This window comes from Callithrix jacchus, chromosome 4 (assembly GCF_049354715.1).
Source record: "Callithrix jacchus isolate 240 chromosome 4, calJac240_pri, whole genome shotgun sequence".
Lineage (NCBI taxonomy): Eukaryota > Metazoa > Chordata > Mammalia > Primates > Cebidae > Callithrix > Callithrix jacchus.
In genome coordinates this window covers 165,323,387-165,900,102 of record NC_133505.1, presented here as the reverse complement: position 1 = coordinate 165,900,102, position 576,716 = coordinate 165,323,387, and the positions used below count along the sequence as shown (strand labels likewise).

General features: G+C 44.9%; 6 protein-coding genes, 1 long non-coding RNA gene and 9 pseudogenes across 48 annotated transcripts; 12 read left to right on the top strand and 4 right to left on the bottom strand.

Annotated features, from left to right (window-relative positions):
- Window positions 1-39,646: 39,646 nt before the first annotated feature.
- TAGAP (T cell activation RhoGTPase activating protein) lies at window positions 39,647-49,717 on the top strand. The gene is made up of 10 exons (XM_035297090.3): window positions 39,647-39,759; window positions 40,423-40,507; window positions 40,596-40,649; window positions 40,973-41,039; window positions 42,360-42,526; window positions 43,217-43,378; window positions 43,902-44,011; window positions 45,416-45,611; window positions 46,506-46,620; window positions 47,597-49,717. The coding sequence occupies exons 2-10, from the start codon at window positions 40,439-40,441 to the stop codon at window positions 48,889-48,891; spliced, it is 2,235 nt and encodes a 744-aa protein (XP_035152981.2). The 5' UTR covers window positions 39,647-39,759; window positions 40,423-40,438; the 3' UTR covers window positions 48,892-49,717.
- A 35,158-nt stretch (window positions 49,718-84,875) lies between these two features.
- On the top strand, window positions 84,876-105,272 carry RSPH3 (radial spoke head 3). Its single transcript, XM_008995322.6, has 8 exons — window positions 84,876-85,628; window positions 87,209-87,296; window positions 95,905-96,046; window positions 98,655-98,800; window positions 99,925-100,128; window positions 102,011-102,173; window positions 104,317-104,403; window positions 104,787-105,272. Exons 1-8 carry the CDS (start codon window positions 85,513-85,515, stop codon window positions 105,095-105,097), a joined length of 1,257 nt encoding a protein of 418 aa, XP_008993570.4. The 5' UTR covers window positions 84,876-85,512; the 3' UTR covers window positions 105,098-105,272.
- A 38,145-nt stretch (window positions 105,273-143,417) lies between these two features.
- Window positions 143,418-209,853, bottom strand: LOC128931857 (uncharacterized). Of its 2 annotated transcripts, none has more exons than XR_013534655.1 (3): window positions 209,716-209,853; window positions 152,422-152,651; window positions 143,418-149,974 (listed from the first exon to the last, which is right to left on the bottom strand). It is a non-coding gene; the product is annotated as an uncharacterized LOC128931857 (long non-coding RNA). The 2 variants fall into 2 exon arrangements; XR_013534656.1 differs by lacking the exon at window positions 209,716-209,853 and adding an exon at window positions 205,840-209,428.
- LOC100386988 (synaptobrevin homolog YKT6 pseudogene) lies at window positions 152,638-156,588 on the top strand (annotated as a pseudogene).
- On the top strand, window positions 193,724-194,251 carry LOC100386631 (nucleoplasmin-3 pseudogene; annotated as a pseudogene).
- A 23,864-nt stretch (window positions 209,854-233,717) lies between the features above and the next one.
- Window positions 233,718-234,238, top strand: LOC108591337 (oligosaccharyltransferase complex subunit OSTC pseudogene; annotated as a pseudogene).
- Window positions 234,239-265,383: 31,145 nt separating this feature from the next.
- On the top strand, window positions 265,384-322,949 carry EZR (ezrin). Of its 2 annotated transcripts, XM_035297078.3 has the most exons (14): window positions 265,384-265,430; window positions 266,458-266,542; window positions 296,954-297,037; window positions 302,427-302,522; window positions 304,030-304,304; window positions 304,888-304,971; window positions 305,995-306,141; window positions 312,958-313,054; window positions 317,583-317,746; window positions 318,109-318,239; window positions 319,007-319,167; window positions 319,499-319,591; window positions 321,192-321,443; window positions 321,627-322,949. In XM_035297078.3, the coding sequence occupies exons 2-14, from the start codon at window positions 266,531-266,533 to the stop codon at window positions 321,789-321,791; spliced, it is 1,761 nt and encodes a 586-aa protein (XP_035152969.1). In that variant the 5' UTR covers window positions 265,384-265,430; window positions 266,458-266,530; the 3' UTR covers window positions 321,792-322,949. The 2 variants fall into 2 exon arrangements, with proteins under 2 accessions (XP_035152969.1, XP_008993567.1); XM_008995319.5 differs by lacking the exon at window positions 266,458-266,542.
- SYTL3 (synaptotagmin like 3) lies at window positions 311,169-433,540 on the bottom strand. Of its 15 annotated transcripts, XM_054254578.2 has the most exons (19): window positions 432,389-432,533; window positions 424,171-424,348; window positions 415,476-415,575; window positions 414,020-414,092; window positions 413,469-413,871; window positions 410,881-411,099; window positions 398,241-398,305; window positions 377,097-377,148; window positions 375,081-375,150; window positions 370,631-370,709; window positions 366,146-366,270; window positions 358,568-358,702; window positions 342,563-342,741; window positions 336,049-336,151; window positions 331,108-331,278; window positions 327,491-327,596; window positions 326,459-326,561; window positions 324,813-325,018; window positions 311,169-311,499 (listed from the first exon to the last, which is right to left on the bottom strand). In XM_054254578.2, the coding sequence occupies exons 5-19, from the start codon at window positions 413,576-413,578 to the stop codon at window positions 311,264-311,266; spliced, it is 1,959 nt and encodes a 652-aa protein (XP_054110553.1). In that variant the 5' UTR covers window positions 413,579-413,871; window positions 414,020-414,092; window positions 415,476-415,575; window positions 424,171-424,348; window positions 432,389-432,533; the 3' UTR covers window positions 311,169-311,263. The 15 variants fall into 15 exon arrangements, with proteins under 15 accessions (XP_054110553.1, XP_054110554.1, XP_054110552.1 ...); XM_054254579.2 differs by lacking the exon at window positions 415,476-415,575 and having other exon boundaries at window positions 432,389-432,704; XM_054254577.2 differs by lacking the exon at window positions 424,171-424,348 and having other exon boundaries at window positions 432,389-432,704.
- Window positions 356,411-356,969, top strand: LOC144576450 (archaemetzincin-2 pseudogene; annotated as a pseudogene).
- LOC128931687 (archaemetzincin-2 pseudogene) lies at window positions 357,619-358,490 on the top strand (annotated as a pseudogene).
- LOC144582231 (farnesyl pyrophosphate synthase pseudogene) lies at window positions 418,551-419,702 on the bottom strand (annotated as a pseudogene).
- On the top strand, window positions 432,773-440,531 carry DYNLT1 (dynein light chain Tctex-type 1). 2 transcript variants are annotated; one of them, XM_078370416.1, is made up of 5 exons: window positions 432,773-432,846; window positions 435,843-435,884; window positions 439,089-439,212; window positions 439,767-439,824; window positions 440,101-440,531. In XM_078370416.1, exons 1-4 carry the CDS (start codon window positions 432,820-432,822, stop codon window positions 439,820-439,822), a joined length of 249 nt encoding a protein of 82 aa, XP_078226542.1. In that variant the 5' UTR covers window positions 432,773-432,819; the 3' UTR covers window positions 439,823-439,824; window positions 440,101-440,531. The 2 variants fall into 2 exon arrangements, with proteins under 2 accessions (XP_078226542.1, XP_008993565.1); XM_008995317.5 differs by having other exon boundaries at window positions 439,747-439,824.
- A 702-nt stretch (window positions 440,532-441,233) lies between these two features.
- On the bottom strand, window positions 441,234-550,487 carry TMEM181 (transmembrane protein 181). Of its 25 annotated transcripts, none has more exons than XM_078370414.1 (18): window positions 550,128-550,344; window positions 505,575-505,678; window positions 505,099-505,220; window positions 499,354-499,409; window positions 496,623-496,713; window positions 495,253-495,374; window positions 490,554-490,664; window positions 475,198-475,278; window positions 473,107-473,206; window positions 472,115-472,245; window positions 471,834-471,925; window positions 453,926-453,983; window positions 452,035-452,137; window positions 451,474-451,525; window positions 448,287-448,369; window positions 446,968-447,057; window positions 445,357-445,423; window positions 441,234-443,634 (listed from the first exon to the last, which is right to left on the bottom strand). In XM_078370414.1, exons 6-18 carry the CDS (start codon window positions 495,346-495,348, stop codon window positions 443,442-443,444), a joined length of 1,257 nt encoding a protein of 418 aa, XP_078226540.1. In that variant the 5' UTR covers window positions 495,349-495,374; window positions 496,623-496,713; window positions 499,354-499,409; window positions 505,099-505,220; window positions 505,575-505,678; window positions 550,128-550,344; the 3' UTR covers window positions 441,234-443,441. The 25 variants fall into 25 exon arrangements, with proteins under 25 accessions (XP_078226540.1, XP_078226541.1, XP_078226531.1 ...); XM_078370415.1 differs by lacking the exon at window positions 550,128-550,344 and adding an exon at window positions 549,532-549,755; XM_078370405.1 differs by lacking the exon at window positions 550,128-550,344 and adding an exon at window positions 519,193-519,813 and having other exon boundaries at window positions 441,234-444,942.
- On the top strand, window positions 467,793-469,233 carry LOC144576491 (3'-5' RNA nuclease TATDN2 pseudogene; annotated as a pseudogene).
- Window positions 469,495-470,257, top strand: LOC103792702 (3'-5' RNA nuclease TATDN2 pseudogene; annotated as a pseudogene).
- LOC108591335 (interferon-induced transmembrane protein 3 pseudogene) lies at window positions 515,928-516,635 on the top strand (annotated as a pseudogene).
- Window positions 550,488-576,716: the final 26,229 nt, after the last annotated feature.

The window sequence follows — 576,716 nt, the reverse complement described above, 5'->3', positions numbered from 1 at the left end:
CATAACTGATTATCAAATTCTTAAATGTGCCAAAAAACGAAAGCAACTCTTTGAAGATAAACAAAGAAAGAAGACAGACTCTATCATTTACCAAAACAAAACATAAAGCTATAGACATTAAAACAGATGCCTTTGGTAGTGGCTTTATGAACGATTGCTCTTCTGTTATTTGCAGTCTTTCCGTATTTTAAAAAATTACCCACCTCCTCAAAAGAAAACATATATAACAAATATGTACCTAGCTATTGCAAGAATAAGGAGAAGAAGTTTTAAAAACCTCAAGTGTTTCTTAAACAGCACTTAGGAAAATCAGCAAGAAGGCAGAGCCCATAACTGGTCCACATTATATGGCTCAGTGAGCTGAATATATAATCCTCTAGCTAGTCACTGACTGACCTAGCAGTGGTTTGCATCATCACGGATTGTATTTCCAGATATAGAAACGTATGTACATTTTCCATCAGTCTATTGGTAGATTCCAACTTTATTACTGTCACAGAAATCAAATGTTATATTTATATTAGTTTTAATAAATCTAAATGAAATTTGCTTTACTAAAAATCTTACGTCTTTTTCAATTTTATTTTATTTATTTATTTATTTTGAGGGAGAGTTTTGCTCTTGTTGCCCAGGCTGGAGTGCAATGGTGCATTCTCGGCTCACTGCAACCTCTGTCTCCTGCGTTCAAGCAATTCTCCTGCCTCAGCCTCCCAGGTAGCTGGGATTACAGGTGTGTGCCACCACAGCTGGCTAATTCTTTGTATTTAGTAGAGATGGGATTTCACTATGTTGGTCAGGCTGGTCTCAAACTCCTGACCTCAGGTGATGTACCCACCTTGGCCACCCAAAGTGCTGGGATTACAGGCATGAGCCACCACACCTGGCCCAAATTTATTGTTTAATATTCATTATAATTTCAAAAATTCTTTTTTATAAACCATATGACTAGTTAAGTACAAGTACTATATGTTGTTCTCTATCATTTTCCAGTGTGATTCTGCGGTGGAATCTGCAGAAAGGCCCTGCATTTCCAGCCCTGCTCTAGGAGATTAGCTCATTATTAAAAGTCATTTGCTTAATGGCTTATTTTCCTGTGGGCAGATATCCAGTAGTGAGATTGCTGGACCAAATGGTAGTTCCACTTTTATCTCTTCATGGAATCTCCACAGTTTTCCATAGTGATTGTCCTGCTTTATCTCTCCCCGGCAGTGTAAAAGGGTTCTCTTTTCACTGCATCCCCACCGATAGCCACTGGTTTTGATTTTTGATGCTGGCCGTTCTTGCATGAGTAAGGTGGTATCACATTGTGGTTTTGATTTGCATTTCCCTAATCATTAGTGATGTTGGGCATTTTGTCATATGTTTGTTGGCCATTTGTACATGTTCTTTTGGAATTGTCTATTCACGTCCTTTTTTGATAGGATTGTTTGGGGGTTTTCTTGCTACTTTGTCTGAGTTTGTCATAGGTTCTGGATATTAGTCCTCTGTCGGATGTATAGATTGTGAGGAATTTTCTCCCACTCGGCCGCTTGTCTGCTTACTCTGCTGATTGTTTCTTTTGCTCTGCAGAAACTTTTCAGTTTAATTAAATCCCACCTATTTATCGTTGTTTCCATCCAACCTGGATGGAATTAGAGCCCATTATTCTAAATGAAGTAACTCGGGAATGGAAAACCAAACGTCATATGTTCTCACTCAAGTGGGAGCTAAGCTATGAGGATGCAAAGGCATAAGAATGATACAGTGGACTTTGGGGATTGGGGAAATGGGTTGGAGCGGGGTGAGGGATAAAAGACCACCCATTGGGTACAGTGTACACTGCTGTGGTGATGGGTGTGCCAAAATCTCACAAATCACCTCTAAAGAACTTACACATGGAACCCAGCATCTCCTGTTCCCCAAAAACCTATGGAAATTTTTTTTAAAAAGCAATTTGCTGTATCTGCTTTTTCTTGGGAGATGAAACTTCTGCCCAAGGGGTACTGGATTATCTCACTTAGTTGAGCCTGTTCGGTTTAGTGATGAGCAGGGCAGAGTTTGGGAATGAGTGTGAGCTTTGGATGCAGTTTCAAATCCCTGTCTTTTAATCTTGGAACTCTGTTCAGCTTGGCCACACATTCCCCCACCTATGAAATAAGGAAAACAGAGCTCACTTACAGAGCATTAGTAAAGATTTAATGTTAATGATCAAGTCGTTGATGCTCAAGAAATATTAGTTATTTTCCTTAAATGTTGATTTAAAATCTGAAATGGACTGAAGTTTTAGGATAGTGTGAGGATGTTAATTACTTCTAAATTTCTGTAAGTTTTTTGGTTTGTTTGTTTTTAGGATGTATAATCCCTTGTTCCAGGTCTATTTTTTATAGTAACTCCTCACTGTAAGGATGATGAAAGTTGTCCCTAAGGCAGATTAGCAGGACTGCCTCCCCACAGAGTGTGGGACTGAGGTGAGGAACGGGGAGACCAGGCAGGAATGAGGATTCTGCTAAAAACAAAACAAAAAGATCCTGTGGCTCTTTCTTCCCTTCAACGGGCATTGTTAGACCAACCCAGAGAGCAAGAAGAGAGGGAAACCAACCCAGAGAGCAAGAAGAGAGGGAAACCAACCCAGAGAGCAAGAAAAGAGGGAAAGAAAAGGGCTAGTCATTTCTCTAAACTCAGGGCGTGAGCTCCACAGTCCTTTCTGCAGAAGGGGAAGCCCCTGAGACCATTCCTCTGCCAGGCCACCTTGCCAGTTACATTAGCCCAGTGTCAACAAAGGACACCCTCTAGCCTGTGCACAAAGGTGGGACAGCCCCAGAGCTTAGTAGGGGTGGAGGATGTGAGGAAGGTTATAGGCTATTTCAACTCTTTTTTTTTTTTTTGAGACTGAGTCTCCTTCTGTCACCCAGGTTGGAGTGCAGTGGCATGATCTCCACTCACCAAAACCTCGGCCTCCGGGGTTCAAGTGATTCTCCTGCCTCAGCCTCCAGAGTAGCTGTAATTAAAGGCACGTACTACCATGCCTGGCTAGTTTTTTGTATTTTTAGTAGAGGCAGGTTTCACCATGTTAGCCAGGCTGGTCTCAAACTCCTGACCTCATGATCCACCCGTCTTGGCCTCCCAAAGTACTGGGATTACAGGCATGAGCCACTGCACCCAGCATATTTCAAGTTTCTTAAAGGCTTAGTATCTCTTGCGTTGCACTGTTAACACCTAAGCTAGCACAGACCCTACCAGGGGTCCAGTTCCAACTGGAAGGCCTGCACTGTCGTAGACTTGGCCAGCCTCTGTTTCATTAACACAATGAACACTGTCCCACACCTCATCACTAGAGAGAAGCCAAGTAAGGCAATTCTACTGGGCCATGAGACTTTCTGTGTGCCTGCTGGTATGCCCAAATGCCACGACACCTGACTTCAGCCTTTCTGGATTAAGTGATACAGTAAAGAGCTAACATTTTATTGTGTGATGTCTGTGGACTAGGCAGGAGACTGTCATTTTCATATGATTTCTATAATTGGGTCCTCATAGCAACCTATCCTTGGTGTTTTTATTCTCAGCTTGAGGACTAAAACGCCGCTGCTTGGGTTATCACCGTGCCTAAAATTACAGCACGAGTATGCAGTAAAGTTGGGATTTGAACCTGGATTTGCTTATGCTTTAAACAGCTATGTGGGAGCCTCATAGGTCTGAGCCCTGATGTTTCAGTAGTTTATTTGGTCTAGGCTTTCTCGATGTAGTGAAAAAATTGCAAAATAACATTTAAGGAAAAGTTATAAAACAATTGGTCCCAGGAGGTTATAACCCAATTTCACCAAGATATTCTAATTAAAGAAAGTATTAAAATTTGACTCCATTTTATAGCTCATATGTTCTATAAAATTATTTAACTCTTGGTGGTTCAAATATCCCAGAAGATACTTTCTCCATGAATTGTTCAGAGTTAAGATTTCCTCACTGCAGGTCTCTGTTTATTCTTACTACATGCCAAATGTTTTTATTTTCTGTCAAACAGTCCTTCCTCGGAATGCTGTACTCTGTAACCAGGGAGAGACCCAGCGCAAGGCTGGGAGCAGCTGGGAGGCAAAACAGACGGCAGCTTTGCCAGTGGAATCACCACCTCCCCCTGCTGCCTCCAACTTCCTCCACCACGATTTCCACTGGGGCTGGTTCTGCTTGCAGATTCACACTAGGGACACAAATAATAGAAGTGAACAGATGAAATAGAGGAACTCGATAACCCATCCCCCTTTACTTAGATAATGGCCACCCTGTTTTTCCCTTTTTTTTCTTTCTTGAGACAGAGTCTCACTCTTGTCACCCAGGCTGGAGTACGGTGGCGCGATCTTGGCTCACCGCAACCTCCACCTCCAGGGTTCAAATGATTCTGCAGCCTCAGCCTTCTGAATAGCTGGGATTGCAGGCACCCACACCACACCCAGTATTTTTAGTAGAGACGGGGTTTCGCCATGTTGGCCAGGCTGGTCTTGAACGCCTGACCTCAAGTGATCTTCCTGCCTTGGCCTCCCAAAGTGCTGGGATTACAGGCATGAGCCACCATGCCCAGCCTGAAACTCCATTACATTTTTAAGTATACAGTCACTAAGTCAAGACGGAGGGTCCCCTTTAGCATGGACTAAGACAGTGGGGTGAGGCAGAAGCCAAAATGTTCTTCTCTTCTTTCCCCCAGATCCATTCATGACCAAGACCATGTTATTCTAACCAATCCTCTCTGCCTCATCCCAGGCCTTCATCATGTCACATTTGACTACTGCGCTTGTCTCCCTACCTGCTCGGCCCGTTTCATCCTTCAGGCCCCCACAGAGGAGCACTGGCTCCAACACGGATCCCATCTAGCACCACCTCACCTCACTCCCATCTCTTCCAATCCTCAAGGGCAAACATCAGCTCAATGAGACGTCAGTAACATCACGTGCTTCTTATGAAGCCCATCAAGCATGGCATTAAGAAGGTTTACTCTCTCCTCCTTCCTCCCTCTCTGCCCATTGCGCAGGGGATACTCGCACTTTCCCAAACTCGTCACACCTCCCGTTCCTCGGTCACCTTGCCAAGTCCTCTCCAAGGCCCTTGCCCCTTTTTCTCCTCTTTGGGATACCTCATTCTAGCATAAATGTCACCATGTCATGGGAGTCCACTCCAGCTGCCGCGGGTAGAGTGAGTTGTTCCACTGCCTTTGGCATTGCCTCCCCGTAATTGTGCCCACTCAGGCGCCTCCCAGACAGGGCAAACCTTATCCACCTTGTGCTTTCACCAGCGGGGTCTCAGCAGAAGTTCACTGGATAAATGAAGAAATGCTGAACTAACAGTAGCAGTTGATTTCTATCAAGCAGCTATTTTAGCCAGAAATTTCCAAAATGTCCACACAGGGCAGCACCATGAGAAAAAAGCCCTATCAGGTGATTTAGCTGAACTTGAATTCAGTCCCAGCTGTCTATGGGGGTCTTAAACTCCTAGATGTCAGTTTCTTCCTCTGTAAATATGGGTAGTATCAGTACCACAGCATAGTGGTGACAGGAAGATTAGAAAAGATGGTTATTAGGCTGGGCGTGGTGGTTCAAACCTATAATCTCTGCACTTTGGGAGGTCGAGGCAGGAGGATTGCTTGAGCCCAGGAGTTCACAAAAGAAAAAAAGTATTATCTACAAAAGAAAAAAATATATTATCCAGGCATGGTGGCTCATGCCTCTAGTCCCAGCTACTCAGGAAGCTGAGGCAGGAGGATTGCTTGAGCCCAGGAGTTCGAGGCTGCAGTGAGCTGTGGTTGCACTACTACACTCCAGCCTGGGAGACAGAGTGAGACTTCGTCTCAAAAAAAAAACCAGTTATTGAAAAATGTTTATCACAGTACCAGGCACAATGAAAGTGCCCCAGAATGCCAACCTTTTTTAGAAAGCGCATGGATGCACTGATCTCTAGTTCTATTATTCTTTCGTTCCTGAATCTCTCGCAAATCAGAATCCAATTTCATAAGTGCTTTGTCTCTTCAACAAAAAGGAGCCAGATGTCCGTCTGCTTCCTCGCTGGAAGGGCACTGGGAGAGAGACTTCACTTGATCCAGTCTGGAGGGGCTGGCAGATGGCAACACAGTGCGCTGGGCCTGGGATCTGAAGACCTGGAAAACCCATGGTTTACCACGGAAACCGTGACAGGACCTCATGTTAACACCCAGTCTTCGCTTTCCTCCCCGGGCCTCCCGAACCTCCTCGCAGTGAAAGGACAGTGGTCAGTGCGCTGGCAGCTGAAGCCCACTCTGTGGTTTGACCTTTCCCGTCCTCCCACGTGCTGCAGAGTGGGCCGCACTGCTATTACTCACAAGCCGCCTTGCTCGCAGCGCTCTAAACCGGGGAAATCACAGGCGCTGCAGCTTCTGAGAAAGCCCCTGATTAGCACCAGCTGCAGACTGAAGCACTCCCATCCACGCTGCTCACTTCTGTTCTGAACAGGGATCTCTCCTGCAATTACTTTTGAAAAGAAAAGGACTTCATGACAGCCTCTCTTTTCCCCCCAGACAACCACACCTTTTAAGAAACTGTTGTCGCTCTCCTACTTTGAAGACGTTCAAAGGGTTTTCTAATAGCTGCAGACGTGGTAACGGTTTCTTTTTAGCAAAGGCTTCAATACTCCATGTCTACTGCACAGTGACAGCTGGCCAGTTTACGGCATCAGAATCTTACTGATTTACCTTCATCACCTCTTCTGGAAATAAGCTGCTCACATGGCTCTTTGCCTCCCAAGTGCTGCCCAGAAGAGGGCACTTGTAGAAGTCAGTAGCAGTGGCCCACCATGGTGGCTCAAGCCTGTAATCCCAGAACTTTGGGAGACCGAGGCAGGTGGATCACTTGAGGTCGAAAGTTCAAGACCAGCTGGCCAACATGGTGAAACCATGTCTCTACTAAAAATACAAAAAAAATTAGCGAGGTGTGCTGGCACACACCTGTAGTCCCAGCTACTTGGAAGGCTGAGGTGCGAGGACCACTTGAACCCAGGAGGTGGAGTTTGCAGTGAGCCAAGATCATACCACTGTGTTCCAGCCTGGGCAACAGAGTGAGACTCCATCTCAAAAAAATAAAAAGAAGTCAGTGGTAGTTCCATGGGCCAGACAGGGCCTCATGTGACATGAGCAGACCTTACTGACTGCTTAACTTGGTTCACAAAGCAAGAAACAGGTATTGCAAATAAATCTTTCAGCATGGGGTTGGCATGGAGGTGGCAGGAAGGGATGAATGCTTTTTATCGACAAGTTTGTTGAATTGAACACTGTGTCGGATACTATGCAACTCTACTGAGGGGCTTTCAGTCTCCCTGGCAGATGACTCATGCACAGAACACACAGCCGTTTGTCCCATTCCCTCCTTTGGAAAGGCAGTTCAAGTCCCAGTAGATAGTTTCATTAAGAAAGTCTCAGGTGTTAAGATGGGGAAGGCTGTATACCTCATTCCCATTTTAAAGATTCACACAGTACAGCAGCCTTTCAGAGGGTCTGGGAAATCCTGCCATACAGAAATTGCTGAATTTTGGGCAGCCGTCAGGATAGGATAGGTCATGCTGTAACAAACAACTCAAAAGCCTCAGTGGCTTCGGACCACAAAAGTGTATTTCTCTCACGCTAACACTTCATGGGTCAGCTGAGACTGCTCCACGTTACCTTCATCCCAGGCCTCCGGCTGATGGAACAGGCTCTGCTGCAAATACGGCTGTTCACTGTGTGAAGGGAGAAGAGGCCTGGTGAAACATTCCTGGGCTCTTAAAGCTTGAATTGCAGGAGATATGTGCCTTATGGCAGCCACATAGCTGAGGGAATACTGCACCTGAGCAGCCCCACAGGACGGAGCTGGGACTATAGAACAGGAGCCCATCACACAGGAAGAACCTGGCAACAAGCCCAGACCTAGAGCAGCCATTCCTTTAGGAAGTGGCAAGTAGGTGCTGTGGGTCAGAAACAAAACAGAACAAAAAGAAAATCTATACCCCTTCCCAGTAGACGGGAGAAGGCAGGTGAAACGGATCCAGTTCAAATCCAGAGGCACAGAAAGTTGACTAAGTCAGACAGGAAGCTGCTGTTTCATAGGAGGTTTCCAAAAGGTTCTCTACCTGGGTGTGGGGAGTCCTTAGGCATGGCAGATAAGAACATTTGGGTGTGTGTCTGCAGGGGCTAGAAGACTCCAGTTTCAACAAGGAGGGGTGTGATTTTATGCCCATAGCAAGCAATAAACTCTCCCAACAGCTATTGAGACAGGCCGATACAAACCGAGAGCATGCGACCAATGTGAACGCTCTGTGCCCCAGGCGGACATTTTATAGCTTACATGTTTATTGCAAAGGAAGATAGAAAATCATCATGATACACCTACCCCAAATAGTCTGACAGGGCAGGGTCTCTGTTTGCAGAAAGCCAAAGAAGTGATTCTATATGAAGCCAGCTTTGTCTTCCCCCAGGGCACACATCAGCATCCCTGATATTAATTCACTGACAGCATGACCAGATGGCCCTGGAGAGTGGAGGAGCCCTCACCTATGCGGGAATCCCATGCGTTTCCACTCACATAGTCTTAAGGTTATTCTTGTGAGCTGTGAAGAGGTGGGATAGCCAGGCCTGCCTTATCAGAAGATTTTATGGCTTATTCTCTTCTGATAAAAAAGTAGTTAACAAGCCAAAAATAGAAGAGAACTTCCTTAAATTGGTAAAGAATCTATGACAGAAATCTATAATCACACTTAAAAGTGAAACATCAGCATCATTTCTATTAAACAAGAACAGAGTGCTCATTAGTTAATATCATATTAGCAATAACAAAAATAAAATTTAGTTACTGAATTTTCTACTGAAATGCAGTTAATGAATGAATTAAGAAGCGTGTGTGTCAGGATCCTCTCAATATCCATTTTCCTTTCTTTCACAGTAACAGAGCTCTGAGCCAGGCAAATGACCACCTGGAATAAGAACCACATTTCCCAGAGTCTCCTGCAGTTAGGCCAGTAGCCATGTGACTGAGTCTGACCAACAGGATGAAAAGGACGTGTCATGTGACAGCTTCTGGGCCTTACCAGGAGGGTCAATTCATTCAATGGAAGAAAAGCTTCTTGGCTCTTCTTCCATCCTGCTGCCTGGAACTGGATACTGCCATCTCAGATCTAAGATGAGCCACACTCTGGATGGGAGAGTGGTGAGCTGCATGGCCTTTGAGCACTTCCCAGAACAGAGTTGCCACCCCAGCCTGAGACGGCCCATCTCTGGGCATTTTATGATAAACTTCTCCTGTTTAGGCCACTGTTATCTGGAGGATCTGTTATTCACAGTTGAAACAAATCCTAACTGATAGGAGGAATAAAGATAAGACAATATTTATACTTATCTAGATCATTTATCTTAAACAAAGGTCAGCAAACTACAGCCCATGGGATGAATCCCACCAGCTGTGTGTTTTTTTTAAATTTGTTTACACGCTGTCTGTGGCTACTTTTGTGCTACAATGGCAGAGTTGAGTGATTGTGCAAAATCCAAAATAGTTACTATGTGATCCTTTACAGAAAAAGTTTTGTCAACTCCTGATTTAGAAAATTCAGGGAATCAACTGAACGAAAAGCTGTGTGAGCAAATACAAATAATACTAGTTCTACGGGGTGGACTGGGGGTGGGGGATAAAACTGAGTTGTATAATCCATTCTGTCCGTGCCATCTAAAAGGGTAATTGATCTCGATGAGTTCCAATCTCCAAAAATCAAGTGAGCCTCTGAATCCTACTCAGCATAAGCTGTGTGTAAGATGCCCTGTAGTTATTTAAGTTAAATCTGCAGTCTCTAGGGCAATGATATCATTTGTGAAAAAGGCAAAGAAGTGATTTGGGAAGAACACTAGATTTGGAGTCTGAAGGCCTGGGTCTGTCTGAACTCTGTGTTTTTCAGTTTTTAGATTTTAACGAAGTCCTTCTTGCAGCCTTGGTTTCTTTATGAGAACACCTCCTTGACAGATTGGGGCTGTGATTAAATGAGACATGTGTAAAACCCACCTTGCAAACATGATGGACAAATGGGGATTCTTTCACAGGGCTCTATATGAAATTTTTCCAAGTTTACATTACGGTGTTTGAAAGTTGCTCTACAGAAAAGCCAGCAAGATTCAAAACATGTTCATAGACTCAAAAGATTTCAAAGTTTACATGGTAACACTATGACCAGAAAACAACCAAATGCCAAGCAGACTTAAAGTTCAAGGATGAGATGATGAGAAGACAGAAAAGGCATGAGGTGAGGACAACACAAGAAAGGATGCAAGGGGAAACAGCAATAAAAGGAGACAGGAGAAAGCCCCTGTTTCCAGGTCTAAGATGGGAATGCCAGAGGGAGTAAGGGGCATAGGGGCTGGGGTAGCCGATGGCTTGAATGCGAGAAGGGAATAGTGGTTCCTCAACCTCATAAGCTCTTTCCCAGCTCGGATTCTTTACATGTGCTACTTTTTTCCTTTCTCTGGAAACATTCTTCTTGCCTCTACCCTCACTGCCACCAACACCATGATTCCTCCCCCGAGTCTTTAGGTTTCAGCCTAATTGTCACCTTTGCTGAGAAGTCTTTGTGCCATCATCTAACATCTAACATCTCTTGAGAAAATTAAGGAGTGTGGCAGGAAGAAGTCGCACAGGCAAATGGAGAAGCTAGATATATCTAGAATGCTGAATGTTGGGTATTTTAGCACCTATCACTAGGCTCAATAATGCTTTTACTTTTCAACGAGGTGTCAAATAAGCCCATAAATAGTGAAGAATTGAAATGTCCATAGATTTCAATATGTTTAAAGTTTGATACAATGTTCTCATCTCCTCAGAGATTTGTTTCTCAATAAGCTCCAATGAAGGCAGAGGCTTTGCTGATTCCTTGTCACGTGTTACACAGCACAGTGCCTGACACATAGTGGATGCTCATCAAATATTGACAGAACAAAGGAAAGTGGACCAGTCTTAACAAAACTTCATAGAGCACTGGCGGCACCCCTGAGGCTGCTGTTACTGCTATAGGAGCTTTGCTTTTCAAATCACAGAAGAGATGTGGCCAAAATTGTGTGGCTGGTGACAGTTAAACCCACGTAGACCCAGAGTCAGACACTGTGTTCCCTATCATGTTACTTAACTACTATGTTGTGTAAGCAGAGCAAAGCATAGCTCTGCATCGATACTGAAAATGTAACTTTCTTCCAATTACTGTGAACCCACCAAAGGATCGCAGTGTACTCACAGATTAATTCAAACTGTTCTTAGTACTAGATTTTTGTTTTGCCAGATCTGAAATGTAGAGATCATTTTATTTACATTTTCTTCATTGATTTGGTTTTGTTTTTATTTTCCTGTAAATAGAAGGGAAAAATAGACAACAGAAAAACACAGTGGTATGTATAGTGCTACTCCACACCCAACAACAAAAACCAGAGTCGCCTTTCACAAACATGTGAGTGACTTCTGGAGAGCACATAAATGCTACTCTACCAAAATATGTCTCATCAACAACTGCCCTTGCTGTATCTGTTTCCATTTTACTTTCTGTCTCTCCCTTCCCCTTCCATACCCCTTGAAGATTTTGTCTACTGGATAGTGAACCAGTATTTCCTTGCAAATTGGAACATCTCTAGGAGTGCTGCAGTGTCAAATGTACATTTCTCCTTCACAGAACCTTGATCTGGTTCAGGTGACCACCCTTTCCCTCAGCCTTTGTTTCTGAGGGGAAGCTTGAAACACCCTCAGCTTGATTAGGGTGGACTTGATTGATCTAAGGATAATTTCCTCCCCCTTTCAATCAATTTGGCCTGGGAAAAACACGTGACTCCACTCTGGCCAATGAGATGCCAGGAAAGGTTTCCTGGCGGTTTCTGGGAAATATAAACAGCTCTGTGGAAACAGAGCTCTGTACAATAGTACAGGAGACTCCCATAGAAAATAGCCCTTTTAAAAAATGAATTCAGGCCTGGTGCAGTGGCTCACGCCTGTAATCCCAGCACTTTGGGATGCCGAAGCGGGCGGATCATGAAGTCAGGAGATGGAGACCATCCTGACTAACACAGTGAAACCCCGTCTCTACTAAAAATGCAAATAATTAGCCTGGTGTGGTGGCACGCATCTGTAGTCCCAGCTACTTGGGAAACTGAGGCAGGAGAATTGCTGGCAGAACCAGGGGGGTCGGGGCAGAGGTTGCAATGAGTGGAGATTGTGCCACTGCACTCCAGCCTGGCAACAGAGTGAGACTCCATCTCAAAAAAAAAAAAAAAAAAAGAATTCAGACTCTAAATCACATTAGGAAACAGACTACCAACAGGGTAAAATAGCAAACAATAAATGGGAGTGTTTGCACTTCAAGAACTAAAAATAAAATAATCTGGCCAGGCATGGTGGCTCACACCTGTAATCCCAGAAGGATTACAGTCCGGGAGGTGGAGGCTGCAGTAAGCCATGATTTTGCCACTACTCCAGCCCAGGAACCAGAGCAGACTCTGTCTCAAAACATAAAATAAGAATAAAACAATCTGAAACTATTCTAAATATATCTAAAGTATTTAATGATAAGGACATACATAGCCTAAAGAAAGAGCATGGGAGAGAAAAAATGAGATTAACGTTCCCCCCCCATATATATATATACACACATACAAAAAAAATAACGCCTCAATAGGTGGGTTTAATAGTTGAAGAGAACAATGAATTAGCATAGAAAACTAAGAAAGTCATCTAGAATGTAGTTCAGAAAGATAAAATGTCACAATGGTGACCATACTCGGTAGCTCATGCTTGTAATCCCAGCACTTTGGAAGGCCAAGGCAGGTGGATCACAAGGTCAGGAGTTCGAGACCAGCCTGGCCAATATGGTAAAACCGCATCTCTACTAAAAATAAAAAAAAATTAAAAAAAAATACCTGGGTGTGGTGGCACATGCCTGTAGTCCCAGCTACTTGGGAGGCTGAGGTGGAAGAATCGCTTGAATCCAGGAGGCAGAGGTTGCAGTGAGCCAAGATCACACCAGTGCACTCCAGCCTGGGCCACAGAGTAAGAATCCATCTCAAAAACAGAAAGAACGTTACAAGGATAGAGTGAGAAAAGTCAACATGTGTCTAATTAGAGTTCTAGAATAAGCGGATAAAATAGAAAGTTGGAGAGGCAATATTCAAATGTTAATGGCTGAAAATTTTTCCAGAAGAGAGGAAAAACATTTTCAAATTGTATAAATAGACCGAATTCAGGACAGTATAAACAGAAGCTCCAAGGTGCATGGTAGGAAACCTGCAGAATATCAAAAGTAAAGAGAAAAAACCTGGATGTTATCTAACAAGAAAACAAGACAGAGAGCGAAAATGAATAGTAACTGACCTGACAGCAGATTTCCAAGACACAATAACAGATGCCAGGAGCCATGAATAGTATCTTTTAAACACTCAGGGAAAAACAGTTGTCATCAGAGAAATCTAAATTCCAGCTAAATTATTATTCTAAGTTAAAAGCTAAATAAAGACAATTTCTGGCAACAAAAGTTGAGCGTTGAGTGCCCACAGACTCTTGGCAAAAAAAAAAAGGTTATTATTTTATACTTTGGCAAGAAGGAAATTGAATCTAAAAGAAAAAATGAGGATCCAAAAAGACAATGGCAACCAAAGAAATCAATCAAATGCACGATCAGTCTACACTGTTGACTGGCACAGATCATATTTACAGCTAGTCGGAGATTGCTTAAAAATCAGGATGGGTCGGGCGTGGTGACTCACGCCTGTAATCCAAGGACTTTGGAGACCAAGGTGGGCAGGCCACCTGAGGTCGGGGGTTCAAGACCAGCCTGACCAACATGATGAAACCCCGTCTTTAAAAAATAAACAAATAAATAATTTTTAAAAATCAGGAAGAAGGCCAGATGCAGAGGCTCACACCTGTAATCCCAGAATTTTGGGAGACTGAGGTGGATGGATTGCTTGGGCCCAGGAGTTCAAGATCAGCCCTGGCAGCATGGCAAAACCCTGTCTCTACAAAAAATAGAAAAATTGGCCAGGCATGGTAGCATACATCTGTAGTCCCAGCTACTCAAGAGGCTGAGGTGGGAGAATCACTTGAGCCCAGGAGGTCACAGTGGCACCAAGAAGTGATCATGCCACAGCATTCCAGCCTGGGTGAGACCCTGTCTCAAAAAAAAAAAAAAAATTCGGGATAGTGGAACTCATAACAGATGATGATATCATAAAAGATGGAAGAGAAGAGTTCAGAAGAAAGTAAACCAGTCCTGACTTGCTCAAGAACAGAGTGGAAATATTAATCACCTCGAGATTTTGTTAGAGAAAATGTAAGGTCAAGTAAGCATTAAAAAGTAGAAATTAGTGGATGGATTTCCAAAATAGTCACTGTAGAGGTATGTGTTTACCTTCCAAAAGGAGGCGAAAGAAAATTCTGAAAGCAGGTAAAAGATCTGACCAATTCCACACGAGTGATGAAGGGAGATAAAAAAGAAGCAAAGCTAAAAAATGCAGACAAGAGGCAGAAACCAAACTGGTCAGTCTGGCAAAGAGAATGTAATACACAGAATCACTAACTAGCTGGAGAAACGAAAAGGCAAAATGGAAACAGTGAGGGATCGTGGCAGGAAGCAGCCGACACCCCAGCTCGGAGAACAAAGGGAAGAAGTTGGAATTCGTAACAGTTTGGGGACAGCCTTGCAAAGCAAAACCTGTGAGAATCAGGTAATGCTCAGCCAGGTTGAAGTCCCAGAAATCAGAGTGAGGTCCCTGTGAGGCTGAGTCTCTGGCCTCTGAAGAGGGGAGGGACGCTGGGCAACAGGTGCTCCTGGCCATAAGAGAGTTTGATGAGGCCAGTTCTGAGAATCCTGAAAAAACTGAAAACTGATCTCAATTCCTGCTACTGGATGGGACTGCCACTGCCAACATGAAGACACTAACAGGTGTTTGACAGGAATCAGAATGAAAGAAAGCAGAACTAGGAAGGAACCAGGAAGGAACAAGTCCCTTCCTCCTCCTCCAGCCTGCAGCGGCCCAATCAGCAGAGCCTCGCAGGGAGCCAGACAGCAGGGCAGGCATTGATTTACAGGGTCCCAGCCCGGCATCTCAGGGTAGAGGACAGCAGGTTTGGGACTGAGAAACCAAAGCTCCAGCCCGTCCTGGACTTTGCTTCCACACACTCCCCTCCGTGAGCATTGGAACTCCCAAGACCTCCATGTTTTAACTTACCAAGGCGGGGGCCTCTTTCATAAGAAATGGAGGCATTCCCATTCTCTCCCTCGAATGAGGAGACACAACACCTTGGCCGTCGGTGCTGCCATCTCCTGAAAACAAGTCACCGTCCAACTCTGTGGTGGGCTTGTTGTTCCTCACATTCAGTCACAGCCCATTCAAATAACGTGTTACCTAAAGACAAAACTATAAATTAATCTCCAGCAATAGCTGCTCAAAGGAATAAAGAGAGGGAGAAGGGAGAAGACAAAATACGTTCATCTGTAAACACACTCACACACACACTTGTGAGGAATGCGAGAGAGTACAGGGAGTGGCTTTGGTCCCCCTTTCTGTAACAGGTTGTGAGGCTGTCATTGATGTGTACGGCTTCTTTCTGCACTGGCCATTCTGTTTCCTTTGTCCTTGGCCATGACTTCAGCTTGGGGGTTCTCTACACAGTGACTGGAACCTTCATTCCTAAGGGGTCAGTGGCCCTGCGTTTTTGTTGTTGCTATAGTTTTCCTTCGACGTTTATTACTAGACATGGAAGAGCTAAGGGGCAGCCCAGAGAGTCCCCGGGGCTCCAGAGATTCCTCCATTGCCCCACTTCATGGCAACAACCACATTTCCTTTTGGTGATTGCATGTCCACTCCAGCCAGTAGGGTAATGCCCTTCTTTTCTGTGTGGGTCAGAGAAAAGAAGTGAGGAGCCCTGGATGGTGTGTGGAGCCCCGAATCGTCAGATAGAAGTCTCAACTTGCAACCAGTGGAACCACCGTTAGTACCCAGCTGGAAGTATTCCTCCACTGCAAAACAGATGTCCTAGAAGAGCTTAAATTCAGGACACCAGAAGCCAAACATTCTAGAAGTATGTTACTAGGTGGAACAGTGAGATTTCTGACCCATGAACACTGAGTAAAGGAGACACAGCACCGTATGTTGAAACCCAATGAACTTACGAGATCACATCCATCAACTAGAGAAGTTGACTTCAACTCACTCTTGTTTTTGTCCTCAGCTACAGAGGCATTCCCCCACCCCACATCCTCACACACCATCATTTAGTCCGTCTCACCTAGTAAAAGCTTGCTAAAAAGCCAACTTTTAAAATAATAACTCCCCAGTTTGAGGGGCTCTCAGCTGAGGCCTCTCTGAATGCATTCACCTCTTCTGAGGCATCAGAGCCAGACAGTGGCCATCTGTTCTCAGCAACCAGTCCTACACATCTCTGCAGGCAGGATAGCCCAGTTGCACATCACTACTCCTTGGAGTAAAAGAGCATGTTCCCAGCAGAGCAAAGTGGTGCTTTCCATAAGCAGAGGAAGACCTGCCGCTGCTTCATGGAAGATCCCACACATCATATTGAGTCAGCTCCGCATCATTTCATCACCATCCCCAAGTGAAGCAAGATATCAGCGCTGAGGGCCCACGTGCTTCAGCATGAAACGTGTCACGCGGAGCCATCTCCCAGGAAAAGCCCTGCTTCGTGCCCTTCCCCTGACCTGGCCCATCAGGTTCCTCCCATTTGATGCCACATTTCAAGGACCACATCTGAAGTGTGGATCCAGAACAAGGAAATAGTTTCCTCCGTGGTTTCTGGCACTCATGTCACTACTCTATAATCGTATTTCGCACTTCATGTTCTTGTCTTCTGTCTTGGTGACACTTCATCCTATCTCCTGAAAGAGAAAACATTAACCATTTCTTGATTTTCATTTTTATTCATGTGGACAAAAAAAACTATGGCATCTTACTGGGTCAAAGTGTCCTTTTGTCCTGCTGTCTACTGGGTTCATAGAAAAGGCGAAAATTCTGTATTTGGCTTGTAGTCTACATAGCCACCCAAAATAAGTGACACAACCCGTTTAATTAACAGTAACACAAAGAAAATAACAAATGACTATGCAACAACCCAGCCGACTGCAGCCCTTGAGAAGGTAAAAGTCCTTCGTGAAGATCATAAAACACAGGGGGAGGGTATGGCGGCGAGTGAGGGGCTGGAGAAGGGCAAAGAGGGAACAAGTATTGAGCATCAAGAGAACACTTTTAAATTTTCAAATTTAGAAGGATGGAGCCATCTGTGGAGTTTGAGTTAAAGAATACCCAGCCTCACTATTGCTTTTTGACAAGCACATACGGTGAGGGAGAGATGTCTGACTTAAAAACATTGCACCAAAAACACATCTGTACATTGCACCAAAACACAGCACCCTTAGAAACAGAAATGTGCTCTGAAGACAGTCATCCTAGCAGATGAACTCCAGCTCTCACAAAAAGAAGTTTTGCAGGAAGTATTAGGTTTCTATTTACTTCCAAAGATCAGTCTGTGATTGCACAGTGCGGGTGACATCTTAGAAGAGAATGAATTGACACTGCGGTATGATCCATTTAAAAAATGCATGGAATCTTCCTCATTGGTGCCTAAGTAGGTGACACCACTGGCCATTTGCCCTTAATCTTGGCAGTCTAAAGAACCTGGGGTGCCCTGGTGGTGATATGAGAGAGAAAAACAAAATGCAACCTCATTTCTTATTATTTCAAGCAGAAAATTGTTGTTAGAAATATAGATATTTAGGATTGACGGGTCAGCCTGCCCTACAGAGTAACTAGGCTTTTTCAAGACAGCCATCAGAATCCCTTCTGCTGGTCTTTGGAGAAGGGAAGAATGGCTACAATGCCCTGCCCCAACTCTTCCTCTCCCCTCCACTACTCCCCTGGCATCCCCCCAACCACCAACAACCAGAAGGCCTCCTGAGGCCCTGGTCGCCCAAGTTCACTGTCATGCACTAGCATCACCATGTGCTTCCCGGAGGGCTGAGATGTTTTGAAAACACGCAGACGCTAAATGATATTTATGGGTCTCTTGTTTTGCCCTTTCTGTTTGCTCCATTCCTCTTATTCAGCTCAGATCTGCTCATCAAGATAAAGCTGCCTTCCCCTCCTAAATCAAGGGACAGTGAGGGCCACCCCCACTCAACTTCTTCATCCCTGCCAAAGCCACAGTTGTTTTCTGCCCACAATCCTCATGTTGGATTGAAGCTAGGAGGTTCCTAGGAAAAAGAGCTGGAGAACAGTCCAGAAGTCAAGAAAGACACTCCTGCTAGGGCTTCTCTTCTTCCTGCACGTTTGGAATTTGTCTTTTCCCTGACTGAAAATAATTCTGTTATGGTACCTTGCAGTGGCTGCTAAGACTGGAAGGGAAACTTACAAGTTTGTCCTTGTTAAAAAGGAATATCTCAACTCCCTGCATACCCATGAATTTTTATTCAGCCTTCCAACTCTGATACATTCTGAGCTTTTGGTAAATTTTTATTTTTATTATTAAGTGCCTATGATCTGCCTGGCCTTCTGCTTTTCTTTTTGATCTGTTAAATTACACTTTTTATTTATACCTACAACAAAGCTGAGAAGGTAGAGGGAGCAGCTGGCTTTTGATGCTTTCAAAACAAAATCATGGGGAAAATAATGGCCATCATTTATTATTACTGCTTTTATTATCAAAACACTTGGCCATGACTTGGCTCTTGCCAGTGACGGAGGCTGGGTCGGGGCAGTGCTGAGACATCAGCTCTGTTAAGGGGGTCGTGTCACTGAGCTGGGCCATATCTCAACACTGGTTCCTTCTCCCCTTGGAGACAGGACTGGTAGAAAGCTGAGGTCATGTGTGCCAGGGAACGCTTTGTCACACCAAGGCCACCTGATGGTTCCTTCACAAGCGCGCCACACCTGCAGATCCAGGTGTGTTTGTGGTGTTCTTTGTCTCCAGATACTGTCTGGAAACTGAAGGGAAGGCTAATCAAGAACAGGTCTGGATAGAACGGGAGACACAAGGACCAAGCATCTAGTTTGGGGCTGCCCCGGGTCTCGCTGGTGCCTGGGTTACCTTGGAGCACTTCCATTGTGGTTCACAATCAATCCAAAAGTCAGGGAAATTCTCATTTTCTTTTTTTCCAGGTCTTCCAAGAGCTACAGATTCGAACAGATGCTGCATCTGTCCGACGTGCAGGTTGTCACCTGTGACAGAGGCAAGGCAGGACGGGGACAAAGACCAGGCCCTCACAATCAGTCGAGGAAATTCTCTCGTCTTCATGCTGGCCTCTGACCCTTGTGTCGCCGCGTTTCCATGAGTGCCAGCAGTTTTAATTACAGGTTTACAAAGCTAAGATCTTCAGGAAGCGGCTGGTCCTTTCACAAACTCATGACTATTTCAACAAACAGAACATGACAATGTCTTCTAGAGACTAGGCCAAGAAGTGTCACTTCCAAAAAATACATTGTGCCAAAGCACAGCACCCTTGAAAATAGGAGTGTGCCAGGGAGAAGGCTTTGAAGACAGTCATCCTGGCAAGGTCTGGGTCCTTGACGGACTCCAGCTCTCACAAAAAGATGTTTTGGCAGAAGGGTTTAGATTTCCATTTTCTTCCATTATTGTTACAAGACAGCCTCATAGCCTATTTTTGCTTTTTTTTTTTCTGCATTTCATACAGATTAGTTGGCTTTTAAAGAAAGAATTGGGTTGTGTGCAAAGATATGAAGAGAAGAGAAACAGTTGGATTTTTGTAATTCACTACCAATTCCCGGACTTGAGCTGTTAGTTTTGTTTCCCTAACAGGATTTAATTACACAAACAATGGCATTTCTTTTCCTTAAAGCACATTTGTGATCACATAACCCAGTGAGTCCATTTATCATGTAGGAAATTGCACACAGGAAAGAGGGCTGCTCCTGTCCCCATTTGAAGAATGGGGTTCAGAGCAACCCTAGGCTCCCACCAAGAACAGAGTTGAAATGGGGTGTTTATTTATCCATTACATACCCTGCCTCGCCTTCACAGACCATAGTGTTTTTCTGTGGGAAAGGGCTGCTGGGATGATGAGATATACACAGCGTTATGAGGGTGACTTCTTTTTTGCTTTGGGAAAGGTTGCTCGTGTCCCCTGTGTCAAAGGGACAAAACTTCCAAAAGTTCAGCGTGTGTTCCTTCAATATGGGACATGAAGGTCATAGGAACATCGCCTTCAATGTTCTTTCCCGTTGATGCATGTGAACCACACGCTGCTCTAGACGTGCTCCACCTGCCTCCCTCGCAGACCAGGTCCCTCCAGCCCCCAACCTGTAGTCAGCCCAGAGCCCAGCACACAGTGGCACCCACAATACCTGTTGCACTGACCCTTCCTGCTCTTCCAGCCTCTTCCTGAAGCCTCTTCATCTCCCCTTGCCATCCATATTCACCTGTGCCCTCTGCTGGCTGGTGGTGCCCTCTGATCTAGAGACCCACGGGGACAGGGGGGCTGTGTGCCCCCCAGGTCAGTACTGAGAGCCTCTGCTGCTCCTTTGTAACACATCTCACCCAAAAACAGAGATTTTGACTGAGGAATTCCAGACACCTCTGGAGAGACCTCATATATGGAACCTTCTCAGTGTATTTCATGAACTGTGTACTTTCCAGCCTAAATATTCTTCCTGACTCAGGCACTCCCAAACTGAGACACTCCAGGGAATTTAGAAATAGCCTAGAACCTGAAGCCAAGAAGACCAACATTGCAATACTAAATCAGTCTTTTCCTGAGTATCTTCCCTGGGCAAATTCCACTCAGTTTCCTCATCCGTTAAGGAATAACTTTATCTGCATTATAGAATTTTGAGGAAAAATAAATGAGCTGCTGTCACACATAGTTTAGAGAACTAAGAATGAAGCAGTTTAAATAGGAATTACTGATACAGAATTTCTCGCAGTTAGCAGTGCTGGTTGCTAACTGGTTTTTTTTGAGGGGGGTTGCTGTTTTTTTTTTTTTTTTGGTTGGATGAGGGAAGATCCAAGCCAGTGAAGATGGCCTTCACAGCCAAGATGACTGATAAGGTTAGGATCGCTAAGCTTCTGATCAGTCCATCTCTGAGGGGTGACTTGGGAAATCTCCTGCAACCTCCCTATTTGCTTCAAATTGATCTGGCGAAAGATGGTAAAGTGTAGGGATATAAACACCTGCAAAGGGAGGGGCCATGAAGAAGGTTCACTCTGCAGCCTTAAAGAGGTTCAATTTATAGCAGAGAAGCTTGCAGCCCCGCATATGAACTGAGAGGTTCACCAAGCATCACAATAAAAAACCAGCTCCTCTAGCCAGGAGCGGTGGCTCACGCCTGTAATCCCAGCACTTTGGGAGGCTGAGGCGGGTGGATCACGAGGTCAACATATCGAGATCATCCTGGTCAACATGGTGAAACCCCGTCTCTACTGAAAATACAAAAAATTAGCTGGGCATGGTGGCGCGTGCCTGTAATCCCAGCTACTCAGGAGGCTGAGGCAGGAGAATTGCCTGAACCCAGGAGGCGGAGGTTGCAGTGAGCCGAGATCACGCCATTGCACTCCAGCCTGGGTAACAAGAGCGAAACTCGGTCTCAAAAAAAAAAAAAACTGCTCCTCAAAGTTTGTAGCCACAGATGTAGGGCTCTGGCAGGAAATGGTTAGGGTTGTGTCACCTTCTTTTACTTTCTGAAATATTCTAGAAAAATGGCTTATGTTTTATCCTTGCTGTAGATAACTGTGGTCCTATAAACTTCATGGGATCAGCTCATAGTGTACAAGGTAGGAGTCATAATTAATGTTTGTGACACTCTTTCTTGACAGAGAAACTTTAGAATACTACTAATAATAATGGTCCACAGTTACCCAGAACACACCACGTGCCCGCCACTGTAGTGAGCACTTGATATACAATACGTCACCCACTTCCTTTCTGACACAGATGCCCTAGTGACATGTGAGATAAGAGTCTTTCAACCTGGACATCACAAATGGATTTTCTCCTTGCAGACTGGCTTCCTCCAAGTTAGAAGACAATTCTTTTCTTACTAATGTGGGAAGTTCCCCCCTCTCCAATATCAGATGACCAAGAGAGCCCTGGCATCTCCATTCATGCTGGCCAGAGCATGCCCATGCCCTTTGAACCGTCCCTCTCCCTGTGATCTCTAGGGTGTCATGCAATCATGTGATTGCTGTTTTTGGCTCATCCGAATGGGTTCTGTTTACAATGTCAGCACAGGCCAACCAGCATAGGCAACACTTCTTTTCATAAAAAGGAACTTCAGATACTGTGCTTTTAAGAGAATTAAATGAGACAATGCATGTAAAGCTCTGAGCATGGTGCCTGCCCGGGGGAAGGGGTTGGATGGTTTGAGAACTACTAGAGTGCTCGCCTGTGAGGGCCGCCATAACAGTGAGCCACAGACCAGGAGGCTTAAATGGCAGAAATGTACATCTCCCAGTTCTGGAGGCTGGAAGTCCAAGATCAAGGTGTCGGCAGGCTTGGTTCCTTCTGCAGCTGTGAGAGAAGGCTCTGTTCCAGGACTCTCTCCTCGGCTGGTAGATAGCTGGCTTCTCCCTGCGTCTTCACATCCTCTTCCCTTTATGCATCATTGTGCTCAAATGTCTAGTTTTTGTTAAGAACACCAGCCACCCTGGATTAGGGCCCACTCTAACAACCTCCCTTTAACCCGATTCCTTCTGTAACGATCCTATCTCCAAGTAAGGCCACAATCTCAGGTACTGGAGACTCCAAAAGTACCTAAGGTTGGAGATCGGTGGGCATGTAAATCCACCCACTGCCAAGGGGATGGTGTCACTGCACTGTAGTCAGAGGGTTTGCTGCAGGGACGGCGGGCTCGGCAGCTGGCCGAGCAAACAGGCAAGACAAACAGCCTGTAAGCTGGCTGGGGACCAAGTCCTCAAGGGCTTTAAGTGCTGATGAGGACAACAGTGGCACACAGAGGATGAGCCCCTCGCCCAGTGTTGCCTGAAATCTACCAGGGAGGTGGGGTAAGGACATCCTATGACTTGAAGCAACAAAGAAGCCTCAGGGCTGGGCCAGAATTGGCCTGACCCAGCCATGGAGTAGAGGAGCCTCCGTGGAAGCCCAGGAGGTGCTCCAGCTCCCTCATGCAGACGTTGCCAGAGTACCAACCTTTCAGGAATCAAGAGAGGTGGCATTACTGCCGTCAAGCTGGATCCTGCCCTCTGGGGGTTACAATCCAGTGGGGCATATGTGTGTGTGAAAAAAAAATCGTGGAGTCAGACCCAATGTGTCTCAAGAGAAAATCAGATGGAATAATAGAAGGGCTCAGGAAAAGGCAGCATATTCATTTCGGGGGCGCAGTAACGTATTACCACAAACAGCTGTGGGTCTAGAAGTCCAAAGTCAAGGGATCCACTGGCTGGGTTCCCCTGGGAGGCTCTGAGGGAGAGCATGTCCAGGCCTTCTCCTGGCTTCCAGTGGCTCCTGGCATCCCCCATGCTCCTTGGCTTGTAGATGCATTGGTTCAGGCTCTGTCTCTGGCCTCACATGCCCTCTCCTCTGAGAGTCTTCTCCTTTGTTATTTTAAGGACACCCATCACTGAATTTGAGCCAGGATGACCTCATCTCAAAGTTCTTACCTTAATTATGTCTGCAAACACTATTTCCAGATGAGATCACCTGCAGAAGCACTGTGGGTTAGGACTTAGACATACCTTTCTAAGGGACATGGTTTGAGCCCTATAGGCAATTAACCTCATTGAGAGAAAGGGGAGAATTTGGGGATAAGGGGCAGGGAGCATTCTGAGTTGGCCCTTGTAGGGAGAGGCAGGATTGGGCCTTCGGATAAGAGTGGAAAAGACTTTTCAGTAGAGGGACAAGAGGGGTGAATGCCCAGAGGCACAAAGCACCCTTTACCCATGGAAGACAGCAGCCATAGCAGAGGAAGGGCTGAACTGGATTTCTCATTGGCCCGTCCCTTCCTCTCTGCTCTGTAAACTACTCCCATCATCCGCAGTGATTGACACTGAGTTAAATAACAACAGAAATGCTGAACGAGAATGCCCATCCCCTCCATTCCTGCAGAGCAAGTCCAGCTTGGCCTAGTCCTGAGTTATGTCACTCCAATCCCCATACAAACATGTGTGCTGAGTCAAAAGCATCCAAGACATTAGCACAACCCAGGAATAAGCATCTCCTTGCATCTCAACTTTGGTGCTTTGAGAGTAAAAAAGTACTCTATTAGGCCGGGCGCGGTGGCTCACGCCTATAACCCGAGCACTTTTGGAGGCCGAGACAGGTGGATCACAAGGTCAAGAGATCAAGACCATCCTGGTCAACATGGTGAAACCCCGTCTCTACTAAAAATACAAAAATTAGCTGGACATGGTGGTGTGTGCCTGTAGTCCCAGCTACTCAGGAGGCTGATACAGGAGAATTGCTTGAACCCAGAAGGCGGAGGTTGCGGTGAGCCAAGATCGTGCCATTGCACTCCAGCCTGGGTAACAACAGCGAAACTCTGTCTCAAAAAAAAAGTACTCTATTATGAAGACAAACCCTGGTATAGTAAGAAGGAGACTTCAGCAATGGCATGGGATTGTGTAAGAAAGGGATAATAATCCCAACTTCTAAGGTTTATGGTAAGGTATAAGGAAGATAAATTTGTAAAATGTGCAACAGAGAGTCTGACCTATGGGAAGGCCCCAGTAATGGTAGAGAGGGGAAAACAGAGGGCCTCGGAGACTCTTACACTCTCATTTGTCATTGTGTCCCTTCACTAGAAAGGTTTTAGGAAGACTAGTCCAAAAAAGTTACCACAGGGGTACAGGGTGGAAAGGCACAGTGTGGCCTCCTCATGAAAGAGCTTAAACAGCAGCCTATGAAATTTCTACTTTTTCTGAAGCTAATGGGAAGCTGATGCCCCAAAACTCAGTGAAGTCGATGTCTTGTGCCAGATTAATAAGATGCAAAGAGTTAACAATTACTTGGTGCATTTGGGCATGTCAATAACTCATATATCACATGCCAGTTTTCCTGCTCTTTGCAAAGTAGTCCAGAGCTTTGCAGAATGTCATGTTATTATCTAACTAATTGGAGACACACATTTCTTTTGCCACCAAAAGATAAGGCTGGCGTGGTCTTTAGAAAAGTCTGTTTGCAAAGTGAGCCATCCATCCTGGCTGGCAAGATCATCCCTTTCAACCAGTCATTTGGTTGCTAGTCATTTTGTCACCCACTTATGCTCTGACTGTTAAAATTTGTTAATTTCTTTTTTAAAACCCACATTGAGTCAGACTGTTAACTCTGTCGTGGGCATTTCCACTGCTCAACACAGAGCTTCTTAGCAACAGCGGAGGTGGGACTTTTGGCAAATGCTGTTTATCCATCTTTGAAATGAGACATTCATTGCAAATGAATTTGAAATGGAATTCCTGTAAAAAGCCTTTTTTTTAAAATCAGTGATCGTTTTTACCTTTTTATTTTTCACTTGCCCATAACTTTCTGGAAATTTCTACTTCAGGCTGAATTTTCTCATAATTGTTTTCAGTGTAAGTTTGCTTTGTTTTTAATTAATGGAAAGTTTAAGGGGAAAAAAATCCCTTTGGTAACTTTTAAGTTATGAGAATATTTTTTAAAATACACTTTTTCCAAGTAAAAGAAACCTTTGAACATTTTTTAAAAATCAAAACCTTTGCATTTGAGGTCTATACTGGACTCCAGGTAGTGGTTCTCAGTATTGTCTTCACTTTGGAACCCCTTAACAAACTTTTTAAAATACTGATTCTTTCTGTTCCTTAGGGAGACGTTCGCTCTTCACTATCTCTCGTAGCAACAAACTTCCTGCCCGGCTTTGGACAAAGCGTTTCTCTATATTCTTGTGGCCATCAGAGAAAAAGAGAGAAACTCTGGGGAAACAGCCATTGTTCTGGTTCTGTGGCCACGTTTTCCCATCATTCGGGATCTTTTCCTGAGCTTTTGTAAAAGTTTTTACAAGGAAATTCCTCTACCAAGGGCAGCTAGGATAGAATTCCAAAATGGACCACAGAGAAAACCATCCTCACTACCACAGAGGAAGTATATCCTCCCTTCCCAGCTGGGTAGAGCCTGGTACATAAAGTCCCAGAAACCAGAAGGTGACTCTGCCTCCTCCACACTTCTGATTCTTAGGGCTGATGGATCTCCTGCCATTTGATGACATTCCGTCACTGTCAGCTGCAGAGCTGTAGCCAAGCATGCTTCATGCTCCCGGATGGGCCCTACCAGAATTCATCCAGTCCATGAGCCTTTACTGAATGCCAACTACACGCAAGGCCCTGTGGAGAGGAGATCAACATTAACAGGACACAGCCCTGCCCTCATGGGAAGACAGTCAAGCAGACCACCGCAGGGGACACCCCTGGGCTTCGCCCCCTCCCTTGTTCAAGGACCTGAGTGTCTGAAAGTCACAGGAAAGTTTTTTGATCACTATGAAAGTTTAACACGGTATAATTTGGCAATTTTATACCAAAGCAAATAGTACCATGGAGCAGATTCCAACATAGACAAATGTTAGTTGGAAATTTATTGTAAATATGAGGAGAAAACGTAAAACTAAGCAAGTTTCGTCTCTCAAGTTAAATTGCTCTGTGAATTAGGAAGACACTGCCATTCTTGTGTTTCACACCAGAACACTGCTGATGAGCTGAGGAATACCAGGCAGGGCTCCCAGGAAGATGTCTGAGGATCCTCTGGTCTTAGACAGTCACACTTACGCCAAGCAGGTCCCTTGATTGCCGCAGAAGAAACTCAGGCTTCTGTGTGATTGTGTGTCTCAGACATGGCTCCTTTTTCAGGGGAAAAAGTGATTTCCCAGTTGAGAAAAAGCAGCACAGGAAATATTTATGTATTTTACTAATTTAATAAGCTCTGAGTAAAATGATTAAATCTTTGCATCTGGGGACCATTGCCAAAATGTGTGCAAGTTCTTGGAATCTGCCCTCTTTAAAGCTTTTAATCCTATCACGACCAAAACACAACAAACAAACAATAGTGTGCAGGAAGGCAGACTAACTACAGGGCTGAAAACCTGCAGGAAGATGTCCACTCGGGACTCTTGTGGGGACCTAGGCAGCATCCCACCAGTCTCCTCATGTTGACTTCTGCCCATGGGGTGCAGCGTCTCTGGGATTTGATGTTTGCATCTGGCCATCTTTGTTGACAACTCCACTTGGAGGGCTGCATTGTTAACGCTGTCTCACTGTTTGTTCCCAGGTTAGGCTTTACATACTTCCTTTTTAAAACCCTGTCTTCTCTCATCCATGGCCAGGAGGAGGGCTCCATCTCCTGCCGGGATGGCTCCAGCGCTTCTTGGAAAAGGCTGTGGGAAGTCTCCCTTCTGGCTGGCTTCAAAAGCTTCTCCCATAAAAGCTGAGCAAAGGTCTTTGTCAGACTCACTTGGAAAAAGGCTCCTCGGACATGAGTAGTAAGTAGATTCTAGAACACAATCTGTTGAGTTTGTAAATTAATCCATGTTTTTGGACTTAATGCAAACATCCTCAATCCCTGTTCTCAGATGTCCTAGTTATCTGCAGAATTCCCCTTCGGTTAGGAAGTAGGTTTTTTATGTCTATCTGATAACCCGGCTTTTTATTTGAAATGCCTCCAATGATAGAAAGCAGGAACTAAGTGACTTTCATTTAAGGAAGCAAAACTCCTATCTGCCTATCACATTCTAGAGAGTTTAAAAATGAGAAGAAGGAAAACAGCCGCCAAAAAAAAATGTAATTTCCTCTCTGACAATTATTTCTGAATAGGAACTTGAGCAATCACACTCGAGAAGGTGAGGGTTTTGTCCCACTTGAGTGGATCAGAAGTATGCAAACCGACGCCCTCCTGATGCTGTGTGGCTGGCCCGCAGCTTTGTGTGGTCCCTGGATGGAAAGATTTGAGTTTCTGTGTCAACTGCCAGCTCCAAACTTTCCGGAGCTTTCCTAGTCTCTGCCTTCAGTGATTCTGACTTGAGTGTCTACTGCTTTCAAACGACCTGGCTGCCTCTTCCCTCTGATTATGTGTGTGTGTGTGTGTGTGTGTGTGTGTGTGTACATGGATATGTATTCCTATATAAATATGTATATTTATAAGCTAAATTGTGTCTCCCCTAAATTCCTCTATGGAAGTCCTAGCCCTTAGCACCTCCAAATGTGACTGTCTGGAGGGAGGCTCTCAGAGAGGTCGTGAAGTTAAAGTGAGGCGGTTAGAGTGGGTTCTACTCCAGTACGACTGGTGCCCCTATGAGAGGGAATGTGGTCACGGAGAGACCCAGGAACGTGCACAGGGAGGGAAGATTAAGGCAGGACACAGTGAGAAGATGGCCGCCTGCAAGCCTAGGAGTATGTCCTCAGAGAAACCAACTCTGCCCACGCCTTGGTCACTCCTAGACTCCAGGACTGGAAGGAACACATTTTTGTTCTTTAAGCCATCTGGTCTGTGGTGTTTTTATTATGGCAGCCCCACCTGATGTGTGTGTGTGTGTGTGTAATATGAGGAACTGATAAAAGTTGGAGTGGTTAGTCACAAGGCAAAGCCTCCACCATGAATTAATTCTAAATTTCTGATAGAAGCCCCTTGTCTACACTGTCGAATGAAACGTCTCACCCCTCCCGACTCTGTTCAGAACAGTGTAACAGGGCTCTTCCTGGTCACAGCCCAACACACACTCCACAGCATCCTCCCGGGAACCTTGGCTCGCTCCTTCGCACTGAAGAACCATGAACATTTCCAGAAGAGTTAATGTGAATCCCAACTCTTAGGATTCAGATATGCCTGTTGATAGCAGCTAATAACTGGAAAGTGGAAAGGACGGGGACCATGTCCATTTTCCAACTCACCTCATACCCAGTAAAGCTCCATGCACCTTGTGGGCACTCAAAAATATTTATTGACTGAGTACAAATAATAATACAATTAAATTTTCAGAAGTATCTCAGTTCAGCTCCTTGAGTACCCACAGAATGTCAGTCGTTTTTGGAATTTGTGAAAGTTCTACGCAAAGTTCTGGATACTCCACCCTTTATTTTTACATCCTCAAAATTCCCTTATATGTCATTTGTATCCATAAGCACTGACTATTTTAGCATCCACCACTGACTGATTTTTGTTTTACATCTCTCTAGTCTATTTTAAACTTTATTATCTTAGACACACTAAAAAAACGCATCACGGGATCACTGTGAGAAATACTATTATCAGTAGCTCACTAAGATGCTTTAAAATAAAGCTGCGTGGCTTCCACTGAGAATGAGACTAACTCATTTGTGTGTGTGTGTAATATGAGGAACTGCAGTTTTTTTTTTTTTAGACAGAATCTCCCTCTGTTGCCCAGGCTGGAGTGCAGTGGCACAATCTCAGCTCACTGCAACTTCTGCCTCCTAGGTTCAAGCAATTCTCCTGCCTCAGCCTACTGGGTAGCTGGGACTACAGGCACGCACCACCATGCCTGGCTAGTTTTTTGTGTTTTTAGTAGAGAAGGAGTTTCACCATATTGGCCAAGCTGGTCTCGAACTCCTGACCTTGTAATCCACTCACGTCAGCCTCCCAAAGTGCTGGGATTACAGGCAGCCGCACCCAACCAAATTAGTGCTTTTTTTTTTTTTTTTTGAGACAATCTCATTCTGTCTCCAGGCGCCAGGCTGGAGTGCAGTGGCGCAACCTCAGCTCACTGCAACTTCCACCTCCCAGGTTCAAGCAATTCTCCTGCCTCAGCCTCCCGAGCAGCTGGGACTACAGGCACGCGCCACCACGCCCAGCTAATTTTTTTGTATTTTTAGTAGAGATGGGGTTTCACCATGTTGGCCAGGATGGTCTCGATCTCTTGACCTCGTGATCCGCTCACCTCGACCTCCCAAAATGCTGGGATTACAGGTATGAGCCACCGCGCCCGACCCAAATCAGTGCTTTTTAAAGTTGCATTTGCAATGCATAGCAATGTTATCCTGGGGGAACATGTGAAAAAGTCATGGTAACAGTTTATGGGGTCACTATGTGTTTCAGGCATCTATGGCTGAATAATCACCCCAAAACTCAGTCTCCTAAAACACCATCAGTTTCTGATGTAGCAGATTCTGTGGGTTGGCTGGGCAGTTCCACTGTCGGGTTTCACCTGGGCTCACTCAGATGACAACATTCAGGATCACCCAAGACAGCCTTACACACATGTCTGAGAGTTGGTGTTGGCGGTGGGCTGGGCACCTTGTCTCTCCTCCACGTGGCCTCTCATCCTCCAGGAAGCTAGTCTGGCTTCCTCACATGGCTGTCTCAGGGCTGCAGTCAAATGGGCAAAGGTGGAAGCTTCAAGGCCATTGGAGCACAACATCCCTTTTTCTACATTCTACAAGTCCTGAGGGCAGCCCCACACAAAGTGGGGAAGTAGACTCTGCTGCAGGCTATGGCCACATTTCATTAACCACAAGATTGCAGCAGATTCTTTTTTTTTCCTTTTTTGAGACAGAGTTTTGCTCTTGTTACCCAGGCTGGAGTGCAATGGTGCGATCTCGGCTCACCGCAACCTTCGCCTCCTGGGTTCAGGCAATTCTCCTGCCTCAGTCTCCTGAGTAACTGGGATTACAGGCACCACCATGCTCAGCTAATTTTTTTGTATTTTTAGCACAGACGGGGCTTCACCATGCTGACCAGGGTGGTCTCGATCTCTTGACCTCGTGATCCACCAACCTCGGCCTCCCAAAGTGCTGGGATTACAGGCTTGAGCCACTGCGCCCTGCCGATTGCAGCAGATTCTAAGTCACCTCAGCTCTCTCACTTTGTGAGTGAGAAGGGGTAAGTTGGGGAAGTAGTGCTCCTGAGATGGTGCTCCTCAATGGAAGGACACTGAGCCCCAGCTTCCCACCCAGGCAGAGAACGTACCTGCTGCTTGTAAGATTGCCCAGTGCCTATAGTTACAGTGGAAAAGGATCCCATTGTAACACTGATAGATCCATTGACCCCGAAAACTGTGGCTGAGATCACTGGTTCAGCTGCATGTTGGAATTCTCTGGAGAATGTTTTTAAATCCTGAAGTCCTATCTTCAGAAATTTCCATTTTATTGGTAAAAGATTAGGCGTGGGCATTGATTATTCTTAAAAAGCTCCCTAGCAGATTATCACGTGCAGCTAAGTTTGAGAAGGACTGATATTTAAACTTTAAACTGCCTTTTCTCAACTGGCAGAGAGATTCCACTAATGCCTTATTTACTCTGTTGACCTGGTCATGTATGTGTGGTAAACGTGCATCGCGAAAGGATAATATTACACACACCACACAAACACACACGCACACATACACACACAGTGTTCTTGTAGGTAGTGGTCAAGGAAGCTCACCGTCAAGTGTTTAGGGATTTTCCAAAGGGCATTTGTGAAGAGCTGAGCTCTCCCGCAAAAAGCAGATGCCCTGTGGACATACAGCTGGCTTTTAGGTTCAAGACAGGGTTGTGCACCTGGTGGTCTATTTGGCTTCCTTAACCCAGGCCACTGGAAGTGAGTCACCAATAGGGGAATACCACATTTATTTGAAAAGATTAAGTAAAATTAGCAAAGCCTCTGCTGAGTTAGGTCTCGGGGCTCTAAGTGAGTCAAGCAGTTGACACCTTATCTCTTCTGTTTAGCCACCTAATAAAAGGTCTTGGGCTTATTCTCAAGAAAAAAGTGTGAAGGATTCCCGTGGAGTAGCCCTCAGCTTTTGTCTGGGAAAACAGGCTTGAGCACAGCAATCAGAAGCAGAAATGTGTCCAAATGTCAAAAAAGCAGAAGGACAGCTTCAGGCGGAGTGCCTGTTTTACTCATTCTTAAAAGTGGACATTTGTGTACCTCATACTATGCCCCCTGTGCTTGTCTCAGGGTGTAAGAATGAATGTCCCCAATTTAAACACCTACAGTCTAATTTCAATGGACAGGATTGAAATGTAAAATATAAAATGTAAAAGCTAGCAAAGAATCATCAAATAACCTAGTGATTATTAAAATGCCATTAAATAAACTACCCCAAAGTCAGGAAGCAGGAATATATAAAATGCATTTTACTTTTTACTTTTTCATGATGCAGCAGGTCCTCAAATAACATAGTTTTGTTCAATGTCATTTCGTTACAACATTGATGAAGAACAATTTCTTCGCAGCTGGGGCCACTCTCAGTGTGGAACTTGCATGCTCCCCCAGTGTCCACATGGATCTCCTCTGGGTCCTCTGGTTTCCTCCCACGTCGCAAAGCTGTGCCATTAGGTGAATTGGCGTGTCTACATGTTCCCAAGGTGAGTGAGCATGGGTGTATGTGTGAGTGTGCCCTGTGACGGGGTGGCAAGTGAGCTGCCAGGACAGCCTCTTGTCACCCCAGACCCTGACCTGGAATGAGCAGGTAAATATATTTTTCTTGTTTTTATTCATTTTTCCTAAATGTATGTATAGCTCACACTTATTTCAATGTCTAATATTCAAAGTGTTCTGGGTCTTTATTTAGAAGTTCAGGGCCGGGTGCAGCGACTCACACCTGTAACCCCAGCACGTTGGGAGGCCGAGGCGGGCGAATCATGAGGTCAAGAGATTGAGACCATCCTGGCCAACATGGTGAAACCCCATCTCTACAAAATTTACAAAAAAAAATTAGCCGGATGTGATGGCAGGTGCCTGTAATCCCACCTATTTGGGAGGCTGAAGCAGGAGAATCGCTTGAACTTTTACCCTTGTTTACATTATCGATTAGCCTGTGGGAAAGCTGTTTTCGTTATGTGTTGATTCTCTTAGAGCCACATTGATTCTCGTAGAGTCACGGTTTCCAAGAACCTATAGATGACGTTAAATGAGGTCTTACTGTCCTTCCACAGTCATGATTCAAAGTGTGGCCCTCAGACCAGCTGCATCAGCACCACTGGGTACTCATTAGAAATGCACATTTTCAGGCCTCTCCCCAGACCTGCTGAATCAGAAGCTCCAGGGTGGAGGCCATGGTCTGGGTTTGAATGAACCTCCAGGTGATTCTGATACACGACCAGGTTGGAGCAGCACCACACTGCACATTTGAGAAATGGCTGTCATTGAGATTTCCAGAAGATTTCACAGAGGAGACAACTCACAGAAAGGGCCTCTGGGCCCAGTGTTCCAGTCGACATATGTGAACTTAGGAAAGATACGGGAATTTTCAAAAATATGTATCATGGGCTGGGCGCAGTGGCTCACGCCTGTAATCCCAGCACTTTGGGAGGCCAAGGAAGGAGAATCACGAGGTCAAGAGATCGAGACCATCCTGGCCAACATGGTGAAACCCCATCTCTACTAAAATACAAAAAAAATTAGCTAGGCCTGGTGGCACACACCTGTAGTCCCAGCTACTCGGGAGGCTGAGGCAGGCAAATGCTTGAATCCAGGAAGTGGAGGTTGTAATGAGCTGAGAGTGCGCCACTGCACCCCAGCCTGGCGCCTGGCGACAGAGCAAGACTGTCTTAAGAAAAAAAAAAAGTATCATGCTTTCTAGTGTCTCATATAATGTTCTATGGCCCAAAAGCAGAAGGAGAAATCTTGTGATTCTTTTTTCTGTAGGAAGAGCCCAGGAGGCTGCATCAGGCTTGCAAAAATCACGTGGTTTCCCTTGTCCCTCTGCCCAAAGTCTTTTCACGTAGAAGATGACACTAGCTTTAAACCCTTCCCTGGGACTGGTCTTAGAGTCTAAATCAGAACCAGTCTGGAGTAGTGCCTCAGGAAGGCAACGACTGCCAGGAAAAGAAAGCACTCGACAGATCCGACCAGACAGGGCTAAGAACTTGCTAAATGGTTGGTAGCTGAACCTGGGTGAAAAGGCGAGAATAAGATGAAAAGCCGCCAGTGAGCACCATGCCCTGAGCCCTGACAAGCTGGCTCCCTCCCGCCAGCTGAGAGTTTGTCTTCAGGCTAAAGACCCTCTCACTGCTTCCCCGGCAGGAGCTGCATGCCTAGTGGTTACACTCCCCAGCCTCCAGGAGCAGGGGCCACCTTGGGAGGCCATCACTAAAAGATTTTCTTAAGAGACACCAAATAAGGCACAGTATTTGAGAAAGGGACCACACACATTCAAAATAACAAATACTTTTCTTTTTTAAAATTTACAGAGGGAGGTAAAAGCCCCGGATAATTTTTTTCATATGACAAGTGAAAAGAGTGCTCAGTAAAAGAACTAAAGTCAACTACAGTAAATATATCTTTAAAAGGCACTTTAACACCATGGGGCCAACTAAGCATTTTTCCCCATTTCTACTTTTTTGGTTCAGATTTTTACAAATGCTGCACATGAATTTTGTAGACCGCTAACAAAGAACCTCAGCTTTCATAGTTTCCTCATTGTTTCTTCAAAGAAATAATCTACCAAATCATACTGTAGTTAACTGATGTTCAGGGTTGCTGACACGCCTTTTTTGACCTCATGTTTTCTTTGTGCAATTTTTCAGGCCAAAATATCAACAGAAAGAAAAGATTCTTTAGTTCTTAAAGCGATAAACGCAACTAAGCTGAAGCGCTGTCGGGTCCCGCGGTATTTGTCTCATCAGCCATACAGCTTCTAATCACCTCATCTCAGGATGTCTTATTTTTAATTCTTCATCTTGATCTCAATAAGTGGAGAAGGCAGTTTAAAAAGAACATTTTGTTCTAGTCTTTCTTATTTTTTGATCCAGCTTTTGAAAACACAGAGTTCTTCAAATATTATTTTATGCTGAGCCTATTTTGTATTCTAACACGAAGGTAAATTAATAATCACAAAGATCTGAGGGGCAGATTTGAAATGTCTGCTTCCACCGCTGCAGAAATGCAGGCATTTGTGGAGACAGCAAATTATTTTGCAAGGTGTGATGATGCTTGGCATTATTTCAGGGATGACAGGGTCTCAGCAAACCTCTGACAAGCTCCTTGGAAAGTCAGCGCTTTTCCTGCCAGGAAAAAAAAAAATGACCCTGGATTTACTGTAGCTGAGACTGAGTCCTTGCCTGCATCTGTGAGCCCAGGACTGAGTCCTTGCCTGCATCTGTGAGCCCAGGACTGAGTCCTTGCCTGCATCTGTGAGCCCAGGACTGAGTCCTTGCCTGCATCTATGAGCCCAGGGCCTGGGGAGAGGTGAGAATGTCTCTTCCAGGCACATCTTCCCCACCCACAGACTTTCCTAGAAGTTTCTTAGAGGACAGGCAGGCAAAGAGTTTTATTGCTAATTTGCTACAACCAAAGTCACCGAATAAAAGACTTAGCACGCTGGGTACTTTGCAGATTACTGAATCCACGACCGTCATTTAAAATGAGCACCGACTCCTCAGCCCCCTGAGTCCTTTAATGTAAGTCCTCCTCTGTCTCTAGACAGGAACGTGGCTTGGGGGACATCCAAACCTCCCAGGGCAGACAGAACTAGGAAATCTAAGGTGAGAACAATGGTAAGACTTTGGTCCCTGGAGGGTGGGAGGTGAGAGGCAGGACAGGTGTGGTCGAGCCCTCCTGACGGATTCACGGACAGAAGCTGCCACTCAAGTCCACCGAAGGCGGGGCCTCCTCACTCACTACAGAGCTAGCGAGTCCACATTGGTATTAGCGTAAGCCCGAGGTGTGGGCAGGGAGAGGATATCTCCATCTCAATCAAATTCTGCAACAAGTCACTGTTACAGTGTGACAAAGAGGTAGTCTTTCTTCATGAAACAAAACCAAGAGACTAAGTGACAAAAAGTCTGAGGAACAAATTGCAATATCAGCAAACGTATGGTGACATTTAAATGTTTTATTTTATCACACAATTTTAGTAGTAATTAAAGTATAGCAAATGCCTACTGTGTGCAAATTATGAGGCCAGGCACTCGTAAAAATAAAAGATGAAAATGTGTTCCTGCTTTCTGGAGACTCAGTCTAGTGGGTGAGGCTGCTAGGCAGGGCTTGGGAAGGGAGTTTAATTCAATCTAGAAAAGTCCCTTCTCAGCGGAGATGGGACTTGGGCTAGATTTCGAGGGAAGGGCAGAATTCCAAAAGGCAGATGGGGTAAACGGCGTTGCAGGAGGAGGGAACAATTTATCAAAGGCCTGGAGACTCAGAAGCACACTTTTGGGGGATGACAACAGCCTGTGTGGCTAAAACATATGACAAGTGGGAGACCGGGAGAAGAGTTAATCAGAGAAAAGGCTGGATTACCTTTTTTTTAAAGAAATTGTAACTTGAGCTTTGTAGATCAACCTGTTGATCAATCATTAGTAGCCAGACACTGAGGTGATGGAGAAGTCCTAAAGGAAATCGTGAATTCTTTGGGAAAATAATCTTCAATGCAGGAAACTGTTGACATTAATCTCATTAAAGAATGCAGGGCTCTGAATCACTGGGTGGTCCCAGGAAAAGAAAGGGAAAGTGAATTCAGGACAAAGAGCTGGACTCTGATTCTCCAGTTGGTGTTTCCCAGGCAAGCTGAGTAAACAATGTGGGGTAAATGACTTCCAAATTCTGGTTCACAACAGTCCAGACTGAAGTGGTCACTGAGCCTGGAAGTGGGGGAAGGAACTATGGTGCTTCCAGTAACCTTACAAAGCACACATGTTCACAGCACAGACGCCACAGTCCCCAGAACAGAACTCACTGTCCTTAGAGACTCACCACAAGAAAAGCAAAGTCAATTCTTTGGGGAAAATTGATTGTGACCAGGACCCAAGTGATAAAAGCCCCAGTGTGAGAAACAGCTTTTCAGGTGTGGATTTCACCAGGGTTCCCTTCAGCCCAACCCAGCAAAAGCCAGTGATGGTCCTTCCCATGTTTTGAAGACTCTCACCATGCGGAGAAAAGCGAGCTTGCTTTTCAAAGAGATGTGTGGGTGACAAGAATATGGAAAAGTGAAACTGATATTTCCATCTTTTTTTTCTAACTTTTGACGTGACTGCTTCCAAATTTCACACTGTATTTGCAAATGTTTCTCCTATTGTTCAGAAAACTACGATCAAAATTCCTGTGAGATTTTTCAGAGTTGGGGTGCAGCACCTGCCCTTCACAACTCTTTCCACAGTAGGGACCGTAGGGAGGTGGGGCCACCGTCCTGAAGGAGAAGGTCTCCTCAGCCTCCCACCAGCAGCCAACAATGGTGGCTTTCCTTCCATCACAAAATGTGCCTGTTCATTAGATGTTGACTGTCAAAATCTCCCAGGGATCCCAAAGGATGGCACCTCCCTCTGGGCTTTCCCACCATCAGTTGGGTCAATAAGAAGAGCCAAAACGTGTTTCCACTTTAAAAAATATAGGGGCCCTGACTTTTTTCTTTTGCCATATTTGCTACTAACTTTTCATCCTAGATAGCTCAGTACCTTCCCTGATTGCTTAACTAGGCATGGTAGGTCCCAGAAGAAAAAGCAAAGTCTGTCGATATAACCATTTCTGCCGGTCATCAAACCATTAATGTTATGTATTTTTAAAAGATGCTGAGGCTGGATGCGGTGGCTCACACCTGCGATCCCAGCACTTTGGTAGGCCAAGGCAAGTGGATTGTATAAGGTCAGCAGTTCGAGACCAGCCTGGCCAACATGGTAAAACCCTGTCTATACTGAAAATACAAAAATTAGCCGGGCAGGGTGGCACATGCTTGTAATCCCAGCTACTCAGGAGGCTGAGGCAGGAGAATTGCATGAACTTGAGAGGCAGAGATTGTAGTGAGCAATGGCTCACTTCTGTAATCCCAGCACTTTGGGAAGCCACGGCAGGTGGATCACGAGGTCAGGAGTTTGAGACCAGCCTGACCAAGATAGCAAAACCCCGTCTCTACTAAAAAATACAAAAATTAGCTGGGTGCAGTGTTGGGCCACCTGTAATCCCAGCTACTCTGGAGGCAGGAAAATCACTTGAACCCAGGAGGTGGAGGTTGCAGTGAGCTGAGATCGCACCATTGCACTCCAGTCTAGGTGACAGTGTGAGACCATCTCAAAAAAAAAAAAAAAGAAAGAAAGAAAGAACAGTAAGCACATTAAGTTTCTTACAAAAATTTCAAAAGTCAATTTGTCAGGAAAAAAAAAGTTTAGAAAATATATACTAACAATGACTATACATCACAGTATACATTCTACAATATATAGAATATTATAGTAACATTCTATGTTGACTATTTTATAAGGAAATATATATATTCAGAAATTATTTACTTAGTACCTACTATATGCCTGGCACTAGGCTGGGCACAGCATAAATGCCTTTTTTCAATTAACGAAATCAGTGAGTTCACTTTGGAGGTTTATACAGGCAGGAGAGAGATGCTGAAAGCATGGTGGCCTCTACAGCTGCCTTGGGAACTCTGGGTGAACTCTGGCACTGTGGTGGCTTTAAGAGAGGGAGCGCCCAGCTGGAAGCCTGAAAACCAGGATCTGTCCCTATGTCCCCACTGAGCAGCTGGGTTACAAAGCAAATTTCTACCTCTTTGTGCTTCCACTTCCCAAAGTCTGCCCCATAATCACCTCCTTTTAGTAAAATGACAACAGAATTAACAATATGGAAAAGTCTTAAAATTAAAGATGCTGATCATAAATGAAGCCAAGTTATTTTAAAACTTTTACTGAAAAACAACACACATAGGGAAATGTGCACATACCTAGCACCACCCAGATCAAGAATGGACCACTACCAAGCCAGCCCACCCCTGGCCGCTGGAAGTCCCTATCATCCCCTCTGGGAAACTGCTACTCTTGCTTCCAACAGCACAGGCTACTTTTGCTGGTTTTGTGCTTTGCATTAATGGGAACTGGCAGGATATACACTTTCATGTCTGGCTTCTTTTCCTCAACATCATATTGTGAGATTCAACCATATTGCTGATATAGTCACAGGCTGCTCATTCTCAGTGCTATATAGCATTCATCTCCTATGTGAGTGGACCAACATTTATGCATCCATTCTCGTGCTGAGGCATTTGAGTGGTTTCATATATAGCCTTTGATCTATAGAAAAGATCAGAAATTCTCTTATACAGAAGGAGAGATCCACACATGAAATTCACCATCTCCTTCCTATTTCAAATTGGTCTGATCAAAGGAATTTTTTGTTTGTTTTCCTTCCGTGTCAGAACTACAGCTGCTCTGACTGTAAAGTGTTAATTTTTTGACCAGGAGTTACAGAAAGGAGAAACTGACAGCTGACTTGAGGGAGCTTTCTTCCTACTTCCAAAGGAAACTAACCTGGCTTTGGATGGTGATCGTTCCTCAAGGGAGGGACTGTCTCGGGTTTCTTTCTTGGTTCTGTAACAGTGTCCCACATCCAGGAGTGCTAATCAATGTGTGGTGCTAGTGGACAGAGCAGATGACACATGGGAGGGGAAACAGCATCCAAACAGGATGTAAATAAAGGCACTTGAAATTACCACTTTAGAAAATAAAGTGATGTTTATGCCCAGAATAACACAATTTCTTGTTCACACATCCCACCTGTGATATTAATCACAGCCTTCACCTGTGGGCTGAATGTCATCTTTTCCACTCCTACTAGTTTACAGATTTTTTTACTTTGAAATGGAAGAGGGAAAAAAAAAAGACAGAGCTGCCCTAAAAGGAATGAGGAAGTGAGAGCTCTCCAGTGTCTGGCTGGCTCCGTCCGTGTGACAGCCCATGATGTTCTTTCCGGTCTCGGTAATATTCTGAATTTCCACCTGCCCGCCCCCTCGCTTATAATGCAGAGCATGTGTAGAGAGACCAGCTCAGTCTTTCTCCCTCCCAGTGGACTAGAAGGAGCAGAGTGTCATGCTGTTTCTCCCATTCTCCACAGCTCACCGGTTGTAAAAGAACTCTGGCTAGAGACCCTCCAAGGGTAAGTACTATAAATTAACACGCCTAGAAATTACAAGCTGCCCGACAAGTCACAGGTCACTCAGATCATAGGCAACAGAAAACAGCTATACCGTGGAATGTGCTCTCACTTTATAAAGTCTCAGGACACGGAAAGCTTTGCTTCAATGTGAAGGCTGCACCTCTTTGGTGTAGGGATTCTGTAAATGTTATCTTCGTTTCATGTTTACTATTGTAGCGTCCCAGGGATACGTTTTTTTCCTTTTTGGATTAGCTGAGAAAATCCATGCAAAGCACCTATTACTATTGCTGGCGTACAGTGAGCACTCCCAAAAAACTATTAACATTAATTTAAAATGTTAATGTAACTGATATCCAGATTATCTCTTGAAAGGAATGGAATAAATGAATAACAACGTTTAAAATGGTGAAGATAGTTGGCTTAAATAATTTTGAAATAATTGTATTCAGATGCTGTTCTTAACAGCCTAAGACATCTGGTAACATAGAGCTGACTTGAAATGAAAACTTGTCTACGTAATAGATTTATTCCAAAGTAAAGGCAATTGAAAAAATAGAAAATAAATGTGTAGTTTCAAACTCTGTGCTTTGGCAAAGTGGCACTGAAAGTGGCCAACCTACTACGAGTGTCGCTCCTGACCCCTTTCCACACGATTCATTGCAGACACAGTCAAAGTCGCATGGGAGTGAAATTCACCCCTGGACCATCCGCCCCAACGCTGATGAAGTTGAGAAGCAGCCACGATGCTGTGAGTGACCCTCTCACATTTATTCATTCACATTTCCTAGAGGCAAGAGCCAAAAGATGTTTACCAAATTTTATTTTCTCTCTTTTAGCCAAAAACACTAAATGCCAATAATATGGAGACACTAATCGAATGTCAATCAGAGGTAAGGACGTAATTTTTAAAACTTTTTATCTGTACTGTGAGAAAGTGAAAAACTTTCTGTTTTAATTGAATATTATTTGGGTTGAATATTAACCATCAGAGTAGTAAATCAACATCATATATGTAGTAAATTAAACACATTAATTAGAATCTTATATGATGACAATCAAGACTTTAATATTGCTTCTAGAAGCTAGAAAAAACATCAATGCAATCTACTGACTTAACTTTTAATATGAATAAAACGTTGTATGTGTGTTTTATGGGGAAAGACTGGAGAGGTTTCTTCAGTCACTATTTTTAACAGAAATCAATATATTTTAGGGTGATATCAAGGAACATCCCCTGTTGGCGTCATCTGAGAGTGAAGACAGTATTTGCCAGCTAATTGGTGAGTTTTGAAAACATACCAATGTTTTATGTAAGTGCTAACAACCAGTGTTCTTGGTTTGCAAAACCACAGCGCTTTTACTCTACTAGGAATTTTTTTGTACAAGTGTTCTGTTAAAGACCGCAGAACATTAACCCTTAAATTGCGTGTATGCTCCAACTCACTAGAGCAGCAAGTGCTGGGAGAGCAAAGAGCTTCTCCATAGAGAATCCCCCGGTTCTGCCAAGGATTTTTCCTGCGGTTCAATCTCCTGGTCATGTACGTTTTGACAATTAAAGCATGCAGACGTTTGAAAAACGCACAGTGTCTTTTCTGTTTTCTTCCTTCTCTTACGGAGAATGCATCTAAGAGCCTCTGAAGCAACTGCTGCTGATCTCAAACCCCAAAGGACCCGCCATTCCTCTCAATTTTTTTCAGAATGCCTTTTATTATCATGTAACCCTGACCCAGTTCTCCTGAACCGTAAAGACTGGCCACTTCTTTCTTATCGAGCTTCCACTTGCCAATCTAAAATGTACAGGAACATATGCCAACGCATTTAGAAAAACACAGCCTTTATAATTAGTAAAAACGGAGAAGGAAGGAAAAGAGGAAATTTTTGAGATGTGATATCCATTGCACATACATCTTGTGGATTTTGGAAGGACAGAATATCTTGAAAACGTTTTGCTGATAATTCCCAGTTGCCAGGTATAGGTTCAAGGCTTCCCACAGCGATTTGTATTTGCCTCTGTCCTAAAGCAGCAACCTGGAAAACCCAGGTGACCAGTCACCTGGATGAACGAATGGTGTTAGTTCCCTCTAGTGGCTGTTTCGTGCGTGGCTGCAGAGGGTTGGGGCTAGCCCTGCTAAGCGCCTTCGAAAAGATGTTGAGCAAGTCACTTCCTTGCCTTTTAAGTTTCGTTTTCCTCACCAATTAAAGGAGGAAATTAAAATAATCTATTTCATATCAGAAATGGCCTCTGTAGTTATTCCAGCCAGTAGTTTAAGATGGTTGTTTATGATCTGCACAGTTAGGTTTTGCTAATTTTCTGCTGCAAACAGCTGGAACGGGTGAAAACAGGAAAGGTGGAGGCTTTGAGGAACCCTGGTGTTGATGTTTAGGGTCTGGTTGCCCTGGTAACAGTGTGGTTGTTTATCGGTTGGTTTTCTAGTTTAAGATTCATGCCCTTTTCTTTCTCAAGTTTTCAAAATTATTTTTCTCACATGGCATACTCTAGACCACATTATGAGGCCAGCGATACCCATTTTCTTACCTGGATCTTTACATATTAATATTGTAATCTAATTTTTCTCATTGCCTTGTTTTCTTGGCTGTAGAAGTTAAGAAGAGAAAGAAGGTGCTCTCCTGGCCCTTTCTCATGAGAAGGCTCTCCCCTGCATCTGACTTTTCTGGGGCTTTGGAAACCGACTTGAAAGCATCGCTATTTGATCAGCCCTTGTCAATTATTTGTGGTGACAGTGACACACTCCCCAGGCCCATCCAGGTAGGTGTGCATTATCTCATAAACCTACTTCAGTCTTCAATTGGACATGCAAAATACTTAGGAAATCTGAATATCATTCTCCTACTGAGTTTGTAGGGACTGATCTGCCATATTTTCCCCTCTTGGACATGGCGCTCCCACATACGCACGCAGTCAGAAGAATATCTGACTGCTTCCGTTACAGAAATCAGCTGTATTTACCAATGAGCTCAGAGCGATGGTCCCTCCATTTCTCTGCCTTCACAAAGTGAAGGATGCTGAAGATTTGTAGCTTCTGAAAAGCCAAAAGGGGGAGATAGAGTATAGACTTTGTGACCCAAAATCCAGTGTTCACATAGAAGTATTTTAAAGGAGAGAAGTCCAAAGTGATTTTAGAAAGTGCAAAATTAGAGTTTTCACAATTTGCCACCTCTTAGAAAAATTGCAGGGTTGAGGAAGGTCATTGATAGCAACAGGACTGAAAGCAAAATCTGACATTAATATTCCTGTTAAGACTATCTTAGTATACTAGAGAAGATAACTAACTTTTAGGGAGAGGACATTTCATGACAAGTAAAGTTGGAGACTGTTCATGTATTATTTTAATTCTGTCTGCAACCTAGGCATAGATATTCATCCATTAGCAGCAGCGCAGGGTGTGTCTTCGGACCAAGAGTAAACCTTTCCTTTTCCTATCCCCGTTTCCTTTAGGACATTCTCACTATTCTGTGCCTTAAAGGCCCTTCAACCGAAGGGATATTCAGGAAAGCGGCCAATGAGAAAGCCCGCAAGGAGCTGAAGGAGGAGCTCAACTCCGGGGGCACAGTGGATCTGGAAAGGCTCCCTGTTCACCTCCTCGCTGTGGTCTTTAAGGTGAGTTCAACACACTCGGCACCAAATAACCTGCCACGGTTATTTGCCCTGACATGCTAGTTCTCAGGATGCAAGAAATAGGCTCTTCTCCCCACACAGCAAGGTACACTGATATGGGAGTTTAATTATTTTCATTAAGCCCTTTATTTATTTTTTTAGTACCTCTGTTTCTGTGACCTCAGATTCAAACAGAAAGTGAAGCATTCTGCTCTCCCAAAACTTCACCAAGTAAGGGCAGTTTGCTTGTCCCATGGCAGAATCCATATGCCAAAATCCAGTGGCCCCTCAGAACACACCCACCTGGGGATGGTGCCTCTGACTCTGCTTGATGTTAGAAAGTTGCAGAGAGGCCAGGGGAGTTGGAGAGAGGGTCCCCTGGATTAATCAAATGCAGGAAGGAAGGGGCACAATCTATGATAGGCTAAGCATACAGCACCCTGCGATGGAACAAAAACCAGGTGAAAATGAGGACATGGGACATCATACAGTACCGATAGGCCAACAGCCCGCTCTCATCCCCCAGGACTTCCTCAGAAGGATCCCCCGGAAGCTACTTTCAAGCGACCTCTTTGAGGAGTGGATGGGCGCTTTGGACACGCAGGACGAGGAGGACAGAATCGAGGCCCTGAAAGAGTAAGTCATCAAAGTCACCAGAGACTGCCAGGTCCTCATCGCCTCTGTCTTTTGATTCTTTATACAACTGTCTAAATGCTTCCTGATCCCTGTTTCACAAGAATTGTGATGTTTAGGGAATCCGAGTAGAATTGCTCATCCACTCCAAGAATAAAAACCAGGGGGTGCTCTGGACTTTTAAATTTTAATTTTAGCCAAATGAAAGGAAATCTTTCTTCAAAAAGTAGAAAGTGAACTTCAGTACTCACAAATCCCAGAGGTAGGGAAGTCTAAAAATGTAAGATGTTCAAAAAGGCATGAGATCAAATCAGACCTGAAACTTTAACAGAGGCTAATCAGCGAAGTGTAGGAATTTGGGATTATCTTTAAGCTACATTGACTGGTGTCATGCAAGCCATCAGTTCTTCCGTATAACATCCCTTAGGATGCGGCCAGGCAATCTGGGGCAGGGGTGGAGGGATTGTTTTGTTCATAAAATTTCAAAGCATATTTTATCTTCTTACAATAACACAAAATGAAAACCATATAAGAACAAATTCCAGTGAGAGTAAAAATAATAACATATGCAATGGAAAGTGTGATCTGTTAGTGACTAGAGAATTCTAAAACCCCGGCTTTGAAATGTCAACACTGTTGTCACATCCTATGAAAGTCTACCTATATGTTACAATTGTTTAGAACTGAAGACGTTAGAATGTCTGTCCCAAAAATGAAAATCCTTAGAGTATCACAATGAGTTTCTATCTAGACATAAGGCATTTTGATAACAATTCCTACTTCTGATAAATGAAAATGATCACCATTTCATTTTTTGAGAAAGTGAGACATTAAGAAGTCTAATTTCTTATCGTGAGAAACAATGTTGCGATTTAAGTGCCGCCTTATTATGAACAGGCCCTTAGAAATTGATTTCGCCTTCATAAAGATTTCTCAGAATGTTGTAAAAATGTGTCATCTTTGTTTGGTGATTGATTATAGGTTGGTTGGTTGGTTGGTTGGTTTGTTTGTTTTAAGGCAAGAAAACCAGTCTAGCAGTGTTAGAAACAGAAATAAATTCTACATGGCTAAATGATTACTCAACAAAACTATTTTCTAAATGTAAAGGCAAACAATTGTGTTTAATGTAGACTTCACCATTTAAGCTCTGTATCAATAATAAAGGGCTGTTTTGTTGGTGTCCCAGTTATAAAGGCCAGTTTCTCAGCTCTTTGAGACCTGTGGTTAACCAGTCTCACTCTGTGTCAGTTGCCAGTGGAAGTATCTGAATGAGCATTTCACAATATTACTTGTGAAAATGCACCTTCCTCATTTTAAAGGAAGTCTGGTTTTGGCAGAAACTTTCAGCTTGCCACACTGAAGACCATTCGCCTTTTTGAAAACTAACATCCCTTGACTTTATTCCAGGGTTGCAGATAAGCTCCCCAGGCCCAACCTCCTGCTGCTCAAGCACTTGGTCTATGTGCTGCACCTCATCAGCAAGAACTCCGAGGTCAGCAGGATGGACTCCAGCAACCTGGCCATCTGCATTGGACCCAACATGCTCACCCTGGAGAATGACCAGAGTCTGTCGTTTGAAGCCCAGAAGGACCTGAACAACAAGGTTTGTCCTGCTCACTGATCAGAAATCCCCAACTTACGATCTCACCGTCTGTTTGCAAAAGCCAAGCAGTGAACTGCTTCTGAATTTCTCCAGCTGACTCAGCACCACAGTGAAGATATAAAATGCAAAGTGCTTTTGTCATAGCTCCACTCTCTCAGATGCATTATCTAATGAAACTGAGTGAATCTCTGTCTTCTGTCATCTGTGAGACAGATGAGTACTGCAAGTGTTTACATCTGTATCTCCCCATAGAAAAGCCCTTTTTTTGTGTGTTTTGTACACTATAGTCTATCAGTTTATCAATTTGGGAAACCACCTACTTAAATGAAACTTTTATTAATACTTTAAAACAAATTTTTTTTAAGTTCTTAAATTTAAAATGCATGTCTCAAACACCAAGTAGTATCTAACTTTAACATATGTGATTGTTGGCACGGTGGCTCACGCCTGTAATCCCAGCACTTTGGGAGGCCAAGGCAGGCAAATTGCCTGAGCTCAGGAGCTCGAGACCAGCCTGGGCAACATGACAAAACCCTGTCTCCACTAAAAATACAAAAAATTAGCCGGGCATGGTGGCACGTGCCCGTCTCCCAGCTACTTGAAAGGCTGAGGCAGGAGAATCACTTCAGCCCGGGAGGCAGAGGTTTCAGTAGGCAAAGATTGTGCCACTGCACTCCAGCCTGGCAACAGAGGTAGAGCATGTCTCAAAAAAAAAAGTATATGACTGTGACCAAATTTCTGTTTGCCCTTTTCAGACACATAAAGATCTTGAATTCTCATTTTGGCACCTGACCCCACTGTGCCCCCATCCTTCCTCATCTCCCTAAAAAGAAAAAAAAATAGTAAAGAAGAAAAAAGCCTTCAAGCTGAAAAACTACTTACTTTTCCTTCCAGGTGAAGACATTGGTGGAATTCCTCATCGATAACTGTTTTGAAATATTCGGGGAGAACATTCCAGTGCATTCCAGTATCACTTCTGATGACTCCCTGGAACACACAGATAGTTCAGGTATGGAATGTGCTATCATTTGATTACAATTGTAGGGAAAAGTTTGTGCCAGTCTGTCAGTCACATAAAGCATCTCTGGTATTTGAGGCAGAAATTACCTTCACAAATCACCAAGTCAGACTAGACTCCATTCATTAGGAAGTCGTTTAACATGAAAACCGTGCCCCAGGCTTTTCCTGCGCACATCCTCGGACCACACTCTCCCGCTTCCTAGTGTAGTTCGCAAATCACTGCTGATTTCCTGACGCTACCTTTAGCTCTAGAGTTGGGGTGAGAAACTTTTGTTTCCACTTCGTGGGCTATGACCCCATTACAATGGAAATGTGGCCAGGAGCAGTTTTAAAAATTAAAATCAATAAATTTTCAGTGAAATGCTGTTCTCTCTTATTCTTCCTCTCTCTGTCTCTCTCTGTCTCCCCCCTCCACCGCTTTCCTCCCTCTTTTACTCATTTCCTTTCCCTATTTTTCTTCTGATCTCAAAATAAATTCAGAAAGAAAACCTTTCATGTGGTATATTTCTTGTCATAGAAGCCTCTAAGTAGTTCCACTAATAAATCACCTGATGCCCTGATTAGTATGAGCAGGGCAAACTGTAAGCAAAGTTCATTTCTGAAAGAACCTGAATGGACGGGCACAGTGGCTCACACGTGTAATCCCAGCACTTTGGGAGGCCAAGGCAGGTGGATCACCTGAGGTTGGCAGTTCAAAACCAGCCTGGCCAACATGGTTAAACCTCATGTCTACTTAAAATAGAAAAATATTTTAAGTTAAGCATGGTGGCAGGAGCCTGTAATCCCAGCTACTCAGGAGGCTGAGGCAAGAGAATCGCTTGAACCCAGGAGGCAGAGGTTGCAGTGAGGCAAGATCACATCACTGTACTCTAGCCTGGGTGACAAAGCGAGACTCTGTCTCAAAAATTATATATAAATATAAATAAACCTGAGCAAATATTCAACTGCTCTCTGACTTCCCCCAGACGTGTCGACCCTGCAGAACGACTCAGCCTACGACAGCAACGATCCTGATGTGGAATCCAACAGCAGCAGTGGCATCAGCTCTCCCAGCCGGCAGCCCCAGGTGCCCATGGCTACAGCTGCTGGCTCGGACAGCAGGACCCCACAGGAAGCCCGAGAGGTCAGCCCAGAGCCCATCGTGAGCACCATCACCAGGCTGAAAAGCTCCCTTGCACAGCCCGACAGGAGGTATTCAGAGCCCAGCACGCTGTCCTCCCAGGAGTGCCTCGAGAGCCGGGTGACAAATCAAACATTGACAAAGAGTGAAGGGGACTTCCCCGTGCCTCAGGCAGGCTCTCGTTTGGAAAGTGAGGAGGTTGAAGACCCATTTCCAGAGGAGGTCTTCCCTGCAGTGCAAGGCAAAACCAAGAGGCCAGTGGACCTGAAGATCAAGAACTTGACCCCGGGGTCGGTGCTTCCACGGGCACTGGTTCCCAAAGCCTTCTCCAGCAGCGAGCTGGACGCGTCCTCTGACAGCTCCCCCGTGGCTTCTCCTTCCAGTTCCAAAAGAAATTTCTTCAGCAGACATCAGTCTTTCACCACAAAGACAGAAAAAGGCAAGCCCAGCAGAGAAATCAAAAAGCACTCCATGTCTTTCTCCTTTGCCTCTCACAAAAAATTGCTGACCAAAACCAGTACCGGGTCTGGGAAATCACAAGACTTCACAAGGGACCACGTCCCAAGGGGTGTTAGAAAGGAAAGCCAGCTTGCTGGCCGAATCGTGCAGGAAAATGGGTCTGAAACCCACAACCAAACAGCCCTCGGCTTCTGCATGAGACCCCACACCCTCTCGGTGGATGACGTGTTCCAAGGAGCTGACTGGGAGAGGCCTGGACACCCACCCTCTTATGAAGAGGCCATGCAGAGCCCGGTGGCCCGACTCGCATCCTATGGGAGCCAGAACGTGGGAAGCATGACCGTGGGGGGCATGAGGGCAAGGATGCTGGTGGGGGACTGCCTCCTACCCCCTCTTCTACCTACTCACCACGCAGGGCACTCAAGACATAGGGACAGCAAAGAGCCACTGCCTGGCCACGGACTCTCTACCCTGCCTGAGCAATGGACACAGAGCGGAACTGTCCATGCTTCTGTGGACTCTCTGGGGCACGTGGCTGGCCCAGGGAGACCTGAGCTCCTCCGGCTGAGGACCGTCTCTGAGTCCATGCAGAGGAGTAAGCAGGACTGTCTCGTGCGACGATGTAGCCAGCCAGTCTTTGAGGCTGACCAATTCCAATACGCTAAAGAATCGTATATTTAGGAGGGGGGCCATGTGCCGTGCTATAGCTTGTGCTATCTGTAAATATGAGACTTGTAGAGAACTGCCTTTAGATTCTGTTCTTAAAAGGTCTTGAATAAGCTCCTTTAGAAAGTTGTGCAAAGCCCTCCTCCGTGAGGATAGCTACACCATGGCCATGGCGGATCAGATAGTCTGCGTGTACCTGGATTTGTGCAATATGTAACAAATGCATAAAATGATTATAGATAAGGCGTTAGGTGCAAAGAATGTCTACTTAATCCCTGCACCCATGTGTGGACTTGCAGTGAAGTACATTGCTGTTCCTTGCTTCCTGGGGCACTTTTCTCTTGGTTAGTGTTTAAAAATCATCTTTGCTTTGTTAATGGAGCCTCAAATGTCATGCCAATTTTCACATTTTCCACAAACTCCATTTCGGGAGAAATGTTTAAATCTCTGATGTAAGTTTACTCTATACCAGAGTCAACTGTACATTACTATATATAAGCAGCCTTGCAAGAACTAATCACCATCATAGAAGACAGAAACAGACTGCGAGGAACAGAGTTGAGTGTCTGGAGTCATCAAAGGCATTGAAAACTCCAGTAAAAGCAGAGGCCATAGCAAAAAATATGAAAAACACTTCAACATGTCCATCCAATCATCCGATTAAATTTGGGTAAATTAGCGAAAATGTATTACGTCAATATTAGCACTTTGCAATTCCTTGTAGTTCGTGATGTCTTATCCAATAGTGTGGAGGTAAATAATTTTATATGCATTGGGGGTCATATATAACTTCAATGTAATTTCACTACAATAAATTGCCTTCCTTATTTGAAAGTAAAAATGTTCAGTTTTTGTTGACATGCTACCTCCTTTCCCCCGCTTAATAGAAATCCACCAAGAAAATCTCACATATTGGTTCACTCAACAAGCATTCATTGAATATATTATATTCACTATTTGAGACTAATAGCAAGACTGGGATCTAGTTTAGGAAGAAAGACTCCCTGTTCTCCAGAATTTGCAAAACCATAAAAAAATACCGACTTTAAGCCATTTTCTTCCAGCAAGCAGTCATTCTGCCAAAAAAATTCAGTACACAAATACAGCATAATATAACAAATGTAATATTTCTCATTTCTAGTGAATTAAACTTTCCAGTTTCTCATCTCCTTCTTAGGATGCTCAGTTTGCTTAATTATTGGCAAACATAATGGTCAAATGTTTGTAACGTATTAGAATTTTACTGCTCAATTATTAAGATTTTATGCAGTATCTTAGATACTGGACTTCAATTTTCCTTATTTTATCAATTTTTTTAAAAAATATCATACACACTTTTGATTTGTTATAGAAATATTTTGTATTGGGTAGCTGCCAGATGGTGAAAACCTAGTCTTTTCAGAGATGATTTCTCATTAATGTTACACGAAGTTAATAATGTTATAAAATAGACTGCTCAAGACAGCACACCCAGAACTAATATTAAAAATACTTTATTGATGGGCCAGGTGTGGTGGCTCATTCCTGTAATCCCTGCACTTTGGGAGGCTGAGGCAGGCAGATCACTTGAGGTCAGGGGTTCGAGATCAGCCTGGCCAACATGGTAAAACCCCGTCTCTCCTAAAAATACAAAACTTAGCCAGGTGTGGTGGTGGGTGCCTGTAATCTCAGCTAGTTGGGAGGCTGAGGCAGGAGATTCACTTGATTCCAGGAGGCACAGTTTGCAGTGAGCCGAGATCATGCTACTGTACTCCAGCTTGGGTGACAGAGTGAGAGACTCTGTCTCAAAAAATTAAAATAAATAAAAAAATAAAATACTTTATTAAGCACCAATCATATATAAATTTCTTGGGACAGAGCCTACCTGACAGCTAACTTAGGAAAAGCAGCCCTTTTCCCAAGTGGGTCACTAAGAGCAATAGTTACAATTTCAGCATCTACCACGTGCCAGGCACCATGCTAAGTATTTCAGCAGTGAGAATATAATCCTCTGCCTCTAATAATAGCCACTTCTTACTAAGAGTCAGAGAATTCCCATCAATAGACCACTAAGACTACAAACCAGGAAGCTGCAAATGTATTCCCACTTTACCACTCACCTGACCTCCGTGTGACCCTACTCAGGTCACAAAAACCCAACCCAAATTTCCTTATTTTAAAAAAGTGGAATGAAGCTGGAAGTCCTCTACACACATTTTGCTGACGAATGTTTAGGAGCTCCCTGCCCGAGCAAATGTTTTTGTTGGTCTTTGAACAGTTGGTGCAGACACTAACAGATGACTATTTCAAATACTGCACAGTGTGGTAGCCCCACTCCTATCTACCGAGTCCATCAGCCTTTCAAACAGGTTTTCCTATCTGGCTCCCCAGTATATTCGTTTTTGAGAGCTGCTGTAAAAAGTACCATAGACTGGGTGGCTCAGACTACAGAAATGTATGTCTCACATTCTAAGATCCAGAAGCCCAAGATCAAAGTTTCAGCAGTGTGGGTTCCTTCCGGGGCTGTGAGGGAGCATGGTTCCAGGGCACTTCCTTAGCATACACGGCCTCCTCCTCCCTGTGTCTCTCCACATCATCTTCCCTCTACATGAGTCTGTCTCCAAATTTCCCCATCTTCTAAGGACACCAGTTATACTAGATGAGGGCCCATCCTAACACCCTCATTTTACCTCTTTAAAGGTCCTATCTCCCAATATAGACACATTCTGAGATATTGGGGACTCATATTTCAACATATGAATTTGGACGGAGCAAGATACAATTCAACCCATAACACCAAGTTTTTCAAGATGATACCTTGAATATGCCAATGATTTTAATATTTCACTGCAACCAGACAGCTAGGGCTTCTAGTGGGATTTGGATGACATTAAAACGGTGCTTTAGTCAAGGATCCAGGAACACCAGACTTCTGTCCTCCATAGACTTTCTAAGGGCCCACACTAATGACTGATGGGACAATCACAGATGCACCTGACCCATGCGAAGTGTATAGTAAAACCACGTTGGAAGTCAGGGTCTAACTAGGAGCTTAAACTTAAATTCAGGTCTTTTCTCTGGTAAAAAGGGGGATGCTCTTTTCTCTGGTAAAGAGGGGGAGAGGTGGATGACCCATGATACACAGATTATCTGCGATGACACACTGTGTCCCCCATCCACACACCAGCACTACTGAGGACTGAAAGAAATTAACACTTGATCTAGAAATGTTGACTTGTGGAAGTTAACCAAAGTTAGGTGCTTTTGTGGGAACTTAGCAAAACTAAAACCACACCAGAACTTAAACACAACAAATACAACACCTGTGTTACACTGGGGACCTTTGGAAGCTGAAGTAGCAGCTATGCTTTGTAGCACTAATAAAACAAACAATAGCTAATCCCCACAGTGCATCCCATGGCCACAGATAGAATGTGCAAAGAGCTACAAACACTGTTTGTCCTTAGGTTTTTCCTAAATTAAAAGAATACATTGATAGATAAATTCTTCTGATTGCGATGTCACTGGAAGAACCGCCAGTACATGCTTCCCTCCTGAAAGGTCTGACAGAAACTCACATCAGATGGGATTGCACATGTTTTGAGTTTCTTTTTTAATTAAATTACATAATCTTAACTCTTCCTCTGCAAAAAGAGAATTACTGAGGAATCAGAGGTTTAAACATTTTGCTAGAATTGGGAGTGAATCACTTTTTAGCAATATTTTAAATGTGGACTGAACTTCTGCGTTGTTCACTCCAGAGTAAAAATTAAATGCAAATGAGAAAAAAACAAATGGGATGAAGTGCTTCCTCCTACAACTGTAAGCTACAAAAACGGGGGCATTGTGAGACAAGCAAATTTGCAAAATACAAAATCTGGCCAGAAACAGGAAATGCAGACTGTTAACAACTCCGTGGAAAAAGAAAGATGCATTGACACAGAAAGAATATACGACCCAAATTCACAGAACCTGAGTCTGTGAATACCCCAAAATCTGCTCCCATGCACAGTTCACTAACCCTGTCTGAGCCCCAGTTTCTCCATCTATCAGATGAGGGTAATGATAACCTGCATCAGTCATGGAACACATGTAACGAAAACCCAGACAATAGACGCTTAAATGAGGAGGTTTGTGCGCTCTATGAAAAGAAGAACAGACTGGCAGTCCAGGGCTGGGATGAGGGCACATGACCTCCTCCGGCCCCAGGTTCCTTCATACTCAGAGCCAGTTTCATGGGCCTGTGGCCTGTGGATCCAGTGCTGGGGTAATTCTCTATTTGGCATTTTTAGGGTATTAATAATTGCTGAACAGGAGCCCTGCATTTCACTTCGCACTGGGCCCTGCAAATTATGTACCCAGTCTTGTTCACAACTTTCTGGTCTACCATCCTTTCTGGAAACATAATCCTCTTCCCCCAGCCTTTCCCTCCAGATCCCAAGCAGGAACTTTCTGCTCAATAACCTCCACCTCCACCCAGAGACCAGAACTTAGTACATGGCTACTCTGATCAGCAGAGGAACCTAAAAATACAGTTTTTATAGCAAATCGCCTCTTCCAGCAAAATCAGCAGGAAAGAAGAAGCAGATGGATACTGTGTAAGGCCTTGACACAAAAATCAAATAAAAGAGATCGTAGGTATACATCCAAATTTAGTTGTCATAATGATTAAAAAGGCAGGATAAAGTAGACTATTTACTCAGGATAATGAGACTAATGAAAATATTCCATATGATTGGGAATAATAAAACGATAAAGTAGATGATAATCTCAGGAGCATTTCAATTATGTGTATGCTCATTGTGAGAATTTTATAATTATACAGCAGTAGTTTTCAGTAAAATAAATTAGTAACAAATATTAATTGGCCTCCTATAATATAAAAGTATTGTATTTATATAAGAAATTTGCAACCTAGTAGAGAAATAAGATAGCTTTGACAGCAAAAATCACCCCAAGTGAGTGATAACACAAAACACATAGTAGAAATGAATGGTTACTTCGCAGTCCCATTACTTTAGGATGTAATTCACATTTAAAGGAACCTTAACGATTTCAACCAAGTGTAAATACAGCATTCGGAATGATTGTGGAAGCTTCCAGGTGGATATTCACTTACAAAATTTGGCCATATCTTTGAGAAGAAAATAGTTAAATGTCATTTTTCTATCTTTGCTGAAAAGGGCATTTCCTATCCAAAATTGTTTCGAAAAAGACAAAGCAGTAGATAAGGTAACTGCTAATCTACAGGCTGTTTGTGTTTCCAAACAACACGTATCTTGTTACCTTCCTAACCAAGGATTTTCAATGGCTTCTTAATACTATTTTTATTGAGTCTAACGTCCTCTGCCTTCCACCTACCATTTAAAACCCTTCTTAATTTAGGCCCATCCTAAATAAGCACATTTACTTATTTTCTTAACTCTCTAGTGGCTTTCTACCAAAAATCATAATGATGACAACAGCTAATTATATATATCAACACTAAGAACCGGAGATCTAGCTACAGTGATGAAAATTCACATCCTCATATGATTATATTAATAAACAAAAGTAAAACTGAATGGATTCAGCATACCACTCATGGAGTTAGAAAAGCAAATAATAAAAATGAAGTTGAAATTAGTAATTTAGAAAACAGAAAAAAGAACTGATAAATACAACCAAAGCTGGCTCTCTGAAAAAATAAATTTAAAAAAAACTTCTGCTTAATCTAATCAAGGAAAAGGGAGAAATCAAAAACATACGACATGAGAAATGCTAATGGGACAATAACTACAGAAAATTAGAAGGATCAAAAGACTGCTTTGCAAATATATTTGAATATTCTATGCAAATATATTTGAAAATATGAATGAGATTATCATTTTTCTAGGGAGACATCACTTACCAACCTGATTACAAAAAGAAAAGAAAAATCTTAAACAGATGTATTTCATAGAAGAAACAAAAAAACTAGCCAACCATGCTCCCTAATTCCCTAAGTCCAGTTGGTTTCACAAGGATTTCCCCCAAAGCTTTAAAAAATAGATCATTCCAATGCTATTTAAACAACCTAGACCATGAAAAAGAAAAAATTTTTTTAATTATTTTTAGAAAGCAACTATAACACTGCTACCAAAACCCAGCAACAATTTCACATACACAAAAAGGAAACTCACAGATAAGTCTCACAAATATTGACGTAAAAATTATAAAATATTATCCAATAGTATGATGACCATTTGCAAAAATGCAAATATAACTTGATGTAGGAATTATTAATATGACATCATATTAATAAGACAGAGGGAAAGTAATATGATTAGAGCCATAGAAAGTAAGATGACCCCTGTCAAAACTTAATCTCCATTATTGAAGTTTTTATTTATTTGTTTATTGTATTTTTAAAAATAAGACAGATAGGGTCCCAGTATGTTGACAAGGCTGGTCTCAAACTCCTGGCCTCACGCAATCCTCCCATCTCAGCCTTCCAAAGTGCTGAGATTGCAGGTGTGAACCACTGCACCTGGCCTATTGAGGGTTTAAAAAAAAAAAAAAATATATATATATATATGTAATAAAATAGAAATCAATGAACATAACTTTTTAAAATATATGCCTATCTCAGACCAAAAGGCAGTATCAGACTTCATAAGGAAACACTAGAAGTTCCCTTGAAGTCAGAAAAAAGTCTGGTTGGCACTATTTCCTTTTATTATCTAACACACGCTGGAGGTACTGTCTAAAGCAACCAGACAAGAGAAAGAAATCAGAAAAACAAAAATTTTAAGGGAGGAGGTAGGGCTATGACTGTTTAAAAATTATATAACTGGATATCTGGAAAATTCATGAGAATCAACTAAAAACCAAAATTACTAGAAATAAAACACATTCATTAAGCAAGGTGAAAAATAAATACATAGAAATCAAAAGCCTCTGTGCATACTAACAACAGCTAGAAAATATAACGAAAGAAAAGGCCCCATGTACATTCACAACAAATAGGAATAAAGTTAGCAAAACCAGCCTTTAATAACATAGAAATCAATGAACAGGATTTTTTAAAGTATGTTTATCTCAGATCAAAAGGCAACATCAGACTTAATAAGGAAACAAAATGTTCCTGCAGGACGAAGTAGTTGAAGAAACAGAAGCACTTACTGTATCTTTGGAGAGTAACATAAAAATCATAAAATACGTCAAGTGGTCCTAAGTTAATTTTTAAACTTAAGGTGACCTCAATTAAAAAAAAAAAACAGGAAGGGTTTTTTTTTTATTTTGTCGTTGTTTTTGTTGCTTGCTAGAACTAAAGAAATTGAATCCACAAATCATATTTTAAAAATCAATAAGCCCTAATAGGATAAAGGACTCTAGAATAGAGGGGCAATGATGGAAAACTAGAAACCACCCCTTCTAGATTTTAAGCCACACTCAACACTTTTGGGAACTGGGACAGAGGACCTACAGAACAGAATGGAGGCAAATGCATACACGACTTTGGTCTGTAAAGCTGGCAATTTCAATCAGTGAGATCTATAAAGACAATTCAATAAATGGTGTTGGTAAAAATGGGTGGCCATTTGGGGGGAAAAAAACATTGTGATTATATCAACTTATGCTAGGGAAAATTCTGGATAGGTTGAAGATTAAACATGGGAAGTGAAAGAATCAAAGTTCTAAGAGAAATGAGGAAAAAAATCATATATAATGTTAGAGTGGGAAGGCCTTGAAAACATAATTTAAAATCCAGAAGACATGAAAGAAAATAATGACAAGTTAAAAACATAAAAATCAGGCTGGGTGCGGTGGCTTACACCTGTAATCCCAGCACTTAGGGAGGCCAAGGCAGGTGAATCACGAGGTCAGGAGATTGAAATCATCCTGGCCAACATGGTGAAACCCCATCTCTACTAAAATACAAAAAACTAGCTGGACGTGGTGGTGCATGCCTGCAGTCCCAGCTACTCATGAGGCTGAGGCAGGGGAATCACTTGAACCCGGGAGGTGGAGGTTGCAGTGAGCCGAAATCGCACCACTGCACTCCAGCCTGGGCGACAGAACTAGACTCCATCTCTTAATAAATAAATAAATAAATAGCAAAAATATCTGCATGAGTGAAACACCATAAACAAAATCAAAAGACAAAGAACAAACTTGAGAAAATATTTGCATCTCATCTAACAGAAACAGAGCTAATTTGGTTTTAATGTATTTATGTTAATAGCTTTAGGGGTATAGGTGAGTTTTGGTTACATGGATGAATTGTACAGTGGTTAAATCTGGGATTTTAGTGGACTCATTGTCACCCAAATGGTGTACATTGTACCCAATAGGTACTTTTTCATCCCTTACCTTCCTCCTATCTTCCCCCATTCTGAGTCTCTAATGTCCACAGCACCACTCTGCATGCCTTGTGAACCCATAGTTTACCTCCCACTTATAAGTGAGAACATGCAGTATTTGGCTCTCTGTTCCTGCATTAATTCACTTAGGATAATGGCCTCTAGCTCCATCCATGTTGCGGCAAAGGACAGGATTTGATTCTTGGGACTAACTTTTATAACATAAAGTTTCTGTAAAAAGATAACGGAAAGAACAAAACTCAATAAAAAAAATGTACCAGGGATATGAACAGCCAATACATAGAAAAAGAAAAGTAAATGGAACTGGGCATGGCGGCCCATGCCTGTCACCCAGAACTTTGAAAGGCTGAGGTGGGCAGATAGCTTGAGCCCAGAAGCTAGAGACCAGCCTGGGCAACATAGTGAGACTCCCTCTCTATTTTAAATATGGTTTTGTTTTGTTTAAGCAAATGGCCCTTTAACTTTTGAAAAGATACTCAAATTCACTCCTTTTTTTTTTTTTGAAAACTAAACTACACAAAGACACTATTTTCCCATGAGATATGCAAAAATCTAAAAGTTTGATAACACATTGTGTTGATGTGTACATCTGTATAACAGGTCCACATCTAAATGTGGACATCTAAATGTAGATATACACCTGTGTACATCTGTTATTAAATGTACTACGAAATATTTGATTTTTGAAACTTTTATAAATGAAATTGTTTTTTAATTCATTTTCCAGTGGTTTGCTGCTAAAATATAAGAACATAATTGGTCAGGCACAGTGGCTCACATCTGAAATCTCATCCTTTCTGAGGCTGAGGTGGGAAGATCACTTAAGGCCAGGAGTTCAAGACCAGCCTGGTCAACAGAATAAGATCCCCATCTTGACAAAAATAAAAAGTAAGCTGGATATGGTGGCACATTCCTGTAGTCCCAGCTACTTGGGAGGCTGAGGTGAGAGGATTGCTTGAACCAAGGAGTTTGAGGCCACAGTGAGCTATAATTGTGCCACTGCACTCCAGCTTGGTTAACAGAGCAAGACACTGTCTTTAAAATTTAAAAAAGAAAACGGAATTGATTTTTGTATTTTAATTTTATAGGCATTGCCATATTTGCTTACTACTTGATGTGGTTTGGCTGTGTCCCCACCCAAATCCCATACTGAATTGTGATCCTGAGTGTTGGAGGTGGGGCCTGGAGGGAGGTGATTGAATCATGGGGGTGGTTTCTAACGATTTAGCACCATCTCCCTACTGCTGTCTTGTGATGGAATTCTCATGAGATCTGCTTGTTTAAAAGTGTGCAGCACCTCCCCATTTCACTCTTTCTTACCTGCCATCATGTGAAGATGTGCTGGCTTCCCCTTCATCTTCTGCCATTATTGTAAGTTTCCTGAGGCCTCCCCAGCCATGCCTCCTATACAGCCTGCAGAACTGTTGATTAAACCTCTTTTCTGCATAGATTACCCAGTCTCAGATAGTTCTTTATAGCAGTGTGAGAATGGGGTAATACAGGAAATTGGTATCAGAGAAGTGCGGCATTGCTATGAAGATACCTGAAAACGTGGAAGCAGTTCCGGATGGGCAGAGATTGGAACAGTTTGGAAGGCTCCCACTTAAAAGGAGAAGACCGGAAGATGAGGGAAAGTTTGGAGCTTCCTAGAGACTTGTTTAATGGTTTTGACCAAAATAGTGATAGTGAGATATGGACAATGAAGTCCAGGCTAAGGAGGTCTCAGATGGAGATGAGGAACTTATTGGGAACTTGAGTAAAGGTCATTCTTGCTATGTTTCAGCAAAGAGACTGGTGGCATTGTGACTATGCTCTAGGGATCTGTGGAAATTTGAACTTGAGAGAGACTATTTAAAGTATGTGGTGGAAGAAATGTCAAAGCAGCAAAGCATTCAAGAAGGGACCTGGCTGCTTCTAACAATATATGCTCATATGCATTCACAAAGAGGTGGTCTGAAATTGCAACTTATATTTAAAAGGGAAGCAGAGTATAAAACTTGGAAAATACACAGTCTGACCACGTAGTAGAAAAGAAAAACCTATTTTCGGCCAGTGTAGTGGCTCACGCCTATAATCCAAGCACTTTGGAGGCCAAGGAGGGCGGATCACCTGAGGTCAGGAGTTAGAGTTCAAGACCAGCCTGACCAACATGGTGAAACCCCGTCTTAAAAAAAAAACCTATTTTCTAGGAAGTAATTCAAGTCAGCTGCAGAAATTTACATAAGTAAAATGGAGCCCAATGTTAATTGCGAAGACAATGGGGAAAATGCCTCCAAGACATTTCAGAGATCTTCAGAGCCACCCCTCCCATTACAGGCCCAGAGGGCTAGGAGGGAGAAATGGTTCCATGGGCCAGGCCAGGGCCTTACTGCTCTGTGCAGCCTTGGGACATGGTGCCCTGCATCCCAGCTGCTCCAGTTTCAGCCATGGCTAAAAGGGGCCACAGTACAGCTCAGGTCATTGCTTCAGAGAGTGTAAGCTTCAAGCCTCGATGGCGTCCCTTCAAGCCTTGATGGTGGTGTTGGGCCTGTGAATGCACAAAAGTCAAGAGTTGAAACTTGGGAGCCTCTGCCTAGATTTCAGAGGATGTATGGAAACACCTGGATGTCCAGGCAGAAGTCTGCTGCAGGACTAGATCCCTCATGGAGAACCTCAGCAAGGGTAGTGTGAAGGGCAGTTGTGGGTTTGAGCCCCCACCAAGTTCCCACTGGGGCACTGCCTAATGGAGCTGTGAGAAGAGAGCCATCATCCTCCAGACCCCAGGATGATAGAGCCACTGACAGCTTGCACTGGGCGCCTGGAAAAGCTGCAGGCACTCAATCCTAGCCCATAAAAGCAGCCATTAAGGGTTGTACCCTGCAAAGCCACAGGGGTGGAACTGCCCAAGGCCTTGGGAGCCCACCCCTTGCATTGGTGTGCCTTAGATGTGAGACATGGAATCAAAGGAGTATTTTGGAGCTTGGAGATTTAATGACTGCCCTCCTCAGTTTTGCTTGCAAGAGGCCTATAGCCCTTTTGTTTTGGCCAGTTTATCCCTTTTGGAATGTGAGTGTTTACTCAATGCCTGTATCAGCATTGTATCTTGGAAGTAACTAACTTGTCTCTTTATTTTACAGGCTCATAGGCCAGGATACTTGCAGTGTCTCTGATCAGACTTTGGACTAGGACTTTCAAGTTAATTCTGGAGTGAGTTAAGAATTTGGAGGACAGTTGGAAAGGCATAATTTTTTTTTTTTTAAATAAGAAAAGGACATGGCATTTAGCAGAGGCCAGGGGCAAAATGATATGGTTTGGTTTTGTGTCCTTACTCAAATCTCATGTTGAATTGTGATCTTCAGTGTTGGAGGTGGGGCCTGGTGGGAGGTGATTGAATCATAAGGGTGATTTCTAATGGTTTAGTACCATTCCTCTAGTGCTGTCTTATGACAGAATTCTCATGAGATGTGCCTGTTTTAAAGTATATAGCACCTCCCTCTTTGTTCTCTCTCTCACCTGCCACCATGTGAAGACATGCTGGCATCCCCGTCATCTTCTACCATGATTATAGGTTTCCTCAGGCCTCCCCAGCCATGCCTCCTGTACAGCCTGTGAAACTGTGAGTCAATTAAACCTATTTTCCTCAGAGATGACCCAGTCTCAGGTAGTTCTTTATAGCAGTGTGAAAATGGAATAATACACTACTTCTAATTGTTTTGTAGACTCTCAGGATGTACAAAACAATCATATGTAAATAATCATATTGTCCACAAATAAGGACAATTTTGCCTCCTCCTTTCCAATCTTTATCATTTTATCATTCTTTATTGCAATGGCTAGAAGCTCCAATTCAACATTAAGTAGAAGTGGTAAAAACATGAGCACATTTGCCTTTTTTATGATTTTAGTAGAATGTCATTCAGTATTTCACCATTAAGTATAATGCTTGCTGTACGTTTTTCATAGTTGCCCTTTATGAAGTTGAAGAAGTCCTTTATAGTCTCAGTTTAGTGAGGATTTTTCTTATAAATGTATATCAAATTCTGTCATATTTTTATCTACATATTAAAATGATCAGATGGTTTTTCTCCTTTATTCCATTAATATGGTGAGTTATATGGATTTTCTAATATTAAACAAACCTAGGATAAAACTACTTGGTTATGATATATTATTTTATTATCTGCCTTATGTTTGTCTCCTCTGCTGTTAGTCTCTCTTGTTTTCCCTTTCCTATTTATTTCTTTTGTATTAAGTGAATATTATTATAATTTCATTTTAATTTACCTTTTGGTCTTTTAGTCTTTTGCATTATTTCTTAGAAGTTTCTCTAGAGACTATAATATAATCCCTTAACCTCTCAGTCTACTTGCAATTTTATTGGTCCATTTACCCTCCCCTGACACATCACCAACACTGCCACCATCTTTTATGCCATAGCTGCCATATAATCTATCCATATGTGATATAAACCTTAAGTCAATGTTGTAATATTTCCTCTATACAGTTATGCACACTTGAAAGAAATTGACAGGAAAACTGGTCTTTGATGTTCACCCTAGTATTTATAATTTCTATGCTTTTTATTTCTTTTCTCAAATCATTTCCCTTCAACCTGTAGAACTTTCTTTAGCTTTTTGAAGTGCAGATCTTTGGTCATGAATTCTCTTAGTTTTCTGTTATCTGAAGATGTCTTTATTTTGCTTTCATTCTTGAAGGATATTTTTGCTAGACAGAGAATTCTAAGCTGACAATTTTTTCTTTAAGCACTTCAACAATCTCATTCCACTGTCCCTGACTTCTATAATTTCTGCTGAGAAATCCACAACCATTGAAATCATTATTCTCCTATATATGAAGTGTCACTTTCCTTTACTGCTTTTAAGATTTCTCTTCCCCCGCTCCCCGTAGCAGTTTGCCTATGATGCGTTTTTCTTTGTTTTGTATTTATCCTGTTTGGGCTTCATGAAGCTTATCCAATCAGAAAATGTAAACATTTTGTTAAATTTAGGATTTTTCAGCCATCATCATTTTTTCTAATGTTTGCCATCTCATTCTTTTTTCCTCTCTTTCTGGTACTTTATCCAGAATGTCAGCTTTTTTTATATTGTGCCACACATTTCTGAGCATTTCTCCTCCTTGTCCTCCTCCTCCTTGTTTAGACTGGACCATTTCTGTTGCTCTATCTTCAAATTCACCAGTTCTTTTCTATCTCCATTCTGTTATTAGAGCCCATCCAGCACATTTTTCATTTCATGTATTGTGTTCCTCAGTTCTAATTTCCGCTTTTTACATACTTTCTTTATACATTTTCCATTTCTTTCCTAAAATTTTCTATCTTCTCATTTATTAGGAGCACTTTTTTCACTTTATTGAGCATAAAAGCTGCTTTAAACTCCTCGACTAATGTTTCAACATTTCAGTCATCTCACATTGACCTGTTTTCGTCTCTTCTTTGTTACCAATACACCATATCTCCGAGTCTGGTGTGTGCACATGTGGTTCACAAGTCAGCTAGAGACTTGGGCAGAGTTCAGACACAGAATTTGGGTCCCCACTTCTCTGGCTCTGTCTTCCCTGGGATTTCTCCCTCATTCTTAGGGTCATGATTGCCCCAGGCTCCAGCCCCTGATTCCTTTGACCAAAAACATGGCAGTCTTTCTATGAGAGTTTTAGCCATCCCCAGTCTGTGACCATTGCCCATCCTTGGACAAGGCTAAAAAACAGGAAACTCACACTCTCCTCCAAGATTCAACTCCTCTCTGCCTGCATGTGTTCACTTCCCAGATCCCTTAAGTAGTTCTTTTTGGTAGTTTGTCCAGTTTACAGTTGCTGTATTTGTGGGAGGGTTGGTCTGTTAGGAGTCTACTCCACCATATCACAAGGTGTGTGCCTCCTTCACCACTGTATCTGCACCATCGAGTTCAGCATCCTCCACAATGAGCTGGTGTTCATGGCTCCCAATAGGCTTATTTAAAGGATAAAATGTGATCATATCTAAGAAAATTGTTTTAGGCTGGGCGCAGTGGCTCATGCCTGTGATCCCAGCACTTTGGGAGGCTGAGGCAGGCAGATCATGAGGTCAAGAGATCGAGACCATCCTGGCCAACATGGTGAAACCCCATCTCTACTTTAAAAAATACAAAAATTAACTGGGCATGGTGGCCTGTAGCTGGCCTGTAGTCCCAGCTACTCGGGAGGCTGAGGCAGGAGAATTGCTTGAACCCAGGAGGCAGAGATTGCAGTGAGCCGAGGTTGTGCTACTGCACTCCAGCCTGGTGCCTGGTGACAGAGCAAGACTCTATCTCAAAAAAAAAAAAAAAAGAAAATCATTTTAGCATGTTACATGTACTGTCAAATATAAGGAGGCATTTAGATACGTGTAGAAACTGGTTAGTTTCCAAAAATGCAAATATGGCCCAAATAAATATTAAGAACAATATATTAAAGTCTTAAGAAACCAGAAACATGTCAAGCCAGGGAACCTTCACCGTTAGGTGACAGGGAACCATCTGGTCATTTCACTAATGATCCCAGTTATTTTTATCTGTAGCAAAAAGTTATAGGATTTTCTCTGTTACTAGAAATAAGAAAAAGTATATAAACATTTATTTGTGGTTTCTGGCGAATGTGTAGGCGGTATGACATTTGAATTACATACGTAAGAGTTCCTAAGAATAATTTTATATGCTAAGACTCAGGTGCCTAAATTATTTAAAAAGAACAGCAAACGTCTGCAGGCCCCTCAGAGCACACTGAGATGTATACAAGCTAAATGCACTCCTTTCGGGATTTTTGATTATAAAAAAATTCAACACTTCCCTCAAAGACAGAGATTATTTATCTATTCAACAAACATTATGGTAGATTCAGTTATCTAAACAATCTGTGAATTTGGGCATGTAGACCCAGAAAAGATTCTCTCTCAAACTGCTAACCTGGTGTTGCTAAATCAAGCGGTTCTTGCCTAAGAATTTTCACAGGTGTTCATTTGCATGCATGAAATTCCTCTCGTTACATCAGTTTTTAAACAAGTTGTTTGTGTCAAGTTTCAAGTCCAATTCGTGAACGCTGATGTCTGACTATCATCCATCCCCATAGCAGAGATAATAACTTTTTTAAATTTCCAGTTATTCCTAGAGATTAAAGTGTTGGAAAATAAAAAGGTAAAATTTAAATTACAATCTACTGGTCTAAGCCTATATCTTCAAATGGTCAGGCTTATACAATGTTTTCTTATTTAATATCCTGGCCTCAGCTGTCTTCCCCATGCAATTTTTTTTAAAACAGCCTCACTCTGGCACCTACTGTAGCCTCAACCTCCCAGGGTCAGGTAATCCTCACACCTCAGCCTCCTGAGTAGCTGGGACTACAGGGGTGCACCACCACGCCCAACTAACTTTTTTTGTATTTTTTGTACAGATAGGGTTTCACTATGTTGCCCAGGCTGGTCTTGAACTCCTGGGCCCAAGTGCTAGGATTACAGGCGCGAGCCACCTCCCCATGGAATGTATACAGTGTATACAATTGGAAACCTCATATTCCAAACCCCACCGTCATCATGTTTCCCAAAATTTTCAAATCCCGCCCTTTTACCTGGTCTTTCAGACCTTCCCCTAGAGCAGCAGCACCCAGTACCCTGTCCATGGTCTAGGCCTCAGGGACCCCTGCCCTAGGGTACATCTATTGGTTCTTGGAGTCACTGCCACAGCCACTGTCATTATTCCCTGACGTGGCCCCTCACAGGCTTGCATTGATGCATGTAGGCCAGCCCTCCCTCACTGACCCCACACGCTGTTACCCTGGGGCAGCTCCTACACATGTGCAAAGCTGATGCACACCTGGGCCTTCATTCATTCCAGTTCCCTACCTGGAATGTCTACACAGTCCACACACCCTGCCACCAGACCTTCGCAACCATGAAGACATCTTGTCTCAAGAATTACCTCTGGGCCAGGCGCAGTGGCTCATGCCTGTAATCCCAGCACTGTGGGAGGCCAAGGCAGGCAGATCACCTGAGGTTGGGAGTTCAAGACCAGCCTGACCAACATGGAGAAACCCTGTCTCTACTAAAAATACAAAATTAGCCAGGAGTGGTGGCACATGCCTGTAATCCCAGCAACTCAGGGGGCTGAGGCGGGAAAATTGCTTGAACCTGGGAGGGAGAGGTTGTGGTGAGCTGAGATCACACCACTGCACTTCAGCCTGGGCAACAAGAGCAAAACTCTGTCCCCCTCCCCCCCAAAAAAAATATTTTAAGTTAGCTAGGTGTAGGAGCGCACACCTGCAATCCCAGCTACCCAAGAGTCTGAGGCAGCAGAATTGCTTGAACCTGGGAGGTGGAGGTTGTGGTGAGCCAAGATTGCACCACTGCACTCCAGCCTGGGCAACAGAGCTAGCCTCCATCTCAAAAAAGAAAAAAAAAGAATCACCTCTGACACCTAATGCACTCACAGACCCCACCTCCCTCCCTTTCTCTTTTTTACCCCACATTTTAATGTCTTCAATTTTTTCCTGTTTCTCTCCTCCCAGTAGACTATACCTTCTTTAAAGGTGAGAAATGGGTCTCCTTTCTCTTTGTATTTTCCAGTGCAAAAAACTTTCTGACAGGCACATGTTAAACATTCACTATGTGTTGGTTGAATTAATGAAAGAATAAAGAAATAAACGAACTAATATTCTTCAATTCAACCAAGAAAATATAACAGTGGTCCCCTACATGTAATTCATCACTTACACCTCAGCTTTATATAAAACTTTCTCCAAACTAGAATCACTCATCCTCTTTCCACCACTTCCTTCGAAATTCACCAACTTCGGAGTCTCCATAATTTAACCCTTCTTTGCTGCCATCTCCGAGATTCCGCACTCCTCAGGAGCAGGCTCAAGGCCTTATCTTTCTCTTATTTTAAGTGTTTGCTTAGTTCCTTTTTGTGCCAGGCACTGTAACTAGATGGGAAGGAGTTTTGGGTTTCTTGTTTTTGATTTATCTTGTAATTTTCACAACCTCACAAGATGAGTATTAATACCCACGTTTTAATGGATGAGAAGGATAAGTAACTTGCCCAAGATCACACAGCTAAGGAAAGACAGAGCTGACATTTTAACAAAGAGCATCTGAAGACATGCTCCTTTCTTTTTCTCCATTCCAGCACAGGGGAAAGGGGAAAAATATTCTAGGCTGGTACTTCCTTTATGTTCTTTCTGTAATAGATCTGTTATATTTTACACCATGAAGTGTTTTTTAAACCACAGAATAGGTTCAGCAAAATGAGTGAAGCTTATCTTTGATCAAAGATAAAGCAAAGAAACTCCTGGCTTCCAATTAAATCCCCATTTTTGCAAATGTAATTTTATGACCCGAGACAAATTTTTCCTGAGTTTTTTAACTTTAAAACATCAAAGCACAGTGGTTACAGGAGGAAGGTAGTCAAGGAGCTGCACCCAGGAATGAAATTGTATTACCACAAGCCTTAATACAACAGGCCAAATTCATTTCGAAAAGTGTATTCACGTCTTAGATCCTATGAAAAAACAACTTTTATTTTCGAGAACGAAACAGTTAGGGGTTTTTTTACATCTTCTTACAAGAAATTTCCATCCATTGGCTTTAAATTTTACTTTTCATTCAAAAGCACAGCATGTTTTTAGATTGAAAACTTCCTGGGAAAATGAGAGCCATTTTCTCACAGTCTGAATCACGGTTTTACATTGACTAGGTAAACAGCAGGCACCCTCACACTCTTGCTAGAGAGAGTCACTGAAACCTTTTAGGGTAAAAGGAAGTGATTGGTAAATAGCTTTTCTGAATCTGACTTCTTCTGTAGGAAATGGAAAACCAGAGAACCTGCAATTCTAAAGAGCAGCATCAGATTCAAATAACTTCGTGGGAAAACAAGGATCGATTTGAAAGCGAGGCTCCTTCAGATCGGACTGAGGTTTTTGAGGGGCCCTATGTCTTTATAATTTTGGAGGCTCTCTATAAAAAAAGAAGGCAAACTTACAAATGCAAATTTAATCATAAACACGAATATGTATCTAGAACAAAAAGTCATAAAGTACAAATTTAATAAGGGTGACAAATACAGCAACGTAAATTTTTCACCAAAATATGAAATGGCATTTTTATTAGCTGCCTGACACACTTCTGTAATGTCCCTTTCCTGCCATTTTTACTTCCATACTCTTTTAAAACACTTTTTTCCCTAAAAATAAAGATCTAACCTTGTTTTCTATAGCAAGAATAAAAGTTGTTTTTCCTTTACCTTGGCTAAAATTTGGAGTTCTTTCCAACATTAATAGCTTAGAATAATTTATTTCAGCTTCTCAACTCATTATTGGTAACGTCATGTAAATTTTTGGAATGATTGTCAAACTTGGAGAAATCTCTGTTAAGTGTTTTCCATATAGGAGCTGTGAAATCTGGAAAAATGTCTGCGGACTGCTAGTTCTATATATTTCCAATGTTTCTCTACTACCTACATACTGCCTGTGTTAGGATCTGTAAAAAGTGTTCTTCTTATAGTACACATCACAAGCCTGGTGAGTAGGCACAGTGGCCAGTAAAACTATCTCTGAAAGCCCCTCTCACCCCAGGATAGTTACGAATAACTTACCTACTCAAGGAAGTGACTACAAATGGCATAAGTAAATCCCACTGCTATGGCCTGAATGTTTGGGTTCCCTCAAGATTTTTAGGTTGAAATCCTAACCCCTAAGATGATGGTTTTCGGAGGTAGGGCATCTGGGGGGTGATGAGATCATGAGGTTGGGGCCCTCATGAATAAGATTAGTGCTCTATGGAAGAGGCCTGAGAAAGACCCCTCACCTATTCCACCACATAAGGACATAGAGAGAAGGTGCCATCTGTAACCAGGAAGGGGGCCCTCATCAGACACCAAATCTGCTGGTGCTGTGATCTTGGACTGCCCAGCCTCCAGAACTGTGAGAAATAAATTTATGTTGTTATAAGCCACCCAGTTTATAGGATTTTGTTATAGCAGCGAAAATGGACTAAGACATTCACTGAAATCAAATTTAATATATCCATAAGTCAGGCTTCCCTTAGCCTAGTCCTAAAATCCCCATGGCCACTCAGGGCCAGTAAACAAGGTAAGTCAGCATGAAAAGAGACATGATTGTGGTTTGGTGGCTCATGCCTATAACCCTAGCACTTCAGGAGGCCAAGGTAGGAGGATTACTTGAGCCCAGGAGCTTGAGGCCATCCTGAACAACATAAGGGAGACCCTGCGTCTAGAAAAAAAAATTAATAAATAAATTAGCCAGGCCTGGTGGTGTGCTCCTATGGCCCCAGATACTCAGGAGACTGAGGTGGGAGGATTCCATGAGCCCAGGGAGTTCAAAGCTGCAATGAACTATGATCACACCACTGCACTCCAGCCTGGGTGACAGAGCAAGACTCAGTCTCTCTCTCTCTCTCTCTCTCTCTCTCTCTCTCTCCCTCAGACAGATAGCTAGGTAGATGATATAGATAGATAGATAGATAGATAGATAGATAGATAGATAGATAATAGATAGATAGTATATATATAATACTTTATATATCAATATATAGGTAATATAATGTATAGATTATATAAACATATAATCTATATATCTATATACAATATAGATATATATCTACATATAATATATGACATAAAATACAAACATATATATTATATAATGTCTATATAATATATGCCTATAATAAATGTCTTATCATATATGTGTTTATACACTATTGGCTCTGTTTCTGGAGATTCCAATACATTGTTTAAGTCACTAATTTTGGAGGCAAGCAGATGGCTATATATGTAATATATGTAATATATAGTTATATATGTATCATATAGTTATATATGTAATAATATATAAATATGGAGAGAGAGATTTATATATAATTTTTTTCAAGTTTTACAAAGTCCCATGACCATGTGAATCAATTTTGACACTTGCCAAAGGCTTAGCCCTGAGTAAATGAGAGGCCTGAGCTCAAGCTGCATTCGCTTGGCAGTAAAAGCCACTTCTGAGCTTCCTAGTGTTTTATGCCCTTAATCTTCCACTAGTAATCAGCCGTCATCACAACTGCAGATTGTAAATCACACTGTGGAGAATGGAGGCAAAGTGAGGCTCACCAGGCCTTGGCACCAGACACTGGAATTGGGGTTCCATGTGTGTCTGCATGTATGTGTGCATTTGCTTCTCCCAGGACTGAAGAAGACTCCCCCCATTACACATTGGGAACTGAACTCAGAGCTACTCCCCAGCGGAGTGGGACCCAGGGCAGATGCCCTTTCCCCTGCCCATGGTGGCTTTTCCGGCCTTCTTTTCCTCATCATAATAAGGGTGATACATACTCATTAGAGAAAAAGAGAAGAATTACCTGTAGTCACATTACCTAGACACAATAATGGAAAGACTTTGGTATATTTTCATGTTTTGTGGGCCAAAGAAATTGAAAACATTAAATTAAATTGAATCTATTTCTCTCATTATTAAAGAAATATATGTTCCCTGTCAAAAATATGAAAAATATTGAAAAATATAAAAGAAACTAAAAAGCATCTGCATGTGTTGGCGAGCACCGTTGGAACAAAGTGCCACTGACCGCATGGTTTAACAATAGAAATGTTTTGCCTCACAGCTCTGAAGGCCAGAAGGGCAAGATCAAGGCGTTGGCAGGGTTGGCTGGTTCCTTCCGAGGGCTGTGAGGGAAGGGTCTGTTCCACACCTCACCCCTAGCTTCTGGTGTTGTACTGGCAATCTTTGGCATCCCTTGGTTGACAGAACATTACCCTGACCTCTGCCTTCATCTTCACATGGTGTGTCCCAGTGTGCAAATCTGTTTCCAAATTTCCCCTTCTTATAAGGACACTGGTTATATTGGATTCGAGGCCCACCCCACTCCAGTATGACCTCATCCTACCTTAATTATACCCATAAATACATGATTTCCAAATGAAGTCTGAGATAGTGGGGGTTACAACTTCAACATATGAATTTGGAACGGGGTGGGGGAACACAGTTCAACATAGAACACCATCCCAAATCCTATGAGCCAAAGAAAACCGATGTTAGCAAGTTATTACTAGGTTGTTTTTGAAAATTATGGCCAGAAATTCTTTTGTTACTCTGCTCATTGAGATTGGGGTCTATGTCCCTCTTTCTCTGAATCTGGGCAAGCTGGCAGCTGCTCTGCTCAGCAATCCCAGCATTCAAGTCATGACAACCCAGGCACCAGGCAGGGGAATGAAAGAGCTTCCAGATGTTTCCAAGCCCCAGCTACCAAGTCATCCCCAGCTTGAATCTTACTGAGCTGAAGTTCCAGACACCAGAGGATAAAGACAAACCCTACATCCTGTGCCTTGTTGAAATTCCAGATCCACAGAACGCCTAAGTACAATAAGTGCATATTGTTTGTGATTGTTAATTTTATGTCTAGACCACAAGATACCTAAATACTTAAACCTTAGTCTGGATGTCTGTAAAGGTGTTTGGATGAGATTAACACTGGAATCATGGACTGAGTGAAGCCGATTGCCTTCCCCAGTGTTCCTTCCCCAGTCCACTGCAGGCCAGAATAGAATGAAAGGCCGGGTAAGGAAGAACCTGCTCCCTCTGCCTGACTACTTGAGCTGGGACATCAGTCTTCTCCTGCCCTCAAACTGGGGCTTACCCCATCAGTGCCCCTGGTTCTCAGGCCTTTCAACTCAGACTGGAACCACTCCACCAGCTTCCCTGGGTCTCCAGCTTACAGATGGCAGATTATGGGACTTCTCAGCTTCCACAATCCATGAGCCAATTCCTCATAATAAATTGCCTATAATAAGGTCTTATATTTATTCACACACTATTGACTCTGTTTCTGACGGTTCCAAATACATTGTTTAAATCCAGTAATTTCAGAGGTGGGTGGAGGGGTAGTTACCCAGCAATGGCTATATTGTAATATTTCTAGTCAGAAATACTTTAATTCTTATATTAATATTATAATTCTTAGTCTTTTTTCTGTGCCTTTAAAAATGTATCTCTTACAAAAGTGAGCCACTAACTTCTTAGATCAAAAGGAAATGATAATTTCTCTGATTCTGAGATTTACTTTAAGAAATATAGAAAAACAGATCAGGCCGGGCGCGGTGGCTCAAGCCTGTAATCCCAGCACTTTGGGAGGCCAAGGCGGGTGGATCACGAGGTCAACAGATCGAGACCATCCTGGTCAACATGGTGAAACCCCGTCTCTACTAAAAATTACAAAAAATTAGCTGGGCACGGTGGCGCGTGCCAGTAATCCCAGCTACTCAGGAGGCTGAGGCAGGAGAATTGCCTGAACCCAGGGGGCGGAGGTTGCGGTGAGCCGAGATTGCGCCATTGCACTCCAGCCTGGGTAACAAGAGCGAAACTCCGTCTCAAAAAAAAAAAGAAAAACAGATCAGTCTCACTTCTAAACATTTGCTGTATATGAGCATAATGAGTATACTGAGTCCAGCCATAGGTAACTCAGGGACATTCACAAGCCCCAGGTGAAGCTTTCTGACTCAGTGGCTGCTTAGACATTTTATGGTTCTTTCCTAGTTAAAAGTCAGCGTAATCAAGTAAACAGTGAAGTCTCAAAGATGCAGAAAACACAGCAGCTCACGCCCATAATCCCAGCACTTTGGGATACTAAGGCGGAAGGATTACTTGAATCCAGGAGTTCAAGAGCAGACGCTGGGCAACAGAGCGAGACTCTGTCTCTTTTTTTAAAAAAAAGACACAGAAAACATGTGAGGCTCTTGGTGATGCAAATGATGAATACGATGAACTACATTACACAGCTCTGGTTTTGAGAAAGGGGGAGTGTTTGGTTCTTCTTGGCATTGGCTCTCAACTGTGTAAATAGCTCAGCCAATATTAATAGATCCTGGAGCCAAATCAGGTTCACATAGCCGTCAGTCATGACATTTCTTCTGAAACATGAGGTAACGCACTTGCTGCAAGAAATCCACTTTCCCTGAAATGAGGGAAAACTTAAGAGGAGCAGCTCAGGGAGGTTCCTGCAGGCCAAGCTGTAGCCCCTGGCCATGGAACTGTCCAGATCACACAGAGGCTGATCAAACACCTGTGTGTGGGTCCAACATGAACAAGCCTCGTCTTGAAGTCCCTGTGGATCATGATCTCTTCATTACTCAGATCTTCATTGTGAATGCTCTTTCAGGTAGTAGATCTTTGAGATGTGTTAATGAAGGGATGAGATGTGTTAACCAGGCCTTGCAAATCTGAAAGTATATGCTGTTGCCTTGAAAGACAACAGACTTAGTTGAGCATGAGGTTGATCCCAACATTTCCCCCTGAAAACTCTATCACATGTGGTTTCATCATCTTCCGATCTTGGGTGTTGCTAAAAAAAAAGCTTATGGCCAGAGGGCTTTTTGTTCCTGCATAGGAAACTTACTTTTTTCTATCTGAATGCTCGTAATGATCTATTACTTATATCTCTGTAATGTGAAAATGTTGTCACTCGTTTTTCTTGGAATGTGGTGGATTCTTTTCTCTCTCTTCATGAAATTTTTATTTTTTTGTAGAGACGGGGATCTTACTATGTTGCCTAGACTGGTTTCAAACTCGTGGCTTCAAGGGATCCTCCTGCCTCAGCCTCCGCAAGTACTGGGATCCAAGTGGCAACATAGTAAAGTGGAAAGAAGCCAAACCTTCTATTCTGACCTGGGTTGAAATTCCAGTTTTGCGATTTACTTGCTATACGACTGAGTTACTTAACTTGCCGTGTTTCCTCTTTTGTAAAATGGACCTCATATACCACAGAGCAGGGGTTCTCAACGTTGTCACTACTGACGTGTTAGGCCAAATCATTCTTTGCTGTGAGGGCAGTCTCAGGCGCTACAGGATGTATAACAACGTCCCTGAACTGTACCCACTAAAAGCCAGTAGCAACCTCTTTTATTTGTGACAACCAAAAATGTCTCCAGACATTGCCAAATACCTCCTAGGAAAAAATCATGCATTTGAGAACCACCGCTACAGGGTAGCAATGAGAACTAAACTGAGATAATAATAGGTCAAGTGGCCGACACAATGCAGATCTTCAACTCCCCTTTGGTCACTTCAGTTCTCCTTCCTCTCTCAGGCCTCCTTCTTCCCCCTTTCTGAAAGTTCTTCCTCTTTCACTCCTGCTGTCGATACCGCCCCCTTCCCTGAGCCGCTCCCCTCTTGCCGGAGCAACTGCTGTTCTCCACCATCATCTTCACTGCCTACCTGGGTTTCTGGCTCTTTTTCTTTTCTTTCTTTCTTTTTTTTTTTGAGATGGAGCCTTGCTCTATCATCTAGGCTGGAGTGCAGTGGCACAATCTCGGCTCACTGCAACCTCCACCTCCTGAGTTCAAACTATTGTCCTGCCTCAGCCTGCCATGCAGCTGAGATTAGAGGTGCCCACGACCACGTCTGGCTAATTTTCATATTTTTAGTAGAGTCAGGGCTTCGCCATGTTGGCCAGGCTGGTCTCCAACTCCAGACCTCAAGCAATCCCCCTGCCGGCCTCCCAAAATACTATGATTACAGACGTGAGCCACCACACCCAGCCCTGTGGCGGATTCTTTTGATCTTCATCTTCAAGTTATTTTCAGCACAAGAAACACTTGTTTAATTAGGTCTTTGGTTGTTGCGTCTATTTTCCCATAGGAATACCTAAGGTTCTTGTGACGAATCATTGTTCCCTCTCCTAGATAGCTCTCACCTCCCATGCTGGGCCAACACTTTTAATCCTTTTATCTGCATTCTGGGAACATCCCTTAGGTGGGTTCTTCACGTCCCTCATTTGACATTCAATAGCATTCTCTCAATGTGGATGTGAGTGCTATTACTGTATCTTTAAATCTTTCATTTAAAAAATTTAATTTTTCTTTTTTTTTTTTTTTTTTTTTTTTTTTAGACGGAGTTTCGCTCTTGTTACCCAGGCTGGAGTGCAATGGCGCAATCTCGGCTCACCGCAACCTCCGCCTCCTGGGTTCAGGCAATTCTCCCGCCTCAGCCTCCTGAGTAGCTGGGATTACAGGCACGCGCCACCAGGCGCAGCCAAGTTTTTGTATTTTTAGTAGAGACGGGGTTTCACCATGTTGACCAAGATGGTCTCGATCTCTTGACCTCGTAATCCACCCGCCTCGGCCTCCCAAAGTGCTGGGATTACAGGCTTGAGCCACCGCGCCCGGCCTAAAAAATTTAATTTTTCTAATCACTTATCTCTTAATATTCCCTGCCTCATGCTCTCATTCAGACACATCGAACTTAATTCTATTCCTTAACATTCTAGGGTTTTGGTTTTGCATTTGTTTCTTCACCCAGGCTGGAGTGCAGTGACACGATCATGGCACACTGCAGCCTCTACCTCCCATGTTCAATTGATCCTCTGGCCTCAGCCTCCTAAGTAGCTGGGACTACAGGCCTGTGTCACCACACCCAGCTAATTTTTCTATTTTTTTTTTCTTTTTTGTAGAGATGGGGTTTCACCATCTCTACAAAGATGTTGCCATGTTGCCCAGGCTGGTCTCAAACTTCTGGCTCAAGCAATCCTCCTGCTTTGGCCTCCCAAAGCGCTGCGATTACAGGTGTGAGCCATTGCACCTGCACAACATCCTAGGTTTTTCCTCACCTCTAGGGCTTCACACACAGTATTCTTCTGTCATAAACACACACCCCCCGACCATGTCATTTCATTTGGCAAAGTCCTGCATCTTCTCATGGTCTGCACTTCAGCTTTCACGCAGGAAGCTTGTCATGACCCAGAGGACAGCTCAGAGTCCTCGTGCTTCTATTGTGCCCTGCCACCCCTATTATCATGCACTTCACACTGAATTGGAAATGCCTGTTTCCTTGTCTGGTACCTCACTAGATTCTGAAAGGATGGGAACCATGGCAATTTTATTCAACATTGTATCCTCAGTCCCTAACACAGTTGCTGGCACATGGTAAGCATCAAAAAATATTTTTGCCTATAATATCACTCTTTTTCAGTCACATCCATCTTCTGGCATCTTAAGAATTCTCTGCATTGCTTTATTCAAAGGTGGTACCAAACAGCATCTTTAGGGATGCCAATGCCAGTGAGTTTCACTTTTAGAGCTCTGTCTTCCTCTGATTATGCAAATGTGTGTTCCCTTCCTCCTATATTCAGCATTTTTTCATAGGTTTTATGTTTCTCCTCACCTCCTCCTTCAATGAATGGAACAGATCCAGACCTGGTGTCCACCAACAGACACCCATCACATTGTCCTTGGCCTCACTCTGTCTACCTGGGTGCCTGTCAATCTCCTCTTCAAGCTGAAAAACAGACTGTAATGTCCAGCTCCCAGCTCCCTCCCATTTCCATCTACAAAGACCATTCCATGGGACATGCCCCATTCCACTGCCATGGTATTTAGTTAGAATGGAAGAAATCCCAACTTCAGTCAATGCCACTTGAAACCAGGAGTCCCCAGCGCTGTCATTTTAAATGAATCCCAGGGACAAGGACACAATTTTGATAATTTTGGCAGGTGTTCTTAAAGCATACTTTAGAAGCCTTATTTGTGTCCTATATATTATATCAGAATTTCATCTTAAGCCAGCCTTGTGTAGAAAATTGTATAATCCTGTTAATGTCTTTATTTTCTGCCTCTATAATCAAGAACTTACCTTTGATCTTTGGAGCACTGACCCTGTTTCTCTGGAGTCTTTTCCTCCTGAATTGGCCACTCCCAGCTTTTCTCTTGAATAAACTACTTAAAACTGGAATAAAATAAAATTGAAAATATAAAAACTAGCTGGGCATGGTGGCAACTACCTGCAGTCTAAGCTACTCTGGAGGCTGAGGCGGGAGGATGGCTTGAGCCTAGGAGGTTGAGACTGCAGTGAGTCGTGATTTTGCATCACTGCTCTCCAGCCTGGGTGAGAGAGTGAGACCTTGTAAAGAAAGAGACAGACAGAGAGAGAGAGGAAGAAAGAAAGAAAAGAAGGGAAACAAAGACAATGCAGACTCAGATATTAAACTGTTTCAGAACATGTTAGTTTTATTTTTCGAAACCGGAAGGTTAGCATTAACTGACAATGGCTTTCATAAATTCAAAATTCATATGCTTTCCCTCAAAATCAAGGTAATTCTACATCTACTTCTCCAGCCCCAGCTTCTCACTTCTCAGACTATAGGATGCTGTCATGCAGGTGTCCTACAATCATAATATCAAAATGTTCCCCACAAGGTAGAGGAAGCAAGTGGGGGGGGCCAAAGAAAATAAAGGCATCAGATAAAAGCAAAGGGGAATGAAGGGTACACATGCTGCCCTCATTCCAATCCCTGATTCCAGCAATGCCTGAAGCCTACCCACAATGCTGCCATTCCTGTAGGCATAGGAACCACCCCATAAACTTCAAAACATGCCCTTTTGCCAAGCAAATTCAAATTGGATTTCTCCCTCATGCAACTGGGAGTCCACACTAACACAACTGCTATACATAATACCATATTACTATAAAGTTGGGCGCAGATAATTTGTATAAAATTTTTTAAATCTGATATTTATATAGCACTTCACAGTTTTCTAAATTGGTACACACATTATCTTTTTTGATATGCAAAAATAATTGCTTGAGATGGCTAGAACAGCATTTACTGTCTCTGGTTTTTTTGGGCTTGTTGTTGTTGTTGTTGTTGTTTTGGGTTTGTTGTTGTTGTTGCTGTGGTTGTTGTTTCAGATGGAGTTTCACTCTTGTTGCCCAGGCTGGAGTGCAATGGCACCGTCTCGGCTAACCGCAACCTCCACCTCCCCGGTTCAAGTGATTCTCCTGCTTCAGCCTCCCGAGTAGCAGGGATTACAGGCATGCACCAGCTAATTTTGTATTTTTAGTAGAGATAGGGTTTCTCCATGTTCGTCAGGCTGGTCTTGAACTCCCAACCTCAGGTGATCCACCCTCCTCAACCTCTGGAAGTGCTGGATTGTAGGCATGAACCACCACACCCTGCCACTATCTCTGGTTTTAAAATAACAACAACAAAATAAGACAAAGAATAATTTAAATTTTGCATGTGGTCACACAGCTAGTGAGAACAAAACAAGAGATGAACTCAAAGCTTCTGACTCCAAATCCAATACTCTAAACCCAGAACTCTGGTCTTCTGATTGCTAGCCAGAGTTCTATGCACCACTTGAAAGCTATGAACATTTGTTAAACATACTAGAGACTGTCTTTTGAAAGAAAACCTTTCCACCATGTAAATAATTGCCAACTAGTTGGCCTGCTTTGTTTTGGTTTTCTTTTTGTTTTGAGACAGGATCTCTCTCTCTCTCTGTCACCCAGGCTGGAGTGCAGTGACGTGATCTCGGCTCACTACAACCTCCACCTCCCAGGTTCAAGCAATTCTATCATCTCAGTCTCCCTAGTAGCTGGGATTACAGGTGCCTGCACCACATCTGGCTAATTTTTATATTTTTATAGAGATGGGATTTCACCATGGTGGCCAGGCTGGTCTTGAACTCCTGACCTCAGGTGATCCGCCCACCTCGGCTTCCCAAAGTGCTGGGATTACAGGCATGAGCCACTGTGCCAGGCCAAGTTGGCCTACACTGCAAATGTGATTTTAAAAATAGTATTACCCTAATATAAGGGATACCCGGGCTGCAATTATTTCACTTAGTAGAAGCTAATGAAGAATTAGTGACACCTTGTGGTTTCATCAGACGAAGCAGGCAGGAATTCAGACTTTCTGGGTCAAGGCTTCTACATGGAGGCCTGACAAAAACCTCATGTGCTTAACTGCTTCTTATGTCACAAGGTTTCTATTAGGCGTTACCTTCTCAGGCCTTAATTGAAGGCAGCCACTCATGCCCACCCCCCTAACCACCACAAAGATTTTGTGTAGTCTAAGCTTTTATCATTTCACAAAAAATTTCTTTTTTCCTTTCCTTCTTTGGTTTATTTGCCTATTATCTACTTCCCTAGATAGGACAAAAGCTTTATCTATCCCAAGCTCTTACAGTATTTCTCAGTACAAGGAAGGTGCTTAGTGTGTGTTAAATAATGAACTATCGTAAGTGCTCCCTTGCATTCTCTTGCAGATATGGTTTGGATCTGTGTCCCCACCCAAATCTCATGCCAAAGGGTAATTCCCATTGTTGGAGGTGGGCCTGGTGGGAGGTGATTGGATCATGGAGGTGTTTTTCGTGAATGGTTTAGTGTCGTCCACTTGATACCATCCTCAGGATAGTGAGTGAGTTCTTGCAAGACCTGGTGAGTTTTGTTGTTGTTTGAGGCATCTCACTCTGTTGCCCAGGCTGGAGTACAGTGGTGTGATCTCGGCTCACTGCCACCTCTGCCTCCCGGGTTCAAGTGATTCTCCTGCCTCAGCCTCCCGAGTAGCTGGGATTATAGGCACGTGCCACCATGCCCAGCTAACTTTTGTATTTTAGTAGAGACAAGGTTTTACCATGTTAGCCAGGCTGGTTTCGGACTCCTGACCTCAAAGGATCTGCCCGCCTTGGCCTCCCAAAGTGCTGGGAGTACACACATGAGCTACCAAGCCTAGCCAAGATCTGGTTGTTCAAAAGCATGCAGCACCTCCCCTTCTCCCTCTTGCTCCTGCTCCTGCCATGTAAGACACCTCACCCCCCCTTTGCCCTCCACCATGATTAGAAGCTTCCTGAGACCTCCCCAGAAACAGATGCTGCCATACTTCCTGTACAGTCTACAGAACCAGGAGCCAATAAAACTGCTTTTCTTTGTAAGTTACCCAGCCTTGGGTCTTTCTTTATAGCAATATGATAACAGACTAATACATTTACCTATACTAAAAAACATTTCCAAAGCCATAGCCATACACTCACCTTTTTCACACTTAAACGGAAAACAGGCTGCTGCTTCTCTTCTTGGATAAATTGTATACCCCTGCTATTCATTCACTCAAAAACTATTATGACCAAACATTACGTGATATGGTAGAGCTACAAATACAAATGGAACATGATCCCTCCCCTCAAGGAGCTCATGGCCTAGTGGAAACAAACAGGCTAGCGAATCATTATAAAAACCATGTGGCAAGTAAAAGATGAGTTGTGGCTGCAGACTATATGAACCCAAGTTAGAATAATCAGAAACGCCTTCCTGCAGGAAAAAAACAGGAGCTTAGGTTTAAAAGAGGAGAAGAAAGAAAATCCAGGAAAGAGACAAGGAAAAAGCATAAAGAACAAACGCATTGTGGAAACATGATAGCTTGTGTGGTGGGACTGCAAGCGCTCAGCTCTGCTGAGAAAAGAGTACCAGGCAGAAATTAGTGAGATGCCAGGTAGTGGCAGCCTTATAGCATAGTTAGGCAGCTTTGACCTAACGCATTAGGCAGTGGGTTGTGGAACAAGCATGGTCAAAGCTGCATTTCTGTTCAATTGTTTTATGGTTCCAGAGATGATCCAGTTTAGATTATGGGGTTGGAATGCTGAGGTCTACGGCTGGTAGGACTAGGAAGGAGACAAAGAGGAGGATCCAGAATCAAAAAACACTGAGGAAGTAAAATGGGCAGGATTTGGTGATTATTAGGATAGGGAGAATAAGGGGAGGGGGAACAAGCAAAAGGGGCGCGAAATGAGGAATTTGGGAGTGGGAAGATGAGCATCATAAGCTGAAGCTTTCTTGCTTAGTAAGTTCTAGAGTCCAGCAGTCAAGGGCTTAAGTCTTGGTCCTGTCACTTGCTTGCTATATGACTTTGGTAAGTTACTCTAACTTCTCTAAATTTCAGTTCCTTGTAAATTAAATGAGAATACTATCAGAATCTACCTCATTGTTAGACTGAGACTGTTATAATAACTAAAGGAAATCATGTATGTAAAGTGCTTAGCATAGTGCCTGCTACACATCAGAAACACCTATTGATTAAAGAATTTTAAAATGGCCAGGTACGGTGGCTCATGCCTGTAATCCCAGCACTTTGGGAGGCCAAGGCGGGCGGATCACAAGGTCAAAAGATCGAGACCATCCTGGCTAACACAGTGAAACCCCGTCTCAAAAAAAAAGAATTTTAAAATCATTATCTGACTATGTCTGTGGCCATATATCTACCTTTTCTATTCTTACTATGGATGAACTGCCATGTTTCTAGGCAAGACCAATCCCTCTACTTGTACACAAGAGCCTGTCCCTTTTTGCCAACGTCATTCCACCAATTCTTCCCTCCCTCCCACACCATCCATTCCATCCTCTCTCCTGAATCACTTCTATAAACATATACACATACTGTCAATTCTCCCATTAACATATATTAAACTTTTCTTGACTCAGTTTCCCTTTAACTACCAACCCATTTCTTTTTTCTTTCCTGAGTCATAAATTGCTCTTCTCCTACTCTTTTCAGGATCCATTGTCCCTGAACTTTTTCTTCTATAGCTTTATAAAAGTTGCCTTTTTGCAGTTGCTGATGACTTCTATGTTGCTAGAGCCCCATGTTGCGTGGCACGTGTACAGCATTAGATGGAGCTGACTGCTCCTTTCTCCATTGGAGAAATGCTTCCATTACTTAACTCCCAGGTGACCAGACTTCCTGCATTTTCTACCATTTCTTTGGCCTCTTTTGCACTCTCCTTTGCTGATTATTCCTCATCTTTCAAAACTCCAAAATATTGGAATGCTTCAGGCCTTATCTCCCTACACTCCCTCGGTAATCCTATCAAGTATCGTGGCTGTTGACCCAAAAATCCACTTCTCTAAACCAGACCAGTCTCCTGAAACTCTAGACTCTGTGTCCTGTCGTCTACTCAACATCGCCACTTGGATGACTAACATGCCTTCTAAGCTTAAAGTGCCCCAGACCAAACTGCTAATGCTCACCCCAATAATGGCTCCTCCCCAGCATTCCCTATATCACTAAACAGCAACTCCATTCTTCTAGGTACTCTGGTCAACAACCTTATCATGACCCTCTAGCTATAAATGAATAGTTTAAATTAAACCAGTCCTCTCATGGGAATAAGTATAATAGCTGAACATTTAAAAAAGCACACATAACAAAACCTACACAGGCCATTTGAAGGCACTGGAGAGCAACCAAGATGGTCAGGACATGAGAGACTGGGATCCCAAAGAGAAGACAGATACATAAAGTGATACAGAACTCCATTGCTTTCTCTTATCGGGGCATTTGCTGAGTTTTGTGTAGGGCATTATGGCAAGCAGAAAGCAGTGGCCTAGAGGTATCAGGAACCTTTCAGATATGGGGAGATAAATAATTGGAGGCGAACACTGCTGATAGGACTTGAAGGGACAAGATCCCAAAGAAAGGAGGATCATAGAAAAGCCAGTCTGACATTTTGCTCGGTTTTTATTCTTGAGGTATTTGCTGAATTCTAAGCTATAAAGGCACTGGAAATCAAGAAACCAAAGAGTTGCTAAATAGCTGAAATGCTAAGTGTATATTCCAGCAGTCTCACAGCACTGGGAGTATAAAATTTGGAGTTCAAGGTCACCCAAAGATGGAAACCTATTAAATACCCCGGATGTTCATGTTGAGAAAGAATAGAAAGGCCTTGTTCTGGGATAAGACCAAACCAGAAAATAATCAGCCCTCACAAAATCTGAAACCCTGATTAAAGGTCATCTGCTGCTACTCTAATTGCTTGCCAGAATAAAATTAAATCCTTTCTGCAGAAAGACAACATCAGCCACAGTCTCTATGCAGTTTTTTGTTTGTTTTTCTTCGGCCAGAGCTTCTGTGTGATTTTTTTGCCTGCACAATGTCCAATACACTGTCATTTAGTTATTATAACAATTCCAGTCTAACAATGAGGTAGATTCTGATCAGAAACCTTAGGGGCATCTCTTATGCCTTTCTTTCTCTTGTGCACCATGTCACATCCAATCTGTTCTACCTTCAAAACGGAGCTGGGATCTAACCACTTCACACCACTTTGAGCCCAGATCCAAGCCACTGTCACCAGCCTTACTGGGAGCAGCCTCCTAGCTGGTCTCTCTGCTTCTGCCTTTGCCCCACTTCATTCTATTCTCAACCAAGCAACTAGAAAAAAAATTTTTTGATCAAACTATGTCAAGCTTCTACTCAAAACCCTTCAGGGACTTTTAACCCTAGAGTAAAACCTAAAGTCCTTGCACTGGCCTACAAGGCACACAGCCCAACCCCTGACTTAACCTCCGAATGCTCTTCCTTGTACTCACTCTGCTCCACTCACTCTTACTCCCATCCCTAACATGTCTTCTTGCCTTAGAACCCTGCAATGGCTGCTTCCTTGACCTGGAAGTCTGTGCCAATTAGTCTCAAGTTTCATTTCTTTACCTCCTTCATGTCTTTACTCAAATGTCACCTTCTCAATGAAGCCTCCTCTGACCACTATAAAATTGCTAGGTCTCCTACGCCCCCAGCACCTAGCCCTCTTTCCTGCTTTATTTTTCTCCTTAGTTATTACAATTATCTAACATACATAATATACTCACTTCTCTTGTGTGTATGACTCCTCCACTAGCATATAAATTCTGCGAAGGCAGGAGTTTTAACCTGTTGTTTGGTTTTGTTTTTCACTGCTATATCCTCACTAACACCAGGGGAGTGGGACAAAAAAAGAACAGTGGTTGGCACATACTAGATACTCATAACTATTTATTGAATGAATCATTCAGTTTCTGATCATCCAAGAGTTGTCCAGAAAACAGTCAGATATCCAGGGCTGTCACCTGAGGGAGAAGTCTAGGTTAGAGATACATACTTTGCTGTCCTGAGTATATAAATGGTACTAGAAATCACAGCTGTGAAATGGGACAGCCCTGGGAGAAAGGAGAATAAGAGAAACAGGCTGTGGACAAAAACTTGTACAAGAACCTATAGTGGCTATCAATTTCTTTATAAAGTTCACTGTGGTTGGTATAACACTATTGGTTACCCATTCCATAGCCGTTCTATTCGGCCCCGACATCCTTCTAACAGAATTTGTTCTTCCCCTCCCTGGCCAAGTGTTTACTGGAGGTCCATAAAGACGGGTTACCTGGTCTAATCCAAATATGGTGATCTGATATAGAGCCTAAGCTTAAATCAATGATATGATGTAATCCTGGTCACTGGGAGTTTACAAGGGGGCTTTGCTCTTCCAATAGACAAAAGAGAAGATACTTCTATTACTACCTTGTCAAAACCAACAACCCAGGTGACAGAGTGGAAAGGTGGGGGAAAAATGTGCTGTTGATAATGTGCTGAGCCCCCCCCAAGTTAACCAACGTCCAGGTTAACCAACCTGGGAGTGTGAAATAATGAATTCCTTATTATTTTAGCCACCTGGAATTGGTTTTCTGTTACTTAAAAAACATTCTAATTAATATGCTACTGTTTAGTGTTTCCATGATGTAGTGCCAGCCTTTGTTTCTGTTGATATTTCTACAACTCATCTTTACAAACCCTGCTTAGTTCTCCAAATACACCTTGGGCTTTTTGAGCCTTTGATCAAGCCATTCCGAATGCACTTCCCCCAAGAGGCTGGCCAGTTAACATTCTATCATCCATCAAACACAATTTAAATGTCACTTTCTCCTCTGGCCCCTTCAGAAGTTACCTCAAGGCCAGGTGCTCACGCCTGTAATCCCAGCACTTTGGGAGGCCAAGGTGGGTGGATCAGGAGGTCAAAAGATCGACCATCCTAGTCACATGGTGAAACCCCGTCTCTAGTAAAAATAGAAAAATTAGCTGGGCATGGTGGCGCATGCCTGCAGTCCCAGCTACTCAGGAGGCTGAGACAGGAGAACTGCTTGACAGAGGTTGCTGTGAGACAAGATTGCACCACTGCACTCCAGCCTGGGTGACAGAGCGAAAATAAGAACAGGAAGAAAGGAAGGAGGAAAGGAGGGAGGGAGGGAGGGAGGGAAGGAAGGAAGGAAGGAGGGGAGGGGAAAGGAAAGGAAAAAAAAAAAAGAAATTACCTCAAAATTAACTGATCAGACCTAAAATCTTCTGGCAGTGTTTTTACCTCTAGAATTTACCATACACCTTTACGTTAGTGTTACATACAGAATGCCTATATCTGCTTGAGGACATACACTTCAAAGCAGAGAACAGATATAGATCTTAACATAAAGGCTTACCATTTACGAGGCACAGCTCTAAGTATTAACGGTTTTAATCCTCAAGACAAAACCTGAAGAGAGAAATTCTTCTATTTCCACTACGTGGATTCGGAAAATGAAGCACAGAAGCATTTAACTTGCCTGAGGTTACAGAGCTAGTACATGATAGAACCTGGATTCAAATCAAGACAGTTATTAGCTACATTTAAGGTGTAACTGCAAATGCAAATAACTCATCACAAGGGATACACACACTCATACAAGATACAAGATTTTTAACACTGCTGGTAAGAAAGCCAAAGCGTCTGCGTTTTTAAGTGCAGCCCCGCCCAGCGATACTACATTTATTCTTCAGAGCCTGGGGCCTGATAGATTAAGGCACCGGGGAACTATGCCTTTATATTTTTTCAAAACTCAATAAATTGCCCACTTCTTTCCCAAAATGAGGTGTCTGTCGGGGCGGCCCTTGTCGCTCCGTGTGTCAAGGGTCCTCCGATTGCTAGCACACAGCGGTGAGCAGAGGGCAAGAAAGGAACTGCACAGACTCGGCTGCGGAGGGCGGCGGCGGCCCGCCCCTGGGGCGGGAAAAGCGGAGGTGCCAGGAGACACCTGGAAGCCCTTCCCCGCCCGGCCACATCACAGAGCTGGAAGCCCGGCTGACAGAGACGTGTCATCGCTGGGCCAGCCTGGGAGCGCTGCGGCGCGGCGGCAGGAGAAACAGCAGAGGACGCCCTGGAAGAGAAGGAGCACGTGGGCCTGAGAGAATGGCGCCAACACCAGCCCTGCAAAGTCACATTCCAAAGCGGGGCCGGTGACAGCCACCGTGGCCCCGCAGGCCTCAGAGAAGACGGTCAAGCCAGCCAAGGCCGCCACCCTGGCCAGGGAGCTCCCAACGCGCAGGCGCACCTGCCGGGGAGGTGCAGCTGGGCGGAGTCAAGAGCCGGAAGTGTCTAGCGCCGCAGTCCATACCGGGAAACCAGCGGACCGGAACTCCCCGGAGTTCCCGCCCCCAGACAGAACCCGGGGTTACTGGGCAACCGATGCGGCCACTGCAGCTGATCTCTGGCTTGCTGGGAACGAGCCCGGTGTAGCTCCCACCTCCTGCACTGGTAACCTCCCGTCCCGCCCACCTCCCTTATTGTCGCCTCTCCTCGCGTCGCGGAATCCTTGCCCTTGGCACTACTTGCATCTCTCCGGGTCCCACGACACCTTAGCGCCCACCTGCTTCAAAGCCAAGCTCCACCGAAAGCGAGGTGTTCTGTCCCCGGACATGGCCTTGGCGCTGACTGACAGCACCTCTCGGGCCCCGAGCACCTACACCTACACCAGCCGGCCTCGGGCACTGCCCTGCCAGCGCCGCCGTTACCGGGACAGCCTGACGCAGCCGTGAGTGTCCAAGCCAGCCCCTGTGTGATCCCTATTTGCACCCATCCCCGGGCCAGAGTCTGGCTCCTTCGCCCTGGCAAAGCCTGCTCATGCTGTCTTTCCTTGGCCTCACTCTGCCGAAATAAACGTTTTGCCCTAAGGAATCTCCCGTGGTGTGGAGGAGTAAAGCAAGAAAGGGCACGGGTTGGGCATCAGTTAACTTTTAGTGTTCCTGAGTTGCTGCCATGGTCCTTAAGATGTACACGAATCGGCTTATTTAACAAAATTTGACTTGTGTGTATTGAGGGCCAACTATGTGCTAGGCACCTTGCTGGGGGCATTCAAATACGTTTTTTTACTTAATCCACAGTGCTGTGAAGTTGGTTTTACAACTTCGTTATGCACATGAGGAAACTGCGGCGCAAAAATACCCAACAATAGCACATCCAAAATGGGAGCCGAGGAAATCTCTTCTACAGGCTTTGAGCAGGAATAAGATTATTCTTGCATGCAGGACCATAGACTCTGTGTGTGTGTGTGTGTGTGTGTGTGTGTGTTTTGGTGGTGGTGGTGGTGGTGCTGGTGGTGATGTTGTTTTAAGATGGGGTTTCCCTCTTTTCTCCCAGGCTGGACTGCAGTGAAGCAATCTCCACTCACTGCAACCTCCGCCTCCCAGATTGAAATTATTCTCCTGCCTCAGCCTCGATTCTCCTGTCTCAGCCTCCCGAGTAGCCGGGACTATAAGCACATGCCACCACACCCTGCTAATTTTTGTATGTTTAGTAGAGACGGGGTTTCGCCACGTTGGCCAGGCTGGTCTCAAACTCCTAGCCTCAAGTGATCCTCCCACCTCGGCCTCCCAGAGTGCTGGGATTACAAGCGTGAACCCCCACACCCGGCCAGCAGATTGTATTTTTACATGGATGAAGAGTTGCAAATATTCAAACATATTTAGGGGGGAAAAGAAACCCATAAACTCTTAAAGTTCTCTTAAAGTTAAATGGTTCTCTAAAGTTCTTTCCATAAGCCTCAAATGCTGAATTCAGCAGAACTTGATAGGAATGCAAGCTCCATGGATGTAGCAACCTTTGCATCCAGAGCAGCTGGGATTATAGGCGGACACCACTAGGCCCGGCTAATTTTGTGGGGTTTCATCATGTTGGCCAGGCTGGAAAATTTTATTAACATTTTAGGCAGTAACTTTAAAAATATATTTAGGTTTAAAGAACAATGAGAAAATTGACTTAATTCTTAAGCCTGATTCTTCTATTATTGTAACTTTTCAGTCTTTGTACAAGCTTTTTCAGTCCTTTAAAGAAGGCCCCTTTTCAAATGGGCCATTTTCATATTTATTGAAGTCATGTAGATTTACAACCTAAATCTGGCTCTGCCACTTATTAGCAAGGTAACCTTGGGCAGAGTCCTGAGTCTGTTTCCCCTTCTGAAAAAGGAATATAATTCCCAACTTGCAGCTTATTGTGAATAATAAATAAAATAAAGTACATGTATTTTCATCTTAGTTTAGATCCTGTTGAAAATAAGTTACTTCATAGATACCAATACTCTGTTAAAGTGGCTATACAGAATTTTCTGTTTTACAGAGATGAAGAACCTATGCATTATGGAAACATAATGTATGACAGAAGGGTAATACGAGGCAACACTTACGCACTCCAGACCGGGCCACTGGTAAGTTCAGTTTGAATAGTCTAACACTGCGTTTTCACATTGTCTGTGGCAATGTGAAACAAACAAGATCAGTTTGTTTCTTTGTTTGTGTTAATTTCTAATCCATTGCAGACTAAAACATTCATAAAATAAAGATGAATTACTACAAAAATGAAATTTAAAAAAAAAATACAAATAGAGCCTGATGACAGTTTCCAGGAGCTGAGGGGTGAGGGGGACAGGGAAGGAGTTATCGTTTAATGAGTGTAGAGTTTCAGTTTTGCAAGGTGAAAAGAGTTCCAGAGATAAGAGGATGGTGATAGTTATAGAACAATGTGAATGTAATTAATGCCACTGAATTTTATACTTAAAAATGGTTAAGGTGATAATTTTTACATTGTATATATTTTACCACAAAAAAAAAAAAAGAATTAACTAGGCTAGGTGCAGTAGCTCATGCCTGTAATACCAGCACTTTGGGAGGCTAAGGTGGGTGGATCACCTGAGGTCAGGAGTTCAAGTCCAGACTGGCAGCCAACATGGTGAAATCCCGTCTCTACTGAAAATACAAAAATTAGCTGGGCTTGGTGGTGGGCACCTGTAGTCCCAGCCATTTGGGAGGCTGGGGCTAGAGAATCACTGGAACCTGGGAAGCAGACACTGCAGTGAGCTGAGATCGTGCCACTGCACTCCAACCTGGGCGACAGAGCAATACTCCATCTCAAAATAAATCACAAAAATAATTTAAGAAAGAACTAAGAAAAAGCCTCAATTTTTCATTAGATTCAACAAAACTCTGCCATTCTAAACTTTTACTCTCAATTTCTATACTTAAATTGTTACAGACCATTTCAAATAGTTCACTGATACACTAGCCAGAGGCCCACATTTTGAGAAGCACTGGTCTAATCCATCTAGATTTGTTTAGATCATCCCATAATCTAATACAACTATTATTATTTAATCAAAAAGTCTGAATTCTGCTCCTATAATTCACTCAACAATTATTTATTGAGTTTTAGGTCCTGTTCTGCGTATCTAGGATGCAGAGATGAGTAAGACATGGTATGATATTAAGGGTGGTGAGTTCTTGGCACAGAAATGAAATACAGATGAATTTATAAACAGTATTATGATATCTAAGTGCCTAATACAAGATGGTGATAGAGATGCTCCTCTATTTACAATGAGGTTATATCCCAATAAACCCACTGAACATTGAAAATGTATTTAAAACACCAAACCTGCTGAACACCATAGCATAGCATAATCTGCCTTAAATGTGCTCAGAGGCCAGGAGTGGCGGCTCACGCCTGTAATCCCAGCACTTTGGGAGGCCGAGGCAGGCAGACTGCTTAAACCCAGGAGCTTGAGACCAGCCTGTGCAACATGATAAAACCCTGTCTCTACAAAAAATAAAAATAAAAACCCACAAAAATTAACTGGGCGTGGTGGCATGCACCTGTAATCCCAGCTACTTGGAAGGCTGAAACAGAAGAATTGATTGAGCCCAGGAGGACAAGGCTGCAGTGAGCTGTGGTCACACCACTGCACTCCAGCCTGGGTGACAGAGGGAGATCCTGTCTCAAAAAACAAAACCAAAAATACAACCTAGAATGTTAAGGAATTGAGGGAAGTTCAATGTGTCAGAATTGGAGCCTGAGGCAGGGAGTATCAAGAAATAAGTGATTAAAAAGAAAGTAAAGATGAGTAATAGCATTCAAATCCACATTAGAGAGAAAGTTGTTAAATGTTTAATGAGGGATGTGAAGAAGCCACCTAAGGAATGTTTTCAGAACGAGACCCTGTCTCAAAAAAAAAAAAAAGTGGCCGGGTGCGGTGGCTCAAGCCTGTAATCCCAGCACTTTGGGAGGCCGAGGCGGGTGGATCACGAAGTCAAGAGATTGAGACCATCCTTATCAACATGGTGAAACCCCGTCTCTACTAAAAATACAAAAAATTAGCTGGGCATGGTGGTGCGTGCCTGTAATCCCAGCTACTCAGGAGGCTGAGGCAGGAGAATTGCCTGAACCCAGGAGGCGGAGGTTGCGGTGAGCCGAGATCGTGCCATTGCACTCCAGCCTGGTTGACAAGAGCGAAACTCCATCTCAAAAAAAAAAAAGTGCTCAGAACATTTATATTAGCCTACAATTGGGAAAAATCATCTAACACAAAGCCTATTTTATAATAAAGTATTGACTATCTCATATAATTTATTAAATATGAAAGTGAAAACATAATGGTTGTATGAGCACATTTTCTGTGGATACTTTTCATCATCATAAAGCTGAAAAATTATAAAAAATATGTTGGGGAACATCTATTAGACTTGTTGCAGGATGAACCACAGACAAAACCCCTCAGACACCGGAGTAAGGAAACAAGTGACTTTATTCGGCTATGGAACCTCAGCAGACTTACGTCCCAAAAACCGAGCTCCTTTCAGTTCTAGAAGTTTTCTTTCCCTTTTTATGGGCTTCTAACTCTAAAGGGACAGTGAAACCGTGTTATAGCCCATTGGCTGGGCATTGATCTCACAGTCTTTGTCTTTCATTGATTCATATTTGGTGCACACAGGAAGGAAGAAAGGGAAGGGGTTACAACAAACTTGGAGAAGTTAAACAAAGGTAGCCAATCATTCTGTGATAGAATCACCTTAAAGTGGGGAGTGGATTGGGCGAGCACGGAGTATGTGACTAAAGGCAGGTTCTTGTGCAACCATGGCAGGAAAGAACATTTCTTTGTTACATTCTTAAGGTTTACGGATAACATAGGCACCAGTTTCAGAAGAGGGAGTTATCTTTCTTAACTCTCAGGCCCCACTGGGGCAGAGCCAGTGAGGTCAGCTGGCTGCCTGACTGCTGACTTAAGCTCTTTACTATTTTATCTTTTGCTCCCTTCCCTAGCAAACAACAGGTAGGAGAGTAATGGCTTCTCACCTTAGTCTGAAGCAATGGTTAACTTATTAAACATATATATATGCTTCAACCCTATCCTGGATCTCCTGCGTTAGAACCTCCAGGGGTTCTAACTGCTTCCCCCACTGAGATGATATCAGCAAGGATGGAGCAGGAAGCTGAACTTTCACCTTCACCCACCAGCAATGAGGTAGTAGGAGATGGCACAAGTCAGTGCCCCACTCTTTCTGGGGTGGTGTCAGCAAACCCAGTGGGTAGCTGAATTGCAGTCCTATCTGGCGGTAATGAGGTGGCATGAGGCAGTGCTAGTCAGTGCTGCACTCCCACCACCCCAACACCAGTGTCAGCAGAGCCTAGCAAGAAGCTGAACTACCACCCCCACCTGGCACCAATGTGTTGGTACAAGTTTACCCACTGCTTTTGTTGAAATGGTATCAGTGGGGCCCAGCAGGGATTTGAACTTCCAGCCCCACAGACTCGTGCACTAAAACAAAAAGGGCAATTTCCTACTGAAAGATTATATAGAATCCAAAGTCTTACAATATAATACCTAAAATAGCCAGGATACACACAGAAATCATTCATCATACAAGAATCAACTTGTATGTAACATGCAGTTACAACTTGCATGGGAAAAGACAATCAAGAAATGACAAAACCAGGATGATTCAGATGTGGGAATTACCTGAGGAGGATTTTAAAGCAACAATCAAAAATGTTTCAATGAAAAGTGAATAATTACAGACACCCTTGAAACAAATGAAAAAAAAAATCTTAGCAAAGAAATACAAGATACAAAAGTGAACCACATGGAAACTTCTAGAACTGAAAAATACAATAACCAAAATAAAAAACTCACTAGATTGGATGCAGTAGTACACTGGAGATGACACAGGAAATAATCAATGAACTTGAAGAAAAATCAATGAAGAATGGAAGTTATCCAGCTGAACAGAGAGAAAATAGACCACCACAACTCCCACACAGAAAAAGAGCCTGAGAGAGCTGAAGAACAATCACAAAGATTTATATTCATGTTGTTGGAATCCTAGAAGGAGAGGAGGAAAAGTATGAGGTGGAAAAATATTTGAAGAAATTGTGCTTTAAAATTCCACAAATTTGTCAAAAGGCCTACAGATTGAAAAAGCCAAGCGACCTACAACAGGATAACCCCAAAGAAATCTACCCAAGACATGCCAAGATCAAACTTTTGAAAATTAAAAACAAAACATTTTGAAATCAGCCAGAGAGAAATTACTTGTTAGCTAAGGGAGAACACTGATTTAAATGGCAGTGGGTTTCTTAACCTCAAACATGGAGACAAGAAAGTGGCACAATATTTTTCAAGTCCTTAAGGGAAAGAACTATCAAGATCTAATTCTAATTCAGTGAAAATATTTTTCAGTAGTTTTAAAATGGCAGCATAGAGGCAGGCTGGCTTCACTCCCCATACAACAGAAAACCAAGAACAAATGTATAGTGCCAAAATTATCATCAGCAATATTCTAGAGCTCAAGTAGAAGGAGGAGGCAGTTCCCAGGGCTACAGAAAAGTGAAAAAGCTCCAAAGAGATGGTAGGAGAATCAGACTTTCATATCTACAACACCTCTCCTAGTCTACCTGGCACTAAGGACATGGAGGATTGTATTAGTCCTCTAGAAGGACAGAACTAATGAAATAGATAAATATGTATAAAGGGGAGTTTATTGAGTATTAAATCACATAACCACAAGGTCCCACAATAGGCCATCAGCAGGCTGAGGAGCAAGGAGAGCCAGTCCAGTTTCCAAAACTGAAGAACTTGGAGTCTGATGTTCAAGGACAGGAAGCATCCAGCACAGAAGGATGTAGGCTGGGAGGCTAGACCAGTCTCTTTTTTTCACATTTTTCTGCCTGCTTATATTCTAGCCACTCTGGCAGCTGATGAGATTGTGCCCACCCAGATTAGGGGTGTATCTGCCTTTCTCAGTTTACTGACTGAGATGATAATCTCTTTGGCAACACCCTCAGACTTATCTAGGATCAATACTTGGTATCCTTCAGTCCAATCAAGTTGACGCTTAGTATTAACTAACCATCACAAGGATTGATCTCTGACTTGTGATTTCTGCACTGGAAAAAGTAAGATCATGGTAGGCAACTAGTTTCCCTAACATGCTGGCTTCCCTGGCAGGAGATTCAACCCACAAGAAGTGTCATGAGTTCCTGAAGGGAGAAATACCTCTGAGTACAGCCTGGGACTACCATCCCTGGCCCTGGACACCCTGCCGTATAACTCAACCAAAGGAAACACCAAATCAGAGTGGCTGTTCAGCAGCACCACACTGTAGGAGATACATGGTACTGCTCCCTGGGCACAAACCCTTAGCCACACTGCCAGGGTATCCCCTTTGGGGCCTCCCCATTCAGGATGGGCAGCACTTTGATCATTTACTAGAGCCAGGTGAAGCTGCCCTTAAGGTACCACCTAGAGCCAAAAAGGAGGCAGCAACCTAGTGATAAAGGATCTCTGGCAGGGCATGGCGGCTCATGCCTGTAATCCCAGCACTTTGGGAGACCAAGACAGGAAGATCACTTGAGGTCAGGAGTTCGAGAGCAGCCTGATCAACATGGTGGAACCCCATCGCTACTAAAAATACAAAAATTAGCTAGGCGTGGTGGCGGGCACCGGTAATCCCAGCTACTTGGGAAGCTGAGTCAGGAGACTCACTTGAACCTGGGAAGTGAAGGTTGTGGTGCACCAACATCAAGCAACTACACTCTAGCCTGGGTGGCAGAGCAAGACTCTGTCTCAAAAAGGAAAAAAAAAAGGTTCTCTAAGAAAATATATCCAGTGAAAAGCAAAGCAAGCCTTCAGTGCACATACATCCACATGAAACAACAGCAAACAGGGAACCATGACCTACCTACAGGGACAAGCAAGGAATCAGTAACTGGCCCTAATGAGATGGCAAGATATGAGCTGTCTGGCCAAAAATTCAAAATAGCAGCCTTAAAGAAATTCAGTGATTTCCAAGATAACACAGAAAAGCAGTTTAGAAATTTATTAGAGAAATTTAACAAAGATTGAAATATTTTTTTAAAATCAAACAGAAGTCTTGAAGATCATTTGTTGAACTGAAAATTTTATTAGATGCATTCAACAACAGAATGAATCAAGCAGAGGAAAGAATCAGTGAACATGAAGACAGACTATTTGAAAATACACAGTCTGAGGAGAAAAAGAATGAAAAGGAACAAAGACTGCTTACAAGTTATAGAATATTACCCAAAAGACCAAAACTAAGAATGACTTGTGTTCAAGAAGGAGTTGAGCACGAGCAAGGAGTAGGAAGCTTGTTTTAAGAAGTGCTAACAGAAACCTTTCCAAAACTTGAGAAAGAGATAGATATTCAGGTACTGGAAGGTCAGAGAATACTGAACAGATTCACCCCAAATAACACCCCATAGAATAATCAAGCTCTCAAAGGTCAAGGACAAGAAAAGAATCCCAAAAGCAGCAAGAGAAGAGAAGCAAACAGTATACATGAAGGAGCTCCAGTCCATCTGGCAGCAGACTTCTCGACGGAAACGGTACAGGCCAGGAGGGAGTGGAATGACCAAGAGGGACTGGGATGACATTTTCAAAGTGCTGAAAGAAAAAAAAAATTCATCTAAGAATATTGTATCCAGCAAAGTTATCCCTCAAATATGAAGGAGAGATGAGCAAATTCAGCACCCTCATGCCCATCTTAAAAGAAATGTTAAAGGGAATTCTTCAGCCTGAACAACAACAAAAAAAAAAAAAAAAAAAAAGAAAAAAACACTAATGTGCCAAAAGAAAACATTTGAAGGTATGAAACTCACTGGTTTAATTAAGTACACAGACAAAGCTTAATGTGGTATGCAGTCTACTCATAATTCTATGAAACCCAACAGACAACTATCAAAAACAATAATGGCTGCAGCAACCTGCTAAGAGCTAGGTAATATAAAAACATGTGCAATGAGACAACTAAAAGTTAGTATGCGGGGGATGGAGTTCAAGTATAGAATTTTTTTTTTCTTTGCTTCATTCTTTGTGATCTAAGATAAGTTGTCATCTCTGCTAACAACTTGTTATATAAGATGTTTTTATGTAAGCCTCATGGTAACCACAATGCAAAAATCTATAATAGATTCACCAAAGATTAAAAGCAACAAACCAAAAAATACTATGAAACAAAGTCTCTCAACACAAAGAAAGACAATAAAGAAGGAGGGCGATACAAAACAATTAGAAAATAAGCAACAGAATGCTAGTAGTAAGTCTTTGGTTTATCAGTAAGAACACTGAATGGAAGAGGACTTGGTTCTCCAATTAAAAGGCATAGAATAGCTGCTGGGATAAAGAAATAAAACCCAACCATATGCTTCTACAAGAAACCCATTTCATCTACAAAGACACACATAAACTGAAAGTATAGGGATGGAAAAAGATTTTCCATGCAACTAGAAACCAAAAAAGAGCTTGAGTATACTTACATCAGATAAATTACAAAACAAAGACTGTAAAAAGAAACATGGTCACCCTATAATAATAAAGTAATAATTCAGCAAGCGGTTATAACAAAGATAAATATCTATGCACCCAACACCAGAGCTCCCAGGTGTATAAAGCAAGCACAAATAGATCTAAAGGGAGAAATAGACTGCAGTACAATAATATTAGGAGATTTTAACACCCCATTCTCAGTAATAACTAAATCATCCAAACAGAAAATCAGGGAAAAAAGAAAGAAAGAAAAGAAAAGAAAATCAGCGTTAAACTTCACACTAGACCTATTAGGACTAACTGATATTTATAGAACATTTTATCCATCTTCTGCAGAATACACATTTTTTTCCTTCAGCACATGGAACATTCTTCAGAATAGACCATATCTTAGGCCACAAAACAAGTCTGAACAAATTTTTAAAAAGAGGAATCATATCAAGTTTCGTTGCTGACCACAAGGAAGTAAAACTAGACATCAATAATAAGAGGAACCTTGGAAGCTCCAAAACTATGTAGAAATTAACATACTCCTGAATGATCAGCAAGTCACTGAATAAAAAGGAAATATTTGTATTATTTTTGTAAATGTATAGATAGGATCGTACACCCATCTATTCCAGTTAACAGCCCTACTTTGCAGTTACTTTTTTATGCTTTGTCAAACATCTTTGTAATTATCTGACAATGCAATTTTAATCAATTTAATATTGATAAATTGTATCTATTTCCAACACCATTTTAATCAAGTCACTGATAATCAGGAAACATTAAGACAAATGCTATTATACCACCCAGGAATTGCTTTTGGAATGGCAGTTCCTGTATGCTTTAAGAAATATTTCTAGGCCAGGCGTGGTGGCTCAAGCCTGTAATCCCAGCACTTTGGGAGGCTGAGGCGGGTGGCTCACAAGGTCAAGATATCGAGACCATCCCGGTCAACATGGTGAAACTCCGTCTCTACTAAAGATACAAAAAATTAGCTGGGCATGGTGGCACGTGCCTGTAATCCCAGCTACTCAGGAGGCTGAGGCAGGAGAATTGCCTGAACCCAGCAGGCAGAGGTTGCGGTGAGCCGAGATCGTGCCATTGCACTCCAGCCTGGGTAACAAGAGCGAAACTCTGTCTCAAAAAAAAAAAAAAAAAGAAAAGAAAAGAAATATTTCTAAATTCTAGAAGTCTTTTCTATCTCTGTTAGCCTGGACAGCCTGATGCTCTAGAGCTTCAGAGACAACGGGAGGCTAAGAAGAGGGCTCTTGCCAGAAAACGAGCCCAAGAGCAGCTCAGACCACAAACACCTGAACCCGTGGAAGGCAGAAAGCATGTCGATGTGCAAACAGGTGTGTGACTGTGCTGTTGGCATTATGTCCTCCCAGTTTACTCAGTTGTCTATGTCAGTTCATTTTTATTGGGCCTTTGCATTATTTACGCATCTCCTGTGCTGATACTTCCCCAATTACATGGTAGGGAAGTTCATTTATTAAAGAAATGCATAGACTAGGCTGGGTGTGTTGGCTTATGCCTGTAATTTCAGCACTTGGGGAGGTCAAAGCGGGCAGATCGCCTGAGGTCAGGAATTCAAGACCAGCCTGGTCAATGTGGTGAAACCTTGCCTCTACTAAAAATACAAAAATTAGCTGGGCGTGGTGGCAGGCGCCTGTAGTCCCAGGCTTCGGGAGGCTGAGGCAGGAGAATTGCTTAAACCCAGGAGGCGGAGATTGCAGTGAGCCAAGATTGCGCCACTGCACTCCAGCCTGGCACTTGGCGACAGAGCAAGACTGTCTCAAAAAAAAAAAATACAAAAATTAACCAGGCGTGGTGACCAGTGCCTATAATCCCAGCTACTCGGGAGTCTGAGGCAAGAGAATCACTTGAACCTGGGAGATGGACGTTGCAGTGAGCCAATACTGCACCATTGCACTCCAGCCTGGGCGACAAGAGCAAAAGAGCAAAACTCCATCTCAAAAAAAAAAAAAAAAGAAAGAAATACATAGACTACTTACTATTATAATAGTGGATATGGCTGGAAGTGTGGAATGGGCTTTAAAAAAAGAATTTTGGCCAAGCACAGTGACTCACACCTGTAATGCCAGCGCTTTGGGAGGCAAGGCAGGAGGATCACTTGATCCCAGGAGTTCGAGACCAGCCAGGCAACATACCAAGACCCCATCACTACAAAAAAATGTTTAAATTAGTTGAGTGTGGTGGTGCATGCTGTAGTTCCATCTACTCAGTAGGCAAAGGCACAGGAGGATCATATGTGCCCAGGATTTCAAGGCTGCAGTGAGCTATGATCACAGCACTGCACTCAGCCTGGGCAACAGAGGTTGCCTATCTCTAAAAAATAAAGAAATAAAAGAATTTTATGACCAAACAAATTCTGTCTTAGCCCTTTTCACATGTTCTATTCTCGAACTGGGATTCTTTCTCATAGTCCAACATGATCACTGTTCTTTTCATCAGGACTTACAGGGAAGGACAGCAGTATAGTCCTATTTTGTCATTTTATTTATCTTTTGAGAGGAATAAACCCACTCCCACCTGAGTCCTCTGCCTCTCACACCAGCCTTGTCTGTCCTTTTGTTATGTGGCTTTGCACACTCCCCAGGGCCACACAGGAACTCCTGAGGCAGGTGCCAGGATTTTTGTACTCGTCTGTCTGTTCTCAGCTGTAAAGGCTTACCTGGTCCTATAGGGTCTAGCTGTGTTGTTGACAGAATCTTGGTCATCAGATAGTGCTTGGTGTTTAACTTGGACCACTGTCACTACTCAGGTTCACCTTGTACCCTGCCAAGATAGTGAGTGGATTCATCAGGATTATTTCTGCATCTAAAGGCAAAAGGAACCATTCCATGCTTTAACCCCTGCCTTTAGGCCAAGACTAGCATGCATGTCTGTCTTTGGCCAAAGAGCTAAGTTTTCATGTTTCTTCATACCATCAAGATAGTAAGTGATATAATAGCAGCCAGATTTTTTGAATATTTCCTCAGAGACTGAACCAGGTCCTTTGTTCTGTGTATTTCCTTCGTTATTACAAAGATTCTGTGTGACAGGTAGTTATGGCCCCTTTTACAGGTGAAGAAACTGAGGCTCAGAGAGGACATGACTTAGCCAAGTCCTATGCCCAACATCTGACTCTAGTGCTCATGTTCTTGGATGCCACATTGCCCCTGCCCCATATAAATTACCCCTAACATGAAATTTGTTTTCATACATCTGTTTATAATTGTAGCGTAGAGGGAACATCAAATAACCTGGTAACTTGGTACATGATTTTTTTAAATATCCAGGAATTTTCAAATCTTCATGTGTTTACTATATCTTAGGATTCAAATGTATGTATGTATTATTGAGCTTTGTCCCCATTGTGCTCCGCATCTTATACACATCTACAGTCTCATATTCTTCTTTAGTTCTGTTTTCAAATACAAAGCTCAGTGCTTTCTAGACATTCGGTAAATATTATAGCCTGAGTGACTCTATCTATCGTCTTCCAAATATGAAAAAACCCTTAGTTCAATATGTGAAGTAAACCCCACATTTGAGCACTTTCATTCTGATACTGAGCTAAAATTCCAAATACACATATATGCTTGAAATATACCAGAATTATATTTTCTTTGAGACAGAGTCTTACTCTGTCACCCAGGCTGCTGTACAGTGGCGCACTCTTGGCTCACTACAACCTCCACCTACCAGGTTCAAGCAATTCTCCCACCTCAACCTCCCAAGTGGCTGGGACCACAGGTACACACCATCACACCCAGCTAATTTTTGTATTTTTTGTAGAGATAGGGTTTCACCATGTCAGCCAGGCTGGTCTCAAACTCCTGGCCTCAAGTAATCCACCCTCTTTGGCCTCCCCAAATGCTGGGATTATGGGCGTGAACTACTGTAACCAGCCTTAGACCAGAATTTTAAACTCAATGTATATGATATTCTTCTTAGAATTATACCTTGAAGAAATTGCTGATCGCATAATAGAAGTTGATATGGGATGCCAAACAGATGCATTTTTGGACAGACCACCAACACCACTCTTCATTCCTGCCAAAACTGGCAAAGATGTGGCCACCCAAATACTAGAAGGAGAGGTAAAGTACGTTCTGTGGGCTTCCCTCTATTATCTTTATAAATGAGGTAAAGTAAGGTGTAGATAATGCTTAATATGAGTAACAATCATGTCACAATTGGATTCTACTTCTTGGATTTCTTTCCAGATACTATCTATAATGGTTTTATCATATAGTACTCAGAAATGTTTTAAAATACCATGTTCGGATTTCTTTGCTGATTAGAAGCCAAATCATTTAAAAATCTTTTTAGAATATTTCCACATTTGATCTTTGTTTGTTTATATGCTTGCCTGATTTATGTATATAAGATAGATTTGTACTAAATAAGGAAAAATAATATCCCTGGTATAAAGGTTCCACAATTAGTTGCTTGTGGATTATATAACTTTTGTGAAGATACTCTCTTGTTTAAAAAAATTTTTTAATAATTATATTTTTCTGTCAGTGTGAAATGCATAAATAGGCCTGTTTATGAAATTGAAGAAGAGAAGGCAATGATTATGTTCACAATGACCTAAATGAGTTTTAAGACTTGGTGGGAACTTGAAAGAACTGTCACTGAAATTGGGAAATAAATGTTCGGAAGCTACATGAAAGTTGTATTTGCCTGTAAATCCTAGCAATGAATCTCCAAAATGACTGTTATTCTTTTTCCTTCATTCATCAAGCTATTATTATAAGCAGCCAATGAATATCAAACAGAAAAGGGAAAGAATGACAGACAAGGATATTTCTCTTCGGTGTCAGGGTTCATTTTGATGAATGCAGAGATTTTTTTCATAAACTTTGATTTAACAGTTTTTGCCTGTAAACAAAATGTTGTTCATTTTGAGGATTAGAAACCACAAATAAAGGCCGGGCGCAGTGGCTCACGCCTGTAATCCTAGCACTTTGGGAGGCCGAGGTGGGTGGATCACCTGAGGTCAGGAGTTCAAGACCAGCCTGGCCATCAGGGTGAAACCCCATCTTTATTTAAAAAAAATAAAAAAGAAGAAAGAAACCACAAATAAAGCACAAACACAGAGTCTGGCACACAGGAGACACTTAATAAATAATATCTCATTATTGCTAGTCATTATATTTTTGTTGAGCATTTGATTCATAATTAAAATTTTAAGTTTGCTTTATTTTGTATGTCTAAGCTCTTCGACTTTGATCTTGAAGTTACACCGGTGTTAGAAGTTTTGGTGGGGAAAACAATTGAGCAGTCTCTTCTGGAAGTCATGGAAGAAGAAGAGTTGGCTAACCTGCGGACCAGTCAGCGCGAGTATGAAGAACTACGGAATAGTGAACGAGCCGAAGTTCAACGACTTGAAGAGCAAGAGAGGCGGCACCGAGAAGAAAAAGTATATATCATTATATTTTTATTTCTTAGGCAGTCGTTTGGCTAATTCGCATATTATTTTCAAAATTACATGTAATGATATCTCATAAAGCTAAAGATCTTTGGGAATATATTAGAAAAAGATCTATAGTTTTTGCTCAGATCTCTCCTATGGATCATAGATCTTTCATGGACCAAATTACATCTTTTAAACTCCAGTTTACATAAACGTACCTAAATTGAGTTTCCAAAAGTTTTGAAATGAAGTGAAAGTTCCAAGGTTACATGTGTCCCAGTTGGAAGGCTCTCTTAAATATCAGAGTCCTAGAGAAAGAAATACATAAGTTGGTTTGCCATAAGTCAGTGGCAGAAAGATGAAAGGAAGGAAAAAGTAAGTGTATTGAAGAGAGCCTGTGGGTAAGAAGCAGGGGATCTGGATAGAATTCTGATTCTTTTTCTCCGTGACCAGGCCCTTCTTTATACCCTTAGGACACACCAGACCTATTTGGGTTTTTATAGAATATTTTTCAGATTAAGAGTTTTAGAATCTTCAATAAGGACAGGTTTACAGTCCAGTTTTTCAAAATGTGCCACTAGCCTACAGTTAGGAAGCACTAGAAAAGACAACCTCTCTGGTTCTGGCAATAACTGTCAGCCTTTGTCATATACCAGTGAACAAATTATAAAGTAGTACCTTAATACCTGAAACAGTTAAAATAATTTCCCAAAGGGCTTAACTTACGTACTATGAAAAATAGCGTAATTGTTGGGAAATCCTACTGAATACCTATCAAATGGACTTTAATTCCAAGATTAATACTTAATTGTGTAAAGAACATAGGGCTTACAATAAGGATTGTGCAAATTAAGACTTTGTTTACAAATATAAAATAAACCGTGGCAAAATAAGCTTTGTTGAAATGAGTCATGAGATCTTTATCAAAAAATATTTGTTTATTTACTATTTGGAAATATGTCATGGAAACTGGATATAAGAGTCATCTCTTATATTTGTTTGAACTTTGAAAATAGATTTAATTAGAAAATATATTAATGCTCTCATTTCCACATGAGAGTAGAGTAGAGGATTCATTAGCTTTGTAAATATTACATGGTCTAAAGGAAGCAGCAACAAAAAATAAGAGGCTTGCTTTTTTTTTTTTTTTTTTTTTGAGACAGAGTTTCTCTTGTTGTCCGGGGTGGAGTGCAATGCCATGCAGTCTCAGCTCACTGCAGCCTCCACCTCCCAGGTTCAAGCAGTTCTCCTGCCTCAGCCTCCCGAATAGCTGGGATTACAGTCACGCACCACCATGCCTGGCTAGTTTTGTGTTTTTAGTAGAGACAGGGTTTCTCCATGTTAGTCAGGCTGGTCTCAAACTCCCAACCTCGGATGATCCTCCCGCCTTGGCCTCCCAAAGTGCTGGGATTATAGGTGTGAGCCACTGTGCCCAGCAACAAAAAATAAGAGGCTTTCATAATCTTCAGAACCCTTCAGCTTTACAAATTCAGTGAATTATTACAAATGAACTCATTCATTGGCCTGAGTTCTCTCATTGAAGATTTCTAAGCAATTGTAATTTTTCTTACCAAATATTTCATGATAATATTAATTTAAAATGCATATAATGGTGATTATCTCTTTGCTGCCATCTGTACAGTCAGGCATGAATGTCTTGAAATTATTTTACTTGAAAATTAATAGTGAGATGTTTTACCTTAAGCTCCATCTTTTTAACTTTCTGAATTGAGTACCCACTTGCTATTGAAATTCGTTAAAATTTTGATGAAAAATATGAACCTTTAATAGACACTTTGCTGTCCATTTTCTTATAAGTCCACGTTCTTAGATTCAGTACATGGGGAGGGCATACGAGCTAAATAACCACCTATGTTGTTCTTGACAGGAACGGCGTAAGAAACAGCAGTGGGAAATAGTGCATAAGCACAACGAGACATCACAGAAAATTGCTGCCCAAGCATTTGCACAGCGTTACCTGGCTGACCTTCTCCCATCTGTTTTTGGCAGCCTCAGGGATAGTGGCTACTTTTATGATCCCATTGAAAGAGGTTTGTAGATATTTTTGTTAGATTAATTTTGTTGTAATAAGCATCCTCTTAATGGTTCAACTTTATCTTCTGTCCATTTTTATTTTGAATTGGAATCTTTCTATTTCTAACACAAAGTCAGTTTTAGTTGTTTTTTTAAAGTAAGTACAGTCATCAATGAGATGTGTATTCCAAAGATCTTGATTTAAGGACATTAATGTTCGTTTATCGAGAAGCAATGTTTGTATAGTAGAAAGAAATATGGACTTGGTATTGAAAACTCGAGTTTGGGATGCAGCTTTATCATTAACTAACTTGATGACCTCCAGTTTCCTCATGTGTGCAATGAGGATTTTTTTTTTTTTTTTTTGAGAAAGAGTCTCATTCTTTTGCCCCCACTGGAGTGTGGTAGTACGATCATGGCTCACTGCAATCTCTGCCTTTCAAGTTCAAGCAATTCTCCCTGCTTCAGCCTTACAAGTAGCTGGAATTACAGGCACCTGCCACCATGCCCAGCTAATTTTTGTATTTTTTAGGAGAGACAGCGTTTCAGCATGTTGGCCAGGCTGGTCCTGGCCTCAAGTGATCCACCTGCCTCCGCCTCCCAAAGTGCTGGGATTACAGCCTGAGCAACCAAGCCCAGCCTGAAATGAGGATTATTTAGGAGTTAAGCCATAAAATATACGGAACTGTGTAAACTATAAAGTCCTATATGTATAAGTGATTGTTATTAACTTTTTCTCAGCTGACTTCTTATTCCAAGCAAAAATCTTTTGAGGGCACCTATCAAGGTCATTTATTCATTTAATTAGGCGCTTACCCTGTTCCAGGCAGTGTTTGGTGTTGGATAAAAAGAAGGATCCCTGCTCTCTGCCATTAGGGAGCCCATAGCCTGATAGCTGTCTGTCTGTATCCCCTCAACGCCTGTATTCCTAGCTGCTTAGCCAATGGAAGGGAGGAGTTGCATGTCTTCACCACCACCCAGCTTCCTCAGGGTGAAAGCACTTACATGCACCGTGCTTGATGTAAGGTCCTATTTTGTTGGTCAATGGTATTTTGGGGCACATGTTAGTAGTGTTAATTTTAATGATTACATATTCAATTCAATACAGAGAGATCAGCTTACAGACAAATATTATTAGTTTACATTTATATCTTCCTTCCCAGTTGACATAGTATTTTTCATAGGTGATATTATTTGATAATCCCAATAACCCTGTAGGATAGGCAGGTCAGATATAATTCCCATTTTTTCAGAAATAGAAACTGAAACTCAGAGAAATTAAATGCCTTGCTCCCAAATCCTCATGCAGTGGAAATATTAGACCTCAAACGGACTTGGAACTCAGACTCCAAGTTCCAGTGTTCATTCTCTGCTACCATCCTGCCGTCCTGTGCTCTAGCTTGGAGTCTGTTAGCCAGAGACCAGTAATCTTTTTTCTATCACAGATTGCCCAAAAAAAAGTCAGTTATAGATCATTTAAAATCTTGCAAATGAAATTCATGCCTGAGATTAAAATTATTATTTATCATAGTGAATATAATACTCTATCACACTCTCCATTTCATCCTATTGAAAAATAAAATTAGATGTCTACCCCCCAAAAAATACTATTTTGAAACTTTAAAATGTATATTGTAATAGACCATAGTTTTTAAATGCTTACACAGATTTCAGTTTGAACAACTTAATACTGATGGAAACGCCCAGTTTCTGACCTATTTCTAGATGGCTGTCTCCTCAGATGCCCTCTCACCTGCAGTCTCTGACTCTGATGAGCTTCTTTCCATTAGGCCCTGGGCTTCAGGTGGAAACTTTCTCTCTTACTGGCATTGCTCAATCTCAGATTTGCATTGCATTTGGATTGGAGTTCTCCCAAACCCACATCCTCCCCCTGCCTCCCTGATCTATCTAGATTGCACCTATGAAGTAGACTCCAAATGCCTTGATGCCAAGGAAGGCCTCATAGTTGTTAAAATATTACTTATGCAATAGAAAGGAAACTGACCAGAACATACATAAGGAAGACGACAAAAGTTATGCTGTATGAGTCTATTTAACATTTTATATTATGAAACCAATGTTGATGAGTCTATTACATTAGGAGAAGAGCGCATTATTCCTCTGATGATTCATAAAAATCAATGAATTCTTTTATTACAGATATTGAGATAGGATTTCTTCCATGGCTAATGAATGAAGTTGAAAAAACCATGGAATATAGCATGGTGGGAAGAACAGTGCTTGACAGTAAGTTAATTATCCAAAAGTCATCTCTCAAATTTTTAGTAGAAAGAACATATTGAATAAATTGAAAGAAAGATTAATTTTCAGTTGTAATGTTTAAACTTTTAGTATATCAGTAGTATTAATAAAAGTGCAAATTTTTATCCTCAATATTATTTTTGGCTCTTCTATAATTTGATATCTATTAATATCTTCTGTCATTACTTTATAAATCATATTCTGTTAAAACAGAGTATAATTCATGCTTAATACATTAAGTGTGAAGTTAAGTATGCTGACTTGAGGCTTCATGAAGGTTTTATAATCATCTTTAAGTCAGCATTATAACTCCTAAAATATACCATAGTATGAAAGTCATAGTGATGTTTGGACATTTAAATTTTCAGTGTTGATCCGTGAGGTGGTTGAAAAGAGACTGTATATGTATAAGCATCAGAAAGACTCACATCCGTCTCCAGAACCCGAGGATGAGCCTGGTGGTCCCGAAGCAATGAGAGAGTCACTGAGGGCTTCTGAATTCCTGGAGCAGAGCATGTCACAGACACAGAGGCTGCTTTTAGACAGAGACGACCTACAAAGAACAACATATGACTTAAGTTCATCCCAGGAAAGGAAGTTTATGGAAGAGAGCGAGCTCTTAGGGCAGGATGAAGAAACAGCCAGGAGGGAGTCCTTAGGGAAGGAAGAATTGTCATAGGAGGGGAGCTTTGAAGTCATGAAACCAATCAACAGCCAAGTCAGCAAGCAATCAGGTAAAGATGCATGAGTCCCCTCAGGTTATAGAATTTATGTTGTATTCGGTCCATATGTCTTTTTGTCTAATGGACTGGGCCAATCAAATGTCATAAAATAAAACTACTTCGAAAATGAAACCTAAATTGAATTCATTTACTTAATAGAATATTCAAAGGCTATATTGTAATTCTAATGAGAATTATATTTAATTACTAATCTTCTGTCACCATTATTTATAACCAGAAAATACATTTTTTCTTAATCCTTCTAATTTTGCAGGTTAGTTATTTTAGTGAGTGTGATATTTGATGTTCAGTATCAGTGCTGTCGGCCATGTAGCATTTCTTCTCTATAGGAAAACCATTTCACCTACCATAAGGAGAATGTTGAAAGCCACAGCACTCCCTTCCTGCAAGGACCATCTTCAGTATTCGAGTAAGGCTTAAGGAATTCAGTGGGTTAGTAATATGCTCTCATCTTTTATTTCGCATTCCTGATATTAAAAATGTCAGGCAGTACCAACAAAGCAGAAGTCCCTGTTTGCCCTACACAGTCTTACTCCCTTCCTCAAAGGCAGATCACTGTTCTCAGTTAGGTGTGAACCATCTAGGCCTTTTTTGAGGTATTGCTATACACATATATTTGAAAATCTGGAAATATATAACTCGATTTTCTTTATATAAATGTAAACATTATTTGCATATTTTATTTTTCACTTAGAATATCTTAGATCTTTTAAGGTTAGTATGCATCATACTCTTATCTTTTTAAAATATGGTTAAGATGTTACATGTTATGACTGCTGTAGCATAGGGAATTAACAGTTGACTTTTTTTTTTTTTTGAGACAGTCTTGCTCTGTTGCTAGGCTGGAGTGCAGTGGCGAGATCTCAGCTCACTGCAATCTCCGCCTCCTGGGTTCAAGTGATTCTCCTCCCTCGGCCTCCCAGATAGCTGGGATTACAGGCGAGCACTACCACATCCAGCTAATTTTTGTATTTTTAGTAGAGACAGGGTTTCATCATGTTGGTCTCAATCTCCTGACCTCATGATCTGCCTGCCTCAGCCTCCCAAAGTGCTGGGATTACAGGCATGAGCCACCATACCTGGCCAACATTTGACTTCTTAATCTGAATGTATTAGAGAATTTACCTGCAATATTGAAAATCACAGATTATTTTCTCTCCAAAGCCTTAATCTTAAGCAATAACTAAAGTCTTCAGAGCCTTTAGATAGGTAAAGGCTATTTTTCTTTTTACTTATTTTTATTTTTATTTTTTCGAGATAAGGTCTCACTCTGACACCCAGGCCAGAGTACAGTAGCACCATCACAGCTCACTGCAGCCTTGACCTCCTGGGCTCAGGTGATCTTCTCACATCAGCCTCCCAAGTAGCTGGGACTACAGGCATGCACTCTACCACACCTGGCTAATTTTTGTATTTTTTGTAGAGATAGGGTCTTGCTGTGTTGCCTAGGCTGGTCTCAAACTCCTGGGCTCAAGCGATCTGCCCGCCTTGGCCTCCCAAAGTGCTAGGATTAGGGGCATGAGCCACTGCATCTGGCTGGGCCTATTTTTCTCAGAATACTTACAAATATATAAACTGTAGTGATTTAAAATAACTTATAATTACTAATCCATTTACCTTAAGTTAGGTACCAAGAATGTATCCACATTTTTAAAATCTTAAAAGAATACACCCATTTTCCCATCCAGTATTTCACTCTATCATTTAAGCCTCATGACAGCCTTCTGAGGCAGGCATGACGATATTTGTATTTTTTAGTTTCTAATCCTTAATTCGGTCAGCCAGCAACCATTAGCTGAATGCCTGCTCTGTGTTGGAAAGGAGCTGCAGATACAGTGGTGCACAGTCATGAATGCTACATGGTTTTTACAGCCTAGCAGTGGAGCTAAGTGAAGTGAAGATAAATAGAGAAACCAAACAAGCTCAGGGATTTTAACTGATTTGCAATAAGTGACAAGCCTAATAGGTAATAGGACTAAAGCTGGAACCCAAATTTCTTTACTTCTAATCTAGTATACTTTATTCTAATAACCTGATGTCTTTGTGAAGTACAAAGAATAATTTAAAATAAATTATTGCATTAACAGCATTTTAAAAATTGGAATCACACCTGTTATCCATCACTGGGCTGCTTCCATTTTGTTAAACAGTCTATGATCATTCTAAAATTTATAAAGTATTAATTTTGGCAAGAAGACCAAAAATTTTTAATTAGGGCTATTGCTGATTATTATTATTACCAATTTTAAAATATCTACAACCAGTTTTTAGTAACCTTAAAATTGATTTGAGGTTGATTATCTTTCATAATCTCTAATTCTCCTTTAGAATAATCTAGTTCATTACATACTTTGCAATGTTTAAATTAATTCAATTTATTAAAAGAAGTGGATATCTATAGACCCCACATTGTATTGTTAAGCTTAATTGCAGTCCTTGTCCATCCTAGAAAGAAACCAAAATAATTGAGAGGTTAGGGCATTACGCTGTGAGAAAGCTTAGAGATAACACATTATATATTATCTGGAGAAAAAAAATGTTAAATGGAAACAAGGTTTGTGAAGAATTTCTTCAAGTACCTGAAGGATTTTATGGGAAATTACAAGATGGCATGCTTAGGTTCTGTATGTCTGGAAGGCTTCATAACTGTAAGCAACTTTTGCAAATGGTTTGGGAACGTAAAACTCTTCCAGGATAGAAGAAAATGGGTACTGTTAACATTTGGATAATTATTGGACCATCATAACATTTTGCTATAATATGCAAAATGCTGCTTCCCCAACTATGACCCTCATTATGACTTTTAAAGGAATTATAAGCTCCAAATAATTTTTGGAGTATAAAAAGTACTTGACTTTTGCACACATTTGCTAATACCCTTCTCATGAGTTTTCTTTCTGATGTTTCAACTAACACGAAGCTAACGGAAGCTAAATAATAATAAAACAAAGAACAGATGTTAAATGTATTGAAATTGTCATTCCTGGCCAGGCTCTGTGGCTCATACCTGTAATCCCAACAAGGTAGGAGGATCACGAGGTCAGGAGATCAAGACCATTCTGGCCAACATGGTGAAACCCTGTCTCTACTAAAAATAAAAATTAGCTGGGTATGGTGGTGCATGCCTGTAATCCCAGCTACTTGGGAGGCTGAGACAGGAGAATCACTTGAACCCAGGAGGTGGGGGAGGTTGCAGTGAGCCAACATCACGCCACTGCACTCCAACCCGGTGCTTGGCAAGACTCTGTCTCAAAAAAATTCCCATATCACTAAAATAGATCAGAGAGGTAGAATGTAATTTTCTCTCTTAAATACAATGATGCATCATTGCATTTAAGCCATCTGAGGGGTATTAGCGTGGCCTGGGAAGTCACTCTGAGCAACACAAGGTAGAGTTTGAAAGCACAGATTCAAAGCCTGGGCTTGAGTCCTCACATGTAAGCATATGGGTTTTGCCTTTCTCAAAGCTTTTTTTTTTTTAATTAGGAAAAAGAACTGATTTATCAGTCTTGTGTTTCATTTTCAAAACACAGGGGTGGGTGGGAAACTTGCAGAAGAAACAAGTATTTGGAGCTTATAATTCGTTTAAAAGTCATAATGGGGGTCATAGTTGGGGAAGCAACATTTTCCATATTATATCAAAACATTATGATACCATAACCATCCAAATGTTAATGGTACCAATTTCTTCTATCCTAGAAACGTTTCATTTTATGTTATTAGAACATATCAACCATATCAGCTAGATTTTTTTTCTATACTTTACCGACTATGGAAAATTTGACACATTCTGCTTTACTCCTTTGGTTATAGGTCAGTCGCAGAACTTTTTTTATGTATTCTGTAATTCAATAGCCGTGGCTCTTTACTTCATTTAGTTTACTTAGCATAAAGGCATTATGAAAAGGCCAAACATGAGCTTAACTTCCCGCTAACTAATTAGCATATGTTATTTCTTAACCATAATGCCTGGGTCTAACCAGAACCGACCTTCTCCAATCTTGTTCACAGTCAGAGACGTAAAAAAGAATATTATAAATGGGGTGTCACTATTGTGAAAGTCATGCTAATGGTGTTGAATTGGTGCCTATGATTCTCCTTTTGAATTAGATCATATGTTACATGATCGCAACTTACATTATTAAAATTTAATGAAATTATGATTTAGATGAAGTTTTTCTGTTTTTTTATAAGTGAGAGAATAACATAACTGAAAGATACGAATTAAAAGATAAGCTAATATCATTATAGGCTTGCTTATAATCAAGTGTTAAAGAGTTTGAAATTTCAGAAGAAAAATATTTAAAACATAAGATGTTATTTAAGCAATTTTAACTACTTTTTGAAAAGAGAGTTCAAAATGAATGAATTTTTACCACTATATTCATTTATGATTTTTATAAAAATGAGCTTTTATGATAACTCTGTTGTTTTTTAACATTTTAGATTATAACCACTAGGTGTCAGTAAAACCCCAAGGTAAGGTTAACTTGCTGCCAACTTCATACATCATTACATGACCATAAAAGACCTTGGTGAGCACAGTTCAAAAATGTATTGTATTCCTTGGAGTCTTCTGGACTCTGAATGAATATTTTATCTCACTCTGAAGTTATCTGCCAGCTCTGTAGGGGTTCCAGACTGTTAAAAATGTTCATTTTAGAGTGGACCTTAGTTGTCTTCCCTATCTGATTCAGGATCCTTAACAGATGGTCAATTAGTCTTTGTTTCATCACTTTAAGGAGGAGGTTTTCACTTTATGAGCTGCTCTGGATAGCCATTCTGCCTTATTTGGTTTTGTCTCCACAAGCCTGGGCTATGGTAAATGCTTAGTTAATAACTGTTGGACAGTTCTCATTATTAGAAATTTCATTCATACTGATTCAAAACTTGTCCCATTATAACCTTTGCTTATTGGTCATAATCATGGGGGCATGATTATGGTAGAGGGAGACAAAATAATCTTATTGGCATATCAGCCCTATCATGTACCCCAATAAATTTTTCTTCCCCTCCCAAGTTTCTTTTCTTCCAATGAGACTCACCACTCTTCCCAATTATTCCTCATATGGCAGTTTCAGAACTTCCCCATTCACTATCCTGGCTACTATTACCTTGAAATGCTTATTTGGTAAAAGTTCCTCTTAAAACATGTTTCCCAGAATTAGGTAGACAACTGTGGGTGTAATCTGACTCAGCAAGGATTATTGTAGGATTATTATCACCCATCACCAAATCACCTTCTCTAAACTCAAATGCCTAGAAATTATATCTTTCAGAACATCAGAGAAAAAAAGCCAAAATAAATTTTGAGCAGCCACAATGTCACGAAGTCTACACATTTTGCAGTGGACCCTCCAAGCCTATCCTAACATGTTGCTAGCCAACTAGCAACATTGTTATTTTTATTACAATTATTATTAACCCTGCAACATGTCAGAAGTCACATTAACCTGGGAAGAGGGACTGCTGTGGGTAAACTCATAGCACTAATATAAGAAATGGCAGGAAAAAATAGATAACTCAAAAAGTATAGCAGTCCAGAGCAAAAATTGAATACAATAGAGAAATTAATGTGTATGGAGGAAGCACCTCTGGAATGGTGGAATAAGGATCTCTGAAAATCTGTTCCTCCATAAAAGCAATGTGAATACAGCCAGAATTGCCTAAATCAGCACTTTCAGAACTCTAGAAATTAACCAAAGGCGTGCAATAATGAGGAATATTCATTAAAGAAAAATAATTGAATCTCAGTAAGAACAGTAAGCCTCATGACATTTTAACCTGCCCTGTTTCCATTCCACTCTTCCCAGCTCCACAATAGCCTTGAAAGCCAGTAACCAAGAAAACCAGAAGCCTAGGAGCTATTGAAAGGACCAGAAAGGCTTGGTGTCTCCCCACCTCCATCTTAAAACCTCATCTCCAGACGATTGTCACTACTTGGCCTCTGTGGCAACTCTGGAAAAGACCATTTACAGGGTGTGTCTATTTGATCTGACTCAGAGCTTGCTCAGTGACGAAAGTCCTAACACCAAGGCATTAAGAACAAAAAACAGCAGCAATTGTTTAACGTCACAGCTGCCTGAGGTAGAGCAAATAAGAAACTGGCAAAGAGAAATTGAAAATCTTGAGAATGCAGTGTTGATAAGGGGCTTTGAAAAGCTTTGACATTTGGCCAGGCACAGTGACCCACGCCTGTAATCCCAGCACTTTAGGAGGCCAAGGTGGGCAAATCACAAGGTCAGGAGTTTCAGATCAGCCTGGCCAACATAGCGAAACCCTGTCTTACGTCTCCACTAAAAATAAAAAACAAAAAAAAAATTAGCTGGGTGAATTGGCAGGCGCCTGTAATCCCAGCTACTCAGGAGTCTGAGGCAGGAGGATCTCTTGAACCCGAGAGGCGGAGGTTGCAGTGAGCTGAGATCATGTTACTCCATTCCAGCCTAGGCAACAGTGTAAGACTCTGTCTCGAAAAAAAAGAAAGGAAAAGCTTTGACATTCTTGGGAAACTGTATATAGGGTGCATTTGTAGGACTGCATGCTTGCCCAGAAAATATCTGAGAAGGCCCGAATCACTCACTTCTAACTGACCTTGAGGATCTGCACAACCAGGAATTGAAAGCTAAGACAGATTTATGAACTGCCAAAATGTTAAAGGCATGCCCGACACATGCAGAGCACCTCAACAAAGGGTGGAAAACTTAACTGGTACAGGGCATTTAAAAAAATCTCTAATCATTAGCTGATTGCTAATCTAACTGAGCAGAGACTTCAATGGCCACATGCAACAAAAAATACATATTTTACTAAATTTTTCCAGAGAAGTCATTTAAAAAAGAGTAACAAACAGCAACAAAAAAACCCAGGTTGGAGGGTTAGGACAAGAATATAACTTTCAGAGTTACTATATTATAATTATTTAAAGTGTTTAATTTTCAGCAAAAAAAAAAAAAAATATATATATATATATAAGGCAGGCAAACAATAGGAAAGTATGGCTTATGTCAAAGAAAAATGAAATCAATAAAACTGTTCCTGAGGAAGTCCAGATTTTTAACTTACTAGACAAAGGCTTTAATTGGCTATTATATGTTCAAAGAACTAAAGGAAACCATGTCTAAAGAATTAAACCAAGTATGAGAATGATGGCTCACCAAATGTGAATATCAGTTAAGAGAAAATACTTTTTAAGAACCAAATAGAAATTCTGGCCTTGAAAAATGCAATAATTGAAATGAAAAATTTACTTCAGGGCCTCAACAGCAGATTTGGTGTGGCAGAAGAAAATATCCATGAAATTGAAGTTAAGTCAATTGAGATAATCCACTCTCAGGAACGGAAAAATGAATGAAGAAAAATGAGCCTCAGAGACCTGGGGACACCATCAGGCATATCAACCTACACATAATAGGGACTCCAGAAGGAGAGGAGAGAAGAGAGAAAGGGGCAGGAAGAATATCAGAAGAGATCATGGCTTAAAAACTTACTAAATTTGATGAAAAGTGTTGATCTCATTCAAGAATTTCAGTGAACTCCACACGAGGAATTCAAGAGATCCACAACTAGACATATCCTAGTCAAACTGTCAAGAGGTAGAGGCAAATAGAATCTTGAAAGTAGCAAGACAAAAATGACTTTTCATGTACATGGGCTCCTCAATAACATTAGCAGCTGATTTCTCATCAGACATCATGAAGGCCAAAAGACAATGGGATCATACATTCAAGTCGCTAAAAGAAAAAACTGCCATTCAAGAATTCTGTATCCAGCAAAACTATCCTTTAAAATGAAGGAGAAATGAAGACATTCCCATATAATCAAAAACTGAGATAACTTGTCATTAGCACACCTGTCCTACAAGAAATACTAATGAGAGTCCTTCATACTGAAATGAAAGGATACTAGAAAGCAATTCAAATCCACATTGAGAAATATGGAGCCACAATAAAGACTGTATATATGTATATAAATGATAGTATAAATTTGCTTTTCTTTGTAATTCTTCTGACATTTAAAAGACAGTTACATCATAAAGCAATCATTATAAAGCTGTATTAATGGGCTTCTAATGTGTAAAGATGTAGTTTGTAGGATATTAACAACACAAAGGAGAAGGAACAGAATAGTACTAGAGAAAACTTTTTGTATCTCTTGAAATTAGATTAGTATTAATCTGAAGTAGATTATGTTAAATTAAGATGTTAATTGTAATCCCCAGAGCAGCCACTAAGAAAGTATCTTTTAAAAAACAGTAAAAATAGCTGGCTGCAGTGGCTCACACCTGTAATCCCAACAATTTGGGAGGCTGAGGTGGGCAGATCACTTGAGGTCAGGAGTTCAAGACCAGCCTGGCCAACATGGTGGAACCTCATCTCTACTAAAAATACAAAAAATTAGCCAGGTATGGTGGTACATGCCTGTAATTGCAGCTATTCGGGAGGCTGAAGTAGGAGAATCACTTGAACCCAGGTTGCAGTGAGCCAGAGTCATGCTACTGCACTCCAGCATGGGCAACAAAGCAAGACTCTGTCTCAAATATAAGTAAATAACAGTAAAAGAAACAAGAATATTACAATATTTTTCTGGAAGATACGCATGTAATACAAAAGAGCAATAATGGAGGAACAAAGATACAAAAAATATATAAGACATGTAAAAATCCAAATGGCAAAACAGTAAATTAAAATCCTAGCTTATCAGTTATTTAATCAAAAGTAAATGGCTTAAACATCCTACCCAGAAGACAAAGATTGTCAGAATGAGAGGTTTTTTTAAATGATCCAACCGTATTATTAGAGACACACTTTAGATTTAAAGACATAAACTAGTTGAAAATAAAAGGATGGACAAAGATATGGCATGTGAACAGTAACCAAAAAAGAGCTGGAGTAGCCATATTAATATCAGACAAATGGACTTCAAGACAAGAGATGAAGAAATGCGTTTTATGATAAAAAGGTCAATCCTTAAGGAAGACGTTAACAATTATAAACACATATGCACCTAACAGGGCTCCAAAATACATGAAGCAAAAAGTGATAGAATTAAATGGAGTATTAGACAATTCAAAACAATAGTTACATACTTCATAATCCCACTTTCAATAATGGCTAGACTAAGGAGAAGATCAGCAAAGAAAAAGAAAATGTGAACTACATTATCAACTAATTAACCTTAGACATCTATAGCAACACTTAGCGAAGAAATACACATTCGTCTCAAGGGCACATGGAACATTCTCCAGGATCATGTTAGACCACAAAATAAGCCTTAGTACATTTAAAAGTATTAAAAATTGCACAATGTATGTTCTGCAATCACAATACATTTAAATTATAAGTCAATAATAAAAAGAAGTTTGGGAAATTTACATATGTGTGAAAATTAAACAATATACCTCTAAATAATAAATGGACCAAAGGGGAAATCAGAGAGAAATTAGAAAGTAGCCAGGCGCAGTGGCATGTCTACTCGGGAGGCTAAGGTGAGAGGATCGCTTGAGCCCAGGAGTTCTGGGCTGTAGGGTGCTATGCTGATCAGGTGTCTGCACTAAGTTCGGCATCAATATGGTAACCTCCCTGGAGTGGGGGACCACCAGGTTGCCTAAGGAGGGGTGAACCAGCCCAGGTTGGAAACAGAGCAGGTCAAAATTCCTGTGCTGATCAGTAGTGGGATCATGCCTGTGAATAGCCACTGCACTCCAGCCTGGGCAACATAGCAAGACCCCCTCTCTTAAAAAAAAAATTATATATATATATATATATATATACTTATATTATTCACCTCAAATTACTTTCTTTATATATATATACACACACATATACATATATATATATATATATATGTGGAAAGTAATTTGAGGTGAATAGAAACAGAAATAGGCCAGATGCTGTGGTTCATGCCTGTAATCCCACCACTTGGGAGGCCAAGGTGAGAAGAGCACTTGAGCCAAGGAGTTCAAAACCAGTCTGGGCAACCTAGCAAAACCCCACTTCTACAAAAAAAAATACAAAAATTAGCCAGGCATGGTGGTACATGCCTATAGTACCAATTGCTTGAGAGGCTGAGATAGGAGAAGCATCTGAGCCCAGGGTGTTCAAGCTACAGTGATCCATGATTGTGCCACTGCACTCTAGCCTCACAACAGAGTGAAATAATGTCAAAAAGAAAAAAAAAAGCCAAAACTTATGGATGCATCTAAAGCAGTGCTTAGACAGAAATTTATAACTCTAAAAGTCTATATTTAAAACAGAAGAAAAATCCCAAATCAATAACCTAAAGTCCCACCTTAAAAAACTAAAAAAAGAGGAAAATAAACCCAAAGCTAGTCAAGAAAGAAAATAATAAAGATTAGAGCAGAAATAAATGAAATAGAGAGTAGAAAAACAATTGAGAAAATCACTAAAACCACAAATTTGGTTTTTTGCAAAGATTAACAAAATTGACAAACCCGAAACTAAACTGACCAAGAAAAAAGAACACTCAAATTATTAAATTATGAATGAAGGAAATTATATTTTACCAGCCCTACATCAGTAAAGATTATTATGGGGATATTATGAACAACTGCAGGACATCAAAGTAAATAACTCAGATGAAATTGACAAATTCCTAGAAAGACACAATTTACCAAAACTGACTCAAAAAGAAATAGAAAACCTGAATAGACATGTAACAAAGAGATTGGATTATTAATTTTTGAAACTTCCCACAAAGGAAACCCCAGACTCAGATGGCTTCACTGATGAATTCTAACAAACATTTAAAGAAAAATTAAGGTCAATCCTTCACAAACTCTGAAAAACATAGAAGAGGGGAACACTTCCCAACTCATTCTGTGACACCAGTTTACCCTAATACCAGAATCAGACAAAGACATCACAAGAAAACTGTAGACCAATATCCTTTAAATAGATAAATGCAAAAATCCTCAATGAAATAGCTGCAAACTGAATTTAGCAAACAAAAAGGATGACCAAGTGAGATTTTTCAAAGGAATAAAGATAGTGAAATCCAAAAATCAATCAATATGCTATATTCATGACACAACAATATCATGTTATATTCATGACACAAGTTTACCCATTATAACAAATCTGCACATGTACCCTGAACCTAAGAGTTTAAAAATAAAATTAGAAGAAAAGAATATATACCATATTAATATAACAGAAACCACATGATTATCTTAATAGATGCAGAAACAGCATTTGACAAAATTCAACACACTTTCATATTAAAAACAGTCAACAAAATTAGGAATAGAAGAAAACTTCCTCAATCCTATACAAGGCATCTAGGAAAAATTCCACAACGTCATATTTAATGGTAAAAGATTAAATGTTTTTCTTATAAGATCAGGAATAAGATAAAAACATCTTGTCTTGCTACTTTATTCAACGTTGTACTGGGAGTTCTAGTCATGGCATTTAGGCAAGAAAAAGAAAGAAAAGTCATGCAAATTGGAAAGGAAAAATTAAAATGTCTTTAGTTGCAGATTTTTAAGGAATCTATGAAAACACTATTAGGAGGAATACATTAGCAAATTTGCAGACCACAAAATCAATAGTTTATAAAAATTGTATTTTTATACAATGGCAATGAACAATCTGAAAGGAAATTAAGAAAACAATCTAATTTACAAAAGCATCAAAAACGATTAAATACTTAAGAATAAATTTAACCAAAGAGACGCGACTTATACGGCACGCTGAAAACTACTTAACACTCATGAAAGAAGTTAAAGAAGACCTGAATAAATGGAAAGACAGTGCATATTCCTATCGGGACACTTAATAGTGTACAGATGGCAGGACTCCCCAAGGTGATCTCTAGATTCAATGTAATACCAATCAAAATCCTAACAGACTTTTTTTTACAGCAATGGAAAAGCCAGTCCTAAAACCCATATTGAATTACAGGGAACCTTAGTAGCCAAACAATCTTGAAAAAGAACAAAGTTATGGGACTCACACTTCCCAACTTCAAAGCTATTGTAATTAAAACTGTTTGGTATGGGATAGATCAATGGAATACTACAGAGTCTAGAAATAAACCCATACATCTATGCAATTAATTTTCGACATGTGTTCAAGATTATTCAATAAGGGAAGAATGACCTTTTCAATAAATGGTGATGGAGCAACTAGATATTCACATGCAAAAGAATTAGGTCAGACCCTACTTTGCACCATATACAAAAACGAACTCCAAATGGATTAGAGACCTAAAAGTAAGAGGTAGAACTCAAGACAGCATAGCAGTAAAGCATTGTGACTGTGGATTAGGCAATGGTTTCTTACATATGATATCAAAAACACAAATGATAAAAGAAAAAAGATAAATTGGATTTTATCAAAATTTAAAACTTGCGTTTCAAAGGACACCATCAAGAAAGTGAATAGCTAACTTACACAATGGATGAAAAGGTTACTAAATCATATATATCTAACAAAGAATTTATTATCCAGAATATACAGAGAACTACAACTCAACAATAAAATAAAAACCTGCTTTAAAAATGAGTAAAGGGCTTAAAAAGACATTTCTCCAAAGAATTTAAACAAATGGCCAATAAACACGTGAAAAATGTTCAATAACATTAAGGAATTGCAAATCAAAACTACGTCATACCCTTTAAGGTGGCTAAAATTTTAGAAGACGACAATAGCTAGTTATTAAGGATGAGGAGAAACTGGAACACTCATTCAGGCAAATTAATGATTTCTTAGAGGACACTGGTCACATCTGGGTTCCAGGTCCTAAAAATGAGTTGAAGACCATACAATCACGATACAGAAAGAGACTTGAGAACCCATCTAATCCCATTGATCCTTAGATTTGATTCAGTCCACAAAAACTATCAATCCACGGCAAAAACTGAAAAATAAAGACAATACTATAAGTTTTTCCCATTTAAAGAACTGTTCTTTATTCTGAGATTACATTAGAGGAGAGGGTGGTGTGAGAAATTAAAGATAATGAAGAGTACTTGTTCAGGATTTTTCCCTCTAATTGTCCATTCTTAAAATTGTTTTTGAAAAGTTATTGGTCGGTGGCACCCAACAGTCTTGGAACATTTGCCCATACAAATGTTTGAGTTGGGTACATATGTTAATAACACCTGATAACTAGCAAACGTTATTTTTATTGGGAGTGGGAGGAGGGATGGAAAATTTACTTTCTAGTATATCACTTTTAGGATCTGTGGGCTGTTAAAATAGTTTTTATTGTTATTTATTCCATTATTTTATTTCATTGAGACTATTTGGAAGTTACTAGAAATTATGGTATAATTCCAGCACTTTGGGAGGCCAACACAAGAGGATTGCTTGAGCCCAGGAGTTTGAGACCAGCCTAAACAACATAGCAAGACTCCGATTCTACAAAATTATTTTTTAAATTAGCCTGGCTTGGTGGCACATGGCTGTAGTCCTACCTGCTTGGGAGGCTGAGGTGGGAGGATTGCTTGAGCCCAGGAAGTCAAGGCTGCAGTGAGCCGTGATTGCATCACTGACCTCCAGCATAGGCGACACAGTGAACCCCCCTCTGAAAGAAAGAAGGAAAGAAGGAAGGAAGGAAGGAAGGAAGGAAGGGAGGGAGGGAGGGAGGGAGGGAGGGAGGGAGGGAGGGAGGGAGGGAAGGGAGGGAAGGAAGGAAAAGAAGGAAGGGAGAAAGGGAGGGAGGGAGGGAGGGAGGGAGAAATTATGAAAAAGAAAAAAAACACTCCTAATTTTTCCACCAAAATTTAGTAAAAATTATCACTTATATTTCAGTCTTTTTATGTATATGTTTATAATTCCATAAAATTGGGATGATAAATAGTTTTATTTTCTGTTTTTATCATTAAATCTATTTTACGTTTTCCCATATTATTCAGTATTCCTAACGAATAGTATCTAAAGTGCAATTACTGGTTTAATGATGTCCTACTGCTGGTCATTGAAGCGTTCCTAATTTTTTACTCTTCTAAAATTATAAATAACATTTTCAATCATAAATGTGTCTTTAAATCTTTCCTTGGCATAATTTCTACAAGTGAGATTAGTAGGTCAAATAATGAACGTTTTTAGGCTCTTGATACATATTGATGATAATTGCTTTCCAGAAAGACTGTGACACCTTTTTACACCCCATCAGTGTCAGTGGAATCTGGCTAAGTTAGACTTTGCTTTCTTTAGTAACACGTCTTTTATGCTAAAAGATAAATAGAATCTTCACCTCACCTCCAGTAATGACAGAACAAGACCCAACTGGAGGAGTCCTGACGGAAAATCACTGTAAAACACTGGACATAATACCAAAAGCAACTACAGCAGTGAACTGCAGAGTGGACCGAGCAGACAAAATAGGGTGGAGGAGACAGGCTCAGAGCAAAGGAGGATGGGAGCTGCACAAATTAAGTTCGCTGTTTTTATGGCTTCTTTTCTGGGCTAATTGTTGTCTATTTGGAGTGTATGGTCTTGGAGGGGACACTGATTGAAAACAGCAGTCTATTTGACCAGGGAAATTAAAAAAAAAAAAAAAAAAAACGAGCTAGGGAATCATGGACACTGAAAAAAGTGGAGGAATCTTGGAAGAAAAAGAGCAAGAGAAGGTTTCCGGAAACATGTCTGTCCCCATTTCCAAGTGACCCTTGAACCATGTATGTATGGACCAAATTCAAAGCAGGTCATCTAGGAAAAAAATATCTGAACTGAGACTGAAGCTGCCACCACAAAAAATAGAGATTGCAATTCAAACCCAGATGATTGCCTACTTAAACAAAGGAAATCATAATCGTGAGAGAAAATTGTCTGAATCCAGAATTTCTACAACTTAATGTTGATAAAGTTCAGCATACAGGAAGAAAAACTACCTATCATATAAAGAACCAAGAAAATGGAACATATTCTCAAAAGAAAATCAACTGAGTCCAATGCCGAGATGTTCAGATGGTGGAATTAGCAGCCAATGATTTTTAAACATCTACTAGAACTCTCCTCAGTGAAGTAAAACAAAATATGCTTTCAGTGAATTGAGGAATAAGAAATCTCAAGAGAGAAACAGAAATGATTAAAGAAGGAACCAAGTGATATCTGATATACCTACCTGCTATTCCCATCCCTTCCCCCTCCACAGCACACACAAACCATTTGCCTGCTTAGCAAACTTCTCGTCCTTAAGTACTCAGCTCAAGAGTCCCCACTTTAAGAAGCTTTTCTCAGGGCTCCAGTGTCCTTGCAGCACATACCAGGCCTAAACTTACCAAGACAAGAACAGTTGCAAGTGCAGAGTTTCCCATTTCCCCCTCGCACACACACAGTTGGGTGGCTCACGTTGTCCGAAGAAGAGCTGGATATTAGAGTCCAGGAAAGGAACTTCAGCCCTGTATTCTTACGTGAACGTGATCAGTTACATGACAGGGGAAGTACCAGGCCTTCCCCAGGCATGGTCAGAGTCTGAGATCCAAGTCTTAGAGTTTTAGCTGTGTAACATGGTGGATCAATAGTTTCCAACTCTGATCTGCCTCTCAACATTCTACCACGATGAATGGTACTTACATATTCACTGCCTTACATATTCAATTCTAGCTAGTATCTGGGGAGCATATTTCAGAACCCAGTGGTCCTGTTCTGTGGAGGTCAGCTCCATCTCTGGAAGACCAATCTGCAGAGAAAGAGTCCTAGACAAGTTGACCCTTGCTTCTCAGTTTACCTCCTGAATTCAAAAGGTGCCTCATTTTCTGTTCCATCAGTGTCTCACACTGTTTTAGCCATGAGCACTAAGAGGCCAGTGACTGACATAGGTCTAAAAAGGCATTGCTGAACAGACCAGGGCTCATAGGAACTCTTATATCAAGCTCAATTCATTTAGTAATTTTCCAAATTTTTCTAACTCCTTGATTTGCAGACACCCAGGTTTATCATTCATCTCATTTCATAAGTTGCATTTTTGTTCACAAATGGTGGTTGCACAAATGACCAACATTTAGTTTACTTTTTTCATACAGCTAGTAATATTTTTGTGTTAACCTGGCGTTTGTGCCTTTCCCATGTGCTGTAGTTTGAATGCTTGTTCCCTCCAACTCATGTTGAAACTCAATCTCCAGTGTGGCAGTTTTGAGAGGCAGGACCTTTAAGAGGTGGTGGGTCATGAGAGCTCTGCCCTCATGTAGGGGTTCATCCACACATGGAATGATGAGTTAAGTCATTAATGGGTTATCACAGGAGTGAGTTTGGGGGAAACGGGTGGAGTGCTACTGTTTGACTGTCCCTCTAAAACTCAATCCCCAATGTGGCAGTATTAAAAGGTAGGGGGGCTCTAAGGGGTGATTGGGTCATGAGGGAAGAGATTAAACCAGTCATGGATTCACAGGTTGATTGATTAATGGGATGTCACAAGAGTGGGACTGGTGGCTCTCTAAGCAGGGGAAAGAGACCTGAGCCAGCACACCCAGCGGGCATATCATGTGATGCCCTGTGCCACCTCGGGACTCTGCACTGTTCCCACCAGGTAGAAGACTCTCACCAGATGCGGTCCCTCAACCTTGAGCTCTCAGCCTCTAGAGCTTAAGAAATAAATTCCTTTTAATTAATCATCCGATTTCAGGTCATCTATTATAAGTAACAGAAAATAGACTGAGACATCACGACGTTGGTTTTGCTTGAATTTCAGTGTTCAGTCACTGGTTGTTATAATATGGGTTAATAAGATACATTATTTCAGATACTATTATTAAAATTATGGCCAGACGCAGTGGCTCACGCCTGTAATTCCAGCACTTTGGAAGGCAGAAGTGGGTGGATTACCTGAGATGAGGAGTTTGAGACCAACCTCGCCAATATGGTGAAACCCCGTCTCTACTGATCTGGAGTGCAGTGGTGCAATCTCAGCTCACTGCAACCTCCATCCCCTGAGTTCAAGCGACTCTCCTGCCTCAGCCTCCCCAAGTGCTGGGATTACAGACATGAGCCCCCATGCCCAGCAGGATGGTTAAATGGGACTCCCTTCTCAGAGGAAGCCAAGGCCCTAGAGACTGAGAACCATATAATGGTACCTGGCACTGCTACATCCTGAGAAAGACACCACCTGCAGGCCCTGCAGAGAGACTGCAAGCTGCACACACTAGGCCTCACCCAGCGTGACGCTGTAGATGAGAAGTGAGGGACACCAGGGGTGGCGCTTGTTCTGGAGCTACTGGTGTTCTACACAGTGTCACAAAAATATTGTGAAATGCATACCATAAAATTTAACCCTCTTAACCATTTATGTTATGCATTTCACAACGTTTTTAAAAAGTAACCAGAAAAGCTATGGAATCTGCCCAAGGTTTCATCCAAGAGACAAAGAAACGAGTCCACGATTGGGCTTAGTGGAAGGAAAAATAAAGTGGTGTCCTGCCTGCCTCCTCTCAAGTCCTCTCAACAGTCTGGTTGTGTAGAAGTAAATGCACAAAGGTGACATTTTCATACATTGCTACTCCATTTACTTTCTTCCATTCTTGGTTTCACAATGATTTATCTTCTCATACATTGTTACCATTTTTAATTTATTTTGTTCTTTGTTTCACAATTATTTCTCTTTCTCCATACATAGCAGGAAAGGAGTACCACCAATGTTTATAGAGCATTGAGTTTCTAAATACGTTATATGACCGGGTTGCCCCCTTCCTGTAGTAAACTTGGCAGTCAGCAGCATTTCAATGGGTCCCTCAATAATTGAAGCTACTGTAATTGGCAGAAAATATAAAGTAATGATTTCACATCTTTTATACTGATTTCATTTAGGAAGCCCTTTATAAATTTAAATACTTCCCCCAAATGACAAGAATGTGTAACATTTTGCACAGCACTATATTTAATTAATTTAGTTCAAAGAATTTTCACCCATAATTTATCTTCATAGAGTTATATCTGGTTATCTTATTTTTTAAAATCTCACAGAAAACAAGAATGGGGTTTTATAAATATAAAGTGGTGATAACTAAAAGATTTTCCCAGGAAAAGAAAATGATACTATAAAGTGTAAGTTCCTTGACAGCTGAACATAAGAGAATTACATTAAATACGTTCCTGAGTTCAAATGAGATACAGGACAGCCACCCCATGCTAGGTTTGGCAGTAGCATCATTTAGCATCAAGCCTGAGCAACATGGCGAAACCTCATCTCTACAAAAAATTAGCCAGGTGTGGTAGCACACACCTGTGGTCCCAGCTACTGGGGAGGCTGAGGAGAGAGGATGGCTTGACCCTGGGAGGTCCAGGCCACAGTGAACTGTGAGCATGCCACTGCACTCCAGCCTGGATGATGGAGTGAGACCCTGTCTCAAAGAAAACAAAAAACGTAACATCCCATTGTGCTGACATTACATCAAGCGGTGTTAGGACACTGGCCTACCGTTATGCTCCCGTAGGACTTGTTTAACTTCAGACCATGAAGGAATAAAACATTAAGCGTTTAATTTCCACGACATCTAGGAATTAAGGCAGCATTATCTGTAGACCGGCTCCACCTGATGGTTTAACCAAGGCCATTCTAGTGCATTGTATGCGTTTAGCAAATGTTAATTTTTAATATGAGAGCAATACATTTAATAAGCAGTATTGCCTTTAGCAAGACACATCAGCCCTAGGTATATATTATGCATAGATGTATTCACTGTTACTGTAATACCTCTACACACATAAAATGAATGCCATTTGAAGGTTATTCCTTTCAGATTATTATACAGAAAAACACCTTACTTTCTTTTCTTTTCTTTTTTTTTTAGAGAGCATCTTGCTTCGTCGCTGGGTGCCAGGCTGGAGTACAGTGGCTCAATCTCGGCTCACTGCAACCTCCGCCTCCTGCGTTCAAGCAATTCTGCCTCAGCCTCCTGAGTAGCTGGGACTACAGGCACGTGCCACCACGCCCAGCTAATTTCGTATTTTTAGTAGAGATGGGGTTTCACCATGTTGTCTCAATCTCCTGACCTCGTGATCTGCCCGCCTCGGCCTCCCAAAGTGCTGGGATTACAGGTGTGAGCCACCGTGCCTGGCACTTTTTCTTTCTTTCTTTCTTTCTTTCTTTCTTTCTTTCTTTCTTTCTTTCTTTCTTTCTTTCTTTCTTTTTCTTTCTTTCTTTCTTTCTTTTTCTTTCTTTCTTTCTCTCTCTCTTTCTTTCTTTCTTTCTCTTTCTTTCTTTCTTTTTTTTGAGATGGAGTTTTGTTCTTGTTGCCCAGTCTAGAGTGTAATGGCGCAATCTGGGCTCACCACAACCTCTGCCTCCCAGCTTCAAGTGATTCTCCTGCCTTAGCCTCCCAAGTAGCTGGGATTACAGCCATGTACCACCACACCCAGCTAATTTTGTATTTTTGGTAGAGACAGAGTTTCTCTGTGTTGCTCAGGCTGGTCTCAAACTCCTGACATCAGGTGATCTGCCCATCTCAGCCTCCCAAAGTGCTGGGATTACAGGCATGAAACACTGCGCCCATCCAATACATGTTACTTTCAAAAGATACTGAAACCATACTCCACGCATGTGAAGGCTAATTGAAAATTGCTTGTACCAAATTATTTTTTCTTTACTCTTCAATTCAATCTGGATTATAGAAATTGTTTTATTCTGGCTTCTGTATTGTCATGTCTGGGAAAAGATGAAATCTGGGAAGTCAGGGTAACTATTGTAGTTTTTTTAAGAAGAATGACATCAACTTTGTATTGTTTGAAGATAAGTCTGGTAGAAGTATAAAGTAGAATTTTGTTAGGAATGGAAATAGGGGCAGGCATGGTAGCTCGTGCTTGTAATCCCAAGACGGGTGGATTGTTTGAGCCCAGGAGTTTGAGACTAGCCTGAGCAACATAGTGGGGCCCCCCATCTCTGCAAAGAAATACAAAAATCAGGCTCATGGTGGCATGAGCCTGTGGTCCCAGCTATTCAGGAGGCTGAGACAGGAGGATCGCTGAAGCCTGGGAGGCAGAAGTTGCAGTGTGCTGAGATCTTGCCACTGTACTCCAATCTGGGTGACAGAGTGAGACCCTGTATCAAAAAAACAAAAAAGGAAATAGGAGGTTAATTAGTACAATATTCCAATTGTTAGACAAGAAAGAGTAAGCCATTGAGAGAGCGGGAGTGGAAAGCAGGGGATGATCACATGAGACAAAGTCAATAGGAGAGTCTAGATGAAGCAAAGTCTATCCGAAGTTAAGAGAAGATGAAAGACTGGACTGGGAAAATGTGGCGCATATACACCATGGAATATTATGCAGCAATCAAAAACGATGAGTTCGTGTCCTTTGTAGGGACATGGATGAACCTGGAGAACATCATTCTCAGCAAACTGACACAAGAACAGAAAATGAAATACCGCATGTTCTCACTCATAGGCGGGTGATGAGCAATGAGAACACGTGGACACAGGAAGAGGAGCACTACACACTGGGGTCTGTTGGGGGGAATAGGGGAGAGACAGCAGCGGGGGGAGGGAGTTGGGGAGGGATAGCATGGGGAGAAATGCCAGATATAGGTGAAGGGGAGGAAGGCAGCAAATCACACTGCCACGTGTGTATCTATGCAACTATCTTGCATGTTCTGCACATGTACCCCAAAACCTAAAATGCAATAAAAAAAAGAGAAGATGAATCGGCCGGGTGCGGTGGCTCAAGCCTGTAATCCCAGCACTTTGGGAGGCCGAAGCGGGTGGATCACGAGGTCAAGAGATCGAGACCATCCTGGTCAACACGGTGAAACACCGTCTCTACTAAAAATACAAAAAATTAGCTGGGCATGGTGGTGCGTGCCTGTAATCCCAGCTACTCAGGAGGCTGAGGCAGGAGAATTGCCTGAACCCAGGAGGCGGAGGTTGCGGTGAGCCGAGATCGCGCCATTGCACTCTAGCCTGGGTAACAAGAGTGAAACTCTGCCTCAAAAAAAAAAAAAAAAAAAAAAGAGAAGATGAAACTAAATTCTGGTGAAGAAATTAGACTAATCGATTGCCCACTGAGTCTCAGTCAAACGTTTCTAAAGTGGAATTTTAACAATATGTTCCCTCTGCCTCATCAGAAGGTTTTTGTGAGAAATAAAGCAGATAAATATCAAATACAGAAACCATGATCCAGAAATATTGGTTTTTATTTTCTTTTTTAAATTATACTTAAGTTCTGGGGTACGTGTGCAGAACATGCAGGTTTATCACATAGGTATAGATGTGCCATGGTGGTTTGTTGCACCCATCAACCTGTCATCTACATTAGGTATTTCTCCTAATGCTGTCCCTCACCTAGTCCCCCATCCCCTGGCAAGCCCCAGTGTGTGATATTCCCCTCCCTGTGCCCACGTGTTCTCATTGTTCAACTCCCACTTTTGAGTGAGAACATGCAGTGTTTGTTTTTCTGTTCCTGTATTAGTTTGCTGAGAAAGACGGTTTCCAGCTTCATCCATGTCCCTGCAATGGACATGAACTCATTCTTTTTTATGGCTGCATACCATTCCATGGTGTATATGTGTCACATTTTCTTTATCCAGTCTGTCATTGATGGGTATTTGGGTTGGTTACAAGGCTTTGCTATTGTGAACAGTGCTGCAATAAACATATGTGTGCATGCATCTTTATATAATCCTTTGGATATATACCCAGTAATGGGATTGCTGGGTCAAATGGTATTTCTAGTTCTAGATCCTTGAGGAATCGCCACACTGTCTTCCACAATGGTTGAACTAATTTACACTCCCACTAACAGTGTAAAAGTGTTCCTACTTCTCCACAGCCTCTTCAGCATCTGTTGTTTCCTGACTTTTTAATAATTGCCATTCTAACTGGCATGAGGTGGAATCTCATTGTGGTTTTGATTTGCATTTCTCTAATGACCAGTGATGATATGCTTTTTTCCTATATTTGTTAGCCACATAAATGTCTTCTTTTGAGAAGTGTCTGTTCATATTTTTCACCCATGTTTTGATGGGGTTCTTTGTTGTTTTTTTCTTATAAATTTGTTTAAGTTCTTTGTAGATTCTGGATATTAGCCCTTTGTCAGATCTATAGATTGCAAAAATATTCCCCCATTCTGTAGGTTGCCTGTTCACTCTGAGGATAGTTTCTTTTGCTGCACAGAAGCTCTTTAGTTTAATGAGATCCCATTTGTCAATTTTGGCTTTTGTTGCAATTGCTTTTGGTGTTTTGGTCATGAATTCTTTGCCCATGCCTATGTCCTGAATGGTACTGCCTAGGTTTTCTTCTAGGGTTTTTATGGTTTTAGGTCTTACATTTAAATATTTAATCAATCTTGACTTAATTTTTTTATAAGATGTAAGGAATGGGTCCAGTTTCAGTTTTCTGCATATGGCTAACCAGTTTTCTCAACACCATTTATTAAATAGGGAATCCTTTCCCCATAGTTTGTTTTTGTCAGGTTTGTCAAAGATAAGATGGTTGTAGATGTGTGGTGTTATTTCTGAGACCTCTGTTATGTTCCATTGGTCTATATATCTGTTTGGGTACCAGTACCAAGCTGTTTTGGTTACTGTAGCCTTATAGTATAGTTTGAAGTCTGGTAACATGATGCCTTCAGTTTTGTTTCTTTTGCTTAGAATTGCCTTGGGTATATAGGCTTTTATTGGTTCCATATGAAATTTAACAGTTTTTTCTGATTCTGTGATGAAAGTCGATGGTATCTTGATGGGAATAGCATTGAATCTATAAATTACTATGGGCTGTATGGCCATTTTCACGATATTGATTCTTCCTATCCATGAGCATGGAATGTTTCTCCATCTGTTTGTGTCCTCTCTTATTTCCTTGAGCAGTGGTTTGTAGTTCTCCTTGAAGAGGTCCTTCACATCTCCTGTAAGTTGCATTCCTAGGTATTTTATTCTCTTTGTAGCAATTGTGAATGGGAGTTCACTCATGATTTGGCTCTCTGTCTATTATCGGTGTATAGGAATAATGCTTGTGATTTTTGCACATTGATTTTGTAGGCTGACACTTTGTTAAAGTTGTTTATCAGCTTAAGGAGTTTTGGGGCTGAGATGATGGGGTTTTCTAGATATACAATCATGTCATCTGCAAACAGAGATAATTTAACTTCCTCTCTTCCTATTTGAATAGGCTTTATTTCTTTCTCTTGCCTGGTTGCCCTGGCCAGAACTTCCAATACTATGTTGAATGGGAGTGGTGACAGGGCATCCTTGTCTTGTGCCACTTTTTGAAGGGAATGCTTCCGGCTCTTGCCCATTAAGTCTGATATTAACTGTGGGTTTGTCATAAATAGCTCTTATTATTTTGAGATACGTTCCATCAATACCTAGTTTATTGAGTGTTCTTAGCATGAAGGAGTGTTCTGTTTTATCGAAGGCCTTTTCTGCATCTATTGAGATAATTTTCTACTTTAATCAATTTTTTAAATCCATGTGGCAAAGCAAAGGTATGTGGTGTGTCATGAATAGATGGAGCTATTCATGTCATTTATACAAAAATGTTTGTTCCGTGCTGGGCACTATTGCTCTAGACCCTGGGTTGACTGCATTGATCCCAACAGACCTGAGCCCTGCCCTCATGAAGCTCACACTCTAGTACAGAACAATGCAGGAACAGCCCTTGAGGGCCTCCCTGCTTAGGTGTAGAGCCCGTGGGAGACTGAAGAATATCGATGCTTGTGATAGGAACAGGGATGAGAGAGGAGTGGCCATTTTGCAAGGTGGGAGTATGGCAGCTGTGATCTGGAATCTAGTTAGCTCCAGTATGGGGAATCAGCTTCTAGAGATGTAGATATAAGCTGTCGGGGTAACAAAGAAGAGTCAGGGCCTAAGAAACTGGATGTGTTTGGGGACATCATCTGAGAACTTAACACCAAAAAAATGAATGAGACCTCAGAAATTGAAAGAGTAGAGAAATTCACAGGTCGGTGAGAATGCAGTTGAAGGAGGAGGAAGGAAGAGGAGACACTGGAGGAAACAGACAGCATGACCAGCAAAACTGGAGGAAAACTGAAGAAGTAGTGGTAGAACAGAAGGGAGGATTTACTTTTTAAAAAATCACTGAAGGGGCCAGTCACAGTGGCTCACACCTGTAATCCCAGCACTTTGGGAGGCCAAGGAAGGAGGATCACTTGAGCCCAGGAGTTCAAGACCAGCCTGGGCAAGATGGTGAGACCCTGGCTAAAAAAAAAAAAAAAAAAGAAAAAAAGTTTTTTCTTTTATTAGCCAGGTGTGGTGGCATACCCCAGTAGTCTCAGTTACTTGGGAAGATAAGGCAGGAGATTCTCTCAAGCCCAGGAAATTGAGGCTGTAGTGAGCCATGATAGTACCACTGCACTCCAGCCTGAGTGACAGAGCAAGACCTTGTCTCAAAAAAAATAAATTATTTTGTAAGTGCCAAGTAATACTCAATACAGTATATAGCACTTTTTTTTTTTTTTTTTTTGAGTTGGAGTTTTCCTCTTGTTGCCCAGGCTGGAGTGTAATCGCACAATCTCAGCTCACCGCAACCTCTGCTTCCCAGGTTGTTCAATCAATTCTCCTGCCTCAGCCTCTCAAGTAGCTGGGACTACAGGCATGTGCCATCATGCATGGCTAATTTTTTGTATTTTTAGTAGAGACAGGGTTTCTCCACGTCGGTCAGGCTGCTCTCGAACTCCTGACCTCATAATCCGCCCACCTCAGCCTCCCAAAGTGTGGGAGTACAGGCTTGAGCCACCGCGCCCAGCCTATAGCACTTTTAAAGCTAGAATTTTGATCCTCCAACTGCTTCCAAATTAAGCACAAATGGGCACTTTTAAAATTACAGTCTGGGAGAAGAAAGGGGAGAATATAAGTTTCAATAAAAATTATTTGTGCCTCTGTAATCTGTTTGGAATTTGTCAGAGATATTAAGAAATTCCTTTACTCTTTATTCCTTCATTAAATAGTTATTGAGCTCCTGAGCTTTAGACACAGGGATGAACATGACAAGGATGAACAAGCCTTGTCTTTCCGGAGCTTAGACTTCTGGAACTTAACTTCAGTTTCTTTTCCTGCAGAACAAAATATGCCCAGGGTGTGCACAGACGCCATCATCAGGAGCACTGATGGGGATTCAGCCATGTCCAGCACTGAAAACCAAACTAACAAGTATAGAGTATTTATTTGGTAGCATCTTAAAGTATGTCCATCTGGAGGCAAAAAAAAAAAAAAAAAAAAAAAGGAAAGTCTTTTTATAAAATCCAAATCACATTATTGAAATATCTAAAACTAGCATCTACTAATAACTGCACTTAGGAAGGATGGTTAGTTCTTCGAGGCACAGTACTGTTTGGTATGTAAGCCGTCTCGGAGCATGTTCTTTAAGATGTTAGAATACTGTGGCTGTTGAAAGCAGTACCCACAAACCTGACTCTCCCCAGAGCATAGCATGAGGAGGCATTGTATTTCACTGGTGTTCTCCTGTGAGCCTCAGTGAGTTTACTTACTGAAGAATCAATGTTAAGAGACAGCATAAACCACCTGCTCAAATATTCTGATACTCACTTAAAACTGCACCAAACGCTCCCTTGGAATAGGCGACCTAAGTCAACACATTAACTCTTTCCGATCAAGGAGGCACCAATCAGGTCAATGCAGCAGCGTCTGGAAGCAGAGCAGTTAGGCTGACCCTGGAAGCAACTCAACCCTGAACCCCTGCCAGAGCCTCTGAGATTCTGGGAAAGAGGCCGCAGACAGCTCAGTCCACTGAATTCAATTTCATCTGCAGAGTAAGGCTAACAAAAGAACAAGTATACATTACCGGCTTCATCACAGAGAACAGAGACATAGGACTTAGGATTTTAGCCAAAGGGCCCCAATACATTGAAATAGAGGGAGTGCCGGTAGCAGAGCCTTTTAATGCTGCTACAATTTAAATCTTCAGGACCAAAAATTTTGAAATTACATAACAATGCTTTGATAAATACTTGAGTTTCTGCAGATTTAAAAACAAAAGAGGCCATGGGTGGTAGCTCACACCTGCCATCCTAGCACTTTGGGAGGCTGAAGTGAGCAGATCACCTGAGGTAAGGAGTTTGAAACCAGCCTGGCCAACATGGTTAAACCCCATCTCTACCAAAAATACAAAATTAGCCGGGTGTGGTGGTACATGCCTGTAATCCCAGCTACTCAGGAGGCTGAGGCAGGAGAATCACTTGAACCTGGGAGGCAGAGGTTGCAGTGAGCCAGAATTGTACCACTGCACTCCAGCCTGGACGACAGAGCAAGACTCTGTCTCAAACAAATAAATAAACAAAAGAATTCATTTTACTGATTGATCAACAAGACAGTCTAATCTACGACTTCATTTTATAATGATTTTGTAAATGTACCATTAAAAATTACAATATTCCTATTACATACATGTACAAATATACATGTAATACGGATATTGTAATTTTTTTTTTAATTTTTTATTGGATTTTAGGTTTTGGGGTACATGAGCAGAGCATGCAAGACAGTTGCATAGGTACGCACATGGCAGTGTGCTTTGCTTTGCTTCTCCCCTTCACCCACATTTGGCATTTCTCCCCAGGCTATCCCTCCCCACCTCCCCCTCCCACTGGCCCTCCCCTTTTCCCCCCAATAGACCCCAGTGTTTAGTACTCCCCTTTCTGTGTCCATGTGTTCTCTTTTTTCATCACCCGCCTATGAGTGAGAATATGTGGTGTTTCATTTTCTGTTCTTGTGTCAGTGGATATTGTAATTTTTACACTATACATAAGTTTGAGTTCTGGCCAGGCACACTAACTCATGCCTGTAATCCCAGCTCTTTGGGAGGCCAAGTCAGGAGGATCACTTGAGGCCAGGGGTTCAAGACCAACCTGAGCAACATAGAGAGACTCTGTCTCTACTTCAAAGAAAGAGAAGGAAGGAAGGAAGGAAGGAAGGAAGGAAGGAAAGGGAAGGGAAGGGGAAGGGGTAGGGGAAGGGAAGGAGGGAAGGAATAGGGAAAGAAAAGAAGGGAGGGAGGGAGAGAGGGAGGGAAAGAAGGAGAAAGCAACAACAAAGGACATTAATGGGAAATTTGAATATAGACTGTTTTAGATATAAGTATCATTATGAGTGTTATATTTCTGAGTTTGATCATTCTGCTACATTTATGTAAGATAATATCTTTGTTCTTAAGACACATACACTGAAGTACTTAAAGGTAAAAAAGGCATGATGTCAGTAACATATTCTCAAATCTACTAATAAAGTGGAAGAAACAAAAGCAATACTAACAAGAATATGCAAAGAGGAGGAAAAGAGAATTGGCAAAATCTTAATAGCAAGCTCAGGTGAAGGACTTACATGTATTCTCTGTGTTATTCCTGCAACTTTCCTGTAAACTTCAATTTTCAACATAAAAGTTCGAAACTATATAAGCTAACTCAGTGCAAATGAAATCACAGTTTGCTGGCATTTGTTGTTGTTGTGGTTTAGTTTTGTTTGTTTTGAGATGGAGTTTTGCTGTCGCTCAGGTTGGAGTGCAATGGTGTGCAATCTCTCTCTCCCAGGTTCAAGCAATTCTTCTGCCTCAGCCTCCCGAGTAGCTGAGATTACAGGCATGCACCACCACGCCTGACTAATTTTTTTTTTTTTTTTTTTTTTTTGTATTTTTAGTAGAGACAGGGTTTCTCCATGTTTGTCAGGCTCGACCTCAGGTGATTCACCTGCCTCAGCCTCCCAAAGTGCTGAGATTACAGGCATGAGGCACCATGCCTGGCCGAAATAACAGTTTTAAATAATCCATGAATCAAACAATAAGTTACAAGAGAACTTAGAAAACATTTTGAACTGAATGAAAATGAAAACACAACTTATTAAAATGTGTCTACATCAAGTTTATAGGAACATTTATAGCTTTAAACACTTGTAATAAAAAAGAAAGGTCTAAGATCAACTATCTAGGGCCCTCCCTATGAAACTAGAAAAACAGGAGCAAATTAAACTCAAAGAAAAGGAAGTAAAAAAGATCGAAGCAGAAATTAACAAAAATGAAAGTATAACAACGACAGAAGACAGGATAACAATCAATGAAACCAAGAGTTCTTTGGGGAGAAAAATACAATGAAAATTATTTAGCTAGACTGATAAAGAAAAAAGAAGATACAATATCAGGGGAAAGAGAGGGGGCATTTCTACAGATCCCATAGACACTAAAAGGATGATCAGAGAACTACTAATGAACAACCTAAAAGCATAACAGAGTATTATGAACAGTTATGTCAACACGTTTAACAAATTAGACAGAACGAACAAATTCCTGGAAAGATACAACTTATAATTCAAAAAGAAAATTTAAAAGTCCATGTAAACTTATAGCAATGAAAGCATTTGGCATTCAAAGAATAGCAAGGCCAGCATGACTAGAACAGAGTAAACGAGCAGAAACGTAGTAAAAAAAGAGATGGACACGGAATACTACTCAGCCATAAAAGAACAAGATCATGTCCTTTGCAGCAACATAGATGGTGCTGGAGGTCATTACCCTAAGCAAATTAACGCAGGAACTGAAAACCCAATACTACCTGTTCTCACTTATAAGTGGGAGCTAAACATTGAGTACACGTAGACACAAAGAAAGGAATAGACACCAGGGCCTACCTGAGGGTGGAGGGTGGGAGGAAGATGAGAATCAAAATACTACCTCTCAGGTATTATTTTGCTTATATACATTATATGCTTATACCTGGGTGACAAAATAATCTGTACACCGAACCCCTGTGACATGCAATTTGCCCATGTAACAAACCTGCACATGTACCCTCGGAACTAAAAATAAAAGTTGGAAAAATTAATTAAATCTTTTTTACAAAAAGAAGAGATCAAAGAGGTAATAGAACCCAATCATGTATAGCCTTGAGGATGATTTTAAGGCCTCCATTGGCTTTCCTCTGGGTGCAGTGCAGAGTTATTCAATATTTTTAGCAGAGGAATGACCCGCTATATTTTTTAAATGGTATGTCATTATTACCAACTCCTTAATAAATAATATTGTCCACAGGATGAAATTTCTACCAAATGTCAAAGCAGAAAACAAAAACTGACTATAGAAGCTGAGAGTTTGGGTCAACATCCTCCTCTTCCCGCCCTTCTTGGGGGCTTTTGAGCAGGAAGCAGAGATGGAGATCAGATTGCTCTCCTCTGAGTGAGTTATCAGTTGATTCACATCCTGGAGGCTTTGCAAAAAGGCAGCAGCCCTGCGACGGAAATTGCCACTGAGGCTGGTCCTGGGACCAACCTTGCTCAGCCCTGTCCTCCACCCAACTGGTCCCTCCAGTCTGCACATAGCCTTCCAGTGTCCTAACCTAACTAATCTCTGTCCAGGGGAACTCATCTTTATCTGGGGATCCTGAATGAGCTGGACAATTCTGTAGACTTTCTTTCTTTCTTTCTTTTTTTTTTTTTTTTTTTTGAGACAGAGTCTTACTCTGTCGCCCAGGCTTGAGTGCAGTGCACCAGTCTCAACTCACTGCAACCTCCGCCTCCCAGGTTCAAGTAATTCTGCCTCAGCCTCCTGAGTAGCTGGGATTACAGGCATGTGCCACCATGCCTGGCTAATTTTTGTATTTTTTAGTAGAAATGGGGTTTATACATCTTGGCCATGCTGATCTTGCATTCCTGACCTCAGGTAATCTGCCCGCCTTAGCCTCCCAAGGTGCTGGGATTACAGGTGTGAGCCACCACACCCAGTCAATTCTCTGTAGACTTTTAATTATCTTAATTCAAACCATAGAAATTTGAGATTTCTAAATTTATTATTTCAGAAAGAGATATTTGTTACATTTGCCCAAATATAAGGGGATATTTTTATTCCCAAATATGAAACCCAAGAAAAAATGCATATTTGTGACACAAAATCTTATCCTTCTTATCTTATAAAATCCCTCATACAATAAAGATAAAAGATGTGCCTTTTCAATTTGAATCAAGAAACAAAAACACTCTTTGGGATGTTCTCTTGAGGAAAATGCAATTCTCCTTGTATATGAGACGCGTGCTATCCAATTCTTCCAGTTACCTTTCTTGGTTTAGCAGTACCATGGGAAGCTTTGCCTTGAAAAATACGTGCTATTGGCGGGGCATGGTGGCTCACACCTGTAATCCCAGCACTTTGGGAGGCTGAGGCAGGTGGATCATCTGAGGTCAGGAGTTCAAGACAAGCCTGACCAACATGGAAAAACCCTGTCTCTACTAAAAATACAAAATTAGCCAGGTGTGGTGGTGCATGTCTGTAATCACAGCTACTCGGGAGGCTGAGGCAGGAGAATCGCCTGAAACCAGGAGGCGGAGATTGCCATGAGCCGCGATCGTGCCATTGTCCTCCAGCCTGGGAGTGCTATTATATGACATTTGTAAATAATAAAAATTAAAAATTTGTAAATAATATTAATAAAAATTAAAAGTGCTATTATATGACATTTGTAAATAATATTAAATGACAGGCATTGCCAATTATTTGAACTAAACTCTTAGAATAATTATTCTCCCTAACGAGTTAATCTTGAATTTGCCATTTGTGATTTTCTCAATGTGTGCTTTCTAACAGGAAACTAGTCTCATTCGTTTTCCCATAATAACAACTATGATAAAGACCTGTCCAACGGAATTCAGATGTTAACTGATATCTCAGGTGTTACTTCAGGTGCCACCTGATTGCCTTTATCACCATTAGCAATTAGAGCACTAGTCAGGGAGACCCTGATTTTACCCATTACCAATTAAATTTAAAACACAAAAAGAGCTAGCACTGTTTGATGAATTGTCAAAGGCAGGGAACTCGTGGAAATGATGGCGGAAGCCTGAGTCCCACGCCCGAGCGCTCAAGGTCTCACTTAGGGGAAGGAAAAGGAACTGTTCGAGCAGGAGGGCGATGGGAACGGTGTAGCGGTCTGTGACCCAACTGGGAGTGGAAGGCATGGGGAGAAAGCGTGCTAGCTGCGCCGCGGCAGCCCGGAGGTGCCCAGAGGCTGACGCAGGCTGGAGCGCTGGGGCTGCATTTAAGGAGGGTTTGCCTGCCGCTGCGCCGCCGCTTCCCCCACCCCAACCGCCCCTCCCAGGTCAGGGCTCATGTCCCAGTGAGAGGAAGATAACGAACCGGCACATAAATAAATAGGAACACATTTTATGACGGACAGACAGCCTGCTGGCTGCAGGGGGCAGGTAGGGAACAGTGAGTAGAGCATTCAAGGGACCTCCTGAAAGCAGGTGGGAGCCATGCAGAGAGCCCACAAGAGTTTCCCGGGTAGAGAGGACTGTCGAGCCCCGAAGATAGGGATAGATGCATCTAAGGGAACACAGATGGCCATGCCACCAGAGAGCAGGAGAAAAGGCCATTGGACAGCAGGCCACGGGACAGCGGGGCCATGGGAAGGAGGAGCACAGAGTTTGTCCCAGACACCAAGTCAGGCAAGGGTGACGCAGAGAGAAAGCTCAACTCCTGGTGGACGCCAGCAAGCCCAGGAGAAAAGCAGGACGTGCTCGGTGCTGGAGGGTGGGCAGAGCACCAAGGGATGGCAGCAGTGCCAGGGCACAGGTCTAGGAGGGAGCCCTGGACTGTGACAGAGGATGACGGAACCTTGCAGAGGAGGCAGCAGGAGAAGGCCAAGGAGAAGAAGGGAGTAAGGTGGGTTCCTCGGGGCTGAGGCTCAGAGTGGTACACAGCCAGGAGCCCCCAAGGGTGGGTCCCAGGGAAGGGAGAGTGACGAGACTCCAGGGCACTTTGACAGTGAGTGGGGCATGTCCCCGAGGTAGCAGAGAAAGCTGCAATGTCGCCCAGGAATTGGGCGTTTAGGAGGTGTGGTACCATCGTGGATTTGGTATAGTCACACCCATCAAAGCAGATCACAGGCACAGAAGGAAATGGAAGACAACGCCAAGGACCTGCGGTATCTCTGAGTTTGAAGTCTGTGATTTTGCCTTCTAAGGGGTTCATTTGCTTTCAGATTTTCTACAGTGATTACGTATTTAGAGTGAAAAAAAATGCTTTAAAATAATCAAACTCTGATTATACACAAGCACTCAAGTAGGAGCTGGAATCAGAGAAGAGAGAGACAGAAATGAAGCCGGTCTCAGAACAGAAACTTGACCACTTGTGCAGAAGCCTGTCTGTGGAGAACATTGAACTTGGTTTCCCGTGTGGACTTAATGTGAGGGGCACTAGTCTCTGCATATGCTGCTGGCCCTGCCAGCCTCCCTCCTTTACACCCACCTCCTCCAGCTGGCCACGGCTCCAGCTGGCACTTCACTGCCCCCGAAGCCTACAGGAACTGCTCCCTGCCATGTGGCTCTGATCCTCCTCTGCTGTGCTGACCTGGGCCCCCACCTGCCCTGCCAGCTTCCTCCTGGCACCTCTGAACAGGTGCCCTGTCTGTGATGGGCTCACCTGCAGGGGCCTCTGCTCAGAGGGTCCTCCATCTCCCCTCAGATCTAACTCAAAGGCCCCAGCAAGAACCAGTATTACTTGCCCTCCCTATTACTTGCCCATCTGCGCCACTAGAGCATAGTAGGGACATTTTGTCCACTTTTATATTCTCAGTAACCACCATACAGCACACGCACACTGCGGCTGAGGCAAGGGAGTGATGCGGGGGAAACTGAGTCTGGATCAAGTGGAACATCCAAATAGAAATGCGAAGCCGGAAGGCAAAGGAAAGGGCTTCAAACTCAGAAGGAAGGCCACAGCTAGAAATGAAGTTGTTTGTTTGTTTGTTTTTGAGACAGGATCTGGCTCTGTCACCCAGGCTGGAGTGTAGCAGCACTACCATGGCTCACTGCCGCCTCAGCCTCCCCAGGCTCAGGTGACTCTCGTGCCTCAGCCTCCCTACCCAGGTCTACAGGCATGCACCACCATGCCCGGTTAATTTTTGTTTTTCTTTTTTTTTTTTTTTTAGGGAACAAGAGAAAAAGAAGGGGAAAAAAAGAAAAAGAGGGAAAAAGGAATATTATTTCATTCCTAAAATGGGTTTCAATAATGGCCGATCAATATTTTGAGTGTTTAAAGTGGTTAATGCATATTTTATGTGTTTAAAATGGGGACCTCTATTGTGTTTATTTGTTCTGGCTCTGAGTTCAAGTCCTGGATATCGTTATCAATTTGTTGTCGCGTTGAATCTAAATCTCATTATATGTCTTATGTATCTGGGTGTTAAGATCTCTTATTATTACATTAATCCTTTTACCCTTACATCCTTGTAGCTTTGAAATCTATTTTATTAAGTGTGAGAATTGCAACTCCTGCTTTTTATTTATTTATTTTTGCTCTCCATTTGGTTGGTGAGTTTTTTTCCATCCCCTTGTTTTGAGTCTTTGTATATCTTCAGATATATCATTAGATTTTGTGGATAATATATATTTTGTGTGTTTAACATGGAGAGCTCTATTGGGTTTATTTGTTCTGGATCTTAGTTCCAGTCCCGGGTATCGTTATCGATTTGTTGTCTCATTGAATCTAAATCTCATTATGGGTCTTATGTATCTGGGTGTTAAAATCTCTTATTATTACATTAGTCCTTTTACCCTTGTATCCTTGTAGCTTTGAAATCTATTTTGTCAAATGTGAAAATTGCAACTCCTGCTTCTTATTTATTTATTTTTGCTCTCCATTTGGTTGGTACATTTTTTTTTTTTTTTTCCAACCCTTTATTTTCAGTCTATGTATATCTTTGGATATACCGTTAGATTTTGTCTGTATCTTTTGATTGGGAGATTTGGTCGATTTAAATTTAGGGTTGCTGCCATTTGTTGTTAACTGGCTATTTTGTCCTTTCGTTGATAAAAATTCTTCTTTATGTTAATGCTCTTTACTTTTTGATGTATTTTTAGAAAGGGTCATACTGGTTGTTCCTTTCTGTGTATAATGCTTCTTTTAGAAGTTCTTGTAAAGCAGGCCTGGTGGTAATAAAATCTCTGAGTACTTGCTTGTTCCTAAAAGATTTTATTTTTCCTTCAAATGTAAAGCTTAAATTGGCAGGATATGAAATTCTGGGCTGAAAGTTCTGTTGATTAAGTATATTGAATATTGGCCCCCACTCTCTTCTAGCTTGTAGGGTTTCCGTTGAGAGATCTGCTGTAAGCCTAATAGGCTTACCTTTATGGGTGACTTGATCTTTCTCTCTGGCTGCCCTTAATATTTTCTCCTTCGTTTCGATCTTGGTGAATCTAATGATTATGTGCCTTGGGGTTGGTCTTCTTGAGGAATATCTTTGTGGTGTTCTCTGTATTGCCTGGGGTTGAATAGTGTCCTGCTTTGCTAAATTAGGAAAATTTTCCTGGATAATGTCCTGGAGAGTATTTTCCAGCTTGACTTCATTCTCTCCCTCACATTCAGGTACACCAATCAAGCGTATATTAGGTCTTTTCACATAGTCCCATATTGCTTGGAGACTTTGCTCATTCCTTTTCATCCTTTTTTCTCTATTCTTGTCTTGTCGTTTTGTTTCATTAAGTTGGTCTTCTACCTCTGATACCCTTTCTTCTGCTTGATCCATTCGGCTGTTTAAGCTTGTACATATTTCACTGAGTTCTCGTGTTGTATTTTTCAACTCCATAAGTTCATTTGTATTCCTCTCTATATTGTCTATTCTTTTCAACATTTCATCTAATCTTTTTTCCAAGTTCTTAGTTTCTTTACATTGGGTTAGAACAAGTTCCTTTAACTCCCAGAAGTTTCTTATCATCCACCTTTTAAAGCCTACTTCAGATAATGGAACACAGTCCTTTTCCATCAGGGCTTGTTCCGTTACTGATGAGTCCTCTTCCATCAGGGCTTGTTCGGTTGCTGATGAGTCCTTTTCCATCAGGGCTTGTTCCGTTGCTGATGGGTTCTGATTTTGAGTATGCTCGGCCTTCTTAGGCTGTTTTTTTCCCTTCATTGTAAATGAACCGCCTTTCTAATTAGTTTTCTGAGTCGACGTCCGACTTATTGGTTCCCAGTGCTGGGATCCGAGCAACCCACTGTGGCAGCCTAAATAGCAGCGATAAGACTGATGGTGCTCTTCTGCCCGGGAATCTCTGGTCTGGCTTCCCTCTTGAGTCCGCAACAAGCGGCTCTGACTTCCTGGAGCTCCAAACTCCGGTCAGCAGGGGAAGCAGTCCCGTTGGCTCTGCGTGAAGAGCTGCTGCGCCGAGACGCCGGCAAAACCGCTGCGGCAGCCACAAGAGTCGCGCTGGCGACCCGTGGGGCTCCTCCACTGGGAATCGGCTAATCGGTGAGTGACGAAAATTCGTCTAATGCTGTGGCGTCGTCTCGTTCTCTGAGCTTTCACTGGGAGCTACAATCCTGAGCTGTTAGTGGTCGGCCATCTTGGATCTCTTTGTTTTTCTTTAGAGATGGGGTTTCACCATGCTTCCCAGGCTGGTCTTGAATCCTGGGCTCAAGCAATCTGCCTGCCTCGGCCTCCCAAAGTGCTGGAATTACTGAGCCACCACGCCCAACCAGAAATAAAAAATTGAATGTGAGTTAAATGACGGGAGAGCAGAAACCATTAGTATCACTGGGGTCCAGAGAGAGAATGAAGAGGATGAACCCAAAACTTTCCCACCCCAATTAACAAGCATGTTGCAGCCATGAAATCCTGTGCCCCGTAAAAGGACAAGTGACCCAAGGTAAACAAGTCACATCCCCTCACAGAGGAAGCTGGGATTTTGAAGAGAGAAAGAAAGAAACAGAATGGCAATTGTTGATACAAGTCACATTAACAGCAGCACACTAAAGAAAAGGCCCGCGATTGTCCAGGTCTCTAGTGCCTTCCTAGGTCCTGCCCTTTTCTTAAGCACAATTGTTCAAATGCCTTGAAATGTGTGGGCTGACTTCCAGTAAATTGCCTTTTCATTCAAAATAATTAGAGTTGGTTTCTGATACCTAAAACCCAGACAACCTTAGCAATTACAAGCAAATTACTCTGAAGCTAAAAAATATGAGATGCAATGAATGCAGAAATCTACCAGGAGAGAGTGACATCATGGTTGTAATAAGAGCTTCAATAGTCATTTAATGATCGTCTCGCTACCTCCTGCTATTATCTTCCCAGACAGAAATGGTTTAGTGATTCCCTTCGGAGAGCTGAAAGAGCACTATAGCTCTAGCTCGAATGTGATTTCCCATTCTGGTCACATTGGGTTCACCGGAATGAAATCTGAATTTTTTTTTTTTTTTGAGACAGTCTTGCTCTGTCGCCAGGCTAGAGTACAGTGGCCCAGCTCACCACAACCTCCATCTCCTCAGTTCAAGCAATTCTCCTGCCTCAGTCTCCTGAGTAACTGGGATTACAAGCAAGTGCCACCACACCTGGCTAATTTTTTTGTATTTTTAGTGGAAACAGGGTTTCACCATGTTGACCAGGCTGGTCTCAAACTTCTGATCTCAAGTGATCCACCTGCCTTAGCCTCCCAAAGTGCTGGGACTACAGGCATGAGCCACCACACCTAACCTGATTATATTTTTAAAGGTATTGTTTCTTAAGAATGATAGTGTGGCTGGGCATGGTGGCTCATGCCTGTAATCTCAGCACTTTGGGAGGCCAAGGTCACCTGAGGCTAGGAGTTTAAGACGAGCCTGGCCAACATGGCAAAACCCTGTCTCTACTAAAAATACAAAAATTACCTGGGCGTGGTGGCACATGCCTGTAATTCCAACTGCTTGGGAGGCTGAGGCGAGAGAATCACCTGAACTTGGGAGGCAGAGGTGGCAGTGAGCCGATATCATGACATTGCACTCCAGCCTGGGCAACAACAGTGAAACTCCGTCTCAAGAAAAAAAGAATGATAGTTTGACTTCTAAAGATTCGCATAAATAACAACAGGAAAATACAGCCCTTCTCATGTGGGGCAGCTGGTCACAAAATCATAGTGCTGTGGGCATCTGTCTATTTTTGACAAAAGGAAGAGTTTCTACTTTGTTAAAATGCTTATGTAAATTTACTGGATAAGAGGCATGAATTAGAACATTCCACCGAAAATGGATTGATTTTAGCGTACTGGGCTTTCACAAATTATGACTACATAATTATCACCGTGGATCTCCACCAACTAAATGAAGTTTTGCCGGGGCAATCCTTTTGTCTACTCACTGATACCAATTTCTGAAACATTAAAAAACAAAGCGAATACTATTTAACAGAATATTTTTAAATTCATCACACTGAGCAAACACCACCTTTCTTATTTTCCAAGACAATCGCCAGCCAGCCACTCCTCAGTAAAGGGAATTCCGGCAGCTTCCTGACTTCCCCAGAGTGAGAACGATCTGGTTGCGTGTTAACCACTCAGCTCCTCCTGTGACTCTGATCAGTGGGCTTGGGATGCAGGCGAGAGACTTGCATTTTAACAGGTACCTGGGTGGTTGTCATCATCGGAAAAGCTGGGTTTCCCTGTGGTTGTGATTGTGGCGTTCCTTCCCTGGTGCTGCTCGCATGGACGGTGTGATTCTGCAACTGTTGAACTGGTGTTCTATAATATAAATCTGACTCTCAGCTGGGCACCGTGGCTCACGCTTGTAATTCCAACACTTTGGGAGGCACGGTGGGAGGATCACTTGAGGCCAGGAGTTTGAGACCCGCTTGGACAACGTAATGAGACCTTGTCTCTACAAAATGTTTAAAAATTAGCCAGGCATGGTGGTGTGCCCCTGTGGTCCCAGCCTTACAGGAGGCTGAGATGGGAGGATCACCTGAGCCTCGGAGGTCTAGCCTATAGTGAGCTATGATCACGCCGCTGCATTCCAGCCTGGGCAACAGAGTGAGACCCTGTCTGAAAAAAATAAAATAAAATAGACTATCATATACTGAGGTGTAGTTCTCTTGTTCCCTTGTTTAGGGTTCTCTGAGCTTCCTGTATCTGTAAACTGATGTTTATCAGTAAATTTGAGGGATCAAGGCTGTTATTTCTTTAAACAATTTTTCTGCCATTCTCTTTCTCTTCATCTACTGGGATTCTAATTACATATGATTCAGACAACTTGAAATTTCCCGACAGGTCACCAAACCTCTGCTCATTTGTTCTTCTTATTCTTCAAATCTGATCATTTCTATTGCTTTATTTTAGACTCACTAACCCTTCTGCAGTCTGTTGCTAAGCAGTGAAACTTTTTTTTCTTCCCTTTTTTTAAAATTGTACTTTAGGTTCTGGGGTACATGTACAGATCATGCAGGATTCCTGCAGAGGTACACACATGGCAATGTGGTTTGCTGCCTCCATCCCCCCATCACCTACATCTGGCATTTCTCCCCATGTTATCCCTCCCCCACCTCCCCACCTTACTGCTGTCCCTCCCTTGGCCCCCCTCAACAGACCCCGGTGTGTGATGGTCCCCTCCCTGTGTCCCTGTGTTCTCATTGTTCAGCACCTGCCTATGAGTGAGAACAGCAGTGAAACTTTTATTTAACATATTTTATTTTTTCATTTTAGTGTTTCTATTGTTTCTTTTTTATAGTCCCATTTCTCTACTGAGACTCCTTATTGATCTTACAAGGATGATCTTTTTCTTTAAGTCTTTGGATATTTTTATATTAGTTGCTCAGTCTTTCTTTGCCAAGTTCAACATCTAGACCAATTGGATCTAGATGTTATTGATAGCTTTTTTCCTTGATCATGGGTTACATTTTTCTGCTTCTTTGCATGTCTACTGATTTGTTATTGTATGGCGGACACTGTGAATGATATGACGTGGGAAATTTGAATTATGCAATCTTCCTGTATAAGATGTTGAGTTTTGTTCTGGCAGGCATTTAAATTACTCTTACAGCCTTTTGATCAGGTTAGGCTGGTATGAATCTTTGTTTGGGAGAAATCTATTCTGGTTTAAAGCTTAGTCCTCAAGTATTGTTCTTACTTTATGGCACAGTCCTTACTCCCAAGGCATAGCCTTTCTAGGTCTCACCTGAATGCCCAGGGTGTTCAGTAAGACGTCAGTTCAGGTTAGGCCAGAGTGCTAACATCTCCCAAGAACGTACAAGTTCTAGTATCACTGTGCAGCTCTCAGCCCCACAACAGGCCTCATGCCTTGGACAATCACAGCCTAGACGCTAGTTAAGGATTCACATAACGACTTCCCATGCAAACTTCTGACCCCATTGGCCTGCACAAATCCCTTCTTTCTAGTACCCTGTTCTGCAAACTTCAGCTACTTCAGCAGCCCCAAATCCCAAATTCTGCCTCTTCATCTCAGTAAAGTCACTCCTCAGCGTGGCTCTCACTTCCCTGTGCTACAGCAGGCAGAAAGCCAGGTGATGACGGGGCTCGTCTTGTGTTTCCCGTATCTCAGGATCCTCGTCCAGCATTGCCTGTTATCAGTGCCTCAAAACAGTTGATGCATATATTCTGAACACTTTTAAAGTTGATTTTAGCAGAGGGCAAGTCGCGTACAAGTTTCTCTATAACGTCCAGAAGTGAAAGTGAAGCAAATGCAATGACAGTTATGGTTTAAAAGTGGTTCTCCATCGTGGCTGCATATTGGAATACCTTGAAGAGTTTTTATTTGTTTATTTAAATACTAGTGCCCCGGGTGGCCTGAAGGTCCAGCCAAAGTCCAGAAGCTCTCTAAGTGCGTCACAGCAGTTTTACTCTGGCTTCTCACCTTTGTCAATGTTAGGTTGCAAAATCATCCCCTACATCATTGTGCCCTCCTTGAATTAGCCTATACAGAGGGTTTTTTATGGCTCTTGTTATGGCTCAAGGATAGCCAGGGTGCTATCCTCTATAATAAAACTTGCTTGGTCAGCTGCTTCTGGGACCTGTGCTTCGCAGTCCACATTGACTTGATTAATAATTTACAGTCATCATGAGTGTTGCTCTACTGTTGGAGGTCATTACATTAAACCATATTATAACCACGAGTTCTGATACAACATCCAAATGTGATTACTGCTTGCTTTACACATTCTATAGACCTGAGACCATTCCAATAGAACCAAGATAGCACACTGAATTTGTCTATATAAACTCCATTAAGTACCTTTCAAACAAGACTGGGTTCAGGCATTAAGCCCAGCCAGTTCCCATGAATTCATAGTCACTGGTAGTGGGGGGATGGTTAACACCCCAATATCTAAAGAATTACGGCATCTTCGGAAACATCACTAGAATAGAGTATACCACAGTTTTCATCTTATACCCTTAGTAGTACATTAGTGGGTTTTCTAAAATAATGCTTGCTTTACTTTATTTTTGAATGGTACCAAAAAACATTTTGTCCTCATTAAGAACAGTAACATTGTATGTACATATAATATATAATCTGTATTATACATATATAGATTGTGTTATATTTTAGCGAGAGCAATATGATTTTCAGTTTTGCATAATTTTTTTAAATATTGATTTAATACTTTATGATAGGGCAATTTGAAGGTCTGGTATTAAGTTCATGTTATTTCATTACTTTGTTTTCATGAGTATCTTACCTGAAAAAGGCATCTCACAAAGGTAAGGACAGGCAAATGGAAAAAAGATACTGTGTTTATTAAATTAAAATATTTATTAGTCTCACTCACCAATTACACAGAAGTTGAAATTCACTAGCAAGTATAAATCCTAAAGATCCAATCAGTTGTTCTTGAAAAATAATCAGAGGCTGTTCCATTTTGACAATTTTAATAAATGGTTGGAAAGCCTGAAAATTTAATTTGAAACATTTTAAGCAAGTTAGAAGATTCTGGTTCCAACTTTTAAAATAATTCTTATGGGTACTATTGGAAATAGATGCTTGGTGCTGCAAAGAAAAATTAGCACTGAGACAAAGGAACTTTCAGCAACACAATTTTTACTTCCTGGACTGCAGGAAGGGCCTCACTAGCCATTGTGCCATGAGAGTACAAAGAACAAAGGAAAACACACATTTATCCTTTACTCATTTGGGGTTGTCCTTACTGCTGTGTCTGATCTCCATTGGCTGGAGCCAGACGTCACAATCTAAACTAAAACCTGATTGGCTAACAACATAAAACTTTTTTAAACAGGTAAAAGCAATGGAGAGCTGGGACATGCCTGTGAGCACATCCAGCACAAATGTCTTCATTAAAGTACAAGGACATAGAATGTACTACATGCCTGTAAGCGTGGCATGCCTAACAGCTACATAGGCTAGGGCTTCACCAAGTTATTAGCACACTTATTCTTTAACAAGAAAGGAAACTTTCAAAAGGAACTTTTCTACTTCCCACAGGTATACAGTAGGTATATATATGTATGGGCTCCCAAGTTTTGAAGTGGAAAAATATGAAATTTTTTTTTTTTTTTTTTGAGATGGAGTCTCATTCTGTCACCCAGGTTGGAATGCAGTGGCACAATCTTGGCTCACTGCAACCTTTGCCTCCTGGGTTGGAGCAAGTCTTCTACCTCAGCCTCCTGGGATTACAGGTGTGTGCCACCACTCCTGGCTAATTTTTGTATTTTTAGTAGAGATGGGGTTTCGCCATGTTGTCCAGGCTGGTCTTAAACTCCCGACCTTAGGTGATCCACCCAACTCGGCCTCCCAAAGTGCTGGGATTGCAGGTGTGAGCCACTTCACCTAGCCAAGTATGATTTTTTTTTTTAAAGTGACACACATCATTTTTAGTAACAAAATCACATAATAATAGAAATAGTTCCAAACATCTGTTTTTAAAATCCTTTTGAAATTTTCTTTTAAAAAATAGTTGCTGGCATACTCAATTTTAGAATATCTCCTCTAACCATGAGGAATCAGATTATGTATTTGTTTTTATTTTTGTTTTCAAAAATATCTGTGGCCGGGTGCAATGGCCCAGCACTTTAGAGTGGATCACCTGAGGTCAGAAGTTCGAGACCAGCCTGGTCAACATGGTGAAACCATGTCTCTACTAAAAATACAAAATTTGCTGGACATGGTGGCACAAGCCTATAATCCCAGCTACTCAGGAGGATGAGGCAGGAGAATCACTAGAACCCGGGAGGCGGAGGTTACAGTGAACCAAGATCATGCCATTGCACTCCAGCCTGGGTGACAAGAGTGAAACTCCGTCTCAAAAAAAAAATTCTGCCAGAAATCGTATCCTGAGAACAACTTGCCGTGTCAGAAAAATGTCAGCAAATTTGAAACACCATCTTTTTACATAACAAAAGTCTGTAGAACTGCCTTTAAGTTCAGCAGCTGTTTTGAAAGACTTATCCATGAAAGAACTGGTGAGTGTCTACATGGTCCGAAAGCTTTTCATAGTCATTTCCCATCTTCTCATTAAGAATTATTGTAGATCGCCCTCCTTTTGACATTTTTTTTTAAGATGGAGTCTCACTCTGTCTCCAGGCTGGAGTGCAGTGGTGTGATCTCAGCTCACTGCAACCTCCACCTCCCTGGTTCAAGGGATTCCCCTGCCTCAGCCCACTGAGTAGCTAGGACTACAGGCGCGCACCACCAAGCCCAGCTAATTTTTTTTTTTTTTTTTTTTTTTTTGTATTTTAGTAGAGACAGGGTTTCAGTATGTTGGCCAGGATGGTCTCGATTTCCTGACCTCTTGATCTGCACCACCTCAGCCTCCCAAAGTGCTGAAATTATAGGTGAGCCACCGAACCCAGACGTGACATTCTTTTTGTTTGATTGTTTTCTGAGTCAAAGTCATGCTGTTACCCAGGCTGGAGTGCAGAGGCACTGTGGCTTCAACCTGCTAGGCTCAAGCCATCCTCTGCCTCCTGAGTAGCTGAGACTACAGGCATGTGCTGCCATGTCTAGCTAAGTTAGTTAGTTAGTTGGTTAGTTAGTTAGTTAGTTAGTTGGTTAGTTGGTTAGTTGGTTAGTTAGTTATTGGTAGAGATGAGGTCTCATTATCTTGCCCATGCTAGTCTCGAACTCCTGGCCTCAAATGATTCTCCAACCTCAACTTCCCAAAATGTAGGATTATGGGTATAAGCATCGGGCCCAGCTTAGATATTCTTTTTGTTTGTTCATCTTTGTTGAGGTACAATTGGTACACAATAAACAGCACAGGGCCAAGCACCGTGGCTCATGCCTGTAACCCCAGCCTTGGGGAGGCCAAGGCAGGCAGATCGCTAGAGCCCAGGAGTTCAAGGCCAGCCTGGACAACAGGATAGAATCCCATCTATACCAAAAAAAATATTTAATTAGCCAAGCATGGTGGTGTGCACTTATGTTCTCAGCTACTTGGGAGACCGAGGCAGGAGGATTGCTTGAGTCCAGGAGGTCAAGGCTGCAGTGAGACTTCTTTAGACCACTGTACTACAGCTGCAACAGAGCGAGACCCTGTCTCAAAAATAAATAAATAAATTAAATAAACACCACATATTTAAGGCATACAATTTGATAAGTTTGGATATATGCACCCATGTCCCCAACACCACAATCAAGATAATAAACATATCCATCACCCTCAAGAGTTTTCTGGCCAGGCACAGTGGCTCACACCTGTAATCCCAGCACCTTGGGAGGCCAAGGGGGGCAGATCACTTGAGGTCAGGAGTTTAAGACCAGCCTAGCCAACATGGTGAAATCCCACCTGTAGTAAAAATTTAAAAAAGAAAAAATTAGCTGGGCATGGCGGTGCACCCCTGTAATCCCAGCTACTCAGGAGGCTGAGGCATGAGAATCACTTGAACCGGGAGGTGGAGGTTGCAGTGAGCCGAGATCACACCACTGCACTCCACCCTCAAAGCAAGATTCCATCTCGAAAACAAACAAATAAACGAAAAGTTTTCTCATGCCTGTTTGTAATCCACACCTACCCTGCCAACCCTCGGCAACCACTGCTTTGCTGTCACTGTAGGTGTGTTTGCATTGCCTAAAATTTTGCGGAAGTTAAACCATGCTATGTATACGCTTTTTCTGTCTGGCTTCTTGTACTCAACAAAATTGTTTTGATATTCATTCATTGCTTTTATTGCTGAGACCATTACATTATATGGCTATGCCTCAGTTTGTTTATCTAGCAGCGGAGGGACCGTGCTGTTATGGTCTGAATGCTGGTGTTTCTCAAAATGCATAGGTGGAACCTAATACCCAATGTGATAGTATTAAGAGCCCGGGCCTTCGAGAAATGATTAAGTCATGAGGGCTCCACCCTTGTGAATGAGATTACAGTCCTTCTAAAAGACACTTGGGCAACGTGATGACACAGCTACAACATGCCATCCATGGAGCAGAGCACCCTCACCAAACACCAAATCCACTGGCACCTTGATCTTGGACTTCCAGTCTCAGAACTGTGAGCAACAAATTTCTGTTGTTTATAAATGACCCAGTCTGGCGAGGCGAGGTGGCTCTCGCCTGGTAATCCCAGCACTTTGAGGGGCCGAGGCAGGTGGATCACGAGGTCAGGAGTTTGAGACCAGCCTGACCAACATAGTGAAACCCCATCTCTACTAAAAATACAAAAATTAGCCTGGCATGGTGGCATATACCTGTAATCCCAGCTGAGGCAGGAGAATAGCTTGAACTCGGGAGGCGGAGGTTGCAGTGAGCCAGGACTGCACCACTGCACTCCAGTATGGGCAACAGAGTGAGACTCGATCTCAAAAAATAAATAAACAAAATAAAATAAATGACCCGGTCTAAGGTATTTTGTTATAGCAGCCAAATAGACTAAGATGCATGGTCTCATGGTCCAGCTCTTACTTGAGATATGAGCTTCTTATCCTGTTAAATGAGTCAGTCAAGATGGGAATGATAATTCGTTTCCCCTTAGATGTGTGGGAAATGACCACACCTCTGACAGGGTTGCAGGACATGCCAGTTCTCAGGGCTGCTATCAAGTGTCGCATGATATACCTAGGTTCTTGCATGAAGGAGAATATTCTCTGGGAAGAGATGAACCATCTTTGTCTTTGTAGTTGATTCCCACGTCTCAGGTGTGAATTTCTCTGATCCTTTGTGCCACTGAGCTATTATTTCTTCTACAACACCACACGTCCTGGAAAGAAAAGAAAGTCATCAGATAGATAGATAGGTGGGCAGGTGGGTAGGTGGGTGGGTAGGAGGGTAGGAGGGCAGGTGGGTAGGTGGGTGGGTAGGAGGGTAGGTGGGTGGGTGGGTGGGTGGCTTGGTGGGTAGGTAATATATGCAGTCACAAATATCTTTTTCGGTTTTTGTTTGTTTGTTTGTTTTTGAGGCAGTCTTCCTCTGTTGCCCAGGCTAGTGCAGTGGTATGATCTTGGCTCACTGCAACCTCTGCCTTCTGTGTTCAAGTGATTCTCCTGCCTCAGCCTCCCCAGTACAATTTTGTATTTTTAGTAGATGGGGTTTTGCCAGGTTAGCTAGGCTGGTCTCAAACTCCTGATCACAAGTGATCCATCTGCCTTGGCCTCCCAGAATGCTGGGATTACAGGCATGAGCCACTGCCCTGGGCCTTAAAATTCTTTTTCAATTAAATTATTGGTTCAAAGAAATAGAAGCAGAGGACCATTCTGTGTGCATTGAAGGTCGTTTGAAGCCCCTCCCTCTCCTCCTTCCCTCCTGTCCCTCTCCTTTCCTTCATCCTTCTCCCTCTCCTCAACCTCCTTCTCCACTTCCCCTCTCTCTTCTCCATCTCCCCTCCCCCTTCCTTCCCTCCTCCTCAGCCCACTTCCCCTCCCTCTTTCCTCCTCCTCCCCTCCCCCTTCCTGCCCCCTCCTCTTCTTCTTCTCTCCCACTGTGTTTCCCCATCTCTAGGGCAAAGCATAGCCAGGAGGTATGGGCTATAAAGCACATAATACCTAAAAGCTATATTATTGCTCAGGGAAAAGAGAACATCTGTGGTTTTGCCCACCAGATTTCCATTAAGAGGATTCCTCTTAGATCAGTGTGATTGAAACTAGTAGAGAGCTTGCCACAGCTTCTAACTTTGCCTTTCACTGAGGATCCCTGTGGGCGTGTTGGGTTACAACTGCTAGGATAAGGATCAGTTCTGGAAATAGCTTTGGAGCTGTTAGGATGATGACTCTTTTTTATGGCAGACCATTAACAACTACATCAAATTGCCCATCTGAATTATGAACTGTGGTAGCCAATAGTTATCGCAGGTCAAGTCACGCATAATCACCAGGGCATTTTTATGTGAACTTTGCCAGTCATTTCTTGATGTGGTCCCATAAGATTATATCACCATATTTATGCTGTACCTTTTCTATGTTTAGCTCTGTTTGGAGGCATAAATACTTCCCATTGTGCTACAACTGCTGGCAGTATTCAGCAGGTAACTTGCTGTGCAGGTCTGTAGCCTGTGAGCAGTAGGCTCTACCATTTAGCCTAGGGGTGTGGTGGGCGACACCATCTAGGTTTGTGTAAATACACTCTATGATGTTTCCAAGTTTCCAAACTATGCAATTACCTAACAACGAACTCCTCAGAACATATCCCCAAGGCAAAGCAACACATTACTGTGTATTTCAGAGCTCACACGAACTTGCCTACATTAAAAGTGATTGGGGGCCAGGTGCAGTGGCTCACGTCCATAATCCCAGCACTTTGGGAGGCCGAGGCAGGTGGATCACACGAGGCCAGGAGTTCAAGCCCAGCCTGGCCAACAAGGCGAAACTCTGTCTCTACTAAAAATACAAAACTTAGGTGGGCAGGTGGCAGATGCCTGTAATCCCAGCTACTCAGGGGGCTGAGGTGGGAGAATCACTTGAACCCAGGAGGCAGAGGTTGCAGTGAGCCGAGATCGTACCATTGCACTCCAGCCTGGGCAACAGAGCGAGACTCCGTGTCAAAAGAAACAAAAGTGATTGGGGTGGGGTGGAGTGGGGTGTAGAAAAATTGGTTAGAGATAGTAGTATATTCTACCAGTGGTAAATTTAGACAACAACAAGTCTGCTTGTGCACAGGTTGTGTCTCCGAAACATCTAAGGAGTAAGTTCTCAATCCGAGATCATTTTCAAGTTTCTGTAAAGCAGCCAGGAGGCTGGCTGGATGACCTCACAAATCCTCTTCCTACTCTAACATTCTTCTATCTAATGGGAAGAAACCCAGAGAAACCGGACACAATTGTGCAAAGACACTCTTTTTAAAGGTGTTACCCAATATTTGTTCAATTTTTTGTTTTTTAAGCAGAGCCTCGCTCTGTCACCCAGGCTGGAATGCAGGGGCATGATCACAGCTCACTGCAGCCTCGACCTCACGGGCTCAAGTGATCCCACCTCAGGTGCATGTCACCATGCACAGCTACTTGTTTTTTCTCTTTTGTAGAGAATAGATCTCACTGTATTGCCAAGACTAGTCTCAAATTCATGGGTCCAAGCAGTCCTCCCCACTCGGCCTCCTAAACTTCCGGAATTACAGGCGTAAGCCACCAAGCCCAGCCCAATTTCTGTCTTTCAATCCAAATAGAGAGTATGTCATCAAACTTAATTGACTGCTTCATGCACACACGGTGCTTCTTACCTGAATGTCCCAGAGCTGGCTCACAGGCAGCCGGCTGCCTTGTTTACCTGTGTCTCTCTACCAGCCAGTACAGTGCCTGTCACCAAGGAGGAACTCAATAACCGGTGATTGGACGAGTGATTGGAAAAATTTAGTGGATGGATGGATGCACCGTGCCTGGTGCTAGGATCAGGAGATGGAGTAACTTGGGAAGACAGCGTAGCCCACTGGGATCCAGGAAGACAGGACAGCTGGAATCAAATGAAAGGCACCCAAGAGAGGTTTTGGCTGAGAGACTGAAGTGCAGCTTCTCTGTTACAATTATACCTGATTGCCTGGGCAGGGCCTCTCTAAAGCTCTTAGTTTCTTTTTTTTTTTTTTTTTTTGAGATAGAGTTTCGCTCTTGTTACCCAGGCTGGAGTGCAATGGTGTGATCTCTGCTCACCGCAACCTCCGCCTCCTGGGTTCAGGCAATTCTCCTGCCTCAGCCTCCTGAGTAGCTGGGATTACAGGCACGCGCCACCATGCCCAGCTAATTTTTTGTATTTTTAGTAGAGATGGGGTTTCACCATGTTTTTTGTTTTTTGTTTGGAGATGGAGTTTCGTTCTTGTTACCCAGGCTGGAGTGCAACGGCGTGATCTCTGCTCACCGCAACCTCCATCTCCTGGGTTCAGGCAATTCTGCCTCAGCCTCTTGAGTAGCTGGGATTACAGGCACATGCCACCATGCCCAGCTAACTTTTTTTTTGCATTTTTAGTAGAGACGGGGTTTCACCATGGTGACCAGGATGGTCTTGATCTCTTGACCTCGTGATCCACCTGCCTCGGCCTCCCAAAGTGCTGGGATTACAGGCGTGAGCCACCGCGCCCAGCCAAAGCTCTTAGTTTCTTATACAAGGGCCTGTCACCTGCTGGCCTGAGCTACGTCCCCTCCAGGAGGCAGGCATCTTTGTGTGTTTTGAGTAGCTTCCATGCCTTGTGTATACATCTACCATTAATACCAATGTGGGTAGATCCCGAGCCAGGAGGAGGAAGCCAGCGGTGACCCCGTCAGCAGCCAGGGGCTGAGAGGCCGGTAGGCAGCGGCAGTCCCAAGGGGCGGCGCTACTCCCTGAAAGCGGTTACGCAGCTGGACAGGTGGGGCGCAGAGCTATGAAGCTGGGCAGCCTCAGTGTCCTCTACGAAGGTGAGCCCAAGGCAGTGCCGCCCAAAGCCACCTACGATAATGTGGCTTCCTTCAGTTTCTCCCAGAGGTCCAGTGTTCAAGAAGTCATGACCTTCATGAGTCAACTGACTGTGGAGGGCTCATGCAAAGGCACTAGAGCGTCAGTCAAAGAACAAGACTACCTGTGCCATGTCCATGTCCGGAACGACGGTCTTGCAGGTGTGGCCATTGCTGACAGTGAACGCCCATCCCAGGTGGCCTGTACCTTGCTGGAGTACTTACTAGATGAATTCTCCAAGCAAGTCAACAGGCTCCAGGAGGATCCCCTGCTACAATCCATTCTGCAGCCCTGGATGGTCATCTCAGTAGATACCAGAACCCACGGGAAGCTGACCCCATGACTAATGTGCAGGCCAAACCAGATGAGACCCAAATCATTCTGCACAACACCTCGGAGTCTTTGTTTGAGCAAGGTGAGAAGCTAGATGGGTTGGTGTCCAAATCCGAGGTGCTGGGAATGCAGTCTAAAGCCTTCCCTAAAACTGCCCAGAAACACAACTCGTGCTATGCAATCACGTGGTGCAGCCCACCAGAGGCCCAGCGCTGGAAAGACAGACACCATCATTCACATCAGAGCTGTAGCCCCCAGAGAAGAAGAAACAGCCCTAGACGAGGACCCAGAGTGGGCCATTTTTATTTCGATGTTCCCAGGAGAAACGGAGATGGTGGAAGGATGGGAATGTTCAAATTAATATGTGTGGTAGTGATTCTTAGAAAGAATTTGAGGTCCCCAAATGTGTGTTTTTGGGCAAATGAAACCATAAACTCCAACAGGCTTCTGAAAAAAAAAAAAAAAAAAAAAAAAGAATATCAATGTGTTTCTAGAACAGTGCCTGGCACAAGATACCTCTTGTGGTTATTGAAGAAATGGACATATTCAGAATGAGAAGGTTCACTCTGCTACTGAGGGGAGAACTATTGCTTTTCTACCAACACAGTATTTGTTGTGTTGAAATCATTGGGAAACATGGGCTTTCATGTGACTTGTGTGCACCGATGGCCACACACCGACTCTATGGGGAAGCGTAGTGGTCAGAGCCAGCTGCCTGGGGGGCTAGCCAGCTTCGCTGCTCATGAGTTATGGGCCAGTTGCAACCACCCAAGGGATTCACCTTGTCTGCTGCCTAGACAGAGCCAATTCATCAAGACAGGGGAATTGCAACAGACAAAGAGTAATTCATGCAGAGCCGACTGTGCGGGAGACCGGAGTTTTATTATTACTCAAATCTGTCTCCCCGAGCATTCTGGGCGCAGAGTTTCTAAGGTCAACTTGGTGGATGGGGGAAAGCCAGTGAGCCAGGGGTGCTGATTGGTCCGGGATGAAATCATAGGGAGTCAAAGCTGTATTTTTGCTCTGAGTCAGTTCCTTGGTGGGAGCCACAACATCAGATGAGCCAGTTAATCCATCCGAGTGGTGCCAGCCGATCCATTAAGTGCAGGGCTGCAACATATCTCCAGCCCTGATCTTAGGAGCAGTTCACGGAGAATCAGAATCCTGTAGCCTCCAGCTGCATGACTCCTAAACCATCATTTCTAATCTTGTGGCTCATGTGAGTCCTACAAAGGCAATCTAGTCCCCAGGCAAGAAGGAGGGCTGCTTTGGGAAAGGGCTGTTATCATCTTTGTTTTAAGATATCAACTATAAAGTAAGTTTCTCCCAAAGTTAGTTCCGTTTATGCCCAGGAACGCACAAGGACAGCTTGGCGGTTAGAAGCAAGATGGAGTCGGTTAAGTTAGATCTCTTTCACTGTCTCAGTCATAATTTTGCAAAGACGGTTTCATGGTTGCCTGGCCTCTGGATGCCTGTGTCCCCACAGTGGTGTTGGCTTTAGTGACAGCACCTTCCTCTCAGGGCTTTCATGAGAAGTAAATAAACTAATAGGCATAAAGCACTTGGAAAAGAGCCTACTCTAAATAGTAGGTATATGGAAGTGGTGATTATTAGAGCTGGAAAAATGTTTGCAGTCACTGCCCTTTCCTCAGAAAGCCAGCACTGCAGAGAGAACTCAAAGGCACAGATTGAGTCATGATTCCAGCACCGTCTGAATTAAAGCTAAAATATAGCCAAGGATTCTCCAAAGAAATCCTCACTGAAGACGGAAATTGGGGTCAAATATTTCATGTTCATGAAGTGAGAAGTTTTTCCCGGGGCCAGGAGTGTCATCTCAGCCTGTAATCCCAGCACTTTGGGAGGCTGAGGCAGGAGGATCACTTGAGTCCAAGAATTCAAGACCAGCCTGGCAACATCAAAAAATACAAAAAATAAAAATAAAAAAATAACTGGGAGTAGTGTCATGTGCCTGCAGTCCCAGCTACTCAGGAGGCTGAGATGGGAGGATCACTTGAGCCCCAGAGGTCACAGCTGCAGTGAGCTGCATGATTGCACCACTGCACTCTAGGCTGGATGACGGAGTGAGACCATGTCTCAAAAAAAAAAAGAAAAGAAAAAAAAATTAACTTCAAACATGTTCACCCAAGCATAAATCTGGAAACTCAATAATTTCTTTATTTAAACAAATTTTGACAGACCCATGTAATGATGATATAGATTGATATATACTGGGAAGAAAATGTCTTCACCATATGACGAATTTTTTTAAAGCAGTGAAAATGTGTGTTTTACATAATACCAGTTTTTAAAAATAAAATAAGCCCAGGCATGGTGGCTCACCTGAGATCAGGAGTTCAAGACCAGCCCGGCCAACATGGTGAAACCTCGTCTCTACAAAAAATATGAAAATCAGCCAGGCATGGTGGTGGGTGCCTGTAGTCCCAGCTACTCTGAAGGATGAGGCAGGAGAATCAGTTGAACCCAGGAGGCAGAGGGAGGTGGCAGTGAACCAAGATTGTGCCACTGCACTCCAGAGCAAGATGTCATCTCAAAAAAAAAACCAAAGAAAATAAATAAAATTCTGTCTCTACACATACCTGTGCGCGCGCGCACACACACACACACACACACACACACATCCCTCAGGTTTAAATAGTAATTATATGCATATAGTTTTTGATTGATCTTAATGACTTATTGCCTCTGAATTTTTAAATTTTTCTACAATGAGTATGTAACACTTTTAAAGAAAGAACTGTCAAAACACACACACACACTCACACACACACACACACACACACACACTTCCTGAGAAAGAAAACAGAGCAGAAGAATTAGCTTCTAGTAGAGGAATTTCAAAGCAGAAATCCTTGCTTTATGGGGGCGGGGGTGTATCACTGACCCCTCCATCATGTTGGCCCTCCCCCCATTCCCCACTCAGATGCTCTCTCAGAACCCCTAGTGTCACCTTGATGAGACATGGCTGCCCTGCCCCATCCTGGAGTCATGGGGTCCTCCCCCTCTGGGCCACATGAGAGTTGGCATGTTACATCATCACCTCTGTTTTTGGCAGCCAGCCCAGTGCTCAGATAGCTAAGAGATGACACCCTAGAACAAATAAACAGGAAAGAGAAAGAAGCAATTCACTTGGATGACGTCCAATGCAGACCTGAAGAAAGAGGCCACTCCATCCTAAACAAGTGGTAGCGCTGGGCAGAACGGGCTCCGCTGGTACACGATGGGGACGTTGACTTGTCACAAGCAGCATCAAAGAAAGCTGCCCTGAGGGCAGGGGCCAGCTTTAACAGCTCACCGTTCCATCTTGGAGATGGGCTTCCCACTCTGGTGGGATGTTCCATTAGACTTGCTGACAGTATTTTATGTCAAATAAGGTATACATTGAACTGCAAGTCAAGACTGTATGGTATTGTTGCATTGAACTCAGCACAGAAAGTCAGCACCAGAACAAAAGGATGCCAACTTGCAGGGTTTATTGCCGGCGACCACGGAGGACTCACGTCTCTCCAACGCGTGGCAGAGGAAGAAGAGTAACAAGACCTTTTTATACCCACAAAACCACCTTGGGAGTGGGGGTGAGGAGCGGAGATGGGAATGAAAGTTGTCAGTCACCTCCTAGGCTGAGACGAGGGTGAGGGGGCTCCAGACATTCCAAGGGCCAGGGGACTTTTGTCATTCTGATTGCCTCTTAAGTGGTTTACAGAGGTCAAGGTAAACATTAGTTTATACATTATTTGGACAGGTGTGGGGTCCACATAATTTTAGGTTACTTGGCGCCAGGATGGAATTATCTGGGGGTGCTTACTTTGGTAAACAAAGGCCAGCAATTCTGTCGGTTACAGATAAGAGAAAGTATGCAGCTTGTCCTCTCTTTGCATTTTGCAAGGTAATCTTAGTAGTTTACAGAAGCCATGGCTAGCAGTCATTGTGAGGAGAATGGGAACAGTTTTCCCATTTTAAAATGGCATTGTACTGGTTCTAATTCTAGGCCAGCTATATCACAGTATGATCAAGAAAGGAAGGGCAGGCTGGGCGCAGTTCACATCTGTAATCCCAGCACTTTGGGAGGCAGAGGCAGGCGGATCACCTGTGGTCAGGAGTTAGAGACCATCTTTATGAAAAATACAAAACTCCATCTTTACTAAAAATACAAAATTACCTGGGCATGGTGGCACATACCTATAATCCCAGCTACTCAGGAGGCTGAGGCAGGAGAATCGCTTGAACCTGGGTGGTGGAGGTTGCAGTGAGCCAAGATCACGCCACTGCACTCCAGCCTGGGCAACAAGAGTGAAACTTGGTCTCAAGAAAAAAAGAAAGTGCAGGCCCAGGACAGTTGCTCACAGCTGTAATCCCAGCACTTTGGGAGGCCAAGGCAGGCGGATCACTCAAGGCCAGGAGTTTGAGACAAGCCTGGCCAACATAATGAAACCCCATCTCTACAAAAACACAAAAATTAGCCAGGCCATAGTGGCATATGCCTATAATCCCAGCTACTCAGGAGGCTGAGACATGAGAATCACTTGTACCCAGGAAGTGGAGGTCGCAGTGAGCCGAGATCTCGCCACTGCACTCCAGCCTGGACGACACAGCGAGATATGAAAAAAGACAAGAAAAGAAAAAGAGGAGGGGAGGGAAGAGAAGGGGAGGGGTGGGAAGGGGAGGGGAGGGGGGGGAAGGTGCAGGAGTACAGTTTAATGTGACATTAACATCTTGGCATACTTGGTTACTGAAACACGTTGGTAAGCAGGACACTGGCCTAAGTGCTGAAGCTCAGAATTCAAGGGAAGTAGGGAATTCCAGGGTCTGAGAAGAGCAAAACCAACCAGGAAGAGCAACGCCCTCGAATTCTCTTCCAACAGACCTTTCCAGGGTCCTTCATTTAAGCAGCTGGAATATCATTCAACAAGCATCCTGTCAGCCTTTGGAAACGGAGACCTGCATTTCATTTCAGGGACTGAACACTGGGTTCCGGACTGCATTTATTCTCCATATAAACAGCCTGCTTTGAGAATCCTGTGTTTACCGTGCAATACTGAATCGGGTCACAGTAAATTCATTTCCATCATGAGAGGCTTTAAGTATTCAGAGAAGGTTAAGAAGAATAAAAAGCTTATAACAAAACAACCTCTGTTTTCAAAGTGCTAGATGATGAAAAATATGGTGTGAAAAATCACTAAATTCCATTTTAAACATCCGAAGTTCATAAGGAGAGACTCAGTCAAGGGAAAGGAAGGATTAAAGTCAATGGCAGAGTAATGAAACTTCTCGACCCAATACTGGTGAGTAAGTCAGCAACATGTGTGTACAAGGAAACCAGATACCTGCACAATTTCCTAAATGCCGCCTCTGTTGGAGAAAGTGATACGGAGCCTAAATACCTAGGATGTCTAATAACTTCAGGTATTTTGAGAAGAGGAGAAAATCTTTGCCTAGAAAACCCTGATTCTCAGGCATCCACATCTCCAGAACTCAGGTTTTCAAACTGGGTCCCAATCAGGAGATACTAAGCACATGCACGTGCGCGCGCGCACACACACACACACACACATACACACACACATACACACACACACATACACACACATACACACATACACATACACACACACACACACACACTGACATACAAAGATATCCTGGATATTTTTGCATTTCTTTCTTTTTTTTTTTTGAGACAGAGTCTTACTCTGTCACCCAGGCTGAAGTGCAGTGGCATGATCTCAGCTCACTGCAACCTCTGCCTCCCAGATTCAAGCAATTCTCCTGCCTCAGCCTCTCAAGTGGCTGGGATACAGGCAAGCATCACCACACCCAGCTAATTTTGTGTTTTAGTAAAGTAAACATCTTTAGTCGAGATGGGGTTTCACCATGTTGGCCAAGCTGGTCTTGAACTCCTGACCTTGTGATCCACCCACGTTAGCCTCCCAACGTGCTGGGATTACTGGCATGAGCCACCGTGCCCAGCCTGCCTCTCTTTCTTTTCTAAATCAATTAAACATGGTTTGGCCCTCAGCCCTGGGCCTGGCAGATAATCTAGTCTGAACCAGGTGTTTTGGAGATTCCACTCTCCACACACCCTTGGGCTCATGTAGGAACTCCTGGGCCTGTGCAATCACAGAAGCCCACCTGGAGGAAGGGCCTATGGATCTAGGGTTGCTGGCATGACCCATGTGGCCTCACAAAGGTGGGTGGCACCCCTTCTTCCTGGCTGAGCCCAAACATGAAGATCCGAGCTAAGAAGCCCAGGCTTCCAGGAAGCGCTGGCAGCTCTCCAGGGGCAACTCAGGTGCCCATTTAAGATGTTGTGGGCACACAGGACACCAACCCACCCCCCCCACCCCAAGGAAATCCCCCAAAGGCCTAAGCCCAAGCCGTCCACCTTGACTCCTGGCTGCACTCTCCCTTCTTCCTGTCCGAAAGCAGCCTCCTTCCTTCCCATGGGCGGTGGAGGGGTGTGGGGGAATCATTTCACCTACTGACTTCCCTCCCTCAACAAGAAGAATAACCAGACTCCAGCCCAGATATTACAAACCAGATGCCTGAGGGCAAAATTCTGAGTTGTTTTGGCCATACTCTAGTTTTACTGCTTGCCAACACTTTACAACACCTAGAATTTTCACATAAAAACCCAGCTCCCTCTCTTCAGGTGCTCTGGCAACACCAGGCCCACAGAACCAGAAGCCAGGACAGGTTGGAGCTAACGAACAGCGTTCCATGGGGGCTGTGTTCTCTGCTTTGCCACAGTCTCCGCTCCTCCTATTGCCGCACCAGGAACACTGCACAGGTTTACATAACCTACCTGACCCCTGTGAGATGTGAACTTTGCCGTCCTCCCTCAAGGTCTCAAAGGTTTGGCAGCCTTTCTGGGATTCGGAAAAGAGTGATAACCATTTCTTTCTTTCAGGTTTCCAAAGAACAAGGCAATTCATGACATGTCTGTAGCTTCTCCTGTCGCTACATCCACATGGAGCCCCTCACTGGGAAAGCAGGGCAGCTGGACACAGGCTCCCAGGTTCAAGTGATTCCCCTGCCTTAACTTCCTGAGTAGCTGGGATTACAGGTACCCACCACCACACCCAGCTAATTTTGTATTTTTAGTAGAGACGGGGTTTCACCATGTTGGCTAGGCTGCTCTCGAACTCCTGACTTCAGGAGATTCGCCCGCCTCAGCCTCCCAAAACGCTGGGATTACAGATGTGAGCCACCGCGTCTGGCCCTCACCCTTGTTCAAAGACACACTTTACTGGGGGCTATCATGATAGGGACAGGGACTACTGCCATGGGGTTTTGCAGCAGGACAGAGAGATAGGAGAAAGGGGGCGTTGTTAGCCACGAAGCAGGGTGGGTGGCTCAGTGGATGGAAAATTATTAAGATGAAACATTGTGTCATGGGGATTCTGGCTACACTGAACTAATAGGTTCTTTGAAGGCAGGCCCAGTGTATGGTGGGGGGCGGGGATTTGGTCAGATACGAGTGATTCGCTATCGAGAGTGGTGCATTCTAGCTAAACTGACTTAGCAAGATTCTTGCTAAAATTGGCTTTTGAGGATATGTTCAAGGATGGAGCCTCATTGAGAAACAGCTCAGAGGAGGCTGGGCTAGAGTTTGGGGGCAAGGAGAGAATCTTTGTCACATACCTCCTCCTGTCCGAAAACAGCCTCACAGACAGACCTCTCTCTGAAATGCTAGAAGGACTGTGCCTGGCTGGCAATGGCTATTAACCGCCTGCCTCTTTTCCAGCAATTCAAGGTGATGAAGGAAAGAGAGGAGAATGCCAAGAGCCGGCAGCTCCTTAGAGCACAGGGAGGGGCCTATGAACGGCAACCCCGAGTGGTCAGTCAGTCCCAACAGCAGAAAGAAGGGCGCTGGCCCCAAGGGGACAGGGGACTTGGAGTTTGACACTCAGGAGGAAGCAGCAGATTCTGCCCTCTGCACAGCGGCTGTCCACTGAGGGCATGTTACTTGCACTGGGCAGGGGCCAGCTGGAGGGGTGGCAGTCACAGTACAAGGTGGTACAACAATGGTGAGCCTTAGCTTCAGGCCTGGGTCCCATACCAAATACGTTGATATCTACATCACAACAATTGCAGGTTGGGGGGTGGTATCTCACATTGTAGAAAAATATTAGAGGCCGGATGCAGTGGCTCACATCGGGAATCCCAACACTTTGGGAGGCCAAGGCGGCAGATTGCTTGAGCTCAGGAGTTCAAGACCAGCCTGGGCAACATGCCAAAACCATGTCTCTACAAAAATAAAAAAAATTATCTGGGCGTGGTGCTGTGTGCCTGCAGTCCCAGCTACTTGGGAGGCTGAGGTAAGTGGATTGCTTGAGCCTGGGAGGCAGAGGTTGTAGTGAGCCAAGATTGCACCATTGTAATCCATCCTGGGTGACAGAGTAAGACCTTGTCTTAAAAAAAAAAAAAAAAAAAGGCAATGTACAGTAGGGTTGGGAGGCTCACGCCTGGAATCCCAGCACTTTGGGAGGCCAAGGTGGGTGAATCACCTGAGGTCAAGGGTTCAAGAACAGCCAGGAAGTTGAGGTTGCAGTGAGCCAAGATCATGCCACTGCACTCCAGCCTGGGTGACAGCAAGACTCCATCTCAAAAAAAAAGGAATGCTTTTCTTTTGTTGGGTAACTTCACAGCCCTGAAAGACACTAGTGAGTTTTCCAATTTCAAAGAAGACTTGAGATAGAAACAGACCTTCTTCCTGGGCCCCCAGCTACCTTATACTCTCCAGCCACTGGCGCTCTCCCAAGCACGTTTGCATAGTGAATACAGTGCACAGCCACAATCAGCACCATTTATTCTACTAAACAGTGTAGAATCTATGACAGGTATTATTGCTCACTGAGCTCAGTGCGGTATTCATGGAGATACCCGGCATGCTGGGGTGCAGACTGAGGAGGGAGGGCTAGGCTGGAGGGCAACCTTTCAAAGACTGGCGGTTGTTGAGGCCTCTGGTTGTAGCGGTTGGACAGTGGGCAGAGTGAGGAATAACGGTCATATTACTAGCATTTAGTAAGTAGTTTCTCCATAAGAGACTCCATGGAAGTCACTTTATAAGTATTGTCTCATTGCATCTTCCCCAAAAGAAGGTCGGTACTATATTATCCCCATTTCACAGGGAAGGAAACTAAGGTTGAAGCAAGTTACATGACCTACCCGGGCCTCAATGGTAATAAATGGTAGAGCTGGGGTTTCAACTCAAGTCCCAGGAGTCTGGGAACAGCCAAACATAAGGAAAGGACAAAGGAGACAGGGAAATGAGAAACCCCCAAAGTGGGTGACTTTAGAGGACGTTAGTGGGTGACTTTAAAGGGGCTGAGCTCTGGGTCGAGGAGGAAGGAGATTAAGCCTCGGGAGGGGGCGCCAGGATGGCAGCAGAGGGGGAGATATTTCCAGGGAGCCGTGAAGGCTGAAAGCAAACTGTGGGCTGATGGAAGTGAATGGGAGATGAGGAAGTGTAGACACGGAGAACATGGCCGTCTTTACCAAGAAGCCATGCTGTGGAATGAAGATCAACGGTAACAAACCCGTTCGACGTGTCATTTCATTGTTAGGCAAACTGGAAGAGAGTCAAAAGCCACCAGGAGCCCAGTCCAAAGGTCACCTGCCCACCACCCACAGCAGGCTTCTTGTGGCATGGATCGGTCACCCCAAATCAGCCTCTTCCCTGGAGCAAATGCCTACCCCGTTGGTGTATTTGTACAGGAAATCCCTTTCCTGCCTGCCGACGTGCTGGAGGTAATTGTGCAGGTATGAACTGGTCAGACATTGTGCAGCAGCCTCCATGTGGACACAGAATGTCCTGAGCACACCACGGGGGGCTGTGATCTGCCAGGAACTGCAGACACCAGTACCCTACATTACTTCTAGGACTGCCACATGCCCACTGAAACATTCTCCATAAATGCCCATGTAAGCAATGCTTTTTGCCTTGGAAGCATCTTTAACACAGTCCAGTTTCTGAGGGATCAGGAAGAGCTGGTTTGTTTTTAGAAGGCAGCCATTCTTGACAAAATGCACACAAAGAATGGCAGCTATCTACCTTCCAGGGCCTCCATGAAGGGCTAACTCCTCTCCTTCCAACTCCCCTACCTCCAGAGCAAGATGGAGTTTGGGGACAAAATCAGGGAAAAGAGAAACAGGATGTCTTCTCTCCCCGCTCCCCGCCATCAGGCTGCCAGAATTTTTAAGGGTAGAGATATGCTCAGATTTTCCCTGATGAGTTAAATATACTAAAAATATCCATAATCATCCAGCAGGATCATGCTAAATGACTGGAGAAAAGTCTTTCTTTCTGCAATCCTCAGAGGCCTCTCTTCTCTTCAAAGAAATCCACAGAGCTGGAAAAGTATAGGAGACAAAAGAGGTAAATACAAATCTAGGGCGAAAAGAAAGTGGAAACTTCCCGGCAGTGTTCATGAATGCCAAGCTGAGCCCTGATTAATCAGACACTTTGAATGTGATTCCTAAAGTCAATCTTTTCTTTTTCATTAAAAAAAAAAAAAATGCCTATAGTCTCACATTTTATAGAACAGGGGTGAAAGAAAATTGAAAATATAATACAAACATATTTTACACCTAACTGGAGAGAACAAACATTTAAAGAAGTGAAATAGGCCTCCCCTGTGCTTTTCTTCAAAGATTTGCTGATGTCGGCTTAGAAGAGGGTTAGAGAACGGATTACATACAAAGGAGGAGGGGAGGGCTTCTGTCATCAGCTGCCCGTGAGAATTGGGAGTTTCAGGCTCAGGCCTGAGAGACGACCGCCCCTGCCCGGAACCTCCACCTCTTGGCCTCAGGTTTTCCACCTGCACAGCCTCTTCCCACATTAAACTGCTCTTAGGAAGGTCTGTCATGGTGCTGGTGGTCACATATTCCCAGACTTCCTGGGTTCAGTTGCTGCTCTGTCTTTTTAGATGCTAATTTTATGCTTCACTCAAAGGTTTTCCAAACAAAGAGGCTTTTAAGTAATGAAAGAATGAATGGGGTTTAAAGCCCTGGCAAGCTGATATGGATCAGTCTCTGGAAAGGTACAAAGCACGCTGCAGAACGGGTTTGGCTTGGAACTGAAACCACACATAGAAGAAAATGTGTGCAACAGAGGAGGTGTCACTGACACAGGGAGCTGAGCAAGGGGCCCATTTCCCGGCATAGCTTATTTATCTCAAAAGATTTCTTCCCTGTCCAACTGTTATCATCACAGGAGACTGGGAAGAATCACAGATGAAAATACCTGCATTTAAATATTTAAGGCTCCTTGCAAAGCAACATAAGTTTTCTATGATTGAATTTAATATATTAAGTTTCATTGGAGAACTATTTTAACCAGTCTTATCTGAGACTCAGAATTTTGGTTGACTTTTATACTTAAATTTGCTGTAGAATTTTCTTTCCATTTGTAAGATTTAAGTGTTTAACAAGTACTTGCTGGTAAAAGAGCTAACAAAAGCAGGCCAGGCGCGGTGGGCTCATGCCTATAATCCCAGCACTTTGGGAGGCCGAGACGGGTGGATCACGAGGTCAAGAGATCGAGACCATCCTGGTCAACAAGTTGAAACCCCGTCTTTACTAAAAATACAAAAATTAGCTGGGCATGGTGGCGCGTGCCTGTAATCCCAGCTACTCAGAAGGCCGAGGCAGGAGAATTACTTGAACCCAGGAGGCAGAGGTTGCGGTGAGCCGAGATTGCGCCATTGCACTCCAGCCTGGGTAAACAAAAGCAAGACTCCATCAAAAAAAAAAAAAGAGCTAACGAAAGCACTGATGAGTCACACCAGATCTGTTTACATGCTAAATGGCTGACAAGGTGAAAGCACAAAGGAGGGAAACTTCTCTGCAGAAAAGACAGAGGCTGGGATGTGCCACCCCTCGGATGAGCAGATAGACAGCTCCTTTGCTGTGTCCCAGCCACCACGGAAGCCCAGACACCTGCTTCAAGTAGCTTCCTATCTTCACTTCTTCCTCTTTAAAAAAAAAAAATTCAGATATACACAAAGACATAAAAAATAACACAATCATCATGTTTTATTTCCCCACCACCTAGCTTAAGAAATAAAGCATGATAAAAACAGTTCCCAGCACAACCTAACCCTAATGTAATTCTCTTCCCTCCCTTCAAGTAACAATTCCTACCCTGAATTGATATTCTTATTTCCATGGACTTTTTTTTTTTTTTTTTTAGTTTCGCTGTTTGCCCAGGCTGGAGTGCAGTGGCACAATCTCAGCTCATGGCAACCTCCACCCCTACCCACCCACCCTCCTAACTCCCACCCTCCTACCACCCAAACCTTGGGTTTAAACGATTCTCCTGCCTCAGGCTCCCAAGCAGTTGGGATTATAGGCGGCTACCACCACACCTGACTAATTTTTGTATTTTCAGTAGAGATGGGGTTTCACCATCTTGGCCATGCTGGTCTCCAACTCCTGACCTCAGGTGATCCACCCACCTCAGCCTACCAAAGTGCTGGGATTACAGGTGCAAGCCCCTGCACCTGGCCCATGAACTTCTTTTATAGTATATATAAACATTGCTAAACACTGTGTAGGTATTCTGCACATTTTAAAGCTTTATATGAATGGATACTGCAGGGCTGCCCAAAGGTGTTTGGAGTCCTAAGCAAATATGTTGGGGGGGGGGGTGCGGGGCTGTCTGTATAAACAATCTGAGTTGCCCAAAGCGGCATATTGGCACCATTCTGGGAGCCCAACCTGTGCTATGCCACCAGCCAACTGCGCCAGCCAACAGGAGCAATCTGCTCACAGTCCTTCCTGAAACCAAGACTTGGCACACAAAGGCACAGCCCAGAGCTGTTCAGAACATCTGGTCAATCTCAGGCGCTGTGCAAAGGGTGGAGAGGAAGGCTGGTCATCTGGGTCTCTGTCCAAGCGCTGCCCTAACTCCTGAGATGTGGGACCCAGGACAGGGGCCCCATTTGCACCAGTCTAGGACCAGTACCGACATACTGTATGTGTACTTCTAAAGTTCACATTTACCATTCAACACTATGTGAATTATCCACGGTGACAACCACAGCTCTTACTTACTCACTTTCATTGCTATTTAGCATTCCAATATATAGACAACAATTTATTTATTCATTCTCCTGAAAATGTACACTTTGTTTGTTTCCAATTTCCTACTATAAAAGAATTGGTCAGGCATGGTGGCTCACGCCTGTAATCCCAACACTTTGGGAGGCTGAGGCGGGTGGATCACAAGCTCAGGAGTTTGAGACCAGCCTTGCCAGCATGGTGAAACCCCATCTCTACTAAAAATACAAAAATTAGCCAGGCGTGATGGCAGGCACCTGTAATCCCAGCTACTCAGGAGGCTAAGGCAGGAGAATCTCATAAACCCGGGAGGCAGAGGTTGCAGTAAGCTGAAATCAGTGCAGTGACTCCATTGCAAAAAAAAAAAAAAAAAAAAAAGATTTTAGGCTGCCGCTGGAGTTTCCTCAGATCTTGGTTGAAGACTGAGCATTCACTTCTTCAGTTCATCACCATCTCTACCTTACCACATGCAGCTAAAAGAAACCAGCTGGTACATTCAACGTCCTAGGTGGATACTTCCTTAGCCACCTTATCACAAGCTGAGGCACTGATGCTTTCTGACACCAAATCACATAAGTGACCTGTTTTCTAGCTTCCAGTAAAAATGTGGAGGAGAGGAGAAGATGGCACTATAGGAGCACCTCAGGATTGCAGCTCCCAGTGAAAGTGCAGAGGGTGAGTGGATGCCACATTTCCACATGGATCTTTATTGCCCACAGACCAGAAGATTCCCAGGTGTAGGAGCCCCATGGGCCACCAGCGCAGCTGTTTTGGCCAGCGCCGCAGCCCAGCGGCACTCCATACAAAACATGCTGGTCTGGTTGCCCTGTTAAACCAGCAATTTGAGATTTGGGAAGGCAGATTAGCACATTCATCTGATTAAACAGGACTTAAACAGTAAGCCAGGCCAGGAGATTCCCAGGCAGCAACGTTGTTTCAGCTCACGCAGTGGGTCACTGCACAGGAAATCACACAGATCCCGGCGCCCTTTCAGCAGGCGACTGGAACACCTGGGAGAGAGTCAACCGTGCAACTTAAAAAAAAAAGAGGGGCTCTGAGGCAGGGAGCCAGGTGATCAGGCTTGGCGGGTCCCACCCCCATAAAAACAAACAAAATAGCAATTGGAAACGCTCAGGGTGGAGAGTTTCATGGCAAGCACAGCTGAACCCAGGATGGTGCAGCTCAGTGAGAGAGGGGTGTCCACCATTACCAAGGCACTCCACCCCTATGGAGGTACTCTGCCATTGCTGACGCAGCCTGCCATTGCCGAGGCAACCCGCCATAACAGAGAGAGTCCACCATTACAGAGGCGGGCCACCATCACCTCAGCAGTTCTAACCACACCCATATAAACAGGACTACAGGGAATTACACATGGCAGCAGGGTGGAGCCCACAGCACAGGGCGGAGCCCATGACAGCAGGGCAGATCCCAAGGCAGTAGGGCAGAGCCCAGAGCAGCTCAGCATAGCTGCAGCAGGCAGGCAGTGACTAGACTGCCTCCTTGCTGAGCAGGACAGTGCAACAGATACTCATAAATAAAGCCCTAACCCCCCGGGACAGAGCACCTGAGGAAAAAAAGGGGCTTTATGAGTTCTGCTGCAGCAGACTTAAACGTACCTGCCTAACAGCCCTGAATGAACAATGGAGCTCACAGCTCAGCACTTGAGCTCCTATAAAGTTCAGACTGTCTCCTTAAGCAGCTCCCTGACCCCGTATATCCAAAGAGTCACCTCACAAAGGACTGATCAGACTGACATTTGGCGGGCATCATTCAGGGACAAAGATGGCAGAAGAAGAAACTGGTAGCAACCTTCACTGTTCTGCAGCTGCTACAGGTGTTCCCCAGGCAAGCAGGGCCTGGAGTGGACCTCAGCAGTCCTACAGCAGAGGGGCTAGACTGTTAGAAGGAAAACTAAGAAACAGAAATACTTCATCATCAACAATCTGGACGTCCACTCAGAGACCCAATCGGAAAGTCAGCACCTACACAGACGACAGGTGGATAAATCCACAAAGATGGGAAGAAACCAGCACAAAAAGGAGGAAAACACCCAAAACCAGAACACCTCGCCTCCTACAAGGGACCACAACCCCTCACCAGCAAGGGAACAAAGCTGGATGGAGAATGAGTGTGATGAAATGACAGAATCAGACTTCAAAAAGTGGGTAATGAGAAACCTCCATGAGCTAAAAGAACACGTTCTAACTCAATGCAAAGAAACTAAGAACGTTGAAAAAAGATTTGAGGAAATCATAACAAGAACGGACAACTTAGAGAGGAATATGAGTGAATTGATGGAGCTGAAAAACACAACACGAGAACTTCGCAAAGCATGCACAAGTCTCAACAGCCGAATTGACCAAGCAGAAGAAAGGATATCAGAGGTCAAAGATCAACTCAATGAAATAAAATGAGAAGCCAAGATTAGAGAAAAAAAGCGCAAAAAGGAATGAACAAAGTCTCCAAGAAAGGTGGGACTATGTGAAGAGACCTAATCTACATTTGATAGGTGTACCTGAATGTGATGAAGAGAATGAATCCAAGCTGAAAAATACTCTTCAGGATATTATCCAGGAAAATTTCCCCAACCTAGCAAGGCAGGCCAATATTCAAGTCCAGGAAATACAGAGAACACCACAAAGATATTCCACAAGAAGAGCAACCCCAAGGCACATAATCATCAGATTCACCAGGGTTGAAATGAAGGAGAAAATGCTAAGGGCAGCCAGAGAGAAAGGTCGGGTCACCCACAAAGGGAAGCCCATCAGACTCACAGCAGATCTCTCGGCAGAAACCCTACAAGCCAGAAGAGAGTGGGGGCCAATATTCAACATCCTTAAAGAAAAGAACTTTCACCCAGAATTTCATATCCAGCCAAACTGAGCTTCAGAAGTGAAGGAAAAATAAAATCCTTCACCAACAAGCAAGTACTCAGAGATTTTGTCACCACCAGGCCTGCTTTACAAGAGCTCCTGAAAGAGGCACTACACATAGAAAGGAACAAGCAGTACTAGCCACTCCAAAAACATACCAAATGCTAAAGAGCATCAACAAAATTAAGAATCTGCATCAACTAACAGGCAAAGCAGCCAGCTAGCCTCAAAATGGCAGTATCAAATTTACACATAACAATATTAACCCTAAATGTAAATGGGCTAAATGCACCAATCAAAAGACACAGACTGGCAAATTGGATAAAAAGCCAAAACCCATCGATGTGCTGTATCCAGGAAACCCATCTCACATGCAAGGATACACAAAGGCTCAAAATAAAGGGATGGAGGAAGATTTACCAAGCAAATGGACAGCAAAAAAAAAAAAAGCAGGAGTTGCAATTCTCATCTCTGATAAAATGGACTTTAAAGCAACAAAGATCAAAAGAGACAAAGAAGGACATTACATAATGGTAAAAGGATTGATACAACAAGAAGAGCTAACGATCCTAAATATATATGGACCCAATACAGGAGCACCCAGATATATAAGGCAAGTTCTTAATGACTTACAAAGAGACTTAGACTCCCACACAATAATAGTGGGAGACTTTAACACTCCACTGTCAATATTAGACAGATCAACCAGACAGAAAATTAACAAGGATATCCAGGACTTGAACTCAGACCTGGAACAAGCAAACCTGATAGACATTTACAGACCTCTCCACCCCAAATCCACAGAATATACATTCTTCTCAGCACCACTTCACACCTACTCTAAAATTGAACACATAATTGGAAGTAAATCACTCCTCAGCAAATGCAAAAGAACTGAAATTATAACAAAGAGTCTCTCAGACCATAGTGCGATCAAGTTAGAACTCAGCATTCAGAAACTAACTCAGAACCGCACAGCTTCATGGAAACTGAACAACTGGCTCTTGAATGTTGACTGGATAAACAATGAAATGAAGGCAGAAATAAAGAAGTACTTCGAAGCCAACATGAACGAAGACACAACGTAGCAGAAACTCTGGGACACGTTTAAAGCAATCTCTAGAGGAAAATATAGAGTAATAAGTGCCCACATGAGAAGAGTGGAGAGATCCAAAATTGACACCCTATCATCAAAATTGAAAGAGCTGGAGGAGCAAGATCAAAAAAACTCAAAACCTAGCAGAAGACAAGAAATAACTAAGATCAGGGAAGAACTGAAGGAGACAGAGACACGAAAAACCCTTCAAAAAATCAATCAATCCAAGAGCTGTTTTTTTTTTTTAAAAGATCAACAAAATAGACAGACCACTAGCCAGATTGATAAAAAAGGAAAGAGAACAACCAAATAGATGCAATAAAAAATGATAAAGGGGAAATTACCACAGACTCCACAGAAATTCAAACCATCATCAGAGAATATTACAAACAACTCTATGCACATAAGCTAGTAAACCTAGAAGAAATGGATAAATTCCTGGAAATTTGTGTCCTCCCAAGCCTAAACCAGGAGGAAGCCAAAACTATGAATAGACCAATAACAAGGTCTGAAGTTGAGGCAGCAATTAAGAGCCTACCATACAAAAAAGCCCAGGTCCAGATGGGTTCACAGCCGAATTCTACCAGACACACAAAGAGGAACTGTTACCGTTTATTCTGAAACTATTCCAAATAATTCAAAAAGAGGGAATCCTTCCCAAATCATTTTATGAGACCAACATCATCCTGATACCGAAACCCAGCAGAGGCTCAACAAAAAAAGAAAACTTCAGGCCAATATCCATGATGAACATAGATGCAAAAATCTTCAATAAAATACTGGCAAGCCGATTGCAACAGCACATCAAAAAGCTTATCCACCATGATCAAGTAGGATTCATCCCGGGGATGCAAGGCTGGTTCAACATATGCAAGTCTATAAACGTAATTCACCACATAAACAGAACCAAAAACAAAAACCACGTGATTATCTCAATTGACGCAGAGAAGGCCTTTGACAAAATTCAACAGCCCTTTATGCTAAAAACCCTCAATAAACTCGGTATTGATGGAATGTATCTCAAAATAATATAAGCTATTTACGACAAACCAACAGCCAATATCATACTGAATGGGCAAAAACTGGAAGCATTCCCTTTGAAATCTGGCACTAGACAAGGATGCCCTCTTTCACCACTCCTATTCAATATAGTATTGGCGGTTCTAGCCAGAGCAATCAGGCAAGAAAAAGAAATAAAGGGTATTCAAATAGGAAAGGAGGAAGCCAAATTGTCTCTATTTGCAGACAACATGATAGTATATCTAGAAGACCCCATCATCTCAGCCCAAAAACTCCTGAAACTGGTAAGCAACTTCAGCAAAGTCTCAGGATACAAAATCAAAGTGCAAAAATCACAAGCATTCCTATACACCAATAACAGACTTAAAGAGAGCCAAATCAAGAACGAACTGCCATTAGCAATTGCTACAAAGAGAATAAAATACCTAGGAATACAACCAGCAAGTAACGTAAGGGACCTCTTCAAGGAGAACTACAAACCACTGCTCAACGAAATCAGAGAGGACACAAACAGATGGAGAAACATTCCATGTTCATGGTTAGGAAGAATCAATATCGTGAAAATGTCCATACTGCCCAAAGTAATTTACAGACTCAACGCTATCCCCATCAAGCTACCAATGACCTTCTTCACAGAACTGGAAAAAAAACACCTTAAACTTCATATGGAACCAAAAGAGCCACATAGCCAAGTCAATTCTAAGCTAAAAGAACACAGCAGGAGGCATCACACTACTGAACTTCAAACTATACTACAAGGCTACAGTAATCAAAACAGCATGGTACTGGTACCAAAACAGATATATAGACCAATGGAACAGAACAGAGGCATCAGAGGCAACACAACATATCTACTATCATACAATCTTTGATAAACCTGACAAAAACAAGCAATGGGGAAAGGATTCCCTGTTTAATAAATGGTGGTGGGAAAACTGGCTAGCCATGTGCAGAAAGCAGAAACTGGACCCCTTCCTGACACCTTACACTAAAATTAACTCCAGATGGATTAAAGACTTAAACATAAAACCTGGCACCATAAAAACCCTAGAAGAAAATCTAGGCAAAACCATTCAGGACATATGAGTAGGCAAGGACTTCATGACCAAACACCAAAAGCATTGGCAACAAAAGCCAAAATAGATCAATGGGACCTAATCAAACTCCACAGCTTCTGCATGGCAAAAGAAACAGTCATTAGAGTGAATCGGCAACCAACAGAATGGAAAAAAATTTTTTGCAGTTTACCCATCTGACAAAGGGTTGATATCCAGAATTTAAAAAGAATTAAAACAGATTTACAAGAAAAAAACAAACAAGCCCATTCAAAAATGGGCAAAGGATATGAACAGACACTTTACAAAAGAAGACATACATGATGCCAACAAACATATGAAAAAATGCTCATCATCACTGGTCATTAGAGAAATGCAAATCAAAACTACATTGAGATACCATCTCACACCAGTTAGAATGGCGATCATTAAAAAATCTGGAGACAACAGATGCTGGAGAGGATGTGGAGAAACAGGAACACTTTTACACTGCTGGTGGGAGTGTAAATTAGTTCAACTATTGTGGAAGACAGTGTGGCGATTACTCAAGGACCTAGAAATAGAAATTCCATTTGACCCAGCAATCCCATTACTGGGTATATATCTAAAGGACTATAAATTGTTCTACTATAAGGACACATGCACACGAATGTTCATTGCAGCACTGTTTACAATAGCAAAGACCTGGAACCAACCCAAATGCCCATCGATGATAGACTGGACTGGGAAAATGTGGCACATATACACCATGGAATATTATGCAGCAATCAAAAACAATGAGTTTGTGTCCTTTGTAGGAACATGGATGAATCTGGAGACCATCATTCTCGGCAAGCTGACACAAGAACAGAAAATGAAATACCGCATGTTCTCACTCATAGGCAGGTGATGAACAATGAGAACACATGGACACAGGGAGGGGAGCACTACACACTGGGATCTATTGGGGGGAATAGGGGAGGGACAGCGGGGTGGGGGAGCTAGGGAGGGATAGCATGGGGAGAAATGCCAGATACAGGTGAAGGGGAGGAAGGCAGCAAATCACACTGCCACGTGTGTATCTATGCAACTATCTTGCATGTTCTGCACATGTACCCCAAAACCTAAAATGCAATAAAAAAAAAAATATTTTAAGTGGCCTCATTCAAATGGGATAATACCCGAGCTTCATTGTCCCACACCAAGGAAATCAAGGAAGTGAAGTTAAGAGTGGTGGTTTAATAGGGAAAAGAAAGAGAAATGCTCTCTCCTGGAGAGAGAGAGGGTCCCGAGCAGGTCTTCAGGTCCACAGTGATGCACTGGAGATTTTATAGATGAGCTTGAGGAGGCGGTGTCTGATTTACGTGGGGCATGACAGATTGGTCAAACCAGTTGTTTCATTTGCATACTGCACAAAGAACATATGGTTATGATTGGGTGTCCGTTTGCATAGCATGCAAAGAAGCTGGCTGCCCCACCCTTTTACTATTGCAGATGGGTTCTCTACCTGGCCAGTGCCATGTTGCCTGCCTTTTTACTGCACATGTGGTGACAAAGAAAAGGGAAGATGAAGCCTCTATGTTGAACACGCCTGGTCCCCAAGTAGCCTTTTCCTATTGGCACAGCTGCCAGCATACACCCATGCAAGCTGGAGCTTGCTTATCTATGTTTGCAGCTTGATTTTACAGACTGTTCTTTGTTAGAAAAGAAATGATTTGGGGGTTGCTTTTTGTATAAAAGGGCAGCGTTGCTAAGGACTCCTTTTCCCTCACTATCTGCCTCAATAATTTTTTTTAGCCCCTGTATCAGAATGATATGTTCGATATTCTTCAACACGTCTCCAGCCATGTGCAAGGGCTTGTCTGCAGTACATTCCTAAAAGGGGAATTACTGGATCTTATTGTACATGTATTTTCAACTTTTTTGGATATTTTCAACTTACTCTACCAAGTGATGACCAATTTATATTATCATTACTGTAAATTGCTTCATATCCACATCAATAGGGGTACTGTCAACCTGAAATAATCAAAACGGTCAGAATCTAATTTTATTTTATTATTTATTTATTTATTTATTTTGAGATGGAGTTTCGCTCTTGTTACCCAGGCTGGAGTGCAACGGCACAATCTCGGCTCACTGCAACCTCCACCTTCTTGGTTCAAGCAATTCTCCTGCTTCAGCCTCCCAAGTAGCTGGGACTACAGGCGCGCACCACCATGCCCAGCTAATTTTTGTATTTTTAGTAGAGACAGGGTTTCACCATGTTGACCAGGATGGTCTCGATTTCTTGACCTTGTGATCCACCCGCCTCGGCCTCCCGAAGTGCTGGGATTATAGGCTTGAGCCACGGCGCCAGGCCTCAGAATCTAATTTTAAAAGAGTTTATTCAAATGCAAAGTTTGAGAATAGTCCACCAGGAAACCAACTCCAAAGAATGGAGTTGGCAGCTCGGAGTAGGGAAGTTAAGATTTCATTTATATAGGGAGAGACAGAGGAGTTTTTAGCACAATTACAACAATTTTCAGGCAAGGTTGGTACCTAGTTACAGCAATTTGGTTATAGACAATGTTTCTTCGTGGGGAGGCTACATTTAGCATTTCTTTTTTTACAAAGGGTATAATAGTGATGGTTTTTCTGTCATCTGTGATCAGCAATGCAGGACAACAAAGAAGTTACACTCACACAGGCCATTAAGTAGGAAGGCAGGAGGTTGTTGTCCCTGGTGTCATTTAATTCTTTCTCATATTCTACAGAACAAGAACAATTAGAAAGTAAGTTGAACTATAACCTGAGAAACAGAAGTTGTAATCACATACAACTCAGATCACAGTCACATCTCTCTCAAGGCTTAAAGTGTTTTGGGATTTCAACAGCTTTTAAATTTTATTTATTATCATCAGATTTAAAATTTTTGCCAAGCTGAAGGTGTGAAATGATATTTCACTGTGATTTTAATGTCCATTTTCCTAATTACTAGTTCCTTTTTCTATGTTAATTTACTATTTTGTTTTTTCCTTTAGTGAATTGCCTGTCTTTTCTATTGGGTTGTTTGTCTTTTTAATGGTAGGTCTCTATACATTTTGGATACTTTATAAAATCTACTACTAATATTTATGGGCAAAATATGTTGTATATATCTTGTGTTAGTCCATTTTTTGTTTTAAGAATGCATGAGACTAAGTAACTTTTTGTTTTTTTTTTTAATTTTGAGACGGACTTTCGCTCTTGTTACCCAGGCTGGAGTGCAATGGCGCGATCTCGGCTCACCACACCCTCCGCCTCCTGGGTTCAGGCAATTTTTCTGCCTCAGCCTCCTCAGTGGCTGGGATTACAGGCATGTGCCACCATGCCCAGCTAATTTTTTGTATTTTTAGTAGAGACGGGGTCTCACCATGTTGACCAGGATGGTCTCGATCTCTTGACCTTGTGATCCACCCGCCTCGGCCTCCCAAAGTGCTGGGATTACAGGCGTGAGCCACCGCGCCCGGCGAGACTGGGTAACTTATAAAGAAAAGAAGTGTGTTTTGGCCCATGGTTCTGCAGGCTATACAAGCATGGCACCAACATCTGCTCAGCTTCTGGTGAGGCCTCGGGAAGCTCACAATCATGGCGGAATGTGGAGGAGGAGCAGGTGATATCACACGGCAAGAGCAAGAGCAAGAAAGATGGTGGGGGTGGGTTCAACACTCTTAAACAACCAGATCTCACATCAACTCAGAGTGAGAACTCACTTATCACCAAGGGGATGATGCTAAGCCATTCATGAGGGATCCACCCCCATGATCCCATCACCTCCCACCAAGCCCCAGCTCCAACATGGGGAGCACATTTCAACCTGAGATTTGGTGGGAAAAAGACATTCAAACCATATGATACTTTCTTAGAGTTAATAGCTTATTTTTTTACTCTTTGTGTCTTTTGAGCCTAGTTTTAAAACTTAGTATCAGTGAGGTTATCAATCTAATTGTTATTTACACTTTTTGTGACTTATAAGAAATCTTTCCCTAAACCTAAGATCATAAGGATTTTCTTCTAAAAGTTGGAAACTTTTGTCTTTCCTATTTAGATCTTCAGTCAATCCTGGAATTGTTTATAATGTGAACATTCAACCTTATTTTTTTCCATACGAATAACCAATTGTCTGGACACCATTCTTTCCCTACTGATCCTCCATGATCCTTTGATGTTTGTGAGTTTCTATATAGGCATGGGCATTTTTCTGTGTTTTCTAGTCTAATCCATTTATCTATTTTTCTGTGCCTTCATCAATACCACTCTGAATTACCGGACCTTTATAATAAGTACTTACACCTGGCAGAGTAAACCCAAACATTGTGCTTCTTCAAAACTAGTTATTCCTGTCTATGTTTTTCTACTGAAATGTAAAACCAGCTTGTCAAGGTCCAAGAAAAATGCTGTTTGAATTTTGACTAGAATTGCAAATCAATTGCAATTGAATTCACAGATTGATTTAGAGAACTGACATCTTTAGAAAATTGTGTCTTCCAAACTACTTGCTTGGTTTATATTTTTTCATCCTTTCAACATTTTGTCTCTTATAAATAGCATATAGGTAGACTTGTCAAAAAGTCAGTCTGAAAATCTCTTTGTCTCAGTGTTTTGCAGATGTTACTCTTCTACTGAATTTTTGCTTCCATTGTTAATGTTGAGAAATCTCCTGTTGATCTTACTGTTGTGCCTTCATAAGTCATTTGTCTTTTCCTTGTGGCTGCCCATAGTTCTCTTTTTCTTCAGTGACCTCAGTATCAGTATGATGTGTTAAGGTGTTCATTTGTTTTACTTGCTCAGCTTGGGATTCACTATTATTTCTGAATCTAAGAATACGTAACTTTCAGTGATTCTAAAAAAACTCAGACATTATCTTGTTGAAAATCACCTTTTACCTGTTCTATTATCGCCTTATGAATTCTGTGTGTGTGTGTCTGTGTGTGTGTGACAGAATCTCGCTCTGTTGCCAGGCTGGAGAGCAGTGGCACGATCTCTGCTTACTGCAACCTCCAACTCCCTGGTTCAAGCAATTCTCCTGCCTCAGTCTCCAGAGTAGCTGGGGTTACAGGCACAGGCCACCACACCCAGCTAATTTTTGGTAGAGACGGGGTTTCATCATATTGACCAGGATGGTCTCAATCTCCCCGCCTTGGCCTCCCAAAGTGCTGGGATTACCGGCATAAGCCACCATGCCCAGCATGAAATTTTTATTAGAAGCAGATTAGATCTCCTCATTCTATTTCTATGTCTGTTAACTCCTGACCTTTCCCATCATTTTGTCTCTCCATGCTGTGTTGTAGAAAATTGTTTTAGTTTTAATCCAGTTCATTCCATATCAATTCTTTCTTTAGCTATGTCAAGTCTACTACTCTTTCATTAGTTTGTTGGGGTTTTTAAAAAATTATGTTTTTAAAAATTTCTTAGAAGTTCTATTTAGTGCTTTTTAAAATCTGCTTAAAACTGATCTGTGCTATTAGAGATTTGGATAGTACTTACTCTTGTGAGGGGTATAGGTAATGACTGGAAGGAAACATGGGGTGGGGGACTTGGGGATGCTAGTAATGTTTTGGGGTTTTTCTTACGGGTGCTAGTTAGATGTGTTCCAATTGTGAAAATCTATCAAGCTGTGTGCTTATAATTTTTTATACATTTTGTGTGTATATGATTATATTATATATCTTGTTCTTTTCTTATATTTTTAAATGTGACCAAACATTTTAGGCATGTTTGTTTTATATTGTGCATTTGATAAATTCATTAAGTTCTTAGGAGTTCTTGCTGACTCTTATGGTAGCTTGTTTCTTCATATATATTTTTTTAATATGGAGTGCAAGTTTATGTTCAGCTAGGGCTTATCTGTGGGAATTCTGCAAGGTCTGGGTTGAGGCTGTGTCCTTCCAGGAATGATCTGCATTGCTTCTGTCAGATGTCCAGAATTGCAACCAACCCAGGATCATAAAATTAACTTCTAAAACCACTCAGTGTAGATTCAAATCCAAAAGCCCTAAGAGTGAGGATGTAGAGTTATAAATTCTTGGAAGTTGTTTTTTTCTCTACCCAGGGCACAGGCAAGGATAAGTTTTCTTGTTATTTCTCTTCACTAAAAGTCAGATTTTGTTTCCTTTATTTAATCCATTCTTTTCCTGAGGATGTAGCTTTCTGAGTGTCTTGGTACTATGTGGAGTTCTCAGTTTCAACTCCCTAATTTGCACCACCCCCACCCCCGCCAAGGCATTGTCTACCAGGCACAGATGGTCACTTAAGCATCCAGGTCATCAAGACTGGCAAATACGCCCCGCACAGCAGCAGCTTCTGAATTAGTTCACAACTCCAGTTTCTTTCCATTTGTGACCACTGGGAATTTCCTTGATATTCTTCTGATCTACTAAAAGTATGTAAAAACATGTGACATTTAAGCTAGGGTTTTGATGCATGTTACATTTGGTTTATTTGCACTTTTGTCGTTGTCTGCTGTGATGGTAGCAGAGGTTCCATACCAGTTAGTAGCTCAGTGTGTCTTGGGAGCAGGGCACATAGCACTGGTTGTTGCTGTGAATCTCTAGCAGACCTAGTAAGCAACAGCCCAGTATCTCGAATGAAGCTGCCTGGAGCAGAAGTCGCAGCTTTCCTGAGCCACTAGTTCCAGGGTGTTGTTCTCAGAGTCATTCTTGGAAACCCAGCATAGATCCTGTTCCTCCGGCCCTTTCAGTGATTTTGTTAAGAAGCTAGTGTCCTTACACCTGTAATCTCAGCACTTTGAGAGGCCAAGGCAGGTGGATCACCTGAGGTCAGGAGTTCGAGACCAGCCTGACCAAAATGGAGAAACCCTGTCTCTACTAAAAATACAAAATTAGCCAGGCATGGTGGTGCATGCCTATAATACCACCTACTCAGGAGGCTGAGGCAGGAGAATCATTTGAACCTGGGAGGCGGAGGTTGCAATGAGCTGAGATTGTACCATTGCACTCCATCCTGGACAACAAGAGCGAAACTCTTGTCTCAAAACAAAAAAATGCTAATTTCCTTTGACAAAGCTCCTTCTCCTTAAAATAAGAATGGTTTCTGTTATCTCCACCTAAACTCTGCCTTACACAGACATCAAAAGTCTAAAGTCAAAAGAAATGATTAACATAACAGGTTTTAACCAGATTTGTCATTGAATAAATACAAATTACAAGATACTTTTTTAAGTTTTTCCATTTATTATTTTTAGAAGAGACATTTCTACTTATAACATTGGCAAAATTCAAAATAAATAACCAGGCCCGGCGCAGTGGCTCAAACCTATAATCCTAGCACTTTGGGAGGCCGAGGTGGATGGATCACTTGAAGTCGGGAGTTCGAGACCAGCCTGACTAACACGGTGAAACCTTGTTTCTACAAAAATTAGCCAGGTATGGTGGCAGGTGCCTGTAATCCCAGCTACTTGGGAGGCTGAGGCAGAAGAATTGCTTGAACCCAGGAGGCAGAGGTTTCAGTGAGCCGAGATCGCGCCACTGCACTCCACTCTGGGCAACAAGAGCAATAATAACCAGTGAGGGTAAAAACTTGAGGAAACAGACACAACTCATCCATTGCTGTCGATAAAATCAGCACAAGCTTTCTCAATAACAAAGTTTTAAAAATCCATATGACCTTTGACCTAGTGATTCTATTTCTGAAAGTTTATTCTAAAGGAATAATTTAGGGATGTGTAGTAAGACTTAATGGTACGAATGTTCAGTGAATTACTGCCTGTAATTTTTTTTAATGAAGTTAGCTCATGTCTTCCTTGTTCCTGCTGGTATAACAAAATATCACAGCCAGGGTACATTATAAATAATATAAGTTGGCAGGACACAATGGCTCGCGCCTATAATCCTAGCGCTTTCGGAGTCCGAGGCAGGTGGATCACTTGAGGTCAGGCATTTGAGACCAGCCTGACCAACATGATGAAACCCCATCTCTACTAAAAATACAAAATTAGTCAGGTGTGGTGGTGTGCACCTGTAATCCCAGCTACTCAGGAGGCTGAGGCAGGAGAATCACTTGAACCCAGGAGGCAGAGATTGCAGTGAGCCAAGATTGTGGCATTGCACTGTAGCCTGGGCAAAAACAGCGAAACTCTGTCTCAAAAAATAATAATAATGTAAGTTGACTCCTCACAGTTCTGGAGTCTGAGAAGTCAAAGATCAAGGCACCAGCAGATGCCAAAATTTCGCCTTGATGCTGCATCCTCACATGGTTGAAGGGACAAAGGCTGTATCTTCATATGGTCTAAAGGCAAAAAGGGCAAAGGGTCCCTTCAGCCTCTTCTATAAGGGCACTAATTCCATTCATGAGAGTGGCGCACTCATGACTTAATCACTTCCCCAAAAGCCCCACCTCTTAAAACTATCCCATTGCATATTAGCTTTTAGTGTGTGAACTTGGGAGGGACACATTCAAACCATAGCCCCTCACACCGAACAGCTGAAGGCTGGTCAAATACAGTATGGCACATGCATGGAATACAAAATTATGCAGGCTTTAAAAAGTCTATAGTAGAGAAGGTAGAGCACAATTCACCCCCCTTGCTGGAACACCAAATTTTAACAACTATCTGCACACGAAAAAGCACCATCACAAGAACCAAAAATCAGATAAGCAATCACAGTACCTGGCTTTAACTTCATATCGCTAAAAGGGGTACTGAAGAGGCTCAGAGAGACAGTCTTGAACCACTGAAGCCCCTCCTCTCCCACTCCCGGCAGCACTATATGGCACAGAGAGAGGATCTGTGCATTTTGGGGAAGGGAGAGCACAGTAACTGGGGCACTTCACATTGAACTCAGTGCTGTCATGTCACAGTAGAAAATAAAGCTGTGCTGGGCTCAGCCAGTGCCTGTGCAGGGAGGGAGCACTGGGACCAGCCCTAGCCAGAGGGGAATTGCCCATCCCAGTGGCTGGAACCTGAGTTTCTTGGCAGGCTCCACCACCATGGGCTGAAGGGCTCTGTGCTCCCAGGCACCACCCTGGCCACAGTGGGGTAGAGCAACAAGCGTGTTCCTGGAGTCCTGAAGTCCAGGCCTAGGCTCTTGAACATTTCTGGACCTGCCCTGGGCCAGAGGGGTACCCACTGCCCTGAAGGGTGAGTCCCCAGGCCTGGGAGCACTGACCACAAGCTGACAAAAGAGCCCTTGGGCTTTAGGTGAGTATCTGTGGTGGCCTGGCAGAACCCCGTGTTTCAGTGGTGGTGATGGCCACAGGGAGAGGCTCCTCTGTCTATGGAAAGGGCAGGGAAGCGTGAGAAGGACTTTGTATTGTGGTTTGAGTGCCAGCTTCAACACAGTAGAATAGAACATCAGGTAAATTGCTAAGGTGTTTTACTGTAATCCCTGGCTCCCAGACAGCATCTCTGGACATGCCCAGGGCCTAGGGAAACTCGCTGCCCTGAAGGAAAGGGTCTTGGGCAAGGCCTGGTGCTGTGCTAACTTCAGCTCTGACCCAGTGTAGTCCAGTGGTCATGGCCACAGGGGTACTTGCTTCACCACACTCCCAGTTCCAAGGGGCTCACCACAGAGTGACGGTCCCATGTGTTTGATATAATATAAGGGAAAAGAAGTGTCTCTGCTTGGTAATCCAGATAATTTTTCTGGATTTTATATAGGACCACCAAGGTGGTAGCTTTATGAGTCTGCAAAAACTACTGCATTACTGGGCTTGGGGCCCAAGTCACTTCAAATAACTGGGAAGCCTTCCCAAGGAGGACGGGCACAAACAAGCCCAGACTGTGAACACTACAATAAATACCTAACTCTTCAATGCCCAGACGCCAACGAACATCTACAAGCATCAGCGCCATCCAGGAAAACACAACCCCACCAAATGAACTATAGAGTTAGCAGGGGCCAGTCCTGAATAAACAGAGGAATATGACCTTAAAGATGGAATTCAAAATAGCTCTTTTAAGGAAACTCAAAGAAATTCAAGATAACACAGAGAAGGAATTCAGAATTCCATCAGATAAATCTAACAAAGAGGTTAAAATAATTTAAAAGAATCGAGAAATTCTGGAGTTGAAAAACGCAATTGACATGCTGAAGAGTGCGTCAGTTTCTTAACAGCCGAATTAAGCAGAAGAATTAGCGAGTCTGAAGACAGGCTATTTGAAAATACACAGTCGGATAACATGGAGACAAAAGAAAAAAGAATAAAAGGCTGGGCGCGGTGGCTCACGCCTATAATCCAAGCACTTTGGGAAGCCGAGGCAGGGGAATCACAAGGTTAAGAGTTTGACACCAGCCTGGCCAATACGGTGAAACCCTGTCTCTACTAAAAATACAAATTAGCCAGGGATGGTGGCACATGCCTGTAGTCCCACCAGCTACTCAGGAGGCTGAGGGAGGAGGATCGCTTGTACCTGAGAGATGGAGGTTGCAGTGCGCCAAGATCATACCACCGCACTCCAGCTGGGTGAAAGAGGGAGGCTCGATCTCAATAAAGAAAAAGAGAAAAGAAAAAAAAAGAATATAAAACAATGAGGCATGCCTACCAGATCTATTATTGACCTTAAAGAGGAGGTAGAGGAAGATCTAGTGGTAGAAAATTTATTCAAAGGGACAATATCAGAGGACTTCCCAAACCTTCAGAAAGATATCAACTTTCAAATACAAGAAGATTATAGACCACCAAGCAGATAAGACCACCTCCAGGTATTTAAGAATCTAACTCCCAAAGGTCAAGGATAAAGAAAGAACTCCAAAAGAAGCCAGAAAAGAACAAACAATAACATACAATGGAGCTCCAATACGTCTGGCAGCAGACTTTTCAGTAGAAACCTTATGGCTCAGGGGAGAATGGCATGACATATTTAAGTGCTAAAGGAAAAAATTTTCATCCTAGGATAGTATATCCAATGAAAATATTCTTCAAGCATGAAGGAGAAGTAAAGACATTCATTCGCAGACAAACAAAAGCTGAGTGATTACACCAATGCCAGGCTTGTCCTATACGAAATACTAAAGAGATTTCTTCAATCTGAAAGAAAAAGATGTTAATGAGCAAAAAGGAATCATCTGAAGGTACAAAACTCACTGGGAATAGCAGGCACACAGGAAAACACAGAATAATGTGACACTGAAGTGGTGGTGTGTACACTACTCGTCTTAATAGAAAGACTAAATGATGAACCAATCAAAAATAACTACAACTTTTCAAGGCATAGATAGTACAATAAGACATAAAGAAAAACAACAAAAAGTTAAAAAGCAGGGGAGTGAACTGAAACTGTAGAGTTTCTATTAGTATTTATTTACATGTTTATGCAATCTGTGCTGTCATCAGTTTAAAATAATGGGCTACCAGATAGTATTTGCAAGCCTCATGGTAACTTCAAATCAAAAACACTTACAAGGGATATACATAAAATAAAAAGCAAGAAATGGAAGCGCATCACCAGAGAAAATCACCTTCACTAAAAGAAAGACAGGAAGGAAGGAAAGAAGGAAGAGAAGACAGCAAAACAACCAGAAAACAAATAACAAAACGGTAGGAGTAAATCCCTACTTATCAATAATAACATTGATATATATATTTTTTGAGATGGACTCTCTCTATTACCCAGGCTGGTATGCAGAGGCGCAATATGGGCTCAACCTCTGCCTCCTGGGCTCAAACCATTCTCATCCCTCAAGCCTCCTGAGTAGCTGGAATTATAGGCGCATGCCACTACGCCTGCCTAATTTGTGTATTATTAGTAGAGACAGGGTTTTGCCATGTTGGCCATGCTGGTCTCAAACACCTGACCTCAGGTGACCCACTTGCCTCAGCCTCCCAACATGCTGGGATTACAGGCATGAGCTACCACACCTGGCCAGAATATTAACAAACTATTAACTCTCCAGTCAAAAGATAGAGTGTGGCCAGGTATGGTGGCTCATGCCTATAATCTCAGCATTTTGGGAGGCCCAGGCAGATGGATCACTTAAGGCCAGGAGTTCAAGACCAACCTGACAAACAGAGTGAAACCCTGTCTCTACTAAAAATACAAAAATTAGCTGAGTATGATGGTACCTGCCTGTAATTCCAGCTACTCAGGAGGCTGAGACACAAGAATTGCTTGAACCTGGGAGGCAGAGATTGCAATGAGCCAAGATTGTGCCACTGATCTCCAGTCTGGGTAATAGATCAAGACTCTGTCTTAAAAAAAAAAAAAAAAAAAACAGAGTAGGCTGGGAGCAGTGGTTCACACCTGTAATCTTAGAGCTTTGGGAGGCCAAAATGGGAGGATCACTTGAGGCCAGGAGTTCAAGACCAACGTAGGCAACATAGTGAGACCCTGTCTCTACAAAAAAAAAAAATATTTTTTGAGAGGGAGTCTCACTCTATTGCCCAGGCTGGAGTGCAATGGCAAAATTTCAGCTCACTACAATCTCTGTCTCCCAGGTTCAAGTGATTCTCCTGCCTCAGCCTCCCAAGTAGTTGGGATTACAGGTGCCCACTACCACACCCAGCTAATTTTTGTATTTTTAGTAGGGATGGGATTTCACCATATTGACCAGGCTGGTCTTGAACTCCTGACCTCAGGTGATCCACCTGCCTCAGCCTCCCAAAGTGCTGGGGTTACAGGTGCGAGTCACCACACCTGGTAAGAAGAAATTAAAAAAAAAAAAAAAAGCTAGGCATTGTGGCACACACCTGTAGTCGCAGCTCCTTGGGAAGCTGAGGTAGGAGGAGTGTTGAGCTTGGGATGTCAAGGCTGTAGTGACCTGTGATCATGCCACTGTACTCCAGCCTGGGTAACAGGTGAGACCCTGCCCCCGCCCCCCAAAAAAAGACATAGAATGGCTCAATGGGTGAAAAATCAAGACCCAATGATCTGTTGCCTAAAAGAAACATACTTCATCAATAAAGATACATGTAGACTGAAAATTAAGGGATGGAAAAGGATATTTCATACCAATGAAAACCAAAGAACAGTAGTAGCTACACTCATATCAGACAAAATAAATTTCAAGACAAAAACCATAAGAAGAGGCAAAGCAGTCATTGTATAATAACAAAGTGGTTAGCCATGCGTGATAGCTCACACCTATTATCCCAACACTTTGGGATTTTGGAGGCTCTCGGGAGGCTGAGGCAGGTGGATCACCTGAGGTCAGGAGCTTGAGACCAGCCTGGCCAACATGGTTAAACCCCATCTCTACTAAAAATATTAAAAAATTAGCTGGATATGGTGGTGGGTGCCTGTAATCCCAGCTACTTGGAAGGCTGAGGCGGGAGAATTGCTTGAACCTGGGAGGTGGAGGTTGCAGTGAGTTGAGATTGCGCCATTGCACTCCAGCATAGGAAACAGAGGGAGACTCTGTCTCAAAAAAATAATAACAAAAGAGTCAATTCAGCAAGAAGATATAATGATGGTAAATATATATGCATCCAACACTGGAGCACTCAGATATATAAAGCAAATATTATTAGAGCTAAAGAGAGAGACAGACCCCAATATAAAAATAGCTGGAGACTTCAACACGCCATTTTCAGAAAATCAAAGAACATCAAAACAGATGGGAAAATCAACAAAGAAACATCAGATTTAATCTGCCCTACAGAACAAATGGACCTAATAAATACTTATAGAACATTTCATCCAACACCTGCAGAATACACATTCTTCTCAGTACCTGGATTATTCTCAAGGATAGATCATGTGTTCATCACAAACAAGTCTTTAAACATTCAAAAAAAACCCTGAAATAATATCAAGTATCTTCTCTGACCACAATGGTATAAAACTAAAAATCAATAATAAGAGGAATTTTGGAAACTGTACAAACATGTGGAAATTAAACAATATGCTCCTGGATGACAAGTCAATGAATGAAGAAATTAAGGAAGAATTTGGAAAATTTGTTGAAACAAATGATAATGGAACCACAACATACCGAAACCTATGGGATGTAGTAAAAGCAGTACTAAGAGGGAAATTTATAGCTCTAAGTGCCTACATCAAAAAAGAAGAAAGATTTCAAATGAATAACCTAATAATGCATCTTTACAAATCTAGAAAAGTGAGAGCCAACCAAATCCAAAATTAGTAGAAGAAAATAAATAATAAAAATCAGAGCAGAAATAAATAAAATGTAAAATAATAACAATCAACATCAAAAAAGTTTTTTTTGAAAATATGAACATAATTGAAAAATCTTTAGCCAGACTAAGGAAAAAAAGAGAGAAGACACCAAATAAAGAAAATCAGAGATGAGGCCGGGCGCGGTGGCTCACACCTATAATCCCAGCACTTTGGGAGGCCAAGGCAGGTGGATCATGAGGTCAAGAGAGAGAGATCATCCTGGTCAACAAGGTGAAACCCTGTCTCTACTAAAAATACAAAAATTAGCTGGGCATGGTGGTGCACGCCTATAGTCCCAGCTACTTGAGAGGCTGAGGCAGGAGAATTGCCTGAACCAAGAAGGCAGAGGTTGCAGTGAGCCAAGATTGTGCCATTACACTCCAGCCTGGGTAACAACAGCGAAACTCAGTCTCAAAAAAAATCAGAGATGAAAAAGTAGACATTACAACTGATACTGCAGAAATTAAAAGGATCATTAGTGGCTACTATGAGCAACTATATGCCAATGAATTGGAAAATCTGGAAGAAATGGGTAACTTCCTAGACATATACAACCTGTCAAACTGAACCATGAAGAAATCCACAACTTGAACAGACCAGTTACAAGTAATAAGATTGAAGCTCTAATGAAAAGTCTCCCAGTAAAGAAAAGCCCAGGACTTAATGGTTTCACTGTTGAATTCTGTCAGACATTTAAAGAACTAATACCAACTCTACTCAAACTGTTCCAAAAAATACAGGAAGAAGGAATACCCCCAGTCTCCTTCTACAAAGCCAGTATTATCCTGATACCCAAACCAGACAAAGACACATTAAAACAAAACAAAACAAAAAAACTATAGGCAAGTTTCTCTGATGAATATAAATGCAAAAATCAACAAAACCTAATTCAAAACAAAATTTGTTTTACTAGCAAACCAAATTCAACAATGCATAAAAGATTATTCATCATGGCCAAGTGGGATTTATTCTAGGGATACAAGGATAGTTCAAGATAAATCAATTAATGAGTGTTAATATCAACAGAATGAAGGAGAAATACCATATGATCATATCAATCATATGATCAAACCATATGATGCTGAAAAAGCATTTGGTAAGGTTCAACATCTCTTCATATTAAAAACCCTCAAAAACTGGGTATAGAAGAAACATACCTCAACGTAATAAAAGCCATATATGCCAGACCCATAGCTACTATCATACTGAATAGGGAAAAACTGAAAGCCTTTCCTCTTAGATCTGGAACATGACAAGGATGCCCATTTTCACCACTGTTATTCAACATAGTACTGGAGGTCCTAGCTAGAGCAATCAGATGAGAAAGATATAGGCCAGGCACGGGGGCTCATGCCTGTAATCCCAGCACTCTAGGGGGCTGAGGTGGGTGGATCACTTGAGGTCAGGAGTTCAAGACCAGCCTTGCCAACATGGCAAAACCCTGTCTCTACTAAAAATACAAGAAGTTAGACAGGTGTGATGGTGGTCACCTGTAGTCCCAGCTACTCAGAAGGCTGAGGCAGGAGAATCACTTGAACCTGGGAGGTGGAGGTTACAGTGAGCCAAGATCACACCACTGTACTCTAGCCTGGGTAACAAGAGCAAAACTCTGTCTCAAAAAAACAAACAAACAAAAAAGACAAAGTCAAATTATCCTTGTTTGCAGAGGATATGATCTTATACTTGGAAAAACCTAAAAACTTCATCAAAAAACTATTAGAACTGATAAATTCAGTAACATTGCAGGATACAAAATCAACATATGAAAATAAACAGCATTTTTACATGCCAACAGTAAACAATCTGATAAAGAAATCGAAAAAGTAATCCTATTTATAATAGCCACAAATAAAATTAAATACCTAGAAATTAACCAAAGAAGCAAAAGATTTCTATGATAAAAACTATAATATACAAATGAAACAAATTGAAGAGGACACACACAAAAAATTCCATGTTCATGGATTGAAAGAATCATTATTATTAAAATATCCACACTACCCAAAGCAATCTACAGATTCAATGCAATCCCTACCAAAATACCAATGCCATTCTTCACAGAAATAGAAAAAAAAAATTTTTTTTTATGGAACCCTGAAAGACCCAGAAAAGACAAAACTATCCTGAGCACAAAGAACAAAACTGGAGGACTTACATTACCTGACTTCAAATAATACTACAGAGCTATAGTAACCAAAACAGCATGGTACTGGCATAAAAACAGCCACAGACCACAGAGAACCCAGAAACAAATCCACACACCTACAGTAAACTCATTTGTGACAAAGGTGCCAAGAACACACTGGGAAAAAAAGTCTCTTTAATAAATGGCGCAGGGAAACCTGGATATCTAAGACAAATCTAAGACCTCAAATTATGAAACAACTACCAGAAAACATTGGGGAAATTCTCCAGGACATTGGTCAAGGCAAAGATTTCTTGAGTAGTACCCCACCAGCACAGTCTACCAAAGCAAAAATGGACAAATGGGATCACATCAAGTTAAAAAGCTTCTGCACAGCAACAGAAACAATAAAAAATGTGAAGAGATACACAGAATGGGAGAAAATATATGCAAACTACCTATCTGACAAGAGATTCATAAAAACAATGTAGAAGGAGTTCAAACAATTCTATAGGGAAAAAATCTAATTATCCAATCAAAAAATGGGCAAAAGATTTGAATAGACATTTCTCAAAAGAAGACATACAAATGGCAAACAGGCATATGAAAAGGTGCTTAACATCACTGATCACCATAGAAATGCAAATCAAAACTACAGTGAGATGTCATCTCACCCAGTTAAAATGGCTTTTATCCAATTCTCAGGCAGTAACAAATGCTGGTAAGGATGCGGGAGAAAAGGAAACCCTTGTACACTGTCGGTGGGAATGTAAATTAGTATACTGACCATGGAGAACAGTTTGGAGGTTCCTCAAAAACCTAAAAACAGAGCTATCATATGCTCCAGCAATCCCACTGCTGGGTACATACCAAAAGGAAGAAAATCAATTTATCAAAGAGATACCTGCATTCCCAAGTTTTCTGCAGCACCGTTTACAATAGCCAAGACTGGGAAGCAACCGAAGTGCCATGAACAGATGAATGGATAAAGACAATGAACTTACACACAATGGAGTACTAATTCAGCCATAAAAAAGAATGAAATTCTGTAATTCGCAACAACATGGATAGAACTGGAGGTCATTATGTTAAGTGAAATGCGCCAGGCACAGAAAGACAAACATTGCATATTCTCACTTATTCGTGGGACCTAAAAATCAAAACAATTGAATTCATGGAGTTAGAGAAGAGAAGGATGGTTTCCAAAGGCTTGGAGGGTGGTAGGGTAGAGGGCAGCTGGGGATGGTTAATGAGTACCACTAAAATTTGAAATAAGACCTAGTATTTGATAGCACAAGAGGGGAACTATAGTCAATAATAATTGTACATTTAAAAATAACTGAAACCCCTATGGAGGCTGAATCAAAGCTCAGAATCTAGAAGAGGCTCACTCGTAGATAGCTGCAAACAGAAACCAACTGCTTGCTGGGCATGGTGGTTCACGCCTGTAATCCCAGCATTTTGGGAGGCTGAGGTGGGTGGATCACCTGTGGTCAGGAGTTTGAGACCAGCCCAGCAAACATGGTTAAACCCCATCTCTAATAAGAATACAAAAAAATTATCTGGGCATGGTGGCAGGTGCCTGTAATCCCAGCTACTAGGGAGGCTGAGGCAGGAGAATGGCTTGAACTCAGGAGGCGGAGGTTGCAGTGAGCTGAGATTGCGCTACTGGACTCCAGCCTTGGTGACAGAGCAAGACTCCAACTCAAAAAAAAAAAAAGAACCAACTGCTGCCCAGGCATTTTAATGACATGACAGGATGGGAGCCTGTTAAATGCCTTTAACGTCATTCCACACAAGCTCCACTCACAATGCCACTCTAAGCTCCCACTGCAGCCTGACCCAACCCATTTCCCACCCTAGTCATGGCTTTTTTTTTTTTTTTTTTTTGAGATGGAGTCTAGCTTTTATGCCCAGGCTAGAGTGCAGTGGTGCGATCTCAGCCCCCTGCAACCACCACCTCCCAGGTTCAAGCGATTCTCCTGCCTCAGCCTCCAGAGTAGCTGGGATTACGGATGCTCACCACCACACCCAGCTAATTTTTGTAGGCTAGTCACCTTCTATTTACCTATTCCTGCTTCAGATGGCCCATGGTTGTTGCCATCATTTAAAAATCATGTCAACATTGATTGGACTCCATTCTATACTCAGCTTTGTACCCAAGGTTGCTGTGACCAAGTGCTACCAAAGAAAATTCTAGGTGGCCTGGGATGACCCCAGGAAGCTTCTCTGGGAGAAGTGGGTTTACCAAGCTCTGGACAGATGCAAGTAGTTGAGACAGGCAGGGAGCTGGCTTGCAAAAGGGCTCAGAGGCAGGACTATGTTGAAACCCACCTGGCTTGGGCAGAGAATCTGAAATGAGACCTCCTCCCTAGAAGCTCAGGATATATTTGTTAGAAGTGTGGAAAGGGGCCGGGCGCGGTGGCTCAAGCCTGTAATCCCAGCACTTTGGAAGGCCGAGGTGGGTGGAGCACGAGGTCAACAGATCGAGACCATCCTGTTCAACATGGTGAGACCCCCGTCTCTACTAAAAATACAAAAAATTAGCTGGGCATGGTGGTGCGTGCCTATAATCCCAGCTACTCAGGAGGCTGAGGCAGGAGAATTGCCTGAACCCAGGAGGCGGAGGTTGCGGTGAGCCGAGATCGCGCCATTGCACTCCAGCCTGGGTAACAAGAGCGAAACTCCGTCTCAAAAAAAAAAACAAGTGTGGAAAGGATGGTAGGACACGGAAGAGCGAGCTGATTAATTTGGAAGTCAAGTTGAGGAAATGCTCTGAGCACCCCAGGGATATGCTGAAAATGTACTTTAGGAAAACCTATCCGTACAGGATGGGTAAGGAAGGGTGAAGTGGTGATGAGAAAGCTAGGCTGCAGTCCACTACCCAACAGAGAAAGAACTGAGGGAGGCAGCCATAGAAATAAAAATCACTGGATTTTAGGGCCAGGCATGGTGGCTCGTGCCTGTAATCCCAGCACTTTGGCAGGCTGAGGTGGGCAGATCACCTGAGGTCAGGAGTTTGAGACCATCCCAGGCAACATGGTGAAACGCTGTATCTACCAAAAATACAAAAATTAGATAGGCATGGTGGCAGGCGCCTGTAATCACAGTTCCTCAGGAGGCTGAGGCAGGAGAATCACTTGAACCGGGGAGTGAGAGGTAGCACTGAGCTGGGATCACACCACTGCACTCCAGTCTGGGCAACAGCAAGACTCCACGTAAAAAAAAAAAAAATCACTGGGTTTTAGAGCCTAATTGTGTGAAGGTCCAAATGAGGAAAAGATCACGATGGTGCTGATGTCTCAACCTAGAAGAGTTGAGTCACTTCCCTGCCCCTTCCTGTCCATTCACTCTGAACACCAAGTGCTTACATGTGGCTGGCCCTGTGAAAGAGCTAGAGAGAAATAAGATGGGTAAGCAGCAGCACTGCCCACAGGAAGCCCATTGCCTAGTGTGAGAGAAGACGAAATCAACAGATGGCAACAAAAGTGCAGAATAACGCTAGTACTAGGCCCACGGGCTGCAGAGCGTGGAAGAAGGGCTCTAATCTGTTCTGACGGCATTGCCATCTGCATTACCACCCCTTCCCCACACCGGCTGCCTCTGACAAGGCTTTAAAGAGGCAAATGATCTGAAAAATCCCCAAAGGGCTTGGGCAGAACTTCCAGGCCCTGTGAGGAGAGCCCTGCAGATGAGGAGGAGCTCCAAGAAGCCTGTTGCCCCTTCCTGAGCATGAGGTGTGGAGATGGACCCCATCAGTACCAGGATGCCACATATTTCATTAGCTCTCTTCTCTCGTTAACTTCTTACCTATCATCTCTCCTCCTACTATTCTGCTGAAATCCTGGATGCTGGAGCTAGAAATGATAATTCAGTACACACTCCCTTATGTTGCTGATGAAGAAACTCCCCTGGCAATGTTCCTGGTTCATCATACCTCTCCACCTGTTCTGCCAACAAAATTGTGCTGGGTCATTAGAAAGCTAAGTGACAAATACACAATAATGTGTCAGTGAAGTCACAGAATGGTGTTAAAAGCTGGTAATGACTTCATGTGTTTTTCCTATTAGGGTCATTTATATTTTATTACCAAATGTTGTTTGTTCTTGAGATGGGGGTCTCACTCTTTAACCAGAGCTGGAGTGCAGTGACATGATCACAGCTCACTGTGGCCTCAACCGCCTGGGCTCAAGTGATCCCTCCACCTCAGCCTCCTGAGTAGCTAGGACCACGGACATGTGCCAAAATGTCTGGCAAATTTTTTTTTATTATTCTGGTAGAGACAGGCAGATGGTGGTGTCTCACCATGCTGCTCTCGAACTCCTGGGCTCAAGCAATTCTCCTGCCTTGACCTCCCAAAGTGCTGCAATTACAGGCATGCACTACCACACCTGACCTTTATAACTCTGTTAAAAATCTGTTTATTTTTGGCAGCATGGTCGCCGGCACTGCATCCACCTTAGCGTTTTTGAGTCAGGAGAGCCGAAAGCCAGCCAGGGGTGTTGGGGGCTTGCGAGTCCCGGCCCCGTCACTATGGATTTCTGCTGTGAGCTCTCCCGCCACACCCGCTCCTTCAATCTTTAAGGTAGAGGAAGAGGATAATGCGGAGCATGTGCTGGCACTAACCGTGCTCTGCCTCACCGAGGGAGCCAAAGACGAGTGTAATGTGGTAGAAGTTGTGGCCGGGAACCATGACCATCGGGAGATCGTAGTCCCTGTGGCCAACCTCCAGCTGTCCTGCCAACCCATGCTCAGCCTGGACGACTTCCAGCTCCAACCACCTGTAACTTTCCACCTGAAGTCGGGCTCTGGCCCTGTGCAGATCACTGGGAGGCACTAGATTATTTCAATGAGCAATGACATTTTGGAGGAGGAGATCGAAGAAGAGGAAGAGGGCAATGAGGAGGAGGAAGCTGAGCTGTGCCCCACCCTTCCTGCCAAAAAGCAGAGGGACAGGCCCTAGCCCTCACTGGTCAGTTCCACGCGCCATGCACCCTGTTCTCCAACAAGTTTCAAGAACTGTAAATGTTTCTTCTTCCTAGGAGAGCTTGGGTGAGATTTGGGTGGGAGGGACTTGGGCACTGGTGCTAGGAGAGAGCCAGTGCTCCACAGGACCTTGGTTTCTGGTCTTGCACCATGCCTGGGGCCTCTCTTTCTACCTGCCTGTGAGGACTGGAGGTTAGTGCCTGAAGCACAGAACTACACATTTTTAACACTTTTTACATTTTTGGATAAAAGTTGAAATAAAGTGGTGTCGGGTTTTTGCAAAAAAAAAAAAATTGGTTTTTTTTGTATATTTACGGGTGAAATTGCAGGTTTCTTCCATGCATATATTGCGTAGTATTACTAAAAGTTTTTAAAAGCCCTTAACGAGGCCGGGCCCGGTGGCTCACATCTGTAATCCCAGCACTTTGGGAGGCCGAGGCGGGCGGATCACGAGGTCAAGAGATCGAGACCATCCTGGCTGTGGTGAAACCCCGTCTCTACTAAAAATACAAAAATTAGCCGGGCGTGGTGGCATGCGCCTGTGGTCCCAGCTACTCAGGAGGCTGAAGCGGAAGAATCGCTTGAACCCAGGCGGAGATTGCAGTGAGCCGAGATTGCGCCACTGTCCTCCAGCCTGGCGACAGAGTAAGACTCCGTCTCAAAAAAAAAAATAGCCCTTAACGAAAAACAGATGAAGGAATGCATGCCCCAGGTGGAGTGTGTCAGGTAACAGAAGGTCTACAACAGTCCAGAAAAAAAGAGCATTGTTTTCTCACGGGTCTGACCAAAGAAGTCTCTGTTTTTAATACACACCCAAGCATTTAGCAGCAGCTACCTACGCCTTGCCTACAAAAGACCAGAGCCTACAAAAGACTAGGTTGATGTCTTTGGAAATGGAGAGGCGGAAAGATGGTGGTGCCTTTTCTCACCCATCACGAGGGTCACAGCTGGCACTCCTAAGGTAGGAGGTCAGCAGGACTTGTTTTCTGAGGACGCAATAAAGAAACTGGCCAAAACCTCTAGTTGCCCTCAGTGCTTGTTATACTGATTACAATGCACTAGCATGCTAAAAGACACTCTCACTGGCACCATGACAGTTTACAAACGCCATGGCAACACCCAGAGGTGATTTTATAGGGCTTAAAATGGAGGAACCAGGCTGGGGGTGGTGGCTCACAACTGTAATCCCAGCACTTTGGGAGGCTAAGGCAGGTGGATCACGAGGTCAGAAGATCAAGACATAGTGAAACCCTGTCTCTACTAAAAACACAAAAATTAGCTGGGCATGGCAGCACACACCTGTAATCCCAGCTACTCGGGAGGCTGAGGCAGGAGAATTGCCTGAACCTGGGAAGCAGAGGCTGCAGTGAGCCAAGATCACACCACTGCACTCTAGCCTGGGCGAAAGAGCAAGACTCTGACTCAACAAAAAAGAGGGGGTGGATGAACCCTAAGTTCTGGGAATTCCCCATTCCTTTTCTAGAAAATTCATAAATAATTCACCCCTTATTTCACATACAGTTAAGGAGTAGCTTAGCCAGCAATCCGTAAGTGCTACTTTGCCGATGGGGTCGCCGGCTGTGTCTATGGAGTAGTCATTTTCCTGTAATCTGTTGCTTGACTAAACTTGCTTTGCTTTCACTTTACTCTTTTGGCTTACTCAGGAATTCTTTCTTGCACAAAACCAAGAACTCCCGGCATGAGCCCCTATTTTGGGGTTCTGGGGTTTGCCAGCATCACTCCTACAACAAAAGACAGATTAGCAAAAGAAAAGCATAACAATTTATTTAATCAAGGTTTTACTTGACACAGGAACCTTTGGAAATAAAGGCCTGGTGACTCAAGAAAGACTGTCTTTCGTTTTGTTTTGTTTGAGATGGAGTTTCACTCTTGTTGCCCAGGCTGGAGTGAAATGGCACGATCTCAGCTCACTGCAACCTCCACCTCCCAGGTTCAAGCAATTCTCCTACCTCAGCCTCCCTAGTAGATGGGATTACAGGCTCCCGATACCACACCTGGCTAATTTTTTGTATTTTTAGTAGAGACAGGGTTTCACCATGCTGGCCAAAAGTATCATCTACAGGTGATAGACTGAGTGAGAGAAAACCAGCAAGCCTGTCTGTTCGGATTCTTCTTGGCCTCTCTGTTTAGTATTCCTTCCTCCTGGGTATGGGGCAGAGCCTCTCTGGAGTGCGAGGCTTCAAGGGAGAAGGGAAAAGGAAGAATGTGACCTATTCAGGTTTTAGGGCTTGCTTTTAGGGAGAGGGGCTCTAGTCTCAATAACCAGCCTTGGGGAAGAGGAATGTTGGGTTCTATGACGTGTATCATGGGAGAAGGTCAGCAAGACCTTGCATCTGAGGCCCTTCCAATCTCTTTCCATTCCAGGGACTCAGCACACCAAGTCACAGTAGTTTGGGGTGTCATGTTCTGAGGCCCAATAGAAATAACTAAGGTACTCTTAGTCCCTCTGAGCACCCGTATCAGACCATGCCAAACAAAACACAGTACTAAATTTAAAAATAACACAACAAAGAGGAATCTCACTCATCCTTCCATGTCCTTTGACAAGTGTCCACCATAACCACATCTATACGACATGGTACTGGAGGTCCTGGACAGTGCAGTAAGACAGGGAAAACAAAGTGAAGGGGCTCAGAACATGCTGCCCCCAATTATGCTACTTTGGCATATTGATTATTTTACGCTAAAAGCAATTGAGAACCACACTGGAAAAGCTCTTTGCCTCCCCTCAACTGTCTAAAATAAAGTATAAATTTCCCTTTTGTAAAATAAATTCACATTTATAAAGGAAATTTCCTTTAATAAAAGTATCTGTATCAAGAAGAAAGTTATTCTGAGACGAGCTTTATCACCTGAAAGACAATCTTATATGCCTAACAAGACAACTCTTACTCACCATACATATCCTCCCCTCACCGTCCCATAATTTCCTTCCACCACCCCCTAGAACCTCCAAGCCCCTATTCCTTTATGTGGCACAGGATGATACATAAATCTCAAACATGTAGCCACTTCCTTAAGTCTGATGTTTTTGTAGGACTCCCATGCATATGCATGTAATTAAAATTGTTTTCCTCCTGTTAATCCATCTTACATCAGTGTAATTCTGTGTGTGTGTGTGTGTGTGTGTGTGTGTGTGTACACGTGCACCGAGGTCTTGTTCTGTCACCTAGGATGGAGTACAGTGGCACAATCTCAGCTCACTGCAACCTCTGCCTCCTGGGCTCAAGTGATCTTCCCAACTCAGCCACCTGTGTAGCTGGGACCACAGATGCATGCCCAGTTAATTTTTGTATTTTTTTAGTAGAGACAGAGTTTTGCCATATTGCCCAGGTTGGTCTCGTACTCCTGGGCTCAAGCAATCTGCCCACCTCAGACTCTCAAAGTGCTGGGGTTACAGGTGTGAGCTATCATGCCTGGCCTTTTTTCCAATTTTTTAAAATTTAATTCTTAGACCAGCAACAGAACCTAGAAATGAAGAAGGAAGCAATTTTTCCTCCCCTATAAAAGAAGGATATAAAGATTGGACAGGAAGAAGCAAAAGTATATTTATTTATAAATAACATGGTTACAAACTTAGAAAATATAAAATAAACCACAATTAGAATTAATACGTTCAGCAAAGTCATAGTCTACAAGGTCAATATACAAAAATCAGTTATATTACCAGATAACAAAACAAATTTTAATGCAAAAAATTTTAAATACCACGTGTAATAGCATCAAACATAAAAATACCTAAGAACAAAATAATATAATACCTGAAAAAAAAAAACCTAAGTAAAAGTTGTGCCCAATCCCTATGTTAAACACCGTATAAGATTTCTGGGAGAAATGAAAGACCAAAATGAATAGAGATATTCCAACAAAAAGGAGGAAGAAGAAAAGGAGCTATGCGGCAGGAAGGTTTCTATATGCCACTTGACATGACAAAACACTAATTCTCATTAGACTAGGAAATGCTAAGCATGTACATTGTAATCCCTAGAGCAAGCACTAAAACACATATACAAAGAGATATGATTAAAAACTCTATAGTTCAATCAAAATGGAATACTAAAAATGTTCAAGTAATCTAAAACAAGGCAAGAAAGGGATAATAAAGAAATAAAGAATAGAAGGAATAAACAAAAAAGAAATAAAAGTATGAATCCAAACGTATTGATAACTACATTCAACATAAATGATATAAACCAGGGGTCAGTAAAAGTCCAAACAGTAAATATTTTTGAACTTGTCAGCCATATGGTCTCTGTTGCAACCACACAGCTCTGCTTTTGTAGCAGAAAAGTAGCCATAGAAAATACATAAATGATCAGGGCATGGTGTCTGTAATCCCAGCACTTTGGGAGGTAGGGACGGGGTAGGGGGCTCACTTGAGGTCAGGAGTTAGAGACCAGCCTGGCCAACATGTGAAATCCCATCTCTACTAAAAATACAAAAATTGGCCAGGCATGGTGGCGGGCACCTGTAATCCCAGCTACTTAGGAGGCTGAGGCCTGAGAATCACTTGAACCCAGGAGGCAGAGGTTGTAGTGAGCCAAGATTGAACCATTGCTCTCCAGCCTGAGCAATAGAGTGAGACTCTGTCTCAAAAAAAAAAAAAAGAAAATACATAAATGAGTATGGCTGTGTTTTAATAAAACTTTATTTACAAAACAGGCAGCTGGCCAGATTTAACCCACATAGTTTGCTGATCCCTGATCTAAACAAACCAACTGAAAGAGATTTTCAGAGTGAATTAAAAAAAAAAAAAAAAGGAGCAAATTATATGCTGTCTGCAAAACCAAACAACACAAGTCCACCTCAAATATAACGATACAGGGAGTTTCAAAATAAAAGGACTAACCCAGAGAAAGTGGAGTATCTATGCTAATATCAGACAAAGGAGACTTCAGAGCGAAAGCAATTACCAGGGATAGAGGCTTTATTGTTGGAAGATATTTTCCAAAAGCTCTCACATTTCTTTTTTTTTCTTTTTTCTTTCTTTTTTTTTTTTTTGAGACAGAGTTTCGCTCTTGTTACCCAGGCTGGAGTGAAATGGTGAGATCTCAGCTCACCGCAGCCTCCGCCTCCTGGGTTCAAGCAATTCTCCTGCCTCAGCCTCCCGAGTAGCTGGGACTACAGGCGCGCGCCACCATGCCCAGCTAATTTCTGTATTTTTAGTAGAGACGGGGTTTCACCTTGTTGACCAGGACGGTCTCAATTTCTTGACCTCGTGATCCACCCGCCTCAGCCTCCCAAAGTGCTGGGATTACAGGCTTGAGCCACTGCGCCCAGACCAGCTCTCACATTTCTAAATGTTTTATGAGCAGAGGCAATGACTGCCTTGGATCTAGAGTATCTTTTCGAGGACACTTATATAGCCAACAGCACTGGAAATAGAAATAGGCCTCTCCCTGGAGCGAAGGGCAGGTTTGTTTTCCATCTAGTAAAATAAAGACAACATCTCCCTTTGGGGCAAGAGTCAGGAAGGCTGAGCTCCCATTCTTAAAGATGTTGGTTTCCTCATCTCAGGGATCCTCTCCCACAGTCCCACGGTGCAGCCTTTGACATGTGCAGGTGCCATCTGGTCCCCTTCACATCAACCTTTTGAAAATGAACCTCAAGGAGCTGGTGTAGATGTGGCTACCATGGCCACTGCTCTTGTGGGTGATAAGGTCCTGTGTCATTGTTTCAGCTATCTATGAAACTAGCAGACTGACTTGTTAGCTTACAAGCAGAGTAAAATACCACACCCTTCACTGTTCATGCAAGTGATAAAAGGGTCACCAAGGTGACAAAGCCAACCTAAATGTGCATGCACTTAACAGCAGAGCTTCAAAACATCTGAAGAAGGTGGGGCACAGTGGCTCATGACTGTAATCCAGCAATTTAGGAGGCCAAGGCAGGAGGACTGCTTGAGCCTAGGAGTTCGAGACCAACACAGGCAGCATAGTGAGACTCCATCTCTACAAATAATAAAAAAAGTTAGCCAGACATGTGGCACACACCTGTGGTCCCAGCTGCTCAGGAAGCTGGTCACTGATCAGGTAAGAGGATCGCTTGAGCCCAGAAGTCAGGGCTACAGTAAGCCATTATCACACCACTGCACTCCAGCCTCAGCAACAGAGTGAAACCTCGAATCTAAATAAATAAATCTGAAGTCAAACTGATAAAACTGAAGTGAGAAATGGACAAATCCACAATTATAGGTGAAGAGTTCAACACTCCTGTCAGTAATCAATAGAACATACGGAAAATCAGCAAGGATACAGAACTAAAAAACATCATAACCAATTAATCTGATTGCTATTTGTAGAATATTTCACCTAATATATGCTTCCTGAATTTGGTATGTACCAAAAGCGACCATAGCTAGGGTCATAAAACAAACCTTGCTACATTCTTTTGAGATGGAGTCACGCTTTGTTTCCCAGGCTGGAGTGCAGTGGCACAATCTGGGCTGACTGCAACCTCCACCCCCCGCCAACCCCGGGTTCAAGCAGTTCTGCCTCTGCCTCTTGAGTAGCTGGGACTACAAGTGCACGCCACTACACCCGGCTAATTTTTGTGTTTTTAGTAGTTGCATTTTTTTGTATGACTGAACTGAAATCATACAAAATACTGAATTGAAAGAGCAGAAAATATGAAGTGAAATCATATAAAATGTGTTCTATAACCACAGTGGAGACCGAAACCGCCTTTGCAAAATTATGACTGAGATAGTGAAAGATTTAATTTAACCGATTCCACCTTGCTTCTAACCTCCACGTTGTCCTTATTCATTCCTGGACATAGGCTGAACTAACTCTTGGAGAAGTTTAGTTTACAGTTTAAAACAAAGATGATAACAGCCCTTTCCCAAAGCAGCCCTCCTTCTTGCCTGGGGACTAGATTGCCTTTGTAGGACTCACATGAGCCACAAGATTAGAAATGATGGTTTAGGAGTCATGCAGCTGGAGGCTACAGGATTCTGACTCTCCGTAAACTGCTCCTAAGATCAGGGCTGGAGATATGTTGCAGACCCTGCACTTAATGGATCGGCTGGCACCACTCGGATGGATTAACTGGCTCATCTGATGTTGTGGCTCCCACCAAGGAACTGACTCAGAGCAAAAAGACAGCTTTGACTCCCTATGATTTCATCTCGGACCAATCAGCACCCCTGGCTCACTGGCTTTCCCCCATCCACCAAGTTGTCCTTAGAAACTCTGCTCCCAGAATGCTCGGGGAGACAAATTTGAGTAGTAATAAAACTCTGGTCTCCTGCACAGTCCGCTATGCATGAATTACTCTTTGTCTGTTGCAGTTCCCCTGTCTTGATGAATCTGCTCTGTCTAGGCAGTGGGCAAGGTGAATCCCTTGTGCAGTTACAAAATCAGAAATCTTAAGAGAAATATAGCTAGATAATCTTTAAACTTAATATAACTTCTGTTTTAAGCTCTCCTGAGGGCCGAGTCTTAGAGGGGCCCCACACTGTCACAGGTTTTATTTCCAGGAGCCTCACCAGGGTTTCAGGCAGGGGAAAAGGAAAAGTAGCCATTTAAAAATATATCCACGGGGTAAGTAACCATTCTGAAAAACACTGAGAGAGTTCTCTCTAATAACGGGCTGCCTTCCAAGGGAAACTATTTTACCTGAGTCTTATCTTGGGGGAATGGCAATTAACCAATTCCAGCCCCTCTAGCCTTCCTGTATCAGGTAAAGGAAGAAAAAAAAAGGCTAAGAATAGCTTCTGAAGATCACAGTCCACCTTTAGAGGTTTCAGAGCCATTAAAAAACTGAGATTTAATCAGATGGTTAGAGAACACCTCCTCTCCCTCAAACTATCACAGCAACAGAGTTCCTGTGTAATAGCAGAGGAAACAGGATTGCAAAGGAGAGAGCTACAAAGCACAGACTCCATTGAAGAAGGAGGTTTTGGGGTAACCCAAAGACAACAAAAAGAACAAGGAAACTAGAGGAAGCATCTGACACCTACAGATACAGCAAACGTTAAACACAGGTCTGCTCCTGGCCAGATGAACATAAATCCTCGTGGTAAAAGCCAATCATCTCAGTTCCTATTGCCTGATACATCGTGTCTGACTTTGGACAGAAAATTACAAGGATGCTAACAGACAAGAAAAAACAGTCTGAAGAGACAAAGTATCTGTAAGACCCTGACTCAGATATGGCACAAACTTTGGAATTATCAGGTAGGGAATTTAAAATAACTGAGGATGTAAGGGAAAAGGCAGATGGCATGCAAGAATGGAAGGGAGATACAAGTAGAGAGATGGAAACTAAAAGAATGAATCAAAAGAAAATTCTAGAAATTAAAAACATTGTCAGAGAAATGAAAAATGCCTTTTTTATAAGACCATCAGCAGGCTATACGTGCCTGAAGAAAGAATCAGTGAGCTGTGAGATATGTCAACAGAAACTTCCCAAATTAAAATGGGGAAAAAAAAAGAGATAGTGAAAATGCTCAAACAGGGCCAGTTGCTGTGGCTCACACCCATAATCCCAGCACTTTGGGATGCTAAGGCGGGCAGATCACCTGAGGTCAGATGTTTGAGACCAGCCTGGCCAGCATGGCAAAACCCAATCTCTATTAAAAATACAAAAGTTAGCCAGGCATAGTGGTGGGTGCCTGTAATCCCAGCTACTCAGGAGGCTGAGGCAGGTGAATTGTTTGAACCTGGGAGGTGGAGGTTGCAGTGAGCCAGTGAGCCAAGATCACATCACTGCACTGTAGCCTGGGTGACAGAGCGGGACTCTGTCAAAAGAAAGAAAGAAAAAGAAATAGAGAAAGGAGAGGGGGAGAGAGAGGGAGAGAAAGAGAGAGAGAGAGAGAGGAAAGAAAGAAAAAGAAAAAAAGAAAGAAAATGCTCAAACAGAATATCACGTGAGACAATTATAAAAGGCCTAATATACGTTTAATGGGAATAGCAGAAGAAGAGAGAAATAAGCAAAAGAAATATTCAAAGTAATAATCACTAGGAATGTTCCAAAATTTATGACAGACATCTAAACACGGGTCCAGGAAGATCAGAGAATACCAAGCGGGATAAACACCAAAAAGTCTCTACCTAGGCATATCATATTCAAACTGCAGAAAACCAAAGCCAAAGAGGATATCGAGAAAGAAAGCAGAATAAAAATACCTTGTCTGTAGTAGAAGAAGGGTAAGAATTATATCAGACTTCTCATCAGAAACAATGCAAGCAAGACAATAGTGGAATGAAATATTTTAAAAAGAAAGAAAAAACTCACCAACCTAGAATTCTGTATCCAGTGAAATTATCCTTCAAAAATAAAGGAGAAACAAAGACTTTCTCAGATAAACAAAAACTGGGGGAATTGCGAAGGCGGACGGATCACCTGAGGCCAGGCGTTTGAGACCAACTTGGCCAACATAGTGAAACCCCATCTCTACTAAAAATACAGAAATTAGCCAGACCTAATGGTGCACACCTATAGTCCCACCTACTCAGGAGGGTGAGGCAGGAGAATCGTTTAAACATGGGAGACAGAGGTTGCAGTGAGCCGCATGATCCACTGCACTCCAGCCTGTGCGACAGACCAAGACTCTGTTTCAAAAAAAAAAGGTAGTCTAGTGGCTCACACCTATAATCCCAACACTTTGGCAGGCCAAGGCAGGAGGATCACTTGAGGTCAGGAGTTCAAGACCAGCATAGCCAATATGGTACAACCCCGTCTCTACTAAAAATACAAAAATTAGCCAGGTGTGATGGTGGGTGACTGTAGTCCCAGCTACTTGGGAGGCTGAGGCAGAAGAACTACTTGAACCCTGGAAGTAGAGGTTGCAGTGAGCTAAGATCCCACCATTTGCACTCCAGCCTCGATGACAGAGCGAGATTCCATATTTTAAAAAAAAACTCCAAGGAGAAATAGACAAATCAACTACTACGGTTGAAGACTTGAACACCCCTCTATCAGTAACTGACAGATTCAGCAGGCAGTAAGGATACAGAAAAACTAAACAGCATTATCAATCAACTGGATCAAACTGCCATCCATAGACTACTTCATCCATCAACATCAGAATACACATTCTTCACAAGGGCTCGTGGACCATTCACCCACCTAGACCATATTCTGGTCACAAATTTAAATGAACATAAATCATACAATGTTGCTGTCGGGCAACAGTGGAATTAAAACTAAAAAGTAAAAAATCAAAAATATACAAATAAATAATTTTTAAAAGGTAGTAACAGAGAGGTAGAAATGCTGAAAATATTTAGAGAATAAACAGCATATTTCTAAATAACATCTCTGTAAAATAAAAAGTCTCAAGAGAAATTTTTAAATGTTTTTAACCAAATAAAAATGAAAATACAACTTACCATATCTTGTGATATACAGTAAAAGCAGTGCTTTGATGGACATTTTTAGCACTGAATGCATATATTAGAAAAGAAGAAAGATTTAGTATCAATAATCCAAGCTTCCACCTTAAGAAACTATAAAAAGAAAACAATATAAGCCTAAAGCAAGCAGAATAAAACAAATATAATAATAATTATTATAGCAGAAATCATTGGAATTGAAAATAGGAAATTAATTGCTTTTAAAAACCATCAAAACCAATTACTAGGAATGAAGGATAGGCTATCACTGTACACCCCACAGACTCTAAAAGGGTAACAAATTACACAAACAACTGTGCACACATAAATTTGGCAACTTAGATAAAATGGATCAATTATTTGATGGCCACAAGCTACCAAGACTCATCCAAGAATAAATAAAAAACCTAAATAAATCCTTTATTTTTAAAAAAAAGTTGGATTTCTAGTTTAGAATCTTTCTTAAAAGAAATCTTCCACTTTGGGAGGCTAAGGCAGGTGAATCACAAGGTCAGGAGATCGAAACCAGCCTGGCTAACACAGCGAAACCCTGTCTCTACTAAAAATACAAAAAATTAGCTAGATGTGGTGGCAGGCACCTATAATCCCAGCTACTCGGGAGGCTGAGGCAGGAGAATCACTTGAACCTGGGAGGCGGAGGTTGCAGCGAGCCAAGATCACGCCACTGCACTCCAGTCTGGGTGACAGAGCAAGACTCTGTCTCAAAAAAAAAAAAAAAAAAGAATAAAAAGATTTCCTGGCTTCATCCGCAAAAGTACCAAAGATTTTAGAAAGATATAACATGAGCTCTACATAGTTTCTTCCAGAAAACAGAAGTGGAAGGAATGCTTCTAATTCATTTTATGAGATGAGCATTACCATGATACTAAAAACCAGGTAAAGAAAATTTAAAAAGAAAAAAAAAACTTCATGAATCATAAATCAATATCCCTCATCAATACAGATGTGAAATACTAACAAATTGAATCCAGTGATACATTTAAAAAAATTACACACCATGACCAAGTGGGGTTTATTCCCAGGATGCAATATTTGAAAACAATAAATGTAATCTGCAACAAGACCACATCAGTTGACAATATGCAACATCACAGTACAAGCACTCGGCAAGTGAGGAATAAAGCAGAGCTCTCTAAACTGATAAAGCACACCTACAGAAAAGCCTATAACTAAACATACTTACTGTGAAAGATGTAATGCTTCTTTCCCCCTAAGATCAGGAACAAGTCAAGGAGTCCATCTCACCCCTCCTACTCAGCATTGCACAGAAAGTCCTATCTTGTGAAATAAGACAATAAAATGTAATAAAAGTCATACAGATTGGAAAAGAGAAAACGCAACTGTCCCTAGTCCCTATTCACAAACAACATGATTGTCTATTAAAAAAAACTCCTAGATTCCATAAAAACCTTCTAAAACCAATGTCAGGTTAGCAAGATTGTAGGATGCAAGGTTAACACATGAAAACCAACTATAATTCCCTATGATAGTAGTGAATATCTGGAAACTGAATTTTTAAAATCACAGTGGGTTCAAAAAATAGTCTACCATATATCTGACAAACCATGTAAAGGATCTATATATGAATACCAAAAAATCCTGATGAAAGAAATAAAACAATCTAAATAAATGGAAAGGCATACCATATTCACAGACTGGTCGACTCAATATATTTAAGATGTCCATTCTTCTCCAATTGATCTATAGATTTAACACAAATATGGCCAAGAGTGGTGGCTCATGCCTATAATCCCAGAACTTTGGGAGGCTGAGACAGATGGATCACAAAGTTAGGAGTTCGAGACCAGCTAGGCAACATAGTGAAAGCCTGTCTCTACTAAAAATGCAAAAAATTAGCCAGGTGGGGTGGTGGGTGCCTGTAATCCCAGCTACTTGGGAGGCTAAAACAGGAGAATTGCTTGAACCCAGAAGGCCGAGTTTGCAGTGAGCTGAGATCATGCCATTGCATTCCAGCCTGGGTGACAGTGGGAGACTCTCGAAAAAAAAAAATAAATTTAATACAAATACAATCAAAAAATCAAAATCCCCCATGTGGTGGAGCACAGTGGCTCACACCTGTAATCCCAGCACTTTAGGGACTGAGACAGTAGGATCACTTGAGGCCAGGAATGTTTAGACCTGTATGGGCAGAATCCTCTATCTCAGCAAAAAAAATTAATTAATTAATTAATTAGCCAGGTGTGGTGGTGCACACCTCCGATCCTAGCTGCTCAGGAGGCTGAGGCAGGAAGATCCCTTGAGCCCAGGAGTTTTCGGTTACAGTGAGCTATGGTGGCCACCACTGCACTCCATCAGGGGCTACAGACTGAGACCCTGTCTCAAAAACAAAACAAAGCAAAAAGAGAACAAAATCCCCAGCAGGATTGTCAAAATATATAGACAAGCCTAAAATATATAGGGAAAGTCAAAGGAAGTAAAATACCCAAATAAACTGGAAAAAGAACAAGGTTGGAGAGCGTTAAGACTTCCTTTAAAGCTATAGCAAAGACAGTGTCCTGCCAGTGAAGGGATAGACACAGATTAATGAAACAAATGGTACAGAAATAAATTTACACAAATATGGCCAACTGACTTTTCACAAACTGCCAGGTGCAAAGTCAATGCAAGAGTCTTTTTAATAAAGGACTTGTATCCAGAATATTAAAAGAACACGCAAAATTCAATTGTAGGAAAACAATCTGATTTTGGCCGGATGTGGTGGCTCATTCCTGTAATCCCAGCACTTTGGGAGGTCAAGGCAGGCAGATCACGAAGTCAGGAGTTCAAGACTAGCCTGGCCAGCATGGTAAAACCCCATCTCTACTAAAAATACAAAAATTAGCTGGGCATGGTGGCAAGCACCTGTAACCCCAGCTAGCTACTCGGGAGGCTGAGGCAGGAGAATCACTTGAACCCAGGAGGCAAAGGTTTCAGTGAGATCATGCCACTGCACTTCAGCTTGGGCAACAGAGCAAGACTCCGTCAAACAAACCTGATTTAAAAAAAAAAAAAAAAACAGGTAAAAGATTTGAACAGACCTTCCACCAATGAGAATAAATGCATAGCAAATAAGGCCATGAAATGGCAGTCGCCATCATCAGCCTTTAGAAAAGTGTACATTAAGGCGAGGTGCAGTGGCTCAAGCTGGTAATTCCAGCACTTTCGGAGGCCAAGGCAGGCAGATCACTTGAGGTTCAGGAGTTTGAGACAAGCCTGGCCAACATGGTGAAACCCCATCTCTACTAAAAATACAAAAATTAGCTGGGCGTGGTGGCGCGAGCCTGGAATCCCAGCTACTCAGGAGGCTGAAGCACAAGAATCGCTTGAACCTCGGCGGTGGTAGTTGCAGTGAGCCAAATCGCACCACTGCCCTCCAGCCTGGGCGACAGAGGCTGTCTCAACACACACACACACACACACACACACACAATCTCATGTTTTAACAAAGTTTCCGAATTTGTGTTGGGCCACGTTCAAAACCTATGCAGGTTGGACAAGTCTGGAATAAAGTACACCACTTGATTGCAATTACCTGAAGTTGACGAGCAGACACAACTCATACTTGGTAATTTAAGTCCAAATGAATAGGGGTTACCCCTCGGGTGGTACTATTGTCTGGGAAGGAGCAGTTGGAAACCTGGGGTGATAGAAATGTTCTATATCTTGACCTGGGGGGGCTAATGACATGTATATATTTATGCAAAAGTTCACCCAGCTGTCCTCTTAAGATATGTGCAGGTTATTGTGTGTAAATTATGTGAGTTAGAAAAAAATAAGAAAAATGAAGGAATGAAGGAGAAAAAAAGAAATGAAGAGAAATGGAAGGAAGGGAGGGAAGGAGGGAGGGATAAACCTAAGCACGAATAAGGAGAGATGCTCCTCAAAAATGTGCTATCAGCCATGTAGTGCTACCTGCTTTTTTTTTTTTTTTTTTCTTTTTTTTGAGACGAAGTCTCGATCCCTTGCCCAAGCTGGAGAGAGTGGTGCGATCTCGGATCACTCCAACCTCCACCTCACAGGTTCAAGCGATCTTCCTGCCTCAGCCTCCCGAGTATCTGGGGTTACAGGCACGTGCTATGGTGCCTGCTATTAACTTCATCTTAAAAGTGGAGAAGGTTTGAGGTTTGCTGATGTGTTCAGCGTCGCATATGTTGAGTGACTCAAGCTGAGGCTAAAACCCAGGTATGTAGGATGCCAAAGCCTTTGTGATTCCACCTCCTACAGCTCGGGTCACTTCCTCGGAGAAAGGTGACTCCCAGGAATGCCTCCCTCCTGGAACTGATCTCCTCCTGGGAAGAACGTCTGTCTTACCACCGTTGGCCTTAGTTAGGCATGGACACCCTCCTGTCCCCCACCCACAGCTGTTAAGCCCGCTCAGGAGGCAAAGCAGCATTCATTCATTTTAGGCCTCCACAAGGGCTCAGCGCCTGCTAAGCAGATGCGCGTTCCTGCAGGACAAGGGGTGGCCACTGGAGACGCGGGTGCGACGAAGGCGATCACGCCCTCAGACGACGCTGCGGCCTGCGCTTCCTTCCGAAGAGGGAACCGTTGAGAAAAGTGAGGCGATGAGTTATGTTTCACTGGAGACCAGCCGCATCCGTGTGACTCACTTAGAAACTCACTGTTACGTATTTGGAGCCAGGGCTGACGACCTTCCGGATCCACGTCAGGCAGAAGCAGGTGCGCGGTGGGTGTGGCTGCCCCGCCCCGCCGGTGGCGCCGGCCCCGCCCCCCTCACCTGCGCGCGCAACCCCGCCCCAGCGCGAGTCTGCACCAGCCCGGCCAGCCGTCCAGCTTTTATACCGCGCTATTTTAGTCGCGCGCTCTGATTGGACTGGCGCGGGCGACGACACGCTTGCGCGCCCCAGGAGGGAGCCAAGATCCGGGGGAGGAGAACTTCTGGCCGCTACACTGAGCTGCTGAGCGGCGGGGCGGGACCTCTGCGGTTTCCGGGGGGTGCTTTGGGGCCTCTGTGCCTACTCCGCAATCTGTCAGTGGGGTTATATTTTAATAAAAGAGCTTGTGTGTCCGAATAGGGCTTGCCAGGAACCAAACTCACCCTTCTGTGAGGGAGTTGCCAGATGGCGGGAACAGGCGGCATAAACCTTACTAGACGTGAGCCCAGGCTGCTCGAGTGTCTTTCGCGGCCTGTAGCTCTTGCCCGCCCCCCTCTGCAGGCGCCTCTTCTGCCAACTCTACCTTGCCCTTTGCTAAACCAGCCCTCTAGTGTTTTCTCATGCCTCACGTCAGACAATGGCTGGGCCTCCCTCTCTTCCCTTGATTCTGTCATCTCCCTTTCTCTGAAGCCAGAAAAACAAAACACTCCTTAGAATCGCTAGAGGATCTCATTTCCACCACATTCCCATGTCCTGATCCGAAGAGCCACGTCTGACCTCCCCTGAATTCTGGCTGTTCACCAATCAGGCAGCATTACTTCTCTGAGTCTCAAGGTTCTTGAATTTCGTCTGGTGGCAGACTAGTTTTATATTTTGGTGAAAATGACCAAATCCGACCAAGTGTGATTCATCAAAAAATCTTATACTTAAAAAGATAAGTCAAAAGGATCATCCGAAGCCACCACTCCATATTGGATGGGAACTTAGCTTGAAAGGTATTCTCTTAAGGATTTCTGTTTGCTTCTTAGAATTATAAATATCATCTCTGGTTGCAAAGCCTATAAATGTCTCTGAGATTTTCCGAGTTCACAACTTTGAGGATCATTTACAGCTGGATGCAAAAAAAAAAACCACATAACTTAGTAATTGTTAAATGTGGACATCAATAAGAAATACTTTTGGCCCAAGGCAGTGGCTCAAGTCTGTAATCCTAATAATTTGGGAAGTCAAGGCGGGCAGATCACCTGAGATCAGGAATTCCAGACCACCCTGGTCAACATGGCGAAACTCCATCTCTACTAAAAATACAAAAACTGGGTGAGTGTTGGCGCATGCCTGTAATCCCAGCTACTCAGGTGGCTGAGGCATCAAATCACTTGGACCCAGGAGGCAGAGGCTGTAGTGAGCAGAGATCGTGTCACTGCATTCCAGCTTGGGCAACAAACTGAGACTATCTCCGAAAAGAACTTTCAATGTTGTTGGAAATAGATGCTCAATGCTGCAAAGAAAAGTTAGCACTAAGACAAAGGATCTTATAGCAACACAATTTTTACTTCCTGGACTTCAGGAAGGGTACTCTCACTAGCCATCTTGCCACGAGAATACAAAGAACAAAATTTATTCCTTATGCATTTGGGGTCATCCTCACTGCTGTGTCTGATCTCCGTCGGCTGGAGCCAGACCTCACAATCTAAACTAAAACCTGATTGGATAACAACTTAAAACTTTCTAAACAGGTAAAAGCAATGGAGAGCTGGGACATGCCTGTGAGCACATCCAGCACAGATATCTTGGTTAAAGTACAAGGACATAGAGTGTACTACGTGCCTGTAAGTGTGGCATATTTAACAGCTACATGGGATAGGGCTTAAGAAAGTTATTAGCACACTTATTTAACAAGAAAGGAAACTTTAAAAAGAAACTTTTCTACTTCCCACAAATGTGCCAGGCATTTTAACAGGCATTTCATTTAATGCTCACAAAATCCCCATGACTTAGACATGATTATTATACCCATTTTACAGAAAGGACATAGAAAGCTTGCATAACGTAGCCGATGTAACACCTTAATACCACAGCAGAGCCTGGATTCATACCCAGGGTTGTCTTACTCCATATGTGCCCTTAACTACTAAGCTCTGGAGTTTCTTCTTTCCTTGTCTTATCTAACTGGAAACTCAGTCGTAAACAAGCTCAAAAGGAGTTGGGACCACCACCAGGTGTTATGAATCCTCAGGAAAACATTTGTCCTGCTTCTGGTTTAAGAAAAGGATTGCTACTGTGGGGCCTGGTGGCTCACACCTGTAATCCCAGCTACTTAGAAGGCTGAGGTGTGAAGATGACTTGAGCCCAGCAGGTTGAGGCTGCAGTGAGCTGCACTCCATCCTGGGTGACAGAGCAAGACCTTGTCTTAAAAAAAAAATTGCTAAGTGAGAGAGAAAGTAAGGGTGCCTACAGTCTCAACAATCTCCACTTCCCCTCAGTAACAGACCATATTAGACCTGCAGGACAAAGTTTCTGAAAAGGCCACAGAATCTGCTGTGTTCATTAATTTGGAGACCAACCTGTTTACAAAGTGGCCTCACTTGGATCCATTTGGTTGGTTAGGAACCAGGAAGCAAACCGATCCTAAGAATGACTTTGGGGAGGGCTCAGTGGCTCACGCCTGTAATCCCAGCACTTTACGAGGCCAGGGCTGGCGGATCACTAGGTCAGGGGTTTGAGACCGGCCTGACCAACACGGTGAAACCCCATCTCTACTAAAACTACAAAAAGTATCTGGACTTGGTGGTGCGCACCTGTAATCCTAGCTCCTCAGGAAGCCGAGGCAGGAGAACACCTTGAACTCGGGACAGGGAGGCTGCAGTGAGTGGAGATCGCGCCACTGCACTCCAGCCTGGGTGACAGAGTGAGACTCTGTCTCAAAAAAAAAAGAATGACTTTGAAACTTTTTTCTACACTTTCTTCCAAAAGGCTACTAGAACTACCTGTTGAAAGTTCCAAATACAGTAGACACTGCAGTGGAAACTGCCTTGGAGCCTGGCAGTCTTGGGTTTAATCCCCAATCCCTCCATCCCCCAACTCTTCTCTCTGTTTGATATTGTGTGGATTTCCAAACTTCTATGAATGTCAGATTCTTTATTTGTAACCTGTTTTGCTGAAAGAATTAAGTGAGATCTCTGAAGTTCCTGAGTTACTGAGTGGCAAATAGGTATTGAAAATGTGTTAACTCTCTTTTTTGCTTCTTCCTCTGAATGATTAAGAAGAAAAGCACCCAGTCATGACTGGTCTATCTTTATTGCTCCTTTTACAGAGCTGCATTGACTATACTGTTTCATAGTCAAGTCGTAATGTAAGACTTAATTACCATCCATAACTTTAAATGTCCTCATCAAAACTTCAGCAACATCATTTCCAAATACGGGCATCAGCTTTGTGTCTGACATTCATTTAACAAAGTTACTAAAAATCTATTAAGTATAAGACTTTGGTTACTTACTTATTTACTTATTTATTTAAGAGGGAGTCTTGCTCTGTCTGTTGCTCAGCCTGGAGGGCAACTGTGCGATCTCTGCTCCTGCAACCTCCCCTCCTGGGTTTAAGTGATTCTCTTGCTTCAGCCTCCCAAGTAGCTGGGATTACAGGTGCATGCCACCATGCCCGGCTAATTTTTGTATTTTTGGTAGAGATGGGGTTTCACCATATTGGTCAGGCTGGTCTCAAACTCCTGATCTCGTGATCCACCCACCTCAGCCTCCTAAAGTGCTGAGATTACAGGTGGGAGCCACCGCACCCGGCCAGTTATTTTTTAATAGAACTTTCTAAAAACTTTTCAGCAAAATAGCCTATTGAGAAAAATGGGTATGCTGAAAAACAAAAACCAAAACCATGGTTTACAAACAGGTATTAGGGAAACAGTGCTTTAATTATATATAACCTGTTCCTTCTTACTGCTCCCAAGCTCCAACTCTGACCATAACTCTTAATGAAAATAATTTGGTCTGGTAAGACTAAACAAACAAAAAAGAAAACAAAGTTTATTGAAAAACAAAACACTGGGCCGGGCATAGTGGCTCCTGCCTGTAATGCCAGTACTTTGGGAGGCCAAGGTGGGAGGATACTTGAGGCCAGGAGTTTGAGACCAGCCTAAGCAACACATTGAGACTGCCATCTCTATATAAAAAAACTAAGAACAAAAAGAACTAAGAATAAGACAAAAAACTAAGAACAGAAAATAGACTTTAACAAAAATTAAAGATGTTCCTTTACAAACCTAATTCAGAGATGCTTTTCCCTTTTAAAGCCATTCAATATTTTTGTCAATTGATTTTGTGTTGTAGATATGACCCATCATTTTCAACACTGCTAGTCAATCAAAGGGAGACTTTTAAGTCTTCAAGTATAAAGTTATAAAATGTGCAGTGTGTGTGTGTGGCACATAGGATAGGGTGGCTGTTACTTTGAAAATACACAATTTGCAAACCATTAGACATCCAAATAAGTTTTAAGTGAACCGATTGCCAGAAATTTGGCAAGTATTAACAAAATGGCATGAAATTAAGAGGAACTACTTTTCTAGCTTGAGGATGTGACTTAGGCAACATGAACTTGACACCCAAACACCTGTGTGGATTCGTTGATTTAGTCAGATGCGCAGCCAGCTCAAGAAAAGAAATTCATCAAACTCGCTTTTTTAGGCCACATTTACTTCTGGTTTTAGACTTAGCAATCTTTCATTACACTTGTATCTAAGTAATGAGAAATTTATATATATATTAAATATATAATATCAATTATTGAAAAAACTGATAAGTTATTAGCTACAAAAATAGTAACAGGAACTGAGCATGCACCATAATAAATGCCGGATGCCATGGTGTTTCAATAAAATCGTTGTGATTCTCCTTTTAACTCCTGTCATTGCCAGCAACAGTGATTGAGGGTGTGGTTGGCTCAGATTATTTTTTGCTGCAGTAAAGGACTGCTGTTGCAAACTTGCCTGTTTTTTTAACTCATTACTGTTGCCCCAGTACCACATTTTCCATTAAACAAAGCTGAGGAGCCAAACGCTAGCAGGTAGTGAAAGTGTGCTCTGCTATTGCTGAGCAAGTGAACACAGCCATTACCCTGAAACCTAAGCGTTCAGTGAGAATCTACATTTTAAATGGCTCCCTTGAAACAGTCATTCATCCATCCATCCAGTCGTTCAACTAATAACTCTTGGTCCTATGTCCCAAGCATGTACAAATAAATAGGAATAGTTCAGGTTTCCTACTATGGAACTAGTGGAGTGAGGGATGAATAAGCAAATAAGGCAGCTGAGAGCTAATTACAACCATGGAGGAATTTAAGTACGCGTGCAAAGGTGGAAGGATGGGGAAGGCTATGGAGAAGGTAGGCAACACCACCCTCAAGGGCTCATGAGCTGGGATTGTCAGGGGATAAAGTCAGTAAAACATAGATGGCCTGACAGCCATGCTAAGGCATCAGATCACCATCCTGAGGGCAGTGTGGAGCCTACAGGGAGTTAAGAGAATATCAGAGTTGGCAGTCAAGGTGGCTTGCTCCTATAATCCCAGCAATGTGGGTGAATCACTTGAGGTCAGGAGTTTGAGACCAGCCTGGCCAATGTGGTGAAACCCCGGCTCTACTAACAATACAAAAATTAGCTGGGCATGGTGGTGCATGCCTGTAATCCCAGCTACTTGGGAGGCTGAGGCAGGAGAATCGCTTGAACCCAGGAGGTAGAGGTTGCAGTGAGCTGAGAGCATGCTACTGCACTCAGCCTGGACAACAGTGAGACTGTCTCAAAAAAAAAAAAAGAGAGAGAGATTATCAGAAAGGCTGCTTCCTGGAGCCTGCTGACTAGCTTTCCATGCTGTACAGAAGGAAGAAAAAGGAAAGACCCAGCTCTAGTGTCCGGCTCTCCTGAGCTGCAGTATTGTTCTTAATATTTGCCTTAAGATATTTTACTGTCTCTGTTTTACCCAGGACCGGGTGAATTTGTAGGATTTTTAGGGAAAGCATTTTGCCAGATGTCATCAGTTGTGGTTCTCTGATAGTGAACAAATGGTTCCAGCAGCCTGGGAGATCATTGTCACATTTAATACATACAGACTTGGCCTTCTGTCTAAGAACTGCAAGTTGGAGGGTGTCTTAATGACACCGCTCACTTCTTCACTGTAAAATGCATGGCGAGTCTCTCTGTTAGCACCTTCTTGGAAGCATATAACACTCGTCAAAGACCCTAGCCGTTGAGTGGATCAATACATTCCAGACTGCCATAGTCACTGAAGGGGCATGTTCTAACATAAACACTATTGGTGATATGAAGGCAGCATTCCTGCTGAACACTGACCTCAGTAGAGCATGAGAAATGCATAATATGGAATGCACACCTAAAGATCAGTTCAAAGGTACATCTGAGCCTGGGAAAAAAGTCACGGATTCTACAGAAACTGCTGTCTCCAAAGAATATGGGATTCAAAATCCATCAGAATGAAATTCTGAAGTGCTCATAGCCATCCGCTGTGCCTTGCATTGAGGAATCTTGCTTATCTCATTTACAGTGAAACTGAGGAATTATACCACATTACCTGGATCTGGGAAGGATGGCTCACCAGAGTAGCATTTCACAGTAGTAATCCTAAAAATGCACGGAATGCAAGATAAAGTCTTCTATCTATGGATGCAGTGGGGAGTCATGAGCCACAGTCACTTAGTCCTTGGGCATGAGCCCCTTCCCCAAAGCTGCTGAGGCTGCATACTCACTTAGGATGATGGGTCAACAGCTGAAACTCTGTGGTGAGTGCATGGACTCTTGAGTCAGCAGCTTCACAGAGGTGCCCGAAAACCTCTTAGGAATGAGCTGGTTCACCCTACCAGGTATAGGGGTCAAGATGGACAGACCTTGAAAAGGCCTGATGTCTGGATGTTTTCCAGAGGTTTCCCAGGCATTCTCCAAGAACTGGAAGTTTCCAGTGGGGAGCCAGTGGTCTTCCTTCTAGACCTGGCCACAGAATGGTTTACTTGCCGGTAGAAGTACAGGCCGACCCTTCAGAGGAATTACTCAACTAAGGTATTTTCAAACTTGTGTTCAGAAAAAAATTTTCTGGTAATAGGGAGAACAATCTGGCCGGGCGTGGTGGCTCACGCCTGTAATCCTGGCACTTTGGGAGACTGAAATGGGAGGATCACTTGAGAAGTTTGAAACCAGCCTGGGCAACATAGTGAGATCTTGTCTCTCACCCTCCTCTCTTGCTCGTGCTCTCTCTCTCTCTCTCTCTCTGTATACATATATGTATACATGTATGTATATATGTATAAATACATGTATATATAATATACGTATACATGTATGTATATATGTATAAACATATGTGTATATAATATATGTATAATAATATTACATATATACACATATATGTATGTGTAATATATACGTATATACATATATATACACATGTATACGTATATACATATATACACACATGTATATATATACACATATATACGTATACATATATATGTAAATACACACACGCACATTTTTTTTAAAGAGGACAATCTAATTTGAAAACACATTCACTAAGAAAACACCTAAACATGCATAAAATATAGCAAACTTCTCTTTAAATGCAATATCCAAAATAGTAGTAACCTAGGGACTTCGGGATAACCAGAAGCCCTACTTAGTCTTTATACATAAAGTGTGTCACAGACTATGAGTGAAAAATGAAAGATGTAAAATCAGCACTTCTGAAGTCATCTTTTTTTTTTTTTGAGATGGAGTCTCACTCTGTCACCAGGCTGGAGTGCAGTGGCACGATCTTAGCTCACTGCAACCTCTTCATCCCGGGTTCAAGCGATTCTCCTGCGTCAGCCTCCTGAGTAGCTGGGACTGCAGGTGCACACCATCACATCCAGTTAATTTTTGTATTTTCGGTAGAGACGGGGTTTCACCATGTTGGCGACGATGGTCTCAATCTCTTGACCTCATAATTCATCTGCCTCAGCCTCCCAAAGTGCTGGGATTACAGATGTGAGCCGCCGCCCCCAGCCAAGTCACCTTAAGGCTATCCATGTTGCTGGTGTTGCTGATCCATAATATTCGCATTCTAAAAGCAAAGCAAGGCTTTCCTGTCTTCTTTCCTTAATAATTCAGTTCCAAAGCCCTTGAGATCAGTGGCCCACAAAAAGAGGGTGTGCTAAGCAGGGCAGTGGCCTGGCAAAGTCAGGAGATTAGTTTCATACAGAGAGATTAAGCAAATAAATAAATATATTGGGGATAATGAGAGTTGGGTTTCTCACTGTTGAAAGGGGGAGTTAAAGTTTGGAGACGGGGGAAGCTGGAATAAACTATGCGGCATTGCATTGGAATTGGACGTATCAATATGTACCGTAGGTTTGCAGTATCTGTGTGTGTGTGTCTGTGTGTCTGTGTGTGTGTGTCTGTGTGTCTGTGTGTGTGCATATATTTTCTAGTTCTGGCTATTAAAAGATACTAAAGCAGTGAGATCCCAATAGCAGCAAGCACACCTATCACCAAAATCTTGGTTTCTAAAAAATCATTCTCCATTAAAAGGAGAGGGCTTCCTGGGTCCACGGCTGAGTCAGAGAAAGTACAGGATGAGCCTGGAACATCTTGTTTGACCAGAAAGTCAGGAAGCACTCAAAGTGTAATGGAGACAAGTCAAAAGTGCACAGAAGCCAGCTCGAATGTACTCTCACTAGCCAAGTCTGGAACAATTAAAGCATCAAGATATATAATGGTAATAAGAGATAATAAACCCATCAAATAAAATAGGAATCTACAAGTCCATACTGAGATGATAGATGATAGATAGATAGATAGATAGATAGATAGATAGATAGATGATAGATAGATAGCTATTGAAAGGGAAAGCTCACTGTTACAGTAGTGTGCAAAAAATAATTGTGGATAAATGATAGAATTAGAAAATCAGCTTTCGTTAATCATCATAGTAGTAATTAACTCAAGGAAGAAGCTTCAAAGGATGCTGAAAGTTTGATGAATAGGATATTTATATAGTCTCAAATAAATCCTTATTAAAAAACAAAAAGAAAGTATGTAACTGATGGTGGAAAAACCTGACAGATACCACCTGAATTGAGCTCTCAACGTTAACATCCCTGGCCGACTAGAGCACAAACATGGAGAAGTCCAAGAGTGGCATCACACACAACCAGTCCTCAAAATGACACAGACATGGCATCAATAAACCATGAAGATGTTCCTGAGAAACTTATGGTTTGCAAAGAAGCACAGAAAGTTCCTGGAGAAGAAGCAGGCCGGTAGTTCCAAGGCTGGGAGTGTACATGCAGAAGCCAGCAGTGTCCTCAGAAATCCCAAGGCACATCCCAAAAGCCACACGTTTAATTGACCTGTCACATTACTCAGCCCAAGTTCAGGAAGCGTGCTAGTGCCCACTATGCCTGGGGCACCCACATCGCCAGTGTCCCAGACTCTGTAGGCCAAAAGCAAAGACCCAGTCTCCATCAGCTCAGGCTTCCAAAGGTGCCTTGGCCCCCATGAAGGCTCATGAGCAGAGGCCTCCATCTGTTAATGTGAGGACAGAAGGACTGGTGTCTTCCAGGGTTGCCATCTGCATAGGCCTGGTGTCCTTTCTGGGGCATTTGTAAATAAACCTCAGGCAGGAGGCTGAGGCAGGGGCTCTCCAGCCATGCTGAGAGAAGGGGGAGGGTACCTGTGGCATCACGAGGAAGGGTGGCCTTGTGTTTTGTTTTTTTGTTTTGTTTCGTTTTGTTTTTGAAACAGAGTCTTGCTGTGTTTCCCAGGCTGGAATGCAGTGGCGTGATCTCTGCTCACTGCAGCTCAACCTTCCAGGCTCCCGCCATCTCTCACCTCCCCACTTTGAGACGACAGGTGTGCATCACCATACCCAGGCAATTTTTATTTTTTGTATAGATAGGTTCTCACTATGTTGCTCAGGCTGGTCTTGAACTCCTGGGCTCAAGCGATCCTCCAGCCTTGGCCTCCCAAAGTGCTGGGATTCCAGGTGGGAGCCAGCGCACCCAGTGCAGCCTGTGTTTCTTCACCTCTCAACTGGGAAGCATCTCTGGCTAAGTACCGAAAAGTGCAGACAGAGGAAGAGAGCAGCATTTATGTTCTAATAATGGCCGCAAAAACAAACTCATGGTTTTAGGTGGGGTGTGGAGGTTCACACCTGTAATCTCAGCATTTTGGGAGGCCAAGGTGGGAGGGTCCTCTGAGGCCAGGAGTTCAAGACCAGCTTGTCTGACATGGTGAAACCCAATCTCTACTGCAAATGCAAAAATTAGCCAGGCATGATAGTGGGCACCTGTAATCCCAGCTACTCAGGAGGCTGAGGCAGGAAAATTGCTTGAACCCGGGAGGCAGAGGTTGCAGTGAGTCGAGATCCTGCCACTGCACTCCAGCTTGGGCAACAGAGCAAAACCCTGTCTCAAAAAAAAAAAGAATATTCCACAAAACGTTGAATTGGCTTTGCTCTGTCCTGTTAAAGGAAAGAGGATGAGGGGGAAAAAGGGATTAAAAAGTGCCAGCAACTTTGGAAAATAAATCACTGCTGTTTAGATTCTTGCCCTGTAATCAACATTCCCAGTTGCTCTTCCAGAGGTCTGGCCCAGCCGGTGCTCGGCGCTGCCTGACACCTCCTACCTCCTGGCTGGTTTATCTTGTAAAGGGAATATTTGGAAAATATCACACGCTCTTCTGCAAGTGCTCAGTGACTCTATTCAGCACAGCTCCTGGCTCTCATGGAGGGCTGGGGTGGGACACAGGCATTAGAACACCTACCACTAGGAAGTTCCTATACCAAACCTGCTCCCACCTCAGGTTAGACCATGTCCTGATGTCCTTTGGCTAAAATAGAGAGCCTGCCAGACTGTGACAGTTCAGTGTAAAGACGAGGCTTGTTTCAAATATTTTGAGTAACTTTTTCCACCCAATAAATTTGTCTTGAATACTCTGAATCCTCTCCCCTGTGCATGCCTAGGGCAGTCAAATTCTTCCTAGGCCCCAGGGAATGAGGCCTTGCTGCCCTCTGGTTAAGGCAGGTCCAATTCTCCTGTCCCTCTGAGTGTCACCACTGCCCTACCTTCTTAAGGCCATGAAGAGGGAGAAGACAGCCCCTCCAGCCACCAGGAGCCTTCTGTTCTGAGTCTGTTGGCCCAGGGCTCAGAAGTAAACTGGAAGGCTGGGTGCAGTGGCTCATATCTGTAATCCCACTTTGGGAGGCTGAGGCGGGTGGATCACCTAAGGTCAGGATTCAAGACCAGCCTGACCTACATGGTAAAACCCTGTCTCTACTAAATACAAAAAATTAGCGGGGCATGGAGGTGCGTGCCTGTAATCCCAGCTACTTGGGAGGCTGAGGCAGAAGCATCACTTGAACCTGAAGTGGACGTTGCAGTGAGCCAACAGCACGCCACTGCACTCCAGCTTCGGCAATAAGAGGGAAACTCCATCTCAAAAAAATATAAAATAAAAAAATAAAAAGCATTTGCTTCTGCTAATAATAGTAACAACAATAATATCAGCAAATATTCTACTGCATATGCTGCCCCAGGCCTACACTAAGCACCTTCTATGTCATCTCGTTTAATCCTCGCATTACTCCTGTAGGACTGGTGTGGCTATACTCTGTCCGTGTTGCAGAGAAGACTAAATGTTAGTGAACCTGCCTAGTCTCCCAGCGAGGCGGAATCCACTTTTCAAGCCCTTAACATTCCAACTCCTCCAAGAGTCCCTGACCTTGAATGGGGGACAGTGGCCATACATAATGGGGGTTGTCAGGTCACTCGTTGCCCCACAAGGTTGATTGGGGGTATCTTTTTTTTTTCTTTTTTTTGAGATGAAGTCTTGCACTGTCGCCCAAGCAGGAGTGCAATGGTGCAATCTCAGCTCACTGCAACCTCCACCTCCTGGGTTCACTGGATTCTCCTGCCTCAGCCTCCCGAGTAGCTGGGATTACAGGCACACACCACCACGCCCAGCTAATTTTTTGTATTTTTAGTAGAGACGGCGTTTCGCTGTGTTGGCCAGACTGGGCGCGAACTCCTGACCTCAGGTGATCTGCCCACCACGGCCTCCTCCCGAAGTGCTGGGATTACAGGTGTGAGCCACCATGCCAGGCCAGATCTGGGGTGTCTTTATTCTCCTCCCCACACAACACCTCATCTCAGCGCCCTCACCCCAGGAAGCCTCCTCCCTCCAACTGTACCAGAACCCACTGACCAAGCCCCCACCACCAAGTCCTCTCTGGCTGGTTCTCTCAGTATCGAAGTGTGACCCACAGAGCAGCAGTCTGGGCACTTCGTGGGGGACGCAGACTCTCCGATCCTCCCCCAAATGCACGTTTTAATAAGACTCCAGGGGGCCCCAGTGTACCTAGGGGCTCTGTAGTTGGTTTCTTCCTGTTGTAAAGGAAATGAAAAACTCTCAGGACCCCAATTCACTATGGCAACCGGAAAAAAATTAAGCTAGAAGTTGAGTCAGGCAAGAAGCTGCCTTTCTGTTTGTTCCTGAGCAGGTAGCTACAGATAAAAGGTTAAATATCCCCACAGGCAGTTCCTCTCTGTTGGCTGTTTATAAAGCACCAATTTAAAGTGCTGGAGGAAACGAACTGATTGTTCTCTGCCTGCTCCTTTTCCCTGTCAGCAAGTAGATTCCCGTGCCCTTCCTCTTTCCCCACCAGCCCACTTTCCCCTTTAAACTCTGAAGCGCTCAACATCATCTTTGGAGAAAGCCATAGACCACAGACTGCTTCTGTGATTCTGTGTTTCTTCCTCCCAGGATGTCCTCAACCTTAGCAAAATAAACTTCTCAGTTGATTGGGACCTGTCTCCGTTAGTGTTTGGCCAACACTGTATACAACTGAGCCGGTGATGACCATGGTTTCCTACAGTCCTGGCATCGTTTGTTAGGCAGCCGCTTTGTCTTTCTGGAGAGATTCTAAGCGGAACTTTCATTTGTCCAAATCACCCAAGACTGTCTAAACTGCCTACTGGTTGAGTATAGAGTAAAGCTGGTGATTTGGAGTCCTTGCCTCCAGCACGATCATCAGAAGCCCCGCTGAATGGTGGCCGAACTGTCACTATAATGCCAGTGGCTCCATGCTTCCCGGCCCTTGCTGGTCTCCTGAGGTGCATAAAGGTACACTTGTCTAAGGGGGAGCCTCAGGGAAGACCTTGCCGTGAGGTTCATGAAAGAAAAGACACTTGGATTTTTTATGCTGAAAGAACCCAGCCCCAACTCTGGAATTCTCCCCTGGGGCTGCCTCTCTGGCCCCACAGCTCAGGTGTCCCAAGCACATCCAATGCTCAGTGCATTCTTGGCAGCACAGCCCCGCTGAGTCAAAGGGGAAGGCGGCTCCCGCGGGCTCTGAAATTCCAGAGAAATTTGGAAGACTCTACAGGAATCCTGCGGTCTCTGCGGCTACCGCCAAGTCCCCACATGGTACTTCTCCCCTGACCTCTTAGGCAGCGCTCTGTCTTCTTAATCATCCCTTTAACATGTGCATCAGCCCTCGAAGAAAAACTACATATTTACTCTTTCTCCCTTCCCGTGAGAGCAGTGGGGCCCACCCCTGCCTGCTGGTCACAGTTTCTGTGACTCACTGTGGGAGGCAGGGAAGGATTTGTGGTCTTTGGAATGCAGGTGTGGGCCGCGCCTCCAGAACAGCTCGCCGGTAAAGGAGAGCTGTGGGAAGGCAAACCTGCCGAGTAACAGCACATCGTGGGGGTGCGTGTGCGGTGTGTGTGTGGGCGTGTGTGAGTGTATGTGTGTGGTATGGGGGAGGGTGTGCAGCATGCATGTGATGTTGGGGGTATGTGTGTGGTACATGTGTGCATAGTGTGTGGTGTATGGTGTAACGTGTGTGTGCATGGTGTATGGTGTGTGTGTGGAGGTGTATGTGTGAAGTATATGTGTGTGGTATATGGTGTGTGTGTGTGTATGTTGTACTGTGTGTGGTGTGTATGTGTGACGTATATGTGTGTGGTATATGGTGTGTGAGTGTGTTAATGTTGTGCCGTGTGTGCATGGTGTGTGGTGTGTGTGCATGTATGAAGTATATGTGTGTGGTATATGGTGTGTGAGTGTGTATGTTGTACTGTGTGTGGTGTGTCTGTATGTGTGACGTATGTATGTGTGTGAGTGTGTTAATGTGCCATGTGTGCATGGTGTGTGGTGTGTGTGCATGTGTGAAGTATATGTGTGTGGTATATGGTGTGTGTGTGTATGTTGTACCGTGTGTGTGGAGTGTGTGTGTATGTGTGAAGTATATGTGTATGGTATCGGTGTGTGATATATGCCTGTGCACAGTGTGCATGGTGTGTGTTTGTATGTGTGTGGTGGGGGTGTATGTGGTGTCTGTGTGTGTGATATAAGAGGGTGTATGGGGGGGTGTGTGTGTGAGATGAGGGGTAAATGTGGTATGGGGTGCCCACATGGTGCTGTGTGGTGTGGGGGTGCGTGTGGTGAGTGAGGGGTGTGGTGTGTGCCTGCTCCTCCTTCAGCCCCTTGGAGGAGAGGGCCTTCTGTGCTCTGGTAGCCTTTGGCAGGGCCAGAGTGCCAGAACATTCTCTCTTAATGAGTGTCTGCTAGTCTATTGGGTGCAGCCCCAGGCTTGCCCTTGCAGAGAATGTATCTCCTTGTGGTGGGTGCAGTTGGCGTCAGAGTGTCTTGCCCAGTTCTCCGAGAAGGCCAGTCCCAGGCTTTCAGGGTGTGGGTCTGGAAGAGGCCTCAAGTCAAGCCAGGGAGGCTAGCCTCAGCCTCAGTATGACCCCAGCTCAAGGACAAGGGGTCCTAGGTCTGGGCGGGCCCCTGCACTCACGTGTGCAAGGCCCTCAAGCCTTGGCCCATGTCCAGACCAGACCAGCCCAAGATCAAGGAGGGCACAAAGGAGAGCCAGAACTTCCTTTCCCTTCTCTGTTTGGGAGCTGCTGTTGTAGAAGGGTTAGGAGCATGAATTCTGGAGCTAGTCTTCTGCTTCCAATCATAGTAGATACAGTCTTGAGGCAAGTTAACCTCTCTGTGCCTCAGTTTCTTCCCCTATAAAGTGGACAACAGTAGCATCCACCTCATAGAGTAGTTGTGAGGAGCAGAAGGATTAGTTCATGTAAGCAGCTTAGAACAGTAGCTGGCATATAGTAAGCTAACTATTAGTGTTGGGAACATGAATCAATGTCCTAGATTATGGCAGGGATGGGATCAGGGAGGCATTTTAACTCTCCAAAACCGGGGAGACAAAGTTCATCCAATGATGTTTCCATACTGTTGAAATGAAAGAAAGACCTGCAGGACACTTCCTGTTCTTGGGGGTACATTTTTAGATGCAGGTTAGCAAAGGCCTAATGCTGCTTAAGAAGACATTAACTTAGGGAAAAAGAATAAACCTGTGGGCCAGTATTCAGGCCTAAGTACTTTCCATTCTTAGAATTAACTCCATGGTCTCTAAAATTAAAAGAGTTATCAGGCCAGGTGCAGTGGCTCACGCCTGTAATCTCAGCACTTGGGGAGGCCGAGGCAGGTGAATCAGTTGAGGTCAGGAGCTGAAGATCAGCTTAGCCAACATGGTGAAACCTCATCTTCTACTAAAAATACAAAAATTAGCCGGGCATGGTAGCAGGCACCTGTAATCCCAGCTACTCAGGAGGCTGAGCCAGGAGAATCGCTTGAACCCAAGAGGCAGAGGGAGGTGGAGGTTGCCATGAGCCGAGATCGCACCACTGCCCTCCAGCCTGGGCAACAAAGCGAGACTCAGTCTCAAAAATAAATAAACAAACAAATAAATAAATCTCTGTAACTGGAAAATGCAACACTATATTAATCATTTGTGCATCCATTCATTCATTTATTAAACATTCATTTATTAATATCAACTATATGCCAAGTTTTATGTTAGATTGGTATTTAGGCTATAAGGATGTGAGAGATATATGGCCCTGTCTTAACATGACCATGAGCAATCTACAACACTTAACATTATAATAGGTCAATAAAAGAAGAAATACAGAAGATATCATAACATATTTACATCAGGATCTGCTAACTAGTTGGAAATCATAAAAGCACATCTTCTAACCCCCCAAACACAAACAAGCTCTCTGTTGAGAGGTTCAGAAGCACATTCATAACTCAGTTGGGGGTAATTTAGAGGTTTATAGCCAGACAAGCCAAACAACAGAAATCATTTGCAAAAAGGAAAGAACCGTATCTCCTCAGGCAAATGATTTCTAGAGGTGGCAATGTGAAACAAAAGAATTCAAAAATAGAACAGCATTCCCTTTCATAAGCACTGTTTACTATAATACCACATATTCACAGAAACTCAGTGTGTACTTCTTGTACCGAGAAAATGTACTGCTTTCATTAAACAAAAAGAGCACTCTAGTTCTTTAGAGGAAAGGAACTGTTGTCACATAAAACCTATTGCCTTAGCAACAAAACAGCAACTCATCACACCTTTCCTCCAGCCATGGACAGCCTCACCCTCTTGCCTGCTCATTCCTCTTGACTCCAGAGTTCTTTTAATAGTATCCGTGGCTGGAATAACTGAATTTCAAGTTTTAAACACCAGTCAGTATAAAGTCCTGCCAATTGCTAAGCATTTAATCATATAGTCACAGCTTCTGAAATGGCCGCATTATAAAACAAGACAACCATGGGGCTGGGTTTCCTTTTCTCTTCTTGTTCCTATCCTGAAAACCTCGCAGGCAGTGTCCTGAGACACTGTCTCTGCCAGGAGCACCGCATGGTCCTTCTCTGGCTTTCATGCTTAGTGTGAAGATGGAATCATCATGCAACATAGCCCTTCTTTTCAGAGTCTAAACCCATTGTAAAAACCCAAGTCTGTTTCAATGCCAGATTCACTTCATTGCCTGTTGCTAAATCCAAATGAGCAACTCATCTCACTTTCAAATGTTATGTCTAACAGGACCATTGGCCGCGATGTTTGGAAGTGAGTTGCTAACCAACGTTCTATAGAACAGCGTATTCAGAGATATGACTCACAGATAAATTACTTCACCCTCACGGACCTCAAGCCGGGTGTGCCGCTTGCTGTAGATTGACTCAGTGTTTAACCCTTTCAAGTATAGGGAAATTCTCACCAGTCTTCTTTTTGCACAAAGTCTCATACATTTCTGAGTGGGGACAAGGGTGTCTATAGAAAGCAGAAACAGAAACGGCAGGACACAGGGCACTACTGCCTCTTAGAGTGCAATTTGCTGTTCCTCAGCACCATAGGTTTCAACCATCAACAGGGGCAGGGATTCTAGGGAAGTACACATTTCAGCAGTTCCACAATTAGACACAAAAACAGGACCAACTCTTTCATCTCTCATGATATGGGCAGATTCACTCTCCAGAGTTCAATATTCCATGAGATTAAACATGTCATCCTGTGCCATGTGTCACCTTTTTGGAAACGGGCTTTAAAATGTGTTTTTCTTTGTCACCATTCCAAGGTCTCAAACCCCTAATGCCAGCTAGGCCTGAATAGGAGGAAGAGGTCTGTATACTCCACTCTGTGTATGTCCGCCTAAATGTCTGTACTCGTTCTCTTGCACAAATGCACAGGATCTCTCTGTGACGTCAGTGTGAATATTCAGGGCAGTCATCAAGGACAGATTCCAGATGCCCCCATTTCTTTGTGATTTGATGATCTGTCATTTTCTTCCAATCTTCTTTCCCTCAACTTAAGATCAGTTTTGTTGTTTTTGTTGTTGTTGTTCGAGCTGGAGTCTCGCTCTGTCGCCCAGACCAGAGTGTAATGTTGCCATCTCAGCTCACTGCAAACTTTGCCTCCTGGGTTCAAGCAATTCTCCTGCCTCAGCCTCCTGAGTAGCTGGGATTACAGGCACTCGCCACCACGCTCAGCTATTAAAATCAGTTTTAATAGACATTCAATAACTTGTAGTCACAGCAAAGGCAAAAATATTTCATCTGGGCTCTGAAATGTGGGCTTTTTTTTTTTTTTTTTTTTTTGAGACAGTCTCTCTCTGTCACCCAGGTTGGATTGCGGTGGTGCGATCTCAGCTCACTGCTACCTCTGCCTCCTGAGTTGAAGTGATTCTCCTGCCTCCCTCCCAAGTAGCTGGGATTACAAGTGCGCACCACCACACCTGGCTAATTTTTGTATTTTTAGTAGAGACAGAGTTTCACCATGTTGGCCAGGCCAGTCTCAAACTCCTGACCTCAGCTAATCCACCCGCCTTGGCCTCCCAAAGTGCTGGGATTACATGCATGAGCCACTGCTCCTGGCATAGCATAGTCTTAATACTGTTAATGGCTTATGATTTCTGCAAGAATTAAGAAGAACGTGGAGTCATAAGCTGACCCAAGAAACTAGAAAAGTTGTTTTAAAGGATACATTGACTTCTTTTCCCCTAAGCCCCCAGATGTGTTGGCTGTGCCCCAGACCCCACCATGAAGTGAGCCTCTGCCGCCTGGAACACATTCTCAGGCCAGCACAGGGGCTCAGGGTGGAAGGGCACTGCCTTGGAGACGCCTCGACTCTTTATTCTTCCTTCTGGATGACCTCAGGCAAGTTTCTTCATGTCTCTTACTCTCAGGTTTCTATTCTATAAAAATTAAGATGATCACAATCCCTATCTCTATTTGTACAGGCTAAGTAAATCACATTGATTACATTCTTAGTACCGTGCCTGGCATGTGCTAAGTGCTCAGGAAACACTGGTTGTGATTCATAAGAAGTGAGCTGTGGTTTGGAATTATCAAGTGAAACCTGGGCTTTGAGGGTAGGCGTGCTGGCCAGTTTGGTTTGTGGTTTACTCAGGCTGCCACATACAATTCCACAGATCGGGAGGCTCAAACAACAGAAATCTATCTGCTCATCATTCTCTCAAATAGAAGTCCGAGACGGCGGTGTCCGAAGGGTTGGTTTCTTTTGAGATCTCTCACTTTGGCTTGCAGGTGACCATCTCTGCCTGTGTCTTCACGTGGTCATCTCCCCGTACCTGTCTGTCCAGATTTCCTCTTCTTCTAAATACACAAGTTATATTGGATTAGCACACACCTAATGACCTCATTTTAATTTAATTACCTATTTGAAGACCCACATACAGTCACATTCCTACATACTGGGGAGTTAGGATTTTCTCATCTTAATTCTTAACAAAGGATTGTGTGTGTGTGTGTGTGTGTGTGTGTGTGTGTGTGTGTGATTCAACCAATTCAACCCCTAACAGTTTATATATCTATATAATTTGCTTGGGACTTTTCAGGAAAATTAGATGGGGCCAGGTGTGATGGCTCACACCTGTAATCCCAGCACTTTGGGAGGCCGAGGCTGGCAGACCACCTGAGGTCAGGAGTTCGAGACCAGCCTGGCCAACATGATGAAACCCTGTCTACTAAAAATACAAAATTAGCCGGGCATGGTGGCACATGCCTGTAATCCCAGCTACTTGGGAGACTGAGGTGGGAGACTCCATTGAACCCAGGAGGCGGGGGTTGCAGTGAGCTGAGATGGAGCTACTGAACTCCAGTCTCGGCAATAAGAGTGAAACTCCATCTAAAAGAAAAAAAAGGAAAGAAAGAAGATGAGATGGGCTTTGATGAGACCAGGAAAAGGCATGCTCTCTGCCCTGCCCTGCCCACCACCAACTCTGCTCAGGCTTGGCCCACGAGGGGGCCCGCTGGCTGCTGGCACAGACTGTTACAGGGGATCTTCTAACACCGTGCAGCTACCAAAATGGGTTATATGCTCATTTTTATCCCCTCAGATTCCTATGTTGAAATCCTAACACCCGATGCTTCAGAATGTGACCTTATTTAGATTGTGATAGGGTCTATAGAGAGGCAGTCAAGCTTAAAACGAGGTCATTAGAGTGGGCTCTATTCCAAAACGCCTGGTGTCATAAAGGGGAAACTGGGGTTCAGAAACATACATAGAGGAAGAGGACGGGAAGACAGAGACAGAGCAGCCATCTAGAGGGCAGAGGGAGAGGCCTGGACAGATGTCCTCAGGAGGAGCCTGCCTGTCCACACATCCATCCCAGACTTCTTCTTTTTAAAAAATACAGGCAGGGTCTTGCTCTGTTTTCCTGGCTGGTCTCAAACTCCTGGCCTCAAGTGATCCTCCCGCCTTGGCCTCCCAAAGTGCTGGGATTATAGGTGTGAGCCTCTGCGCCCAGCAGATCCCAGGCTTCTACCCCTAGAAGATGAGAAAATACATTTCCAGTGTGTAAGCCACCTGGTCTGTGGTACTTTGTTATGGCGACCCTAGCAAACAAACATACCATGCTTTCTTCATGTATTTGACAACCATTTAATCAGTTTCTCTGGTATGTTGGCCCTGAAGACAGAGTGAATAATAATATACATTTCCCATCTTTAAGAAGCTTGTAGTTGGCCAGGCGTGCTGGCTCAGGCCCATAATCCCAGCACTTTGGGAGGTCAAGGCAGGTGGATTACCTGAGGTTGGGAGTTCAAGACCAGCCCGGCCAACACAGTGAAACCCTGTCTCTACTAAAAATACAAAATTATCTGGGCATGGTGGTGCCTGCCTGTAATCCCAGGTACTTGGGAGGCTGAGGCAGGAGAATTGCTTGAACCCGGAAGGCAGAGGTTGTGGTGAGCTGAGATCGTGCCATTGCACTCCAGCCTGGGTGACAAAAGTGAAACTCCATCTCAAAAAAGGAAAAAGAAGCTTGTAGACTCTACAGGGGAACAATTACGTTTAAAAAATCATTTGGGTTCAATGTGGCTGGTGTTCCATCTCCTTATAAGTTGGGAAATACATTTTTAGCTTTTACTTTAATTTTGCGACAAAACGCTGACTTTTGCTAAGAAGGAGTCACTCTTTGCAGGGTTAGGGGGATGTTAGGCCACTCTCAAACCTCCTGTCCAAGTCACCTAACTCCTAATCCAATTCAACTGCCCCCTAATTTTTCCTGTGCACAGAATCAGAGAGTTTTGGGGAAGGTAAATCAGATCTTATCACCGCTCAACCCATCCCCTCTCTGGCTTAAAGCACTTCAGTGACTTCCCATTTTCCAAGGATAAGTTAGATTCCATAACACACATGCCCTGGCACAGTCTCCAGCCTCTGCCCTGCTGGCTTTTTCCCATCCCAGAAACTTTGGCTTCTCTTGTGCCTGCATCTCTCTTCCCCTCTCTGTTGACCTGGTTCATCTACAACCCTCTAGATCTTAGTTTATTCATCATTTCTTCTGGGGAGCTTTCCTTGAGCACCCAGCATAAAACAAGTCTCCCTTATAATAACTCTAGCACTCCGTGCAGCAAGTACGTCTTCTTATCGCAGTTGAAATGTTTCCATTATTTGTGCATTGGTTTGATAACTCTAAGCGCATGACGGCATGCTCATATTCCTCCATTAAAATATCCTTAGTGCTCCAATACATGGTGAGAACTCAAACAATACTGGTTAAGTGAATCAGTGAGTAAATGAGTGAATGGGTAATCCTAATCATTAGAATTTCTGACTGGGGAAGCAGTTACAGTTGAAAAACAGGGCGAGGTGTAGTGGCTCACACCTGTAGTCCCAGACTTCGGGATGCTCAGGCAGGTGGAACTTGAGTGTTTGCAACCAGCTTGGACAACATGGAATAGAGTAAGAAGACTAAGTAGAGTAAAACCCTGTCTCTACTAAAAATACAAAAAGTTAGCCAGGCATGGTGGTGCATACCTGCAGTCCCCGCTACTTGGGGAGGCTGAGGAGGGAGGATCGCTTGAGCCTAGGAGGCCGATGCTATAGTGAGCTAAGATCATGCCACTGCATTCCAACCTGGGCCACCGCTGGAAACCTGTCTCCAAAACAAACAAACAAACAAACAAACAAACAAACAAACAGAAAAGAAAAATAGTAAAGTACTAGTGAATACAGAAAACTGTATACACATTTGAGCGCTATTGTGGCAACAAATTTTTTGCAAAGTTGTCATTGAGAAGCTCATTTTATCTGTGAAAATTAAATTTCTTCTGTAACACTTTGAAGACATTTCCCAAATATTTACTTAACATTCTATTCATTAGAAAATCTCTCATTCCACTTTCAAAGAATTTTTTTTTTTTTTTAGAGACAGAGTCTCACTGTGTCACCCAGGCTGGTGTGCAGTAGTGCAGCCTTGAATTCCTGGGCTCAAGTAATCCTCCCTCCTCAGTCTCCCATTGAAAATTTTTAAGTACTTCTAATCTATTTTTAGAAAAAAACAACTGAACACCAATAGACTCTTGACAAACCACCAGATTTCATTGCTGGACTAAGAAGTTTCTAGACCTTCTGGATTTAATTGAATATTGAATGAGTGTCAAGGAACTGTAGGGCAAAGGGCATCTGCTCCATAGTTGGTCCATGAAATGTTTAGTGGGTTGTACTGGTGTACAGAGGATTATGAGTCCAGAGGCCCAGCCCTGCAGGAGTTCGTATTCTGCCACGGTGCCTGCGAGTGTAAACAAATGGTACAGAGCAGCAAGATAAGTGCTACCAGCGGAATGTGCAAAACGCGATCAACTTCACACAGCCCACGGAAAATATAAGACGCTTACACCATTACCCCGACTCTCCACATTTCCATAAGTGTGATGATTTGAGGAGGAAATATACCGAATAGAACAAGACTTAATTCCCTTGATAGTCCACTAATTTCATAGTTGTCCTTCCTTACCTTTTAGAAAAAGGGAGCTATTATGTTTCCTTATGTTGCTAGCTTTTGTGAAAAAAATCAGCCTCTCTTCTGGTCACGCCCTTGTCCTTGTCTCTGTCTTCTGTTCACCTCTGCCTCCCTGTAATGTATAGTTATTTTTTAACTTTGTGGTTGCTCTTTTGGCACTGGGTTCCCTAAGGGAGATGAATCAATATTTGTTAAATCCCCTGATTTTTGTGTGAATCCTCCTTGATCCCTAGCTTTTACAGAAATAGAAAATAAGCAATTTAAGAGTTTGGACTGAATGGGGAAGTCAGAATCCTGATGCACAGGCTCAACCTTTCACTTAGGTTTGCGGTGAATGTAATGAAGCTCTCTACAAACGATGTGGAAATTAAAATAGAAAATGAAAATGTTACCCATTTAGTGCAAATGTTCTATTGGTCACAAGCATAATTTATCATTAAGTGCTTCTCTTCTAATGTCACTGGGTATAATTGATGTGTTGAGTCAAAATGCTTTTGGCTAATATACTTTTTAATCCATAAGGCCCAATTAGGTTTTGAAAATACTAACAAATATAGCTATTATAAAATATCTGCATTCATGATTTACAGAAAGTAGAGTTTCATTTATTTATTTAAACAGGGTCTCACTCTATCACCCAGGCTGGAGTGCGGTGGTGCGATCTCAGCTCACTGCAGCCTCCACCTGCCAGGCTCAGGTGATCCTTCCATTTCAGCCTCCCAAGTAGCTGAGAAAACAGGCATGTACCACCACACCTGGCTAATTTTTGTATTTTTTGTAGAGATGGGGTCTCACTGTGTTGCCCGGGATAGTCTCGAACTCCTGGGCTCAAGTGATCCTCTTGCCTTAGCCTCTCAGTGTACTGGGATTACAGGCATGAGCCACCACACCCAGCCAAAAGTGGAGTTTCTGGTTATGTAATTAGCAAACAAAAGATGTTCCTTGTAGCAGCAGAGGCAGCTATGCAGGTGACCTGCAGTTGAGAGGACAGCCTCTCTCCTCACTAGGTCTCTGTTTCCTGGACCTCAGCAAGACTCTTTAGTTATGTGATAAGCCAAATGGTCATTCATTCACTCACCCAATCATTCATTCATCCAACTAATATTTATTGAGTGCCTTCAGTGTGCCAGGTAAAGTGCCTGCCTTCATGGAGTATACATTCTAACAAACAAAACAGACCATAAATGTATGAACAAATAGCTGTGTACACTAATGTTGGGTAGAATTAAGTGTTATAAAGACGTTGGAGCAGAAGAAAGGGTTGGAGTCGATGACAGCACTGCTTCAAATCAGGTGAACAAGGAAGGCTTTCTGAGGAAGCCAAATGTAACAGATCCAAGAAGGAATTGAGAGACAGAGCCACGGAATACCCCCGGGAGTTGGCGGGGAAGGTGTCTCAACAGGGGGAGGAGCAAATGGCAAGGCATTAAGACGAGGGTGTGTCCAAGATCCAGCGGCTAGACACATTTTCTTTCCTATTTTAATTGGACTGAAACCACCTTTGCAAAGATTGAAACAGTGAGAAAATTATGACAGTGAAAGAGATCTGTTGATCTAACTAACTCCATCTTGCCTTTAACCTCAGCCTCTGGTCATTCCTGGGTTTCGTTCAAGCTAACTTTGGGAGAAATTTAGTTATAGTTTAAATGATAATACCCCTTCCCCAAAACTAAACCACCCTTGTAAAACTAACCAGGTTAGGAGGATGAGAGGGGTCTGAATTCTGCTAAAATGCAGGCATGAATGACTACCAGCTGCCCTTGCTGCCACCAACATGGAGACTTTGCACCGTGTCCTGTTCTTAGTCCTCAAATGTCTCAGCCTGAAGCTGAAGAAGCTGCCCTGGCTTCACTTGCCGTTGGCCATGACTGTGTATGCTCTGGTGGCAGTGTCTTACTTCCTCATCGCTGGAGGAATCACTCATGATGTTATTGCTGAACCTCCAAGTATTGGCTCTATGACTGACGAACGTGGGCATCAGAGGCCAGTAGCTTTCTTGGCCTACAGGGTAAATAGACAATATATTATGGAAGGACTTATATCCAGCTTCCTGTTTACAATGGAAGGTTTAGGTTTCATAATCCTGGACCAACTGAATGCACCAAATATCCCAGAATTCAATAGATGTCTTCTTCTAGTCATTGGATTCATCCGTGTCCTACTGAGTTTTTTCATGGCTAGAGTGTTCATGAGAATGAAACTGCCGGGCTATCTGATGGGTTAGAGTGCCTTCGAGAAGAAATCAGTGGATACTGGATTTGCACCTGGCAATGAAGTTTTCAAGGCTGTGTCAATCCTCTAATATGAAATGTGGAAAAGAATGAAAAGCAGCAGTAAAAGAAACACCTAGTGAAAAAACAGGAAGCGTATTGAAGCTTGGACTAGAATTTCTTCTTGATATTAAAGAGCAACTTTATTGCAGTTTTTTTTTTCCTGCTGACCTATTGCTATACTAACAATGTGGAGTGGCATTTTCTTCGTAGTTTTTCATTTCTTAAAGAAAATATACTCCATATCTACAACTACAATATCAAATAAAGTGATTATTTTTTTACAACCCCTTAACGTTTATTTGGAAATGACATTTCTGATTTTCAGAAATTAACATAAAACCAAGAAGCAAGATTCCATCAGCTGAGAACTCTGGACAGCAAATCAGCTTCATCTATGGTCCTTTGCCTTTAACTAGAGTATGTCATGGTAGATTATTTCAGATATGCATGTAAGACTGTTTCTTGAACAATAATATGTATGAAAGGAGTAGAAATAAATACTTTTTCTAATTAAAAAAAAAAAAAAACCAAAAATGACTACTAGCCATTATTCCAGAGGTCACAAGATATGCAACTTCCCTAATCACTCCTGTAAATAACATCACTTTTGGAGACCCTGAGACTGGCGGTTTGAGATGGCTTTACAGGCTTTTGCATTTCTGACTACCAGATGGCCCCAGCCAGACCAGCAACTCCTCTGGGGGTCCCTACCCAGAAGCGGACTTAGCACAAGAGGACCGTTCTCCACACCCCTATGATTGCAGCCCCAGCTAATCAGCACTCTCCCTTCCTTAGCTCCCTGCCCACTAAACTCTACTTGACTCTGAACTGTACTAGCCTCCAAATTTTCAGGGAGATTGAGTAGTATCTCTTCTTCTAGGCAAGACCAGCCTCAAATCAATGAAACTCTTTCTTTACTGCAATGCCATGGTCTCTATAGATTAATTTTGTCTGAGCAGCTGACAGGAAGAACCTGTCAGGTGATTACAAAACCAGGAGCAACACATTCAAAGTTAATCTCCAATGAGATCGACCGTTTTCTAACTTTGGTGTTGCTCAGTGATTCATTAGAGTTACCAGAGATCAATATGAATTTGTTAATCTGGAAAGACCTAAGATATTTATTTCCCACTCTTTTATATCTTCCAGTAGTGACTATGTATACGTGGAGGAGGGTAGAGGATTCAGACAAGTTCAAACAAATAAGAGGGAACAAAAATTACTGAGTGAAAAAATTCACCCTGGCCAGGCGTGGAGGCTCGAATTTGTAATTCTAGCACTTTGGGAGGCCAAGGTGGGAGAATTACTTGAGCCCAGGAGTTCGAGACCAGCCTGGGCTACAAGGTGAAACCCCAACTCTACTAAAAATACAAAATTTAGCCAGGCGTGGTGGTGCACACCTATAGTCCTGCTACTCAGGAGGCTGAGGCAAGAAAATCGCTTGAACCTGGGAGGTGGCAGTCGCAGGGAGCTGAGATTTGCTCCACTACAGTGTAGCCTGGACAACCGGGTGAGACTCCGTCTTAATAAAAAAATAAAAACTCCTTTAAAAAGGACAGATTCCCTCTGCACGTGCCTTTTGCCCCATGTCTCTCTCCCTCTTCCTGCCCTAATCAGGTAGGATGTCTGATTAATCAGTCGGTAAGTTTATCTTGCAACCACCTGGGGACAAGCATGGAACAAAAGCCACATGGAAAACTCAAGAGAAAGCTAGAGGCCACCTGGGTTCCTGATGGCCCTGTGAGCTGCACTCACCTGCTGAGACTATCAACCCACAGACTTCTTGTGTGCAGAAAAGAAACCAAAAGAACTCTCTGACCCAGCTAAGCAATTCATCAGGTGTTCTACTCTCAGCCAATTAATACCAATTGATACATTCTTGGGTGGGGATGTATTCTTTCAAGTTTGAAGAGGGAGTTGATTGTTAATGGAATGTGGTCAATGTCCTCTGGGCCCAGTCTCTCCTCCTCCAGTCTCTTGGTTCTGCTTTCTTGTATTTTACTCAGTTTTCAACTCGGCTCCCTCCATGTGATGTTTCTCGGCAGCACTACACTGATATCCTAATCAATTCTAACTAAAACTCCAGAATTGAGTCTTATTGAGAGAACTAAGGATCACTATGGAACCAACCCCTGAGAACCAGGGGATCCCGCCTTCCTATTGGCCAAGTCCAGGTCACATGTCCAAATTTAGAACTAGGGTTCATGTCAGCTCACCAAATCTCATGGATCAAGAATGGAGAGTGAGCACATAGACCCCCAAGGCAAATATTGGTTCTGTGACCGAAAGAAGGGGGAAAAATCCTGGACAACTAAAAACAAGAAATGTCTGTAACTGGCTCAAGTGGCACTTTGTTTATGCCATATATTTATAGTTCAATTCTGTGTGATGCTTCTCCTTCCCTATTAGATTAGGAATTCCTTGACAGAAGGGAACATATTTATTCGATGACGGCCAACTCTTCCCTTCTGCTTCTCTGCTTTGTGCAATGCCTAGCATTTAGTTTCACTTACTGAATGGTTTTGTATCTGTTTTTTGCTTTTTTTTTTTTTTTGAGACGGAATCTGGCTCTGTTGCCCAGACTAAAGGGCAGTGGCACGATCTCACTGCAACCTCTGCCTCCCAGCAATTCTCTTGCCTCAGCCTCCCAAGTAGCTGGTATTGCAGGTGGCTGTTAACATATCCAGCTACTTTTTTGTGTTTTTAGTAGAGACGGGGTTTTACCATGTTGGTCAGGCTGGTCTTGAACTCCTGGCCTCAAGTGATCCATCTGTCTCGGCTTCCCAAAGTGCTGGGATTACAGGCATGAGCCACTGCACCTGGCCCTGAATGGTTTTTTAATAAATAAATAATAGTTGATATTAGCAAGAATGGTTCAACTTATTACTGTGATGATAAATCACACTAAACACAAGTTATTACTGTGATGATAAAGGTAGATGATAAACGAGTCAGATAAGTCCTATCAAAAGGTTTACTTACTTTGACCAGGTGTGGTGGCTCACGCCTGTAATCCTAGCTGAGGATTACAGCTAGGGAGGCTGAGGCTGGTGGATCACTTGAGGTCCAGCAGTTTAAGACCAGCCTGGCCAACATGGTGAAATCCTGTCTCTACTAAAAATACAAAAGTTAGCCAAACCTGGGAGGCAGAGGTTGCAGTGAGCTGAGATCATGCCACTGCACTCCAGCCTGGGCGGGCAACAGAGTGAGACTCCATCTTAAAAAAAAAAAAAATGCTTTCTTACCTTCAATCCTACTACTAAAATCCTTGGTTCTCTTTAAGGCAGACTACATAGATTAAATGTGATCTTGAAATTGTCTAACATTTATAAGTTATAGAATTTCTTTATAGGTTTGTACACAGTTAATATTCCCCAAACACAGGACAGAATTAAATATACCCATATTTACACATAGTGACCAAAAAAAAAAAATAGGGACAGGAAACACAACCATTAATATTAAAAAATAACTTTACATGTTATTTATTTATGGTTAAAAATACACAGTGGGCCAGGTGCAGTGGCTTATGCCTGTTATGCCAGAACTTTGGGAGGCCAAAGCAGAGGATGGCTTGAACCCAGGAATTCAAGACCTGCCTGGACAGCATGGTGAGATGCCATCTCTACAAAAAATTTAAAAATCAGCTAGGCATGATGGTGCATGCCTGTAGTCCCAGCTACTCAGGAGGCTGAGGCCAGAGGATCACTTGAGCCCAGGACTTTGAGGCTGCAGTGTGAAGTGAAAAGTTTATGGTAGTAAATGTCATACGTTAAAAATTCTTCTGCATTAAAAAAGAAGAAAGATCTCAAACCAACAACTCAGCTTTATACCTCAAGGAAATAGAAAAAGAAGAACAAACGAGCCGGGCGTGGTGGCTCACGCCTGTAATCTCAGCACTTTGGGAGGCCAAGGTGGGTGGATCACGAGGTTAAGAGATCGAGACCATCCTGGTCAACATGGTGAAACCCCGTCTCTACTAAAAATACAAAAAATTAGCTGGGCATGGTGGTGCGTGCCTGTAATCCCAGCTACTCAGGAGGCTGAGGGAGGAGAATTGCCTGAACCCAGGAGGCGGAAGTTGCGGTGAGCCGAGATCGCATCATTGCACGCCAGCCTGGGTAACAAAGAGCGAAACTCCGTCTCAAAAAAAAAATAGAAGAACAAACAAAACCCAAAGTTAGCAGAAGGAATGAAATAATAAAGATTAAAGCAGAAATAAATGAAACTAGTAATAGGGGAAAAAAAATGAAACTAAGTTGGTTTTTTGAAAAAAAATCAACAAAATTTATAAAACCTTAACCAAACTAGGAAAAAAGGAGAAAATATTCAAATACATAAATTCAGATATGAAAAGGTACATTGAAAGTAATACCACAGAAATAAAAAGGATTTTAAGACTACAATGAAGAATTATATTCCATAAACTCCATAACCTAGAAGAAACAGACACATTCCTAAAAATATACAACCTACGAAAACTAAATCATGAAGAATAAAGAATCTGAACAGACCAATAACGAATAGGGAGATTGAATCAGTAATAGAAAGTTTCCAGCAAAGAAAAGGCCAGGACCAAGTGCCTTCTCTGAAGAATTCTATCCAACACTTAGAGAATTCATACCAATCCTTCTGAAACACTTTTAAAAAATGAAAGAAGCAGGAACATCTTCAAACTCATTTTATGAGGGCAAAATTACACTGACACTAAAACCAGACAAAGATTCAAGGCTGGGTGCGGTGGTTCATGCCTGTAATCCCAGCACTTTGGGAGGCCCAGTGGGGAGGATCACAAGGGCAAGAGATCGAGACCATCCTGGTCAACATGGTGAAACCCCCGTCTCTATTAAAAATACAAAAACTAATTGCGCGTGGTGGTTCGCCCCTGTAATCCCAGCTACTCAGGAGGCTGAGGCAGGAGAATCGCTTGAACCAGGGAGGCAGAGGTTGCTGTGAGCCAAGATCACACCACTACACTTCAGCCTGGTGACAGAGTAAGACTCAGTCTCCAAAAAAAAAAAAAAATTCAAAGAACAAAAACCTACAAATGAATATTACTGATAAGTATTGATGTAAAAGTCTTTTTTTTTTTGAGACGGAGTCACTCTGTTGCCCATGCTGGAGTGCAATGGTACAATCTCGACTCACTGCAACCTCCACCTCCTGGGTTCAAGCAATTCTCCCTGCCTCAACCTCCCAAGTAGCTGGAATTATAGGCACCTGCCAACACACCCAGTTAATTTTTGTATTCTTTTAGTAGAGATGGGTTTTTGCCAAGTTGGCCAGGCTGGTCTTGAACTCCTGACCTCAGGTGATACTCCTGTCTCAGCCTCCCAAAGTGCTGGGATTACAAGCATGAGCCACCACGCCCAGCCTGATACAAAAGTCTTAACACCTAAATGTAAGGCCCGAAGACTTCTAGAAGCAAGTACAGAGGAAATGCTTCATGTCATTGGATTTGGCAATGACTTCTTGAACACACCACAAAAGCACAGATAACAAAAGCTAAATTAGAAAAATGAGATTACGTCAATTTTTGTTTGTTTGTTTGTTTGTTAGATAGAGTCTCGCTCTTGTGGCCCAGGCTGGAGTTCAATGACTCAATCTCTGCTCACTACAACCTCTGCCTTCTGGGTTCAAGCAATTCCTCTGTCTCAGCCTCCCAAGTAGCTGGGAGTACAGGCGCATACCACCACACCTGACTAATTTTGTATTTTTAGTATCAATGGAGTTTCACCATGTTGGTCAGGCTGGTCTCAAACTCCTGACCTCAGGTGATCCACCCACCTCAGTCTCCCAAAGTGCTGGTGTTACAGGCGTGAGCCACCACACCTGGTCCAATTATGTCAAATTTTAAAACTTCTGTGCAACAAAGAAAACAATCAATGTAGTGAAAAGGCAACCTATGAAATGGGAGAACATATTTGTAAATCATATACCTAAGAGATTACTATCCAGAATATAGCAGATATATTTGGTCTTAAATAAACTAAAAAAATAACTCAAATTGTTTGAAGCCTTCATTGCAAAATATAATACAATTGCTTTTACCTTTGAAAAATTTGGGATTTCACATTTGAGTTCCATAAAGTACATCAGATGAGAGACTGTCAGTCTGGAATCTTTCTAGGAAGTAACGTCATACACCTTCTCTGCAAAAAAAATCTCCGTGGTTCCGGGACCTCTGCTTTCTGAACCAAGACATGCTGTGGTAGACACCCTGCCAGACATGGTCCAGCAAAGTGTTTATTGTAAATAGATCTTTGGAGATGTGACATTTAACAGCGTTCTGGGACATGTGATTAAAGAGAGCAATGGGCTGAGGAGAAAACAACTCACTGAGACCCTTAGTTGCTAGGTTTCGGCTTTGGTTTTGGTTTTTGTTTTTTGAGACGGCGTCTTGCTGTGTCGCCCAGGCTGGAATGCAGTGAGCTGTGATCGTATTCATTTGTTTCTGTTTGTCTCCAGATATTTTTTAATTTCCCTTGTGATTTTGTCTTTGACCCACTGGTTGTTCAACAGTGGGTTGTTTAACTTGTATATATGTGTGAATCTTCCAGTTTTCCTTGTTTTTGATTTCTAGTTTCATTTCATTGTGATCAGAGAAGATATTTGGTATGATTTCAATGTTCTTAAATTTGTTAGCACTTGTTTTGTGCCCTAACATGTGATCTGCCCTGGAGAATGTGCCATGTGCACTTGAGAGGAAGTATATTCTGTTGTTGGATGAGTTGTTCTGTATATGTGTGTCAGGTCCATTTGGTCTACAGTGTTGGTCAAGCCTGTTGTTTCCTTATTGATTTTCTGTCCATATGATCTATTCATTACTGAATGTGGCGTATTGAAATCTCCACCTAATTTTGTATTACCATCTATACTTTCTCTTTTTTTAGACAGATTGTTGCTTTTTCACCCAAGCTGGAGTGCAGTGGCACGATCTTGGCTCACTGCAACCTCCACTTCCCCAGTGCAAGCAATTATTCTGCTTCAGCCTCCAGAGTAGCTGGGATTATAGGTGCCCGCCATCATGCCTGTCTTTTTTTTCTTTTTTCTTTCTTTTTTTTTTTTGAGACGGAGTTTCGCTCTTGTTACCCAGGCTGGAGTGCAATGGCGCAATCTCGGCTCACCGCAGCTTCCACCTCCTGGGTTCAGGAAATTCTCCTGCCTCAGCCTCCTGAGCAGCTGGGATTACAGGCACGCGCCACCATGCCCAGCTAATTTTTTTGTATTTTTTAGTAGAGACGGGGTTTCACTATGTTGACCAGGATGGTCTCGATCTCTTGACCTTGTGATCCACCCGCCTCAGCGTCCCAAAGTGCTGGGATTACAGACATGAGCCACCGCGCCTGGCCTTTTATTTTCTTTTTAGAAGAGATGAGGTTTCACCATGTTGGTCTGGCTGGTCTTGAACTCTTAATCTCAAGCAATCCACCTGGCTTAGCCTCCCAAAGTGCTGGGATTACAGGCATGAGACACCACACCCAGCCACTATCTATACTTTTAATTTTGTCAATGTTTGCTTCACATGTTTTGGTGCTCTGATGTTAGGTGCATATATATGTACAATTGTTATCTCTTCCTGATGAATTGACACTTTCATCATTATATGATGTTCTTCTTTGTCTCTTGTGACCATTTTTAATTTAAAGTCTATTTTGTCTGATATCAGTATGGCCACTACTTCTCTCTTTTGGTTACCATTTGCATAGAACATCTTTCTCCATCCTTTTACTTCCAGCCTATTTGGTCCTTACACCTAAAGTGAGTCTTGTGGACAGTACATAGTTTGGTCTTGTTTTTTTTATCCATTCAGCCACCTCATGTCTTTTGATTGGGAAATTTAACCCATTTACATTTAAATTAATTGCTGATGGGGAAGGACTCCCTATTGTCATTTTTTAAATTGTTTGCTGTATGTCCTATAGTTATTCTGTCCCACTTTTTCCCTCTTGCTGCTTTCTTTTGTGTTTTGGTTTTTTGTTTGTTTGTTTTATTTATTTATTTTTTTGGTGACATGCTTTGTTTCCTTTCTCATTTTCTTTTGTGTATCTTCTATAGGTATTTACTTTGTGGTTACCATGGGGATGATATAAAATCTTTTTTTTTGAGACGGAGTTTTGTTCTTGTTGCCCAGGATGGAGTGCAATGGCACAATCTTGGCTCTCTGCAGCAACCTCCACCTCCCAGATTCAAGCAATTCTCCTGCCTCAGCCTCCCAGGTAACTGGGACTACAGGCATGCACCACCACATCCAGCTAACTTTTTGTATTTTTAGTAGAAAGGGTTTCTTCTCCATGTTGGTCAGGCTAGTCTTGAACTCCTGACCTCAGGTGATCTGCCCACCTCGGCCTCCGAAAGTGCTGGGATTACAGGCATGAGTCACTGTGTCCAGCTGATGTAAAATCTTTTATAACAATCACTTTTAAACTGATAACAACTTCAATCACATACAAAAATTCTACTCCTTATATCTCCCCCACCCTTTGTTATCCATCACAAATATCATATTTTTATAATTTTATCCATGAAAATAGCTTAATAGTTATAATTACTTATTATGCTTTTAGTTTTTAAAATTCTGTACCAGAATTAAAGGTGATTCACACACCATCATTACAGTATTACAGGATTCTGTGCTTGTCAATATATTTACCATGACCAGAAAGCTTTATCTTTTCAAATACTTTCTTGTCGCTCTGCAAGTTATTTCAGGAGGAAAATATATATTTTTGTTTCTGTTCAATTTGGCAGTACTCAGAGTGAAGGTACTTCAGTAACCTCAATATATATTTTTGTTTCTGTTCAATTTGGCAGTACTCAAAGTGAAGGTACTTCAGTAACCTCAGAGTATTTTCTTGTTATCTTTATAAAAAATATTTATGATGGCCAGATGTGGTGGCTCATGCCTATAATCCAGCACTTTGGGAGACCGAGGAGGGGAGATCACTTGAGGATAGGAGTTCAAGACCTGCCTAGCCAACATAGTGAAACCCAATCTCTACTAAAAACACAAAAATTAGCCAGGCATAATGGCAGGTACCTGTAATCCCAGCTACTCAGGAGGCTGAGGCAGAAGAATCGCTTGAACCTGGAAAGCAAAGGTTTTAGTGAGCTGAGAGCGTGCCACTGCACTCCAGCCTGGGCAACAGAGTGAGACTCTGTCTCAAAAAAAAAAAAAGTTATGATCTTTTCCTTTAAGCTGAATCATTTCAAGGTGCTTTCAGAGTCTTGCTGGATTTTTCCCAGAACTTCAGGTCATACAAATCTAGTCTTTGAACTAAACAAAGACAAATCTCAACCTTCATGTCTTAAAAAGAGCTAACAAGGCTGGGTGCAGTGGCTCATGTCTGTAACCCCAGCATGCTGGGAGCCCAAGGCAAGAAGATCGCTTGAGTTGAGGAGTTTGAAAACAGCCTGGACAACAAAGCAAGACTGTGTCTCTAAAAAAAAAAAATGAAAAATTATCTGGGCATGGTGGCCATACCTATGGTCCCAGCTACTTGGGAGGCTGAGATGGGAGGATCACTTGAGCCTAGGAGGTTGAGACTGCAGTGAATGCTGTGATTGTGCCACTGCACTCCAGTCTGGGCAACAGATCAAGACTCTGTCCAGACTGGCAGGGCACGGTGGCTCACCCCTGTAATCCCAGCACTTTGGGAGGCAGAGGCAGGCAGATCACTTGAGATCAGGAATTCCAGACAAGCCTCACCAATGTGGTGAACCCCGCCTCTACTAAAAATACAAAAATTAGCTGGGCATGGTGGCAGACACATGTGATCCCAGCTACTCTGGAGGTTGAGACAGCAGAATTGCTTGAACCCGGGAGGCAGAGGTTGCAGTGAATTGAGATGGCGCCATTGCACTCCAGCCTGGGCAACAAGAGCAAAACTTGGTCTCAAAAAAAAAAAAAAAAGAAACTTGCTTTTTTACCTCAGATCACCTGCTTGCTATAGTTTACTGCCTTCCCTTTATCTGGGCTCTGATCTCTCCCACATCAGAAGAAAGACGTTAGGTACTGTTCTCACTGCCCTTAAAGGACGTGAGCTCTTTATTCTCTGATCTCATCACACTCTGTACCTCTCTCTGGTTATCTGTGTGCACCTATCCATCCCCCTCACTGGCTTTGCTGGAAAGTTTAAATTTAATAATAAAACTACTTTTTTTTTTTTTTTTTGAGACAGAGTCTCACTCTGTTGCCAGGCTGGAGTGCAGTGGCATGAAATCAGCTCACTGTAACTCCACCTCGCGGGTTCAAGCAATTCATCCTCCCAAGTAGCTGAGACTACAGGTGCATGCCACCATGCCTGGCTGATATGTTTTTTTTTTAAATTTTAGTAGAGACAGGGTTTCACCGTGTTGGCTAGGATGGTCTCGATCTCCTGACCTTGTGATCTGCCCTCCTCAGCCTCCCAAAGTATTAGGATTACAGGCATGAGCCACCGCGCCTGGCCATACTACCCATGTTTTGCAGTGTGTCTGTACTGATCTGCTACAATGATGTCTGTCTCTTAGACGTGTGATTTCTGGGTGAAATTCCATCGCTATCTTCTTTCCTAAAAGCCTGCATCCCACTTTGGTATGTCTCCTTAAAACAATTTCCCTATAAACTTCAAGGAAATGATGATTAATTTCTACTGTGGAAAGATTTGTCTCGTTTAAAGTCTAATGAGGGCACATGCTGGGTAAGTTTGCTCTTAAGAAGAGGAAACTTGCCAGGCACGGTGGCTCACGCCTGTAATCCCAGCACTCTGGGGGGCAGAGGCAGGTGCATCATTTGAGGTCAGAGGATCGAGACCAGCCTGCTCAACATGGTGAAACCCTGTGTCTACTAAAAATACACACACACAAAAAAAATTCATTGGGCATGGTGTTGCATGCCTGTATTCCCAGCTACTTGGGAGGCTGAGGCAAGAGAATCACTTGAACTTGAGAAACAGAGATTGCAGTGAGCCAAGTTCATGCCACTGCACTCCAGCCTGGGTGACAGAGCGAAACTCCGTCCCAAATAAATAAATAAATAAGATGTATCATTAAAAAAAAGAAGAGGAAACTCTTCAATATAATCCATAGGGTCAGAAAAATGAAAAATGAGAAGAGGAAATCCCTCGAAATAGCAGCATACATTTTTGGATGTTCATGAAATATGCAGAGGATAAAGGAGGCCAAGTGTGATTCCAGTGCAGACGAATACTGAACCTTAGCTGTATTCTCTCCTTTCTAACAGTAATTAAAAGGTTTTGCTTCGTTTTGTTTTTTACTTCTTGTGGTCTAAATGAAAATCAAAATGAAGCAAAGCTGTGACGGTGCTTTGTAAACTTGAACGTGCTCGGGAAACGTATCTTCAAGGGTTGGCAACAATGAGACATAAATATTAATAGCTGGCACTTGTATCGTATTCTTCTTTGATAGGGCAGATTTTATCCGCCCCATTTGAGAGAAAACTGCGGTCACTGAGGTCACCCAGCTTGTCAAAGGTAGAGTTCTGTTTCAGACCCAGGCCTCTGATTCCAAATGCTTGGCTGCGCCCGCCACCCACCCTCTTTCCACAGGAGAATCTGGTTCTCCACAGAAACCAGGAAGGCTTCCAGAGCCGGAGGGCAATTCTGGTTGCCATCTTTCATTGCAGCCTGAGCTAGATCCTTTTGGAAAGACTCCTGGCTCCCTGGCCTCTGTCTTCCAAGCCCTTACACACACACACACACACACACACACACACACACACACAGACACGCACCCCTGGCCTCTGTCTTCCAAGCCCTTACACACACACACACACACACGCACCCCTGGCCTCTGTCTTCCAAGCCCTTACACACACACACACACACACACACACGCACCCCTGGCCTCTGTCTTCCAAGCCCTTACACACACACACACACACACACACATTCCCTGGCCTCTGTCTTCCAAGCCCTTACACACACACACACACACACACACACGCACCCCTGGCCTCTGTCTTCCAAGCCCTTACACACACACACACACACACACTCCCTGGCCTCTGTCTTCCAAGCCCTTACACACACACACACACACTCCCTGGCCTCTGTCTTCCAAGCCCTTACACACACATACACACACACACAGCCTTAGAGAACAGAGATGGGTGTGGAGTCTCTGCTCCACCTTCACATTTGCACAGAGCCCGCCAGGATTCTGTGATGTGGGAGTGAGAACCGGAATCTCCCCTCCCCCCAGGCAGGAATGGGCAGCGCCACGTAGTCACCTCAGCAATTTTCGTGATACAGGTGATGAATGAGGCCTCCAGGGCCTGTTGGCCACCGCTTCTCCCTCTCTCTGGAAGAGCTCCTCGGCTCCAGTGTTCTGCCGGCCGGCCAGTTTGACACAAACTTGTCAGAGGAAACAGTGACTAACGTTCATTTATTGAGCACCTGCTATGTTCAACACACAACGGTAATTATTGCTTTGATTTATTTAATCATCAATTATCAATTATTGATAATTAATTGGTTATTGTTGTTTTATTTATTGTTTTAATACATTTATTATTGTATTATTATTATAATTTCCTGGGCACTCGCCAGGTGCATGAATTGACTCTAATGAGTAGCACAGTGTCTCTGGGTGTTGTGGTTATTTTACAGATGGGAAAGGACCGATTGCTTGGGAATCTTGCTTCAGTTTTTACAAAGGGTGAGTGGCAAACCCAGGTCTCATTCCAGAACCACCGAGCTGTAGGCAAGGATCGTAGTGTGGTGAAGGATGGAGACCCATCGTGAAAGATGCAGACCTGTGTACAGCTAACTGCAACAGCAGGCGTTATGGGGTGAACTGTGTCCCCCAAAAAGATAGGTTGAAGTCCTAACCCCTGGCACCTCCTAATGTGACCATATTTAGAAATAGGGTCATTGCAAATGTAATTAGTTTGAGGTCACATTGGAGTAGGGTGGGCTCTTAATCCAATAGGACTGGTGCTTCCATAAGGAGAGAGGAGATGCAGAGGGAAGATGAAGCTGTGATCACAGAGGTGGGATGACAGTGATACTGCCACAAGCCAAGGAATGCCGGGGTCACCAGAGTGGGAGGAGCTGAGAAAGGATCCTCCCCTGTGGATTTCAGAGAAAGACTTTCAGCCTCCACACTTGAGAGACAACACATTTCTGTTATTTTCAGCCACCAAGTTTGCGGTTCCTTGTTCCAGCAGCGCTAGGCTCCTGCCCCAGCTGGCAAGGGAGCAGAACTTGGGGTCAGGGGAGTGGCTAAAACAGAATGGGAAGGTCTGGAAAAGGAAAGAGAAAAGTCTGCTGCCTTTGCACCAGGTCTTAAAGGAGAAGTAGGGTTGAGGAAGTAAAGGGGTGGGCTGCAGGAAAGTACAAGTCCAGGAACAGCGGCAGGAGTGACTGTGACCACCCTGGGAGAGGGGAGAAGGCCACGGGACCCCAGTGTAGGAGAGAAGAGGGTGGCAGGTACACTAGTGGTGCAGAGCAGATCCCAGAGGCCTGTGGATTCTCCACAGAGGACTCTGGGGTGCAGCCGTCAGCTGTCTGCTCCCCAGCATTGCCTGTGCCCCTGCTCTTTGAGTCAGGCCCCTTGGGATGTGAGCTATCTCTTGTCTCCCCTGGGCTCAAGACCCATCTTTCCTGAAGCAGGCAGCCCCTTGCTGTGTTAGCCACAATGTACCCATTCCTGCCTCTTTTTTTCTTTTTTTTTTGAGACTGAGTTTTACTCTGTGGCCAGGCTGGAGTGCAATGGCACGATCTTGGCTCACAGCAACCTCCACCTCCCAAGTTTAAGCAATTTTCTTGCTTCAGCCTCCTGAGTAGCTAGGATTATAGGCATGAGCCACCACACCCAGCTAATTTTGTATTTTTAGTAGAGACGGGGTTTCTCCATGTTGGTCAGGCTGGTCTCGAACTTCTGACCTCAGATGATCCGCTTGCCTCGGCCTCCCAAAGTGCTGGGATTACAGGTGTGAGTCACTGCACCCAGCCTGACTCAATTTTTATAAGGCATCACCTACCTTATAAAAGGCAGGTGTAGCAGCCTGGTCCTATTGGGGAAGGAACCCTCCTCTCCTTTGTTACCTCTCAGAGGGTCTGGAGTCCTTTCCCTGACTTGGATGGGCTGGGCCCTAGGATCTTCCCTGAGTCTGGTCAGCTCCTCCCTCCCCTGCACCCTCCTGCCCTGTGGGACCCCCTCAATATCCTCCCCGCCCCCCTACTGCTGAGCCTCCCAGACCCCAGCCTGTCCTGGCCGTGCCCTCTGCACACTGTGCTCGGCCCTCTCAGCTTCATGGATGGGCGTGGTTCCAGGTCCCAGCTTCTCCCTGACTACCCAGCACACCCAGCCTTCCTTGGCTCCAACAGGCCCTGTCCTGAGCTCTGTCGCTGAAGGTCTGGGAGTAGCCCGTGCCATAATCCAAACCACAGCTCTGGTTGCTCAGTCAGTGCTGAACTAAAAAATAAGCCACGTGGAAGCGTTGCCTGGCACGAATGAGGTGCTTCATGACAATCTGTTGGTTGAAATGAATGGGTAAAGGGGCAGACGTGAAGATTGTTGTAATTGTCCAGAGCGGAGGAACTGGGCTTCTCAAAACAGCGTTATCTCATTTCAGACCAGCCAGCAGCAGAACGAGGCTGAGTAGGGTCTGGGAGGTGGGGCTCTGTGAGGCAGGAGAGGAGTGAGGGCTTTGCCAGTCAGCCATTGAGGGGCAGCCCTGGCTCTGCCGCCTCTGGCCACATGCCTCGGGTAAGCCACTTCACTTCTCCTTCGTGGGAAGCCTCCTCCTTCGTGGGGAGGAAATATTAGCATCCACCTCTCAGAGCAACCTGAGCTAGTAAATGTGGAACAGGCGACTTTTACCGTTTGTGGTGATCTGCATCCAAGAGATGAGTCAGTAGGTGGTAAGGTTCTCACACCCTCGATTCTAATTCCCTGGAGAAGGAATCAGAAGAGCAAGCGCTACCCAGGTTCTCAAGGGTCTGGTTCACCTGGGGAAGGAAGGTACCTGGCAAGCACCCAGGTGAGGGAGAGAACAAAGCTCCAATAATCAGGACCAGCCAGAGTGCTTAATTAGTAACAATAAATAATGCATGGCTGAGAAAACAAAGGCTAGTTACACGACTGCCCAGATCAGGGAGCAAGACGAGAACTAGAAGTGGAAGCGCAGGGCCAGTCAGGCCACCCTGACACATGTCCAGACCACAGCCCAAGGCTGTTGGGTCCAGATCAGCCCTTGGGGCTAGCAGAGGTCTCATGTGGACTGAGTTGGCTGTGGCTGGGGGGAGAGAGGGCTGTGAAAGCTGGGACGAAGGAAATGGATATGAAAGTGGAACTATAGGGGATTAGAACAGAGAATGCAGTGGGAGAGGGAGGAAAGGAGCTGAGAACAATGCAGAAGTTAGTCACCAGTCAATGCCAAGCAGGTACCTGAGAGCCTTCAGGGGCGATATGACAGTAGGTCCTGCCTGGTAGAGGCCTTGGAGTGGAAACAAGGATTCTTGTACGACTCCCTGAGTGGCTGGGGGCGTGCAGGTGGCAAGGCTATGCTGCCCAGTTACTCACACGACAGGCAAGCTGGGCCATGGCTCTGGCTGTGTGCCTAGCTCCTTCAGCAACAAATGAGCGCTTCTCAAATGACAGAACAGGCTGCATTCACCTTTTCGAGATTTATGTTTTAAATGATCACAGTAATTTCTGGGGGCTCACTATGCTGCCTAGGCTGGCCTCGAACTCCTGCGCTCAAGCGATCCTCCTGCCTCAGGCTCCTGAAGTGCTGGGATTACAGGTGTGAGCCACCGCACCTGGCCAAAATGATCACAATAATTATAACTGAGTAATGTTACTGAGAAATGAAATACCAGTCTGAATTATATAACAAAAACTTATTTTTAAAGAATGCTGGCTGGGCGTAATGGCTCATGCCTATAATCCCAGCACTTAGGGAGGCCAAGGTGGGTGGATCACTTGAGGTCAGGAGCTCGAGACCAGCCTGGCCAACATGGTGAAACTCTGTCTCCACTAAAAAATACAAAAATTAGCCAGGTGTGGTGGCACACACCTGTAATCTCAGCTACTCAAGAGACTAAGGCAGTTGAATCGCTTAAACCCAGGATGTGGAGGTTGCAGTGAGTGGAGATGGTGCCACTGCACTCCAGCCTGGGTGACAGAGCGAGACTCTGTTTCAAAATAAAATAAATAAAGAATGCTTCATAATTAATGATTAAACAATATGCAAGATATGAAGAGACAAAAGTTAAGCCAAAATATGCGGTGGAGCAGCTCCTGCAGAGATCTTCCTGAGGTTCATTTGCTTACAGTGGGATCTCATGAATATCCACGGTGAAAAAAAAGGAACAATGAGGAGATAAATGTGCCCCATCAGATGTTAATACCTACTGTGGCAAAGCCGTAGCCCACAGATGCAAGAATGCACAGACCAGTGGAACAGAGCAGACAACCAGCAGACAGACCCAGGGACACCCGGGAACGTAATACGCCATAAAGATGACATCCCAAATCAATGGGAAAAGGGTGGATCATGGCTGGCGGTGGTGGCTTACGCCCGTAATCCCAGCACTTTGGGAGGCTGAAGGGGAAGGATCACTTGAGGCCGGGAGTGTGAGACCAGCCTGGCCAACATGGTGAGACCCTGTCTCTACGTTACCAATTTCCATGTCCACAGCACTCTGTCCCCAGCTGAGCATGGTGGTGCATGCCTATAATCCCAGGTATTCAGGAAGCTGAGGCAAGAGAATCACTTGAACCTGGGAGGTAGAGTTGCAGTGAGCCAAGATTACGCCATTGCACTCCAGCCCGGATGACAGAGTGAGACTCTATCTCAAAAATAAATAAATAAATAAATAAATGGGTGGATCATGAAGTAAATGGAGCTGGGAAAACTGGCTCTCTGTATGGAGGAAAATAAAATTTCACTGCACAGAAGGGTGGACTCTATTTCCAGAGAAAGTTCCAAATGTGGAAGGTAAAAACCGAAAAGTTAAGAGAGGAAAATAAAGGAGAATATCTTTCTGAAAATGGGGAGAGAAAATGCTTCTAAAAACAAAGGTTAAAAACACAGAGCCATACGGCAAAAAAAAAAGAAAAAGGAAACAAAACCAGGCCGGGCACAGTGGCTTATGCCTGTAATCTTAGCGCTTAAGAGGCCAAGGTGGGTGGAAGGTCAGGAGTTCCAGACCAGCCTGGCCAACATGGTGAAACCCGTCTCTACTAAAATACAAAAATTAGCTGGGCATGTTGGTGGGTGCCTGTAATCCCAGTTACTAGGGAGGCTGAGGCAGGAGAATTGCTTGAACCAAGGAGAGGGAGGTTGCAGTGAGCTGAGACCATGCCATTGCATTCTAGCCTGGGTGACAGAGCAAGACTCCATCTCGAAAAAATAAAATAAAAACCAGATGAATTTGATTACAAAGAACATCATGGACAGTGGATAGAGAAGATACCTGCAATGTTACAAACTGACAGAGGATTAAAAGCTAGAAAACATCTCTGTTGCAAATCAGCGAGAAAATCCCAACAGAAAAAGAGGCAGAGAAACGGAATCATTTTCAAACAAGGAAATTCAATAAATATAGTAGAAATGCTCAAACATGTTAGTAACCAGAGGAATGCAGATTAAAACAATAAGCTATTGGGCCAGGTGTGGTGGCTCACCCCTGTAATCCCAACACTTTGGGAGGCTGAGGCGAGATCACAAGGTCTAGAGATGGAGACCATCCTGGCCAACATGATGAAACCCTGTCTCTACTGAAAATACAAAAATTAGCTGGGCATGGTGGTGGGTGCCTATAATCCCAGCTACTTGGGAGGCTAAGGCAGGAGAAGTGCTCGAACCCGGGAGACGGAGGTTGCAGTGAGCCAAGATTGTGTCATTGCACTCCAGCCTGGTTGACAGAGCAAGACTCCATCTCAAAAACAAACAAACAAACAAGCAATAAGCTATTCTGCAGTTAGCATCACAGTACAAAATAAGAATGGTGATGGGTGGTGGAGACATGGGGTCCCTGGCCCTGCTGGGGGAGGGTGGGCACAGGAACCACTCTGAAGGGCAGTCTGGTACTCCACCAATTTCCATGTCCTCATAGCTTTTGACCTGGGACAGCTTTGGTTTATGCCTCTTGCCCTCATTTAACTATGAATACTGTCCCCTTTCATTCTAAGTTGTCCTTGTTTAGAAGATAAGTTATATGGCTACCTTCCTATAACCCAACAATTCCACGTATGGTTCTATGTCCCAGTGAAATTCTCAGGTCCAAAGAGACATGTGGCCAGGTAATCTTGGCATGTGTGGTGGGGGAAGTGGGAGGACAGGTGCAATGAGGTAGACAGACCCATGGAAGATTAAGCAATGGATGTGATGAACCTGCAGCAACGTGGGTGGAAAAGCAGTGCTGGGGGAGGAGGAAGACTCAGAAGAAGATACATGACCTCATATCATGTATATAAATTGAAAGCATGAAGCCGGACGAGGTGGCTCATGCCTGTAATTCCAGCACTTGGGGAGGCTGAGGCAGGCAGATCATGACGTCAGGAATATGAGACCAGCCTGGCCAACATAGCGAAACCCTCTCTCTACTATAAATATAAAAATCAGCCAGGCATGGTGGCATGCACCTGCAGTCCCAGCTACTTGGGGAGGCTGAGGCAGGATAACGGCTTGAACTCAGGAGGTGGAGGTTGCAGTGAGCCGAGATCACACCACTGCACTCCAGCATGGAAAACACAGTGAGGCTCCATCTCAAAAAAAAATATATTGAAAGCATGTGTATGCTCTACACTTTACGGAAAACACATATAAACAAAACGTGTTAAACACATTAGGATGATGGGGAAAGGAAAATGAGAATAAAAAGAAGTAATTAAAACATAAAGAGCTGGATTCAATTTGAATAGATAGGCTCTCTATCAAAGGTCTCTGGGGATAAACGTTCAGTTCAGTCAGTCAACGCCACATCTTGGTTGGTCCTGTTTTGCTTTGGAAAGTTACAAAGGAAAAAGCCCTGGCTCATTCAATCAACCACACTGATGGAATAAAAATGTTTATTAAACCCTACTGGGCATCAGATGGGGGGTAGACACCAGGCAGTGTAGGCAGATGTGTTCAAAAAGCCATAACCAAGTTCCTGCCTTAAATTAAAACACTTTTACTAGTGACAAAGTCCCTTTGATGTTACCAACCATAAACATAAACATTTGGACCTGGTAAATCAGGCTTCCAATGTTTTGAGAGCCTGTATTTAGAGAGAATGAAGTCCAATTTATTATTTAAGGGAAGCTTGATTCCTGAGCGTAAGTGGAGGAAAGATACAGTTGCTGAGGGTGAGTATTCATTCTTTTCAGCTCCAGGGGAGCAGCCTGGGAGACAGTGGAGGCGCTGACTGCGGTGTGAAGAGGCCCAGTGAATGAGGCAAGGAAGACAAAACCTGCAAGTTTTATTACTGATAAAGCTGCCGTCGCAGGACATGGCCTCAATCTATAGGCAGGTGGGCTGCCTACAACTGCATGACGGAATTAGACGAATGTGCGGCCCTGGCAGAGGCAGCTCCAGGCCACCATGGGCCACCCATGGGGGACCAGGCCCCATAACATGTATGGCTGGAAGGGACAGAGCAGTGTGCAGGTGGCCAGCTCTCAAAAGGAAGAGTGAGCAAAAGGGCTGGGCTCTGTGTGCCCAGTTTCTCCTTCTAAATTCACCCACAGACAAGGGAGTCCTTCTCCTCTGAGGGTCCAGGAGATGCCTGAGGTGTCACCCTGGTGAGCCCCCTCAGAGGGAAGAAAATGGTGCATCCTCCACATGGAACCCGGGTCCCCCATTCTCAGTTGCAAGTTCTAGGATCCGATGGCCAGGCCTTGGGATAAAGGGACGAGAAGGGAGGAAGAGCCACCAAGAATCGATGCCATCAATCAAAGTTCTGAGCTTTGGGAGATTCACAAAACCCAGTTTGTCAACATTCCTATGAGTTTCGCCCCTGCCCGCCCCCAGTTAGCACCCGCCCCACCTAGGAACCAGGCGATAACTACCCAGGTCGGCTCCACCTAGAGATGAGACGCAAAGTAGCTTTTCCATTGTGGGGAGCTGCTTTTACTTTTTCTTTCTTAAAAACAATTTCAAAATGAAAGCAAGTCTCAGGAAATCCATTCCCAGCTTTGCTGTAGGCAGATCCAGGAGGAGAAGCATGTTGTGAAATGACTGTGCCTTTGGACATAAGCTGCCTGGAAGGGCAGGGACCCTGTACCCAATGCCCATCTGCTGTGGTGGTCACTCCACTGATCCTGAACAGCTCTCAGCCACAGCAATGAGGCAGATTCGATGTGGAGCCATTGGAGGCACTTGCCAATGAGAGGGCCGTGGAACACTGCCAGTCTAGAAGCAAAACAAACCCTGCTGGCAAGGAAGTGTGCAGAAACCTGGAAGCCACTCTTTCTTATTGGTGGAGTAAGGGGATGGGGTGTACAGCTCAGAACCTCAACAGGGTGGTCAGCACCGCTGGGGCCTGCTGCGGGGGAAGAGCTGAGGCCAACCATTCAGGGTGTCGTGTCCACCACAAAAGGGGGGACACTCCCTCCTCGAATATCCCTTAAGTCTAAGGCCTACAGTTACCAACATGACAATTCCCCAAACTGAAAATGTGACCACCAGAGCTGCCTTTATGTATGCACAGAATGAGAGGCTGGGTGGACAGGCCTGTGTGTCTTCTACACCTAGACTCAGGGAGGGCAGTCCCTGCCAGCACTGTCACTCGGGAGAGTCAAGCATGCCAGGAGTGACAGTGTTTTGGAGCCTAGTGGGACATTAGAAGTAGCCTGGTTGAGGCCAGGCACTATGGTTCATGCCTGTAATCCAACGCTTTGGGAGACCGAGGTGGGTGGATCACCTGAGGTCAGGAGACCAGCCTAGCCAACATGGTGAAACCCCACCTCTACTAAAAATACAAAAATTAGCTGGGCATGACGGTGGGCACCTATAGCCCCAGCTACTGAGGAGGCTGAGACAGGAGAATCGCTTGAACCCGGGAGGTGCAGGTTGTAGTGAGCTGAGACCATGCCACTGCACTTTAGCCTCAGCAAGAGTGAGACTCTGTCTCAAAAAAAGAAGTTACATAATGAAACCCACATACAGGACAGACACTAAGTGGGTCTACCAAGAAGAAGGCAGGGATCTGGCCTGCATACATTTCATCTGGCTTGCAGAGGATCTTGGAAAAAAATTCTAACTCATTTGCCAATATTTAAGAACTGGGGGCTGGGCATGGTGGCTCATGCCTGTAATTCCAGCACTTTGGGAGGCCACAGCAGGAGGATCGCTTGAGTTCAGTTCAAGACTAACTTGGACAATACACTGAGGCCTCATCTCTAAAAAGTTTTTTTTTTTTTTTAATTTAACTGGGCTTGGTGGCATACACCTGTAGATCCAGCTACTTAGGAGGCTCAGGTGGGAGGATGAGTTGAGCTTGGGAGGACAAGGTTGCAGTGAGCCAAGACTGCACCACTGCACTCTGGCCTGGGCAATAGAGTGAGACAGTGTCTCAAAGGGAAAAAAGAATTGGGAAATTGCACATAAAAATCAGGATTTCAGGGTTTTCTTGAAAATGAGACATGTAGCAGGACAGGGCTCATGTTCTAGCATCCTAACAGCCATGTGCAGAAGCTGGGAGGTGGCCGGCCTACCTCCCTGCTAGCATGTCCCTCAGACGGCTGCTGCGCCAACACTCAGCATCAATGGCAGAACTAGGACCAGATCCAGACCTTACAGTCAGTTGCCCTGGGACTCCACCTCCCAGTCTGTGTATTCCCCAGTCACATTCTCAGGGCCACCTGAGGACCCAGTCTGAGTAGGTGGCTGGGAATGGCAGACTGACCAAGTGACGAGGCTGATTTCATGGGAATTCATGGGAAGTCTGGGAAAACCCAAACAGCAAAAAGGCAAAGTTTGAATTAAGCGTAAACTTCAAGATTCATCTGTCTTGCTCTCCCTTATAGCTCACTGGTTGGTGAGTGAAGTATGTAGTCCATCCTTCAGCTTAGGGTGAAGGGCTGCATAGACTACAAAGATGAGTTCCTTCTGGAGTGAGTCGTTTTGATATTCAGTAAGATTCAGCCGGGTCAGGTAACATTCATAACCTGCTACAGAAATTTGTTGGCCCTGGTTATCAGAAGGCTTAATTTTTTTTTTTTTTTTTTTTTGAGACAGTCTCACTCTGTCACCCAGGCTGGGGTGCAATGGTGTAGTCTTGGCTCACTGCAACCTCCGCCTCGCAGGTTCAAGTGATTCTCCAACCTGAGCCTCCTGAGTAGCTGGGACTACAGGTGAGTACCACCAAGCCCGGCTAATTTTTGTATTTTTAGTAGAGATAGGGTTTCACTATATTGACCAGTTTGGTCTTGATCTCCTGACCTCGTGGTCCACCTGCCTCAGCCTCCCAAAGTGCTGGGATTACAGGCATGAGTCACTGCGCCGGCCTAATTTTTTTTAATTAAAGAGAAGATTTCAAGTGCCAGTTATCTAGTTTACATGTCAAATCTCTAGGATCCAGACATCTAAATGCTTAGTGAGACACTGATTTCACTACAGAAAACACACGTGGCTGTTTTCAATTCAGTTCAACAAATATTTACTGAGCCCCTATTATGCGCAAGACTCTATTCTAGCTACTTGAGATACCAAGACCAGCAGTTACTGGTCTTATCTTTGAGGAGCTCACAGTTTGAGCAGAGGGCAATCCAAATGAATGCAAAAACCATCCGTGTAGTGCTGGGCATTTTAGCACATACTGCTTTATTAAGGTAGCCTTTCATAAGAAAAAAAGAAGGAAGGAAGCGGAACAGAAAAAAAATCATGATTTAAAAATACTTATTTGTTGATATTCTGCAATTAAAAACCTAATTAATAACATCTAATTTATTTAGGAAATCATTTGTTTCACGTTTTTGGGTTTTTTTCTCTTTTTGAGACAGGTCTCACTCTGTCACCCAGGAGTGCAGTGGTGTGACCTCAGTTCACTGCAGCCTTTACCTCCCAGGCTCAAGTGATCCTCCCCACTCAGCCTTCTGAGTAGCTGGGACCACAGGAGTGCCCCACCATGCCTGGCTAATTTTGTATTTTTAGTAGAGATGGGGTTTCACCATGTTGCCCAGGCTGGGCTCAAATGCTCCTCCTTCTGCCTCAGCCTCCCACAGTGCTGGGATTACAGGAGTGAGGCACCACACCTAACCAGATTTTTTTTTCCCATATAAAACATTAATAAAACCTAGCAATTTTAGAATAATGATTGTTCTTGGGGAAGGCTAGGGAGGCTTTAATTTATCATATTTTATTTCTTTTTAAAAAAACCTGGAAACAATGGGATAAAATAATACAATTTGTTAAATCCAGATAGTTGTCTATTAAATTATCTCCTGAAGATTTAAAACATTTCACCATTTTTAAACATTACAAAATAACATGTTTTCTGATAGTAGAGGGCAGACATAGCTCCCTTTGCTGAGAAAACAATCACCAGGAACACCAGTCACCGCCCTCGGGCTCCCAAGGCAGTCCTGCACACTCGATCCCATGCTGTCCTGAGTTGCCTGCTCTGTACAGTTCCCGCCTCTTTACCGTCAAGCATCGCTTCTCACTGCTGTCAGTGTGTCTGCACCCTGCACCCTCTACGCTAATCTGCCATGGCCTGGGAAAGGACTAATCAAACTTGTTAGATTCACGATGAAAACAGGAATTAATACGCTTTAAGGGAAACCTAGAGAAATTCTAAATACATAAATTCTTTTTTTTTTTAACATCTGGTTTTTGATGGTGTTTTGGACGGCTGGGCTGCTAAATAAGACTTCGAGTAAAGTGTTTCCATGGTTAGCAACCCAGTGGACAGCAGTGTGAGACACAGGAAGGAAAACCTACCTGAGTACCCCGGCTCTGGGACTAACTAGCAGTGTTCGTCCATTTGTTTATTCAACAGATATTTATTGAACAGCTACTGTGCACCAGATACTGTTTTAGTTGCTGAGGGTCCATCAACAAACAAGACAGAGAGGTGCTTCAACTTTTGCAGCGGGGGCCAAAGCAGGTGGATCTCTTGAGCTCAGGAGTTCAAAACCAGCCTGGGCCACACAGTGAAATCCCATTACTATAAAAATTAGCCAGGCGTGGTGGCACATATCCGAGCTGAGGTGGGTGTATCACTTGAGTCCAGGACGTCAAGGCTGCAGGGAACCAAGTTCACACCACCACCACTACACTCCAGCCTGGACAACAATGAAATTAAGACCTTGTCTCAAAAACAAACACAAAATCACAATGGGGAAACTGAGGCAGGAGGATCGCTTGAGGCCAGGAGTTCAAGACCAGCCTGAACAACATAGCGAGAGCCCTGTCGCTAAACATAAATAAATAAATAAAATAGCTGGGCGTGATGGCATGCACCTGTGGTCCCAGGTACTCAAAAGGGCACCGCAGGAGGATCATTTGAGTCTGGGAGGCTGAGGTTGCAGTGAGCCATGATCTTCATGATCTTGCCACTACACTCCAGCCTGAACAATGGAGTGAGACCCTGCAGTGAATCGGGTGAAGTGGCGTGGCACCAGAGGGTGGCTCTTCAGATGGGGGAGGTGGGCAGCAGGGGTGGTGGCTGGAAGTGCTCTCGGAGGAGGAGGCACTGCTGCAAAGACCTGGAGGATGAGAAAAGGCCGGGCTGGCACAGATGGCGGACATGCCTTCCAGGCCATGGGAACATGAAGCACAAGACCTCTGACGCAGCGACAGGGCTGAGTGTTCACAGATCAAAAAATCAGCAGCGGGAACAGAGCCAGCCAAGCTCAAGCTCAGGGCAAGTGACAGAGTGAGGGAAAGGAGACGCAGCTGGAGACGCAGATGCACTCGGGGCCAAGGAGGAGTTTGAATTTTATTCCCAAACCCAGTCATGTGCGAGACACAATCTGACCTAGCCTGGAAGTGGGGCTGTTTGGTCTGCTGGACTGGAGGCACAGGGGTGGAGGATAAAATGGGGTTGAGGAGAAAAGAGAATGAAGGTTGACTTCTAGGTTTGGGGCCAGGCAACAGGGTATGTGGTGGAGGGAGCTCTTTGCTGAGAACAGGGAGGAGAGGGAGGAAGTTCTCGAACAAACAAGAACCCTGGAGACGCCAATAGTTTTTGCTGGGGGAAAAGGCAGGGCTGGAGACGTGACTGAAGCCTTGGGATCAGACTACATGACCTAGGAGGAATTCATACATAGATAAGGGCTGGGAAGGACCCAGAGGGGAAGAGAAGAGAAAACACAGAAATCCTAAGAACAAAATATGTCTGGGGAATGGTTGGACACGTGGAGGATGCACAGGAGAAGAGTAAGATGAGGTCAAGAGGTTTGGCCTCTGGATTCAGCAAGATGGAGGTAACGGTAATCTTGATAAGAGCACTTGAAGTGCAGGAATGAGGACAGTTTAATGTCTTGAGGACTGCATCCTCTGTCAAATAAGGGTATCTGAATAGAGGAGGCTTAAGCCTCCTACTACCTCATTATGCCACATACTTTTTTCAAAAAATGGGGAAAGATGCCAGGCAGAGTGGCTCACACCTTTAATCCCAGCACTTTGGGAGGCCAAGGCAGGCAGATTGCTTGAGCTCATGAGTTTGAGACCAGCCTGGGCAACATGGCAAAAGCCTGTTTCTACAAATAATACAAAAATTAGCTGGTGGCGGCGCATGCCTGTAGTCCTAGCTGCTCGGGAGGCTGAGGTGGGAAGGTGGCTTGAGCTCAGGAGGCTGAAGTTACAGTGAGCTAAGACTGTGCCACTGCACTCCAGGCTGGGTGACAGGGCCAGACCTTGTCTCAGAAACAAAAGGGGGCAGGTGGGGGTGGGGAAGCAAAACAATGATCAGGGATAAGAAATCATGATAAAGAAAGCTATGCTATTTGGGAGTTTATTAGTCAAACAAGTTGTGTAATCATCATTACTCGTTTTTCTTCTTCTTCTTTGTAGAGACAGGGTCTCCTTCTATTGCCCAGGCTGCTCTCAAATTCCTGGGCAGTGATCAAGTGATCTTCCCACCTCGGCCTCCCAAAGTGTTGGAATTACAGGTGTGAGCCATTGTGCTCAGCCATTAGTTCTCTTTAACACAGAAGTTATTAAGGATATTTGTGCATATTATTAAATAACTCAAGGAAACAATGAAATAAAAGTTAGGGCCAAAATTCTTCTTAGCAGACCCAAATTGTGTAAGTTGTACCATCAAAACAGTATCAAGACATTCTTCCTAGCTTATGATACTATAAAGATCCTTAAACATTTTTTTTTTTTTTTGAGACAGCGTCTTGCTTTGACCCCCAGACTGGAGTGCAATGGTGCCATCTCGGCTCACTGCAACCTCCACCTCCTGAATTCAAGGGATTCTTGTGCCTCAGCCTCCCAAGTAGCTGGAATTACAGGTATGGGCCACCACACCCAGCTGATTTTGTATTTATAGTAGAGATAGGGTTTCACTGTGTTGGCCAGACTGGTCTTGAATTCCTCCTGACCTCAGGTGATCTGCCCTCCTCGGTCTCCCGAAGTGCTGGGACTACAGGTGTGAGCCACCGCCCCTGGCCTTAAACATTCTTTCTGAACACAACACATATTTGGACCCCACCAAAGGGCCACTTATCAGGTTGTCTGAGTCCTTCGTTGTTCCTGCTCTCCTTCAGCCACTCTGAAAGGACTGGCCACCCTTCCCAAGGTCAAAAAGGAATGTTAGATGATATCGGGAATTTGCATGCTGAGTTCATGGAACTTTATGATTCCATGAAATATTTATTTCTCTGTAGCTATCATCTCAGCCAATGAAATGCTTACTCTCTCTCTCTTTCTGTCTCTATAGATATATACCCGTGTGTGTATATATACATATATATATATGTTTTGTTTTGTTTTGGTTTTTGTTTTTTTAAGCTAGTCAAATTTAGCAGTGGGGGGGTTGTATACCAACTTTAGCGATACTAATAAGTTCTGATAACCCACTACCATCAGACCAGCCCATATAGTTTTTTTTAAATAAACATTTCAGGCCAGTCACAGTGTCTCCCACCTGTAATTCCAACACTGTGGGAGGCAGAGGCGGGTGGATCACCTGAGTCCAGGAGTTCAGGACCAGCCTGGATGGCAAAAACCCGTCTCTACAAAAAATACAAAAATTAGCCTAGTATGGTGGTGTCACCTGTAGTCCCAGCTACTAGGGAGGGTGAGGTGGGAGAGTCTATTGACCCTGGGAGGTGGAGGTTGCAGTGAGCAGAGATCATACCACTGCATTCCAGCCTGGGTGACAGAGCAAGATCCTGTCTCAAAAATAAATAAAATAAAATAAAAATTCCAGACAAATAAAGAGGTAGGAAGGAGGCTATAAAGGAAACCTGTGGACTGCTGGGCACCTTAGTCAAGTATTACCTACAGTGGAAACCTCCATGCTTCTCTCATTGTGTCATCACCCTGTCCTCCAGATTTAGTGACTGTCTTACATTTTCCCCCAAGGTTATTAAGGATGGAAAATAGTCCCAATCTTTGTTTTGCCAAGAGTACCCTCTATGTTTTGCCCATTGCCTACTGTCTGTTCTTTTGAAGTAACGAGAGCTAGATAGAGCTTTAGTCACTTTTTTGTTACTGGTTGAGATTAACCTGGCACCAGTATGGAGATAGGCTCCAAGGTGATTTGATAGAAAGCCCACATATCAGAGGATGTGACTGTTCTGGGTACAATGGTTGTAGTTCGTGACCCTGTTCTGAGCTTCCGGGAGGGCTGCCCTTCCTCACTTCAGTTTAACCTTGTCTGAAGAACTCCCAGCAAGTTACCAACAGCCCTTCACCAGGATCAAGAGGCAGACTTATAACCCTTCTCCAGCTGAAAAACTGAAATGGAAACTCTGCAATGAAGCATCACTCAAGGTCGATACCTAGACTAATAGCAGAGGAGTTTCCAGTAGTCCTGGCTCCAGTGTTTCCTTCCAAGGCACTGATTATCACATATTAACAAAAGGATGACTTTCAAACACAGGCAACAGCTTCACAAATAAGAGCTGAAAGGAGAGGCAAGCGAAATATGTGTCAAGGTCCTGCCACGTCCTAAGTCAGTTGTTCTCAATTAGGGTGTACATCAAAACCACATGGGGACTTGTTAAAGATACAGATTCCTGGGGCCACCTGACTTAGTGAGTCATAATTCCTGGAGAAGGGCACTAACAGTGATTCTAATGCACATTCAAGTTTCAACACAGCGGGAATTGAGTCTTCTGTGTGTGTTGGGGAGCAGGGGTTTAGGTGCTAAACGCTGATGAAAATAAATTACCCTTAGAAAATCTGAAAACTTTCATAAGATAGAGTGTAAGTGTTTCCTTGGTAGGCAGAACTGTGCAGTAACATGTAAATGCAGTGTGTCATGTTTATAGTAAGATACATAATAAGGAATGCATATACAGATATGACTTTATACTATTTTAATTTATGTAAGAAAGAACATATAGCATCTCTCTGTATCCAAAGGGGATTGGTTCCAGGATCTCTGAGGATACCAAAATTATCCAATAATAAAATTCCTTACATAAAATGGTATAGTGTTTGCATATAACTTACAAAATCCTCCTGTATATTTTAAATCATCTCCAGATTACTTATGTAATATAATGTAAACACTTGTTATATTCTGTGTTGGATTTTTATTGGTATTTTAATTACAGTACTGTTATTTCTAATTTTGCTTTTTTTTCCCAAATATTTTCCATCCAAGGTTGGCTAATTCCACCAATGCAGAACCCACAAATACAGAGGGCTGATTGTACACATAAGTTGAGTTAAATCCTCACATGACATGACTCAGTGACACAAGAATAGCATAAAATTCATATTATCATTTCCCTTTTACAGATGAAGAGATGGATGCTTACTCAGGTTGACAGATTTGCCCAAAGTGACCAGGTTGGCAGTGCAGGAAGCAGAATTCACTTAGCTCTGTTTGCCTCAAAAACCTGCCATCAGTTCATTTTTATTTTTTTTATTTTTTGAGACAGTTTTGCTCTTGTTGCCCAGGCTGGAATGCAATGTTGCAATCTCAGCTCACTGCAACCTCCGCCTCCCGGTTGGTTTCAAGCAATTCTCCTGCCTCAGCCTCCCGAGTAGCTGGGATTAAAGGTGCACACTACCATGCCCAGTTAATTTTTCATATTTTTAGTAGAGGTGGGGTTTCACCATATTGGTCATCCTGGTCTCGACCTCTGGACCTCGGATGATCAGCCTTCCAAAGGGCTGGATTATAGGCCTGAGTTACCTCACCTCATCATTTCATTTTTACCACAGCTCCGGGCCACTTCATTTTTTAGCATTCCCCTAAAGGATAAAGTTCATAAACACTCTCCGAGGTCTTAGGCCACCATTATTTTTTTTTTCAGAGTGTCTCACTTGTTGCCTAGGCTGGAATGCAGTGGCACCATCTCTGCTCACTGCAACCTCCACCTCCCAGGTTCAAGTCATTCTCTTGCCTCAGTCTCCCAAGTAGCTGGGATTACAGGTGCACTACAGGTGCATGCTACCACTCCCAGCTAATTTTTTGTATTTTTAGTACAGACTGGGTTTAACTGTGTTAGCCAGGATGATCTCGATCTCCTGACCCTGTAATCCACCCACCTTGGCCTCCCAAAGTGCTGGGATTACAGGTGTGAGCCACCATGCCTGGCATCCACCGCTATTTCAATCATCCAATTTAGAATACAGTACACTGCGAACTAAGCGAGATAAAAATTAGATTAGAGGCATATCCTATTATCAGAGTTGGGAACCCAAATTGGGTAACCAGGCTCCAGGCAGTGATAAGGCAGTGGAGGTACTGATGTCCAATTGGAAACATTATAATTGCAGGTAATTTAAATATATTTCATAGTTCCTTTTTTTATTGCAGTTACCATTACATCTTCGTTTTAATAAAAAGTTCAGTCTTTCAGAGGGAACAGACTTACCTGAATAGAGGTCAAAATCTCAGAAGAGGCCTCCCTCCACCCTCTGACCTCTGAAAAGCCCTGCATCTACCAGTGGGAGATTACAGGCCCTGACAAAGGTTGCCCAAACAGCAGTGTGCCCCTCGGAAGCCAGGGTAGGCATCAATTACTATGAGCCTAGCACATGGTAAGCACTCCGCATGCACGATCTCATTTAATCCTTCCAAGTCTATATAGGAGGGGCTACCATTCAACAAATTAGGAAAGAGTTTGGAACTTCGCCCAAAGTCGCTGGTTTCTCTTTCTACCAGGATAAATTTAAATGCTAAGTGTCAGGTACTGTTCCCGGCATCTTACACGTACTAATTCATTTTCCTTATTACAATCCTCTAACACAGGTGCCATAATGATGCCGCTTTACAGACAAGAAAACTAAAAGCACAAAGGGAGTGAGGGGTAAACCCAGAAAGGAATTCAGGAGAAGCTCTGGTCTCAACCTTTAGCCAACATCACAATCACCTGGAGGGCTTGTAATACACTGATTGCTGGGCCCAGACCGAGTTTCTTAATTCTAAGGCTGCGCAGCACCTAATTTCCACTTCTGCAAGTGCCCAGGGAATGCTGATGCTGCTCGTCTGGAAACTAGACTTTGAGAACCCCTTCTAGAGTGAGCTCTTCCGCAACAAATTCTACTGCCCCCCTCCCCAAGCACATGTATCATGTGTCTTAAAAATTTGTTGAGAACCATTAGGAAAAAAATTAACAAAAAAAAGTTAATTCCTAGAATTCAGAGAAATCCCATGGAGCTTTTTGTTAGTCAAGTCAATCAAGGCCACAAACGTGCTCCTTAACCGAGCTTCGGAAGGCGGCGGCTGGGCCGGCCACGAGAACTGAGACCAGGTGCGGCCGCCCCAGGACCCAGGTCTCCGAAGCGGGCCCGGGTCCCTGCCTCAAGCGGCCCAAAATTCCCCCAGGCCGTCCGCCCCTCCAGATTTATTTGGGTTTTCCTGACCTCCCCCTACCCGCTGTGGGTCAAACAGCCTCGCCCCTGGCATCTACGCTAGGAGTAGCGGGTACTCCCGCAGAAGACCCCAGTGAGCCCGCGCGCCGGGCCGCCGCCATCTTGCGGGGGGCGCACCATCGCAGGTCGGGGGCGGGGCGGGAAGGGGCGTGGCCCCGAGACCCGCCCAGCTGGGGCTCTTGGGAGCGCGGGCAGCGGGCGCACTCGGTGGACGTAGGATCGCGGGGAGCTCACCGAACACTGCAGGCGCCGGGTGAGGCAGTCCGCGGCCGGGGTCTGGGCGGGGGGTTCCGAGCGGAGGGGCTCGGCGGCAGGTACGGCGGGCGGCCGGGGAAGCGCGGCGCGGGAGTCCCCGCCGGACACTCGCGGGGCAGGTGGAGCTGAGCTGGCGCGCCGCCCGGCTCCCCCGCGACCTTTCCCTCGGCACCAAGCCCCCTGGGGTCTCTCCCGAAGGAAACGCGGACCCTGGGTGCCTGGGCGCTGTCTCTCGGCGGCTCCCGGGCGGTTGCAGTTTTTGAAAGAGTTTTTCAAAGGCTTGACGGTTGCGGTTGCAGCCGCGGGGCAACGGTTGCTACACAAAGTGAAACTCGCCGAGTGCTCGGCTCCTCGCGGCTTCCTGGCGGCCCGGGGAAGTTCCTCCGCGGACCCCGAGCCCGCGCCCCTCTCCCCGGACCCTCCTCGCCGAGTGTCCCCCAGACGGGCCCACTCCCTCTCCTCGGACCCTTCCCGGACCCCTCCCTCCTGGGTGCCTTGCGGGCCCGCGCCCGCTCTCCCAGGACTCCTCCCTCCCGGGTGTTCCCCCTGCCCCTCTCCGTCTCTCTTGGACTTTCCCCGCTGGGTACCTCGGGGCCCGCGCTCCCTCTTCCCCGCCTCGCCCCGCCGGGTGCACCTCGAGTGCCCCCCAGGCCCCAACCCCGCCACACCCTACCCCACCCCACTCCACTCCACTGAATGTTCCCTCTGCCCTCTCCTCGGCCCGCTCCCCGCGCCAGCCCCTTCCGGCTGCGGGGCCCCCTGAGTGCGCACCCCTTTCCTCGCCCCCGCCCCTCGCCTGGGACACCTCGAGTGCCCGCTGGCTCCCCCGATGGGCGCGCGGCCCCCGCTCCTGGGCCCCTCCCCGCCGGGGGCCCCGCCCGGCCCGCGCCCCATCCCCTTGCCCGTGGTGCTGGGCGGGGCGCTGACTCACCCGGGCCCGGGCTGGCCGGTTCTTAAGCGGTGGCGCGCGGCGGGAGGACGAGGGCGGGCAGGCTTGCGCTCTGAGGGTTCTGCTCTGACTCCAGGTTAGGACACCGTCTCCGCTGCTGTTGGAGAGTCGTGTTTCCGGGCATCGAGGATACTCACCGAGAACCGAAAATGCCGAAACCAGTAAGTTGCTCCGTTTCTGGGCTGGGCGGACAGGCGAGGCTTTATTGGCGAGCGGAGGCACCTGCACGAGGTGTTGTGGCAGTTCCTCACATGCAGAAGAGGACAGGAATAGGGGGTTGTCGCCGCTCTTTGTTACTTGTTGACCCTTTTGTGGAGCGTTAGGAAAACACCATTTTGATGCTTTCTCTCTGCAGTCTTTTTCTTTGTGAGCCCCCTCCCTAGTCGTTACGGTCTTTTTTAAAAAAAAAAAAAACTGGAGGCTCTTTTACACTGCTTCCCTCAGTTTTTAAAGGGTATGGTAACGCAGCTTCGAAGTTTCTTAAGAAGTCCAAATCACAGGGAGACTCGGGTGGCTTCTGACCGCACACGTCAGCTCTCAGAGTTCCTCAGGGTCCGAAACCACAGGCGCTCCAGATGCAACTGGGGAGATTTTAAGGACTTAGAAGAGTCCGCCTTTCGGAAGTTGCCTTCAGCTTCGCTTTTTACTAGGCTCATGAAGCGGTGCCCTGGTCACCAGGAAACTTGCTGGCTGCAGCAGAATTTCTGTCTCTAACAGAGGGTTAGCCATGGACTTGAACTGCAGATGAAGGCAGCCGGCAGAGTTTGATAAGAGGCTCCTGGCCCTGCTGGGCCGAGCACTCCTGGTCAGCTGATTAAAGGGCCATCCCTGTGCCTCTGTCTTTTGAATCTGATTGTGTTGAGATTGCTGGCCAGGCCTGAGGGTTGTAGGCACAAGGCAGGTTCTCTGTGATTGACAGAAAGTTGTATGTATTATACCTCCTTTTAACACTGGGCAACTGATGACCTTGGGAGGAGGGTTCAACATTTTTGGGTTTTGAATCACAATGGACAAAATATCAGGATTCATTACAAATTGCGATTATAAATACATCTGGAATTTATTTCTAGTTTTTCAAACAAGTTGGTTCTGTAATCAATGCTTGTGTGCCTTTTTTTGTGGAGCGGGGGGTGGGGGGGGTGGGGGGGGTGGCGGGGGACACGGAGACAGTCTCGCCCAGACTGGCTGCAGTGGCGCGATCTCGGCTCACTGCAGTCTGCCTCTCGGGTTCAAGCGAATCTCGTGCCTCAGCCTCCCGAGTAGCTGGGATTACAGGCGTGTGCCACCACGCCCAGATAATTTTTGTATTTTTAATAGAGAGGGGTTTTCACCATGTTGACCAGGCTGGTCTCAAACTCCTGACCTTAGGTGATTCATCAGCCTGGGCATCCCAAAATGCTGGGATTACAGGCATGAGCGACCACACCCAGCCTTGTGTACTTTTTCTCCTGTTAAATTTTATGTTCTCTAAGAAGTCTTTGTTAGAGGTGTTTTGTGTTGAGTTAAAGAATATTAATATGCTAATAGATTCAGAAGCCGGTATAGTTTTTGCCTAACTTACATTAAGATGATTCATTTGTGATAGAGTATTATTTTCTATGCAAAATTTTCTTTTTAATTCAAACTTAAAAGTGACACATGACATACCGTGCCTGTGGTATGAAACTGACCTAAATACAACCCCTTACTCCTGCCGAGCTGAGCAGAGGAGTGGTCATGGAGATTACCCTTCTGGGTGTGGTTTTATTTCACTAAAAGAGATGGAGAGCTCAGCTAAGATAGCACTCAGGAAAAAGTTAACCTGTTCTCAGTCACTACTTTCTCTCTCATTTCTCATAATGAACTGTAATTTATTTACCAAAATGTATCTTGGTAAAATATACATAATATACAATTTATCCTCTTTTAGGTATGTATTTCAAAGATATTAAGTACATTAGGTTGCTGTAGCCATCACCAAGGTCCATCTCCAGAACTTGATCTTCCCAGATTGAAACTCTGTGTACACATTAAACTCACTTCCCATCCCCACCACCAAGCCTTGACAACCACCATTCTACCGTCTCTATTAATTTAACAACTCCAGATACCTCGTATATATAGGTGGAATCATGACAGCATTTGTCCTTTTGTGACAGTCTCATTTCCCATAGCATAATGTCTTCAAGGTTCATCCATGTTGCAGTGTCAGAACTTCCTTCTCTCTTATTCCCTATGGCAGGTATATTTTCATTTTGTTTTAAAGGTCTTTTATGATCAAAACTTAAAAGATGTTTCTGACATTTTTGATACATCAGAATTTAAAAGATGTGTCCGACATTTGACAAAGTGAAGATAGTTGTGAAACTGTTAAGGAAAGACAGTAGCCATCACCTTGTGTATTAGAGCCAGAGTTACTTTTTGAAAGACTGTATTCTGTGTAATGTCTACAGTTATAATTTTCAGACTTTTTTTTGAGGCCAGGCAAGGTGGCCTGATTACCAGCATGAGCCTATAATCCCACCAATTTGGGAGACCGAAGTATGCAGATCACATGAACCCAGCAGTTCAAGACTCGCCTGGGCAACATAGTAAGACTCTGTTTCTGCAAAAAAAAAAAAAAAAAAAAAAAATTGGCTGGGTGTGGTGGCTCGCACTTGTCCTCTGAGCTACTTGGGGAGGGGGGGCTCGGGTGGAGGCTGAAGTGGAAGGATCACTTGAGCCCTGGAGGTCAAGGCTGCATTGAGCTGAGATCAAGCCACTGCTTTCCAGCCTGGGCAACAGAGTGAGACATTGTCTTTAAAAAAAAAAAAAACAAAAAACTTTTTTGAGAGTCTTCCTTTTATGTCAGCCATACCTGTCTGCCATGGGAAATTTCTCCCTGCCCCCTCTTTGGCAGAGGAGGGTCTTAGAGATAAATTAAACACACTAACCTTTCTGTGTGTAAATTATATTAGGGCCATCCCACACATCACTGAGAAGAGCACAGTAGAGTGCATGTATTTGAATACGACACTTCTTAAGGCTGTTAGATAGGATCCAGTTTTGGTTTGGTTTCGCTTGGGGTCTTTTGCTGCTATAGTGAATGTTAAAACAGCTCTACGGATGTGTCCTTTAAACAAAGGTTTATTGATTGTAATTATTCAAGCCCAAGTTAAGAATGTTAGCAAAGAATGTTAGGTGGTTTCTTTGGGCTTAATGTTTAACAGCTGGATTAAGGGGCAAACACACTTAAAGGATGGATACCTCTGAGTAGTTGGCCTTCCTCCTGATTCATTGCAGCTGTTAACCCTTGAATTTAACAGGCAGAGTATTTTTGATTGATTTGTCTGAACTGAGTGGATGACTTTATTCATAAAACACTATAACTGAAAATATTTGCTGTGTTTTCTCCTAATACTGTTTCTCAAAAGCAGCACTTACTTAAAAGACTGTTTATTCCTCAGCAAGCTGGTTGACCAGCACAGAGGGAGAGATAGACCTTGTCCTCTGAAAGCTTAGGGTCTGGTACCTGAGCCAAGATGCAGGTAAATGCTGAAATTGAAAACCCTGCTGGGTGCAGTGGCTCGAGCCTGTAATCCCAGCACTTTCGGAGGCCGAGGCAGGCAGATCATGAGGTCAGGAGTTCGAGACCAGCCTGGCCAGCGTAATGAAACTCTGTCTCTACTAAAAATACAGAAAATTAGCTGGGCATGGTGGTGGGCGCCTGTAATCCCAGCTACTCAGGAGGCTGAGGCAAGAGAATCACTTGAACCTGGGAAGCAGAGCTTGCAGTGAGCCGCCATTGCGCCATTGCACTCCAGCCCCGGTGACACTGTGATCAGTCTCAAAAAAAAAAAACAAAAACCCATAAAGTGCCATCAGATTGGGAAAGAGCCTACGTGTGACACAGTCAAAAAGAAAATCAGGGCCGGGCGCGGTGGCTCCAACCTGTAATCCCAGCACTTTGGGAGGCCGGGGCGGGTGGATCACGAGGTCAAGAGATCGAGACCATCCTGGTCAACATGGTGAAACCCCATCTCTACTAAAAATACGAAAAATTAACTGGGCATGGTGGCGCGTGCCTGTAATCGCAGCTACTCAGGAGGCAGAGGTTGCGGTGAGCCGAGATCGTGCCATTGCACTCCAGCCTGGGTAACAAGAGCAAAACTCCATCTCAAAAAAAAAAAAAAAAAAAAAGAAAAGAAAATCATCCGCTGGGGAAATTGGCAGACTTAAGCTGAATCTTGCTTGAGGGCTTGGTGGGGGGCAGCACTCCACAGGGAGGAACAGTGTGGTCTGTCTTCTGGTTTTGCTTTTCCCACAGCTGCTTAGGGACTCTATTCATGTGTGACTGGCTGACTTCCAAGGAGGGTGATTTGGGGTTCGAGAGGGAGCCTCGGCCTCTCTTCAGGCCAGTTCCCAGGACATGGTGTGCTGTGTGACCTTGTGGGTCCGCCCCATCTGGGGAGAGGTGTAGGCTGGTGCTCAGATCATTGGTGCCGGGAGCATCCTCTCTGCCCACCCCTTCATGTTAGGGTGACTGGAGCGCATTCTCCCTCCTTTCTCCCTCCTTTCTCCCTCCTTTCTCCCTCCTTTCTCCCTCCTTTCTCCCTCCTTTCTCCCTCCTTTCTCCCTCCTTTCTCCCTCCTTTCTCCCTCCTTTCTCCCTCCTTTCTCCCTCCTTTCTCCCTCCTTTCTCCCTCCTTTCTCCCTCCTTTCCTCCTTCCTCCCCTCCTTCCTCCCCTCCTTCCTCCCCTCCTTCCTCCCCTCCTTCCTCCCCTCCTTCCTCCCCTCCTTCCTCCCCTCCTTCCTCCCCTCCTTCCTCCCCTCCTTTCTCCCCTCCTTTCTCCCCTCCTTTCTCCCTCCTTTCTCCCTCCTTTCTCCCTCCTTTCTCCCCTCCTTTCTCCCTCCTTTCTTCCCTCCTTTCTCCCCTCCTTTCTCCCCTCCTTTCTCCCCTCCTTTCTCCCTCCTTTCTCCCTCCTTTCTCCCTCCTTTCTCCCCTCCTTTCTCCCTCCTTTCTCCCCTCCTTTCTCCCTCCTTTCTCCCTCCTTTCTCCCTCCTTTCCCCCTCCTTCCTCCCCTCCTTCCTCCCCTCCTTCCTCCCCTCCTTCCTCCCCTCCTTCCTCCCCTCCTTCCTCCCCTCCTTCCTCCCCTCCTTCCTCCCCTCCTTTCTCCCCTCCTTTCTCCCCTCCTTTCTCCCTCCTTTCTCCCTCCTTTCTCCCTCCTTTCTCCCCTCCTTTCTCCCTCCTTTCTTCCCTCCTTTCTCCCCTCCTTTCTCCCCTCCTTTCTCCCTCCTTTCTCCCTCCTTTCTCCCTCCTTTCTCCCTCCTTTCTCCCTCCTTTCTCCCCTCCTTTCTCCCTCCTTTCTCCCCTCCTTTCTCCCTCCTTTCTCCCCTCCTTTCTCCCTCCTTTCTCCCCTCCTTTTTCCCTCCTTTCTACCCTCCTTTCTCCCTCCTTTCTCCCCTCCTTTCTCCCCTCCTTTTTCCCTCCTTTCTCCCTCCTTTCTCCCTCCTTTCTCCCCTCCTTTCTCCCCTCCTTTCTCCCCTCCTTTCTCCCCCTTTTCCCTCCTTTCTCCCTCCTTTCTCCCTTCCTTTTTCCCCTCCTTTTTCCCTCTTTTTTCCCTCCTTTTTCCCTCCTTTCTCCCTCCTTTCTCCCCTCCTTTCTCCCCTCCTTTCCCCCTCCTTTCCCCCCACACTTGGTTTCTTCAACCCGATAGAAAGAAGGCATGGGGAGTGAGCAGGGAAAATCACTGTAATCAAGCTCAGGAAGGACAAGGGTGTTGTGTTCAGGGCCAAGATCTCTTCAAACTGTCATGAGAACCATAGAGCCAAAATGCCTTTAAGTGGCTCCAACACATCTTACATGTTCATTTCTAAACTATTGTCATAGACATTTCTCATACAAAAGCAGGTATGCCTTTCATTAGGAAAACTCAGTGTGTTCAAATTACTACTGTGCCAAAATTTTAAGGTAAGTTCTGAGATTACCTTGCCTTTTTGGGAATACATAACCTTTTGTATTAAATATTTTAACAGGTACAGAATTTACTGAATGCACCCACACACAATTTAGGAGGACATGTGGCAAATATTTCCACCCCTCCTCCTTCAAGAGGGGCAGTAGTGAATTAGGTAGCTAAGATTTTGCCATGTGGCAGTGAGAAGTGCTGGCAGGATGAGTGATTTGCCATGATCACACTGGAAGGCACAATGAATGTATTTGTATGTTCACAGACACAGTCCCTATCAGTGGATTTACAGTCTGGTTTGTGGAACAGATAGCAATCCCAGAATAAATATAAAACTGCAGCTCTAGTGAGTATGCCTGAAGAGGGGTACATGAGGCCTGAGAGTAGATGAGGTGTGTGTGCAAACAGGGGAGGTCAGGAAGGCATCCCTGAGGAGGTGACCTCACCAGGCAGAGGTAACAACTTGTGCAGAGGCCCTGTGGTGGGAGGAAGTAGTGTGAGTTTGGGGTTCCACATGAAGCCCAATGTGGCTAGTGAGGAAGACAGGTCAGGCCATGCCTTCTAAGCCATCCTTTGGCATTTTTTAGTTTAACTTGGGGTTTTGACTGGGAGGTGACATGATCACATTTGCCTTTTGAAAAGTTGACTGCTATCTGAAATATGAAAATCATAGGCAGGAGATGGCAAGCCTATGTAGCAACAGTAGATCATTGAAGTAGCTCATAGCTTGGACCAAGGTGGTGGTGATGGGAACAGAAGGGGATGCATTTGGGGGTTCTTTGGGAGGTAGAACTGATAGGGCCTGGTGATGGGTTAGATATGCAGAGTCAGGGGTGGTGTCGAGGCTGACTTCTGGTTTCTGGCTTGCACAAGTAGATGTGTGGTGGTACCCTCATTGAGATAAGTAATCTTGGAGAAGGACCAGTTGTAGGAAAAGGCAGGGAGTCTGGATTTGTACATGTTATTAATAAATTTGTGGCAATGGTTGATGAAAGAAGTCCTTGTCTTCTTTCATTACTACAACCACTGCCCCCCAAAATATTAAAGCACCAAACTCCTTAAACTACTTTATTTTTAAATCCAAATAATTCAGTAGCTTTTTATGTTTTTCCTGAGTATATGTACACACTGTATATACCTAAAGCTAAGAGAAAGGGTTAATTTAGTGCCATGTTCTCAAAATGCTGTGTACACAATTGTCTGGAGACTGTTGATCCTGGGTTCCTCGAAGAACTAATAGTGAGTCCCCTCTCTAGGGTGAGGTGGGCTGCGTGCCTGTGTTTTAAATAAGCTCTCCAGGTGGCACTGCTAATTCAGTAGGAAAAGGTCAGTTATTATATATTCCTTTCTCTTGCATCTCACTCAGGAAGCCCAGTGTGATTCCAGAGCACCCATTCGGGAGAAAGCAGTCACCAATGCCCAGTGCCGCCTTAAGTCTGGCTTAAATGCCAGGAGTGTTGTTATTCATATTTGGGACTTGACTAGAGGCTAGGATGACTCTGTGAAAAGAGCCGTAATAAGAATTTTAGTTAATTTACTGCTTATCTGTACTTGGGCAGGCCCTTCAGCATAGTATCCTTCTGACTTGAATTTCTCTCTGCGGGGAGTCCAGTAGCAGAGCTTAATTTGGCAGTGCCCAGTGGTCTCTCAAATTTTGGCCCTTTGTTTTTAAAGTGAAAAAAAAAGGCTAGACATCATTCCCTATAAATGGTAGGGAAGCAAGAGATCCCATTCCTTGTTCCTCTTTTTTCCTCTTATTCCTTCCACACTGGCCTTTTGTTAATGAAATAATGTGATATTTTATTTTATTTTTGAGAAAGGATCTCACTGTCACCCAGGCTGGAGTGCAGTGGCATAATCACAGCTCACTGCAGCCTCCACCCCCGCCCCCAGGCTCAAGTGATCTTCCCATCTCAGCCTCCTGGGTAACTGGGACGATAGGTGCATGCTACCATGCCCAGCTAATTTTTTCATTTTTTGAAATGAGAGTTCACTGTGTTGCCCAGGCGGCTAGTCTCCAGTTCCTGAGCTCAAGGTATCCTCCCACCTTGGCCTCCCAAAGTGTTGAGATTACAGGTGTGAGACACCATTCGTGGCTGATAATGTGAGTTCTAACAAAAATGTTGGATAATGTTGTTAATAATTATAGTTTGGGAATGGAAAAGAATATCACTTAGTGAACTATATATATTTTTTAATTTATTTAACTTAAACTTTTATGTATCTTTGACAGTTTGGAGATTCTTAGGATGGTTTTGATAAACCTCCTTTTTAATGCTTAGATGTTTGATCTCTAAGCAGTGAAATTCAGTCTGCTTTCAAAGTCAGTGAATGCATTTTGAATTATCCTTTATTTCGTTTCAGTAGTAACTACGTTGAACTCCCCAAGTACTCAGATGAGTTTTTAATTTCAGTCCTAAATGTGTGTTTGTTGAAAAGACCAAAGATTGCATTATTTTCCTTCTAACATGTTTACCATCTAGGCCTATTGACACTGAAACATTTTTCCAAGGCGGAGCACGGTGGCTCACACACCTGTAATCCCAGCACTTTGGGAGGCTGAAGAAGGTAGGTCACCTGAGGTCAGGAGTTTGAGACCAGCCTGACCAACATGGTGAAACCACGTCTCTACTAAAAATAGAAACGTTAGCCAGGTGTGGTGGTAGATGCCTGTAATCCCAGCTACTCATAAGGCAGAAGCAGGAGAATCGCTTGAACCTGAGAGGGGAAGGCTGCACTGAGCCGAGATTGTGACACTGCACTCCAGCCTGGGTGAAAGAGCAAGACTCCGCCTTGAATATGTATATATATATATGTTAAAAATAAAAAAAAAATTTCCAGACCTCTAGTTTTTCAGAACCGAACAAAACCGTTGTGCTGGCTGGGCACAGAGGCTCACACCTGTAATCCCAGCACTTTGGGTGGCTGAGGCAGGTGGATCACGAGGTCAGGAGTTGAGACCAGCCTGGCCAAGATGGTGAAAATTAAAAAAATTTTTTTAAATTACTACTAAAAATAAAAAAAAATTAGCTGGGCGTGGTGGCACGCACCTGTAATCCCAGCTACTTGGGAGGCTGAGGCAAAAGATTTGCCTGAACCCAGGAGGGTGGAGGCTGCAGTGAGCCAAGATCTCACCACTGCACTGCAGCCTGGGCAACAGAGTGAGACTCCATCTCAAAAAAATAAAAAACGTTGTGCTGTAATGTGACTTGGAGACTTTGACTGAAATGCTTGATGTAGTTAATACAATTTTTTTCAAAATGAAACCACAAAAAGCTGTAAAATTTCATAGCTAATTTACTGCTTACCTGTACTTGGGGAAGCCATTTAGCATCTGTGAACCTCAATTTTGTCAGCTGTAAAATGGGAGTTAAAGTTTTTAAGTGGAAAGGATGTTACATAAGATAAACGGAGATAGTTTTTATCTGTGAAATCCAAACAACCCATATTCAGATGCTGTAAGCTTTGTTTCTTCTGTGTTTCTCCCCGCACGCCCCCCATGTCTTTCAGACTTACCCTGTTAGCTAAAACTTTGGGGTTCCTATAAACGAGGTATAGTTTTTCCATCGGTCTTCTCAGGGAAAAAGCAGAATGAACTGTTTGGATTATCTTTGTAAGAGGAAGGGCTCTGATTTTTCTCTCCTCTGCATCCTCTGTGTGTTCTAGTGGGAGTTCCCTTATCAGTCACATGGGTACCTTCATGTATTCAGGTGCTATTACTCGTTATGTGCTTGGTGCAGCAAGGATACAAAGATTGGGTTTGCCTTTAAGGAGTTTTCAGTCTCCTAGTGAAAGCAGATATGTAAACAATTACAATGCATGATAGAGGTCCTCACAAAAGACCAAGCGTGCCCTGGAGACCAGGGAAGGCCTCCGGCTGGCAAGATTCTTTGGGTAAGTGTGGAGGAATTCGGGCTTCCAAGTCAGCAGTGGTCACTTCTGTTTTCCTTTATTCATTAACCCCTTCCTATAGCCTCTAGGTAAATGATAATACTGTTTCAAGGGAAATACCCTTTTAATCTAATATATTTGAGGAAATAAAAAGTTTCTGACCAGAACCTACCTTTTATTGATAGGAGAGGAACCAGTATCAGCTGAGGATCAAACTACTAGTCAGTATATCAGATTTTCCTCATGTTTTTAAGTTTGAAGTAACTTTTCTGCAACAATTTTGTTTTCAATTTTTTGCCTAAGAGATCAATTTAAAACTGCTAGTGTGGACAGTTGTCATTTCAGATAGTGTAAATAATTGTTTTTACTTTAGGATGAGGTAAACTGTCATCTTAGGGCCGAGTCTGGCTGTGGCCTGTTTTTATTTGGTCTACCGGCTAAAAATGGTTTTTATATTTCTGGAATATTTTTAAAACAGCAACAACCAATATGCTATGGGCTCCAAATAAGGCCCTCAAAGCCTAAAATAGTGACTGGCCCTTTACAGAAGAAAATGGGCCAACTCCTGCTTCTAGCATAAAGTAATTATTGTTAAGCATTTATTATATCCTTGTGTATATTTTATGGCTAGACTCATGATATTTAGAAGCATATCCACCCCATTGGTTCCAGTTTTTTAAAAATTGTTCGTAAAGAACAGAATGTGTATTGTCAGCCAGTGTTGAGCGCATCATGGGCTCTGAGCATGGACGGCAGCTATTGCGGCAACTCACTGAGGAGCAGGCATAGTGGTGCTGAGGTAATGTTTTAAACAAAGCTGTTTTAAAAAAAGGTGTTCAGGTGGGTCTTTGTGTAGAGAAAGTGGCAGTATCTTGTGTCATACTTGCTAAGCCATTGTGTAATGACAGCTTTCTGGCATATGCTAAAAGAAAGCAATTTGTACCTGTTATTTGAGTTGGAAAGAGAGTGTTATACAAATGAATTGCTTTTTTCCTCATTGATAGTTTAAAGTAATCTTTTGACCTGCTGTAGTCTGTATGTGAGTTTCTGACTGCAGGTGTTTCGTAAATCCAATCCTGATTCCGAGCACTAAAATACAGCTCCATCTGTCTGTGCCCTGCCCCACTTCATTGCACTCATAGAACTCGTCTCCACCTATAACACTGTCAGGTGCTTATTTGTGCTTTTTCTTTTTCTGGCAGCAAAGCAAGAGGGTAGGTGTTTTTGTGTTTTTTTGAGACTCGGTCTTGCTCTGTTGCTCAGGCTGGAGTACAGTGGTACAGTCATAGCTCACCACAGCCTTGAACTCCTCGGGGTAGTGCATGTGCTCACTACCACACCTGACTAATCTTTTTATTTTTATTTCTGTAGAGATGGGGGTCTCACATTGTTTTGTGCAGGCTGGTCTCAAACTCCTGGCCTCAAGCCATCCTCCTGCCTCAGTTTCCAAAGTATTGGCATTACAGCCATGAGCCACTATGCCTGGCCCAAGTTGTTGTTGCTGTTGTTTTTTAAAGCATTATTTTATAGCAAACTTTAAATTCTTGTTTATTGGCAAATAAATGGAGGGAAGGAGGATGACCAAATAGATGAACGTACCTGCCTCTTAGTGGGTAATCTTGGGCAAGTTTCTTCACCTCCTTCTGCTTCCTCATCTGTAAACAAGATCCTGTGTGCCCACCCTTGAGGCCTGCTGAGATGGCACAGGGGAAGCACCTGGCCTTGTGCCTGGCCCTGGTCAGTAAGGGCTCTGTGGTTCCACTTGCACCTGCTAAATTCTAATCTGATTAAAAGCTTTACTAGCTCATGATGATGGTCATTCTTTTCCTCTAACTTAGCAACCTAATGAAATAACGCAGTAAGTAAATGTAACCTTGCTTTTTGTCCCTTTGCTGCCACAATGAACACAGCTGCCTTGCTAAAACCCTATTGACTTCAACAGGGATACCACCAGGTTTATTGGAAATTTACATATGGGACAGTCCAGCGGTGGCGGGCTGGATGGAATAGCAACTGCTTGTCGAAAGCTTGCAAAAAGCATGCAGTTTACATAGCATTTTTACTTATCACGCTCTCCCTAACAGCCTCTACCTGGCAGCCTTCATTTAACCCAAAACAGAGGGCTTGTGGTGGTCTGAGGGATGGGCTGGGGAATCAGATGTTCCCCATAGATAAGGAATTAATTTCCGGGTTGGCCACTCCTGATTTCTTAACTCAGAACTCCACACACACGTTCTTCTTAAGTTACTGATGTTAGGTACATCTGTACAACCACCCAGCATAAAATTCATTCATTCAACAAATAGAGCACCTACTCTGTGCCAGGTTTTCAGGTACTGGGGTTACATTGGTGAACAAAGAGGAACTTTTAAAGGATTATCACATGTGTGATTGGCAGTCACATCCAGTGAATGGTGGAACCCATTTCCTGCTAATGTGTATTTCAGCCTTAAATGTACATCATCCCACCTTTCCTCAGTGACAACATGCTCTGGAAAGTAGGTGCTGGTATGAGTAAATAAAATAGGCTTTCTGTTTGAAGTTGTAAAGGGAGCCCTGTCTTCCTCAACCCCTCCTGAGAGAAAGACTTGCTTTCAAGAAGCTTACACTGCAATGGGAAACACACAAGTCTAATACAATGTCAAGGAGTGGTAAGCGTGCTCCTGTAAATTTTCACCCAAGCTTTGGCAAGGATAGAGTTTCTGTAATTCTTTACTATTTGAAGTGCTAAAACCATTGGGCAGAGTGACTTATGAGTGGGCCCACTGTGATGTGTTTTTGTTGGTTTTCTGGTAAATCACTCTTAGGTTGCACAGTGAACCATGATGGTCTTGCTTCAAGAACTCGTTTTTGCATGGGTTTGGTGATCAGTCCATCATTTGCCAAACCCGCTTACTCTTCCATCCTTGCTTAGGTGCTGTGGTTCAGGGAAATGATTGTTTTGATAGTATTTTGCCTATTGGACCATTACTTCCTCTGTAAATTTCTTGTAAAATATGCCTTGGATGGAGAGCCAGCCCTGGTATGTTTTTAAAGAGAAAATTGGACCACAGGTCACTTGGTTAAAGCTCAGCACATACATATGAGATTGGAGTCACTATTTGTAAACACATACAGTGTATATTGGTATAGTATTCTCATTAAGGTTTGTTTCATTGCCTCGGTTTAATAAGGGTGTGGCTTCTGGGATGTTGAAGTATTTGCTTACATAATCCATTGCTGTTTGGGTGAGACATGGGAAACCTGGATTTTTTATTTAGAGCCTAGTCGAACAAGGCAACGTGGCAATAGTGTGATAACAAGGTGCATTTTATAACTTGAACAAATAAACTGCAAAAAGACATTTTCAAAGAAATGGAGGAAAATTGAATATTTATTGAACTTGATGTATTAAGGAATAGTTTTAAATTACTTTGGATGTGATTTTTTTTTAAGTGCTTTAGAGCAATGTACTCAAGTTTTTACAAGTGAAATAATGAATGAGGGCCTTAAAATATGCCAGCCGGGAAAAAAAAAGTGGAAGTGGTAGAAAGAGTAGAAGAAAGAATGGTGTTGAAGCTGAAGAAAGAGAGCTTGGAGGATCGTGGTACTACTTATCCTCTCTACTTTTTTGAATGTTTTCAACTTTACATAATGGAATATTTGCTTTTTAAAAAGCATGTTATAGGGTAGAAAGGGAGAGATGCTTTACTTTTGCTTGTCCTGAAGTGCCTGAGTCTTGAGGTGGGAGGATCTCAGGGTGAGGGCAGGTCCCCTGTTCCTTGCTGCTGGGGCAACCTTTGTGCTCTGGATCAATGAATGAGTAACTGATTTGATCCCATCTAGGCCATCTCACCCTCCATGCACATGTTTTAAAAGGAGGTCTCTACTTAAAATTCCAGCTGACTTAGAAGTATGTAAATTATTTGTTCCCGGTTTTTTCCACTATTACTCTGTATTCCCAATATTTTGGGGGGGCTGTAGTAATGGGGCAGAGTGCTGTGGCCCAACTGGGAACAGGTCATTGTCTTAATAGCAACTTTCTCGGATTTGAAAATTGAAATGAACATAATAAAATAAGGTATATCTACTGGGTAGGGTTTTATGTAGCCATTTTAAGAGATCAGTCTACATACTGGGGCTGTTGGCAGGAAACGGGGAAGGAAATGCAGCAAACCATGGGTTGGGGTTGGGGTGAGTGATAGGGTTATAAAGTATATACTGTGTCTTCTCCAGTCAAGTAATTATGTACAAATTATCCCATTTCAGATGGAACATCCTTGATACTGACGGTATAAATTGAAGAGGTTTTTTTTTTTAAATTTAGTATAATTTCAGAAATGGTTTGTTTTTTTTCCCAAGATTTGGTGGGATTTGCTTATTTGAGCAAATTTTGTAAGCTTACTGTTCAGTTTGGATTTTTTGAAATAAGGTATTTTGGCCTTACTCATTATTTTTGATAGATGACAAAAGTAAAGACTGGGGTGAGTTCAAATAAATCTTGTCTGATTGAAGTTTCTTGTAGGAGAAATGTTCTTTACGTTGCATATTACTGCTCATGTGAGTTAACCTGGGCCAAACATTTATCTCAGCAATGGCACAAGATTTAAGTGTGGTTTATATCATATGTCCTCTAAAATAACAGGTTAGCAAAGACATTTTTGGACATTTTCATTGTTTCCTAGACTCACCCTCTCACCCCCCGATCAGAAAGGAAAAACTCTTCACAGGCTTCTAAATTCAGAGAACCATGGGTTCCAGGAGAATAGTGAGGTTTAATCTGTAGACCTTTAGTTCCCTATGTTTTCTGAGCGTAGAATTAAAACCCACTGTAGCATATAATAGTCATCTTGGCCTTGTCCCTTACTTTTGTGTATGTGTATGGTTACTAAGTTTACTAAGTAGTTTCTAAACTTAATTTTCTGTATATGATTATCTGTACATTTCAATGAAGTATGTTGGTGAAGTAGGTATGATATACCTAGTAAAACTGAAATCACATGGTATACAGTCAAGACTTAGACTTCATGAGTTTATTAGATAAATTCTTGTTCAAGGTCACTTTATTTTGCCTGCCTTGGGGTGAGGAGATGAGAAGGCTGTAGATTGTGTTTCTAGAAAGAATAGTTTCTTTTGCTAAATGTAACATCCTTTGATTATTTCTTTCCCTTTCCCAAGGGAAAGTGGTGTCTAAGAATTCTGCTTTACTTCCCTATTAAATAAAACACATAATGTATGTTATTCCAGGGTAGAAGAAGTTGATTCTTACAGACACTCACCAGAAAGGAACTTAAAGCTAACAGCTAGTAGATATCAGGAGGAGCGTTATTTTTCACATGCCATCAGCAAGTCGGAAATGGCCACCGGTTACTCTTCAGCGCAGGCTTACAGCTTGGGCATGACTATCGGTCATTTCATTGTCAGACCTATGGAAAGCAGCTCCTTTCTGCCTTACTGAAGCAGTGAACAGTAGGGAGGTCTTTGCACAGAAATGTTCCCAACCTGGTTTTAAAGTGACCCCGTTTTTAATGTGAATGCCCAGAAAGTTCCCTTCTCATTCTAAGGTCTTGATTTTCTGGGTGATTATAATGAGTGCAAATGGGACTGGTTTGTCTGCTTTTCGTGTTTGTTAAGCAGCCTGGGTCTGACAGGATGTGGGTCTAGGGACAGGAAGTGGCTTACTCTCAGAGGCAAAAGGAGCTATTTAGAAGGATTTGAGATTTCATTACATGTTCTTGAAATTATGGGGTGGCCGTTAACCAGGACTCTTTTTAAATATATAAAAATGTTGTATAATATTTACCTTGAAATTGGGAAATAGAAACTTTTCAAAAGCTTAAAACCATTGATGTTTATTTAAAGATACTATTTTAGGAGTAATATTAAAGAGCAGAGCTACACAGATATTTTGGTAGCTGATTACTAGAAGTTGAGGAGGTTAAACTTAATTTCTGCATCTCAGTTTCCTTAACTATTAAAAAAAGTCATCAGACGAGGATAACTCCTTATATCAAGGAGTACCCATCTGGAGTCATTCTACCAGTTACACTTCATCACTCTTCTGCTTGTTCTACTTAAAACATATGTTTATAGCATAAAGCTATAACATCATGTAGATACATGGAAAGTCAAAATTACTTGGAAATTCCAAGTCCCCGCTTCTGTGTCAGTGCTCTACCCTGTTAACATCTACTGCATGTTAAGAATTTAGCCAAGACATTTTAAGGTTGGCCTAATGGTGGTGGTGGAGGTTGTAAGGATAACAGTTTAGAAAACGAGGTGTGAGTGGCATGTAGTGTTACTTTTCATCATTAAAGTTACTCAGATAGTTCCTTAAAGTGCTCCTGGCTTCTCTGGGAAATGAATTCAGTGCCTACCTGTGGTGTCAGGAGGATCACAGGGTAGGAGACGCAGCCCTTAGGATACTGGACATGGGCTGGATACTGTATTTGAGGGATGAACAAACCATGTATAGTTTTTGTGCTTGAAACAAGGAAAAACCTAACTAGTCATAATCAATGTAGAAGTATACAAATATTCCAGAAGAACTAAACTACAAAGTGTAAATATTTAGATGTGAATATGAGTATAAGCAGAATGCATCATTTAAAAACATAACAAAAATTAATGATATTTGGCAGATCTCCTTTTCTGCCAGACTTGCTGGCAGTTAAAATTTGAAACAGTGACCGTAACCAAAGTCTTTCTACTCAGGTTAAAATTTGTACTCCCATTTTCTAAAATAAGAACTGTGCTTAAACTGAACTGAGAAACTCTAGTTACAGCTGCTTTGTTTTCCATAGAGTTAAATTGGCTCCTTTGATGTTGAAGTCTGTAGTTATGACTTTGCTTTCATTAGTAATTAGCACCTGGGCAGGTACTAACCAATGAATGCCTTTTTACAGTGGTCAAGAAGGAATGGGTGTTTTAATCTAAAAGGCACTATCGTGGTGGGGTTTCCTTTCTTGACAGACACTGCCTACAGGCAACTAAGTCATTCCATTAACTGTCATTATCAATCCATGTGTAGCCAAACTTGAATTCTCCTGCTGGTTTAGCTTCCTGTTTGGGACCAAGCACTGTCACAAGGGACAGTGTCTGCAGCTCCATCATGGGCACCAGAAAGTCTGACAACAGCTAACACTGGTCTGTACTTGGAACTTTGCCACCTGGTCCGTGACTTTCTGTATGTCATACTCCTGGGAATAGTATGACTATCCATGATTCCTAGGAAAGCTAGAGGAATAACTGAGGACAAGGAGCTGGCACTTTGACCCCTGTAGGGAGTGCAGTCTCTGGTGGTTATCAGGATTGTGAGAAGTAGACTCTGGTGAGCGCCAACATTGGATGATTTTATTATACCTATTAGGCAGTAAAAGACTAGTACATATCCTGGTGTTATATAATTCTATGAAAACTAATGAGAATGAGTTTTTTATTGCATTTTAGGTTTTGGGGTACATGTGAAGAACATGCAAGATTATTGCATAGGTACACTCATGGCAGTGTGATTTGCTGCCTTCCTCCCCATCACCTATATCTGGCATTTCTCCCCATGCTATCTCTCTCCAACTCCCCACCCCTCACTGTCCCTCCGCTATTTCCCCCCGACAGACCCCAGTGTGTGATGCTCCCCTCCCTGTGTCCATGTGTTCTCATTGTTCAACACCCACCTATGAGTGAGAACATTCGGTGTTTGATTTTCTGTTCTTGTGTCAGTTTGCTGACAATGATGGTTTCCAGGTTCATCCATGTCCCTTCAAAGGACATGAACTCATCGTTTTTGATGGCTGCATAATATTCCATGGTGTATATGTGCCACATTTTCCCTGTCCAGTCTATCATCGATGGGCATTTGGGTTGGTTCCAGGTCTTTGCTATTGTAAACAGTGCTGCAATGAACATTCGTGTGCATGTGTCCTTATAGTAGAACAATTTATAATCCTTTGGATGTATACCCAGTAATGGGATTGCTGGGTCAAATGGAATTTCTATTTCTTGGTCCTTGAGGAATCGCCACACTGTCTTCCACAATGGTTGAACTAGTTTACACTCCCACCAACAGTGTAAAAGTGCTCTAGAAATGAGTTTTATAACTAGTGCACTCGTGGTTTTTTTTTTAAATTGTGCTACAGACAAAATGATGCACTGAAATTGTACTGAAGTACCTGACCATTTTTGTTGTAATTAATCCTGTGTACTTTTTACAAGATTTGTGGAGCTTAGATGGCTGGCCTTTCTTTGGCAACTGAACATTTTCCTAAGCTCAATAGACGAGCAGATTTTTTCTTGAGTTGGAATCTTGCTCTGTCACCCAGACTAGAGTGCAGTGGTGCAATCTTGGCTCACTGCCTACCAGGTTCAAGCAGTTCTCCTGCCTCAGCCTCCCAAGTAGCTGGGTTTATCTGCCTGCCACCACGCCCAGCTATTTTTCCATTTTTAGTAGAGATGGGGTTTCACCATGTTGGCCAGGTTAATCTTAAACTCCTGACCTCGTGAGCCACCACCCCTGGCAGGTTTTTTGTTTTTTTTGTTTTTTTTTTTTTTTTTGAGATGGTTCTCCTCACGCCTGTAATCCCAGCACCCTGCCCGGGCGAGCAGATCAGGTCAGGAGTTCAAGACCAGCCTAGCAACATGGTGAAACCTCGTCTCTACTAAAAATACAAAAGTTAGTCGGGTGTGGTGGTACATGCCTGTAATCCCAGATATTTGAGAGGCTAAGGCAGGAGAGTCACTTGAATTGGGGAGGTAGAGGATGCAGTGAGCCAAGATTGCACCACTGCACTCCAGCTTCCACAGAGTGAGACCCTGTCTCAAAAAAAAAAGATTGTTACCCAGTGTGGTGGTATGATTGTGGCTCACAGCCTGGACCTCCTAGGCTCGAGTGATCTTCCCATGTTGGCCTTCCAAAGTGCTAGGGTTACAGGAGTGAGCCACTGTGCCCAGCCAAGATTTCTTTGCCTTCACCCTCATATTTTTCTTTAACCTTAAAAGAAGAGGTCGTATAAAATAATAATGGGGTGAAACTTAAGATATAGCTTGATAGAAAGGAATAGCCATGTGCTACATCTTTTTATCCATTGCATTTGCAGATATGCCTCAAGATTATAGTACAGTTTTTTTTCTTTGAGAGTCTCACTGTCACCCAGGCTAGAGTGCAGTGGTGCAGTCTCGGTGCACTGCAGTCTCCACCTTCCAGGTTCAAGCGATTCTCCTGCCTTAGCCCCTTAGTATCTGGGATTACAAGCATCACCACACCCGGCTAATACTTTGTATTTTTAGTAGAGATGGAGTTTTATCACGTTGGCCAGGCTGGTCTTGAACTCTTGGTCTCAAGTAATCACCCACCTCGGCCTTCCAAAGTGCTGGAATTACAGGCAGGAGCCACCGTGCCCAGCCTAGTATGTTGTATTTATATTGTTATTTCCACTTCCTTGAGGTCAACAAGGACACTTAACTCAAGAAGGCTGATATTAAAAGAGAACGCTTATCAGAACAGGGATTTTTTTTTTTTTGAGATGGAGTCTCACTGTCACCCAGGCTGGAGTGCAGTGGCACAATCTTGGCTCACTGCAACCTCTGCCTCCCGGGTTCAAGCAATTCTCTTGTCTCAGTCTCCTGAGTAAGCTGGGATTACTGACACCCGCCTTCACACCCGGCTAATTTTTGTGTTTTTAGTAGAGATGGGGGTTTCACCATGTTGGTCAGGCTGATCTCGAACCCCTGACCTTGTGATCCGCCCCACCTTGGCCTCCCAAAGTGCTGGGATTACGGGCATGAGCCACCGCACCCAGCCCAGAACAGGGATCTTTGAGGAAAAAGAGAGCTTAAATATGTGTTCCTTGAATTTCTTCCAGCCCTTCCTTTTCTCAGTGACATGGCCACTGCTGTGGGTGGGAATGTTCAGAGAAGAGCCCCGACCAGTGGTGTTGATGTCTGCCAAGTATACTGTCAGGTCAGAGTCATTAATTGATATATATATAGAGAGAGACTTCATTTAGTAGAAAATCACATTTTAAGGACCACATTTCTATTTTACTTCTGACATTTTGAATATTTTCATAAATACCTTTAGCAACATAGTGGTTCTTATCTCAGCCCTCTCCTTGAAAGAAATTTATACAACAGGATGGTTTCTGGACTGCCTTTCTGGAGTAAAACTTGGGCACTTCTAACCATATGCTTGCTGGAAAGAATAATGTAAAATGTCACTGGGTTTTCAGTTGCAACTACATTGATACCATTTTGTTTATAAAACAGTTGTTTATTACTGGGAGCAGCATTGTTCATGTAGGAAAGACATTCACTTCATATAATACATGGAAACAAAGTTATCTTTTCAATGTTGGCCATTACTGTGACACTCTAAAAAAGGTCAGCTTTGCCTGCCTTGACTGAATTAGAGTATCTGCATTTCTGCACTAAGCTGGTTAAGGTTTGCTAAGTCAGTGGTAATGTTTTACAGAGGTTGGCTGTTAGCCAGCATCTGTGGAAAATGACCACTGTCTGTCATTTGCTCGTGATATAATTTATTCATTTGGCATATTGTTCTTGGTGAGATAAGGGACTGAGGATCCAGAGAGACTACTAAAATATGTGAGTCCATCTGTTGTGATCTGAGGTTTCATTAGGGAAAACCTGTCTGCTAGTACAAAGAACGGAGACTTAGGATACTTTTATATAAAGGATTATAAATCAGCAGTGGTAAATACATTAATCTTGGCAAAACGAGCCGTGGCCTTTGCATTTTCATGATGGCAGGTTCTCCCTCTTCCCCCCACTACCCCACTGTTGGTTATAGCGTGGCCTCGGCCAGCAGCATTGACGTCAGCTGTGAGTGGTTAGACATGGAAATGTAGACCCCTCCCAATCTGAGTCAGACTCTTACCCTGGGGTCCAGGAAGCTGTTTTAACAAGCGCTTGGGTGATTTTTTTTTCATGTGTTCAAGTTTGAGCGCCTTGAGGGCCTGTGAATGGCTGCATATAAGGTACAGCTGGCCATACATCTTAAATGAGTTCAAAGGGGTGTAATGCCTCCTCTTCCCACACCAGACTTCATCAAACATACCTGGTATTGTCATATTATTGTGAGCAGCTGTAAACAGAGCTGGAGGAGAGCCATGTTCAACCAAGAAAGTCTAAAATAGAAAAGGAGTGTTCCGTTACAACAAAATAAGTTTTTGTAATTAGAGTGCTGTGTTGTGCTCAGCATCATTGGAGTTAAATGTGGAGCAGTGGCTCACACTCCTCAGCACTTTGAGAAGCTGAGGTGGGCAGATCCCTTGAGGGTCCAGAGTTCAAGATCACCCTGGGCAACATGGTGAAACCCCATCACTACAAAAAATAGAAAAATTAACTGGATGTGGTGGTGGATGCCAGCTACTCCATAGGCTAAGGTCCCAGCTACTCTGGAGGCTGAGGTGGGAGAATTGCTTGAACCCTGGAGGTGGAGGTTGTAGTGAGCTGAGATTGCACCACTGCCCTCCAGCCTGGGCGACAGAGCAAGACCCTGTCTAAAAAAAAAAAAAAAAAAAAAACGTGGACCAGCAAACTAAGTCCCTCTTCCATCGAGGGAGGTCTCTGAAGCAGAAGCTGAGCCACCCTCTCAGCTCGGCCTTGGTGGGGCAACCAGTGGTGCCCAGAAGCAGCGAGGGCTAAGGTGGCAGAACGCAGCATGGGCGTGCATGATCAATTGGAGCTGCTGTGTTCATCGCTTTGGCAGCCAGCAACTTCTAAGAACATAGAATATTTTCATTCAGAACTTAAAAACAGTAAACCTAAAAGTTCTGATTTTTAAAAATTAACTTTTTGTTTCTCCCTAAAGGTTTTTATTCTTTTGAAAATGACCGTAATGTAGTTTGAATGCAATTGTTTTTCAGCTGTTCCTTATTTGCAATTGCTGAAAGCAACAAGGTGCAAGTTGAATGTCCATCACCGGAATGGGTGGACAGAAGTGACACATCCACACGGTGGAGTATTATTGGGCAATAAAGGATGAAGTGCTGGCACATGCTACGACATGAATAAACTTTTTAAACATGCCAAGTCATGGGATTCAGTCACAAAAGACTGCGTATTATAAAATTCTTTCTCTCTGAAATGTCCAGAATAGGCAAATCCTTAGAGAAATAAAGTAGATTGGTGGTTGCCAGGGGCCGAGGGATCAGGAGGAATGGGGAGTGACTGCCAGTGGGCATGGAGTTTCTTTTCGGGCTGACAAACTATCCCAAAACTAGATTGCAGTGTCCAGTGCGTAACTCTGAATATACTAAAAACCACTGAATTATACATTTTACATGGGTAACTTTTATGGTAAATTATATTTCAGTAGCTGCTATTTAAAATACATAGTGATTCAACATGAGAGTCAAAATATACAGTGTTGTCTCTATAATTACCCAATTAAGTGAACCAAAATAGCAGCTGTAAAGCTTTTGTAATTCATTTATCATTGGTTGTAAGAATTTCCTGTCATACTCCAATTTGTGGGAGAAAGTTTACTGTATCTACTTCATATCAGCATTTCTAAGTATTTGAAAGGTCTTATCCAAATATTTGAAAGCTGTTAAAAGTTGCTGAAGTGGCACCTTCAGAAGAGGGCTGGAATGTTGGAAAACAGCGTTGACATTTTAAATGATATGGAAGGTCAAGCTCGCAATGTAATCTTGGTGGTCGTTGGATGGCGGCTCTACTCAGACTGGTTTTTGAGTAAATGGCAGGTGTGATAATATAGGGATTAATCTTTTATCAGTGAATCCACTGCCTGCAATTCAGACATAAATATGCTCCCATTTGAATTTCCTTTCTTATTTTAAAGGTTTTCCTGAATTTTGAGTACATTAAAAAATGACTGCAAACTTTTTTCCTGCAGTGTTCTGGCCCCTAAAATCTGGTTCTTTTGTCTTAAGACTCAAGGATTGCTTGCTTGTAATGTTTGTGGAGGAATTGATCTTGGATTTTTCCCTCCTGTCTTGGGCTTTTATTACAGTTTGAATTTGTGCTGTAAAAAGTGTGATTGTAGAAGTAATCTTAAACCAAGTTTAAAACAGAGGAAATGGATGCTTCCCAGAGGAAAAAAACGCATACCTGTATTTATTTACCAAAATGAGGAGAATACCGGGGAGATAATGTGGCTGAATATTCAGTAATTATTCATTCATTAGAAGTAAAATACAAAATTTAATTGTCAACTTGGTATCTTTTTCATTCCTCAGACTCTTAGAAGACATTTTAGATGCCAATTCGATAAAGTTAAACTGGGAAGACTCAGAAGTCATGGTTTCCCAACTATATTCTGAAGAATGCTAGTTCCCTGGGATGCTCCTAGAAATAACCTGTGGGCAGAAGAATCTGGGAAGTAGAGGTGGGCCCCTTCTTGGGCTGCCACTGTTGGCATCAACATGGCAAACAGACAACAGCCTTTCAGCTAAAAAGAAGGAAGAAACACTGCAGAGTTATGTGACCTCCAAATATTAGCCCCACGGCATATCCCAATTTTTGTCTTTCTTTTTTAAAGCCAAATCATTTCAGAGAGAACTACGTAGCTGCTGGTTTGGGATGGTGTCAGAAGCCAGGCAAGATGATTTTACATCATAGAATGATAGAGTTGGAAGATGCTCACAGATTAAATGGTCTCTAGCCACTCTGTATCACCAGCAAGATGGAGCGGGAACAGGGTTGGCCTGAGTGAGGCTGGGGCCACCCCGTGTCACCAGGCCTCTGTGCCAGGCTCAGCTGCTCCAAGGAATAAGCAAAGAGGATATTGGGTTTATTTTGTTTTATGATAGGGGGAATTATTATTGAGTTTATTTAAAAACAAAGCAGACAGGTTTAACACCTTTCATGTCCATTGCATTGGAGTGGTAGCACCTGTGCCATCATTTGTCTGCCTGGAGGGGTACTTTCCCCTTTGGGAAAGCGAACACAGTTGTGTCCCCTCTTCTCAGTGAAAACACTACTTGCTGACCTTGAATAGCATTCTAGTGAGTTACTTTTCTCCTAGTGGTCAGACAGTATTTATTGGCCCTCTGGTTCCTCCTAAGGAGAAGACCCTTCAAGGGGTACTCATACCTCTACTGTCCAATGGCACTGGCCACGTCATACCTGGCCAGTGGGCTTTGGACCTAGCATTTCAGAGTGGTAAAAGGCCTCAAGCCATCTAGTCCAAACTCTACCTGCATGAAGATCAGGTAACTGAGGCCCAGTGGCAGGAAGTCATCTGCTGGGGGTCCTCAGGTTACAGAGCTAGCTCTCAAACCCGGGCCTTCTGCCTCCTGTGTCTTGCCTTCCAGCGATTCCCAAATTTGGCCTCCTCAAAATCACTTGTAGAAGTGACAGCTTCCTGGGCTGAGGGTGTTTGGAAAGCTTCTCTTGGGATTCTGATGGTGAGGCTGATGTGGGAAGCACTGTGGTGTGTGATCACTGTTTGAGGCACACCCATCTTCAATAACCTGTAAGTCACTCAGGGACAGGGAGGACTAACCCCTCTCTGTACTCAGAGTGCCCACTGCAGTGCCTGGAGTACCTTGCAGTATTTAATTGGTATTTGTGGATTGAATTAACATGTTAGGTGCCCACTAGCAAGGGTTGGTCCTGTAGTTTATGGCCGTGGAACGTAAGAAGAATAAAGCTATTGTTCATCCTGTAGTATAGTAAGTTCAAGCTGAGCTAACCTGATAAAAACACAAATAGACTTTTTTTTTCCTAACGTTTTTAAAAGTTAGAGACATGTTCTTGCTATGTTGCCCCGGCTGGTCTCAAACTCCTCACCTCGAGATCCTCCTGCCTTGGCCTCCCAAAGTGCTGGGATTACAGGCCTGAGCCATTACACCCAGCCAACAAATAGAATTTGGCGGGGGGCGAGAGGGATGAAGTCCAACTCTGTCACCTAGGCTGGAGTACACGGGTATGATCTTGGCTCACTGCAACCTCTGCCTCCTGGTTTCAAGTGATTCACTCTCCTCAGCCTCCTGAGTAGCTGGGATTACAGGTGTGCACTACCACATCTAATTTTTGTATTTTTAGTAGAGACAGGGTTTCAACATGTTGGGCTGGCTGGTCTTGAACTTCTGACCTCAAGTGATCCGCCTGCCTTGGCCTCCCAAAGTGCTGGGATTACAGATGTGAGCCATTGCACCTGGCCTAGAATTTTTTAAAGAGTAGATTATTAAGCAGAGAGAGAGTAGAGACACAGTTAGTTGTTTATTAATCTACACCATGAACTACATGGTTCTTTTTGTCTAGGGGTTGGGTGGTACGGGAGTGAACTTTCATTACCACCACCACTCCCAAGCAAAACATACCTTTAACAAGTTTTAATATTTTGGGAAGCCTGAGAGAAATATTGCCCTTTTTTGGGTAGATCTTAGATGACTAACCAAATACTACATACACACACCTGTACCACACGTGACTGCGCAGCCTTCACTGAATGCTGTTTTTGATAACTGTGTAATCTCAGGGGAATTACTAATACAATAAAAGCTGTAAACCATGTGCTCTTTTTCTCTAGTGTTTGCACATAGTTTGGATTTGTGTGGTGGTATGTTCAACCCCATGGACTTGAGTTTTCTATGGGACAATCCTTGGGTGTGTATCAGAATCATACAGCCCCAGTTCCCCCTTATTCCTGTGGCACTGTTGTAAATACAAGAACCAGCTGGTATCCAGATATGTTGAGTTCACTAAAAACAGTTGCTGACCAGGGAAACCTAACACCCTGATAATAAAATGGAGAGTTGGGATTTAGATGTGTTTTCTCAATTGCTGAAGCCTGGTTTTGTTTTGTTTTGTTTTGAGTCTCTCTGTCGCCGAGGCTGGAGTGCAGTGGCACTATCTTGGCTCACTGCAACCTCTGCCTCCCAGGTTCAAGCGATTCTCCTGCCTCAGCCTCCCGAGTAGCTGGGTTACAGGTACAATCCATCACACGAGGCAAATGTTTGTAGAGACAAGGTTTCTCCATGTTGGCCAGGATGGTCTCAAACACCTGACCTCAAGTGATCCACCCGCCTTGGCTTAAAGTGCTGGGATGACAGGCATGAGTTACTGCACCAGATCCCAAAGTCTGTTTTTTTGTTTTTTGTTTTTTTTTTCAAGCCCTTGGATAAGTAGACAAAGTGTGTATGTTAATGGTCCTGTCATCTCAGTGAATGCCTCATTTTAAACTTTGGTGAAAGCTTATGCTGTATTGCAGGACATTATTTTATCTATAACATTGAAAATGATTGTCTTTCTAAACAAGGAACTGATTGTGGTAGATTAAGGCAGTGCCATGCTGTGGTCCTTCAGCTGGGGAGGATCTCCTCCCTTTTCCCCATAGAGCATTTGGAAATGCATGTGTAGATAGAGTTGCTTTTAGATGTTCCAGTGACTGGGGATACCGATGCTAAACATTCCTGAGCACTTGGGATAGTCTTGCAGAGTGAATACTTGTGTTGTCCAGAATGACAAGAGCACCCCCAGTGGGAAACACTAGTGGCAGAATGACTACTCAAGTAACAGACCCACCCTTTAACTTAAAGCAGCTCATTCACTTGTTTAGATTTCATGGTATCTTCTCCTAAATCTCTATATAAAGACATAGATTGTAGAGCCAGACCTATGTGTGAATATATACATGTATTAAAATTGTGATTCTAAGAGGGGGTTCTTAAGATTTTGTTGTGTCCCCAAATCCAAACTGGAAATTACTTCTTTTGACAGGGCCAGTGGATTCCTATTGCTGGTCCCAGTGTTATTACTGCCGTGCCAGAACAACTCCTTGATCATTATTCTTACTTTTTTTAAAGAGGATCTCACTCTGTCATTCAGGCTGGGGTGCAGTGGCTCCATCATAGCTCACTGTAGCCTCTACCTCTTGGGCTCAGGTGATCCTCCCACCTCAGCCTCCCAAGTAGCTGGGGCTGCAGGGGCCCATCACCATGCCTGGCTAATTTTCTGATTTTTTGTAGAGATGGGGGCTTGACATGTTGCCAGGGCTAGTCTCCAACTCCTGGACTCAAGTGATCTGCCTGCCTTGGTTTCCCGTAGTGCTGGGATTACAGGTGTGAGCCACTGGGCCCGGCCTCCCTGATCTTTAGACTTGCAATCATTGAGGTTGTGTACCATAGGTATTGATTTCCCATGGGCATTGGGGCACAGGTAAAGAATTTTGTGGAATGATTGGACCAGCTAAGACTTGGCATTGTGTTGGAGTTGTTGGTGCTCAGATGAAGTTGGTAGGAAGTGTAGATTTGTTGACTCATGTAGACCTTCTCAGTAGCTTAATTTTTAAGTTCACTTTCTACACACTACTGGGTTGTTACAACCAACCTCAGTAAAAGTATTCATTTTATAAGTGACTTGCTTTTTCAGGCCAGGCGCGGTGGCTCATGTGTATAATCCTGGCACTTTGGGAGGCTGAGGCAGGCGAATCACTTGAGGTCAGGAGTTCAAGACTAGCCTGGCCAAGGTGGTGAAACCCTGTCTCTACTAAAATTACAAAATTTAGCCTGACGCGGTGGTGGGCACCTGAAATCCCAGTTGCTCTGGAGGCCGAGGTGGGAGAATCTCTTGAACCCAGGAAGCAGAGGTTGTAGTGAGCCTAAATGGTGCCATTGTACTCCAGCCTGGGCGACAGAGTGAGACTCCATCTCAAACAAAACAAGTTACTTGCTTTTTCAAAGAGTTGTATGAATTTTCATTAGATATGAAACTGATTCAGAACCAAAAATGGGCTATTGTAAATTCCTGCTAATCAGTTTGCAAAATGATTAATATCTTTTTAATGATAATTATTAGCTTTGGTTTCAGGAGATGTCATTTTCATACTGTCTTCCAACTTAGACCCAGGACTAGAATTTAGAGTCTGAAATCTGTGTGCGTGGACTCTGGTCATTTGTATTTGTCTTGACCAGGTAGTGGCCTTCGGTCACTTCTGACTGTACGTGGGGTTTCCACTTCTGAATCAGTAGGTAGCAGAGAAAGAAAAGCATACCCAGGCACTGCCATTGTGAGTGAACTCCCCTCCACTTCGGTTTTGAGTGTGATATGTCATTGTTGGCTTCTGTGTGTGTAGCTGGAGCTGCATTGGCGACTGAAATATTTGACTTGGGGCTGGTTTTCCCATCTCTAATACATGCCCTTGGAACCATAATTGAGAGAAATGCTTGCTTTATTTTATGCCTCATAACAGCCATTTTGTGATTTAAAAAAAAATTACCAGCAGGAAATGAAAGAAGAGTAGGTTTTTATATTTTAGTATGATTAAAGGCTTTAAAACATATCTCGTTGCCTCTCAGTAAACTTGAGTTCTTTAACTTCTGGACTTGTGATTGTGGAGAAAAGTTGTTTTAAAAAATCCAGAAAATGATACCTTACATCTGTACTTGGACTATCAGTCAGGGAGCCTTTAAGGCATATTGGATGTATATTAGAGGATCTCTCAATCATCGTCGTCTTACATGTGTTATTGGGATGGGGATGGGGGTGGGGGTGGAAGTGGGTGGGGAGACCGTGTTCCTGAAGTAGGAGGTGACATTTGGTGAGTGACATACATGTGGTACCCTGACTAGATAATGAAACCTCTGTCAACCTCTGTCGCCAAATGTTGGCCCAGGTAATATGTCCTTGTTACATTTACACCTGCATTAGGAAGAATCCAGGATAGCTATCTCTGTAGCTTCTATATATTTTACTTGAAAGATGGTGAGAAGCAAACATTTCTTAATATTAAGCATTATAGTTGCTATGTGGCTCTGCTATTTTCCTTTGGGACAGTGATATAAAGTAGTCAGATTTGAGTGTTTTTCATATACTTTAGTAAATCTGGGGTTTTTCTTTTTATTTCTTTTGAGACAGAGTTTTGCTCTTGTTACCCAGGCTGGAGTGTGATGGCTCGATCTTGGCTCACCACAACCTCCGCCTCCGGGGTTCAAGCAGTTCTCCTGCCTCAGCCTCCCGAGTAGCTGGGACTACATGCATGCGCCACCATGCCCAGCTAATTTTTGTATTTTTAGTAGAGACGGGGTTTCGCCATGTTGACCAGGATGGTCTCAATCTCTTGACCTCGTGATCGGCCTCCCAAAGTGCTGGGATTATAGGCGTGAGCAACCGCGTCCCGCCTAAATCTGGGGTTTTTCAAGTGATACAATTGAAAATTACCTTGATGTAAGTGGGTTTTGTTTTTGTTTTGAGATGGAGTCTTGCTCGGTTGTCCAGGCTGGAGTGCAGTGGCACAATATCGGCTTACTGCAGCCTCCATCTCCCTGGTTCAAGCAGTTCTCCTGCCTTAGCCCAGGTAGCTGGGACTACAGGCGTGTGCCACCATGCCCAGCTAATTTTTTTTTTTTTTTTTTTTTTTTTGAGATGGAGTTTCGCTCTTGCTACCCAGGCTGGAGTGCAGTGGTGCAATCTTGGCTCACCACAACCTCCGCCTCCTGGGTTCAGGCAATTCTTCTGCCTCAGTCTCCTGAGTAGCTGAGATTACAGGCACACGCCACCGTGCCCAGCTAATTTTGTGGACTTTTAGTAGAGACGTGGTTTCACTATGTTGACCAAGATAGTCTCGATCTCTTGACCTCATGATCCACCTGCCTCGGCCTCCCAAAGTGCTGGGATTACAGGCTTGAGCCACCGCGCCCGGCCTAATTTTTGTATTTTTAATAGAGATAGGGTTTTACCATGTTGGCCAGGCTGGTATCGAACTCCTGACTTAAAGTGATCCACCTGCCTTGTCCTCCCAAAATTCTGGGATTACAGATGTGAGCCACCACTCCCGGCCGTGTTTTGTGTTTTTAAAACAACTACATTGCAAGATTAGAAATATTTTTAAGGCCCTCCCATCACTACCACCTCAATTCTGTGTCTCACCATCCTAATACTATTTCTATTTTTACATTTTTTCATTATCTCTTGTCTAAATAGATCTCACATTTGCATTGAGAGAGAGTTTTGCTTGTCACATTTTTAATTTTAGAAGCAGTTTGTCCAGTTTCTGTTGTTTTCACAATTACAATTTCATGTCATGCCAGCATCCATCTTTGACATGTCTTTGGACATTTCACCATTTCTCTCACTCTTGATTTTTAACGTTGCTGCAAATCTTCTGTACAAAGCTTTCTGTCTTCCCTTCTCTGACTTCCTTGGTCCCTCGGGAGCCCTGCTGCCTCCTTTGGCTGTTGTAAGGCTTACATGAGCTGGTGCATGGAAAAACAGGTTAAAGAATTTCTGTTAAAAAAAAAAAACTGCTTAGGTTGGCAAGGTGACCCATGCCTGTCATCTCAGCACTATGGGAGACTGAGGTGGGAGGCTTGCTTGAGCCTAGGAGCTCAAGACCAGCCTTGGGGGTATGGTGAGACCCTGTCTCTACCCCCCCCAAAGAAAAAAACTAGGCATGGTGGCGCACCTATAGTGCCAGCTACTCAAGAGGCTGAGGTGGGAGGTGCTCACATGAGCCCTGGGAGGTCATGGCTATAGTGAGATAAGATTGTGGCACCATTCTCCAGCTTGGGTGACAGAGCAAGACTATTTCTCAAAGAAAAACTGCTTAGCCCTAAGTGTCAGTGTGCTTTATCAAAGCAAAGAGGCTGCATTTGGTTCGCACTGTGCCTGCCCCTGCTGAGGTGTCCCCAGCCATCTGCAGTCAGGAGTGGTATGTGGCTTCCTGACTAGCACAGGAACCCATGTCACAGGCCTGTGCCATTGCCACACTGAGGACCAGCTTATGTAGAAGGTGCAGGAGGTTATCAGAAGAAAACAGGACTCAGTTAAGGGTAATTTGTTTCATTCTGTTTTTCAGATCAATGTCCGAGTTACCACCATGGATGCAGAGCTGGAGTTTGCAATCCAGCCAAATACAACTGGAAAACAGCTTTTTGATCAGGTTGGTCTCTGAACTTGAGAGTTAACTACCCCCTGCCCCCCCATAAGAAAATTGTTCTGCAGCATCTCAGTTATTTTGTTTGTTAAGCATATTACTTTGGTTTACTCATTTGAGGTAATAGATGAGAAGGATCTTTTAAAAGGTAAAAGTACTGTTTCATGATAGCATTATAAAATGTATTTTATAGACACGTATATCCCGCCTAGGAGGTATATGAAAGCACACTGCTATGTGCTGTGTACAGCCAGTGGATTCAGTGTGCTACCAGGCATGGAAGCAAAGCACTGAAGAGAGGGTGATTGTGCTTGTCAATGTAAGGAGGTGCTGGCCTGTGTGTCTCTCACCCTGTGTTAGAGGCACCACTTCCTACCCCCAGCCACCTCCCTCTGGAGTAGAACCCCTCTCAGTGCATGGATGAGTGAACGCTTAGTTGTCTCAGTTGTTGCTCTCTAAGTGGATCATACCTGGACATCTATGAAAAGAAATGAAGATTAAGAGAAAATAATTCGCTTTTTAAAATTGGAAGATTTTAAAAATTATTAGTGATATCATGACTTGTTAAAATAATACTTTTTTTTTGTCTTAATAGCTACTCAAATACAATTTTTTTTTTTTTTTTTTTTGGTGAGATTTAGTCAGTCTGTCACCCAGGCTGGAGTGCAGTGGCACATTCTCAGCTCACTGCAACATCTGTCTCCCAGGTTCAAGCGAATCTCCTTCCTCAGCCTCCTATGTAGCTGGGATTACAGGCATGTGCCACCACGCCCGCTAACTTTTGTATTTTTTAGTAGAGACAGGGTTTTGCCATGTTGGTCAGGCTGGTCTCGAACTCCCAACCTGCCTTGGCCTCCCAAAGTGCTGGGGTTACAGATGTGAGCCACCACACCCGGGTCAAATACAGTCTTACTGGCTTGGATTTTTTTTCCAGTCAAGGAGTGACTAAAACCATTATTTGGTATTTTTACAGCTTTATGTTACAGGTGAGAATCGTTTTCTGCAAAGGATAGGAGAGTAAATATTTTCGACTTGCAGCCCACAGGGTTGCTGTCAGAACCACTCAGCTCTGTCATTGTAGTATTGAAAGCAGCCATAAACACGTGAAGATTGGAGTATGGCAGTGTTCTAGTAAAGCTCCATATGGACACTGATATTTTTATGTAATTGCCCCATCACCACCATTGAAAAAAAATACAAACCCCTTCTTAGCCTATGGGCTGCACAACCAGCCAGCACACAAGACTTGGTCCATGGGCCTTAGCTTGCTGCCCCTGCATTATTGACAACTTTCTCCTGTAGCTGTAGTTCAGCACAGAACCAGCTTTGCAGACGTGTACAGCAGTGCCCTGCACGTGGCAAGGCACCGAGGAGGCGCCCATCCAACACCTCATACTGTTTCAAAATTTCAGGCTCTGTGATCTCTCTTTTGTTTCTTTTTTGATACTCAACAGTGTGTTCGTTTTTTAACAAAACACCTTATATATTTGATTCCAGCAGGAGCACCCTTCTAAAGAATGCTCATTTTTGGTAAAACTGTTTTTGAACACATTTTATTATAAATGACCCCTTCAGATGGACATGGGTAGAGCCACTAGATCTCACTTTATGGTTTGTATTAGAAAACAGTCCTCTTCCCACCCCTCTTGCTCCTGTTTTCCCTGCCTTTGTAAACTAAGTAGGCCAGAGGTCGTGGAGCAAGAGGGACCAGAAATGCCTTTGTGGTGCTAGTCAGTAACACAGGTCACTGGAAGGCCCGTCCACCTTGCGCTCAGCATCTTTGAGCACACTCAGCTGTCAGAAAAGACTCTTTCTTGAGATGGGCAACACAGAATGATTCCCCATTGCTGCATGTTCCTCATGAGACATGAAGTTCAGTTTTAGTAAGGAAGGTGAGCCACCAGGAAGGCTACGGTAACTTTTCTGTGGAAGAGCTCTAAGTTCTAAAGAAAGCAAGATCTTTTCTGGACTAAGTAGATTCTGTTCTGGGGCCAGTAGAGGAGCAGAGCCAGATGTGAGTTACAAGTCCTTTGAACCATAGCATCTTGTCCTGAGGGGCCCTACTGGTAGAAGTGATATTCTGTGTTTTAGCACTAAACCCAGAAATTAGAGCGGGTGGTGATTGGGAAACCGGGGAGGGAGAATTTTAGCACACTTAAGACTATAGGAGACTCCACCCATGCTTGATCATATCTCCCTCCCTGAAAATGAACACCCAGCAGCAGTGGGCTGGCTCCATGCAGCAAAGCACACAGGTGCCAGGCGGTGCCCAGCTGGACACCTCCAGGGTGGGCGCAGTGCCAGTGGCCAGTCATTTCGACAGCCTCCACTAGTATTTTCAGGTCGTTTGTGGGCCTGCCTCACCCAGTGAGGATAAAGATATTTACTGCTCTGGGTGAGGCTGGACTTGGGATAAAAATTTAAAGGTTTCTCCTGAAAGATAATCCTGAAGTAAGTTGAGTGGTGCCAGCTGAACCTATGTGGCACACCTGCATAGGGCCCTGCCTTCTAGTGTTGATTCTGCAGAATGTCCCTTAGTTAGCCTCCTGGACCCTGTGTCCTTACCTATGAGAATGCTGAGACCTTCTCCAGCACAAACTTTAAAGCAGGGATGGAAGCCCTAGGATAAGTTAAAAAAAAACTAGGTTGTAGTTAATAGAGAGGTTTCTGATTAAAAGCTCATTCCTGGACCTGGATATCAGTGAAAATAAGGCCTTGAAGGGAATAGGGTAAAAGAGATTGGAGGTAAGGTAGTCAGCCTTCCTCCCACAACACCCCTCTGTTACTTAGCTCTCTTCTGCAGTGCCCAGCCCAGCGTCAAGCCCTGGAGTGCTCTTGCTTTACGTAACCCTGGGTCCTAGTCCAGGGCTTCAGTGTGATGGAGAACACCCCAGGCCAACTGCCACATGGAGGGTAGAGCCAGGGCTGGGCTGCAGCCCAGGTGTCGTGATGAGCCGGCCCACCCATGCTGGAGGCTCCTGATTGGGAGGAGCTGCTCCAGCTTGAACTTGTGTTAGACATCTCCCACCTTTTCCTTCCTAAAAAATCTGTCGCTTAAACACCACTGAGCCCAGCACTTTGGGAGGTCGAGGCAGGAGGATTGCTTGAGCTCACTCTCCTGTAGGCTACCAGCCTGGGCAACATGGCAAACACCTATCTCTACAAGGAATTTAAAAGTTAGCCAGGCATCGTGGCGCATGCCTATGGTCTCAGCTACTCAGGTGGCTGAGGTGGGGAGGTGGAAGAATCGCTTAGGCCCAGAAGGTTGAGACTGCGTTGAGCCAAGATTTTAACCACTGCACTCCAGCCTGGACAACAGCATAAGACCCTATCTCAAAAACCAAATCAAAAAAAAAAAAGACCAAACACCACTGAGGTGGAGTTAGGGGGTAGACACAAATGTAGAGACTCTGCGCCCATGGTGTGTCAGGATTCGCCAATGAAGAGAATGGCAAGGGGTGTTTCTCTAGGAATGTTGGCTTTTTTCTTTCAGGAATGACCTATGGATTGGTTTTTAGAGCGGACTAAAGAAGATTGTTTAATTCTAATGTGTCCCTTTGGGGAAGGCATTGTGTGAGCAGTAGGATTCTACAGCACACACTGAGCATAGTTACCCTGGAGATCGATGGAAGATTCCTGCTGTGAAGGTGCACGCAGGTCAGGGCAGCCAGGGATGGGCCTCGCTGGGAGAGGCTCTCGGCTGGACTACATGGTGTGGTTACGGAGTCTGTGATTTGCCCCATGGAAGGAGGATGGTGACTGTATAGCAGATGCAGAAGAGGGTCCTCAGCTGTGGCTCTGAAAATCCATGAGAGCCTGACCGCTATGGGAGACAGAAGTCAAGTGGACAAGAGATGATTTCTGCCTGGTTCAGATGTGCAGGCTGAGGCTGCAGTTGGGTGAAGTGAGGGATGATGTCAGAGAGCAAGCAGTTGCTCAGGCATGTGGGGTTTTCTTGTGCAACTTTGAAACAACCCAAAGAGGAAGGCCAGGCAGATTTCATATCAGGTGACAAGATGGAGGCTTGTGAGGAACAAGACATTAGCAGGACTATACACCGAAACCTGGTCTTTGAATTCAGTTTCCTCTGTGCTTTGCTACCATAAAAGCAAAAAACATGGGGTTTCACAAAAGACTTGGGAGCAGAGCACTGCATAAAAAGTCTAAATGTGTTTCATATCATTCCATGATGAAGAAGCTTGCATACAGCCTGTCCCATCCCCTTTGGGTGACTGGGAAGAGGGGAAGAACAGATAGATCAGTCCTGGGCATTTAGTAAACAGACTCCGAAAGCTTTAAGGAGCCTCTGGCCTTCCTGCACTCTTCAGATGAAGAAACAGGCCCAAATTGGGAGTTTATGTGGAGTTTTAGGATTTCCTTTAAGCAAGTGATCTGTATATCTGAGTTGTCATTTCTAATGTATTCAGCCCTCTTTGCCATTAAATATGATAGAAGCCATGTGTTTGAAGAATGGTAGCAGTTTTTTTTTTTTAAAGTTTTGCATTACTATCATGGGATTTTAAATTAATATATATACTATAGATACATACATATATATATAGTCAAACTTGTCTGGGACTCGGTTTAAATGATGTTCAACAAGTGCCCACAGCAAGTTCAACTATCATTGCTTTTCTGTTTCCGGGACACTCAGAATAAGCAGCTGAGGACTTCTGTGTAATGCACAGCAGAGACTTGAAGATGTGAAATTCTTGTTGTGGCCTAGGGTCAGGATTCTGCCTTTGCTGGATCAGTATGTCCCATTTCTGGAACCTGCCTAAAGACGCAGGTTCCTCTGGGCACCGCTGTGCATTGCCACCCTTTCTTCCCAGATGTCTGCTACTACCTGTTTTCCTGCCTTTCCTAGGACTTCTTTGTCCCTGTTCCTAGTAAGTCAGACCCCTGGGCCAGCTGGCTGAGAGGCAGAGACAGGCAGCCAGAGGACGCTCAAGTGTGGTGCTGGGTACTTTAGTCTTCCGCGTGAGCACATCTGACGGGCAGCACCCACCACACTGTCCCCTTGGGGGACTGCGGGCTCCCATGGTTCTGTGTGCTGGCTATAATCCACCCTGCTGGATTTCATATAGGAGAGCATCCTGGAGTATAAAGGAATAGGAGTGAGATTTTTTAAGATTTGAAGAGAGAACCCTGAATCTGCTCAAATTTATATTAAAAATAAGTCGTTCATGGCTTTGAGATGATGGCCTTGGTTAGTAGCAAGTTATTTAAGAGAGCACAAAAAAGGTATTGCCCAGTGGTTGGACTGAGCAGACGTCCTGGTTTCCTGGGACTCTGCTAGACCATGTGATGAACAGCAGCCAAAAGCTGTTGCCCTTTTGAGTTTCTCATGACTGTTGAGTCTCAGTCTCTCTCTCTCTCTCTCTCTCTCTCTCAGGTGGTGAAGACTATAGGTCTCCGGGAAGTGTGGTACTTTGGCCTCCAGTATGTGGATAATAAAGGATTTCCTACCTGGCTGAAGCTGGATAAGAAGGTAAGTCAGGGTTAACTATTTACAGGCTGTGGATTGGGTGTTGGTCTGCTTTGTCGATATTGCAACTGGAGCTCGTTACCCTGTCTTTTGTTTTCTGTTCCTTTTTTGTTTGTGTAAAAGTTTTGAGAGAAAAAAGTTTGCAAGTTTCTAGTAAATGGGGATATCGATGGTAAATCAGATCCTCGCATTTCTCCATACTGCTCACTCATCGGAGCATATGATGGTTAATTGCATAGCTTTTAGTTGACCTTAGTTTCTTTCAATGAGATTGTTAATCTTATAAACTGTGAATCATCCACTGTTTTGTAAGAATCTGTTACTGCTTTGTTTGAACCTGTGATAGATTATCTTCCAACTTTAAAGACTGGATAAATTCCATTAACCAACTATAAAGAAAAGTAGTAAGATAAACATTTTTTTCTTCAAATTCTTGGAAATTATCCTTTTTTCCCCAAATACCCACTTTCCTCCCAAGTCATAGCAACAAGTTAGAAAGATGATGGGAGGTGGGGAAGAGTGAAGGAGCAGGAGGAATTCTTAACAGTAGTTTGGGTTCCAGGGCCTGATTGGCATATGGCCAGATTTCAAGTCATTGTGGGGTCATTTCCAAATTTGAGTCTCTAGAATTGAGAGCATCATCCCGTGAGGACTGGGGCTTAGTGGCACAGTAGCTTTGATTTCCAGCTGAGTGCAAGGGTGTGATAGTACTTGTTTTTTTGTTTAAGATGGAGTCTCACTCTGTCACCCAGCCTTGAGTGCAGTGGCACGATCTTGGCTCACTGCAACCTCTGCCTCCTAAGTCCCAGTGATTCTCCTGCCTCAGCCTTCCGAGTAGCTGAGACTACAGGTGCCTGCCACCACTCCTGGCTAATTTTTTGTATTTTTAGTCGAGACGGGGTTTCACCATGTTAACCAGGATGGTCTCAATCTCCTAACCTCATGATCCACCCGCCTCAGCTTTCCCAAAGTGCTGGGATTATAGGTGTGAGCCACTGCGCCCAGCCTGGTTTTTTTGTTGTTGTTGTTTTTGTTTTGTTTTCAAAGACAGGGTCTTGCTCTGTCACCCAGGCTAGGTGCAGTGGTGCCATCATAGCTCACTGCAGCCTGGAACTCCTAGACTCAAAGGTTCCTCCTGCTAGTTACCTTGAGTAACTAGGACTATAGGCATGCACCACCATCCCCAGCTAACTTTTTAAAAAAATGTTTGAGATGGGATCTCTTTACATTGCCCAGGCTGGTCTCCAACTCCTCGGTTCAAGTGATCCTCCTGCCTTATCCTCTCAAAGCACTGAGATTATAGATATTAGCCACTGTGCCTGGCCTGTGATAGCACTTTTGACTAACCTTTTTTGTCTGGAGCAGAAAAGATGACTTTAAGAATAAATATTATCTTCTGAAAACTGGCCTGATGGCCTCATTGAGTCTTGGTTAGAAGCCTGTGTTGGGGACAGTGGGCCTTTGTCTTCTGGGTTCGGTTCATGTTGAGAGTCTGGTTTGCTTTGTCCAGGTGTCCGCCCAGGAGGTCAGGAAGGAGAATCCCCTCCAGTTCAAGTTCCGGGCCAAGTTCTACCCTGAAGATGTGGCTGAGGAGCTCATCCAGGACATCACCCAGAAACTTTTCTTCCTCCAAGTGAAGGAAGGGATCCTTAGCGACGAGATCTACTGCCCCCCCGAGACTGCCGTGCTCCTGGGGTCCTATGCTGTGCAGGCCAAGTTTGGGGACTACAACAAAGATGTGCACAAGTCTGGGTACCTCAGCTCTGAGCGGCTGATCCCTCAAAGGTGAGCACAGGGTGACCTGGCCTGGGCAGGAGCCGTCATGCCATCCGCTGCAGGGAGAAGTGATTGCATTAGAAGCAGTTTAAAAACAAAAGGACAGGGTCATGTGCTCCTTCATGCTGGGACTCTACTCATTAAGGCACTGACCCGACCTGAAGCATAGCCAGGGAAGGCGAGCTACCATTCCTCATGGAAACTAAAGAGCCGCCATATCCTGTGGGGATGCAGCAGCATAGCAAACTTGTCAACCTGACTGCTTAGCTCCTCCTGGGTGTGATAGGTTGACCCCTATGAAGTCTGCTTTTATTTACTAATGGTCACAAAAATTGCCCCATTTGGAAGAAGAGGCCGCTTAAAATACCTTCTTAGTTTTTCCAGCAGAAATGAGTTCTTATTCAAAATGCTAAGTCTTCCAAGTTAATCATCATAAATAGAAATGCTACACATCAGGAAATAGAAACCAAAGCTCTTTAGGGTTGATTGATTGAATGGAAAGTAAGAATTTGACTGTGGTTGGTAAGTGGGCCTCCTTCCTTGCCTGTCACAGCCCTTAAGGATGACAGTGCTGTTTCCTTTTGCAATCCAGAGTCATGGACCAGCACAAACTTACCAGGGACCAGTGGGAAGACCGGATCCAGGTGTGGCATGCAGAACACCGTGGGATGCTCAAGTGAGTGCTGGGTGTTGCTCTGGGGATCTGGCCATCTCCGTGCTCTCCAGCTTGTCTTTTCCTGTGACTCGATAGTGTTTTAAAGGGCTCTGTGTCAGGCCTGAGCTCCAGCCTTAGTGCCCTGTGAAGATCATGGCGGGAACTGAGCTAAACATGGGGCTTTTCTCAGGGGAGATATTTGTTTTTGTTTTTTTTTAAAGCCAGGTGTCTTGCTCAGGGAAGCAGTTTAGCTCAAGCCTTCAGGTTCTAAAAGCTTATACCTTCCCTTTGGAGGATGTGTTATCTCTAAACTTCATTTTAGTCAGAGGGGCATTGTTCACCTGCAATAAGCATTATTTTTTTCTCTCTCTGTCAAAGAGGTGCTGGTTTGCTCATTGTTTGAAGGTAGTTGTCTTACAAAGTATATATAAATGAAAAAGGATCCCAAGTGAGAAATCCTGATATCGGAGAACCTGGGCATGAGGAGAGGGACTTGGGGCTATTAATGTAAGATGTGGCTGGATCCCCGATTCTGGGTGTTCTCATCCTAGAGCCTCACCTCTGGCCTAGTCTTGCAACTCTGCATTATTTCAGCCTCTGAAGTTTGTGGTTTGCGCCTCAGATTTTGTGCTTCAGGGTTTCCTGCCTGGCCCAAGCATCCTTTATGGGAGGAAAATAACTCACGGCCTATGAGGAGGGTGGTGGGAGCCCCAGAAGACATGTGGACAAGAGAAAGGGAGGATTGTGCAGAGCAAAAAAACTTAAAAACCTGTCAGAGAAGCCAGTGTGAATCAGTTCTTCCTGAACGTGTGGGGTTTGGTAGTCAGGGTCCAGGGCAGCACAGAGTCTACCCCAGGCAGAGCTTCCGGGCCGCAGGGGTCCCCCACTCACTGCTCTGCTGCCCGGGCCCTGCCTGTCTGCACGCAGCACACAGCTTTGAGCCCATCCTACACAGGGTGCCTTAATTTAAAAATACTGGAAAGGTTTGACAGTTCTGGATCTTGAGGGCTACTAATGACTGCCTGTTTCACCCTCCCCAATCAGAGATAATGCTATGTTGGAATACCTGAAGATTGCTCAGGACCTGGAAATGTATGGAATCAACTATTTTGAGATAAAAAACAAGAAAGGAACAGACCTTTGGCTTGGAGTTGATGCCCTTGGACTGAATATTTATGAAAAAGATGATAAGTGAGTTAACGTTTATCTTCAGTAGGTGGGGTGGTGGGCCTGGGAACAATGGCAAAATGGCAATTTTGTGGGTTATTTTTGAAGTATTTAGCAACTTACTATCCCAAAGTAGGAATCTTTAAGGGCTTTTGGACTGCTGTGGCCCTCTCAGAGGGTGGTCCAGAGGCATGGTTTATCCTGTCTCATGGTGGGTGGGGCCAATAGTGGGCTCAGGCCTGGGAGAGGAAGGCAGAATAGAACAGAGGCTGCCTCTCCTCCTCCTGCCTTTGAGGTCCCCCCCCGCCTAGCACCTACATGCAGGTACCAGCACATCCATCGTAACTACTTCCCAGGTTCCGGACTCCTGGCTAGAGGTTTATGCTAATCCAACCAGGTATATTTATGGTGTGATGAGAGACTTGAAGTGTTGTCTACACATACAGGCTGTTGTTTACACTTGAGCTAAATGCCGGGAGTCTGCAGGAGATACCTGAATTGCCTTGCATTAGTTAAATTTGTTGAGAGATTTGTGAGCAAGCTGGGTAGAGCAGCAGAGCCCAGCCTCTCCGCAGGGGACAGACAGTCCTCTTTCAGATACAGTGCATTTGCCACCTTTCTGCTGAGGATAAACGGGAAAATCATCCTAGTTCATGAGGGCAAGTTTCCCCCTAGTGAGTCCCTGACATCAGCATAGGCCCTAGCTTCTAGACTGATCTGATCAGAAGCTATCTGAATTTAAGAGGCCCAAGGAAACTACCTCTGGAAAGAGAAGGGAGAGGTTCCTGACTGCCTCCTGACTCCTGTCTCTGCCCTGATTGTCCAGTCAGCCTGATTGCTCTGCTGACTGTGGATAGTCCTAAACAAACCCTCTGATGGCCGCCAGCTTCAGGGACCTGGCAGAGGAGGACAAAAAAGCTCCTACAGTCTTTTTGCCAAGCCCCGCCTTTTGACCTGGGTTCCTACTTTCTACTTGAGAAGCATAGTGGCCCAGGGTTCCCGGATATATGTGGTTTCCTTCCCAGCCTCATGCTGTTCCTTTAAATAATGGCTGTCCCCATATCCCACTTGAGACTTACCCATCTCACCTGTTCTCAGGTATTTCTGTTCTCAGCTTCCCAACAGCTCAGGTTCCCCAAAAATCCTCTCTGGGGTTCACAAAGGGAGTGGTGCTGCTTTCCACAAATGATGTGCACAAGAGTGTCTCTCTCCATTTGCAACCATGTGTTTTCCTGCCAGAACCCAGGGCACAGATCAGTTTCACTTGGACAGGTCAGAGATCCATGCCAGCTGTGCCCAACCTCTTCTCACCTCCAAGGCCCACATGGTGAGACTGCAAGGAGGGAGGCAGTTGCTGTCTGCTGGAAGGAAGGTGCCCATCGGGGATGGAGTTAGTTAAACAAACCAATGCGATTCACCTGTCAGAATCACAGGAGCTCCTCAGAGAACCTGGAAATGAGTGATTGAAGACTCTCGTTCGTTCCTACCCCGAGTGTGCTGACTACAGCATTAGTAAAGAAGTGGGGAAAAGCCAGGCATGTGGCTCACTCCTGGAATCCCAGGCTGAGGCAGGTGGATCCCTTGAGCTCAGGAGTTCGAGACCAGCCTAGGAAACATGTGAAAACCCCATCTCTACCAAAAATTTTAAAAGTTAGCCAGCTGTGGTGGTGCATACCTGTGATATCAGTCACTCAGGAGGCTGAGGTGGGAGGATCACTTGAGCCTGGGAGGCAGAAGTTGTAGTAAGCTGAGATTGCACTACTACACTCTAGCCTGGGTGTAGTAGTGAGAGACAGAGTAAACCATGTCTCAAAAAAAATTTTTTAAAGAAGTTGGGGAAGTGCGTAGATACAGGAACTTGGAACCAGGACACGATCTTTCCGGGAGGCCCCAGAGCTGAAGCCCGTGGCTCTTAGCCATGCCAAGGAGAGCGGTGCACAAAGTCCTGGTGGGAACACGTGGGAAACTGCCTCTGCCTTTGAAATCTCTTGAATGACCAGATTTTGTAACATGGCCAGGCCAGGGCTGTCCAAACAGGTTTTACAACCTGCAGGAAAACAGCCATGAGTAGGAACTTGCTGATGTCAGCTTGTAACTGCCCCAGCCCACGTAAATGTCCATTTCTTCCAAGTAAAAATGTGAGCCGTGTGCCGTATTTAGTACTGTTCTGGCTCTCTGCTCCCCCTCCCCCACCATTGAGTGGTGAACCTGGCAACTCTCAGTTGGTTCTTTCCCCACAGAAAGCTGGGGTGTTAGGCAGGCTCACTTACTGCCTCTCTTCTCCCTGTTCCTGAAGGCACACCCTTCTCTTCACAAAACATTTATGAAAATAGTCAATTAATAGGCCCAAATTCTTTTCCTCTTGAACAAATATTGACAACGTGGTAGCAGCATAAGCAGGAGACTGTCCTGAAGTCTGAGGAGTGCTGAGAACTCGCCAGCTGTGCCAGGTATCGTGCTGTACCCCTCTCGGTAGAACTAGGAGAATTAGGTATACCTGAAACATTGTTCAGGTGAGAAAGGTGATCTATTATGAAAATCGACCTCTAAGAGATTTATACTCTGTAAGTAAACATCTCTATTTAAAAACCCGTTTTAGTATTAAATAGGATCTGACTGGGAAATCTGTCTCTTGGGGTCCCCGTTTCATTGTGCACATACCATTAAGTGGGAGCCTATAGGACTGAAAGTATTTGTCATCTTTTTTTAAACTTTTAGCCTGGAATAGGTGGGAGTGTAAAGAGGGCAAAAATAGGTAAGCGCCCTTCCTGACAGCAATATAAGCTTCTGAACAGAGAAAGTTCAGTTTAGCTGGATTAGAATTCTACCTGGCACTCTCAGACCAAAAACAAAAACTAAAGGAACCTGATCTTTAGTCCTGTGGAAGCACTTTTTCCTTAGCTTCATCCCTCTTTGGGCAGGCTTCATCATAGAAGTACTTCTGTAGGTAGGAGTTTCTGGAAGTGCACCAGCTCCAGGGCTCCCACCTTAAAGGGAGAAAGTGCACAGGGAGCTTGGGGACTGAAACAGGAGCCACAGAATGGGTCTTTTCCCTTTAGATTCCTTGCGGAGGTACTCAGGGCTGCACTTGCTTTATCACTTCTCTTTCCATCTACACATCGCTGTCACCCTCTGGCTCTCTTTGACACATTTCCAAGAAAATCGCAGGCACCCATCTCCTTCCCCAAAATGAAAGTGTATATGATATTCCAGAAGTCAATTATACTTTGTTCTTTTGATGTAAAATTTAAATAAATGAAATGTAATCTTAAGTGTTTATTTGCTGAGTTTTCACAAATATGCCTGAAAAATGCCAAATCTTAAGATATATAGAACATTATCATCACCCTCAGCTACATGTTTTGGCTTTAAATTTTTAAACCATTTGTTCTTGCATTTTATTTTTTTTTATTTTTTGAGATGGAGTCTCGCTATGTTACCCAGGGTGAAATGCAATGGCATGATCTCAGCCCACTGTAACTTCTGCCTCCTGGGTTCAAGTGATTCTCCTTCCTCATCCTCCTCTGCACCTGGCCTGTTACATTTTAAAATCATTTCAGGCTGGGCATAGTGGCTCATACCTGTAATCCCAGGTATGAGCTAAGGGATTACAGGAGGATAAGGCAGGAGGATCACTTGAGCTCAGGAGTTGAGACCAGCCTGGGCAACATGGCAAAACCCCGACTCCACCAAAAATACAAAAAATTAGGCGTGGTGACACATGCATGTGGTCCTAGCTGCTTGGGAGGCTGAGGTAGAAGGATCACTTGAACCCAGGAGGCGGAGGCTGCAGTGAGCCAAGATTGTACCACTGCACTTCAGCCTGGTTACTTTTTCTCATTATTAAGCCAGACCCTATCTCAGTTTAAAAAAAAATTATTTCAAATTTTAAAAAGATTCTAAAAATAATACAAATAATTTCCTTATACACTTCACTTAGCTTCCTCATGCATTAACACCTTACATCCAAATATCAAGATCAGAAAATTAATGTTAATAATCTATAAACCTTATTCCCATTTTAATCAGTTGTCTCACTGATGTTCTATTTCGGCCCCAGGTCTGGAGCCACACCCCTCAATTGTTAGACCTTCCCATCTCCTTTGATGTGAGATAGTTGGTCTTTGTCATGAACTTAGTATTTTTGAAAAATACTGGCCATTGACTTTTTGGAAAGCCCCTCAACTTGGATTGTCTGGTGTTTTCTCATTATTAAATAGGAGTTTTGCATTTTTGGCGAGAACCTCACAAAAGTGCTGCTGTGCCCTTCCAGGGCCTCTTTCAAGGTGGCACATGCGGTCGGTATAGCTTATTGTAGGTGGTCCTAATTTTGATTGTTAAGGTGGTGTCTGCTGGGTTTCTTCACTGTAAAATTACTATCCTTCGGTTTACAATTGGTCAGTATATTTGGAGGAGATAATTTTAAACTATGTAAATATCCTAGTTCTAGCTTCCATTGATGAGATTACTTTGGTATTTGAGAAATGGTGGCTTAAAACTTGTTTTTACATGCATTAATTGGAATTCTGTAAGGAGTCGATTTCTGTTTTCTGTGTATTTAGTTATGTTAGTATGGACTCGTGGATATGTGTTTCAGTCTTTGGGTTATGATCTATTAGTATGTATCATCTTGCTCAGGTTGTTCGAGATTTGGCCTTTAGGAGCACGTTGAAATGGGATCCCCTGCATTATTTGCAGGCTTCCGTACTCTCTGGCTTCTCGAGATGCACCAGGTTCATCCTTTACATTCTCTGTTCTAGCCCTAGAATCAGCCATTTCTCCAAAGACCTCTGTCTGGTCCCTGTTATTGGAGAATCACTTTTTTTTTTTTTTTTTTTTTTTTAAAATGTGTGGCCTAAGCAAGGACACTTAAAACATAAGCCCTGAGGACCTTCTCTGTGCACCCTATTCCTGTCCTATATGTGAGCTCTTTAAAAAAAAAAAAAGGAAATCCTTGGGCTTTAATTTTCCAACTTTGGTCAAGAATTAAAGGAAGTTCTTTAACTCAGAAGTGAGTCATAATTTTCATGTTTAACCTCTTTGTTTTGATACTGCAATTATGCTTATGAGTAGCTATGAATTGTTATATGAGGTTTCAAAGTCCTAAGAGGACAAACTTTCCAGACACACCAGAGAGCTGGAGGCCTCAGTTTTCTAAGGTCAGAACCTGTTTTGAGAGCCCTGTATAAAGACAGGAGCTGGATCCTGTAGCTCCCCTGTTGGTGCCAGCAGGCTGCTCTTGCGTTTTGGGTGAAAAGTGCTCCAAAGCAACACATGCCTGTCTGATGCCGTTCTCATAGCCTTTCAATGTAAGGAGGACATAGGCTGAAGTCAGTAGCAGGGCTAGGTGGTAGCTGGCATTCCCCTTCAATGCTCTGAAACCTGTAAAGAAAATGACATCTCAAAGATAAGAAACTCCTTGCATGTTTGTTTGAATGCCAGGTCTGTTTTTTATGGATATTGGTGATTCTAGACCATAGCACTGTAAAAGAAAGGGTGTATACAAAAAGCTTTGACGTTTAGAACCATGGTCTGGCCAGTATCCTGCCATTGTTCCTGCAGGCACACCGTGACCAACTATTCCCCAGAAGGGCCAGCTCTCGGGCTTACATGTTTGCCCTCAGCCTCCAGAGTCCACCCCACACTGCCCTGACTTAGTTTATGTTGTCATAACGAAACCTGTGTCGCTTGTCAGTATGAACCTGTTGGTACACCACAGATAGCTCGACCTTCCTGCTGCTTCTAAAATGAAGGTTTTTGTGGGATGTTGGAAAGGACAGTTTTGGATGGCAGCATTGCTGAATGGTGGTTTTGAGGATCTGTTGTCACTTCCAGAATGGCATTATTCCTGGTAAAATGCATTGGAAGAACAGGGTGGGAAGCATGCAGTGAGCAGAGCAATATGGTCTTGAAATCACATGATGAACTTGGGAATGCTAATAAAAGCCTGAGTCTGGGCCAGTTATGGCATAGCATTGGTTAAGCAGGGTTAACCCTGTGGGGCTTTCATTAGGGCAGTTAGTTTGAGGGCTGTCCTGGAAGTGGGGGAGAGTGCCATGGGAAAATGTCTGTCCAGCCGGGAGAACATGCACTAGCAATAGCAGAGTGTGTAGCAAGGCCTTGTTTATTTCTCTTGGAAAGCTCTGTTGAGTACGGTACGCCTAGGAAACATGATGGGATCTTGGCCCTGTTGGTTTCATAAAACTAAATGATCCGTAAGCTAAGTAACATTCAGCGAACAGTCTGTAGCAGAAGAGCCTTCGTGTTGAGAGAAGAGAGGCCTCAAGGGAAAGGGAGGGGACCCCAGGGAACCCGTGTGTTGAAAGGTGGGTCTGAACCATGGAGTTTAAGGCTGAATTTGACAGCTCTTAGATGCTGAGTTAAGGACTGTGTTAACCTTTGAAGATAGGAAATGAATCAGATCAGCATACCTCCCTACTTTCAGCACAGAGCTTGAGAGGGCTCTGGCAGGATGAGAGGTGGGTGAGTGTGGTGATGTGATACAGTGGAAGATTCCTGAGGGAGGGTCAAGGTGCCTGGGTAGGAATTGCAGGTGACCTCGAGATCACCATTCTGGGTAATTGTAGGTGCCCCAAACTGAGGAAAAGCCAAAGGAAATGGGAACAGATTAAGGTTGTAGAAGCCTTGCAGCCAGCCCCTTGGCTTGACCTAGGACAGGTGGGAACTGTTTAATAATAGCATGTAACACACATTATGTCTCCTGGGTTAGCTTCGTGTTATTTTAATTGAACTAATAAGAATAGATTTGCGAATCTCCTTACCCAGTCCAAGAACACATATGTATACATCTAACCATCCACCTTTTCTTTTTAACCTCAGGTTAACTCCAAAGATTGGCTTCCCTTGGAGTGAAATTAGGAACATCTCTTTCAATGACAAAAAATTTGTCATTAAACCCATCGACAAGAAGGCACCTGTAAGTTCCACAACATTTTATTCAGGGGCTACTGTTTTTCATTCTTAGACTTCATGAGTTTTCAGGGTAACAGAGTTCTCTCTGTGACAAGTAGCTGGTGATATCCCAAACTCGTATGTGATTGCACTGAGGGCCAGAGATCCTGTGGGCCAGGCAGTCATTGCAGGGGAGACCACTTAACTTTTCAAATGATCCTCATTCCTTAAGAAAAGGGCATTTCTGAGTCAATTGGCCAAATGATAAGCATTTCCCTAAATGCTGTGTTTTTGGTGTGGAGAGCCAGCCTACCTCCTGGACCACCTGGGTATGGGAACTCTGCTGGCACCTGGCTGGAGGACCCACAGTGGGACCTGCGAGTCTCAAGGGCCAGATCTGCATTTCAGAGCTTCCCTGAAACTTACACAAGTTAGGGACCGTCACACTTGCACCCAAACCTCAGGGTTTCATCTGGGCTTTGCCGCGCCCGCTTCTGTTGCCAAAGGTGTGCGTCCTCACACAGGTGAGACTGGCAGGCAGTCATTTTGGGAGGGACGTGATAAGAAAAAGGCTATGCTTGATGTTCTGAAATCTGAGAGTACTGATTGTAATAGCAGCAGCCACCAGTGCATTATGGAAATTTATTTGGTTTTATTTATTCTGACCTTTAAACTTTCGTTAGCTCAGAACATTTAAGACATGTACATAACTAGCATTATAGAATGGGTATGGATTTTGTTACCAGAAATCTGGTTCTCTAAAAAAATTGCCACTTGAAGAAATTCTGTAATCCACCTTCGAGCCTATTCTGAATTTTACCAAAATTACAGATTGGAAAGGACTTTGTGTTCTCATGTAATTTTTGTTCCTTAGTTACAGTGTTAAGCTTGGAGAGGCAAACATGGGCTGTGGTCCATAGCTTGGTTGTCTGTTAACCTTTTTGGGACTGGGTACTGCTTAGCAATGGCAAATCCACTTAGAACAGTATGTGGTGTTATTTTCTAATTACTTCTCCCCACATGCAGGTTTGTCTAGCATAATTTAAAATCAGCAGGTCTTGACAGTTTTTGAGAAAGTATTTTCTTTGTTAAAAACGTCTCCTGCTGTTTGCAAACTCTTGGCTGCTACTCCATGGGTAGTTGCACAGTTACTTAAAATTAAACTAGTGTTTAATGCAGACTCTGAGGCTCCCTGGTAGCCGTTTATATTAATATACAACACCATGAAGGGAGGGTCATAGTGTCTTTATGTCACTTGGGTAGTGAGATTGGCGCAATTTAGAACAAGAAAATGCTGAAATCCCTCATCAGTAGCCTGCTATGTACTCTGTGACGCTGTTGCCTTTTCAGAATACTTCTATTAGAGGTTTGACTAGAGCAGAAACTCTGGACTAGACTGAGAATTTGCGTGTGTGTTTGGTAAAAGTTTATCTCTTGAAAAGCTGAAGAATATTTCCTAAGTCCCAAGCAGAAGCCATTGTAGTGAATCTTGGGTGTATGCCTTTATTATAGAGCAGCGTCACGTGGAGCATCTCTTAAAAGATAAGGAAACATTGGCTGGTTGCACACTGTTCCAGGCACTCTTCCAGCGCTGTGTGTGCGCCACGAACAAGGCAAAGCTCCTGCCCTGGTGAAGCCTACCTTCAAGTGGAGGAAAGGGTTAGAAACAAGTCAAATGAGATGCTTTCTGGTAGTAAATTTAACAGTATGGCTGTGATTAAAAACAAAGCAGGACCAGAAGACTATGTGATCTTCAGGCAGGTTGGGCAGCAGCCACACTGAGAAGGCAGCATCTTTGAGTGGGCAGTGCTGAGTTCTGTCACCCCCACGCCACCCCAGGGCTGCTCGAGGCACTGCCCCGCCTCAGTCTGTAAACTTTTGGCAGAAGAAAACTCAAGTTTTCAACATCCAACTTTCACGTAAAAGAAGAGGAAGCCCCCAAGTTTAAGGCATGAACTCACAAATGAGTCCTTGTCCAGTTCTGCCCCCAGCAGCTGCCATCTCCTTTTTAAAAGCCAACTTCTGTTCCCTGCCAAGGCATGTACAGCAGTTTGGGGCCATGTGTTGGCTCTTGAGGTGAGACCTTGTACACAGCTGACATGGCCTGCCCAGGTAAGCCTATGAGGGCTGAGGTGGCTGCCTTTTCCCTTTCAAAAGAGCCTTTTGTTTCTGTGGCCTCACGGAGAAGGCAGAAGGCTCTCAGGCATCTGGAATTGGGAGAAAGCAAGCAGCATTTCTGCACTGACTCCTCGGCTGCTCCCTCCATGTGGCCTTTCCAGGAGCCCCGCTGCCTCCCGTGGCTGTCTGTGGCCATCTTCGTGGCCATATGAGCCTTGGGATTGGCCTCTTATGGGAGTCTCCTGGAAGTTCCTGTTGCTGGCATCTCGGGGACTTGAAAAAGGACTCTTACCTTCTCTCCTTCTGTATTTGTAGGGTCTTGCGTTTATTTTTCTGGAACTTCCCTTGTGCCTAATTTGCATTTTTATCTTGCTTGTTCTCAGCCAGTTTAAAAACCCTGCTCCGGGTCTTGTCGTCTTGTAGTTCCGCATCAGGAGGCTGCATCTTGCAGCAGGTTAGGGACTTGGATTTGGAAGCCTTTCACTATGAGTCTTTGTTTTAACTTGAAGACAAACTGGCTTCCTTCAAAGACACTGGGAGAAATTTCCTGCCAGGCACCTTCCTCCCTTACCTGCTGGCAGTGGTGGACTCCCTGAATTCTCCTGGTCCCCGTTGCTGGCAGGACCTGTCTTCTGAGGGGAAAGGGGAAGAGGGGGACATTGTTATGTTAACCTGAAGTTACCATTGAGATTTTTCATTGATTCCTCCCACCCCTGTGTCCCCGAACCCCATAAAGGGGAGTTGGTGCTAATTAGCGTTTTCTGAGTCAGTCAGGGCCAGGGCCTATGTGGTAGAGTCCTCTGAAGGTGTAATGCAGTATTGTTTCCTCTTGTGTAATAAGGGATAGGTGGGTAATAAAAATACCTGTTGTTCCCAGCTCCACCAACTCCTCCCTGGGAAACCCAGTGACTTAACAACAAGGGTGTGAAACCCCAAAGACAGCCCCACCCAGGAAGTTCATGGGCTTTCAGGGCTTGGCATCACCTTTCACCCTAGGATTTCTGGAACAGATGAAAAGACTATGAAGCTAAATAGATTCTTCTTGGGTGTGTTGATGAACCCGCTCCGCCAGTTCCTCGTTAGGTATCAGAAGTTGCTGTGGGATATGTTGTGCTGTTTCTTTGTTTTAGCCACCCTGCCCCTGTTGCAAATGGTCAGAAGCTGGACACTGGGGGCCCTGAGGTTAAGAGGAAACTGACAGAGGCACTGAAAAATAACTTTTCATGGGAGTTTCTAAACGAGATTGTTTCTTTTGTCTTATAAGTTAATCACAGCAGCAGCAACGAGATGGGACTGAGATTGTCAGCTGTGTCCCAAATGTTTCCAGTCACAGTGACGAGTTTCCTGAATGCTGTGATTCTGCCTCGTTTTCGAGGAGGTTTCTCTGGTTGCAGTCTTGCAAGGCACTAGCAATGGGAGTGACCGCTGTGTGTGTCAGCCAGCTCTTACTGCACCAGGTGCTGTTCCGAGTACCTCCTGAGCATCACTATAAGGCAGGGACGCCAGCATCTAATGGGACTGCTGGGGGGATTGAGTCCCCTCTCTGAAGTCCCGGGAGTTACAGGTGTACCTGCCTTATGTCGAAGGCGCTGAGGCTGGTGAAGGGATGTGCTAAACGCCGTGGAGCTCGCACGTGGCTGTGCTGCACAAGCTGGCAGTGCCTGGCAGATACTGAGCACTTCAAATATTGACCCTGGGAGGATAGAGATGAGTCCCTGATATCAGGAGCTGATGGCCTCATACGAGTGGGATGCTAAAAGAAGTCGCTGGAGTGAAGTGACTGTGCCACTGCGGCAAGCACCTGTAGTGGGTATGGTGGGTACAGGAGCAGGGCTGGATAGCTCTGATGAGAGAACCGACAACACACGGGAGCCTGGGTCCAGAGCTGGAAGGTCTCTGTGTGCATCGGGCCCAGGCCCTGGAGCTCATCCTGGAGCTCCTAGGCTGGCAGCGATGGTTGCAGTGGTGACCTGGTCATTGTAGCAATAACAGTGTGGGAGGGGAGTCTGTGGCAGAGGAGACCAGAAGTTCAAATAGAAGCAGAGGCTGTCCAGGCCAGCATCGGGGATGGGGCAGTGAGCCTGGAGAGGGCGTCATGAAAGGTGGTCCCATGGAAGAGCAAGGCAGCTCTGAGACTTGAAGAGTTTCCCAAGGCTGAGAGTTCTTGCCTTAGAAAAGCTTTGCAGTTAACTTGCAGCGAGGTTGCAGTGTGCAGGCAGCACATACATACCCACACATAACCACACACACGCAGCACCTGCACGCCCTCCCCATCCCAGAGAATGCACATTCTGAATACCAAGGCTGCTCTGCTACATCCCTGTTCTACTACATTGGTTCTTTTAGAAAAGTTCTGGACCTTTGTGAAGTATGGTTTGGGAGAAGAAAACCAAACGAAGGAGCTTGAGTCCAGGTTACCCTGTTCTGTTTCGTAGGACTTTGTGTTTTATGCCCCCCGCCTGAGAATTAACAAACGGATCCTGCAGCTCTGCATGGGCAACCATGAGCTGTACATGCGCCGCAGGAAGCCCGACACTATCGAGGTGCAGCAGATGAAGGCCCAGGCCCGGGAGGAGAAGCATCAGAAGCAGCTGGAACGGTGAGCATGGGAGGCCGGAGCAGGGGCCTGTGTTCTCCCTGCTCAGCCTCCGCCAGCCCTACCTGCCGAGGTAGCCGGTGCCTGTCAGGTGACCCCAGAGCTCATCAGGACAGCCTGGTGGAATGGAACCCAGTCGCCACACTGGGTTCTTCCGGGCCTTTGTCTCTGGGCAGTGGCTGTGGTGCTGAGCCTGGTGTCAGCCCTGGAGCAGCTGCTCTATCAGGTGGCTCAGGCTGGCAGCAGGCCAGGGTGGCCCTGAGGATACCAAGTCCATCCTAGAACTGCACACCCCCTGAAGTGTGTTGACCCCTTACTTCCCTGCTAGAGTCTAAATGTCCCTGTGCCTCTTTCCGCCTCACTAGGCAACAGTTGGAAACGGAGAAGAAAAGGAGAGAAACTGTGGAGAGAGAGAAAGAGCAGATGATGCGTGAGAAGGAGGAGCTGATGCTGCGGCTGCAGGACTATGAGGAGAAGACCAAGAAGGCAGAGAGAGGTCAGGAGCCCTGGGGCGGCTGGTGCTCCACACTGGGGCATGCATTTCCACAGAGAGGCAGGGCCCACACCCACCCACCAGGAAGGAACCTCTTCCCAAGAATGAGTCCCACAGTGCAGACTCGCAGCAGAATTGACAACATGGTTATTTGGTTTGGAAAATGATTCTGTTCTTCCTTAACTTTGGTGCTAATTGTTCTAAGACATCGCATTTTAAAATTTCCCTAGACCTTTGAGGTAAGAGCTAAATCACCCAGTTTCCCCAATAAGGACATTAAGGTTTGGTGTGGTACAGTGACTTGCCCACAGTCCCACAGACCATGAGTGACAGGGCTGAGCCAGTCTTCCCTGCACAGCTCCAGTAGACAACCCCAGCAGCTGGGCCGTTACACAGGGCGTCACAGATGCTGTGTTCATTGGCAGCCCTTAGCACACACGGGGAGAGCATTTCTATGTTCTGAGTGTGGGGTGGTACCTGCACACCGGGTAGCTGGCCTGGGGAGAGGAGCACCAGGAGGGGTGAGTCAGGCATGCCAGGGAGTGGGCGCCTGGCTGGGGTTGGACAGGGGTTTCTAGCCATACTGAGGAAGTTGTCATGGAAACGACAGGAATGAGCTGTGAAGTGCTTTCTTCGGGGTCACTGGAAGACATCCCATCGACTTGTGACTTGGTCCAAGGCTCTCTGGCTTTTTGGGTGGAAATAGAAGATGGGGGTTCCAAGGTCCCTGGGCTGAGGGCTTGAGTAGTTCTGGCTTTGTGTCTTCTCAGAGCTCTCAGAGCAGATTCAGAGGGCCCTGCAGCTGGAGGAGGAGAGGAAGCGGGCTCAGGAGGAGGCTGAGCGCCTAGAGGCTGACCGCATGGCTGCACTGCGGGCTAAGGAGGAGCTGGAGAGACAGGCGGTGGATCAGATAAAGAGCCAGGAGCAGCTGGTAGGAATCGCCTGAGTTTCAAGATGCTGAATTATAGAGAGGATGCTTCTGAGGATGGAAAATGTGACACCTGCCTTGTAATAATTGTCATGACTGGAAGCTGTTAACTGATCTGGGGGCTGAAGCAGCTGACGGGGAAGGGGCTGGGCTGTTGCCTGGGTCACCCATAGAAGGTGGGTGTGAGCATCCAGGAAGAGACGGCAGGAGTGTATGATAGACCCTGTTGGCCATGGGTAGGAGGGACTCGGGTGTCACAGTGGAGGCTGCTCATTCACAACCAGACTGTCGAAAGGGTTCCAGAACTCACTTGAGCTTGGCGTTCCCTTTCCAGGCTGCAGAGCTTGCGGAGTACACTGCCAAGATCGCCCTCCTGGAAGAGGCGCGGAGGCGCAAGGAGGATGAGGTTGAAGAGTGGCAGCACAGGGTGAGTCTGCCGGGCAACTTCCACATGCCCACGGCACATGTTGCCCACTGGCTGTGGTGTGGCCCTTCTGCAGGTGGGGTGGGGGGTGGTGGTTTTACTCAGCAGCCAGTTCCCACTGGAAGCTTCTGGGATGTCTCATGATCCTCTGCTACCAGCTGTACGGTTGAAGTAGAAATCCCCAAAGAGATGGGTCTGAGCTTATACACGAGTCAGCACAGTTGCTGGATACGTGGAGAGAGGGAGGACTTCTGACTTTCACCCACTTTGCTCCCCTGACCCTGACTGTTAAGTGCCCATCTGCAGCCTGGTCAGGAACTGGTTTTAAATCAAGTTACCTATGTGCTCCTTGCAATGGGGTCAAAGTGCTGGAAACATGATCTCCTGCTGATGGTATACACAGTGGGCACCATGGTAAGATCCAGGTCCTTGGAAGTCTCCAGGCTGGAGCAAGAGCCAGGCTCTGCTGCTCATCAGCTTGTGTGACTGGGGGCTAGCAGCATCACCTCTCTGAGCCTCATTGTAGGATGGGAGCAATACCCAACACATAAGGTTGCTCTGCAGGTGCAAGGTCACATGCCCAGGACCTAGCACAGACCCTCTGGCCCATCCTTCCCTCTCTGTGGTGCTGCCTTGTGAGGACTTGTCTCCCTTCTGTCCACGGCTGCTTCTACCTAGCATCTCCTTGCCTCTGTTCAGCCTATTCCTGCTGCCAATCTGTATTGTTCTGTTCTCACCCCACTATCAAGAACTACCTGAGACTCGGTAGTTCATAAAGAAAAGAGGTTTAATTAACTCACAGTCTCATGGCTGGGGAGGCCTCAGGAAGTTTACCTTCATGGCAGAAGGTGAAGGGGAAGCAGGCATGTCTTACATGGGGGCAGGAGAGAGAAAAGCAAAGGGGGCGTGGCCAAACATGTTGAAACCATCAGCTCTCACTCAGAACCCACCCACTAGCATGAGAACAGCAGAGGGAAAACCACCCCATGATTCAGTCACCTCCCACCAGGTCCCTCCTGCAACATGTGTGGATTATAGTGGGAGATGAGATTTGGGTGGGGACACAGCCATATCACCATCCCAAGTAGGAAGCAGAAGACTGGTTTCTTAGGTTTTTGGAGAAAGTACCTTTTAAGAGTTAAGTGAGGAGAGCTGGCTACAGAGCAGCTCCACACCAAGCTTGACTCCAGGGCTGGGATGGAGGTGGGCCGGATTGGGCGTGTGTGCAGTAGTGAGCAGGAGAGCACTTGATGAAGACTGTGGCAAAAGGGGAGGCTAGGAACAGATCCCGTTATTCATGCTAATTGCCAGAGGATTTTTTTTTTTCCGAAAATTATATACTGTCTAGAGTTATAGACAAAAAAAAAAAAATGGTAGTTTGAAAACTGCCCAGGCTTTGGCATCACAGTTCCCCTTCCTGTCTTGGATGCAGAGGGTTGTAAGCCCCACATGCACCCTGAGGGGCTCCTCTGCAAAGCCAAGGCTCACCCCATTCAGTGCTGCCTTAGCCTGCCGGGACCGAGGGAGGCGACATTCTGTTCTCATAGCCAGGAAGATGGGACCCCTGGGTGGAAGTCCTCACCTATTAATTTGCTTTCCAAAGGCCAAAGAAGCTCAGGATGACCTGGTGAAGACCAAGGAGGAGCTGCACCTGGTGATGACGGCACCCCCACCCCCACCGCCCCCTGTGTATGAGCCAGTGAGCTACCATGTCCAGGAGAGCTTGCAGGATGAGGGCGCGGAGCCCACGGGCTACAGCGCAGAGCTGTCTAGTGAGGGCATCCGGGATGACCGCAATGAGGAGAAGCGTATCACCGAAGCGGAGAAGAATGAGCGTGTGCAGCGGCAGCTGCTGGTGAGGCCCAAGGGGCTCTGTCTCTCCAGGGGGCCTGCTTCCCTCTTGCAGCAGATAGGCTTGGGGAGAGCATCGATGGGAGTCAGCCCCATTCAGCACCCCCCTTGCCCTTCCCACTTTCCTAGGGGAGGGGCCAGGCCATATGGGGAGGAAGGGACCTAGTAATGCTTCTTAATGTTGCAGACGCTGAGCAGCGAGCTGTCTCAGGCCCGAGATGAGAATAAGAGGACCCACAATGACATCATCCACAATGAGAACATGAGGCAAGGCCGGGACAAGTACAAGACGCTGCGGCAGATCCGGCAGGGCAACACCAAGCAGCGCATTGACGAGTTCGAGGCCATGTAGTGGCCAGGCCAGGACCGCGGGCAGAGGGGCGCTCGCAGCGGGTGCTGTTGTCAGCGCTGCCAGCCTTGTCACGCTTGTCTTTAGTGCTCCAAGTCTAGGAACTCCCTCATCAGATCCCAGTTCCTGTAAAAAGCGTTACCCGACAGAACCATTCTGGGCTGGGAACCAGGGAGGTGCCCTGGTTGGTTTTCCCCAGTTGTATCATAGTGCCAAGCAGGCCTGATTCTCGAGATTATTTTCAAATCACCTCCTGTGTTGTGCTGAGAGCAGGACTGATTGAATTACGGAAAATGCCTGTAAAGTCTGAGTAAGGAACTTCATGCTGGCCTGTGTGATACAAGATTCGGTATCACTAAAGGAAACCGCGGCATGGCTTCCATCTGTGCCATACTTCCTCTGCATTTGAAACGAGCTCAAATTGGCTTTTGATTTTAATTTCTATGAAGGATCCATCTTTGTATATTTACATGCTTTGAGGGGTGAAAATTATTTTGGAAATGAGACAAGCACTCGCACACACAATGATTCCCTCCTGTCACTCCACACAGCTGGCAGAAATCAGTGGTCACACCAGCATGAGCGGCAGAGGACGACACTTGGATAAATTTTTAGTTTTGTTGGTTTTTGCTTAACAGTTAGAAAACTACATTGTTGTACTTATACACCTGACGATCAGCTATATAGTATTTATATACAAGTGATAATACAGATTTGTAACATTAGTTTTAAAAAGGGAAAGTTTTGTTCTGTATATTTTGTTACCTTTTACAGAATAAGAATTACATATGGAAAACCCTCTAACCATGGCACTTGATGTGATGTGGCAGGGCAGTCGTGAGTTACCGGCCTGCTGCAGTCACGTGTAAACAGGATTTTTAGTGTTTTATGCATGTAACAGACTATGCACACTTTTAATTTTGTCAAATATACACATGCCACTGTGACCATTTAGACTCCAGCCATGAGACTGTGCGCTCATGCGTGTCTGTTTCCATCTCTGCCATGGCCTTGGCAGGCTGCAGGGAAGGCAGCTTTGGAAGGTTGTTCCTTCTGCCCACTCTTCATTCCTTCTCGTGCACTGCTTTCTTTTTGCAGTTAAGACACCGTGAGCAGGTGAATTCCACGCTGCAGGCATGAAATAAAAGCTTTGCAAAGTTATGAAGCAGCATGAGTGTATGCTTGCGTGTGGGGTGGGAGGGCCACCGCCGACCCGCCTGGGCTCTATGCTGTTCCCTGGCCAGGTTTTGCAAGGGACTTTGACGTCCCTGGAGGTACACTGGTCAGTTAGAGCTGACCAACGCAAGGCCTGAATTCTTACCTGGTGCTCCCTGAGTCGCCTAACCACCTCTGGAAATGTTTTCCACAGGAGAGAATGGCTCCAACACTCACCAGGCTCCTCTGAAATGTTGCTCATAGCAAAGCTGTGACACTTTTTGGAGGCACGGTCTCCCTTCGGCCCTGGCTGGATCGCAGTTGTGCAGTCAGGGCTTACTGTAGCCTCCCACATCCTGGGCTCAAGCAATCTTTCCATCTCTGTCTCCTGAGTAGCTGGGACTACAGGTGTGTACCACCACACCTGGCTAATTTTTTTTTAGGTTGGGGGCAGAGGGTAGCTATATATCACCTGGGCTGATCTCACAGTCGTGAGCTCAAGCCATCCACTGCAGCCTCCCAAAGCTGCCAGGGTTACAGCGGGTAGCCACCATGCCTGGCCTGACTGACCATTTAAACACTGGAGGACACAGGTAACAACGTTATTGAAATCTGGCCATTTTCTACATCTCAAAGAGGAGATAACGCACCAGAGGCTTAGGTAACATTCAGAATTGCTGTATTTAAGTACCCAGAGATAGCCACAGGCAGGACTGCAGATGGAGGCTGCTTAAGGTTTAAAAAGTCTCCAGCTGGGGCCCCACTCCGGGGGCGCACAGTGTTTCACACCTGCTGCAACCTGGAACCTTGTGGCCTTCGTGTCAGTGCAGGATGAGGGTCATGTCTGTCCACAGATTGGGGCTGGAAAGGACTTTCTGCCATTGGAGCTTCAATTGTGAGCATGCGTCCCCGCCACCAGCTGCATCTCCCTCTGTAAGGAGGACAAGTTAGCTATGGTCAGGAAGGACACCACTTCATTCTCAGCTCATTAAAAAGTGACCAGCCAGAAGTTTTTCCACCCCAAGTCATTAAAAGGCCAACTCCTGATGGGACCCATACCCCAACAAAGCTGGCGTTGAGACAGATTTGCCCAGGCATCCCCTGCTCTGCGGTGCTCCTAACAGCCCGGAGCTCTGGTTTGAAAGTGAGGCGAGGACTGGTTTGGTGCGCTGGGTCTTCACCAAGGGAGTGAATACTCTCACACCAGCATGGCTGGCTGGGTGGGGCTGTCTGAGATTCAGGGCCGGACTTGCCCATGGGAAGGGATTCTTAAAGGAAGACGGTATGCTTTGGACAAAATCTCTGAAAAGTAATTTAGCAGTGAGGCTTATTTCTCTCCAGTCACTGGCTCTCGGTTGGAGGTCCTTGGAGATGTGTGCAGGTGTTTTTGGTTGTCACCACGTTGGGGACATGGCTGGCAGCTAGAAGCAGCTCCAAGCACAGAACTTCACAGCAGAGGGCTGTCCACCCTGGATGCCGGTGGCGCCCTGCCGAACGGCTCTGGACAGCATTGCTGTTTTGACCTCTTGATGAAGTACTTTCTGAATTGCCATTTGTTTGAGTTAAGCCATTTTCCTTTAAGAAAATAATCCTTTTATGATTGACGCCAGAAACAAAAGCAAATACAGTACCTAACCCATTTGGAGGCCTATAATTTTTGTTTCTTTAGCACATCTAAATCTGATTTAAATTGTCAAAATACTTGGCTGCATTATGGCTCAGCTGTAGAGTAAAAACTAGACGGGAATTTCCATTTAAGGCAGGTTAGGCAATTTCAAAACCAGTTAAGTCACTGCCCTGGTTTTCAGGGTACCCGTTAGGATAATCACAAAGGATAAACAACATTTGGGCCCAATAGCTCAGACTTACTTGAACCAAGTCTGGCTCCCCCAAGCAAGCGGTCATTCATTCCAAGGAGAGCCTGGTCCCAGACGGTTAACTCCAAGCTCGACTGCCTCAGCTGAGCTGGGGTTACACCACTGAAGACAAAGGAGTGTTTCCACTGGGGGCAAGCCTGCTTCTTCAGGACTGGCGACTTCAGTCTCAGTTTTTGTTGGTCTGGCAGAGTGAGACAGCTAAAGAGGGAATACAAACTCTAATCACTGCTGTGCGCATGGCCACCTCTCCCAAGGCTGGTGCATCAGCACAGACCGGAAGCACTAAGAAAAGTGCCACGTCAGCCAGGCACAGTGTGGCTCAACACCTGTAATCCCAGCACTTTGGGAGGCCGAGGCGGGTGGATCACGAGGTTAGGAGTTCGAGACCAGCCTGCCCAACATGGTGAAACCCCGTCCCTACTAAAAATACGAAAATTAACGGGGTGTGGTGACGGAAGCCTCTAATCCCAGCTACTCGGGAGGCTGAAGCAGGAGAATCACTTGAACCTGAAAGGCGGAGGCAGTGAGCCAAGATTGCACCATTGCACTTCAGTCTAGGCAACAGAGCGAGACTCCATCTCAAAAAAAAAAAAAAAGTGCCATGTCCACAACATCCACACCCTACACAGAGAGGCAGGATGGGAACCACAGGTCTCGCACATTTCCCTTAGAGCTGAATTCTGCATCAGGTATGAAGGGCGAGTTGTGTGCGGAGGCCTCTTGCCCTCATCTTAATCTTTCCTCCTTGGGGTGCCTACCGCCATGACTCCAGATACATGTTATCTCCTTTTGACCCTGTTCTCAGGAAAATAAACAAAAGCTTGTCCAAGGCCATGCAGATAAGCGACAAGATTAGGACACAAACTCAGTTCTTTTTTTGTATGTGAAACGGAGCCTTGCTCGGTCGCCCAGGCTAGAGTACAGTGGTGCGATCTTGGCTCACTGCAACCTCTGCCCCCCAGGTTCAAGGGAGTCTCCTGCCTCAGCTTCCTGAGCAGCTGGGATGATAGGCGCCCACTACCACACCTGGCTAATTTTTGTATTTTAAGTAGAGACGGGGTTTGGCCATGTTGGCCAGGTTAGTCTTGAACTCCCGACCTCAGGTGATCTGCCTGTCTTGGTCTCCCAAAGTGCTGGGATTACAGGCATGAGCCACTGCGACCGGCCTCAGTTCTATCTTGACCATCATTTTTCCCTTACATCACTGACAGGGAGTCTGCAATTCAATGTAATAATGAATGGTATTTGCCTTGCTCTTAGAGGGCCCAGCACACCTACCGTGAATGAGAATGAAATGTGGAGAGTCATGCATTTTACTGTTGGTCCAAGAGGAGATGTTAAGCTCAGGAAATAGTTACCGAACACACTACTTTTTCATGCTTGATTTCAAAACTGGCTTGCCAATATCACAAGAACTGATAAGATTAGGGTTTCAGGTACCCCAGCACGTACACATCCCACGAATTTTCAGAAACCAGGGTCTTTACTATTAAGTGTTATGTTAGATTTTCATAGGAAAGCTAAAATAAGATGTTTTAAGTGGCTTACATTTTTTGGTATTCCCTGTAGGTTCTGGGCTGTGTCGTTACGTATACTAGATCATCAGTAAATCATTTTTGATTGCATTGAAATACCTACCCCTTAACAAATGAGTTCAAGGTGCCATCTGGCCGCACAGGTAAATTCTTGGCTCCCAGCACTACCAAGCAAAGTTGACCGTTAAGAGACAGCTGCTCTGTCCCTGGAAGGAAAGCCAGTATTCACCGTCAAAGCCATTTTTCCTGATCTGTTAGAATGCAGTACCACCACTCAAAACTAAGAGCTCAGCAAGAGAATCTGCTACAGTCCTCAGACCCCAAGAGAGAGAAGGGAGTGGTGCGGTGGGCTCGGTGGGCTCTGCTGGCCCCGCCCCAGGCTGTGGTGCTGTGTGGTGAGAACAGGATGGAGGGATTGCTAACATCCAGAGCAAAGAGGAAAGAGGAACCCGAGGATAAGAAAGATGCCGACCTTTGAGTCTAGTTGTAGCCAGCAGTTTGGGGGAAAGTGAGAGCCCGAGACCCTGTCCAGGGGTTGGAATGGCCAGGGGACACTTGCTGGTCTGCTGATGACCCTGTAAGCTCAGGTTGCAGAATTTCCCCTTCTAGCCAAATAGAAAGTCACTGAAATACACAACGGAACTCCCTGTCCTTCCCCATCCTCCTGCTTTCCACACTATCGAAGGAGTAAAATCTCCGCAGGGCCCCTGAGGATCTGCCTTCCTGACCTACTTCTCTTGCTGGGCAGCAGCTGCCTACATGCCGGAGGACAAGGATGTATCTCATCTGAGCCCTGCAGGTACCAATGCCTTGAGATGTGCTCTTGGCTCCACGTTGTCATGGAGCCTCTGCCCTTCAGGAGGGGCCATCATTTCCCCAGAGACCATGCAATTGGCCCCTGGGAGGAATGCCTAGAGCTGTGTCAGAGCAGCATAGAGGCCTTGTCTGCTTCTGGTCACCCTCTTCCCCCTAGGCTATGGGCTCCAGAGAACTTCCGGGCTCACTGCATCGCTCAGTAAGGGCTGCTAGAGCTCGGAGCCAGGCCATAGAAAGGAAATGCTAGAAAGTTTCCCCCCACTTTCAGCCCTCCTGCTGCACCAGGCTTTACAATGTCCAGGAAGCTGAGGCCACCAACCTTCTTGAGCCTCTTGGAGTTTTCCAGGCCCTGAAGGCAGGACCAGCTTAGCCCGGACCGCAAGCTCTCCATTACTCTGAGGGACGCTGTCTTCATATTTCTCCACCTGGGGACAAGAGGCAGAGTTTAGGGACAGGATTCTCAAGCCTTGAGAACCTTCTGGGCTCCTCTGGTTGTCTCAGCTCCGTCCACGGATGCTCCCCCTGACCCCTGCAAGGCCCTGTGTGAAGCAGGCGTGTCCGTGGCAGGAGGTCTTCCCATCTGTGGTTTCAGTCCCACCCTCCCCAACCCCAGTATGTGAATGAAGAGCTCGGCCACCCCAGCAAACCAGAGCCAGATGAGCCTGAGGAAGCAGAGGGACTCAAGGGCACTGAACACCCCCTAAGACATTTCTATGAAAACCCGGACACAGCCTGGGTTTGAAAAACGGAAATGAACTCAAGCCTCCACCCCATTGAGGTCAGTAGAGATTCCGGTTGCCCCTCCATGCCAAGGACTGACACAGACGCTGGAGACAGCATGGGGCACAGACTCTGCCCTTAGCCACAGGGGGTGTCCCCCAAGGTGTGGCGAGTCTGAGGACACCTCCTGCCCACTGAGGCGCTTCTCTGTCATGAGTGATTTTGCCAGAAAGTGAGTGAAGACAGGGCCTGGAGAAGACATGATCCTGAAATCCACACCAGCTTTCTCCAGTGGGGTGGGAGGACAGTACTGGGAAGGTCTAGAGCAGGGGTGTCCACTTTTGACTTCCCTGGGCCACATTGGAAGAAGAATGGTCTTGGGCCACACATAAAATACACTAACACTAAAGACAGCTGATGAGAAAAACAAAAAAGCAAAAAAAACTATATTTATGAAAGTTTATGAATCTGTGTTGGGCCGCATTCAATGCCATCCTGGGGCCAGGCACGGTGATTCACGCCTGTAATCCCAACACCTTGGGAGGCCGAGGCAGGTGGATCACCTGAGGTCAGGAGTTCAAGACCAGCCTGGCCAACATGGTGAAACCCTGTGTCTACTAAAAATACAAAAAATTAGACGGGCGTGGTGCCGGGCACCTATAATCCCAGCTACTGGGGAGGCTGAGGCAGAGAATCGCTTGAACCCCAGGGGACAGAGGTTGCAGTAAGCTGAGATCACACAACTTCACTCCAGCCTGGGCGAAAGAGCAAAATTCTGTCTCAAAACAAACAACAACAAAAACCAAAAAGCAAAACTGTCCTGGGCTGCGGGTTGGACAATTTTGGTCTCGATACCTCCAGTCCACCATGGCTCCCCTGGCACCGAGAAGCAGCCCTCTTAGTCGCCCTCAGAGGCTCAGGATGCCTGGGAGCCCACGTGGGCCAGTCCCTGTCTTCCTGGTCTCGTTTGGGTGCCAAACGAGATATGGCTGCCTCCAGCCTTAGTGGCCAAAAACTGAGCCAGAATCAGAGGCCAGGGTAGGCCTGTGGGCAGACTCACCACCCAGCTGGCCTTAGGAGGGATGCCATGCTGTCTGCTCCTCACCCACTTGCCAAAGCAGGCTCGGTCTGATGAGGCCTGAAAGTTCCAAGGAGGCTCCAGATGGCAGAATAAACCATGGAGCAGCTGTGACTCTCATGACCAGGAGCTGCTAAAAGAGATTTTTGAAAAGCCCTCGGCTGTCAGTCCTGAGGTTGCTGCCTGTGAATAAGACCAACCAATCACTGGGTCTCACCCTAAGAATGACCAGCCCAACTCTCCAGATGAAATACTGAGCGAGAGTGCTTGGAGTGAGTTTGGGGTCTGGATGCCAGCAACATCACTGGTTCATCACTGGCCAGGCTAGGACCCATCCTCCATCGCCCACCATCTACTTGTAAGTGACTGAGCAACACACAGCTTGCTTTTACATCCATATGTGCAAATCTTAGCCTGATGCTTGAGTGTCATCTCAAAAAAATATTAAATCTTTTATTTATCTCCTATACAAAACTCCCCTTGCTTGTAAAGTAAGAAAAATTAAAACCTCGTTGAGGGAAAAGAAAAACAAACTCAAATGCCACCAGGCCTACAAATACTACTTCATTTAGACTTGCGGGGCCACTGCTTTCCAAATGGCATCCAGGACTGTCTAAGCCAGCAATGAGTTCATTCTGGGCTCTTGAGAGTCCTCATCTGCCAACCATTTGGTTTATCGATCAGCTTTTAAGATGTCCAGTCATAACTAAGTCATTCTCCTCCAATCTCCAAAATAAACTATAGGTAACAAGATTAAAAAATAAAAATAAAAAAATAAAGCAGGACCTGCTTTTTCCAGGCCTTGTCTTTGAGCTGATGGCAGAGGTGTGGGAGAGGCAGGGTGCATGGGGGATTCTGCCTCTGACAGAGGGAGTCCAGGCTGGAAACTCAGGGTGTCCCGGAGGAGCCGACGCTCTTCTGAGAGATGACAGAGGGGGAGTGAGAGGAAGCCATGGAAGCTAGATGCTTCGCCCACCTGCAGCATGGTGGTAATAGCAAAGGGACACCAAGGCTGAAGATGAGACCAGAGACGGCAGGAATCCTGAGCTCTGAGTCCTGGAGGGGAGGCCACTTCTGGTTGGGGTAATCAGGAGGTGAGCTTTGGGTAGTCTCGAGCTGATATTGGATAAGGGATGCATTCCAGGTGGGCACTGGGTATGGGAGGTCTAAGCCCAGACTCTGGCTTGGGGGAGTCAGCACAGGCAGTGCGAGTGTGGACATTGCCTGGAGGGGCAGGGAGGGGGCAGAGGGCTCACCGGGAGGCCTCAGCTTCACCCACTGGTGGCTGAAACCAGAGAAGCTTCCCGGCAGAGACACTGTGAATCCCAGCTGTGCTGGCTCCAGAGAGGAAAAGAGAGGCCAGATGGCCCTTGTGCCCTGTGTCCAGGTTGGAGCAGAAGGCTGGGACCGCTATGGGCCCGTGGCTGAGGGGAGTGGTCCAACCTGCTCAGTTTTTAAATAGATGACGGGAGCCCACATTTTTTCTCCCTTCCGGTCTCACATGAACTCTCCCCCAGTCTTGGATCTGGACATAGAAAAGTGCAAAGCAGCATCTCCTCTCTCCAGGGCCTCTCCTCCTACCTTGACAGCCTGGGGGAGCAGATCCTAAATCAAATCCAGTCAGCTCCTCCGACCCACCCACCCACCCATTTGCCGTCTATCTCCCTCTGCACAATTCCAACATGCCAGCCAGGGTGGCCTCTGCCTTCCCGATAACATTGGGTCCAGCAACTTGTCACCTATGATTGTTCTGAGAGTGCCTGGGGTTGAAAGGTTAGAAACAACACACTGTAGCCCCCAGGGGGACTGCATGGCTGAGGGTGGTGCCCCCAGGGAAAGGCATGGCCTGCTTCTAGCAGGTCAGCAACCAGCAAGGTGAGGCCTCCACCCGGTGAAGCCAAAGGCCCTCATCCAGTCTGATCTGTGTGTGATGCTGAGGCTGGGGCTGTTCGGGTACTTGAGCACAGCTGAGCTCAACACACACCCTCAGCCCACCCCACCCTGAAGAAAGTAACTATTCGAAAGTCACAGCAGGTCCAAGTCTCACCAGGTACGTTTTCTCTTCTGGGATCTCTCTGAAAAGCAATTTCTGTCTCACAGTGGGGATAGAGGACACTCAGTGCAAAACCAGACATCACCTTGGCCCGGAGCGGATGCCAGCGGAAGGACTGTGTTGTGCTGTCTTCAAAGTCCCACGTGGCCAGAGGAATGATCACTTCTCCAAGAAACACTCTCCGGGTCAGCGCACCCAGATGCCACACCGAGACCTGCAGCCGCCGGGTCACCAGCTGGGCAGGGGCCACCTGATACTGCAGAGGCAGAGCAAAGATAGTCAGCTGGGCTCCTGGGGCCCACGATCCTAGGGTTCCCCATCTCTGGGCTTCAGCTCCCAGGACCTCACTTCCCAGGGGCCTGCACAGGCCTCCCTCCCACAGGCTGAGTCCAAGACACAGATTCAGCCAGGGACCCAATGTGGTTAGGGTGGGTGAAGGTGCTTAGAGCCAGGATGGGATGGGGGTCCTCTCTCTCCTCAGGAACCCCCAACCAACTCCCCAGGTGCCCAGTGCTCTGCCTGGGGACAGGCTAGGACAGCCCAGGTAGCCACTGAGCCCCTCCCACCCCCAATTCTCAGAACAAGACAAGGATGAAAGTCCCTGTCCAGTCCACACCTACTAGAAATCAAGCCAAAGTCTCTGCTGACACAGGATCTGAACTTGCATCTGGCCAACATTATACCCAGCCAGGCTTGGCCAAAAATACTGAAAACAGGGCAAAAAATACTGAAAATTTGTATTTTTTTCTCTCTCTTTTTCCTTTTTTTTTTTTTTTTTTTTTTTAAGAGACGGAGTCTCGCTATGTCGCCCAGGCTGGAGTGCAGTGGCTGTTCACACAGGGGATTCCACTACTGATCAACACAGGAGTTTTGACCTGCTCCGTTTCTGACCTGGGCCGGTTCACCCCTCCTTAGGCAAACTGGTGGTCCCCCGCTCCCAGGAGGTCACCCTATTTATGCCAAACTTAGTGGGGACATCTGATCAGCATAGTGCACTACAGCCCAGAACTCCTGGGCTCAAGTGATCCTCCAGTCTCAGCCTCCTGAGTAGCTGGGACTATAGGCACGTACACCGTGCCTGGCTGAAAATTTGTATTTTTTTTTTAAACAAAGCACGAACTCCCCCTCCTCCATTCTCCCCACACGATGTGTTTGTCCTAGATGGACAGGGCTGCGTCCAGGCATGTGGGGCCTGTGCTGGCTTGGCAGTGGCCAACACAATGTTCTTACTGCCCATACAGGGGGCTACTACACACCCAAGAGTGACGAGAGCACCCCTTCCCCAGCCCAGCATGGGTTCTGCCCCACAGACACTGGAAGCTAATACCTGTGAATGACAGCCAGCCCTTCCCAAGGTGTGGCTGACTCCACCTCAGCCTCTGAGGGCCTCATTTCCCGCTTATTAGTTGGATTTTCTCAATAATGAACAAAACCTACAAGCTACTGAACACTTACTTATTTCATACCAAGATTTTTAGATGCATTGATCTTTTAGCTTTCACACACACCCTATGAGGTCAGTATTATTCAAACCATTTTGCAGGTGAAAACACGAAGCTTGGAAATTCAGTGACCCTCTCTCAGTCTGGCAGCCGACACTGCAGGCCAGAGTCACGTGCACTGACTGTCCAGGCCTGAGTCTTGCTGCTGACCGCTGTGGCCCATGCTACCCTCACTCCGGGACTTGTTTGCGGTTAGAGTGGTGACTCCTGGTGACACTGGGCGGTTGCTGTGAGGCTGGACTTGCTCCCACCTGCAGCAACTATACGGTTTGTTGGCGCTTTATCTCCTCATGCCCACCTTTACCCATCTTTCCAGTTGAGGGATGAGGTAGCTTCTCTCCTTCGGCCTCTGCAAGCAGAAGTGAGGTGCAGCAGGGCCGTCCCCGGCCCTGCTCTGTTGGGGCTGCCTGCAGGCTCTGTCCACCCTTCTGATGTCTGCAGGCTGGGCACTCATGGCTCGGCTGGCCAGGCTGTCTCCCCAATTCGTTCCTCCCTTCTTCCCCACTGGGATGGCTTGTGGCCGTGAAGATTGGAATTTCTTGGGTCACATTTCCTTTCCTCCTGCCTTTGACTTTTAGCCAGTTTTCCCTCAAGTCCATGGGTCCATTTCTTTTTGGGGAGACAGGATCTCACCTGAGCCCAACCCTGCTAGTGGTGCACCAATCACCCAGACTGGGTGCAGTGGTGCAATCTCAGCTCACTGCAGCCTCCACCTCCCAGGCTCAAGCAATCCTCCCACTTCAACTTCCCCAGTAGTTGAGTTAGGCATCACCACGCCCGGCTAATTTGTAGATTTCTGGTAGAGATGGGGTCTCTCTACATTGGCCAGGCTGGTCTTGAACTCTTGGGCTCAAACCATCCACCCACCTCAGCCTCCCAAAGCTCTGAGATTACAAGTTTGAGCCACCACACCCAACCCATGGGTCCATTTCTGACTCTGCCCCAAGTTCAATCTCTGTCTATAAACTCTGAATTGACGAGGTTATTCCCCATAGTCCAACTATACTCCCTATCAGTTAGTCCAGCAGCTGGACAGCTGGCTGGCAGCATCTGCTGCCCTCTGAGAGATGAAGCGGTTACTGGAGTGCCACACCACTAGCAGGGTTGGGCTCGGGCCCCAAGGCAGCTCCCTCATCTCTAGCCATGTGTGGGCGACACCCCAGGCTGCTTCTCCTGGGCCCTTACCCATTGCTCGCCCCTTCCTGTCAATAGGACTATTCCCTACTGCAGATTGAATCTGCCTTTTCAAACCAGACCAATTTACCACTGCCCTATTAGGACCACAAGGCTTGCTCCAGACTCAGCTGGGAATGATCCTGCTGGCATAAGGATCATTCGCAAGCAGGGCCGAGCAATGACCGTCACCCAGTGAGATCACTTCATCCTCCAGGCCTCCAGGACAGTGGTCTCAAATGGGGTACAAGTCTCCCTGGATCCAGAAAGGCTTGCCAAGAAGTACTCTGCTCAGAAAACTTTGAGGATCCATTTATAGATTGTCATGTTTGACATGCACTTTTCTCAAAACTGGCTGGAGACAGTTCTCACAGCCTCTTCCACCTGAATCAAACTCTGATGGCTCACACCAGGTCACACAAACCTCCTCAGTGCCACACAAAGGGGTGACTGTGATTGGAAATAATGGCTTCTGCAAGACTTTCAATGATGGATCTGCCTCCATGGCTTCCCGTCCTTCACATCTTATGTGCATTTCTATTAAGTATGAGGCCGGTGGTGTTGGGACGTTCTGCATTTAGGATCGATTACAGATGCTGATTCTTTTAATTGTATCTGGAAAGTTTCTCAGGACTATAAAATATTCACAGCATTCGCAATATCTATGGATAAGACCCATGGATAAAAAATTTTAAGTGATATCTTTGAGATTCTGTGTGCATTTTAAGTAAGGTAGGTAAACCTTTTAAATCCAACCATATAACTAAATATTTATCTAGAATACAGTCAATATGAAATGTTTATCTCATTTCATAAAGCTGTTTAACACAAAATACTTTAATTAAACTTCCGATGAGTAACTCTGGATCTCTGATTACAATGTGTGAGGGGAAACACAGTTTTTCACAATTCTTCTAGCAGGCACATGAGCAGAACCGTCTGAAGACATTCTCTGGTGATGTGCTGCTACGTACTGACTGGTCCCAGCACCAGGAGAAAGGCCCCGCCCACACCTGCTGAATCAAAATCTGCATGTTTTTAAAAAATCCCCAGGGTCCAAGTACAGCTGCTGCATCTCAGAAATAAGAAATTTAGGCCAGGTTTGGTGGCTTACACCTGTAATCCCAACACTTGGGATGGACCACCTGAGGTCAGGAGTTCAAGACCAGCCTGGCCAACACAGTGAAACCCCATCTCTACTAAAACCACACACACACAAAATTAGCTGGGCATGGTGGTGGGCACCTGCAATCCCAGCTATTCAGGAGGCTGAGGCAGGAGAATAGCTGGAACCAGGGAGGCAGAGGCTGCAGTGAGCTGAGATTGCACCACTGCACTCCAGCTGGGTGACAAGAGTGAAACGCCATCTCAAAAAAAAAAGAAAGAAAAGAAGAAATTTTTAAAAAATGTAAATCCCCACGGCATAAATTTTGAGAACTGCCAGTCCTTTGTGGCTTTGAGCTGTATTTCTAAGGACTCTCTGGGTCTCAGTTTCCCTGTGGGTAAATGAGGATTCTAATACTTACCTGGCCAGAGTAGAGACACAGGAAACAAGTGCTGTTATTATTTAATGAATTCGGGGCTCCATGCCAGCTGCCCAGATGGCCCCTGGCTTGCAGCTCACAGGCACCTCTACTTGCCAAGAAAGACAAACAAAGCCCTCTCCTGTCACAAGCACGAGACAAGGGGACCGATGACTGCCATGACCCGGCGGGGTGGCCTCCACAGGTCTGGGCTGTCACTCCCATCCCATCTCAGGGCCGCCACAGCCAGCCCTCAGACACCAGACCTCAGCTGCAGGCCTTCCACCCGAAATCAGAGCACGTGGCCCCATCTCTGCCCTCAAGCATCAATCACATTCCTCATTATCACAGAAAGTGAAGACCCAAACAATTAAGGGTACATTTAAAAAAATAATAAAATGAGAAGAAACCTAAGTTTGTCAGAAATACAATAAAGGGGCACTTTTACAAAGACAGTAACTCGGGAGCTTTATTTTTAGGGCGCTCTGTTTGATAGAAACATTCGCTAAGACAAACCAATTTTTAAAATTACCCTATGCCCTGGTGTTAGCCTGAGACAAAGAGGCAGCCAGGTTCTTTTCCACCATCTTCCCAGAAATCATTAATCAAAAGCCATTCCTGAGTCTGGCAGACTCTGCACTTTTCCTGTACAAAGGCTGACATTTATTTTCTACCAACTTAACATTGATTGACAGACCACAGAGAAACATACAGGTGTCGGCATTATATCTGAGTCAACAGTTTGAAGGCACCATTCAGTGGACTCTGCCCCGGCTGCCCCACCTGGGCTGGGAGGACTCCACACAGGGATATCTGGCCAGTAAGTACCTGCAAGGTCTCCTGAAAGGTCGGGTCCACCGTGTTCCTTTGGACTCCAGTCTTGCGCTTTCCCTGGGAGGATCTGTCGGGCAGCAGATAGGTCTTCACATACCTAGAGGCCAAGCACAGTGGGGACAGAGTGAGAACTCAGGGAAAGGGGTGGATAAAGAGTCCCGGACAGCAGAACCCACACCCACATGCCAGCATTTTCTTTTCTTTTTTGAGATGGAGTCTTGTTCTGTCACCCACGCTGAAGTGCAGTAGTGCGATCTCGGCTCACTGCAACCTCTGCCTCCCAGGTTCAAGCAATTCTCCTGCCTCAGCCTCCCAAGTAGCTGCGATTTACAGGCATCTGCCATCACACCCAGCTAATTTTTGTATTTTTAGTAGAGACAGGGTTTCACCATGTTGGCCAAGCTGGTCTCAAACTCCCAACCTTGTGATCTGCCCGCCTCAGCCTACCAAAGTGCTGGGATTACAAGCATGAGCCACTGTGCCCAGCCCGCACCAGCGTTTTCTTTACCAGGCTTCCTGCTGGAATTTTTAAGTTGACAGAAAGGACTTAATAGCCTAATTGTAAGCAACATTAGTGCTGGGTGGGCAGCTTCTGAATCACAAAGTCTATGGTCAAATGCTGGCTACATAACCCTCTGGAATATTCCTGGGGGTGGGAAGCTCATCCTGGCTTCCTCAGGCCCTACTCCATTTGGTGAAGATGATGGAACCAGAGATTCTCTTGCCCGCCTGCTGTCAAGGCCATGAGCCTGATTCCTGTCCCTCTACCTCCACCTTCACTTTCTACCACCCACTACCTGCAAAAGAAAAATAAGTGGAAGTGGAAAGCGTATGCCTCACACTGTGCTGTTTCCTTGCAGGGTCCTCCAAGACTCAGCTCCTCCCAACTGCTGAGCAGCAGCATTCTTCTGAGTCTAGAGGTCACACACAGCACGACAGATGGCTCCATCTGCACTCACCCAGCATCTGAACGCCAGGCAGAGAGGAGGACATGTTCTGTCCTGTTCTAGGCTGACCCCTCCACACAGGCCCCTACACTGCCCTTCATGGCTCCTCTGGCAGCCTCAGTGATGGCGATGCCACCGCACCCCCGCCACCAGCAGCAGCCCAAGCCCCTGTTCCATAGGCTTGAAACAGCCTCCATTTTTCAAAGTAAAACAACACAGTGAGCCTCCCTATCTGTACCCTTCTGTAGCCCCACTCTTGGCCCTCTTCATCCCCCTTGGGAAGCTTTTTGTAAAAATACTCAAAACTGGCCAGAAGGCCAGGTGCAGTAGCTCACACCTATAATCCCAGCACTTTGGGAGGCTGAGGCCCGTGAATCACCTGAGGTCAGGAGTTCAAGACAAGCCTGGCCAACATAGTGAAACCCTGTTTCTACTAAAAATACAAAAATTAGCCAGGCGTGGTGGCAGGCACCTGTAATCCCAGCTACTCAGGTGGCTGAGGCAGGAGAATCACTTGTACCCAGGAGACGGAAGTTGCGGTGAGCTGCAGTCACACCACTGCACTTCAGCCTGGGCAATAAAGCAAGATTCCATTTCAAAAACAAAAACAAAAAAACACTGGACACAGTGGCTCAGGGAGAATCCCATAAGCCAGGAGTTTGAGACAACCCCGGCCAATATAGGGGGACCTCACCTCCACGAACAATTTAAAAGTCAACTGGGTGTGGTGGTGTGCACCTATAGTCCCAGCTACTTGGGGCCTGAGGTGGGAGGATCACCTGAGCCCAGGAGGTCAAGGCTCAAGTGAGCCATGATCACGTCACTGCATTGCAGCCTAGGCAGCAAAACGAGACTCTGTCTCAAAAAAAAAAAACCACCTCAAAACTCCCTATCTCCAATTCCCCATAGTTCATATGTAAAACAGAATATATAAAATATACCTCTATGGTTGGAAGCATTATAATCAAGTGCACACCCATGTGCCCGCCCCCACCAGCTTAGGAAACAGAACACTACCCATGACTTCCCTATCATAATCCTGCCCACAACCAGGTAATAACCATATTGGATTTTACACTTAGCACCCCCTAGTTTTCTTTATGATTTCACCACTTTGATGTGTCTCCTTAGACAATGTACTGCTTAGTCTTCCCTGTTTTTGAACTTTTACATAAATGGGATCATTCTGTAACTTGCTTGTTTTACCCAGTATTATATTTGGGATTCATCTATGCTGCTGTAACTGCTGCTCATTCATCTCTAACCCTACGTATTATTCCATTAAATGAATACACCACAAGTCATTTATCCTGTTGATAAACATTTGTCTTACATCCTAGTTTTCCGCTCTGCTCATGGTGCACATGCGCAAGCATTTCTCTTGGCATATAACCAGGAGTGATAGGATATGCCCCTTCAACTCTCCTAGATGATGCCACATTACCAGTCCAACCTCTTTAACAGACATAGGGTTATTTGGGTTTTCTATTTCATCTCATGTCAGTTTTGGCAGTTTGTGTCTCTTGAGAATGTGTCCATTTCAGCCAGGTGTGGTGGCTCATGCCTGTAATCCCAGAATTTTGGGAGGCCAAGGCAGGAGAACTGCATGAGCCCCAGAGTTTGAGACCAGCCTAGGCAACATAGTGGGACCTCATCACTACTAAAAAATATTTTAAATTAGCTGGGCATGGTGGTGCACACCTGTGATCCCAGCTACTCGGGAGGCTGAGGCAGTAGGACCACTTGAGCTCAGGAGTTTGAGACCAGCCTGGGCAACACACTGAGACCTCGCTTCTATTACAAGAAAGAAGAGGGAAGAGGAGAAAGAGTCTTTCATCTAAGTTGTTAAATTTATTAGCACAAAGTTTTACATAATATCCCCATATTATACTTTTTTTTTTTTTTTTTTGAGACAGTCTCACTCGGTTGCTGAGGCTGGGGTGCAATGGCACAATCTCGGCTCACTGCAACCTCTGCCTCCCAGGCTGAGGCAATTCTCCCATCTCAGCCTCCTGAGTAGCGGGATTACAGGCATGCATCACCATGCCTGGCTTATTTTTTCTGTATTTTTAGTAAAGATAGGGTTTCACCATGTTGGCCAGGCTGGTCTTGAACTCCTGACCTCAAGTGATCCACTCGCCTCAGCCTCCCAAAGTGCTGGGATTACAGGCATGAGCCACCTCACCCATCCTAATTTTCGTATTTTTAGTGGAGATGAGGTTTCACAATGTTGGTCAGGCTGGTCTCAAACTCCTGACCTCAAGTGATCCGCCCACTTCAGCCTCCCAAAGTGCTGGGATTACAAGTATAAGCCACCGCACCCAGCCCCCTTATTATCCCTTAATGTCTGCAAGTTCTGTCGTGTTGTCTCTTCTTTCATTCCTATACTGGTATTCGAGTACTCTCTGAGATAGAGCCACCCAGGCCGGAGTGCAATGGTGCAACCTCAGCTCACTGCAACGTCTGCCTCCCAGGTTCAAGGAATTCTCCTGCCTCAGCTTCCGGGTTAACTGGGATTACAGGCACCCACCAGCATTCTTGGCTAATTTTTTTGTATTTTTAGTACAGAGAGGTTTCACCATTTTGGTCAGACTGGTCTTGAACTCCTGACCTCAGGTGGTCTACCCGCCTCAGCCTCCCAAAGTGCTGAGATTACAGGTGTGAGCTACCACACCTGGGAGAATTGTTTTTAAAATCTTAAATTTAGTCTGGAGAGTTATCAGTTTTATTAATCTTTTCAAAGAACCAAGATTCAAGTTCATCACATTTTTTTCATTGTTTTCTATTTCATTGATTTGTGTTCATTCTTTGCTGCTTTCATCTTTGCTTTAGAACTAATTTGTTCTTTTTCTAGGTTTTTTTTTTTTTTTTTGAGACAGTCTTGCTCTGTCATCCAGGCTGGAGTGCAGTGACATGATCTCTGCTCACTGCAATCTCCATCTCCCAGGTTCAAGTGATTCTCCTGCCTCAGCCTCCCTAATAGCTGGGACTACTGGCACACACCACCACGCCTGGCTTATTTCTGTATTTTTAGTAGAGACAGGGTTTCCCCATGTTACCCAGACCAGTCTCAAACTCCTGGCCTCAGGTCATCTACCCACCTTAGCCTCCCAAAGTGCTGGGATTACAGGCATGAGCCACAGCGCCCGGCCTTTTTCTAGCATTTTAAGGTGGAAGTTTAAATAATTCATTTTAAACCTTTCTTCTTTTAAGTATAAGCACTACTTTAACTGTATCCCTCAAATTTTGAAATTTAAAAGACAGAAAACACTTTTGGGACAAAGACTATTCCAGTTTTCCTGAGGTAGATGGTACAGGAAGAGTAATCATAAAAGCTAAGACTAGAAAAGGAGGAAGTCTGTTATGAAGGAGCCGTAAGTGCTGTAGAAATGCGTACTTATCTGTCTGGTACGAAAGAGCTACTAAAAATTTCAGAGCAGAAGAGTTCGATTAAATCAACAATTGATTTCTTTTCCCAACACCACTCTTTAGCGGTTAATTAAAACACTATGCCCAAAGTTTCCTATGTAAGAAAAAAAAAAGGCAAAAATGAGGGCCCCGCCTTAAACTATATACAGAAAATCAATTCCAGTTGTTACATGAACAGATCTAAGCATGAAAAAAAAACTATTAGAGGAAAACAGAGAACGGATTTAAACCCTTTGGTGCCACAGGAATTCTACAGACACAAAAAGCAGAGAGTTTAAAGGAAAAGTTTGATAAATTGGATATTACTTTTTTTTTTTTGGAGACAGAGTTTCGCTCTTTCACCCAGGCTGGAGTGCAGTGATGTGATCTCGGCTCACTGCAACTTCCACCTCCCAGGTTCAAGAGATTCTCTTGCCAGCCTCCCGAGTACCTGAGACTACAGGTGTGTGCTATCATGCCTGGCTAATTTTTTTGTAATTTTTAGTAGAGATGGGTTTTTACCATGTTAGCCAGGATGGTCTTGATCTCCTGACCTCATGATCTGCCCGCCTCAGCTTCCCAAAGTGCTGGGATTACAGGTGTGAGCCACCCCGCCCGGTCAATATTAAATTTTCTACAGTAAAAATCATAATAAACAAGTTATAAAAGAAGTGACAGTGATAGCTGGGATAAAATATGTGGAACACATTTAACTAATAATTTTTAAATCTCTTTAAAATAGGTTTAACCATCAAGGTCATGTCCTCACAAAATTAAAAAATAGGTTTAACAAAAAACCTCTAGTGAATAAATAAAACGACAAACAATACAGTAGAAAAATGGGAGGCCAGACGCAGTGGCTCATGACTATAAACCCAGAGCTTCGGGAGGCTGAGGTGTGAGGACGGATGGCTTCAGCCCAGGAGTTCAAGACCAGCCTTGGCAACAGAGCAAAACCCTGTTTCTACAAAAATAAGTTAAAAATCTAGCTTGAAAAAAAAAAAAGTTAAAAATCTAGCCTCCTAAGTAGCTGGGATTATAGGCATGTGCCTCCCAGCTACTCAGGAGGCTGAGGCAGGAGGATAGCTTGAGCTATAGTGGCACCACTGCCCTCCAGGCTGGGTGACACAGGGAGACCCTGTCTCTTAAAATATAAATTAATTTTAATTAATTAAAATTTAAAAAAGAAAAATGGGCAAAAGATATTAACAGAAAGTTCGCAAAAAAATAAACCTAGCCGGGCATGGTGTCTCACACTTGTAATCCCAGCACTTTGGGAGGCCTGGGCGGGGGATCGTTTGAGACCAGCCTGGCCAACATGGGGAAACTCTGTCCCTATTAAAAATATAAAAATTAGGCTGGGCACAGTGGCTCACCTACTTGGGAGGCTGAGGCAGGAGAATCACTTGAACCCAGGAGATGGAGGTTGCAGTGAGCTGAGATCACACCACTGCACTCCAGCCTGGGTGACAGAGCAACACTGTCTCAAAAAAAAAAAAAAATTCAAAAATTATCTGGGCATGGTGGTGGGCACCTGTAATCCCAGCTACTCAGGGGGCTAAGGCAGGAGAATAGTTTGAACCCAGGAGGCAGAGGTTTGCAATGAGCCGAGACTGCACCACTGTACTCCAGCCTGGGCTCTGTCTCAAAACAAACAAAAAAAGAATAAACCTAAGTGGCTAGTGCATATATAAAAAGCGGCTCAAAAGACTGGGCTGGCACCTGTAATCTCCCTTCTACCATATGGGAACACAAGACAACAGCCATCTAAGAACCAGAAAGGAGGCCCTCGCTAGATACCAAATCTACCAGCACCTTGATTTTTGACTTCCCAGCCTCCAGAACTGTGAGACAGGTGTCTGTCTGGTTTATGAGCCACCTGGTCTACGTACTGTCATAGCAGCGAAACGGACTAAGACGCTCCTTGGTCACGTCACTCTTCATCTACACTGGGGTCTGAATCCGGAGTTGATCTACTCTCCCGACTTGCTCTATTCTTCTGTTAATAACACATTGTTTGAATTGCGACAGCTTTATAATAATTCTTCAAGTGGCCTTTTCCATTTTTATAATTGTCCTGGTTATTCTTAGACTTTTGCTTTTTCATATAAATTTTAGAATCAGTATGTCTCACGTTAAACCTCAAAACTTACGGATTGCACTTTTTCTTTTTCACTTCTCCATAGGCGAGGTTCTTACAGGCCTTGATGCGTATTTCTAAAGAGTGGGTTTTGAAGCAGTAACGAATGGCCAATTCTATTTCCCCAGTGACGTCGGCATTGTCAAAGTTGCCCATCTCTGTACAGGTGCTATTAATGCTAATTAAACTTCCCTGAAATCAAGAATGACAGACATAATTAAGTTACATCACAGTTAATTCATTTTCCTGCAGTTGTGGTTTCGAGATAGCAAATAAATAAAAACACATCCGGAGCATGTACCCTGACTCCCAGTAAGTTAATAATGCACTAGCTTGTACTTTGCCAAAGTAAGTCGCCACATGTTCTGTCCTAAGGAGATAGGGAATCCTCAGAAGGCCCTGTCTTGCAGGGATATAGTTTTTGCCTAGCAATAAAGGTTACACAATCTCACTCTTTAACACAAATTGCTTGGAGCGAAATGGACTATCTCCTATGCAATCCCGCAGGATCACGCTCAGGAGGCCAGACAATCCCCGTGGCAGGACAGCGCTGCGGAAACAGCAGTGTGGGGCCGCATGGCTGTGACTGGCCATCAGACAGACCTGGGCTCAAATGCTGGTCCTGCCACTCATTAGCTGTGGCAAAATCTAACTGGAAAATACAATATTGATCTCACAGGGCTCTGGTGAAGATAATGGTAAATTGTAGTTAAATTTTTCTGGTTACCTAAAATGAAAAATAAAACATCTTCACAATCTAGGGTACTTTAAGCTTATACGATATAGATAAGGAGAAGCTATAATGAATGCTGTTCATTAGCACAAAATGCCTGGGCCTGAAAGATACAATAAGCCACCTTATCACTTTTTTTTTTGAGACGGGAGTCTTGCTCTGTCACCAGACTGGAATACAGTGGCGCAATCTCGGCTCACTGCAACCTCTGCCTCCCGGATTCAAGCGATTCTCCTGCCTCAGCCTCCTGAGTTGCTGGGACTCCCAGTGCCTACCACCATGCCAGGCTAATATTTGTATTTTTGGTAGAGACAGGGTTTCATCATGTTGGCCGGGATGGTCTTGATCTCCTGACCTCATGATCCACCCAACTCAGTCTCACTTTATCACTATTAAATGTGCTTACACACTTGGCAACATTTGCATGCAACCAATGCAACCAATCTCTGTGCTGCCTTTATAGGAAGAGAAGCCAAACTGATTTCTACTCCTAGCTCCCAGCTAGCTCCTCCACGTGATAAAACATCCAGAAAAGAAACGAAGAAACAAGCCTGGGGACAGAAAGGCGAACCACAAGGGAAGATAAAATCAAAACAATACCAACAACTGGGACCTGGCGTGGTGGCTCACGCTTGTAATCCCAGTACTTTGGGAGGCCAAGGTGGGCAGATTGCTGGAGGTCAGGAGTTTGAGACCAGCCTGGACAAGATGGTGAAACCCTATCTCTACTAAAAATACAAAAATTAGCCAGGCATAGTGGCACATGCCTGTAATCCCAGCTACTCGGGAGGCTGAGGCATAAGAATTGCTTTAACCCAGAAGGTGGAGGGTGCAGTGAGCCAAGGTCGCATCACTGCACTCCATTCTGGGTGACAGTGAGGGCCTGTCTCAAAACAAACAACTCATCAAAGGGGCTGGAACCTGAACTGATGAATGGCAAGAACAAAACAAGCTTCAAACCCAGTCACTGGCTCTGAAAACTATCACTTGTCAACACCAGCCCAATGTTAAAGTGGAAAACAATGTAAAATTTTTACACACTCAGAAAGGCATAGACTGGGCATGGTGGCTCACACCCATAATCCTCAGGAGGGGTAAGTAGGCAGGTCACTTGAGGTCAGGCATTTGAAATCAGCCTGGCCAATATGGTGACAACCCCACTCTACCAGAGGGGGAAGAAAAGGCATGGACTGGTGCACCAGCATGAAAGAGTGAGGTGTGAGAAGTGGAGATAGAAGAGAATGGATAAAGGAGCTTGGTACAAGGTGTGAGCAGCCTGAGAACCAGGTGGATGAATGGAGAGGCGAATGAATGCGATGAATACAGCATTTGTCATGGGACTCAGCTTCAGGCTATGTTGAACTAAATGGGATGACACACACTTTTCTGCTGAGAACAATTAGAAGCTGAATTAAACAACCAAACTATTTCAAGACATTGCAGAGCTGCCAAGACCACCAGGATGCAAGGGCCCAGGATGTTGAGAAGCACACTGAAGTAAGCAACATTCGGAGCTGCTCTCACGTCAAGGCACTAGTCCCCGTGCAAGCAACACAGGACTTTTTATTCTATTCTACTGACCTGCCTGACTCTCCTCGCATCAGGAACACACAGTTTGGGCCGGGTGTGGTGGCTCAGGCCTGTAATCCCAGTACTTTGGGAGGCTGAGGCAGGTGGATCACCTGAGGTTAGGAGTTTGAGATCGGCCTGGCCAACATGGTGAAACCCCGTTTCTACTAAAAATACAAAAATTAGCAGGGCATGGTGGCACGTGCCTGTAGTCCCAGCTACTAAGGAGGCTGAAGCAGGAGAATCGCTTGAACTGGGAGGTAGAGGTTGTGATGAGCTGAGATCGTGCCACTGCACTCCAGCCTGGGTGACAGAGTGAGATTCTGTCTCAAAAATAAAAATAATAATAAAAGAACACATTGTTTGAATCACTACACCTGTATGTCCAAGGGTTGGATGGCCAAGAAGTCCATCTAAATGAAACAGCACAGAGACTAACAAGCTGAGCAGAGTTCTCAGCAGCCTAACGAGACTGGGAGACAAAATCAGCATTCAAGGCCATGAAGTCATGTGGAACCTGAGGAGCTAAGGACGTAGAGACAGGGCAAATCCATGCTTTAGGATGCCAACCAGGGGCACATGAACCTTTAGCAAAACTGTGACATCAACAATGCATTTGGCCCAGCAGCATTCAGTGCAGTGGGAGTTCAAGAAGTTTTGCAAAGGAGACGAGAGCCTTGAAAATGAGGAGTGCAGTGGCCAGTCACTGGAAGATGACAATGACCAACCGAGACCAGTCATTGAAGCTGATCCTACAACTACAGGAGAATTTGCTGAGAAACTCAAGGTCAATCATTCCACAATTGTTCAGCATTTGAAGCAAATTGGAAAGGTGAAAAAGCTCGGTAAGTGGGTGCCTCGTGTGCTGAGCAAAAATGAAAAAACAATTGTCATTTTGAAGTGTTGTCTTCTCTTATTCTACACAACAACAAACCATTTCTCAATCAGATTGTGATGTATGATGAAAAGTGGATTTTATATGACAACCAGCAATGACCAGCTTAGCGGCTGGACTGAGAAGAAGCTCCAAAGCACTTCCCAAAGCCAAACTTGCACCAAAAAAAAGGTCCTGGTCACTGTTTGGTGGCCTGCTGCCAGTCTCATCCACTACAGCTTTCTGAGTCCCAGTGAGCATACACCTGAGAAGTATGCTCAGCAAATCCATGAGACGCATCAAAAATTGCAATGTCTGCAGTTGGCACTGGTCAACAGAAGGAGCCCAATTCTTCTCTACGACAATGCCAGACTAACCAACACTCCAAAAGATGAACAAGGCCATGCACGATGACTCACACCTGTAATCCCAGACCTTTTGGGAGGCCAAGGCAGGCAGATCACCTGAGGTCAGGAGTTCGAGACCAAGTGGCCAACATGCTAAAACCCCGTCTCTACTAAAAATACAAAAATTAGCTGGGTGTGGTGGTGCATGCCTGTAATCCCAGCTACTCAGGAGGCTGAGGCAGGAGAATCCAATGAACCTGGGAGGTGGAAGTTGCAGTGAGCTGAGATAGCGCCACTGTACTCCAGCATGGGCAACAGAGCAAGACTCCATCTCAAAGCAAAAAAACAAAAACAAAGGTTAAACGAATTAGGCTACAAAGTTTTGCCTCATCCACCATATTCACCTGACCTCTCACCAACAGACGACCACTTCTTCAATCATCCTGAGAACTTTTTGCAGGGAAAACACAGCCAGAAGAATGCAGAAAAGGCTTTCCAAGAGTTTATCGAATCCCAAAGTACAGATTTTTATGGTACAGGTATAAATAAACTTATTTCTTGTTGACAAAAATGTGTTGTTGAAAAAAAAAGGCTTCTATTTTTATTCATAAAGATGTGTTTGAGCCTAGTTATGATATAAAATTCATGGTCCAAAACCACAATTACTTTTCTAGCAACCTAATACTTTTGAGTCTCAAATTATCCCAGTTTTTTGTACTCAATGTCCAGCATTCAATAAAAAATTGCCATGCATACTAGGACTAAAAAGTAAGTGTCCCAGTTTCCTGATGACTAAGGAATTTTCTGGGAGGTAAGACTTGAACTGCTAAAACCAGATGAGTCCTGAGTAACCTGGGATGGTCGGTCATCCTAAGTCTACAATCCAAGAATTAGTGACCAGAAACAAAGAGGAAAAATGCACAATAAAAACAGACTCACAGGTGATCCCAAAAACAAAGAGGAAAAACACACAATAAAAATAGACTCACAGGTGATCCAGATATTGGCATTGAAAGATACACATTTTATTTATTTATTTATTTATTTATTTTTGAGACAGAGTTTCACTGTTGTTACCCACACTGGAGTGCAATGGCACGATCTCGGCTCACCGCAACCTCTGCCTTCTGGGTTCAAGCAATTCTCCTGCCTCAGCCTCCCAAGTAGCTGGGACTACAGGTGCGCACCACCATATCCAGCTAATTTTTGTATTTTTAGTAGAGACGGGGTTTCACCTCATTGACCAGGATGGTCTCAATCTCTTGACCTTGTGATCCACCCGCCTCAGCCTCCCAGAGTGCTGGGATTATAGGCATGAGCCACTGTGCCCAGCCAAAGATATACATTTTAAAATAACTGAAATTAATATTGTCAAGAAAATATATGACAAGAATATATTTATCCAGAGAACTAGAATGTATAATAAAGAATCAAGAATTTCTCCAGAGAACTAGAATTATAATGAAGAGTCAAACAGAAATTTCACCAGAGGACTAGAATTTTTATTTACTTTATTTATTTATTTTTATTTTTATTGTTTTTGAGATGGAGTCTCACCCTGCCACCCAGGCTGGAGTGCAATGGCATGACCTCCACGGTCTTGAAGTCTTGACCTCAGGTGGTCTGCCTGCCTCGGCTTCCTAAAGTGCTGGGATTACAGGCATGAGCCATCGCACTTGGCTAGAATTTATAATAATAAATCAAATAGAAATTAAGGAGTTGGCCATGGCTCACATCTATAATACCAGCACTTTGGGAGGCTGAGGCAGGCAGATCATCTGGGGTCAGGAGTTCAAGATCAGCCTGGCCAACAGGGTGAAATCTAACTCTACTAAAAACACAAAATTAGCCAGGTGTGGTGGCACACACTTGTAATCTCAGCTACACAGGAGGATGAGGCAGGAGAATCACTTGAATCTGGGAGGCAGAGGTTGCAGTGAGCTGAGATCATACCACTGCCCTACAGGCTGGTTGACAGAGTGAGACTTCATCTAAAAAAAAAAAAAAAAAAAGGCCTAAGAAGTAAGGTAACTGAAATGAAGAGCTCGACAAATTAAATTAATATAAGATCAGACTTAGCTGAAGGGAGGATTGGTAAACTGGAAGATGGGTCAATAGAAAATATTTGGAGTGAAGCACAAAGAAAAAAAATGAATGAAAGATAAAGCATATAAGAGCCATACAGGGCCAAATACTGTGGATCATGCCTATAATCCCAGTACTTTGGGAGGCCAAGGTGGGAGGATTGCTTGAGGCCAGCAGATCATGACCAGTTTCCACAACATAGTGACACCCTGTCTCTAACAACAACAACAACAAAAATAATTAGCTGAGTGCTGCTGCAGCTAAGTCCAAGAGTTCTGGGATGCAGTGAGCTAGGGCTATGCCACTGCACTCCAGCCTGGGCAATAGAGTGAGACCCCCATCTCAAAAAGATGGGAGAGAGAGACAGAGAGAGAGAGGGAGGGAGACACACAGGACATAATGAAAAAGTATAATATATGTTTGGACTGTCATATAGAGAAAAATGGGGCAGAAGGTGTAACTGAAAAGATAATGGTTAAGAATTTCTGAAGACTAACAAGAGATAATAAACCACAGATTTAAGAGGAAAAATATATTTTTTAAAACTATACATAGGTACAGCATAATAAAATTCCTTAAAATCAAAGTCAAAGAGAAAACCTTAATGGTAGAGAAAAAAAAGGATCTAATACTTTTGATGGAATAAACAGTAAGATCTAACCCTCTTACTGCCTACCAGAAATGATAGCAGCCAGACTTGTTTAATCCAAAAAGAAAGACGAAAAGAAGGGGATAGAGACAGTAACACAGATCGAGAGGAAATAGTAGTTACAATAAACTAGAACAGATTACATACTACAAAAAAAGTCAATGAATGGATTTAAGACCATCTGACTCTGTGCTATTTAGATGAGACATAGCCGAAATATGAATGTACAGAAGGGTAGGAAGAGAAGGGACCTTCTTTTGCAGAGTGGAGGGGTGAGATCCAAACCGGGAGGGCTATGTGAGTGGGAGGGGAAACATGGGAATGCCAAGTGCAGACAACTAATAAAAGTTTAGCTGAGGGGTTCGGTGAGGTGGTGCATGCCCATAATCCCAGCACTCCGGGAGGCCAAGCCAGACAGATCACTAGAGGTCAGGAATTCAAGACCACCCTGGCCAACATGGCAAAACCCCATCTCTACTAAAAATACAAAAACTGGCCGGGCATGTGGCACACACCTGTCATCCCAGCAACTTGGTAGACTGAGGCGGGAGAATTGCTTGAACCCAGGGGGAGGTTGCAGTGAGCCAAGATCACACCACGGTACTCTAGCCTGGGCAGCTGAGCAAGTCTCTGTCTCAAAGCAAAACAAATCAAAATAAAAAGATTAGCTGAGGTGGGGAGAGAAAAATGGTAGCTGGAGGGGAATGGAAGGTGTTTTGTTTCATTACAAGAGACTTGAGTGTGTTTAAGGAGCCAGGTAAGCGGAGGCCAAATGCATGAGAGAGAGGAAGGATAATAGAATAAGGAACAGGGAAGGCAGGGGAGAGCAGGCTCCCAGGTATCCCTGCAGGCAGCAGCTTCTTTTATTGTGGGCAGGGAAAGGAGAGTCACTTGGGTGCAAATGCGGTTGGTTAATTTTGGTGTCAGGGGGACTGGGTAATTTCAACCTGATTCTTTTCTTTCTTGGTAGAGTAAAAGGGGAGATTTGTTGTGAATGAGGAGGAACAGCAGGTTTGAAAAGACTGGAGGAGGTATGAAACGGTTGTTGTGGATAGCAAAAAAAAACTGTGTTAATCAGGCAAAGACATCAGGGTTGCTGGGTAGTGTTGGGCACAGTTGGACTTGGGAACACAACAGGGCAGAGTCCCCAGCACGCATGCGTGAGTGTCCTGAGGTCAGGGCTGCCCTGCCATGCGCCTTGCTCCTTGGGTGTGTAGCTGTTTATGTGCAGGTAGAAAGAAAGTGAACAGCTGGACTCATCTGGGTTGGCGCCTAGAATTGTAAAGCATCCAGAAAGCACCATCGTTACTCATCCCTCATTTTATAAGTAGATAAACAAAGGTCAAGGCAAGTTGAGCCACGCCCCAAATTGCATCACACCTCAGAAGCTGACCTGGAAGTGGAGCTGGGCTCCTAAATCTTTGGGCCATAACGTATGCTTGTGTCTCTGAGTAGTTCAGCTGCTGTGTCTGCTGAGCAGGGAGGGGAGGATACACCCTCAGATAATGAAAGGAGAGCAGAGAAGTTCATCCGTCAAGCAGATTCCTTCTCAAATGACTTACAGCTCCACCACCATCACCCTGGCAGGGCTCCTGGTTTTGCTTTCTCTAGAGCCAGAACAGAGCCTTCGAGGTCACAGACGGAAAGCAGCAAATGGAGTCGTTCAAAAGATTCTGGCTCAGAAGAGCAACCAAAAACTCAGCCTGACTTTTATTAAAGCCATGGGCACTGTCTGGGTTGGAAAGAAAGTCCATCTGGGCAACAGAGGAGAAACTCAAGGCAGGCAGGGTGCCTTCTGCCAGCGACTTTCTCCGAAGGTCACAAATTTATCTCCTGAAACTGTAAGCAAAGTTTCATGCCCTTTTATATTAAAAATAAAATAGGGTAGAAAACTAAGAGTCAATGGAAGCCACAGCTATATTAAAAATAATAAATCCTGACAATCAAGAACACACTGAGAACCTTTCTGCAAAGTTCTCCAGATGCTGAGTGAGGAGGCCACAAGCAGCCTTCCACTGCCTGGACCTGACATAGCGACTGTGTGAGCTTCAGCAATTATCTTACCCTCCAGGGCCTCAGTTTCCTCATCTGTAAAATGGGGATCTATTTCATAGGGTCATGGTGAGGTTCAATTAGTTAACATACAAAAAAAGACTTAGAAGCCTGCCTGTGCATGGTAAGCTTAGGGATTACCAGCCTTTTAAAAATCCCAGGAAATGCGGATGCCCTTTGCAAGCTGAGCAAACATTTCTTCGGTTTTCCTTTCTTCCTTTTTTCTTTCTTTGCCACGAAATATATAAAAGAGTACATATAATACATCGGATTAAATAATAATTATAAAATTAACATCCAGCTGGGCGCAGTGGCTCACACCTATTATCCCAGCACTTTGGGAGGCTGAGTCAGGTAGATCACTTGAGGTCAGGAGTTTGAGACCAGCCTAACCAACAGAGAGAAATCCCATTCTACTAAAAATACAAAATTAGCCAGGCATGGTGGCACATGCCTGTAATTCCAGCTACCCTGGAGGCTGAGGCCGGAGAATGGCTTGGACCCAGGAGGCAGAGGTTGCAGTGAGCCACAATGGCTCATTGCACCCCAGCCTGGGCAACAAGAGCAAAACTCCGTCTCAAAAAAAAAAAAAAAAATTAACATTCATGTGCCCACCTCTCAGCTTAAGAAAAAATAACATCTCCAGGACTTCAGAAGTGCCCCAGAACTCCTCCTCCCTTATCAAATCCCCTCTCATGCCTGTCTACAGAAAACACCATTTCAAATTGTCTGTTAATCATCCTTTTCTTGGTCTTATTTAAAAAAAATTTTTTTTGAGACAGAGTCTTGCTCTTGTTGCTCAGGCTGAAGTGTAACGGCACGATCTTGACTCACCACAACCTCTACTTCCCAGGTTCAAGTGATTCTCCTGCTTCAGCCTCCCAAGCAGCTAGGATTACAGGCATCTGCTACCACACCTGGCTAATTTTTGTATTTTTAGTAGAGATGGGGTTTCACCAACGTTGGACAGACTGGTCTCAAACTCCTGACTTCAGGTGATCCGCCCACCTTAGGTTCCCAAAGTGCTGGGTTACAGTGTGAGCCACTGCACCTGGCCGATGATTTTATTATATATGAATATATCCCCCAAACAAGCTACTGTTTAGTTTTGCCCAATTTTGAAATTTATACAATTAGAATAATACTGTGTGCACATTCTCCATAATTTTACTTTCTCTTGATATTTTGGTTGTTGACAGTTTTTCCAAAATTAAAACAATTATAAACAATGCTGTCCTGGACATCTATGTATGCACATGTCGGCCAACATTCATGATAATTTTTAAAGAGTAGTTCCTGTGACTGAAGTTGTTCGATTAAAGAGACATGTAAAGGCGTCTGACATCTGTTGCTAATCACCCTCCAGAAAAGCCGTAACAGTTTCTGCTCACCTGGCAGTTTGTAAAGACGCTTGCTGCTCTATCTATACCTTGCCAACACTGAGCTCTATTATTTTTAAAATTAACTAAAGTGGTCCAAAAGTAGCAGCTTGCTTTTACTTTTCACTGATTTGCCTCCTGGGGAGGTGGAGCAATTTTCCCTATTTGTTGTCCAGGTCTGGTTTTACACTTTTGTAATAAGTGGAAATTTAATAAGCTGGGTTTTTTGGTTTTGTTTTGTTTTAGCTCCAATCCTTGTTTCTCAGAGGATGTAAATATCCCTGAAATGGAAGGCAACACCTTTCACAAGAAGCAATAACCAGTTCGGTTTCCTCAAATAAACTCTGCTTTAGCCTAAAGGAACTAGGTCACAATTAAATGCATACTAATTAAATCTCATGCTTATAAATTTTAAAGATGGCTGGGTGAGGTGGCTCATGCCAGGAATCCCAGCACTTTGGGAGGCCGAGGCAGGCAGATCATGAGGTCAGGAGATTGAGACCATCCTGGCCAACATGGTGAAACCCCATCTCTACTGCAAACACAAAAATTAGCCAGGTGTGGTGGCACGTGCCTGTAATCCCATCTACTCAGGAGACTGAGGCAGGAGAATCACCTGAACCCGGGAGACAGAGGTTGCAGCGAGCTAAGATCACCCTACTGCACTCCAGCCTTGCAATAGAGTGAGACTCCATCTCAACAAATAAATAAAAATAAAAATTTAAGGGCAGAAATCAGAGAAAAACTTTACAAAAATGGGTGAGAAGAGAGAGCCCTGCTGAATTTGCACTATGATTTAGTTAGGAATAAATAATTATAAAATTAACATCCGTGTGTGTGTGTGTAAAATCTGATTAATCCTCAAAGTTGATGAGTGTATGGGGAACTGCGTAATCTCATATGCCACTGAAGGGCTGTTAAAAACAAAGTTTCGTTTTCCAACAGAAAGTCCCCAAGCAGCAAAGGGGTGAAGATGGATTTACTCAGCCCACGTCTCCCCAGGCCAGCACCCTGGCTCCGTTTCCAGGTATGGATTGGCCCCGAGCAGTGGAGCTGAACCAGCCAGTGTGGGTCAGGAAAACTGCTCAGTGTAGGAGCACCACATGCCCTGTGGGATAGTATGAAAAGCTGTGTTTGGACTCCCCAGACCCCTGGTTTAAATCAGTTCAATAGTAACCTCGGGACCTTGGCAAGTCGCTGTAACCTCTGTGAACCACAGGTCCCTCTTTGGGAAATGGGATAACAGCATCTTCCACAACAAGATCTTTGTGAGAATGACTGAGCTGTGAAGCACCCAGCTTGGGCTTCTGATAAACAGTAACTATGATTAGAATTAATCCAACCATTCAGTAAACATTTATTGAGGACACTTAAGTGTCGGACACAGCTCTTGGAAATTAGAGTCTAGTGGGGAGGTGAGAGAGACAACCCCCAACAGACCAGCCAACTTCACAGCATGTCGAGGGTGGTGAGGACATGAATTCACATAGAGCAGGTGGGGAGGGCGGGGCAGGGGGAGCCCCCTAGGAAGATAGCTTGGAACAACGCCTTAAAGCAAGGAACTGCATGACTCATGATGTCTGTAGAGGGAAAGATATAGGAATGCCTGGAGGTTGGGTGTGTCTGGGGGGTCCCACACCAGTGAATGACCCTGCAGCTGAGTGGAAAGAATGACGGGGAGGGTGACAGCTGGCAAGGTTTCAGGGCAGAGTAGGGGGCAGGTCACACAGACCCTATAGACCCTAAGGGGGTGGATGGTACTTGGCTACGTGTTGGTTTCTAGGGCTATGAAGACGTGATTCTGGCCCTTGAAGGAGCTTAGAGTCCAATCTAGTGGGACCTGGGCAGTTCAGTGGAAACTGGCCCACCGGCTCTCTACGAAGGCACAGCCTCATCCCAACCCCTCCATCCCCAATCACCATCCGCCTCATAGAGGTTCAAACTGGCTGGATTCCTTGGTGTCCTCTGTCACCTAGGGTAGGGGCAAACCTTCAGGTGAGTCTTAAAAAAGCCTCCCAGAGGCCAGTGAATGGGATTCAGGTCTTTTTAAAAGAGGCTGCACGCAGTGCTGGACCCTCTTGCCCTTCCATCCTTTCCACCATGTGAGGAAGACACTTAGACGGAGCCATCTACGAGGAACAGTCCATCATACACCAGTCCTGCCCATGCCTGGAGATCTGAAACTTCCCAGTGTCTAGGACCAGGAAAAATCAATTTCTATTGTTTATCAATTACCCGGTCTGTGGTATTTTGTTATCACAACATGGATGGACTAACACAACTGTTGGAGGAAGCATCATGGCCCCTCACCCAAGAATCCATCTATGACACCATGTATTACAGTTCTAGGCATAAACACTCAATGTTTTTTAATAAACAATGAAGGAACAGATAAGTTGAAATGCCTTCCTATACACAGAGAATACATTTAAAAACCACAAAGCAATCTTGAAAAAGAAGAACCAAACCGGAAGACTTACAGTTTCCAACTTCAAGACTTACTACAAAGATGTAGTACTCAGGATAGTGTGGTCTTGGCATAAGATGGTGAAGAGATCACTGGAACAGAAGAGAGAATCCAGAAAGAGATCCACCCTTATGTGGTCATGTGATTTATAACAAAGATGCCAAAGTCACTGGGGGAAATAACAGTCTCTTTTTTTAACAAATGATACTAGATTAATTAAATATCCATATGGAGAAAAATGAGCCTCAATCTCTACCTTATACCATTCACCCACACATAAAAATAATCATGAGCTAGCTGGAGCACAGCCCTGAATGTAAGAGCTAAACTTTTCTAAACTTCTAAATGAAAACATGGGAGAGTATCTTCATGACTTGCAGATGGACGAGACACAGACTTAACCATAAAAGAACATGCTGATAAACCAGACTTCATCAAAATTAAAAACAACAAAAATCAATACATCAATATTTATTACTCTCTATATTTATGAAAATGTTCACAATAAGATGTTATAAGAAAGAAAATCCACTCTCAAAGCATAGCAAGGGTTTCCCCAAATCCCAACCTAAGAAAATACCACTTCCAAGCCCTGTTGTCACGTTCTAGTTTCTCTCACAAGGCGGCAGCTCATCCTTCCCCTTGTGTACTGATGTCGTAATAACCATGCCGCACATATCAAGAGTACGTGGGGCCAGGAGTGGTGGCTCATGCCTGTAATCCCAGCTACTCGGGAGGCTGAGGCAGGAGAATCACTTGAACCTGGGAGGCGGAAGTTGCAGTGAGCAGAGATTGCGCTACTGCACTCCAGCCTGGACAACAGAGCAAGACTTTGCCTAAAAAAAAAAAAAAAAAAAAAAGCATACTTGGATGAGGCATGCACGTCAGAACGGCCATGGGAGGTGGGTGGGTGGCCAGGTGGATGAAGATTCCCTCCACAACACTTTTCTGCCCAGGCACCATGTCCATCCTTGTAAGGTAAAAACCTCAGAAGGATGCCTTCTTCCTAACAAAGCCTCATGGCCAAACACATGTTTGACCCATTTAAATGGAAGAATGAAAATTCTAGGCCAGGTGAGGTGGCTCATGCTTATAATCCCAGTATTCTGGGAGGCCAAGGCAGGCAGATCACTTCAGGTCAGGAGTTCGAGACCAGCCTGGCCAAGATGGGAAACCCCTCTATACTAAAAATACAAAAATTAGCCAGACGTGGTGGCATGCACCTGTAATCTCAGCTACTCGGGAGACTGAGACATGAGAATCGCTTGAACCCAGGAGGCAGAGGCTGCAGTGAGCTGAATTGCACCACTGCACTCTAGCCTGGGTGACAGAGCGAGACTCCATCTCAAAAATAAAAATAAAGATGAAAATAATGAGGCTGGGCATGGTGGCTCATGCCTGTAATCCTAGCACTTTGGTAGGATGAGGTGGATGGATCACCAGGTCAGGAATTTGAGACCAGCCTGGCCAACATGGTGAAACCCCATCACTACTAAAAATACAAAAAATTAGCCAAGCATGGTGGTGGGAGCCTGTAATCCCAGCTACTCGGGAGGCTGAGGCAGAAGAATTGCTTGAACCTGGGAAGCGGAGGTTGCAGTGAGCTGAGATTGTGCCGTTGCACTCCAGCCTAGGCAACAGAGTGAGATTCTGGCTCAAAATAAACAAACAAATAAATAATAATAAATAAAGTTATATCTAGGAACACGATGCTAACAGAAAAAAATCTGTCATTATGCAAACAGTACAGCGCTCTCAACAGACACTGAAAACAGCTCTCATCTCAAAGACCCTAGGGCTTGCATCACAGTATGAGAAATGCTGGGGATGCCGGGGAGAACAGTTTGGAATGAACGAAGGCTTCCTGCCAACCAGTGGTCTCTCTGTGGACCCATTACCTTGCATTCCCCATCATATTAAATCACTCCCCACCCAGAGGCTTCTCAAGACTTTGAACAGTTCTTCAGTGGCCCTTACAGAAAGACAGTCTCTCCAAACAAATGCAGTATTTATATTCAGTTCATTGGATCTCTAGGAAACATCAGAATTATCAGTGAAGAATGTATTAAATGGCTCAAGGCCTACTGAGGGGCATATTTCTATGACTTGACAGTAAAATGCCTAGAACTAGTTCCTGTTTCTGCAATGAGGTGTTCCTTTAGAGTCAAAGATAACTCACAGACAAAACTACAAGTTCACGCAGGGGATATCTTGAAGATCTTAAAAAAGAAGAAACCTGGCCAGGACAGTAGCACATGCCTATAATCCCAGCACCTTGGGAGGCCAAGACAGGTGGATCATGAGGTCAGGAGTTCAAGACCAGCCTGGCCAAGATGGTGAAACCCCATCTCTACTAAAAACTACAAAAAGTAGCCAGGCACGGTGGTAGGTGCCTGTAATCCCAGCTACTCAGGAGGCTGAGGCAGGAGAATCACTTGAACCCAGGCAGCAGAGGTTGCAGTGAGCTGAGATTGTGCCACTGAACTAGGCAACAGTTCAGTGCCTGGGCAACAGAGTGAGGCTCCATCTCAAAAAAAAAAAACAAAAACAAATGCAAAAGAAGGAGGGGGGAGGAGGAGGGGGAGGAGGAGGAAGGGGGAGGAGGAAGGGGAGGAGGAGGAGGGGGGAGGAGGAAGGGGAGGAATAGGAGGGGAAGAAGGAGGAGGAGGAGGGGGGAAGGAGGAGGAGGAGAGGGAGGGGGAGGAGGAGGGGGGAGGAGGAGGAGGGGAAGGAGGAGGAGGAGAGGGAGGGGGAGGAGGAGGAGGGGGAGAGGAGAGGGGGAGGGGGAAGAGAGGGGGGAGGGGGAGGAGGAGGAGGAGGAGAGGGGGAGGGGGAGGGGGAGGGGGAGGAGGAGGAGGAGGAGGAGGAGGAGGAGGAGAAACCCAAAGATGCCTTCTGTGTCATGTGAATAACAATGATTGATCTTTACCCAAGAAATTTCTGCAATTTTGTCTTTGGACAGGCCTCTTTGACAGGTGGTGTAGGGATATTCGGCTTTGCTAAGTATGGCAGTGATTTTATAACTTGTGCTATGAAGGCAAAGTGAAGAGGCACCGGAAAACATCTGCTAGTGACTATTCAATTTTTGAAAACTATTACATTCTGGAAAGAATTTGTGTTTCACTATGTTGATCCCGTAAGATTTTAAGCCATGAGATTGGACACACATGTGGACTGTGACACCGCCAGTGGCTTGCGCACCTAACGCGAGGCTCCAACCACTTGGAAGAAGCTAACCAGTACCCTCTTGCCCTGTTTACGCAAGTTGCAGAGTGCGACTGACTTCAGCATTGTAGAAAGCTACAAAGCACTGGGGCAGGGCAGGGAGTGGACTGATGATAAATCTGCGGCACACCTGTAGTAACTCCGAAACACAGGTCTGAGGGTGATGGGACTTACCAAAACCTGCAGGAATCTTTAAAGAATGGAAAGATGGCTGGGCACGGTGGCTCACGCCTGTAATCCCAGCACTTTCGGAAGCTGAGGCAGACAGATCACCTGAGGTCAGGAGTTCGAGACCAGCCTGGCCAACATGGTGAAACCCTATCTCTACTTAAAGCACAAAAATTACCAGGCATGGTGGCGGGCACCTGTAATCCCAGCTACTCAGGAGGCCAAGGCAGGAGACTTGCTTCCACCCAGGAGGTGGAGGTTGCAGTGAGCTGAGATCACGCCACTGCACTCCAGTCTAGGCAACAAGAGCAAGACTCCATGTTTAAAAAAAAAAATAGAAAGATGGATAATAAAATGTCTTGCCATTCTCCAAAAATAAGAACCTTCAAATAGGAGTAATCAAAATAAATACTCATACATTATGATTTCAAACAAACACACACAAAAAAGAGCAGTGGCATGAGACTCACGTGTCTAAAGCCTCCAGAGAATATGGCACTGGGTGCTGGACTGGATGGGAGTTTCACTTGCTTCGATATAGGGTAAGTAGAGCCTTTAGGGTCCTCTTGATTGAGAGGTTTCAGAATATCTGGTGCACTGACCTTCTGAAAAGGAAAAACAAAAATTGATATTATAGTCTGCATCCCAGTTTGGTTTTGTTCAAATGTGGTGGCTTCAGCAAGCAGAGCCTGCATCTATTACTTGATGTTAATATGCAAACTTCTGAATAGGACACACCGCATTTGGTACACACACGTTCGCATGCGCGCGCACGCGCACACACACGCAGGGCCCAGAGACAGACAACATCCAGCTTTGGGACAGTCATGAACAGTGATGGGTAGATTACTCATGCATTACTAGAAGTCTTTCATTTTAGCCTTAATAAATGGTCCTGGCATTTAATCACTGGACATATAATAATTAGCCTGATAAGTAGAGTTTTAGCTCTAACATGCTTATAAAAAGGGATAAATCAAAATATGTCTCTAAATTTTCTAAAAATATTTTGTGAATAGTTGACACTTCTCTTTTACTTATTTATTTATTGAGACAGTCTTGCTCTGTCATCCAGGCTGGAGGCTGGGGTACAGTGACACAATCTTGGCTCACTGCAGCTTCTGTCTCCCGGGTTCATGCATTTCTCCCGCCTCAGCCTCCCAAGTAGCTGGGACTATAGGCACCCGCCACCAGCTGGCTAATTTTTATATTTTTAGTAGAGATGGGATTTCACCATGTTGGCCAGGCTTGCCTCAAACTCCTGACCTCAAGTGATCCACCTGCCTCGGCCTCCCAAAGTGCTGGGATTATATGCGTGGGCCACTGCTCACAGCCAAGTTGATACTTCTATGATGTATACAGCTGTGTCTTCCAGTATGGCAGTCACTAGCCACACATGACTACTTAAATTAACTGAAATCAAACAAAATTAACTCAGCTTCGCAGCTGCCCTATACACAGCAAAGGTTTGGTGGCCACATGCAGCCGTGGTCATTGTTTGGACAGCTCACATAAAGCTCATTCTCATCCCTGAAGAAAAGGTCCATTGGACAGTGCTCACAGAGAGCAAAAAATACAATGGGCAAGGTGGGAAAACTTCTTAATGGAAATACAAAGTTTCCAAATAGAACTCAGAAATACAATAGTTGCCCCATAGTTATAATTTCCAGGAATAAAATACTAAGTGAGAATATGACAGAACAAATGAAAGAAAAGATTACCTCCGAATTATTTATGCTCTCCATCCCCAGAATGCCAACTTAATTGCTACAGACATTTATTTGTTAAGCAACACTATATTCACTCCACCACGCTAAATTCTGGAGGCTGGAAGAGTAGAAGGGGAGGAAGAAAGGAGAGAGGAGAAGATGCAAGATCCATCCTCCAAGGGCTCAGTAGCTAGTAAGAAGACAGACACACCATTCAAATGGAAGCACCAGCCAGTCAGTGGGAAAGAGGCAAGTTTCTTCAGCATGCGAGTATGTGGGGTGGGCTTGAGTGGGGCTGCAATCATCTGAGAGGATGCTGAGGCTGGCTGGGTCAGCCTGGGAGGGGAGGCCTTCCACGTGAACAGCTGGTGATGGTTAAACAGAAAGCACATCCTTAGACCTGCAGACACGTGGACACAGACCACGACGAGTGAGGTTGTCGGAGGAAACACTAAAAGTGTGAGAGAAGTGTCAATCAAAGCCACAGCAAAGAAGCCAGAGGCTGGAAGAGCCAGCAGATCCACTTAGAGGGGTTCAAGAATGAAAGTGTGCCAAACACAGGAAAGCAGAGGAGAAAAACTTATCTGCAGCTAAAGAAAGGCACATTTTACACAACTGCCCATTAAATGGGCAAATGCTAAAAATTATGAAGCTGAGTTTTACAAGATGAAGAGAGTCCTGGAGATGGATGGGGGTGATGGGCGCCCAACATTAGGAAGGTTTTCAATGCCACAAACTAGGCACTTAAAATGGCATAGACAGTAAGTTTTGTGTTATGTGTATTTATTATAAAAATTTTTGAGGAAAAAAGGTACAAAGTTGAGTGTTGGCAAGAGTGCTGGAAAATAGGTGATGCCCTGCTAGTGGCCATGTGAACTGAGCCAACCTCAATGGAGGACAACTTGTCAGCATGAACTAAAAGCCCTAAAAATTTGCAGTTAAAAAGGAATAGCTGGCCCAGCACAGTAGCTCGCGCCTGTAATCCCAGCACTTTGGGAGGCCAAGGTGGGCAGATCACCCAAGGTCAGGAATTTAAGACCAGCCTGGCCATTATGGTGAAACCCCATCTCTACTAAAAATACAAAAATTATCCAGGTGTGGTTGCATGCACCTGTAGCCCCAGCTACTCAGGAGGCTGAGGCAGGAGAATCACTGGAACCCAGGAGGCGCAGGTTGCACTGAGCCAAGATCGTACCACTGCACTCCAGCCTGGGCGACAGAGTGAGATTCCATCTCAAAAAAAAAAAAAAAAAGGAAAAAGAAAGAAAATCATCTTCCTCAGTTCCCCTCCTGAGAGACTGCTCTCCTGATGGTTTTTAGGCATCTTTCCTGTTCAACAGGTGCATGCTTTAATGGCCAATATAGGTCAATACATTCATAACACATACAGTAAAATCCCAGTGGAATGCACAGGAAAGGAGAGGGAAGAATTCACGTCTTGAGGAATCCTGGCCCAGATGCTTAGGTGAGCACTTTTGAAGGGGTGTTTTCAGAGCATGTGGTTCAAACTTAACAGTCAGAGAAGTGGTGTGGAAAATATCCTGAGCTGTTTTCTCAGTTTACATCCCCAAGTCCCCGCGTGGTTTAAAGGAGGGAGGATCACTTGAGCATACGAGTTTGAGACCAGTCTGGGCAACATGGTGAAACCTCATCTCTAGAAAAAAAATACAAAAATTGGCTGGGTGGAGTGATATACACCAGTAGTTCCAGCTACTTGGGGGTGCCGAGGTGGGAGGATCACTTGAGCCCAGGAGGTAAAGGCTGCAATGAGCCATGTTTGTGCCACTGCACTCCAGCCTGGGTGACAAAGTGAGACCCTGTCTCCAAGTAAAAAATAAGGAAAGCTATCTACTACTTCTGTGCCTCAGTGTAGCCATTTGCAAGGTGGGCACCAACATCCCCTACTTCCAAAGCAGGGGCACCATGCTCTATAATTAATGCTGGCAAGATGCTCCAACGTGCTCTGATGAAATGAGAGGAATTTTGGTGAGCTCCCCAGCTAAGACATGTGAACTACAGTCTGACGAATGTTTTGTTTAAACATGTACTCCTGGACCAGGTCAGTGGCTCACACCTGTAATCCCAGCACTTTGGGAGGCTGAGGCAGGAGGATCAATTGAGCTCAGGAGTTTGAGACCAGCCTAGGCAACTCAGCAAAGCCCGTATCTACTAAAAATCAAAAAATTAGCTAGGTGTGGTGGTACATGCCTGTAATCCTATCTACCCAGGAGGCTGAGGCACGAAAATCACCTGAACCAGGGAGGCAGAGGTTGCAGTGAGCAGAGATTGCGCCACTGCACTCCAGCCTGGGCAACAGAGTGAGACTCTATCTCAAAAATAAATAAATAAAGATATACTCCTTATATTTCAACCCAATAGTTATTTGGCATTTATAGATCACACTATGATGGCTGAGTACTTTATAAACATTTGGCTAAATTGTCCCTTAAAACAGCCATATCTGCCTGGGCATGGTGGCTCACACCTGTAATCCCAGCACTTTGTGAGGCCTAGGTGAGAGGACCGCTTGAGCCTAGCAGTTTGAGACCAGCCTGGGCAACATAGTGAGACCTCATCTTTACTAAAAATAAAAATAAAATAAATCAGCCAGGCACGGTGCCACATCCCTGTAGTCTCAGCTACATGGAAGGCTGAGGTAGGAGGATCGACTGCGCGTGGGAGATCAAGGCTACAGTGACTCATGAGAGCACCACTGCATTCCAGCCTGGGAAACAGAACAAGACTCAGTCTCAAAACGAAACAAAGAAATCAACAAACCCAGCCACATCCTCAATTAAGGTGGGAGAGAGAAGTCCTGCAGAAAGCTGTAAGCATGTCCCGCCAAGAACGTGGCTGAGCAGTGGAACAGGCATACGATGTCCACTGGATGGGCTGTCTCCCCACCGCCTCCCCTGCACCCACCACTTCTGTCCCTGAGCTTCCTTGGCCCATCAGACAACCCTGGTAAGACTGAGCCATGTGCCCGGGCAGGCTCTGGGCCATGTGCACGTGCAGCAGGGGAGGGGCCCTGCCAAGGACTCACAGGCCATCCTCAGGCAAAACACCACAAGCCCAGCCTGCAGTATGTGGGATGTGCCACCACACAGCACATCACAGTGCAAATGAGAAATGCATCCCAGCTCTGGGACATGGGCAGGGTGTGGTTGGTTTCTGGAGCAGGTTCCACCTAGCTATTGGTCATCTCTTTGCCCCAGTGTCCCATCTTTAATGGGGACAGGAACAGTGCAAGCCTCACAAGGCTGTCTTAAGGATGACAAAGGCTAAATATAAAGCCCTCTACAGGGCATTACGCCAAGAACAATGCCAGGCACCTGCTTAGCCCGAAGTTGGTGTCAGCCTGAGTGGTTTCCTATGACTCAGGCGAGTAAGAGAATTACTCATCCTTCCACACTCCCCATCCTGAATGCTCTTTCTCAGCAGTCCTCATTTGTCCTTATGTCAAGATAGAGTTTAGAAGTCAGAGGCAAATCCCGGGTCTGTTCCTGGCTCTATCTTTCATTCACTATGTGACATTAGACACGTTGGCCAACTTCTCACTAAAACTCAATTTTTTTTTTTTTTTTTTAAGATGGAGTTTCATTCTTGTCACCAAGGCTAGAGTGCAATGGCACGATCTCGGCTTTCTGCAGCCTCCACCTCCTGGGTTCAAGCGATTCTCCTGCCTTAGTCTCCCAAGTAGCTGGGATTACAGGAGCCTGCCATCACGCCCAGCTAATTTTTGTATTTTGAGTAAAGACAGGGTTTTGCCATGTTGGCCAGGCTGGTGTCGAACTCCCTAACTCAAGTAATCCACCCACCTCAACTTCTCAAAGTGCTGGGATTACAGACATGAGCCACAATGCCTGGCCAGTTTTTTTTTTAATTTTTTTGAGACGGAGTCTTGCTCTGTTGCCAGGTGCCAGGCTGGAGTGCAATGGCGCGATCTCAGCTCAATGCAACCTCCGCCTCCCAGGTTCAATCAATTCTCCTGCCTCAGCCTCCCAAGTAGCTGGGATTACAGGTACATACCACCATGTCCAGCTAATTTTTGTATTTTTAGTAGAGATGGGGTTTCACCATGTTGGCCAGGATAGTCCCGATCTCTTGACCTTGTGATCTGCCCATCTCGGCCTCCCAAAGTGCTGGGATTATAGGCGTGAGCCACCGCGCCCGGCATTTTTAATTTATTATTATTATTTGAGACAGGGTTTCATTATGTCACCCAGGCTGGAATGCAGTGTTGAAATTATGACTCACTGTAGCCTTGACCTCCCGGACTCAAATGATCCTCCCGCTCAGTGTCTCAAGTAGCTAGGATTATAGGCTTGCATCACCATACCTGGCCAATATTCATATTTCTGTAGAAACAGGGTTTCCCCATATTGCCCAGGCTGGTCTCGAACTCCTTGGCTTAGGCAATCTGCCAGACTCAGCTTCCCAAAGTGCTGGGATTACAGGCATAAACTACACAGCTCGGCCAGTCTTTACTATGGGAGGAACAATATCTATCTCAGTATTTTTCTAAGAGTTAAATGTAATCAAGTAGGTAAGAAAAAAACACTGTCACCATGTGTGGCACACAGAGCTTCAGAAGTGGCTGCTCACCTTCTCTTCTGCCTGTTTCACCAGGAGAAGGAGTGATCCCTGGAGGGAGTTCGGATGGCACTTCTGTAGACCCCAGGAAGCTGGCATGAGCTGACACTTACTTGTTTGTGTTTTAGAATTTCAAACACCTACCAAATACATTTCAAACCGTCTAGACGCCTCCCTCCTAAAGTGTGGTCTGAGCACAGCACAGACTTTGCCAGATCCCAGGAGCTCACCAGAAATGCACCGGAGGTCCCTCATCTCACACCCAACCCGTAGCTACCAGCTTGGAATCTGCATTTTAAGAGCCCCAGTGGGGCCATATGTGGTGGCTCACGCCTGTAATCCCACCACTTCGGAAGGCTGAGGCAGGAGATCACCTGAGGTTGGGAGTTCAAGATCAGCCTGACCAACATGGAGAAACCCTGTTTCTAATATAAAAATTAGCTGGGCATGGTGGCTGGCACCTGTAACCCCAACTACTTGGGAGGCTGAGGCAGGAGAATCACTTGAACTCTTGGGAGTTCCAAGAAACACTTGGGAGGCGGAGGTTGCAGTGAGCTGAGATTGCACCACTGCACTCCTGCCCCAGTGATTCCCACACTCATAAGAGCTCAGTCCACTTTTGGCTATTACAACCTTGGGCATGTGACTGAATCTCTCTAAGCCCCCATCTCTTTACATGTAAAATGACACTGCATGCAATACCTACCTGAGAGGGTGGTTATAAAGATAAAATGAGATAGTCAAGCTTTTAGTACAGAGTCCAGCATATCATAGTAAATGCTGGCAATTTAGATAAAATATTTAGATGATTTAGATAGCAAATCAGATATATTATCTCATGACATATTCACAAAAGCCCAGTGCCGTGGACAGAACAGGTGTTAATGATCATCTTCATTTTACAGAGGGAACACTGGGCTCCACTGGGAAGCAGGACGTGAACTCTCAAGATGGTACGTACAAGTTCCAGCAGGAGAGGGAGGCTGACCTCACACCCTCGCCCAAAGGACAGTCTGGGGGGCGGGGGGCAGCTTGAACGGAGTCCACAGCAGCAGAGAAGGGACACCAGTTCTGTCCAGCCAACCAGAGCAGTCACATAGACTCTGTGAGGCACAGTGGGTGGTACCTGGCCAGCCAAGGCACCTCAGCTGACGGAGAATGCAGGCTTTCCCATCTTAAGGTTGGCTTTCTCTCATACCCGAAGCATATGCTCCAGGCTGGGTTAGTCCCGGTGGAAAGGTGGGATAATTATTTCCCTAGAACCTTTATCAGGGGAGCTCTCACTTGTGGTGTGGACAGCGTGGGAAGAGCGCCCTGCAGGCTTGCTCGTATCTAAGTTTTCAGTGGTTTCCATCAGAGGCCAGGACAGATTTTAGTCAAAGGCTGCGGGTCTTCCAGACTCCAGGGCTAACTTGGCAGGTGTGGGCCCAGCAGGAAGTCCCTGGGCTTTGGTATGGCCTTGAAGCCAGCAGGGAGCTCTATGGACACGGAGGAGCCGCAGGGGCTTGTGATTAGGTGGAAGCCTTTTCCTGTCTGAATAGTTTCGCAGACTCACCTTGAATCCTGACCTGCCTTGGGCCAGACCTGCCCACATAGAGGCGCTGACTGATAATTATCTTTTTCTAACAGCTTACGGTTTTTCCACAAAACAAAAGAAAACATAAATCTACAGAGAAGGCAAGCTAGAAAGTCCTGTAAGACAACATGAAGGCGATCAGCGTGGAGGCTTTGCGGGGCTCAGGGTACCCTGGTGGTGACGTTGACCGCCGTGTCAGACTGGCTCCGTCTCTCTGTCTGGCCTGAACACTGCCCGGGGCCTGTGGTAAGAAGATGCTTCTCAGAAGTCATGTCATTCTGGGACTTGGAGAGCTCTAAAAAAGCAAACACAAGGGTTGACGACGGGTGGGAACATGCAGCTTTGCTGACTTGTGGGAGCCTCTTCTGGGGCTCCCTGAACCCACAGACAGTGGGTCTGAAGGTCCCAAGAGGGCAAAGCATGGAGAAGCAAGGGCAACACATCCCCCACCAAGTGCAGAGGCACCAGGGGCAGGGGGTGGCAGACACTGGGTGCTGGACCAGGGCAGAAGAGGGCTGGCTTCCTTCCAGGTCCCACTGAGGTCACCCAGGCCACGGTCAGGGTGAGAGTTGAAGGGAAACCTTCCACCCAAGCTCCTCTGCATTCCGAGTCACATATATGAGTGCACCCTCGTCCAAACACGAAGACAGCAGCCTACCACACAAGCCGGCTTCCTAGGAGCTCCTTACAAAGATGTTACAATTAACACTTACTGTGACTCTTTGAAGAGCGGTAAAAATAAGATTTGGGGTGTCCTCATAACAATGATAGTAAGCAAACCCTGAAAAGATGGCTCTAAAAAAATGGGTTTCATTTTTACAGTAAAATAGTGGCCTAGAATAAAGATGAATAAAGGTGGCAGGAAGGACACCACAGACAGAAGTGAGAGAACCGCCTTAAAGATGGTTTCATTTTCCCTTGAGAACCCCATTCCTCCAAACGTGAACCTTAAAACTGTCTCTAGAGCTGTGCTGCTAGTAGACAAACAATGCAAGCCACACACGTAAGTTTAAATATTATAGTGGCCACATTAAAAAAGTAAAAAGAAACAGGTAACATTAAGTCTATTTTATTTATTTTTGAGAATAAGTCTTGCTCTGTCACCCAAGCTGGGGTGCAATGATATGATCTCTGCTCACCACAACCTCTGCCTCTTGGGTTCAAGTGATTCTCCTGCCTCAGCCTCCCAAGTAGCTGGGATTACAGGCGCCTGCCACCACACCCAGCTATTTTTTGTATTTTTATTAGACACAGGGTTTTACCATGTTGGCCAGGCTGGTCTCGAACTCCTGAGCTCAAGTGATCTACCTACCTCGGCCTCCCAAAGTACTGGGATTACAGGCATGAGCCACCACACACAGCCAAATTAATTTTAATTCTGTATTTAGTTTAACACAATATATCCAAAATATTATTAAAACATGTCATTGATATTAAAGTTATCCATGAAATATTTTACCTTTGTTTTATTCCAAGCCTCTGAAACCCAGTGTGTTTCAATTTGGTAGTGCATCTTGCAGCCATATTTCAGGGGCTCAAGAGCGACACGTGCTTAGAGGCCACTGCAACGGGCAGCACGGCTCTCAACCCCTCTGGCTGGCCTCAGATCCACTCCTTGGGATGTCATATTGCTTGAGTCCTCTGTCCTCTCACTATTTATCAGTTCTCTCCCGCCTGCACTGCCCAGGAGCGAGTCTGTGGTGTCTCTTTCCTCTACAGAGGGAAATTCAACACAGGTACCCGGAAACTGCTGGGGTGTCCAGCTTTTCCACCAGGATGCCTCCTAGCCTCCCCTGAGAGCAATGCCATCCCCACATCCTCAAAGCGACCATCCAGAAACACTGGGTGTCTTTTTAAGGCAGCAGCTCCCAGGCACTAGCACGCACCAGGTCCTCAAAGTGGACAAAGTAAAAGCCATGCTCAGACGGCCAGTCCCGGCCCGCACTGTGAGGCCGTCGAAGCCACGCCCAGACGGCCAGTCCCGGCCCGCACTGTGAGGCTTGAGGGGCGCTGATTTCTAAGCCCTAAGGAAGAACTGGCCCCCAGCAATTTCTTAGTGCCCACCCCAAAGCCTGGGCCTATTTGGGCCATTTAAAGTTCAGAGGCAAGGGGAGAGGATGAGCCTTCCTGAGAATTCGGGCTCTAAGAAATAGGCTTATAGGTCAGTATTAATGGGGGACAAAGGATAAGGAAGAGAAAGAAATGCAGGCTGCTCCTGAGTAAGACCAGTTTTCTCATTTCTTCTTCCTCCTTCTAAGGGGGACTACAATGCCGACATCTTCTAGAAAGGTACTGGTCATAGACAGGCTCAATCACTCACTTCCTCCTGCTGGTTTGACTTCACTGGGCAGCCGCAGCAGCCAGAGGTCGTCATTCCAGGTCAGCTTTCAAAACCTCTCATGGACAAGGCCTCCCTTCAGCGCCTGGCTCAGCGCAAAGTCTGGGCTCTCCCCAGCCTCTCCTCGCAGACCTCAAGTACCAATCTCCCTTCCTCCCCTCAGAAGGAGGCTCCCCTCGGCACCCACTTCGTGGGGAAACAGGCAGCCAAAAAGATCACAGGGCATGAGAAGAAGATCTCAAAACCCAAAGAAATGGGAGTCAGTGCCTACAGGATGCCAGATGTCCTGTGGCAGAGATGGGAGGAGGGCGTGTGTGGTCACGTGTCCTGTCCATATACAACTAGGGGAAGCATTCGGGAAAGGCCAGAGGCCAAGCATCACTCCCAGGAGCCAGAAAGCTGGGGTTTTCTCTCTGCCTCTGGGCTGAGGGTGTGTGTGTGTGTGTGTGTGTTTGTGTGTGTGTGTGTGTGTGTGTGTCTGCGCGCACACACATGCACACGCAGGTTATAAGGTTTCGGTCACTCCCCATATCTGAGGATGCTTGCTGCTTTGCTCTTGTGAATTTCCCCACACCCCACGCAGAGACTAGCTCTAGTTGTCCACCTGGGTATTACGCTGGTTAGCCTCAAGTGTGTGAGCAGGTGCACAGGCCAGGCTAACGGATGGCTGTTGGACAGCTGTGAGCATATCCAGTGCACCTGTGTGTAGGGCTGGGGTGTCCAGGAAGGCACCTGTGTGCTGATGCGTGTGTCCCACTTCTCTGGATTTCGGTGGCTGAGGGATGACAAGGTCGGGGCTAACGCCAAGGCACTGATCCTACAGTGGCAGTGGTGGGAGACAATTTACAGAAGCCACATAGACTTGGAGAAGGGCTGTGCATCTAGAAAGACATACAGACAAGGGTGGACTAGCACCTACTAGGTATGGGTGGGTAAATAGCTCCCGCAAGAGAACAGGAAGCTGGGACAGCTGGAAAGTCCATTCCAGGCCGAGGGGCACAGAGCGGGGGTACTGTCAGACAGCCCAGCAGGCTGGGAGCAGTGGTTTTTAAGTCACCAAGTGCTCTTGGCAAACAGGTCCATGAAATTCAGTTGCTTCCTCCCTCTGAACACGAAAGGAACGGATCATTGCAGAGACAGTCACTGTTTCTGCTCACCTGAAGAGCAGCACTTTGATGTCCATTGTCATCATGTGACAGCTGAGACAGGGCTCATGAGGAATTAATTCAGACAACTAATTAAAGTCACATAAAGAGACTGCCTCAGAGCCAAGAGCAGCCCTGACACCATCTGCATGCAACTGCAGAAAAGCGGATGATGAAGAGAAACTGAGCAGAAACACAGTGAAAGAGAAATCTGTGCCTAAGGACCCTTGAGCCCACTAAGGACATTTTCTAAACACCTGACCGGCCCTGGGCATCGTAGGAGGCATGAGAAAGGGTCTGTTCTCCAGGACTGGCATTTTAAGATAAGCAGAGAAAAAATTATCTGAGCAAAAAGAACACTGAAAGACACAAGATTCCAGTCGGAAGTGGTTCTGGTTACGTGCGCCTGCAGATGACAGGATTACTGCTAACCGAGGAAAATAGTTACCCAGGAGAAAAGGAGAAAGGCGAAGTCATTCCATGCAGATGATAGATACTGGGCCCCAACGGCCTGAAAGGTTCTGGTCTTAGATTCCCTGAAATTGCACCTTTTTTTGAGATGGAATCTTTCTCTGTCACCCAGGCTGGAGTGCAGTGGTGTGATCTTGGCTCACTGTAACCTCCGCCTCCTGGGTTCAAGTGATTCTCCTGCCTCAGCCTTCACAGAAGCTGGGATTACAGGCACCCGCCATCACGCCCGGCTAATTTTTGTACTTTTTAGTGGGGACGGGGTTTCACCACGTTGGCCAAGCTGGTCTCAAACTCCTGATTTCAAGTGATCCACCCACCTTTTGGCCTCCAAAAGTGTTGGGATTAGAGGTATGAGCCACCAAGCCTGGCCCTGAAATTGTATCGTTACGCTTTCTCTGTTGGTCCTCAGGGAAGTCTAAGCTCCTTTGCCCATGATGCTGAGCTGGGCAGGTTTTGGCAAGAGTAGGGGAAACTGAGCCAGCCTTGTGGACTGAAATGGCATCTCCCTTCCCACAAGGAACCAGGCGCCTGTTCTGTTGGGAAAGAGACGAAGGTCTGGGTGCTGTGGCTTTCCCCAGGGTCCAGAGACAAAGTGAGTGGCCTGAGGGACAGTGCCCACCAAGGTCACCAGCCAGGCCCTGGCCAGTGGGCTCAGCTGGCCTGGAGGTGGTGGGAAAACACATCATGAAGCATGCACTTACTTTTCACGTGGGTGGCAAGAGACAGAAACAAATTTTCCATGGACTTATTAAATCCTCTAAACTGACCAAGTTCCTGTAACTAAAACAGAGACAGAAGGAGAGAATGAGAGTTATGCTCAATGACTTGTGTTTGCCTCAGCAGTGCTCAGGCTGCCAACCCTAAAACACTGGCCTGTGGGTGTGTGGGCATGGTGCTTGGGGTACAGGTGAGCGTGGGTGTGTGCATGCAGGCCTGGAGGGGAACGGCAGTCTTCCCCAGGGCTTGGCATCCTTTTTACTCAGCATCTCTGCCTGCTTTTGACATTCACATTGAAGGAGCATTATCAACGGGTTGTTGACAAGATGTCAAGTACCCCTTGGAAATGATGCCTGGCATTTCACTGGCTCACAGACTGTACTCAAGGAAATTACTGCTTGTTTACCCTCTTTTCTCCTGTGGCCCCAGCCTAACTCTCTGCAGAAGGGATGTCAACAGAGGCAGAAAGCGAGTGGCACAGGAGAGGGCAATGGCAAAAGCTACAAGGTGACCAGGCAGGAGCTGAGGGGCTCCATTTCCCAAAGCAGAAGAGAAGAAAAAGGAGATCAAAATAACAGAAAGGAGATCGCTTCTCTCTCCGGGTCCCATCCATTCGTCCGTCCATCCAACCATCTAGCACCAAACATCCATCCATCTTACCATCCATCCAATCATCCATCTGTCCAATAAATGCATCTTGAGCATGTAGGTACTGGAACAACTCTGGAGAATTTACAATTTCAAGGAAAAAGTAGAGCAGGATTTTGAAGGTCACCCCCGAGTCTCAGTTTGAAATGGAAAAAGAATGTATGCGATTCTTCTCCCTTATTAGCATTATATATTTTGGGGTTTGGATCATAATCTCAAAGACACAGTCTCAAATGCCGTCACCCCAAATGTTGAAAGATCAACACAAAATCCCTAAAGATTAAAATTCCTGAAGTCTAAATTCCTAACATCAAAAACCCCCAAAATCCCAATTACAGGACAGTTGCATCATATTAGGGGGACCTGTTACCTTGTTACCATCTTTATTAATTTAAGTATGACTTAAGAAGCCCCTATGGGTATGAGGTTGACAAGAGGTGGACTCATGGACTTAATTAATGACACCTTAATTTTAGGCATCCATTTGACTGGATTCAGGAATATTTAGAAACCTGGTAAGGCATTATTCTGGGTGTGTCTGTGAGGGTGTTGCCAGAGGAGATTAGTGTGAGTCTGAGATGATTAGGTTAGAAAGATCTGCCCACAATATCAGCAGGCACCATCTACTCAACCAGGAGCCCAAGAGCAAATACAGAAAGTGAATTGGTTTCTGAGAGCTGGAACAGACTTTTATTCTTCTGCCTTGAACATGAGAACTCCAGGCTGATTGGCCACTGGACTCCAGGACTTAGACCAGAGGCTCCCTGGGTCCTGAGTCTTTGCAATGAGAGTAATATTATCAGAGGTATGTGAACCACAGCAACTCCATCTTGAATTGGGGCTAGGTAAAATGAGGCTGAGACCTACTGGGCTGCATTCCCAGATGATTACAACATTCTAAGTCACAGCATTAGACAGGAGGTCAGCACAAGACACACGTCACAAAGACCTTGTTGATAAAACAGGCTGCAGTAAAGAAGCCGCTAAAACCCACCAAAGACAATCTGGTGACCCGAGTAACCTCTGGTCGTCCTCACTGCTACAATCCCACCAGCGCCATGACAGTTTACAAATGCCATGGCAACATCAGGAAGTCACCCTATATAATCTAAAAAAGGGGGGGCATGAATACTCCACCCCCTGTTTAGTATATCATTATATCCTTGAGAAATAACCATAAAAATGAGCAACTAACAGCTCTCAGGGCTGTTCTGTCTATGGAGTAGCCATTCTTTTTTTTTTTTTTTTTTTTTTTTTTGAGATGGAGTCTTGCTCTTGTGGCCCAGGCTGCAGTGCAATAGCATGATCTCAGTGTATTGAAACCTCTGCCTCCCAGGTTCAAGCGATTCTCCTGCCTCAGCCTCCCAAGTAGCTGGGACTACAGGCACCACACCCAGCTCATTTTTGCATTTTTAGTAGAAACGGAGTTTCACCATGTTGTCCAGGCTTGTCTCAAACTCCTGACCTTGTGATCCGCCCACCTCAGTCTCCCAAAGTGCTGAGCTTACAGGCGTGAGCCACCACGCCCAGCCGATGTTATGAATTTCATCTGCATCATTTCCTATGCTGGAGGTAAAAATTGCACAGAGACTTTTAGAATTTTGTGTTATGCATTTTTTTCTGCAAATTGACTCCATGGAAGTACATTACAACATGACTTTGACATGTACATAAAAATGTTGGTATTTCCTCAGTAAGTGAAGAAATCTCCTTTTTGTGCATCTGTATTTGCAAAAGATACAATTTCTTGAAATCTCAGCCGTTTGGGTGACTGCATATGCAATGGTGACCCACAGTGGTTTTTGATGCATCTCGTCAAATGACTGTTTGAAAAGTACCTTCTTTGTTCATGACAATATTTCAGTTACGAAGCTGGATCTGCACACCACCAGCCACAGTAACATGTTTCTGCATTTCCCTTTCTGACATATTTCTTTATAAATACGGCTCATCTGCTCATAACTGTTAGACCCATGGGACTGGCGTTAGTACAGCTGAGAGTTCATGCTTGTAAGAATATGCATGCTGTTTTATTGTGTAAAGCAGCCAGTGAAGTGTTCCGTCAGTTTTTGGTTTTAGTTTGTTTAGAGACAGTCTTGCTCTGTCATCCAGCCTGGAATGCTGTGGCGCAATCACGGCTCACTGTAGCCTTGGCTTCCTGGGCTCAAGGGATCCTCCTCCCTCAGCCTCCTAAGTAGTTAAGTCTATAGGCATGTGCTGCCATGCCCAGCTAATTTTGTTATTTTTTTGAGAGATGGGGTCTCACTATGTTGCCCAGGCTGTTGTCACGTTTTTATATGTTTCTCAAATCCCCTTTAAATTTTTTAAATAAATTTCTTCAAAATAATTTTTTTAGATTTTCTAGAGTTATATTTTTAGGATTTTGGTCTTTCAGGATCCAGCATTCAAGATGATGGCACTTGTCACCTGGGAGTATGATCAGCTCCCATATTCTCCCATATCTACTTCTGGGAGTATGATCAGCTCCCGTATTCTCCCATATATAACTTCTGAGAGTATGATCAGCTCCCGTATTCTCCCATATATAACTGCTCTCTTTGATTTACAGAATGATGATGAAGATAACCAAGACAATGTATTTCCATGGCACTTTATGGTTCTCCAAGTACCAGCATAGAGATTATTTTGTTAATTTCTCACAACAGCTATGGGAGGACAAATATAGATGCTTTCTGACTTATGATGTCTTGACTTACAATTTTCTGACTTGATGATGGTGTGAAAGCAATACATATTCAGTAGAAACCATATTTTGCATTTTGATCTATTCATTTTGTTTAAGATTTTTATTTTTATTATTATAAAATAGGCTTTGCATTAAATGATTCTGCCCAACTGTAGGCTAACGCAAGTGTTTGGATCACATTTAAGGCAGGCTAGGCTAAGCTATGGTATTTGGTAAGTTAGGTGTATTAAATACGATTTTCTTTTTTGAGATGGAGTCTTGTTCTGTTGCCCAGGCTGGAGTGCAGTGGCACTTGGCTCACTGCAACCTCCACCTCCAAGGCTCAATTAATTCTCCTGCCTCAGCCTCCCGAGTAGCTGGACTATAGGTACCCACCACCATGATCAGCTACTTTTTGTATTTTTAGTAGAGATTCACCATGTTGGCCAGGCTGGTCTCAAACTCCTAGCCTCAAGTGACCCATCTCAGCCTCCCAAAGTGCTGGGACTACAGGCATGAGCCACCACGCCTGGCTAAATATATTTTTGACTTATAATATTTTCAACTTACTATGGGTATATTGGGACATAACCATCATAAGTCAAGCAGCAGCTGTATAATTACTTCCACCTCTCAGGGGGGAAACTCAGGTAACTGCCCCAAGATCGCACAGATAATTTCTTTGGACAGAAATGGTGCTGGTCCACTGTACATTAGAGCTGGCAAACACGCAAAAGAGACACTCCCACTCTCACACACCCATAACCAACCTTATTTCCCCTTAGAGCCCAGAGACGCTACGCACACACCCAGCACAGAGCAGAGTTGGGGAAGAGGGCCGACGCCATGCCAAGAGTAAAGAGACCTTAGGTGCAGGCAGAAGGGGTCACGGACGATGCAGATGGTCCTGCCACCAGATGGAGAGAAGCCCTGTCCAGCCTCGAGGCCCTCACTCCCTGCCCCGCTTTGTGACCCGCTCCAGGCACAGTCAAATCCCTTTGCTGGGAGGTTCCTTGCCCAGCCTCAGCCTCAAAAGCTCCCCTGCTTCCTCTCCTTGTCCCTTCCCCCTGCTAGAGAAGTGCCCAAAATGGATGCATTACCCTGCCAGGACTGTGGCCGCACTGGCTCTCACTCAGAGGAGGTGGAGTAGGAGGAACCACAGAAATTTTGCTGCAAAGGAAAATACAGGAATAAGAAACAGGTTGTGAACTATGCAAGTCATTAGTTTTACAAATACACAAAATGTGTCACTTCTGTAATTCAAGTTCTCCACCTTTTTTTTTTTTTTTTGAGATGGGGTCTTGTTCTTTGCCCAGGCTGGAGTACAATGGCATGATCTCAGCTCACTGCAACCTCTGCCTCCTGGGTTCAAGTGATTCTCCTTCCTCAGCCTCCCAAGTAGCTGGGATTATAGGCGCCCACCACTACGCCCGGCTAATTTTTATATTTTTAGTAGATGGGGTTTCACCATGTTGGCCAGGCTGGTCTCAAACTCCTGATCTCCAGGGATCCCAAAGTGCTGGGATTACAGGCGTGAGCCACCACATCCAGCCTCCGCCTTCTTTTTTTAACTGCCTCACTTTTTGGAAAAATAGCCAGCAGCCCTACTTGGACCTGATGCTCTTTGCAGGGCATGATTTCCTGGTATCGATATGAGGGTGATGCTGCCTACAGCCTGGGTAGTCCACGCCGCTCAGTCATATGTTCTGAACTGCCCTAGGAGCTTGGGCCTGGACCTGCCACCTGGCTGTGGGGAAACTCCTGGCTCCCACCTGCGCTCCCGTGTTCTTAGCACAAACCATACCAGCAAAAGTGCCACAAATGTTGGGGATGTGAAAATCAACCACGAAGGAAACTGGAAGCTTGTACTCAAAGAAATGGGAAAGACTGCTGGGAGCAGTGGCTCACTCCTATAATCCCAGCACTTTGGGAAGCAGTGGCAGGCAGATCACCGGAGGTCAGGAGTTCAAGACCAGCCCGACCGATATGGTGAAACCATCTCTCTACTAAAAATACAAAAATTAGCTGGGTGTGGTGGCACATGCCTATAATCTCAGCTACTTGGGAGGCTGAGAGGCAGGATAATTGCTTGAACCTGGGAGGTGGAGGTTGCAGTGATCTGCGATCTTGCCACTGTACTCCAGCCTGGAGACAGAGCAAGACTCCATCTCAAAAAAAGAAAGAAAGAAAGAAATGGGAAAGAATAGGGGAGAGAAAAAATGAAAAAGTTTTGATACTGGAGAATTTCACCACGGGCCAAACAAAATAGCGGCTGGCGGGGGCTTTCAGAAATTCTTTCCTAAATTCACTGTCCTCAGGTGTGTGAATGATGGCCAGCTTCATGACTGCTCGGTTTTTAGAATGTTGTGCAAAGAAGTTCACATCTCTCAGGCCATCATTCAATTATATCAGTGTTTATTCCACCAATATCACTAACGTGCCAGGGGCTGGGGAAGGTGTTAGAGATAGGCATGATTAATCAAAGCAAACACTTGCTTTAGAATTTCACTAAGGTGCCATTAAAGAGAATATTTAGTTTCCTTATAACATTTCAGGAGAATTTAAGAAACGGAGCAGAATAGCTGGGTGCGGTGGCTCATGCCAGTTATCCCAGCACTTTGGGAGGCCAAGGTGGGCAGATCACAAGGTCAGGAGTTTGAGACCAGCCTGCCCAACATGGTGAAACCCTGTCTCTATTGAAAATACAAAAATTAGCCAGGCGTGGTGGCATGTGCCTGTAATCCCAGCTACTCAGGAGGCTGGGACAGGAGAATCCCTTGAACCAGGGAGGTGGAGGTTGCAGTGAGCCAAGATCGCACCACTGCACTCCAAGCCTGGAGCGAAACTCCGTCTCAAAAAAAAGAAAGAAACAGAAGAATGTTTAGTGAGAAAATACCATGCTTCTCATGAGAATCTGTAAAGCTTCTCACAAGAATCTGGAAACATCTCTGCTTTAATCTTTTTCAGGAACTTTATCTTTAAAGAGAAAAAAAAAAAAAAGAGGTACATTCCAAAGCAGTGACTTGTGAAAGTCAAAGATCTATAAGTTCTTTCACAGCGTCCTCTGCGCTCCTGCCCTGGAGGGCCTGGGACGGTCTGCCCCATGTAACACTCACCTCAGCTTCTGATAAGATTGCAAGAGCTGCGCTCCAGCTGTCTCATGTTTGCCTGCAAGAGATAGCAATAGAGGTCATTTATTAGTAGGAATAGCACTCAGCTGGTTCAAATACAGGACATCATAGATTAAAATTATTTTCTCTACTATCATTTCTTGTGATTCAAAAGTAGATCATTTTGAAGTGATAGAAATGTTCCAAAATTAGCTTGTGGTGATGGCTGTACCACTTAGTAAACATACTCAACATCACTGCATTGTACACTGAAAAGATACATTTTACGTTCTGGAAATTATCCTCCCCTAAAGCTGCTGCTCAAGCTTTGTGGCACACATCATATGAAGCCATCATTGTTGGGAATGACTGCTTTTGTTAAAAGTTATGTGGGGCCGGGCGCGGTGGCTCAAGCCTGTAATCCCAGCACTTTGGGAGGCCGAGGCAGGTGAATCACGAGGTCAAGAGATCGAGACCATCCCGGTAAACATGGTGAAACCCTGTCTCTACTAAAAATACAAAAAAAAAAAATTAGCTGGGCACGGTGGCACGTGCCTGTAATCCCAGCTACTCAGGAGGCTGAGGCAGGAGAATTGCCTGAACCCAGGAGGTGGAGGTTGCGGTGAGTCAAGATCGCACCATTGCACTCCAGTCTGGGTAACAAGAGCGAAACTCCGTCTCAAGAAAAAAAAAAAAAAAAGTGGATGTGGATTAGCTTTCCTAAATCTTCCATTCGTCCTCTGGAACATTTCATAATGAAATGAGTCTATTCCTCTAAACTGGCCTTGTGATGAAGATTAAATTAATCTTTTAGAAACTGTAATCTACTTATTTCTAGTTATGGAGGCGAATAATTTGCTAAATAAGACTGCATCTGATACAGTACTCCTTTTGTTGCAAGAAAAGAGGTTTTTATGATGTATTAAGATCCCAGAAATAAAACTCAGCATGTTCCCAGTTCTGTGAACAAACACATTTCCCAGCCAGGTGCATAGGAAGACCTCAGTCTTCACCTAGCAGGGGGCCGGGAAGCAGGTTTCTCCTGCTAAGGGAGGTTCCCAGGGGGCTCCATCTACCCAATACACAGACCAGACCACCAGGCCTGCCACCCTCAGAGGCAGTCCAGCTCCTGTGCCATGACATGCACTTGGGGGATTTTAGCCATTTCAAAGAAACATTTACATATGGAAACATCATTTCCATAAGACACACTGAAGGACAAGGACAGTGAGAAAGTCAGATGGGCTGGCCTTTGGGAGGGCGAACGGCATCCGATGTTAAGCTCTCAACACCAAGCCTCAAGCCTCAAAGGAAGGAGGCAGCCCCCAGGTCGGGGTCCTTAACCAGGCTGGCCTCGGGGAGCGCAGGAGCCTTTGATATCATAGCTAAAGTTTCCAGGCCACCTGCCTGTGTGCATTTTCTGGGGTTCATCTGGGGTACATCTGGCATTCTTGGGATATTATAAGGTGCCCGTGACCCTTCCCTCCCCATTAAGAAATGCCTCTCTAAGACAGAATGACGCCTGAAGCTCCAGCACTCAACTAGTAGAACCAGCGGGTAATAGACGAAAGCTGGCACCTGCAGGGGCTGCCTACAGAAAACATCCAGGTCCACGCGAGAGAGAGAACCTGACTGCAGCGTGCTGGCTGTGGAAGCAAGAACAGCAGCCACACTGCCCATCCTGCCTATCTCAGGGAGGGCAGACCCCAGAGACAGCAAGCGCAGAGCAGTCCGTGGGTGGGGACATACCACAGGGTGCTCCTGTCCCTGGGTCCCCCTGCCCCATGTGGCCTTACAGCCCTCACTGTCACCCTGCCCCACATCTCCTGCTCTATGTGACCTTACAGCCCTGTCACCCTGTCCTGAGTCCTCCCTACTCTATGTGACCTTATAGCCCTCACCGTCAACCTGTCCCAGTGCCCTTCAGCCCATGTGACCTTATGGCCTTCACTGTCACCCTGTCCCGGGACCCCCTGCTCTATGTGACCTTCCTATTCCATATGACCTTACAGCCCTGTCACCCTGTCCTGGGTCCTTCTTGCCCCATGTGACCTTACAGCTCTGTCACCCTGTCCTGAGTCCCCCTGTGACCCATGTGACCTCACAGCCTTCACTGTCACTCTGGCCCTGATTGTTGCAACAGCGTCCGGAGGCACAGCCACCAAAAAGGCACATTCCTCTTGGAGAATCCGATCCTATCAGGCTATAGCCTGGAGCCCTTCAATGACTCCCTACAGCGGGCGGCCTAAAGTCCAGGCCCACGTGGCATCCAGAGTGCCCCAGCTGCGGGGAAGCGCCCCCTCTCTGCCTGCAGGCCTTACCCTTTCACTCCAGCAAACCAATTGTCCCTATTGTCCTGCTTAGCCGGTAAGGCCAGCCCTGCCTGTACGATTACTGTCACCCCCACCTCGTCTCCTCTTACTATTCCCTGCGGGCAGTTCTACCTCAGGCCCACATCTCAGACCCCGCTTAGGAATCCTCCGCTTCGGCCAGGGTCGAATTCCTCGGCGCCCCCGCTACGGCTCCCGCACTCGGGCGAGCGCGTGGCTCTCTGCTGCCACCTGCCGGCTGTGGCGACGCGGGGCACAGGCAGGGCCTGTGTCAAGGCTGGAGGGGAACGTTGCGTTCCACTGGCCTCAGAGGGGAGGGGCCCGTCACGGCTGCTCAATTCGTCCCTGTGACAGCAGTCACAGACAGCACTAAAGGGCAGGTGTGCCCGTTCCCATGAAACTTCATGGACACTGAAATTTGAATGTGTCACAAAGATTATTCTTTAGATTTTGTGGGTTTTTTTAACCATTTAAAAATGTAAAACCCAGCCCAGGCATGGTGGTTCACGCCTGTAATCCCAGCACTTTGGGAGGCCAAGGTGGGCGAATCACTTGAGGTCAGGAGTTCGAGACCAGACTGGCCAACACAGTGAAACCCTGTCTATACTAAAAATACAAAAATTAGCCTAGCCAGGTGTGATGGCGCATGCTTGTAATCACAGCTTCTCGGAAGGCTGAGGTGGGAGGATCGCTTGAACTCAAGAGGCAGAGGTTGCAGTGAGCTGAGGCTGCACCACTGCACTCCAGCCTGGGTAACAGAGTGAGACTCCGGATCAAAATAATTAATAATAATAATAATAATGCAAAACCTACTGTTAGCTCACAGGACATAGGAGAGCAGGCAGGGGGACCGGCAGGTGTCCATCCGTCCCCTGCCTTCACTGCCCCAGCTGTGGCCTGTGGCTCTCAGCAGGCCAGAGGTTGCTGGAGACACAGAGCCCCAATTCCAGTGAAGCAAGACCAGGCGGATTTGAGTGCTCAGGGAAGCTGGGCACTGCCCTTTGTGGCTTTTCCAGCCCACTGTCAGCTGTCATTTTTCTTTTCTTTGATTCCTCAGTTGTTTCTTCCTAGAAGCTTCCTTAAAGAGCCCCAAGTCTTGACTTCTTGTTAACATGTCAGCATTCACACAAGGAGCTGTGAGCTGCCCACAGACAGACATCCCTTCAGATGTCTTTGGACCAAGGGCCCCCATCCTGCCTGGCCTGGCTGGCAAGTGGCTCTAGCAGGGATTCCCATCTTTGCCAGAGACAGGAGCAGCTGCGGGCCAGAGCCCGGGTCTGCGGCTGCCAGGACTTGTCTCGGGTGCACGGCTGGTTGGCAGCTTTGCCTGCCAGGCCCGGCGCAGAGCGTTTTGCTCACATTTGCTGCTCAGCGGCTGCCAGGTGTCATCCCAATTCTATAAATGAAAAGCGAGGTTCAGGGATATGGCATCATGGGCCCAAAGTCCCAACGTCTGTCTAACAGTTGCAAAGCTGGATGTTGTACCACAGCTCGCCTAAAAAGCCTGCAGAAAGTCAGAAAGTGGACAAATATAACTGAGGGAGGGAGGGGCTGGGAACAAGATCAGAATGGGGACAGCCCAGGGCCATCGGACACCAGGTCGCCGTCTGCTTCTGGCTGAGCATTTTCCTAATACAAAGCCCGGCAGAAAACCAGCACATAGAGACCAACAGCCACCTCCCGGAAAGCTCAGTAACATTTCTTAATTTTTCAATATTTCATATTTGTCACTTACATCTCACTGTTTAAATCTTCAGGAAGCAATGCCTGTGCGCTTGTGTATGCGTCTCAGGACCCCGAGGGAGAGGGGCCGAGCAGTAAGTGAGCAGACGGGCAGGTTTAAAAATAGCAAGAAGCGGCCGGGAGCGGTGGCTCACGCCTGTAATCCCAGCACTTTGGGAGGCCGAGGCGGGTGGATCACAAGGTCAAGAGATCGAGACCATCCTGGTCAACATGGTGAAACCCCGTCTCTACTAAAAATACAAAAAAATTAGCTGGGCATGGTGGCACGCACCTGTAGTCCCAGCTACTCAGGAGGCTGAGGCAGGAGAATTGCTTGAACCCAGGAGGCGGAGGTTGCAGTGAGCCGAGATAGCGCCATTGCACTCCAGCCTGGGTAACAAGAGCAAAACTCTGTCTCAAAAAAAAAAAAAAAAAATAGCAAGAAGCACGACTTCATTTGAGCTGTATAAGCACATGTGTGTTAACACAAGGTCATCGGTTTTGCACAATGGATTTCGTTAATTCGTTCACGTTAATTAAATGCAATACACACAGGTACTTTGACAGAGGTAAGAAGAAGTGGCACCGGGTGTGGTGGCTCATACCTGCAATCCCAGCACTTTGGGAGGCTGAGCTGGGAGGATTGCTTGAGCCCAGGAGTTCAAGACAAGCCTAGGTAACATGGCAAAATCCCATCTCTACAAAACAAAATGTGTTTATTTTTTATGACATTATTTTTTGTTTGTTTGTTTTTGAGACAGAGTCTCCCTCTGTCACCCAGGCTGGAGTGCAGTGGCCCAATCCCAGCTCACTACAACCTTTGCTGCCCTGGTTCAAGCGATTCTCCTACCTCAGGCTCCAGAGTAGCTGGGATTATAGGTGCACACCTCCTTGCTGGCTAATTTCTGTATTTTTAGTAGAAATAGGGTTTCACCTTGTTAGCCAGGCTGCTCTCGAACTCCTGACCTCAAGTGATCCACCTACCTCAGCCTCCCAAAGTGCTGGGATTACAGCCATGAGCCACCACGCCTGGCCCAAATTTTCCTAAATTAATAACAACAATAAAGGAATAAATAAGTGAGTCACCACCTCTACCCTCAACAGGGCCCACAGGGTTGTGAGGATTCACACCAACTATAGACTGAGGCAGCCGGCAGTCAAGAGCCGCCATGTTTTATTTCCAAATAAAACAGTTTCCATAAGGTGTCAGCAGCAGCACTGAAAATCTCAAATCACACTGAACCCTGTGTGTGTGATTTAGGGTTCAGTGTGTGTGTGATTTAGGGTTCAGTGTGTGTGTGATTTAGGGTTCAGTGTGATTTGAGATTTTCAGTGCTGCTGCTGACACCTTATGGAAACTATTTTATTTGGAAATAAAACATGGCGGCTCTTGACTCCCGGCTGCCTCAGTCTATAGTTGGTGTGAATCCTCACAACCCTGTGGGCCCTGTTGAGGGTAGAGGTGGTGACTCACTTATTTATTCCTTTATTGTTGTTATTAATTTAGGAAAATTTGGGCCAGGCGTGGTGGCTCATGGCTGTAATCCCAGTACTTTGGGAGGCTGAGGTAGGTGGATCACTTGAGGTCAGGAGTTCGAGACCAGCCTGGCTAACAAGGTGAAACCCTGTCTCTACTAAAAATACAAAAAAATTAGCTGGGCATGGTGGCACGTGCCTGTAATCCCAGCTACTCAGGAGGCTGAGGCAGGAGAATTGCCTGTTCCCAGGAGGCGGAGGTTGCAGTGAGCCGAGATCGTGCCATTGCACTCTAGCCTGGGTAACAAGAGTGAAACTCCGTCTCAAAAAAAAAAAGAATTAAGTTGCTGCCCTGTGCATAATCTCTTGAGATCTTTTTAAAGCTAGCAAGAACTCTGTTTGGATCAGAACTACATAAAATGAACACTTGACAAAAAAAAAACCCACATTAATTTAAACAGAGCCTTTCATTATTTTCAGATAGCAGGGTCTTTTTCATTTACAAAGAATGATGTAACTGCCAGGTCACTTCTGTGTTTGCCCAGGACTCCTAGTAAGAATTGAATCTTGAGGGAGTAATGATAACAAAAGGTTTCTTGTGACTGATAATACTAGGACAGACACAGTGTTTGGTGAGAAGAAAATACTATATGCCTGCTTGATGACATACGGAGATCATCACATGTATGGAAACCTTAAAAAGTGGATTTATTTTTTCTAACTAGAAGGCTCTCATAAATTTCTGTTATGATTGCTGTTTCAGTAAGTGACATTAAAAATCTAAAGGATATTGTTTGAAATAAAAAAAAAAAAACAGTCCCGCCCCTGCAGCTGGCATCTGTGACAAGTCATTATACATCTATGCATCCATTTCTCAGCCTAGAAATAAAAGGGATGAAGCAACTTATTTCAGCTACTGATACAAACCCCTACACATGGATGCCCACCTCAAACTGGGCTCTGTCATGATGTCAGCTGAGGATGCGAACCCCCAACCTCGCCAGCGCCCTGGACTGCAATTCCTGCAGCAGATGCAGGCCCTGTGGTTTCACCTGTCTTCTCCCGGTGACTTTGTCCTCAGGGAAAGAGGCCACAGGGCAGACTCCCTGGAATGTCCCACAGTGACTCAATCAACCCGCCATGCCATGCTGCTCATAGCTGAGAGTTTTCAGGTCCTGAACCGCATCATCAGTGCGGTTAGGCCTCTTTCAAAGCAGGATGAGCAAATCCCTCCTCCACTGAAAGGCCGCACAGCAGCCCCGTGTGCAGAAGCTCACGCACACCACATGGCATGGGTCATGCTGTGGTGCTGAGACGGGCAGTCAGGGGGCAGGTGGCTTTCCCCATGGCCACCTCTCTGCTGGTGCCTGTGGAGTGGGAGTAACATCCTGTGTAAGAAACCATACCCTGGAGTTCCATATGCCACCAAAGCAAAGCCCAGGTGAGGCTATCTACGTGGGGCCTGGGCAAATGTGCCCCTTCCTCAAGAGACCGTATGTCGACCCTAGGAAATTTGTCATAATATATGGGTCTTGTTAGAACAACATATTTTGCTGTATCTGACATAAACAAACATCATACTTAATACATGAATGTATTATTTGAACAATACCCCCTTGGAAGTGGCTCTCTTGTGCAGTGTCCGACCTGTGCCACTGTGACAATCCTGAGGGTTGGCCCACACTGAAGTTTGAGTACTTGGCAAATGCTAGAGCAAGATGAGCACAGCCAGCGTTTGGAGTGGGTGTTGGACAACTACACTGTGTTTAGAACTCTTTTCCTTACTGGGGAGAAGAGGTCCCTGTAGCAATAGTTTGAAACTAATCTATAGCTCACATATTCAAAATGGAAAATCTCTCTAAAAGTTCAACCTAGAAAAATCCCTCAGCATGTAAAGCATCATAATATCCAGCCACAAATGGTTTTGGAACAGGAGTCCAGAGACAGTTTTATTATTTTAGATAGAGTCTCGCTCTGTCATCCAGGCTGGAGTACAGTGGCATGATCTCAGCTCACTGCAGCCTCTGCCTCCTGTGTTCAAGTGATTCTCCCGCCTCAGCCTCCCGTGTAGCTGGGATTACAGGTACCGATCACCAGGCCCAGCTAATTTTTCTAATTTTAATAGAGACCGGATTTCACCATGTTGGCCAGGCTGGTCTCAAACTCCTGACCTCATGTTATCCACCCAGCTCTGCCTCCCAAAATGCTGGGATTACAGGTGTGAGCCACCACACCCAGCCCAGAGCCATCTGAAGCATATTTTAGTCCCTAGGAAAATTTGAGCTAAGATAGCAATGGCTCCAAGCCACTGTCCCAGGACGAAAGAGACTCAGTGCAGGACTGTGAATCAGCAAGCAGTGCCTTCGAGGGAGCAACAATTACTAATGGCAGCTTTACAATCCTATGGGCATGAAGCATCCCCATCTGGCGTCCTTCTGGCACCAGACATTACTCTTCTGCTTAGCGACAGGAGAGAACGGTACCTTTTCCCTTTAATGAAGCTACCCATGTCCTGTCAGGTAAACACTCGGGGCAGTAAGTCTGCCACCTATATACACTCAAGGCCGAGGGTGACTGGTTCAGGCTCAGTGAGTGCCTGGAGCTAGAGGGTGTAAACTGCTTTGCAGCATCCTTTGGATTTTCTCTAAAAAATGAATATGGGCACGAGGGTTCTCTATATATGCCGGATGTTAATCTCTTATCAGATATGTGATCTGAAACGATCTCTCATTCTGTCACTTACCTTTCTATTTTGTTAATAGTGTCCTTTGGTGCACAAAAGGTTTTCATATTGATGATGTCCAAGTTTCTCTATTTTTCATTTTGTTCCCTGAGCCTTTGCCGTCACAGCTAAGAAATCACACCAGATCCAGTGTCGTGAATCTTTGTTCCTGATGATTGATTTGAGACAGGGTATGGTTCCATCACCCAGGCTGGGGTGCGGTGGCATGATCTTGGCTCACTACAGGTTCAACCTCCCATATTCAAGTGATTCTCCCACCTCAGTCTCCCAAGTAGCTTGGACCACAAGCATGCACCACAATGCTCAACTAATTTTTTCTGGGTTTTTTTATACAGACAGGGTTTCACCATGTTGCCCAGGCTGGTCTTGAACTCCCAGGCTCAATCAATCCACCTACCTCGGCTTCCCAAAGTGCTGGGATTATAGGCGTGAACCACCACACCCAGCCTCCCTGTTTTATTCTAAGAAAACAAGAGCTCTTACATTTAGGTCTTTGGTGTGTTTGGGGATAATTTTTGTATACGTTGTTAGGTAAGAGTCAGGCTTACCTTATTTTACTTAGCACTTGCTAAGGGAAATAACCCAACTTCTTTCTTTTGTATGTGGATATCCAGTTTTTCCAGTGCCATTTGTTGAAAAGACTGTCCTTTCCCTACTCTATGGTCTTAGCACCCTTTTCAAAAATCATTTGACCATACGTGCACGGCTTTATTTCTAGGCTATTTGATTCCATTGGTCTATATGTCTGTCAGTACCACACTGTTTTGATTACCATAGCTTTGTAGTAAGTTTTGAGGTCAGGAAGCATGAGTCCTCCAGCTTTGTTCATTTTTTTAAAGAAAGAAATTAAACAATCCAATTCAAAAATAGGCAAAGGACTTGAATAGACATTTCTCCAAAGATATACAAGTGGCCAATAAGCACATGAAAAGATGTTCAACATCACTAATTATTAGGGAAATGCAAATCAAAACCACAATACCACTTCACACTCATTAGGGTGCACGCTATCAAGAAAATAGAAAATAAGTGTTGTAAAAATAAGTGTTAATAAAATAAGTGTTAGTGCAGATGTGAAAAAACTAGACCCCTTGTGCAGTGCTAGTGGAGAAGTATAATAAAATGGGGCAGCAGATGTTGAAAATTCCATGGCATTTCCTCAATAAATCAAACATAGAATTACCATTTGATCCAGTAATTCCACTTCTGAGTATACACACAAAAGAATTTAAAGCAGGAACTCTAATAAATATTTGAACAACAACGTGCCCAGCAGCATTATTCACAATGGCAAAGAGGCAGAAACAACCCAAATGTCCATCAACAGATGAAAGGATCAACGAAACATGGCATATCCAGGAAACAGAATATTATTCACCCCTAAAAAGGAATGAACTTCTGATGCATTCTGTACAACATGAATGAACCTTGAGGCCATGTTGCTAAGTGAAATAAGCCAGACGCAAAAGAACAAATACATTATGATTCCACTTATATGTGGTACCTAGAGCAGTTAAATTCATAAAGACAGAATGTAGGTCAGTGGGGGGAAGGGGAGGATGGAGAGTTATTGTTTAATGGGTACAGAGTTTCAATACAGCAGGATGGAAAAGCTCCAGAGACAGATGCTGGTGATGTTTGCCCAATGCAGGTATAGTTAATGCCAATCAAAGTAATGCTTAAAATGGCTAAAATGGCAAATTTCATATTGTGCATAGTTTGCCACAATTTAAAAAATGAACATGAAGTTCCTAAATTCAAAATTATTTTCTATTTAAGTATATATGTGTCTGCCCTTGAAAAAATCATTCATATGAAGAGATAGTTTCACAGTGCCAAATTACTCCCTAAAAACTACCCTAAAGAGTAATTTTGTCTAAACATATGAACACATGAATCCTTCATTCAGAAATCCCTTCAGTTCAGTGACTTCCCCTTGATTTCCATTGTGTTCATTGAAATAGAAAAAATGATGGTCATGAAAATATTGTCGTATGTTATCAGCTGATCATCTAGTGTAGACGTCAGCAAACTTTTTCTGTAAATTTTTAGGTAGAAAATCTCAGGCTTTGCCAGCCATATCTCCATTGCAACTACTCAACCTGTTGCAAACACAGCCATAGATAAGAGAATGGGTAAACATGGCCGTGTTCCAATAAAACTTTATTTACAAAAGCAGGTGATGGGCCAGATTTGGCCTGCAGGCTTGTTGTTTGCCAACTCCCAAAAGAGCAGGGAGCCTTTAGTAAACTGAATTATTGACGAGCCCAATAACCAGCCCACCTAATCATGATTCTTCCTCCGCTCCAAAAGCAGTGAATCGAAACCCCAATGAAGCAAGTTAGTAGTGGGGTAGTCATGACAACTCAGGACCAAGATGTGGGCTGCCTAAAGGGACCTCATTATCAAGGAGTGATGGACAGGGCTCACAGGACATCAGAAGAGACACAGAAGTCCTGGAAGGAACGCTGGCACTCAGAGAACATCGGGGAAATTCCAGTCACCCAGTTAGATACTTGAGATACAAAAAACGTCTAGGTTAAATTCATGTATTCAAAGTGACTTGGACCTTCTAATCAATTCAATTTTTGAGTTGCTACTGTGTGTAAAGCTAAAGGCATCATGAAATCAAAAATGAATAAAATCAGTCAGGCGTGGTGGCTCATGCCTGTAATCCCAGCACTTTAGGAGGCTGAGGTGGGTGGCACTTGAGCCCAGGAGTTCAGGACCAGCCTGGACAATATGGCAAAACCCGGTCTCTACTGAAAATACAAAAATTATCCAGACATGCTGGCGTATGCCTGTGGTCCCACCTACTTGGGAGGCTAAAAGGGAGAATTGCTTGAGCCTGGGAGGTGGAGGTTGCAGTGAGCCATTATCAAGCCACTGCATTCCAGCCTGGGTGACAAGAGTGAAACCCCATCTCAAAAAACAAAAAATAAAAAACAATGAATAAAATTAAGAACCTGTCTTAGGAAGAAGATTATCTAGAAACACAGGGAGAAAGCAAAACCTTTGAAGGGCAAGGTTTTATGACATTAATCATAAAATCTGATTTGATAGTCTTGGCTCCACTTAGTTTAAATGGACCCATCTAAAAATCTCTGAGGGATATGACAAGCAATCCAATCTGCTGGGAAAACACTTCCAAGGTGCACACTGCTTTTAGAGGTGATGTGTTTGTTTTATCTTTCCTCTTAAGGAGAGTAGTAAAAAAATATTCAAAAATAGGATCCACCCTTCCTTTAAAATGAAACAAAAGCAGGCCAGATGCAGTGGCTCATGTCTACAATTTCAGCAATTTGGGAGGAAGGGGCAGGTGGATCACCTGAGCTCAGGAATTCGAGACCAGCCTGGGCAACATGGTGCAACCCTGTCTCTACAGAAAAATAAAAGTCTGGGCGTGGTGGCACACCTGTAATCCCAACACTTTGGGAGGCTGAGACAAGTGGATCATTTGAGGTCAGGAGTGCAAAACCAGCTCAGTCAACCTGGTGAAACCCCATCTCTACTAAAAATGCAAAAATTAGCTGAGTGTGGTGGCGTGCACCTGTAATCCCAATGACTTGGGAGGCTGAGGTAGGAGAGTCACTTGAAGGTAGGCAAAGCTGGCAGTGAGCTGAGATTGCACCACTGTACTCCAGCCTCCGCAACAGAGCGAGACTCCGTCTCAACAAAAGAAAACAAAATAAAAAATTTAGCCAGGCACGGTGGTGTACGCCTGCGGTCCCAGTCACCTGGCGGATGCGAGGGGAATTGCTTGAGCCTAGCAGCTTGAGGCTGCAGTGAGTCAGAATCCCACCACTGCACGCCCGCCTAGGTGACAAAGACAGACGCTGCCTCAAAAATAAACAAATAAAGAAAGTAAAATAAAACAAAAGCATATACAAAATTTTTATATGGGAAATAAGCATGACTTCATAAAGATATCCTGTTAGGAGTATAAGCACATAAACTAGGGCCTCCATTTGTAATTCAAAGAGAGCTTTACAGAATCTTCCTTTTGATGAAGTGCAGGGGTGAGAGGTGTTTACTGAGCACACCAGCCAAGAGGAAAGGCAGGCGGGGCATTGTGATAGAGTCAGCCACGTATTGACTGGCACCTGCTTCTCTGAACTCGTGAGCCCGAGGGTTTCAAGCCCACACAGCCCATCTGATGCTGTTCCCATAACCTTGTGATGCGATGGATCGTATCGCTTCTAAACTGCCCAGGCAGAAGAATTCAACTCGGAAAAGTCGCTTGAAGAACTCTATCACGTTTACTGCTGGAGGGAGGAATAAAGGTTATTTTCCTTCAAAATTATAGGATACAATAATTATCCTGATTAGTTACATGATGGATCACTGAGACAATTATCAGAGGCCATGTTAAAGCTTAGCCTTTCTAAATTATTTTAGTCCCCCAATTATTAGAAATAGAGTGAAAGTCTGAGTATATTGCTTATATATTATGTTTAAACATTTTAACTTGAGTATTAATATTAATATTGTCATCTTTCTGCTTTTACGCTTGTATATCAAGTAATAAAATGTCATGGTTGTTAAAAAATAAAGTAAAAGATGTGCATTTACAGAGAGGAGCCAGAAGAGGGCACCATCTCTATATGTTTAGCAGATGCCAAAAGAGGAAAGATGAATTTTCAGCTTGTTTTCTAGTTATTAGTGATCTGAACAAGTTCCATCATAATTCTTTACTAACTTTGCTACTTCACCTAACATATATTTAAAAAATTACTTGGGGGCCTATTAAACAGTCACTTTCTTTTTCCTTTTTTGAAATGGAGTCTCTCTCTGTTGCCCAGGCTGGCTTGCAACGGTGCAATCTTGGCTCACTGCAACATCCACCTTATGGGTTCAAGTGATTCTCCTGCCTCAACCCCCCAAGCAGCTGGGATTACAAGCATGCACCAGCACGCCCGGCTAATTTTTGTATTTTTAGTAGAGACGGGGTCTCACCATGTTGGCCAGGCTGGTCTCGGACTCCTGCCCTCAAGCGACCTCCCACTTCAGCCTCCCAAAGTGCTGGGATTACAGGCATGAGCCACTGCCCCCAGCCAAACATTCATTCTTGAACCCTACCTGGCCCCACCAAATGAGAATCTCTGTGTGCGAGGCCAGGAACATTGAATTTGAATCAGCTTGCAGCTGATCCTGGAGCATGGGTCCAGAAGCCACATTAAAAACCCTCTGCACAGACTGCCAATGCCTGTGGCTGGAGGAACAGAAGGTGACGATGCCAAGTTGTGCTGGGGAGCCTCCTAAAGGAAGGAGATCCTACGAAGGTCTGGGTGCTTTGGTAATTTGGATGCTCTATAGATGAACCACCACTGTGCCATCAAAGATATTATTTTAAGACCATGAAACTGTATATCAAGTCATGAAATCTTAGGGGAAAAAGCCAGCCTATAATCAAAAATGTTTAAATAAACCAAAATATGTATTTTGTACCATCTCCCTACAAAATGAAGAATTGAGGCTCATTTCTTTTTTCTTTTTAAATGGTTTTAATGATTGAAAAAACAGGACAACAGACATTGCCACAATTAATCTATTATTCTTTACTGGATTACTACTTATGCCTTGTCTACTTCCAAGGAAATCTGGAGGGCGTTTTATCTTAAATTGCACATATCCAGTAAGATCATCAAAAGAGAAATAAGTACAGTTGGGTGTGGTGCCTCATGTCTGTAATCCCAGCACTTTAGGAAGCCGAGGCAGGCAGACCATCCTGGCCAACATGGTGAAACCTGTCTCTACTAAAATACAAAAAAATCAGCCAGGCATGGTGGTGCCCACCTGTACTCCCAGCTACTCGGGGAGGCTGGGGCAGGGGAATCGCTTGAAACCAGGTGGTGGAGGTCACAGTGAGCCAAGATTGTGCCACAGCCTGGGCAACAGAGCAAGACTCTTTTTTGAGGAAAAAAAAAGTTACATAAAAATTAGAAGAAAATTAAGGTGGATATTTAACCCATCACAGGATAAGAAAGAAGCATAAAAGCAAAAGAAGAAATTTTACAGGAAAAGGAGATTTGCCTATGAGCAAACAAAATAACTTCTGTGTCAAAACAAAGTTATAAACAAGACCACGTACTAGGAAGATACACATGTAAATAACATGACTGAAAAGGGCTAATTGCCTTCATGTACCAAGAACACCTACAGAAGGTTGAAAAGTGGGAGAGATTCAATCTCTTTTGTTATTAGATGAATTCGGATAAAACAATGAGAGAACCATTTGGGATAGCCAATGTGGTTTTCCCAAACTGACAGTTGTCTGTTGGTTTGCTTGTTGGTTCATTTTTAAGGATAATTCCACTCCCTTTCTGGAGGCAACATTCCTGACATTCATCTTGTTCTCTTTCTAGAAATATTCAGAGATGTGCTAAGAGATAGCTACAAGGATGTTCTTTGCATTGTTATCATTTTAATAACACTATAAACTTTCCAAAATGCAATAGAAAACTGGAAATCCTCTAACTATCCAACAATAGTTATTTGGTTAAACAAATGATGTCACATTCCTGTGATGGAGTGAGAGGGAGTCATCAGAAATCATATAGCCAATGATATCTATAGATACCGAAAATGTTCCTTATAAATTATTCCATGAAGAAACATTAGAATAAAACTGTACACTTTGATTTCAATTATGTAAATAGCTTGACTCATGTGAAATTGCTTCTACTCAACAATTTTCTGCCTAAAAATACCAATTTCTTATGGTTCAACCTGAATACTTTAAAAATGTGTATGTGACCGGCTGTGGTGGCTCACACCTGTAATTTCGGCATTTTGGGAGGCCGAGGCAAGCAGATCACAAGGTAAGGTGATCAAGACCACTCCGGCTAACATGGTTGAAACCCCATCTCTACTAAAAATACAAAAAATTAGCTGGGCGTTGTGGCACACACCTGTAGTCACAGCTACTTGGGAAGCTGAGGCAGAAGAATTGCTTGAACCCGGGAGACAGAGGTTGCAGTGAGCCAAGATCACACCACTGCACTCCAGCCTGGGTGACAGAGCGAAACTATCTCAAAAAAAAAAAAAAAAGTGTATCTACACACATATGTATTCACACATATACCTATGTACCCACAAGCATAGATACATACACTCACAAAAGAACAGAAATTGTATATACTAAAATGTCAACAATTATTCTCTGGGTGAAGCTGCTGTATTTTTAACACTGTTGTTTATGATTTTCTTCATTTTCCAGTTTTTAATCTTTAAATTAAATTTATTTTATTTTATCTTATTTTTAGAGACAGGGTCTCGAACTCCTGGGCTCAAGCAATCCTCCCACCGTAGCCTCCAAAAGTGCTAGGATTACAGGTGTGAGCCACTGTGCCTGGCATCTAGTTTTTTACATGATTGTAATTTGAAATCATGCCTCAAATGTCATAATGTAATGGGGGCCAGAGTGTGGGAAGAAGGGAACTTACATAGTCTGCCAACCTGTTGTAAATAAGCACACACTCCGAGAGGGTCATTTGGCAAAACATCAAAAGCCTTTCAAGTGTTCATACACTTGACCAACCTTTCTTCTTCTAAGAATCTACCCCCCAAAAATAAACAGACATGCCAAGATACTGTACAGGATGCTCATCACAGAGTTATCCAAAACATGAAAAATCAAATACAGTGATTTACTCACTGACGCTTGGGAACAGGTTAAATAAACTGTAGTGCGTATATTTGGTGTATTTTATAGAAGCATCAATACATTCTGGAAGAAGTCTTAATAATATAGGAAAATGTTTATGCCAAGTTCAATTGTAAAAGCAAGATAAAACCATATATAGTCTGATCACAATACATTTGAAATTGGATAAGTCTATCTGTGCACACACACACACACACACACACACACACACACAGGCTCGCCTGGAAAGAAGGCTGGGAGGATGCAGGTGTGTGCACGCACATGTGCGTACACGAGTATGTAATTTGCAGTAATTTAGAATTGTGGTCATATTTCCATTGCATCTAAATACTATTCTGTTTCCCAAATGTCTGCAATGTTTGCATTACTTCTGTAATCAGAAAGTAAGTAACTTCCTTTGAAAGAGAAAAGGAAGCTCCCTCTCTTCACAGAATAGAGGAGGAACTGAGGGGGAAGCAGATGGGGTCAGTGGGAGCCAGTTAGGAGCTGCTACGTTGGAAGTGAGAATGAAGGGAGAGGAAGATTCCAGAGACTTGGGAGGCAGAAATGTCAGGATTTATGGGCAGAATGAGGAACAAAGGAGTCAGGCATGGTTCTCCGGTCTGTGGATTTGGGGACAGAGCGAGAGGTGCTGCCATTCTCCCAGGATAAGGAACACAGGATGGCAGCCGTCTCCATGATGGTCCCAGTACTTCTTGCCTCCTGATAACCAAACCCTTTGGTAGTCTCCTCTGACGAGGGCTGACCTGTGGGACCGATAGGACACAGCAGAAATGACAGCGTGTGGCTTCTGAAGCTGGGCCGTAAAAGATACTGTGGGGCTCTGCTTTTCTTTCTCTTGGATTACTTGCCCTGCAGGAAGCTGGCCACCATGTCAGGAGAACACTCAAGCAGCCCTGTGGAGACATCCACATGGTGAGGAGCCAAGCCCTCCTCCCAAAACCAGCAGTCACTGGCCAGGTATGAGGGCAACCCGGGACAGCACAGACTCCCCCAGCCCAGGCAAGCCTTCCACTGAAGACAGAAACTAGCTACAAGAAGGTTACTTGCTTTATATCACTAGGTTTGAGGGGAATTTGCTATACAGCAATAGATAACCAGTGCATGGAAAGAGGCACAGGCTGGAGCTGTCTGTACCCTTTTGTGGTTTAAACCACCATCTAGTTTTTCTAACTTCCGCTCAGGATATAGAGGGCTGGAAAGAGTACTGCCCCCACCATAACAACAAAAATGCTAGAGAACGTGCAAAGCCACACATCTTCCGGAACACATCTGAGAACTGAGCTTGCGGCTGCCTCCCTATTAGAGTCCAATGGGGGCTGCCAGAGGGAGACCAGGGTGAGGAGGAGGGAGAAGGGGTTCACGCCTTCCTCCTGACCTGCGTCTGGCCAGCGTCAGCTCAGCAGGGTCGGACGGGGTCGGCTTCCTGCAACTGCCAGCTCTGTTCTCTCATGGTTCCTTTTGCCTCCAATTCCTGGCTAACCAATCCCGAAAGTAAATTCTTGTTCAAATAACCAGACAGTTTCTGTTTTCCCAAGTGGATCTCAACTGCTAAAGCACACAAATTCAACTCAACTCCTCAATGACTGCACCTGGTTCTTTTAGGGGCACAAATAGGAGCGTGGTGGAATTCCTGGTGTCCACCCGAGCCTCTGTCATCTGACTCTCAGTTACCTTTCCCGACTCACCTCCACCCCACGTGGTCTAACTCATAGCACTACTTCGTGCTCCCAACCTGGCATCATTCTCCAGAGCCCCGTGCCTCTTACCCCAACTCTACTGAAATAGAACAATGGAAAATCAGGCACCTTGGCCTTTGAGGAAGGACTCTAGAGAAGGAGGGCATTTGGGGGTTTTTTTGGTGTTTATCTAATACACTGATAGAAATGGCATCAGCAAAAAAGAATGATTTATGCGTAGGTTAGTTTTCCCAACTCTGGTTCGTCGTTATTGATGTTTTTATTCTTCAAGTTACAAAGCAAGAAAGAAAACCCTAAAACACCAGTCTCAACCCTTTCCTTTTTTTTGATACAGAGTTTTACTCTGTCCCCCGGGCTGGAGTACAGTGGCACAATCTTGGCTCACTGCAACCTCTGCCTCCTGGGTTCAAGTGATTCTCCTGCCTCAGCCTCCCAAGTAGCTGGGATTGCAGGTGCCCACCACCATCTCTGGCTAATTTGTGTATTTTTAGTAGAGATGGGGTTTCGCCACGTTGGTCAGGCTGGTCTCGAACACTTGATCTCGTGATCCACCCACCTCGGCCTCCCAAAGTGCTGGGATTACGGGTGTGAGCCTGTAAAAAAGGGAAACGTCTGACCTATTTCCCTTTTTAATCTTAAGTCACCGTGATAACATACTTCTCCCACTCACTCAGGTGAGATGAAGTGCTGAAAAGATGACAAGATGGTAATGTGTTTGCGCGCGCACACACATGCATGGACACACATGAAGACTTAATTTACCTGAAATAATGATGCTAGAACTTCCAATGACATAGAAAACATTTTCAGTGAAGGAGATGTCTGCGCTGAGTTGGCATTAAGAAACGACAGAACCTTTACCTCCTACAGCACTGCTGTCTATCAACTAGGAATTGTTACAGAAAAGCATAGAATCAACCTTTTGAAGAAGGCTCCAGACCTCCAACAGAAAAAAAGTATTTTAAAGAAACATAAAAGTGGCCAGGTGAAGTGGCTCACACCTTTAATCCCAGCACTTTGGAAAGCCAAGGCGGGCAGATCACTCGAGGTCAGGAGTTTGAGACCAGCCAACAAGGTGAAACCCCATCTCTACTAAAAATACAAAAATTGACCTGACGTGGTGGCGTGAGGCAGAGGCAGGAGAATCGCTTGAACCCAGGAGGTAGAGGTTGCAGTGAGCCGAGATCATGCCACTGCACTCCAGCCTGGATGACAGAGCGAGACTCCATCTCAAAAAAAAAAAAAAAAGAGAGAGAGAGAGAGAAACAAAAAAAGCAATAAAAACAGAGAAAGGTCCTGTGCTTGCAGCTGCTTTGCCAAGGTCACTCATCCCACGTGGGATGATGGTACCCCTAAGGGCACAAAGATTGGCAGCAAATCTTCGCTATTTCAACAGTCCGTGGGTCTCCAAAAGGCTTCAGTACATAGACAGATATATGATATCTGTGATACCAAAATGTTACGGTAGCAATTTTGAAAAAGTGTCTAAAAAGGCTGTGGGGGTAGAGGAGAGGGGGGTGGCGGGAAGGTGTTGAGAAACTGGCTTAGAGAAAGACGGACGAGCCTGTTTCATTCCACTGCCTGGCACGCACCTTAGTATTAGGTTTTCCTACAAACTTGGCAGAAGCAGCATTTTTTTCTTGAGTAAGAAGAGCCAGGAATATAAGCCATGGGAGAATTTAGCACCAAACAAATCTGTACGTGGGGGAACCTACCCTTTATAAAAGCTGAATATCAATTCAAATAAATGGCTGCCTTTACTGCCAACACATTTTTGGGTGACGTCATATGGCTTATTTCTCTACCTGCAAATTGCCGCTTTTTCTAGAAAAGAGCCGCCGCTGCCCTCTAAGTCGGGCTGTGAGTCCAGGTCCCTATCATCACATCACAGAGGAGGGGTGCTGCCCGCGTTCCCAATACAGTCGGATGTGGTTCCCACGGCACCCGCCCGCACTGCACTGCGACGGCGCCTGTGTGTGCGTCTGTCCCTATGCCTTGTCCCGGCACCTCTGTGATCAAAGCACAAATCATCCTGTCCACAGTTCCAGGTCCTAGCTACCAATTACACTGGCATGCCATCCATTGCAAATACTTTTGAAAAAGAAAATAAACTTTTAATCTAAGAAATACAAGCTCCCTTTAAATGATCAAGTCTAGAGAGACACTGAAATGAGACTGCAGTCACCTCCCCCAACTTGGACTAACTAATCATTTCAAAGCCACCTGCTATATGGACTCTAGATTCAGTGTCACCACCAATGGCCATAAATTATCCTAACAATGCCAAACACAGGACACCATAACTCACACCCTATAGCTCAGCAACAGGTAGCCAATCATGAATCAATGGTATTTCTTTGTTGTTTTTGAGACAGAGTCTCACATTGTCGCCCAGGCTGGAGTACAATGGCATGATCTCGGCTCACTACAATCTCCACCTCCTGGGTTCAAGTGATTCTCCTGCTTCAGCATCCCAAGTAGCTGGGACTACAAGCACCCCGCCACCACGCCCAGCTAATGTTTGTATTTTTAGTAGAGACAGGGTTTCATCATGTTGGCCAGACTGGTCTCAAACTCCTGGCCTCATGATCCATCTGCCTTGGCCTCCCAAAGTCCTGGGATTACAGGTGTGAGCCACCATACCCAGCCTGATTCAATGGTATTTCTGTAAACCAATGAGAATTCCTGAAAACCAGCTTCTGTAATTGCCTCTCACCCGATTCACCCTTATTTAAAAAAAAAAAAAAAAAAAAAAAAAAAAAAAAACCAAAACCTCGAGCCTCTTTGTTTCCCAGAGCACTTGGAAGTGTTTACTGAGCTGCAGATCTCAGCCTCAGCCCATATAAACTTTCCACCTAGATTTGTTTTGCCTCAGTTTCCTTCTTGAGGTCAACATCTCGTTATGAGACATTCAGAGTACACAGACGAAATGCACGTTTCCACTCACATAATCACAACGTGCGCCCACTCCACAACCATCAACATCTGCTCAGTTCCAACGCTGCTCACTCACTGTGGTCTTCAGTTATTCAATAATTTTGCTCAAGTGTCATAAACAAGGTATTGTGCTTTGGTGCTATGGGGGCTGACAAGATCTTAAAATCACAGTCACTGCTTGTAGAGAGAAACCAAAGTGCACAAATAATGCTACAATACAAGGCACTCTGCAACAATTACAGAAGAGGATTACAAACCCTGCGCTGATGGTGTTTCAGAGGAGGGAACATGACACCTAGAAGCAGGAAGCCAGGGAAACCTAGTGGTGCAGGAGCCTTAAAGGATGGGGCCAGCCTCTGAGGGGGAAATGCGGCAGAGGGAAGAGTCACAGGCAGAGGGAATGAGTAGTGAGAGTTAAGCGGAGAGCACCAGCAAATGGAACAGCAAGACGGGGGGGGGGGGGGGGGGCGCGGACTAAACCCATCATGTTGCTTATATTCAAAAGTCTTAACATCATGTATTTTAAAACTAGGAATATATCATTTTACCTAAAGTAAAAAAGAGAAGAGCATTTACCTCCAGTTGGAAATTTCTTGGCTCGTTCCTCATAGAACCATTCTCCAGTTTTTATTTTGATATTTCTGAAAAATGAGCAAAGAGGAAACTTCAGAGAGAGAAGATATGAATAGTGCTAGATTTACCCCTTTTTTTTCTTTTTTTGAGACAAGAGTCTTGTTCTGTCACCAGGCTGGAGTACAGTGGCACAATCTCGGCTCACTGCAAACTCAGCCTCCCAGGTTCAAGTGATCCTCCTGCCTCAGCATCCCAAGTAGCTGGGACTACAGGCGCCTGCCACCACACCTGGCTAACTTAGTATTTTTTAGTAGAGATGGGGTTCCTCCATGTTGGTCAGGCTGGTCTCTAACTCCCAACCTCAGATGATCTGCCCGCCTTGGCCTCCCAAAGTGTTGAGATCACAGGTGTGAGTCACTGCACGCCTGGCCCACTTGTTTTTTGGTGTTTTTTTTTATTTGTTTGGTCGCCCAAGCTGGAGTGCAATGGCGCAATCTCGGGTCACCGCAACCTCTGCTTCCCAGGTTCAAGCGATTCTCCTGCCTCAGGCTTCAGAGTAGCTGGGACTACAGGCATGTGCCACCACACCTGGCTAACTTTTGTATTTTTAGCAGAGATGGGTTTTTGCCATGTTGGCTAGGCTGGTCTGGAACTCCCGATCTCAGGCGATCCAGCTGAGTGGACTGCTTGTGAACTGGGGGAAAGCTGCCCTGCTTGGCTCACTGGTCCAGCAGCAGCTCCCTACCGCAGGACTTTAACTCCTCTCATCTCAGTCACACGCATGACAGCACAGAGCCCACGTGAGATGCTGACTGCTCAAAACTGACGTCCTAACATGGGTTTTCCTCTTGGTTTTCTGGGGAAGCCATACTCAACCTCAATCTCAGAAAGGCAGAATTGTTAATGTCCTTTTAGGACATAAAAAGGCAAACATGCAAATATTATAAGATGTTCACATCCTTGAAATAATTGTGCCACAAAACTTGCCAATTCCTTTGTTATGATAATTTTAAGAAAAAAATTAAAACTTCAACTCATGACTAATTCTCTTCTATAAGTCACGGGATTGACTGAAATAAATTCTCCATTAGGTTCTTTTAGGCTATGTATGAACTCAAGTAGATGTTTTAAAAGATTAATGCTTGCTAATGGAAGTAAAATCACAAATAGATGCCAATCTAGACATTTTTCAAAATATCCTGTCTTCCTCTGTGAAGCGCCAGTAATCGTCAGAAGACACTGGCCAACTCTCTGTCCTTGATCTGGTGAGGCACTGCTATTTTCTGATTGGTACATAAATGATTACTACCAATACTTAGTGACTAGAACAAGGAAAATAAAAAGCATGTAAGAATTCCATAACAGAATATTTTTTGGAGACAGAGTCTGGCTCTGTTGTCGAGGCTGGAGCGTAGTGGTGCAATATTGGCTCATTGAAATCTCTGCCTCCTGGGCTCAAAGAATCCTCCCACCTCAGCTTCCTGAGTAGCTGAGACAAAAGGTGTGTGCCACTGCACCTGGCTGATGTGTGTGTGCGTGTGTGTGTGTTTTTTGTAGAGACAGGGTTTTGCTATATTGCCCAGGCTGGTCTCGAACTTCTGAGCTCAAGCTCCACCTGTCTTGGCCTCTTAAAGTGCTGGGATCACAGGCACGAGCCACTGCATCTGGCCTATAACAGAATTTTGATAATCAGTGACTACTACCTAGCCAAAAACATACAAAATGTTCAACTGTGATATGTCTCTAAAGAGACAGGGAAAAGTTTGCATCCATAAAGTTAGAAACTCAATTATCTAATCCACTAAATCAACACCAAAAAACTTAAGGCAATCCCGGCCTTTCTGAAGACGTTTTCCCCTGGAGCACTCGAGGGAAGCAGAACATGAAAAATCAGGGCGAGTCTAGAGGGAGTAACGGGTGGTGAATCCCCACGCCTTTGAAGGGCTGTGCCTCTCCATCTTCAATTTCTGAAGGTGCGTCTTCAGTCCTGGCAAACAGGACAAGGTCTAATCCTTACAGGAGGAGACGGGAAAGCAAATCCAAAGGGCAGGAATTACACGCCCTGCCCCCACCCCATCTGGTAAATGCACCTTACTTGCAGAATTGCTTTTCAGGCGAGTGACCCATTTCAGCTCATCTACCCTCTCACATGCTCCAGCCTGGTACCCTTGGGCCCAAAAAACCCATATCTGAGACACTAGAGTCAACTGAGCTAATGAGACAGGGAAGCATTGATAAGTAAGCACAAACACACAATCACAGAAAATGAAAACCAGCCACGGAGAAGGAAGAGGGAAAGGTGAAAGCCCCTAAGCAAATCAACACTGCAAATCACGGAAAGGACTCCCCCAGCCCTGGTTTCAGGACCTAGAGACGCAGAGCAATGAAAATTCTAGTCTCAAACCATCTAATGTAACCACCTAATCTCGTGTCATCCCAACTGACTACTCACGCAGTTTAAGCAGGAGCCAATTTGGCAAACAGAGATTTGGGCACAAACTCTAGGATGTCTCGGGCCTATTTGTGATTAAAAAATAGAAGGATAAAAATACTGTGGTATTTTTATAAAAGTAAAATATAAATTATAAAAATACCACAGCATTTGTATCCCTAAACCATACGACAACCAGCACTTTCTGCATTTGAGGCTGTTTCTTTTCAATGCTGGGTTTGGCCCAGGTCTCCATTACCCTTTCTTGCAAAATCAGCATTTCATAATCATTCCACAGTATCTTTTATAAGGACTCCCTTTCTACACCAAAAGTTTTTGTTTGTTGCTTTTTGCTTTAGACAGGGTCTCTCAATCTGTCACCCAGGCTGGAGTGCAGTGGTGCAATCTTGGCTCACTGCAGTCTCAACATCCCAGGTTCAAATGATCCCCCACCTCAGCCTCCCAAGTAGCTGATACTACTGACATGCGCCACCACGCCTAAGTTTTGTATTTTTTGTAGAGACAGGGTTTCCCTATGTTGGCCAGGCTGGTCTTGAACTCCTGACCTCAAGTGATCTGCCTGCCTTGGCCTCCCTAAGTGCTGGGATTACCAGTGTGAGCTACCACGCCCGGCCTAGTCCCAAGTTTACAAAGGAGGACCACCCATCGCCCTTAAAGTCTATGATAGAGGTAAGTAGATCCTCTGTTTCTGTCCTTGTTTGAATCACACCCTGTGTCGGCCCTAAGTAACCAAAGTATCCAGCCCTTTTCCCAGACGATTAAATCAGAATGAGGTTACGAAAGCTTCCTGGAACATTTTCTGAGCTCAGCGATAGGTCTGTGCCTTTAAACTTTTCAGAATCACGACTTCTTTAAAACTTTTCTCAATCAGCCCATAAATATATCTCAAAAGGCGAAAGCCTGGGGTGGTGGGGACAGCAAAAGCTACAGGATCAGGAGACCGGACCCTCGACTGACCTTCACATTAACTGCACGAGGACCACTAAAATTACAAACGCCAAGGGCTGGATGCCTCTTAATAAACCTCTGGGGGCTTCTGCATCCATTTTCACAGCCTGAATTCTGCGGATGCTGTCATTTCATTATCAAAAGAGAAATAACTGTTGAAAAACACTTTACAAATTCTAGCACACAAATGTTCAATAATAAGATGAACGGAGGACCCTACCAGAAAATATTTTGACCTTGTTACTAACACCAAGCAGTGAGCCAAACATGCATGTTGTGATGCACTTCGCATCTAAACTGCTTGCATCTGCAGGTGGCTGAGTTATGGCATCTGCGCTTTATGTTCCAAGAAAAGTCAGCATGACGTCCCTAGAGTTGCTTATTTCCACCATTCAGCTGACAAGGGATAGAAAATCGGTCTGCATAGCCAGGATTCTTCAAATACTTCAAGAAGCACATCTCCTGGCAGAGCTGCTCTCCAACCAGTACCCCAGTGGCAAGGAAGTCTCCAGAGAGCCCTTCAGACACATGAGCTACAAAAACTTCAAATCAAGAAGTTGCGTCAGTGGGACATGTCTGTAACTTCAGCCCTTTGGGAGGCCAAGGCAAGAGAATCGCTTGAACCTCGAGTCCCAGACCAGCCTGGGCAACACGGTAAAACCCAGTCAGTACCAAAAATACAAACATTAGCTAGGCATGGTGGTGCACACCAGTAGTCACAGCTCCTCAGGAGGCTGAGTTTGGGAGGATTGCTTGAGCCCAGGAGGTGGAGGTTACAGTGAGCCAAGATTGCACCACTGCACTCCAGTCCAGGCGATGGTGTGAGACCCTATCTCAAATAAAATATATTTTTTTAAAGCAGCAGCAGCAGAATCAGAAGCCACATATTGTAGAACTGAGATCAACTTAAATTTTTCATGATAGTTTGTCCAACTACTTGGTAATTTCCAGCTAAATTAGTCCTAGGCATGCATACAGTTGGATTTTTATTTCAAATGGTTTTTTTTTTGAGATGGAGTTTCGCTCTTGTCATCCAGGCTGGAGTGCAATGGCATGATCTCAGCTCACTGCAACCTCTGCCTCCCAGGGGAAAGCGATTCTCCCGCCTCAGTCTCCTGAGTATCTGGGACTACAGGCGCGTGCCACCAAGACCGGCTAATTTTTGAGTTTATGAGTAGAGATGGGGTTGTGCCATGTTAGCCAGGCCGGTCTCGAACTCCTGACCTCAGGTTATCCACCCACCTCGGCCTCCCAAAGCGTTGGGATTACAAGCATGAGCCACCATGACCGGCCCTACTTCAAATAGTCTTGCATCTAAAATGACTCATAGTCACAAAGCAAAATACTCATTTTTTTTTCCCACCAGATTGATCTGATTTCAACATCTTTACAGGAAAAAAGACTGATCATTGTGATTAAATCCTAGGTAACTATCAAAGGAATCAAGATGAAGACAAAAACAGGGTATTTATCAAGCCACTACCAACACTTCTTACGAAACATGAATAACTCTTCCTTGCTTAACCTCAGAGAGAAGGCAGGTGCACCCCCTGCGTGACATCCACAGCTATAAGCTCTGGCAGGCGCACAGCAGCCCCAGCGAATGAATAAATATCCTCCTCTCTGCAGGGGGACATCCTTAGAACTGAAAGGATAAGGTGGGATCCAAAATAGGTATAGCCCTGTAGCAGTGTGCACTGGAATTGAGTGGGTGTCACGCCCTCTCACCGTGTCAGGCAGGGCCACGCATGAGGGACCAAGCAGAAACTGTAAATGAGGGAAGGGGCTGGGAGGGGAAACCACAGGGAGGGATGGGCACTGTGCTTAACTAGAGGATACACTGCCTGTTTTAAAGCACTAAAATGAGCAATATTAAACACTGCATAGGTAAGAAAAACAAGGTCTGTGCCCTGCCTGCTGTCTGTTGATGTCAAGTTTGTGACTCCTGGTCTGTTACATCAGATAACCAGTCAATGAAAGTAAGAACAATTCTACTGCAGCTGACAGAGCTATACTTGTTTAAAGCTTTGACAATAAAAACGGTTAGATGCTGTACACTGACCTCTCTTCTTCCTGCAGACCTAAGAAGGGGGATCCACTGTGACCAGACGGGTGAGCAGAAGGCGGAAAGCAGGAGCACACACTCTCTGTGGGCAACCTGGCAACCTGGCTTTCTAAGAGACAACCAAGAGTTTCCCAAAAAAATGCCACAGGCAGAGTGCGTGGAGTCCAGAAGCCCAGCCCAGCAGCCTCTGTGACCATGCGTCACTGTGGACCCAGAGGGAACATTCAGAAAGCAGTTAGTCTCCAAAAACATCTAAGACCACCTGTGCAGAAAAGAAACAGCAAGACAGAAGAGCTAGATGGAGAGACGGCAGGACTAGAATAAGGGAATATTTTGTAAACTAACAAAGTCAGAGCAGATTCAACTCTGTTTCATCAGCAGAGAAGAGCAGAACTGGAAGGCTGGAAAGTTGAGTCCCTGAGGCTGACTTGGCAGTGACACTTGCCAAAACGTCAAAGAGTAAGAAAAAGACATTAAATGTTGAGGGAGAAGAATATTATTATTTTGAGACAGAGTCTCGCTGTTACCCAGGCTGGAGTGCACTGGTGCCATCTCGGCTCACTGCAACCTCTGCCTCCCAGGTTCCAGCAATTCTCCTGCCTCAGCCTCCAGAGTAGCTGGGATTACAGGTGTGCACCACCACACCTGGTTAATTTTTGTATTTTTAGTGGAGACTGGTTTCACCATGTTGGCCAGGCTGGTCTTGAACTCCTGACTTCAAGTGATCCACCCACCTTAGCCTCCCAAAGTGATGGGATTACAAGAATCTATAAAACATTCTTGGTGTGAACCCTAGATGCTAAACTGTCTTGTCTACCATGCGAAATGCCAGCCCAGAAAAACTCTCTCAGGGCTGCCCTCCCTTATAGGGTGACAGGTTTCAGCTGAACTAAGTAAGGTAACAACAGAGTATTAACAAAAGACAATGTGCAGAGAGCTTACTCGTTCTCAAAAAGATTTTAAAGGCAGGACTTACCCTGACTAATCAAGTGCTAACCATAGAATAAATTTCAATTTCAACAAGAATGACACACACACTATTGTGAAAACATTCCCTTTCAGTAAATACAAAAGAAACTTTTTTATCCAAAAAGTACTCCATAAATTTCTACTTTAAAAAAAAAAAAAAAAAAAAAAAAAGGCTGAATTTCTGTGTGTCGCTCAAGCTGGAGTGTAGTGCTCCGATCTCAGCTCACTGCAACCTCCACCTCCCAGGTTCAAGCAATTCTCGTGCCTCAGCCTCCCAAGTAGCTGGGATTACCAGCGCCTGCCACCATGCCCAGCTAATTTTTGTATTTTTGGTAGAGACTGGGTTTTACCATGTTGGCCAGGCTGGTCTCAAACTCCTGATTGCAAGTGATCCGCCTGCCTCAGCCAAAGTGCTGGGATCACAGGTGTGAGCCACTGCGCTTGACCATAAATTTCTACTTTTTATACATTTTGGAAACACAAGTTTTCAAGGAATGCTTATAATAATTACTCCTATTTGACACATGAATAAAAGTATCATAATTATCATCTATCCTGTTCCTATAGAAAATGGCATACATATACTACACGAAACAGCCATGCTATATTGTGATGCTATTTCCAATTCACAAAGAAAAAACTGTATATCAAAGAACAAAAGGCTTTCCCACGTAAAATTAGTCTTGAAAATGTGTAAATGTACAACTATGTGAAACATTGTACTCAGTCTATTTGTCTATATATACTTCTTCATATGAAACACATAAATACTTTCTATCAGCAACGTTAAAGGTAGGATTTAGGGGATAGAAAAGAAATAAGGTTTTGAAACAGGAAATGGTCAGCAGACAAACATCATCTTAACCTTGGCACCAGGCTAAAATCTTTTCTTGCCAACTCTCCTGTACCACACTTGGCATTCAATGTGTTTTCAGTCTTCTATAGAGTTAGACCTTTTTTGTACTCACTTGAAGAGAGGATGTATTTTCAAGAGTGAGAGTGAATTATTTCATTCTGAAGCACTAGTTATTTGCCTTTGTGAATATAAAATGAGGACTCAATATTTTATCAAATCCAGGAATTATAAAAATACTGGGAGTAGGTCAGGTGCAGTGGCTCACACCTATAATCCCAGCATTTTGGGAGGCCAAGGTGGGCGGATCAGCTGAGGTCAGGAGTTCAAGACCAGCCTGGCCAACATGGTGAAACCCCATCTCTACTAAAAATACAAAAAATTGGTTGGGTGTGGGGGTGCACCTGTAATCCCAGCTACTCAGGAGGCTGAGACAGGAGAATCGCTTGAACCCAGGAGGCAGAGGGTACAGTGAGCCAAGATCGCACCATTGCACTCCAGCTTGGGCAACAGGAGTGAGACTGTATCTCAAAAAGAAGAAGAAAAATACTGAGAGTATCAGTCTGAACTTTAAGAGATTATATTTTTTAAACTCTGGGAAGTTTTACTTTAGGCAGAAACAATTATAATAGAACTTCCTTTGAAATGTCACTTGATTTTCATTAGAAATTATTTCATGCAATGCAGAAAATACAATGCATCATCATGTAACAGTATCTTTACATCTAAGTCCTAATCTGAAATGCTGAATGACAACAAAAAAAAGTTTTTAAGTTTTTTTTTAGAGACGAGGTCTCACTATGTTGGCCAGGCTGGCCTCAAACTCCTGGGCTTATGCGATCCTCCTGCCTGGGCATTCCATGAGTAACTGGGACCACAGGCATAGACACACCACATCCAGCTCACCTCCCTTTGAATAAACTCTAAGATCTTACTTTAACCACTACTGTTCTGCAGCAATAACTCAAGACCCAACCTGAGAACTAAGAACATGATACTCAAATGCCAAGCTCTGGATCAATTTTTCAAACACACATAAGCTGCTCTTTGTTGGCATCAGGTGTGGTACAAGAGACAAGTTTGAGCAGGAAATTACCCTGAAATCAACAGTACCACCTGCTGCAACTTGAAACCTTCTGTTCTAACGATGGGATATAAGCTCTGTTGCACCTTTATTGTTGTTAAAATATTTGCAACTTAGAGAATTCTCTGTACAAATCAGTTTGGTTCCAAAGCACCTGATTGGCAGGAAACTGTTCCTAATGAAACGGGCAGTGTGTCCACAAATATCTGAAGCTGAAGAATAATCGATGTCTTGTGGTCACAGCAATTACAAAGCATGAAAAGAGAGATCACAATTTGAAGGAAAAGTCTTGAACAAGAGTAATTCCTCAGTAATCTTAAGGGAGAAGAGCATGTTTCTGTCAGACATAGAATTTGATGTTACCACTTAGTGTGTTAGTTTTAATAGAAAAAAATGAATGCAAACATAAATCATCAAGCTAAATCTTATTTTTTAAATGAAGCTGAAACAAACACAAAGCATAGTCTCCTCCTTGATATTTCAATGTAATTTTTACCATCTGCCATTTCACTGCAGAAATTGTCAAACTCCAAGGAAAGAAACATCAGTGGAAAGCAAGGGTGTTTCTGCTTTTAGCTTCTTTCTTTCTCCTCCCAAGTCACCCTCTGCTGATTGGCCCTGCTGAGGACAACACGCAGCCCCTTCACTACTGAAAGCAACTTTACTTTGTTCTTCTAAGTCCTTTCCAACATGCCTTTGATTACTGGGTTCTTTCTGTTCCTTCTCTTTTACTCTGTTTCTTTGGTTCTCTGCTGCCCTGTGATCCAGCTCAGCAAGCCAAGCGACCTGTCTGGCCAGTCCTCAGAATCGCTTTTCACCCTTCTGTCTTCTATCCGCTGTAATCAAGGTCCATCCTCCCTTTCCTGTCTCATGTTCCCCTTCACTATTGCCGCCAGCTTCCTCCCTTGCCGCCTCTCATTCACTGCAACAACTCTCAGGTCGCTCTCTCACCTTCACCTTCCGCCCTCCTGATTTTGCCCTGCAGAATCACGCACACTTTCGGCATAGTGTTCACTTGGCAAGGAGGAAATGCTCATCCTCCAATTCCTACTGCCTCTGAGGCAAGCTCTTCTGCGTGGCTTTTAAGACTGTTGGTTGGGCATGGTGGCTCACGCCTGTAATCCCAGCGCTTTGGGAGGCCGAGACAAGCAGATCACCTGAGGTCAGGAGTTCAAGACCACCCTGGCCAACATGGTGAAACCCTCTCTCTACTAAAAACACAAAAATTAGCTGGGCATGGTGGTGGGAACCTGCAGTCCCAGTTACCCAGGAGGCTGAGGCAGGAGAATCGCTTGAATCCAGGAGGCAGAGGTTGCAGTGAGCCAAGATTGCACCACTGCACTCCAGCCTGGCTGACAAGAGTGAAACTCTATCTCAAAAACAAAAACAAAAAAGACTCTGCCCTCCCGGGACGAGGCTCCCAGCAGGCTGGAGAGGACTGGAGATTCAGAGGGAGGCCTGGGAGGCCAGGGGACCTGGGTTGCAGTCTTCACCCTGTTCTTACTGATATGACCATGGACAAACCATCTCGTGTCTCTAATCCTCCACTTCCTCAACTATAAAACGAGGATGAACAATGTAGCTACCCTATAAGATTGTTTTAAGCTCCTAAGAAAACATTAAAGGCATATTCCAACCGTGGACGTTCTGAAAGTCATCTTGAGCCCCTCAGCCTGCCGTGTCTCCCTCCCCTGAGCTCCTGGGTCCCTGAGCAGCCTGGCACTCAGTAGTTCTAAGAGAAAACTTTCCCTGAAGACAGAAACTTTATCTTAACTGTCTCCTGGAGCCTCTCAACACACAGTCAGGGCCAGCACCTTCCACGGGCCTCTTGTTCTGCAGCCACTCGCAGCTGGTGGGCTGGTTTTGGTCATTGCTACCCTAGCACTTCCCCTTTCCTGATTTTAAAAACCGAGTTCTCATCCTGCTCAGAACCACAAATCTACTTTTTCTTGAGGAATGAACCTGAAGCAAAGGAAGAGGCATGGGAGACAATGACTGGGGTCAAAAACCATTTCCAGGTCCCCCTATGTGCCACAGTTATGAATGTCAAAGATCCTAAAGTGTCACAAAGTCTCATCTTTGTTTTGGTCCTAAGAGGAGGAGGACAGCCCAGATTGGATAAAGTTGGAGAGAGGACAGAGGGCTGTGGGGACAGGGAGCAAGGCAACGGGAAGGAAAATGCATGTCACCACCAACTACTTCGCTCTCTCCCCTCCCGACTTTCCTGTGAATGCACTCAGAGTCATGCAATGACCTTAGACATTTTGAAAACCCTTCTTATTTCAAAATAAGGAAGCTGGGGTTTTTGAAGTCAAGGTCATGTTTCATGTACTTAGAAGGTAAAGTTACAGTGCCTGAGACACAATGCTCACTAGGGCAGAGATTTCAACACTGTCAGCTTCCTGGGAGATTGCCTCAGACCTTGTCCTCCTGTTTTGATTTTTCATGTATAGTTCATTGTTAGAAGAAGAAAAAATGCTGAGAAATGTAACACCCTGCCCAGCAATGTTTACCATTAGACGTCAAATATACATGATTGATTGAAATGGGGAAGAAGACCCTGAGACCTTTCTAGAGATGATTTGGAATTGCGCTCTCTGCAGCCAGGGCAGCTCACAGTAACTCTTTATTTTTTACTCTCAAGCGAGGAAAAGCCTGAAGGATCTTGGCTTCAGCAAACCAAAGAAACACGACATGAGAAGGCGAATTCTGCCACTGTCTGTGTGACTTGGCACGCCATGAGTGAAATGGAAGGGACACGGCTCAAGAGCAAAGAAATCGGGTTGAGCCACTTCACCTCTCTGGCTGGATGACTGAAATACAGTAAGCCTTGCAAAGGGGCAGGACACTAGACGAATGCCGGTGTGTACATGAAACGTAGCCCTCCTGATGTGGGGGAGAGAAACCCCAGCCACCATGCCCACAGGGTATAAGCACCTCCCATAATCTTTGTCCCTGGGGCACTCACACATCTGTGGCAATATTTAGAAGTTATTTTCAGGCCAGGCATGGTGGCTCATGCCTGTAATCCCAGTATTTTGGGAGGCAAGGCGGGCAGATCACAAGGTCAAAAGATCAAGCCCATCCTGGCCAACATGGTAAAACCCCATCTCCACTAAAAATACAAAAAAATAGCCGGCTGTGGTGGTAGGCACCTATAATTCCAGCTACTCAGGAGGCTGAGACAGGAGAATCACTTGAACCCAGAAGGCAGAGGTTGCAGTGAGCCAAGATTGCACCACTACACTCCAGCCTGGGCAACAAAGAGCAAAACTCCGTCTCAAAATAAAAAAAAAAAAGTTGTTTTTTTAATCTGAGTCTCTGATGACTCCCGTTCATACCAGTCCTGTGATGTCCTTGTGCACCATCTCCCCCAGCAGACGGAGTCACCCCTCTAGTGATTTCAGGAAACTCGTGACCAGTTCATTCTTGCTTTGAGCAACGGGAGTCTAAGCCAAGTTGGGTCTTTATTGTTTTCAGAATGGGGAGTTTAAAAACACCAATTCCATGTTAAAACTGGTTTTTAAACCTGCTAACACCAATTGATGACTGTAACTGTAACTGTAGTCTGTCACTAATGGGAAGCCTGAGTATCAAAGACAGGTCAGCTTGCCTCCTTCAAAAAGGCAGTATTTAAAGCCTCATAGTATTACTCCGATATTCCCTGGATTATAATTTCCACTGGTACTGGAGGAGAGAAAGTAAGTGCTAAGGAAATGAAGGCATTTAGTTAAGAAATCTGAATGAACCTGAACTCCTGGGTTAGCCCATCCTTAGACTTAAACTTTTTTTTGTGGTTTAAACAGGTTCTTATTCTGAAACCCAGGCTGGAGTGCAGTAGTATAATCACAGCTCACTGCAGCCTCGACCTCCCAGGCTCAAGTGATCCTCTCATTTCAGCCTCCCAAATAGTTGGGGCTAAGGCATGCACCACCACACTTAGCTAACTTTTGTATTTTGTGTAGAGACAGGGTCTAACTTCACTGCCCAGGCTGGTCTCAAACTCCTGGACTCCAGGAACCCACCCACCTTGGCCTCCCAAAGTGCTAGGATTACAGTCATGAGCCACTGCGCTTGGCCCAAACTTCCATAAATGAAAAAAATGTTGTTATATGATAAAATTGATTTTTGGATGAGGATAACTTCCAAATCGAGGAAGGTAGCTCCCTGTCAGGTGCTCCATACACATTTCCTGGCTGAAGGTGAGGACCGAGTGCTCCCTTCATGAGCCGTTTGTGGACAGGTCTCCTCTGAGACCCAAGCCATGCTCACCTGTCCTCGAAGCACACAGTGCACTTCCAGCCAGGGGTCCCCCTGAGGAACACACGGCACTGGGTGCACACGCGGTGGCTGCAACCCCGGCACACAGCGCCCCGGTGCAGCAGGAGCCCCAGCACCTGCTGGCAGCGTGCACAGCACTTCTCTTTGTACTCCCGGTTCGTGCTCTTCGCTCCTTTCCACCGGAGATGCTGCAGGTGCGTCTTCAGTTTCCTGCAGCCCAGAGTTAAAGAAGATAACATTGAATGGAACACCCGACACCTGGCTACGGGGCAAGAGCCCAGGCGACACCACCCGTGGCAAGGGAAGGGGCTTTGGCATTCGACATCACTGGGCTCCCATGTGGCTGTGTGAACTGGGCTGTCACTCAGCGTCGAGGCTCAGGGGATTCCTCAACGTCAAACAGGTGATACAACGTTACCTCTCAGAGTTGCTGTGAGGACTAACTGGCAAAGTATAAAGAACATGCCTGGTGCAAAGAAGTTCCCTACCACGTCCGTCCCTTCATGCCCAAAGGCTGTTAAGATGGTAAGCAAGAATAGTTAGAGGAGAGGAAAAGACACAGAAAAGAGCATCCATTTTAATCTGGAAGGCCTGGAGCAATCTAGAAATACACAGCATACATCTCTGCTATTGGTGAGTTACCTAATTCCATCAACTGATGCTATGTTTTTGCTACTTTTTTTTTTTTAATTGAGTGGTTAGCCCACTTCTAGCCTCTCACTCCCCTAGACAAACAGCCATAGCGCAGAGAGACATTGCATTGGATCAAAAAAGGGTCATTACCTCCCTGTCAGGAAATGTCTATGATACCTACTGTAGAAGAAATGAGCCAATCCCAAGAAACAGGATGACATCAGGAACGAACTTTAAAACTCAGCTTTCAGGATCTGGCCTAGAATCAGCGCCCTCGGGAACAAACTTCCTCACCACCATACCTATGTCCTTTTGTTAATATCCAAAGTGATGTCTCTAAACCACTGGAAGATCTTTCCTCGTCAAATACAATTTCACTTTTCTCACCACATCACGGTTTTGTTTTCATTTTTTGTTGTTAGTGGTGGGAGGTTTTTTGTTTTGTTTGGAGACAGTCTCACTCTGTCGCCCAGGCTGGAGTGCAGTGGTGCAATCTCAGCTCACTGCAACCGCGGCCTCTCAGGTTCAACGGATTCTCCTGCGTTGGCCTCCTGAGTAGCTGGGATTACAGGCACCTGCCACCACGCCTGGCTAATTTTCGTATTTTTAGTAGAGATGGGGTTTCACTCTGCTGGCCAAGCTGGTCTCAAACTCCTGACCTCAGGTGATCTGCCTGCCTCGGCCTCCCAAAGTGCTGGGATTACAGGCATGAGCCACCGGGCCCAGCCTGTATTATAGTTTTTAACAGAGGAAAGCTTAAGAGTACACTTAGAGAGCTTTGAAATAACAGAGAGGATGAGGAAAGAATACTATACCAGAAAATCCCCTCACTCCTCAAGCATTTCGTTGTCCGAAGTTTTGTTTTCTAACGTGTTTTGCCATTAGAAACCAAAGCAAACCAAAATACATATCCCACCTGCTTTTTTTTTTTTTTTTTTGAGACGGAGTTTCGCTCTTGTTACCCAGGCTGGAGTGCAATGGCGTGATCTCGGCTCACCACAACCTCCGCCTCCTGGGTTCAGGCAATTCTCCTGCCTCAGCCTCCTGAGTAGCTGGGATTACAGGCACACGCCACCGTGCCCAGCTAATTTTTTGTATTTTTAGTAGAGACGGGGTTTCACCATGTTGACCAGGATGGTCTCGATCTCTTGACCTCATGATCCACCCACCTGGGCCTCCCAAAGTGCTGGGATTACAGGCTTGAGCCACCGCGCCCGGCCCCACCTGCTTATTTTCTAAACCTCATTTCCTTCCTAGACATGGACAAACGAGCGCCAACCTGTTTAAAGATGGATCTTGGCAGCGAAGGCGGAACCCTGATAGAGTTCAGCACACTTTTCTAAATGTTAACCTGTACCCAACAGCCTCGCAGCTTACAGACAGCCAGGGAAGAAGTTCCCTGTTGGCAAAGCAGTCATGGAACAGGCTAAGCGGGTTCATATTTTATGCTCCCCGGTTCCTCAAAGCCAACCGGGAAGCAAAAGCGATCAAATAGAAAACACAGGGCTGGATCCCATCGGATTTGCTCTTCTGAGCTGCTTTCTTTGCTTTTCTCTACGCCTCTGGGCACCGTCAAAAATAAGGTAGGAAAACCCTTAACCTGAGGTCTTTCCAGAAAGAAGGGGTCAACTGGAAGCCTCAAAACGTCCCTTGAATATTTCCCACAAAGTCAGCAAACAGATAGCAGATGGCAGACAGCAAACTTACAGCCCAAAGGCACCGTTTTAAATAAATAACAAGAGCGGCCTCCCTCCTACTGGGCATCTTCTACGTTTAGTTAGATAATGAAGATCGTCTCCACCAACAGCCCTTACTTAGGACCCTTCTCAGGCACGAAGCCCAGAGGCACGGGGCAGAGATTTGTAAGCAAGCAGCAGCAACGGAGTGGCGGGCCCCGAGAAGAGAAAGCTAAAAACCCAAAGTGACCCCAGGAAGGGGCAGCATACCGTATCCTCTCCTCCTCTGTGTTTTGAACCGCCTGGTCTCTGTACAGGACCTGGAGAACGGCCTCAAGTTCTAGCTCCTTGAGGGCATGCAGATCTATTTCTTGGGCCATTTCTTCTCCCTTTTTGTTGACCCAGGTTAGAAGAGCTTCACTCCACGGACCAAGCTCCCTGCAGATGAGCGGCGGAGGCCAGCTGCAGCCAGCCTTGTTTAAAGAGCTCCCTCTCCTATTTCATTGGCAACTGTTTTGCTCGTGGCTTTTTCCTTTTTAACTGTGTCATACTCCTGAGAAGAAGAAGGTCTCAAGAGGTTGTCGGTTTGTTGGAGTTACCGCTCGCAGAGCCTGGTGCCACGGGGAAGGGGCGGGGGGTGTTTTCACCGGGTTCCGCTGCTGCTGACATCCATCTAAGACAAAAGCATATCTTTTTTCTGAGGTTTCACCAGAGATTGATATAAATTATGTACAGCTGCAAGCAGATAACTTCTGCAAAGCAGAAGTATCTCAAGCTGAGGAAATTTACAAATAGCAATCAAAAGAGTATCAATGACTCACAGAAGTTAACCTTCCAATAAAGATGCTTCCAGGTGAGCAGGGGCGATCACTAAAAACCCAGCCCATTCAATACCTGTAGGAAAAAAAAAAAAAATGGCAACATCTTTCTTAGCTTAAGTATCTCTGCAACATTACTTCCAAAAAGACAAAATAGTCTACACAAACCCTTGCATTTTCTGCTCGTGGTGATAATGTAACATTTTGAATTTTCTTAAACAACACTTCTCATTTCTAAAAGCCTCAACCTTCCAAACTTGAATTTTCCAAATATGAATTCCATATCTTCAGTGGTCAGAGGACATAAAAGTCTGTGATAAATGTACATTATCCTAATTGAAGATACATTAGAAAAATGACATTCTCAAGTATTGGCTATTATTTTTACAGTTAACTTCGCTCAAAAAATTTTAATCAGTTAGGGAGGGATGAAGCGGCATCACCACAAGCTCAGCCTACCAATTACTTAGTCTTGAATAAGTGTCATCAGCTGCCTTCTGCATTAGCTCTTTTTGTTTAATGGCAGTTAAAGGTTCTGCATACATCCTTTTACCCAGAAAATGTAGAAGATCAAATCAACATACTTCCTATACTTCCTATTTTTGTTATTAAATCTATGTGAATCCCTTAGTGATAAGACGTCCTTTCAATGTTTTAAAAGCTACACTTCCTTTGCTGGGCTTCAAAAGAAATCCACATTATATTCATTTATGATTCATAGCAAATTAGTGAATGACAGGCTAATAGAGCTCTAAGGTATCATTTTCTTTAAGCAAAGGTTCTTAACCTTTTTCTTAATCTTTGGTAGACTGGTGAAGCCTGTGTATTTAAATGCATAAAATATACTGTGTTACACAGGAAATTGATCATACTGAAATATTTTAGAATTGTAATATAGTAATATATGTGTTCATTGATGCATGAAATGTTAAGATCTAGCAGTGATCTAAGGACTCCCATAATTTCAAAGTAGTGATGAACAGAAACACTGTTTTGAGATATCTACAACATATCATGTGGTATGAAAATATCCATGATTTCTGTTGGTGACAAAGTCACAAGTTCTGCAGATTCTACTGTGGTTTCTTGCCTATATCCGTACTTCAAGGAAATGCTAAATTTTAGTTAAAGTTTAATAAAAATAAAGATTTAATTTTTTCTCTATTCAAGTTCATGGGCCTATTGGCCAAGGATTGCTCGGTTATGGAATTCAATATTTGTCAGTTTCCCTACCGTAAAATAAAATTAAAATATATTGTTCATCCCAATTGCAGAGCTTGCATGAGGCACAGAAAATCCAGAGCTCTGAAAAGGGATGGTCCTGGCGTCTAGTCTTTGATAACGCACCCACAAGCACCTGCTCTCCAAAGGCTTCCTGTCTAGACGAAGGGAAAAGTCACAAAGCAACAAGGCCTTTAGGCCCTTGCCTGGCTGGGCTGGTGCCTGGCTGGGCTGGTACCTGGCTGTGCTGCAGGGGTAAAGCCTCCTCCCTCCTAAGATCCAGGTTCCAGATGAACAGATGAAACTAGCAGCCCTCAGTGCCCCAAGGATCTGAGTCTCTGGAAAAGTGGAAAGTAATAGAAAACAGCGTGTGACCAAGTGCCAGGTGTCAAGGTGCAAATTAGCCATCAAGTCACCAACTTCATGAGCCCATTCTTCTCAACTTTCCCCTCAGTTCTTCATGCTGTCTTCTTATTTCCACTCTACTAACCATACTGCTGGATGCAGAGCTAGCTGGTTTGTCTGATTCCTGAGTTTTTATTTACTTATTTTGAGACAGGACCTCACTCTGTCACCTAGGCTGGAGTGCAGTGGCATGGCCACAGCTCACTGCAGCCTCAGCCTCCCAGGCTCAAGCGATCCTCTAGCCTCAGCCTCCTGAGTAGCTGGGACTACAGGCTCAGGCTACCATGCCCAGCTAAGTTTTTTCTGTAGAGACGGGTTTCGCCATGTTGTGCAGACTGGTCTGCGCTCACACAGTCTTGCCTGACCCTCCCAAGTGCTAGGTTTACAGGCCTAAGCCACTGCACCTGGCTCTTGGGTGTTTTTAGTGAGGAGTTTTTGCACCTGCCTGCAAACACGTGCTCCATGCACTGTGCTTTCTTTCCACGTGGCTGTTTGTGCCCCACTCTCTGGCTCTGGTCTCCAGCTCTCCAGGTAAGCAGGACCACATAGCTGCAGTCCTGGCTGGTAATGACACCACCCAGTGACCTGGTGGGGGTCTCAGAAATACTCAACGGCTCGCCCATTCAGGTGGCTGGGTCTTATGCATTTTAGAAATACAGGGTTCAATGATCATTACAAAGCACTATCCTCACTTTCCCAAACCCACACCTGTGGACCCCACCTGTGAGACGCGCCCTTTCCACCGCTAAATGAGCGCTCACGCTCCCCCTAGTGGCCATTCACTCGGATTTACAGAAAAATGAAATCATTTCCGGGATCCATTCATCCAGTCATTCAGTAAATATTTCTTGAACACCCCAGGCGCTGATCCAGGTTCTTAAGGTTCATGACTTGACCAATTGGTAATTTATACCCTATTCTACTTCTAACAAAAATATGATGCAGCTTCCAATAAAAGCATATAGAAGACAGCTAAAATAGAGTCAGAGAGACAGCAGCAGCAAGTGAAAAGGGGCTGATAATTCTACCAAGAACATGAAGTAACAGTGACCGCACTTGAGCCTTAAGAGCTTTGCCTTCCTGGTAGCCAAGGCAAAGCAAAACAAAATGAAATGAAAAGTCAAGATACTGTCTGTAGCTTTAACACACCGAAAGAAACAGAAAGACATCCTCAAGATGCAAACGACAAAGACAATCGGCTGGGCACAGTGACTCACGCCTGGAATCCCAGCACTTTGGGAGGCAGAGGCGGGTGGATCAACTGAGATCAGGAGTTTGAGCAGCCTGAACAACGTGGCGAAATCCTGTATCTACTAAAAATACAAAATTTGCCGGGTGTGGTGGCAAATGTCTGCAATCCCAGCTACTCGGGAGGCTGAGGCAGGAGAATCACTTGAACCCAGGAGGCAGAGGTTGCAGTGAGCCAAGATGGCACCACTGCACTCCAGCCTGGGCAACAAGAGTGAAACTCCGTCTCAAAAAAGAAAAAGACTAAGACAATCAACTCCCTAGACAGTGGCTTGGCAGAAGATGCCAAACTGCACTTTCTGTATCATTATATTGATCTCAAAGCCAAGGATATAGCACTACATTATAATTCATTGAAAGTATTTCAGATACAGACCAAAGCAGGACACCTTCTGATGTTCCCAGTTGCCTCGGACAAAGCTTGCTGTTCTTCACTTTAGAGACTTTCATCCTAGCTTCTATAAACCGTGTGACTCAAGTACTTGTTTAGCACTTAGACTATGGTTTAGCATCTACTATCAGTAAAGCCTTCTATTGATAAAATTGAGATATACTTCTTTTTTTGAGACAGAGTTTCACTCTTATTACCCAGGCTGGAGTGCAATAGCATGATCTCTACTCACTGCACCTCCACCTCCACCTCCCAGGCTCAAGTGATTCTCCTGCCTCAGCCTCCAAAGTCACTGGGATTACAGGAGTGTCACCACACCTGGCTTTTTTTTTAAGTACAGACAGGATTTCACCATGTTGTCCAGGCTGATCTCGAACTCCTGACCTCAGGTGATCCACCCACCTCAGCCTCCCAAAGTGCTGGGATTATAGGCATGAGCCACTGTGCCTGGCAAATGTACTCTTTTGTTTAACCTTGGAAGGTCCACTCCAAATGAGGGGTGACTTTTTGCAATGATGCAAGAGGTATAGCATAGAGCACCATCCTACGGTAGCATCAAGATTGACCAGGAAGCTAGGAAGTCATTTCTCTTTGGTTTCCACTAGTGTCCCCACTGGCTTGATGGCTTTGGACATTCCATTGAACATATTTGAACCACAGTTGCTTCATTTCACGGGGACCCGTTCCAGATTTTCAGTGGGAGCAGTACCATACTCCCATCTTTAGGAATGTGTGGAGTATATTTGATTGTCACAGTGACAAATAACTGTCTTGCACTTTCACATAAATGTTGACAAGTCATTTAGGCAAAAAAAAATTTAATTATCTAATAATAGAATTTAACTCATATTTAAAAGTACATTTTGCAGGATTCTGATATACTCCAAATGTTCTAGAAATGCAACATGGAAGCTGAAGGAAGACTGTACTTTAATTTCAAACTTTAACAAGAATTTTGTATTGCTTCAGAAAGATATCAGAGGGCAGCACTGCTTACAGCCCTGGAATCAGTGTGCTGTGTACTGCGGCCCACGTTTGCAGGCCGCGTCCTCAACAGGATTCTATGTTTGCAAACATCTGACTGCTTCACTTTGTCTTCTCACGTAGTTTACATCTGCAAGTACATATTATATTGTAATTCACTATCCCTTTGCTTCCTGTTTTGAGACACAGTCATAGTCTGTTTTTCCAAGACAAAATATGCCTCAGTGACAATTTCCTAATTTTATTTTATTTATTTATTTATTTATTTATTTTTTTACACAATAATTTATTTATTGAGAGCCTCCTCTCCGCCCTTGCAGTCTCTAGGTCACTTTTTCCGCTTGTAGATTTTGCGCGCAAGCCCCAGAAAGATAGCTGGGGGCAGGGGCGCTGCGTACTGTTCAATCAGAGCCATAATGTGGTTGTAACTGTCTTCCTCATACTTCGAGAACACAGCCGGCAGATCCAGCTCCTCATATAATGCCTTCACTCTGGCCACCTTCTCAGCCTCCTTCTGCCCGTAATTTTCCTTCAGGATCTGGCGCTGTTCCGGAGTGGACCGTTGCAGACACTGGACCACGAGCCAGCTGCATTTGTTGTCCTGGATGTCAGTGCCAACTTTGCCAGTCACACTGGGGTCCCCAAAGAGGTCAAGGTAATCATCCTGAATCTGAAAGAACTCTCCCATCTCCAGCAGGATCTTCTTGGCATTGGCATGCTCCTTCTCGCCATCAATTCCTGCCATGTACATGGCTGCAGCTACAGGAAGGTAGAAGGAGTAGAAAGCCGTCTTGTACTTGACAATGGATTTGTACCTCTTTTCAGTGAATCTGTCGAGATCCACATTGTCCTGAGGGGCTGTGATGAGGTCCAGGGTCTGCCCAATCTCAGTCTGATAGGAACTCTGCAGGAAGAGCTCGATCAGGTTCAGGTAAAAGGGCTGCTCCTGGCAGTAGAGATTCAGCAGGCGGTATATACATGCTTCCAGAAGGATAGCATCATTGATGGCATCCAGACCCACACCTGGCTTCTGATACCAGCAGATCTGTCCCCGGCGGGTGAGGGATGAATCCATGATGTCATCTGTCACCAGGAAGAAAGCTTGCAGCAGTTCCACACACCAGCCCATAGTCAGGGCCCGCTGGAGACTATCAGCATCCTGTTTCCTTGGCTCCATCAGCTCCCGGAACGCTACTAGCACCGTCAGACCCCGTGATACTTGCCTCCAATGGCGTTGTACTCCAGGACCTCCTTGAGCCAGGCAATAGCATCTCCTGTCTCTGGGTGCCCCATCTCATCCTCAGTCAGCACCCTAACGATCTGGGAGAAGTGCTGAACGAAATCCTGCTTTTCTTGGGCATAAACATCTGATTTTGGTCTCCATTCATTCTGAGGGAGGAGCAAAGGGCTCTGTTCCTGGTTGCGGGTTCCTGCTCCAATTTCCTAATTTTAAAATTGTCTTTCAAGTTTTTTGTTTTGTTTTTTCGTAAGGTTCGTCCTAGCCATTAGTGACTTTGTTTTGTCTTGCTCTGTCGCCAGGCTGGAGTGTAGTGGTGCAATCTCGGCTCACTGCAGCCTCCGCCTCCCAGGTTCAAGAGATTCTTCTGCCTTAGCCTCCTGAGTAGCTGGGATTACAGGCGCCCACCACCACGCCTGGCTAATTTTTGTATTTTTAGTAGAGACAGTGTTTCACCATCTTGGCCAGGCTGGTCTCAAACTCCTAACCTCGTGATCCACCCACCTCAGCCTCCCAAAGTGCTGAGATTACAGGTGTGAGCCACCGTGCCCAGCCTGCCACACTCTTACTGTTGGACCTTCAAGGGCCAGATCAAGGCTATCTAGTTAAGAATCTTTCTCCTTATTTAGAATCAAAATCCATTGCTCCTTCCAATGTACCTGCTTTCTACTTTGTATATCTCGATGCTGACCCTGATTTCATTCTGTCTTGAGTGTTCCCCTTCTAGGGACAGCATCAGATTTCAGCGATTCCCCCATCACTCAGCAAGGAGGCACTTGATGTTTGGCTTGAATTGAGAAACCTGGTGACTGTTGCAACATGGAGATTTACTGCAGTGTCCGGCTTCCTTCCTAGGGCAGGGCACCTGCGTTCAAGTAGAGCAGGAAGTAAGGACGGGCAGGGGGCAGGTGAGTACTCACTGCAGAAAGCCTCAGTCTTCAGAAATCCAAAAAGCATAGGAAAATCTCCGTCATTTTGGAATTTAACAAGAATCTTTGCAATTGTATTTTAATGATGTCACAAAGGAATTCACAGTCTCATAGCTTGAGTAATGAAATCTCTCAGATCCATTTTCCCAGGATGATATTTATTCGGTCACTCTCTCACTCACTCAACAAGATCTTAAATGCTGCTGATGATGTCCCAAGCACAGAGTCAGGCACCGGCCTCACCCGCCCGGAGCTCATATTCGTCCCCTAACTCCCCTGCTGCGTTTGAATAATGGTGCCTGTCTTTGTTTTACAGCACTCCATCGATCAGCCTGATTTTATCTGGCAATTAAAAATGAATAAATCCCACACCACAGCACCACCTGGAAGGAAATACTCTCCTGAAGCCACTTAGAGAAGTCCCCCACACTCCTGTCTCTGTGTCACTTTTGGAGCCAGCCAGTCGGGGCTCATACCCAGCCAGGACTCAGCCACGTGCTCTCTCAGGCCAGCTGCTTCATCTCTGGGAGACTGGCCTTCCTCCTCCACGACAGGGAGCCATCCCTGCTTCTTAGTGGAACTCACTGAGTCATCCAGGCACAGCCCTAGAGCAACAGCCAGAATAAAGCAAGCCCAACTCGAAAGGGTTCCTTCTACTACCGTTCCATCTCCCCTTCTAGAAGGCCCAAGAATAGGCAGCAAAGCCACTGCCCTGGGATTGCGAGGGATGCAGGCAGCCTGGGGATAGCTTCACGTGAAGTGTTTCCATAGGTCTTTATCTGGTCACGCTGTATTCCAGTAGAACTTGGGCATCCAGACAAACAGCTGGGTTATGGTGTTGGGTGCGTCAGTTCAACACTGATTTTATTGGCCTCTATATCAAGCAGGTGACAGATATCAAGGACCTAAAAAGAAGTGAGATCCAATCCTTGCATTTAAGGGCCCATCCCAGCCAGAACATGGAACATAGACAAATAAGTCATAACATGGTGGGATGAGCACAAAAACCCAAGGATCAGAAGGCATGATTCACTCCACGTGGGAACAGAGAGGGCTGGTGGGGCCAGGGAGGGCTTCCCAGGGAGCAACGTGTGGGACAACTCTGCCAGGGGCTTGAAATAGCCAGCCAGGCGCTAGCAGTGTGAAACAATGCCTGCTTGCTTTCCTCGGCCTAACGGCAAACCTTGACTTTGGCTTTTAAATCTGGTAAAAGGGGAAAAGTATGAGAAAAGTAAAACCGATGAAGGAAAGAGACAAGGAGGATGGAAGAGGGACACGTTGTTTATTCATAGGCAGGGCCCCTATTTCTTTCATCCAGTCGTCTGTTGTTTCTGAGCCACCAGTCATCAGATGAAAGGAAATAAGTGTTTACCCCTCCCTGGTATGGGGGGAAACGTTGCCAGAGTGGAAATGCCGAGAACTGAGGCAGAATGAGCGCATGTGAACGTGACTGTCATCAACACACGGGCTTTCAAGGGAAACTACGGAACGTTCTCAAAGCCTGCAAGCCACAGACCAGCAGGTTATTTTCAGGGGGAGGGCAGCTCGCGCCTGTGTTGTTTACCACAGCTATTTCCTTGAGAAGTTTCACCGCTTCAGCCTGCAGCCACGCTTTCTGCCTCGTACACGGGAAAAGTTGAGCGACTGCACTGTCCTTGGAATTCTACCTGAAAACGTCATGACTTTTTCACTTGCCTAGATTATGGAAGCTGATGACAGCCACGAAGGAAGGTGATGGATAAAGATCATCTCTCGGCTCCAGTTCCCTATTCATAGGCTGGAAAGACTCGTTTTTGCAAAAATGAGACAACACACACACATATCCCTCAGCAAATCTGACAAGTGAAGATATGCGTTTATACGTTTCCTGTCTATTCTGTTACTTATTCAGAGGTGGGTTTTCTGGGAAGCTCATGACACCTTAACTTCAGAATCCCTTACTTGTAGGCCCTGTCCAAGGCCCCAGATGCCCTATGCCTGGTTTCCTCTTTGTTTTCCTGAAGTCTCCACAGGTTGTACAAACTTCAGGTCCCTCAGAAATCTGTACCTAACATTAGAAGACTCGGCCGGTGCAGTGGCTCACACCTGGAATCCCAACTTTGGGAGGCCGAGGTGGGTGGATCATGAGGTCAGGAGTGTGAGACCAGCCTGGCCAACATGGGAGAAACCCCGTCTCTACTAAAAATACAAAAATTAGCTAGGCATGGTGATGGGCGCCTATAATCCCAGCTACTTCCCAAGGCAGGAGAATCACTTGAACCCAGGAGGCGGAGGTTGCAGTGAGGTGAGATCGCGCCATTGCATCCCAGCCTGGGTGACATAGCAAGGCTCTGTCTCAGATAAATAAATAACATTAGAAGACTCACACATGGGCTTGAATCTATAATCCTGAAGCCTACCTGAGAGAGGACAAAGACCTTTATCTGCAAGGTCACCGCAGGTCACTGCTGATTCTGTGCATTCTTTCTCATTCGGGGAGACTTCTACCTCCCCAAACAACAAAAATTCTTACTTTAGAATCGGAAATAGGAATCTATGACGCTCATAGTTAAACTTGACCTCTTTGTATGGAAGAGCAAAGGAAATGAGAATGTTATTATATCCTTACAGGTACTACTCACAATTGTTGTTACGCTTTTGGTTGTGCCAACAACAGCTACTATTTATTTCACGCTTATTCTGAACCAGTTTAAATACTTTGCATACATTATCTCTATAAATCCTTATTATCACATTATGAAATAAATGTACCCATTCTATAGATGAGGAGAGTGAGTCTTGGAGTGATCAAGTAACTTACCTAAACTCACACTCTAAACTGGGTCCGTTTAATTCCAAAACCTTATGGTTTATTTAGGCAAAGCAGCTAAGAAGTTAGAATTTCCCACTATCTTGGCCAAATAATCTTTTCTACACCAATTCTAATTTCTTTTTTTTTGAGACTGAATCTTGCTCTATCACCCAGGCTGGATTGCAGTGGCAGGATCTCACTTACTGCAATCTCTGCCTCCCAAGTTCAAGTGATTCTCGTGCCTCAGCCTCCTGAGTCGCTAGAATTACAGGCACCCACCACCACGCCTGGCTAATTTTTGTAGTTTTTGTAGAGATGGGATTTCACCATGTTGGCCAGGCTGGTCTCGAACTCCTGAGCTCAGGTGATCTGCCCGCCTCAGCCTCCCAAAGTTCTGAGATTACAGGTGTGAGCCCCTGTGCCCAGTGTCGATTCTAATTTCATAAATCTTTAATATCTATTGTGCACTTCCCTCTCAGAGTCTCTTACCAAGCAATTTGGGGATTAAGAAAGCGTAATTAAAATACATTTAAATTAGACCCTAGCTAACCTTTTTAAAATTCCAAAGTGATATTTGTGTTCCACCCCCAAACTAGAGATTATAGGTAATCAAAACAATAAAGTCAGTTCAGAAGCCAAAGAGAAAGCAAGTAACACTCTACTCTTTAAAAAAATCAAACCATACAGCTTTCGGATACTGCTTCTGTTTTGCTTTGGTTTCTAATTAACTCTGAAGTTAATTCCACCATATCACTTAAATTATTATCTCCAATGTTAAATGTCTGTTATTCAATAAAATTACAAGATATCCTTTATTGAATTTATTATGTTTTGTTTCCTACCTTTTCAATGTCATCAATTTAAGAAAAATTACAATAACAATCATCTCTACCCACCCCACTCCTAAAACAACCTGCTGCAATGGCCAGCCGTGCGTTCTTATCCTACCTTTACATCTTCTTCAAGAGAAGAGACCAGAGCCGGCTCTGCAGATCAGGAAGTCAATTCTTCTTTAGTTAGAGTAACTGACGTATCTTTCTTTCCTTCCTGTTGGGCACAGGCTGAAGCAGTGCCTCCTATGTGGCCAGCCTCATGCGTCGGTGGCGACTCCCACATCACTAGAAACCTAGGGTGCAAAGCCAGCCCAAAACCACACCAAGGAGCTCTTTTATGCCAAGATTTTACATTTTTAGCTGGAGGAAAGACCAAGCTGATGCTAGTGAAATGTTTCACCCTTCCCAAGGAAACCCCCCGCAGAGACTACAGGCTTCAAATATTCAAATGTCCCCACATTTGTGAAGGGTTTCACACAGACTTCAGTGTAAATGACTAACCACATCTCATAAACAACTATTAACTGAAGAATACTTCACAAGATGAGCCTTTTTCTTTGGTTTTGGTTCTGAGACAGAGTCTTGCTCTGTTGCCCAGGCTGAAATGCAGTGGTGTGATCACAGCTCACAGCAACCTAGACTTCCCCGGCTCAAGTGATCCTCCCACATTAGTCTCTCTCCCAAGCAGCTGGGACTACAGACATGCCCCACCATACCCGGTTAACTTATTTTCATTTTAGTAGAGATGAGGTCTCACTCTTTTGCCCAGGCTGGTTTCAAACTCCTGAGCTCAAACGATCCTCCCACCATGGCCTCCCAAAGTGCGGCCTTACAGGCATAGGCCACCGCGCCCAGCCTGCCTTTCCTATTTTACCCATTCAGCTGGGTATACAGTGGTAGCACATTATGGTGTGTGTTGGCTTGTTTGAGACAGAGTCTCCCTGTGTCGCCCAGGCTGGAGTGCAGAGGCGTGATCTCAGCTCACTGCAACCTCTGCTTCCCGGGTTCAAGCACTTCTTTTCCCTCAGCATCCCGAGAAGCTGGGACTACAGGTGCATGCCACCACATCCGGCTAATTTTTGTATTTTTAGTACAGATAGGGTTTTACCACGTTGGCGAGGATGGTTTCGATCTCTTGATCCGCCCACCTTGGCCTCCCAAAGTGCTGGGATTACAGGCGTGAGCCACTGCGCCCGGCCCACATTACGGTTTTAACATGCATTTCCCTGGTGTTTAATGTAGCTGGGCAATTTGAACACCATTTCATGTTTATTGATCATTTGGATAACTATGTTTATGTAGGACTGTGAAAGTCTTTTGCCTATTTTTCTATTGGATTATCTGCCTTTCTCTTATTGATTTGTAGAAGTTCTTAGTGATGATAGATAGAAACACAGATAGATACATATAGATAGACAGAGAGATTAGATAGATGATAGACATAGATGACAGTGATAAACAGATAGATAGATAGATGTAGTTGATAGGTAGATGATAGATACATAGATAGTTCGAGAGAGAGAGATGATAGATAGATTGATAGATATAGATAGATGATAGAGATGATAGACTGATTGATTGACAGATAGATAGATAGATAGATAACACGTATCCTCTCCCAGTTTGTGGGCTTATGATTTTCATTCCCTTACTGGACCTTTGAGGATCTCAGACTCACCCCTAAGAGTAAACAGTGTGAACCCTGAGAAAATGTGACTTTTACCCAGTTAGCTGATGACCAAGAATAAGGTGCCTATGTGTCCATCACTAGATTTCTCTGAGACCTTCTGAACCTCAGTTTTCTCATCTGTAAATGAGGTTCACTTTGATCTTTTCTTTAGTCCTTCAATTTTAAAACTCATTATTGTGGGGCCTGAAGAGGATGACTGGAGGTGGTGAATTCCATAAGGTTAGGAGCAGGGGTGGAGGGGAGGGTGGGGGTGGGCTGCAAAGTGTTGGAAGGACAGTAGGCAAGAGTGAATCAAGAGGGTAAGCTTTGGGGTGAGACTGAGCTGAGTGATATTAAGTAAACCACTAGGCCTCTCTGAGCCTGTTTCCTGGTGAGGTCCCAGGCTTTCCCCTGGGTTTACAGTTCATTCAATTCATTCACAAATACATACGGAGGATCTATTGTGTGTCAGGCACTGCCACAGTGATCCTGGTTGAGGACCCCCATCCTAAATAATCCTCAATAAATAGTAACTGCTATCTATTCAGTAGCACAATTAGTAGCTTGTAGCATGAGACACTGACCTCATCCATTCAGAATATCAGGAAGAGAATGCTTTTGGAATGAGGGTAACCTGGAGTCATTATTTCCAAAGTAGTGTTTCATCACTTCTGCGGCCGTAGCAAATACCACCGAATGGGTGGTTTAAGCAACAGAAATTAATTTTCTCGTAATCCTGAAGGCTGGAAGTCCGGGGTCAAGGTACTGTCTGGGTTGGTTTCTTTGGGCAGCCTCTCTCCTGGGCTTGCACACAGCATCTTCTCTGTGTCTTCTTCACGTGGTGGTCTCTGTGAGCATATCTATGTCCTCATCTCTTCTTTTTCTCCTTTTTTTTTTCCCTTTTTTATTTTGGTTGATACAGGGCCTCACTCTCATCACCCAGGCTAGAGGCGTCCTTGACTTCCTGGGCTCAGGTGATTCTCCCACCTCAGCCTCCCGAGTAACTGGGACTACAGGTACAGGCCAATATGCTCAACTAATTTTTTGGTTTTCCTTTTTTTTCTGAGATGGAGTCTTGCTCTGTCGCCCAGGCTGGAGTGTAGTGGCGCCTTCCTCACTCACTGCAACCTCCACCTCCTGGGTTCAAGCAATTCTCCCGCCTCAGTCTGCTGAGTTGCTGGGATTACAGACACCCACCACCATACCCAGCTAACTTCTGTATTTTAGTAGAGATGGGATTTCTCCATGTTGGCCAGGCTGGTCTCAAACTCCTGACCTCAAGCACTCCACCCACCTCAGCTTCCCAAAGTGCTGGGATTACAGGCGTGAGCCACTGTGCTCGGCCAATTTTTTGCATTTTTTGTAGAGATGGGGTTTTACCTTGTTGCCAGGCTGGGCTCAAACTCCTGGACTCAAGTGATCTGCCTGCCTTGGCCCCAAGGTGCTGGGATCACAGGTTAAGCCACCACGCCTCATCTCCTCGTCTCATGAGGACACAAATCATTCTGGTTCAGGGACCACTCATATGACCTTCAAAGGCTCTATCTCCAAACATATTCACATTTTGATATGTGAATGTATGAATTTTGGGGTGACAAAATTTAGCTCTTAATGATAGGAGATACTAAGGAATTATTAGAGCTTCCAGTTATATTTATTGTTTAAAAAAGCTAAAAGTCCAGTATGGACAATGCAAGGAGATCTTGTCTCTACAAAAAATTTAAAAACTCACTGAGTGAGCGGGTCTACAGTCCCAGCTAGTTGCCAGGCCAAGGTGGGAGGACCACGTGAGCCCAGAAGGTAGAGATCTGCAGCGCCACTGCAGGCTGGAGCCTGGATGACAGAGCAAGGCCCATCGCAAAAAGAAAAAAAAAAAACCTAAACTTAAGCTTTATTAATGTTTAATAAATGGATTTATGGTTAATGATATCATTTAAAAATAAACATACCTGGCTGGGCACAGTGGCTCACTCCTGTAATCCCAACACTGTGGGAGGCCAAGGCAGGTAGATCACAAGGTCAGGAGATCAAGACCATCCTGTCTAAAATGGTGAAACCCCATCTCTACTAAAAATACAAAAAATTAGCCGGGCATAGTGGCATGTGCCTGTAGTCCCAGCTACTCAGGAGGCTGAGGCAGGAGAACTGCTTGAACCTGGGAGGTAGAGGTTGCAGTGAGCTGAGATTGTACCACTGCACTCCAGCATGGGTGACAGAGTGAGACTCTGTCTCAGAAAAAATACACCCTTAGAATACATGCTCAAAAAATTGTTCTTGCTAGAATGGCTTGGTTGAAGACGTTTGGAGACGATGATCTAAAGCTTCGGGCTAAAATGGACAGTAGGCTGCGGAGCTGGCACAGACGGGATATAAGTGGGTGTTGATGCTGAGCAGGGGTAACTTAGATCACATCTGAAACTAAGTGAGGTCACTTGGGGCTGGCCAGGGGATTAAGCCAATTAACAGTGAACGAGGGACAGCCAGGCCAAGGGCGATGAACATTGTAATGAAATCACCAAGGGGAACCTTCAGTCCTGTGTGTGTGTACCGGGTCGTATTACTCAGCGTCATTAAGTGTCTCTGCCCTGCTAACTTGGGCATGGCCGAAGACTTGCTCTGGAGAGTAAGAAGACAATGAAGTGTGTGCAAGGTGCCACGTGCCACATAGGCTTGGCACCTTCCAAGCCAGTACTTGGGCCACCATTCTCTTTCTCTTGTCTCTCCCTCAATGACTCCAGACACAGGCTGTTCCATCAACCTGGTCTCAGCACGGAGAAGGCATGACACAGAGCCATGGAAGGTCCTCGGCTGTCATGGAGTGTGAATGGCAAGTAAATCTTTGCCGTCATCAACCACTGAGAGTCTGGGGCCATTCATTTCTGCAGCTAACCTGGCCTATGCTGCTGATGCCGCGTGTATTGTTTCCATAAACACAGAACTGATCATCAAACTATTTAATAACTACCATAGCATGAATATTGACGAGTTGCAACAAAAGCCAGCGGAGGCACTGCTATGTGACGAGTTATCCTTTAGTTATTGATCTTGGGGACAGGATCCCAGGGAAGGGGCTGCAGTCACTAGGATTGAGAGGCAGAGGGACCCAAAGGGCTCAGAGCAGCAGCCCTTTCACAGGGTCCACAGGTATTTCAGTACAACGGTGCCTGTGCTTCCCAGCCGAAGAGCAGATCTAAATACAGGCATTTCTTCATCTCTTTAGCATTTCTCAGCACAGGACTCTCACTTTAGATATGTGTCAGCCGGAGTTTCTTTTCCTTTACGACATTAAATACCTTAGCCATGAGCGTTTCAACAACATCCTCGTCCTCATCGTCTTCTACTAGTATGATTTTGACTCAGCATGATCTCACAGTACATCTCAGGGCCACTTCTTGGCACAGGGAAGAAAGGAAGAAATGGAATATTCAGAGGACTGGATTTGGACTATGAAGGGCTGCAGATGACAGACAACAGAACACCGCTGGATATTACTGATGTTATTTATTGATGTGACAGTTCATCGATTGCTAAGATTATTAGGCCCATACTTGCTAAATAAACGTATTGGCAGCTCTGGTCCCACACTCTGTAGTCAAGATATTTGCCTCAAGGAAAGAAAGGTGATTGCACCCAAACCTGCCAACCTATTACTAACCGCCAAATTGAAAAACAAAGCCGAGATTCACTCTACCGACTCGCTGCATAGACACTAAATGTTACTCTAAACTATGGCAGAATACCGAAGATTCATGAGCAGCTATGAGTCAAGATGGCTGAGCTCCAGTGCTTCTGATGGACGTCCATTCGTGGCAGATGGAAGGTGCTGGAAATGGCACCTGGTGAATTGCCAAATGTCTTAGCGATTTTAAATTCCTTAGTCCTACAGACTGTACATCAGTTGGGCAGAATACAATACCATATCACTGCATTTTTCCAAGCACTACAACATCACATAAGCCTAGAGAATTCAATCCCTACTATTTACAGAGATATCTATTAAAAAAAAATATTCCAGCTGGACTCAGTGGCTCACGCCTGTAATCCCAGCACTTTGCGAGGCTGAAGCAGGCAGATCATGAGGTCAAGAGATCAAGACTTTCTTTGCCAACCTGGTGAAACCCAGTCTCTACTAAAAATATAGAAATCAGCTGGGTATGGTGACACATGCCTGTAATCTCACCTACTCAGGAGGCTGAGGCAGGAGAATCACTTGAACCCATAAGACAGAGGTTGCAGTGAGCCGAGATCGCACCAACTGTACTCTAGTCTGGTGACAGAGAGATACTCTGTCTCAAAAGAAAAAAAATTCCATAAAGACCACGTTTTAGTCAACTTTGTAGCCTGAGTTGTAGTCTGAGTCCCTTTGTGCTCAGAGCCTGACACAAAGGGAGTGCTCCATGTATGTGTGTTGAACCAGTGAACAAAGTTACGAAGATAAACAGACCAGCTCATCTGTTTATCGGCAGCCTCAAAATGCCACAAATATGATCATTTAGCAAATGTTCTTTGATAGTTAAAATTGGAGAGTGGCACCCAATGTATAAAAGCTAAAATCATGTAAACATTTTTAAAATGCACATTTGCATTTTTTTAATTGATTTATGTGCGGGCTGGTGATCTTCAGTTACAACAAGATCCATGCATTAATTATGCACCCTCCTAGCAGCCATTCAGGAAATTCATTTAAATTAGGAAGTTCCTAAAAGGTTGTGGGGAAAATTAAAAAGGTTGTCCCAAGCGTCATGCTCTTCCATTGCAGGCAGTCACTCAGATCTGGTTTATCCTCACTTTGCACATAATTCTGTGACACTTAGCGACTGAACTCCACGTTCACAACAACATAGCAGAAGAAAAAAGAATTAAGAGGTTCCTGATTGGCCTCTTCATTGATCCTGATTGGATCATGGTGGGGCCAAGAGCTTGGAACCAGGTAGGCAGAGAACACCCAAAACGAGATCTCGGGTGATGCTGGGAATGGCAGGAAGGCAAAGCAATGTTAGCATCAGAATCACCTGTAGACTGAGGCACAGGATTGAAACAAGACTGAAACACCAGAACAAGGGGGGGTGAAGCCAAGTAATAAGAAGGGAACTCAAAAGGCAGAGAAAGTTCAGAGTCCAAGGAGAGGAAGACCAGGTGTGAGAAAGCCCACCCAGCAAGTCTCCGTGCTCAGACCAAGCACCCAGGGCCAAGGAGCCTTGGGTCAGTCATGGCTCCACCCTCCCCTCGCCAACCCTGATTCCCCCAAAGAGACAGGTGGTTGCATCTTCCTCCACTCCCCAGTTCTCTCCATTTGGGTCTGAGGCAATGCTAACACCTGTGGGGGAAATGATTCATTAAATCAATTTTAGGCCCAGCATGGTGACTCACAGCTATAATCCTGGCACTTTGGGAGGCTGAGACTGGAGGATCCTTTTAGCCCAGGAGTTTAAGACCAGTCTGGGCAACACAGTGAGGCTCTATCTCTACAAGAGAAATATTTTAAAAAGTAGCTGGCTGTGGTGGCTATTGCCTGGAATCCCAGCTGCTCAGGAGACTAAGGCAGGAGAATACCTTGAGCCCAGGAGTTCAAGCTCTTAGTGGTCTTTGGATGACTAAACTTTAACACATCTTAGCTCAAAATATCTGATCACACCACTGCATTCCAGCCCAGGCAACAGAGTGAGACCCTGTCTCTAAATAAATAAATAAATACATTTTAATTGTGCAGCTATTATGTGCCAAGCACAATGTAAAAGGAAGGGGATACATTAGTAAATAAAACAGATCCTACCTGCATGGCACTTAATTTCTAAATGAAGACACACCATAAACAAGCAACCATAAATACATTTTTGCAAAGCGAGAGAAGTGCTATGAGGAAAATGTACAGGAAGCGGGGTGGACAATGAGGAGGCCAGCTACCTTAGATGCAGGGGTCACAGGAAGTCTCTCTGTAGGGGATTTTGAGCTAAGATATGTTAAAGTTTAGTCATCCAAAGATCGCTAAGATTAGTCTATAGTCTGACAACACAGGAACCACTGACTTAGGGCAAGGCAGAACGGGTAAGGGGAGAGAAGAGTCTTGGGGTGAGGTTCCTCTTGAAGGACATGATAGACCAACCAGGTTAGAGTCTGATGGTCAGAATCCAGGTGAGATATATCAATCTTTAACTAAGGTCCGGAGCATATGGGGTAGAAATAACAAGGGGTGCTGGTGGATTACATGTGGGATTTGAAGCTTAGTTCCACCAAGTCCCTGGGACCCTCGCAGTCAGCTCTTTCCTGGGAACGGAAACTGGGTTCCAGCAGCCTGAATTCAAGTGCATGATGAAACCAGAAAAAGCAAACGCCAAAATCAAAGCCCTGAGGCTGAGAATACCTGCACATAGGTGCATGTGCCCCAGATTTTCGCAGAGGGCAGTTTACCAGAACCCAGGGCAATTCCTAATTTCCGTAAAGAGCCCAGATATAAATCAAGTCTGGCTAGTTCATTGTGATTAAGGTAGTCAGGAAGTGTGCCACATTTTACAAAATTTTTCACCCCAAATGGTTTTACTTTAATGGTGCTTCAAGGAAAAAATTCTCGTTTACCTGGAAAACTTAACTCCCTAAAGGGAAGTTTCGTTCAATAGCTAAAGTATGCCAATCCCAGATCCCCAAGGGAACTACAACAATGTCTCACCGGGCGCAATGCCTTCGGCAGTCGCTTTCGAGTTCGTTGCCAGGTGTCCGAGCCCGTTTGAACGTCAGCGTCAATCCCCACAGTACAAACCAGAGGAGGGGCCGGGACCAGGCTTCCCCTCTCGGACGTGTGTTTTCTTTCTGTTGCTGAGGTTTAGGGAGTTGCCTGGCTACCCTCAAGGGTTCCTATGGAAACCACCACCTCCTAGAGGATGGGAGGAGAGGCCAATTCAGGGTCCACCCCGCGGGCCCCGCCCAGGCACGGGGTCCCTGCACTTGGCCGCCGCGCAGGGAAGGGCGCGGCCCGGGTGCTGGGCGTGGGCGGGGCTGGCGCGAGCGGAGAGGGGCGTGGCAGGCCTGGGGCGGGGCCTGAGTGCGCCTGCGCAGTCCGCGCCCCACTCAGGGAGGAGGAGGCAACGCGCGGGAGGAAAGATGGAAGACTATCAGGCTGCGGAGGAGGTAACCGCCGGGTCGGCGACGGAAGGGTGGAGGCCTAGAGCCCGGGGCGCGGAAGGACGCGCAGTCTTGACCAGAAAGCCCTGGCTGCCTCCCTCCCCCAGCTAGGCCGGTCTCGGTCGCCCACGGCCTGAGGTTCACGATCGCCGGCGTTCCGCCCAGCCCCAGCCAGCCCGGGTACTGCTGCCGTTTCCCCGGCACCGGGTGTGGGAAGGGGATTGAGTTCCTTCCTGCGCGGGGCGGCACCGGGCGTGACTCGGACAGAGCGCCCGGTTGAGCGGTGCGGAGACGCCTTCCCGTTGGGCCTCGCCCCCTGCCCGCTGCTGAGCTCACCGGGAGGATGACATCACCACCCCTTGCTCTGCGGGGCGGACCCCAGCCCCAGGCCCAAGCAGGGCGCGGCGGCCGGGCTAGGAGCGCCGAGGCCTGGACGTCTCCGCGCGGGGGTGCAGGTGACACGCTCGCCCCCAGCCCCTCCCCCCCGGACTGGCGTCCCGGCCACCCCGCGTCTTGTCTCGGGCCTCACCTGGTTCCGCAGCGCTGGGAATGAGTAGCATATTTCATTTCTGTTTGTCTGTAGTAAGAAAGCTCATTGTTGTGTGTGTGTGCGGGGGGCGACCGTCTCTTATTGCCTCCTTGAGGAAGTAGGATAAAGCCCACGATCTTGCCAAGCAGAAGACACCCGCCGGCACCGTGTGCGTTAAATGGCTTTCTTTCAAGCTCACGGTCATTTGGGAAATAGAGCTGATAGGTGCAGCTGAGATAGAACACTCATTTTCTTCTTACTGAATAATCCTCGTTGAAATTCAGAGTCCCATGTATTATACAACCTGTGAAAAATAAAAACTATAGATCCATTTGGTAAGATTGGACATTTTACCGTTTATGAAATTTAAGGAGGAATATTTTCAGGGAAAATACAACTCAGGCTTAAGCTTAAGGACTGATTGTAGATTCAGTTTTGATCTGATTTCCTCACTAACGTACACTTCCTGTGATGGTGGATAATCGGTGTTTGAATGCTGATGGGAACCAAGTGAATAATGACGAGAAGACCTGGTTCAGGAGCAGCTGGCAAAGGACAAACCTTTTCCCTTAAACTGTTGCAAATATTGGAAAATGGCTTGAATTGTAGTAATATCGAGTAAAAAAAACTGTTCTAAAGAAAGAAATGGCTATGTAAAGGGAAGCCCTTAATACTGCGGTCCGATTCTGGCTCCCACAGATGAGGTAGCTAAGTGACTTCATTATTCTAGATCTCAATTCCGTATGTATCAAATGAAGGGGCTGGACAGAGTGATCAGTGTTTCCTATGGAATGGAAGCTCTGGGAGGTGGAGGCCATGGCTGTTTAGTAGTAGGCATGCCTTAGGTGTTTACCCTTCTGGTCCTCCCACCAGCCTCTCTGCAGCCGTTTCTGCTTCTCTTCCAATTTCTTGTAGATTCCTGAGCCTTTATAACTATTCTCTCAACTCATCATTCATCTTTCTTGGAGAAGTGGAAACTGTTCACTGGATTCATTACAACGCTCTGCTTTCCACGAAACATTCTTTAAAATGTCCCCCAACCTTTTTCATATTTTAACCATATGAAATGAGATACAGCACCTTTCCTTTGTAATTAAGGTCACTATAATCACTTGGAAGGATCCTTTAGGCTTCCAGAAATGACCTATCTCTAAGATATTGCAAATTGTCATTCACTCAGTGAGTTGGTTTTGTTTCAGTCTGACTTCTAAGTACAGCAAGTGAGGTGGCTTTGGGCAATCAGCTCTTGACCCCCCTAAAAAGAAAGGGCAGGGCCTGCAGTGGACAACAGCCAGGCAGGGAGGAAGACTCACTGCCAAGTCAGGGTTTTCTGCCTTGATTCCCCCAAGATGCACATTGAGGGAGGGTCCCAGGGGCTGCCCTCTTGAAGGCATGTCCAGAGATATGTACCTTTCCTGTGACTCAGCAGTAACTTTAAAGGCCTATGCTCATGTGAAGAGCACATTGGCAGGCAAGTGCCTGACCAATGTTATTTTCAGGATGATCTTTCACCCATTCAGATCTGCCATGTGTAAAAGGGAAAGAAAGAAAACTATACTCTTGGCACTAGATTACTGCAGGCAGCCCATCTCCTGAGTCATCTGGACACTGATAGAGAACGGCCATGCTGGCAGCTGGTGGTTAGTCCTGGAGCAGGAGGGCGGCACTGGGAAAGAAAAATAATTATCTGGAAATAATACAATCATTGTAAATTTTACAACTAATGGTGCTTTAAAAAAATTTCCTCAAGGCCAGGCCTCCTAATCAGTTTACATCAGGGAAGAGAGAATTACATCTTAAATGGATTGCTTCAGCAGCTTCGGTTAATTTATACAAAAATCAAAACTCATTAAGCCTCTCTATTGGTTAATGATTCCAGCAGCCAGTTGAAATGGGAGATTGAATTCTAGTTTAAAGTGAAATCTTAGAATGTGACATGATTAAAATAAGATGGGCCGGGCACAGTGGTTCATGCCTATAATCCCAGCACCTTGGGAGGCCGAAGGAGGAGGATCACTGGAGGTCAGGAGTTCAAGACCAGCCTGGCCAACATGGTGACATCCCATTTCTACTAAAAATAGGAAAATTAGCCAGGTATGGTGGAGGGCACCTGTAACCTCAGCTACTTGGGAGGCTGAGGCAGGAGAATCGCTTGAACCTGAGAGGTGGAGGTTGTAGTGAGCTGAGATTGCGCCACTGCTACACTCCAGCCTGGGCTGCAGAGCAACACTTCATATCAAAAATAAATAAATAAAAATAAAACAGAACACCTTTCAATTATATGCATGTATTCTAGTCTTCTTGTTTCTGAAGACTTACAATGCCATCCATCCTTGGTAAAGCGAACAGTCTAGTTAGATTATTTCTAAGGTCTTCATTTCTAAATTATGTTCATTACCTAAATCTGCATTTACCAATGTAGTGGAAATATCTTTTAAATAAATCAAACTTAACCGAATGTTCTTTCTTACAGACTGCTTTTGTTGTGGATGAAGTGAGCAACATTGTAAAAGAGGTAAGAGGAGAAATACTCTCTTCTTCAATGCTTATAGCTTATATTAGAGAAAATGTGTTGTAAATACCATCTTGGAATTGTTTCAACCAAGTCTCTGTTTTGGTGTTTCGAATACCAGGTTTTATTTCAGTAAATAGCTGGATAGGAATTGCTCCTATATTAATGTAACTTATGTATTTAAAATCAGACAAGGATTTTATGCACATAGCATTATTACTGAATATCACCAAAACTTGATTTTATAACCTTCTAGCATAACAGACTCCTGGCATACTAACATCAAGCTGTTTCCAGGCTTGATGAAGAGTGAGTTTAAGAAAATTCAGCTTCTACTTACTCCAGACCTGGTGACCCAGTGTGGGACCTATTTGCTTACTTTTCTTACATTCCTCAACTTCACACTTTTTTATGTTATTGATCACGAGGAGGATGAGAGACAGAAGGGATGCTTGTTATTCATTCAGAAAGTAGACACAGAGGGAGCATGCAGGGCATAGACCTTCCTGCAGTTTACAGCTGTGGGGCAGGCAGGGCAGACACATCAAATAGTCCTGCTGTAAAATGTCCGCTTGCATTTGCTGTGTGGTAAGCGCCACTAGAGGTGGTGCTGTGAGAGCACTGAACGGGGAGTGTGACCCACCCAGGGAGTTGAGGGACTATTTAGAGCTGAAAGCTGAAGAATTAGAAGTAGGGGTAATGTGGCAAAAAGAGGGGACAAGACCTCATGGGAGATGGGGGCAGTGTACGGTGTGTGTGAGGGAGTGGAAGGAGGTGGGTATGGCTGGAGTGGTGCTGAGAGCTGGGGCCCTGGGGTAGGAATGAAGCCAGAGATTTTCCTCCTCAGTTTCCCTGCCTTCCCTGGGTAAGATGGGGCACAGACATTAAAGCCATTGGCTAAAAGAAAATTATAAGATGATCTGAATTTAATGATACTGTTTGGGGTTTCATATGTAATTTAGGATTTAATGTAAATGATTGACTAGTGTTCAACAGCCTGTGTTTGTGACCAGTATCCAAAGGCAGAATGATTTTACCATTTACATTGTTCACAATCGGGCATGACTTTCCTGTTGCTTTGCGGAATCTCCAAGTTTGCTTTTCATGGTTGTCTGAATAGTTTCACATGGATCACGTGAGGGACTAGGAAGGTGGGTGGATTAAACCAGAACTGGGAATGGTGGAGGTGGCTAGTTGGGAAGTCTAGTTCTGCCTCAGTTGTTTTCTGCCTTAGCTTTGACTTGGTTCCCAGGTGGCAAATGCAATTGAAAGTACACATTTCTGGCCAAGCACGGTGGCTCACGCCTGTATTCCCAGCACTTTTTGGGGCTGAGGCGGGCAGATCACCTGAGGTCAGGAGTTTGAGACCAGCCTGGCCAACATGGTGAACCCCGTCTCTACTAAAAATACAAAAAAATTAGCTGGGTGTGGTAGTGGGGGCCTGTAATCCCAGCGACTTGGGAGGCTGAGGCAAGAAAATTGCTTGAACCTGGGAGGGGGAGGTTGCAGTGAGCTGAGATCACACCATTGCACGCCAGCCTGGGCAACAAAAGTGAGACTTTGTCTCAAAAAAAAAAAAAAAGTACACATTTCCAATCCAATCCACATGGAAACAGGTGACATTCCAGTGTTACTTGAATTTGTATCACTGGCCTCAATAGCTTTTTTGCCTCCACAATAGGTAATTCTGTATTCAAGTTACCAAAGTATTGGGTAGTAGAGTCAATCTGCACAAATTCAAAATTGGTTCCCTCCTCCCTGAAAAACTGAATTTCAAAGTAGGTGTGGAGAGCTGGCAGAGGGAGAGGTTTGGCTTGAACAAAGCCCTCTCCCCCTTTGACAATGCCCAGGTCTAGTAATACTTCTGGCCCCCCAGACCCCTTGTAGCCTCTGAGCTGAGAGGGAGCACAGTGGCAGAGGACAAGAAGCCTGTGAGTAACATGACTGCTCAGAGTCCCTGGGAGACCATAGGCAATCTGTAGATAGAAAGCAGAGTGTGACCTAGGGAGGTTTTAGGTCCTCAAAAGCAGGGTCACTGGATCCAAGCCCCAGGCATCAGATCCCCGTCTGTCGCCACCATGCAAAGCTCAAGACCCCAGACTGCTGGTATTCTCTGCCTGTCTGAGGACAGACCTTGGCCCTCACTGAATGCTTTTATTTTCACTTTAGCTCATAACTGTCATAGAAATTCAGGTTCCTGGTTTCCAGCACAGCCAAGTTAGGGCTAAAGAAGGCTGCTGAGATGCAAGCTCGCTGGCATCCAAGTGAAAGGAGACCAACAGTGAAAGACCCAGAAACTCACACGATGGCAGTATCATAACAATACGCTTAGCAAGAGCAGAGAGAACCCCAAAGAATATAGCACAGAAAAAGAAGTAAACGTATAATAAAGGAAAAACTGGGGCTGAATGCTGGGGCTTATGCCTGTAATCCCAGCACTTTAGGAGGCTGAGGCAGGAGGATCACTTGAGCCCAGGCATTTGAGAGCAGCCTGCGCAACACAGTAAGACCCCATCTCTACAAAAACTAGCTAGGCGTGGTGGCACATGTCTGCAGTCCCAGCTACTGGGGAAGCTGACATGGGAGGATTGCTTGAGCCCAGGGGGTCAAGGCTGCAGTAAGCCAGGACTGCATCACTGCCCTCCAGCCTGGGCAACGGGAGACCCTGCCTCAGAACAAACCTAAAGTAAGTTCTAGAATATCAAGAGCTTTTCTTTAGTTATCTGAAAAATGCACTTAACGTGACAACATATTCCCAGACAATGCTGGATAAAAGTATTTTTTAATAGATGATTATTTGGATAGGTTTATATATTATCAGTTGTACAAAGAATACAATTCATCTAAAATACAGTATTAGTATGTTAAGTAGTATTAGATAAATAACACTTTTAAAAAAGGAATAGGTAAAATACTTTCTAGCCTCAACAAGAAAACAATGTTATTTATCTATAAATATTAGTAAGTGAATATTAAATGCAATTATGTCAAAATGTATAATTTGACAGACTGAATTTTTAAAGCAACTATCAAACTTACTTAAATGAAATGAAATGCTATTAAACAAAGTGTATTTGCAGAGGCATCCTCATGATTAAAAATAAACTTCAGAAATCACTTCTGGGGGTGGCAACTGTCAGTTCCTAACTGAAAGGTGGTGTGGGTGCTTCTGCGTTAACTGTGACACACTTTTGCTTTGTTTTCTAGGCTATAGAAAGCGCAATTGGTGGTAACGCTTATCAACACAGCAAAGTGAACCAATGGACCACAAATGTAGTAGAACAAACTTTAAGCCAACTCACCAAGCTGGGAAAACCATTTAAATACATTGGTAATGGATTTTTGTTTCTTGTATATTCGGGGGATAGTTCTTTAACACCAATCAGAGGTGTGTCCAGTACCAGACAACGTGGCCTCCCCTCAGGGAAGGCTCCCGGTGGGAGTCGTTAGCACATTTGACAGCCTGGCTGCTGGTACAGTTGCAGGGCGTATGTGAAGCAGGATCTTACAGGAGGCCCCATCAGGTGCTTTTAGAAGAGGTGAAGCATAGAGGAAGTGTGTACAGACAGCCACCCACTTGCAGTGGTTCAACTGAGGATTTTTTGACTTTATGATGGAATTACCAGGGTATTAAGTGTATTTGCAACTTACATTTTCATTTATTGTCGATTTATGATGGGTTTATGGGACACTGTAAGTTAAGGAGCACCTGTAATTTGTCAATATAGTGAAAGGCGGCGATCTGTCCCTTTAGTTTTATCGGAAACATCAACCATGCGGAGCTATGTACATTTGCTAAAAGTGGACAAAATGACATTTATGTTACCAAGTAGATTTCTCTAATAAAAGTTTGTTTTAACTCAAGTGACCTGTGTAATTATGCAGAAGAATGGCGCGGGATTACACACAGCAAGTTCCTGCTTCTGGGACAGCTCCACTGACGGTATGATCTTCATTCATGTTAGAGAAGTTTTGTGTGCATTTTCTCTGAAAGTTTTCAAGTAACTTCTTGGATCATTCTGATATATATTATTTGAAGGCAGTGTTTTGATTGGATGTTTCGTATCTTTGAATGCAATGCATGTTTAGCACCTTTTAAAACATTTCACGATAGACTTGCATAGCATAGAGATAGGTACTTGACTGTTGGCCTTATTGTGAGTAGAACATCATGTCCGCCTGCTTTCCTTGTCTGAGATGCTACTCTGTCCTCCCGCAGGGAGCTGCACCGTGCGATGGGAGAATAAGACCATGTACTGCATCGTCAGCGCCTTCGGACTGTCTATTTGACCTGCAGTCCAGCCTATGACCTTTCTCCTTTGTCTCTAGTTCATCCTCTAAACACCAGCCATGAATTCAGTGAACTCTTTTCTCGTTCTCTTTAAGTGTGTTTTGTGGCACTCTCAAAATGTAGAGAAAAAAAAACCAAATGACCACACTGTGACGTGAACCGCACCGAAGTCAGATGAGTCTCCCTGCAGGTCACCGGCAGCCTGTGTTGCCACTTGTCTTAACTCTGAATATTTCTTTTCAAAGGTGCTAAAATCTGAAATCTGCTAGTGTGAAACTTGCTTTACTCTCTGAAATGATTCAAATACACTAATTTTCCATACTTTATACTTTTGTTAGAATAAATTATCCAAATCTAAAGTCTGTTGGGTTCTTCATAGTCTATGGCATAGTATCATAAATGATTTCCTGGAATTTAATGAGTGGCTTCAGAATACATAAAACTAAAAAAAAGAAGTTGCAGTTCTGCTGTTGTCCTCTCCATGACGTACTCATTTCACCCATGGGACCAGGATCGTGAAGGCTCTGTTGGGTTCTGGTTAGATTCCATCCCTGGGCTTCAAAGGCACCCTTCTTTAGCCCTCTTCTTTTCACGGTTAAGGGGTGGGAGGTGGGCAAGCCAGTTTCTATTCTCTTAGCCAGAGAGCTCTAACTCACACTTGGCCCAAAGCTGTAACACCATAACTATTAATCCCATCTTCTCTGGAGCACTCACAGACTGTTTTAGTACTTCATAGCTTACAAAATGGCTTTCACAATCATTTTGTGTCCTCAACAATCTGCAGCCATTTAAAAATCAGAAAATGTGTTTGTTTGGAAGTTATCTGATGGGTTTAAAGCCACACATCCAAGTAGGTAGGGAGATGGGCCCAAACCCAGGACTCATTTCCATCTTCAGTGCTCTTCCTCAGGCCAAGTTAGACATCGCAATAAAAACACCTCCGTCTCGGCTTGCTGAAATGGAAAAGCTCTGCCATTGGGCTCCAAAGCTGCTTTATTAAAGCATTTATGTCTGCAAGGCCAAATTAACTCCACACACAAAAAGCAAGTAAGACAGAGAAGTGAATACTAAAAATTTATTAACATTTAGCAGAAGGGTAGTGTCAGAATTAAGCCATTCGCAAAACATGAACTTAGCATAAACATTCATTCATTTTTGCCTGATGACAGCAACAACTGTGATGGGTTGGCACTGTGCTCCACAGACAGTCCGCACCCGCGCACATGGCCCTACCTCTCCTTCCACACCCGCGCACATGGCCCAACCTCTCCTTCCACACCCTCGCACACGGCCCTACCCCTCCTTCCGCAACCCAACATACAGCTCTACCTCTCCCTTTGGGCTTAAGGTTTAGTGTTCTTTTTACAAATATTTACAGTCATTTTGTAAAAAAAGGCAGTTTTAAGTAGCAGAAAATTCTTCTGTTTCATAGTATGGTTACCAGCGTATCTCCAATGTCAAACCAAGATAAACAGCATCACAAGATGTCACAGACAAACACAACTTCCCTTCGGCCAGGGGAAAAGATTTGTATCTTTTTTTTTCCACCCCAAAAGTCCAACCTCTAAGGCAAATGGTTTCTAAAATGCTCAAAATACACAAATACACTTTCACGTTTTAAGTCTCCTCTTCACTAAGCGTTCAGAGAGACATCCCTTTTGTGAGGATCTGTTTTTCCTATGGTAAAGGATTCAGGAAATAATTTACCACATTATAACCTATTTAACACAACTACCCTCAGTAAATAGTTCATAAAATACTTGACGCTGGTGACATCTGTCTTGTGACCTCCCCATTTAGTGGGTTGGGTTTACATAATGCATCTAGGCTTTGACTGCAATCTGCAATTATGTACAGTAACAGCCTTCCCTTGAATATCACACATCTCCCCTTCTCTAGCCTTTCAAATGGGGCTTGAGAGAGAGAAAAATGGCACCACATCACTGCTGTAATGATTCAATAATAAATCAAGCAGACTGATTATCCACATGGATAACGAAGCTCTCCCTAGGGAAACTGAAATACCTCTGGTCATCTTCCAGTTCCCCTAGACTGAACCAGTATTAAAAAATCCCAGAGATGATGTTATTCACACCATTACCATGAAAAAACGAAAGTCAGCCCTTTCAGTTTGGAAAACTCTCCTTGCAGAAGACAATTTACTTGCTACTGTCAAAAGTTCTGGCAGACTTTAGTGTTTCAGCCCAATACTTAGGGCACATATTCTACATGCCAATTGCTATAGAGTTTAAGCAAAATTTTACACGGGGTACATAATATGTTAATATTTGTGATATACCAGGGAAAACAAGTTGAAAATACATGACTTAAACATTTTCCCGTTAAGTACTTTCTTTTTTCTTATTTCCAACTTAGTTACACAAAGTAAATAAATAATCCCATGAAGACTCAATGTATAAAGATAATAGTCATCGGCTTATAATTACAGTATAGGACAAAGGTAAGTTTTAAAATGTTCTAGTGTGTGTATGGCTAAATGCCTCAAATATTTTATATTTACTGATAAATAACAGCATTCCAAATCATGGATGATTATTTTATAATGATTAAAAGTTGTAAACTGTATCACAGAATATGTTAATCAGCACAAGTCTTCATTAGTTTACATAAAATTATAGTTACAGTAGTCAGAAGTTGTAAAATTTGGTAACATTTTTTTTTCAAACAAAAAGTCATCACATCATTGCAAATTTAAAAATCATGTAAACTTGAGTTACCCTTGCAATAACACTTGTCTTAAATATTCATATTTACAAGGTTTTTTAAAGAAATGTGAATGGACTCCATATTAAAAGTATCACTGAAGTTTAAATTAAAAGGAAAGATACAGAGTCATGACAAACAGTCTCTCAAGAAGATCTCTAAGATCCTAGCACTATTTAATGTGAATGATAATTTGAAGCTCTGCATGGTAATATGAGTCAGTGCATAGATGAAGGAAAAAATTGGGTACTGCTTGCATTTCGGAACTATCATCCTCTGGACCTCAGTTTGCCAAGACAGCATCAGTCAGCTTGCCCACAGTTACCGGATGTTCACAGAGGTGTGGCTGTAGAGGGCAAGGGGAAAGCAAGGGAGATGTCCGCACGAGACTTCCGTATGGAGACCTTGACTAAAAGGGGAAGCTCCAGGGCCTCGTATGATGCCACAGATTCAGGGGTGCCAAGGACTTCATGGAGGAGGTTGTCCCGACCTGACCGCTGTGTGATTCATGGAGGACAGGGAACCCCTTCTGCACAAGCTGCCTTCTACCCAACTAGGTTTCCCATGCACCATTTAAAACATTTTTCTTTTTGCTTCAAAATAGGAATTTTAAACACTTTTGCCAATAAAGAATCTAAAAATACCAGATATAGGTGATGGGGAGGAAGGCAGCAAATCACACTGCCATGTGTGTACCTATGCAACAATCTTGCATGTTCTTCACATGTACCCCAAAACCTAAAATGCAATAAAAAAAATTTTATCAATCTTTCATTGAGCTTTATTTTCAGATAGGTTCTTGCTCTGACACCCAGGCTGGAGTGCAGAAGCACAGTCATGGCTCACTGCAGCCTCAACCTCTAGGGCTCAAGCAGTTTTCCCACCTCACCCTCCTGAGTAGCTGGGACTACACAGGCATGACATGCCCAGCTATTTTTTTTTTTTTTTTGTACCGATGGGGTCTCCCTATGTTGCCCAGCCTGGTCTCGAACTCCTGGGCTCAAGTTATCCTCCCACCATTCCCTCCCAAAGTGCTGGGATTACAGGTGTGAGCCAATGCTCCTGGGCTTTCATTTAGCTTTAATTAAAAAAAAAAACAAAAACACAAAACTCTGTGGCATTTCATATTCAACAGAACTGCAGAAACTGCTATTTATTAGAATAGTTAAGGGTTTCTCTCCTGCCCACACCAGCCACAGGGACATAGGACATAATTCACAGTCATGTGTGTGCACACAGGCCCCTGAAAAGCACCATGGCAATAAGACCTTATCCACGGGAGTTGGTAACCCGCAAATTATCTCAGCCTTTCCTTATTCAGCTTATCAAGCCCTCCCCAGAACTCCACACTATTATTTCCCCTGTGGTGATGTAAAGGGTTGGAACCCAGGCATCCTCCATTCCCGAGGAGTCGTAACTCACACATTGCCCAAAACGCAGTCTACATAAGTGACCCATCACTTCAGCCACTTGGTTCCAGCCGCTCAACGAGGAAGGACTGCCCTGAAGCAGCCACAGAAAAGGCTTTCTTTGAGTTGAAAGAGTCAAAAACTACCATAGAGAAGGGAAGCAGGCGGGTAATGCTGTCATGCTGTGGACCTAGTCGCAGGGCTGCCCATGAACCTGGAATCAGTGAATGATTTAAAAAAAAAAAAAGTGTAATTCACTCCACTAAAAATGGGTAATTTCCTCCTCATCACGGAACACATGCACTCTCATCTGAAATCTTTGTAAAAAGGATTTGGCTGTTGAAACTTTTTATCAGCGCCTCTCTTCTCACAGCTATCATTACGATAAATTTAGCTAAACATTTAAATTTGCCTTCAGTTTTGGTTTTCCGTTAAAAAAAATGTAAACAAGTAAGAAATAGGAAATCTCTGCTGAAGAAAAGTCAAATGGGACGGTCGGGAAATGGTCACCAGGGAAAGCATCCAGGCACCTTGTCACCTCACTGGCCTGGAAGGGGCTCAGTCACTGTCTGACTCTTCCTTGTACTTGGCCCGGATGGCCTGGCCGTTCTGCAGGGGCATTTCTTCATAGTCACTCCTGTTAGCAAAGAGAACTTTGAGACCGTCTGACTTCTGACAGCTCTTTATTTTCTTCTTCCGCACTGACACGCCATTCCAGCAGGAACTCGCTCATACCTTCACTCTCTCAATCTTCCATCACCAGCTGCTACTGCTCACCCCGTCCTCCTCACCCCACCCCCAGGGCCCATCAGTCCAGAAAGCAGAGTTCTTCCTGTGGCCACCACGCCCCACAGGTATCCAAAAGAAAGGAATACCACCACATCTAAGCCCAAATACGGGGAAAACAGAAAACCATGAGCCATAGGACACTCCCAGGTAAATGCTTTAATCCCTTGAAAATAATTTTAGAATAGTAGCCCATTCAAGTAAGCATGCAAGGCCACACTGGGATGCCCAAGGTGCGCCAGCCTTCTAAGGGACAGGGACTTACCCATAAATCACATCGTCATCGGAGTCATTGAGCATGGAGAAGGCAGGGTTGTCTTTCAGCTGTGACTCTGAAAACCAACAAGAGCATTTTCATCTCCAGCCACTGACTCGATTAGCCTGGACAGGCAGGACACTGTCCTCGACAAAGGACGGGAGTTGGAAAAGGCTGGACTCTAATCGAAGATGCTGCCACGTCTGTACGAACCTCAACAAATCTCATGAGGCTATTTTCTCATCTACAGGATGGGGATGGGTTGGCCTGCCTGGCATGGACATCTTGAAGGCTGAGGGAGGCAGCCTGTGGGAAGGAGCAGGCAGGCCTGCTAGTGCCCATGCATGAGCTGTCCCTGTTGACATGGGCAGTGGGGAGCAGAAAACAGGCCCCAGGAGACCTGGCTCTGCCATGCCTGCCCCACCCGGTCTTTGGACGTGCAACGAGCTGCTGCTTCTGAATGCCTTCTTGTGTAAAATGGGCACAATTACATGTTTGTCATAAAGTTATTGTGAAGCTTAAGTGAGATGCTGTTCGTGAAGGAGCGCGGAAAGTGGCAGAGCACGGGAAGCTGTCTCGGGTGGGGCAGGCCTGCCTGTGATTTAGAGGGCTACCATCCGTTTCATTCCCTGTGCAAGAGGGTTGTTTTGGTTTCATTTCCGGGTGACTGTTTTTGTATGTTTTGGCTTTTTTTGAATGGTAACAACACTACTACAGATGGTCCCTGACTTACAATGGGGTTATGTCCTGATAAATCCATTGTTAAATTGAAAACATCATTAAAATGCATTGACTGTACCTAACGCACTGAACATCATGGCTTAGCCTATTCTGCCTTAAATGCTATTACATTAGCCTACAGTTGAGCAAAATTATTTAATGCAAAGCCTTTTTTTTTTTTTTTTTTTAGCCACAGCGTCTCATTCTGTCACCAAGGCTGGCATGCAGTGGCGTGCTCATAGTTCACTGAAGCTTCACCTCCTGGGCTCAAGTGATCATCCCTCTTCGGCCAACCGAGTAGCTGGGACTACAGGAACATGCCACCACAGCTGGCTAATTTTTAAATGTTTTCTAGAGACGGGGTCTCTATTTTGTTCCCCAGGCTGGTTTCAACCTCCCAGCCTCAAACAATCCTCCCACCTTGGCCTCCCAAAGTGCTAGAATCAAAACCTATTTTGTAATAAAACTTTGGACCATCTCATGAATTTATTGAATGCTGTACTGAAACTGAAAAACAGAATTGTTCAATTCCTCCCGAATATGAATTGCTTTTGCACCATTGTAAAGTCAAAAAAAATCCCAAACTGAACAGCATAAGCTGAGAACTGTCTGTAGATGACAGACTTGACTTCGTAAGGCTGATGGACCTGTGGCTATGCTAGGGCACGCTAACAAAGTGAGTTTATCGACTCTGCGTGGGAATGCCCCGACACAGGCTCCATGTGTGCTGGGCCCCAACTCGTCTCAGAGCTCAGCATTTAAACTCACTGTCTCTCTGCCAAGAGAAACCACTGGGAATCATGGTGCCCACATGAATGGGAAAACCAAGAAGTGGGTCATGGTGAACACAGGCTTCTGTGCCTGCAGCCTGGCCAGCAGCCCAGACCCAGGGTGGCTTACCATAGAGGGCATTCTTCGACGGAGAATACACAAAGGCCAAGGTGTAGAGATAAAAGTTCAGCAAGCCGTAGAAAGATAAGAACTCGGCTGGTGGTGCTGTCAAGGGGAGGAACAGAGCATCTGGACACCTCAGTCAGTGGCTCTGCAGCACCCTAACCACCTCCCACCATCAGCAGCCCCTTCTAGTGCTAAGTACCAGCTAGTGCCTAGGGGCCATAACCCAGACGTCAGGACCCACGGTTCACGCCCACAGCCAGGGTCACAAGGACTCTCCAAGGTCACAGTAAATAACAGGTGAACTGTGGCCTCTCACGTCAGTGGAAACCTGGACCCACTGAGCCATCTGGTGGCAATCCTGTCACCACACAGAGAGCAGGGCCAGAAAAGAGGAAGTTACACAAAAAGGGCAGAGGCCGTGGGCACACGGTGAATCGGGTATTTAGACAATAATGAAATAAAGAATTGGGAACAAACTCTCAAACCAGTTGTTCTGAACATTTTCTGGATTACAGCCCCCTAAGAAAATCTGATAAAAGCTTAGCATAAAATTCAGTCACAAAAATCTGAAAAACTGTATTAATTCATACATTAATTGGAACATAAGAAGTCCCAAAGAAAGAACCCAAGATTTAAAGGATTAACTCCTGAAATGTCCCCATCAAGGGGGAGTGGAAAGCACACACATAAGGCTCTTGGACCACTGGGCCAGGGCAGGGCTCCCCAGAGGCCACAGACCTGCACCACTGGCCTCGGGCACAGCAGGAATCGAAGGGAGTCCCAGGATTTTATGAGCCCTTCCCTGCAGACACAGCCTTAGCCTGCCACAACTATTATGCCCCTGGATACATCTCAGTGATGGTGAGAGAGACACCCCCAGCAGAAGCTCGCAGCAGCCCTCGGTCACCCCACAGTGCTCTGCTGGAGGGCAGTGGGGGCTTGGATCCCCGTGGTGTGGAGGGGTGACTGCATTGCACTTAGCACATGGTGCCCGCCCTCTGGGTGGAAAGCAGGGTGGCATGGGCACGCTCCAGAGCACCAGACCCCCTGGGTTTGGAGCCGGGCTCTGCTACCCGAAAACTGATCTGGGGGAACTGCTGAGCCCTCAGGCCCAAGCTTCTTGTCTACAGAGGAGGGACAAGGCCACCCATTCCCGAGGCTGCAGCAGGGCCAACGGAGACGTCTCTAAGCAGCGATGAGGCCTCCAGGGAACAGGACTCGAGGAGCTGATCCGTCTCCTCTTAAGAGGGGCAACCTGAGCCACCAACCGCTGCAACACTAAGCAGCCCTCCCGCAGCCGGGGCCTCCAGTTAAAAGGATATAATTCTGGTAGTGAGTGGACAGCTCTGCTACAAAATTGTCTTGTAGTACTTGCGCTCCAAATCGCAAATAAAGGATGACGATGCTAAAAAAGAGCAGCAGAGATAGTATGTGACCACGCCTAAAAACAGCACTAGCCTCAGAGAAAGACTCCATTCACCCCATTCAGCCTTTTGCTCTGTACACTACGATTTCTGCATGGGAACCTCCACACACATGCACAGACGCACACACACATGGGCACAGAGCCCCTACCTCTGGTTTCTGGTCTCGGATCTAGGCAGGCTAGACACACACACACACACGGGCACAGAGCCCCTGACTCTGGTTTCTGGTCTCGGATCTAGGCAGGCTAGACCCACCAGCTGGCTGCAGAGATCAGACGAACTCTGCTGGGACCCCGTCACTCTCTCCACTCGGGGCCTTGAAGCCCCTCATCACATTCTCCTCCCTGCTGCAATTCAGGTTTTCGAGACTGTCTCCTGTGACAAAGCACCCCTCGCCTAAGGGAAGCCACACCTCCCCAGTCAGTCGCAGTGATTTCCACAGCGACTAAGGCAACGCACCTTTAGTTCAGACTCCCACCCAGTGACAGATGACAATGGAGGCCTCGGGTAACACAGGTCACAGACTCCTTCCCCCTCACCTCCCACGTCCCACCCTCAGCCAGTTTCATTAACATGTGCACAAGACCCTCCACCACCCAGCTCAAGCCCCTCTGGCGGCCCCTCTGGCAGAACGAAAGCTGGACCTGAGAGCCCGCTCCATCTCCCACCACACCTTCGCCTGCTCGCCTCCCACCATGCTGCTGCCCCTGCATCTTGCCACAATGATGCCCACCCAGGCTGCCAGTGCCTGTTCTGCAGCCTGGAGCAGCCACCCACAGCTTTCGGGGCTCCTCCTCAGGTTCCCAGCCAAATGTCACCTCCCCAAGAGACACATCCCCAAACCACTCATCTATGGCGGACCCCTCCCCTCCACAAATCACGTCTCCATTTTGTTTGCGGTATGGCACGCAGGCAGTGTCTTTATTTGTTTGCCACTTGTCTCCCTCTGTGGGAACATAAATCCCAGGGCAGGCAATCGGTCACTATTTGTAGGATAAATGCATTCCCCTAACACTCCTGTGAAGAGAGCACGCGGCAGAGCAAGTTCTGAGACAGAGACCACCAATGGGAGATAGCAGCTCCCAACTCGGGGACTAGCTACTTTGAGGGTGAGGATATGAGACTGAGGATGTGAGAGTGTGAGGGTGAGCGTGAGGGCGTAAGAATGAGGGTAAGTGAGGGTGTGAGAGGATGAGTGAGGGTGTGTGAGGGTGTGAGGGTGCGGATGTGTGAGGGTGAAGGGGTGAGGATGAGGGTGTGTGAGGGTGTGGATGTGTGAGGGTGAGGATGGGTGAGGGTGAGGGTGTGTGAGGGTAAGGGTGAGTGTGAGGGTGCGGATGTGTGAGGGTGAAGGGGTGAGGATGAGGGTGTGTGAGGGTGTGGATGTGTGAGGGTGAGGATGGGTGAGGGTGTGTGAGGGTAAGGGTGAGTGTGAGGGTAAGGGTGTGAGGGTGAGGGTGTGAGGAGTGTGAGGGTGTGAGCGTGATGGTGTGTATGATGGTGTGTGAGGAGGTGTGATGAGGGTGTGTGAGGGTGTGTGATATGTGAGGGTGTGAGGGTGAGGGTGAAGGGGGTGTGAGGGTGTGATCATGAGGGGGTGTGAGGGTATGATGGTGTGTGAGGATGTGAGGGTGTGGTGTGTGGGTGTGAGCGTGAGGGTGTGAGAGGGTGTGTGAGGGTGTGTGAGAAAGGTTATGAGGGAGTCAGTTGAGTGAAGCATGAAAGAGGTTGTGTGAGTGAGCCTGTATGTGAGGCTGTGAGGGTGCATGACAGCGTCCGAGACGTCACAGAGACGCAGGGCACAGTTAGCACTGAACAGAGCCTAACAGTTAAAACACACATGCTGCATCATTCTCAGTAAATTCTGATGCTGAAAGAAATCTGAGTCCAAGTCTGAGCTGAGCTCCCACTCCGAGAGGAGGTGGGCGGCCTTGGATGCCTGTCTCAGTCCTCATTCTCCACAAGGTGGGGACCCCCAGAGCCCACCTGAAAAGCTTGGACAAGGGCCGACCTCCCAGAGGCCCCTTGTCACTCCCATAAAGGAAAAGGGCCGACATCCACTTAATTGGCATCCAAACTACCCAGAAAGGAAGGAGCAGCTACATTTTCCCTCCTCTGGATGCTGATTTTTTTTTTTTTTTTTTTTTTTTTTTGAGATGGAGTTTCGCTCTTGTTACCCAGGCTGGAGTGCAATGGCACGATCTCAGCTCACGGCAACCTCCGCCTCCTGGGTTCAGGAAATTCTCCTGCCTCAGCCTCCTGAGTAGCTGGGATTACAGGCACGCGCCACCATACCCAGCTAATTTTTTATATATTTTTTAGTAGAGACGGGGTTTCACCATGTTGACCAGGATGGTCTCGATCTCCTGACCTCGTGATCCACCCGCCTCGGCCTCCCAAAGTGCTGGGATTACAGGCTTGAGCCACCGCGCCCGGCCTCTGGATGCTGATTTTAGGAGAAAGAGACAAACCATAAACAACACACCATGAATCTGGAATCTATTCAAAGAAAACAACTTCCCAGCCCTCTCTGTTCCTCTACCAACAGGGAGGTCTGGGGTGCTCAGGCCAAGCCAAACCTGCCCTGGGAGCCCTTGGGCTGACCCCACTCCCTGACACAACAGGACCCAGCCCACCTCGCCTGGTATAGACCCCTGACGGCGCCAAGGGAGCATGCTGCTCAGGTGTCTGCTGTCCTAACTCGCGCTTAAGAGTCCTATCCTTGGGGAACCACAAGGATCCCCAGGTCTCCAGTGTCCTCACATCCATCGTGTAGAATTCCAACCATCCAGCTGGCGACTGCATGCGGCACATATGGTAGGTGGCACAGCAAGGACGGAACACGCCCCACGCAGGCCGAGTGTGCGCGAGTCACCGCGCTCCAGTCCCCACCACTTAAAACAAAAACATACTCTCCAGGCTGGTGTCCACTCTCGCTGCCCACCCCTGGTGGGAGGCCCTCTAACCTCATGAGTCTACTGGGCTAGAAGGACCCTGAAATCTACTCCACAACAGGAACAAATACCCCTCACAGTAAAAGAAAAATTCCGTTTTGCTCTTTTGAAGAAATGAGTCTTCTTACCTAATGACAAGTACTACAAAGGTCAATGCGGTCAAGAATTTTAACCTGAGATCTGAAAAACAAAGACACTCATTAACGACCCTGCTGCAAGCACATTCTACTCCCATCTCATTTTGTTTTGAAAAAATTTTTTTAAAAATGAAGCAAAGCTCTTTGTACAAATGCTCCTCCCCACCCAGACTTGACCAGAGTCACCTGCGGCACAGGAGAAAGTTGGTCCCTTCCCAGGGCCAGGGTGGTGTCCACAGAGGCCACAGCCACCATCCTCTGAAGGGACAGACTCGGAGAAGGATCCCACAAGCTCAGGGTGACTCTCCCTGCTCTGCAGGGTGCAGTCCCACAGGACCCAGGCCACTCTGATGGTCCCAAAGGCTAGAGTAACCTGTTAGGCCTGTTGTGGCCTCCCGGGACCACGTGCCCTGGTCCCCAGCCTGTGGGGATGGACCAGTCCCTGGGCCCTCAGGGAAGGCCCCTGGCTTGGGAGACTCCAACCACTGCTTCCCCCACCTGAGTCACTCCCGAGCCACCCCTGCATTGAGTGATTCTGAGAGGGACACTTACCCACATAAGGCATGTGCCGTAGCTCAGAACATGCCCGCACTACCAAAAACAAGAGGTACAGGACGTACATCGCCGCCACCACCATGAAGAAGACCTTCATTCCCTAGAAGGAAGCAAGGCGGCACGAGTCAGAAAAGGATCTCTGACCTTCTCCTCCCGGCGCCGCCACAGCCAGGAAAGCCACAGGTTTTTAGAAGGGACTTATATCCTGAAGGACCCTCCAGGAAGCAGAACAATGGGGTCCCATTGGGACGATCTGCTCAGTCCCCCTGTGAGTACAGGCATCTCCCCCGAGATGATACCCCAGGCCTTGCAAATCAGAGGAGCAGAGCCCAAACTCCTCCCAACACAAACCCATCCAGGCACAGCGGGTGCTCACAGACTGCAGTGGCCACTATCTGTCTCTCTCCCCGCTGGGGACAAGGGCCTGGCTCCCCACCCTGTCCCCTGAATGTGGGAAGCTGGCATGTATTCAAGAAAAGACCCAGGCTGGGCCCTGGGAATCCACATGCTGTCTCAACCACTCCGGACCGGTTTCCTTATCTGTTACACGAGAAGCTTGAATTAGATAGTCTAGAGGCCCTAAGATCTAAAACAAACACAATTCTGTAATGTTATTACAGCCACCCAAAGCCCTTTTCCAAAGACAGAGCTGTGATGGGGAAGGCAGGCCCATGGGTTCTGTGGAGGGCAAGGCCGCGGGGTGGACAGTGCCCTTGATGCAGTCCCCGCTTCTCTGAGGCTCCGGCCCAGGCCACACCCCAACCCTTTTCTGCCCTCTCAGTGCCAGAGCTCTGCTCTTACAGTCAAGGCTCAGAGTGCAGAACAGCACAGAAGGAACTGGGATTCTTCTTCTCGAAAGAACCCAAGTGACTTTAGTTGGGACCTTATGTAAAGCAAAGGGACTGGACTAGACAAGCGTGTCCTCTGCTCTCCAGAGTCTCCTTCAGCAACAGACGTGAGCCCTGGGGTCAGTTCCAGAGCCCGCGTGGCTGGTGCTCGCCGACACCCGACTGGGAAGGGAAGAGCAGCCGACCAGAGCCACAATCACAGGGTCTCGGCTATATCCTTCCAGGGACTGTCACTGCCATCAGCCACAGACCAAAGACTAGGAGTAAACACACTGTTTTAAAGAGCTTTTCTGATGGGCATGGTGGCTCACGCCTATAATCCCAGCACTTTGGAAGCCTGGGATGGGTAGAGCACTTAAGGCCAGGAGTTCAAGACCAGCCTGGCCAACACGGTGAAACCCCATCTCTACTAAAAATACAAAAATTACTGGGCGTGGTGGCTCAAATCTGTAATCCAGGACTTTGGGAGGCTGACAGGGGCGGATCATGAGGTCAAGAGACTGAGACTAGTCCTGGCCAACAAGGTGAAACCCCGTCTCTACCAAAAAATACAAAAATTAGCTGGGCATACTGGCATGTGCCTACAGTCCCAGATTCTTGGGAGGCTTAGGCAGGAGAATCGCTTGAACCCAGGAGGTGGAGGTTGCAGTGAGCCCAGATCGTGCCACTGCACTCCAGCCTGGGCGACAGAGCAAGACTCCATCTCAATAAATAAATAAATAAATACAAAAATTAGCCAGGTGTGGCAGCGCACACCTATAGTCCCAGTTACTCAGAAGGCTGAGGCAGGAGAATCACTTGAACCCAGGAGGCGAAGGCAACAATGAGCCAAGATCATATCACTGCACTTCAGCCTGGCGACAGAGCAAGACTCCCATCTCAGAAAAAAAAAAAAAAACTTTCCCCAAAATCTTCCACCCTTAAACTTTCTATATTCCTTCCCAAGTAGCCAGTTAGCAAGCTCAGCAGAACAATTTAAGTCACAAAATTCAGTAACTTTATAAAGAAGAAAAGTTGCAGGCTTCATTAACAGTCCTTACCTGAAAATTTCCAGTGTCAACTCGATACTGGTACATTGGATCGTGTAATTCATTAACTCTAAAAATGGACATTATAAATAATTACAGATTAATAACTACCTTTACTTTTTACTTTACATTTCTTCGCATTGACTTTTTAGGGTTTTTTACTTATTAACATAAGCTACTTGCTACCAATAGTAAAGCATTTTTAGAAAGCAATCCTAAATTTATGAGAAATCCTGAATTTCGTATTTCACATGGAAAAAGCATACAATCCTACCAACTGTCCACACTTACCAGTATTGGAAAGTTGCAGTATTTTTTATTACACAAGACCCTGTACTATTTCTCTTGCAGTTTTAAAAGCTGCTTTTCCAGTCACCTTTTTAATGGCACATACAGGTACTAGGAAATACACAAGTAAGCAAAGAGAGCAATAAAAACAAATAGAAACTTCCATGAGATTAATTTTCAAAATCAAAATAGGTTGCTAAGATGGCAGGGACTCAGGGACAGGGGACTGGAGCAGATGGGGTGACGCACTGCTGTCGCTTGGGTGACTGCGGCATGAAACCAGGCACGCTGGGCTCTGAAGTCCCACCTGGAAATGGAACTACTCTGCAGAAGTCCTATTCATGCGAGCCAGGCTGCTGCCACGCTAGGTTTCTGCTGTGAGGCCATCTTACAGGACAGGAACACTGAGGAAGATCGAGTATGGGAGCGGGCATAGGGGCCTGACGGTCTGTAGATGCAGCAGAGCGTCGGTGGACGGCGGAGAGCCGGGAGCCACCTGAGATTCACGCCTACAACAATGTCTCCTCTCTCTACAGGAGACATCTAAAACGACACGTTCTTTTTTATTTTCCATCTTAGACCAGTAGAATAGTGGATTCTCCACAAGCCATTTAAGCAAAAACAAATGTGCCAGTTCAAGTCATACGGCTGTCCCCCCGTCTGTGGTTTCGCTTTCAGCAGCTGCAGGTAACCAAGATCAAATGCAGTCAGAAAACATTCTCTTCCAGAAAAGAGCAGCTCCTAAGTGTTAAATTGCATGCCAATTTGACAGCATGGTAACAGCTAGCACAATGCACCCAGGGGCATGCGCCACCCCTTTGTCCTGTGTACCTCGCTGCATACACGGCTCGCCTGTTAGTCATCCACATCATCTGCTCCTGACACACAGCCACCGACACTGTCACGGCTACGTGACCCTCCTGACACGTCACAGGAAGCTCAGGAGCAGCCTAGCGCTACATCATAATGCCTACACCATTCCCCTCGCTCATCCCACACGCAGAGATCGGATCATCTCACATCATCAGAAAAGCACAGGACAGTAAGATATTTTGAAAGAGAGAGCATGTCACGTAACTTATACTGTTACAGTTTTTCTATTTTATTAGTTACTACTGGCCTAACATAATCTTTATCATAGGAGTGTATATATAGAGGAAAACCTACCGGCGGGGTGCGCACTGGGGAAGTCAGAGTGGTCTCATCTTGGGTGGAGGTCGGACCGAGTGGGGCAGCCAGGTGGGCTGTCCAGAGGCAGCCTTTGGGGGTGCCGCTGGCTCATAGGGGCAGCTTGGGCCCCTTGCAGCCAGAGCTGGTAGGCGGGCTGTGGGAGCCCATGGATCCAGCAGCCATGTGTGGACCTTAAAGCACCTTGCGGGCTTTGGAAGCGCTTTGACAGCTCTGAAAAGCTTTTTATTGCAAACTAAATTGAAGCGCTTTGTAGCCTCCAATTAGGCGATTAGGCATCTCTGAAGTAGCCTATGCAAACAGAAGAACTTGGTGACCTCAGAAACACACTGTGAGCTTGGAAACTGAAGCAAAGTCTTTAGTAAATACCAGGTCATTGTGACTTTTCCGAAGCACCCTGGCATCTCTGAGACCTTGAGCACTGTGATGGGCGGTGGGGAGAAGAGGGAAAGGTGTCCACGGCGTTGGAGTGGCGAGAGATCAAGTACCACTGGAGCAGCACGTGGGAAGAAGTCCCAGCAAGCACAGCTGCCTCCAGGAGATTTGGCCCCGCCAGCCGGCCAGCTCATAGCTCTGTGTTGTTCAGGAGGGGCCGGCAGCCCCAAGCACCTGAGCACCCAGGACAAGGAGGATTGTGACTTGCTCTCCAAGGTTATCCTGGGGCTCATCCCGTCGCAGAAATGACTCCTCCTCTTCCTTGATACTGCAGGAGCACCGTCGTCTCAGACAAACACTGCCACTTTTAAGTTCCAGGTCCCTTTCTAGCCTCATGCATTTCAAGGAAAGCACTTCTCTTCTGACAACAAGCAGCCAGAAAGAGCAGACAGTGAAACACAAATAAGCTGGGCACAGAGAAGGCAAAGTCTCTTGGGTGACCACCAAACTTCACACTCACACAACGGGCCCAAGTAAAACAGTGGGCCCTAATAAGCTCATTCCTTTCCCTTTATATGTACTAAGATAGGGAAGCTAAAAGCAGATTGGGGGGCGGGGGGTACGCCTGCAGCTGCAGGAAGATGTATGGGAACAGACACACAACTTTCCCTCCCAGATAAGCAAAACACAGACACAGAAACAATCGAGCCTGTGATAAGCTCTCCTGACCTGAACCCTTAAATACAGTTAGTCTGTAAGAGAGAGTGCCTCTAACCTAACTTGGCCAGAAGCCCCTCAGGTTTATTCTCCAAAATAAACCTGTGTTTGACTATTGAGCCACTTATTTCTTTCCTGTGTTTAACTCTTAAGCTCTTACCCCACATTCCTCCGGTACAGGTGTGGGCGGGACAACCATCACAGGCTGCCTGATTCAGAGCACTTTGGGTTCCTTCTGTCAGGGAGAACCCTTCCACATTCTGCCAACACCTCTCCAGAAGCAGCTTCTCCAGAAAAGGAAGCCTGAAATTTAAGGGTGATTCCAAAGATCTCATAGCTCCACAAACTCTCAATTTGCAGCTGAAGCTGAGGGTCAGGATAATATGACTGAGGAACCCAACAAGGTCCAGAAAAAGAAGAGGGACAGACTTTGAGATCAGGGCTCCGCATGGTCCACCTGAAGGCTGACCAGGGCATCCAGGGAAAATCGAGACCAAAAAGTCAATGAGAGGCTGTCACTAGGGCAAAACCAAGCACAGCAGAGTGTCCCAGCTTTGGAGAAAGACCAGCTAGGAATGAAGGAACAGGCAAGACTGAGAAGGAACCACCAAGAGTGTCACAGTCACCCGTGCTCAGAAGGACCAAGAGTCAGTCCCAGCGGGGAGTGGAGGAGGACCAGCCTATGCCAGAGAGGAGCAGCTTCCATGACTGATGGTAGCTACAGACCCTCAGACCAGACCCAGTGAGGAGCCGCCTGGGGACCAAAGGACAGCCATTGATAAATGCTCTCCAGCCCTAGTTTATTGATGACTCTCTCATTTAGAAATCCAAGTGTAAAGGCAGGGAGGTGGTGATGGAGCACCCCTCTTCAGGAAGCAACTGGTCTGATGTGGAGATTTCCATGGTCAGATTCTCTGAGGAGGAACTCGTCTCGCTCAAATCCTCGGCCGTTCCGGAGCCTTCTTCTCTCATCACTGTGTCATGTACCCGCCTCATCTGCACAGTAGTCCTCGGCATGTGTGGCAGCTGGTGCACCAGCGGCCCCAAGCCTTCCGGCTACTCCTCTGTGGGCAGCAGTGACGACCCAGCATGGGCTGGGAGGAGCAGCCAGAACTGCCTGGTGATTCCCCCGACTCTGCAGTGAGTTCCCAAAATACCTCCAGAGTTGAGGAGGCCTCAGAGGAGGCAGGTCCCATAATCCTCATCCATTTAACTTCTCCAGAAGCTTGGAAAAAAAAGAGGTGAAGGAGAAAAGAACATTTCAAGAGGAGATGCCACCGCATCCTTGTGGAGGACACACATCCAGCTTGCTGCCAAAGAACCACTGGAGCCAAGCCTAGAGGAGAGCTTCATAACACCCATTGTCACTTGGACATGCTGTATTCCTAGATTCCTTTCAAAAGGGTCTTACATTTGGTGCTGAACCCTGGGACGGGTGTTGGGGGCAGAGGCTCTCTTGAACCCAGGAAGCAGGGGGCAGCAGCAGCTCATCCCATGTTAACACCTGGATCCGGAGTGTCTCCGGCCACTCACCCCGTCTTTTCTCTCACTTCACTTTTCAAGTGATTTGTGTGAGTGGGACAACTAATCTGAAGGGGACTGCAAGGCTCAGGCCGGTCTACTCCCAGTGGGCTCTCAAACCCTCATGTTTCAGGAATCCACCTGTGACTGTCTGCAACAGGTATCTGCTCCCTATCCCTTGGTCCCTCTTCCCCCTTCTTCTTTCTCTCTCACCCACTCCCTTTCTCTTCCTCGCACGACTCCAGTCCAGGAGGCCCTCTGCCAATTCCATCCAACATCAGACAATCATTCAGCAGACTTAAGATCTGCCTTCTCCTTGCTTTCTCGTGGTACGTGAGAAAGTCCTGCCTGCCCTTTGGGTCCTCAGAGGACCACTGGGACTAAGCTAGAGGAAATCTTGGGGATGCCCTGTTTCTTCTCAGCTTAACTGTCCTCTTCAGAAAGAAGATTCCAGGTCTCCGTCTTTTTTTCTGGGAACAACTAACAGAAACAGACACCCTTGGCCTCCTCTCACCATTCTACATGGGTGCCAAGCAATCCCACATTCCTATGTCCCCTTCACTGGGCTGGCTCCTTCACAGCCTCACCAAACTTGGATCACAGGGAAGCCTAAAGCCAAAGCACTTAGATTTGTATTGTAACCCGGTCTGGCTCCAAAACAAACTAGATAATGACAGCTGATGGCCTAAAAACGGGCATCCCCAAGATTTAACATTCACATTCTCAGGGACCCAGGCAATTTTATCACCAGGAACAGCAACTGGCAAGAGGTTCCCTATATTCAGGCTTTCTTTTACCCTCCCTAGGTCAAGCCTCCACCCCTCGTGACATTCTTTAAAAAAAAAAAAAAAGAAAAAAAAAACTTCCCTGGGTCTCTCCTTCCTCCAAAACCCCTCCTGACCCTGCAGATGGAAACCCCTCCACACTCAAAACTGCACAACTACATGGAAACTGGACAACCTGCTCCTAAATGACTACTAGATAAATAACAAAATGAAGGCAGAAATAAAGATGTTCCTGGAAACCAGTGATAACGAAGACACAATGTACCAGAATCTTTGGAACACATTTAAAGCAGTGTGTAGAGGGAAATTTATAGCACTCAATGCCCAAAAAAGAAAGAAGGAAAGATCTAAAATCAACACCCTAACGTCAAAATTAAAAGAACTAGAGAAGCAAGAACAAACAAATTCAAAAGCCAGCAGAAGACAAGAAATAACTAAGATCAGAGCAGAACTGAAGGAGATAGACACAGAAAAACTCCTTCAAAAAAAAGCAAACAATGAATCCAGAAGCTATTTTTTTGAAAAGATCAACGAAATAGACAAATTGCTAGCCAGACTAATACAGAAAAAAAGAGAGAACAATCAAATAGATGGAATAAAAAATGATAAAAGATGCTATCACCACCGATCCCAGAGAAACACAAACTACCATCGGAGAATACCATAAACACCTCTACACAAATAAAACAGAAAATCTAGAAGAAATGAATAAATTCATGGACACTTACACCCTCCCAAGACTAAACCAAGAAAAAGTTGAATCCCTGAATAGACCAATAACCAGGTCTGAAACTGAGGCAGCAATTAATAGCCTACCAACCAAAAAAAGTCCAGGACTGGACGGTTTCATAGACAAATTATACCAGAGGTATAAACAGAAGCTGGTACCATTCCTTCCGAAACTATTCCAAGCAACGGAAAAAGAGGGAATCCTCCCTAACTCATTTTATGAAGCCAACATCATCCTGATCTCAAAACCTGGCAGAGACACAACCAAAAAAGAAAATTTCAGGCCAATATCCCTGATGCAAAAATCCTCAATAACATACTGGCAAACCGAATCCAGCAGCACATCAAGAAGCTTATCCTTCATGATCAAGTCGGCTTCATCCCTGGGAAAGAAGCAAGGCTGGTTCAACATATGCAAATCAATAAACGTAATCTATCACATAAACAGAACCAAAGACAAAAACCACATGATTATCTCAATAGATGCAGAGAAGGCCTTCGACGAAATTCAATAACCCTTGATGCTAAAAACTCTCAATAAACTAGGAATTAATGAAACATATCTCAAAATAATAAGAGCTATTTATGACAAACCCACAGCTGATATCATACCGAATAGGCAAAAGCTGGAAGCATTCCCTTTGAAAACCAGCACAAGACAAGGATGCCCTCTCTCACCACTCCCATTCAACATAGTATTTACAAGTTCTAGCCAGGGCAATCAGGCAAGAGAAAGAAATAAAAGGCATTCAAAGAGGAAGTCAAATTGTCTCTATCTGCAGATGACATAATTATATATTTAGAAGACCGCATCGTCTCAGCCCCAAATCTCCTTAAGCTGATAAGCAACTAGAGCAAAGTCTCAGGATACAAAATCAATGTGCAAAAATTACAAGCATTCTTATATATCAAAAACAGAAAAACGGAGAGCCAAATAATGAGTGAACTCCCATTCACAACTGCTACAAAGAGAAATAAATACCTAGGAATGCAACTTACAAGGGATGTGAAGGACCTATTCAAGGACTGCTCAAGAAAGCAAGAGAGGACACAAACAAATGAAAAAACATTCCATGCCCATGGTCAGGAACAGTATCGTTAAAATGGCCATACCGCCCAAAGTAATCTACAGATTTAACGCCATCCCCATCAAGCTACCACTGACTTTCTTCAAAGAACTGGAAAAAAAACACCTTAAATTTCACATGAAACCAAAAAAGAGCCCGCATAGCCAAGACAATTCTAAGCAAAATCAAAGAAACAAAAAAGCAAGGCTGGAGGCATAACACTGCCTGACTTAAAGCTATACAAGGCTGCAGTAAGGAAAGCAGCACGGTGCTGGCACCAAACAGATGTATAGACCAATATACAGACCAATGGAACAGAACAGAGGCCTCAAAGGTAACGCCACACACCTACCACCATCTGATATTCGACAAACCAGACAAAAGCAAGCAATGGGGAAAGAACTCCCTATTTAATAAACAGCATTGGGAAAACTGGCTAGCCATGTGAAGAAAGCTGAAACTGGATCCCTTCCTTACACCTTATACAGAAAGGCGCATGCCTGTAATCCCAGCTACTCGGGAGGCTGAGGGAGGAGAATTGCCTGATCCCAGGAGGCAGAGGTTGCGGTGAGCCGAGATTGCGCCATTGCACTCCAGCCTGGGTAACAAGAGCGAAACTCCGTCTCAAAAAAAAAAAAAAAAAAAAAAAACTCTAGAAGAAAACCTAGACAATACTTACTATTCAGGACATAGACATGGGCAAAGTCTTCATGACTAAACACCAAAAGCAATAGCAACAGAAGCCAAAATAGACAAATGGGATCTAATTAAACTAAAGAGCTTTTCCACAGCAAAAGAAACTATCCTCAGAGTAAACAGGCAACCTACAGAATGAGAGAAAATTTTTTCCTCTACCCATCTGACAAAGGGCTAATAACCAGAATCTACAAAGAACTAAAACAAATGTATAGGAAACAAACAACCCCATCAAAAAGTGGGCAAAGGATATGAACAGACATTTCTTTTTTTTTTTTTTTGGTTAATTAATCAGAGCTTGTAACGTTGCTCAGGTTGGCCTTGAACTCATGGCCTCTCCTCCTCAAGCGCCAGGACATCTGGCCAGAGCCACTGCGGACCCCAACACTTCTTAAAAAAAGACATTTATGCAGCCAACAAACATACGACAAACAGCTCATCATCACTGGTCATTAGAGAAACACAAATCAAAACCACATTGAGATACCATCCCACACCCATCAGAATGGTGATCATTAAAAAGTCGGGAGGCAAGAGACGCTGGAGAGGATGCAGAGAAATAGGAATGCTTTTACACTGTTGGTGGGAGTGTAAATTAGTTCAACCACTGTGAAAGACAGTGTGGCGATTCCTCAAGGATCTAGAAGCAGAAATACCATTAATCCAGCAATCTCATTACTGGGTATATACCCAAAGAATTATAAATCATTATAGAGACACATGCACACATGTTTATTGTGGCAGTGTTCACAATAGCAAAGACTTGGAATCAATCCAAATACCCATCAATGATAGACTAGAAAAGAAAGTACAGCACATAAACACCATGGAATACTATGAAGCCATAGAAAAGGATGAGTTCATGTCCTTTGCTGGGACATGGATGAAGCTGAAACCATCATTCTCAGCAAACTAACACAAGAACAGAAAACCAAACAGGACATGTTCTCGCTCATAAGTGGGTGTTGAATAATGAGAACACACGGACACAAGGAGGGGAACATCACACACCAGGGCCTGTTGGAGGGGGTAGGGAGCTAAGAGAGGGATAGCACTAAGAGAAATACCTAACGTAGGTAATGGATGCAGCCGAATACCATGGCATGTGTATACCTATGTAACAAACCTGCATGGTCTACACATGTAACCCAGAACTTAAGTCCAAAAAAAAAGATGTTTCTCTCTGACTAGTTCCTCCAAAATTTGAAAATGAGTTATAAGTATTCTTAAAGTATAACAATATAGTTTGCATCAGTGCAGTAAGGATCCATTTTTGTTTGTGACAAAACACAATTGAAGAAAACTGGTTATTTTACCAAGGATTTGACTAGAATGTGCTCTCCTTAAAAGGAAAGGAGCTTCACTTATGAAGCCGAGAAAACCCTTGGAAACTTGACTTGTATTTTGTGTACACAGTCCCTGTACAGGGTTTCAGATCTGTGCCAAGGAAAGAATGTCACTTTCTGACAGGCCAGGAACCCCAAGTTATCTTGAAACCTCAAGAGAAAAGGAATTCGCTGAACTCATAGGTATTTAATGGTACAAATCCATGCTGCATTCAGCTTTGAAAAGTCTTATCTCAGATTCCTTCTATGGAACAAAGTTCCACTGAAGCCAATTTAAAAGGCCTATGTAGCAGAGAATCATTCTTGCCGCACTGTATATAAATAATTAAGCCAAGTATAATAAAGCAAACCAGTCCTATCATGACTTGTCTTTTAATAAAAATGGGAAACTGGAGAGAAAAATATTACGTTTCAAAACCTATAGCACACCTGTTGTTAAATTCTAGTCTTGTTTTCCAGTTTTTATTATTTTCTACAGCTTAACTTACACCATTACGGGAATCCACCCCTGCACACATCACACTCAAGTCAAAGGCTGAAAAGCTGAGGAAGCAACGCTAACAGCCCAGAGCAACGTCGTAAGTATCAATGCAGTAAGAAATCTTAAGCTGAAAGTCATACAAAATAACTGAGTGACAATCATCTGACTCAGTCTCACCCTACCTCACTAAATACTTTTTGCCATTTCTCTCTCTCCTTTTAAGCCAAACATTACAACTTTTTAAAATGGAAATTTACTACGCCACCCTTGCAGGAACTGCTTTACTTCCTCTACTGTTTGCAGTCGCACTGTATACTGTAGCACTCAGGGTGGACTGTCAGATGGAGAATCTCAATTACTGTAGCATTTTGCTTCATCATCATCATCATAGCAGGAATAATAGTTCCTAACAAGAAATAACACATCTGTCTTTCCAAACATGTGCCTCTGCCTTTCACTTGGAAAGAAATGTTGCTTCTGACTCAACCAGTCAGTCGTAGTAAGAGACACTGCCAAACAACTCAAAGGACTAAAAGGCTAAGCGAATACCAAAACCACCAAATAAGTCACTGGTTTGGGAACAAAATGGTCATCTCATTCCTGGGCCTCTCCTAATAACATGCCTAGGACTAACATTTCCGTCCTGCCTACTTAACCTTTTTCAGATTCTTAACCAACAGGATCACGGCTATTTCACAGACGACTACCCAAAACATCTCCAGCATTGCTCCTGCAGTCAATCTGAGGCCAAAATACTCTCTAAGGTCCTTTTCTAACCATAGGGTCTGGAATGACAGAGCAGAAGCACTGCCATCTTGGACAAACCCCACCACTTTAAGTTCCAGTTCCCTTTCTAACCTCATGCATTTCAAGGAAATCACTTCTAACTACAAGCAGCCAGAAAGAGCAGACAGTAAAACACAGACGAGACAGCATGGGTACAGAGGGAGGGGGAAGTCTCTTGGGTAACCACCAAACTTCACACTCACACAATGGGCCCAAGTAAGCACATTCCTTTCCCTTTAGATGCACTAAGGCAAACTAAAAGCAGACTCGGGGAGTACTACAGCTGCTGGAAGATGTATGGAAACAGATACACAACTCTCCCTCCCAAATAAACAAGACAAAGAGATACAGAAACATTCCAAGCTCTGATAAGCTCTTCTACCCTTAACCCCTAAATACTGTTACTCTGAAAGAGACATTGCCGCTGACCTAACTCTGACAGAAGACCCTCTCAGGTTTATTCTTCAAAATCTATTCTCCAAAATAAACCTGTCTTTGACTATTGAGCTACTCTTCATGATTCTTTCCTATTTAGCGTTTTGTTTTTTTTGAGATGGGAGTCTCTGTTGCCCAGGCTGGAGTGCAGTGGCACAATCTCGGCTCACTGCCACCTCCGCCTCCGCCTCCGCCTCCGCCTCCGCCTCCGCCTCCGCCTCCGCCTCCGCCTCCGCCTCCCAGGTTCAAGCAATTCTCTGCCTCCGCCTCCCAAGTAGTTGCGATTATAGCCACCTGCCACCAAGCCCAGCTAGATTTTTTATATTTTTTAGTAGAGACAGGGTTTCACCATCTTGGCCAGGCTGGTCTCGAACTCCTGACCTCGTGATTCACCACACCCAGCCCTTTAACTCTTACACTATTCCACCACATTCCTCGGGCACATCTATTGTCACCTGGACATGCTATATTCCAAACTGCCTTTCAAAGGGACCTTGACTAAGCTCAGAAGAATTTATAGCAGCTCCTTCTCTAAGGAATTTCAGTGCTGCGTCTCTGACTTTTGTTATCCTCACACCCTGACAAACTGCCTCTACAGGAGGATCTACTGAAAGATGATCTAGTATGGGGGGGCCTTTGGCTGTCACCCTCATTTTGCACATTAGGATAGTAATGTCAAGGGAATAATCTTTTATAAGCCTAAGACACCCTGAGGCTGTGGCATATGGCAAAAAAGGCTGATTTGGAGCCCTCTGGGTTTTTTGTTTTTTGTTTTTTTTTTGAGATGTAGTTTCATTCTTGTTGCCTAGGCTGGAGTGCAATGGTGTGACCTTGGCTCACCACAACCTCTGCCTCCTGGGTTCAAGTGATTCTCCTGCCTCAGCCTCCTGAGTAGCTGGGACTACAGGTATGCACCAACATGCCTGGCTAATTTTGTAATTTTAGTAGACAAGGCATTTGGTAAGGCTGGTCTCGAACTCCCATTACATCAGGTATTCCGTCTGCCTTGGCCTCCCAAAGTACTGGGATTACAGGCATGAGCCACCGCGCCTGGCCCTGGGGGTTCCTTTCGTCAGGGAGAACCCCTCCACATTCTGCCAACCACTCTCTAAAAGAAATAGCTTCTCGATCCAAGATGGCCGACCACTAACAGCTCAGGATTGTAGCTCCCAGTGAAAGCCCAGAGAACGAGATGACGCCACACTTTTAGACGAATTTTCGTCACTCACCGATCAGCCGATTCCCAGTGGAGGAGCCCCACGGGTCGCCAGCACGACTCTTGTGACCGCCGTGGCGGTTTTGCCGGCGTCTCGGCGCAGCAGCTCTTCATGCAGAGCCAACGGGACTGCTTCCCCTACTGACTGGAGTTTGGAGCTCCAGGAAGTCAGAGCCACTTGTTGGGAACTCAAGAGGGAAGCCAGACCAGAGATTCCCGGGCAGAAGAGCACCATCAGTCTTATCGCTGCTATTTAGGCTGCCACAGTGGGTTGCTCGGATCCCAGCACTGGGAATCAATAAGTTGGACGTCGACTCAGAAACCTAATTAGAAAGGCGGTTCATCTACAATGAAGGGAAAAAAACAGCCTAGGAAGGCCGAGTATACTCAAAATCAGAACCCATCAGCAACGGAACAAGCCCTGATGGAAAAGGACTCATCAGCAACTGAACAAGCCCTGATGAAAAAGGACTCATCAGTAACGGAACAAGCCCTGATGGAAAAGGACTGTGTGCCATTATCTGAAGTAGGCTTTAAAAGGTGGATGATAAGAAACTTCTGGGAGTTAAAGGAACTTGTTCTAACCCAATGTAAAGAAACTAAGAACTTGGAAAAAAGGTTAGATGAAATGTTGAAAAGAATAGACAATATAGAGAGGAATACAAATGAACTTATGGAGTTGAAAAATACAACAGGAGAACTTAGTGAAATATATACAAGCTTAAACAGCCGAATGGATCAAGCAGAAGAAAGGGTATCAGAGGTCGAAGATCAACTTAATGAAACAAAACAACAAGACAAGAATAGAGAAAAAAGGATAAAATGGAATGAGCAAAGTCTCTAAGCAATATGAAAAGACCTAATATACTCTTGATTGGTGTACCTGAATGTGACTGAGAAAACGAATTCAAGCTGGAAAATACTCTCCAGGACATTATCCAGGAAAATTTTCCTAATTTAGCAAAGCAGGACACTATTCAACCCCAGGCAATACAGAGAACACCACAAAGATATTCCTCAAAAAGACCAACCCCAAGGCACATAATTGTTAGATTCACCAAGATCGAAACAAAGGAGAAAATATTAAGGGCAGCCAGAGAGAAAGATCAAGTTACCCATAAAGGTAAGCCTATTAGGCTTACAGCAGATCTCTCAATGGAAACCCTACAAGCTAGAATAGAGTGGGGGCCAATATTCAATATACTTAATCAACAGAACTTTCAGTCCAGAATTTCATATCCTGTCAATTTAAGCTTTACATTTGAAGGAAAAATAAAATCTTTTTGGAACAAGCAAGTACTCAGAGATTTTATTACCACCAGTCCTGCTTTACAAGAACTTCTAAAAGAAGCATTATACACAGAAAGGAACAACCAGTATGACCCTTTCTAAAAATACACCAAAAAGTAAAGAGCATTAACATAAAGAATAATTTTTATCAACGAAAGGACAAAATAGCCAGTTAATATCAAACGGCAGCAAACCCTAAATTTAAATTGACCAAATCTCCCAATCAAAAGATACAGACAAAATCTAACGGTATATCCAAAGATATACATAGACTCAAAATAAAGGGTTGGAAAAAAAAAAAGTACCCACCAAATGGAGAGCAAAAATAAATAAATAAAAAGCAGGAGTTGCAATTTTCACATTTGACAAAATAGATTTCAAAGCTACAAGGATACAAGGGTAAAAGGATTAATGTAATAATAAGAGATCTTAACACCCAGATACGTAAGACCCATAATGAGATTTAGATTCAACGAGACAGAAAATTGATAACGATATCCGGGACTGGAACTAAGATCCAGAACAAATAAACTCAATAGAGCTCTCCATTTTAAACACACAAAATATACATTATCCACAAAATCTAACGATATATCTAAAGATATACAAAGACTCAAAACAAGGGGATGGAAAAAAACTCACCAACCAAATGAAGAGCAAAAATAAGTAAATAAAAAGCAGGAGTTGCAATTCTCACACTTAATAGATTTCAAAGCTACAAGGATGCAAGGGTAAAAGGATTAATGCAACAATAAGAGATCTTAACACCCAGATACATAAGACACATAATGAGATTTAGATTCAACGAGACAACAAATTGATAACGATATCCAGGACTTGAACTCAGAGCCAGAACAAATAAACACAACAGAGGTCTCCATTTTAAACACATAAAATATGCATTAACCACTTTAAACACTCAAAATATTGATCGGCCATTATTGAAATCCATTTTAGGAATGAAGTAATATTCCTTTTCCCCTCTTTTTCTTTTTTTCCCTCAAAAAAAAAAAAAAAAAAGAAAAGAAAAAGAAATAGCTTCTCTAGAAAAGGAAGCCTGCAGATTAAAGGCTGATTCCAAAGATAGCTCTCATAACTACATAAACTGAATTTGCAGCTGAAGCTGAGGGTCAGGATGATATGACTGAGGAACCCAACAAGGTCCAGAAAAGGAAGAGGGACAGACTTTGAGATCAGGGCTCCGCATGGTCCACCTGAAGGCTGACCAGGGCATCCAGGGGAAATTGAGGCCAAAAAGTCAATGAGAGGCTGTCACTAAGGCAAAACCAAGCATAGCAGAGTGTCCCAGTTGTGGAGAAAAACCGGCTAAGAATGAAGGAACAGGCAAAAAAGGAACCACCAAGAGTGTCACAGTCACCCGTGCTCAAAAGGAACAAGAGTCAGTCCCAGCGGGAAGTGGAGGAGGACCAGCCTATGCCAGAGAGAGCAGCTTCCATGACTGATGGTAGCTACAGACCCTCAGACCAGACCCAGTGAGGAGCCGCCTGGGGACCAAAGGACAGCCATTGATAAATGCTCTCCAGCCCTAGTTTATTGATGACTCTCTCATTTAGAAATCCAAAAGTGTAAAGGCAGGGAGGTGGTGATGGAGCACCCCTCTTCAGGAAGCAACTGGTCTGATGTGGAGATTTCCATGGTCAGATTCTCTGAGGAGGAACTCGTCTCGCTCAAACCCTCGGCCGTTCCGGAGCCTTCTTCTCTCATCACTGTGTCATGTACCCGCCTCATCTGCACAGTAGTCCTCGGCATGTGTGGCAGCTAGTGCACCAGCCGCCCCAAGCCTTCCGGCTACCCCTCTGTGGGCAGCAGCGACAATGCAGCACGGGCTGGGATGAGCGGCCAGAGCTGCCTGGTGAGTCCCCCGACTCTGCAGTGAGCTCCCAAAATACCTCCAGAGTTGAGGAGGCCTCAGAGGAAGGCAGATCCCACAATTCTCATCCATTTAACTCCTCCAGAAGCTTGGAAGAAAGAGATGAAGGAGAAAAGAACATTCCAAGAGGAGACGCCACCACATCCTCATGGAGGACACGCATCCAGCTCGCTGCCAAAGAGCCACTGGAGCCAGGCCTAGAGGAGGGCTTCATAACACCTATTGTCACTTGGACATACTGTATTCCTAGATGCCTTTCAAAGGGACCTTGACTAAGCTCAGAATAAGTCATAGCAGCTCCTTCTCTAAAGAATTTCAGGGCTACATCTCAGAGTTTTGTTATCCTCACACCCTGACAAACTGCCTACAGGATGATCTATTGAAAGATGATCTAGTACGGTGGACCCTTGACTGTCACCCTCATTTTGTATGTAACTATAGTAAGGTCAAGGAAGCAATCTTTTTCTTTTTTTCTGATACAGAATCTTGCACTGCGGCCCAGGCTGTAGTGCAGTGGCACAATCTCAGCTCACTGCAATCTCAACCTCCTAGGTTCAAACAATTCTCCTGCCTCAGCCTCCCAAGTAGCTGGGACTACAGGCATGCACCACTATGCCCAGCTAATTTTTTAATTTTTTTGTATTTTTAGTAGAGACAGGGTTTCACCATATTGGCCAGGATGGTTTTGATCTCCTTCTCCTGACCTCATGATCTGCCCGCCTCGGCCTCCCAAAATGCTGGAATTACAGGCGTGAACCACTGCACCCGGCCAAGGAAGCAATCTTTTACACACCTTAAGACACCCTGAGGCTGTGGCATTTGGAGAAACAGGCTTTGATTATTCCTACAAGCGCACCACCCATCCCAGAACAGCACAAGGTATTTGAGAGACAGCTGCAGCTGGCTGTGTCTCTAAGCCCTTAGTGATCCACTGTCAAAAAGCTGATGAAGAACTGTTGGGCATCATGAGAAAACATGTGTCCTTTGACTATAAGATCCATAAGCACTGCTTCACCGGCAGCTCCCCGGCCATCAAACTCCTGCTTAAGTACTTTCTCAACAGGTCAGTGGACCTCAAGGCAGACTTGACATACTCGTCTGCCTGGGAGGCCCAGGAAACAGAGGCAGATCCCACTGGAGAGAATCATTGTAGAAAGAGATGCTCCCTACATCCTCCCTCACCAGGTTCCCAAAAGCCTTTGCCGGTATGCCCATCTGGGCCTGGCCTTGCATACAGTCCTAGAGATTGCTAGGGTCAAAGATCCACTTTCCCACACCACGGCCGCTGGCAGAGAACACCAGTTGCCTCTACGGTCTTTAAGCAGAGAGGCTACAGTGCTCAGAAGCCTCCCAGAAAAGGGCAACCAGCAGCCTGACACAACACAGACTGGCCTGAAGGCTGTGTCCCAGGTGGAGGATGTGTTTGGAGGGTGGACTGGAACACAGAAAACCAGGACGGGGTCTTTTTCCTTGAAGCAGGTCATTCGGCTCCAGCTTCTGGGTGTGGAATCAGGGGTAAAGGGATGCCCGTGATAGCACTGGGGTTTTGCCTCCCAGCCAAAATGCTCCAGGGTAGGAGCAATGGAGGAGTGTGATGTGAGGGTACAAGGAGTTTGCCAATCCAAATCCTGTTCTCTGCAGCCTGTGTTTTTGAGCAGACTGTGACTAAAGTCACCCTCCTACTCATCTAAAAAAATAAAGAAAAAGAAAAGCACAGTAAAGGGGTATAAACAGGTATATATATATAAATCAATACTATCCAAGCCTACAGGTAGTAACCGGGGGGTATAAACAGGTATACATATGGATCAGTACTACCCAAGCCCACAGGTAGTAACGGGGGGGTGTGGTATAAACAGGTATACATATAGATCAGTACTATCCAAGCCCACAGGTAGTAACCGGGGGGTATAAACAGGTATACATATGGATCAGTACTATCCAAGCCCACAGGTAGTAACAAGGGGGGGGGGGCTATAAACAGGTATACATATAGATCAGTACTATCCAAGCCCACAGGTAGTAACCGGGGGGTATAAACAGGTGTACATATGGATCAGTACTATCCAAGCCCACAGGTCGTAACAAGGGGGGGGTATAAACAGGTATATATATACATCAGTACTATCCAAGCCCACAGGTAGTAACTGGGGGGTATAAACAGGTATATATATGGATCAGTACTATCCAAGACCACAGGTAGTAACAGTGGGGGGGGGTATAAACAGGTATATATATGAATCAATACTATCCAAGCCCATGGGTAGTAACCGGGGGTATAAACAGGTATATATATGGATCAGTACTATCCAAGACCACACGTAGTAACCGGGGGTATAAACAGGTATATATATGAATCAGTACTATCCAAGCCCACAGGTAGTAACCAGGGGGTATAAACAGGTATATATATGAATCAGTACTATCCAAGCCCACAGGTAGTAACAGTGCGGGGGGTATAAACAGATATATATATGAATCAATACTATCCAAGCCCATGGGTAGTAACCGGGGGTATAAACAGGTATATATATGGATCAGTACTATCCAAGCCCACAGGTAGGAACTGGGGGGTATAAACAGGTATATATATGGATCAGTACTACCCAAGCCCACAGGTAGTAACTGGGGGTTTGGAAGCAAATCTCCCAAAGATAAGGGAGCTCTACTGTGCCACCAAGTTACATACACTGAAAGCTGATTCTTTTCCATGAGTTCACAAAACACAGTTCGATTCTGGGCCTTTCCACTTTTCTTTCTTTTTTTTTTTTGAGAAGGGTCTCACTTTGTCACCAAGGCTGGAATGCAGTGGTGAGATCTCGGCTCACTGCAACCTCTGCCTCCCGGGCTCAAGCGATCTTCCTACCTCAGCCTCCGCGGGACTATAGGCATCCGCGACCATGACCAGCTAATTTTTGTATTTTTGGTAGAGAAGAGGTTTTGCCATGTTGCCCAGGCTGGTCTCAAACCCCTGAGCTCAAGTGATCTGCCTGCCTCAGCCTCCCAAAGTGCTGGAATTACAGGCGTTAGCCACCATGCCTGGCCTGGCCTTTCCACTTTTGTCAAACGCTTTTCATGACTGACGTTTCACAAATAGGAAATTACTCACGTTTGCCATATTCCTAGTGTAACAGAAGCCAACCACAATAGTCCAACAATGAAGAATTTAGGCAAATAGAAAGTTAAACACTTTCTTTCTCCCTAAAAAGAAGAAAAACAGTAAGAAATAAAACCAAGTTGGTAATTCTACATGACGTGCATTTTTTCATTGAGTATGGGTCTGCAGATGGGTTTTCATGGAGAAATTCACCTCTCAGGGCTGCCGTCAGAGTTGGGAAGGGAAGACACAGTCTGTAACCTCCCAAGGCAGTGCAGAGGGCTGTGGCTCACCTGGACGCGAATCCCGTGGTACACACAAAGCCAGAAGAGCAGCAAGGCACACAGGAACATGGACTGGAAGAGGTCATCCAGCATCCCCGGGAGCCAGCTGTTCACCAGGAAGGAGAGAGGGAAGAACGGATCTGGAACGCAAAGGGCAGAAACACATGAGGGAGACAGAGTCCACCAGCAAGCAGCGCAGAGCACCCCGTCCATCTGCGGGGTCGGAACCCATGACCAGCTTTTCTCCCTGGTCAGAGCCGAAAGAAAGGCAGTGAACCAAGGGCTATTTTGTTTTCCCAAACACCTAAAAGCCAACGAACAGATTGCTGCACTGATCATGACAGAGCGCCGTATGCCGCTGCCATCAGCTCCTCCCGGAGCCTGGGGGTTCCAAGTGCAGCAACTTGGGAAGCAAACGCTTTTGGAACAGGACACGAGGAACAACCAGCCATGTCTGGCCACCTTCAGCCAAGTTCCAGGACTGCTGTGTCTGTAGCACATCCAAGTTTTAACTACCAAACAGCTGCCTGTTTGTTAGAGAGCCAGGTATCTGCCCCAGCTTGGTGGAACACGGTTCCTGGGGAACCAGGAAGCATATTGCAACACACTCCTTCTGGGGCTCCCCACCGGCTCTTCTGGGCCTAGGCCATCTCCAAGATGCCTTCCAGCTTTACTTTTTTTAAGAGTCCTACTCTGTCATCCAGGCTGGAGTGAAGCAGTGTCATTGCAACTCAGTGCAGCCTCAGAGTCCTGGCCTCAAGTGATCCTCCCACCTCAGCCTCTCAAGTAGTTGGGACCACAGGTACGCATCACCACGCCCAGCTCATTTTATTTTTTGTAGAGTCTTGCTACGTTACCCAGGCTGGTGTTAAACTCCTGGCTTAAAGCAATCTTCCTGCCGCAGTCTCCCAAAGTGCTGGGATGACAGGACGCCCCTGCACCCGGCCTCCGGCTTGACATTTTCAAGGAGAAAGTTCCTAAGTGAAAATGGAAGCACCTACCATTGTAAAGGAGCAGCAGAGGCAGGAGGACAGACATCCACTTCTGCTCGATGCCCCAGTCTCTCATGGAAAACTTCCGGAGGGAATGCGCAAACAGACACTGCAGAGAGAACCAGCCTCCGTCACTGCCTTCGCTCACACCTGCCTGCGTACCACGTCGTCTTCTCACATCAATGGTCTAGGTGCCCCGCTAAGATCCGCTGCCTTAAGACCCGGCTGAATTGCCTACTGTGTCCCGGAGGCCATCAGTGACAACCAAAATAAGATTGTTACTTTCTGCAGAGGAGCCACAGCTAAGACAGGTTCTGAGCTGTTCTCACAGAAGGAGAGGAGAAGGAATTTAATAGCCATAAATCCCCTGCAGAAGGAAAGAGCACCCACCGTCTCACCTCTACCAGTGCCGAAAACAGGGCCCGCTTCCATCAGGCCTGCCCCCAGAGAGCCAGCACACAGAAGGGCCCACCCAGGACACAGGACACACCCATGGCTGTGATGACAGCCACATGTTCCCGGCAGTGCAACTGCTACAGATGGAACCAGCTTCCAAGATGGCGCCAGGGCTCGCCAATGAAAAAACAAGAGAAGGAAGGAGGCTTGTAACAGCAGTCAGGAAAGGCATTTCTTCTCAAACACCTCCCCGAGGAAGGTGGGTTAGGTCAGTGAAAGAAGTTTCTTTAAACTGCTCTAAAACACTATACAACTTGTAATTTTTAGGCCAGGGTTTTGTTGTTGATTGTTTTCTTACAATCTGATAGAAACCAACGGTTTTCTAGGCAATACCGATTTCCTCACCTAAGGACCATCCTCCCTCTTTTTAACAACATACTTGGGGCCCTGAGTAATAAATAGCTCTTTGGGCTCCACAGTGCGGCAGCAGAATCTCAGGCATCACAGAGCCTTTGAGAAGAGGCAAGGTTTCTGACTGCGCAGACACAAATACCAGCTTTCTGCTTTCATTTATGAAGCTCACTGGGGGACCTGGAATCCTGGAGGTCCTGGGCTGGGCCTTAGCACCACAACCACCAGCTTTCTGTGGTTCTAGCACCCTACGCCCTTCCCTCTAGCTTCAGGGCTCCAGCACCCATGCCACATCCTTCCCCTCAACTCCCTGTGGCTCCAGCACCCATGCCCTTCCCCCAGCTCCCTGAGGCTCCAGCACCCACGCCCTTCCCCCCAGCTCCCTGTGGCTCCAGCACCCACGCCCTTCCCCCCAGCTCCCTGTGGCTCCAATACCCACACCCTTCCCTCCAGCTCCCTGGGGCTCTAGCACCCATGCCCTTCCCTCTCCAGTTCCCTAGGGCTCTAGCACCCACACCCTTCCCTCCAGTTCCCTGTGGCTCCAGCTCCCATGCCCTTCACTCCAGCAGAGTGTCCCGTCACATGTGCACATGCCTGTCCTTCCATGCACAGTATTCCTGGGGGAATACATTTCCTCAATGTCACCTCCCACCATCCGCACCAGGACAAGCAGCTGATGAGGGCAGAATGCCACGCTTCAGGTGGCAACAGCTTACTAAATGAAGCACACTTCCCGTTCCTCCAGTTCACCAATTCTGATCTTCACAGACTGGGTCTCTGTGGGTCTCCTTGGGTTTCTCAGGGTAAGCATTTCCCCCAAAGTTACTGTGGGCTCGTGGACACAAACCTCAGATACCAAACAAGCCCAACGCCTACATTTCCAAAATGCTCCGTGTTATTCCTGAAAATGCCCCAAAACGGAAAGGACTGGTACAACTTTCCAGACATAAAAACCTAAGAGCATGCTGCATCTCAACTCAGAGAAGCTCATTCACCTAAGGCAGACTTCCTTCCATGCAGGTGAAATGGCACTTTTCATTGCACATGATGAAAATTTAGTCAGTGATGTGTAACAACTCCTGCACCACACAGAAATCCTTCATAAATGATACATCATTCTTTTTTGCACTGCAGCATCTTGGCAGACACACATACTGTAATACCAGCAGAAGCCACTGGATGGAGCCTCTCAGATCACTCTCCATGTGGCCCGCACCCTGAAGATCCTGACTGCATAAACCAGCTTCTTCCTGGCTGGGATCTGCCACAGCCCGCCAGGAGGATGGTACTCACAGTGACGATGAAGGTGAGCACCACAAAAACAAACCGGAACCAGATTTCCAACCGGGAGAAGGCAGGGTCGTAAGTCTTCCACTGAAATGGAAAGTGGGGAAAACAATATGAAAAGAAAATCATACACACTTCTAAGAGGAAATATGCCAGATTACTAATACTTATCTCTAAATCCGAGACAGAATTTTTTTTGAGGCGGCGTCTCACTCTGTTGCCCAGGTCAGAGTGCAGTGGTGGAATCTTGGCTCACTGCAACCTCTGCCTCCCGGGTTCAAGCAATTCTCCTGCCTCAGTCTCCAAAGTAGCTGAAATTATAGGTACCACCACACCTGGCTAGTTTTGTATTTTTAGTAGAGATAGGGTTTCACCATGTTAGCCAGGCTGTTCTCAAACGCCTGACCCCTGGTGATCTGCCTGCCTCAGCCTCCCAAAGTGGTGGGATTACACGCATGAGCCACTGCACCTGGCTGAGACAAAATAATTTTAAAAGTTCTTTTTCCTTTTTTTTTTTTTTGAGATGGAGTTTCACTTTTGTTACCCAGGCTGGAGTGCAATGGTACCATCTCGGCTCACTGCAACCTCCACCTCCTGGGTTCAGGCAATTCTCCTGCCTCAGCCTCCTGAGTAGCTGGGATTACAGGCACAAGCCACCATGCCCAGCTCATTTTTTGTATCTTTAGTAGAGACGGGGTTTCACCATTTTGACCAGGATGGTCTTGATCTCTTGACCTCGTGACCACCCGCCTTGGCCTCCCAAAGTGCTGGGATTACAGGCTTGAGCCACCACGCCCGGCCTTAAAAGTTCTTTTTCCTTATACCTGAGCACCACAACCTCCAGCTCCCTGTGGCTCTAGCACCCATGCCCTTCCCTCCAGCAGAGCATCCCCCCTCACATGTGCACCATGCACCTGGGTCCTTCCATGTATGGTTAGTCTGAGAAATATCAAGTGTTCCAGAGTGGACACATTCTAGATGTGAAACTATCATTTTATTTTATTTTTGAGAGAGTCTCTCACTCTGTTGCCCAGGCTGGAGTGCAGGGGGATGATCTGCAACCCCTGCCTCCCAGGTTCAAGCACTTCTCCTGCCTCAGCCTCCCAAGCAGCTGGGATTACAGGCACCTGTCACCATGCAGGTTAAAATTTTGGAACATCCTATAGGGGTTCAGTCAGAGCAGTGGGAGAAATTTTAAGAGAAAAATTAGAAAGAAATAGATGCAAACTTACTTGGAAGGACAGGTTTTTGCAAAAGCCTCGGGAAGGAATGAGCCAAAGGTGATGGTTCTTACCCAGAGGCAATTAGGCAGGGGTAGGTACAAAGGAATGAGGGGGAGTTTATCTAAAGAGCTTGTTTACTCAAGTGGTCTTAAGACTGGCCTTTGAACATCCATGGTCACATGATTGCTCTCTGGGGGTGCGGATCAACAATGTTATTACAAATGGTGTTTACTTTACTTAAGCCTTGGAACCTGGCCTTTAATCATTCATAGAACTGCACTCTCCAGGGAAGGCAGCCATGTTAATTATCCACAAGCGTGCTGACTCAAAGCCTCCGTCATTAAATCTATACTATATACAATGCCTGCAGTGCCAGCTGGTAAGGGCCATGGCCTCTGACTCTTTACAGCACCCTCCTCCGTGTCTGTGAGTGGCCCAGACCCCCCAAGCCTGCTCTGTCACTGGGTATCTGTGTCTCAGTGCATTTGTTCATCTGTCACTGGGTCAGGGTCTGTGGGTCAGACCGACAACATCCTACATGTTTCAAAATTGTAACATTTAGTAGAGTTTACTTTTTTATCAAAGAACACAGACATAAAAAAAATCTTAATTACCAAGAGCTAAAAATAATTTTAAATGGTGTTACATAAATGATAATTCCAACAAATTATTTTATCATCCTAAGAGCATCTGGATCTTAAATCTCACATCAAAAATCAACCTTGCCAATCTCTTTATTAGAAATAATCACACTTCCCATCAAAAGAAAGTTTTGAAAGACATAAACATGTGACTAGAATGCTGTAACAAAGTTTAAGTTAAAACCTTTAAGTATAAATGTGAAAGCAGAAGAGTAAGCCGCAGCTGAAGCAGTCAGTTCTCACAGTGACCAGGCAGTCCCACGTGTGCCAAGTGCACACTGATGGAGCTGAGGATGCAGGCGCTGCTGTGTCAGGGCAGGGCAGAGGCTGGCCACCGCCAACCCAAGCATGAGCCAGGTCCATAACCAAACCCCAGAACACTGTGCTCACAGGGCCAGTGACCCCATCATTCTGATGCACTGAATTAAAGTCATCTGAGCAATTTTAAAAATCCACTTCAGTAAAGATAGTTACAGACACCAGATTTACCTAAAACATTAAAAAGTACACACACACACACACACGCACGCACACACACACACACACACACACAGAGGCACACATAAGAATGATTTAAGACACTGGGCCTGAGGAGGCAATGAAGGACAGTAACCTCTGACTGATGAGAAACAACGAGGGGTGCCCCTGGTGGCCCCACATAATGGAGGGGAACTCATACAGAGCCACAGCTGGGAGTCCAGGGAGACAGGGCTGGCCTGAATCCACAGGACAGAGTACTGGAAAGGAGAGCTGTAGAGAGAGAGAACAATCCTCCCAAAAAGCCAGTGCCTGGAACCCACAGAGCCAGGAATGGTGCCCATTCCCACAAGACAGAGAAAAAACTCACCATCAAAGGGCACTGGGTAGGTAGCATATGCTGAATGCTTCTGCCTCAGTAGTAGGAAAAAATTAGCCTCATGCTTAATGCTGCTTAAGCCCCACCTAGCAATGTTGAAAAGCAAGGCCTGAAAAGATCAAACCACTTCCAAGGAAGCTGACAACGTCCCACAACAAAGCTCAGGGATATTTATAAGATATAAAAGCTAGCAATCAATAATGTCCGGCATCTATCCAAAAGCACCAGACACACCAAAAAGCAGGAAAATACAAACCACTGTGAGGAAAAAACGCAACCAATCAAAACTGGCCCAGAAATCAGATGACAAAATTAGCAGATAAGGACATTAAGAATCTAGATGAAAGATTCCTGTGTCAAATGAGGACTTGTAAGATGATCAATAGCATATCAGACACGACAGAGAGTGGTCAATGTGAAGGCACAGCAACAGAAGCGATCTAAAATAAAACTAAAAAAAGAAAAAAAAAAAGACTGGAAAAAATGAACAGAGCATCAGGAAGCTTTGGACAACTTCAAGTGGTCTAATACAGGGGTCCCCAACCCCCAGGCCACAGACCAGTACCGGCCATGTGGCCTGTTAGGAACTGGGCCGCACAGCAGCAGGTGAGCAGTGGGCCAGCAGGCATTACCACCTGAGCTCCACCTCCTGTCAGATCTGCCAGAACATTAGATTCTCAAAGAAGCATGAACCTGCTGTGAACTGTGCAGGTGAGGGATCTAGGTTGCACACTCCTCACGAGAATCTCCTAAGTGTGATGCACTTGAATTGTCCCAAAAAAGTCCCCAACCAACCCTGGTCCATGGAAAAATTGTCTTCCATGAAACCAGGCCCTGATGCCAAAAAGGTTGGGGACCACTGACCTAATTTGGAGTCCCTGACTTTGGGAGGTAGAGGGACCAGAAGGACAAAAAAGTATTTGAAGAGATAATGGCCAAAATGTTTCCAATTTGATGAAAACTATCAATTCAGAAATCCAAGATGCTCAATGGATCCCAAGCACAAGAAACAAGGAAAAAAGTATAAAAAGCACCCTAAGAGAAAAATCTTAAAAGGGGGTGGGGAGAGGGAAGGACATTATTACAGAAGACAAAGATGAGGACAAAGATAAGGTGGATAGCACATTTCTTTTCAGAAAAGTGCAAGCCAGAAGACAGTGACCAACATTTTCAAAGTATGTAAATTAGGCCAAGTATGGTGGCTCGTGCCTATAATCCCTACACTTTGGGAGGCCAAGGTAGGATAGTTTGAGGTCAGGAGTTTGAGACCAGCCTGGTCAACAGAACAAGACCGTCTCTACAAAAATAAAAAATAAAAAAATTAGCCAGCATGGTGGCATACACCTGTAGTCGCAGCTACTCAGGAGGCTGAGGCAGAAGGATCTCTTGAGCCCAGGCTCAGTGAGCCATGACTGCATTTCTGCACTCCATCTAGGTGACAGAGCAAGACTCAAAAAAGAAAAAAGTACATAAATTAAAACCATACAGTAAAACCATTAAATACCATTATACACCTATTGGAACAGCCCAAATTTAAAAGACTGACTATACTGAGTGTTGATGGGATATGAAATCCTTGTAAGCTGCTGATGTAATATATAATAACTTGTAAGCTGCTGCTTGTAATATATAATAAGCTGCTCCTTGTAATATATAATAACACAACCACTCTGCAAAATAGTCTGTGAGTTTCTGAACCCCCATGGCCCAACCGTCCCAATTCTAGCATTTATCCAAGATAAATGAAAGCGTATGTCCACACAAAGATTTATACATAGATGTTCGTTGCTGCTGTCTTTACATCAGCCCCAAACTGGAAGCAATCCAAATGTCCATCAACAGGTGAATGAATAAACGATTGTTAGATTTATACTGGAATATCACACGGCATGAACTATGGACACACTCAGCATCATCAACCACCCTCAAAATAATTATGCTAAGTGAAACAATTCAAACTTTTGGATAAGTACATATTGTATAATTCCAGTTGTATAAAATCCCTAAAAAAAATGCAAATGAGTGTGCTGTGAAAATAGATCAGTGGGTTCCCAGGGATAGGAAGGGACAGGAGGAAGGAGCACAAGATGTTCAGGGGTGATGCCTGGTAAGGGGATGCTTATAATCTTGATTGTGGGAACAGTTTCCCAGGTTTCACTGTGGGTCAAGTAGACCTCAATAAAGCTGCCAAACAGCAAACAACCACTCGCAATAATAGATGGTAATGGGGACATGGAGATCACAGCAATTCAGGCTCAAATTCCAGCTCTTCTCATTATAAGTTGGGCAAATGACTTAATCTTATGAAACCTCAGATTTTCCTCCATATAATAAATGGGAATGCTAGAACCTACTTCACATAATTATTGTAGCTTTTTTTTTTTTTTTTGAGGTAGACTTTCGTACTTGTTGCCCAGGCTGGAGTGCAATAGTGCGATCTCGACTCACTGCAACATCCACCTCCCAGGTTGAAGCGATTCTCCTGCCTCAGCCTCCCAAGTAGCTGGGATTACAGGCATGCGCCACCACACCTGGCTAAATTTTGTACTTTTAGTAGAGATGGGGTTTCACTGTGTTGGTCAGGCTGGTCTCGAACTCCTGACCTCAGGTGATCCGCCCGCCTCAGCTTCCCAAAGCGCTGGGATTATAGGGTTGAGCCACCGCACCCAGCCTATCGTAGCATTTTAATGAGATGATGAGTATTAAAGCTAAGCACAATGCCCAGCAAAAAGCAAAGTTTCAGTAAACGACAGTTGCTACTATAAATCAAAAACGTCATATAACTATCAGGATTATTGCTATGGCATTTAAATTTTATAACAGTATTATATCATTTACAGAATAATCAAAGTAGTAACTTGACCATTTGGGGAGAATGCTTATATAAACATAATATTCAGATAAAAGCTTACAACATGTCTTAGTTGACTAAACATACTCTAAGGCACAATCAAGAACAGAAAAAAGAATCGCTACCATCAGATAAAAAACAAAATATGTTTGAAGTAACAGGGCTGAAAGGTTGGTGGGTTGGTTGTTCTTACCCTCAAGGAACTGTAACTCTTAAGAAAGAAAATAACCTCAGACTCCCCTGGAGGAGGGGGATTCTATCTTAAGATTCTGTTAGAGTAACAGAAAACACTCAACCCGCTCTCATTAAAAATTAACACTAGGGCCAGGTTCGGTGGCTCACACCTGTAATCCCAGCACTCAGGAAGGCCAAGGTCGGCGCATCACCTGAGGTCAGGAGTTTGAGACCAGCCTGGCCAACATGGCAAAAGCCCATCTCTACTAAATATACAAAAATTAGCCAGGTGTGGTAGCACATGCCTGTAATCCCAGCTACTCAGGAGGCTGAAGCAAGGAGAACTGCTTGAACCTGGGAGGCAGAGGTTGCAGTGAGCTGAGATTGCACCACTGCACTCCAGCATGGGCAGCAGAGCAAGACTCCATCTCCAAAAATATTAAAAATTAACACTAGGCCTGGTGTGGTGGCTCACGCCTGTAATACCAGCACTTTGAGAGGCTGAGGCAGGTGGATCACTGGAGGTCAGCAGTTCAGCCTGGCCAATGTGGTAAAACCCCGCCTCTACTAAAAATACAAAAATTAGCTAGGCGTGGTGGCACATGCCTGTAATCCCAGCTACTGGGGAGGCTGAGGCAGGAGAATCACTTGAACAAGGGAGGCAGTGGTTGCAGTGAGCCAAGATCACACCATTGCACTCCAGCCTGGGCAACAAGAACAAAACTCTGTCTCAAAAACAAAACAAAATTAACACTAGAAAACGATGCTTTATTCAATAAATATAGCTAAAACTAAAACATGCGTTTTAGTTCCAAAATGTGAGCTAATGAGAAAGGATGCCTTAGTCCAGCTTTAACTGGAAACCCGTGCACCAAGCCTGCCATGCACACAGGAGGCACAAGGTGCCTTCATCACATTCCATCTAGGCTTCCTCCCTCCTGTCATGCGTCCCCATCCTGTTCCAGGAAGCAGCTTCCGCATATGCTGACGCTCTGGGAGGTCACCCCTGTCAGCAACAGCCGAGCAGAATCACCTGCCTGCTCCTCCTGTACCAGCCCAGCTGACAGCTCAATCCCACATGGATTTGTGTCAAGTGCTTGAAAGGCTATGTTTTCTCAAGCAAGTTGCAGGAAGGCCCAAGAGTAGGGCCCTGGCCCTTCCATGATGCACAGCGGCCTCCAGGCACACTGGATCCCATGAGCTGGGGCCAGAAGGTCCACCGGAAGCATGTCCAGCCAGTGCCATGCTGGCACCCATGAGCAGAGGCTTTCCTGTCCCATGAGCACTGCCAGGTCCACTGTGAGGACCCAACTCTAGGGTACTGGGCTTGGGGTTGTTGTTTGTTCTGTGTTTATTTTTAAACCCCAAAATACACTTTTGAAATTAAAACATAAAATAAATAACATGAAATAAGAGTACAGTTCCCAGAAAATACTCCAGCTTAAAGACATTCCCTTTGTAATCTGAAGCTCTGTCACTCAGCACTCAAGCTTTTACATCAAGGTCCCTTTGGTGTCACAAAGCTGCTGTCTTCGTCCTTTCAGAGACCGGACTTGCCCTGTGACACCACGAAGTTACCTTTGGAACAAGTGCCCACACCCTGCCCTGGGCCACTCCTCCCCAATTAAATTTCCCGTGATCCTGCACACCTGCCCGCCCGCCTGCCTGCCCATCCGTCCTTCCCCCCACCCACCCACATGTGCAGAGCACAACCTTGTCCTCCGCATAAGCCTAAGTGATGTCAGATCCTGTGCAGCACGAAATAAGTGGACTTTAAGATAAATATGACTAGTCAAAGGCCTCCAGGAGCTGACTGCCTCTCTGGCAGAGAACAAATGTTTCCTCACATCCTCTGAATGGACAACCACAGAAACAGGGTGAGGAATGCATCACAGCAACCTGTGCAGCACCGAGCAAAGCGTCTGGAGTGGGGGCCCGGCCTCGAATTCACAGCCTGGGTCCCCAAGACTTTGAAAACAACATAAAATGCACCATCCAGGAACACTGAGGGCTGGAAATGAGAACGATGTAACAAGCACAGGTCCCAGAAGCTGGGCAGCACCCAGGAAAGTATGGCCAGGCGCACTCCTCTCAGTTCACCTGCGAAACCAGAGGGCAGCCCCAGGCAGCAGCCTGAAGGACTCGGGAATGTGGGTAGCTGTTTTCATCTCACTCCCCAGTCAAAGGTCATGGCTTAGAAGAGTGAGCAGGAAATGAGACATGAACAGCTAGCCACAGAATGCCACTCAAAAGTCAGCTCGAAGAACACTTAGAGGAAAAAATGTCCAGAGTAACCAAGAGGACCCAGGGTGCTGAGGATGACAGATGTGACATGCCCAGAGAAGGTGCCCGAAAAATCTCAGGAGGACAGGAAAGTCAGTACAAGTTATTTGTGTGGTGTCAAAGGTCACTGCATATGCAGAGCATGGCCAACGAAACCACCTTTTTTAAAAACAGGAGGTAAGCATCATCCCACAAGTGCCAGTGAGACCTGGTGGGCAGTCTCACAGCCAGAACATGGCAATGGATGTGGCCATGGTGTATTCAAAAAAGTAAGAGAAGGAGATACAAGAAGGAAAGAGAAAAGGATCAGCACTTGCTACAGTTTAAATTTGTCCCTTCCAAAATTCAAGTTTAAACTTAACCCCCACTGTGGTGCTATTGTGAGGTGGAGAATCTGGGAAAGTAATTAAGTCATAAAACTCTGTCCTCATGAATGGATTAGCACCTTATAAAAGGGCTAGAGGGGCAGGGCGCAGTGGCTCACACCTGTAACCCCAACACTTTGAGAGGCTGAGGTGGGAGGATTGCTTGAGCCCAAGAGTTCGAGCCTGGGCAACACAGTGAGACCCCATCTCTAGAAAATTAAAAATTAAAAAAATCCAAGCCAGACATGGTGCTGTGCACCTGTGATTCCAGCTAATCAGAGGACCGAGTGGGGGCATTGCTTGAGCTCGGGAGGTTGATACTGCACTTAGCTGTGATGGCGTCACTGCATTCTAGCTTCTTGGGTGACAGAGCAAAACCCTGTCTCAAAAGAAGAGCTTGGGGGGCCAGCTGAGGCCCCCTTTTGTCCTTCCATCATTTCCACTGATGGCACAGAATGTGTCCCTTCCAGAGGATAAGCAACAAGACACTATATCTTGGAAGCAGAGAGCAGCCCTCACCAGACACCAAACCTGCCCGTACCTGGATCCTGGACTTCCCAGCCCTCCAGAACTGTGAGGAATAAATCTCTATTATTCATAAATTACCCAGTCTGTGGTTGTCCAGTTATAACAGCGTAGACTAAGACATCATTCTACTTCACAATGATAAACATTCAAGTAGAAACCAATGAACAAAATGTTCATGGAATATGGGATTGAGAACAAAAGGAGAGAAATCAGATTCTTGAGGGGAGACGGCATCGACAACAGTGCCAGACGGAAGATGCGGCCCAAACGACAGGCTCAGGCAGGAAGGGGCCATCGACCATCTAGACATCTGCTCAGCACAGACACCGTTTGCTGAAAATAGCCTCATCTGAATACGCTGGGTGCAGGGTGACAACTTTCTCTCCGTACGTTAGGGAAGTGACACAGTTTGGCTGTGCCCCCGCCCAAATCTCAACTTCACTGGAATCTCCCAGGATTCTCCAGTGTTGCGGGAGGGACCCAGGGAGAGGTAACTGAATCATGGGGGCCGGTCTTTCCCGTGCTATTCTCATTATAGTAAGTCTCAGGAAATCTGATGGGTTTATCAGGGGTTTCCTCTTTTGCTTATTCCTCATTTTCCCTTGCTGCTGCCATGTAAGAAGAGCCCTTCGCCTCCACCATGATCCTGAGGCCTCCCAACCAATTAAATTTGATTGTCATCAACAAGGAAGAGCTGGTTAGTGAAACAGACAGCGGCACCAGGGGAAGGTGTCCGTGTGGTCCCAGCGCTCTTTCATCAGAGCCAAGGGCATCGCCAGGCTCGCTGAAATGGGAGCCTAGATTCCAGGAATGCAGAACTCAGAACTCCAAAGGTGGAAGATTTCCCAAGGAAACACCAAACAAAAGCAACAGAAGCCCTCAAAGGTTAACTGCATCAGTACAGCCACACACGGTACTGCTGAAGCAGCAACAGCTGTCTCAAGCAACATGCGGTCACACAGGCAGCAGCTCCAGTTTGTCAGGTGCACTGTATACCGTTGCGTTCCTATTGAAGGTAACAGGCGTATAAAGAATTGGACAAGTATCCTAAATTGCAGTTCAATGAACATCTCAAATTGAACACACCTGAGTAAATGGTACTCTGACCAAGACATGGAACATTGCCAGCACCCCAGACACCCCTCTCTTGATGCTCCCTTCCAGCCACTAACCTACCCAAGAGGATCACTAATCCTGAATGAACAGCACACGTTAGTTTTGCCTGATTTTATAATTTTATAAATAGAATTGTACACTTTGTACTATTTTGTATTTGGCTTATTTCATTCAACGTCATGCTTCAGAAAGTCCTCCATAACATTACATGAAGCCGTGACGGTTCACTCTCCTTTCTGTATATAGTGTATTCCATTACATGAATACAGCACAATTGATGTACTCATTCTGCTGCCAGTATACAGCTTACAGTTTGGCTGCTAAGAATTGTGCTGCTGTGAACATGTAACCGCATGTCTTTTGGGTAATATATGTATGCTTTTCTGCTCTATCAACTTACCTGCTCCCCAGCAGGGAGCCCCACATCCGCCTGTCCAACATCCTTGCCAAATTCCACATATTCCATCTTATTTCTGCCATTCTGATGGGTGTGTAGTAACATCACTAAAATACCGTTAGTGTCTATCTATTCATTATACCTTGTTTATTTCCAAATAGAAATGAAGGCAGCTTGTAATAAAAGGCCAGATTAAATAGAAATAATTTTTAAGTTTTATTAAAAGGCAAAAGAGTAAAGAAAGAATGCAGATAATTCACTAGAAATCCATACCAGGATGTCAGTAATTACTACAATTCAGCAAAAAACTTACTTCTGAAATTTCTGACAGCCAGTACCAAGACAGAAATGTGATGCATTCCATGGCTTTTGATCTCTAATAAAAGGCATTACAACAAATAGCAAAAGAAATTCTGGTCTTGCTCTTTGATATTTACCCATGTAAGCTGAAAATGTAGGGGCTGTGTGTGCATGGTGGCTCATGTCCATAATCCCAGCACTTTGGGAGGCTGGATCACTTGAGGCTACAAGTTTGAGACCAGCCTGGTCAATATGGTAAAACCCCGTTATCTACTAAAAATACAAAAATCAGCCAGGCATAGTGGTGTGTATCTGTGGTCCCAGCTACTCCGGAAGCTGAGGCACAAGAATCACCCAAACCTGGGAGGCGGAGGTTGCAATGAGCCGAGATCGCGACACTGCACTCCAGCCTGGGCAACAGAAAGACACTGTCTCAAAAAAATAAAAAATAAAGCAAAACCATGGAAATAGTTGAAAGACAAGTGGTTGCCAGGGGTCTGAGGAGGAGAGAGGGATGAACAGGTGGAGCACAAAGGATTCTCAGGGCATTGAAATGACCCTCTGTGGTACTAGAAATAGTGGACCCCACAGAATGTACAACACAAGAGGGAATCCTAATGTAAATGATGGACTGCGAGTGGTGTGTCCACGTGGGATCATGAACTAACAAAAGTACCGCTTTGGTGGGAGATGTTGGCAATGGGGAGGCTGTGCATGAGTGGACAGAGGGAGCATATAGTAACTCTCTGTACCTTCCTCTCAATTTTGCTGTCAATCTAAAATTGCTCTAAATAATAATAATGTGAAAAAAGTTATATTTAGAGGTTTAACGTTCATAACACAATGTCTTCAACAGCAATTTTATAAAAGACATAGAAACACTTTGCATGCAGTTCTCTAATTTTTTTTTGAGAGAGAGTTCCACTCTTTGTTGCCCAGGCTATTGTGCAGTGGCACAATCTCAGCTCACTGCAACCTCTGCCTCCCAGGTTCAAGCAATTCTCCTCGCTCAGCCTCCTGAGTAGCTGGGATTACAGGCAGCTGCCACCACACCCGGCTTAATTTTTGTATTTTTAGTAGAGACAGGGTTTCACCATGTTGGCCAGGCTGGTCTCAAATTCCTGACCTCAGGTGATCTGCTCACCCTGACCTCCCAAAATGCTGGGATTACAGGCGTGAGCCACCGCACCTTAGTGCATGCATCTCTCTACATCATCAGCATTAAGCTGCCAGCCTAATGCTGATTATGTGATTCTCCGAGGATACTGAGTCTGACCAGAACAAACAGCATGCAGAGCTCACCAGCACCTGAGGTTCTGGGATGGATACTGGCATGTGCCCAGAACTTCCCCCTCCAAATATTAGTTGCCTCAAGAGTTTCTGTTCCGTTGTCAAATAATTTTCTTTACAGGTAATAAAAATACTAAACATTCATTACTGGAAATAAAGGAAAACACGGAAGAAATTAAAGATTAATCCTGCCATCCAGAGACAGCCTTCTACACTTCCAGTATTCTACAACAGACACTTCTAATTCATGTGCTTTTCTTTGCTTAAATATAGTTTGTGCTATCTATCCTATTAACTTACTATTTTAGCAGCTACACAACTAATTTATTTAACCAGAAATCTATCGCTGAAATACAGATTTGCTCCCAACTTCTTACTCTGAGGAATAGGTTTCAACATAAATCACTGTGTATATTTCTACTTCCTTAGTATGAATTGCTAAAATTAGAATTACTAAAAGTCAAAAAGCACGTGGAAGTAGAGGCTTTTCTACACTGCCAAATTACCCCACAACTTCAATCAGTTTACACCCCATACATGTGTATGAGAAAACTTGTGTCCTTGCATTTCACAAACCTGGATGTTTTTGGTTGTTGTTGTTTTTAATGTTTGCATTTTTTTCTTTTTGAGACAAGGTTTCGCTCTGTCACCCAGGCTGGAGTGCAGGGATTACAGCTCACTGCAGCCTCAAATTCATGGGCTCAACGATCCTCCTACCGCAGCCTCTCTAGTAGCTGGGACTGCAGGTGTGCAGCACCATGCAGGGCTAATTTAAAAAAATTTTTTTACAGATGGGTTCTTGGCTGGGTCAATCACCTAAGGTCAGGAGTTCAAAGCCAGACTGGCCAACGTGGTGAAACCCTGTCCCTACTAAATAAATGAAAATTAGCTGGGTGTGGTGATGCACACCTGTAATCCCAGCTACTAGGGAGGGTGAGGCAGGAGAATTGCTTGAGGTGCAGGTTGCAGTGAGCCAAGATCATGCCACTGCACTCTAGCCTGGGCGACAGAGAGAAATTCTGTCTCAAAAAAAAGAGAGAAATGGCGTCTCATTATGTTGCCCAAACTGGTCTCAAACTCCTGGGCTCAAGCAATCCTCCTATACTGGGCTTCCAGAGTGCTGGGATTAAGGCATAAGCTACTGCCGCCTAGCCCAATCTATGCAAAACTCATTGGTTAAAAAACGGCGTTCATTCTTGAACTCTCTCATCTTTGGTTTACAGCAAGGATAAACATAATTTCAGAAGTCTGCTGCCATGTGAATTTCTGAATTTGTAAGGTGCTGTACTGTTGCTCTTTCATTTAACCAGTATGTATCTATTGCAAGCCTAGCAGCTGCCGAGTGCTACACTAGCTGCCGGGGATACAAAACATAAAAACATAGAAAAGTCTCCAGTGACATCCCTTACATATCCCAAGGGTCTTAAGGACTGTCCTTCCAGATGCTGAAGAGTGCCACCAAACATGATGCTCTGCTCTGGCTGTGGTATAATTCAAAGTGAGTGGTTCCCATGGTAGTGTCTTTTGAATCCATTCCTTTTGAGCTTCACGGCAACATTGTATCACTTGCCTCCAATGGCAGAATGGCATGGAACTAGTTCACCTAAGATCCCTACCAAATTCTTCAGGAACAACTTTAAGAGGAAACATAAATAGACACAAAAGATGGAAAAACAAAGACAAACAAAACAGTGAGGCACACACCCAGGAAATACAGTCAGGATGGACTACAGCCTTGGGAGAAAGATGCTGAGAACCATAAAAGGCGTGTGGGAGACGAGGTTCTAATAAAGATGATGATGGAAGGGCGAGGTCCCTTGTTTGTCTGCACTGTTCAATCAGAATGATTCTGAACTAGCAAAGCCTAAAGCACAGATGGGTTAGCAAAGCACTACGTCACAGTGTGCTGAAGCTCAGTGCACCTGCCTCAGACCCCATCTGGGATCCCCCAAACCGTGAACCTGGGGACACAAGCAGAATACTAATTAGATTCTCTGAGGATAAAGATCCAGCAGATCATTCAGACAGCAAGACCAGACCCCAGATCCAGATCCAAAAGATCTAAAAAGGCTGGCTGAGGCAAAGGGCCATAAAGGAAAAGGCCACTCGTGACGAGGCTCCCAAGAGAGCCGGGTCAGCTGCCCCAGCAGCACAGCCCAGGACCACCTGCTCCTTCCACATTGGGAGCACTTGTTCCCGAAGCCGGCTGATCCAGGCAGCTGCAGGAGGGAAACCTGGAGCCAGAGGGATGGAGAGGGGTCACATCCCTGGCACAATGTGAAAGAAAAGAAGAATCTCAGAGGAGATGAGATGGCTGCCTTCAAAGAACTACAGGGTAGAGAGAGAAGAAAACTCATTTTGTATAGTTCACAACAGCCTTATTCACACTAGCCAAAAAATGGAAACAACCCAAATGTCTGTCAACTGATGAAGGGATGAACAAAATGTGGTCTAGCAACACGACAAAGTATCACTCAGCAAAATGAAGAAGTACGGACCCCACAAAACCCAATGAACCTTGAGACACCACATTAAGCAAAAGCAGATTCCACTAATATGAAATGTCCAACCAGGCAAATCCACAGGGACTGAAAGAACGTTAGCAACTGCCAGGGACTGGAGAGGGGATGGGAAATGACCATTAGCAGGTTTCAGGGGCAACATAACTGTTTTGGAACCAGACTGACTGGACAACTCTGTGACTGTGCTACTTTTCACTTTGACAAAGCTGTTATTTTTCTGAAGGCATCTGTTATATATTCATTTAATATTCACAGCTCTATGAGGTAGCTATTTTACAGATAAGAAAACTGAGACTCAACAAAATCACAGGAGTGATGGAGGTGGGTGAGAACCCAGCTCACCGTCCAATCCAAACCCCGGCTCCTCGTCACTATGCTGGTTATACTACTTCCTAATGAGTGGAAAAGGCAAATTTCAGCTGGACACAAGAAAGGCCAGTCTAACAACGAGAACAGTGCCCTCCCATTTATCGGGAGTTGAGGCAGGGGCTGACGACCACTCATGGGGCTGGAGAAGGGAGTGCTGAGTCCATAGGAGGGTAGACCTGCTAACCCCTTCGTTGCCTTGCAACTGAACACACTACACCCTCTCTATTCTAAATCTCGGACCACCTAACATTTGCCCAATCTCCATGCTATTTCCTTAAGCTATTCTTGGTTCTATATACTTAAGAAACTGTAGTTTTCCTGTAATTTTTAAACACTTTACATGTCCTCCACTGTCCAAAACAACATTATTTAGATGCTGAGATGCATTTCAATCACTCAGCAAAACAATGGGAGCCATGGAAATGTGCAGTCGGCTGGTATACTTACTGTGAAGTTCATTCCCTTGATGGGGAGCTTCAGGTGTTCAAATCCCACTCTCACTGTATACTGAGTATAATTCAGGTAGCCAAGGTGAGCCACAATAATTTCTGCACATTTCTGCAAATATACAAGGAAGATTTGTCTTTAAAGAAAGTGAGACTCAGGCTCCCACCAAATGACCCATGAAATAGCACATTTCAACAGCAGATGAGTGGAACTTATCGTCTCCAGGGAACTCGCCAAAAGGCCAGAGAAAGTCAGAAGCCAGCCAAAAACAGTTCCTAGAAAGAATGAACCAAATGGATACTTTTGGAAACACAATATATGATTTACACCAATTGGAATCTTTCTACTTTGGATGACTGAAAATAAGTCACTGTGTAAGAAACTTAACAGTGCAGTGCAAGCCTGACATTTCCATAATTATATAATACCAGAGCACAGGGAAAACGTAAGCAGAGACACGTCAACACAGATGCTGCAGCCTAATTTGTCCTCCCTGGCCCAATTTTACGTTGTTGTAATAATAAAGAGTGAATTACATATTTTTCTTTCTCTCCTTTTAACGTCATTCTCCACCTGGAGCCCCCTTTCCCCTCCACCGTCCACCTCCAACCGTCAACCTTCCACCTTCCCTCCACCCTCCACTCAGAGTCAAAGCAAAAGCTGTGTGCACAGCAGCAAGTGCGGACATGTGTGCTCCACTGTTGTCAAGAGCCCCTTCCTTTTCTCCTTTAGGATTAAGAGCCAGATCTCCAATGCTTTGTTACCCCCTTCTAGAGTGGCAGGGAGGATGAACCCTCATGCAGGGACACAGAAGTACACCCACCAGCCATGCACACAGAGCTGGCCACTCCTCTCCAGCAAGCTCTGCCCTGGCCCTGCCTTTTGGAATGTCACTCTCCACCATCCGGCGGCTACCTGGAGCAAACAAGTGGTTCTCTGGATAACAGGGCATCGCTCCAATGGTTGGCCAAGCCTCGAATGTCTGAGGTCAGGTAAGTAAACAGGTGTGCGTATGGGTTTTACACATCAGCCTTAAAAAGACAAGACGGCGGCCAGGCACAGTGGCTCACACCTATAATCCCAACTCTTTGGGAGGCCAAGGCGGGCAGATCACTTGAGACCAGGAGTTCGAGACCAGCCTGGCCAACACAGTGAAACCCCATCTCTACTAAAAACACAGAAAATTATCCAGGGGTGGTGACAGGTGCCTGTAATCCCAGGTGCTCGGGAAGCTGAGGCAGGAGAATTGCTTGAACCCAGGAGGTGGAGCTTGCAGTGAGCCAAGATCACGTCACTGCACTCCAGCCTTGGCAACAAGAGCAAAACTGTCTCAAAAACAAATTAACAAAAAGACAAGAGGGCAACTGTCAGGGATGGGGGAGGAGAAGGTATGAGGCTGGGTGACACAGTGGGGTGCTGACCTAAGGGAAGGGGAAGAAAGAAGAGAGGAGGGGAGTGCAGGGGGCTGACGGAGGCACTAAGGTCACCATCTCAACTTGCCAAACACTTCAGCTCACTGGCAGCCCTGGGCCTGCACCGAAGCCCATAGTGCTCCACAGGGAGAGGCTCCCCCAGGAGGGGGCTGCAAGCCCTCTGGCTGGCCACCTGCCCACCTCCCACTCTCCTATAAAGGAAACACAGGTCATCTGCTATTTTCATGCACTGGAGCTGAGGCTTCCCTTCCACCTGATGAGCTCTCCTCATTGGAATCTGCTGCCTGCCCTCTGGGCATGAAGTGTGTGGTCCACCTTTTCAGCAAAACGACATTCACCTTTCCCCTCTGGCATTCAGACATGGGATGATGCACAGAGACAGGGGTGGCTAAGGACTTGGCCTCATCAGGAAGGGATGGCTGAAAATCTGTAAACACATTTTTGCTGTGTAGACAAACATTTCTTGAGAGTTTAAGAATTTGTGTCACTTTTCAGGGATGTTTTAATTAACGAAAGAGTTGTATCTCAGGCTGCATATACTGACGAGTTTAAAAAGATTGGCGGGGGATGGTGGCTCATGCCTATAATCCCAGCACTTTGGGAGGCTGAGGTAGGCAGACCATGAGGTCAAGAGATTGAGACCATCCTGGCCAATATGGTGAAACCCGGTCTATACTAAAAATACAAAAAATAGCTGGGCCCGGTGGCATGCGCCTGTGGTCCCAGCTACTCAGGAGACTGAGGCGCAAGAATCGCTTGAACCCAGGAGGCGGAGGATGCAGTCAGCTGAGATTGCGCCACTGCACTCCAACCTGGCGATAGAGCAAGACCCCATATCAAAAAAAAAAAAAAAAAGACTACACCAGGGATTCTGAAATCCCAAGCTCAAACCATGGTTCCGCTGCTGACTATGATGCACCTCTGAAAATCATGTGATGGTACCACGGCTCTCACCTGCAAGGTGTGGAAAGCCTTACTTCCTAAGTCAGACAATGGCTTTTCTTTAAAGCAAAAAAAAAAAAAAGCAAGCAAGGCACAGTGGTGCACACCTGTCATCCTAGCTACTTAGGAGGCTGAAGCAGGATTGCTTGAGCCCAGGAGTTCAAAGCCAGCCTAAGTAACACAGCAAGACTGTTTAAAAAAAAAAAAAAAAAAAAAAGTAATATAAGAGAGAGGTAAATGTCTCTGTAATGTCTACTTAAAATGCTATGTTTTTAAAAGCCAGGACAGTGCTCTCTGCAGGGTTAGAGAGAGACTTGAGTAGACAGGAAACAGAAGCACCCAAGGGGTGACACAGTGTAAACTGAGGTAGGGCCAAAATGGAAGAGGGAAGAAACCACAGAGATGCACTGAAGCAGCAGTCTCAAGGTGCATGGCATGGCAGCCACATCCAAGAAGCAACAGTGCAGGCCAGCCAGCACCGTGGCAGCCAGGCGTGGTGGCAGGTACCCTGCTTGAAGCAAAGGCTTTAGGTAGGGCAACCCACTTGTCCCAACAGAAAGTCCTGTGTGCTGAGAAACCACTCAGTGCAGGCAAACCAGGATGATGAATCTCACCAGCTCCAAATAAGCAACCCTGACTAATGGTCCCTGGAGCCTCAGTCTAAGAGGCAGCAAGGTGGGTGTTATCAGCTGTCCAGGTGGGAGCGGCCACCAGGCCCTGGGATGGGAAGAGGGCGGCTTCTTGGGCCATGGTCCCATCTGACACTCATATCTGTTGTCCCTCCTGTGATTCAGCAAGACTGATCATACCCCTTCTGCACACAGGCCTCGTTGGGGGACAAGAGGTATGAGTGTCAGATAAGACCTCGTGCTGCACACATAGGGCACACTCAAACGTTATTCACCTGCATCTTTACTGCTTTCCTAAGGCAGGAAGGGAGGGCTTGATCCCCACTTGATAGATGGGGAAAATACACTTAGGAAGCTGGCTCAACCCCTGGAGGCAGAATGAGAGGCCAGTCCCACATGATCCTCCCACCTCAGCCTCCCAAAGTGCTGGGATTACAAGCATGAGCCACCACGCCCAGCCATTTAATCCTTTCTTGCCAGGTAAAACAGGTTCAGTGTATGTAGTGCTAGTAATCAGGCAGTATGCATGGTAGTTAAGGCCACAAGCTTCAGAATAAAAGGGGACAGGCTTAAATCCTGAGCCCTCCACTTAAAAACTGCATTACCTTGGGCAATGGTTTAGACCTCTCGGCCTCAGTTTCTTCTATAAAACAGGCTCTAATAGCAGCTTCTACTTTATGGACCTGCCATGAGGACTGAATGAGACAATGAGTGGACAGTACCTGGCATGACGCCTAGCAGAGAAACTACTTGCCACCTGGCTTCTGACATTACTTTTCTAATCCTATAAGCAAATGCGCTGCCCTGTTTTGATGCTCTCCATGTTTTGATGCTCTCTATGCTGCCAATAACCTGTGTTACATCCGAGGTGGACTCCTTGCTATAGCAGGGATCTGGTTCTGGTTCTTCGGGCTCTAAAGAGAATACAGTGCCAATGAAATCAAGCACGAGGGCTCGTTCCCCATTCTGGACCCCAGGTTTCCTATCCCTTAGCCACACTGTGCTCTAAAGTAGATGCTCAAAAAGGCAGGCCCCAGGCCCCTGACCCACAAGAGGCCCAGGTACTCGGTTTCACACAGACGGATGAAGGCATGCATCACATGGCTGGGAACAACCCAAAGCCTCAGTCAAGAGTGACCATGGAAAATTAGTCAGGCCTGGTGGCACACACTTGTAGTCCCAGCTACTTGGGAGGTTAAGGTAGGAGGACTGCCTGAGCCCAGAAGTTTGAGGCAGCAGTGAGCTATGACTGTGCCACTGCACTCCAGCCTGGGTAACAGAGCAAAACCCTCTCAAAAAAAACAAAAAACAAAAAACTAGTGACCATAGCTGGTGGCAGACCTTCCTAAGAGATGGCAGCCCATGATGTTCATTAAGGACACACCAGGCAGCAGGTCACACACACTGTAAAAACAAGTACCACATATGCTCAGGGTAGCCGGCAGTACGTGTGTGCACACGTGTGTGTTTATGGATGTGTACATACATGTGTAAGTTTATAAGAATTTCTAAGGGTATCCAAGCAAAAAATTAAGTAAGTTTCTCAGGCCATCTTTGGTATGACTCCATTTTTTTCACTTAAGAACAATTTCTCAAAGCCTCTTACCACGCTAATTTCTACATGGGAAAGCGGCTCTGTAATTAAACGTGTACGCAGCCCGAGGACCGACTGTGGGGCTCACCCCACACACTCACCCCTGCACATGTGAGGGTCCTTGTCCGGTTGTGAACTTTGTTATGAATGTACATCGTGGTTCCATCTTGAGCTACACCATCGACTTTAACAGTCATGGGAAAGCTTGTCTTAATAGAAGTTTCTACAAAAGAAAAAAATTCAGTGTCAGAGACCATGCCAGGCACATCACACCTCCAAAGGTGCCTTCCTGGCTCCGTAATGACCTCAGAGCCAACAGGAAAACACAGAAAGCCCATAGGTCCATAGGCCACATTGGCCTCAGAACATTTGGAAATTTCTATTTGCCCAGCAAAGTAAAGCCTTTCCATTAGATCCCAAGCCAGCACCAGGGGCCTAAATCAAAACCTGCATTTCAGATCCATCAGTTTCACTTCACACAAGAAAATGGTAAATATTTCATGGCCAATAAACTTGTATGTTTAATTTCTCACATACATTTTTAATTTACCAAATTCTATACCAAAGTAGAAAGGGATTTCTTATTTATTGTTTTCCTAATTATACTCTCATTTTTAAAAAATCATAACAAAACATAAAGACAGCATTAAACACTAAGAATTTCACCACCTAGAGGTAATCATAATTCCTATTTTGTGTCTGTCCTTCCAGGCCATTTTCTAGACATACAAATACATAGTAGTATGAATTTTTTGCTTTCTAAACAGTTACAAAGAGGGAATAACTTCTTTGTAATATGCATTTGTTTCACTTCATTTACTGTGGTCATGGGGAGATCTTTTCAAATTCCTTCTCTACCAGTGTCTCATCTGAAGCACAGAACAGAAAATGATTTGGGTGAGTATCTTCTCAATTCTCCCTAGGATGATACAAAGCTAGTGCCACTGTAGACTGACGGAAGCTAATTCGTCATAAACAATGGATGCGTTGGGGGAGGGTTTCTCAGTCTCTGCACCACTGACATTTTGGGCCAGATAATTCCTTGTTGTGGAAGCAAGGGAAGGTGTCAGCAATCTCTGCCCTCTACCCACTAGATGCCAGGAGCACTCCCTCCTCCTCTCCATTTGTGACAAAACTGTCTCCAGACATTGTCAAGTGTCCCTGGGGGCCAGAACCATTACTTTAGAGCATCAGATCGTCATTCTCTCCCAGATACCCACTGAAAAAGGCTGGCAGCTGCAGGCGGACACCATGCAGCCACTGAGCTAAGCTGACCAGGACTCTACCGAGGACGTAGATCTATCGTAACTCACTCTCCTCTCCCAATGAAAGACATTTGAGAGGTTTCCAATTTGTTGCTATGATAAATAATAATGGATATCCTTATACATCTATCTTTGAGCACTTGTCTGAATATTCTGAAGTCAACATCTAAAATACAATGCTTCCCACAAAGACAAATTATCCGTACCTTTTGATTGATCCAACTCAACAACACATGTCAGCCATAGTTGCTGATTATATGTAGACAGTGGATTTGAAAGTATCTGAATTGGCTTTAGCTGCAGAAAAAGAACAAAGTAATCCATGTGACCTTTTCACTGAGTCTACCAAACACCTCATCATCTTAATACACAAACTTTACATTTAGCAAAAAAGGTTTGAGTGTTAGCTCTGAAACAGAAATATGTGAGGTTTTCCTTTCAACAACATAAGCGAAATTCTGCCTTCCAGAAAAAAGGAAGGACTAACTTCCAGCTGCAATTCCTATCTGTCTCTCACGGAAACCTCTAAGCAGGCACGCTACACACTTGGAGCCTTGGGGAAAACACACCTACTTAAATACCAAGAAAAAAAATCTTGGAAAAATAATAAAAGGAGCAGAATGATGAGACATATAGTAAGATAATAAAGAATACCAAAGAAATACTTTCATATTTACAAGGTAACATATCTCAAAAGTTATTTCTTTAGTATCCATATACCAGGCAAGTTGCTCTTTGACGTATGCTATTTTTAGCTTTGTGAAAGAAAGCTTTCACACCAGGGAGAATAATTAGAGGTGATGATGCTGCCAATGATTCTTCTGCATTATCTTTTAAAGATATAATGTCAGTGTCTAATAGTAGTAGGCCAGAGAGAGAGGTGAAGCAGCCCACCCATGGTTCCAAAGAAAAGCATTTTTTGAATGCATCATCTTTGCTGGTGAATGTGTTATTTTTTGTTTTATGTGTTGGTTTTCTTTTTCCTTTTTTTTGAGACAGTGACGTGCTGTCACCCAGTGCAGGAGTGCAGTGGTATAATCATGGCTCACTGCAGCCTCAACCTCTCAAGCTCAAATGATACTCCCACCTCAGCCTCCCAAGTAGCTGGGACTACAGGTGTGCACCACCACACCCAGCTTATTTTTTAATTTGTTCTAGAACACGGTCTCCCTATGTTGCCCAGGCAAGTCTAGAATGAATGTGTTGTTTTTGTGTTTTAATACTTCTGTCAAAGTCTCAATGAAACTCGCTAGGACAGAAGACTTGCTTAAAAACCACCAAGGCAAGAAACCCCTCCAGGGATAGTCACCGGCTTAGTGAAGTGAGGACAGTCTCTTGGAATGGGTGCTGTGTTCAGTGTCAAAGAGACTCACACTCTGAGAGACAGAAATCGTAGGGCCAGTCACGGTGGCTCATGCCTGTAATCCCAGCACTTTGGGAGGCCAAGGCGGGCGAATCACGAGGTCAGGAGATGGAGATCACTCTGGCCAACACAGTGAAACCCTGTCTCCACTAAAATCCAAAAAAAAACTAGCTGGGCATGGGGGCGCGTGCCTGTCGTCCCAGCTACTCGGGAGGCTGAGGCAGGAGAATCGCTTGAAACCAGAAGGCATAGGTTGTGGTGACCCGAGATCGCACCACTGCACTCCAGCCTGGCGACAGAGCAAGAATCCTTCTCAAAAAAAAAAAAAAGGAAAAGAAAAGAAACTGTAAAAGATGTACTGCCAGGAAAGTCCACTGTGGCACTTCTTCAAATCAGACCATCAGGCCGACAGAGAAAATCCGGCAATGCCAAGAAAGTGTGAAGACAGGCTGACCAGAAGCCCTTCAAACTAGCAGCAGCGAAGACAAGAATCAAATGGTGTCGTTCTAGTACTTTTCCTTTTTTTGCCTTTCTGCAAAATTGTAAAGGTAAAAAACTAGCAGGGAAGTGTGAAAACAAAGAGAAGGGGTATTTGGGGTCATATAATCAGATTTAAACTATGTATATCATGGTGCCTCAAAGATGCAGGGCAACTGTGTTCCATTTATAGATAAAGATCATGTTTCTTACACACATACAAAAAAGTTTTAGTTGTCTGAGCTCTCACTACTATTTATTCAAGAAATCCAAAATTCTCCAATTGAAAGAACCTCTCTTTTCACCAAAGATGATAAAAAGTTGGCATATTTTTAAAAGGATTTTATTTATTTATTTATTTTACACAGTCTCACTCTGTCCACCAGGCTGGAATGCAGTGGTGAAATCATGGCTCACTGCAACCTCTGCCTCACAGGTTCAAGCGATTCTTCTGCCTCAGCCACCCCAGTAACTGGGACTACAGGTGCATGTCAATCAACACGGCTGACTAATTTTTGTATATTCAGTAGAGATGGGGTTTCACCATACTGGCCAGGCTGGTCTCGAACTCCTGACCTCATGATCCACCCGCCTTGACCTCCCAAAGTGGTGGGATTCCAGGCATGAGCCACCTAGCTCAACGGGATTTTTCATTTAAACTGAGTTCACAAAAGGAATGCAAAGTAATCATTGGAAAGAACTGGATCATCAGAAACCTGACAGAGGCCAATTCTTAACTTGGGCAAAATAAGAAAGATGAGACATCTAAGTGGTGTCATTATTAAAAGTTACAATCTGATAGGACTAACAGATGCAAGGAATCAGGATGAGTTAACCACTCTTTGGAATGAACAATTGCTCCCTAAGAGGTAATACCACCATGTTCCTAAGCACTGAGGTATTTATTACAGCAGAAATGGTCATTTTAGCAAACGAGAACCCAGAAGCCAGCAGCTGACAATGGAGTAAGAAATGTGTTGCCTCAGAAGCCACAAGGCAGGGGCAGGCTGCCTTAGACTCTAAGCAGAACCATTTCTCAGTGGCCTGAGGTTTACAATGCACCCTACCACCCAGCTGCTACTCAGATCCAGTCTTACCTTTTTGCTATTATTTAGAGAAAAATTTGCCGCAGAAGTCTGGATCACTTTAGGTCCTAAAGTGTAACAGAAAAGGACAAAAGCAGGTTATAGCTACATTGGTAATTTAAGATTTTTTTTTCCAAATTCCAAGAAAGATTTATACATTACATGGAAGTGGCCTTAATTTACCTGGTTTTTCTTTAGAGATTTTACAATGTGTAAGTAAAAGACATAAACACACAAGCAGACACAGAATGTTCACTCTTCTGCGCCTCAGGGCTTCCCAACACAAGTCAACCAGTACAACGGGCACACAACATACAGGGCTTCCACGGGCAACACCCTGCTGCTCTCTCAGCGAGCGCTCTCTCTACATGCATGGGCCCAGAGGGCATGAACTGTAGAGACTTTGTCTTACATGTTTTGTAAAATATAAAGATTTCTTCCAAAAACTAAGACACACTTATCCGCTCATCCAATTAATCCCATCTTCCAAAAATACTTAAGGGCTATAAACATAAGATGTGCTTATATGAGCAGGAAAGCAGAGAGTTTTAACTGAAATAACAGGTATACAAACATCACAAATTCTTTTTCTCCCAATTTTATTGCGATAAAATATACACAAAGATTTGCCATCTTAACCATTGTTTTTTCCTCGAGACTCAAGAACTTGCCAGCTGAACTTTTTTTTTTTTTTTTTTTTGAGACAAGTTTCACTCTGTCACCCAGGCTGGAGTGCAGTGACACAATGTTGGCTCACTGCAATCTCCGTCTCCCTGGTTCAGGCAGTTCTCCTGCCTCAGCCTCCTGAGTAGCTGGGATTACAAGCATGCGCCACCATGCCTAGCTGATTTTTATGTCTTAGTAGAGACGGCATTTCACCATGCTGGTCAGGCTGGTCTCAAACTCCTGACCACATGATCCGCCCGCCTGAGCCTCCCAAAGTGCTGGAATTATAGGTGTGAGCCACTGCGTCCGGCCCATCTGAACCATTTTTAAGTGTACAGTTCCGTGGTAGCAACTACGTTCATGGTGTGCAACCATCCCTGCTATCTCCATAATTCATCTTGGGAAACTAAAGCACTGCGCCCATCAAACAACTCCCCATTTCCCTCCCCAGTCGCTGGCTGCCACCACTCTACTTTCTGTACTGATGATCTTGCTACTCTAAGTACCCTATGTAATCTTACTCTATTTATCTTTTTGCCACTGGCTTATTTTACTCAGTATAATGTCCTCAAGATTCATCCATATTACAGATTCTATATATATCATCCCACTGCCTTCTGGCCTCCAAAGCTTCTGATGAGGTATCTTCTGACAAACTTACTGATGATCCCTTGTATGTGATGAGTGACTCTCACTGCTTTTAAGAATCTGTCTTTGGGTATCTACAGTTTCATTATAATGCATCTCAGGGTGGGTCTCTTTGAGTTCATCCTACTTTGAGTTTGTGGAGCTTCTGGGATGTTTATATTCACATTTCATCAAATTTGGGAAGTTTTCGGTCATCACTGCTTCAGATATTCTCTCTGACCCGTTCTCTAGCTCTTCTCCTTCTCAGACTCCCACAATGTGTATGCTGGTCCATTCGACAGTGTCCCAAAGGTCCCTCAGTCTCTGTTCATTTTTCTTCTGCTTTTTTTCTGTTCCTCGGACTCAAAAATTTCCATTGCCCTATCTTCTGACTCGCCGATTCTTTCCTCCACCTGTTCAAATCTGCCTCTGAATCCCTCCAGGGTACTTTTCACCTCCAGAATTTCTTTTTGGTTTCCTTTTATGTTTTCTATCTTTTTATTCATACAGTGCTTTCTTGACTTTCTCCATGTCTCTTCATTTAGTTCTTTGGGCATCTTCAAGACAGTTGTAGATAGTTGTTTTAAAGTCTGTGCCTAACAGGTCTGTCACATGGTCTTACTCAGGGACAGATCCTGATGGTTCATTTTCTTCCTTCTGATGGGTCACACTTTATTGTGGCTTTGTTTGCCTTGTGACCTTTGGCTGAAAAGTGAATACTTAAATCTAATAATGTACCTCTGGAAACCAGACTCTCCCCTTCCCCAGGGTTTCCTGTTACCCATTTTTGTATTTTTGTTTTTGTTGTTGTTACAGACTGTCTCTGTGCAAAGGATCAGCCTGAGATTTAAACTTCAAGTCTTTTCAGGTCTGGTCTGAGCCCACACCTCCCTCTGGGCAGGTGTGGTGACTTTCTAAATTTCCCTGTGTTAGCAGTTTTGAATGTCCTGGTCTTCGATGTCTGGCTCCCCAAAAAGGACAAAGGGAAAAATGAGGGGGTAAAAAAAGTGCCAGCCCTTTAGATCCCCTGGAAGTAATTTTAGCCAGAGGGGGAGGGGCTTGCAACGACTGAGGGAGGTTCAACGGCAGCAGCCACTCTTTCTTCACTGTACTTCTGCCATTAGAAGTAGCAGCAGCAGTCAGAGCACAGATCCCTGATATCTGCAGGGCAGGGTTGTTTTTGCCCACCTTGGTTTCTACAAGCTCTAGAACACACAGCTGCCTGCTACAGGCCTGCAGTGGAGGATGGGTACCTGCTACTGAACTAAGGGCTGCACCGACCAAAATTAACCACAATCCAATGTACAAGCATTCCCTACGAAGCTGCAAGCCTTCAAGAGACTCCGGAGTTCCCAAAACAGTTACACCACAGATTCTGCCACCCCAGTTGTCCTCTATGTAGAAGACATGGATCCCTACTCCACCATCTTCCCAGAATCCTCTCTAAGCTTCATAATTCCTACAACGCATTTCCTCAGATTTTTGGCCTTAAAAGTAGTAGTCAAAGGAAACACTGTGAATCCGATTTTAATTTAGAACTGGATTTGTTTCAAAACGTATCACTCTCAACTGGTGATGTCAGTTTTTCTGAGCTGCCTCAGTGACAATCCCCTGTCTGCAACCAACAAGCCTCCACTCAAAAGGAGGAAGTACACGACCAGGGTAGTATGTCTCTGGAATGCGTTTAGGAATGCTGAGAACGACGTCTCTGTAGGAAGGAGGCTTGTGGGCACAATAAGGCTCCTGTTAAACAGATTCATGATCTAAGTAAACTCCTAACCCAGGAAGTAAGACAGTCTGGTTTCCTGGAAATAATTAAGAACTGGGAGCCAGAAAAACCTGGGCTCAGCTGGGCATGGTAACTCACACCTGTAATCCCAGCAGTTTGGGAGGCCGAGGTGTCCGGATCACCTGAGGTCAGGAGTTCAGACCAGCCTGGCCAATACGGTGAAACCCTGCCTCTGCTAAAAATACAAAAAAAAAAAATTAGCTAGGCGTGTTGTGGCAGGCTCCTGTAATCCCAGCTACTCAGGAGGCCGAGGCAGGACAATCACTTGAACTGACGAGGTGGAGGTATAGCGAGCTGAAATCACACCACTGCTCTCCAGCCTGGGCAACAGAGTGAGATGCTGTCTCAAAAAAGAAAAAAAGGCCAGGTGCAGTGGCTCATGCCTGTAATCCCAGCACTTTGGGAGGCTGAGGCGGGTGGATCACGAGGTCAAGAGATCAAGACCAACCTGGTCAACAAGGTGAAACCCTGTCTCTACTAAAAACACAAACATTAGCTGGGCATGATGGTACGCACCTGTAGTCCCAGCTACTCGGGAGGCTGAGGCAGGAGAATTGCTTGAACCCAGAAGGCGGAGGTTGCAGTGGGCTGAGATCGCGCCATTGCACTCCAGTCTGGGTAACAACAGCGAAACTCCGTCTCAAAAAAAAAAAAAGAACTATCTGGACTGTAGTCTTCACTAACAAGACTTTCTAGATCTTGAGTTCCTCGTCTGCAAAATGACAGTTACTAAACTGATAGTCCCTAAGGTACTCCTAACCCTGTAAGAACCTTATCACATGAAATAATCCGGAGCAGAGTGTGCTTGTGATACTTAATTTTATGTGTCAACATGACTGGGTCACGGGTGCCAAGACATTTGGTTAAACATTATTCTACTGTGTCTGTGGTTGTTTCCGGATGAGATTAACATGTGAACCGGTAGACTGAGTCAAGCAGATTGCTCTCTCCAATGTGGGTGGACCTCATCCAATCCATCAAAGGTCTGAATAAAACAAATTGGCCGAGTAAGGGAGAAATCGCTCTTTCTGGCCGGACTCTCTCTATATCCAGCTGGGATACTGGTCTTCTCCGCCTTCAGACTCAGACCTGGACTCGGCTGGAACTTAATCCAGCTCTCCTTGTTCTCGTGGCTTTGGGCTTAGACTGGAACTACATAATGGGCTCTCCTGGCCTCTTACTTGCTGACTGCAGATCTTTGGACTTCTCAGCTTCCATAATCATGTGAGCAAATTCCTTATAATAGTTAGAAAGACAGATAGGATAGACAGGCAGGCTAGCCAGGTATCTCCTATTGATTCTGTTTCTCTGGAGTGCCCTGACTAATAGAGTACTGTACGGAAGAACGAAGGGGACAGAGAAACCCTGACTTCACTTGTATCTCAGCCTTGGTGCATCACTTCACATTTCTGCAAGAGCGGAGGGGGCTGGATATAATCATGCACATTGAGACAGAGACTGGCCTCAAGGAACAGAAACTGGCTGAGGTCCCACTGAGACTGGAGACCACGAAAATGTTAATGCCTCCCCTACCGATCTTAAAGGATAGCAGTGAAAATCAAGTAAGATCATGGATATATCTTGTGCTGTAATTAATATAATTTTTACTTCTTGATGACTTTACGGGAAAGAAGTTGGCTACAGCTGTTATCACCATCACCATCAGATGAACAACACCTGAAGAGCCACCCTCCCCCTCCAGCTTCCTTGTCCATTTACCAACACAGTTTGGGGTAAGAAACTAACTTTTCATTTTTTGGAGACAGAGTCTCACTCTGTCACCCAGGCTGGAGTGCAGTGGTGCAATCTAGGCTCACTGCAACCTCTGCCTCCTGGGTTGAAGCAATTCTCTGCCTCAGCCTCCTGAGTGGCTGGGATTATAGGCATCTGCCACCACGCCCGGCTAATTTTTTCTATTTTTAGTAGAAATGGGGTTTCACCATCTTGGCCAGGCTAGTCTTGAACTCTTGACCTCGTGATCCACCCACCTTGACCTCCCAAAGTGCTGGGACTATAGGCATGAGTCACCAAGCCTGGCCAGAAACTAGCCTTTTGAGGCACAAATTGCTTCTGGGACAGGTTAAGCCTAATTGCCATTCACATTTTAGTATTAAGGGCATCAATTAAACAACACCTACCAGAAATCGCCCTAATGGACAAAGACATTTTATTTCCGACGGAAACAAAGAATGGAGGAATAAATTCTCTCCAGACAAGTCAGACTCCTGGTTGCTTGCCCTGTACACACGAAAAGACCTGGGTCTCTGGGAACCTTGTGGAAACCATTTGGCTTCTCTGGTTCTCCACCTGTGAGAAAGGGTATAGATAATCTCACTGCTCCTGAAGCCACCCACCCTATGCTCAGCCAGCAGAGAGAGCCAGCAGTCCCCCCACTCTCCTCCCCACCCGTCAGCTGCATCGTAATTTGCTCAGCCTGTGTCCCCTAACAGGGAGCAGGTTCCAGCTGCACCGTGCCCAGCTGGGCCTAGGGCACAGCAGATTAGAAATGTCTGCTTGGAGGCCAGGCGCAGTGGCTCACGCCTGTAATCCCAGCACTATAGAAGGCCAAGGCAGGAGGATCACGAGGTCAGGAGATTGAGACCATCCTGGCCAACATAGTGAAACCCCGTCTCTACTAAAAAATACAAAAATTACCTGGGCATGGTGGCACGCACCTGTAGTCCCAGCTACTTGGGAGGCTGAGGCAGGAGAATTGCTTGAACCCAGGAGGCGGAGGTTACAGTAAGCAAAGATTGCGCCACTGCACTCCAGCCTGGCGCCTTGCAACAGAAGGAGACTGTCTCAAAAGAAAGAAAAAGATGAAAAGGGAGGAAGAAAAGGAAGGAAGAGGAAAAGGAAAGAAAAGAAAGAAATGTTTGCTTGGCCAATCAAAGGCATGTGGTCAATGCAGCCCTGGCTGCTGCACAGGGCATAGCCAGGGTCACTTGGGGCTGCACACTGCACCTCCCTCAGGAGAGACGTAGCAGCTAGAAGCACAGAGCTGGGACCCTGTCCACCCTGTGGGCACTTCTCCCTCCGTGCTGGGGCCCTTGGCAGTGGGGAGCCAGGGGCACAGCTGGGCTGGCCAAAAGTGACACGCCAGGACTGCCACACAGGGCAAAAGATTCACTGAGGAAAAACCAAACCTTACCTCTGATCCCAACGAAGACGGTCAGGCCAAAGCAGATGAAGAAGACGACAAACACGAGGACAAAGTGGCGCTTGGAGAGTGTGTAGAGCCGCATAGGCGCCAGCCTGGGGGCAGAAGCCAGCAGTGAGGGATGGTCAGAAGGCCCGGGGGGTCATAGGAAATCGGCCCTGTAGCAACAGCTCCCCCCACACGGTGCTGCCCACCTCCCCTCCCAGCCCCTCACTCCCAAGGTGGTCCAGCACTGCCACCAGGCGGCCTCCAGGACACAACACAACAGCCCCCGTGACCTCGGTGCCACGAGCTCCTGCATGTTCCAGGTCAGAGGGTCTATGGACACACCAGCCACCATGGTCTGTACATGGCACACCAACCCCACGCTCAAGGAGAACATACTAAGGCTACTAGACACCCCAGGGGTCACTGCCCCCAAGGTGGTGGCCAGACCCCACTACCCACCCCACACACGCACGCACACACATGCACAAGCACAAAGCCTACAGTGGTGGCACCGCCAGGCCCCACTGGAAGCTCCAGGTCCTGCCAGCAGCACACTGCTCCCTCCACTGTCCCCACCAGCCCAGAGCCTGACTCCTCCCATCCCAAGTCCCCCACAACTTCAGGTCCCCCTCGTGTCACCCACCAACATGGACGCTGCCTTGCTGTGCGGTTTTCTGTGATTTACGCCAACAGGGAAACCCACTCACCCTGCCGGGTTCCCGCTCAGTCACAGGAAAACCCCAGGGGACAGGGATCCTTTCTTTTAGAACACCCTGTATCAGGGCCAGCAAAGAAAAGAAAATCTGCAAAGGCCCAGGCAATAGGGGAGACTTTGGGAACACTCGGGCTCTGTCACAAGGCACAGCTCTGCTTCTCTGGGCAGCCGGGGACATATAAGCATGACTGCGTCCCAGTCAAACCACTGACAAAAGGGGCGCAGCCGGCCCCCGCCCTGTGCCGAGGAGAAGACCCACAGACCAGAGGGACAAGCGGCGCTGTCTGTTTCGCTCTATCTTCTGTGTTCTCTGTCGTCCTCGCATGTTCTGTCTTAGGAGCCAGATCAGCAGGAAGGAGTCTGAGCACCTCACCTCAGGGACAGGCAGCTTCACGCCCACCTGGGAGGCAGACACAGGCTCACCCCAGCTTTGCAGGAAGGTTACTGGCTTCACAGTCCAAAGCTCACACGGGCAAGGGCACCCCCACCCCCACGATACACGCCCAAGACTGCCGCTGCAGAGGAGGAAGTCACTGCCGGCCAGCTACAGGGCCAGCGCAAGGCTGTGAGTCAACACCACTGGGACGTGGCTCTGCTAACACCAGGTCTGCTGCCCCAGCAGGGACTGCGTGGCCACCTGGGCAGTAGCACACAGACTAGGGTTACTGGGTGAAGAAATAAAGAAAACGTGCCTCTGCGGCTGCGTGGGGACTGGGTGTAAACACTCACCCACATACAAGACAAGAGAGCTAGGGAAGGAGGCGGCCTGGCCCAACTCAGCTCCGGGGCCTGACAGATCCTCAGAGGCCCCGGAGTCATAAAATACCCGCAAGGAATGACCTCAGGGAGCAAACTCAACGCCTTCAATTCACAAGTGAGGAAACTGAGGTCTGGAGACTGTGCACATGCCCAAGATGCTGCAGCCCTGCCCTCTGTAGCCACAGTATGCAGAGGTGGCTCTGGGATGGCACCGCAGGCTCCAACCTATGTTAATGCCTCAGAGCAAGCCTTGCGGAGTGTGGAGGCCAGCCCGGGAGGCCCTGCGGAGTGAGGAGGCCCTGCGGAGTGTGGAGGCTGGCCCAAGAACAAGTCTCCTCTGACCTCCTGCAGTTACCCCAGCTGTCAAGTCTATCCTTAGTTTAAGCATGCTGCGTTTACGTTATTATTTTAACACTGCAGACTGGAAGATTCCTAGGCAGCTGCTCAGGGCCTTTTCACATTGAAAAATTACACAAAGCTAAATAAACTAGATGGTGGGGAAATGCAAATAAAGCCTGTAGTTTCGTTAACAGTAGTCAATGTCTTAGTCTCGATAAACGCGCCAGGTTATGCGAAGTGCTCCCATGAGGGGAAGGTGGGTGAAGAATGTACGGAAACACTCTGCTATCTGACCCTCTGCTGCAAAGCTCAAGTGGCTTTTAAACAATGACGTTGCTATTTCTGAGTTCCTACACTGCACCATTCTAGGGGTTCTGTTCCCCGTGGGAAGCCACAGTCCCAAGACTAAGAAGCTCCAATAACTGCACAAGCAGAGGCTGAAAGCACAGGAGCAATTACTTGGAAGCAGAGAAAACCAGAATAACTCTAAATAGTGATTTAAAAACACATTATTGACCCCCTACCAGCACCGTTATTTAGCAGATGAGACAGAACGTTGCAAAAAGAGGCCTTAAGAAAGGGTATGGGAGGCTGGGCACAGTGGCTCATGCCTGAATAATCCCAGCACTTTGGGAGGCCAAGGCAGGCAGATCATCTGAGGTCAGGAGTTCGGGACCAGCCTGGTGAACATGGTGAAAATCCATCTCTACTAAATATACAAAAATTAGCTGGGTGTGGTGGCTCGTGCCTGTAATCCCAGCTACTTGGGATACTGAGGTAGGAGAATTGCTTGAACTGGGACCCAGGAGGTAGAGGTCAGGCCACTGCACTCCAGCTTGAGACTCCATCTCAAAAAAAAAAAAAAAAGCTTTGAGCCAAAGAACCAGAGACTTCTGAAACCTCAGAAACAAGACCATGTTTCAGATGATCACAGCTCTAAAACTGGTAAAACAACAAAATCTTGAGAAACCAAGGTAAAGACGGGGGAGATGAGGTGTCTTTGCCAGAACTGACCCAGCCTCCTGCTGTGAGACCAGCTCGGTGACCACAACGGCTGGAGTCCCTAGTCGCTTCAGAACATGGCACCTGTCCTGTACCAAGTGTCTACTGCCTGTCACGCCTCCTGCTAAAACCCTCACAGTCCCTAACAGCCAGCCCACCTAGACCTGTGACCGAGCAAGACTCAGTGACCGAGACAGCCCACAGCCCTCTCTAATGAGTCCACCAAGGGAGGATATTTCTAAACACCTAGAGGCAAGGCTGCGATGCAGAAAAGATGCACAGCCTACCAACAGAGACAGGGGTGTCCCTGACCCCAGGCCTTCCCTCTCATCTTGATTCTGTTGTCCCCGTGTGCATCCCATGCGTGACCTCCAGCCCTAGACTCTGGTCACCCCTCACGTTAGTCCTCCAACACCAGCTCATCTCCTGCTGCTTCTCTCTTCGTCCTTCCTTCCTTCGGGAGCCATCCTCCCTGCCCATGCCTACCCCACCTCAAACAGGGTCACCCAAGACATTTTCACTTAAAAGCCCTATGGTACTTTAAGGTCGAAAGGTTTAAAACTGAGCTGAAACACAAAATAACATCTCTGAAAAGCCCACTTCCACTGCCCACTTCCTGCCTCCACCCATTCTCCATTCTCGTACCCTGAAAACTGGCACCAGCTCAGATGCCCCTCTCTCGCTCCCAGACAGCCAGGAAAAGCTGTGTCCCCACTGCCCAGCTCTTCTTCATCACCAGCATGCTGGCCCACTGTCCAGGCCCTAAAAACTCCTGCCAGCTGCCACTGTCACCTCCAGACATGCCTTCCTTCATGCCATTCTAGCACTTTAATAGCCTCAGCCTGCCCAGGAAGCCTACGGTGCCCCGCAGCCAACTCGATTAAGTTTAGACAGGCCTTTCAAAGTCTCAGAGATCCTTCCCCACAATCCCTCTCCAGCCTCTGCCACCATCCACATATCCTATGTGAATTACAGTCCACCCAGAGCACCTGCAAGTCTCTCTCAGAAGGCTACCTGCGCTCCCTGTCATCACAGCTCTGAGGTAGGTACTACGACAACCCCTTCCACAGATGAGAAAGCTCGGACTTAGGAAGGTTCCATTACTTGCCCTAGATCACAAAGCTGGTGAGTGCAACACTGAAACGGCCTCATCAGACTCCAGAGCTTCAATTCTACACAACAGGGTCAAGCCAGACTCCAGGCCGGCCCACTCACACAGTGCTCTGATCTAAGACGCTTTCTTTTCTCCCACCAAAGCTACCTAAATCCTACCCAGCATCCAGGGTTCAATGGTGTCCCACCTTCTCCAGTAAGTCTTCCCTCACACTCCATCTCTCATGGCTGCCCACAGTTCAAACCATCGCAACAGATGTGGTCTGTGTAGGGCACATTGGGAGCCCGATGTAGGGCTGATGGCCCCACAGGGTCGTGGGGTGAGCCTTATGCTGTGCTGAGGCGCAGGATCCGAGAAATAAAGAGACAGGACACAGAAGTACAAGAAAAACGCAGCTGGGCTCGGGGGGCCATGCCACCTATAAGCAGAGTCAGACGAGGCCCCGAATGTCCAGAAGCATGAGTATTTATTGTGTATAGGTTCGGGGGCAGGGCAGGGCAGTGAGTGAAATCATCTTTAAGGATAGTGATAGGGTCGTGAACAATAAAACATGGGGTCCACCCCCATTAGGTCACCTAGGCCAGGAGGTGGACAGTGCACGGCAAGGGGCCCATTCCCACGAAGGCAAGGGCCATGCGCAGTAAGGGGTCCATCCCCATTAGGTCACCGAGGTATGAAGGTGGGCCGTGCTCAGTGAATAGGGTGCAGTATGCAATACTTCTATCTATGGGCAAACTACTTCTAGGAAGATTTATAGGAGGATGCTTTAAGACCCATAGCAGTGACAGAGCTGTCAGGGTTACTGCCACCTTCTGGCAGCTTCCAATGGGTTCTATGGGAAGATGCTTTTCAAGCATCACAGTAGCAAGAGCTGATTAAGTTCACAGTCACCCAGGTGGATTGCCGTTCTGAGGGCAGCCTTCCACAAGAACTGGAGCAAGGTCCTACGGACTCCTTTATCAGGAGGAGTGGCTCTCGCCCCAAGCCTGCCATACAGCGGGTATCTTTACGATACTGAACGCTGCCGCCTGGAACATGGATTCTTGTCCTGGTATAACTGTTTTTCCCTTAAGTCATGCTCTGCACTGTGTCTGCTGTAGACATTCCTCAGAATATAAGCTGCTTATTCCTTAATTCATGCTCTGTACTGTGTCCACTCTAGGCATTCCTCCGATTATGAACTAAGATATAATTATAGGTATATATGTAGGGAAATATTCTTTAGGCACTCATACTATCAACTATTATATGATTATATAGAGAGGATTATATAAAGGGATTCTTCAAGCCCTATTTCTATCAACTAATATCTGATTATGTAAAGGATTATGTAAAAAGAAATAACTGAGTAGTAACACTATAATGTGAGATATTCCTCAAGCCCTAACTGTGCCAGCGTTCTGCTTAGCTCTCATTCCTCGGTGCCTATATGGGGGGTTCCCCACAGTCCGCACTACACAGCAGAGTGCCTGGAACCACCAGCTTGGCACATGGAAGGCCTACGGAAACATCTCCTAAACTCAACTCCCATTCTTTATTCCAGAAGCGTTTGTGTTATTTCCTCAAGTTGGTGGAGAGATGCTAGACCAGGGGCTCCATGCTTCCCCACATGCCCAGGCCGGGTCAAGCATGACAGCTGAGGAAGTCCTCAGCCCAGCCATCCAGGTCAGGAAGACTTCCTAGAAAACCTGCCAGCTTTCCACACTGTCTCTTCTAGCAGAGGCCGCATGCCACGTTTCCCCTCCTGTCCATGCATCTTTTCACATGAGGCATCTAACACATTCTCAAATGCTGGCCTGCCTGGAGCCTCCAGCTCTTGCAAGATTTGTCACAGGCAAGGAAACAAACTGTCCCCCAAGGGTCTCCTTGACTCTTTGGGTCCTTTCTAAATAATCTCATTTTCACAGGTGCTTTAAAATATTACACATGTGTTTCCTAGAAAATCTGAACACACCTTTACTGGAACGCCTACCCCTAAAATTACATCCATAATGCAAATCACTGCAAGCCAGGTCTCCCCTCCTTCTGCATATTCTTTCCCAAAGGACAGCTTCCAAGCAAGATGAGGTCTGTTGAGTGTCTAATCCACACAAGACAGGAGCTGGAAAACTTCTATCCAGCTCTCCACCACCTCCCCTCCCCTCCCCTCCCCTCCCCTCCCCATCACCTCCCTTGCCTCATCAGCCCCCTTGCCCCAACACTCCCCTTGTACCATCACCTCCCTCACCCCATCAGCCCCCTTGTCCCATCATCTCCCTCACCCCACCTCCTCACCATCACCGTCCGGGGACATGCTGCTTTCTGTCCCCTCCCCTTCTCTACTCTTGCTCCCTTAGTGATCTCATCCTGTCTCAGGCTCACCGTGGGCCCGCTGCACAGAACCCCAGAAATAAACAGAAATTCTGTGAATTTCTTCATCCCACAAATAAACAGAATCTGAGTGCTATTAATTTCTTCATCCAGTTTTATCAAAATACAGTTTTCTGATATATGAAGCTTATTCTCTAAATTGTCAGTACCACTTGTTTGAATTATTTAATGAGGGCTAGGGAATACACCAAAAAATCTCCCTTCTGATTTAAGTGGCCTGGGCTGTGTCCTGGGAGGGGAGGAATGTTTTATTTACCCAGGTGAATCTAATATGCAGCAGTCTGCGAGCCATCCAACTAGTTTAATCTTTTGAATTTAAACATGAAGCATCTCAAGCCAGAAAAGGTTTTTGATAACAGGACAATGGAAACAGAAAAAGATGAGCACATGCCTGAAAATGTAGGTTTTGCTTCTTGTCTTTGTTACAAGAAGGCCAGGAAAGCTGAGGTTTCACCCAGGCAAGTTCACCAGCTACTTATTCATCAGAAAGGTCCTGAGGGGCTTGAGGGGTGTGCAGAGGAGGCAGGTGTGAACAACAGCCTGCTTTACACCTCAGCCCAGCCCTCCCCCTTCAACTCCAGACCCCTATTCAACCACCTGGCATGTCCACTTAGCTATCAAGTGGGGACCTCACATATGTCCTGTCTCACACCAAACCCCAGATCCTGTGCCTGTGGCCTGGCCCATCTCAGGACACACCAACTCCAACCCTCCAGGTACACAAGCCAGGAGACTGGGAAGAATCTATTTGGATTCATCTCACATATTCTACTAAATCCAAAGCTTTCCACCAACACACACACCCAGAAATAAAACAAACTTAAAAAGGAAACTCAACATACAAAGTCACACAGGCAGAGAAAATCTCCTGTCTCCAACTACCAGGAAGTGTCCTTTCAGAACACAAGACAGACAACCACCCTCCTGCCACAGAGCACTGCCTGCCCTGCCGTCGCTGATAGTCGCCGCACCACTGCCCCCGCTGCAAGGCTCTGTGAGAGAAAGCAACGGTCCACTTGCCCAGAGGATGCGGTGCACCAGTTCTCAGGATTTCCTGGCGGGGGCTTCACTGGGCATCCGCCCCCACACCCAACCTGCAGCTCCCCTCCCACCTCCCAGAGGCCAGCACTGAGCCCTGGGAATGGCGCAGGTCCGGTAACTTTTGATGTCTTTCATTTTTACTAACTCACTCTTCCCTGGATTTTTTTTTTCTGTTTTCCTCCATGTTCTCCTGTGTTCTCTGCAATGGCAAATGGTAAATGACCCACTGAATTGCAACACTGAACTTCCTCCCCCCAGCGTCGTCTCTTCCTGCTGTCTGTTCTGACTTTGGTCCTCTGCTTCTGTAGTTGGGGCACAGTGGCTCCCTGCAGCCCCACCCGGAAAGCCTTCTCCCTGGGACCTGGTCCTCGAGGCTGCAATGCTTGCTCAGGCCCGGCCAGCTGTAAAGCCATGTCCCCATTAGACGCACTGAGCTCCTCAAAACCACGGCACCAACATGACTTCACCCACTAAGTGCCTGCTCCTCCCATAGAGGCCTCAGGGGTCAGAAAACAGTCAGGAAGGCACCGCAGGGCAGGTGAGCACTCCACCAGCCGAGCTGCACACAACCACACCCCAGGCCTGCTGTACAGAACCACAACACAGAATCTGGGTGAGCAGAAGACTGAGAGCACCTCCAGGTGCTGTCCTGCAGTGACAGGGACACAGATGGGAGGGCAGCCAGCACCAGCATTCCCACCTCCACAGAACCAGCAAGACCAGCACCTGCAGCAGCGGCCAAGGTGTGTTTGAGAGACGTCTTCATCTCGGTCTCCACAGGCCACCACGATGACAGGTGGGCAAGACCGAGAACTTTCGGTACTGCACATCGTGCTGCTTGTTCAACTGATGCCGGGACCTCCGACTAGAGAACTGACGAGTTGGGATCTGAGCAGCGGTCAGGGACTTTAAATCTCCCAGCCCATTCTCACACTGTCGTTTTTAGTTTTCCAATCTGTATAAATATCATCTTTTCTCCTTTGGCCCAAAGCGCCAGCCTGTTGCCTGACAGCCTAGCTCCCCACTTCCTGACTACATGACAGCGGGCAAGCTGAACAGCTCCCCAAAGCCTCAGTTTCCTCATCTGCAAAACGGAGAGATTGCAGAAGATTCACCTCACAGGGTGGCTGGCAGGTGTGAGTAGAATCATAAACAGCGCTCAGAACAGCGTGGCAAGAACTCAGCCAGGCTACTCAACAAAAACCATGGTTGTGCTTTTTTCTCCTCCCTCTTTTTGTTTGAAAGCATTTCAGATTTTGTTCTAACAACATCTGCAAAGACCTACTGTGTGAAGTCTCCCCTCCAGCCGGCTGCAGCAAAGGTGGGAGTTGGCATTTCTGAGCACCTATTTGGTACCAGGCTGGAAGCTTCCCTGTGGGACAGGCACATCAGCCCATTTAGCAAGCAGGAAAACACAGGCTGGGGGAGAATACATGCCCACTTGGGCCTCAGGCCGCAGGATCTGGAAGAGGGAATGGAACTCATAAACGCACACCCAGCAGGTGGAGGTTCGGGCAGAAAGGAGGCCCACCACTCCCTCGCATTCACTCTTAGGCCCCAACTAAAATCTTTCCTTTTTTTTTTTTTTTTTGAGACAGAGTCTCCTCTTTCGCCAGGCGCCACGCTGGAGAGTACAGTGGCGCAATCTCGGCTCACTGCAACCTCCGCCTCCCGGCTTCAAGCAATTCTCCTGCCTCAGCTTCCCAAGTAGCTGGGACTACAGGCTCACACCACCACACCCAGCTAATTTCTGCATTTTTAGTAGAGATGGGGTTTCACCATGTGGGCCAAACTGGTCTCGAACTCCTGGACTCAAGTGATCTACCCACCTTGGCCTCCCAAAGTGCCGAGATTACAGGCGTGAGCCACCAAATAGTTTTCCTTTTCAAGTAACCTACCAACTAAAGAGTTTTAAAAAGAAACTTCTCAAAGAGATGAACTCTAAATAATAATAATAATAATAATAATAACTCTAAAATTTCCATCAGCCAAGTTAGATATAAGTCATTTCTCTAGCTACACAAGAGTTAAGTACAAGCCAGACATGGTGGCTCAAGCCTATGATCTCAGCTCTTTGGGAAGCCAAAGTGGGTAGATCGCCTGAGGTCAAGAGTTCAAGACCAGCCTGGCAAACATGGTGAAACCACGTCCCTACTAAAAATACAAAAATTAGCCAGGTGTGGTGGCGCACATCTGTAGTTCCAGCTTCTTAAGAAGCTGAGGCAGGAGAATTGCTTGAACCCGGGAGGCAACGGTTGCAGTCAGCCTGAGCAACTGAGCAAGACTGTATCCCCTCTCCTTCCCCCACCAAAAAAATAGTAGTCTTCAAAAAGGCTATTATGCAAACATTCAAGGCCTAACCACCTCAAAATACAATAAACGATGTTCTAAGCTACCCAAGGAACGGTGGGTTCACGTGTATCCTTTCCAGACTACAAGCCCAGTGACTCACATGCAAGAACATGTTGGTCAGGTCAGCAAATACCCTGCCCAGACCACAGGGAACTAGAAAGTAGGTCAAACACTGGCCAGCAAGCCCCATCTCAACACAAGCAGCGCTGGCCCTAGCAGGAGGCTCCAGCCAGCTCCAGGGAGTACAGCCTAGTGGTCAGAAACCTGGGCTGGAGGGCCAGCTGCCTGGTCCTCTCCACTGCTGACCAGCAGGGTAACCTGGGGCAATTACTGTACCTCTCCAGAACCCCCGTTCCTGGCCAGGTGCAGTGGCTCATGCCTGTAATCCCAGCACTTTAGGAGGCCAAGGCGGTGGATCATCTGAGGTCAGGAGTTTGAGACCAGCCTGGCCAACACAGTCCATCTCTACTAAAACTACAAACATTAGCCAGGTGTGGTGGCATCAGCCTGTAGTCCCAGCCTTCTACTCAGGGGGCTGAGGTAGGAGAACTGCTTGAACCCAAAAGACAGAAGCTGCAGTGAGTTGAGATTGTGAGATCACACTACTGTCAACCTGGGTGTCAGAGTGAGACTGTGTCTCAAAAAAAAAAGAACCCTAGTTCCTGAAAATTCAGGAAAACTGACTGAGAAGCATCCCAGCAACCCGACCACGGCCGGTCTCCTGTGGACACCATGAACCACACTGTCCAAACCTTCTTCACTCCCGCCAGCACCAACCGTCCCCTGAACTATGAGATGCTGAAGGAAGAACATGAGGTGGCTGCGCTGGGAGTGCCCCACAACCCTGCACCCCCGACATCCACGGTGATCCACATCCAAAGCGAGACCTCCGTGCCCAACCATGTCGTCTGGTCCCTGTTCAACACCCTCTTCATGAACTCCTGCAGCCTGGGCTTCATAGCATTCACCTACTCCGTGAAGTCTAGGGACAGGAAGATGGTTGGCGACCTGACCGGGGCCCAGGCCTATGCCTCGACTGCCAAGTGCCTGAACATCTGGACCCTGATTTTGGGTATCATCATGACCGTTCTGCTGATCATCATCCCAATACTGATTCTGCAAGCCTATCAGTAGATCCGGAGGAATCATCCCGGCCAGGGACTCTGCCCGTGACCTGTCTCCCACGTACTCCAGCTTCCATTCCTCACCCTGCCCCCAGCCAATCCTGTATCAGCCCTTTACCCTCACACACTTTTCTACAGTCACGTTCAATAAAGTGCACATGTTCCTGGAAAAAAAAAGAAAATTCAGGAAAACGAAGGGACCCACCGCCTAGCATTGCTGTGGCAATTAAATTCATTATGACATGAAACCCTTGCCAAGGAACCATTAACTGCCAGCTGTTATTGAGAGGGGAGAATACGGCAGTCAGAAGGGTGGGCTCTAGAGCCAGATGGCCCAGGGTTTGGGCTCAGCTCCAAGGCCTTGAGAAACTCACTTGTCTTCTCCATACCTTGGTTTCCTCTTCTGCAAAACGGGAAAAAAACTTCCTCACAGAAAGTGCTTGTAAAGATTCCATGAAACAATGGACATCAAATACTTACAACAGCACCTGCTCCACGGTGAGCACTCACAAACACAGTTTTCTTTTACTATTTCTAGAGATCATTTTGGTCAGAACAAAAAAACATACTACGAGACAAAATCCTAAATAATTGAATAATGACAGGAACAGGATACTGACCCAAGCCTGGTGTGCCCTCAAAGGCACTGGAAGACTCAGCAGGCCCAGGACCCTGAAACCACAGCAGGACTCCATGGTACTTAATTTGTCTATGCCACGCTTTGCTGCTGGCAGAAGGTGGCTCTAATTAATACACGTCTACACTGAAATACCCCCAGGACGGAAGAGACACATAAAATACACTCTTAAAAAATGGCTTAACGTGCCAAGCAAGACACACACAAAAAAACGAACCTTGTTTAAATTTGCAGAGAAATGCTAAAGTGAGAGCAAAGCCACATGTGAACAAGGGAAAGTCTCAACTCCGCGCAGCCCCGCAGGTGAAACAAGTGAGGTTAGAAACTGAACCATGCCCCACCCCGTCCTCCGACTCCTGGCATCTCTCCTGTCTCTAGCACCATCAGAGAAGGAATGGCGTTTGCATCAGAGAAGAAAAGTTCAATCAAGGTAAAGCCGCAAGAACTGCTCTTTCTGCTGATGGGTTTTGATAGCAACCTCTCCCAACTTTTGAAAGAGCAGGCTGGGTGGAATGTGAGTGAGAGGTTACAGGCCCAGGGTCTGCAGGGGGTCGGTCCCTTACACACTGCAAGCAGACTGCTGAAGCTGCCCCCACTCCTCCGAGCAGCTCTATTCTCTCCCATTCTCTCCACTCCCTTCTTTCTCTGGGCTTCTCTTCCTTCTCGCCTTTTTCACCTCTGGGCTCTCAGACACACCAGCCAAGACCAGGACAGAGAGCACTCAGTCACCTAAGTCCAGGACCCACTCCAGATTTTTTTTTTTTTTTTGGAGATGGAGTTTTGCTCTTGTTGCCCAGCTGGAGTGCCGTGGTGTGACCTCGGCTCACTGCAATTTCCGCCTCCTGAGTTCAAGTGACTCTCATGCCTCAGCCTCCAGCATAGCTGAGATTACAAGCGCCCGCCACCAAGCCCAGCTGATTTTTGTATTTTTGATAGGGACGGAGTTTCATCATGTGGGCCAGGCTGCTCTCAAACTCCTGACCTCATGATCCGCCCATCTCAGCCTCCCAAAGTGCTGGGATTACAGGCATGAGCCATCACGCCCGGCCTTCAGGCTTGCTTTTTAGTAGGACTTTACTACCAAACTTTTCTCAGTTTCCAGGTAGATGACTGAAACGCTGGGCGATGGTGGTGGTCTGATCTCCAGATATCCACATCCCTCTCTTCCCCCGACCTTCTTAGCGCTCCACAGAGCCTGAGGCACTAAGCGCGCTTAGAACTGCACAGCAGGAGGCGTCAACCTTGCACAAAATTCAAGCTTTGCTTGTCCTCCTGGAAACCTTTCTTTAGTCAACAGCTTTCTTTGGTCTAGTTTTCTGTCCTGTAACAGCACAGGACCCTGGCATTAGACCCAGATCCCTGTGCCAGCCAAGGCCCTCACCAGCTCGCTGCCTCTCCTACGGAAAAAGAACCAACTCCAAGGTGCGACGCGAGAGGACCACCTATAACACGCAATAGTCACTCTGCTACAAGGCCACAGCTCCCCAGAGTTGAGCTAAGGCAGTACTGCTAACCTACCTCCACATGGCTTTTAAGATCTCTACAAACCCACATAGGTCTGATGTTTGACACCACCGCAGTTTCCCAAGAGGTGCTAAAACAACACCCCAAAGTCAGAAACTTAAAGCAGAAGGAAAACAGATGTCTCTGTCACAGGCACTTACATTGACGCAACAGGCCTGGGCGTTACTTCTCTGACCGTGTCCACAGCCAGAGAAATCAGCAGAGGTCCAAAGCCTCAAAAACCGCATATAAGCCAAGAAGCGCGCCCGGGCCCCTCCGAGACCGCCTTCAGTGCGGGGACCCGGCCCCGGAGGACTCCCGAGCCAGGCGCGGCTGCCCAGCTGGGCCACTCCTTCTCCCGGACTTTCTGCAACTCCACGCGGCGCTAACCCTCAGGTGAACTCCGTCTCCTTTTCCGGATGCGCCCAGCAGGACACCCAAGCGACTGCTGCGTCAAAAGCAAGCTTTAGGGATAGCGTCCATGGGGCCCCTAAACAAGTTTTTCCTCATTAAAAACCCTGGACTTCACAGACATAAAACAGCCCAAAGCCAGCAGACCGCAAAATGCATTAGAACTCATAAAACTCATCACCCCAGATCCAAAGGAGCTGCTGCGGCAAGCTCTCCGGTGCCCACGTCACCACTCGCCTCTAAGAGCCTCGCACCTGGCGCCGGGAGAGACCGCAGGGCGCTCTCAACACCGAGGGAACGATGGGGCCGGCGCGTTTCCGGCAAGAGAGGCTCCTCAGAAGGCGGCGGGGCTCTGGATGGGCGACCACCCTCCGCCGGGGAAGGGCCACAGCGTCCCCGGGTACTCCCGGGCCCGTGGTGCGCGCTTCCACTCGCAGCCCCATCCCGAAACCCGACCGCATCCCGGTCTCTAACCGCCAACGGGCGGGCAGGCCCGGAAGGGGGCCCAGGGACCGGTCTCCTCTCCTTTTCCCACGCAGACGCCTCCGCCCAACCCACTCGCGAAACCCTCGCAACGCCCCTTTCCCTGCCCCCCAGCTCCACGTGGGCGCCGCGAACCCCGCGGCTCGGCGCCGGGAGCCCGAGAACCCCAACTTCCGGCCGGGGTGCCGGGAGACCCCGCCAGGCCGCCTGCCCAGCCCGACACTCACGGCTCCATCTCGGCGCCCCGAGCTCTCGGCCCCGGCCCGCGCGCCCCGAGCCCGCCCGGCGCCGCGCAGCAGCCTCGGCAGCCTCAGCCGCAGCCGGAGCCGGAGTCGGAGCGACAGCGGCCCCCGAGCGGCCGGCCGCGGAAAACTCATCAGAGCGCGACGCCGGGGTCACGTGCGCGGAAACGACTCTCACGGCGGAAGGGGGCGCAGAGGGCTGGACGCGGGGCGAGGCGGGGCCGGGGGCGCTGTCTCGGTGGGCGCGCGGCGACGGGGCTGGCCACGCTTCACTGCCGGGTGCGAGGGCGGGGCCCCGCGGCCGGGAGCGCCCAGGCTTAGACCTGAGCTGGGGCTGAAGACAGGAGTGAGTGAATATGACTTAATGTATTTCTTGTCCCTAGGGCAAGGAAAACGCGCATTCATTCAACTCCTACTTCCAGGGCGTCTTAATCGGGCGTAAGGATGGGTCTCGGGAATGCATGAATGCCCTGCAGCTTGGAAAACGCTATGGGCACCTGCATTTTTCTGGGGAAAGGAGTTATAGCTGTTTATTCCCAAAGGGGTTCGTGATCCCAAAAAGGTGGAAAGCCAAGGCAAACCTCTGCCACCTCAAGTGATAACAGGAGACCTCCCGGGCTCTTTCCCGTTGCTTCTCCCGCGAGCCGCTTCTAGACTGCAGCTACGCATAGTGTGAGTGCCTTCCTCCCAGACTCTAGCCCTCCGCAAGGGTGCAGCGTGGATCCTGCATCCCACAGAGCTGGAAATGGACCTCAAAGTGCAAGCCCCGCTGCCGGGCGCTGCAACAGGAGTGGGGATCCCGGGCTTCGACACAGTGTTTAGAGAACAGTGGACCAAAAGCACTTTCCTGATTTCGCATACTGGTTTACAGTTCTCCATTTCTGTAATGAAAAATGGATGAGAACCAAGGTTTGGATATTTCTGAGATTCTCTTCGGAGCATTCCTCGAAATGTCCCGTGTTTCCATGTGCTGTGAGTTTAAAGTCAGTCTGCATGAGATAAATGACTCCCAAGCTTCCTTTACAACGCATCCTCATTCACTAAACCGTTAACATGCTTACTAGTGGCAGAAAGGTGCGGATAACAGTTCCTACCTTGAGTGAAATTACAGGTAAAGAAAATTACCAACAGTAAGCTAGGTACCCTTAGCTCAGGGTGCTACAGTGAGGAAGGGTGCCTAACTCGCCTGGAGGAAGGGGAGGAGGTAGGGGAGAGAATGCGTAGTATGGGCTGAATCCGGAGGGTAAGGTGGGTGTTAGGAAGTGGGGGGGGCGGAGCACAGCACAGCCTGAACCAGGACGCTAAGAAATAGTAACACAAAATTTCCTTAGTGGTCTGAATCCTAAAACGCAACTCAAGGAACGAGATTATTTCTCAAGTTCTTTTCATACGCACTCAGAGGGAAAGGATCTTCATAGCAACAAGACCAGAGAACACAAACTCGGTACCTGCTGTGACAGACAGCTAACAGGGATGTGGGGTGCAGGGAGGAGCGGGTCGGAGGGAGTTCTATGAACTGGAACAGGGGTCCAGCCCCGGGGCCTGTTAGATTACAGACATAAGCCACTGCACCTATCCCAAACATTTAATTTTTTTATTTTCTTGAGACAGAATCTCGCTCCATGCCCAGATAATTTTGTTATACACACACACACACACACACACACATACATATATATTTTTTGTAGAGCTAGACTCTCGCTATGTTGCCCAGGCCAGCCTCAAACTCAATCCTCCTGCCTCAGCCTCTTCCGTTGTTGGGATTACAGGCGTGAGCCACGGAGCCCAGCTTACATGATGCATTTTGCGATCCCTCCACATTCACTTCCGGGCCCACTGCTCTGAGCATTCTGCTGCTGCACAAGTTTCCTCCTTAAGCTCAGAATGAGCTTCATTTCAGGTGAGGTCCATAGAAGCCCGAGAATGAATCCATGTCTCAGCAGTTTCAGCCCATTCTCGTGATGTGTCCTCAGCTCTCCATCTGGGATCACACCATCTTAAGAGAGTAACCAGCATTTGCTGAGCACCTGCAAAGCTTAAGACCCTGGCCAATGAATTCCCTTAATGCCCTGATGAGCTGTGAATGGTCATTATCCTCATTTTACAGCTAGGAAACTGAGGCCTGAAGGAGTGATTCTAATCAGGGACTGCTGGTAAGAACCCAGGATGACCCGACCCCATGCTCATGCCCTTCCAGGGCCAGTGCCCCATGCAATGGTGAATGCAACAGGGATACAGTGACCCTGTGGGTGGGCACAAATGGGCCACTGGGTACAGTCTCTCCAACCACAGTTATTCAGCCCAAATTGTTAAGCTTTGTTTTTATTAAAAAGCCTTCTAAAGTCCAGATATACCATGTCCACAGCATTCCCCCAGTAACCTCACCTGAGGAATTTGAGCCGTGTGTGTGTGTGTGTGTCTGTGTGTGTGTGTGTGTGATTTGAAACCCCATCTTATTCCAAAATGAATCTAAGACATTAGAAATTAGATTAATCTGACATCACTTACATTTAGAAAAATCCCTCCTCACACCTAATATTCATTTCGTTTTCTAAGGGCCAAAAAACCATCCTTTTAAATAATTCCTTCTAGAATAGGACCAAAGTCAAGGCCACCAGTCCATAGTGAGCTGACTCCTACTGCCTGCTATTTTTCAAAGTTGATCACAACTCACGAGTCTCATTTATAAATACTCTTCATGAGTCTCATTTATAAATACTCTTCATACCCTAGGAAATCAATTGGTTGTGCTGACGAACTCAAACTCACTTCCTAATTTAACAGCTAATATCTGCGTAGCATTTTGTAGATACACTCATGGGATCTTCTCCCCGATCATATTAATGATACTCATCAATAGTGGCTGACATTGAGTTCTCACACTCTAGCTGGGTGCTGAGTTAAACAGGAATGAAACAGAAGCAACTGATCCCAGTTCTCCCTAACCCACTGTTAGTCAGCTTGGGCTGCAATAACAAAATGCCACAGGCTGCGTGGCTTAAACAATAGAAATGTATTTCTCAAAGTTCTAGAGGATGGAAGTCCAAGATCAAGGTTCTGGCTAATTAGGTTTCTGGTGAAGGCTTTCTCCTGGCATGCAATGACTTCTGTCTGTTCCGTTCACATGGCCTTTCCTCAGTGTGCATGTGCAGAGAAAGGGAGAGGGAGAGGGCAACAGTGTATCTTCTCATAAGGACACTAGTCCTATCAGATGAGGGCCCCGCCTATAACCTCATTTAGCCTTAACTATTTCCGTACTCCAAATACAGTCTTCCTGGGAGCAAGGGCTTCAACATATGAATTTCAATCTGTAATGCCCATAAATGGAAGATTTCATAAAAAGGAAACTGAACTGCATGTTCAGTGCAGAGAGTACAGAAGAATTCAGTACCAACAATTCTAATTCTCTAGTCTTCATTCCAAGGCAGGAAAATCTCACAATCCAGACTTCCCCTTAAGCATAGCTGTAGTTGGTGACAGCTAATGGTAGAGACATCTCTTGGCCTGTGGCTTTGGCAATTCCCAGATACCCATCTTCACTTGACTCATCCTCTCTCCAAAAAGCACAGCATGAACCAAGGTGCTTCCTGTGGTGCTTAGTTCCCTCATCGCGCTACCTTCCCCACAGCCCCTCCCTCCCATAATTTGAAGGAGGGCTTGTGCCTTGCTGGCCCACTTTTTGGAGCAGACAAGGGGGCTTGCTTTCCAGTGGCTCCTTTAACTCCTAAGCACTGATCCTCAGGAGCAAAATCACTCTTAGTGGTTCAAATGCTTTATCGTGCTCATCAAGTTTTATAACACCAGGAGCACAGGCATTCTTCTGCTCAGCAGGTATTGACAATATAAGGCTATTATTTTTGCTTTCTTGTCATAGTACTTGTTCCCATTACTTATTACGTATAACAAACTATGCTAAGATGTAGTATCTCTATTAGTTGTCTATTGCTACCTAACAAATTGCCCCCAAAACTTAGTGGCTTCAAACAATATTTGTTGTCTCACAGCCTTTGTGGATTAGGAATCCAGTGCAGCTTAACTGGGTCCTCTGGCTCAGGATTTCTCACAAAACTGCAATCAAGGTGGCGGCTGGGGCTGTAGTTATTTCAAGGCTGGACTAGGGAAGGGTCCACCACCACGATTACACAATGTGGCCGTGGGCAGGCTTCAGCTCCTCATGGGCTGTGGAGATCATTCTCAATTCTGTGCCACATGAGGCTCTCCATAGGGCAGCCGACCACATGGTAGCTTTGCTTCTTCAGAGTGAGAAAATGAGAAGAGCCAGAGAGTGAGAGCAAGACAGACGTCACCATTTTTTAAACCTAATCTCACAAATGACATCCCACCACTTTCACTCCATTTTGTTATTTAGAAGGAAGTCAGTAGGTTCATCCCACACTCGAGGTGGGGATCATGCAAGGGCATGAAAACCACGAGGTGAGGACCACTGGGAGCATTTATGTGACTTACTACAATGGCTTGAAATAAGGTGATTATTTCTCATGGTTCTGTGTGTTAACTGAGCTTAGTTGGGCAGTTCTTGTTTGGGCTGTCTCTTGAGAATGTAGTCAACTGACAGCTGGGACTGTGGTCATCTGAAGGCTCAATTGTGCTGGTGTCTTAGTCCATCCTGTGTTGCCGTAACAGAATACCTGAGGCTGGGAATTCATTAAAAAAGAATGAATGGGGCCGAGTGTGGTGGCTCACGCCTGTAATCCCAGCACTTTAGGAGGCCAAGGAGGGCAGATCATGTGGTCAGGAGGTCAAGACCAGCCAGTTTGAGACTAGCATGGCCAACATGGTGAAACCCCATCTCTACTAAAAATGCAAAAATTAGCCAGGCGTGGCAGCGGGCACCTGTAATCCTAGCTACTTAGGAGGCTGAGGCAGGAGAATTGCTTGAACCTGGGAGGTGGAAGTTGCAGTGAGCCAAGATCGCACCAGTGCACTCCAGCCTGGGAAACCCAGGATTTGGAGGGGAAAAAAAATAAGAGGCTTATTTAGCTCATGATTCAGGTGGCTGGAAGGTTTAACTGGGCAGCTGCATCTGGTGAGAGCCTAAGGCTACTTCCTCTCATGGTGGAAAGTGACAGGGTAATCGGCATGTGCAAAGAGATCACATGGCAAAGGGAAGCAAGGCTCTTTTAACAAACTGCTTTCCCAGGAATTCATATATTCCTGAGATCAAAAGAACTCACCTCCATGGAGGGCATTAATCTTTTCCTGGAGGATCTACCCCATGACCCAAACACCTTAGACTAAGCCACACCTCCCAACACTGCCACATTCAGGGGCACATTTCTTTTCTTTTCTTTTTTTTTTTTTTTGAGATGGAGTCTCACTGTCACCCAGACTGGAGTGCAATGGCACAATCTTGGCTCACTGCAACCTCCGCCTCCTGAGTTCAAGTGATTCTTCTGCCTCGGCCTCCCGAGTAGCTGGGACTACAGGTGGGTGCCACTACGTCTGGCTATTTTTTTTTTTAGTAGAGATGGGGTTTCACTGAGTTAGCCAGGATGGTCTCGATCTCCTGACCTCGTGATCCACCCGCCTTGACTTCCCAAAGTACTGGGATTACAGGCATGAGCCACCACGCCCAGCCAGGGTCACAGTTCAACACGAGTTTGGGCAAGGACAAATCACATCTAAACTATCACAGCTGGACCTCCAAAAAGTGGTGTCTTCACTTGCATGTCTGGTACCTGAGGTGGGACAGCTGGAAAGCTGGGGGCCGGCCGGACAGGTTCCCCCATGTGGCTTTTTCAAATGGCTAGCTTGGGCTTTCTCATAGCATAGAAGTCTCAGGGTAGTCACACTTCCACAATAGTGGCTGATTTCCCCTAAACAAATGTTCTAAGACATCAAGGCAGAAGCTACGAGGCTTCTTATGACAGCCTCAGGTGTCATTCAGCAGCACATCTGTTGGTAAAAAAAGAGAGTCAAAACCAGCCCAGATCCAAAAGAAAAGGACAAAAGTAAAGTGCATGAATCCTGGGAGGTGCACCACCTTTGAAGGTAAGCTACTGCGAAAGCTGTCAATATCAAAGTGGAGTCACCTGTATTAAAAACAAAAAACAGGCCAGGTGCAGTGACTCACGCCTGTAACTCTAGCGCTTTGGGAGACCAAGGTGGGTGGATCACAAGGTCAGGTGTTCAAGACCGGCCTAACCAACATGGTGAAACCCCGTCTCTACCCAAAACACAAAAATTACCTGAGTGTGGTGTGGGGTACCTGTAATCCCAGCTACTCAGGAGGCTGAGGCATGAGAATCACTTGAGCCATGAGGCAGAGGTTGCAGTGAGCCAAGATCACACCACTGCACTCCAGCCTGGGCGACAGAGCAAGACTCTGTCACAAAATAATAATAACAATAATATAATAAAATAAAAATCCTGACAGAGCCAGAGAAGGCCATAAAGAGAAGGATTCTCATGCATAAATGCCTGAAAACAAAAACCGTAACAAAAGACTAAAAACTATAACCTTGCACAAAGACCATTGCAATCTCACACTTCTGCGAGGCCATCTGCTCAGTAACTGCCTGCCCAAGTGCAGACTGGCGTCCCCCTTGTGACTGATCCTTGTAGCCAAACATAATGAACAAAATAATTATGCAATCCTCCCCATTCTTCCTGTAAAAGCATTCATCTTTTGATACCTCCCTGAAAAGGCACATAGTTGTTGACTATGGCACAAATATTTACATATTGCAATGCCCTAATCCTCAATAAGTATCCGTTTTTTTAGAGACCCTCACTCTCTTTTTGCTTTTTAGGTTAACACAAATGTGTCAGAAGTAGGATCCGGAAAAGGTTCACAATGGCAAGGAAGTGATGATTCTTGGAACAGGTGTGAGATACTCACTTGAGCCCTCTGAACTCTCTGCTGGCACAGCTTTTGCCTTTCTGGCCACGGTGAGTCTTCTCTCAGGACCACTCTCCCTCTGGTAGTGGCTTTTTTACATTTTTATGGATTTGTTTCGGTTTTAAGGCTGACTTTAAAAAGGCTGCCTTGGCTGGGCAGTGTGTGGCTCATGCCTATAATCCCAACACTTTGGGAGGCCAGGGTGGGCGGATCACCTGAGGTCAGGATTTCAAGACCAGCCTGACCAACATGGAGAAACCCCATCTCTACTAAAAATACAAAATTAGCTGGGAGTGATGGTGGGCACCTGTAATCCCAGCTACTCGGGAGGCTGAGGCAGAAGCGCTTGAACCCAGGAGGTGGAGATTGCAGTGAGCCTAGATTGCGCCATTGCACTTCAACCTGGGCAACAAGAACGAAACTCCATCTCAAAAAAATAAAAAATAAAAAATAAGGCTGCCTTACATCCTTACTGGATGATAAAATATTTTTTGTCGTTTCTGAAAAGTTCTTTTTCGTTGAAAGACATGCTAGTTTGAGTACTCTGGTTTGTACAGAATTGACATTCTGTCTCTGAGACGTGTCTTCTGTGGTTAATTTACTTTTGCTTCTTTCTGCATGTCTAATATAATACCTTGTTTGATCTGCATGCTGAGTTAAAGCTTGTGACTACTCTGATTTTGGTTTAGTTATATGTGTCTGTAAATGATTGGTCTTTTTCCCCTTGCTTGTTGCTGAAAATCTTCCAAGAGAAAAATAAACATTCTAAATGGTAGGCACATGATGGCTGGTTAAAAGCCACTAGGGCAGTCACCCCTATCTAAACACTATCCAAACTCTTGACATTCTCTCACAGAATTTACAGGATTTCCTTGGCTCCTGAGAGATTAATAAAAAACAGAATGGGAGCCGGGCACGGTGGCTCATGCCTGTAATCCCAGCACTTTGGGAGGCTGAGGTGGGAGGATCACCTGAGGTCAGCAGTTCAAGATCAGCCTGGCCATCATGGTGAAACCCCATCTTAAAAAAAAATAAAAAATAAATTTTAAAAAAACAGAATGGGATTCTCTAACGTTGTCAAGTTTTCTGGGACTCCACCTGTATATTATGGCTTCTTTTCATGCACATTTTTAAACTAATGGACAAATTACATCAAGAACCATTCAGAACTCAAATGATCATTATCTGAACTCTCTAAAGACACTTCTACAGAGTTAGCATGTAGAGTCTTCTAAATTCTCTATTTTTTTCTGCTTACTTTAAATCTACTGACTTTTCTACTGGCCTTGAGATAAAACTCACTGCTTAGGGGATTCAAGCCAAGATTTTTTAAACCAAAACCAACCTAGAGCTAAGACTCATCTCTGTTGGGATTCACTCAGGGTGGCTGGCAAAATATTAAAGGAAATATTAGGGAAAGTTGTGAGATGATAGTCTCAAACCTTTTGGAAGGCCAAAAGGTTTTTATTAACTTAGGGAACAGCCTGAAGGCAGCCAGCTGTTTCCTTAGAGCATTAGGCCATAGGGTGAAGATTAAGAATAGAAGCTTCCCCAGTTAAGTCTGTTTACCCCATATTTCTTTGTCTCTACTCTTAACAACTTGTTTACGGAAGTAAACTTTGTATCAGATGACCCTCTCAGGAGAAGGTGGGAGGGGATTACCCGTTAATGGTTTTGTTCTGGGCGGAGAACCAAACGCTTTTATTAACCGCAAGCCTGTTGACTTAGAACCTCTGTTATGAAATCTACACTAAATAAAAGTGAGGAGGTAGCTGCAATCGCCCTCTGAGAGCAGCTGAGGACCTCCTTAGCCCACTCTTCACTGTACTCCATATGTGAGTGTATTTTATTCATCCATTGGGTGGTGATCAATGTCTCACATCTCTTTTAAGGTGAATTTAGTTTTGCCTAATAATTGTTTAGGGTGATGAAAGTTGAAGGATCGATAGTCTAAAAGGAAAAAATTAGATAAATATTTATAAAAGTTAGGCTCATAGATGAAACAAGTCAAAATCTTGAGCTCCGAGCAATAATATAAGGTGTCTCTGTGTGGAATAAAAAATATATTTTGTGCCACACAGGGACACAAAAGAAAAAGCCAAACAAACCAAGCAACCTCTGCTAAATGCTTCTGTGTTCACATTAACCAAACTAGATTGGCAAACAAAAGATACATTTGTTACTAGTTGAAGGCTATTTAGAGAATTTGTTTCCCTTATACAATTCAGCCAGTCCTAGCTGAAATATAAACACTGAAAATGTAACCCTAAGCTCATTTTTTAAAAAAGAAAAAGAATGGGAGTAAAAGATTTTTAAAAAACAATTGCTTTGTCCAAAATCTTGGTCCACAGTCTTCATGAGATTACCTATCAGAATAAATAAAGTTCAGACATGTGAACAGGTTCCAATTTTGCCAATAATACAATTTGGATCCAACTGTCTTGTATAAACCAGTGAGTTTATATGTTTTATTGTCTCATGATTAAAATTCTAAAATGAAAGATATAAGATATTTCTGTGTTTCAGTGCATTTTACACATATGTATGTGTGTTATGTTTTACCCTGTGTCTTCATGGTAATGTCTAGCATGGACCTCTCAATTCTATTAACATTGGCTTAGATGAATGAGCATTCACATAAAATATAGTAAGTCTTCACTTACGTTGTGAATAGATTGTTGGAACCTGTGACATTGAACCAAACAACGTATAATGAAACCAATTTTTTTTCCTCATAAATGTTATAATGAAAGCACTGGTCGGGCGCAGTGGCTCACGCCTGTAATCCTAGCACTTTGGGAGGCTGAGGTGAATGGATCACCTGAGGTCAGGAGTTCAAGACCAGCCTGGCCAACATGGTGAAACCCTGTCTGTATTGAAAATACAAAAATTAGCCAGGCCTGGTGGCAGGTGCCTGTAATCCCATTTACTCAGGAGGCTGAGGCAGGAGAATCTCTTGAACCCAGGAGGCGGAAGTTGCAGTGAGCCAAGAAATAGTGCCATTGCACTCTAGCCTGGGCAACAGCGCAAAATTCCATCTCAAAAAATGATAATAATCATAATAATGAAACAGCATTGAACAAAGTGACATTATTTGAGGACCTGCTGGATGTTGTTTCACCTAAGTCACAGTTTCATTTCTTGAGGTAGGTTCATCTCTCAGAAGTTCAGCTTTGATTGTATCTCACAGCATGATTGGTAGGTCATGCATCACTGCCTTCAGCTCTTTCTTCTCATGATAAGGTCTGAGACGATAACGCTCTCCTTCAACCTTTTTTTATTAGCACCTGTAACTTTTCCTTTCAGTTCTAACTCTGCTATATGGCCCAATGCTAAAATGTTTTCCTTGAAGACCTGAAGATCTTTTCCTCCAGTATAATTTATGATTCTGTATGCTTAGATTTTTTTTTTTTTTGAGGTGGAGTCTTGCTCTGTTGCCCAGGCTGGAGTTCAGTGGCATGATGTCAGCTCACTGCAACCTCCACCATCCAGGTCCAAGTGACTCTCCCACCTCAGCCTCCCAAGTAGCTGGGATTACAGGTGCTCACAACAGTGTCCAGCTAATTTTTGTATTTTTAGAAGAGACGGGTTTCGCCACGTTGGCCAGGCTAGTCTCAAACTCCTGACCTCAGGTGATCCGCCTACCTCAGCCTCCCAAAGTGCTGGGATTACAGGCATGAGCCACCGAGCTTGTCTTGGCTTTTCTGGATGTGTCTGAATTGTTCTATTTAACAGGGAAACCTTACATACTCTCACTTTCTCTAAGATCTATGAATCCCCTGCTCAAAGTACTAGTTTTCTTGTTTATTTTCCTCGATAATATAGTGTACACTCAACATCTAGAACTTTCACCAGGTTTAACTTCCAAGCTATGTAAATGGGCTTCCGTAAGGAAAACCAACCACACTGCAGGAGGCTTTTCTTCACCTTTTGGCCACTGGCCCCCCCAAAAAACAAAGAATTTATATTTTATTAGGGTAATTTCCTGTGTTATCTCTATTAGATTTTTGATTACTCAGGAAAACTGAGTTTTAAATGGGTTAAGGATTTTTATTTTCACATACCTTTCTGTGTTGGTTTTAAAATCTTTCAATTACCACTCTGCTTAAATAAAAACTATTATTTCACAGTGAACTGTGATCCTGTCTTGAGCAAGTATTGTAAATTTTTTGACACCTTCGGCAGGCCTCCCCAATATCAACATTCTAAATTAAGTCTCTTGACCTAAAATTAACTTGGGAATTTACCAATTAGGCCCCTGAAGAGCATAAAAATGTATCTCTTATCTCATAGTGATAGTAAATGATTAGCCTTACTTGCTCCGTGGGAAACATTGTCAAAACAATCAGTGATAGTAGCTTTTCTTTCAGTTACATTTATGGATATGTTATCAATACAAATGTTTCAAAATGTAGATAATACATTATCAATCATCTTTTACTTGTCACTTAAATCTGCTTTACAGTTATACTTGTAGAGATATTATTGATGTGAGTACCCTAAAGATTATGTAAATCATGTAAAAGTCTGATGGTCCTGATGTGATGCTGTCAGTCATGATTCTGGTTGCTATCTTAAAACGTTGTGTATAAAAGAAATTACCGTATTTCCTTGGCAATTCCTGATTATAATAAATGTCAGGTTCTCAACCTTGGCTATCCTATGTTTTGTCATCCACAGTTACTGTTTTGATTGTCCCTAACAACATTTACAATTACCTATAGTCCAAAATGGCTTCTCATGGAAAAGACCCTGACAAGTACTCTTGAACACATTTATAGTAATTTTAAGACCAGTAGATTAAATAAAACCCCAGAACTCAAATAAACTGATGGCTTTAAGGAACTGCTAATCAGATCAAGCAAAACAAAAATTAATTACAAAACAAGAAATAAAATTAAATAATTGATAAAGATAATGTTTGTATGATTTTTATTTAAAACATTATTGGCTTTTTACTTAGATGTTTTGTTTTCCAGATTTAAGGCAATTGTCTTTCTTAAGCTATCTGTGGTTTATAACAATTTGGTAAAGTGTACTTTCATGAACAGAGATGAAAGCATTTGCTTTTTCTTCCTACTTGACTCCTCCAAAATTTGGAAACCATTTCTGAGTATTATTATGACAATATGGTTAGTTGCATAAGCCCAGTAAAAATCTGCTTTCTCTACACAGCAGGATATAATTAGAGACATGAGTTATTTTATCAAGGCTTTGGTTGAAATGTCATATTTTAAATGTGTATAGAATGCTTGACTTCAAGGGTTCCCAGCCTTCTAGTATATAAATTAAAACTGTCACTTCTTGGCAGGCTCAAAAACCTTAAGACTAGGTAAAATCTAAAGTCTTGTCCTAGCTTCCAGAGGTTTTTAAATCTGAGATTCCAATGAGATCATTGTAAAGAGAAAGAGGTAATACTTCTTTTAAAATACTTCTTTAAAAAACCATAAAACGCCATAAAAACTGTAAGTGGTAGCTTCGTGCATTTGCTTCAAGTTCTCGTTATCTGCCTGTAGACTAGATTCTGAATTCTTCTAGATTTCTCCAATCCTATTCTGTTCCATGAAATTACTAAACTTGGGGATTACTCTGTTCCTAAGACCTATAAGATGAAACTAGATACATTTGAAGAAACAAGTCTGGACCGGGCACGGTAGCTCACACCTATAATCCCAGCACTTTGGGAGGCTGAAGCGGGCAGATCACCTGAGGTCGGGAGTTTAAGACCAGCCTTACCAACATGAAGAAACCCTGTCTCTACTAAAAATACAAAAAAATTAGCTAGGCATGATGACGCATGTCTGTAATCCCAGCTACTCGGGAGGCTGAGGCAGAAGAATCACTTGAAACAGGGAGGCAGGCATTGCGGTGAGCTGAGATCATGCTATTGTACTCCAGCCTGGGCAACAAGAGTGAAACTTCATCTCAAAAAAAAAAAAGAAAGAAAAAGAAGCAAGTCTCACCCTTACGTAGGGGTCACACAAAAAGATCACCAAAACACCCACTGCCATTACCAGAAACACTGAAACTACAAACCAGGATGAGAGGTTGATGTTTTCATGCTGTGGACACAGCTCCTCCCAAGATGTCAGAAGAAGACTTCATATTAGAATGAGAATCTTACCTGTCCTACTGCCCACATTTTCCCTTGACACAGTCATGGGCATTTGATTTACTCAATCAGTTGCCTTTAAGCCTGGATTCATGGCTGAAAACTGTTAAACAAACTGTCATTGTCATGTTACTATTAATTTTAGTTTCTATCTTCCCTTTTTAAACTTTGTATCTGTTACTTATGAAATTTTTGTATTAAGTACAAACTCCTAACAGAATAATGCTGGCCCAGCACTTTAAGATGATGGAAAAATACTACAAAATAGACAAAACTGAACTTAACTATTGACCCCAAGTAGACTTAGCCTCACTGCTGCTCCCTTCAAACTCCCTTGTTGCTCAAATGCGGCTGAAAGGTTTGACACTGACCTCTGGCCACCACTCACGCCCTCCAACATGGGACCAGAGCAGCAACCCAAGACAGGTCCATCCAAGCACAGAGAGACATCAAAACCTAACTACAGGATGATTGATCAGTGGCGCTTTTGGAGAAAGATCTTGATCAAAGGAGGGAATGGGAAAATTGTCAGAATCAAAATACAGTCACTCGTGTTAAACAAAAATAAGTCCTCACAAATCGGTCAGAGAAGGCCATGAAGAGGAGTCTTTTTTTTTTTTTTTTTTTAAGACGGAGTTTTGCTCTTGTTGCCCAGGCTGGAATGCAATGGTGTGATCTTGGCTCACTGCAGCCTCCGCCTCCCAGGTTCAAGCGATTCTACTGCCTCAGCCTTTTGAGTAGCTGGGATTACAGGCAATGCACCACCACGCCCAGCTAATTTTGTATTTTTAGTAGAGACAGGATTTCACCGTGTTTGTCAGACTGGTCTCACACTCCCGACCTCAGGTGATCGACCCGCCTTGGCTTCCCAAAGTGCTGAGATTACAGGCATGAGCCACCAGGGAGCAGTGATTTTTAAGCCACCAAGCGCTCTTACCAAACAGGCCCATGAACTCCAGCTACTTCCCCCTCTGAACAAGTCACTGCATTTGGTGAAGAGAAGGAGTCTTATGCATAAATGCCTGATAAAACTATCACAAAAGACCCTACAAAACCACAACCTTGCATTAAAGGCCATCGCCACCTTCCACACAAAAAATACTTCCACAACACCTGTCCAGCCACTGCCCGTCCAACCTCAAATTGGCATCACCCTTGTTACTGATCCTTGTAGTCAAGGATAATTATCTTAAAGCAATTATGTAATTCTCTTCATTTTTTCTTTAAAAACCTTGGTCTTCCTTGACCGCCCTAGGCACAGAGCTTACTGTGGAATGCGTGTTCCCACTGCAATGCTTTGCTCGCAAATAAATATTTTCTTTTCGAGAGCCGCTCTGTGTTATTTAGGTTGGCACCACAATAGCCTTGAAGTCTGTAAACAACCATATTTGCATCCTCTCCTTTCCTCATCCCCAAAGGTGAGATAATCATGCACACAATGTTGAGAATCACTTTAAAGTTTACTACTATATGCGAAGAGGTGTACACATATTCCCTCATTCTGTCCCCTTTGCCACCATTAAAGCAAATGCCCTAGTTTCTGGGGCCCCTGCTGGTTTCTGGAATTTGCAGGAACGAAGCCTGGTGAGTAGGACAAGCCCCTCCCTGCCTCTCTGGCACAGCAAGGCCGTCACCACTCACAAGCTCTGGGTGCTACCAGGAAGGAGGCTCCAGCCTCCTAACACCCTTCACCTTCTCTGCCTTGGGTAGTGTATGAGTCCCAAGTCATCCAACTGAAACATGCATTTGAATTTATTTTCAGTGTTTGAGCAGCACCTGTCCACCATCATCTTCTATGACCTCACGGTGCAAGCCTTTATCCATCCTCCTCTTTCCAGGACCTGGCCCCAGCCTGGTAGAGAAAGATACCCAGTCCCTGTATGTTGAACAAAAGACTGCCCTGGGCTTGCTGGCTACCTCGAAATAAGACACCCATTTCCTCATCGTTTAGAGAATGAGGACACCTTCCCACGGAAGCGAGGGAAGGGAGTTGGAGGGCCAGTGAGCACAGGATTGGAGGTGGAAGCTGAGAGAGTTCCTGTCACCTGGCTAGGCGACCGGCTGATTCTGGTTTGTCTGAGACTTTCCCAAGTATGAGCACTCAAAGTCCCATGTTCCGAGGACACCCTCAGTTCCAGTCACACCAGGATAGCTGGCTACCTTCCTTCTGGCCCATGCTTTTCTATGAGTTACTAGGCAAGACTGTCTCAAAATTTAGAGAATGTCTTAGCTGCGTTCCCTCAAAAACAGAACCTAGGGGAAGAGTTTCCGTGTCAATTTTATTGAGAGTGGTACAATCCCAGGGAAAGAAGGAGAGAGGATGGAGTCAGACAGGAGGCAGGAGAGTACATTTCAGGGGTGCATGCTGGCCAGAGCTCAGGACAAGACGGCTCGCTTATTTCCAAGCTCCTGTGTTCGGAAACAGTCTGTTATCTCCGTCCAGTCACTGTCATCCTCGGCCAAAGTCTGACCTACACATCTGGGAGATGTTACCTGGCCCTCAATCAGTCCCGGGCAGCCAAGCCTGCGGCTGCCACTTTAGTCAGCATGGGTGAACAAGCCCCCACATCAGTCAGCACTGAAGCAGCTCTTTGGTCTGTTGAGGGGAAGGGGCAGAGGCTAGGAACAGCAGGGTCTGCCCCAGGAGGTCACATGGGGAGGCAAGGCCAGGGACCAGGGGCCAGGGGCAGGGACAGAGTTAGGAGGTAGATATGGGCAGGGTCAAGGGGGCCTGGGGAGGCTGGATCCACTGTAAGAAGATAGAGAAGGTTTGGAATCATTGTTACAAAGACTGGAGAAATGAGTAGCCTGGGAAAAGCCAGCAGGATTTCAGGGCTTCACTGAGGCCCCAGCCAAGGGGGGCGATCCTGTGTCAATGGTGACTTCCAGGAATGCCTGCCCGGTGGTACTTTCCTCCTGCTGAATGGGTGGCAGAAGCATGAGACAAAAGAGTATTGGATCAGAGATTGGGGGCCCCAGGACAGATGAGATGAAGAGATAGAGAAGTAAATGAGTTTAAGACAATGGGTGTCATATCTGCAGAAGTTAGAATCGGTTGGGGAGCTTTAAAAAAAACCCAGTGCTCAAGCTGAACCCAAAACTAACTCAGTCAGAGCTGAAGTAGGGCTTAGGCATCTATGTTTATTTCTTTCTTTATTTCTGAGATGGAGCCTCACTCTGTCATCCAGGCTGGAGTACAGTGGCGGGCGTGATCTCAGCTCAACGCAATCTCAGCCTCCTGAGTTCAAATGATTCTCCTGCCTTAGCCCCAAGTGTCAGGTCTCCATATGCAAGCCTGGAGCCTGAAAGCCTGAAGTTCTACTAGCCTCGGCTAATGTCTCCCACTCCGTGCCTGCGTTCACCGTTGTTCCTGATTGCCCAGCGAAGCTTTCCCAGACAAGGCCGTCACCCAACCCTGTCTGCCATCTTAACTATTCTTTTTTTTTTTTTTTCCTGAGATGGAGTTTCGCTCTTGTTACCCAGGCTGGAGTGCAATGGCGCGATCTCGGCTCACCACAACCTCCGCCTCCTGGGTTCAGGCAATTCTCCTGCCTCAGCCTCCTGAGTAGCTGGGATTACAGGCATGCGCCACCGTGCTCAGCTAATTTTTTGTATTTTTAGTAGAGACGGGGTTTCACCATGTTGACCAGGATGGTGTCGATCTCTTGACCTCGTGATTCACCCGCCTCAGCCTCCCAAAGTGCTGGGAATACAGGCTTGAGCCATTGCGCCCGGCCCGTCTTAACTATTCTTACGATAACATAAATACCTCTCACCCAACCCTGTCATTGTAACTGAACTTGTGGTCATGTATACTCCCTGCCCCAACCCCCACCACTGTAACTGAACTTACTCTGCAACACCCTCACCCCCCACAAAAACTACCCAAACCTATAAAACCAACTCCTATCCCACTGCCCTTTGCTAACGCCCTTTTCGGCCTTAGCCTGCCTGTACCCAGGTGAATAAACAGCCATGTTGCTCACACAAAGGCTGTTAGGAACGTCTCTTCATTCAAAGCACGCATTTTTTCAACACCGAGTAGCTGGGATTACAGGTGCATGCCACCACACCTGGATAATCTTTTATTTTTAGTAGAAACAGGGTTAAACCATGTTGGCCAGGCTGGTCTCAAACTCCTGACCTCAGGTGATCTGCCCACCTCAGCCTCCCAAAGTGCTGGGATTACGAGCATGAGCCACCATGCCTGGCCTATTTATTTATTTTGGGACAGGGTCTCACTATGTCACCCAGTGCAGTGGCACAATCATGGTTCACTGTAGCCTGGAACTGCAAAGCTCAGATAATCCTCCCACCTCAGCTTCCTACGTAGCTAGGACTACAGGCACACACCACCATGCCCAGCTAATTTTTATATTTTTTGTAGAGATGAGGCATCGCCGTGTTGTCCAGGCTGGTCTCAAACTCCTGGGCTCAAGCAATCCGCCCACCACAGCCTCCCAAAGTGCTGGGATTGCAGGCATGAGCCGCCACAACCAGCTGGCATCAGTATTTTTTAAAGCTCCCTAAAGGAATCTGATGTACAGCAAATGTGATAACCCATAGTCTGGGGCGTTGGCAAGAGAGATTTTGAAGATAAACCCATGGAATCCAGTCCATGTCGGCTCCAGCTCCTTCCTGGGGTTCAGCTGCATTTCTGCCCTTTGGTCTGTGAACAATCCCTGTCTTTCTTGTACCAAGTTCACCTTTTTGGCTGAAACTAATACTTGCAACTGATGGTCTTAAATACTGGAGTGCCATATCTTTATAAAGTGACTACCAGTGCCTCTAGATGTCCCTAAGACAGCTGCCAATGATGAGAACTACAGCAAAGTTCTAACACGTTCTCATTCCTATTGCGGCCTGAGGGAAGGGGGTTTGGATTTGCATTTCCCCTTGCAGAAGCTGAGGACAGTCTCCACTAGAAGGATGCCGGTTCTGGAGCTCCTCACTTATCATGAGGCAGGAGCATGCTTGCCCTTTCCAGATTGAGCTGGAAGTAATCTTTGTTGACCTGAATCCTAAACTGGGGGCTCTGTTTACCAAAGAGTATGGGTTTACACATCAGAAACACTGCCCCAGTCATGCCAGACAGATAAGCCAGGAAAACTGGTCATTACCTTCACTTAGGAACAAAACTCCGTCTTTAAGTCCTGCAAGACTTGAAGGCTGAATGCCCACAGGACTTGGCTGGCTGTACCACACTATGAACAGACAAAGCACAGACGGCACTTTCCTGGCCTTGTGGGTATATTCAAAAGAATGGGAAGCCAGAGCCCCAGCTATTCAGGAGACTGAGGTGGGAAAATCAGAATCACGTGAGCCCAGAAGCTCCAGGCTGTAGTGCACCATGACTGCACTATGAAGAGCCACGGCAGTCCAACCTGGGTAACGTAGTGAGATCCCATCTCTAAAAAACAAAACCACCACCAAAAAAACTTTAAAAAAGAAAAGAAAAGAATGGAAAGAGCGTAGCCGTGCCCCTGTACAGCATGTGTCTAAGTTCCGCTTGGTTCCTCCATTCCCCAGCAGACAGAGAAGCAACACCCACCCACCCATGTGCCCCCACAGCCCACAGCAGCCGGAAAGGGGACCGCCTTGCTCATGCCGTGCCTGCCTCCCGCCTTTAGAGCTCTGCTTCCAGAGACAGGCGACCACCCCTTCGCTCAAGCTGCCTCCTACACAGCAAACCAAGGGCTGCTCCGGCGAGACCCGTCATTTGCCATGACTTTCCAAGCCGCCGCAAGGCCAGGGGAGGCCAGTCCCAGGCACATGATGAGCCTGTGCAGTTGTGGGTCCCAGGGTCACACATACATCCTCTGTGATGGCCTTGAGCATACAGAACAACGGGGCTTTGTCTTCCTAAGTATGGCCTCAACCTCACAACTCCAGTAAACCTAGGGTAGGGAAGGAAGGGGGATGTGCATTCGGAGTAGGCACAGTAGTGCCCTGCAGCCCACAGCTGAGCAAGCAGGAGGGGAACGGGGCCTGCAGAGCTGCCTGGTCTCTGAGTGGTGGGCAGCAGCCTCTCCCTGTGCGGGTCTAAGGTGGCAGCTTCCTAAATCATCACTCCTAGGGGCACTTTTGTTTTGGGGAAGTGTTGCCAGAGCACTTCACGTTGAAATGCATGCTATTTCGTACAAATTACTTTTCTTTCATTGCTTGTTTAGGTGACAGTTAGGGTAATTTAATTTTTTAAAGTTACGGAAGCATGTATGACGTTTTCAAGGAATTTCCTTTCAGGATAGGAAAGGAGGGACTACAACATAGTTGCTGTTATAAAAAGAGCAGGATGGGGCTCCCCTTAGAGAAGCACAGCCTGAGGTCATGGGCGGGCCTTGCAGAGAGCTGGCCATTGATTGGGGAAGGGCAATGAGGGCTGAGCCAAGAAGAGCAAGAGAACCAGCCAGGTCAGATGCAGTGGCTCACGCCTGTAATCCTGACACTCTGGGAGGCCGAGGCAGGCAGATCACGAGGTCAGGAGATCGAGATCATCCTAGCCAACACTGTGAAACTCTGTCTCTACTAAAAATACAAAAATTAGCTGGGCGCATAGTGGCACATGCCTGTAATTCCAGCTACTCAGAAGTCTGAGACAGGAGAATCCCTTGAACCAGGGGAGTCAGAAGTTGCAGTAAGCAGTGAGCTGAGATTGCACCACTGCACTTCAGCTTGGAGACAGAGCAAGACTCCGTCTCAAAAAAAAGAGAACTAGCCAGCTGGAGAGAAAGCGGAAGACCAAGACCCCGGAGCGCAAGAACTCAGGGGTTTGTCCCGAGGCTCAAGGAAGGGAATGTCGTTGAGGCTGAAGAAATCGGGAAACAAACACCCCGTCCCCTTTCTGTACTGCTCAGCTGGGTTTCAGCTGCCTTCTGCTCGTGACCTGACTGTGATACCCCAGCGCGCACACACACTACCCTAGCAGATGGCTCATCTGAGTCTCCAACACTGCCTCACCCAGCCTGCCTTAACCTGGAGAGCCCCTTGTATCCTGATCCCCTCGAGGCTGTTTTGCACCTTTAGGGTGACAACCATCCTGATTTTTCTGGGACCAAGGGATTTCCTGGAACACTAGACTTTCAAGCCAGGATGCACTGAGCACCCTCTCTCTGACCCAACAGCTCCTGAGCTAGGCCAGAGCCTGTTTCCTCAGCCTTTACTGCACACTCTCCTTCACCCCAACACACACACACACACACACACACACACACCCTCCCCAATTTGCACCTGAGAAACCTCAGGCAACTCAGGTGACACAGTGAAGATTTCAGACACTTCTGCTGGGCAGACAGAGCCACCCTGATCCAGACCCAGCTGTACTGTCATCTGCTACCTCAATTTTAGAGCTGGGAGGGATCCGAGATCATCCTGTAAGATGTGCAGACACAATTTCCAAGAAGCACAGTGACTGATTCAAGCCAGGACCCACCCAGTCCTCCTGACTCTTGTTCATCAAACATTCAGCTGCTATGTTTAGAAAATACTGGCAGAGAGGAGCCAAAATCCACAACCCTGTATCAACACATGAGCTGTTATTTTCAAGGAGGGCCTGTTATGCCTTGGCTTGTGTCCCCAGAAAGATGCTGAAGTCCTAACACCCAGTGCCTGTGAACGTGGCCTTATTTGGTGATACGGCCTTGGCAGATGAACGAGCTAAAATGAGGTCATTAGGGTGAGCCCTAAATCCAGTGTGACTGACGTCCCCATAACAAGTGCAGATTTGGCTGGGCGCAGTGGCTCATGCCTGTAACCCAGCACTTTGGGAGGCCGAGGCAGGCAGGTCATGAGATCAAGAGATCAAAACCAACATGGTGAAACACCATCTGTGCTAAAAATACAAAAATGAGCCAGGTGTGGTGGGGCGCACCTGTAGTCCCAGCTACTCAGGAGGCTGAGGCAGGAGAACTGCTTGAACCTAGAGGTGGAGGTTTCAGTGTGCCGAGATTGCGCCACTGTACTCTAGCCTGGGTAACAGAGCAAGACTCTGTCTCAAAAAAAAAAAAAAAAGAAAAGAAAAATGGGAGATTTAGCCACAGACACACATAGAAGGAAGACGATGTGAAGACACAGGGAGATGACAGCCATCTACAGGCCAAGCCTGAGGCTACCAGAAGCCGGAGAAAAGGCCCGGGACAGACTGTCTCTCAGGAGGAGCCAACCGGCCAACGCCTGGATTTTGGACTTCGGGCCTCAGAACCAGGAGACAATACATTCCTGCTGCTTGAGCCCTGCAGTCTGTGGTGTTTTCTTACTGCAGCCCTAGAAGATGGACCCAGAGCCCCATATCTCAGGAACGAGGCCCGCTTCAAGCTTCAGGTGTCCCGCCAGCCTTGTGGCCTGTTCTCCTCTGGCAAAGGATGGTCTTTCAGTTGCCAGAGCTGAGTCATTGCTGCAGCCGAATGATGACCAAGAAGAACAGATGGGATGCTTATACCTGCTCTGCTATCCAGGAAATTAGCATCCTTATTTTCTCCTCTCAAATCAGAGCGAGATGTGGCTTAAAAAAAATACTCTGGAGGCCGAGGCAGGAGGATCACTTGAAGCCAGGAGTTTGAGACCAGCCTGGCTAACATGGTGAAACCCATTCTCTACTAAAAATACAAAAATTGAAGGGAACGATCCAAGATGGCCAATTGCTAACATCTCGGGATTGCAGCTCCCAGTGAAACCTCAGAGAACGAGAGGACGCCACACTTTCAGACAAATTTTGGTCGCTCACAGAGCAGAAGATTCCCAGTGGAGGAGCTCCACGGGTCACCAGCGCGACTCTTGTGGCTGGCGCAGCAGTTGTGCTGGCACCTCGGCGCGGCAGCTCTAGGTGCAGAGTAAACGGGACTGGTTCCCCTTCTGACCAAGGTTTGGAGCTCTGGGAAGGCAGAGGCACCTATTACGGACTCGGGAAGGCAGAGGCACCTATTACAGATTCAAGAAGGAAGCCAGACTGGAGATTCCCGGGCAGAAAAGCACCATCAGTCTTAATGCCGCTGTTTTGGCTGGCACAGTGGGTTGCTCATATTTCAGCCCTGGGAATTAACAACTTGGACGTCCACTCAGAGACCTAATTTGAAAGTTGGTAATTACAAAGACGACAAGTGGATAAATTTACAATGATGGGAAGAAACCAGCGTAAAAAGGCTGAGAATACTCAAAATCAGAATGCCTCTCCCTCCAAAGAGGATCACAGTTCCTCATCAACGAGGGAACAAGACTTGATGGAGAATGAGTGCATTCCATTAACAGAATCAGGCTTCAGAACATGGATAATAAGAAACTTCTGTGAGTTAAAAGAACATGTTGTAGCCCAATGTAAAGAAACTAAGAACTTTGAAAAAAGGTTTGATGAAATCCTAAAGAATAGACAACTTAGAGAGGCATATAAGTGAATTAATGGAACTGAGGAATACAATGCAGGAACTCCGAGAAGTATGCACAGGTTTAAACACTCGAATTCCTCAGGCAGAAGAAAGGATATCAGAGGTCGAAGTCCAACTTAATGAAATAAAACGAGAAAACAAGATTAGAGAAAAAAGGATAAAAAGGAATGAGCAAAGTCTCCAAGAAATGTGGGACTATGTGAAAAGACCAAATTTACGTTTGATAAGTGTACCTGAATGCGACGGAGAGAATGAATCCAAGCTGGAAAATATTCTTCAGGATATTTTTCAGGAAAATTTTCCTAAACTAGCAAAGCAGGACAATATTCAACCCCAGGTAATACAGAGAACACCACAAAGATATTCCTCAAGAAGAGCAACCCCAAGGCACATAATTGTTAGATTCACCAGGGTTGAAAGGAAGGAGAGAATACTAAGGGCAGCCAGAGAGAAAGGTCAGGTTAATTACAAAGGGAAGCCTATCAGACTTACATCAGATCTCTCAGCAGAAACTCTACAAGCCAGAAGAGAGTGGGGGCCAATATTCAACATCCTTAATGAACAGAACTTTCAGCCCAGAATTTCATACCCAGCCAAACTAAGCTTCACAACTGAAGGAAAAATAAAATCTTTTATGAACAAGCAAGTACTCAGAGATTTTATTACCACCAGGCCTGCTTTACAAGAGCTTCTGAAAGAAGCATTACACATAGAAAGAAACAACCAGTATTAGCCTTTCTAAAAACATACCAAAAAGTAAAGAGCATCAACATAAAGAAGAATTTACATCAACGAATGGATAAAACAGCCAGTTAACATCAAATGGCAGTAATCCTAAATTTAAATCAACTAAATCCCCCAATCAAAAGATACAGCCAAAACCCAAAGGCATGTTACATCCAGACCCATTTCACATGCAAGGATACACAAAGACTCAAAACAAAGGGATGGAGAAAGATTTACCAACCAAATGGAGAGCAAAAATAAATAAATAAATAAAAAGCAGGAGTTGCAATTCTTGTATCTGATAAAATAGATTTTTAAAGCAACAAAGATATAGTGGTAAAAGGATCAATGCAATAACAAGAGCTAATGATCCTAACACCCAGATATATAGAGACTTAGACTCAATGAGACAGACAATTAATAAGGGTATCTAGGACTCGAACTCAGATCCAGAACAAGTAAACTCAATAAATATTTATAGAGCTCTCCACTTTAAATACACAAAATATACATTCTTGTCAATACCACATCACACCTACTCATAGGTTTAAATGAAACATTGATTGGCCATTATTAATACCTATTTTTTTAGAATAAAGCAACATTTCTGTTCTCTCTCCCTCTTTTTCTTCCTCTTTCTTCCTCTCCTTCACTCCTTTTTTTCTTTCCTTCTCTCAAAAAACGAAAAAAAAGAAATCAACTTGTAGACCTCTAGATCCAGTTCAGCAATGTCTCTCCCATTGCTTGATTTCCTTCCTTCCCTTCTCTCCCTCCCTCCCTCCCTTCCTCCTTTCCTCCCTTCCAAAAAAAAAAAAAAAAATTAGCCAGGGGTGGTGTTGCACACATGTGGTCCTCCCAGCTACTCAGGAGGCTGAGGCACAAGAATTGTTTGAACCTGAGAGGCAGAGGTTGGAGTGAGCCGAGATCATGTCACTGTACTCCAGCCTGGGCAACAGAGCAAGACTCTGTCTCAAAAACAAACAAGCAACAACGAGAAAACATACTCTGCTGTATGGGCAAGAGTTCCACCTACCCCAAGGTACACGAAAAAATAATTAAGCCTGGGTAACCACCAGGAAGATATCTGCTAAGTGCATACGATACAGACTTGGGTTTGAATTCTGGCTTAAAAATGCAACCTCGGACAAGTTACTTGCTTTTTCTAAACTTCATTATCCTCTGAAGATTGTTGGGAAGATTATATAAGATGATGCATGTAAATACCTGGTCGAGTACCCAGTACACAAATAAGGTATAATAACGGTAACAACTTTAATATCTGACATAATATAACCCAAGGGATTTTCATTATAGACATAAGTATACCCAATACTGTATGAGATTCAGAATATGTTAGCCTCTGGCTGTGTGATTAAAAGAATGCCTAGGCCAAGTCTGGTGGCTTACACCTGTAATCCCAGCAATTTGGGAGGCAGAAGCTGGTGGATCACTTGAGGTCAGGAGTTCGAGACCAGCCTGGGCATCATCATGGTCGCTACTAAAAATACAAAAATTAGCCAGGCATGGTGGCACATGCCTGTAATCTCAGCTACTTGGGAGGCTGAAGCAGCTTGAACCCAGGAGGCGGAGCTTGCAGTGAGCTGAGATCAGGCCACTGCACTCCAGCCTGGGGGACAGAGCAAGACTCCATCTCAAAAAAAAAAAAAAAGATAAAATCTCAGTCTCATCAGGGACACTCACTGTCTCCTCCCCCCAAAAAAAGAAACAAAAGTAGGAGAGAGCTGCTAGTCAACAGTTACACTGAGGTGTACCCATTAACTTGAAAACGAGGAGAAAAGATGAGGCCCTCTGAAATGCTTACATCAAAATCAGTACAGATGCCTCAAGGTAGAGAAATGCAGGTTTGCCTTAAATAGAAAACATGACTCCCAGACCTTTAAACCTGAATGAAACCTGGTCAAAGCTCAGCCATTGAGCTTTGTGTGGGGAGAGGGGGCCATGGCACCTGGCTGCCAATACTGCTGCCCCTCGGAAAACCCATCAGAGGAGGTGGGTACCCCAGGGTGTCTCCAAGATCTTTCCTTCCTTTCTTTCTTCCTTTCCTTGTCCTTCCTTCCCCACTCTGTCCCTCCCTCCCTCCCTTTCTTCAGCTGCTGCTCTAAGATCCTTCCTTCCTTCCTTTTCCTTTTTTTATTTTTTTTGAGATCGAGTCTCGCTCTTTATCGTCCAGGCTGGAGTGCAGTGGCGCGATCCTAGCTCACTGCAACCTCTGCCTCCTGGGATTCTTCTGCCTCAGCCTTCTGGGTAGCTGGGATTACAGGTGCCTGCCACCATGCTGGGCTAATTTTTGTATTCTTAGTAGAGATGGCGTTTCACCATGTTGGCCAGGTTGGTCTCAAACTCCTGACCTCAGGTGATCCGCCTGCCTTGGCCTCCCAAAGTGCTGGGATTACAGGTGTGAGCCACCACGCCTGGCCTGCTCTAAGATATTTTACTCATCCTTCATGGCTCTCCACCCTGGCAGAGATCCAGCCCAGGCCAATTACATCTGAATCCTCAAAGCAGGGGCCTGAGGGTCTGTATTTTTGAAAGCTCCCTCATATACTTGAGCTCAGAAGTTCAAAAGCAGCCTGGACAACATAGTGAGACCTCGTCACTACTAAAAAATTCAAATGAACAAAAAAATTAGTTGGGTATGGTGGTGCATGCTGGTAGTACCAGCTACTTGGGAGGCTGAGAGGGAGGAGCTGAGGAAGTCAAGGCTGCAGTGAGTCATGATCACACCACTGCACTCCAGTCTTGGTGACAGGAGTGAGACCCTGTCTCAAAAAAAAAAAAAAAGGAAAAGCTCATTGAAATGACTGTGATGTGCAGTCAGCATTGAGAATCCCTGATTTTACCAGTAACCTGGGGGTTCAAGTGATTCTCCTGCCTCAGCTTCCCAAGTAACTGGGATCACAGTTTTGTACCACCACACCCAGCCAATTTTTGAATTTTTTGTAGAGACAGGCTTTTCACTACATTGCTCAGGCTGGTCTGGAACTCCGGGCTCAAAGGATCTGCCTGCCTTGGCCACCCAAAGTTCTAGGATTATAGGCGTGAGTCACCTTGCCTGGCTGCCTTTGTCCATTCTTCTGTTTTTTAGTATTTGTCTAATTTCCAGTTTAGGAGTATTACAACTTGTGCTGTTACAAATCTTTTTAGTACATGTCTTCTGATAGCCCCATGTATGCATTCCCTTTTTTTTTTTTTCTGAAATGGAGTCTTGCTCTGTCACCAGGCTGGAGTACAACAGTGCGATCTCAGCTCAATGCAGCTTCCGCCTCCCGGGTTCAAGCCATTCCCCTCCCAAATAGCTGGGACTACAGGTGCGCATCACCACACCAAGCTAATTTCTGTATTTTTAATACAGATGGGGTTTCACCATATTGGCCAGGATGGTCTCAATCTCTCGACCTCATGATCCACTTGCCTCGGCCTCCCAAAGTGCTTGGATTACAAACATGAGCCACCACACCCGGCCTCCATGTATGCATTTCTGCAGGGCATATACCCGACAGAAAATGCTGGACCTGAGGAGATGTGTATGTTCAACTTTAGTAGCTGCTGCCAAGTGGTTTTCCACAGTGATGATAGCAATTTCCCTTCCCATCTGCAGTGCGTGAACTTTCCGTGTCCTTGTTAACACGTCTGTCTTTTTCTTGTTACCATTTTGGCGGGGTGTAGAGGAGATTCAAGGAGTTTTCTATAGACTTCAAGTTACAGACTTCTCTTTTTCTTTTGGAGACAGCCATAGAAAGCTATCAAGTTTTCCCCATGACTGTGAATGAGAAGCAGTAGCCCAAATGGTTATTAGCAGCCAACTGCTACCAAGTTAAAAAGGAAGAACTTGATTACATCATTAAGCTGCTGGATCAGCAACCCAATCCATTTCCTTACTGTTTAGAATGGTTTCGCTGTTATCTATATCTGAATACATCTTTAGTGTTCCCTTCCTAAGTGTTTGAGTCTTACAAAATCCTCGTGAAGGTGAGAGTTACGGGTTCCTTTATCCTGATGTGGAAACTGATTGTCCAGTAAAACTCAGTAATTCCCCCCAAGGCTGGGGAGATACTGCACAGGGTAGAACCAGGGCTAGAATCAGGATTACAGATCCCTGGCCTACTGCTTTTCCACCTTCCCTCTCCTGACAGGAAGTGCGGCTGTCATCTCTCATTTTGTGAAAATGGCCATGAGTCCTCTGATCACATAGCTGCATCTCTTTACTGATGCCAAATGATGTAGCGAATATGCGAACAGCCACGCTGGCAAACAGAGGGGCAAACCATGTTTTGTAAACGGAGCTCTAGCAGCTGTGATCCTTGCTTTGCCCTGTTATGAGAAAACTGTCAACCACGTGAGGTGAGTCCCGGGTCCTCTAGGGAAAATAGAGCTGGTGCATTTTACTCATAAATCACCAATAAGGAAATGAAGATGGTGAGAAGAGAAGGAGCCAAAATCGTAGTAGCAATTTCACCTTCCAGCTAGACAGATGCGGAGCTTTAACTAGCAGCTTCCCAACTTAGAAACTCAAGAATATTTCACCTCGTTTTGTACAGCAACAATCCATTGTCAGAAAATTTCAAGGCCGGGCGTGGTGGCTCACGCCTGTAATCCCAGCACTTTGGGAGGCCGAGGCGGGTGGATCACAAGGTCAAGAGATCGAGACCATCCTGGTCAACATGGTGAAACGCCGTCTCTACTAAAAATACAAAAATTATCCGGGCATGGTGGGGCACGCCTGTAGTCCCAGCTACTCCGGAGGCTGAGGCAGGAGAATCTCCTGAACCCAGGAGGTGGAGGTTGCAGTGAGCCGAGATCACGCCATTGCACTCCAGCCTGGGTAACAAGAGCGAAACTCCATCTCAAAAAAAAAAAAAAAGAAAATTTCAATGGAGCTGAAGACAGTTCAGTGATCTAAAACATCTTCTCACTATAAAACAGACTTTGTGATTCAGCCTAACTGCCCTGTCCGTACAAAACATTGTAAAGTACTCTGCAGTCAACTTGTGCTCATGGCAGGGGTGTAGAACCCATCACTAATCACTTCCAATCACTGCGAATCTGTCTTCAAGCTCCAACTCAACTGAGGAAGTGGCTCCTGGAGCGAAGACTCAAATGCTTGCTGTAGGACGGGCAGCCAAACTGCTCATGTCACCTGCCCCTGTGTAAAATCCTCCAGTGGCTTCACATTGCAATCCCAATGAAATCCACATTCCTTCGTCTGACCTTCAAAGCTCTTCACAGGCTGGCCCTGCCTATCTCTCTGACTACTGTGCTCCAGGCTTGCTGGTCTTGTCTATGCCTTGAATGTTTTATGTTTTTATGGCCTCAGAGACTTTGCAATTCTCCTTCCTCTTCTAGGACTTTCCTCCCTGCCTCATTGTCCGGTTACCTCCTCATTTTTGTGACAAATGTCACCTTCAAGATGATCCCCACCTGACTACCTTCTGTGTGGCAGCACCCTGTCACTCTCTCATGTTTATTACTGTAAGCTCCAGGACCAGAGACCGTCTTGCTCACCGCTGTATTCGCAATGCCTAGAACAGCAGCAGGAGCATAAAAGATGCTCAGTAACTCCCAGGTGAATAAATTGGTCAATGAATAAAGACGGAGATTAACCACTGGGGTGTGTTCTCTTCTTGGCTACTTGCACTGCAATCATTCTACTTTCACTAGCTGTGTTGCCGAAGAAATATTCCCAGGAAAAGAAAGTACAGAGAAAGAAAAAAAGGCCAGGCATGGTGGCTCATGCCTGTAACCTCAATACTTTGGGAGGCCAAGGTGGAAGCATCGCTTGAACCCAGGAGTCTGAGACCAGTCTGGGCAATAAAGGAAGATTCCATCTCTACAAAAAATACAAAAATTAGGCGGGTAATGGGGCAAGGGCCTGTGGTTCCCACCTACTCTGGAGGCTGAGGTAAAAGGTTTGCTTGAGCCAGGGAGGTAGACGCAATGAGCCAAGATTGCACCTCTGCACTCCAACCCGGGTGACAGGGCAAGACCCTGCCTCAAAAAATAGACGGATAAGATAAATAGAAAGATAGACAGACAGATTCGATAGATAGATACACAGATACATAGATAGATGAAAAAAAACACACCACCACCACAGTAAGGGACAGGAGTGGGGTAACTAGTAGAAAAGGAGATTGGACATAATCTTATACAAGAACGATATGAAACTCTGAGTTCTTTTCCCATACCCTTAGGTCTCTCAGGAGGCTGCATTACATAGATTTCCAGGCTCGCCCAAAAGCCACATCATATGATTTTTTTACGTTTTTAAGAAAAATGGTCTTTTTCACTCAGCAACCATGACCATGGTCCCGCTGCGTTGCTGATCAGCCCGGGAGAAGGCATTAGGTTTGTGAAAGATGTGAGGATAAGTGTGACACATCTTTTTCTGGACATGTACCTGTGATTATTAGTACAGGATGGGTCTTACAAAAATGACGACCACCCGTTCCCCACTGCAGTGCGATACCCTCGCCATCCTTAGCACAGAGTGAGTAAATTATGATTAAACCTCAGCTTTCGGAGACCTTCTGGTTCGGGCTTCCCATTTAACAGAGGAAGGTTGAGGTGTGGGGTTAGGGAGCTTTCTACCGACTCGCGATTGGGTCCTGTCCTGAGACCGCCAATTTGGGTAAACTGGCCTTTGGCGGTGGACAGACTTTCCTTCCCCTCCGGAACCGCAGAGAGCAGAGAGGAAGGGGCGGGCGCCAGCGCCAGGGTCTGCAGTTCCCACCGCCCTCCCCCAGGTCGCAGGAGAGGGAGACGGAGATGCTCACGACCAAGTTCAACACCGCGGCTCTCAGCCGGGGTGTCCCCGCATGGCGTCCGGCGGTCCTCCACGCCGCGCCCGTCCGCCCCCAACCCTCGGCGGCGCCCCAGCCTCGGAGGCGTTCCGCGAAGCCCAGGGGCCTGGGGTGCTAAGAGCTGCGGCCAAGACCCTCCTCCCGACGCCAGAGTTCGCGCGGTCGCCTCCCCAGTCTCGGCTGCCTGAGGCCAGAACGGGGGCGGCGGGGCGTGCGCGGAGGGAGAACGACGCGGGGCGCGGGGAGGAGCCAGAACCCGCAACTCCTTTCCCAAGAGGCGGGAGCGTCGGCTCGGGTTTCTTCGGAACGGAAATCGGCCCTTTGCCTGGGTCGCGGTGCTGCCCCGGACCCCAAAAACTGCTCGCCGCAGCCGGCATCCCTGCTCCCCGCCCCCTCCCCGGTCCCTCTCCACCCCGCGCCCCGACCCCGGCCCCTTCCGTGGGCTCCGCGCTCAGTGGGCGGAGACGGCCGAGGGCTGGACCAGGCCAAGCCCGGGGAGCCGCCGGGGTCCCCTTGGGGACTGAGGCCCGGAAGACCCGCCCGCAGCTCGCCGCCCGCGCCGCGCCCACCTGTAGTAGCGGTCATCCTTGAAGGGCGTGAGGTCCTCCTTGAGCTCGCGGTACGCCTCCTGCAACCGCCGGCACAGGTGCTTGAGCTCGCTGCAGAGCGGGGGCTCGAAGGCAGGGTACTCGGCGTCCATGCCTCCCAGGCCCCGGCCCTGCCGCTCCGCCCTTTGTGTCGCCGCCAGCGCCCCCTCTCTCCTCCTAGCGCCGGGGATCCGGCTGCGGCGCGCTGGGCGGGACCGAGGAGGAGGAGCAGGTGCGAGGGAGGTGGGGAGGGGGCGCGCACGAAGGGGACCTGGCGCGCTCAGGGCGCCGCCGCGAGCACGCTGGAAGCCGGGCCCGGCGCCGGTGGGGGCTGGGGGTCTCGGCCCCGCGCCCCACGCCCCGCGGAGGGGGCCTGAATGCGGGAGGGTGCCGTGCCCATCCGCCTCCGCGCCCCTCCACCGCCGCCCTGGGAGAGGCAGAAGGCGGGGGAGGAAGTGCAACGCAAGGTCGTCTGCCGCCCAGGACAGAAATCTCAGTGCCGCCCTCGCCAGTGGCAGCGGTGGGAAGGGAAGACACTGGAGGTGGGAGCATGGAGGAAAATGGGGCTTGGGGGCCGGACCGAGGGCCCTTTCCTGCTGGGAAGGTCAAGGCTGGAGCCGGCTACCGCGTTCAGCACCGCGGACAGCACCCATGGGCGACTTTTAGCTTCTTGAGCTCCGCTTGGCCTAATGCAGAAACATTTAAAACTAAGCCCATCAGAGTTATAGTCATAATAAATATTTTTCTAATGAAGTGTGCCCAAGTGAGGTGCCTCTTCCCACATGTACTAAAACAACCAAAAAAAGTCTAGGAAGAGGAGTTTCTCACTCTCTACAAGCTCAATACTAGTGTGCAAACTACAGACTTAACAAATTAACACGTCTTCATCGGAGTGACTTCTCCAAAGCGTGGTGTGATCTCTTCTTGTGAATTTTTCCAATAATAGGTGGAGAAACAGTCGTTCCAGACGATGTTAGTGCATTTCCATCTGAACCCAGGGGAGGTTTCCCCGAAGATTTGTCCTGCCTGCACTAGGGGAACCTCTTAGAAGTATACTTCTGAGGACAAAATCTACCCAGTTGAACCTACATAATTGTGGAATATCGATCCCAGGAATCTGTATTTGTCCAAACCCGTCAGGCAATTCTGATGACCACTCAGGTGCCAGTGGTCTCAGCATTCCCGTGTTTCCTGCTGTCTGTGCCTATGCTGTCACTCCACCCACTCTTCCTTGCTCTGTATTTTTATTTCTTCTCTCCTTTACACTTTAAAACAGCTTTTCTATGCTAGCCAGCCTCCCATATCAGGGTTTGCACACCTTCCCCTAACTGCTGATCATCTTGCATTGCACACAATTAGGTTTTAACCTTAATTCATTAACACGAGCGTTTGTGTTTAATCATCTCAGGATTTTTTTTTAAAAGAGCTCAGGATTTGGTAATACTCAAAATACAGTGCATAAAGAGGCACACCAAGAAGAACTTAAGAGAACACACATGCAGATTTGTTTTCTGAAGTGAGAGAGACTGTGAGTTCAGGATGTGCCATATTTTAAACATTGTATCTGGCTACAGAGAGCTTATTTTTAGGAGTAATATAGGCCAATCTCCCGGATACATCAAAACACTTAAAAATCCTCTAGGGAGCCTTCCTTAGCTTCTCAAACCTAGTAATTTTTCTACTTCTTTGAAGTACAGTAGCCCCTGGAGGATAATACACCTCTGGCTGCAGCACTGTGAGGTACTAATCCACTTAGTCTGTTCTTTTGTTAGGAATAGCCAGAAATTTGAGATGAAACATGCCCCCCCACACACACACAGTGGCTATACATGTTATGCACAGCTGAGCCACATACTGTACTGTAATTTTTTTGTACATTTTATTTCCCATAGAATTAATGGTTGTCATTTTTAACACTGATTTTTTTTTTTTTTTTTTGAGACAGAGTCTGGCTCTGTTGTCCAGGCTGGTGTGCAGGTGCAGGGGCACAATCTTGGCCCCCTACAACCTGTGCCTCCTGGGTTCAAGCGATTCTCCTGCCTTAGCCTCCAAAGTAATGGATTACAGGTACCCACCTTCACGCCCAGCTAATTTTTGTATTTTTAGTAGAGACAGGATTTCACTGTGTTGGCCAGGCTGGTCTTGAACTCCTGACCTAGTAATCTGCCCGCCTTGGCCTCCTAAAGTGCTGGGATTACATATTTGCTTGATTTTTAAATATACTTATTAATATAACCACAGATCTCCCACCAATTGTCTAATTTATCTCTTAAGATACTCAGATGCCTGAGACATTCTGTCAATTTCACTTTTTGTGAATGACAGCTCTTCTGGGCCTTCTGACCAGCTGTGGACAAGTTATCTTCACAGCCAGTGGTTGGCTGCCTGTAGGGATCTCTGGGCCATCATCCTGGGACTTCTCTCCCCTCTGTTCTGCTTGAATCCCAAATTTTCTATTTACTGGTAGAAAATATCTGCTACAAGATTTTGAGAAAAGATGCAAAGGGATGTAAATTTTTTGAGGTTGTGGACATAGGAAAATGTTATTCTTTTACACTTACTTGATAGCTTGACTAGGAAGAAAAACTTTGGTTGGAAATAGTTTTTGTTTATTTTGTTTTTGTTTTTGAGATGGAATCTCGCTCTGTCACCCAGGCTGGATTGCAATGGCACAATCTCAGCTCACTGCAACCTCCACCTCTGTTAAGTGATTCTCCTGCCTCAGCCTCCCAAATAGCTGGGATTACAAATGACTGCCACCATGGGCCACTAATTTTTGTATTTTTAGTAGTTACAGGGTTTCACCATGTTGGCCAGGCTTGTCTCAAACTCCAGATCTCAAGTGATCAGCCTCGGCCTCCCAAAGTGCTGGGATTACAGGCATGAATCACCATGCCCAGCAATTGGAGATAGTTTACCTCTAAATTTTGTAGGTATTTTTCCATTGTCTCTTGGATTCTAGTATTGCTGTTGAGAAGTCCAAAGCCATTATAAATCCTGATTCACTTTATACAGACCAATTATTTTTCTCTCTCGAAGGGTGTAAGAGTTTCATTTTGTCCACCGTGTAATGACATTTCAAGATTATGTTGTACATTGGCGCAGACTTTTGTTCTGACAATCTGAATATTTCAGCTTGAAGTCATTTTCTTGAATTGTTTATTTGATAATGTCCTTTCCTCTCCTATTGCTGTTGTCATGCTTATTCTTTCTTTCTGGAACTCCTATTAGTTACATCCTGAATTTGTCCTCTAATTTCTTAACTACTTTTGATTTTTTTTCTGTTTGTTCTAATTTTGTTATTTTCCAATTCTTCTATTAAGATTTTCATTTCTACTACAATGCTTTTAATATCCAAGAGCTTTGATTAGTTCACTGAATAGTTCTGTTCTGGTTTCATGGATACAGTATCTTCTTTTCCTCTCTTTCAAGATTAATGATAATGTTAAAATATCTTCTTCTCCCTTTGTAATTTATTTCCTCTAATTTATTTTTTAATGATTGTGTTTCTATCTTTCTTGTTAGAAGTTTTCTTCAGATGTCGAGTATTTTGGTTGAATCCCCTATTTAGGAGTAGAGCACTAAAATGCTTAGAAGCTCTGTATGTGTATGTGTACATATGAACGGGTGGGGGTGCTTATCAACAGCAGGCTTTGTTGTAGGTAATATGGCTGAGCTATTTCCTTAGGGAACTCTTGGTATCAATATTGTTAGGTCTTTCCTCTTAGACTGGTGTCCAAAGGTCACCCACTTGGAATGTGTCTGTGCAACTCCTCCCATCAATGGGCAGAATCGTGAACCTGAGCTGGTTTTGTACCTTTCTTGGACAAGTAAAATGGCTTGGAAATTACACTGTATGTCTTCTGGTCCTAGGCTTAATGGGTATTATAGTCTGTTTCTGTGTAAAGAAGTGTGGATTTTCCTATTGGAGAGACCATGTGAAGAAAGACCCTGAGGATAACAGGCTATGTGGCAGAGACCAGAGACATCCCTGTCCATAGCCAGCACCAACTGCTGGACATGTGAGCAAGGCTATCGTGAATGTTCCAGCCCCAGCCTGGCTCTCAGCTGAAGGCAAGCACATGAGTCACACTAGGTGTAGAAAGTGAAGTAAAGTAAATAAAGATTCCTCTTCAAATTCTCTTAGCCTATTAAGAATAGATAGGAGTCTCTATCACTAGGTTAATCTACTCAAAGGCCTTTGTTACATCTGATAGCTAAAATAAAGAAATCAGGGTATTTTGTGTTCTTAGTTCTCACGTTTTAGCCTAGGTATCTGCCCTGACATGCCTGGATAAGCCTGGGCAAGGCTTATGTCATAGCTTGCTCCTCTTTCCTTAGTTAGAAGTATTTTTGCTTCTCTCAGCATTCCGTAAGCTACTTGCTCTTTTCCTTTGTTCTCCTCTGCCCTTACCTCTTTAGGAAAGTTTTAAGTTGTTAGCCAATCGGGTACAGCCTAGAATGTGAGGTCTGGTTCCAGCCAGTAGAATCAGGACACAGCAATAGGGCCAGATGCATTAGACATAAATATGCCTGTTCTTCCTTTGTTCAGTGCACTCTTGTGACAAGACTGCTGGTGAAAAGAAAGTAAAAGAAAGCCTTGCTGAGAAACCTTTTGTCTGAATGCCGATTCTTCCCTGCGATGTCAGAAGATAAGCACTTATTCCCAACAATTTGGTGACCCGTATAGGTAGGCATTCCCCTCTGTGGTGGTCTCTGGCCCTTTCTCATGGGGAGGTATGCCCCACCACCTTGTTGTGGCATCCCTAGGGATAGAGAGCCAGGACCCACTCAGTGTGCAAGGAATAAACCCGGATTCTCAGCAACGTGGGGGAAAGAGAGACTTGCAGCGCCAGTGGCCAGGCAACCTCAGGCATGGGCCAAGGTAGGAAATGTTGCAAGAGGGTGACAAAGTACGTCTTTGGTGGTCAACTTCTGGAGGATGAATGTGTGTATGCATGCGTGTGCAAAGGACCTTCAGAAGGGAAAAGGGAAGGAACAGGTCAACCTTCCAGGGCTGGAAAGGTGAGACATTCCTAGCTTGAGGGGTTGGGCATTCCAGGGCTGGAAAGGCCAAATGTCCCTAGCTTGAGGGGTTGGGCCATCCAGGGGCAGAAAGGCAAGACATCCCTAGCTCAAGGGTTTGGGTCTTCCACTGGTTTCAGGAGATTAAACCCAACCAGTACCTGATATGGGTAATGCTTCCAGTAAAACAGAGACAGGAAGTAAAGCTGAATCCAGCGATCAGTTTTCTCCTGACAGCCCTTTAGGACGTATGCTAACAAATTAGCAGGAAAACAAAAGGACTAAGGGTAAGAAAAAAGCAACAAATGATGAAATATTGCTGTTTATTTGGACCAAAGAACTGATCCTCAAGCCTACAGTTGTCTGGCCAGAATTTAGGTTGGATAAGGATTGGGGCAGTCAACTTCTGATAATGTATGTCAATAGCAACAGCCTGCCTTACAAGAGGAAAATGACTATGCTCTCTGTTGGCAGTGGGGGCCTGCCCTCCTTTACCCATTAAGAGAGGGAGGGAAACAACCAGAGAGTAGAACAAAGTTAGGATAGGCCTCACCTGACAAGGGTCAAGTTTTTTTTGTTGTTTGGTTTTTGTTTTTTGAGATGGAGTTTTGCTCTTGTTACCCAGGCTGGAGTGCAATGGCGCGATCTCCGCTCACCGCAACCTCCGCCTCCTGGGTTCAGGCAATTCTCCCGCCTCAGCCTCCCGAGTAGCTGGGATTACAGGCACGCGCCACCATGCCCAGCTAATTTTTTTGTATTTTTAGTAGAGACGGGGTTTCACCATGTTGACCAGGATGGTCTCAGTCTCTTGACCTCGTGATCCACCCACCTCAGCCTCCCAAAGTGCTGGGATTACAGGCATGAGCCACCATGCCCGGCCAAGGGTCAAGTTTTTATACATGAGCAACCCTCATATAAGTGGGACCCCCTAGAGCATATCCCTCGTTCCACCACCACCCACCAATCCTCCACTCCCAGCTCTTGCACCCCTACTCACACACCCCTTTCTCCTCCCACGCCTCCTGTTTCCTGAGCCGGCTGCAGCACCACCTCAGCAGGAGATAAAACAATGTAAAAGAGATATCCAGAATTTCCCTTTTCCCTCCTCTAAGGAATTAGCTTCAGCCTCAAAGCTTTTTCCTCTAAAGGAAGTGCCTCAAGGATGGGGTGCAGTTGGCTTTGTGAACCGCTTCTTTGCCTCTGAGGTCCAAAGTCTGAAAAGAGAACTTAAGCCATTACTAGATGACCTCAGAACAGACTGATCAGTTCTTAGGGCCCCAGTCAGAGTAAGTGCTTATTGGACGGAGTTAATGTCCATTTTAAGTATTTTTTTTTTTCAAGGGAGGAAGGGAACATGATCTGTAGGGCTGCTATGGCAGCTTGGACATGAGATCATCCTGCAGGCCAGAATGTCCCAGCAGCAGATACAAAGTTTCCAGCTCAAGACCCACAGTGGGAAAATAATCTTGCAGCCCATGGAAATAACATGAGCGATTTGAAAGAAATGATTGTTAAAGGTATTCCAGAGTCAGCCTCTAAACCTCAGAATCTCTCTAAAGCTTTTGATAAACAAAGCCTTCTAGAACAAGGAATGTTAAAGCTGCATTTTGTTACAAATATCTGGCCAGATACCTATAGAAAAGAAGTTACAAAAACTGGGCAGTCTGAAAAACCAGTCAGTAGAACAGCTTTTAGGCGAAGCCCAGAAAGAATATTTACAGAGAGATAAAGAAAAGCTAAGACAGAAAGCAATAAATCTTTTAGCAAAGTTCTCCAGGGCAAATGATGCCAAGGGCTAAATTTAGACCCATTCCAGCAAAGTTTGCTGAAGGAGGTGAAAGAGGAAGACCCTAGAATTCTAGGATGCAAAAGGAAAGTAGGCAGGGCCAGTATTTTAAGGGAGAAGGTCAGAGTAAAGGTTGCAAAGGTTGTGGATGCAAAAAGAAGGAAGACAGACAGACAGACAGACGCAGCAGCTGTAGGCCAGAGGCCGAGGTGTTCAAGTAGATGACACTGACGCCCTCGGTCGGCTGTCTAAAGTATTTATTAGTAATGGATCATCTCACACACTAGGTAGAAGCCATTCCTTTCTGCAAGGCAACTGCCAGTAATGTAGTAAAGGCATTAGTTGAACACATACCTAGATTTAGACTAACAGAAAATACTGATTCCGATAACAAGACTCATTTCACCGCACATATTAAGAAGGTGGCCCAAATGTGAGACGTAAAACAGTACTTTCATATTCCCTGGCACCCCTCCTCCTTTAGAAGAGTGGAAAGAATGAACCAGGCCGGGCACCGTGGCTCACATCTGTAATCCCAGCACTTTGGGAGGCTCAGTTGGGCGGATCACAAGGTCAGGAGTTTGAGACCACTCTGACCAACATGGTGAAACCCCTTCTCTAGTGAAATACCAAAAATAAAAAAATTAAAAAAAAAAATAGCCTAGCATGGTGGCAGGCACCTATAATCCCAGCTACTTAGGAGGCTGAAGCAGGAGAATTGCTTTAACTCGGGAGGCAGAGCTCGCGGTTAGCCCAGATTAAGCCATTGCACTCCAGCCTGGGCAACAGAGTAAGACTCTATCTCAAAAAAAAAAAAAAAAAACAATTTGACTAAATTAATTTTGGAACCACGGTTACCATGGACCAAGTGGTAACCATCACGTTACTGAAGATAAGGACTCCTTCTCAGAAATATATTGGTCTATCCCCATATGAAATGTTGTATGGACTACCTTACCTACATTCCTCAGCTGATGTTCCCATATTTGAAACAAAAGATCGATTTCTTAGAAATTATATATTTGGTCTCTCTGCTACCTTCTCTTCTCTTGAAACTAAAAGTTTTAGCACAGGCGCCACCCTTAGAGTTTCCAGTGCACCAGCATCAGCCTAGGGACCATGTTTTCATCAAAGGATAGAAAGGAAGGAAGCTCAGGCCAGCCTAGGAAGGACCCTACCGCGTGTTACTAACCACTGAGACTGCTGTTCACACAGCCGAGAAGGGGCGGACCCATCATACTCGAGTCAAGAAAACATCATCATCTCCAGAATCATGGGCTGTCGTTCTGGGGTCGAGCCCTACCAAGCTGCAGTTAAAGAACGTTTAATTTTCATACGCCTTTTATATTGCTTCTTTCCTCTCCCTATCTGTCACTAGCTCCTTTCTTATTCATGTAACTAAGGCTGAGTCACCTCAGACCATTGCCTGTGATGCTTGTTCTGTCATACCTTGTGGAGGCATCAAAGATCAACAACAGCTAATTGTTTCAAATAAGCATTTGAAATGATTTACGCCCTGGCCCTCTAATTGATACAGCCACTCCTGGTTCCCATCATTGTGGTCACCTGCAGCTGAGACGCTGATTTTCTGTTCCTACAACCTGGCAACCATGGAGCAGCTAATACTATGTTCTTTAGACCACTCAGGACCAAGGTTAGACTTCCACGGGAGGAGTTTGTGCTGATTTAAAGCCCCTCCTCTATTTCACTAAAGGAACTGCCCCGTCCAACTCTCAGTCTTGTCAATGGCACCCTGTCCTTCTCCCTGTCACACTTCCACCTTAACTGACTCCAGGCCTGCCCTTAGTCACTTGTACAGTATAAGGACTGATGTAAATGGAAAGGACCCCGAGGCATTTTTTAGATGCACATTTGTTCCCCTTCTTCTCCAACTAGGCCCGACACCAGTTGTTCCGCACCTAATGATTAAACTAAGTTGTCTGTTGTAAAAGTAGACGATCTGAGGCACACATTGAAACAGGACACCAACATGCAAATGCCTGGTTGGAATGGATTAAATATTCCGTCCGCACCTTGAATAAGAGCAATTGTTACGCTGTGTGCATGGCAGGCCAGAGGCCCAGATGTCGCCTTTCCACTTGGATAGTCCCTTCGTCAACCAAGTATGAACTGTATGGTGGCTCTTTTTCAGAATTCCACAGCCTAGGATAGTCCATAATGCAAGCTCTCTCTGCTGTTTCCTGAAGTTCAGCATCCTGCAGGTCAGCCCCTGAAGGCAATCCAGCTTCCACCTCTAAATGTCAAGTTTACTTCGTGCCTCGCACGGCAAGGGGAGAATTTGGCGTTCCTCAGAAGTGCAAAAGGATGCAAAGAACTCAAGCCGTTCCAAGAGCTTACTCATCACTCCACCCTCAACCAGCCCAAGCAGATAGATGGTGGTACTGTGGAGGACCTTTACTGGACACTCTGCCAGATAACTGGAGCGGTACTCATGCTCTAATCCAATTGGCTATCCCTTTCACCCTGGCATTTCATCAGTTTGAGAAGGTTAAAAACATAACACCAGAAACCAAGAGACACTCTTTATGAGTCCTCTGATCCTCAAGTTTATATAGATGCCATTGGAGTCCCACAAGGAATGCCAGATAAATTTAAAGCATGAAATCAAATAGCTGCAAAGTTTGAATCTACGTTGTTGTGGTAGGTAACCATTAATAAAAACATGGACTAGATAAATTATATTTATTACAATCAACAATACTTTGTGAATTACACTAAGGACGCTATCAGAGGAATAGCTGCACAATTAGGACCCACCAGCCAAATGGCTTGGGAGAACAGAATAGCCTTAGACATGATATTAGCAAAAAAAAAAAAAAGGTGTTTGTGTCATGATAAGCACTCAGCATTGTACCTTTATTCCAAAAAATAGTACCCCTGATGGAACTATAACCAAGGCATTACAAGGTTAGTTTAAACCAAAAGCAAGTTTAACAGCTTTGTCTGATGAACTCACCAAGGATTCTAGAATCAGTGACCCTTTTACTAAAATTATAGAAAAATGGTTCAGCGAGTAGAAAAGAATTCTGACCTCAATTCTCACCTCATCCACTCTTGTTACTGGTGTACTCATGCTGGTAGGATGCTCTTATCCCTCGCCTTCGAGGATTTGTAGGAAGCTTTTCTCTACTGCTCTCTGTAAACTGTTTCCTAAGCCTCCTCCATCCTACTCAGAAAGACTACTTCTTTCAGAAGACCCAACAGAGCAACTAGGCCAAGACATGTTAAACGAGTTTGAAGAGGAATTATAAAGTAAAAGAAGGGCAAATTGTAATAAGTGAAATAAAGGTTCCTCTTCAAATTCTCTTAGCCTATTAAGAATAGTCTCTTTCTCCAGGTTAATCTACTCAAAGGCCTTTGTTACATCTGATAGCTAAAATAAAGAAATCAGGGTATTTTGTGTTCTTAGTTCTTACATTTTAGCCTAGGTATCTGCCCTGACATGCCTGGATAAGCCTGGGCAAGGCTTATGTCATGGCTTGTTCCTCTTTCCTTAGAAGTATTTTTGCTTCTCTAAGCATTCCATAAGCTACTTGCTCTTTTCCTTTGTTCTCCTCTGCCCTTACCTCTTTAGGAAACTTTTAAGTTGTTAGCCAATCGGGTACAGCCTAGAATGTGAGGTCTGGTTCCAGCCAATGGAATCAGGACACAGCAATAGGGCCAGATGCATTAGACATAAGTATGCCTGTTCTTCCTTTGTTCAGTGCACTCTCGTGGCATGACTGCTGGTGAGCAGTGCCCTTTCTGCAGAGAGTAAAAGAAAGCCTTGCTGAGAAACCTTTTGTCTGAATGCTGACTCTTCCCTGCAACATCAGAAGATAAGCTCTTATTCCCAACACTAGGGAGCAACATACAGGGCAAAGGAAATGCCCACTTAAGTCCTATAGACCAACAGAGTCATGACATCGTTGAGGTTTCGGGTGAATGACTTTGAGGGTGATTTGTTTTTCCACAACAGAAAACTGACACAGCTGGTCTAGTTCTGTAGAGGATTCTTCCAGTTCTCACTGGAGGGTGAAAGCCTGGGTGCCCGCATTCTGGAAGCAGAATGGAGGAAGATGGATTGCAGTTGTTGGGGTGGTATGACATTTGTAACGTGTGCAGTTGTCTTTTTTTGAGATAGAGTCTTGCTCTGTTGCCCAGGCTAGAGTGCAGTAGCACAATCTCAGCTCATTGCATCCCCTGCCTCCCACGTTCAAGCCATTCTTCTGCCTTAGCCTCCTGAGTAGCTGGGATTACAGGCATGAGCCACTACACCTGGCTAATTTTTATATTTTTAGTAGAGACAGGGTTTCACCATGTTGGCCAGGTTGGTCTCAAATGCCTGACTTCAGGTGATCCACCCACTTCAGCCTCCCAAAGTGCTAGGATTACAGGCATGAGCCACCATGCCTAGCCAATCTGTGCAATTTTTAATGTATGTAGGATTTAAATTTTGAACATATATTCATCCATGTATCTCCCACCAAAGTGAAGAAATAGGCCAGTTCCAACATCCCAGAAAGTTCTGTCTCATCTCCTCCTAGTTGCTTACCTTCCACTTATAACCACCCCTCTGGCTTCTACCATTATAAATGTGTTTGGCCTGTTTTTGAACATGAAAGAGTCATAGAATGTTGATACGGTTTGGCTGTGTCTCCACCCAAATCTCATCTTGAATTGTAGTTCCCATAATCCCCAAGTGTCATGGGAGGGACCTGATGGGAGGTAATTGAATCATGGGGCAGTTACCCCTATGCTGAACTCGTGATAGTCAGTGAGTTCTCAAGAGATCTTACGGCATAAGGAGCTTTTCCCCCTTTGCTCAATACTCCTTCCTGCCATCATGTGAAGAATGATGTGTTTGCTTCCCCTTCCACCACGACTGCAAGTTTCCTGAGGCTTCCCCAGCCATGCTGAACTATGAGTCAATTAAACCTTTCCTTTATAAATTACCCAGTCTGAGGTATGTTTTTATCAGTAGCATAAGAATGGACTAATACAAATGTGCACTCTTTGGGGTTTGGCTTTTTTTGCTGAACATTATGTCTGTGGGATTTTGCATGTTGTTTCATATAACAGTCATTTAAAAATGGTTATATAACATTCAAATAATTTATCAGTACCATGCCTACTCAATCTTCTTAGGATTTATGCAGACGTCACCAGGCTAGCCCCCTGTCACTTGCCACTCTACTTATTCAACTTCTGACTTAAGAATAAGACAAGAAAACAAACAAAAAACCCTCACCTACAAGCTGGTGCAGGGTGTGTATGAATGGCTTCTCTTGTTCTGTGCCCAGTCCCTGTGAATCCTTCCTCGTAATCCTCCACAGCAATGCCATGCATATCCCTCTCCAATGGCAGAGACAAGGTTTCCTGTTGTCCCCTTTGACTCTGCCTTCCCTCAGTACTTAACATTTTCCACAAAGGAAAGTATACTGCATACACTATTTGGAATCCTGCATTTCTTTTTTTTTTTTTTTGAGACAGAGTCTCAGTCTTGTCACCCAGGATGGAGTGCAATGATGGAATCTCAGCTCACTGCAACCTCCACATCCTGGGTTCAAGCAATTCTCCTGCCTCAGCCTCCTAAGTGGCTGGGATTACAGGCACCCGCCACCATGCCCGGCTAATTTTTGTATTTTTAGTACAGACAGGGTTTCATCATGTTGGCCAGGCTGGTCTCACACTCCTGATCTGAGATGATCTGGCCACCTTGGCTTCGCAAAGTGCTGGGATGACAGGTGTGAGCCACCGGACCTGGCTGGCTTTTCCACTTAAGAATAAAAGTGAAGCATCATTTAAAAACTTTTTAAAATATCCTTTTCAATGTTGCATAGCATTCTAACTCAGGGATGTATTATAATTCAGTCTCTTATTGTTCACTAGTCATTTGAGGTTTTTGCTGTTATAAATAATGCTGCAATGAACATCTCTATGCACAAATCTTTGAATTTCAATCATATCTTTAGACTCAGAAATAAAATTACTGAGTCAAAGAGAGTATAACATTTGTTTGTTTGTTTTTTAAACAGAGTCTCACTTTGTCAATCAAGCTGGAGTGCAGTGGGGTGATCTCAGCTCACTACAACCTCTGCCTCCCAGGTTCAAGAAATTCTCCTGCCTCAGCCTCACGAGTAGCTGGGATTATAGGCATGTGCCACAACATTCAGCTATTTTTTCTGTTTTTAGTAGAGATGGGGCTTCACCGTGTTGGCCAGGCAGGTAGATCTCAAATTCCTGACCTCAAGAAATATGCCTGTCTTTAACAGAAAGCAGACGTCCAGTCAGGAACAACAGGGATGAAAGGAATCAGGTGAACACTGAAGAAAATTAGTAAAATTCGTCTTAGGCATAAAGATAGCCAAATAGTGAAGGGTTTTATTATATCTAACTTTTAATATAATTACAGGAAATTACAGTGAACTCGAATCCACTCCAGGAAGTTAAAAGAACACAGACGCATGCAAGGGCTCGGGCAAAACCAGAAGCTTTCCTTCCAGCTAAATACTACTCAAGCCTCAGGCTTGTGATGGAGAAATCAACAAATAGGTCTTACTCACTGACACAGACTAACAAGAAATCATTGATAATCGTCACTCACAAAGCTACCTTAATGACTCTAGGGAAGTGAGTGGCTCCTTTTCTGATTTGGTTCAACCTGGTGAAAGTATCTTATAATGACAGAATAGTCTTCAAGTTATTGTTTGCATTTGTTGACCATCTGTCTCTCCCACTAGACTATAAACTCCTAGAAGGCGAGAACTGATACTCAATTCTGAATTTTTAGCACCTAAAATTGCCTAGGACATAAAGGGTATTTATTTAAATGTTTATCAAGGTTAAAAGAAGGTGGCTCACGCCTATAATCACAACACTTTAGGAGGCTGAGTTGGGAGAATTGCTTGACACCAAAAGTTTAAGACCAGCCTGGGCAACACAGTGAGCCTGTCTCTACAAAAATTTTGTTTTAAAATTAGCCAGGTGTGGTGGCATGTACCTGTAATCCCAGCTACTCCGGAAGCTGAGGTGGGAGGACCACTTGAGCCCAGGACTTCGAGGCTGCAGTGCCCTATGATTATACCCTTGCATTTCAGCCTGGGCAACAGAATGAGACCCAGATTCTAAAAAATAAAATTAAAAAGTGTCTCATCTTTGTTCTAATGTCCAATTAAAAATTAAGATCATGTTAATGAGGTTTTGAAAAATGTTTGAGGCCAGAAATTCTTCATATACTGTCCATCTGAGTAAAATACACCATTCACCTAAATGAAAATTACACTGAATACAGTGTGTAAATATATTTTTGATGCATCTTTAAAAGGCATTGGTAGCACAAAAAGAGAAGAAATCACCACTTAAAATTAACCTTTTGCATCTTTTTTTTTTTTTTTTTGAGACAGTGTCTTACTCTGTCACCCAGGCTGGAGTGCAGTGGTGCAATCACAGCTCACTTCAGCCTTGACCTCCTGGGGTCAAGCAATCCTCCCACATTAGCCTTCCAAGTAGCTGGGACTACAGGCATGAGCCACCACGCCTGGCCAGCATCTCTGACTTTTTGAAATATAAAATCATGGGAGACCTCAGAATGCTGTACAGTTACATTGGTTTCAGGCTCCGTTATGCTTACTGCTTTGTTTATTTGTTCATTAGATTTGAAAGGGCATTGTGTCTTCTGAGAACATAAGGGACTTTGCAAAGGATTATCAAACCCAAAATACTCTTCAGATCATTTACATCTACTGAGAGCGATCAAATAAAGGAGAGTCGTAAGAAAATCCAACTAGAAAACGAGATGGAAAAGGCGGTGAAGATGGTTGGTATAATTGATTACTGCTGAATCACAGCTAAATATGCAATGATTGCTCTGCTTTCCATAAAAAACTATACAATAAGGCTGGACACAGTGGCTCAAACCTGTAATCCCAGCACTTTGGGAGGCTGAGGCAGGCGGATCATGAGGTCAGGAGATCAAGACCATCCTGGCCAACATGGTGAAATCCCATCTCTACTAAAATACAAAAAAATTAGCCAGGTGTGGTGGTGTGCACCTGTAATCCCAGCTACTCGGGAGGCTGAAGCAGGAGAATCACTTGAACCTGGGAGGCAGAGGTTGCAGTGAGCCAAGATCACGCCACTGCACTCCAGCCTGAGTGACAGATGGAGACTCTATCTCAAAAAAAGCAAGAAACTACATAATAAGCCCCCCCCCCACAGTCTCTCTCCCTCTCTTTAGAGGCAGGGTCTCACTCTGTCACCCAAGCTAAGTGCAGTGGCACGATCGTGGTTCACTGCCAACTTGAACTCCTGGGTTCAAGTGATTCTCCTGCCTTACCCTCTCAAATAGTCAGGACTACAGATGCACACCATCATGCCTGGCTAATTTTTAAAAATGTTTGTAGAGGTAGGGTCTTGCTATGTTTCCCAAGCTAGTCTCAAACTCCAGGGCTCAAGTGATCCTCCCACCTCAGCCTCCCAAAGTGCTGGCATTACAGGCATGACCCACCATGCCTGGCCAGTCTCTTATTTTTCTGCCTTTTAACTGAGACACTCCCTGCATGCATTTATTACCAACAAGTGTAACAATAGAACCAATTTCACTGAGCATGTATATGTGCTGGACGCCGTGCTAAGCACTTAACTGGCATTGTCTTATGTTGCATTCTCAACAATTTTATGAAATGGCCACTACTTTTATCACCATTTTGAGATCATTAAAGCTTAGAGGGGCTGAGTATCTGCTCATTATCACACAGCAAGTATGGGAATGGCATCTGAACTCAGATGTGTCTGACTTCAGAAAACTCGCTTTTACCCCGTACCCAGCACCAGTTCTACCAAGGCACCCCATGGAGACCACTTATATTTGGAGACTGAGGTCTTGTAGCTCACTCAGAAGCAGCTCCGTTTCCCTGATTTTATGTAGCATCATACAACCCATTGAAAAGGCGCCATGTGTTTAAAGCTAAGAGGCCTAGAACCTGTGACAGCTGGAATGGATGGTCCTGCCCAGGCATGTACACTTACCTGTATGTTCAGGAGGAGGGCTAGCCATGTCCCCAGCCTGCCAATCTCATGCTAGTACCTCCCACGGACCAATCCTGACAGAGCCAGGGATCAAGGGAGCCCAGCGATGCAGCCTCCTGGGACACAGGACTAGACAGAGAAGGGCGGGACCTGGACCTGGGAGAGCAGGGGAGAGTCAGTGACTGGCCTCCTGTACTCACGCATTTTCCTCTGCTGTCAGTGAGGTTTGTTGCTTGATGGTAGGGAGTAAATATGACGTAAGAGAAACAACGATCCTCATTTGCAGCCCCAGGAGTAGTTAGAAGGAGAAGAAAGGGAAGTGGATGAAGCAGGCAGACATGAGTGTCCTGGGCTTCAGCTCTGCTCTCTCTGAGCCGAAGCGCCAGCAAACATGGAGGGGGGCTCCTGCCCTCTTTCTTGGATTTGTGCTTGAGCATTTGAAGAAAAGGCCTAGTGGCTCACGCCTGTAACCCCAACACTGTGGGAGGCTAAGGCAGGAAGATTACTTGAGGCCAGGTGTTGGAGACCAGCAACATAGTGAGATCCCGTCTCTACCTAAATAAATAAGCAAGCTGGGCGTGGTGGCGCATGCCTGTGGTCCCAGCTCCAGGTGGGAGGATCGCTTGAGCCTAGGAGGTCAAGGCTGCAGTGAACTGTGATTGTGTCACTGGACTCTAGCCTGGGCGACAGAATGAGACCCTATGTCTAAAACAAGGAAAGGAAGGGAAGGGGAGAGGGAAGGGGAGGGGAAGGGGGAAGGGGAAGGGGAAGGGGAAAGGGAAGGAAAAAAGAAAAGGAAAGGGAAGAAAACACAAAAGCAAAGGCTGATGAACCACAGAATAGAATGCTGGAAATCGAGGCTCTGCAGGACTGAGAGGCTGACGTAGGACGGCAGAGCAGTGGCTAAATCCAGCTCTGTGGCCCCTGGTGCAGGGTCTTTATTGATAATATTAAAAATATTTTAAGTTTCAGGATCCATGGGCAGGGTGTGCGGGTTTGTCACACAAGTAAACGTGTGCCGTGCTGACTTGCTTGTCTTGTTTGGATGTCAATGTTGTGTTGCCCTCATAGTGAGGGAGAAGTATTTTCTCTCTCTCTTTTAAAAAATTTTCTAGAAGTGTTTGTATAAGAGTAGAGGAGCAAGTTCCTTGAAAGTTGATGGTACTAACCAGTAAAACCATTTGGCCTGAAATTTTTTGTTTTTTTTTTTGAGACGGAGTTTTGCTCTTGTTACCCAGGCTGGAGTGCAATGGCGTGATCTCGGCTCACCGCAACCTCTGCCCCCCTGGGTTCAGGCGATTCTCCTGCCTCAGCCTCCTGAATAGCTAGGATTATAGGCACCAGGCACCTGCCACCACGCTCGGCTAATTTTTTGTGTTTTTAGTAGAGACAGGGTTTCACTTTATTGGTCAGGCTGGTCTGAAACTTCTGACCTCCGGTGATTGACCTGCCTTGGCCTCCCAAGTGCTAGGATTACAGGTGTGAGCCACTGAGCCTCTCCAACAAGGTCCTTTGTATGCACAATTCTGATTTAGTAGATTTAGGGTAAGATCTGAGACTCAGTATTTCTAACAATCTCCAGCTGATGCTATTGCTGCTAGTCTGGGGATTATCCTGAAGTGCAAGGTGATGGACAGACATTAGAGAGACCAGGCAGAATTCAGAGGCTAGATACAGAACAGCAAACCAGGCACTGAGACTTCAAAGTCTCGAGACCCAGAGTTTTGTTCTTTTCTTTTTTTGAGATGGAGTCTTGCTCTATCATCAGGCTAGAGTGCAGTGGCATGATACCGGCTTCCTGCAACTTCCATTTTCCGGTTTCAAGCAATTCTCCTGCCTCGGCCTCCTGAGTAGCTGGGGTTACAGGCACGCGCCACCATGCTCAGCTAATTTTTTTTGTATTCTTAGTAGAGACGGGGTTTCACCAGGTTGACCAGGATTGTCTTGATCTCTCGTGATCCACCCGCCTCGGCCTCCCAAAGTGCTGGAATTACAGGCTTGAGCCACTGCGCCCGGCCTGAAATTTTTTTTTGCAGGAAGATTTTCTACTGATGACTATATTTCGGAGTTTTCAAATCTACAGCATACCATTGTTCATAATCTTCTTATTTTCTGTCTCTTAAAAAGATTTCTGGGCTGGGCGCAGTGGCTCATGCTTGTAATCCCAGAACTTTGGGAGGCTGAGGTAGGTGGATGACAAGGTCAGGAGATTGAGACCATCCTGGCTAACACAGTGAAACTCTATCTCTACTAAAAATACAAAAAAAAAAAAAAAATTAGCCAGGCGTGGTGGCATGCGCTTGTAGTCCCAGCTACTCGGGAGGCTGAGACAGAAGAATTATTTGAATCCAGGAGGTGGAGGCTGCAGTGAACCAAGATGATGCCATTGCACTCCAGCCTGGGCGACAGAGCAAGACTCTGTCTCAAAAAAAAAAGGTCTCTCTGAAGTTCTATTCCTGGTGTCATACTTCCGTGCTTTCTTTCGTTACTCCTATATCGTGCGAGATACTTGTCAAGTTAATCAATCTTTTCCAAGAACTAACTTTGACCTCAATCTTTTCCAAGAACTAACTTTGACTCTCTTGAATGTATTTTTGTTTTTATGTTCGTTAAATTTGTTCTGGCCAGGTGTGATGGCTCATGCCTGTAATCCCAGCAATTTGGGAGGCTAAGGTGGGTGGACTGCTTGAGCTCAGGAGTTCAAGACCAGCCTGGGAAACATAATGAGACCCTGTCTCCACAGAAAAATACAAAAATTAGGCGGGCATGGTGGTGCACACCTGTAATACCAGCTACTTGGGAGGCAGAGGTGGGAGCATTGCTTGAGCCCAGGAGGTGGGTCAAAGCTGCAGTGAGCTGTGACCAACCAGTGCACTCCAGCGTGGGTGACAGAGGGAGACCCTGTCTCCAAAACAAAACAAAAAAACACAGGTTTTTGCGGGAGGCTGCTGAAGAGGTGGAAGCAAGGGTGAGGCAGCAGCAGGGGCCAGCAGGGGAGGGTGCTGGCTCTAGCAGAGTGGCCAGGACTTGGTAGTGGCTGCTGTGGAACAGGAAGGACAGCAAGGGGTCCAGGATAGCTCCCTGTCATCTGCAACAGCTGCGCACTCTTCCACGGGGGCCCCAGGACACCAGACACTGGGTGGAAAGGATGAGTTGGTTTGGGAGAGAGGGACTCAGCAGTCTTGGAAACAGAACCAGCTGAGACCATACCCTCTGCAGGGCAGGGCTGTGTCTGTTCTGCATGGGGCTGCTCGCCTCTGCCAGGCATCACAGTGATTGGCATGTGATAGACACTCCATAAACGAATGAAAGAACAACCAAAAAATCTACGTCCTGAACTCACTAGCTGAGCACCTTAGCCTGCCTAGACTCAGTGATGCCTGCACAGCCCTCCAATCTGAGTCTGGGCTTACGCTGCCCCCCAACACACACCAGACAAAGCTGCGATGTGCCTCGTGACAGCTGATGGTGACATTTCCAGGAATCTTGAGAGCCAATTTTTAATCACAGTCATTATATAAAATTAAATTGCACATCTGTTTTCAACTCCTCATTCACCGATTCTGGTGGGAATATTTACACCATGGAAATTGGCAAAACCATACATCAGGGCGGATCTCATTGTTTTACTCTAGGTTCTAGACTTAAGAAAGTGATGAAGGCAATGTTCATAATGCAACTTCAATTTAAAATGCGTTGTATCTGCAGCCATCACATTGTAAACAGGGCAAAAGAATGGAGGAAATTTGATCTTCAAAAACTATTATCCTGGCCATGTGTGGTGCCTCACGCCTGTAATCCCAGCACTTTGGGAGGCCGAGGCGGGCGGATCATGAGGTCAAGAGATCAAGACCATCCTGGCCAACATGGTGAAACCCCGTCTCTACTAAAAACACAAAAATTAGCTGGCCTTGGTGGTGCACACCTGTAGACCCAGCTACTCGGGAGGCTGAGGCAGGAGAATTGCTTGAACCTGGGAGGCGGAGATTGCAGTGAGCCGAGATCACGCCACTGCACTCCAGCCTGGTACCTCGCGATGGAGCGAGACTCTGTCTCAAAAACAAAAAACTATTCTCCCATTTAGCAAAGAAATGGTTTATGTCATTAACGTAGGAGTAAAGTTCTGACATTTATGACGTTTCACTGAAGACACATTCTCATTGTTTCACTTTTGTCTTGTAAAATACATAAATGAAAATAACCAACATTCATGTTGGAGCTATATTTGTTTACCAATTACAGTCATAGCTTGGATGCAAGACAACATTTGGCAAAAATCAACAAAAGCATTAGCTATTAACTCTGGCTATATGGAGTTGTAAGAAAGAGTATTGTATATTTTGTTAGTGTAATTGTGCACTACACATCCTATATATCAATACAATTTATAATGCTCATGTAAGGTATACTTATTCATTCCAAGTTTGTTTGTACGTTCCCGGAGAGCTGGTTGTTAGCTGTTTACCAGCACACCACTGCACTTGCCAATTGCTAACCCTCAGCTGAAAGTATTGTTCTCCTGAACAGGGCACGAGAAGGGGACGGAGCCGAGACAACAGTGAGCACTGCACGGGAATCAGAGATCGCTGCCCAGGGAGTGGGGGAGATGCTGTTTATCCAGCAGCAAGGACGTGGGCAGGCTGGATAATTTAAATGAGAATACAAAGAAGGCTGAGTTCTGATCAAGGTGCCATTTACATTTTATACTCACCACCTTCTATTGCGAGGCTCACTGGCATTGGTTTTTGTTTAGTTCCACAAACGTACAACAAAAAGATTCTCCAGATAATCTTTGGGAACCAGACCCCTGGGCCTGGACAAAATGGACCCATCTTTGGAGCGTCATCTCCATCATGGGAAGTTGACTGCAAATGAGAAAGGAAGTTAACAGCCAAGGTCGGGGTAGGCGCTGCCACGCAGCCTCACCTGGGCTCGTCTGTGACTTACATTCCCTGGAAGGGAGGGTTCTATCTGAGGTGCTGGCTTCTGCTCCCCAGGGAGCTGGCGCTGGTTCTCTGTAGTTCAGGATGCTTCAAGGAGTGCTTCTCAAGGAGGGGCTGCGTCCTCGTGGCTCTGAGATTCGCTCCTGACTCTTTTTCAACACACACTGCTTGGATTAGAGGAATGTCACTTAGGATTTTCTATCTCAGGTTTTCCCATCTCTTAACTGGGACCAAACCTTTGTAGGGGAGGAAAAATTTATTTTCCTCATCCATCACTAGGGTCATGGCTGGGAGCCCCTGTCAACATGAGAAAACCATACACTGTTTTTTCTTTTTTTTTTTTTGAGACGGAGTTTTGCTCTTATTACACAGGCTGGAGTGCAATGGCGCGATCTCGGCTCACCGCAACCTCCGCCTCCTGGGTTCAAGCAATTCTCCCGCCTCAGCCTCCTGAGTAGCTGGGATTACAGGCACGCGCCACCATGCCCAGCTAATTTTTTGTATTTTTAATAGAGACGGGGTTTCACCATGTTGACCAGGATGGTCTCGATCTCTTGACCTCGTGATCCACCCGCCTCGGCCTCCCAAAGTGCTGGGACTACAGGCTTGAGCCACCGTGCCTAGCCCACGTTTTATTTAATATAGCCATGAACCTCATAAAGATGCTTCAGTCAACAACAGACCAAATACACAATAGTGTCCCACATGATTATAATACCGTATTTTACTTGTACTTTTCCTATGTTTAGATACACAGATACTTACCATTGAGTTTCAGTCACCTGCAGTGTTCAGCACAGTGGCGTGCCATGAAGGCTTGCAGCCTGGAAGCAATCAGCGGGCCCAGAGCCAGGTGTGCGGCAGGGCGTGCCTCTAGGTCTGTGAAGTTCCCACAGTGAGAAAACGGCCTAGTGACGCATTCCTCAGGACATCTCGCATCGTTCGATGATGCAAGTTTTACATCACATGGGAACCTTCAGAAATGACAACCCAAAGAAACAGACACCTGCTTTTTTGTCTGTTTTGTGATGGAGTCTTGCTCTGTCACCCAGGCTGGAGTGTGGTGGTGCAATCTCAGCTCACTGCAACCTCCACCTCCTGGGTTCAAGCGATTCTCCTGCCTCAGCCTCCCAAGTAGCTGGGATTATAGGCGTGTGCCACCATGCCCAGCTAATTTTCGTATTTTTAGTAGAAATGGGGTTTCACCATGTTGGCCAGGCTGGTCTTGAATTTCTAACCTCAAGTGATCCGCCCACCTCAGCCTCCCAAAGTGCTGGGATTACAGATGTGAGCCACTGTGTCCAGCTGACACCTGTGTATTTTTACACTGCTAAGTCTGATGAAGAAGTGGACAGGTATGAGGGATACCTGGACAAAGGGGGTGTGATCCATGGGGAATAAGCTGGGGGACTCAGCAGGGCCCATGTGCCCAAGTGTCTTCAGAGATGGAGAGTTCCTCTCCTCTGGGGACAGGGAGGACACCTGTGGAATGAGGGTCCTGGGCCTGCTGCAGGGGCAGGGGGTGAGGGGAAGGTGAGAGTGATCTTCCTGCTTCTGCTGTTTCCTCAAAACACCAAGGTGCCACATTCTGGGATGGTGTGTCCTGAACCCGTCACCTTCCCCAAGAAGGGCTGTGGGGGCATCCTGCTGTCAGAACAAGCTGCACTGTGGTTTGCGAACCTGCTGTTACCATGGAGTTGGCTGTGGGTGTCATCTTTACCTTTGCTTTATTTTTTGAAAGTACAGGTATCCAAATAGAAAGAATGGAAAGCTATCCATTCTTGCCATTTAGATGGGAGAAAACCTTGGCTAATGAGATGATGTTTAGCTGTGTCTCTATAGGTACTGAGGATTTTTTTAAAAGTACCAGGCTCCAACTGGGTGTGGTGGCTCACACCTGTAATCCCAGCACTTTGGGAGGCTGAGGCAGGCAGATCACGAGGTCAAGAGATCAGGACCGTCCTGGCCAACTTGGTGAAACCCTGTCTCTGCTAAAAATACAAAAATTAGCTGAGCATGGTGGTGCACACCTGTAGTCCCAGCTACTTGGGAGGCTGAGGCAGGAGAATCTCTTGAACCCAAGGTTGCAGTGAGCCGAGATCACGCCTCTGCACTCCAGCCTGGGCAACAGAACAAGCTCTGTCTCAAAAAAGAAAAATGAAAAACGAAATGAGATAGGTCAAGTTAGCAGATCCAGAGATATGGCCACCAGCTCACTGTGGTCCGGTCGGGGTGCCTGTGTCTCTCTCACAGTCAGCATAGAGGACCAGGTCAGGAACGGGACAGAGGAGCCAGGCTTTTGCTGCTTCTGACCGCCTAGCAGGCATACTCTAAGCAGCGGGCTACACGGAGGCACCAAGCAGGTCCGGGTCGTGTGACGTTCTCAAGAGGCTAGTTTGGTCTGGTCTGACTCATCTGCTCTTCCTGGTAGCCGTTTGTGGAGAAGTGTGGGCTCTGTCTTCCACAAAGTCTGTTGTGCCCATTATCCTGCCATCCTTCCAGGACCTCAGCTTGGCTTATACCAGCACCTGCTGGCAAGTGTGGGTGTCAGAAAACGAGAATGCTTACAAGTTCATCCTATGGGAGGGAGCTCTGGATGCAAGGGTGAGACCCGCTGGAGTGCAGCACACGGGAACAGATGGGCTGGGGGCACGAGGCTGACTCCACATGGCCTAAGATGGGCCAGGGATCCTGAGGGTTTCATGAGCTAAACACTTTGCGGCTTTTAGAGAAACTTCCCTTCCCAAGGCGCCTGAATCTGTAAGGTCATCAAAGGAACCACTCAGCGATGAAGAGATTTTTCTTCCACCAATACAGGAAGTGGGAACTAGGCCAGAGCTCGTTATTCTAAAGGGGGATGAAGGAGGCAATCTCTTTCTATTAGAGGAATGTTTTCTCTTGTTTTTTTTGACAGTTTCGCTCTTGCTGCTCAGGCTGGAGTGCAATAGTGCAATCTCAGCTCACCGCAGCCTCTGCCTCCCAGGTTCAAGTGATTCTCCTGCCTCAGCCTCCCGAGTAGTTGGGATTACAGACATGCACCACTATGCCCAGCTAATTTTGTATTTTTAGTAGAGATGGGATTAATCCATGTTGGTCAGGCTAGTCTTGAACTCCCAACCTCAGATGATCCACCTGCCTCGGCCTCCCAAAATGCTGGGATTACAGGCGTGAGCCACTGTGCCTGGCCTTCTCTCAAGTTTTGTAACAAAGGAAACTGATGAGAAACTGGTGAGAAACCACAATTCTGGGACAGAAGAGGCTTCTGCAGTCAGAAGCAGGTACTTGAGGAAGGAAGAAGTGGGACTCAGAGGACCCCATGGGCTCAAGCACAGAAAGAAGTTAGTTCATCATGTGAGGGTGTGTCTTCTCATCATAGGGGTTGGGGGTGCATGCATGTGACATGCATGTACTGTGGTGTCTGAACTGCCTGCCTTTCTACTGGGGAGAGAAAGAAAATATAATACTGGCCAAGCCCCAGTTTCAGTGACCCCAGACACTGAAATGAAAGAAAATGCCTCTGCTACTGGGTGAAAGTGCAAGATTCTGATCAGGGGCTCCTAGAAGACCCTCAAGGTAACACAGGAGATACTGAGTTGATTCATGTGAAAAGAGGAACCACAGACCAGATGAGCTGAAGGATGAATCAACAGGAGACACAGAGACTGTCGGTTCCCAGGACAGAAGGGGACTGGATCAGGGCTGGGCACTTCTCTACTTTTGAAGAGCGGAGAGAGGAAGCACTAGGTTCTGTTCATACCCTCAGGGTTGAAGACAGCGGGAGATGGCTGGCACAACTGGGAGAAGGCAACGTGACTGGTTGCCTTTATCATCCAAGCTCTCCGCTCTTTCCTGAGACGAGAGCTATCTCGAAGCTGTACCTCCAGTGAGAATGCTGCGTGATCACCAGGTGCAGGGAGAGCCTGGGAGCCAGCCAGAGCTAAGTGGCAAATGGGATGCCGGGATTCCTAACAGTGACCTGGAAGAATGCATGGGCAGGTCAGAGGGCAAAGAGCAAGACGCTCTGCAAGCTGTCTGTATGCTGTCCTGAGTGGTGGTTGAAGCTTAAGAAATTCCTGGCCGGGCATGGTGGTTCACGCCTGTAATCCCAGCACTTTGGGAGGCCGAGGCGGGTGGATCACGAGGTCAAAAGATCGAGACCATCCTGATCAACATGGTGAAACCCCGTCTCTACTAAAAATACAAAAAATTAGCTGGGCATGGTGGCGTGTGCCTGTAATCCCAGCTACTCAGGTGGCTGAGGCAGGAGAACTGCCTGAACCCAGGAGGTGGAGGTTGCGGTGAGCCAAGATCGCGCCATTGCACTCCAGCCTGGGTAACGAGCGAAACTCCGTCTCAAAAAAAGAAAAGAAGAAAAAAGAAATTCCTATGACTGCCGGGCACGTGGCTCATGCCTGTAACCCCAGAACTTTGGGATGCTGAGGCGGGTGAATCACCTGAGGTTGGGAACTCGAGACCAGCCAGACTAACATGTTGAAACCCCATCTCTACTAAAAAAATATAAACTTAGCCGGACATGGGCCAGGCACAGTGGCTCACCCCCGTAATTCCAGCACTTTAGGAGGACAAGGCGGGCAGATCACCTGAGGTTGGGAGTTTGGGACCAGCCTGAGCAATATGGTGAAACCCCATCTGTACTAAAAATACAAAATTAGCTGGGTATGGTGGCACAGGCCTGTAATCCCAGCTACTTGGGAGGTTGAGGCAGGAGAATAGCTTGAACCTGGGAGGTGGGGGTTGCAGTGGAGCCAAGATCATGCCATCACACTCCAGCCTGGGTGACAAGAGCAAAACTCCATCTCAAAAAAAAAAAAAAAAAAAAAAAAAAAAAATTAGCCAAGCATGGTGGTACGTGTCAGTAATCCCAGCTACTTGGGAGGCTAAAGCAGGAGAATCACTTGAACCTGGGAGGGGGAGGTTGCACTGAGTTGAGATAGTGCCACTGCACTCCAGCCTGGTTGACAAGAGCAAAACTCTGTCTAAAAAAAGAAAGAAAAAAGAAAACCCTATGACTTATCTGTCCTTAAGACAAATTCAGTAATTCTCTTTTAGAGTTTTCTAACTCCCCAAAGAGCATTTACCTTGCCTCAACAGTGAGTTTCAAAGAAAAGGTCTTGAAACTTCACTGAAGGTTGCCATCATCACTCAAGGAAAGCATGGAGAGAGGAGGCGTTTACATCCTCTGCAGCACAGGGGACACATGCCTTGTCGGGGGAAGTGATGGAGGATGCAAGAAACCCAGTAGGAAAGCAGATGGGGCCCCTTTCCACACCTAATGCCTGGTTCCCGCTGGGGCACCTTCTTCACTTGAAGTGATCGCTCTGACAGAAACTCTGAAATGGGTTCAAAGAATGAGCCGGCACTTCACATGGATGGCTTCATATTCTTCAGCGCATAGAGCAGCTTTTTCTAGGAAGTGTAGGGAAACAAATCCACACAGACTGGCTCCTTTGTAAAGCCTGGGTGAGTAATAAAGCCGGTGAGCTGAATGTTCACTCTTTCCAGGATTCAATAACAAGGACACACCTCTCATTCTATAAAGTGGATGAGCTCACCTGATGAGGGTGAGCTCATCACTTGTTTTCATGGAAGATGACTAAGTGTAGGTAGCCCATAGCACATCACAGGCAAGTCATTGCTACACACCAGAGTGAGAAGCTGGGAATAAACCAGGTTTACTCATTAATGTGACCCAGAAATCTTGGATCTGTTTCAGGACTGGTTTTTGTCTGTGGAATCCAGAAATCACTTCAACCTCTCAGTGCTTCA

Coding starts and splice junctions, on each gene's coding strand:
- TAGAP (XM_035297090.3), top strand. CDS start 40,439: ATGGGAGTGAAATTCACCCCTGGACCATCCGCCCCAACGCTGATGAAG. Junction 45,612..46,505: donor AGAAGGACCTGAACAACAAG/GTTTGTCCTGCT, acceptor TTTTCCTTCCAG/GTGAAGACATTGGTGGAATT. Junction 46,621..47,596: donor GGAACACACAGATAGTTCAG/GTATGGAATGTG, acceptor GACTTCCCCCAG/ACGTGTCGACCCTGCAGAAC.
- TMEM181 (XM_078370403.1), bottom strand. CDS start 519,798: ATGAGTTTTCCGCGGCCGGCCGCTCGGGGGCCGCTGTCGCTCCGACTC. Junction 505,679..519,192: donor GCGGTCTCTCCCGGCGCCAG/GTGCGAGGCTCT, acceptor TTCTGCCCCCAG/GCTGGCGCCTATGCGGCTCT. Junction 471,926..472,114: donor ACCACGGGATTCGCGTCCAG/GTGAGCCACAGC, acceptor TCTTCTTTTTAG/GGAGAAAGAAAGTGTTTAAC.
- SYTL3 (XM_054254579.2), bottom strand. CDS start 413,578: ATGGCCCAAGAAATAGATCTGCATGCCCTCAAGGAGCTAGAACTTGAG. Junction 377,149..398,240: donor CAAGAAATTTCCAACTGGAG/GTAAATGCTCTT, acceptor TATCTCTTGCAG/GCAAACATGAGACAGCTGGA. Junction 375,151..377,096: donor CAATCTTATCAGAAGCTGAG/GTGAGTGTTACA, acceptor TTTCCTTTGCAG/CAAAATTTCTGTGGTTCCTC.
- RSPH3 (XM_008995322.6), top strand. CDS start 85,513: ATGGCCTTGGCGCTGACTGACAGCACCTCTCGGGCCCCGAGCACCTAC. Junction 85,629..87,208: donor CGGGACAGCCTGACGCAGCC/GTGAGTGTCCAA, acceptor TCTGTTTTACAG/AGATGAAGAACCTATGCATT. Junction 96,047..98,654: donor GCATGTCGATGTGCAAACAG/GTGTGTGACTGT, acceptor TATTCTTCTTAG/AATTATACCTTGAAGAAATT.
- DYNLT1 (XM_008995317.5), top strand. CDS start 432,820: ATGGAAGACTATCAGGCTGCGGAGGAG. Junction 432,847..435,842: donor ACTATCAGGCTGCGGAGGAG/GTAACCGCCGGG, acceptor TCTTTCTTACAG/ACTGCTTTTGTTGTGGATGA. Junction 439,213..439,746: donor AAAACCATTTAAATACATTG/GTAATGGATTTT, acceptor TTTTAACTCAAG/TGACCTGTGTAATTATGCAG.
- EZR (XM_035297078.3), top strand. Junction 306,142..312,957: donor ATTTATGAAAAAGATGATAA/GTGAGTTAACGT, acceptor TTTTAACCTCAG/GTTAACTCCAAAGATTGGCT. Junction 319,592..321,191: donor TTGAAGAGTGGCAGCACAGG/GTGAGTCTGCCG, acceptor TGCTTTCCAAAG/GCCAAAGAAGCTCAGGATGA.